The sequence below is a fragment of the Panthera onca genome, chromosome B1 (genome assembly GCF_046562875.1).
Source record: "Panthera onca isolate mPanOnc1 chromosome B1, mPanOnc1 haplotype 2, whole genome shotgun sequence".
NCBI classification, from domain to species: domain Eukaryota; kingdom Metazoa; phylum Chordata; class Mammalia; order Carnivora; family Felidae; genus Panthera; species Panthera onca.
In genome coordinates this window covers 171,982,193-172,558,908 of record NC_138342.1, presented here as the reverse complement: position 1 = coordinate 172,558,908, position 576,716 = coordinate 171,982,193, and the positions used below count along the sequence as shown (strand labels likewise).

Below are 576,716 nucleotides of genomic sequence, written 5' to 3'. Positions count from 1 at the left end.
TCTCTCTTTCAAAAATGAATAAACATTAAAAAAATTTTTAAATAAGAAATGCACAGGCTGTATACTGTATTTATTTTTTGTATAGACTTTATTTTAAAAATAAGTCACTTAAAGTAATTTCTACACCCAATGTGGGGCTCAAACTCACAACCCTGAGGTCGAGAATCACCTACTCCACCAACTTAGCCAGCCAGGCACGCCTAGACTGTATACTTTTAAGAGGTATTTTTCTTGTATGTAAACTATACTTAAGTGAACCTGACTTTTTCAGGAATATTGATTGGAAGTTCTCTGTGCATGAGTACGTTTTGAGCTCCCCTGGTGAACATCCTTCAACTCCTGTATCTCTCCCAGTTTCTTTTTACTGTGGGCTTAAGCCTTTGTATGCGTTTTTATTGTCATCTTAAATGGGCTTTCAGAAAAAAGCAGAGATAAATATGTGTGTTCAATTTGCCATATTCAACCAAAAGTTCGGGGGTAGTATTTCAAATCAGTAAGGCAAACTTGGATTATTCAGTAAGAGGAGATCGGATCTTAAATCTTCTTTTTTTTTAAGTTTTATTTATTTTGAAAGAGGGAGCACAGGCCAGGGAGGGGCAGAGAGAGAGGGAGGGAGAGAATCCCAAGCAGGCTCCATGCTGTCAGTGCAGAGACCAATGTGGGGCTCAAACTCACAAACTCTGAGATCATAATCTAAACTGAAACCAAGAGTCAGATGCTCAGCTGACTGAGCCACCCAAGTGTCCCAGGTCTTAAATGTTCTCACCACACACACACACACACACACACACACACAGCTGACCTTATTGTGGTAATTACTTCATAATATGTAAGTACATCAAATCATCACTTTGTACACCTTAAACTTACACATTGCTGTTTGTCAATAATAGCTAAATAAAGCTGGGAAAAAGTATGAAATATCTGAATGACAAAATAAAGTAAAATACAATAACAAAATACTCGAAATATATTTTTAATATACATGATAGATGCAGGATTAATGTCCTTTCAGCACAAAATACTTCTTTTTTTTTTTTTTTAATTTTTTTTTAACTTTTTTTTATTTTATTTTTGAGACAGAGAGAGACAGAGCATGAACGGGGGAGGGTCAGAGAGAGGGAGACACAGAATCCGAAACAGGCTCCAGGCTCCGAGCTGTCAGCACAGAGCCTGACGCGGGGCTCAAACTCACGGACCGCGAGATCATGACCTGAGCCAAAGTCGGCCGCTCAACGGACTGAGCCACCCAGGCGCCCCACAAAATACTTCTATGAACACGAGAGAAAAAAAAAAAGAACCTAATTTTAAAGTTGCCAAAAGACATTAAAGAGTAGTTCACAAAAAGGAAATATAAATGATAAATAAAATAATTACAAATCTTCAACTTTTTGTAACAAATTCTAATTAAAACTATATTCTTTCATCTTATGTGCTGGCTATTTTTCCTTTTCTTTTTAACAATAATACCCAATAAGGGAGGTTCAGGCAACTGGCTATTCTCTTGCAAATGTGAATTTGGTTCAACTTTCTTTAGGGCAATTTAGCAATCTGTATATAAATGACAATTTAACAAAACTGTAAATTAAACCTTAAATGCATAATATTCCCTATAACCTGCAATTCAATTTCCAGGAATTTTTCCTAAGGAAATTATTAAGAATGTTTACAAAGAGTTTTTTACAAGAATATTAATCACAATATTTTTATAATAGTAAAAATAGAAAAACCTGAAAAATTGCCAGTTGATAACACAAAATACAGTGTTTAGTCTTTTAAGCATAATGTTGTAGTTGGATATTTTTCCCTTGAACAAAACATTGATAATATATTGCAAATAAAACCAACAGAATTACAAGATTTTACATACAGTGTGAACTCATCGTTTGGGAAATAAAAGTGCTTGTAACAGGCTCATGGGAAAAATAGTCTGGAAAGAAACCCATGAAAGAATTCTCTGGGATGATCTCTGAGTGTTGAGATTATGGAGGTTTTTTCTTTGTATAAGTTATCACTGTTTTGTATTGTCTATGATGAATAGATATTAGTTTTTTAATTAGTAGAAAAAGAAAAACATTTTTATTTTAAATAGGTAAATTCCATCCAGAATAAGAAGAGAAATATTAAGTATTTAGGAATAAACTTAAGAAGAAATTTAAAGAACATATACAAACAAACTTTAAGTGGGGAGTTACATTAAAAAATAAGCTTTTTTTAAGACTTTCATGGGGAAACATGTAACTGTTTGGGAAGTAACTGTATGGGAAGTCATTTTCAAAGATGATTCATTAAAACACAGTCTTTTGGATACTCATATTGAAATCGTTTTTACTTGCTTTTTAATCAAAATACCTAGGATTAGTGAGCATATAGGGAAAGTGGAACTTCCACACTCTATTAGTGAAATTGTGTATTTACATTGTCTTTTAAAAAAATTTTAATGTGTATTTATTTTTGAGATAGAGACAGACAGACAGAAAGAGAGAACAAGAGCAGAGGAGGGGCAGAGAGAGAGAGGAAGACACAGAATCTGAAGCTGGCTCCAGGCTCTGAGCTGTCAGCACAGAGCCCGACGTGAGGCTCAAACCATGAACCATAGGATCATGACCTGAGCCAAAGTCAGACGCTTAACCGACTGAGCCACCCAGGCGCCACTACATTGTCTTTGTAGAGGACAATTTCACAATGCTTAATAAAAGTCTTAATCTTTGAATCAATAACTCCCCCCATTGGAATTTGCTTTAAGAACATCATTAAAGATATGTGTGAATATTTAGCTATTAAATTAGTAATTTTATGGTAAGTGAGGTAAATAATCTATGCTGGATTCATTAACTCCAGTGATTACATGGATTACGGCATGTCCATGCAGTGCAATAATAGTGAAAAATTTGAAGAGGTTTTAGGAAAGACATGTAATCCATTGGGGTGCAGTCAGGAAAATGGAAGCCAAGCAAGGTATCTGCATGTCATAATTCATTCTGGAAAATGGGCTAGTTATTGGAAAATTGAAAGAGGAAAAGGGAATGTTGAGATTACCCAGAGCTCAGTCTTTCCTTACAAGATCTCAGTCTTTCCTCACAAAATCTCAGACCGTCCTTCATAACTGAAGGAAGCATGGCATCCCCACAACTGAAGGAACAAAGGAGAAAGATGTCAGGTTAAAATGGTGACTTAGCCATTAGAGATGATTCCTCAGCCATGAGGAGATTTCACTTATCTCAGTAATCTCTCCTGCACAGGAATCCTTGGTATAAGGTGTGACAGAGCAGATCCTGAAAATTCAAGACCCCAGTTGGTATCATTTAGAATCAGTGAACAGAAAGAAAGGCAAAGATGTTTCCAAAGGTCCTGGAACTGAAGGTGGATATGTTCCGGCAGTAACTGGAGGGGGAATGCTATCCTCTTCCACTAGGAACACTTACGAGGTCATTACTGAAGTTGGTTATATGGTAGTTATTATTTGGGCAGGGTCTTATGCTTTCATTTCTGTTGGTATTATATATGGGTATTTTCATTGTTTATAAACCCCACCTCATCTTTATCTTTACAGAAGTGACTTTGTGACTTGTAGTGACACGTACGTTGAGGGATTGAGTACAATAATTCATCCCTGAACTCTATGAGCAAATCTGGGCTTGCCCAGGAACTGATAAAAGGCCAAGTCAGATTTTAGGTTGTTTTGTTGATGTATCTGTTGAAAACAAGCAAATTGTTATTAGAACTTCTTAAGACTTCAGAGGTAGAATGTTAGGATTTTAAGAGATAAGTGGAAGATTCTTGGGTGTTAATACTTTGCATCGAGAGCTGTCTATGTTTTCACTGGTAAAGAAAGAAAAAAATACCACCAGCTTATGGAAGATATTTCTGACATAGTATAAATAACCACTGCTTTAGAGGAACATGTGTCATTTCAATTCACACTGTGCTAAGGGCTCTTGATTGACAACTAATGTTGCAACATACTCCTCACAGTGGAACAAGAGGATGTAGAAACACCTCTGGATGCTGATGCGTCTATTTTGCCTGTTCTTCGTGAAATTGGTTTGGCTATTCTCCACAGCTAAATGAATCCATATTGAATTCTAGTTGTCTAACCTAATACTTTTTGTACCAGGATGAGGTCAGGTATTGGAACCTCATGGAAGGGTATATGGTTAAAGAACAAGCAGAATCAAAGAAATCTCTCCACTTGGAGCTGTGAAATACGTAGCCCACATTTGCTGACACCCTGCAGTTCATGAGATAAGCATTGCATCACTGTGGGAGGTTAAGGATTGCCCCTATCAATGGCAGCTCCTTTAGAGAGATGTCAGAGGGAAGAGATCCAACATGGCAGAGAAGCAAGGGGATGCAAAGTTCCCTCGTCCCTCAAACACAGCAGTGTTGAGGCCAAAAGACTTTGAATTCCAAGAGTCCGGGCTGCGGAGTGACAGAGACATCTCCAGGGGCCCACAGGGACAACCTGGCAGGCCACAGGCATGTGATTGTGAACTGGGAGAGATAAAACGGGCTGAGTAGACACGGAGGGGAGAGATCCCCTTCTGCAGAGAGACGAAGGAAAACGAGAGAGAGGCTGGGAAGGGTAGGACTGTATCTGGATGAGAGAAAAACCACAGACCTGGACGGACAAAGATCCAATCTGTAACTGCGGGGGTTTCTCCAGACTGGGGCCAACTGCCCTGTTCGTGCACCTGGGGAGGAGGGGAGCCAGCCCTAGACTCGTGGCTAGGTCAGGGGCACAGTATGCAGTGGGAGAAAACAATCCCCTTCCTGGAGTGCTGGGGGAAGAAGGTATAACCAGAGGCCACATATCGGCGGTATGGAGCAGCACTTCCCCGGAACCAGGGAGCATGAAGCCGGACTCTTTAAGACATCAGGGTTTAAATCCCAGTGGAACGCTGGGGGGGGAGAGGGGGGGGGAGGATGGGGGGGTGGAGAACTGGGGGGTCGTCATTTTTGTCCCCATCACCAACAAGGTGGGGCTTCAGGGAATGCACAGTGGTCCCACAGTGGAGGCGGGGTCTGCCTGCACAAAACCATGCCCCTCTGCGTCTGGTAACTGCATATCTACTGGAGCAGGATTCACTCTGACAAACCAGACAGCCCCTCCTCCAGACCAGAGCTACCATTGATTCCAAGGCACCCAGCAGTCATACATTTCCTGACTTAATTCTTGGATGATTCTTAGTGTGTGTGTGTGTGTGTGTGTGTGTGTGTGTGTGTGTGTGTATCTTTTCTCCTTATTTCATCCCTCCTCTAGTCTGGTTATTCTGGTTGTTGGTTTGTTTAAGCATATTTAATCTATTCTCTTTATACTGCTCTATATCTCCTTTTTTATTTTCCTCCCTTTCTCTCTCTGGATTAAGCCATATAGCTTCCCTGTCTGGTCAATTTTCTTTTCTTTTCTTTCTCCCTGCCCCTGTCATTTCTCTCTTTGTGTGTGATAAGGCCTCTTCCATCCACACCACCCCTACCCTGCTGTTTGTTTGTGTTTTTTTTTTTCTGTTGCTGGTGTTTTTGGTTGGGAGGGGTGTTTGTTTTTGTTTTTGTTTTTGTTTTGTTTTTGTTTGTTTGCTGTTTTGTTTTGGTTTTGTTTGTTTTTTGTTTGTTTGTTTGTTTTCTTTTCCAGGGCTACTTCAACGAACAAATCAAAGCACACCTGGTGGAGGGTCCAAAACATCATTGCTAGTAGGGAGATAAAGCAACCAGAGTCAAAACAATACAGAGCAAGCAACACATTCTAAAAAATGCCTGAAAGCGCCAGGCCCTGGACAGTGTATGATGCCTCGTTAATATAGTAGTGCTCACAATGGCAAGACACATAACAAGCTTTTAAAACACATAAGGGACAGAAAACTAGCCAAAATGATGAAACCGAAGAATTCTTCTCAAAAGAAGTTCCAGGAAGAAATGACAGCTAAAGAAGTGATCAACACAGATAGAAACAATATAACTGAACAGGAATTTAGAATGACAGCCATAAGATTAGTCATGGGGTCTGAAAAAAGCATAGAAGACAGCAGAGAATCTATTGCTGCAGAGATCATGGAAGTAAAAAATTGTCATGATAAATTTAAAAATGTTGTAAATGAGATGCAAAATAAACTAGAGATGGTGACAGCAAGGACTGAAGAGGCAGAGGGGAAAATAAGTGAAATAGAAGATAAAATTATGGAAAAAGACGAAGCTGAGAAAAAGAGAGAGACAAAAATTCTAGGCCATGAGGGGAGAATTAGAGAAATAAGTGATTCAATGAAATGTAATAACATCCATATCATAGGAGTTCTAGAAGAAGAGAGAGAGAAAGGGGCTGAAGGTATACTTGAACAACTCATAGCTGAGAACTTCCTCAATGTGGGGAAGGAAACAGACATTGAAATCCAGGAGGCACAGAGAACTCCCTTCAGACATAACAGGAATCGATCTTCTGCACGACATATCATGTGAAACTGGCAAAATACAAAGATAAAGAGAAAATTCTGAAAGCAGCTAGGGATAAACGGGTCTTAACATACAAAAGTGGACACATAAGGGTAGTAGCAGACCTATCTACTGAAACTTGGCAGGCCAGAAAGGAATGGCAGGAAATATTCAATGTGCTGAATAGGAAAACTATGCAGCCAAGAATTCTTTATCCAGCAAGGCTGTCATTCAGAATAGAAGTAGAGATAGGGGCGCCTGGGTGGCGCAGTCGGTTAAGCGTCCGACTTCAGCCAGGTCACGATCTCGCGGTCTGTGAGTTCGAGCCCCGCGTCAGGCTCTGGGCTGATGGCTCGGAGCCTGGAGCCTGTTTCCGATTCTGTGTCTCCCTCTCTCTCTGCCCCTCCCCCGTTCATGCTCTGTCTCTCTCTGTCCCAAAAATAAATAAAAAAAAAACGTTGAAAAAAAAAGAAGTAGAGATAAAGGTTTTCCCAGACAAACAAAAACTGAAGGAGTTCATCACTACTAAACCGGCCCTACAAGAGATCCTTGTAGAGAGACAGGTCCTAAAGGTGCAGTGATGAGAGAATTACAAAGCAGGGGCTAAGACTCTCCAGGAGCCAAAGCATCGGTCCCCTGGCTCAGGCCTCTTTTATTTTTCAAATTGTCTGATAACAGCAAGCACATACAACATAGTATTTGGCATCTTGACAGGTCATGCACCTGCAGTGTATTCCATACTGGGTCATGAGTACATCTGGCACCAGACAAAACATTCTTATCCCAGGCCTGGCGCTCATATGATGTCCTTCTGGAGAGAACGAGCAGTCCCGGTGGCTTTCCGTCCTGGGAATGAAACTGCTTTCAGTTCCTTGCTGGTTCATCCCTTTCCTTCAGGACATTCTTACAGTGCCTTCGGCTTCTTGTTCTCCAACAATCCTGAGGGGGACCCTGCGAGTGGAATGTTGCAAAGACCACCAAAGGACCCGAGATATCACTATAAGCATGAAACCTACAGATAACACAATGACTGTAAATCTACATCTTTCAATAACAATACTGAATGTAAATGGACTAAATGCTCCAATCAAATGACTTGGGTATCAGAATGGATAAGAAAACAAAATCCATCTATTTGCTGTCTACAAGAGACCCATTTTTGTCCTGAGGACACCTTCAGACTGAAAGTGAGGTGATAGAGAACTATCTGTCATGCTAGTGGAAGTCAAAAGAAAGCTGGAGTAGCCATACTTATGTCAGACAAACTAGATTTTAAACTAAAGGCTGTAACAAGAGATGAAGACGGGCATTATATCATAATTATGGGGTCTCTCCATCAAGAAGAGGTAACAATTTGAAAGTCCTCAGATATATAAAACAATTAATCACAAACATAAGCAATCTTATTGATGAGAATGTCATAATTACAGGGGACTTTAATACCCCACTTACAGAAATGGACAGATCATCTAGGCAGAAAATCAATAAAGAAACAATGGCCCTGAATGATACACTGGACCAGATGGACTTGAAAGACATATTCAGAACTTTTCATCCAAAAGCAGCAGAATACACATTTTTATTGAGTGCACATGGAACATTCTCCAAGACAGATCACATACTGGTTCACAAAATAGCCCTCAATAAATATAAAAGAAATGAGATCATACCATGCACATTTTCACACCACAATGCTATCAAACTTGAAATCAACCACAGGAAAATTTGGAAAACCTCCAAATACATGGAGGCTAAAGGATATCCTACTAAAGAATGAATGGGTCAACCGTACAATTAAAAAAATTTTTTAAATATATGGAAACAAATGAAAATGAAAACACGACAGTCCAAATCCTTTGGGATGCAGCAAAGGCAGTCCTAAGAGAAACATACATTGCAATCCAGGCCTATCTCAAGAAACAAGAAAAATCCCCAATATAAAATCTAACAGCACACCTAAAGGAACTAGAAGCAGAACAGCAAAGACACCCCAAACCCAGCAGAAGAAGAAAATAATAAGAAATAAACAATATAGAATCCCCCCCCCCAAAAAAGTAGAACAGATCAATGAAAGTAAGAGCTGGTTTTTTGAAAAAATAAACAAAATTGATAAACCTCTAGCCAGACTTCTCAAAAAGAAAAGAGACAGGACCCAAATAGATAAAATCACGAATGGAAATAGACTTATCACAATAAATCCCTCAGAAATACAAACAATTATAAGAGAATACTATAAAAAAAATCTATGCCAACAAACTGGACAACGTGGAAGGAATGGACAAATTCCTAGACACCCACACACTACCAAAACTCAAATGGGAAGACATAGAAAATTTGAACAGACCCATAACTAGTGAAGAAATTGAATCAGTTATCAACAATCTCCCAAGAAATGAGTCCTGGACCAGGTGGCTTCCCTGGGGAATCCTACCAGACATTTAAAGCAGAATTAATACTTGTCTTTCTCAAGCTATTCTAAAAAATAGAAATGGGAGGAAAGGCTCTGGACTCATTCTGTGAAGCCAGCATTACCTTGATTCCCAAATCAGACAGAGATCCCACAAAAAAAAAGAGAATTACAGGCCAATATCCCTGATGAACATAGATGCAAACCAAATTGAATTCAACAGCATATAAAAAGCATTATTCACCAGGATCAAGTGGGATTCATTCCTGGGCTGCAGGGCTGGTTCAGTATTTGCAAATCAATCAATGTGATACATCACATTAATAAAAGAAAGGATAAAGGGTGCCTGGGTGGCTCAGTCAGTTAATGTCAGACTTCGGCTCAGGTCATGATCTCATGATCCGTGAGTTCGAGCCCCACGTCAGGCTCTGTGCTGTCAGTTCAGAGCCTGGAGCCTGCTTCAGATTCTGTCTCCCTCTCCCTGTCCCTCCCCCACTCATGTTCTGTCTCTCTCTGTTGAAAAATGAATAAATGTAACAAAAAAATTTTTTAAAGAAAAGAAAGGATAAGAACCATATGATCCTGTCACTAGATGCAGACAAAGCATTTGACAAAATACGGCATCCTTTCTTCATAAAAATCCTTGAGAAATTCAGGATAGAAGGAACATGCCTAAATATCATAAAAGCCATATATGAAAAGCCCACAGCTAATATGATCTTCAATGGGGAAAAACTGAGAGCTTTCCCCCTGAGATCAGGAACATGACAGGGATGTCCACTCTCACCACTGTCGTTTAACATAGTGTTGGAAGTCCTAGCATCAGTCATCAGACAACAAAATGAAATAAAAGGCATCAAAATTCGCAAAGAAGAAGTCAAACTTTCACTTTTCACAGACGACATGATACTCTACATGGACAACCCAACACACTCCACCAAAAGGCTGCTAGAACAGATACATGAATTCAGCAAAGTCTTAGGGTACAAAATCAATGTACAGAAATCTGTTGCATTTCTATACACCAATAATGAAGCAACAGAAAAAGAAATCAAGAAATCAATCCCATTTACAATTGCACCAAGAACCGTAAAATACCTAGGAATAAACCTAACCAAAGATGTAAAAGATCTGTATGCTGAAAACTATAGGAAACTTGTGAAGGAAATTGAAAAAGACACAAAGAAATGGAAAAACCTTCCATACTCATGGATTGGAAGAATAAATATCATTAAAATGTCAATACTACCCAAAGCAATCTACACAGTAAATGAAATTCCAAACAAAATTGTACCGGCATTCTTCTCAGAGCTAGAACAAATAATCCTAAAATTTCTATGGAACCAGAAAAGACCCCGAATAGACAAAGTAATATTGAAAAAGAAAACCAAAGCGGGAGGCATCACAATCCCAGACTTTAGCCTCTAGTACAAAGCTGTAATCATCAAGACAGTATGGTATTGGCACAAAAATAGACACATAGACCAATGGAATAGAGAATCCAGAACTGGACACACAAATGTATGGCCAACTAATCTTTGACAAAACAGGAAAGAGTATCCGATGGAAAAAAGACAGTATCTTTAACAAATGGTGCTGGGAGAACAGGACAGCAACATACAGAAGAATGAAACTAGACCACTTTCTTACACCATACACAAAAATAAACTCAAGATAAATGAAAGACCTAAGTGTGAGACAGGAAACCATCAAAACCCTAGAGGAGAAAGCAGGCAACAACCTCTTTGACCTCAGCACAGCAATTTCTTGCTTGACACACATCCAAAAGCAAGGGAATTAAAAGCAAAAATGAACTATTAGGACCTCATCAAGATAAAAAGCTTCTGCACTGCAAAGGAAACAATCAACAAAACTAAAAGACAATGGACAGAATGGGAAAAGATATTTTCAAACGATGTACCAGATAAAGGGTTAGTATCCAAAATCTATATCTATAAAGAATTTACCAAACTCAACACCCAAAAAACAAATAATCCAGTGAAGAAATGGGCAGAAGACATGAATGGACACTTTTCCAAAGAAGACATCCAGATGGCCAACAGACATGAAAAGTTGCTCAACATCACTCATCATCAGGAAAATACAAATCAAAACCACACTGAGATACCACATCACACCAGTCAGAGTGGCTAAAGTGAACAACTCAAGAAACAACAGATGCTAGCAAGGATGTGGATAAATGGGAACCGTCTTGCCCTGTTGGTGGGAATGCAAACTGGTGCAGCCGCTCTGGAAAACACTGTGGAGGTTCCTCAAAAAATTAAAAATAGAACTACCTTATGACCCAACAATTGCACTACTAGGAATTTATCCAAAAGATACAGGAAGTGCTGATTCATAGGGGTACATGTACCCCAATGTTTATAGTAGCACTTTCAACAATAGCCAAATTATGGAAAGAGCCTAAATGTCCACCAACTGATGAATGGATAAAGAAGATGTGGTTTATATATACAATAGAATACTACTTGGCAATGAGAAAGAATGAAATCCTGCCATTTGCACGTATGAAACTGGAGGATATTATGCTAAGTGAAATAAATCAGTCAGAGAAAGACAGATATCATATGAATGAAAATTCATATATGGAACTTGAGAAACTTAACAGAAGACCATGGGGGAAAGGAAGGGGAAAAAAGTAGTTACAAACAGGGGGGCGAACCATAAGAGACTCTTAAATACAGAAAATAAACTGAGGGTTGATGGGATGGTGGGGGAGAGGGGGAAATGGTTGATGAGCATTGAGGAGGGCACTTGTTGGGATGAGCACTGGGTGTTGTATGTAAGAGATGAACCAAAGGAATATAGACCCAAAACCAAGAACACACTGTACATACTGTATGTTAGCCAATTTGACAATAAATTATATTTAAATAATAGAGAAATGTTAGAGTATTAAGAAGTTAATACATATAGGTGATGACAACTTCTCTTCATCGACTTAAATAACACAGTGTGGAAAGAGGTAAATAGAGGAAATCAAGAACTTTGAGCTTAAAATAATAAGTAAGTAAAGTAAGTAAATAAATAAGAAAGTAAATCTGATCCTTCAACAGGAAAAGTCTTCCTTCGGTAAATGAGTTAAAATGTCAAGAATCCAGATTCAGCAATTTGATGAGTTGGTCCAGAAGGTTACTATATAGCCAAACAAAGTCTCCAAGGCCAAGATTAAGGAATTCATAACACTAACCATGTTGGGGACTGGGTAGGGATAGAACTACTCAGCTGACACTATGCTCTGATTTTCTCCATCAGGGGAAAAATGGACTGGGGAATATCCACAAGAGAAAAATAAAGACCAAGAGAGAAAAAAGCCTAGCCAAGTTCATTTCCTCTGCATTTTTCAGCTTTTATGTAGAAATGATTTTCAATGTAAATCAGAGGGAAAAACTAACTCTGCAATCTTATAAACCTAGAAGGAAGAAAGGAGAGATTAAATTTCACAAAAACCTGAAGAGTTAGTTTTTGTCTTTTCCATGTTTAAGATGAAAAATGATATATATTGTTATGCTTAACGTGAAATACCTATTAGGTGGACGAGCTGGGGTTTAGCCTGGGTCTATGTCTATTCCAGCTAATTACATTATACAGTTGTAAAACCAAACTCATGACTGTGGACTAGCACGGGCAGGGGAGTAAAGCTGCACAAAAGAAGTAAAATCTGACATGAGGCTTGAAGAAGTTGAGATATGATTAGGCTACAACAAGAAAGGAATTCTCAAAAGCAGTGCTTCAAGAGGACCGTGGAGCCTTAGGTAATTTCTTTGTAAATGAAGAAAGCTTCCAAATTAATGACCTAAGTGTCCATCTTCATAAGTTACGTGAATGAACAATAGAATAAACTCAAGTAAAGTAGAAAGAGAGTCATAATTAAAGTAAGCGTAGAAATGAATGAAATAACAAAACCAAGGGACAGTCAAGAAAGCCCAAAGCTTATCCTTTGAAATTAAAAACACTGGCCAAATCTTTAGCAAAACTTTTCAAGAGAATAAGGGAGAGAATACAAATAAGTAATTTTTATCAACTGGAAAATCTTACATAACCACATATATAGTAAGAACACTATAAAGAATGTGTGCTAACAATTTGAAACTTACATAAAATTGACAAATACATAGAAAAATCTAACTCATCAGAACTGACTCAATAAAAATTAAAAAGCTTGAAAATTCTGTATTCATTAAAGATACATAATGATGGTTAAAAATACCCCACCATAAAAGTAGTAGGCCCAGGTGATTTTATACATAAGTTCTACAAAACTTTCCAGGAATTGATCATACCCTTTGTACACAAACTCATTCTAGCAGTAAAAGGGTAATAAAGAAAAACATTTCCCATGTTATTGTACAAGGACAGCATAACTCTTAGTCCAAAACCAGATTAATACATTCTATGAAAGGAATATTACTGGATTATTTCATTCATGAATTCACGTGCAAAAATTCTAAGCAAGATATTTGCAAATTAATTCAATAGTGCATACAAAAGATTAGACATCATAACCAAGTAGAATTTATCCCACCAAAGCAGGATGGTTTTAATAACAGAAAATCCTTAAATGGAATTCACTACATTAGCAAATTAAAAAAGAAAAATCGGACCATCATACGATATATGCTGAAAAAGTATTTGTTGAAATTTAATATTAATACAAAACAAAAACTCTTAGTAGATTAGAAGTAGAAGGGAACTCCGTTAAGCTGGTAAGGATAGCCATTTTTTGTAATGTCCTAAAGCAAACATCATCCTCAATTTGGAAACGCTAGGATTATTTTCTTTAAAAGAAACAGCAATGTGATCGCACTTCTAACAATATTAAATAGGTGATCTTAGCCAATGTAATAAGACTCAAAAGACCAATTAGAGTTACCAGGTTTGGAAAGGAGGAAGTAAAATTGTTACTATATATAGATTATGTGATCATTTATAAGGAAAATCTGAAATAATGTACAGAAAAATTTTTTAAGGTAAAAGAAGAGTTTAAAACTGGATGTAAATTTTAAGAACTAAAACTAAATAAATAAATAAGTAAATAAGTAAAAATTTTAAAATACTGGCTGGTAAATATGTGTGTGTGTGTGTATACTTGTGTGTATTTATATATATGTTTGCATATATATATTAAAAATTAGTTGCGTTTCTAGACAGTAGTGGCAGACAACTAGAAAATATAAAGAGAAGGTAGCATTTACAATAGTCTTAGACAATATCAAGAATCAAGGAATAACACTAACAAAACATATGCAAGATGAGAGATGTTACAGGAAGCTTAAATAAATGGAGAGATAGAACATGTTCTTAGCAAGATTTACTATAAAAGTGATTGTTCCCAAATTTAACTATAAACTGCTGTTCAATGCTGTTCCAATTAAAATGCTAACAGTGTTTGTTTGCTTTTAGAATTTGATAATATTGTACAATGTATAATAAAAAGTGGAAAGCCGATTACTTCTAAATAAGAAGTACAGGACGAGGGTATATACCCTAAGTAGATATCAGGAATCAGTATAAAACTATAGTAATTAATATATTTGTATTGATTTTGTATTTGTAATATCTTTGTATTGATACAAAGATAGACAAATTGCTTAATGGAATACACGAGAAAGACCATAACTAGATCAACGAACATGTGGAACTTTGGATTAGGACAAAAGTGGGATGTCTGATCAGTGAAGAAAACTGAGGATTGAGATGTTATCGACATGGAAACAAAGAGTTATTGACATGGAGAAAGATACAAATGAAATCCTATCTCACTTCATGGCCAAATACCAATCCAGGTGAACCAAAGACTTAAATGCAAAACCAAAACTTTAAAACTGTTCGCCGAAAAAATAAATAAATAAAGGGAAATACCTTTAAAATTTTGAGGTAAAAAAAATATTTTTATACAAGATATCAAAAAGGGACGACAAAGGAAAAGACAGATACATTTAACTATATTAAAATTAAGAACTTTTTTGTTCACCTAAAAAACGTCATAGGAGGGTGAAATGACAAGTCAAAAACTGGGAAGAGATATTACCATGCACACAACTGATAAAGATTTTGTTTTTGTTTTGTTTTGTTTTTTAAGTTTATTTGTTTTGAGAGAGCAAGAGTTCACACAGGCGCACATGCGTGAGTGGGGGAGGGGCAGAGAGAGAAGGAGAGAGAGAATCCCAAGCAGGATGTATGCTGTCAGGGCAGAGCCCAACGCGGGTCTCAATCCCATAAACCGTGAGATCATGACCTGAGCCAAAATCAAGAGTTGGAGGTTTAACCAACTGAGCCACCCAGATAAAGTATTTGTATCAACACCATATAGAGAACTACTATAATGCACAAACAATCCAATATAAAAGTGGGCAGAGGAGCCAAGATGGTGGAACAGCATGGAAGTTTTGTGTGTGTCTCGAGTCCATGAAATACAGCCAGACCAATACTAAACCATCCTACACACCTAGAAAACTGACTGGGGAATTAACACAACAATCTGTACAACCTGAACCACAGAATTCAGCAGGTACACGGTGCGGAGAAGTGAACTTGGGGAGCTAGAAGGCGCAGGAAGGGAGGTGCTTTTGCAAGCAGAGAGAGGACGGAGACTGGCGTGGGGGGAGAATGTGGGAAAAGCACCCCTCCCCAAAAGCAGCTGGAGAGAAAGTGGAAAATTGGAAACAGCCGCAGGGTCTAAACTAAAAAGGGAGAAAGGAGCAAGGAGAGGGTTTAAATTCCGTTAAGACTGTAAACAAGGGGAGCGCAAAGTTTGCAACTCCGCAGCTCCATACCTGGCGGTGCTCTGGTGGGAAGGGCGAATCCCCAGGAACAGAGTGGGGTCTGGAAGGATCTTGGGCCACACGGGGAAAAGTGGTTCCACTGCTAGAAGGACATTCGGTAGAGACTGTTGAAGCCACCTGGTCCCAGCAGACCCCAAAAAACGGCCACATTCGCTGGTGCTGGAACAAGGCCACATTCACTGGTGCTGGAAGCCTGGTGCCAGGTGTGTGTTGTGATTTTCCATAATCTCTGAAAGGCTGCTGCTACACTGTCTCGCGAACTTTTTCTGGGGCGGGCTGGCACCCGGCTGCAGTCTCGGGGCACCGGCAGCAGCAGGGTCCAGCGGGCGTTCCTGGGTGCAGCTGACATTCAGCCATTGCTCATTCGGCCATTGCTCGGGGAGACCCTCCCGCAGAGGGGCCGAGCGGGTAAAAGCCGCAGTCGTTCGGAAGTAAGGGGCCGGGGAAAACAGACGCATCTGAGACAAAACTCGGGAGAGAGGTACTGCCTGGGGCCTGGTCACGGACAGTGAAAAAGCGGGGAGTGGACGAAAGCTGAAGACAGAGGAGGGGTGCGCGATTGCTGATACAGGAAAACAGACTCGGTAGGTGGGTGGCGCCATTTTTCCTGTTCCCACGCAGGCGCGTATGCACCTACCAGCACCACAACACTCCACCTCAGTAGGCTAGCAGCGCCGTCTAGTGGAGAGCGGAGCCATTACACTGAGCCCCAACCAACTGGGCCAACTTCACTCTTCAAGAACACAAGTCTCAGCACTGGCTTAGTTTATGGACTATAAAGCGCTACATAGACTGACTTCTAGGTGAAAATGAAGTAATTTCAGTCCTATTTCAATCTGTTAGCAGGTCCATCTATTCAATTTTCTTTTTTTTTTTTCTCTTACACTTCTTTTTCTTGCATGCAGAAAGAGAAAAATTCATTTTTATTTTCAATTTTTATTAAAAATATTATTCTTTAATTTTTATTACTATATTTTTTACTTTTGTGTAAATTTTTTCAAATTCTATTTTACTTGCATCATTTTATTTTAGTCTACTTCAGTGTATTCAGCTTTTCAAATTTTCAAACGATCTCCTTTTTTATCTTTTTCTTTTTTTCTTTTTCGTTTCTTTTCTTTTTCTTGAATGCAGAAAAACTTCATTTTTACCTTCAATTTCTATTAAAAATATTTTTCTTTAATGTTTTTACTATATTTTTTTGCTTTTATGTACATTTTTTCAAATCCTCTTTTACTTCCATCATTTTATTTTAGTCTACTACAGTGTATTCACTTTTTCAAACTTTCGAACGATTTCCTTTTTTCCTTTTTCTTTTTTCTTTTTTCTCTTTTTCGTTTCTTTCTTTTTCTTGAATATAGAAAAAGAAAAAACTCATTTTTATTTTTAATTTTTAATAAAACTGTTTCTCTTTATTTTTTTTCTACTATATTCTTTACTCCTGTGTATATTTTTTCAAATTCTATTTTACCTCCATTATCTAATTTTAGTCTACTTCAGTGTATTCATTTTTTCAAATTCTCAAGTGATTTCATTTGTTTTCCTTTCCTCCCCCCCCCCCTTTTTTTTCTCTAATCTGTCAAACCAATTTCAACACCCAGAACAAAACACACCTAGGACCTAGCATCATTTATGATTTGTGGGTGTGTGTGAGTGTGTTTAATTTTTTAATTTTAATATATTTCTAATTTTAATTTTTTTAATTTTAATTTTTCTACCTCATTAATTCCTTTTCTCCCTTCAAAATGACAAAATGAAGGAATTCACCCCAAAAGAAAGAGCATGAAGAAACGACAGCCATGGATTTAACCAACACAGATACAAGCAAGATGTCTGAACCAGAATTTAGAATCACAATAATAAGAATACTAGCTGGAGTTCAAAATAGATTAGAATCCCTTTCTGCAGAGATAAAAGAAGTAAAAAATAGCCAGAATGAAATTAAAAATGCTATAACTGAGCTGCAATCACGGATGGATGCAGCGGTGGCAAGGATGGATGAGGCAGAACAGAGAATCAGTGAAATAGACAACAAACTTATAGAGAATAATGAAGCAGAAAAAAAGGGGGAGATTAAGGCAAAAGAGCACGATTTAAGAATTAGAGAAATTAATGACTCATTAAAAAGGAACAACATCGGAGAGAGGGCGGAAGATGGCGGCGTAGGAGGACGCGGGGCTCACAGCACGTCCTGCCGATCACTTAGATTCCACCTACACCTGCCTAAAGAACCCAGAAAACTGCCAGAGGATTAGCAGAAGGGAGTCTCCGGAGTCAAGCGCAGACTAGAGGCCCACGGAAGAGGGTAGGAAGGGCGGCGAGGCGGTGCACGCTCCACGGACTGGCGGGAGGGAGCCGGGGCGGAGGGGCGGCTCGCCGGCCAAGCAGAGCCCCCGAGTCTGGCTGGCAAAAGCGGAGGGGCCGGACAGACTGTGTTCCGACAGCAAGCGCGACTTAGCGTCTGGGAGGTCATAAGTTAACAGCTCTGCTCGGAAAGCGGGAAGGCTGGAGGACAAAGGGAGGGAGAGCTGCTGAGCCCCCGGACGGCAGAGCTCAGCTTGGCGGGGAACAAAGGCGCCAGCGCCATCTCCCCCGCCCATCCCCCAGCCAAAATCCCAAAGGGAACCAGTTCCTGCCAGGGAACTTGCTCGCTCCGCTCAAACACCCAACTCTGTGCTTCTGCGGAGCCAAACCTCCGGCAGCGGATCTGACTCCCTCCCGCTGCCACAGGGCTCCTCCTGAAGGGGATCACCTAAGGAGAAGCGAGCTAAGCCTGCCCCTCCAGCCCCCGTGCACCTTGCCTACCCACCCCAGCTAATACGCCAGATCCCCAGCAACACAAGCCTGGCAGTGTGCAAGTAGCCCAGACGGGACACGCCACCCCACAGTGAATCCCGCCCCTAGGAGAGGGGAAGAGAAGGCACACACCAGTCTGACTGTGGCCCCAGCAGTGGGCTGGGGGCAGACATCGGGTCGGACTGCGGCCCCGCCCACTAACTCCAGTTATACACCACAGCACAGGGGAAGTGCCCTGCAGGTCCTCACCACGCCAGGGACTCTCCAAAATGACCAAACGGAAGAATTCCCCTCAGAAGAATCTCCAGGAAATAACAACAGCTAATGAACTGATCAAAAAGGATTTAAATAATATAACAGAAAGTGAATTTAGAATAATAGTCATAAAATTAATCGCTGGGCTTGGAAACAGTATACAGGACAGCAGAGAATCTCTTGCCACAAAGATCGAGGGACTAAGGAACAGTCACAAGGAGCTGAAAAACGCTTTAAATGAAATGCAAAACAAAATGGAAACCACGATAGCTCGGCTTGAAGAGACAGAGGAGAGAATAGGTGAACTAGAAGATAAAGTTATGGAGAAAGAGGAAGCTGAAAGAAAGAGAGATAAAAAAATCCAGGAGTATGAGGGGAAAATTAGAGAACTAAGTGATACACTAAAAAAAAATAATATACGCATAATTGGTATCCCAGAGGAGGAAGAGAGAGGGAAAGGTGCTGAAGGGGTACTTGAACAAATTATAGCTGAGAACTTCCCTGAACTGGGGAAGGAAAAAGGCATTGAAATCCAAGAGGCACAGAGAACTCCCTTCAGACGTAACTTGAATCGATCTTCTGCACGACATATCATAGTGAAACTGGCAAAATACAAGGATAAAGAGAAAATTCTGAAAGCAGCAAGGGATAAACGTGCCCTCACATATAAAGGGAGACCTATAAGACTCGTGACTGATCTCTCCTTTGAAACTTGGCAGGCCAGAAAGGCTTGGCACGATATCTACAGTGTGCTAAACAGAAAAAATATGCAGCCGAGAATCCTTTATCCAGCAAGTCTGTCATTTAGAATAGAAGGAGAGATAAAGGTCTTCCCAAACAAACAAAAACTGAAGGAATTTGTCACCACGAAACCAGCCCTACAAGAGATCCTAAGGGGGATCCTGTGAGACAAAGTACCAGAGACATCACTACAAGCATAAAACATACAGACATCACAATGATACTAACCCCATATCTTTCTATAATAACACTGAATGTAAATGGATTAAATGCACCAACTAAAAGACATAGGGTATCAGAATGGATAAAAAAACAAGACCCATCTATTTGCTGTCTACAAGAGACTCATTTTAGATCTGAGGACACCTTTAGATTGAGAGTGAGGGGATGGAGAACTATTTATCATGCTCCTGGAAGCCAAAAGAAAGCTGGAGTAGCCATACTTATATCAGACAAACTAGACTTTAAATTAAAGGCTGTAACAAGAGATGAAGAAGGGCATTATATAATAATCACAGGGTCTATCCACCAGGAAGAGCTAACTATTATAAATGTCTATGCGCCAAATACCGGAGCCCCCAGATATATAAAACAATTACTCATAAACATAAGCAACCTTATTGATAAGAATGTGGTCATTGCAGGGGACTTTAACACCCCACTTACAGAAATGGATAGATCATCTAGACACACGGTCAATAAAGAAACAAGGGCCCTGAATGATACATTGGATCAGATGGACTTGACAGATATATTTAGAACTCTGCATCCCAAAGCAACAGAATATACTTTCTTCTCGAGTGCACATGGAACATTCTCCAAGATAGATCATATACTGGGTCACAAAACAGCCCTTCATAAGTTTACAAGAATTGAAATTATACCATGCATACTTTCAGACCACAATGCTATGAAGCTTGAAATCAACCACAGGAAAAAGTCTGGAGAACCTCCAAAAGCATGGAGGTTAAAGAACACCCTACTAACGAATGAGTGGGTCAACCAGGCAATTAGAGAAGAAATTAAAATATATATGGAAACAAACGGAAATGAAAATACAACAATCCAAACGCTTTGGGATGCAGCGAAGGCAGTCCTGAGAGGAAAATACATTGCAATCCAGGCCTATCTCAAGAAACAAGAAAAATCCCAAATACAAAATCTAACAGCACACCTAAAGGAAATAGAAGCAGAACAGCAAAGGCAGCCTAAACCCAGCAGAAGAAGAGAAATAATAAAGATCAGAGCAGAAATAAACAATATAGAATCTAAAAAAACTGTAGAGCAGATCAACGAAACCAAGAGTTGGTTTTTTGAAAAAATAAACAAAATTGACAAACCTCTAGCCAGGCTTCTCAAAAAGAAAAGGGAGATGACCCAAATAGATAAAATCATGAATGAAAATGGAATGATTACAACCAATCCCTCAGAGATACAAACAATTATCAGGGAATACTATGAAAAATTATATGCCAGCAAATTGGACAACCTGGAAGAAATGGACAAATTCCTAAACACCCACACTCTTCCAAAACTCAATCAGGAGGAAATAGAAAGCTTGAACAGACCCATAACCAGCGAAGAAATTGAATTGGTTATCAAAAATCTCCCAACAAATAAGAGTCCAGGACCAGATGGCTTCCCAGGGGAGTTCTACCAGACATTTAAAGCAGAGATAATGCCTATCCTTCTCAAGCTATTCCAAGAAATAGAAAGGGAAGGAAAACTTCCAGACTCATTCTATGAAGCCAGTATTACTTTGATTCCTAAACCAGACAGAGACCCAGTAAAAAAAGAGAACTACAGGCCAATATCCCTGATGAATATGGATGCAAAAATTCTTAATAAGATACTAGCAAATCGAATTCAACAGCATATAAAAAGAATTATTCACCATGATCAAGTGGGATTCATTCCTGGGATGCAGGGCTGGTTCAACATTCGCAAATCGATCAACGTGATACATCACATTAACAAAAAAAAAGAGAAGAACCATATGATCCTGTCAGTCGATGCAGAAAAGGCCTTTGACAAAATCCAGCACCCTTTCTTAATAAAAACCCTTGAGAAAGTCGGGATAGAAGGAACATACTTAAAGATCATAAAGGCCATTTATGAAAAGCCCACAGCTAACATCATCCTCAACGGGGAAAAACTGAGAGCTTTTTCCCTGAGATCAGGAACACGACAGGGATGCCCACTGTCACCGCTGTTGTTTAATATAGTGCTGGAAGTTCTAGCATCAGCAATCAGACAACAAAAGGAAATCAAAGGCATCAAAATTGGCAAAGATGAAGTCAAGCTTTCGCTTTTTGCAGATGACATGATATTATACATGGAAAATCCGATAGACTCCACCAAAAGTCTGCTAGAACTGGTACATGAATTCAGCAAAGTTGCAGGATACAAAATCAATGTGCAGAAATCAGTTGCATTCTTATACACTAACAATGAAGCAACAGAAAGACAAATGAAGAAACTGATCCCATTCACAATTGCACCAAGAAGCATAAAATACCTAGGAATAAATCTAACCAAAGATGTAAAAGATCTGTATGCTGAAAACTATAGAAAGCTTATGCAGGTAATTGAAGAAGATATAAAGAAATGGAAAGACGGGGCGCCTGGGTGGCGCAGTCGGTTAAGCGTCCGACTTCAGCCAGGTCACGATCTCGCGGTCCGTGAGTTCGAGCCCCGCGTCAGGCTCTGGGCTGATGGCTCGGAGCCTGGAGCCTGTTTCCGATTCTGTGTCTCCCTCTCTCTCTGCCCCTCCCCCGTTCATGCTCTGTCTCTCTCTATCCCAAAAATAAATAAAAAACGTTGAAAAAAAAATTAAAAAAAAAAAAAAAAAAAGAAATGGAAAGACATTCCCTGCTCATGGATTGGAAGAATAAATATTGTCAAAATGTCAATACTACCCAAAGCTATCTACACATTCAATGCAATCCCAATCAAAATTGCACCAGCATTCTTCTCGAAACTAGAACAAGCAATCCTAAAATTCATATGGACCCACAAAAGGCCCCGAATAGCCAAAGTAATTTTGAAGAAGAAGACCAAAGCAGGAGGCATCACAATCCCAGACTTTAGCCTCTACTACAAAGCTGTCATCATCAAGACAGCATGGTATTGGCATAAAAACAGACACATAGACCAATGGAATAGAATAGAAACCCCAGAACTAGACCCACAAACGTATGGCCAACTCATCTTTGACAAAGCAGGAAAGAACATCCAATGGAAAAAAGACAGTCTCTTTAACAAATGGTGCTGGGAGAACTGGACAGCAACATGCAGAAGGTTGAAACTAGACCACTTTCTCACACCATTCACAAAAATAAACTCAAAATGGATAAAGGACCTGAATGTGAGACAGGAAACCATCAAAACCTTAGAGGAGAAAGCAGGAAAAGACCTCTCTGACCTCAGCCGTAGCAATCTCTTACTCAGCACATCCCCAAAGACAAGGGAATTAAAAGCAAAAGTGAATTACTGGGACCTTATGAAGATAAATAGCTTCTGCACAGCAAAGGAAACAACCAACAAAACTAAAAGGCAACCAACGGAATGGGAAAAGATATTTGCAAATGACACATCGGACAAAGGGCTAGTATCCAAAATCTATAAAGAGCTCATCAAACTCCACACCCGAAAAACAAATAACCCAGTGAAGAAATGGGCAGAAAACATGAATAGACACTTCTCTAAAGAAGACATCCGGATGGCCAACAGGCACATGAAAAGATGTTCAACGTCGCTCCTTATCAGGGAAATACAAATCAAAACCACACTCAGATATCACCTCACGCCAGTCAGAGTGGCCAAAATGAAGAAATCAGGAGACTATAGATGCTGGAGAGGATGTGGAGAAACAGGAACCCTCTTGCACTGTTTGTGGGAATGCAAATTGGTGCAGCCGCTCTGGAAAGCAGTGTGGAGGTTCCTCAGAAAATTAAAAATAGACCTACCCTATGACCCAGCAATAGCACTGCTAGGAATTTATCCAAGGGATACAGGAGTACTGATGCATAGGGGCACCTGTACCCCAATGTTTATAGCAGCACTCTCAACAATAGCCAAATTATGGAAAGAGCCTAAATGTCCATCAACTGATGAATGGATAAAGAAATTGTGGTTTATATACACAATGGAATACTACGTGGCAATGAGAAAAAATGAAATATGGCCTTTTGTAGCAACATGTATGGAACTGGAGAGTGTGATGCTAAGTGAAATAAGCCATACAGAGAAAGACAGATACCATATGGTTTCACTCTTATGTGGATCCTGAGAAACATAACAGAAACCCATGGGGGAGGGGAAGGAAAAAAAAAAAAAAAAGAGGTTAGAGTGGGAGAGAGCCAAAGCATAAGAGACTGTTAAAAACTGAGAACAAACTGAGGGTTGATGGGGGGTGGGAGGGAGGGCAGGGTGGGAGGGAGGGCAAGGTGGGTGATGGGTATTGAGGAGGGCACCTTTTGGGATGAGCACTGGGTGTTGTATGGAAACCAATTTGACAGTAAATTTCATATATTAAAAAAATAAAAATTAAAAAAAAAAAATAAAAAAAAAAAAAAGGAACAACATCATAGGGGTCCCAGAAGAGGAAGAGAGAGAAATAAGGGTAGAAGGGTTATGTGAGCAAATCATAGCAGAAAACTTTCCTAACCTGGGGAAAGACACAGACATCAAAATCCAGGAAGCACAGAGGACCCCCATCAGATTCAACAAAAACCGACCATCAACAAGGCACATCATAGTCAAATTCACAAAATACTCAGGCAAGGAGAGAATCATGAAAGCAGCAAGGGAAAAAAAGTCCCTCACCTACAAGGGAAGACAGATCATGTTTGCAGCAGACCTATCCACAGAACTTTGGCAGGCCAGAAAGGAGTGGCAGGATATATTCAATGTGCTGAATCAGAAAAATATGCAACCAAGAATTCTTTATCCAGCAAGGCTGTGATTAAAAATAGAAGGAGAGATAAAAAGTTTCCCAGACAAACAAAAATTGAAGGAGTTTGTGACCACTAAACCAGCCCTGCAAGAAATTTTAAGGGGACTCTCTGTGGGGAGAAAAGATGAAAAAAAAAAAAAATATATATATATATAAATATATATATATACTCTACAAGCATCACAATGGCAATAAATTCATTCCTTTCAGTACTCACTCTAAACATCAATGGACTCAATGCTCCAATCAAAAGACAGGGTAACAGAATGGATAAGAAAACAAGATCCATCTATATGCTGTTTACAAGAGACCCACTTTGGACCTGAAGACACCTTCAGAATGAAAATAAGGGGATAGAGAACCATCTATCATGCTAATGGTCAACAAAAGAAAGCTGGAGTAGCCATACTTATATCAGACAATCTAGACTTTAAAATAAAGACTGTTTCAAGAGATTCAGAAAGGGCATTATATCATAATTAAGGGGTCTATCCATCAAGAAGACCTAACAATCGTAAACATTTATGTGCCAAATGTGGAGCACCCAAATATATAAATCAATTAATCACAAACATAAAGAAACTCATTGGTAGTAATACCATAATAGTGGGAGACTTCAACACCCCACTCACAGCAATGGGAAGATCATCTAATCGAAAAATCAACAAGGAAACAATGGCTTTGAATGACACGCTGGACCAGATGGACTTCACAGATATATTCAGAACATTTCATCCTAAAGCAGCAGAATATACATTCTTCCCCAGTGCACATGGAATGTTCTCCAGAATAGACCATATACTGGGACACAAATCAACCCCAAGTAAGTACAAAAAGATCGAGATCATACCGTGCATATTTTCAGACCACAATGCTATGATACTCAAAATCAACCACAAGAAAAAATTTGGAAAGGTAACAAATACTTGGAGACTGAAGAACATCCTACTAAAGAATGAATGGGCTAACCAAGCAGTTAAAGGGGAAATTCAAAAGTATATGGAAGTCAATGAAAATGATAACACCACAATCCAAAACCTCTGGGACACAGCAAAGGCGGTCATAAAAGGAAAGTATGTAGCAATCCAGGCCTTCCTAAAGAAGGAAGAAAGATCTCAGATATACAACCCATCCTTTCACCTTAAGGAGCTGGAAAAAGAACAGCAAATAAAACCCCAAAACAGCAGAAGACAGGAAATAACAAAGATTACAGCAGAAATTAATGCTATCGAAACCAAAAAACAGTAGAACAGATCAATGAAACCAGAAGCTGGTTCTTCAAAAGAATTAACAAAATTGATAAACCACTAGCCAGTTTGTTCAAAAAGAAAAAGGAAAGGACCCAAATAAATCAAGAATGAAAGAGGAGAGATAAAAGAACCAACCAAGACAGCAGAAATAAAACACAGCAGAAATCACTACCAACACAGCAGAAATAAAAACAATAATAAGAGAATATTATGAGCAATTATATGCCAATAAAATGGGCAATCTGGAAGAAATGGACAAATTCCTAGAAACATATACACTACCAAAACTGAAACAGGAAGAAATAGAAAATTTGAACAGACCCATAACCAGTAAGGAAATCAAATTAGTAATCAAAAATCTGCCAAAAAAACAAGAGTCCAGGGCCAGATGGCCTTCCAGGGGAATTCTACCAAACATTTAAGGAAGAGTTAGCACCTATTCTCTTGAAGGTGTTCCAAAAAATAGAAATGAAAGGAAAGCTTCCAAACTCTTTCTATGAAGCCAACATTACCTTGATTCCAAAGCCAGGCAGAGACCCCACTAAAAAGGAGAATTTTAAGACCTTAAGAATTTAAAAACTTTAAGAATTTAAAAAGACCAATTTCCCTGATGAACATGTATGCAAAAATCCTCAATAAGATATTAGCCAACCGGCTCCAACAATACATTATAACAATTATGCACCACGACCAAGTGGGATTTATACCTGGGATGCAGGGCTGGTTCAATATCCACAAAACAATTAACATGATTCATCACATCAATAAAAGAAAGGACAAGAACCACATGATCCTCTCAATAGATGCAGAGAAAGCATTTGACAAAATACAGCATCCTTTCTTGATAAAAACCCTCAAGAAAGTAGAGATAGAATGAACATACCTCCAGATCATAAAAGCCATATATGAAAGACCCAATGCTAATATCATCCTCAATGGGGAAAAACTGACAGCTTTCCCCCTAAGGTCAGGAACAAGACAGGGAAGTCCACGCTCACCACTGTTATTCAACATGGTATTGGAAGTCTTAGCCTCTGTAATCAGACAACACAAAGAAATTAGAGGCATCCAAATCGGCCAGGAGGAGGTCAAACTTTCACTCTTCGCAGATGACATGATACTCTATATGGAAAACCCAAAAGATTCCACCAAAAAACTGCTAGAATTGATTCATGAATTCAGCAAAGTTGCAGGATATAAAATCAATGCACAGAAATCGGTTGCATTCCCATACACCAACAATGAAGCGACAGAGAAATCAAGGAATTGATCCCATTTACAGCTGCATAAAAAACCATAAAATATCTAGGAATAAATCTAACCAAAGAGGTGAAAAATCTATACACTGGAAACTATAGAAAGCTTATGAAAGAAATTGAAGAAGACACAAAAAAATGGAAAAAGATTCCATGCTCCTGGATAGGAAGAACAAGTATTGTTAAAATGTAGATACTACCCAATCTATATATTCAATGCAATCCCTATCAAAATAACACTAGCATTTTTCACAGAGCTAAAACAAATAATCCTAAAATTTGCATGGAACCAGAAAAGACCCCGAATAGCCAAAGCAATCTTGAAAAAGAAAACCAGGGGTGCCTGGGTGGCTCAGTCAGTTAAGCGGCTGACTTCGGCTCAGGTCATGATCTCACGGTCCGTGAGTTCGCGCCCCGCGTCAGGCTCTGTGCTGACAGCTCAGAGCCTGGAGCCTATTTCAGATTCTGTGTCTCCCTCTCTCTGTCCCTCCCCCGTTCATGCTCTCTCTCTGTCTCAAAAATAAATAAATGTTTAACAAATTTTAAAAAAAGAAAAGAAAACCAAAGCAGGAGGCATCACAATCCCAGACTTCAAGCTATGCTACAAATCTGTAACCATCAAGACAGTATGGTACTGACACAAGAACAGACACTCAGATCACTGGAACAGAATAGAGAACCCACAAATGGACCCACAAATGTATGGCCAACTAATCTTTGACAAAGCAGGAAAGAATATCCAATGGGATAAAGACTGTCTCTTCAGCAAGTGGTGCTGAGAAAACTGGACAGCGACATGCAGAAGAATGAACCTGGGCCACTTTCTTACACCATACACAAAAAGAAACTCAAAATGGATGAAAGACCTAAATGTAAGACAGGAAGCCATCAAAATCCTCGAGGAGAAAGCAGGCAAAAACCTCTTTGATCTTGGCCGCAGCAACTTCTTACTCAACACGTCTCTGGAGGCAAGGGAAACAAAAACAAAAATGAACTACTGGGACCTCATCAAAATAAAAAGCTTCTGCACAGCGAAGGAAACAATCAGCAAAACTAAAAGGCAACCAACAGAATGGGAGAAGATATTTGCAAATGACATATCAGATAGAGGGTTAGAATCCAAAATCTATAAAGAACTTACCAAACTCAACACCCAAAAAACAAATAATCCAGTGAAGAAATGGGCAAAAGACATGAATAGACACTTCTCCAAGGAAGACATCCAGATGGCCAACCGACACATGAAAAAATGCTCAACATCACTCATCATCAAGGAAACACAAATCAAAACCACAATGAGATACCACCTTACACCTGTCAGAATGGCTAACATTAACAACTCAGGCAACAACAGATGTTGGTGAGGATGCAGAGAAAGAGGATCTCTGTTGCATTGTTGGTGGCAATGCAAGCTGGTGCAGCCACTCTGGAAAACAGTATGGAGGTTCCTCAAAAAACTAAACAGAGAACTACCCTACGACCCAGCAATTGCATGACTAGACATTTATCCAAGGGATACAGGTGTGCTGTTTCAAAGGGACACCTGCACCCCCATGTTTATAGCAGCATTATCGACAATAGCCAAAATATGGAAAGAGCCCAAATGTCCATCTATGGATGAATGGATAAAGAAGTGGTATATATATATATATACAATGGAGTATTACCTGGCAATCAAAAAGAATGAAATCTTGCCATTTGTAACTACGTGGACAGAACTGGAGGGTATTATGCTAAGTAAAATTAGTCAGTCAGAGAAAGACAAAAATCATATGACTTCACTCATATGAGGACTTTAAGGGACAAAACAAATGAACAGAAGGGAAAGGAAACAAAAAAAATATAAAAACAGGGAGGGGGACAACACAGAAGAGACTCATAAATATGGAGAACAAAATGAGGGTTACTGGAGGGGTTATGGGAGGGGGGATGGGCTAAATGGGTAAGGGGCACTAAGGAATCTACTCCCGAAATCATTGTGGCACTGTATACTAACTAATTTGGATGTAAGTTTTAAAAACTAAAAAATACAGTTATAAAAAAATAAAAATAAGTGGGCAAAAGACAAGAACAGGCGTTTGAGAATAGGAAGCCCATGTGACCATTAAACACTTGAAGATATGTCCAACACCATTGACAATCTAGGAAATGTGAATCTAGGCCATGATAATATACCATTTTATACCCATTTAATTGGTTATAAATGACAATACCAAGTGCTATAAAGGATGTGAAGCCAAAGGGTCTTTTACATCCCTGTGACAATAAAATGTTAAAAACAGTTTGTCATTGTCTCCTGAAGTCAAACATTCATATATCTTATGACTCATGATTCTACGCTTTGCTATATACCAAAGAGAAATTCCTGCACATTTACAACAGGAAATATATGTAAGAATGTTCACTGGGGTGCCTGGGTGGCTCAGTTGGTTAAGCATCCGACTTTAGCTCAGGTCATGATCTCACGGCTTGTGAGTTCGAGCCCCGCGTCGGGCTCTGTGCTGATAGCTCAGAGCCTGGAGCCTGCTTCGGATTCTGTGTCTCCCTCTCTCTCTCTGCCCCTTCCCTGCTCACGCTCTGTCTCTCTCTGTCTCTCAAAAATAAATAAACATAAAAAAAATTTTAAGAAAGAATGTTCACAGGAGCACTGTTCACAATAGCAAAAGCCTGAAGTAATCCAAAAACCCATCAACAACTAAGTAAATGAAAAAGCTGTGATATATTCACCCAATGAATAACATATCACATGTCAGAAAAAACGAACGACTGCAACATGCAACAATATCATGATAAAGTTTGAAAGTCCTCCAAGATTACAGTCGACATATTTTATAGTTAAAAATCAACAAAAAAATAGGGGCACCTGGGTGGCTCAGTCGGTTCTGCAACCGACTTCGGCTCAGGTCACGGTCTCACAGCTTCTGAGTTCAAGACCCGTATCGCATTGGGTTCTATGCTGAGAGCTCAGATCCTGGAGCCTGCTTCGGATTCTGTGTCTCCTTCTCTCTCTGCCCCTCCCCAACTTGTGCTCTGTCTCTCCATGTCTCTCAAAAAATAAATAAATGGAATAAAAAAAATTGTTTTTCAATCAACAAAATACACACACACACACACACACACACACACACACACAAAATGTTATCAATATGTGAAAAGGAAGTCCATAAAATACATGAAAAGAAAAGCAAGGGCATGAATCAACATAAGAACATAGTGATGGTTATATCTGGTGGGAGGAGACAGCAGAGCAGTGTGTGGGGGGTGGGGAGACACCTGATTCTTTATTTTTAAGGCCATGGCTTGAATTTTGAGTTATGGCTTATGGATATTTATCACAGAACTGAAACAAAAAGAACATAAATAAATAAATAAGTATTGGGCCATGCACACATCGATGATGAGAACGTGTGTGAACTAAACATGATGGTTAATCCATCTAACCATAATTAGGAAAGAAGAGGGAGCCCTTGCGAGGTCTCTAGAGCAGCCCTATCCATAGAGATCTGTGAGATGGAAAGCTCCACGTCTGCATCATCCAATGCAGTAGCCACTGGCCTACACTAAGTACTAAGGACACAACGGAGGAACTAAATTTTAGGTTGTATTCCTTTGAATTAACTTATAGTTAAATGCAAATAGGCAAAAACAGTGATGGGAGAAAATCAGTATTGCTCAGGGATCCCTGAGCAAATTGGCCTGGCTTAAGTAAATGGTTCTTCATGGAAAGCAACCCAAAATAAGGTTGACCAGAGACATGTTACTTCCCTTGTGAAAAATCCAGTTTGCCGTCTCCAAAGGGTGGAATCGGTCCTTTTCTTTCTTCTTCTTGTCTTTCCACTTAGAGTAGTGGGAGAAGTCTATTTCCCACTACCACTTACCACATGCATTCATTCATTCATGCCTCATTTAATTTTTTTTTCTTTCTCCCTTCTCAAGCTCCCCGTTCCAGTAAATGAACAAGACTTGCTGTAAACAAAGAAGACACAAGCCGGTTATTATTTGAGTGAAGTCTAAGTCTGCATGTTTCCACGTATCTCCCTCCTTCTTGTTAATGGCATCATTCAATCACAGTTTAGTAGCTTCCAAGTGAGAGGATTAGAAGTGTCAGGGGAATTGCTCACTCAAACCAGGAAACGTGGGGTTTGTAGTTCAAACAATATCTAAAGAAGCTGGTAAGCAGCAGCTGATAACTTGGAAGATGAGACCAACGCCTCCCTTTGAAGTAAAGACTACTCAGACCGTGAGCATAACAATGTTCATTACTGCCAGAACTCCAAGTGGCTGTTTGACGCATGCTTTAGAATGTATCATAAAATCTATAAAAATATCAACAAGATGCTTTCAAGTGACACGAAACAGCTAGAGTGCCCTATTTGCAGGGACACTGCTGTTTAAAGGCAATTTGCTGGATTGCCTTCCATCTGGGACCAACGCAAGTGCCTTCCAATCCCTCTCCCTCCCACCGCCACCCCACCCCCCAACCCCTTCCCTCCTCGCTCCCTCCTCCCATCCCCAGCTAGAAACTAAGATTTTAAATGTTTCATTTCTGCTTCCTTTGAGGGCCAGGAGGAGAAAATGAAGCTTTTCTTGGCTTGCTTCTCAACTCTCCTAAGAGATTCAGAGACAAAAAGATTGCTTTGGGAAAATAATAATGCCAAATGAGCATTAAAATAATAAATGGGTTTTCTGGAAATTAGGTTCTCAGAGGTCATGCAATTAAAAGTTAGGAGGAAAACACACCTCAGGCTTGATTGGAGGAGACAAGCAAGAGCCGGGGCAAAGACTTCCACCATACTTCAAGATCCATTCAGGGTTCGAGGCAAGGGAGCGTGTTGATTAATCTATTTGCATACTTCCAGGACTTGATAACAAGCCAGAGTGTAGTATAATTTCATAGGCACTGATTAGTAATAATAATGAGGACCGTGATTAGGGCCCTGAATACGGAGGGGTCAGAGCAGAACACAAGGCAAAAGTGAGTCAGCAGCACAACATTATTTGAAAAATAACAAAGACCCTGAATGGCCTGAGGAGCCATGTGGATGCCTTTCATTACATGAATGTTGGTACATGAGACTTTGTCGCGGCACCGTTTACAATCAGGGAACGTATCTCTCAAATACTGTCCTCGGAAAAGCTTTATGGAGATTCAAGAACCCACGGGCAGCTTGTGTTTCAATAAACGTGCCTCCCTTGTGACTCACGGGTCAGCAAGGATCCGCTGTGATTTTTCCCTTCGCCCAACAAACTCCATCGCACGATCCTTGACCGAAGAAGTGAGAAGGACCTTTTCTAGAAGACCGTTTGCCTTGCTGAAGAGGGCACAGGGGTTCGGAGGTAAAGCAACTGTGCCAGAGACCCAGAGCTAGTAAGGGGCTAAGCTCTATAGGGGACCCCTGCCCCTCCCCAGCCCCCCTAGTGCTCTCTAGATAGGCCACCAAAACTCCAACTTCATTCGGCTAGGCTGGAAAGCCAGATCTGAGCCAGAGGACAGAAATACAGATCATATGGCTGCAAAATCCTGGGGATTTGACAAACCGGCTTTAAAAGTGCTGCTCTCCGGGGCGCCTGGGTAGCGCAGTCGGTTAAGAGTCCGACTTCAGCCAGGTCACGATCTCGCGGTCCGTGAGTTCGAGCCCCGCGTCGGGCTCTGGGCTGATGGCTCGGAGCCTGGAGCCTGTTTCCGATTCTGTGTCTCCCTCTCTCTCTGCCCCTCCCCCGTTCATGCTCTGTCTCTCTCTGTCCCAAAAATAAATAAAAAAAAACGTTGAAAAAAAAAATTAAAAAAAAAAATAAATAAATAAAAGTGCTGCTCTCCATCAGACCAATAAGCCGTTTTTTGAAATACAGTGTGTCACATTAAGGAGTGTTTGGCGAGGAATAGAAGCAGAGTGGCATTTCCAGCTAATATGTTTGGATGAATTCAACTGTGGTTGATGTCTTCATCTGAGGAAACACTCCTCACTTATTCCCTGTCGCTCCAAAACAAGCGTGAGATGATAATCCGAGAAGCCCAGCTATGCTAACGCACGTGAATATACGTCTGAGTCTACACAAACGCGCAGCAGAAAATATCACCCGTGCTCCAGCGGCGGGGTCCGTAATACGTGTTTCTCCCGAGAGCGTGTTCTGCAACCCACTCATAACAAAGGCCTGCTTAGAGGGTCTCTACGGTCCTTTCAGATCTAACATTCCCTGTAATTTGAAGTTTTCCTTCAGACCTCTTAGCTCTTTTGTTAAGCCTCAAAGATAGGCATCATCTGTTCTAACTTTAGATTAAGTCTGAGCTTTATTCATATAACGTTCAAGCACGATTCCCTTTAAATGTGTTATTAAAGCTTTGCTTTCTAACGCCTCATTCGAACGCTTTTATCGAAGCAATAGAACTTCAACTCTGCTTCCTGATAGCAGGCTTCCCTAAGTTGTCCTTTTGATTCTATCACATGGTGGATGAAAGACAGCCACAAATCCTCCTTACTGAGAGATGGGGTCTCTGTCCTCTCCCTTTGGATCCGGGGCCATTCCTGCTGAACCAAAGAATACAGCAGAAGCAATGCTGGGCTGGTTTCTGGGTCCTGGCCTTAAGAATTTGGCAGCTTCCACTTCCTGTCTCCGGAGCATTCAGCCATCATGCTGTGGCAGAGACAAAACAGCCTCCTGGAGGCACCCACATAAAGAGGAACTGAGGCCCCCGGCGGAGCACCCATCCAAATCCAGCACCAACCTGCCATCTTGGATGTAGGTCCTCTGGCCCCATTTTAGCCATTCCAGCTGACAATGAATGGAACGGAGAAGAGTCAACAGGCCCCTGACCAAATTGCAGACTCGGGAGGCAGTCTGTCATGCAGCAATAAATACCACTCATAGTAATGATGATAATGAAGATAATAAAGTAACCTTTCACGAGCATTTATCAGGTTCTAGACACAGTGCAAAGCACTCCCCGTGAGTAATATCATTTAATTTGCACAACAAAGCAAGGAGGAAGCCACTCTTACTCCCCTTTAGAGAGAGGGAAACCCAAGCTTCAGGTGACCAAATACCTAGTCCAAGTTCACTGAGCCAGTAAGTGCAGACACAGGTCACCGACCCAAATCTGCCTTCCCTTTTGTTCTGTGCCGCTCCCTCTGTGTCTTGGTGTGCTTGATGACTCATCCTCTGTGCGGTCACGTCCATTGCCTCTCTGCAAATGATACCTATATCTGTTCTGACAGTTCTGACTTCTCACCAGCTCCCACCTATCTCCGTAAGAGCATAGATGGGTAAACGTCTCCTCGGATCTTCCACCTCTGTGCTGCCTCTAAACCTCGCAGCTCTCTTCTGCAATTCCTCTGTTCGCCACTGCTTCCCTTCCGGGCAGCGGGGAATCCCCCAGGAGATGGGCAAGGTCTTATTCTTCTCAATAACCTTTAGCGTCTGGCACATGGTTGACTCCGTGCGAGTGTCAAGTTAATTACGTCAACTGCATTACATTCATTACATTATTTTCCGGCTTCCACCCCGAAGTCGTTATTTCCCGAAGCAAACCATCATCACCTCCATAGTTTCCTCTGCTGTATTCCATCAAAGACTCCACCATTCTCGCAGTCCCACAAGCTTGGTGGTATCCAACACCTGCTTCTCTTTCAGGCACTAAGTCCACTCAGTTCTTCAGAATGGCCCTCACTTCTCACGGGCCCATTATATTCCCTCAGCCCAGCTCCCGTTGTAGTATCTGTGGATTATTGTAATTTTCCTAAAACTAGTATTCTCGCCTCATCGTCTCTCTTCCAATCCCTCTCGAACATTTTTTCACAAATGCCAAATGAGTCTTCTTAATGCATTGCCCTTATCTCATCACTGCCCTCTCAACTCCTTCAGCGGCTTGTGACCCCAGGATCACGTGACACTCTTCTGTGACTCAGTCAGGATGCTTTCAACTGCAAGTAAAACCCAGCCTTGCGCTGGTCTAAGCAAGGAAATCTAGAGTTCAGAATCAAGATCTCACAGCTTAGGGGGTTCCTTTGCATCTCTCCAGTCTTGGTTTCATGCCACGCCTGGTCTCTCTCATTTATGTTGCCTCATGGTGACATCAAGGGCTACAGGCACCGTCAGATTTGCTCGTTGTGGGTTTTTTTAAGAGTAGAGAAAAACGTCTCCAAAAGCATCCAGCAGACCTTTCCTTTCATCTCTTTAGCAAGTTAGATTTGCTGGCGCAAATTTACAACGAGTGTTTATTTCTTGCTTGTTAGACATGTCCAATAACGGTTGGCTGCCATTCTGCCTGTCATCTTCATTCCTGTCATGTTCATTCCAGGATCCAGGCTGAAGGAGCAGCCCTTATATGGGATGTTACTAGAACCACACCAGGGCTCACTTTCCTAGATCAAAATGAGCCTCATGACCAAACCTGACATCCCTGAGGCCAGGGAATCAGTGGGAGCCAAAGACAGAGGCAGCAGGATTAGGAATAATAATATTCTCCAGACCAATTGGGTCACATACTGATTCTTGAACCCATCACCGACAAATGGGTGGAGATTTTCCTTCTGCCAGGGCATACCCCTTGAGCTGAGGTCCAGTTCCCAAGAAGTTTTGCTGTTACCCAATGGGGGAAAGAAAGTCGGGGACTTACAGTAATGTACAACATGCTTAGCATTCAAGGTCTCTCATACTCTGTCCCAACCCAGTGGTCCAGTCTCCTATGGCTCTCCTACTCATCAAGAGCACTTTCTTCTGTGGACAGACATCTCCATCATTGGTTATGTTGCTTTCCCCACCTGGAATGCCTTCTTTGGGCCTCCCATCCTGGACACACCTAAACACCTTCTAGAAAGCTCCGTCCATCACTTCCGTCCTCTGACATTAATTATTCCTCTAACATCAAACATCAAACACCACTTCCTAACATGAACTCTTAAAATTTGAGATATCCAAGTGCCTTAAAAGTAACTTAGCTCAGCATCTCCTAAAGGGAGGACACCCCAATCCTATAAAATGCTTTGTGCCCTCCCACCACAAACGTAAGTGGTAAAAAATGTGGTCAGAAACCCTGTATGTGTGTTATGATCTCTCTGAGTCATTCGTAATGTTCAGTAGCACATTAAAATCTCTGAGAGGTTTGTATAAAGTTATTAGAATTAAGAAATCAATATTCTAATAATAAAAATATAACTTATGTAAAATCTATTTCTGAAACGCATGAATATATATTTGATAAGATAATCATTAATTAAATTTTTTTTAACTAAGACATTGTTAAACTTTGTTTAAATTGGCATTTTCTACACCTGTTTGTCACTGATTACTGTCCCGTACAACTAGTAAGTATTCCCTGTAACCCACGTCGGAAAATGCGGATGTAGGCCAACATCCATTGTTTAGTAGACAACATCATTTAGTAGACAACATCATTTAGTAGACAACATCACTGAGATCCAGGTAAGCGTAGCGACTCATCTAAGGTCACAGAGCAAGTGTGGTGAAACGGAAAGAGACGCAGACCTGGAGGTAAAAGTCTGAGGAGTATTTCTGTTTTTCAATTAAACCAGCAGCGTTAGTGTAGATAACCACAAACTGTCCGGAATTCTGCGTCCCCCTCCTTCGTTACCTGAGGATCTTAATAACATTGATGTCTCAGTGCTGTTAAATGAGATAATGTGCAAAAACGCTTTCTGAAGGGTACCCTTTCATACCAACGTCTGATCATTTCATATGGAGAATCCGAGCTGAAACTCAAGTCTCCAGACACCCAGCTGGTGCTCCGTTTCTACACCATCCTGCCCCGCCGTTCCTTTAGTCCCTTAATTCTTTTGCTGCCTTGTTAGTTATTTGGCTACTTCCTCTCTGTGTGCCTATGTCCTCAGCGAGACTGTGTGTTTTTCCAAGGGAGTGAATGCATCTTCCATTTCCATCATTTGTTCACGGCACCAAACACAATATGATATATATAGTAAGTATTGGAAAAACAATAAATTGGGTTTACTCCCGATGACAGCTGGAAATGATATTCAGTGTAGAGAAAATAAAATTTTCAGGTATGCACTAATTTCTTTTATCTCGCTGAATGTGAAGAAAGAATTGAAGGTAATTCCGTGCCCTAAAAGAAGTGCAAAGGGAGTTTCAAAGAAAATGAGTTCGATAATTTAAAAGTTTGACCTGAGAAAGGAAGGCTCAGGAATTGGAAGATTTTTTTAGTACTCATTATGAAAAATTCTAATTGTGCTTCATAATGATAAGTCCTTGCAATGATAAAGTTCTATATATAGTTTCAAAACACTTTAAATAAATATACATGAGTTCGTATATGTTCCGTAAAAGACTTGCACCGACAAACACAAATTCTGGGGAAATCGGCGAAAACTGGGCTGGCTTTGTTATTCCCATTTATTTAAGAATGGAAGGATTATTCAGATCATCCAGGATTCTAAAACTTCTTCTGTTTAAAGCATCAGTTTCTAGGGGTGGCTGGGTGGCTCACTCATTTGAACTCAGGCCCCTCAGTTCTAGGGGCGTCTGGGTGCTTCTCGTGATTGTGGTTCAGGTTATGATCCCAGCGTTGTGGAATCCAGCCCACATCAGGCTCTGTGCTGGGCATTGAGCCTGCTTAAGATTCTCTCTCTCTCTCTCTCTCTCTCTCTCTCTCTCCCTCTTTCTCTCTCTCTCTCTCTTTTCTTCTTCTTCTGACCCTCTGTCCCACGCATGTGCTCTCTCTCTCAGAAAATATATAAATAATAATAAAGCATCAGTTTCCAAATAAGTGGAAAATGCTTCAAATTCTGTACAGAGGTCTCACCAATGCCAGGATTATATTTCTCTCATATGTCATGATTAACACTTGAAGTAGAAATAATTCATTGGCGTTGCTATTGCAAGATTAAAATCCTGTTTTCCTGCCCCTATCTCTCCATAAACACCAATGGGTAAAATTATTTTTTGAGGCTGACTTTAAAAATTACAGTTATTCTGCCTGCATGTACAACATCTCCCTCCATACAACTCTTCACTAATATTCCCAGGTACATAGGTTCCCACGACATGATTGAGGGCCATAGTTCCCATCTCTAACCAGAAATCCTGCAAATACGTAAAAGAGAAGGCACGCACTTTTACTACACACATATTTAGAAGTTTAATTAGCCAAAATAGTATATAATCACACGTACCAGTCAGGACAAGCTACCTTTTGCTACAATAATAAATACCTCCTAAATCTCAGACAGTTTATTTCTTGCTCGTGTTACCTATCCAGTACGGGGAGTCAGGTGGCTGTGCTCATCCTAATCGTTCAGGGACTCCATCTGATGGAGGCGTGTGCTTTCACACTCACCTTGTGGGTGACCAGAAGAGCTACAGCATATCACACAGGCAATTAAATGCTTCCACTCTTAGCAAAAATACACATCATATCACTTCCACTTTTTCCATTTAATGGAATAAAAACATAGCCTAATCGTGTCCAGGTAAATCTGGTCATATTTGCCATCCCTTTGGGGGGTTGGCTATTCAGGCTTAAACTTCACTCTGCCTTGTCTGATACATCAGTCCCTAGCCACATGCGGCTGGTGAGCTCTTGAAATGTGCCAGAGCAAGGTGAGATGTGCCGGAAGTAAAAAAATACTGGGTTTCCCTAAGACTTAGCACCAAAAAGACTGTGAAACATTCCCTTCACCACTTTTCAATATTGATTCCAGGTTGAAATGAGAATGTTTTAGATGTATTGGGATAAATACATTATTGAAATTAATTTCGCCTGTTTCTTTTTAGTTCGTTTAATGGGTCTACCAGAAAATGTGCCTTACATTGTATTTCTATCAGATAGATTTCTCAGGTCAATTCAAGGTTTTGTCAACCAGCTCAAGTCTGCTCTCCCCCTTCTCTCAAGGTCCACCTCCAGGGGGGCGGAGTGTGCATGGAAGACATTCAGAGTGGGGGGCTTATCGGTACAGGCTGCCCTCGGCTCCCCTCTAGCTTTTACGGAGATAGACTTCATCCTGCCCGGTCTTTCTGGGACAGCCTCTGTACCCGCTCCACCCAGCTGAGGTCAGTACTCCCAGCAAGACGTTTGACTGATACAGCCCATGTCTGGACACAGATGAGAGCTTCGCAATGAGACAGAGGTCTCTACTCATCCTCTGTCCATCTCAGGTCCATTGTTTTCTTACTGGAGCAGATTCAGGACTTCTTTAATAAGGTTGACAGTCTCCTGAAGCCACACTCCCAAACTTATGCACATTTTTTATTGTGCTCAAATACACATCACATGGAATTTACCATTTCAGCCATTTGAAGGGTACAGTTCAGTGGCATTATGTTCACACTGTTGTGCAACCACCACCCCTGTGCGTCTCCAGAACTTGATCTCCCCCAAATGAAACTCTCCCACTCATTAAACAAGGTGCATTTTTCGTCATCTCTCTTACACCTCCATGGAGCTCAACCCAGAGTTTGGCCACTGGCTTTCTCTCCCTAGAAGACACATCAGGGACTCCGTCTGGATTCAGGTCTTCTCTAGAAAATTCTCAACATCTCTAAAGGAAAATTTCATACACAAATACTGTTGCTTCTAGATGCTGTCCACATAGTATTTTATTTAAACATTTTTCAGAACTTACTTTCTTTTAGAGAAAGTGAGAAAGCAAGTGAGGCAGAGGGATAGACAGAGAGAGAGAGAGAGAGAGAGAGAGAGAGAGAGACAGAATCCCAAGCAGGCTCCACGCTCAACACGAAGCCTGACGTGGGGCTCAATCCCATAACCCTGGGATCATGACCTAAGCCAAAATCAAGAGTCGGATGCCCAACCGACTGAGCCATCCAGGCTCCCCTTATTTAAACTTTTAAGAGTTAGAGGTGTTTGTAAGATCCTTATTAACTGGGGCAACAAGCATAAGGTGAGACTATCCTACACTAATCAGGACATATGTTCATCCTATGTATTAATTAGCAGTTCTCAAAGTGCAGTCTGAGGACCTCTGGGGTTCCTGAGACTCACTCAGGAGGTGGGCAAAGTCAAAACTATTTTTATAATAATACAAAGATAATATTTGCCTTTTTCAAACTCATTATTATGAGTGTACAATAGATTCTTCCAGAGACCACATGACATATGATGTCATTGCTCTGAGAGCTGAAGAAATATATGCTTTTGTATGCTTGAGTTTTCCAGAATTTTCCCAGGTTTTTGGTTGAGGGTATGAACATATGTGTTTTCAGAGATTAACTCTCTTTTTTCTCAGGGATTCTACTGAGCTTCTATAAGCTATCTTCTTATATCTGCTATAACATCTGCCTCTGCAATTTCATTATTGTCCAATAAATCATTATTTTGAAAATCCTAATTTGCCATTATGCTTATGTATAAATTCAAGAAAAAGAAAGTATAATTTGTTGTCTTATTTTGCAATTTTTTAAAAAATATCAGTTTTAATTTCTAATAAAGCAAATATCAGTATATATAACCTATCCACCACTCCCTCCCCCCAAAAACCTGTGGGGTCCTCAATAATTTTTAAGAGCATAAAAGAGTCTTAAAACCAGAAAATTTGAAAAAATTCTGTTATAGATAAATTTTATGCTAAGTCTTGGGATTTTAGCCTGTTTGGACACAAAAATCTTCATTTCTCTAAAAAAAAAAACCACAACGCTTACAATGAAAAGTTCTATTTTGCATGACAAAGGCTAGGAATTTGAGTCTGTTTTCTGTAGTCCACTTTCCCCAGTGAGGTCTTTTTCATGATACAGGGGCTGAGGGAACAGAACCAGAGAGGATTAAAAATCATATTTAATAGTTCAAAATGTTATGTTTCCATGTGCATAAGTCATGTCGTGATGGGAAGAGGATATTTGGTTAGGACCCACGGTTGTGAACACCTAAAGCCTATCCGGATGTAACTCTCAGCATTTTGACGTGATCAAAAGATATCTGAGTAGAGAATACAGCCGGACAAAGAAACACTTTTGACTGCGGACTTGACTTTTTTTTTTTAAGTTTATTTATTTATTTTGAGAGAGAGAGCACAAGCAGGGAAGAGCCAGAGAGAGAGGGGGAGAATCCCAAGTAGGCTTTGCACTGTCAGCACAGAGCCTGACACGGGGCTCTATCCCATGACGATGAGATCATGACCTGACTAGGAATCAAGAGTCAGAAGCTTAACGGACTGAGCCACCCAGGCATCCCTGGAGACTTTAAACTCCAACACAGAACCCTAGCCCTGGTGAGCTGAGTTAGGCCACATGATGCCCCAAAGACTTTCTGACTATATTACTGCCTCTTATTTGACTCCATTCTCTCTAGAAGCAAATGTGGATGGCCCATAAGATTCAGTGAGGTAGCAGCTAAACATTTTCTGAAACGGTCACATTTCTGTATACGTCTCATGACTTTTAGAGCAAAGATGATTCCAAGACAAAGATGACCAAAGACAGAAAGTAGAGAGTGGGGGGGGGGGCACCCCTTGATCTAGTAACGCTAAAATTCTCCCTACTAATGTTCTTTTCCTCAATCATCTTGATAAAATTAATAATAGGCTAACCCAACCTTAGCAGCATTCCAACCTTCTACCTTCCTGGGTAGTGGAGGTGGTGGTGGGAGGGTGCCTTACCTCTTTCTTGACCAAGGTAACTTGGTTCACTCCTAGATAGTAATCAGTTCAGACCACTCCCCTAAGACAGGAAATACCAAGCCTGACAGGATCCCAGCATTCCTCATAGCAAATTGAGTGTGGAACCGGATTGCAAACCTATTTGTAATGTCCTCCAGGAGGACAGCCAAAGACCCTGCTGGATCTCGCTTCAACCAAAATGGGCTTCACTGGGCCCAGCCCACTCCCAACCCCCTGGCAGGGAATCAGACCACTGCCAGTAGAGGGTCTAAAAGATCCCATGGACAACAAAGTGTGACCAGTCAGTACCCAGAATTCCAGTGCCTCTTGACCACTGTCATTTGGGAGCCTGGGAGACTTAGAGTCACCCCTAAGTCAGTTCTCATAGTCAAAGCCACATTTCTTCTCTCCCCTATCTGCCCACCATCATGGTCCCGAAATTCCTCACTGCATAAGAGCATAGGACCTAATTTACCACCTGTCCATATTCACATAGCCTCTTCTATCTTCCAGTCCTTGACACCTACCCAATGGAGGGGTTCATCTTCAGTCACTGCTACCTCTCCACATGGCACCATTGGCTGCCTTGCCCCCCTTCCCACCCACCCCCACCGCCACATGTAGGTGGTGGATTGTAGCATGGTTTTCATCATCCTTGTGTGACAGAAGCCACAGCAGCTCCAGTGCCCAGGTACAACATGTCTAGACCTATGGAGACACTGGCACCTCCCACCATTTGCAGACTCAGGTGCAGTGCTGTGCCACAGGGCATGGGATCCATTTCCCTGGCAGTAACTCAGTGGGGGCAGGTAACAACACCCTTAAATGTGGAGCATGAACTTTCACCAACAAGAGACAGGATGAGAATACAACCCTCTGACAAAAGATTCTCAGGCACAATATTTGGGATAACCTGTCCAAAGATGGCCCCATGGCCCCATGACTGCATAACTGAGTGGTTTCTCTCCCTCCTTTCCTGACACTTCTCTTTATTTCCTTCACTCTTGAAACCCTGGTGTCACATACCCACTGCTCCTTCCCCAGGAAGGCATTACCACATAAGTTCTGCTTCAAGTCCTGTTATGATGTAACTTAGACACTGAAAGCCTCTGATCAGTTATTCTTCTCAAGGGATGGACAGAAAAAGGTGTTGATGGGAATGTGTCTGGAGCCACACCTTGGGTGCCCAGAGCAATGAAAAAACAAGTACAAGTTCTGATACAGAACTCACCTGTTCAACAGCGGTTTTGCCTCTTGGAAATGAGGATACTCTTGTGTTCCACTGAATTCTGTTGTTCAGTCTCACCCTCTGCCTCGTCTCCAGCCCCCTGCTCCCCACTCCTTGCCTACGTTGGCCCATGGCAGTTTGTTTCGCCTTCACTGCCTCTTGCTGGTCTCCAGACTTGCCTTCACCTGTGCTCTTTCCAACTCAGATGGACTCACTGAGGCCTCTGGTTTCTCTCCTGTCAAGTGGACTCTCGTGCCATGCCCCCACGCCAGGGGCTCGGAGAGCCAGCTCAGTGAGCCTCAGCATGTAGCCTTAGTAGCCTGTGCCCTTGAGTAGAAAAGAAATATCCAGGAGCACTTGCCTGGTAATGTGGGGAAATCTTTAATGAGATAATGTTGTAGGAAATTAAACAATTCCCATTTATGACTTTTGTTTCTTGTTGCAGGCTACAGAAATGGAACCCCTAGAGGAAATCCACCAAATGACCTGTGCTAGAATTCGGTCAATATGCACAAACTATTCTGAGGAGAGGGAGAGACTGAATTTTGTGAACCAATGACTTCTTTTCATCTCTGCCCCTACAAGCCCTTTCGCCAAAAATTTGTCCAGCAGGCACCTTATGAACGAAATGCAGTGAATCCAGCTGGTTTCAGGTTAATCAGTGAAAGTTAATGGTACATTTGGTGAACAAAGTGATAGCCGGAGCTAGACCTGCCTTAGAATAGGAGAGTTGGGGGGAGGAGGGGAATTCAGATGAAGAAACTGAGGCTAAAAAACTGAAGGGTAGTCGACTGCTCAAGATCTTGCTGCCCTTTAGTGGCCAAGCCAGGCCTAAACCCAGGTCACCTGCCTCCCAGGATACAGGGTAAGTAAGCTTGGTGATCAATTCTTTGGGCAGCCCAAAGCAGGCTCTCCCGTTGGGTCATAGGACATTTGTATTATCCCTCGGCTGTATCAGCCTCTACTGCCCTTCTGTCAGCCTCCAAAAATGGGACATGAAAATGGATTTGTTCAAGTGGTGACCCACAGATTCCAAGCCTTAGCACCTTTTTAAATGAGCAAGTGACACAGGGCCAGGCAAGATGCAACCTCCACCAATGAATTAATTAGACTTTCAAAAAGAGCAAGCAGGCTTGCGGTGGTGTTTTATTACACAGTTTTCTAAGTGGTAATTGAAAAAGAAGCACTTGATTTTAAATTCCCTCCCCGAGGTGTTAATTATGGCAGGGAGGGACTGTGGAGGCAGAATCCTATGTAAAATGAATCGCTCCATCGCTCAGGACTTGCGGGGTCCAGATCCCCACATACTCGCTTTGGGAAATTGAAAGGGAAAGAGCGGGACACAACGTGGAGGTTTGGCTCTGGGATCTTTAGCCACTGCTCTACTGAGACATTTAAAATACTCTCTTTTGATGATCTTCCTCCAAAGTACCACAGATCAGAAGGTTAATGTGAATGAAATTAAAGGAAAACACTGAACTTGAATGGCCGCCTGCGTAGCCTGTCATGTCTCTTCCATTTCTCCTCCTCTCCCTTTCCTTCCATCCAGAAAACTGAGTCTTTGGGCTAACTCAATGCCATTCAAGTTCCTTAAGGCTTGCCGAACAGCTACGCTGCGTCAGACATTAGAACTCTACACAGGGGCATGTGACATTCTGTGCTTGTAGGGGATGTAACAAGGGGGAAACAGGCATGTGTCACAGATGTGAACAGATCCGTGGCCCCAAGAAACAAGGAAGTACAGTTGACTCTTGACGAACTTGGGCGGGGGGTGAAGAGACACCGACTCCTCCTGTCAGAAATCCGTGTATAACTTTTGACTCCCCAAAACCTTAGCCTCTAATAGCCTGCTCTTGACTTACTGATACCGATAGCACAAACAGTTGATTAACACATATTTTGTATGTTATATACATTACACACTATATTCTTACGATAAAATGAGCTAGAGAAAAGAAAATGTCATTAAGAAAAATGTTAAGGAAAAGAAAACACATTCACAGTCCTGTCCTGTAAAAAATCTGTGTCTAAGTGGACCAGGCAGTTCAAACCTGTGTGGTTCAAGGGTCAACTGTATAGTGTCTGTGACAGACGGTGGAAGATTTACCCACGGTGTTATTGGTCCATACGGTGTTAGGAGACAAAGTCAGAGTTGAGAGGTATCAGGAAATCATCTAATCACATTCCTTCACCAGTGCGGTAGTCTTTCTGGACGTTCAGGATTCAAATTAGTAGCATCAGTAAGAGTGTGGCTTCTAGAGACAAAGTGACACTTCAAATCTTGACTCCATCATGTGACTTTGGGCAAGTTAGTTAACCTCTCTATGTCTGAGTGTTCTCATCAGTAAAATGGGGGGGGGGGAGGGGCAGTGATATACATACCCACCTTTGAGGTTTTTCATGAGAACTAAGTTCACGTATGTAAAGCATTTACAATGGAGCCTGGCCCATGGGATATATACCCTATAAGCCTATTTGCTTTGGAGTGGCAAAGGAGGACTTGTAAAGCCTCACAGATGAGAGAGAGAAGGATGATGCAGAGACACTTGCAGGGACACTCGCAGGGTGGGAAGGGAGGGACGGCAGGGGACATAACACAGGACCAAGTCACACACACATACACGTATAGGCGTGCACATGCATACCCACACCATGCCCCGACAAGAAGCCCACCCGCTGCCCAACCCACTTTGTAGAAGAAAAGGAGAGAAGGAGCCTGCATCAACTGAGTATTTACATCAAAGACACTGAGGGGAAAAGTGTGGGAGGGGCTGCATCTATATGAAAGTAATTAGGTAAGTTTTTGCTAAGGACACAAGGGAGAGCTTACCAGCTAAGTTCAACTCAATTGCAGAGACAAAGGTTCTGTTTTGCACGACTGAAATTGTGACTGTGAAATTCAAATCCACCAATGAGATCAATGAAATCACCCATGACTAGCTGTGCTTTCCGGCATTCTATGTCCACAGCTGCTTCCTCTGAACGTTGCCAGCTCCTGCCCCTGCCACTCCCCGGAAACCCCACCCCTGCAAATCCCAAAACGAGCCCAGCACCTCCTCACCCAGCCTGGGTGGGCAACGGCCCCAAGTGACACCTGGGACTGATGATCTTTAAGTCTGAGATGCCCCGTGAATACAGTGGGCATGACTGTGCCAAACTTGATGGAAGAATGGGGACCAGAACCAGCTGACCTACAGCATCACCTTCTCATAGGGTTTTAGTGATACACGAATGAGGTGATGCATGGAAAGTGCAGAGCAGGTGCTCAGGAAAAAAAAAAAAAAAGATTATGTTTTTATAAATGACTATTCTATTCTTTTGGTTCTGAGATTTCTGGAGTTGTGAAGCACATGCACACGTGTGCATGTATGAGGACACCTCGATGCAAGCAATGTATATTTGCACACAATTTAGGAAGGCTCAGGGGAGTTCAGTTGGAAGGTATTCCCTAATGAAACTGTTATGCCAGACAGAAGCACGTAGGAAGCTTTTAAAGTTCCCATTGTCCGAGGGATGGGACCCAAACATCAGTAATTTTTTAGACTCACGTGCAATTGCATCGTGCTGACAAGGTCAGGACCCCATGCTATCGTTCTGATCCTTGCTTCTCAAAGTGTGATCCGGGACAGGCAGCATCAGCATTTCCTGGGAGCTGCTCGCTGGAAATGCAAAATCCTGGGCGTCACCCCAGGTCCGCTAAATCAAATCTGCATTAGAACAAGATCTCCACCTCTTGGGTTTTTTGGTTACGATTAAATGAGCCCATATACATCAAGGACTGCTGTAGAAGTCCCAACCTCAGAATTACAGGTTCCGTTCTCTCTGGCTATAAAAAGCTTTGGCAACCCCCAGGACTCAGTTTTCTCTCTGGTAAGATAGGATGTTGGGCTCAACTCTGGCATCCAATCAGTCTGTGAGTGGAGGCGGTGGCCTCCCACCCAGCAAAACTCCTGATGATCCTTGATCCTCCCTTCCTTCCCCAGCTGGGGTCCCTAGAGTTTCCTGCTGGGGAGTCCAACCCAGGAGCGACTGAATCTGGCAAGAGCTAAAAAGTAATCCCTTTAAATCAATAATTTGCAATTAAACACAGAAGACACTAAGCCAAGTGTGTGTGTGTGGGGGGGGGGGGAGCAGGCTTCTGGAAAGAGGACAGCTGAGCACTTCAAGCCTTCGGAACTGAGAAGGGGGGAAAGCCCAACCCTTTCCAAGCAAACAAATGAACATTCCGCTCCATTGTTTGTGAGGAAGCAAGCACAGGGACTTAAGTGGTACTTGAGGGGTGAAAAAAAAAAAAATCAAGAGCTTATATCAGCAGGACTCAATGCCAAGAGCTAATTTACTTTCCACTGCGTTCTCTGCTTATACACTTCCCGTGGCTCAGGGCTCCACTCCACTGTGCTGGGGACCTCTGAAGCCTTAGAACGGGGCTTCAGTTTTCTGGTTGCAGGCAGCACCCGGCTCATGAAAGAACTGGAAGCCTGCCTGGGTCCCCCTCCCCATCCTCAGCAGCAAGTGTCAGACCGGATTGGGTGACTGCCAGGCGGGCAGTGCCAATGGGGAGCACAGACGCAATATAAGCAAGCAGCTCCATGGAGCCACGATTGAATAATGGTTGATGGATGCTAACAGTGATACCTGCAATCTGGGGCCAGGAGGCCACCCTATAGGTCTCCAGAGATGGGCCAGAGGTACGCTGATATTCTTGAAACAAAATTTACACATGCTTCATTTTTAAAGGAAATGTATGGGGGCGCCTGGGTGGCTTGGTCGGTTAAGCGTCCGACTTCGGCTCAGGTCATGATCTCACGGTCCATGAGTTCGAGCCCCGCGTCGGGCTCTGTGCTGACAGCTCAGAGCCTGGAGCCTGTTTCCGATTCTGTGTCTCCCTCTCTCTCTGCCCCTCCCCTGTTCACACTCTGTCTCTCTCTGTCTCGAAAATAAAGAAACGTTAAAAAACATTTTTTTTAAATAAAGGAAATGTACACCATGTGGCATTGGGGTGAGGGGGAGGTAAAAAATGGAATATAAAGAACTGCAGCTCTAGAAAGACAGGAAATTCAATGTATAGAGATTATAAAACAAAATACAGGTCCTTGGATTTCCCCCCCTCCCCACCACCACAGTAAAATGAGGAAAGGAATACCATTTTTTCTTTCACAAGTAGTAACAAGTGGCTCCCATACAAGTCATTGGTAATGAGTCAAAGCTGGACATCTTGCCCGGAAGGACAGGAAAAGAAATAACATTTATTGAGGAGCTAGTATGTGCCGAGGTCTAGGTGCTTTATGACAGCATCTCCCCTAACCCTCCTAGTCCATTTGGACACATATTTTAGTATCAACTTCGTTTTACTTAGAAGAAAATTTCCCAGGGCTGATTTTCAATTCCAAAATATTCATTTGGCCTCACTGTATGTCAAACACTCTTCCAAAACATGAAGAGAGGGAGAAAATTACAAGGCACAGTCCTGATTTATGATAACGCAGGAAAACAAAATCCACACAAAGGAAAGGTGACTTAATCTGACAAGTGTCAAGTCCTAAATGGGTAACGCAGAAAGGAAGAGCCGTACGAATATGAACAGAGACAGAGAGATCAGGACTTCGGTGGACAGAAAGATGCAGAAGTTAGTGGAACAAGTTCGTGGTGAGGGGGTCTTGAGAAAAAACAACAACAACTCATGATTTGAAGGGTGAAGAGGAAGAAAAATATCCCAAGAGAGCAGTTGGAATTAAGGTACAAAATGAGACGGGGGAGATTCGACCTGTCAGATGTGTGAACACCCCCGATGACTTTTCTTTGAAGGTATTGTGATAATCCAGAGTTTAAAAAGCGGTCACTGGAAAAATGTTGTTCAGATCTTTTTTTACTCCTAGAGGAATTCTAATCCCACAACATAGCAAGGAAATGTAGCTAATTGGTCATTCAACAATTATTTGCTTGCTTACTTTGGACCAAGCAACCTAAGGCACATCCACTGGCTTGGCACATTGCTAAGAGCTCCGCCACCTGCAGAAATCATGGCGCCAGATTCTAGTCTCTCAATAAGTGACACAGAACTGTAGACTAAAACATTCACCCAACTATAACTACTTTAGAGCACGGGTGCGTGCTGGTGCTGTTCGCCTAAATGTGGAACATGCAGAACCTTGGGGAAGGTTCCAGGCATCTCTTATTAGTCACCTGGAGTTATTTTTACCAGTACCCAAGAAGACCCGGGTGCACCATTACTAATCTTTACCTACTGGCCAAACCCAAAGTCACTGTCATAAGAGAAAAGAAAAAAGAGACACGAAGCAGAAGCAAAAACCATCTCATGGTAGAAGTTCTGCATCTTCCTTCCCAAGGAGAAGAGTGGAAGGCTGGTTCCAGAGCTCTCTCTTCTCTCTGGGGGAAGTAAGACATTCCATCTCCAGGGAGGAGAAATTCTGGTCTCAATTGTTTAAGTTCTAGAACATTCTATGGGGCCACCATTCCTCTGGGTGGAGCATCTAATGGAACCAAAGTTCACAGGGCGCATAAATGTTGTATCTTAATACCAATGCAGCAGTGTTGTGAGGTGTCCCAGGTTCAAGTTCTGGCAACCCTTCTTTTCTCACTTCCTTCTTCTAACCAAGAGAGGTAAGAATGTCTGAGCTGCTCTGAGCAGCTGTCACCTTTTATTTTCTCTCCGCATTGGATTCTCTCTCTCTCTTCCTCTATCATTTATCTATCTATCTACCTACCTATCTACATACCTACCCATCTATATACCTATCTATCTATCTATCTATCTACCTACCTATCGATATCTATCTATCTATCTATCTATCTTGTGCCATTTAGGCATTTAGGAAAGTAGCATAGGTCAATTTCATTCTCATCACTGAGGTACCCACTGTCTTTGGCTCTTTTTTGCTGGGAGTCTGGCCTGCTGTTCCATTGCATAAAATCCAAGACTCTTATATGAACGCTGAAAGAAAAACAGAGTTCACAAAACTTCCTTATTTTTAGGCTATGTTGCCCTGCCGGATCTAGGAAAAAGCACCGCAGAGGAGATTCAGTCCAATTACTGGAGTCCAACATTGGGGTTTGGGAGGAAATACTAAGCAGAAATACTGCCGCCTTGCCTTACTTTGCCTCCCTTGTGCACCTCTTCTTTTGAGGGAGACCCCCTGAGAAGAACTGTCTAGACCAACAAAATTCAAACATTTCTGAGTACTCCAGCCAAATATAATGGGTAAGGACTTCCTAACACCACACCTTAATTAGACTCAGTCTCCATAACTTCCAACATTCACCTGAAATAATTAACTCCCTGGGATTCAAGGAAAATTGGGGGTTCTATGCAAATTCTCCCTTCTGTCTTCTCACCCCTCTTCTGCAACTAATACACTCCACATACACGTGTGTTCACGCGGGCGCGTGCACACACACACACACACACACACACACACACAGAGCAGCTCCACACAAATTAGATTGAGACGTTTTCTGGAAAAACAATCCATGGTTCTGTTTCCATGGAAGCAATCTCATGTCCCCAGTGGCAGCAAATGGCAGGCAGACGGCGGTAAGGGAGCTCACAGTGCCGCAGTGGGCCTTCTCCCTCACCGCCAACCCGAGCAGAATGCACCGCAGGAAAGTGGGAGGCAGAGTTGAGCTCCACCAGAATAACCAAACCTCAAGGGAGGCAGTGAACCCCAGCTGTGCCCCCTTTTTGGGGCACATGTACATCTGGGCACTCTGGGCACGGCTCCAGCCAATCAGCCAGGCTGATCCTCCCACAGCTTTTCACAAAAGGCTGCTCACTCAGAGCAGATGGCGGCGCCTAAACCAAGATGGAGGCCGCCCGGGGCGGGGGGGCTGGCGCTGAGAGCACATCCGTTGCTCTATGCAAATGCCCCCTACTCACCACCCCCTGTGGGTAGATGCCCCTTGCTTCCCTCCGCTTCTAAAGCCAGGATCCCAAAATGTGGCCCGTGCACCGCTCGTGGTGCACGAGATGATTCCAAGTGAGGCACGGATGAGTGTTCTTTCAAAAGTGTTAAGCGGTACATATTCATCGTAGTGTGTTTTAGAACTGAAAACTGTGATTTCGTGGATATTATCGCTTAGCGTAAAACTAAAAGGTGTTTAAAAGTGTGAGTCAGTTTTAAGGGATGGAGTGACCATTGGGAAATCTGAGTTAAAGGAAAGATTCCAGTGTCCTCTGTCAGGACTAGGTAACTTTCCAAGCGGGAGGAAAAAGTTCTTGACATGACAGGGCAAAAAGTAGGCACCCACCAGACAAATTCTCCATTTAGGGCCAGTGAATGTACAGGAGGTTCCCTTCACCTCTCTTTGACCGTAACCCAGTGCGGCTGCCCAGTGCTTCCCCAAGACCTAGGTCAGAAGGAAGGTTTGGTGCATTTGGTTCTCTTTAACACTGATCAGAATCCTGCCCTGGGTCATTTCTGGCCGGATGGACAGGACAACGTAGAAGGCCAAACCGCTGAAAGCCTCTTTGTCTTCCCACTTAAAACCATTACCCTGGAGCCAATCTGAACAGTTAGCAATCTCCTCCTTTCCCTCAGCTTCCCCCTGGCTCTTCTTAGCGTTGAAGACTCAAATGCAAGTTCTACCAAGAAGTCACCTACAGCCCCCCAGATGTTCTTCTTCCCAAGGTCTCACCACCCCAAAGCATTGCCACAAAAGAAGAACTAAAAGGAGAAGGGACACAGAAGAAGTTTCTGATCCTCTCTCCCTACGCCACCCTTTTCCCAGACCCTTTGAAGTTTCTGGAGAAAAAGTAAAGAACTGGACCACTGGGCCCCCATTGGAAGGTAGTAACAATAAAAACAACAAAAGTAATGATAACTGAGATGGATGAAATCTATCTAGATTCGTCGTATCTACGAAGTAATTATCATTAGTCTCATGTTCTGGACAATCATTCTAAGGCTCAAGAGGTTCAGTAATTTGGCTAATGAGTGGCAGAGCCAGGACTCAAACCTGAGTCTATGTGACTCTGAATCTTATTCTATTTCATGGACTCAGCTGCCTCCCTTTCATGAGCTTCCCCAAACTCCACTGTGTCCTTTTGTGCCTGTCCTGACCCCTCCCTACTTCCTCTGTGCATGTAGTCAGAGGAGGTCCCGGGAGAGCCCATCAATCTGAACCCCTGTAAAAGGCCATTTCCTCATAACACACCCTGAACATCTGTAAAAACAATTTCTCCTCAAGCCTACAACTGAACCTCATAATAAAAACTCACCATCCAATATAGTCTTAAAAAAAAAAAACCAAAAAACAAAAGCAGCCCTGATGGCATTTTAACTACTAGGGGGACCTAGTGATGTTTATTTCCTAGTTATCCTGGGAAGATGCTCGCCTCTGCCTTTTTGGAACAGGGCTACCTATGAGACACCGGGGTATATATATATTTTTCCATTGGAAAGACTGTGTTGGTCTTCAGCTGTATAGATTAGATTATAGATTATGCTGCTATAGGGGCACCTGGGTGGCTCAGTTAGCTAAGCGTCCGACTCTTGATTCTGGCTCAGGTCATGATGTCACGGTTCATGGGTTCGAGCCCCACATTAGGCAGCGTGGAGCCTGCAGGGGATTGATTCTCTTTCCCTCTCTCTCTTCCCTCCCCACCACTCTCTCTCAAAATAAATAAGTAAACTTAAAAAAAAAAAAAAAGATCATGCTGCTATAATAATCCCTGAATATCAGGCAACTAAATTCATTTCTCACTCACTGTGAGTCAGCTCCTGGTTCAGATGACTGTCCAGCCAGCTAGCCTCCTCATTCGGGCGGCTTCTGTCTTACAGCCCTCTCTCTCCCAAGACTGCCGAGGCAGAAGAAAGAGAACGTGGAGAACTGCACACTAGCTTGTATGGTGTTGTCCAAAACAAGTCAGATGGTCGTGGCTAATTCAAGGGGTTGGGGCTGTACAATCTCCCCACTTTCCCACAAGGGGAAGAGGGTCAGAAATATGGGGCACCGTTTATCTTCCGCAGGGCTCACACACGTTATCATCCACATGTGCAGGAGGCGACAGCCCTGTCCACAAGAAGGCTTCGTTGAGAAGAACCCTGGACCAGGAGTCCAGAGGCAAGAGTTTGAGGCTCTTCTCAACCCCTTCTTAGCTATGTGGTCTTATGGAACTCAGCCCGCCTCACTGCCCCTCACTCGGTTCGTTCACGTTCCATTTTATGAGGAGAACGCCAGTTTGAGCAACTTCACAGGATTAATTTAAATTTGGCAGTGATGGGTGCCTGGGTGGCTCAGTCGGTTCAGCGTCCGACTTTGGCTCAGGTCATGATCTCACGGTTTGTGAGTTCAAGCCCCGCGTCAGGCTCTGTGCTGACGGCTCGGAGCCTGGAGCCTGCTTCGGATTCTGTGTCTCCTTCTCTCTCTGCCCCTCCCCAACTCATGCTCTGTCTCTCTATGTCCCTCAAAAAATAAATACATGTAAAAAAAATTTAATTTGGCAATGAATATGTTTCTCCACGAAAAATTTGCCACTCTTTAGTACTTTAAATTTTTTTTGTTGTTTATTTAGTTTAAAAGAGAGAGAGAGAGAGAGCACAAGCAGGGGAGGGGTAGAGAGGGAGAGAGAATCCCAAGCAGGCTCTTCACTGTCAGCACAGGGCCAGACATGGGGCTCAATCTTGCAAACCGTGAGATCGTGACCTGAGCTGAAATCAAGAGCCAGGTGCTTAACCAACTGAACCACTCAGGCGCCCTACTCTTTAGTATTTTTAAAGCCATCTTCTTCCTCATAGGGAAAGCAAAGAATAAAAACCAGAAACAAGCAAACAAAAACAAAAGTTGAGGCGCCTGGGTGGCTCAGATGGTTGAGCTTCTGACTCTTGATTTCGGCTCAGGTCACGATCCCAGGATTGTGGGATCAGGCTCCATGCTGAACGTGGGGCCTGCTTAAGATTCTGTATCTCTCTCCCTGTCCCCAACTCATGCTCTATCTCTCTGAAATAAACAAAACCAAGCAAAAGCTGGACTGGTTTCAGGTGTCCTGAATTCATATCCTAGTTCTCTCCTCTTTATTAAAGTCATTTGATCTCTCTGAACCTCAGTTCATAGATGGTGACGTTGTTTCTATCCACCCTACATGAGACACTACAGACACAACACTGTATACATTGTAAAGTTTTCCACAGATGGAAGGGATTATCATCCTCCTTTCCTCCTCTTGTCACCAAGGTGTCTCCCTTACCTCCTCGCCTTCCCCTCAGCTTTTGAACAAGTTCAATCTCCCATCCTTCAGAAGATGTTTCTTCAACTTTCATGGCCAACGCCCACTTAATTTTCCACATAATCTCTTCATTATTGACGGCCAATCTTCCTGGAAACAAGGCTGCACATATGCGTGGTGCCCGCTCTTATCTTCCATTCTCTCCAGGACACTTTTATTTAGCTTCTGCCCCCACCATTAGAGGAAAGTGTCTCTTAAATTGTCCCTTGACCTCTTCATTAAGCTCTCTCAGTTTTGCTTTTCCTGGACTTATCACAACATTGGACACCAGGGACCACCCTATCCAACTTGACTGATCCCACACCCTGTTGGTTCTTTCTGAGTTCTGTTGATTCTGTCTATAAACCATCTCTGTCCTATTGATTCAATTTCTAAAACATTTCTCACGTCCATCTTTTATTTTCCTCACTATCTCCTTGTACATCCTGTTGAGTCTCCGTTATTGGCTTTATTCCTGAAACATCTCTTACATCCATCTCTTCTCGATTCTTTTTGCTCCTGCAAAGACTGATCCAGGCTCCCAGGCGTCTCTGGCAGGGACTATCACCTTCGCTGCCTGACTGGCCTTTCTTCTTCCAGCTACAAAATGGGAAGTATAATATGTACTGCCCAGGCTCTGAAACAAATTAATTTACGATCTTAAAGAAGACAGAGCTGCCGAGCTGCTGGTACTTACTAAATATAGATCCTTTCCTCCTCCCCTGCTTAATATACTGTCTAGTTTTCCTTCTCAGGCCTTGATTGACTACTAGTCACCTCTAAAAACCTTCACAATTTCTCCATTTCTTCAAACTCTGGCCCAAACACCTCTTGTCTGCCTCATGCTCGGGTGCCCTCTCCCCATTCCCCCGCCTCTCTACTGTAATAGACTATTCAGTGTTCTGCAGCCATGCCACCCAGATGTTTTTGGATGCGTTGCCTCCTCCGCTTGGAACTTAACTTCTCTTCTCTGTCTAGGAAGACAGCCCTCTCTGGGGGCAGACATGAGATCTGACGGCGGCCCCGCCCACCAACTCCAGTTACACACCACGGCACAGGGGAAGTGCCCTGCAGGTCCGCACCACTCCAGGGACTATCCAAAATGACCAAACGGAAGAATTCCCCTCAAAAGGAAGACAGCCCTCTCTATTCTCCACATCCCAATATCAACATTAAACTTGTAAAGCTTTCTCCAACCCAACCTCCCTACCCCCCAGGGACCAACTCCTTAATTCTGTATTCCTGCATTTGATTCCCATTTTTGTAGAAGCGTAGCGTCTTGTCCCTTTGTTTGAGAGGTAGCTATGTGATGTAGATGCTATGAGTAGAGAATACCACCAGGGAGACAATTCACTAAGATGTGTGCCCCAGGACTACTAAACGGCTTCCTTAAGAAGAAGAGAGGAGGCCTAGAAGAGAAGGAGCATGACGAGAACAGACAAGAAGGCAATGCTGTAGAGGAGTGTGAGGGCAAGGACCCATGGATCTGGAATCAAATGAAGTGGTATGTGCTGGGAGGCCAGGGTAACTGGGGGAATAAAATGGAAAGTGGAAACAGACTAGTGAGGAAGGGACCTGACGGGTGCCCATTGACTGTGAACGAAATGGTGCTCATCGCTGATGTGTAGTCTGCCCATTAAATGATACCATATATGATTTTTGCTGTTAATTAAGATTACTTTCATAACTAAAGTTTAGTAGTCCCTACAGGAGTGAATTTGGACCGTCCGTTTAACGCATTTGATGGGCTAATGCTGCGTGAAGTGAAATATTGCCAACCAAGCTCTTAGGAGAGAGCAGATGTGTGTTTTGGGATTGGTCTTGCCTGCGAGCTTCCGTAAACCAACAAACAATGGCTAAATGGTAAGGCACTGACGTGTCTCACGTGACAACGCAATGGCATAGACAGCCCAGAGCTAATGCCATCCAGAATTCAAGCTTTTTCCTATCCCTTTCCACCAGTCTTAGAGATGGCTGCCATCTCTCATGCCCCACACTCCGGGCAGAAGGGAGGAAAGGTGACAAGAGGCCCTGCTTCTGTTAACATTTCATTGGCCATGGACTGAGAACGCGGTCCCTCCTGGCTGCAAGGGAATCTGGAAGGGTTGTGTGTAGCATTCCAAACTCAGTGTCACAGAAAGGCAAAGGCAAAGTGACTGGACATAAACTACTATATCTGCCACAGATGAACTAAAGCAAATTTTAGAACTGTTTGTCATTCGTCTGTGTTCCGAGCTCCCTGAAAGCACCGGTTTAGTAATATCAAAACAAACAAATGGGGGCACCTGGGTGGCTCAGTCAGTTAAGCGTCCTACTTCGGCTCAGGTCGTGATCTCGTGGTCCGTGAGTTCCAGCCCCGTGTCGGGCTCTGTGCTGACAGCTCAGAGCCTGGAGCCTGTTTCAGATTCTGTGTCTCCCTCTCTCTGACCCTCCCCCATTCATGCTCTGTCTCCCTCTGTCTCAAAAATAAATAAAGGTTAAAAAAAAATTAAAAAAAAACAACAACAAACAAATGAACAAACAAGCAACACCAGAGACCTGGCATATGTTACCATTGAACAAATACTTGTTGAACTATGTCTTGTGGAAGGAAATGATGGGATATAGGGCTGGAAAAGCGAAAGCTGGTGGCCAGGATGAGTCCTGCTCAACAGGAAATACTCCTAAAGGCCACTGAGTGGGGCTATAGTAGAACAGCTTTTTTTTAAAGTTTATTTATTTATTTTTGAGAGAGAGAGAGAGAGAGAGAGAGTGAATGAGCATGGGAGGGGCAGAGAGAGAGGGAGAAAGAGGATCCCAACCAAGCAGGCTCCACGCTGCCAGTGCAGGGCTCAAACTCATGAATCATGTGATCATGACCCTGAGCCAAAGTCAAGAGTCAGACGCTCAACCAACTAAGCCACCCAGGCGCCCCATGGAATAGCTATTTAGATGGGGATTTATTTTTACCTAACCCTCCTTCTAAAAGGAGTGAGATCATATTTCCTAATCAAAACAATCTAAAATAAAGCAATTCAGGATAAAAACGAAGTGGACTTATCTAAGAACAGCTAGGGAGAAGTGCAATCCTGTTGCGAGTTAGTGTAGAAAGATATTGAGTATGAGCCACGCCAAGTGTAAGGTCAAGCATCAAAAAGGAGTCCTTAGAGCTATAGTTTCTGGACATAAAAGGGCCATAATCATGGGAAAAGATGAGAAATAAATACAACAAAGCCGTGTGACAGAGCCTGATGTGGGCATTAGGGCTCTTTAATGGGCTGTGGCATAACCTACCTCCAACTGCTGGAAAAGTCTCTTCATTGACAGCCTCCAGGACCTCAGGAAGCCTCTGAGAGCATCTGGTTCCATTTTGTGTAGCCTGCCCCTCACCCCTCTTGAGAACGGACTCATCTTTAGGGACTTAACAAAATGTAAGAGGCTACTATGTGCCAGGTATGGTGATAGGCACCTTCACACATCTCAGCTCGTCTGGTTTCTGAGCCAGATCCCTTGGTAAGATCATTTCTAGTTTTTCTCCTGGCCTGCCTGAACGTTCTAGTAGGAGCAGGCCTGGAGTAAGAAGGCAAGAGGGACTGCCTAGAGTGAACACAACAAAATATCATATAATTACATGGTCCTCCAGTTTATAAAGTATTTTCACTGATGCTGTCATATTTGATACTCAAAACAAACATTTATCTATCGGGCAGCTTTCTGGTGATTGACAAAAGAAAAAGGAACCAGTGTATTTCTACCATTAATGAGCTCATAGAGGTGCAAAAAACAAATACAGAAAACTGCCCCACAAGGTAATGTGCCTTGGAAGGCTCAAAATGGGTGAGGCTGGCGCTCTCTGGTTTCATAAAAGGTGGCTTCAAACTTTGCATCTGGGCTATGAACGGAAGAATGGAGAGAAGTGAAGAGAAACCAACAAACTTAAGGAGAGGGAGACAGAGTCAGGGAGACAGAAAGAAACATGGAGAGAAAGTAGGCTATGGTTTACATTTGGGGGTCCGTGAGATGTCCCTATTTCCTTTCATGAAACCTTTTTAAACTTTACATGTGAAAGAATTTCTGTTCCTTGCAACCAAATGATCGCTGATTACAACCACTGTCCAGACATCCGCTTCTTCTTGGCAATCAAACATAAAAGCCGTGTCCTTTAGCAGGATTTCTTTGTGAACACTGGATTTCCTTGCAAGCTCCTTCCTCTTGCCCCTTAAACTTTCATCCCATTAATATCACCCACTGGCGTCCGTCCTACATCACACTGGTCCTTACTGCACCCACACTGTCCTCCTGCTGTTGAAACATCACTGTCCTGTGCGCCCTCCCTCCTGGGCCAGGCTCTGAACTCCTTAAGGAGACATCTGAGATCCAGCTAATCTGATTGGCTAGACCACACAAATCTGCTTCTGAAGGCTAACCGGCTCTCTTTCCCTGATAACACATGTAGAATTACTTCCCATTCCCCTTTTTTTTGCCTTCTTGGGCTCTTTCCCCATACCTCTCTGAACATCTGCTCCATTCTTCACTAATAACTAAGAAGTTTCGTTTGTATTTATATACCCTATCTCAGGCCTAATGTTGAATATTTCTCCCTTTTTTCTTAATTCGATTTTTCTTCAAGCTTTTCCTTTTTCTCCCCCAGTCAGAAAACTATTTCTTGGATTTCTTTTAAATAAATTCTATGATTCTTCCATTTTAAAGTTTATTAACTTATTAAAAATATATTCATTCTTCCCTTCTGGTTTCCTTGGGTTCGTTTTTTTATTTTATTTTATTTTATGTTTATTTTTTACCATTTACATCCAAATTGGTTAGCATATAGTGCAACAATGATTTCAGGAGTAGATTCCTTAGTGCCCCTTACCCATTTAGCCCATCCCCCCTCCCACATCCCCTCCAATGACTCCTTGGGTTCGTTTTGCTGTCCTTTTTCTAGTCTCCGTTATTTTCAATCTTCTTTTAGAAAATAAATAAATAAAAGGCACACGTGATCTTTTACCAGGCACTTTCCTTAGATAATACTCCATCTACCACTTTCTAGTCCCAAGAGCGACTCTGACACGGGTACGAAGAGGTACATTTCGGGGTGGCTAACGTGAAGACTTCTTACCCCCGGGGGGGCCACGGAAGCAGTGCTTCTGGAAACACAGGCAGAAGCCTCCAGCCTCCGACCACTCTTTATGGTTCCAGAAGAGCCTGCGTTTACACAGGAAATGACACTGGTATTTATCACGTGCCTCCGGCTTGCCAAATACTGTACTCGTCATGTCAACTTACACCCAGAAAGGAAGGCGGGTGCAATCTCCCATTCACCAGCTAAACAAAACCTGGGCAGAGAGCTTGAGCAACTTGCCCGCTTCCACAGCTCGTAAGCGACAGAACGAAAAGGTGGCCTATACTGCCCTAACTCCAAATCCCCCACTCTTTCCACTATCGCCGATGCCTCGCAAACAATTCTGAAAAAGAACCAAGAAGCTCAATAAGAAAAATCTGGCTAGAGCAGTACTATCTGAAACCAACAAAACTTTTCAGGGTGCTTAGACTGAACATTTCTGGCACCACAGAGGCGAGCATTTTATCAATGGCTGCATGCGTCTATAGATACATGGGTAGATACCTATAGTAACCAAGTATTTTTCCATCATCTATCATTATCGATGTGTTTGTCTTGATTTTCTGAAGAGATGAGCTATGAGGAGGCAGTAGAAGCAGCTGTTTTGGAAATATTGCCTTTTCTTTGTTCTGAATGCTATTTAAACATTGGCAGGGGGCCTCATTAAAGATGAATCGTTGAATTAGCAAGAAGTGTTGTAGCTAGAAGAGACAGCATGTGCTCCTGTGGTGAAAACAGATTTGCACAAAGGAGGGGAGGTTTGGGGGTATGTGGGGGCGGGAGATGGACAGAGGGTGAAAAGTCCTGAGACACAGCAAAGTCAAGTGTTTTACAGTGTTCTCCAACCTGCCCACTGCCATAGGGAAGTGTGAGAAGGCTGAAAGACCAGCTCCACCGTATGAGACATGTGTATGACGAGAAGCCCTTCACTCTAGGGCAATTGTGGTTACCAATAACCCCCACTTCCTCCACCGTATGGTGAGTGAGTGTCTTGCAGCTCCAGATAATCTAAAGACTAGGGTACCAGCACCCAATAACAGCAAAAACAATGAATGATTTCAGGATAACCCCTCTCTCTGCCCTCCTCCCCATATGTCTTGTCTAGCTTGGAGGTGGTAAAGAGGTCATCAGCCAATTTTATTTCTCTGCATGCATGTCTCGGTTCCCACATTTGCTTTCTCATGTAGAGGATGGCTTCCATTTGCTTACAGGTCCCCAGCGGGGACTCCCATGGGATTGGATTGTCCTGTGCAGGAGGTAAACAACGGTCCTGGATGCTCTCTGAAGTCGAGACTTCTCCCCAAGTGGTGTTTCATGGGACGTGTCTTTTTACTTGGACCTATTCTTCCCCCGGAGTCTTTGGTGCTTCAGAATTGGGGGTGGGAAATGGAGGAAAACCAGGGGAAAGGAGCAAACCATCGCAGAGTCTCTGCTACGTACCAATGACCGTGGCAGGTGCCATGACACACGTTGTTTATTCCCCAAGGCAACTCCGAAGCAGAGAGTTTTATTCCCATTTTACAAGCAAAGAAACTGAGTCTTGGAGCGAGTAACTTGCTCAAAGCCACATGGCTGCCAAATCGCCCATTTGGAACTCAAAGCCAGATCTGTCTGACCCCAAGCCCGTGCTTGTGACCTGGTCGTTCCCATAGATATTCACAAATATGGTTTAAGAGAAAGGACTTGTGTACCTGAGTCGGTAGCCTAAATTGGGGGCCCTAAAGGCCTTGTCTCAGATTAGCTTTCTCCCATGGAAACCTGAAGAAATTCCTGGCCTGGGTCTCCAGCAGGAACTCATCTTGTTCCCTTCTTTGACTCCTGTCATACCAGCTCTCCAAGCCACCGCCTACTGGGGGCGAACGTATAAAAGAGACACATCCAAACAGCCAGAGACAAATCCAAACAAATCCAAATCTGGGCCTCCAGAGCAGTCCCATCGTGAATTATTCCACGTGGAGGGTCAAGCGACCCTGTTTTGCTGACCTTTCTGGGCCCCAGACGTTTGGGTGATATCAGGCCCTAACCTATGTCCCTTCCCTTGCCAACCAGAAAACTGTGCACTCAAAGTATAAACAGGGATGGGTTTACAGAGGGCCAAGCGGGTCACCCACCCCAACCATCCGAGTGGCGAGGACACTGGACGAGGCCCCCTGTCCGGAAACATCTGTCACACTCTCGATCACGTCCCTCTCAACTTGCCACAGGTTTGAGACTAGAGGCCTTTGTTGGTATCCAGCATCCCCGAAGCCCAGTAAAAACACAGCTGTGAGACGGGTCACACGTTAGACTCAGCAGATTGAGCGGGGGCTACCGACATGGCCAAGGGCAGAGCTGCCGACAAAAAGACAAATTCTGATTTCCTCACAGGTGTGGTCCGAGGTGGTCCTGCTACCCACTCTTTGAGGTTCTAGCGTGTGGCCTCATCCACATCCCCATACCTTTCTGGTAACAGCAGGGATGTCAGGCTATCCAGAGCCAGTCACCAAGGGACGTGCAAAGCCAAATGTAACCGCTGGGACAGCCTTCTCACACCTGTGGGGCCTTTCACCGACGTCCGCCAATATAGCCCCTTTAACTTGGCAGTTAAATCACACCCCTGCCCCCATTCAGATTGTACCAAAAGCCAGCAAACAGCTGACTGGCTTGCCAACACTTTGCCAGAAATATCCAGAATGGTCTTCAGTTCGGTGTCTCAGATTCTTGGACTGTGGCTTCCTGCTTCCCATGCCAGTACCCCCTCGTTTTGCCCACCTGCTGCAAATGCCCGCTTAACTTAACTCCTCGTCTTCAGGTCACCCAACACTTAGCTGCTGTTTTCTTTGGGCTCCAGGTGCAGACCAGCCTAGAGAGGGCCTCCCCCGGAATCTGTCTCCCTGGGGAGTGACCAAAGGGTCCCCTGACCACCGTGTTTCTCTGTTGTGATGGCCTCACCCCTTTAAACTCACTGGCCATTATCACCTGAACTGTGAATTGAAATGGCCTAATATACCCATCAGACCGAACAGTCGATAGATTTCAGTTGAGTCTTACCTCTTTCGTCTTTATTAACTGTGTGACGTTGGCCAAGTTCACATGCATGAGCCTCAGATTTTTCACCTTTAAAAATGGGAGGATGCTTCTATAGAGCCCATGGAGCGAGTGGCAGCCTTCAACGACGAACGCACAGTAACACAGCTCACTCAGTGCCTGGCACGCAGTAAGCGAGGAATCAGAGGGTTCTTCCCCTGAGCCTCAAGCCAAAATCAGCTCTTTCCTGTTGAACAATGACCCCAATTAGAATGGTTGATTAGCCCAACAGACATCATGCACATTGCCAAGTCAGAATGCCGGCACAACCTGCAAACAATCAAGGCAGTGTGTTTGAAAGAGCAAACTACAGGGGTGCCCCGGGGGATCAGTGGGTTGAGCACCTGACCTAGGCTCAAGTCATGATCTCACAGGGTTCGTGAGTTTGAGTCCCGCGTCAGGCTCCACACTGGCAGGGCAGAGCCTGCTTGGGATTCTTGCTCTCTCCTCTTTCTCTGCCCCTCCCCTGCTCCACACTTTCTCTCTCTCTCTCTCTCAAAATAAATAAACTTAAAAAAATAAAGAGCAAACTACACACTTAGGACTTAGGGTCACAGAGCAGAAATAGATAACCGCTTGTCACAGCTTCTGTGGTTAGTATAGAGATGCGTGGTCTCCTTTTGAAAGCAAGCATGGCGTGAAACTTGTACTTTGACTTCTCTGCCTGAAAACCTTCTACCTCACTGCGTTGAGTTCGCTGGCTATTGTCCTGAATCTTCTCAGTGTTTCAACTTTCCTTATTTTTCGAATGCACCCAACTCCTTCCCTGCAGAGAGGAAGAAAGGCGATGAAGAGGGTCAAGGGCCTAGAAACGAGCACCCGTATGTTTATCTCCTTTCTTTGGAGACTAAATACCGCATAACTTTATAGCTGATGATAAGCAAAGGTGCTGTCTTAATCAGGGGACGTTGGGAGGGAGAACAGTTCGTGACTGAAACGAAAAGTCTTTAGCGATGACCAAAAGCCTTCCAGGAGGAGGGCCTCGCCAGCTGCCCTGTCTCGTTGCTCTGATAAAGAACGCGTGTCTCATAAACTGACGTTGCAGGGCACGTCTAAACAGACAGGCCTTGCATTAGAAAGGTTTGGCTTCACACTGCTCAGGACCGCTGCCTTCTCCCTGTACTTTCTCAGGTTGGGTCAAAAAAAAAAAAAATTGTACCAAAAAATGTACTCGAAACTATCGATTTCTGTTGTGCTAAAGCTCCTGACATTCTGGCGCAATGAAGATATTGCTCTGGACCCTGTGAGCCTTCTCATACTTCTCTTCTGCTTATGAGGGTCTCTGAGGATGGTATTAAAGATATTGTAGTTCCCACTTTCTGACTGTGGGATATCAGCAGGGTCTCTCCTGTGTAAAGAATAATTATCAGCACTGCTGTTACCTCTAGTAAGTGTGTAATTACATGCTCGGTTTTGTGGGCTCTAGGCTGTGCAATTTTAAATTATACAATAATGTCAAATTCTCTCTCGCTCTCTGTCTCTAGATTTCTCTCTCTCTTTCTCGCGCGCTCTCTCTTTTTTTTTTTTATTTGAAAGGGGAGGTGGGTAAATTTTTTTTTTTAACAGGCAGAAAGAGGAAAGTGTGGGAGAGTCTCCCTTCACCCCCACCCCCCCTCCACACCCCACACCAACAGAAACAACAGCCTGGCAATCAAGGAAGGTCAGATGCTGGACTTCATGCCAGGATTTCCAAGCCGGGAGGACAGCCCTTTAAAAATCAGGTTACATTTGGCAGGGAGGGAACGGGATGAAACGATGGGAGAAAGGGGGGGCCCCGAAGGAGGGTGAGGGGAACCTAGGAGTGAAGAAGAAAAGGGAAAAGGTGCAGGGGTGGGGGGCAGGAGGGGTGGAGGACAGGAGGGGCGCGGTGACCGCACCCCCCAGCAACATCTCATCCAGAAAACGAGGTGGTGGGAGGCGTTGTCTAATCACTGATCCCCAGCCAGAAATCAAGTAGGTGGAGTCCCCCTCAGTGTGAGGTCTGGGGGCGATCAGCATCAGCTCTCTGCTAAGGCAACCTGAGCACTCGGGCCCTGGGGCCCTGCGCTAAGGCGGTCCCTGTCCCCAACTTCGTCCAATCAGCAAGAGCCCAGGACACTCCTCCAACCTAGGCCTGTGCATCCCCATGGGCCCGGCCCCCGAGCTCCAGCTTCCGGACGTCCTGGGATTTCCAGCTCACTGCTGAGCCGCCCTCGGGTCTTTTCTGCCTGTCTGCTTCCCTTCCCGGCGCTACAGGCACTAGAGGGCCCAAGGGATGAAAGAGAGGTAACCCTTGTGTCCACCTCCAGACTCGAACCATCCACAGGCCCACTTGGTCTAGACCCTGGCTTGCAGACATCTGTTTGATAATGGACTCAGCTATTCGGGGGTTCATTTATTCGACAGGCCTCTTCACAACTGATGCTACCCTGTACCCTCCAATTCTCCTATACCCCTGAAGAGGCCGTCGCAGCTCTAGGCCCTGTCACCTCACTGGAGTGTCCCGCACGGGGAGACCCCGCCTCTGCCAGTCTCTGCCGCGGGCTGCTCCCCACCCACCGGCCATTATTGCTGCCCCTTCTCTGTATCATCTACACGTCTTGAACACATTGGGTGTTGGTTGAGCACTTGCAACTTTCATTGCACGCATCAAGAAAGTAAGGCCAGGGGCGCCTGGGCGGCTCAGTCGGTTAAGCCTCCGACTTCGGCTCAGGTCACGATCTCGCGGTCCGTGAGTTCGAGCCCCGCGTCGGGCTCTGTGCTGACGGCTCAGAGCCTGGAGCCCGTTTCAGATTCTGTGTCTCCCTCTCTCTCTGATCCTCCCCCGTTCATGCTGTCTCAAAGGTAAATAAATATTAAAAAAAAAAAAAAAAAGAAAGAAAGAAAAGAAAAGAAGGCCAAAGAAACGATTTATCCAAGGTCCCAGGGCTGTTGAGCCACAGATGCACCAGAATTCCAGTTTCCCTACCTGCCTTCCTGACTTGTTCCCATTGTACCGCGCTGCTTCTTCAGTAAACACCAAGATTACGCAGTGCCAACGATTTCAATCAAGGAAAAGAGTTGGACCGACACAGGAGATACTGTGTATCTAATAATAGGCACGAGGAGACCCGGCATTTTATTGAACGCTTGTGCATGTTGCACGTGAGCCTCACAGTAATCATGGGAGGTAGGTAATTTATTATCCCCGTGCAGATGGGGAAACTGAGGCACGGAGAGGCAAAGCAATTTACCCTGGCTCCTGGGGACAGCCAGGATTTGAATTCCAGTCCGCCTGACTCCACAGGCCACACATTTAACGCCTACGCCTAGGGCTTCCTAGAAGATACATCCGGAGGAAAAAGAAAAACACAAAACAAAACACCAGATACACCCGTCGATGTGCTTCGGAAGGAGTCTGTGGCCTCTGCCGGACATTTCCCCACCGTCTGTCTTGCTCCCTTCCATCCCGCGAAATAGAGTTCACTGTTTCTCTCCTACACGGTCCCAGACTGATTTTTGGTTGGGGGCGGTCGACGTGCACAGCCATTAAATCACCTCAAACTGACAAGGAATCGGTCAGCAGGCTTAACAAAAGCTAGGCTTCCCTCTCTGAAGGCACAGCCTGCCACCAGCCTCCAGCGGCCTTCCTCTTCACAGTCCATCTATAAAGCTTCTTCAGCCCCAACCGAGACAACTGCAGCCGGGAGATTGCCAACCCAAACAGATCGGGTCAGCCCGAGTTTCTGAATGTAATCACCGCATTCTGTGGTTCTTCTGGTCCCCAAAGTTCCTGTGGACTGTGCTAAAGGTAGGCAACGAGAGCAGGCAGATATCATCTTAAGACCGTAAATAACAACCTCCCGGATTTAAATAGATGTTTTCCTTTCATAGTGTTTTCACATGTATTATCCCAGTCGATGCGTCACCAACCCTGTGGAGAGAAGGCAGCTATTTTTATTCACAGCTACTCCCGCCCCGTCACCATCTTTGCAGAGAAGAGAGACAAAAAGAGATTTCGTTCCTTGGATAGAATCCAAAAACGGAATGGAACTGGGGCCCGAACCCGGGGTACGAGCTGGATATCCTACGACTCCTCAGAGATGGTCAGCCTCCACCTGTGCCTGCTGTTGTACAGAGGTGACTGGAAACTACCATATCCATCACCTCATGACCACCACAGCGTGGTGACTGTCCCCAAACCAGGAAATAAAAGGTGTTGGTGGGGAGGTGGAAAATTGGAGCCCTGTGCACCGTTCCTTGGCGGTACAATGCAAAATGGTGCCGTCGCTGTAACAAAGATTGTGCCGTGCCTGAAAAAACTTACAAGTAGGACCACCGCAGCATCTAACAGTTCCACTTCCGGGTATACAGAGTTGACAGCAGTCTCCAGAAGGTTATTTGCACACCCGCGTTCACAGTAGCATTACTCACAGTTAGCCAAAGGGCGGGAGCGACCCAAGCGTCCGCGGCAGATGAAGAGATAAACAAAATGTGGTCTATCCGCAGCACAGGACGTTATTCAGCCTCTGAGAGGAAGGGGGCGCTGACGCAGGCTACCCCGTGGAGGAACCTCGAAGACATCAGGCTAAACGAAACAAGCCAGTCACAAAAGGCGACTACTTACTGTACGATTCCACTTATGGGAGGCATCGAGAGGAGTCAGATTCTAGAGACAGAAGGCCAAAGGATGATTGTCAGGGGCTGGGAGGGAGGGGGGAATGGAGAGTTGGTGTTTCGTGGGTAGAGGGTTGTAGTTTGGGAACGTGAAGAAAGTTCTGGAAGCTTATGGTGGGAAAGTTCCACAACAGTGTGAATGCACTTAATGCCACCGAACTAGCCACTTAAAAATGGTTAAGACGGTACATTTTACATGATGTTACTTTGCTACCGATTAAAAAGAATAAAAATTAAAGTCAGCAAGGGCGGGGGGGGATCCTGCTAATCTCAGTTTCTTCCCCCTGCCTAACGCTTCTTGCCACCCTGACTTATACATGCCATGCAGAACAACCTCCACACTTGTCCAGATAGAAACTAGGCACTCTGGGAAGTTGGTTACATGGGAAGGGGAAACAGAGAATGGACCAGGTGCTACCAACGGAGGGCTGTCTAATCCCGCCGAGATTAGGTGACCGATAGGCCCTTAGCCACTGAAAAGCATGGATGGCCCCAGGGAATCTGGGAGGAACAGAATCTGAAGTTCCAGGCATGCCATGCAGGAGGGAGTGGACCCCCTAGCTCCAGGCATGAGGTTCTGGACAGGATTCAAGCTGTAAGAGAGGGAGGAGTTGGCAAAAGTGGGGGGGAGGGGCTGTAAGCCTAGGGGCCACAACCTCCCTCCACGGAGGTGCATATGCTAACGTTATAATGAGTTGTAATGACATATGCGAATAGCCCTTCCTAGGGGCTCGTGATAAGAGTGAAGCCAAACTATACATTTCTAGACACCCATCAGGGTGTCTTAAAGAGCTCATTCAGTTAGTAAGTCTGTAGCCTTTTAGAACTGAAAAGGACCTTCGAGATTATCTGCTGTACCCACTCTTTTCACAAACGAGGAAACGGAGATCCAGAGACATTAAATCATTTGACAGGGTCACACAGCTAATTAGCCACAGAGCTGGGATGAAAAGCCAGGTCTCTTGACTCCTAATCCACTTCCCTTCCCTCCACATACGTCTCATTTTTAACTTTTAGGAGTTGGGTTTAAATTAGGAAAGAAGCCATCTACGACCCATCCTGAGAGGAGCAGTGGATTTTCTCCTCTCAGCTGGCACAGACTTCGATTCTGAGACTAGTTGGCTTTTTGTCTGCAATCATTCCATCTCCTTCTGTAAAACTACGTAGAGCATTTGTTCCAATTGTGAATAGCGTTGCTGTTAAATATCAGTATATGCTGTTTCTCGATCAATGATCACACGTATTGGACTCGCCATGTTTCCGTGACTTTAGGAGGATGAAATGAATACACCTATGTGTGCGTGTGCATACCCACCTCGTGTGTACCAGGGTCAAGGCACAGGTGTGTAGAGACAGGGCTTGTGGGAGAGTGAGTTGATGCACAGTCTTTGGATCCCAGCGTTGCCACTTTTGGCAGCTGAGGGAATCTGAGTAACTGACTTGGCCCCTCAAGGACTCAGTTTCCCTCATTGCCAAGTGATGATAGTAGCCGCTGGCCTGCCCAACTCATACGATCCTTGTTAGTTTCAAAGGTCATGTTTGTGAGAATAAATCTAAATCTTTGACCACAGCACTCTCTTCTTTGGAGCTAGGTCTCCGTGGAACACACCCGGGCAGGCTCTGCCTCTGGAGTGATGGGTGAGTGACATCAGTGCCCCAGCCCAGAACGGGTCCGCATCCGGGTCAGCTGGTCTCTAACACGCAGTAGATGCTCAGAAGTGGGTCGTAGCTTTGGCTTTAATCCTATTCCACCAGAGAGAAGAATCAGAAAAGCCTCTTTTGGAGTCAATTTCAGGAGAAATGTATTTGCAGTTAGGTCACCTCTAGACAGATCTGTGTGAGGGACTCTTAGAATATCTTACATGCAAACCCAGAAGAAACTGAGAAACACCCTAAGAGATCATGAAAGCTTTTGGTTATTGTCCAACAGGATCAGTGTCTCCAAAGCCTCTGTCATATGTCTTTCATACTGGCTACCTCCCTAGCTGCTCCTCCGGCAACATACAAGATTTATTTCCAACACATTTAATCATTAACAGCTAGAATTTTATCCCGAATTCCTCAGATTCCGGGGCAGTGAACTGGACTAAATGTGAGCACAAAAAGCTTCGCTGAAATCTGAATAGAGACAACGTTTATTTTATTTATTTACTTCCTTACTTATTTAGAGTGTGTGTGCACCAGAGCAGGGGAGGGGCAGAGAGGGAGAGAGAGAGGATCTGAAGCAGGCTCCACACTGCCAGCCCAGAGCCTGACGCGGGGCTTGAACTCACAAACTGGGAGATCATGACCTGAGCCGAAAGCAAGAGTCGGTTGCTTAACCGACCGAGCCACCCAGGCACCCCGAATTAGAGACAAATTAGAGGCTTTAAAGAACTGTCCTAGGGCGCCTGGGTGGCTCGGTTGGTTAAGTGTCCAACTTTGGCTCAGGTCACAATCTCTCGGTTTGTGGGTTCGAGCCCCACGTCAGGCTCTGTCCTGACAGCTCAGAGCCCGGAGCCTGTTTCAGATTCTGTGTCTCCCTCTCTCTCTCTGCCCCTCCCCCGCTCATTCTCTGTTTCTCTCTGTCTCTCAAGAATAAATAAATGTTAAAAATTTAAAGAAAAAAAAAGAACTGTTCCACGTTCCATCTAGCCATTTACGGGAGTGCCCCGTGGAGCCCTTGTTCTGTGAAATTTTACTAGACAAATGCAGTCAGATTTTTGTCATCAAATAAGGCTGGGAACATTAATTTTCTTCCACTTAATTTTTCATCTATTCCATAAATACCTATTGGTCTCCTTCTCTGTGTCAAGCCATAGTCTAGCTTCCCTGCCACAGAGAACACCACAAAGGCCCTGCCTACATGGGACTCATATGATAGCCTTTGATGCAGCATGTATAAGGGTCCGAGAAATCCACCCATAAAGAAGGGTGCCTAACTTTGTGTAACCCAACATTTCTCTAAATTCTTTGAACGCCGAACCTTTTTTTACTGAACATTTTAGGGACGCGAAGGGAGAAAAGCTGTCCTAGACTCCACCTTTGTTGCCATTTGGCTTTCTAAGGACAAGGGTGTTTTGCCAACAGAAGTTGCCCCGGGCTGTACATTGGTGCATGTGCAGGCTGGAAGAGAGAAGGAAAAGAGCAGGGGAAGAAAGTAATCAAAGGAAGACAAATGTGCCTGTCCAAGTTTATTAATCCCATTAGTCTTGAGAGCCAGCCAATGGCCCTCATGGCCCCTTCCCTCCTCGTGGACCCTTTCGTGGGCTCCCCTGAATCCCATTTTTTGTCACAAACTCCTCACCCTCTGCCTCAGAGCCCCCCTCTTTTTATCTGGTCTGGCCCTGCACTTTGGACGTGCTTCTAGCTCACAGCCTCCTTGCTGGGACATGATACTCTAGACCTCTCTAGCATGCCCTAGCTAGGATGCAGATTCCATTTCCTCTTGTATGATGCCCATGGGCCCCCACTGGTGTAGAAGAGAAAACCTGGGATGGTCCTAACCTACCAGGCTAGGCCCTATTACTTGGTCAACGTTTATATAGCCACAAACTCAAACTCTCACTTTCCCGAAATTTGGTTCCCACTCGGCCATCTGAGGGCAGGGTCTCAAACAGAAGACTGTGATTCACTTCCCTGGGCTACCGATGCTCACCTTCTAGCACCCCAGTGGCTGCTGGTGGGGCAATAACTGCCAGTGGGTTCCCATCCTTCATCCGGAATCCCTTCCTTTGGCCGAACATTTCCACTCCCAGGTGGAACCACAGCCAAGGAGCTGTAACCTGAGCCTAGAACCCAGGACTTCCTGGATTCAGCAGCACCCTGAAGATCCCTTTCCTTCTCTGGACACCCTCCTGCCCCTCTTCTACAGGTTCACTTTCACCTGGAGGTTCACAAAGCACAGGTGGGGTTCGGACCTGTTGAAAGTTGGAGGTGGGCGAGCCTTCCCCTCCAGCGCCTTTTCCAATGGCCACAGCACAGTCAGGATGCTTGGGCGTATGCCTCCTTCACACATTATCACGCTGCTGGATGGGGGCACCACTAACCTCATTGTATAGACACGGAAACTGAAAATGTAACGTGTTCAAAGACGCGTAGACGGTTAGGGTGGAACCGCCATCCAAGCCTAGATGCCCTGACTCCAAATGTCATGCTCACTCCATGACACAAAGCTACAGCGAGACAACTGCCTAGGACAGGGAATTGTCAGCCGGGATTCCCATGGGCCAAATGCATCACAGATACAGAACGCGATCCCCACGTTTCCCATTTCCACGCTCATTCCAAGTAAAGGGAGCTACTGTCTGGTGATCATGATGTTTTTACTACACGAGGTAGTAGTAGTAGTTTTTACTACACGAGGTAGTAGACGGTGAGTAGTTCCAAGTCATTGGAGAGACAGCATTGTTAACCACCAGGAAAGGCACCTGTTCAGTGCTCTGCTGCCCCTTACACGTGTCAGTTTCTGGGAGGAAATTCAAGGTGAGGATGATTTTGCAAGGCCAGAGAGGAGAAGAAGGGTTGGTTCCCACCCCCACCCCCAAGGCATGTGGGAACAGTAATTTGTTTCTGTCGATGTATACTAAGGTTTGCAAATAATGTTTCCTCTAAATTAGAGAATACATAAAACTCCCCCCTCATTCTTACTCTAACATGCTTCCATGAGCAAGACAGAAAGGAGTGAATGGAGTAAAGGCCAGTGACAGGGGAGCCGCCCCTGACTTTGCCCATGGCACTGTGCTGAGAATATGCATGTATCCCTTCTCTCCAGATAGGGAAACATTTAAGGACTTCGTATTCTTTTTTTTTTAAGTTTATTTATTTCTTTTGAGAGAGAGACAGTGCAAGCCAAGGAGGGGCAGAGGGAGGAAGAGAAAAAGAATCCCAAGCAGGCTCCGCACTGTCATCGCAGAGGTTTCCTGCACTTATTCTTGGCACTGGGATCTCACGAACTGTGAGATCGTGACCTGAGTCGAAACCAAGAGTCGGACGCTTAACCGACTGAGCCACCCAGGCGTCCCAGGACTTTGTATTCTTTTTTTTTTTTTTTTTAATGTTTATTTATTTTTGACAGAGAGAGAGGGAGCGAGCATGAGCAGGGGAGGGGCAGAGACAGAGGGAGACACAGAATCCGAAACAGGCTCCAGGCTCTGAGCCGTCAGCACAGAGCCCGACGCGGGGCTCGAACTCACAGACCGCGAGATTGTGACCTGAGCCGAAGTCGGACGCTCAACCGACTGAGCCACCCAGGCGCCCCAGGACTTGTCTTCTTAAAACCACCTCCTTCCTCAATGCCATTAGCAACCTCTCCGCAGTTCTCTGAGATTGAATGTAATTTATTTTTTAGCGTAACTTTTTTGATTTCTGACCATAGGAATTTCATGTACCAGATGTGGGTAATTCATTGCCCTCTTCTGTGTACACTTCAGAAGAAGCTCTTTAACGCTCAGATGCGAAGTAATAAGAGCTGGTGTCACTAACCACCTACTATGTGCTAGATGCAAAACATGTCAAGTCAGTTAAGCCGCACAAAGGTGCCACCAAAAAGGGGTAATTATCCCCAACTTAAAGAGAGAAAATGAGGCTTGGAGAGGGAAACTGAGGCATGCCAAAGTGCTTGGGCGGGTATTAGGAGTTATAATCAGATATGAGACATTAATACTAGAAATAGTGGTATTAGCACCGTTAACTGTCGACTGGTCTAAAAAATAAGAATTAAATATAGAATGGTACATAGATTTCCATGTAAATTAAACAAGTCGGGGGAACCAATAAAACACACGGGCTTTGGGGGAAACATTGCAGGGGTAAAGGGAGGTTTCCTGCACTCGTTCTTGGCACTGGGATCCAAGAATGGACCCAAAAGTCCACACAGTCTCAGTCTCTGGCCTGATGGGTCTTAAATTCTTGGGGTGGACCCAATGAACGAATATATCACTGAAAAACAGCACAGCAGTTGGGGACAAAGCTAAGGAGAAAACACAACAGGAAAGGGGAAGAGGGGAATTTCGAGCCAAGTAAGTGGTCAGGGAAGGTCTCACTAAGAAGGTGTCACACTTTGCCACCTTGAAGGGGTGATCTGTGCTGATATTGGGAGAGAGCCTTCTAGGGAGTGAGGGCCTAATACCTCTTAACTCAATGCCCTGGAACATTCCCAGGGGCAAGTCCGCACCGCTGGAGTGTTCTAAGGATGCTGGGTACAATAGTGGGAAGAAACAGTTTATTTACTCACAAGCCTGGGTCACCCCTGGAATGAACTTGCATTCATTTTTGATCCATTCTGGCATTTCAATTTTTTTAATCTTTATTTATTTTTGAGAGAGAGAGAGAGAGTGGGGAGGAGCAGAGAGAGAGGGAGACACAGAATCCGAAGCAGGCTCCAGGCTCTGAGCTGTCAGTAGAGTCCGACACGGGGCTTGAACTCGGGAACTATGAGATCATGACCTGAGCTGAAGTCGGACACTTTAACCAATGGAGCCGCCCAGGCGCCCTTCCACCCTGGCATTTTTAATACAGTTTTCAATCCATCTACACAGAGAGGAAAGTAGCCCTTATCTGAAAATCCCCCAAATGCAAATGACTCACTTTGGAATTCCATTTCAAAGACGTTTACAAGAAATAAACATGGCTTTGAGAACACACAGGAGCCCTGAAGTTTTTCCTGTAGCTCCCGATGCCTACAAAGCTGAGTGGAAGGGTGTGCCCTTTGGGGCCGAGGAAGCCAGCCCTCTGAGAGTCTGTTGCTAGGCAGGGGAGTCGGCTTTCAAACCCAGAGCATTGCTGTCCCCAAATGAAAGCCCAACCACACTTGTCCAGCCCCTCCACAGCTTGCGTGTCCGGCCAGAGGCAGAGCCTCTCTGTGCTGGACGCCCCTCTCCATGCTCCCCAGCTCCCCTTCACTCCCCCTTCCCCCACCCGGTTATTAGGTATGCATTTCAGATTTTGAATGGATCTCCTTGTCTGGCGTTAATTGACAGTGAAAGCCCGGTTTTCAAAGCCAAGGTACAAGCACTGAAGGTAAGTGATCAGAGAACTGCCCTCGTAATAAATCACTGCAGCGCAGGTCACTGTTTGGAGTGTGAATGCAGTGTTCAATAAAGAAACACACTCCACCTTTCAGCTTCGAGCCGACCCTGGCTAATTGACCTCATTGTAGTCCCTCCATTAATCATTCTGGCACATGGGGCAAGAGGCAGTTTCACTGCTTAGGTTTGCAGGGAGGAGGGGGACGAGGTCCGTGTGGGGGTGGGTAGGGGTTGAGGGGGCAGTTATAATGTAAAAGGAAATCATAGACAATTCTCCCTTAATTAACTCATTGGATTTCCAGGTTGGCCAGATATGGTTTACTTTGCTAAAGGAATGTGGGGAATAATGCAGGGGCCTTCATTAACTTCACACCAGGACGCAGGAGTTTGGGTCTCTAACAAAAGCAGATGTGAGCATCTGTACCCCATCCAGAGAGCAACTGTGCCAAAGGACGGGGGTTAGCCTAATGCTACATAATCATTCAGTGTCATCGATCTCCCCAGACCCTGATTAATAAATTGCAGCAGAAGTCTTTTACAGGGGTGACTACAATTTTATTTCGCCTATTAGAAGCACATCACAGCACGCCCCAGCCAGGCGGGACTGGCTTGCCCTCCTCCTGGCCTCCTTCCTCCCGTCCTTCTGGTCCTGTCCATGGCCCTGCATTTGCTTTGCTGGTGAGCCTTCCACGGGTCTGTTTCAGTTGACAGACGTGGGGTCATTTTGTCGGTCCCCTCCACCATGCTGAGCCAACGCCAAGCTGGCAATGATGAACAGAACCTAGGGGTCATTTCACACTGGAGCTCAAGACTTGTCTCTCCCATGCAATTCAGCAAACACAGTTTGGGCACCTGTTCTATACCAAGCATTGCACTGCCCTAGAAATACACACACACACACACACACACGCACCAAATTTGATTTGGTCCCGGTCCTCAGAGATCTGAGAGTCGGCATTGATCCCTTTATATTTTTCAAAATGCAAAATCTGCCTTTTTGTCCCAAGCTGCTTTAAATTAGACCTTTGTTTTAAAAGGTCTTTTCCCTGTGATTAGTTGCTATTATTCTGGAACGCAGTAGTTTCACAGTTCACCGGGGTAAACAAAGCCCAGAGGGTCAGCAACTTTTACTTTGAGAGGAGGAGAGTGAAAGGGAGTGAGGAGGGGGAGAGAAGGGTGAGGGGAGGGCTACTGCTCATTTTACACTCATGCTTTTCCCTGCTGCTCTGTCTTCCAGTGCTCCATTACTGCTAATGAACGTCATTGTTTGGTGCAAAACGCCAGCCTGAAGGCATCACTCTCCTTCCCCTCAGTGCAGAGATTCAGTCTTGCTGATCTCCAAATGAACTTGTAAGCAAATACTTCAAGTCTGTGCCCTTCCTTCCCTGACAAGCACCTGGAGGGAGAAATTCAGGCCAAGACTTCAGGACAAATTCAGTCAGTGTGTCCAGAAAGGCAGAGGGAGCGCGTTCGTTTGGTATCGCGTGTAATTCAGTTCCACTTAACTATATTTATTGCGTGTCTACAACACGGTCTGGTAATTGTGCTAGTCGTTGGGTTTAGAAAGTTGATAAAACACAGTCACTGACCTCGAGGAGCTCACGGTTTCTTACCAGGCCACAAAACGGATCACATTTCGTTGGTTCTACTATCAACAGCACAGCCACACCTACAAGACCCGAGAGTTAAGGCAGCTCAGCTTAGTGGGAAAACCACAGGATTTGGAGTCATACAGTGATCGACAGAACCCGAAGTCTGTCCATTCACAATCTGTGCAGGCTTGTCCGCATGACGTAACCTCACCGAGGCATGATGGCACCTACCCACTGGAGTTACTTATGAAGATTGTATGACGTAATGTATGTAAAGGACCCATCGGGAAGACTGCTTTGTGTAGGAAAACTCTGATGAATTATTGCAAAGACCATCCACACAGATCGTAATATCCCAGGCCAGAATGAAACATCCACTCTAATATATCGCCCTCTTACTCCTTCCGCTGGAGACAAACCATCTTGTCAACCCTGGCACGTGATCTAGAAATGGCCAGCACTCAGCAGGACAGCCTGCCCTGTCCTCCCCCTGGATCTTCTTCCAAGACCCTCCCACATTCCTCCTGCTTCTAGCCAACCGCTCTTGATATCAACCCCACCTATTTCACGTGTGGAATCATCCAAACCTACAATGTCAGGATGGGGTCAAGAATTAGACGTCGATTACTTCGATCTTCTCACATGAGGCAGCTGAGTCATTCAGAAGTTATGAGAGTTCTGCAAGATTACACAGGTAGTTAGGGTGAGTTGGAACTAGGATTAAAGTTCTGGTCTCCTGGTACCATATCCAGTGATGTTTTTACTACACGAGGTAGTAAAACTGTATACAGTTACATTCAGATTGGTACCTTATCTTACGCTTCCTTAAAACGTCTGCAAGCACTTGAATGTGTGTAATTGACTCATTACCAGTCTCCATGCTTCCCCCCTTGCCTCCTCTTAAATCCGAATCTGCACATCACTGTCCTGAGCAGAATGCACAAAGAAGATGAAATGATAGCAGACTTCTGGTTTAAAGTGGCATCTGAATCTGGACCTTAATTCAGTCTCTTCTGGTGGGGGGGGAGGGAGGGGGAGGGAAGTGGGGAAAGATGATAAAAACTCACAACCAGTAAGAAAGAAAATCTGCCAGACAAAATCATGTCGAAACTGCAGGGAATCCTGGGGCGTCTGGGTGGCTCAGGGCCGACCCGACTTCGGCCCAGGTCATGATCCCACGGTTTGTGAGTTCGAGCCCCTTGTCGGGCTCTGTGCTGACAGTGCAGAGCCTGCTTGGGATTCTCTCTCCCCCACCCCCCTCTGCCCCTCTCCCTCTTGTGCTCTCAATCTCTCTCGAAAAATAAACAAACCTTAAAAAAATAATCTGCACTTGCAGCGAAAGGGAGGGAGGGACAAATCATCTCTGTCACCATTTCCCGACTCGGAGGCCCAGAATCCGTGAGACTGGCAGGCCGGCCTCTATGACACGGGTGCTGCCTCTTAGTCTTGGCGGAGTACCTGTCCCTCTGTCACACACTGTCACCCGACATTTATTTTACAGTCGTTCAGATAAAACGACTCCCAGTAACCATCTGAAAAGGGAAATGTGGAAGAAGGTAGTGATATACTGCATAGCAAATAAGGTCCTTTAGGTAGGAGCAGAGATAAGAAGAAACAAGATCGTTTTAATGGCTTGTAGAAGCCATCCGTGCTGAGGGTTATGTATCCCAGGGGAGGGGAAGAAGGCAGAACTATTACAAAGCAGTCCTAACCCATGGCTTCAATACTAGCTCATCCATTCATATCTCTCAACATATCAGTTGGGGAAATAAGATAAACCACGTGACAAATATCACAAAAAGGAAGAAAGGAAGAGAGGGAGAAAGGGAAGGTAACTCACACACGAAGTCGACATATAATCTTACTCAATTTGTTAGTAAAATGAATGGAAACTACATTCATAATTTGATTTCTTTTTAAAAAATCGTCTGCTTATGACCAAATCATGGGAAGAGCCTCAATGTCCATCAACCGACGAATGGACAAAGAAGATGTGGTTTATATACACGATGGGATACTACTTGGCAGTGAGAATGGATGAAATCTGGCCATTTGCAGCAACATGGGTGGAACTGGAAGGTATTATGCTAAGTGAAATAAGTCAGGCAGAGAAAGACAGATACCATATGTTTTCACCCATAGGTGGATCCTGAGAAACTTAACAGAAGACCATGGGGGAGGGGAAGGGGGAAAAAAAAGTTACAGAGAGGGAGGGAGGCAAACCACAAGAGACTCTTAAATACAGAGAACAAACTGAGGGTTGATGGGGGCTGGGGGAGAAGGGAAAGTGGGTGATGAGCATTGAGGAGGGCACCTGCTGGGATGAGCACTGGGTGTTGTACAGAAACCAATTTGACAGTAAATTATATTTAATATAAAAAATAATAAAAATAAAAATAATCTGCTTGTTTCAGGAAAATATATACTAAAATTTCAAAATATACAGGCGAGGATACTATGTAAACTTTTCAAATCCTCCCTACTTTTATATCTTACTTGAAAAATTCTTAATAAGGAAAAGAATATCTCAGGGCACCTGGGAGGCTCAGTCAATTATGCGTCCAACTTCGGGTCAGGTCTTGACCTCACAATTCGTGAGTTTCAGCCCTGCGTTGGGATCTGGGCTGACACCTTGGAGTCTGGAGACTGCTTCGAATTCTCTCTCTCTCTCTCTCTCTCTCGCTCCTGCCCTGCTTATGCTCTATCTCTGTCTCTCTCTTTCAAAAATAGATAATAAAAAGCCCTCTTTAAAAATAAAAAGAATAGGGGTGGTTGGTCGAGTCAGTCGGTTAGGTGGCCGATTTTGGCTCAGGTCATGATCTCACAGTTCGTGGGTTTGAGCCCTGCATCGGGCTCTGTGCTGACAGCTCGGAGCCTGGAGCCTGTTTCAGATTCTGTGTCTCCCTCTCTCTCTGCCCCTCCCCCACTTACACTGTCTCTCTCAAAAATAAATAAACAACAAAAAAATTTTTTTAAGGAAAATATCTCTTTGAAATCAAAATCTAACATTACACCTAAGGCCAAAACGCCTTCTTTTAAAATCAGGAATAAAAACACAGAAGCATTTAACATTGTTAAGAAAGTTTTGGTCAATCCAGTAAGTCAAAATGCACATTAAGGAGAGGTATAAATATAGAAAAGAATACAAAATTATTTTGGGGGGGCACCTGGGTGGCTCATTGGTTGAGCATCTGACTCAGTTTGGGCTCAGGTCATGATTTCAGGGTCATGGGATCGAGCCCCACATCGGGCTCCATGCTGAGTGTGGAGCCTGCTTGAGACTCTCTTTCTCCCCCTCTACCACCTCCCCTGATCACTATGTCTCTGAAATAAATAAATTAATTAAATAAAAAAGTAAAGAAAATTATTTTGGGGAGGTGATAGTATTGGTTCCTCAAACATCCATGTGAGGGTACCTGGGTGGCTCAGTCAGTTGAGTATCTGACTTCAGCTCAGGTCATGATCCGGCTTCATGAGTTCGAATTCCGCTCACTGTTGTCAACCTGTCAGCACAGAGTCTGCTTCAGATCCTCTGTCCCCTTCTCTTTGCCCCTCTCCCACTTGCGCTCTCCCAAAATCTGGATAAATAAATAATCCATGTGAATCAACTACACAAATCTACGAAGACTTCAGTGAGTTGGTTTAGACCGCTACTTCTCAACCTTTATTTCATTTTGGAATCACTTGGAAAGCTTTTAAAAATTACCAACACTAAGTGAAATAAGTCATACAGAGATAGACAGATACCATATGTTTTCACTCTTATGTGGATCCTGAGAAACGTAACAGAAGACCATGGGGGAGGGGAAGGGAAAAAAAGTTAAAAGAGGGAGGGAGCCAAACCATAAGAGACTCTTAAAAACTGAGAATAAACTGAGGGTTGATCAGGGGTAGGAGGGCAGGGAAAGTGGGTGATGGGCATTGAGGAGGGCACCTGTTGGGATGAACACTGGGTGTTGTATGGAAACCAATCTGACAATAAATTTCATATTAAAAAAAATTACCAAGGCTAGGGTCTCACCCCAGAAATTCTGACTTAATTGTTCTTGAGCGAGGCCTGGCTTTGAGTATGTTTTAAAATCTCCCCGCGGGGCTCCTGGGTAGCTCATTTGGTTGAACGTCAGACTTCAGCTGAGGTCATGATCTCACTCATGAGTTTGAGCCCCACATGGGGCTCTCTGCTGTCAGCACAGAGCCCGCTTCGGATCCTCTTTCTTCCTCTTTCTCTGCCCCCCCTACTCATGCTCTCTATCTCAAAAATGTATCAATATTTTAAAAAATAACAAAAATAAAATCTCCCCAGATGACTCTCCTGTGCATCCAAGTTTGAGAACCATTGATACAAACATAAGAAATGTACCAAATCTGGGGCGCCTGGGTGGCTCAGTTGGTTGAGCGTCTGACTTCGGCTCAGGTCATGATCTCACGGTTTGTGAGTTCGAGTCCCGCATCGGGCTCTGTGCTGACAGCTCGGAGCCTGGAGCCTGCTTGGATTCTGTGTCTCCCTCTCTCTCTGACCCTCCCCCCGTTCATGCTCTGTCTCTGTCTCAAAAACAAATAAAAATTAAAAAAAAAAAAAGAAAAGAAATGTACCAAATCTTACCAATAACCAAGAAAAATACAAAATATTTGTAATAATGGAATTAACGCATGGCCAGCAATTCCATTTCTGGGTATATACCCAAAAGAATTGAAAGCAGGATCTAAAAAGATGTTTGCATACCCATGTTAATAGCATTTTTCACAATAGCCAAAAGATGAAAGAGTGTAAACGCTCACTGAGAGACGAGCAGGTGAATAAAACGTGGTCTGTACATACAATAGAATATTATTTGATCCTTAAAAAGGACGGACATTCTGACATATGCTACCATATGGATGACCTGTGAAGACATTATGCTAGGTGAAATAAGTCAGTCATGAAATACTGTGTGATTTCACTTGTGTGAGGTACCTAGAGCCTAGAGTCAATTTCAGAGACAGGAAATTGACAGGGGGAAGGAGGAATTGTTGTCTAATGTTTACAGATTCTCTATTTTGCAAGATGAAAATAATTCTGGAACTTGATTATATGACAATGTGAGTGTACTGACAAGTACCAAATTGTACACTTAAAAATGGTTAAGATGGCAAATTTTATGTTATGTATATTTTAACACAATTAAAAATTTAAAAAGTGCATAAGAGAGACAAAAAATACTTATGCTAAACTTTCTAAGAAGTGTTATATGAGGAACAATTGAAGTCTTTGTTGAATCATATAAGAGAAAAAATTATTACTATAATTATACATCTTTGGCTCCAAGTTCTTTCTTGGGCTGAGTTAGCTCAGGAAACAGATATAAAAGAAAAAAATTCTTTCTTTTTTAAGTTTATTTATTGTGAGAGAGAAGGAAAGCATGAGTCAGAGAGGAGCAGAGAGAGAGGAAGAGAGAAAGTGAGAGAGAGAATCCCAAGCAGGCTCCCCACAGTTGGCACAGAGCCCAACACGGGGCTCCAACCCCAGATCGTGAGATCATGACCTGAGCCAAAGTTGGATGCTTAACTGACTGAGACACCCAGGTGCCCCTAAAAGAAAAAAAAATCCTTAAATGGGGAGACAAACTACGTTCCTTGATGAGATGGCTCCATATCACAATGATGACATTATCTTTAAATTAATTTATAAGTAGGATTCATTCCCATCAAATCTCAACCATATTTTTTGTAACTGAATAAACTAGTTCTCCAGTTCATTGAAAGAATAAGCACCTGTCATTAGGCCAAACCAAAAAAAAAAAAAAAGAAAAAAGAAAGAACTACAAAGTGGCTTGAATTACCCATATTAAAATGTATTAGAAAGATACACTACTTGAAAGAATATGATAATAACACTGGGGATGATAGACAGGTCATTAAAGTGAAACAGAAAGCCCCGAAACTCACCCCACATACATAAGAATTTATTATAAAGGTAAAAACAGAAAAAGAGGAAATGATTTAGAGAATTGGTAAATCATTTGGGAGACAAGTAAAGTTAGATAGTATCTTACCTTACACCAGAGAGAAAAATAAATTTAATAGGAGCTAAAAGTTTTATGTTAAGAAAAAAAGGAGTAATTAAAAAAATAGAAAAAATACAGATGGATATTTTAAGGGATCTCTGGGCAAGAAAGACCTTTCTCTGGAAAACAGAAAACTTAAAAATAGAACACGAAGGTTGAAAGCTGATTTCTCAGAGCTCGAAATGGGGGAGTTGTGGGGACTTTCAAAGAAAGATATAGACCTAAGTGCTAAGTGTAGGTCTTCATACTGATGAACACTCTTGCCCACACCAGGGACCCAGAGAAGGCTGCTCCCCTCTGTAAAGTGAGAACATAAAAACTCCATCCAGCAACTGAGGAAAGAAAAAGCATCATACTCTCTGACTACATTTCTGGGAGAAAAAAATCTCCTGGAGGAAGGTGAAAACCCAAGTCTATGCCACATGCACACATGGAGTATAAATTAGCACTATCTTTTTGGTGAAAGAAATCCCAAGCCAATGATTTTATTTCAAAGGGCATAGGTGGATCTCATAAGAATTTTTTTAAATGCTCACTGGATATGAGCTTCCCAAAATAGTACAAACCACAAAAGGGAAGAATCATCCATGAGCAAGAGTCACAATCTCAGAAAAGGTGGACATCTGCCATGCCCCAAAACGTCAGATAATGGAAGTTTTTTCCACTTAAGAATATAAGCTAATATGTTTTAAATTCTCCAAATGATTAAAGAAAATACAAGAGACCATACTGAAAAAAATAAAAATAGACAAGACAGATTTGAAAATAGAGCTTAAAGAAATAAAAGATATTGTCATTGGAATAAATCCTCAATGAGTAAATTAAGCAGCAGATGAATCCCAGATAAACAGGGTATTGAAAAGTTTGAAGAGACTTCTGAGGTAATAACCCAGAATGAAGCATGGGGATGTAAAGAAATGGAAAAGATAGAAGGATGGTTAAGAGATACGGAAGACATGGGGTGCCTAGGTGGCTTAGTGGGTTGAGCATTTAACTCTTGATTTTGGCTCAGGTCATGATCCCAGGGTTCTGAGTCCGAGCCCTGTGTCAGGCTCCATGCTGAGTACAGAGCCTGCTTACGATTCTGTCTTTGGGGCATCTGGGCTGCTCAGTTGGTTAAGCGTCCAAACCCTTGATTCAGCTCAGATCATGATTTCACGGTTTGTGAGTTCAAGCCAGGCATTGGGTTTGTGCTGACAGTGCAGAGTATACTCAGTATTCTCTCTCTCCCTCTCTCTCTCTCTTTCTCTCCCTCTCTCTCTGTCTGCCCCTCCCCCACTCCTAGTCTCTCTCAAAATAAATAATAAACATTAAAAAATATTCTCTTTCTCTCTGCCCTCCCGACTCACACTCTTTCTTTCTCTCTAAAAAAAAAAAAAAAAAAAAAAAGAAAGACAGAGATATGGAAGACAGAATGAGGACATCCAGCATACATTCAGTAAGAGTTCTTGGAAAAGAGAACAGGGAGAATGTAGAGAGGCAATATATTTTTTTTTTAATGTCTAAGAATTTTCCAGCATATATTCATTCATACCACATATGTTCATAAAGCTCTACCATGCACCAAGCACTCTTTTAGGTGCTGGGAAGACAGCAGTGAACAAAACAGACAAAAACCCTTGTTTTTATAGTGTATACTTTCAAGAGGAAAGGAGAGACCATTTTTTTAAAGTATGATATATAATACATGCTGTTGTACATAAAACTCCTGCTTAGAAATGGCATATGTCATGTTTGTTCACATTCTATTGGTGAAACAAGTCACATACCCAAACCTGACGACGTCATGAGGAAGCTTGTCTCTACTGTAACTCTACCACGGTAGAGACAAGCATGGCAAGGTGGGTATGTATAATCTCTTACAGGAGAAGGAATAAATAATTATGAACAAAAATATAAGCTAGTATAACACGTTTTGTGGTGGTAATTGCTATGGAGAAAACCGACACTGGGAGTGGGGACGGGACTCCTTAGGGGGAAGTTGCAATTTTAAGTAAGCAGGTGAGGGAAGACACAAAAGAGTAATATGTGATGAAGACCTAAAGGGTGGCAGGGAGTGGATCATGTTGATATCTTGGGGAAGAATGTCCAGGCAGAGGAACAGCAAATGCGAAGTCTCTGAGTCAGAAGCAGGCCTGATGTGTTTGAGGAGAAAGAAGGAGGGCACTGTGACTGTCAGGAAGTGAAGGAGAGGAAGAATGGTAGGAGAGGAGATCAAAAAGATAACAGAGACCAGATTACATGAGACTCAGAGACCGCTGTAGGGGTTGGTTTTCACTCGGAGCCACATGGAAAGCCGGATGGGTTTTGAGCAAAGAAATGACACAATCGGTCTTCTATTTCACCTCGGCAAATGGGTGGAGAACGGACTGTTGGGAAGCATAGGAGACCAGTTAGGAGACTGTAGTAGTGGCCAGGTGACCAGTTAAGAGATTGTAGTACTAATCAGGTGAAGGAGGACGGAGTTTGACCAAGGTAAAAGTAGTAAAAGTGGTTCGAACCTGGACATACTTTATTTTTTTTTTAATTTTTTTTTTAATGTTTATTTATTTTTGAGACACAGAGAGACAGAGCATGAACGGGGGAGGGTCAGAGAGAGAGAGGGAGACACAGAATCCGAAACAGGCTCCAGGCTCTGAGCTGTCAGCAAAGAGCCTGACGCGGGGGCTCGAACTCACGGACCGCGAGATCATGACCTGAGCCGAAGTCGGACGTTCAACCGACAGAGCCACCCAGGCACCCCGAACATGGACATACTTTAAACATGTTTGCTAAAATTGGATGTGGGTACCAATAAAAGAGAAAAGTCAACCATGATGATCAGGGTCTTGGCCTGGACAAATGGAAGGATTGTGTTGCTATTGACTGTGAGAAGAAAGATTATAGCGCGAACAGGTGAAGGGAACACAAAGCTCCATTTGAGTTAAATCTGAGATGCATACTGGACATTCATGTGGAGATATCCAGTGAGTAGTTGGATAAACTCATCTCGGAGAGATTCTGATCACGGATATAAATTTGGAAGTCACAGCCACACTATAGATCAGGGGATGACTTTTTTTTTTCTATAAAGGGCAAGATAGTAAATATCTTTTGTTCTACAGGCCACATACGATCTCTCTTGCGTATTCTTATATAAAAACCATCTTCAGCTCATGGTAACAAGGCGACTGGCCCATGGGCTGCAGGTTTACACACCTTGCTACAGACAATTTCCAAGACCATACGTTTGGAAAAGAGCACTAAAGGAGTGATGCAAACAGAAAAGAAAAGATGTCCATGTACAAAGCCACGGACAATTCAAAAGTAAAGAGTTAAGGAGATGATGAGAAATCAATGAGTAGACTGACAAGGAGCCATCAGTGTGGGAGGAGGAAAGGCAGGACAGTGTGCTGGTGTGAGAGCCTGGCGGAGGATGGCTTTCAATCAGGATGATCTGTGCCAAATGCTGCTGGTGGGTCAAGTGAGATGGGGACTGAGAACTAACCCTTCTACTTAACAACACGGAAGTCATTAGCGACCTCCTGAATAGAATGTGCACAAGGAAGAAGCAGAAGTGTGACTGAAGTCAGCAAAGATAGACAAGTGTTTCTAGGGGCTTTGCTGTGAAGGGAGAGAGGAGAATGGGGTGCCAGCTGGATGGCAGTAAAGTCAAGACAGAGGTTATTTTTTAAGATGGGATAAATAAAATAATATCTGTGTGCTGATGGGGAAGTCCAGTAGGGAAAGGAAATAAACATAGGAGAGGGAAGAGTTGGTGGAAGGAACAGTGTCTTTGAGTAGGCGAGAAGAGATGACACCTTGCGTCTAAGTGGAGACATGGGCCTGAGCCAGGAGTATGGACAGTTCTTCCAAAGTAACAAAATGGAAGGTAGTGATATCCTATTGGGGTTTTGATTTGTAGTTCCCTGATGATTAGTGATGCTGAGCATCTTTTCACAATTGGACATCTTCTTCGGGAAAATGTCTATTTAGTTCCTCTGCCCATTTTTTCATTGGGTAGCATCAGTTCTTCATATGTTTTGGAGATTAACCCCTTCCCAGTCATCTCATAGCTGTTAGAATGGCTGTCAAGCAAAAAAAAAAAAAAAAAGAAGAGAGATAAATATTGGCACGTATGTGGAGAAAATGGATCACTTGTACACTGTTGGTGGGATTCTAAGTTGGTGCAGCCACTAGAGAAAACAAAATGAAAGTTCCTCGAAAATTAAAAAAAGAACTACCATATGATCCAGCAATTCCATTTCTGGGTATATACCCAAAGAAAAGGAAAACAGGATATCAAAAAGATATCTGCACTTCCGTGTTTATTATGGCATTATTCACAGTAGCTAAGACATGGAAACAACCGAAGCACCATCAATGGAAGAGTGGATAAAGAAGATGTAATATAAATATATACAATGGAATATTACTCAGCCACAAGAAAGAAGGAAATTCTGCCACTTTTAACAGCATGGATGGATCTTGAGGACGTTATGCTAAGTGAGGTAAGTCAGACAGAGAAAGACAAATACGGTAGAATATCCGTTTGTGAGATGATCGAAAATACAGATTGGTCTCTGCCCCCAGTTCCTGGCAGAGAGCTCCTAACACACTTGTTATTTCCTAAGTGATATGAACACCAGAAGCATCTCTTGTTCCAATATGGATCTTTGACCACTGTTTCTGATACAGAACTCCTGAAACCTTTGTAATTTTCTGGGTGAAAGAAGTGTCTTTTGTTCTAATGAGGTAACTCCAGAGGCAGGCTCCTGGATGGTTCCTGGATGAAGTCGGGTCACCAAAACAATCAAGCCATCATTAGAAGTTTGAAATTTTCAGCCTCACCCCCATTCTCCTGAGAGGGGAGAGGAGCTGGAAATGGTGTTAATAATCCATCATGCCTAGGGCGCTCGGATGGCTCAGTCAGTTAAGCGTCCGAATCCAGTTTAGGTCATGATCTTGTGGTTCTTGGGTTCAAGTCCTGCATCGGGCTCTGCACTGGTGGTGTGGAGCATGCTTGGGAGTCTTTCTCTCCCTCTCTTTGCTCCTTCCCCACTTGCTCTCTAAATAAATAAATAAATAAATAAACTTAAAAAAAATAATCCATCATGCATATACGATGAAGTTTCAAAAATCTCAAAGCTATGGGGTTCTGAGAGCTTCCAGGTTGGCAAATACATCCACACCAGGAGGGTGACACAGCCCAACTCTACAGAGACAGAAGCTCCTGCACTCAGGACACTCTCAGATCTCACCTTATGTATCTCTTCACCTGGAAGTTTACCCTTTAGCCTCTCTTTTAATAAACTGGTACATGTCACTAAGTGCTTCTCTGAGTTCTGTGAGCTGCTCTAGCAAATTAATCAGACCCGGGGAGGAAGTCTTGGGAACCTCCAATTTGTAGCCCAATTGGACAGAAGTTGTGGGAAACCCGGGGACTTACTTCTTGCGATTAGTGTCTGAAATGTGATGGGAAACAGTCTTGTGGGACTGAGCACTTCACCTTTGGGATCTGACACTGTCTCCAGGTAGATAGGGTCAGAAGTACGTTAAATTGTAGGACGCCCTGCTAATGTCATGGAGAATTGCTTGGTGTGGGAAAAAAGCCTCCATAAATTTGGTGACCAGACGTGAAATATTAAAGACCAACACGCTAGGGAAGGACGTGATTTTTCCCAACATAGGAAAACTGGATTTTTTTTCTTCCTATGCTTTACACATTTCTATGTGGAATCTTAAAAAAGCCAAACTTGCAAAAAACAGAGTAAAATGATGCTTACCAAGGGCTGGGGGAACAGGAAAGATGTTGCTTAAGGGCACGAGCTCATAAGTAGTAGATGAGTAAGTCTTGGAAATCTAATGCTCAGCATAGTGATTACAGACAATACTGAACCACAGACATCAAACTTACTAAGAGGCTAGATCTTAATTACACCTACGATGAAAAAGAAATGATAATTTGGTGATGTGAAAGAAGTGTTATAATGGCAGTCACACTGCAGTATATAAATATATCAAATCAACATATTGTGCGCCTTAAACTTGTAAAATATTATATGTTAAGTGTATTTCAACTTAAAAGAAAGACAAAAGATCGTGTGTATGGACATGATGCAAGTAAGTGGGTAAGTGTGGCAGTGAAAATTTGAGGGGATGTTTTCCTCATTGCTCTTGTTTTCCCAAAACAAAACAAGGACAGATAAAAAGAAACCCACTCTGAGATGCTTTCATGAAAGCACAAAGGAAAAACAGAAGAAGAAAGAAGAAAGAAAAAGTCTTAAAAACAATCTAGAAGAAAAGATGGATTTGGGGTTCCACAGTCAACCCAACCTTAGAAGCCAAGTGACAATGAGATATGTTCTTTTTAATTTTTTTTTAACATTTATTTATTTTTGAGAGACAGAGAGAGAGACAGAGGATGAGCAGGGGAGGAGCAGAGAGAGAGGGAGACACAGAATCCAAAGCAGCTCCAGGCTCGGAGCCATCAGCACAGAGCCTGATGCTGGGCTCGAACTCGAACCGCGAGATCAGGACCTGAGCCAAAGTCGGACGCTCAGCAGACTAAGCCACCCAGGCTCCCCAACAATGAGATATTTTCAAAGTGAGACACCCAGTTAAGCTTTCCTAGTGAGTAGGGGCCAGCCACTGACATTTTTAGACAAAGACTCTCACCAGGGTTGCCACAGCCACTGACGAATGTACTTCAGTTAAGAAGGAAGGGAAACCCAGAAAGACACGAAATAAGCATTAATGGCAAGAATTTGAGGGGGGTTAAAAACAAGGTGGATGTAAAATATCAGACCTTAATAGCCTGAAAGAGGTGAAATGGTCTATGAGTCCTGATTGTTCTGAAGATATAATGATAAACCTAAGATTATCTTAAGTCAGATATGGATGTTACAAATGTAATGATCAGCACTGCAACAGCTGAATACCTACACGGAAGAGAGTGACCTTGGACCCCTTCCTTAGACCATACACAAAAAATTAACTCAACATACGTGATAGTTACTCATGTAAGAGCTAAAATGATAAATCTCTTAAAAGAAAACACAGAGGTAAATCTTACTGAACTTGGATTAGGCAGAATCTTTTTTAGACCCAACACAGAAAGCAAAAGTGATGAAAGAAAAAAATACGTACATTAGACTTGGCCAAAATTAAAAACTTTTGTGCTACAAATGATACCATCAAGAACATAAAAGACAGGGATGCCTGGGTGGCTCAGTCAGTTAAGCTTCTTACTCTTGATTTCAGCTCAAGTCATGATCTCACAGTTCGTGGGTTGAGCCCCAGATTCTCTCTCTCTCTCTCTCTCTCTCTCTCTCTCTGCCCCTCCCCTACCTGCACTCTCTCAGAATAAATAAATAAACTTTTTTTAAAAAGGTAAAAGACAATCACAGAATGGAAGAAAATATTTGAAAACCATATTATCTGCTCTGGGATTTGTAGCCAAAATATAAAAAATAAAAAAAAGAAACAAACAAACAAATAAACTCTTGCAATTCAATAGGAAAAAAAAAAATAAGTAACCCAGTTTAACAATGGGTAAGTTACCTAAGTAGACATTAAAAAAAAAAAAAAAAAAAGATACAGGGAATTCTCCTAGACATTTCAAAAAGAGTTAATACCTATTCTTCTCAAACTGTTCCAAGAAAACAGAAATGGAAGGAAAACTTCCAAACTCATTCTACAAAGCCAGCATTACCTTGATTCCAAAACCAGACAAAGACCCCACTAAAAAGGAGAATTACAAACTAATACCTGTGATGAACATGGATGTAAAAATTCTCAATAAAATACTAGCAAATCAAATTCAACAGTACATTAAAAATGGTACATTAAAAGAATTTTTCAACATGATCAAGTGGGATGTATTCCTGAGCTTCAGGGCTGGTTCAATATTTGTAAATCTATCAATGTGATACACCACAATAATAAAAGAAAGGGTCAGTTACTTTTTAACATAGTACTAGAAGTCTTGGCCTCAGCAATCAGAAAACAAAAAGAAATAAAAGGTATCCAAATTGGCAAGAAAGAAGTCCAACTTTTGCTATTTGCAGACAACATGATACTCTATGTAGCCACCAAGAAATTGCTACAATGAATACATGAATTTAGCAAATCGCAGGATATAAAATCAATGAGCAGAAATCTGTTGCATATCTATGCACTAACAACAAAGCAGCAGAAAAAGAAATCAAGGATTTGATCCATTTGCAACACCAAAAAACAGTAAGATAACTAGGAATAAGCCTAACTAAAGAGGTAAAAGATCTGTACTCTGAAAACTATAGAACACTTATGAAAGAGAATACAAAGAAATGGAAAACCATCCCTTGCTCATGGATTGGAAGAAAAAACATTGTTAAAATATCTATATTACTCAAAGCAATCTACACATTTAATGCAATCCCTATAAAAACAGCACCAGCATTTTTCACAGGGCTGGAACAAACAATCCTAAAATTTTCATGGAATCACAAAAGACCCTGAATAGCCAAAACAATCCTGAAAAAGAAAAACAAAACTGCAGGCATCACGATTCTGGAATTTCAAGCTATATTACAAAGCTGTAGTCATCAAGACAGTGTGGTACTGGCACAAAAACAGACACAGAGATCAATGAAACAGAATAGAGAACCTAGCATTGGACCCACATCTATATGGTCAAGTACTCTTCAACAAAGCAGGAAAGAATATCCAATGGAAAAAAGAGTCTTTTCAACAAATAGTGTTGGGAAAGCTGGATGGCAACATACAGAAGAATGAAACTAGACCACTCTCTTACACCATACGCGAACATAAATTCAAAATGGATGTAAGACCTAAATGTGAGACAGGAAATCTTCAAAATCCTAGAGGAGAACACAGGCAGCAATTTCTCTGGCCATGGCTGGAGGAACTTTGTATTAGACACATCACCAAAAGCAAGGGAAACAAAAGCAAATATGAACTACTGGGACTTCATAAAGATAAAAAGCTTCTGTCCAGTGAAGGAAACCATCAACAAAACTAAAAGGCAACCTACAGATTGGGAGAAGATATTTGCAAATGGCATATCAGATAAAGGGTTAGTATCAAAATCTATGAAGAACTTATCAAACTCAACACCCGAAAAAGAAATAACACAGTTAAGAAATGGGCAGAGGACATGAATAGACACTTTTCCAAAGAAGACATCCAGAGGGCTAACAGACATATGAAAAGATGCTCAACATCCCTCGTCATCAGGGAAATACACATCAAAACCACAATGAGATACCACCTCATACCCATCAGAATGGCTAAAATTAACAACATAAAAAACAACAGGTGTTGGCAAGGATATGGAGAAAGGGGAACCCTCTTGCACTGTTTGTGGGAATGCAAACTTGTGCAACCATTCTGAAGAACAGTACAGAGTTTCCTCCAAAAACTAAAAATAGAGCGACCCTACAACCAAGCAATTGCACTATTAGGTAATTACCCAAAGGATACAAAAACACAGATTTGAAAGGGTACATGCACCCCAATGTTTATAGCAGCATTTTCAAGAATAGCCAAACTATAGAAAGAGCCCAAATGTCCACTTACTGATGAATGGATAAAGAAGATGTGGTATATATATATACATATATATATATATATATATATATATATATATATTATATATAATATATATATACACACACACGCACACACACACACACACACACACACACACACAATGGAATATTACTCAGACATCAAAAAGAATAAAATCTTGCCATTTTCAATGATGTGGATGGAGCTAGAATGTATTATGTTAAATGAAATAAGTCAGTCGGAGAAAGACAGATACCATAAGATTTCACTCATGTGGAATTTAAGAAACAAAACAGATGAACATATGGGAAGGTGGGGGAGGAGAGAGGGAAACAAACCACAAAAGACTCTTAATGATAGAGAACAAACTGAGAGTCGATGGAGGAAAGTGGGTGGGAGATAGCCTAGATGGGTGATGGGTATTAAGGGGTCACTTGTTGTGATGAACACTGAGTGTTGTATGTAAGTGATGAATCACCGAATTCTACTCCTGAAACCAACATTGCACTGTATGTTAAATAAAATTCAAATTATATACATAATATAGACATGACTAAAAGGCACATGAAAACATGCTCAACATCATTAACTACTAGGGAGATGCAAATTAAAACCACAATGAGATACCAGCTCATACCCACTAGGACAGTTATATGAAAAGGGGAAAAAAAGATCACAAGTGTGAGGGAGGATGTGGAGAAATTAGAACCCTCACATTTGAATATAAAATGGTGCGATTGCTTTGGAAAATAGTTTGGCAATCCCTCTAAAAATGTGAAACATTCCCTCTACCCCATGACCCAGCAACTTTATTTCTAGGTGTGTACCCAGAGAGATTGAAAACATATGTCTGCGCAAAAACTTGTACCTGAATGTTCATTACACCAGTGTTCATGGTCATCAAAAAGTGGAAATAACCCAAACATTCACCAGCCGATGCATAAATACATATGGCCTAGACACACAGTAGATTATCGTTCAGCCACACAAAGGAATGAAGCACTGATATATGGTACGATGTGGATAAGCCTTAAACACATGGTGTGAAGTGAGTTACAAAGAGACCAGTTACAAAAGACCACATAGTGTATGATTCCATTCTATGAAATGGCCAAAGCAGACAAATCCATACAGAGATAAACTAGATTCCTGGTAGCCAAGGAGAGAGGGGAGAGAAGAATGACTGATACCGTGACTGATAACGGGCATGGGATTTCTTTTTAGGGTGACAAAAATGCTGTGAACAGATTGAGGTGTTTAGTGACACCACTGTGTGAATGTATTAAAAACACTGAACTCCCCACATTAACTGGGTAAACTGTACCGCGTGCGAATTATATCTCAATGAAGTTGTTTAAAACACCTTATAAGGGCAACCCCTAAAAAAAAGTAGACTATCTGCATAATTTCTAGACCAGCAGAGCTAAAGCGGAGCCTAACAAAAATTGTTCAGTTCAACTGGAAAAGGAGGGGCAGGAAGTGAATAAAAAGTGGAGAAGCACAGAGGCTATAAATATATTTTTACCAGAAAACTACCATAACTATATTCAGTATGATGCCATTATTACATATTTTTATGATTGTTTGTTTTTTAAGAATGCTTTTTTGTATTATTTATTTATTTTTGAGAGAGAGAGCTGGGGAGGGGCAGAGAGAGACAGAGAGAGAGACAGACAGAAGATCCGAAGCAGGCTCTGCAGAGCTCGAACCCACAAACCACGAGATCATGACCTGAACTGAAGTCAGACGCTTAATGACGAAGCCACCCAGGCGTCCCATTATCACATATTTTTAAAGCACAAACATCAAATATTGTCAGAGATATCTGTGAGTAGTGAAAATGAGAAAACGTCCACCTGCAAAATACTGGGAGAGACAGTATATGAATGGGGGCAGAAATGGTCTTCTGTATCTGTCACACTTCTTCATTAAATGATAAGAAACTTGGCAAGTTGTTACTATCTATTAAATCCGAGCAAATAAGTGCAGAGGGGTGTCTTATGTACCATTTTATGTTTAAAGTTTTCCCTTTTAAAAAATGTTTAATACATCTTTTTTAAAATTTTATTTTAGAGAGAGAGAGAGAGAGAGCACACAGGAGCAGAGGAGAGGCAGAGGGAGAGAGAGATTCTCAAGCAGGCTCCACGTTCAGTACAGAGCCCGACGCGGGACTCCATCCCGTGACCCTGGGAGCGTGACCCAAGCAGAAATCAAGAGTCAGACGCTCAACCGATGGAGCCACCCAGGCGCCCCCTGTTTAAAGTTTTTCTTAATTAAAAGGCAATGAAAATAATGTTGGCAAGAGTTCAGGAAAATGGCACTTCCTTCCTGCTGATACGTGCGCAAACCTGTGCAAACTTGAAGAGGGGATTTTGACAATCTATGTAGGGATAGTTTTTTAAACATTCACATTCTTTGAGGAAGCAATAGGTCTTCTAAGACTTTAGGAAAATATTCAGATGTGTTCACAAAGATTTACCTACGCGGATGTTTGCTACAGTCCCATATACGCACGCATTAAATATATACCTGTACATATTCGGGGGGCAATCGAATGTCTTACCTGGAGAAAGAGAAGGTCTCGGGCCTCTGAGCGTCCAATGAACGTGATGTATCCTCTGAAGACAGGCGGATGCACATAACACCCAAAAGAGTTTTCAGACAATTTCAGTGGGTCCCCAGAGTACGTAAAATTCAGATCCTTGATTCGGGAAGAAAAACCCGCCAACTGCTTCGGAGCTCTCCTCCAGAAACCTCCTCCTCCAGGCAGCTCTTGCTGGGTCCCGCCCTCTCCAGCCTCACCAGCCTGGAACAGGCACCCCTGCCTTCAGACCCTACGCACACCCGCACCCTGGGTGCCTTATCACTTTGTGCTGTGATCGTCTCTGTTTTCTCTCTTCCCCGCCAGCCTCTTGGAGAACAGGGCGCACAACTCAACGGGGCTTCCAGGCCTCAGCACGGCTCAGGGCCTGGCTCAGGCATAAATATTCGCCGACCAGATGACCAGATGACTGTTCCTCGAGGAGGGTGGCATTGCCACACCTTGTGTCTGGAAGATACCTCGCAAAGGCAGGCACGTACCTCCCGTGTATTTATCAATCCACGGCCAGTGCCACCAGCCTCTCTAACCAGGTTATGTGCCTGCCCCAGCCAGAGCAGGTCGTCTTTTGAAATGTGCTGGATTTTAGATACAGCCTTATCCCAAAGAGTGAGACGTCATAGACACCATATATAAATTGCAAACGAGGCCCAGGAGAAGCAAGACTCTGGCATTCTTGAAGCGGCTCAGCCTCGTGTTCGGCTCTCCAGCAGCCGCCACCGGGACCTGGACAGTCACATCAGCAGCGGCTGGTTTTCATTCCAGAGGACAAGCTCTCCAGTCTTTTCTGAAGTCATTTCCCTTCCCTTCCCTTCCCGTTATTCCCTATTTCCATCAAACGCAGCCCTTGACTGCTTTTCCCCGCCAGCGATTCCAGGGGCCGTTCCCCCTGGAGCTGGCGACACAGAACCTATTAATAAGCCAACAGTAATGCACCGGCTCACTCTCCTCATAGTTAAATTCCTTTGCCACCGATTTCTCAGACGCTTCCCTTCAGGGTTTTCCTGCAGCGTCCCATTCGTTTAGAGAAAACGTGGAAACTGTTTCGTGTTTCTTGGAAGCGCATGGCGGTGAACGCCCATGACAACGTCGAGGGTAAAATGCTTGCCCTCTACTTGGTTTCCAAACCCCTCTGGTGGCCCCCGCAAAACCTAACTTCCCTCCCACGCAAGCCATTGTTCGTCACCCCTGTGTCATTCCTACGGGGGACTGGAAAATGGAAGGCTTGAATTCTGTCAACATACCTGGTCTTTCTTTGCCCATCAGTTAGATCACTGTCCCACTCTTTGCCTTGGTTTCTCCAACTGTAAAATGATGGCAAATATCGTTGCTTTTTAGATATATATTTGGCTGCTCTCAACAATAACCAAATTATGGAAAGAGCCTAAATGTCCATCCACTGATGAATGGATAAAGAAATTGTGGTTTATATACACAATGGAGTACTACGTGGCAATGAGAAAGAACGAAATATGGCCCTTTGTAGCAATGTGGATGGAACTGGAGAGTGTGATGCTAAGTGAAATAAGCCATACAGAGAAAGACAGATACCATATGTTTTCACTCTTATGTGGACCCTGAGAAACATAAGATGAAACCCATGGAGGAGGGGAAGGAAAAAAAAAAAAAAGAAGTTAGAGTGGGAGAGAGCCAAAGCATAAGAGACTCTTAAAAACTGAGAACAAACTGAGGGTTGATGGGGGGTGGGAGGGAGGGGAGGGTGGGTGACTGGTATTGAGGAGGGCACCTTTTGGGATGAGCACTGGGTGTTGTATGGAAACCAATCTGACAATAAATTTCATATATTGAAAAAAATAAAAAAATAAAGAACGTAAGGCACAAACAATTAAAAAAAAAAAGATATATATTTGGCTGGATCCGATTCAAGGGTACACTGTTTTGCATCTACCTTGGCCTGTCAGATGCGGTGCAGCTGCAGAATGAGCAGAGAAGAGTTTCTATCCCCTCAGATTGATTCCAAAGACAGGCCGGGACATAGTGTCAGTAGAACCCTCTGAGCTTTGAAGGCAATGATGGAGAAAGCGAAATTGAAGTATCTGACTCTACAGCCCCCATGAAGGGGAAAGAAAGGAGAGAGGCTAATTACTCAGAGAAGAAAAAGCATAATTTTACCGTATCCTGGTGTTTGAAGAATAAAAATACCAAGAAAGACCTCATTTTTACACCGACTCCTCTAAAATACTTCGGAGAAAGGGGCTGTAGGGAACCTCCACCCCTGTAATGAGTGCTTGTGTTTAGGGTAAAGGAAACATTGGGAAAGGAAGCCCTCATTCTTCCAGTAAGGGGAGCAGGAGGGTCATGTGACAAAGAAGATTTGTCTCTTAACGGACCTAAAACAGAATGTCAGAGCCACCCCGGTCAGTCCCTTTCGGTCTACAGCTGGACCCTCTGAAGCCCAAGAACTAGAATGCCTTACCGGGGTGACACGGTTGGAGGCGAGCAAGTCAAGAGTGAGACCACAGGTCTCCTATTCTAGAGCTCCTTGAACTGTAGAAATTCTCAGCGTCCAAAGCATTAAAACAGTTTAGTATCACATTCAATTTCTTATTTCTCCTTCTGTCACATGTGGACTCCTGCCTGTGCTACAAAGACAATTTGCTCATTCCCGCTCACGTGATTCCCCTGGCAGGCAGGGATGCCCTGTACAGCCCCGCAGGGGGCGTACTGCATAGCTCTACAAGGAAAAAGAAAAAGAAAAAGAAAAAAAAACACAACCTTTTTCACGTTGTAACCCATGCGTCAGCTCCAGATCTTTTCTCAGTGTTCTCGTCTTATCTAAGGCATTGTCAAGTCACATTTTCATGAAGACGTCCTTGATGGTCCTAGCCCACACTGGTTTCTCCTTCATCTGAGTTCCTAAGATTCTTATTCTTTGTACCACTTACAAGCTGTGAATCCTTGGGCAAGGCAATGATTCTGCTTTCTGATACGTAAAAATGGTGGAGAGGTTGTAAGGACCAAATAAACCCATGTACGTGGACGAACTTTACGAAGTGCAAAGAGTTCTGTGATATTTGTCGTCATTCCAGCAAAGACTACTTACAGTGTTAACTAGTTATTTCTCAGTCTTAGTCTGGTTTTCCCCAATAATAAGTAGTTCCTTGGGAGCAGCCAGAGGCCCTCGTATTTCCCCCTCCTTCCTAGCATGTAACCAAAATAATGGTAACAACTCACGGCTCACCCCATTCTAAGTGTTCTGGAACGCTGACTCACACCATCTTTATAACGAAGGTTGAGGTGGGTTCTGAGATCATCTAGGTTTTAGAGATGAGCAAAGTAAACACAGACAGGAGAACTAACCACACAGGAGTCAAAAGGCTAGTCTGTGATGGATTAAGGATGTGAGCTCAAGACCACTGCTGCTTTCCGAACTTCTAGACCGTCCATCCCACCTGTCTCTCTTATGTGTACATGAGGGCCAGCAGGGAAGCTCAGCACCCTTTTGATTCTTGGTTCTTTGGATGTTGAGCTGTCCTTCCTTCAGCCAGTGCTAGGACTTAGAAAGAGAACATCAACGCTTTGGAGACGTGGAATGACATTCAGTTCCAGCCAGCTCCCTGTCCAGTCTTCCCAAAACTCCGCTCCCTGGAGCCACTGCCGGTTTGTGATGAAGACAACATTTTCCTTCCTTTTTTTTTTTTTTTTTTTTTTTTTTTGTGGCAAATGATTCACAACGTATAATTTACCATTTTAGCCACTTTTAAGGGTCTATTTTAGTGGCATTAAGGACACGCACAATTTTGTGTAACCACCACCACCATCCATCTTCAGGACTTTTTATCACCCCCAAAAGAAGTTCTGTGCCCATTAAGCAGTAACTTCTCGTTCCTCCAACCACCACCACCCCCCATCCCTAGAAACTTCTATTCCACTTTCTGTCTGTAAAAGTTTGCCTGTTCTGGGTACCTCGTGTAAGTGGAACCATCCGTCCTGTTAACGTCTGTCTCCCTTCACTTAGCACAATGTTTTCAAGTTTTATCCATTTTGTTGCCTGTGTCAGAATCTCGTTCCTTTGGAAGGCTGAGTAACATCCCAATGTATGTATAGACCACATTTCGTTTATCCATTTATCTCCTGGTGAGCATTTGAGTTACTCTTGATTTGGGGCTATTATGAATAATGCTCCTATGAACACTGGTGCACAGAAGACAAGAACATTTTGCTATTTTTCCATGTTTTTATTTGTTTTTGAGACAGAGAGAGAGAGAGAGCACGCATGCTTGAACGAGTCAGGGAGGGGCAGAGAGAGAGGAAGACAGAGGACATGAAGTGGGCTCCACGTTGACAGCACAGAGCCCAATGCGGGGCTCAAACTCATGAACTGTGAGATCTTGACCTGAGCCAAAATCGGATGCTTAACTGACTGAGCCACCCAGGCGCCATTTTAATACCAGGCCATCGAGAGCAAAGTTGAATGGCTAGATCAACTTCTGAAAAAAAAAAATCTCATGATAATCCTCAAAGCCAAATGTGGCAGCAGCTCAGGAGAGTAGAAAGAGCTTTCCAGTACAAGATCTGGGCCCTCTCCTCATTAGCTTTGTCTGGGCCCCCTCCTCATTAGCTTCCTCCAAAAGAGGAAACTCTTTTGGATTGAGTTTCCTAACCTGTAAAATAAGGGAAGAAGGTTAAATGATTTCCGAGGTCCTTTCTAGTGCAAATGTTCCAGGATTCTATGTCTCCAATCTGTGTCCTTAGTGCCTCAAGTGAGTATATTCCACTCACCCTCTTTCTTGGGATTTTAGCGTTTGTAAATGTGAGCTGGTCTTCCTAGGTCTGCTTTCCTCAGATGGAAAATGACTTCCTAAACTGGCTACACTCCTCTTAATGTCTAAAAAATAGGCTGCAGGATACTAAAATATGTACTCTTCCCCACCTATGCTACTGCCTTTGCTCCATGGTGACTCAGTTGTCCAGGCCAACTGCATTGTCCTCTCCACAGGAAACCCCCGTTTGTCACAAAAACCATGGAACCAAGTCATGCCCATGAGCTCTAGGCTGTGATTTCAAGGAGAGAACCAGAGAAAAGTAGGCATGTTTATTTGAAAGCAGAGGGGCATAAGGATCTAGGGGGAGCACTCCATCAGTCCCCAGGCATAGGCTGAGAGAAGGGTGGAAAAGAGAGGCTGTATCCCGTTCCCTTCAAACAACCCAATGAAATACATCAACATCACAAAGAAGAAAAATATATTTGTAACTGTTGTTAAGTATAAGGGAAATGAAACTATACTATCGTGAAATAAAAGTCATGGTATAAAATTACACATTTTATCAAGAAAGACTACAAGTATCATCTTGTGAATAAAACCAATCCTGACTTCTGAGCCCCTCGGCCATTTTCCTCATTCTCCCTTCCTTGCCTAGCTCGCTCTTCCCATCTACCTTAGCTCTTGACTGTCAGGGCACTGGTGACTGGTTGAATCCCTTTATTCCATTGGATATAGTGAATTCACGATGAGACTTCTAGAAAAACCTTATCTTTCAACAAATTCCAGGTGTGGACAGTTTTCCTGTTCTTTTCTTTATCTAAGTCTAGCCTGGCTCACTTTATGTCTTGTTGAATTGTTACCCTGGGGCAAATTTCTCAATTGAGCCCATGTGGACTTATGTTTTACATTTGGCTTTATAGCTTAGGAGTGTACAATGTGTGTGTGTGTGTGTGTGTGTGTGGTCTCTCTCATGACTCATTGATGCTGTTCTTGGCTCTTACTAGACTAAGGGAAAAAAATAAAAAACAAAGGAAGAAAACACTTTGCCCAAACTTCAACCCCATCACTAACGCATGTATTGACATATATGACGTTCCCCTGAAATTATGACTGGTAGTGTGTTTTAACAACAGGAATAGAAAAGTGATAGGCTTTCCTTTTCTGTTAATTTTTCATGAAATGTCTCTTAGCCTATATCTGGAATTCGTTCCAATCCCAATGTCAATAATTACCTTTCCTGAACACACTTTAGAAAAACACTTTGAAGCTTAAAAAAAAAATACAAATGTCTGGGCCCCACCTCTGATTTATTGGTTTGGAATTTTAGGGATAGTTTCAGAACATCTGTAGTTTTTTTCATATTTCAGAAGAGAATTCTCACTCACACTCAGGGTTGGGGACCAGCAACAGGGCAAGGGGAGTGTATATTTAATCAGAGAAGAGAGACTTTTAAGGTGTAAAATGATACAAATACCATCACTTAATTTCTCATCAAAAAGCACAGAAACATCCTGTCCTGGATATGGGACGCTCATTCCCTCACTCACCAACCATTTAGTCAACAGAACTTTGCTGGGCATTTACCACATGCTGTAAAAGACACAGGGTAAACAAGGTATCAGGCAACCTACCTCTAGTGAAGAAGAAAAGACATAGGCAGAAGTAACCACAATCCAAGAGTTGCAAAGGGTTATAAAAATTCAGGAGAGTGAAATGTCCTTTCTGGCTGGAGACACCATAATGGCTTCATGGAGAAAATGTTCTTTGAGATATTTCATTAGGCAGAGATGGGAGGGAGGCAGTCAAAGGAAGAGAGAATGGCTTGAGCAAAGGCTCAGAGTTGAGAAAGCCCAGACTGGGTTTGAGGGGAAGCGTTCTCATGAGATGGTGAAGTGACAGACAAAGATGGAAAGGCAGACAGAGATGGCCCATCAGTGTCACCAAAGTTTGTTCTTCATCATGAATCCCTCCAGCCCATAACCACTTAGATGCAAGTCAAGTCTAGAAATGTCCTTCGGTACAAGACTCCTGAACTCTCTTGCAATTTTTGTTCTGTCATACTTCTCATTTCAAACAAATGCCAACCTCTAAATTTTAACCACCAAACCTTTTGGGGAATAACGAAGCGTATCTCTGTAATATCAGCTAACATTTACTGAGTGTTTATTATGTGCCAAGAACCAACTCATTTGATTTTCATAACAACTAGGGTACTATCTTTATCATTTCTGTTTGTCAGCTGAGGAAACTGAGGCACAGAGGGGGTAAGGAATTCACCCAAGATTATCCGTGGTAGGTAGAGTAATAAGGGTTTAAATTCAGGTACCCTGATCCCAAAGCCCACACTCTCAATCTTCCCATTATACTTCCTAGTAGAAGATAGCCATGATCTTTTTCCATGCTTTTGATATTGAGCCATTTTGAAACCATCTACCATTTTTTCCAATTAATTACCTGTCACTACCAGGTGACAGTATTCATTAAAAACATGAATTCAGTATTCATTCAGTATTTTTCATTTCATTCAAATTCATATATGAATTCATATTCATTCAGTTTTGCATTAAAAAAAATGAATACTGAAACATAGTGGGGAAAGAAAATGGACTCATAGCAATCCCAGAGGAAATCAGGACCAAATTCGAGATCCAATCTAATTTCGAATCTGAATCAATAATCCACGGTAGTGGACAGAACTGTGGTCCCCCAAAGATGCCCACGTCCTAATCCCTAGAATCTGTGCATATGTTAGGCTACACGGCAAAGGGAAATTAAGGTTGCAGGTGGAATTAAGGCTGCTAGTCAACTGACATTAAAACAAGGAAATTATCCTGGATAATCTGAGTGGGTCAGATGTCATCACAACGGTCTTTAAAAGTAGATTTGGTAAGCAGAGGAAAGTGTGAGAGAGGGAGACATGACCAGAGAAGAGATCAGAGCAATGCAAAGTAAGGACTCAACCCATCATTGCTGGTTTAGAAGCCAAGGAATGGAGGTGGCCTCTAGGACCTGGAATAGGCAAGGGGATATTCTCCCGCTGAGAATCAGCCCCACCGACATCTTAATTTTAGTCCAGTGAGACCCTGTCAGACATCCAATTTTCAGAACTATAAGATAATAAATCTGTGTTACTTAAATCACCAAGGTTATACTACTTTGTTACAACAGTATTGAAAACTAATATGTCCACTATGTTGGCCCACTCAGCCATCATTCTTTGCAATAATAATAATTAATAACAATAATGATATGTTAATAATAATGTTTTTGGGGATACTAAAAGAGGTCAACGTCCCCAAGTCCCTTTTTAGTAAAGAAGGTGTCCTCTTGTCATCAGTGAGACCTGAAGTAGGGTAGAGGTAAGAAGTTTAGTACTTGTGGGAAGTCTGTAGACTTCGGAAGCCAGAAGATGTATGTACAAATCAAAGTTACACCACCAACTAACCGTGAGACCTTGGGTAACGTACTTAATTTGGCTTAGTCTCACTTTGATTATCAGTAAAACTGGAATAATAACATATATTCACCACAATTGTTAGGAGGATTAGAGCTAATACATGCGAATTTAATGATACATAGTATGTGTTCAGTGCAAAAAAAAGTATGTTTTGTAATTGAAGTGCCTAAAAACTTTACAAATTACAATATTGTATGGCTTGATGTATAATGGGATACAGTCACTAGAATGTATACATGATTTTTTTTAAAGGCAGGGTAAATAGTCTAATGAGGAAGAATCAAAGAAATGGAAAAATTATCACATCGACCTGCCCAATGGGTAAAGATGTCCAAACGTTGCCTTTTCAAGGCCTTCCTGAGTTTAAACCAGGTATCTAAATGTTCCAGTCTTTGTGGATTTCCCTGCACATAATTCCCAAATAACAACAGAACAGGCCCCCATTCCCTGGAATGAGAATTCCCTTCTGCTTGCAAGTTCCCCCTCTCTATGTAATTTCTGCAAAAATTTGAGAAATTTCCCCGGATGGTCACTGTGGTGTTGTTATTTCTCATGGCTTCCACCACTCTTTCTACAAGTTTAGCCTGAGGTATGGACACAGACCCCTTTCTTAAATCCTAGAAGCATACCTAAACTAGGTTGTGTGTTAACAAAACATCACAGAAGAAAATTTGAACACAAAACTAAACTTAAAAACTGGTTAAGTCGTCACTGCTTCTAGTTATGGGCCTTGGTTTTCCAGGGGTCTCCTCCTAGCCCTACATATTTTTACCCCATTCTCTTCTGACCTGCTACCATGTTGCAAGGGCTAGGCTATCTTCCCCAAATGTCCTCCTTTCCAAAGTCCAAATCCAACCACTCCTAGTCCAATGGAAAGATGTAGATCTTCCCACCCACAGCCCAAGACCTACCCTCTTTCTTGTCCCAGGAGGATTGCCAAATCCAGGGCTTTGAAGCTCTCCCCCTATATTTTCCTCTAGGAGTTTTATAGTTTGGGGTCTTGTATTTAGGTCTTTAATTCATTTTGAGTAAATTTTTTGCAGGTATAAGGGTCCAACTTCATTCTTTTGTATATGGATATCCTGCTTTCCCAATACCATTTGTTGAAAAGACTGTCCTTTCCCCATTGAGTGGTCTGGCACCCTTTCAAAGATCATTTGATTGTACTCATGAGGGCTTGTTTCTAGAATCTCTATTCTATTCCATTGGCGTATATGTCTTATTTTTGCCAGTAGCACACTGTTTTTGATTAATGTAGCTTTGTAATATGTTTTGAAATCAGGAAGTGCGATTCCTCCAACTTTGTTCTTTTTCAAAATTGTTTTGACTATTCAAGGTCCCTTGAAATTACATTTGAATTTTAGGATGATTTTTTTTTTCTACTTCCACATACCATTGGGATTTTGACAGGGGTTGCGTTGAATCTTAGATCTCTTTGAATATTATTTATAATATAAACAATATATCTAAACAATATAAGCATCTCAACAATGTGAAGTCTTTCAATCCATAAACATGGATGTCTTTCTATTTGTATCTTCTTTAAGCTATTTCAGCAATTTTTAATGTTCATTGTACAAATCTTTCACCTCCTTGATTAGGTTTATTCCTAAGTATTCACATCTTTTTGATGCTATTACAAAGGGGATTGTTTTCTTTATTCCATTTCAGATAATTTATTGTTAGTGTATATGCACAAGTGATTTTTGCATTGATTTTGTATCCTGCAACTTTATTGAATTTATTAGTTCCACTGGTTTGATGTGTGTGTGTGTGTGTGTGTGTGTGTGTGTGTCTGTAATCTTTGGGAAGTTCTACATATAAGATCATGTCATCCACAAACAGATAATTTTATTTCTTCCTTTCCAATTTGGATGCATTTATTTATTTTTCTTGCCTAATTGCTCTGGCTAGGATTTCCAATATTATGTTGAATTGAAGTGGAAAGAGCAGGCATACTTGCTTTATTCCTGATATTAAAGGAAAAGCTTTTAGTCTTCCACAATTTTCTATGACATTAGCTGTGGGCTTCTCATGTATGGTATTAATTATGTTGAAGTAGTTTCCTTCTATCACTAATTCTTTGGGTGTATTTATCATGAAAAGTGTTGTATCTTGTCAAATGCTTTTTCTTCATCAATTAAGATAATCATGTGCTTTTCATCGATTACTGTGTTAATGTGGAGTATTATTGATTGATTGTTGTACACTGAACCATCCTTGCATTCTTAAAATGATCATGTTTTTTATCCTTTCTTTCACTGATGTAATGTGTCACATTGATTGATTTGTGAATATTAAACCACACTTGCATTCCAGGAATAAATCTCACTTGAAGTGGTAAAGGGTTTTTTTAATGTATTGTTGGATTTGGTTTGAAAATATTTTGTTAAGGATTTTTGCATCATTGTTTGTCAGAGATATTCACCAGAATTTCTTTTTGTGTGGTGTTTTTACGGATTTGGTATAAAGGTAATACTAACCTTATAGAATAAATTTGGAACGTTTCCTTCCTTTTCCATTTTTTGGAAGTTTGACAGGAATAGGTATTAACTCTTCTTTAAATGTTTGCTAGAATTCAACTGTAAAGTCAACTGGTCCCGGACTTTTGTTGGGAGTTTTTTGATTACTGATTCAATTTTATTGCTGGTAATTAGTATGTTTAAATTTTTATTTCTTCCTGCTTCAGTTTTGGTGGGTTATCAGCTTCTAGGAATTTATCCATTTGTTCTAGGTTGTCCACTTTGTTAATTTTGTGTATTTTTTTCATTTTTTATTTTTGTAAGTTTATATACTTATTTTGAGGGTTGGGGGAAGTGATGGAGGGGAAGAGAGAGAGTTCCAAGCAGGTTCTCCACTATCAGTGTGGAGCCTGACGTGGGGCTCAAACTCATGAACTGTGAGATCATGACCTGAGCCTAAATCAAGAGTTGGATACTTAATCAACTGAGCCATCCAAGCATCCCGTTTTCTGTATCTTAAAAAAAAAACAAAACTCTTAAGTTAGTTGATTTTTTTATTATTTTTCTATTTCTATTTTATTAATCACACTCTAACCTTCATTATTCCCATACTTCTGTTAGTTTTAAGTTCAGTTACTTCTTTTTCTAGCTTCTGAAATATTAAGTTAGATTGTAATTTGAGATCCTTCTTCTTATTTAATGTTAGCATTTACAGCTATAAATTTCCCTCTTAACAATGCTTCCTTGCATTCCATAAATGTTGATGTGTTTTGTTTTCATATTAATTTGTCTCAAGGTAATTTATAATTTCAATATGATTTCTTCTCTGAACCTTTGGCTGTTTAAGGGTTGATTTCCACATATTTGGGGTTTTTTTTTTCAGTTTTCTTCTGGCTATCAATTTGTAGTTTCATTCCATTGTGATTGGAAAAGATATTGGGTATAATTTAAATCTTTTTAAATTTATGAAAACTTGTTTTGAAGCCTAACATATAGTATATCCTGGAGATTGTCCCGTGTGCACTTGAAAAAAAAATGTATTCTGCTATTATTGTCTAGAGTGTATTAAATTTGTTGTGTCCAATTGTTCTAAAGGTTTATTCAAGTCCTTTATTTCGTTATTGATCTTTGGCCTGGTTGTTCTACCTATTAGTGATAGTGGGGTAATAGTTAAGTTTCCTAATAGTATTGTAGATCTGTCTACCTTTTCCTTCAATGTTTCCAATGTTTCCTTCATATATTTAGGAAAGTTGATGTTTGGTGCATATATGTTTATAATTGTTATATCTGGGCAAATTGTTCCTTTTATCATATATAATGTTCTTTGTTTCTTGTAACAGTTTGTTTTTTCAAATTTTTATTTAAATTCTAGTTAGTTAACATATAGTTTAATATTGGTTTCAGGAGTAGAATTTACTGATTCATCACTTACATATAACACTCAGTGCTCATAATAACAAGGGTCCTCCTTAATATCCATCACCCATTTAGCCCATCCCTCACCCACCTCTTTCCGTAGACAAACTCCTAGAAACCTACAAACTACCAAAACTGAAACAGGAAGAAATAGAAAATTTGAACAGACCCATGACCAGTAAAGAAATTGAATCAGTAATCAAACTCTCAGTAATCAAAACTCTCAAAAGTTTAGTTTTTGACTTAAAGTCTATTTAGTCTGATATTAGTACAGTCACTCCTGCTCTCTTTTGGTTACCATTTGCATGAAATGTTTTTTCCCATCCTTTCAGTTTCATTCTATGTGTCTCCTTATCTAAAGCGAATTTCTTGTAGACAGCATCTAGTTGGATCCATTTTTTTTAATTGATTCAGGCAATCTATATCTTTATATTGGGGAGGTTAATTCATTCACATTTAAAGTAATTACTTATAGGAGCATCTGGGTGGCTCAGTCGGTTAGGCACCCAACTTTGGCTCAGGTCATGATTTCACAGTCTGTGAGTTTGAGCCCCATGTTGAGATCTGTACTGACAGATCAGAGCCTAGAGCCTGCTTTGAGTTCTGTGTGTGTGTGTCTCTCTCTGCCCCTTCCCCACTTATGCTCTGTCTGTCTGTCTCTCTCTCTCTCTCAAAAATAAACATTTAAAAAATATAAATAAATAAATTAATAAAGTAGTTACTTATATAGCAGAACTTACTATTGCCATTTTGTTAATTGGTCTCCATGTGTCTTGTAGATTTTTGTCCCTTCTTTCCTTTGTGTTGCATTGATTGTTTGTGGTGACATACTTTGATTCTTTTCTTATTTTTTTGTGTGTATATTCTATAGATATTTTCTTTGTGGATATAATTTTAATTACATGAAACATTTAAAGTTATAACATCCTGTTTTAAACTGATACCAACTTACTTTAAATCACATACAGAAATGTTATTATTATATATTCCTTCCCCCACTTTATGTTTCTGAGGTCACAAATTACATCTTTACATCTCATTGGGAAAAACAGTCCCATATATGCAGTCTTTCAACTCCTACATAGTTTTATAAGAATGCCTTGAGCCTGGAACAAGTTTCTTACCAAGAGATAACGAATCCACACAGTCTGTGTTGGGCTTACCATGTTGTGTGGAAATATTGGTCTTTGCTTCAGGCACATGAATATTTTTTTGCTCTGCTTAATAGTGCACATCAGTGGCCCTCAGGCACCCCCCAGATTTCAGTATTTCAGGTTCTATGTGGAAGAGGAGAGGTCCTTCCACTATGGCATGAGAGGGGAATATATATACATACACATATACACACACACATGTATACATGTATGTAGTGTCTTTGCTTTTAATATTTATTTATTTTTGAGAGAGAGAGAGACAGAGCACAAATGGGGGGTGGGCAGAGAGAGAGGGAGACAAAGTATCTGAAGCAGAGTCCAAAGGCCTCGAACTTGTGAACTGCGAGATCATGCCTGAGCTGAAGTTGGAGGCTTAACAACTGATCCACCCAGGCACCCTCCTGTTGTCTCTTTAGATCTCTCCTGGTTGGAGGCTTTGAGCTTCTCCCCTAATGTATATATTGGACTGCTTGGTTATATCCTGTAAATTCCATAGGCTCTCTTCACTTTTCTTCATTTTCTTTTTCTTTTTGCTCTTCTGACTCAGTGACTTTAAATGACATGTCTTCAACTTCTTTTCTCTTCCTGATCATGTTGGTTGTTGAGCTCTTCTAGTAAAATTTTATTTCAGTTGTTGTATTTTTCAAAGCCAAAAATTTTCTTGGTCCTTTTTTGTAGTTTCCTTATTTTTGTTGGTATTGTCATTTTGTTCATGCATCATTTACTTTACTTCATTTAGTTGTCTGTGTTCTCTTTAAGCTCATTAAGCTTCTTTATGACAGTTATTTGAAATTCTTTGTCAGGCAGCAGATAGATCTGTGTTTCCTTAGGGTCAGTTTCTGGGGTTTTATTTCATTTCTTTGATTTGGTCATGTTTCCTTGTATCTTTGTATGCCTTGTTTTTTTTTTTTGTTTTGTTTTGTTGTGTTGTGTTGTGTTGTGTTTTCATTAAGACTTGGGCATTTGAAGAAAGAACTACGTCTTCCAAATTTTCTGGACTGGCTTCATGCAGGAGAAGACCTTCACCAACCAGTCCAGCTAGAGATTCTAGAACCTTTCAATACTTTTCTGGGATGTGTCTTCTCTGAGCATGTGCTGTACTTTTAGTCTTCTCAAATTCCCTAAGCATCTTGTCCCTGTAACCCCCTGCTGTCCCTGGCATCTGTATACTGGCAGAACTGCAGTGCTAATGTGCTGCTGTGATCATATCTTTTCTACAAGCTTCCAAAAATGGCCACCAGTCCCATCAGCACTCTGAGTCAGGAGAGACAGATATTGGTCCCTCGGACAGCCCCCACGCTAGCCAAAATGTTGGATGCACGCTCCCCTCTTTTGCTTCTTTCTTGAGGGATGATCCCTCGTGTGGGAGGTTTCCTTCAGTCACCCCACATTCGCTCAGCAAGAGGGAGAAGCACAAACAAGGGTTCAAAACTCAGTGAATTTTCCTAACCCTTTCACTGGAATCCCTTCTTGGGTTTTTTTAAGTTTATTTATTTTGAGAGAGAACGTGAGCAGGGGAGGGGTAGAGAAAGAGGGTGGAAGAGAGCGAATCCCAAGCAGGCTCCTCATTGCCAGTGCGGAGCCCAACGTGGGGCTCGAACTCACGAACCCGTGAGATCATGACCGGAACCAAAATCCAGAGTCAGATGCTTAACCGACTGAGTCTCCCAGACGCCCCTCCTTCCTTGGTTTTACGTTGGTCTGAGTGTTGAAACTTCTCAACTACTCTCTAGAGTCCTCACAAAAGTATTCTGATCCATATAGTTTTGCCAATAATGTGTCTCTGTGGGAGAACAAGGGCCAAATGCTTCCTATTCAGTCATCCTGCTGACACCTCTCTAAATGTGTGCTATTTTGATAGTAAGCATAAGATATATTTTCTGAAAGAAGCCTTTCACTGTTAAATCTATTTCTCCACCTTTATACCCCTAAAGCACTAGGCTTTGATCTTCTCACACTTCTCACACTTTGCCTTACAGTTATCTTTGATTCCACATATGTTGAATGTCTCCTCTTGGGTAAGGGCAATCCTAAATTGCATCTGCGTGCTTCGGTGGAAAAAAAAAAGAAAGGAAGAAAATAATTAACAAAATGAAAGGCCTTCAAATAACCAAAGTCAAGGAAGTTCTTAGGTTAGGGAAACTAGGCACAGAAAGAGCATAGGCAAAAGAATAATGGAGCTGGTGATCAAGAATGCATAAATCGGAGGGAGCTGGGGGAAGGTGACTGAAGAGCCAGAGAAATCTGCCCGAGACCCTTAAAGGAGCAGGAAGAAAAACAACCGTCTTAATTTGCAACTATCAGAGGCCTGCGAGTATTGGAACGTTCATAAATATTCTCTACACATTTTTATCTTAATTGACATAGATACATGAGGCCTGCAGCTCTAGGGTGTCCTAAAAATCAAGTTTAGAGCATGCAAGTGGTTTGCTTACAGTTTTTCTCACGCAGGAAATGTCGAGACCCACTGACATACGAAAATAAACATGGTGAACTTTCACAGATTTATATAAACCATTGCAGGCTGACCATCAGTTCACTGAACGGGAGCCCTGTTTTAGTTCCTGTTTCCTGGTGCCGAGTACTGGGACCCACTGAAGAAATAGTGCAAGTGAGGAGGGAAGGCCGGGAGGAAACACCCAGGGTAATCCTGGCTTGGAAGCCCGACCTCAGTTGAAGGCTTGTGTCCCAGGAGTCGGGGAGGACAAGGGCACCTGCAGACCCATGTGATCCACTGGGATTAGGAGACCAGAACCCATTTTCTTATTTATCGAAGAAGTAGACACGTAGAAACAACAGTTCCTAAACATCTGTGCCGTTCAAGACGCACGTAATATATCCACCAACATGAGCACCTCTGGTTTGTAACAATTCATGTCCTCATTAACCTACAAGGAACAAACTTAACTGACAGGTCAGTTCTTTGAACATTTCCCATAACAACCCCAGAGCACCTTCCCAAGCCTCAAATGGCTGATTTTTAAATAGGAAGAAAGGCGTCTGCGTGGGGGTTTCGGTGGAGGTGGTAATTTGGTTTGTTTTAACAATGACACGTTTTAACATTGATGGCTGGCCCCAACCGAAGGGAAACAGATCGTGACATTGCCCTTAAAAGGACCAGAGTTATCAGCCTAATGTATTGAAAAGGGGGATGCACTGGACACGACAAATCACAACAATCCCATGAATGCTGACAACACAGGCAGGGAACAAAAGAACGGAGCTGTAACATGAACCATATGGCTTAATAACTAATAACACTTCTAAGTGTCTTTATTGTTGTTATTGTTTTAAGACTGGCTAACATTTGGCCTCTCTTATTATAGCTGAAATGTTATCTGTAGCTGCTATCTCTCTTGTGTTTCAAAATGTTGTTTTTCAAGCAAGATATGAATACATCAGAGACTCTTTCATATCTTGTAGAGGGAAAGTTCAAATGCAAGAGTCTCCATAATAAAGCCTACCCCGATATAATAAATGGAGCTGTCAGATTGATTCTCACTTGAGACACCAACTGTAGCTAATATTACTCGATATGCAGATGTTTTCTGTCTCTTTCTCTTGGACGGAAAAAAAAAGAGCATTTAAAGGGAATAATGATAAATTGGTATTAATATAAAGAGGCTCTGCTATAGTGAGGCAAAAGGCTACATAGGTCAAGAGTTAGAGGCATGTGTGAGTGATGGGGCTCTCACCTCTGTGCTGAAGGGGCTCAGGAATTTATTAGCTGAACTATTCACTCTGTCTCAAGACCACACAACATTATTTAAAAAAAAAAAAAAAAAAGGAAATAAAACCCTTGACTATACCAAAGCTTCTGCTGGGGAGAGACGGGGTCCCCTGCAGTGCCCAGAAAGCTGTACCGCATTGCACACAGTAGGTGTTTAGAAAGTAAGGGCTTAATGACGAATCACACAATCCTGGCAGAGGGGTAAAAAATAGAAAAGCAAATCCTGACAATTCTTTATCCAAATGTCAGAGCTAATGCTTGTTCTCAACGGATTCCGCTGTCCCTGGACGGGCCGCCTGTCTGCCTCCTGGAATTTCATTCCACGGCACCCGCCAACGGTCACCTTCACATTTGTTTCTACTTAAGCTTCCCCCGCCTCTCTCGCCTTTTTCCCAACGAGCACGCAGGTAAGCAACACTGAGGAAGAATGCAAAAAACCACTTCGCTTAGCTTCTTTCAAAAAAGGAAGAAGAGAAAAGAAAAACTGAGGAAAGGAGCAAAGGGCAAAAGCGTCCTAATGGGGCATCTCCCTAAATGATGAGGCATTTCTTCCCAGAAAACACTTGGGGAACTCTTAGTAGGTGCCTCCTGGCAGCAATCAAATGCTCTCTGAAGTCCTTAGGACCTCGAGTCCGTAAACCTGGAACACAGACTTTTATTATGCTTCTGAGAGTTTACTTTGGACAAATAAGTTAACCCTGTGGGGACAGAGGGATTGACTTCACCTGAAAACATAGTGCTATCTTAACCAGTCTACAAGTGGCTAAACTGAGCAGAGGTTGGGCATTTGCTCATATATCTTTTATTAATGGAAGTCAGAACCCAGAAGATAGCTACAGAAGGTGAACCAAATATTTATCCATCGGGACTCTCTAAGTGGCTACACGCCCAACTCTTGATTTGCCGTGTGCATAATTTACAACAGTAGCTAGTCTCCAAATTGTACCCAGTATATTATACAGCTCATGTCAAAACAACTTCTCCTTTTTCTTCCTCAAGGTTTATCTCCTTCATTAGAGTCAGGTAGGCTAATATTAAAGATTGTCGAGTCTAAGCAACCACCAAATGCTCAGACTAAGAAAAGCAAGAGAGCTTTCCTGTGATAAAGAAGCCATGCCTGGACAGCAAATTTCCAGAAAGACTTCGCTGAAGGGGCTGGGGGCAGGGCAGGGGAGGATATGACCTACCAGATTTGCAGGCTAAATTCTTGCCAAACTCAGGAATACAGTCACTCTCTTGTACTCCTGAACTCCAAAGTTTTGGAATCAAGTTCCCTCCTAACCCAAGGCTCTACCAAGTTCTTCCCTCATCCACTGATCAGCAAAGGGGAGGAAGGGGACCTATGTCCATCTGAATTAACCTCCAGACATTGGGTGAAACCATTGATTATATGTCCTGCCTCAGTGATTTTCTTTAAGTCCACTTCTCCCATTCCAGGTCACATCCCCTCTGCTGTACAGCCATAGGCCAGCCTTACTTTGCCTACCATCTCTTGGGTCTATGCTGTCCCATCTTCAAGTGCAGGAATTGACCTCTCTTCTTTTTCCAGAGCCTTTCCTCCTCACTTCCTCTTCCAATGAAATTTGGGTTGATTTTTCCTAACCTGGCAGCTGGGTGCTTTATATAAAACAAAAGGCAGATGTCATCCTGAACGAAAGGCGGGGTATGGGGGGGGAGTGGTATCTGAGTTCCCTTCTAACATAAGGGACCCTGGGTTTCCTGAGGTCTGGCCCCTCTAAAGCGCCAAGGGTTTCCATAGGCCCCAAGTACATTCCACTGTAAAGTGGGTGTGGTAACACCACTGTGTCTGGATTCAACTCCTGACTGCAGCATGTAATAACCATATGACCTCGGATGAGGCACTCAAGCTTTCCGGGCTTCGCCTTCTCATAAGTAAGCTGAGTGGTAGTAATGCCTGCCTCATTGAATTATTCTGAGGATTAAATGACATGGTTCAATTAAAGCAGGACAGAACTTGTCACAGAATGAGTGCTAAACAAATGTTGGCCATTGTTAAGTTCCCTTGACTTTCTGTAGAGCTCTAAGATGATTAATACAAGTGAAAATGCTTCACGAGTCCTGTAGAAACAAAGGCCCTCTTTGGAGCTTCATGTAAGACTGGTCCACAGGCTCCCGAAAATGCAGGAAGACCCTTATTGTCACTGTTTCAGCTACAACTTGCTTCTTACAAATGGATACCAAGAGAAATTTGGGAGGGGGCTTTCCCTGCAGCTGGGAACAGAACACGAAGGTCCTTGCCATCACATGGCATTAACCAAGAGTTCCATGGGTCCACTATGTTTGTGACTCCTTACATGAACAAGAGTTCCTACTATTCCCGTTTCATAGATACGAGTCATGTATCTATGAAATAGGGGCCTAAGGTAACCGAGTCACGGACAAATTAATGAGATAGGCCAAACATGTCTTCATCACTCCCTTATTTTTTCCTCTGGGTATTAAAAACATTTTCTGAGCACCTGGGTGGCTCAGTCCGTTAAGCATCCAACTTCGGCTCAGGTCATGATCTCATGGTCCGTGAGTTCAGGTCCCGTGTCGGGCTCTGTGCTGACAGCTCAGAGCCTGGAGCCTGTTTTGGATTCTGTGTCCCCTTCTCTCTCTGCCCTTGTTCTGCTCATGCTCTGTCTCTGTCTCTCAAAAATAAATAAACATTAAAAAAAATAATAATAAAAATAAAAACATTTTCTTCCAGGTTTCCATTCTCTTCCAGGTCTCACTGTAACCACACTGGCCAGACAATAACTGGTAAAGAATTTAGATTTTAAATAAGCCAGCTGATATCAAAAAGTGAGTGGTTAACTATGTGGCCTTATCCCAAAAGTACTGATATCCTAGTAAAGGTCCATAGACAGAGCAGGACAAGGCTGAACCAAACAACGTTTGACACTCAGAAGGTTTCTTTGTTTTAGGCAGAGGGTATTTTCAGGGTGACCAATTATCTGAGTTTCTATGGGACTGAGGAGCTCCCTGGCACATGGGATTTCTAATGTCAAAACCGAAATGAGCTGGTCACCCTATTTTCCTAGCTCATACTCTGCCCATTGGCCAAGCCAACCGGGCGTACGTGACCAGCAGAAGTAATGACCTGCTTCTTTGTGGTTTAGCTTCACACCTGCTGCTCCATCTATCAGGAACATCTCTACACCCTCCTTCCCACACCACCTTTACCTTCTAATTCCTCCCCATTTTCAGAATACAGGTCAGTGGTAACTTCCTTGGGATGACCTTTCCAGCCCACTCCACTCCCGAGGAAGTTACCACTGAGCTGTATTCTGAAGAATGGGGAGGCTAAACGATTTTCCTTGTTGTATGCTTTCAGGTCACCCTGTACTCTTCCTCCCTAACACCTCACCTAACAGCTTAGAGAAATACGTTTATTTGGTTGTGGCTATTGCAGATATGGCTTCCCCACCAGACGGTACAGACTCTACAAGAACAGGAAGAAAGAGAGTAAGTCCTCGGTTGATTATGGTGCCAGGAAGTTGAAGGAACCAACTGTGTCTGCCCAAACCAAAGTCACAGAAGGAGTGACACTGGACTTCTTTATGGGTAAGAGTGCCCAAGATCAGACACTTAAAATCTTCAAATCAACCCTCCACAGCCGGGGCTGCCCATGTGCCTCTCATGTCGTCTGCACTGCTGAGTGGCTCTCCGGGACACAGAGATTCCAAGGTGAAACGACTCTAGTCTCGCTCTGCAGGCCCAGGATTCCTTCGGTCCCAGTCAACCCTGCCCCCAACAACTGCTCTAGGTTACACACCCGGGGCTTTCCTTGGGAGTTGATCGCATGGTGGTTGCAGGAAACCACCAACAAATAAATTAGTTGATAAACTACATGGAGGGTAAGTGGGTGAAAAGGAAAATTTTCCTCTCCACACCCTAGTTTAAATTTGCTTCCCCTTAACACATACTCTGTGACCCCAGAGTTTCCTCCCTAGGAATCTATCCTGAGAGAGGTTTCCTCTCTTGGATTCCCTAGAAATAGATTTTCTAGGAATCTATTCTGGGAGAGGCAACCAGATTTATGCATTAGGAGCAGGGAGAGCAAGAACGTTACGTTCTTTGAGCCTCTATCTCCAGATGTAGGCATCTAATCGCAATTAACTAAATCATTTACACAGCATGATAACAACCTTGTATGAAACTTCAGTATCTACGCCTAAAGAAATGAGCACAACAAATGTTTTCAAACTGTTTTGGGTAGAGAGGTTGGCATAAATGTGTTCTTCCACTTTTTCAAAATTTCCTATAATGTTCATGACCAATTCTATTAAAAATAAATGCACTATTGGGGCGCCTGGGTGGCTCGGTCAGTTAAGTATCCGACTCCTAATTTCAGCTCAGGTCATGATCTCACAGTTTGTGGGGTCACACCCCTCTCAGGCTCTGTGCTGACAGCATGGAGGCTGCTTGGGGTTGTCTCTCTCTCTCTCTGCCCCTTTCCCACTCGAGCGTGCATGCACTCTCTCACTCTTTCTTTCTCTCTCTCTCAAAATAAATACACTGTATTTAAAAATGAATTATTGGTTCTATTTAGTTTCTTAGATATAAGAGTTTTGTTTTATGTTATAGTCTGTTAGTTTATGTAAATCAGTTTAAACATTGGGCATTTTTAAGTCATTTTATTTTGTGTCATCATAAGTGTGCTCTTAAATCCCCATCCCCTACTTCCCCCATCTCCCCTCCAAACCATTGTGTATTTTGATCTCTGTAGTCAAATTTTTTGACCAATGTATTTCATGAAATCCTTCTTAACATCCACAGGCTCTGTAAAGAATGCCTCAGACGTGATTTCTAATATTGGTCATTTGTGTTTCTTCTCTTTCTTTAACAGTTTTTGCTAGTGACTTTATTGCCATTAAAAAAAAAAAAAGCTTTTGGCCTGTTAAAAATAAACTTTAAAATAAAAAATAATGACTAACTCTAGAAACCGTAGAAACTTTGGTGATGCTTAGTTTAAGGCTATGACAGTAGGTGGATGTTCAGGGCCGATGTTAATTGGAGTCTCAAACAGGCACAGCTTTGTGGCGCTCATCACTGTTGCTACTGAAAACCCAGCCTCCTGGTATCTTGCCATGCAGACGTCGAGTAGCCCATTCCCTAAGATAAGCTCTTGGCCCACCAAATCCCCTCTCCTCTACCCTCTAACCACTCAAAAAAAAAAAAAAAATCCTGCAAAAGCCTGTCCATTCCACAATTATTGAGGGGATGAATCATCTTAACACCCAACTTGGCAAAGACGAAAAAGTGGTCATGTAAACAAGAGTGAAAAATGCAGGAGAAAGTGTTCTTTGGGGGGGGGGGAGGGTGCACACTCCCGCAACTCATTTGTCAAAGGACACATGGCAACTGACGTCAGGAAATACAGGAACTGGTTGGAAAAAAAGAAGACTATTCATTTCCAGATCTTGCTAAGAAAGGTCATTTTCAAACCCATGAGCTAGAAGGAGCAGATGTATGTCAACAAGAGACTGAATTGTACTCTAGAGCCATTCATTATTGCTGTTTATTTAAAGGGTAACCCTCATCCTCCTTCTCGCTCTCAATATTTGTTTCCAAATATCCTATGGGATTAAATCAACAAACAATTTTTTTCTTAATTGCCAGATTAAGGAATCAAAGGTTTTTCTTTTTCGTTTTGTTTTTTTTTTTATAAAAATGTGTAAGGGGCACAGAAAGCTTTGAAAGTCTAATTTAGAGCCTTTTAGACTTCAGGATTTATAGCACTTAATAAATTAACATTTATTGAACACCTATTATGTGGAAGGCACCATGGAAGCATCCAAAGATAGTTAAGACACAAAACCCACCTATGTGGATCCTGAGAAACTTAACAGAAGACTATAGGGGAGGGGAAGGGGGGAAAGAAAAGGTTAGAGAAGGAGGGAGGCAAACCATAAGAGACTCTTAAAAACGGAGAATAAACTGAGGGCTGATGGGGGGTGGGAGGGAGGGGTGGGCGGGTGAGGGGCATTGAGGAGGACACCTGTTGGGATGAGCACTGGGTGTTGTATGGAAACCAGCTTGACAATAAATTTCATATTAAAAATAAATAAGTAAAAATAAAAAAATAAAATGAAAACTTAAAAAAAACAACAACCCACCTTCAGGGAATTTTTCTGTCCAACAAGGAGCAGTCTGCCAGGAGTAGAGGAAAGAATGTGCCTCGGTAAGCTTGCAGAGACCCAATCTCCAAATCTGCCTTCCTATTCCCCTTACTGATAACACTGGTTCAGTCTATTGCCACTCAAGGCCTTGGCTTTGTCAGCTGTGACACAGCTGAGAGTCCACGCTTTCCCTCCTTCCATGAGACTGTAGTGACAGACAAATGAGAAGCTGGGGTGGGAAAGTATACTGAAAAGTTTACAGACCTCTACAAAGTTGGCGCCATTATCGCTGTGCAAGTCTTGATTCCTACAACTCTCAAAAAAATGTGAAAGGGTTTTTATTTGTACTTACAAACGCTGTCTTCCTCTTAGGAGGCTTTTGAATGCAAGACAGTTTTGCCCCGTGAAGTAGAGAATAAATGACATTTTCCCTGTGACTATTTTCCCTCCTGAGTAGGTGTTGGTGTGCCATCACCTTTCCTTTTATGAAAATGCCTTTTATTTTAAGAGTAAAGGAATTTACAAATCATCTGCTTTGGTCCCTGGAGAAACTTCAACAAGGCGGTTTGAGGAAGACATTTCTGTGTCATTTTCTTCCAAATGTCTCTTTCTGAAAACTAAAAGGACTCAGTTCAAGGACACAACGGTGAAGTATTGACTCTTTACCCAACTCAAAACTGGTTTGAAAATGGAGAAGAGTAGACTTGTTAATGCAGGGGCTTATTGAAATTCCCCAAACATTCTGTTTCGCCTTTCCTAAAGCTACGTGTTCAACTTTTTTCTTTGGGAATCTTGGTGTTGTTTTTAACAAAAATGTAAGATTGGCCACATCAAGACAACTTGATTTCAACTTTTGTTTTTGACTGTTCCGGTTTCTTTGTTGATTCGTTGATTGGCAAGGGACTTGAGCTGATCAAGAAGAGATATGGCGATGGGAAAGGAAAACGGAGTGCTGGTCTTTTTAGGGTGTGTATCCTTTAGCGGGGTGTTCTGAGCCCCAGGCTTCAATCTCCCATGTCTCCCCTTTGTGGTGCCCCCGCACTGTAGTTCACAAAACTCCCGACCACCACCACCACGCCCCCCACACCATTGGTCATCAAACATGACACGGGTTTCCTCTACTTCTGTGTACTGACTTATCCTACCTTCTCTATTTGCAATACCATTCCCTACCACGTTCACCTGTTGAGATCCTACTGTATGCCAAGGACTGGCACAAGTGTTGCGTCCCCCAGCTGGTCTGCCCAGATTACTCCAGGTTGACACCAATGTCTTCTGATCTGCGTTCTTGGTAACTCACCACCACTATTTCTTTGTAATTCTCCTATCAGTTACTGCATTCTGCCTAGTTTTAATGAATTCTTTGTATGTCCTATTGAAGATACAGATTGTTTTACTTTTTCACTACTTCAGCGACGGTAGCTGGGGCTGATTCCTGCTCGTTCTTCAGAGGGCGATCCGCCCTGAGGTAGAGAAGACATTGCCCATAAGTGACAGAAAGCAGTCGCTTTATGCTTCTGAGGTGTGGGAATATCTTAGAGGCAAGGCGATTATTAAAGGGAAGTAGGGAACGAATGGAAGGACTGTTAAGAATACCTGGTGTTTCTAGGGTTGAAAGGAAAAGTGGCCATCTTCTGAAGTGGGTTCCCAGGGTTCGAAGAGGGAAGTGTCTCTGAGTCCAGCAGTGCACGGACTCTGGGACTTCCCAGCGTAGCTCCTCTGAGTGGGGAAAGGACTGTGTGCATAACCCAAAGAACTGGGCACAAAGGCCGGTCATCTAGGAAGGAACCCAGTGAGGAGAACAGTCAAGACCTAACTCTTAAGAAGTGGTATCAGCTAGGATTTACCCTCCTGAAAAAAGCCACTCTGGCCTATGCCAGCATTCAACAGTGGCACCATGTGGCAGCGAGGAGCTATGGCAGGGGCAGTGGCAGTCAAGGGAGAGACCCAGGCAGTCAGTGACAGAAGGGCCTTCCTCATTGGAGGAATTTAAAAGGTTCCGGGTACACGGGAGAGAGGCTTAAGAGAATGATGTCGGACTTCTGATCAAGTCAGTGGGGTTGGGGGAAAAGAGCAGGAGAGAACATTAATTTAATTAGAGGAGTTAAGAATTGTGGGAGTCTTAAATCCCCTATTAATTGTAAGCCTCTTGAGGACAGACACCATTTTGCATCCAAGGCACCAAGTTGGGTACATTAAATACAAATATTCTTACTTTGCATATATTTGAGGACTATCTAAATGAGACATGAACTCCAGAGAGATAAAACGACTCATTTTTACCATTTTTTAGCATGGCCTCTCCCCAGAGATTACTCACTTGCGTGAAAACAATTGCTGAGCCTCTTCTCGGGTGGACACCAAAAGAAAAAGTGTTCCATCAAAATATTAACCAGTCGGTCTACACAGATATTTTCCATGACCCCCGAGGATTTAACCTTTGTTGAATTCTGTGATCTTTCCTCAGGACATAATTTTCTGCTTCCTAAGACCTGCAAAATCATCCCGGACCCAGGAAAGGTGCCAAAGCAGACCCCAGTTACATTGCCTCGGGTCACTGCCAAGATGAGTCATAAATTCTTGGTACCTGCCATACGTCACTTATCCTGCATCAGACTCAGTAACGTTCTTTTCATTTGTGAAGCTATGTTGATCATTTCAGCTCATGAATATTCACTTTCACATCCTTTCGGAGTTACTTTTCACCTAGGTGGCATCGTTTTGGGTCATAATCCCCTGCCTTCCTCTGCATTGCATACACTTAGTCTTCCTTAACTAATGGCTTCAATCATGCAAAACTATTTTCAAGGGGATGAGAGAAGTGGGGCTTGAAATATAGACTATATCGTCATCCCTTCTTGCATGATAAATAGCTGTTATGGTCATTTATTGTTCCCATGTTCCAAAATCCAAAACTGCTCTACAGATGTGCTTTAGCCCAGCTTCCCAACATCTGTGCAGGGAAGGCAGGGTGCAGAGTTACCAGCTCCATTTTGCGGATGAGAATAGTTATGAGAGGCCCAAGGGGCAGCAACTTGACATTTTCAGGGCGTTGTGATTATACTTTATTAGCTTTACCCATAACGCACTGGAACAGCGGGCAAACAGCCTGTGTCAGTGTCCAGCAAAAAGGTCATTCTATAAAGTCAAAAGGAGCTAGAAACGGAGCCCAAGATTCGAGGACTTCCCATCGCACGTTGCATTTGCTGTTTCCCCAGGTTAAATAGATATGCATAAAACCACAAATATGTACACGTCGACTCAGAAAGGAGATCACATAACAACACACATTACACAACGCAACCGAGTAATTAGCTTCACTTTCCAAAAGCAAAGCAGCCTACTCTGCCTTTCTGGTCTCCTCCGTGACAACTGACCTCAATCCAGAGGGCCGCCCGAAAGACATGACCCCCCAAGTAGGGATTATTTGTCTTCTGGGCTCCTCAAGTCTCTCCTGAAGCTAAAGTAGGACTATACTCTTGCTGCATGTATTGGAGTCTATCCAAATAGGAATCAGGAAAAAAAAAAAAAAAGTAATATAACATTACACTGGGATTTCCATATCAACACTTCAGAGATAGTTAGATGTTCTCTTAATTTTTTTTCCTAAATGAGGTCTATTACCTCGAAGTATTTCCCGAGGTGCCCGTATCTATTGTCTGCATGAGCACTGAGTCCTTAAAAGGCCAGGGTTTGGGTTGTGCTGTGCAGCTGGTTGGAAAACTGCATTAACCTATGTCCCCAGGTGAAGAGAGCAAAGCTCCCTGGAAGCATTTGGGAAAATGCCCCGTTTCTAATTATTTCATCTTTCATCCCTTGGTGGGCATACTCAGGGCTTATGCTATGCACCAGCTTAAGAAGCATGGCTACCTCTGCTCACCCCGCATCATGGACCCACCCAGGCTGTGACAGGTCTGTCGAGCAGGCCAGACACTGGGACCCACCGGTGAGAGACAGGGTCCCAACCGCAGCCTGCAGAAATGGCCAAGCTCTTCGGCACTCCAATTCTAGATATCGTATCATCCCTGGTCTTCCGCAGGACAAGAAGTTCAGGCTCTGGGTCTATGGTGTTGCCCTCTAATGACCAGTTTGGGTTTGGAATTCAAGAAGCAGTTTATTTTCTCCTTGATATATTGCCAGCAGTTAGGCTATGTGCCGCCAAGTGAGTGGGGAGTCCTATAGTTACCTCGTAACCTGAAAAGATTTACTTTAAGCGTGTGGCACCTGACATGAAAATATTAACGTACATTTCCACTCACGAGTCCCGCTTTTCATTTAATCCTAAAGCTTCTTCAGTTGCGGCCACGCTAAGAAAAATGATGTTTTGAAAGGACTTAAATGCAAAAAGTGAGGACCACCGAGGTATAATCTTGTTCCTTTTCCACTATTGTTCAATCATTCTTGATGATTTAATTTAAGCTTAATTTACCTTCAGTTTCTATTAAAATGCTTATTTCCTATTTCATCACAGTTGTTCTTTTCTCTTTTGTTAATTTTCTTAATGTTTATTTATTTTTGAGAGACAGAGAGAGACAGAGCACAAGTGGGGGAGGGGCAGAGAGAGAGGGGGACACAGAATCCAAAGCGGGCTCCAGGCTCCGAGCCGTCAGCACAGAGCCCGACGTGGGGCTCGAACTCATGAACCATAAGATCATGACCTGAGCTGAAGTCAGGCACATAACCAATTGAGCCACCCAGGCGCCCCATAGTTGTTCTCTTCTAATGAAATCATTTCTAGGAAAGAAATGTTCGAGGATATTTGGCACTAAAGCCCTATTTGGTATATGATGTCTACTGTCCAAGATGTTCTCTGCCTCACCCATGCTCATACCTTACCCAGCTGGGCTAGGGTGGGGGGTGGTGGGGAATCTGGTTTGTTTGCGAGTCAGGCGGGCTCTGCCATTCCCGCCAGGGTACCTGCTACCACCTGCAAGGAAAAAAGGCTAAAGTCATCACTTTGCCCATTACTGACCTTATAAAAGTCTTCCTTCATTTTTTTTTATAATCAAAAGGAGCTATTTTTCTGCTGTCAGATATAACAAATTTTCTAAGAGAAGCCAACGGTAGTTTCATCACTGTACCCTGAAGCAAACATTTCAGAAAAGTTTCCCCTGGTTCTTTGTTAGTTGCAAAACAAATGCCAGAGGTCAACTGCTTCGTTCTCTGGCAACTTTAGCATGCAGATGCTCTTGGCCAGCATTTACCCACAAAGCTTAGGACAAGGGGGAGACTTCTCCTGAGGTGGGTCCTGTAAGCGGCAGTCTGACTTCCCATGCGGGAGTTTTAAGAAGGTTTCTATGAACAAGAAAGATCTCAAATAAACAATCTAACTTCACAACTAAAGGAACTAGAGAAAGAAGAACAAACCAAGCCCGACATTAATAGAAGGAAGAAAGGGGCGCCTGGGTGGCTCAGTCGGTTAAGCATCCGACTTCGGCTCAAGTCACGATCTCGCGGTCCGCGGGTTCGAGCCCCGCGTAGGGCTCTGGGCTGATGGCTCGGAACCTGGAGCCTGCTTCCGATTCTGTGTTTCCCTCTCTCTCTGCCCTTCCCCCATTCATGCTGTGTCTCTCTCTGTCTGAAAAATAAATAAACATTAAAAAAAAATTTTAAAAAAATAGAAGGAAGAAAATAATAAAGAGTAAGCAGAAATAAATGACTAGAGACGAAAACGACAACAGAAAGGATCAATGAAACAAAGAACTGGTGTTTTGAAAAGAGAAACCAAATTGACAGACCTTTATCTACACTTGCCAGGAAGGTAAGAATGAGGGCTCAAATAAATTCAGAAATGAAAGAGAAGCTATACCACAGAAATCGACTACTGCGAGCAATTATACAATGATTTGGACAACCTAGAAGAAATGGATAAATTCTTAGAAATATACAATATTCCAACACTGAATGAGGAAGACATAGAAAATCTGAATATACCAATTGCTAGTAAGGACATCAAATCAGTAATAAAAAATCTCCACAAACAAAAATCCCAACAAACAAAAATCTCCCAACAAAGGCCCAGAACCCAGGTGAATTCTTTCAAACATTCAGAGTAGGTTTAATACCTATTCTCTCAAACTCTTGCAAAAAAACTCAAGAGGAGGGAATGTTCAAACTCGTTTTATGAGGCTAGCATCACTCTGACACCAAAAACGGACAAGGACAACATAAAAAAAACAGAAAATTATGGGGGTGCCTGGTTGCCTCCGTTGGTGAAGTGTCCAACTTCAGCTCAGGTCATGATCTCATGGTTAGTGAGTTCAAGCCCCACATCAGGCTCTCTGCTGTCAGCACCAAGCCTGCTTTGGACTCTCTGTCCCCCTCTCTGCACTCCTCCCCCACCCATATTCCCTCTCTCTCTCTCTCTCTCTCTCTCTCTCTCTCTCTCTCTCAAAACTAACTAAATAAATAAATAAATAAACAAACAAACAAACATTAGTAAAAGGAAGAAAATTACAGACCACTATCTTTGATGAACATAGATGCAAAAACCCTCAGCGAGATATTAGCAAACCAAATTAAACAATCCATTAAAAGGATCATAGACCACGATTAACTGTAATGTATTCCAGGGATGCAAAGATGGTTCAACATCCATGAGTCAATCAACACGATACACCACATTTGCAAAATAAAAGACAGAAATCATATGATCACCTCAACGGAAGCAGAAAATGCACTAGATAAAATTCAACATCTGTTTATGATGAAAATTCTCAACAACGTGGATATAAAGCAAACTTAATTCAACATAATAAAGGTCATACATGACAAACCCACAGCTAACATCATACTCAGTGGGGAAAAGCTTTCAGCTTTTTTCTAAGATCAGGATAAAAACAAAGATGCCCACCTTTGCCACTTGTATTCAACATCGTGTTGGAGGTCCTAGCCAAAGCAGTAAGGCAAGAAAAATAAATAAATGGTGTACAAATCAAAAGAAAAGGAATAACACAGTACTGTTTACAGATGACATGATACTTCCACCAAAACTACTGTCGGGACTAATAAATTCAGTAAAGTCACAGGATACAAAATCAATATACAGAAACCTGGAACATTTCTATACACCAATAACAAACTATCAGAAACAGCAATTGAGAAAACGATCCCAATTACAAAAGCATCAAAAAGAATCAAATACCAGGAATAAATCGAACCAAGGGGGTAAAAGACCTATACACCGAAAACTGTAAAACACTGAGGAAAGAAACTGAAGAAGACACAAGTAAATGGAAAGCTATTCTGTCTTCATGGGTTGGAAAAATTAATATTATTAAAATGTCCACACTACCCAAAGCAATCTATAGATGCAATCCTATAAAAACTCCAGGGGCATATTTCTCAGTAATAAAACAACCTTAAAGTTTGTATGGAACCACAAAAGATCCTGGATAGTCCAAAAAAAAAAAAAAAAAAAAAACTCTTGAAGAAAAAGAAAAAAGCTAGAGGTGCCGTACTTTATGATTGCAAACCAGATTACAAAGCTCTAATAATCAAAACAGTTTGATATTGACACAAAAACAGACACACAGATCAGTGAAATAGAACTGAGAGCCCAGAAGTAAACCCACACATATATGAACAATTAATGTACAACAAAGAAGCCAAGAACCTACAATGAAGAAATGGCAGTCTTTTCAATAAATGGTGTTGAGAAAACTGATCAGGTATATGCAAAAGAATGAAACTAAGCCACTATTTTAAACCATACACAAAAATTAACTCAGCATGAATTAAAGAGTTAACTTTACATTAAAGACCTGAAACCATAAAGAAAAACATACAGGATAAGCTCCTTGACATTGGTCTTAGGCATGTTTTTGTAGATTCAACTCTAAAGGCAAGGGAAAGAAAAGCAAAAATAAACAAATAGGATTACATCAGACTAACAAGTTTCTGTACAATGAAGGAAACCATCATCGAAATGAAAGGCAATCCACTTAATGGAGAAAATATTTGGAAATCACATATCTGATAAGGGGTAAATACCCAAAACATATAAAGAACTCATACAACTCAGCCACGAAAAAACCCAAGCAACTCAATTAAAAAATGGGCAGAGGCTCTGAATAATTTTTTCCAAAGAAGACATACATATGGCCAACATGAAAAGATCTTCGATTACTGATTAGGGAAATGCAAATCAAATCACAGTGAGATATCACCTTATATCTGTTAGAAATGGCTATTATCAAAAAGACGAGAAATAACAAGGTTTTTTAAAATTTTTTTTGACATTTATTTATTTTTGAGAAGAGAGAGACAGAGCACGAGCGAGGGAGGAGAGAGAAAGAGGGAGACACAGAATCTGAGACAGGCTGCAGGCTCCAGGCCGTCAGCACAGAGCCCGACGCGGGGCTCGAACCCACGAACTGTGAGATCATGACCTGAGCCGAAGTCGGACGCTCAACCGCCTGAGCCACCCAGGTGCCCCAAGAAATAACAAATTTTGGAGAAGCTGTGGAAAAAAGAATCCTTTTTACACTGTGGGGATTGTAAATTGGTACAACCACTATGGCAAACGGTATGGAGAGTCCTCAAAAAATGAAGCATATGATTCAACTACTCCACTACTGGGGATTTATCCTAAGAATATGATACTACTAATTGAAAAAGATATATGCACCTCCATGTATACTGCAGCACTATTTACAATAGCCAAGATATAGAAACAACCTGAATGTCCATTGGTGGACAAATGGACAAAGAAGATGTGATTTATATATAGACACACAGACAGTGGAATATTACTCAGCTATAAAAAAAGAATGAAATTTTGTCATTTGTGACCACATAGATGGCCCTTGAGGATATTATGCTAAGTGAAGTAAGTCAGAAGAAGAAAGAGAAATACTGTACCATTTCACTCATATGTGAAATCTAAAAAGAAAAACAAAAAACAAAATAGATGAACAAACAGAGCAAACTCATAGGTACGGAGAACAAGTCGGTGGTTACCAGAGGCGAACGGAGTTGGGGGATGGACAAAAGGGATAAAGGGGGGTCAGTCATAGGGTTATGGATGGTAACTCTAGATTGGGGGGAGTGATAACTTAATAATGTATACAGATGTTGAATTATAATGTTGTACATAATAATTCAACATAATAATTCTTTTTTAAAAAAAAACAATTTTGACAGTGCAGTTATTTTTTTTAAGTTTACTTATTTATTTTGAGTGAGTGTGTACACGCAAACAGGAGAGGGGCAGAGAGAGAGAGAGAGAGAGAGGGAGAGAGAGAATCCCAAGCAGACCCCATGCCGTCAGCCCAGAGCCCAACACTGGGCTCTATCTCACGACCGCAAGATCATGACCTGAGCCAATATCAAAAATGGGACACTCAACTGACTGAGCCATCTAGGCTCCCCCTGTAATAATTCTTAAAAAGAGCTTGTGCAGGGGGTGCCTGGGTGGCGCAGTCGGTTAGGCGTCCGACTTCAGCCAGGTCACGATCTCGCGGTCCGTGAGTTCGGTCCGTGAGTTCGAGCCCCGCGTCAGGCTCTGGGCTGATGGCTCGGAGCCTGGAGCCTGTTTCCGATTCTGTGTCTCCCTCTCTCTCTGCCCCTCCCCTGTTCATGTTCTGTCTCTCTCTGTCCCAAAAATAAATAAAAAACGTTGAAAAAAAAAATTAAAAAAAAAAAAAAAGAGCTTGTGCAGGAGGAAAAAATGGTTTCTATGATACTTTAAAACAATTAAAAAAAAAAAAAAAAAAAAAAGGCTTAATAAACCTATTCTTCTGCCGGAGAGAAAAAATACCTTTCACTCCGTAGCAGCCAGAAGGAAGCACTACTCCCAGTATATAATGGGAACCTAGGAATGCTATACTGGGTCAGCCATGTAATCCCTCCCCATTCCCGCCACTACCACAAGTCCCACCCATTCCCCCTCTGATACACTGTCCACGGACCCACAGAGGGACAGAAAAGAAATGTTCTTGGTCATAAGGAAAAACCTGGCCCCATCGCTTCTCGGCCTTTTGGCTAAGATCAAGTGTGAAAAACCTGGCCCTGTGGGAACGCAGATGTTCATATGCTGTGAATATCAGAGACATCAAATTATTTTGCCAAAACCTCTTTAACATGGAGGTATTTAGTACCTTGGCAAAACCGTGGCGAGGGAGGGTATCTAAGCGTCTTTGCTGTGTTGTCTCACGTTCTATGACAAAACAGTGGTGGATCCTCTGCGTAAGAGGTGAAAATGGAATAAACCTGGGACTTCATAGGGTCCTGTGATAAAAATGCTGTTGATTCTGTCTGAAAAACCGTCAAAAACTTCAGAGCAAAATATGTTTCCCTTTGATTAGAGAAGATAATGCATTCAGCTCTCTTTTTCTGCCTCACCCTTCAGTCTCCAGGCTGGGTAGAAATCTGGGGACGATGTGGCGGGAGGGGGACCGTGCAGAGCCCGACCTTGGCTTCAGGAGTCTGTCGCAGGAGATCTGACTTTGTCTTTAAGTGAAAAACTGTCCCACAGAACAAAGTCCCCGGGCATTTAGCCAGTGGGGCTGATGACGCTCTGCCCTTCAGGCGTGGCCTATATCCCCAGCGCTGGCCAGCAATGACATGAGGGGAGAGGGAGGCACAGGGAGACAGGAAGCACCAGGATCTACTCTGAAGACTCAAAGATTTACAAAAACGAATACGCTCTTCACCCCCAGACGATGGGAGCACTGGCATTCAACACGTTTAGACAGCTTATCTACTTCTCTCCAAAGAGCAGTAGTTGAAGCATAGAAGTTTGCAAAACAAGGGCGAACAGACTCCTTGCATCTTCTTTTGGAGGCTTCTCTTTATCTAAGAGAACGCGAAACGTTCCTGACAGCAACTTCCTGTGAACCTCTCCTGTCCCAAGTCTTCTCCTTTTTTCACCCTCCTTTTTTGTTTCTTCTATTCTCCACTAAGATTTGAGCCTCAGCAAGCAGGAGAGAACTCTGATAAGGTTTGGGAAGAAAACCTTTCCGATTGCTGGACCTGGCGGTGGAGCCCGAAGAATTTTTGAGGCATTAAGTAATTAACCTCTCACCGCCTCTGCGTGTTAAGAGACACGTGCTACTGTTATCTCCCATTTTATAGCAGGGACAACAGAGGCAAACCAAAGTTTAAAGACTTGCCCAAAATATCAGAGTCAATAAACAAGCAAGAAACACGCACTCCCTCCTGCACTCACTACTCACTTCCAATAGACTCATTTATTGTCAAAGGCTTGCTTGCTTCGCTTAGTTTTAATCCCCACGCCGTTAACATGGGAGCCTGGAACATGTTGACTCCTTAACAGCTCACAGAACCACAATCATTTAGGATGGAAAGCAAACAGCATCATATCCTCCTAAGGGAAGGCGGGAGGTCAGTGGAGAGGGAAATCGCAGTCCCGAATCAGCCAGTGCATGGCAGGCCAGATGCAATGGCTCTCATTGTTCAGCCCACCCGACACATTTGGGGGCAGAGATGTCCTGACCAATCCTTACATTATCTCCATCATTTAGGTCATCTGGTACCAACGAGGGAGGAATTGCTCACATCCCAGCACTGTAAGTGTCTCTCCTCTGCCTCTTCTTAAATGGTCTTTCTTTTTGAAAAATTTTTCAAATGTTTATTTATTTTTGAGAGAAAGAGCACAAGCTGGGGAGGGGCAGAGAGAGAGAGACGGAGACACAGAATCCGAAGCAAGCTCCAGGCTCCGAGCTGTCAGCACAGAGCCCGATGCGGGGCTCGAACTCACGAGCTGTGAGATCATGACCTGAGTCGAAGTCGGACGCCTAACTGACTGAGCCACCCGGGGGGCCCCATTAAATGGTCTTCAGTAGGCCTCTCTTACAGTCCAAATTCTGGCCCGAACTAATATTTAATTAGGAAGAGAAATAATGCAACCAAGAACAGATGGGATTTGGAGTCGGGCAGATGTGTCTTCAAATTCTGACTCCACCACTCATTGATGCTATACAATCAGGGAGTCATAGAGCCTCTTGAAGACTTGCTTCCCTGTCTGCAACGTGGAGCTGAATTTTCAGCACAGAGAACTGCTCTTTGGAATAAGGTCTGAAACGTGGATGGGTGGTGCCTGCCACCTGCCTGGCACAGTGATGGGGACTCAGCCTTCTTTTCTATTTTCCACGGATAGTTGAATAACCAAGAGGACAAACTTGATTCAATTTTATGCAATGTCCCTGCTACTTTACGTTGTAGCTGAGAAACAGCAATCTACAAAACTAAAGTACAGAAAAGGAAGGAAATGGGGCACGTGGGTCGCTCAGTCCATTGGGCGACTGACTTCAGCTCAGGTCACGATCTCACAGTTCTTGAGTCTGAGCCCCGCGTCGGGCTCTGTGCTGACAGCCCAGAGCCTGGAGCCTGCTTCGGATTCTGTGTCTCCCTCTCTCTCTGCCCCTTCCCTGCTTGCGCTCTCTCTCTCTTCCTGAAAAAATAAATAAACATTAAAAAAAAAAAAAGAAAAGGAAGGAAGAAGGGAAGGAAGGAAGGAAGGAAGGAGGAAGGGAAGGAGGAAGGAAGAGCAGAAGGAAGGGAAGCATAGGTGGGAAAGAGAAAAGGAGGGAAGAGAAAGACAGAGGCAGGACTCCAGGAGGAAGAAAGACAGACAGCTGCCAACCACAGCCTCCTGCAGCCCAGCATGCTAGAAATGAGTATGGACTCAATCACAAATCAGCTGGCAATCTTGTTTCCTACATTTTGCTTCCCGGCGACCCTGGGTGAGTTACTTAACCTCTCTTTGGCTTTCTTATCTCTTAAATAAGTTTATAGGAATAATGCCTACCTCATAAGATTATTTTGAAGATTAATTGTAATAATGGACCTGAAGGTGCCCAGCATAGTGTCTTGGCACTTCACACACACACACACACACACACACACACGCTGATTGAATTTAAATATCAATCCTAAGATTACTCACATAAGCTAGGAAGATAACTTAGTTTCCTCATCCAAAATAATCAGAAGAGCCAGGCTAGTGCAGAGCGTGTAGTGCGGAATGTCCTAGAGGGACGCAAAAGCTTCACTGAATCATTGCAATATTAAGTTGTTCTTATTAAAATAAGCTCACCAGACTGCATGGGGACAGAATCAAATCCAATCCATGTATAGCAGGGCAAGAGGCACGCAGTCTGCTACTCGGCAAGAAACAATAAATAATTCAGCAAAATAGAGATGCCAGTATTCTTCCGACTTTTCTCCTTCTGGTGATGAATCCTATTCATATTTCCCATAAACCATAAATGGAATATAATTTCACAAGCTGAGGGGGAAATAAAGCACATTAGAAATGCAAGGTGTTATGATAATTCTTTTCCTGAAAATACCGGTTCTCAGTGATCTTTTCCCTTGATTTGACTTCCTTTAGCATCAGGTTTACAGTCCGCAGGACACAGTGACGAAATGGATTCTCAAACATCTTGGAATGGTCCTCTTTTTCCCTTGACATCATTCTTGTAACAATAATAAGGGTTAACCTTTATTGAGTACTTACTCTGGCAGGCATTGTTTTGTCATTTATCATTGAAAAGTCTGCTTTTACAACCTCTCTACCATTTGCAAATCATCCTTTCCTCCCACTTTTATTGAGATATAACTGACGTACAACACTGTGAAAGTTGAAGGCACACAGCATGATGGTTTGACTCCGTGTATTTTGAAATGATTTCCTGGGGCGCCTGGGTGGCTCAGTCGGTTAAGCGTCTGACTTCAGCTCAGGTCACCATCTCGCGGTCCGTGGGTTGGAGCCCCGCATCGGGCTCTGTGCTGACGGCTCAGAGCCTGGAGCCTGCTTCCGATTCTGTGTCTCCCTCTCTCTCTGCCCCTCCCCGTTCATGCTCTCTCTCTGTCTCAAAAATAAATAAAAACGTTAAAAAAAAAAAAAAAAGAAATGATTTCCACAATAGTGGAATAGTGGAATAATGGAATAGTTTGGTTAATATCCATCATCGCCTTAAAAAATGCCAAAAAAAAAAGAAAAAAGAAAGAAAGAAAGAAAGAGAAAAATGTGGTTTTCCTTGCGATAGGAACTCTGGGGATCTACTCTCTTAACAACTTTCAAATACACCATACAGAAGTGTTAGCTATTGTCATATTAGACATTACATTCCTAGTGCTTATTTATAACTATAAGTACCTTTTGACCACCCTCCTCCAATTCACCCTCCTCTAGCCCCCTTACCTCTGGTAACTATAAATCTGATCTCTTTTTCTATGAGATTAGTTTTTTTAGGTTGGTCGGATAACCATCCATTAGTTAAAAAACTAACCATTAGTTTTCTTGGTTGGTTGGTTGGTTTTTAGACTCCCCATTTAAGTGAGATCATACAGTATTTGTCTCTCTCTCTCTGTCTGACTTCATTCATTTAGCATAACGTCCTCAAGGCCCATCCATGTTGTCACAAATGGCAGGAATATCTTCCTTTTCACAGCTAAATTCATATGTATACCACAATGTCTTTATCCATTCATTCATCTATGGACACTCTGGTTGTTTCCATGTCTTGCTTATTGTAACTAATGCTGCTATGAACATGGGGGTGCAGATATCTCCCCCACATTGGGTTTTTGTTTCCTTCGGCTACATTCCCAGAAAAGGAGTTGCTGGATCCTGTGGTAATTCTATTTTCAATTTTTCGAGGAACCTCCATACTGTTTTCCATGGTGGCCGCACCAATTTACATTCCACCAACAGTGTGCGAGGGTTCTCTTTTCTCCACATCCTCGTGGACGCTTGTTATCTCTTGTCTTCTTGATAATAGCCATTGTAACAGGTGATAGCTCATTGTGGTTTTAGCTGATCACCTTTTTTGACAAAAAGAGAGCAAGGCTCAACTTTAGAGCCTTCAACACGCTAGTGAATCTAGCTAGAACTTAATAACATTGTTCGCGTTCATCTTTTTATTGGCCAGTGATATTGGTTATCTATTTATAGTACGGCTATAAAGTTTTCAAATAAATGTATTTAGTTTAAAAAACACTCAGTCGGGGGCGCCTGGGTGGCTCAGTCGGTTGAGCGTCTGACTTCGGCTCAGGTCACGATCTCGCGGTCCGTGGGTTCGAGCCCCGCATCGGGCTCTGTGCTGACGGCTCAGAGCCTGGAGCCTGCTTCCGATTCTGTGTCTCCCTCTCTCTCTGCCCCTCCCCGTTCATGCTCTGTCTCTCTCTGTCTCAAAAATAAATAAATGTTAAAAAAAATTTTTTTTTAATAAATAAAAAATAAAAAATAAAAAACACTCAGTTGATCTCACTGCATACACTATGTATATGGCTACTGCAAAATTTGTGAATGTGGCCAATTAATGAAAGATTGGGAAGCACAGCTACCAGCGTGTGAAGACAGACAGAAGTTAAGACAGGTTACCCAAGGAGCTATAGAGACTGGAGGAAGAGGTCATTACGAAAAACAGAGCACAAGCTTTGAGGGTCACCAAATGCCCTAGCCTCCCCGTAGTTGAAATTTGGGCTTCCGGATCTGAGCTCCTGGGACAAGCGATTGTGGGAGGGACAACCACAGAATGTGAGCATTGCCTGCAGCCCTTTGTGGAGACAAGCAGCCTTGGGTGCCCAGGGAGATAGCGAGGCAGTGGAGGAAAGAGGAAATATCTAGATAAGTATGAAGCCCTGAGGCTCAGTTTCCAATAAGCACTGTATGAAGGTCATAAACACATAGAGGAAAAGCCCTGGGGCACCATGGAGAGACCACTTAACTGGCAGCCAAGAGACCTCGTTTGAGTTTCAGCTATGCTGTCTAGATGTGTGGCCCAAGCCAAACACTTTCTTGCACCTCAGTATCCTCACCCGTGCAACGTTCCTCCCAGTGAACTCCATCCTTTGCCTCTACATCCTTTAACAAGTATATCACCAAAATTGCCAATTTGGTAACAGGGATGCAATTTACAAGAGACAATATATTCATTTCCAGCATGGTCTCTCGTCCTTAACCAACCTCGCCCCGATGCGCACACACAGTTGCATGTAGAGTTATAATCATTTGGCTGTTAATATAATCACTGGCAAATGTTGGTCATAAATACTCAGTGCTAACGGGGTCACATTCCCCGGTGGACACTGCGGAATGTGCCTGGTGGGTGGTGGAGGGGAACCACTTTTCCAGGGAAGTACCGGAGAATTAACTACCAATCTATGCCTCCGTGGCCCTTCAGACGGTACTAGCACTCTCCTCCCACCCAACCTGATAAGCCCCGCTTTCAACCCCAAGCAGAACTTGCCCGGCCTTTTGGCAAAAGTACTTCGACTCTTAATATCGGGAACTGCATATGGCACATAAAATCACAACTGTTCTCGCTTGGGAATTAAGAAAGCAGGAAGGCAAGCGTGGATTTTGTCTTGGTAAGTTGAGGTTCAGCAATTGCTGTCATGAGACTCACCCAGAGAAATTCTCCCTCCGTTTATTGCCCCCTAAAGGGCTATTGCACTGCCATAGGTGTTGAAATGGCAGACAGGAAAGAAAGCAGCACAAAAATACAATCCAACTGCCATTCGTATTTGCTGAGCGCCCACTGTCAGTTGCGCTCAGGAGGAGAGAATATGGTGGCCGGTCTCGAGATGCTTGTGATCAGGATACAGAGTAAAGGCTAAGACCCGCAGACAATGAAAGAAAGCAAACCTCTGAATGCCGAGCACAAAATCAGGTGACCTCCATTTCAGCCAGCCTTCGCTTTCACTGCCTCAGCCCCCAGTCAGTTCCCCAACACTCAGGCAGAGATAGCTTTTAAAGCACAAATCCAGTCGTGTCCCTTCCTTGTTTAAAGCGTTTCACGGCCCCGCCTCCGCATTCCTCACTTGGTTTTAAAAGCCATTCAGGATTGAGTCTCTGCTTACCTCTGGGCCTTGTTCCTCACCGCTCTCCTCCCTCCCTGGCCTCCACGTGTGGCCCGGAAGTTTGCCCTGTTCCCCAAATCCTTTCCCAGCATGCTGCTCTGCTCATGCTGCTCCAGGAGCGTTTCCGCACACCCAGTCACCTGGCTACTTGCCCATCCTTCAAGCCTCAGCTTAAACATCATTACCCATCGGGGCTGCTTTCCTTGGTCCATGGCCTCCCATGTCACAGGATTTCGCATACCAGATTGTACCTAATTTTCTAACTGGCTGTTGCCTCCATTCTCCTCCAAGATCCGACAGGCCAGGGAACCATGACTGTGTTAATCAACACAGTATTCCCTCCCTGTAACACAAAATGCACTTTTGAAATGCTCGCTCAATACGTTTGAGCGAATGCGTGTGTGCTGTAGATAGAGAAAATGAAGATTAATAAGGGCGGGAATGTAAAGAAAGGAGGCTTGCGTGGAGGAGGTGCTCTTTGACCTGGACCTTTAGGGTGAGCAGCGTTGCAAAAGGGGAGAGAGGAGATTAAACTATGGTCACTAGCATAGGGAAAATACTTTGAAGTATATCCAACACATGGAGGGTGTTCAACGATGTGTAAACCAATGAATAAACAGGTTAACGGATAAAAAATTAATAAGCGAACGGCTTTCTCGATGAAGGGAGTAACAACATGAATTAACATGAATTAAAGGTATTTTTCTAAAAACCTAACTAGCACCTTTTATCCACGATAGAGTACATAAGTGGGGGTGGGGGGGTTATCGAAAGGTCACAAATAACCAGCATTTTCCATGTCTCGTGTCATTTCCGACACCCTCCAATCCTACCTTCCCCTGGATGTTTCGTTATTATTTTTAAGAGTCCGGGAATCTAGAAAAACGTCTCCCGGTTGCTTTTGTACTTGAATGAGTTTTTTTTCCCACAGTTCTCACCTTAAAACGAAAAGAAACGCAGCCTTTCTACTGCAAGTATATCCAGAACAGAGTAGACTGACAGTTATTTCAAAGCCAACCTCAAAAACATTTTTCAGACATGATAGGGTTCTGAGATTTCCCCTCTTCTCAAAGGCTGTGGATTATCCCGGAATTTTCTATCTGGTTTGCTATTCTCCCGACTAGAAGTCCTGATTAATAGGGGACACGGAGCCCTGTTTAGAAAAATTCAATACATTATTCTCTAGTCTAATATATCCTAAGCAACTCTTTTGTAAACCCACGTTGTAGCGCTCACGTTTACTTTGTCCTCTGGGGGTTTGAGAGGCCAGGAAAGGGAGAAGTGAAGAGAAAGAAACCAGCTTCTTGGCAGCTTCTCAACAATAGCCCCAGTTCCCCAGACCCTCCAAAAAAAAAAAAAAATCTTTTACATAGTTGCTCTAACCAAGAAAATATGCATCGCTTCCTGACAGATTGGATAATGTGGAGATTTGAGAAAATTGTGGAATTCCCCTTATTTTCATTTCACCCCCAAATGCTTTGGGTGCAAATGTAACTTCCACCCACACATCCTAGTGGTTTCCTTTTCCTAAACTGAGGGATGGAAACGGGGAGCAGTAGGTGAGCAGAGGCGCTTGTTTAGGCCAGAGCCATCAAAATGGCGCCCAATCCCATTTGGGGCTGCCCCTTTGGGTCAGTGCTGGGCGGCAGTCCAATCCCTTTCAGCAGCAGGACCAGCTGACCCGGCTTCATTGAGATTAGATACTCACGGACAACACAAGGAAATCTTCCAACTTGTACGTTGGAGAATCTGAAGGAACCTGAATCCCAGCTTACAGTTGCCAAGAAACTCTATATGATGCAGGTGCAAATCATTTTTTCCCTCTTTTAAATTCAGACTCATTAAAATATGTATTTTGCAAGGGGATTAAATTCAAACATCTGGGAAAGGGGGAAGAAATATCCACAACTCTGAAATATTTTTTACCTCGGTTTCAGATTTTGATTGTTTCATTTCTTTTAGGCTGGGGGTAAGGGGCTGCTTGCTGCTGGGAGGACAGAAAGGGGCAAGGAGAGAGTTAGAAAATTGCTTCGAAGGGCCCCAGACTTCATCAGCAGCCATAATTGTGGGAAAGTAACGTGAAGATGCCAAACAACAGGAAATTACCAGAAGAATCTGTCAGCACAATCAGCTGCTATTTTCATTGTTCTTTGGCAAATTTATACACAGTCAGGAACACCTGGGCTGGCCTGAAGCCCAGGTTTGACTAATTGCCAGGGGAGAGGAGTCGTCATTTGTCTTCGAAGGGATTTCCTCCATTCGCTCCTCAAAACATGTGGTTTCACTTTTCCCCTCTCTCCGCAGGAAATGGCAGGACAGTGAGACGCAAAATAAATGAGTTCACTTCCAAGAGGTTGCCTCCTAAGAGGCCACTCCAAAAATAACTGTCTTGTGAGAGGTTGTTAATAACCAAGATTCTATATACTGTCCTCAGAAAACAACATTTCAAAGGCACAATGATTTCCACCGCCAGCCCCTTTCCAGGGTCCCTCCTCTCACTCCTGCGCAAAGCCCCTCTCCTTGGAGTATAACCTTACCCGAATCCCCTTCCCTGACAAGTGAAAGGTGAAACTCCAACAGTAAGAGATGTCAGAGCCTGGTCTCCCTTGCTCCTCCTTGCTGCCCATCACTGACCTCCCCCTGAAACCCAGCATTTCGACGTCCCCGTGGGGACCAAGGGCGATTCCTCGAAGGCATATAGACTGAGCCCTGATCATCTGCATCAGCCTGCGCCCAGCGTAGAGTTGGTGCCAGATCGGTATTCGTTATGTAAAGAACGCCCAGGGGTTTGCACGAATCACCTGCTTTGCGGCATGCTGCCCAGGAGTGGGTGTAGATATGTTTAAATTGCTTGAACTTCAAGAGATCACCTTTTTACGAGAACCACCTGCCAAAGTGACAGCCTTCTCCCCTAACCTCTCTCCATATTTTTAGAGGTTAACATACCACTACACGCGTGCACACACACCCTTCTACCTCATACCCCTCATTATTTAAACATAGCTCTGGCCAAGATATCCTACTTGGGTAGCAAAGTCATGTTTTATATTCCTTCTTGAAGCCAATAGAGCTTTCTAACTTAATTGCCTAGTATTTTAAATGTGCTGATTGGGAAATGTCACAGTGACAGTATGTTTCATATTGAAATGTACATCCGCCTTTGGTATATTTTCACCTGCGTTGTGTTCAACCTCTCCAGTGATTTAGGGGTTCTGGCATCACATCAGCAAAGAATCAACTGCTTTTCCTTTCTTTCCTTCTTTCTTTTTTAAAGCATTTAGAGCATGCGGCAGATCATTACTACCCTAGGTAAAGCCAGCAACATTTGGGTTTGATTTGGTTTCGGTCACAGACCCCTTTCTCAAAGTTGAACTGCACTGTAATTCTAAACTGACCCACTTTCCCCCTAGCAAAGGTGAAAAAATGTTATGGAGCGTTTTACAACCCACAGCCCATCATTTATGCCGAAACACCGGGAGAGTTCAGACTTGGCTTATTTTCGCTAACTCAGAGATGTTTTGACATGTTTATTTGTTTAATTTGTTTATTTTGACTAGCTCTGATTATAATTGGCAGGAGCGTGTAGAATTAACATTAGACAGTGTCTTAGACTTGTCTGTTACAATAATGCAAAAAGAATGTGAAGAGAAATCTACCCACTACATAACAATAGCAAGCAGGCAGGAAAACTACAAGAGATTTGTTTCACAGAAAAGAAATGCAACCCCAGTTTTAACTTTTATTTAAAAGTCTACACAACACGTGTACAAATTAGGATTGAGCACTCGTATTTCTTTTATTTCGCAAATCTGCCCCTCTACTAGTACACTCATACAAGAGTTACCAAAAGTGAAATTTAAAAAAAAAATCTAACCTCTGGCGTTTGTTTTTTGAGACTTCTTTCTTATTCTATCTATGAGCTCTTGAAAAATAAATGCACAATAGCAATTGTTTGACACTGCAGTAATGTTGGAATGATCATACAGTATCTAATGCAGTGTATGGGTGAAAAAGTACTTTCTGAGTTCTTTGTCTAAAAATCCCCGAACAATGAGACTGACATCTCAAACATAGAAGTTAATCTGAATTAGGCAGCTTCGCCTGGATTTTTTCCATATTTGCCAAGACAATGGTCATATCATGCTAACTTTCTTCTTGGTGCTTGCAAGAGTCTACATAAAGCCTGTTTCACAGAGTTGATCTACACTCCATATAGAAAAAAAAACATACAATCCGGTTTTAGAGGGAAAACATTGTTCAGCCAGACCACACATAGAATTCCCTGTGTCCTGTACAAGCATTAGTCCTAAGCCAGCTGACAGTGGCCGCTTCCCCTGGCCTCATCCCTTGCCCTGGAGCTGAAGACTATTTTGCTCTTAGGCATGTCTGAGAGGGCATCTGGCCACAGCTCCGTAAAAGGGAAAAGAAGAAATCAGTTCATCTACATATTCTTCTGCCAATTATGCACAGAGCACAAACATGCTTTGCTCACATTTATTATCCCATAAATATTTTCCCCATGCACAGTATGGTATATTGCTGTGTGTGATCTTGACTTGGAACACCATATGCGCTCTGAGACGGGGGCCAAGTTCAGGTTGCCATATCTGCGCCAAGCAGCCCAGAGGTCTCTGCTGTGGAATATTTGCTCTAAGAAGCCTGGAGTCTCCAGACAACTGATCTCTCAGCTTCCATTTCCCTTCAGCTTAAATCAGACTACTTTGGGGCAAGAAAACTCACCCTGAGAATACAAGAGTGGTCACTTGCTTCCCGCAAGGAATTACCTGTCGGGCTGTGTTTGAGGCACCAGCTCACGTTTTTTAAGGGAACTGGGGAGATAGATTTCTCTTAGGGGGCACTGGAGTGTTCCTTATAAGGGACTGATGATGTATTACTTCCCTCCCCCCACCCCAAAATTCCATGATAAATATAGAAATTGTGCAGCTCCAGGGCACAGGGTATAAGATCAAGCATCCAAGGCAGTTTAAAAAATACAACATGGATATAAACATCAAACTTGCTTTGAGACTAGATCTTAACTATTCCCACTACAAAAAAGAAAGGATAATTGTGTGATGTGATAGAGGTATTAATTAATGCTACAATGGCATTATATTGCAATATACAAATGTATCAGATCAACACCGTTCTATGCCATAAACTTACACAATGTTGTATGTCAAATGTATTTCAATCGAAAGACATACAATACAGAGAAAGAATGAGCAATACAAAGTTCTACCTTTCCCAAAATGCATTCCGAGTTTTCCCAAGAAAGGTGCGAAGGGGAAACATACAAAGGTTGGGAAGCCCAGATCGGCAACTTGCAGTGCTCCTGGTACCCACGGACAGTCCCTACATCCTACGTACCTTTTCATGTCAAATTCATGTGAATTTAGGAGTCATTCAGCCAAGACTCTGGAAGAACTGGACCAAGGGAAGAGAGAAGAGGGGTCGAGGGACAAGTAAATGTCAAACACACAGCGGTTCTCCAGGGTACGTCCAGAGATCAGAACATGGCCATTTCCCACTTGTCACATTTGATGTATCAGCAGTTCCGACAATGAAGAGCCAAGGCCCAGATGGGGAGAACTCTGAGAGCCTGAATCATCGAAGACAGAGCCTCCAGATTTTAGAGGGACATATAACAAGCATTGAAACGAGAAGGGTTTACCAGGTAACATTCATTTAACTACTTGATTCAAAGAACTAAAATGCTCACTCCAAAGTCCTGGGTTAATTGGGACCTCACCATGCATAACGTTCTGTACTGTCTCTGCAAACACCTTAGCAGAACTAACCAGGACATAAAGATAAAGAAGTCAACCTCCCATCCAGAAGCAAAGGCAGGATTTAGAGACTTTTCCCTTTAGTCAAGAAAAAAATTAAGCTGCACAGATTTGTAACAAGGAACCACAACAGGATGTCAACTTCCACTTTTTAAAAAGTTCGCTGTCATCATACTTGTAACCAGAGTTAATGAAAGGGTGACAGGAGAGTCAGAAGTCCTGTCGACGATTTACACTCTGCCCCCATTTTGCTGGGTTACTTTAAACCAAGCACTCTCCTTATCTGTTCTTTATTTCCTCCAGCAGTTCAGCTGTTCAAATTACTTTGAGCTTCTTGAAAGAGAAACGTGTCATACAGACAAAGTGTTATGATTATTACCTATCTCCAAAGGGAGAGCTTAAATTTGTTAATATGAAATGGGTTGGCTTTCTTTTTTGGTTAAACTAAGTAATGAAGCATGGGCCATAAGTGTTTTTAAGCTCCTTAGATATAGAGGTTATATAAATACAAAGCAATATTATTGAAATGAAACTTCTTTAGGGCGTTTGCCAAGGGACCCGGTGTTAGGAATATCTTACAAGAGAAGATTAAATGAGGGTTAGTCTAATGAAGTCTTGCTGCTAGAGGTTCCATTAGGGCCAGTTTTAAATCCCACTGGATATCTGGGTGATTTAGAACAAGGAGAGCAACCAAAAAGTGGCTAGCTGGAGGAAGAGTTTTGAAACCATTTTGCTGCCTGTCAGTGTAGTTCAATGGCTTCAGAGATTTCCCAAACTCATTACATTGAAAATTATCAAGACATACTCAAAGAATTCTTCAGGAGAATGACACCTGATACGGGTTCACCTTTAAAAAGTATTCCCCCTTCTAATCAGCGGGTAAAAGCCTCTGACTTCAAGCCATCGGATTCTTCTGCTTAAGCAGAAATTCTTTTCACTGACTGTCTCGTCCGTCATTCTGAGATGCACAAAAGCCGTGTCGAAGAAAAACGAAACAATTGTCACAGCAGGAGGAGAGCGGTAAATACCCGGCCAGGACTGCACATATTAGGAGGCTTGCTCTGGACTGCGCATATTAGGAGGCTTGCTCTAGCACCGAGAAGAAGGAATCCGTCTACAGTTTTCCCATGGCCCGCCTCATGACAATTTTTCTGATGTCACATTTTCTGGGGTTACTTTATAGAGTACAGAAAGTTAAGAATAACTCCGAAGCTAAAAAGTAGAATCAATGGGCGAGGCCTAATAAAGCATCTTATAAGCATAAAGCATTTATTTTTTTTATAAAATGTCAAGCTAAAAAGTAAGACGCTAGATTGGGAGACAGAAGACCTGACCTCTTCCCTACTCTTTCAGCATCTTGCAGGAGACCGGGGATAAGTTACTCAATTGTTTCTGGGCCCAAATAGCTGCACTTGGTGAATTAGGACCACCAGGAGTGCCCTCCCTACCTCAGAACTCCTATATGGAGCAAAGCGGGTAGTGGGTATGACCAGGCTTCCCAACGTGCTAAGTCTTGCACAAATATGTAGTATTATTCTTCCTGAGGGTTGAAGCGAACAAAAATAATTCAGCGATCAAGTCAGGAATATCAAATGGTCTGAGGAACACATATTATGTCATCCCCTGACCTCAATACTACTAGTCATGCAATGAAGAAACGTTGGCCACCAAAACATTCAGAAAATCCAAAATGCTTCAAACATGATAAGTGGGTATCATTGGCGTGGAGACACAAAAATGATTTCTTATTTGGTCCAAAAGCAAGACCAAATTCTGTCATCTCTTACGAGCTCCCTCTCTTGTCTTTCAGTGTGTTCTTAGCCAAGAACACGCTTTCGTTTTGTTATATAAGGTTATATAAATACAAAGTAGTGTTATTTGATCCAACATGAGATTATATTCGGTTTGATTCAACAAATGTCCCCAGAGAAGTCCCTGCCTTGAAGAATCTGGGCTTCTCCACCCAAGAGCCTCCCGAATGTTCGCACCCCAGCATTCTCCTTTCTCCTGGTCTCTTGCTCATGTATGCCTCCTCAGCCAGGGGCCCTCCTGCCTGGCCCCCACCCTTCCCTTGGAGCTCCAGGCTAAAGGGACTGTCAGTGGCTGACACTACATGAGGTGGTTTCAGAATCCAGGGGAACATTCAGATTGGTTCCCAGCTAAGCAGACGCTTCTTTGGGGACATTTTCTGAGCTCGTACTCTGAGCCCCAGACCAGGGGATTCTGAGCTGTGCAGCCATCAGCCATTTGGATTCCCCCAGCCAGATCATGGCCACCTTGACTTCCCAGGGGTCAGAATCTGGCTCTTGGTGTGCCCTACCCAGAACCCGGGCAGAGGGCCAGGTGAGTGACCACTGATCCCACAGCTGAAGGCTATGCGGGTTCCAGCTAGGGTTGTCTTGAAAGCATCAGTGGGCAAGCAGCACTATGAGAACCTTCTATCACTCTTCCACTCAAAACTTTCTTCCTCTTTGTTTTGTCTTCTCTTTCTCCTTTAATTATCTTTTCCCTTCTCTCCCTTCCTAAATGATAGGCAAGCTAGTGGCACCAACACTTACCCCTCGTACACGGAACCAAAGGGCTTTCCACTTCAAATTGGCAACGTGGCTACAGGAAGCCCCAGTTTTTTCCTCTTTCCCCATCATGCTCCAGCTCCCTCTCAGCAATTTTTCTGTTTTTGGAACTACATCGTGAATTATATCCCAGGACAGCATCAACATCCACAGGGCTTGGTGTACCCTTTATACCTCAGGCTTTGTCTCCCTTGAGCTGGAAGGCACTTGAGCCTTCCAGCTCTTCTCCCACACTTCCCACAAAACCCCGAGTTGCCCTCTCAGGCATCAGACTAAGCCAGGGGGTAACAACGTTCCCAGGAGCCCCCTGGCCTAGAGTCTGACGGGAGCCAGGTCAAATTGTTGTCTGCGGGGAGTCGACAGATGATTTCATACCCAGCGAGGCTGGCTACTTGGTTCTTCTCAATTGAAAACGAACCACAAAAAAAGATTTTCAAAGAAGCACGAGGCCTCCTGTACAAAAGAGAAAGAGGAAAATGCTGCTTGGCAGTTTCTCCCGGAGGCTAAAACGTGAGTGCCAATACATACCCAGTATACGTTCCTAGTAATGAAAAATACAAATATGGCTACCGTCGCACGTGAAGATGTGGGATGAGGGCAAAGGGCGGGCAGTAGGGTCTAAACAGCCAAGAAGCAGACATTTCTTAAGCAAACTTCTTGGTATTATTCCATTCAATCAACAGAGGGGATTTTAAACTTCAGCAAGGTAAGAGGTGAAGTTATTCCAGAACGGGGACAAAGGCGTCCGTGGCTCTCTGTTGCCATCCAGTGGAGAAGGACTGTGTGATAGGGAGATTTCTTCACCGGAAGGATCCAGTCCGTCAGATTCAGTCGGCATGAAATCATGTTGTCTCCTCCAAAGAATTACTAAAGCTTCCAGAATGTCCTCTCTCCTTCCACCACCGCCCCCCCATTAGCTGCTTTTGTTTGTCTTTGAGATAACGGGGTCTTGGCTGGCCTCTCCTTGCTGACTGAAAAACTCAATACTCGGAATAGAACAACTTTTGTGGCACTTGAACAAAATCTGCCGTTTCCTTAATTGGCTTAAAAGACAGGCAAGAGGGCTGTGGAGGGAGAATAAACAAGAACGAGGGAGAGAGCGGGCGACTCTGGCTTCGTCTGAGTGCCAAATGGTAAATAAGCCCTTTTTATGGGCTCCTTTGGTCTCAGCGCTACAAAGGCTTCTCTAATTGAGGGAGGAAGCAGACAAAAAGACAGTTTTAAGTGACATTCGATTCTTCCTGAGGAATGCTAAGGTTTGTGGTTGATCTGGAGAGCAGATAATAGGGATTCTCCAGTCACTCTTCCAACCCAGAATGGAGTGTTTAGGAATTTTTTCTTGCAGCACACGCCTGGTGTTTCCCTCAGTGGGTTTTCCGTTCTGTAGGCAGCTGGTAGAAGCCCAGGAGCCAGGGTCTGAAACCGCATCTAGCTGCTCCTCATGCCTACACCAGACAGGTCCCCCCAGGTCAGCTGGGAATGGCCCCGGAGGTGTGAGAGCTTTACGATACATTGCAGGTAGTTTCAAACCACGTACCCCTGAACCCTGAGTTGCTCTGGGGTCCCACAAATGTTTGATTCAAGGGCCTTTAAAAACTATTTTTACCTTTAAAACAAGGGAAACACATGCTCAAATGTCTCCTATGTCAAATTTTAACAGATCAGAACAGCAACAAGTTAACTCGTGTGTCTGGACTTTTTAAACACCTCAGCCTGGGGCACCTGGGTGGCTCAGTCAATTGAGTGACCAACTTTTGGACTCAGCTCAGGTCATGATCTCATGGTTCATGAGATCGAGCCCCACGTCCGGCTCTGTGCTGACAGCACGGAGCCCGATTGAGATTCTCTCTCTCCTTCTCTCTCTGCCCTTCCCCTGCCCCTTCTCTCTCTCTCTCTCTCTCTCTCTCTCTCTCTCTCTCGCTCAAAATAGATAAATATTTAAAAACCTACACCTATGAGTGTCTCCTCGACAAAACTCGTGATAACCTCACATTACAAATAGTTTTAGCGTTTTTTTAATGCATTCTGGATGCTTTTTATTTTAGTTCTCTCTCTGTGATAAATGATATTAACAGATGTTAAATATTGGTAGTAATTCAATTTAATTTTTGTTTTAAATCCAACTATTCCTCTTTTGGGCTTTGCATCAATTTATTTGAAGAGTATCTAGAGATTGCAATATGAGCTAATTTAAAAATGGTTACCATTTGCAAATACTTATCTGGATGAATTAGAATTTTCCCTATACTGTTTTAACCGAACAAAACAAATGCTATACTAATAAAGCCAGGGTAATGTTTATCAGCAGATTTCATTAACAAATACAATAGATTTCTATTGTCGGAAAAAGTATATACAAAACAGCGTAAGCTTTGGCGTCTCTTATGGGCTGAACTGTACCCCTCTCCCCCCCACCATTCATATGTTGAAGTTCTAACACGAGTAGCTTAGGATATAGCCATATTTGGAGATAAAGTTTTTAAAGAGGTCATTAAGTTCAAATCAGGCCGTAGGGGTGGGGTCCTAATCCAATCTGACTTTCATCCTTATAAGACGAGGGGATGTGGACACGCAAAGAGATACCAGAAATGTGTGCCCACAGAGGAGGGGCTGTGTATAAAGACACAAGGAGAAGCCAGCCATCTGCAAGCCAGGAGAAAGGCCACAGGAGAAACCAAACATACCAATACCTTGGTCTCAGACGGCTAACCTGCAGAACTGAGAATATAAATGTCTGTTGTCAAAGCCACTCACTCGGTGGCATTTTAGTCAGGCAGCCTGAGCTGACTAATACCGAGCTAAAAACAACGAAGTCTGAAATTTCCATTCCACTACATGGTCTTTTTTTTTTTTTAATAGCTTATTGAGATATAATTTACAAACATAGATTGTATCTGTTTTAAGTTGTATAATCCAATGGTTTTTAGTGTATTTACAGAGTTGTGCAGCCCTCATCACTCTACCTTTGTAATCCTGAGGAAGACACTCAACTTCTCCAGGCCTTCATTTCTTCCTCTGTAAAATGGGGCTAATACTGCCTACATGGGTTTACTTGATAATTTAATGACATAACATGAAGCATGTGACACATGTTCCTTCTTCCCTCGTTGTTGGTGAATTTGTACCCTAACCCAATCAAGTCTCAAATCCTTGATACTTAACGGCTCCAACTTTCCTATCAAAGCTCCTTGCACAACTTGGCATTGTAACGCTTTTCACTCCTGCTTACGACCTCCTATCCCAAGGGTGTAATAGTTAGCCATGGGTCCCCAAATACAGTCTTCTGTTGTGTGGTAGGCAGCCACTAAGGTGGCCACCAAAGTTTCTACCTCCCGGTATGCGTGTCCCTGCGTAATTCCCTTTCCTTGAGTTTTAGATGGACCTAGTGACTCACTCTTAATGAACAGAACACAGCAGAAATAATGGGATGTCCCTTCTGAGATTAGGTGACCAAAAGCCTGGGGCTTCCTTCTTGGGTATCCTCTCTGGCTCTCTCACTTACCCACTTACCCACAGCTACCATGTTTTGAGTTGCCCTGTGGAGAGCCCACGTGGCAAAAAAAAAACCTTCTGTCTCTAACTAGCTGCCCGTAGGGACCTACGCCCTGCCAACAGCCAGGTGCATGAGCTTGGATGATCCTTCCCCAGTCATGTCTTGAGATGATCACAGCCATGATCTATGCCTTCATTGGAGCCTGAGGAGAGACCCTGAGCCAGAAATCTCCAGCTAAGCTGCACCAGGATTCTTGACTCACAGAACCTGAGACAATAAACGTTTGCTTTTTTCAGTTACTTAAAGAAGTAAATTACGGGGTAACTTTTTACACAACAGTTCAGAACCAATACACCCACCTTCAGTGCTGTAGAAGGAAAAGGGTCCAAACCAGACTGACCCCTTTGGAAAAGATCCTACTCTGCTCAATGCCCAGCACACTGTCCGTGGTCAAATAACTACCAAGTAACATCAGCCCACACTTGGTCTTTACGGATTTGCTAACAGGGTATCTCGGTGGCTGGGCTGGTGAAGTGTCTGACCCTTGATCTCAGCTCAGGTCTTGGCCTCAGGGCCATGAGTTCAATCCCCATGTTAGGCTCCACGCTGGCTATGAAGCCTACTTAAAAAAGAGAGAGAGGGAGAGAATTTGCTAAAAATTTCAGTTGTTTATGGATGCTACCTCTTCATGTGTCCTCATGTCTCCCGGGGTTCATGTTCAGTTGGGTTGCTCTATGACCTCAGCTCTCTAATAAGCTCAAAAAAAGGTCATGATTTTATCAATTATCCAGCTTTTTCTCATTGTCAGGCCAGAAGCAATGTTCTCTGTGGCCATCTACATCTTAGGTAGAAGTGGAGCCCCAGACTGGGTTTGAGTTTTGATTTCTCCCTTCCTTTCCTTCTGCCCAGATACTGTGACCCAAAAAAGCCCACTTGACCAATAAGACAAGGAGGCCTGGATTCACTTTGGGTCTGAGGTCCATGACTGACTGGCCCCACATATTCCATTTACCTCTAAAAGCAGATGTGCCTACAGATCTGGAGGCAAGAAAAGGGAGTTGCCCTAGCCACGGGATTTAAAGACCATCAAGGCTGACCTTCAACTACTCTTAAATTCCCACCGTTGAGTCTGAGAACCAGTCTGTGGAAGGCAGGCCAACACAGGAAAAAATAACAAACCTGGATGTAGGAGCTTTGGGTTTTTGTCCAGTTATGCACTAATTGGGCAATGTGTCTGGGGCAATTCACTTCAATTATCGGTGAATTACTTTTCTTATCCATTAAAGAAGGACCTAAATGATAGTCCTTATGACAATATAACAATTAAATTCTGGGGTGCCTGGGTGGCTTAGTCAGTTGAGCACCTGATTCTTGATTTTTGGCTCAGATCATGATCCCAGGGTTGTGGGATCGAGTCCCACATCAGGCTCTATGCTGAGTGTAAAGCCTGCTTGAGATTCTCTCTCTTTCTGCCCCTCTCCCCGACTCTCTCTCTTATTAAAAAAAAATTATTCCAAATTTAGCAAAAAGAGGCTTCTTTTCTCCTCTGATTTGCATTTGTATTACTCTGGGCTTCTTCGGAAGATTTTATTGTTTTCTTGGACAACAAGGTCAAGAACTGCAATAACTATTTTTCTTAGATATGCACAATTCCCACGTTTTTCCATTTTTTTAAAAAATAATTTCCCTGTTCCCCCCATCCCGCAACACATACACACAATCCAAAGGAATGGACACGTGGCCTGGACCCAGCCAATCCTAGTACTTCAATCCCTCAGCAAACAATGTTTGGTCTAAGAAATGGGCATAGGGGAGCCCTTCTCTTGGATTACCATAAAGATTCTGGAGAAGGTTTTTTTTTTTTTATTTGTTTATGTTTATTCATTTTTGAAAGAGAGAGACAGAGCACAAGCAGGGGTGGGGCAGACAGAGGGGGGGGGGACACAGAATCTGAAGCAGGCTCCAGGCTCTGAGATGTCAGCACAGAGCCCGACGCAGGGCTCCAACTCACAACTGTGAGATCACGGCCTGAGCCGAAGGCGGATGCTCAACCAACTGAGCCACCCAGGCGCCCCTGGAGAAGGTGGTTTAACGACTGTGTTTGCTAACCCAGGAGAATGCGCATTTGGGGATGCTGGCTATCGCACAGAGGAAACCTTTCTCAGAAAGAAGCCAAGGTGAGAAAAGGAGAAAGAAAGAAAGTGAAAAGTCTCTGGTAGGGTTGTATTGCAGTTCCGATTTCTAAGACTCCGATCTCTGCAGCTCTTCTTTAGATTCTGTGATAAACCTGGTATCTTTCCCAGGTATGTGAGTTGGTAAATAAAGATGGTTTGAGTTGAGTTTCAGTCACACGCAAGTCAAACAATCCTGATAAATACAGAGATCGAGAAGGTGTGGGGGTAATTAAAGCCCCGGCTGGAAGGCTTCAGACCAAAGGGAGGGAACTCTGCAAGGCAGAGGATCCTGGGGCCCCAGGCAAAGCATCCAACTTGATTCCTTTCCAAATGTACATGGCTACAGATTGCCAACGACTTCTTGGAAGGTGGAGAAAGAATATAGGCTTATTTTATGCAAGATCCCAAACTCTCAGGCGGCAGGGTGACCTGGGTAGGGTTTCTTTCAAGCTGCATTTGTCTGTGAAAACCGATTGGTAAAGCAACCTGTAACCATTGAAGCGACTAGCTAACAGAGTAACCTGCGATGTCTCTAATTTGGGCAGCTCCTGCTTTTCAAGTGCAATGTGGCTCCGGAGACAATATCATTGATTAGATTGTCATGTTCCAAAATCCCAAGTGCGAGTGCGCTCAGCGGTGGCATTGTGTTAGAGGGGAAAGCGTGGGGGTTGGAAAAGCATTAAAAGCGGAGTCAGACATCATACTCTCTCACCCAATCCCCACTATGTGCAAGGGTGAAGGGTGTCACCTCAGTGTTCGAGCCATGAGACTCTAACAGCTCCTATGGGGATAGAGCCAATAGCCTTGGCCTTGGTCTCATTAGTACCAAGCTCTAGCCAGCTGAATTAATCATAGAAATGAACACTTGTCCATGTAAGACACGTTTTCCCAGGGCACTTAAGCTCTGGGTTTAAAGGGAAGTTACATGAATAGTTGCAATCCATATTTTGCTGAGTTTTTCTACTCTGCTTGCTCTAATGGAATATCCAACTTCCTAACAAGCTCCCCAGAATTATGTCTGGGACCTCTTGAGGGGATTTTCCCATGCACAGAAATAAGCCCTGACGGCTCTAGTGTGGAGTTCACCTCCAAACTCTTTTTTCCATCCTCCTTCTCCATCACCAAAAGGATTGCCATTGTGTGCTTTGGACACCGGCAATGCCCCCAACACCATACTCCACAGACATAAAGAAAAATCTTCCTCTAATTCCTAACACCCCACTACAGGAACCACTAGTGCACCGTGTAAGCACATGCACACAACTTTGACCTTGTCAAAGTGATCCCACAGAAGTGCTGTGCTACACCCCAAATCTTAAAGGGACCCTTTATACAGAGTGCCATTTTCCGTTCCCATATAGAGTTCTTTTATTTCCCAAGGACCCAGGGGAATCCATGGGGTTCCACGGGGAACCAGGCTCCAAAACAGCTCCCACCCTCTCCTCCAGCCCCCTGCCTCCCCGCCTGAGCGTGCCCTTCACCTGCGAACACACCTCTCCCTGCGGTCATCCAAAGCATACTCCAGGGGGGTCCGTGATCAATCCGTAGTTAACCAGCTTTGGGCTTCACTTTGATGTTTTGGAGGCATGTGCGTAATTTCTACTTTTGCATAGCAGGACAGACAATACAGCAAATGCTCTTGAGCTCAGGAATGTTTGTGGAGGAAGACTCATTGCCTCAGCTCACCTTAAAGAAGGGGTCACAGTCCAGCATGCCTCACAGTAGAGTGGAGAAGACGAATATGATAGAGATCAACTTAGATGACAGGCTGGAATTTATTTATTTTTCTCTGTTCCTTGCCTGACATCTTACGGAGCTCTGTAGGAACCACTGACATAGAAAGGCTACCTGCAAAGCCGAAGAAACCAAATGGGTTGGGACTACATACAAGCCACTGTCTAGGGAGGTCAGTCTTTAACAGAGAGTGCTACAAGTTCTTGGACTACGTGGTAACTTTTCAGATTCAAATTCAAATCCAACTCTTCAGTACCGGGGCCCCCTTATTTTTCTAATCCTGTGTTAGGAACTTGCTTCTACATTGTCCCATTTAATCTCCATGATTAAACTGTGCTATAGCCATGATACTTGAAACGAACTATATTGCTTTGTCATTTGTCCTGTAAGTAATGCATGTTCACTCTAAAGCAAAAAAACCAACCATCAAAAAGATAAAAGGAGACATTTTAAAATAATTTATCATTCCTGGGGCACCTGGCTGGCTCAGTCAGTTAAGTATCCGACTTTGGCTCAGGTCATGATCTCATGGTCCATGGGTTTGAACCCTGCATCAGGCTCTGTGCTGACAGCTCAGAGCCTGAAACCTGCTTCAGATTCTACGTGTCTCGCTCTCTCTGTCCCTCCCCAGCTCGCGTTCTGTCTCTCTCTCTCTCAAAAATAAATAAACATTACAAAAACTTTTAAATAAAAATAAAAATATCTATCATTCCTACGCCTAGAGAAAAGTGTTTTTAATACTTTGGTATATATGATATATATTATTCTACCCTATCTTCCTATGCATATATAACATGTAACTTTATGATATAATTTTAAGCTACTTTTTTTGCAGAACAAGATAATAGTGAATATTTTTCCTTGACATTAAATATAATTTTTTTCTACCACATGCTAAAGTTACACGAAGTTCCATCATACACCCATACCATGATACATTTAACTGATTCCCCATTGTTGGAAACTCAAGCTGTGCCCAATTTTTAGTTATTATAAAGGTGCTTTGATCAACATTCTAAACGCAAAATCTTTGCACATAGGCTTGATTATTCCTTTCAGACTAATTCCTACAAGTAGAATTTATGGGTCACAGCACAGTGCAATTTCAAGGCTTTTCTTCTGTATTTCCAAATACCCCTCTGGAAAAGTTACAGCAATTTACATGGCCACAAGTGGTATTAAAAAAAAAAAATACTTATTTCCCTGCAACACTGCCAGCATTTTTATTTTTATCTTCGCCAATTTTTTGGAAGAAAAATTAACTTTCAGTTGTTTAAATGTGCAACTCTTGACATTTACCAGGGAGGTTAGATATGTTTTTCATGGGTTCACTGGCCATTTATTTACATTTCTTCTTAAGTAAAGTGATGTTCATTTCTTCTGTCTGTTTTCTATTAACGTGTTCCTCTTTTTCTTGTTGATTTCTAAATGCTTTATGAAATCTTCCATATGCATCATAAATATCTTGTGATTAACTCTTTCATAGGTACCAAAACTATGGCCTTCCCATTTGCTTTTGAATATTATTTAGTATTTGGTATACATAAGTGATCATGATAAACTTTTACGGAATCAAATTATTCCGTATTTTTCTTTAGGGTTTTTGCACTTCCCAGCACACTTAGAAAGGCCTCCCAAGATCATTTTAAACATGACCTCACCATTTTTTAAAACTGTGAGATTTTTTTTTTTTTTTTTTTTTCACATTTTGAGCTTTACTTTGGGTGTGGTCTGAAGCAGAAACCTACCTTTATTAAATGGCTAGTCATGATCACAGAATCCACTCTCTTCCCACTGACCTGGAAGGTCAGTGTGATCCCATAAAAAAAAATCCGGTTATACTGGGAGGCTCTTTCTATGCCATTTTGTTGATTTCACACTGAGTGTCTCTCATCACTCTCGAGAGTCCTGCCTTTTCCATTTATCCTGCGCGACCACTGGGAGCTGGACTCCTTTTCTACACAAAATGAAGACAAGTCACCTGCTTTGAGATCTCCTTGAAAAGCAAAGAGCGAACATAATGATTAACCGCGGGTATTTTTAAATCTAAGGGTGTCATTTCAAAGGAAACCATTCCTAAAGAAATGGACTTTAATCCCAGTGTTTTTGTTACTATTAGCCATTAGCAACTGAAAGGGGGTGGGGGGAAGTCCTGCTAAAACACTTGTCTCTCTCTCCGTTAACCCTTGAGTTACACGGAAATGCAGTTAAAGGAAGGTGGGAGTTGGCCAGAATAGCAATGCTGTACAAGTCACATATACGAAGCAGAGAGCAGTGACCTATCCATATGGCCATTTTCATCTGTTGCCGCTCCTTTCAAATGGCAGAGAAAGAAGCCACTTATGATATTGGGTAGTGTAAATAGGCCTTTGACCCTGCACCAAAGACCTCTATCACTCACTGTTTTGAATCTGTTTCTGGTCAACTCAGTTGGCCCAAATGCAGCTCTAATGAGCCTGAGGTCACGGGTTCAATACCAGTGTGGTCTAATTACCAAGAAGTCAACTGTTTCAGGGTCTCCGTTTGTATTTCTAAACCAAGCCAGCCATTTTGCATATGCCCAGCTTTGGTCACTCAGGGGACAAGGTGAGAGAGCACAGATAAATCAGAACACATCTCCCACCGTACTGGGACGTGCTCTCGATGCCCTGCTGTTGGCAGTTCGGTAGCAGGATTTTGGATATGAGCGAGGAGAGCACATTTTTATACTGGAACGACAGCCATCAGTAATTGGAATATTCTCCGCCCCACCCTGCTGAGGATAACTCCCGTCTCAGAGGACTTATTATTCTTATTTAGAGGACAGAGATTGGGGGGCGGGGGGTAGGGGGTGGGGGGTGGGATCCGGTGCTTTAACAGGAATGTTTCAGTAGCCACCGATACCTACAGGGAAAATCAAAAAATTAAATGGAGAGGCCACCCTCCTCTTTAATTTCATTATGAAGTAAATAAAACATGTTAAAGACAACTTGGAAAACAAGCAAAGGAAGACAACATCCAATCTCAGCCACACAACACGTGCACGATGAGACATTCTAGACGTTACTTTTCGTGATCCTTTCAACGCCTTGCACAAATAGCACTTTCCAGGAGGAATAAACATTTTTCGAGAGAATGGGACTCACCTACCATCTCTAACAAAGCTATTATTTTCACTTTTCCCTGAAAGGCTTCCAGGCCTCACCCACAGAAGCACTGTGTTCTGAGTGACCCCTTCTAAATGCACAGGCCCTCAAGGGTGTCGACCCATCAACCCCGCAAAAGGCCCATAATCAAAATCTCCCAGGAAATAGAAGACGCCCCAGTATTCCCGAGGACGCTTACACTTCACACACTAAAGAGGTTTCTAATCACAAGTATTCAGCACGCTATCATTTGGAAGACATCAAGGGGGCGGGGGGGGGGGGGGGGGGAGGTTGTGGGGGAGGGGTAAGAAATAAGTCCTCCTGCCTCATGCGACTGCGCAGAATTGGCGTCTCCCCTTTAGAACGTACTGTAATTTCTCATGGAAACACTTTGTGGAAAGCCAGTCATATATCGTAGCCCCTAAGTATGAAACCACGGGTCCCTCCAACCACACGAAACAGCTGTGCCCTCAGAGGAAAGGTCATCTGCTGCAGTCGTGTTTCTTTTTACTTTTAAAGAAATGTCAGGCCATGTTTTATGCGGTCCTTATGACAGGGTGCTGTTTATTGTATCACTAAGCTGCCATAACTTCAGGACGAGGAAACTGCCTTTATTTGGAGAGTATATATCTTTCTGACTTGCAGGAAAGATGAAAATTAAGAACGGCCCTTTTTCGGAGTGGGTCTAAGTATTCTTTGACAGTCTCCTACAATATTTCAAACATCTTCGTCAGACCCATAAAACCTGATGCTGGCCTCACTCAGCCCAGCTGAAGCTAGGTCGGAGTTAGGACATTTATCGCAAGTGTGGTGTGAATGCTGCCACTGGGCAGATGTTTTTGGCCAAGGATTTTAAACCAGCTTGCTTGGTGACCCCAAGGACAATGAAGCGTACATAAAGAGATCAGCCGGCGTTAGGCGGTAATAATGACACCTAATGTTTATCATGTGCCCAGCGCTGTGCCAAGCATTCCACGTGCGTGATCTCAATTTGTCCTCGCATCTGCGAGGACACCATTAATAGTCCTGTGATACGGATAAGAAAGCGAAGATAGAGAGAAACCAAGGGGTTCCTGGGTGGCTCAGTCCGTTGGGCGTCCGACTCTTTGTTTTCAGCTCAAGTCATGATCTCACAGGTCACGGGGACTGAGCCCCACGTTGGGCTGTGCCCTGACCGCGTGGAATCTGCTTGGGATACTCTCTCTCTCCCTCTCTCTCTCTGCCCCTCCCCCATTGGTGCCCACTCCCTCTTTCTCTCTTTCTCTGTCTCAGAATAAATAAATAAAACATTTTTTTAGAAAAAAGAAAGAAGAAAGAAAGAAAATGAGGGAGAAAGAAAGAAAGAAAGAAAGAAAGAAAGAAAGAAATCAAGCAACTTGCCCAAGGTCACACTGCTGTAAAGCAAGGGTGCCAGGACTCAAACTCAGGCCTCATCACTCTGAGCCACACATGTAATTAACGTATGTTGGTCACATGATGTTCCCCAGGCACTGTGGTCCCACATAACAATGACTGTCTCCAGGGTCCTGGCACCTTACTCTTATTATCGAAACTGTATCAGAGAACATAGGTCCCTTCCACATGGTAACTCAACCGTGTGACAGCTTGCATTTGGAATCAGTTGTGTGTGACCTCCAACTCCCTACTCTGATGTCAACGTTCTTGACGTGGAGAGCTTTCTAGAGGTGAGAAGGAAAGGGAAGGGGAAACGTTTTCAAGAACCCCCTTCAGAACTTGACTGTCTAAGGATCAGTTGGGGAGGGAACGTGACAAAGCCACTCGAGAGTTCTGTTTGAAATCCTTGCCAAATTCCGTTTCAGTGGGTTTTTAGTCTAGAGCAGGTGATTTTTCAGGAACGCCAAGCTGCTTCAGAAATCAGCTTGGGTCTGGACCAAGCTTATGATGGACAAGTGGTTTCTTAACTAGACGCAACCCGGTCGTGTAAGTTAGTCAAGCAGTACTTTGCCCGGGATCGCTCAGCTGGGTGTGGTCTCCTGCCATTCAGGCAAGTCTCCTGCCACTCACAAGTCTCTTGGGGGATGGGGACCCCATGAGGTTCAGATCAAGTAGGTGAGGAGCCTGTGAAATCTTTTTCTGCTTAGATTAAAGCCACAAGGGAGGCCAACAGCTGACGTACACATTTTACTTTCTCTCCCTCCCCTCAGGTTACCCCCCACCCCACATTCCCCTACCTTGCTCCCTCTCTTCTCCCTCCTTCTTCAGCCACCCTGAGATGGTGGGAAATCACTGGATAGGTGGGCCGGCTTCCAGCCCTTGCTCTGATACTCACTAGCTTTGTAACTCTAGACACGCTGCTTAACCTATGTCTTTCAACCTCATTGCTTCATTTTTTTTTTCCAGCGGATTTGTATTAAATGCCAAATGAAATGCTCGTATTTCATCAGCAACATGGGGAGTTACGCCCAGTGGACTCTTCAGTCCTTTCTAGGTTTAAAATGCTGTGACTCTCCCTCTGCTATGATGCTCCTTTCCTTTTCTTTATCATCTTCTTCCTTCCTTCTGTATACTTCCTTCCTCTGTAACCTTGTTCCAGTCCATCTCTGAGGCTCTCTCTGACACCGAAGCAAAGAGACAAAGATAGAGGAGAGAAATTCATAGATGGAGGGACTTTCCTTCCTTCTATCCTTCCTTCCTTCCTTCCTTCCTTCCTTCTTAAGGAAGGACCCCATGGCACTTTTCTTTGGCTTTGGGGGGCCTAAAGAAACCTCCCTTAATTCATTTGTTCATTCAGGCAAACTTTCTGAGAGTCTATAAGTACCAGCATTTTATTAGGCATGGTAATGATAATAACCACCAATGGCATCTGGAAAATATTTGCTCACTCTGATATGCAAACCATGGTTCCTTGGGGGAATCCAAGGAGCCGATACTCATTATAATCACTTGCCAATACAGGGATGCCCAAACCAAGCACATGGACGGCCTTAAAAGTGACAGCCTCAGAAGCCCATTGGAATAAAGACTTCCCGAGGATGTGATTCCAATGGCCTGCCAGACCATCGGCAAGTGCCAGCTCTGTGTGTCTAATGCACCTAGCTTTCCTGCTTGAAAATTCCACAGGGTTTGAGGACTAGTTACACCAGTGCTGTCCAACAGAACTCGAGGATCACGGGAATGTTCTACATCTCTGCTGTCCGATAGCCACACGTAGCTAATGGCTACCACATGGGGCAGCACAGATACAGAACATTACAAGCTCATAAGAAAGGACGTAGGACACCCCCCCCCCCCCCGGACCTGATAAAGCAAATATGTGCAATGTACGTCAGATGATATTGTATCAGATGATGGGGAGTTATGAGTCATCAAACCCTGAATTGTGGGATTTTTAAGAAGAAAAGTGCCAAAACAAGAAGAGAGAAATTTTAGTCTTCAACAGTTTCCGGTGACCCTGGCACATAGTAGGTCTCAGAAACTCCACTGGATGGATGAATGGTTGCTACTCATTCTGATTGGGCTGTTGTGGTTTTTAGAAAGCACAGACACCCATGCACATTAGCTTAAGCAAATGATGGCAGTAGTTGTAGAAAAGCTCTACTTGTTTTACACAGGGGGTAGGAACTTTCAGACGTCCAAAATCAGCTAAAGAGAGCTAGGTCTCACAGCGATTGGGTGGCTCTGGAATATGCCTTCACAACTTTTTTTTTCTTTTTTTTTTTTTTTAAATTTTTTTTTTTTAACGTTTATTTATTTTTGAGACAGAGAGAGAGACAGAGCATGAACGGGGGAGGGTCAGAGAGAGAGGGAGACACAGAATCGGAAGCAGGCTCCAGGCTCTGGGCCATCATCAGCCCAGAGCCCGACGTGGGGCTTGAACTCACGGACCGTGAGATCGTGACCTGAGCTGAAGTCGGACGCTTAACCGACTGAGCCACCCAGGCACCCCCACAACTTTTTTTTTAAAGACCACGGGGGAGGTGCAGGGGGGAAAAAAGTTACAGAGAGGGACGGAGGCAAACCATAAGAGACTCTTAAATACTGAGAACAAACTGAGGGTTGATGCGAGTGGGGGAGGGGGGAAAGTGGGTGATGGGTATTGAGGAGGGTACCTGGTGGGATGGGCACTGGGTGTTGTATGGAAACCAATTTGACAATTAATTATATTTTTTAAAAAAGTACCAAGGAAGAATGATATAAAAGATAGCCCTGAGTTAAATGTTACATAATCAAGTCAATACAAAAACCATGCTATTGTTAAAAAAAAAAAAAAATTAATAACCTGATGTCAGACACCTATAAAAACTGTATAAGCACTTTTCTGGGTTTTAGCACTGATAAATGTCAATGATAAAATGATAAAAATGGCATTTAAAGGGTATATCAAAGGCAAGAAGAATAATGAAATCTTCATACTTGGGGCAAAGGTTGATGCTAGTTGATCATGGATCCTGTTCATTTTTTTCCTCCTATTTTATCTCAAGGAGATTGATATTCATATAAGAGAATGCAAACATTTTAAGAGATAAGCCAAAGTTATTATAATCCACCTCATTGCCCTCAGCGAGTTCAAATGTCCAGGTCGACACAAGATTCTGCCACCAGAATCTTGTAGAAATAATGAAAGCTGAAATGTTATAGATATTTTCTGAAAAACTGTGGAGAATGAGAGAGGTCTCAGTAGGCTGGAAAGGATTAAACATTTTCCCAGTTTTCAAGAAAGGGTAGAAAAAAGGCTCCATCAGCTGAAGACCAATAGGCTTGGTGACGATCTCTAGAGCAATTTCCAAGCGGGTTTAAACGGAAATGGTTTGTGGACACACTTCGAAAGGAAAGCAGTGATCACCAAGAGTCACAATGGGTTCACTAAGAATAAATCATGCCCGTCCACCCTCCATTCTGCCTTTGGCACAGAGAATTGCAAAAACACATACTAAATTGCACTTCAGCAAGGCACTTGACGGGGTCTCTCATTAGATCCTTTGGACAAGATTTGGAAATTTGAGCTAAATGCTGGTACCATTGGATAGATTAGTAAGCACTTGGATGGCTATCCTCAAAGAGTTGTGATTAATAGATGGCTGTCAACCTGAAGGGAGGCTTTTATATCATGCCATAGAACTATTTGTCCTTGGCCTGCTCTACTAAACATTTGCATGACTTAGATCATGACAGTGATGGTATGTTTATTAAATCAGCAGATGACAGGAAACTAGGAGGGATAGATAACGAATTTCAGGCCCAAAATTTTCTCAGTCTGAGCAAATGGGCCAACTTCAATAAATTTGCAGTGCAAGGGTCTGCCCTAGTCCGTGTTGACAGACACCCCCTTTGAAAGACCAGATGGGATTAAGCCAGGAAAACCTTGCTTGAGTGATTGAAAACCCAGATTCCGCCATTTTCCATGATCAGACCACCAAAAGCAATTTGGTTTCAATCTCTTGACTCTTTTGTTTTGTGGTGAGAATAACATCACAGTATTTTAACTTCATCCTCTGGCTCTTCATAGGACTGACCTCTGGAATGACTCCTCAGTCTCTTGTCTTCATGCCCTGCTCGCCAATAAGAAGTTTCCAGGTTTCCATCTACATTTAGAGCCCCTAGTACTTCATTCCCCTTTCTGGGGAGGAACTCATAAGGCCAATTCTTGCCATTTGCCTTGCGGGGAGGTTGAAGAGGGCTTCTCTCCTTGGTGACCATCTTGGGTTTACTGTGGGAAGTTGCACTTATCCTCTGTCCAGCAGGCTCTGTTTGGTCACGGATGTCATCTAAAAGCCAACCCTTCTTTGCCCCTTAACACTTTGGGACTACGGCCCCTGTGAAATATGATAGGTTATTATAGTTGGTTGCATTCTAAAGCCAGTAAGACAAGCCCTGGAGCAGCAGTAGCTTGTGTCCAGTTGATTGTGAACCGAAAAGCCAACGTGATCCTAAGATCTGCTATCAGAAATAATGAGTCTATCGTAAAGAAAGTGATCCCCTTGTTCCCCTTTGTGCCGATTAGACCATGCTGGGTACCACATGGAGAAACACTATCAAATTGAAACTTCCTTGGAGAACAGCTAGCAGAGTTCAGATGCTTGAAACTAGAGCGCCTGGGTGGCTCAGTAGGTTGAGTGTCCGACTCCTGATTTTGGGTCAGGTCATGATCCCATGGTCATGGGATCAAGCCCCATATCAGGCTCTGCACTGAGCCTGAAGCCTACTTGAGATTCTCTCTCTCTCTCTCTCTCTCTCTCTCTCTCTCTTTCTCTCTAACCTTCTGCCTCTCTCCCCTACTTGCGTGTGTGCGCTCTCTCTCTCTCTCAAATTAAAAAAAAAAAAAAAGGCTTGAAACCAACAGAATAAAACAAACATTGAAAACTTTGGGTGTTTAGTTCTGAAAAGAACTTAATAATTGCCCACAGAGTTTAGGTCTGACATATAATGGGTTGGAGTTATTCTACCAGACAAAGGAAGCATCAGTAAGTGAAAACTACAGAAAATCAGATTTCTTGCAACAATCTCTAACAATTAGAGCTATCCGAGACTGGCCCAGGCTACGTTAGGATGTTCTGAATTCCCTGTTGCTAGAAGTGCTCAAAAAGAGACAATCTATTATCTATAATGTCGCAGTTGAAATGCATGAGCTGGCATGTAGTTAACTAGAAAATCTTTAGGGCCCTTTACCCTCTGGGTCTATGATTTTATAACTATATAACTGATTTAACTTGGGCTATTTTTTTCCTAATTCTTCTTGTCTACTATTCCAAAAATATGTTCTAGAGAAGATATATGGCCTCTTTTTTTTAAGTTTGTAAGGCCAGGCAGAGGAAAATTGGGGAAGACCAAGGTTAATCCTTTTTTGAAGATACAGCTGGTAAATATCTGCTAGGGTCTACAAAATTCTCTTCATCATTTGTAACAATCCTTGTCCCCATCCTAGCTCCCTTGGGTCCTCTGAAATATGGCTTCAGTTCTGTTGAATTCTGTTATCAGACTCTGAACAACAGGTCAGTTTTCCTCCCAAGCTTTCCTCTTCACAGATAGGAAGCAATCCAGGACAGTGTGGCCAAGCGTGGTGGAGGGGGGCCTCGCTCACTCAGTCACTGTAACCCACACAACCACCTGATTGGCTCCTTCATATTCCAGACGAGAAGGGGAACAGAGAAAGGAGGGAGTCATAACATACAAGAGGCTGACGAGGCTCATCCCTCTTCCTGCATCAGTCCATGGCCATTCTGCTGTTGGGCTTCCTTCCATCCCTGGGCCTGTCTCTCCACTAAATAGCCTCAAGGTGACTCCCATCTCTCTCCCACGACTCTCGGCCATCCTTCCCAAGAAAACATTCTGTCTGCATCACTAGCAATTTCTGCCCCAAACCACACATCTTTCACCTTTCACACATCTTTCAAACAAGTGTCTCCAGCCAGGGAAGATATGATTATTTTCATTGTTATTGTTACCATCCCTACATCCTGAAAACTTACGATGTCAATGCTTTAAGTCACTTCCTTTAACAGATGAGGAAACAAGCCACGATAAAGAATACTGAATAATCGACGAGTGTCAGAGCATGCTCTAGAAAGAACTTAAAATATGTGGATGGAAGGTGAAACCAGGTAACAATAGAAGATCGTTTCAAATCTAAGGAAACAGAAAAAGAGAGAAAGAAAGAAGGAAAGGAAGAGAGAGAGGGAGGGAGGGGGAATGAAGGAGGAAGGAAGGAAGGAAGGAAGGAAGGAAGGAAGGAAGGAAGGAAAAGGACGGAAGGAGGAAGGAAAGAAAAAGGGAGAGAAGGAGAGAGGGAGGGAGGAAGGAAAGAAGAAGAGAAGGAAGGAGGGAGAGGGAAGGGAAGGAAGGAGGGAAGGAGGGAAGGAAGGATAGAGGAAGGAAGGAAGGAAGAAGGGAGGGAGGGAAGGAGGGAGGGATGGAAGGGAAAGGAGGGAGGAGAGAAGGAAAGAAGGGGGGGGAAAGAAAAGTAGAATGGTGGTTGCCAGGGACCGGGGGAAGGAGCCCCTGGGAAGTCATTGCGTAAGGGTGCAGAGTTTCAGATTTAGCCGATGAAATGAGTTCTGCAGATGGATGGTGACGACGGGGGCGGAGCAATGTAAATGAAGTTTATACCACTAAACTGTATACTTACAAATGGTTAAGAGAGTAAATGTGATGTTAGGTGCAATTTTAGCACAATACAAAAAAATGGAAAAAGAAAAGATCTTTTCAAACCTAAATTTGGACTCTATGATTTTCAATTAACACTTCGAAGAATCGGCACACAGTTAACATGCATGTCACGGGAATCTAAGACGTGATGTGAAAGTAGGTGCGGAAGCAAGGAAGCCATGCATCTCGGCAGGCAAGTCATAATCCTCGTGGACAAGAGAATCTCCTCACTCGGTGGTTACCCACACTCAACAGCCACCTTTCCCAGCCTTGGATTTCTGGAATCTCAGCCAACAATAGATTCAGAACAGCACCTCCTAAGAGAGTTGGATGCGGCAGGGAAAAGACGTTAGGGTAAGACACGGAGTCTAGAAAAGATATTGGATAATGATTAAAAGCATACCCCAAACTCATAAAAGTCAGCAGGCTGAGGCCATTTGTTGCTGGAGCAAAGGACTCTTCACAGCCCAGTAGGCCCTGTGGGCCTGGGACCATGACTGATGCACATAACCAAGTCATCAAAGCATCATTTAAAAAGTTAAATGATGTCCAAGGTCTTAGTTGATGAAAGGCGAGAGTATCAGATACCTTTTAGAACTATTCTCATAAGATGCTTCGAGTTTTTCTCTGGGTTTGCACGTCAAATGGAGTGTGTTCAGTTGTCTGGAAGGCTCACTGATACAGAAACTCTCGTTTTCGGGGCGCCTGGGTGGCTCAGCCGGTTAAGCGTCCGACTTCAGCTCAGGTCACGATCTCGCGGTCCGTGAGTTCAAGCCCCATGTAGGGCTCTGGGCTGATGGCTCAGAGCCTGGAGCCTGCTTCCGATTCTGTGTCTCCCTCTCTCTCTGCCCCTCCCCCATTCATGCTCTGTCTCTCTCTGTCTCAAAAATAAATAAAGGTTAAAAAATTAAAAAAAAAAAAAAAAAGAAAGAAAGAAACTCTCGTTTTCCAATGATGCCTGATAAATAAGTGGACCAGAGAGTTCCAGAAAGTTCAGTTCTTGTACTGCTTCCTTTCAAGGCGATGGAAGTAAGCTCCAAGGGGGCTTCTCCCACTACTTATGTTGCCTCACTCTTGTATGTGTGCTTTTAGTCAAGTTCACCCACATGGGCTGTTCAGAACCAGATATCAACTCGAACAACAGGCAGCACATCCTCTAGGCTTGATGAAGGGCAACCACCTCTGAGAAGCTGGTGGGTAAACAGTGCTCAGTGGGCGTCCTCTCAACTCAATGGAAACAGCCTGAGCCAACCACATCCTCCCTTTTGGAAAGAATAAATGCTATGAAATAAAGAGACGGTGAGCTAATTGAGCTCAGTGCCCTGTTCCAAAGCTGCTATATATCTGGATATGTCACTTAGAATGCTTACCAAGACCACCAGCAATTTTTAAGGAGACTTCAGTATCCACAGTCCTCAAGTGACATCATACGTTTCTTGAGCAAGGGATAGCCTGAGCTGCACCAGAAATGGGCACCTGACCCAAGGTCGGCCAATCCAGAGACTGATCCCAACCGGTGAGGTGACCTGGCATTAAATAGTCAACCCACGAGGTGATGAGCCACCTTACTCTCCCATCAGAATTTGAAAGGGAAATCATGGAGAGATTCAGCCAGTGTGCCGGGATACCTACCGAGTAAGAAATCCTTCCTCTCGGTCCTCCTGGAGCTCCCAGAGGAGTGGCGTTGCAGGCAAGTAAACGCCGTTACTGTAATTGCCACGGAATTGTGTGATGCGTGCAAACTGGTGCCGCCACCATAGAAAACAGGGTGGAGGTTACTCAAGAGAATTAAAAACGGAAATACCACGTGATCCCAGAAATCTACTTCTTCATCTGAAGAAAACCACCACACTGAGTCGAAAAGACCTGGTGACATGTTTATGGCAAACTTATTCCCAACAGGCAAGAACACGGAGGCAGCCCGAGTGTCCATCAGTGGAGGTGTAGATAAAGAGAATGTGTATAAATGCAACGGGATATCACTCAGCCAGAAAAAAAGAAGGCAGCCTTGCCATTTGCAAGGACATGGATGGACCCTGGGGGTATTATGCTGAGTAAAATAAGTCAGCCCAGAGAAAGACAAAATACCGTAGGATCTCACTCATATGGAGAATCTAAGCAAACAAAAGCAAAAATGCACAAAAAAACGGAACTCGTAGATACAGAGAACAGATAGGAGGCTGCCAGAGGCAGGGGGTGGGGAGGAGGTGTGGACGAAATGAGTGGAGGAGGTCAAAAGGTGCAAACCTCTGGTTAGAAGATAAATAAGTCGTGGGATGTACACGTATAGCAGGATGACTATGTTTAACAACACCGCTTTGCATATTTGAAAGTTACTAAGAAAGTACATTTTTTTTAATGTTTATTGATTTTTGAGAGAATGTAAGCACGAGGATCACAAGCAGGCTCTGCTCCAGGAGGGGGTTCTCGAACTCACTGAACCAGGAAATCATGACCTGAGCTGAAGTCAGAAGTCGGATACTTAACTGACTGAGTCACCCAGGCACCCCTAAGAAAATATATCTTAAAAGTCTTCATCACAAGAAAAAGAAATTGTAGGGGTGCCTGGGTGGCTCAGTCATTGGACGTCCAGCTTCGGCTCAGGTCATGATCTCGCGGGCCGTGAGTTCGAGCCCCGCCTGGAACTCGGAGCCTGGAGCCTGTTTCGGATTCTGTGCCTCCCTCTCTCTCTGACCCTCCCCCGTTCATGCTCTGTCTCTCTCTGTCTCAAAAATCAATAAACATTAAAAAAGAAATTTTTTTTTTTAAAGAAAAAGAAATTGTAGCTATGTGTGGTGATGGATGTCTCCTTGACTTACTGTGGTGAACACTTCACAATACGTACATATCTTAGATCATTATGTTGTACACCTGAAACTAACATAATATTAAATGTCAAACTATATCGCAATGAAAAAAAAAATTACACCACTCTCCTGCTCAAAATTTTTCTATGACTCCCTAAGGCAACTAGAAAAAAACACCCACACTTCTTCCTCTGGTCTACAAGGGCCCAGAAGACCCGGGCACACGTATTTCCCCACACTTCTACATGGCATTCAGATCTCAGCTCCAGTGCTGTCCAGAACCATCCAGGAGTCTGAGGCTAGACTCCTCTCTCTACATTTTCATGTATTTTTTGAGTGGTCAATGTTTTTCCAGCACATTAAAGTAGTTGGAAAAATGTCGAAAACTTAAAAAGTACATTAAGACTCACATTATTTTAAGTTTAAATATTGTATTTATACCAAGCTAGAATGTACTGGCTTCAACAGAAGCAAACTCACCAGGAATATATTTAGATCTTGCTTCTCAGCTGATCTCATTTTCAAATGAGAGAACTGCCATGTTTGACATCTCTTGAGGGAGGATCTTAGATAATTTTGCAGTTTTTAATGTTTTGCCATCTCCTCAAGGAGACCTTCCCTGACCCTCTATCCAAGTAGCCTCCCAACCCTGCACCTGCCCAGTTACCTTGGCTACTGTTATTCTGAGTTCGTTTTAAACATAATTCTATTATTCCAGATCACCTTACTTAGCTTTTAAATTTTTTTAAGTTTTGCCTCCCCCCCGCCGACCCCAACTCAGGTAGAAAACCCATGCACTGTGTCCAGCTTAGTCTCTGCTCTAGCCACGGCACCTATGACCCCAGCTGACACGTGTCTGATGAAATAATATATGTGGGAATAATTTGAGTTATAGACGGTCCTCGAAGCTGTGTGCTTCAAAGAATATGTGACATGAAAAGATAAGCTAGCCTAGGACAAAACTCTGGGAGACAACAATATTTGGAGGTGGGGGGGGGGGGGGAGAGGAATCTAAAAGGTAATTGAAATATCAAATTTTGGTAAGGATGTAGAATAACAGGAACTCTCATTCACTGCTGGTGGGACTGCAAAATGGAATAGCCAATTTGGAAGACTGTTTGGCGGGTTTTTTTTTTTACAAAATTAAACATACTCTTATCAGCATATTCTTGCTATGAGCCAGCGGTCATGCTCCTTAGTACGTATCCAAAGCCGTTGAAAATTTATGTCCATAGAAGAACTTGTACACAGATAAGTATAGCAGCTTTATTCGTGATTACCAACACTTGGAAGCGACCGAGATGCCCTTCAGAAGGTAAATGGATAAATAAACGGCGGTGCATCCAGACAATGGAAGAGTATTCAGTGGTTAAAAAAAAAAAAAAAGAGCCATCCTGTCATGAAAAAACATGGAGGAAACTTAAGACTGAAGAGGAAGCCAATCTGAAAGGGCTACATACATACATACTGTATGATTGCAACTCTACAGCAAAAAATTATGAAGCCAGAAAAAGATCAGCGGTTGCCAGGAGTGAGGGGAGGGAGGGATGAATAGGCAGAGCACAGAGGACTTTTAGGGCGATGAAACTCTTCTGGATGATACTGTGATGGTGGATACAAGCCATTATCCATTTGTCCAAACCCATAGAAGGCACAATACCAGGAGTAATCTCTCATATAAATTATATGGACTTTGGGTGATAATGTGTCAATGTAGTTTCATCGGTTGTCACACATATGCCCACGCTGGTGAGGACTATTGATAATGGGGGAGTGGGGGGCTAGGTATGTGCGGGAGCAGGGGGTAAATAGGAACTCTCTGTAGCTTCTGCTTAATTTTGCTGTGAGCCTACAAATGTTCCAAAAAATAAAGTCTATCGAAAAGGAGGGGGGGGGAAAAGGTATCTGAGAAAGTACGGAGAAGCAGAGAGAATCAGAAGAGCAGTTCTTGCAAAAAGGAACGGATGACAAGGAAAGGTGTGGCAGTCATTGCCTAATGCTCCCAAGAGTTCAATGAAGATAAGGACTACGGGGTGTCTCATGAATTTAGAAAGAGATCATCCTCTACTTTGGCAGGAGCAGATTCACTGGAGGCTTGTGAGTGAAAGCCAGATGGCAAAGGGTTGAGGAATGAATGGGTGGTACGAAAGGAGTAGAGACAACAAAAATCACAATTCTAAATGTTTGGCAGTGAAGGGGAAGTGAATAGAGGAAGAGGACAAGGGTGAAGAGACTACTGATGTTTTTAGACAGGAAGAGACATGAACACGTGTAAATATTGATAGGGAAAAGCCAAGAAAAAGAGAGAGGTAAAGAAGGGCAATGTAGGAAGGAGCGTAATTTATATTCCATCTTCCTCAATAGGTGGCAGTAGGTAGAAACCAAAATGCTGGTGGAGGGATTTGCCTTCAACAGGAGGGGAAATTCCGATGCTCCGGTAAAAGGCAGGAAGGCAGGAAAACCATGAATAGGCGTGATGAAAGAAAAATAGATGGTGCCTTCTCTGATGCTTTCTAATTTTTCCTATGAAATTGGAAGCGAGATCTACTGAGGAAGTGACTGGGTAGGAGGTTTTATTTCCTCACTTAAATATTTATGGGGCACCTCCTCTGCCCAGGCACTGTCTTGGGTACTTGCAATACATTAATGACAAAAACAAAGATGTCAGGCATTGTGGAGTTCATACTCCAGCATGTGAAGACAGATAAAAAACAATGAACACAATAAATAAGCTATAGAGTATGTTCGAGGGTTCTAAGCACTGTAAGGAAAGAGAGGAGAGAAGGAGGTGAAGAGTGCTAACCAGGGCAGGTAGAGAGCAGCTTACAAATAAAAAGAGAGAGAAAGAGCAGCTTACAACATCAAATAGAAAGGTACAGGTAGGTTTCACCGAGAACAGGAAGTGTGAGAAAATATTTGAGTATGACGAAGGAATTAGATGGATATTCTGGAGGAAGAGTATTTGATGAGGAAGAAAAAGTGCAGAAGTTCTAAGGTGGAAACATGGTGGACACTGTATAAGTTTCCCGTGGCTGCTGTAACAAATCATCATAAACTTTATGCCTTAAAACAACACAGAATTTGGGGTCACTTGGGTGGCTCAATCCGTTAAGCGTCCGTCCGACTCTTGGTTCCAGCTCAGGTCATGATCTCATGGTTCATGAGATCGAGCCCCACATCTTGCTCTGGCTGCCAGCTCAGAGCCTTCTTGGGAGTCTCTCTCCCTCTCTCTCCGCCCCTCCCCAGCTCACGCTCTCTCTCTCTCTCTCTCAAAATAAATAAATAAATAAACATTTAAAAAAAAAAACACAGGGAATTTATTCTCTTACAATTCTGGAAACAGAAGTCTAAGATCAGTTTCACAGGGTTAAAGTCAAGGAGTCAGCAGGGCCAGTTCCTTCTGGAAGCTTTGGGAGAAATCTGCTTCCTTGCCTCTTCTAGCTTCTGCAGGCTGCCTGAGTTTCTTCTCACATGAACCCTTCTTGCCTCACTCCAACCTCTTGCTTCCATCCTCACATCTACTTTCTCTTCTGTAGTCACATCTCCTTCTTCCTCCTCTTATAACAACACCTATGATTACATTTAGTGGCCACCAAGATAATCCAGGATAATCTCCCTATCTCCAGATCCTCAACATATCTGCAAAGTCCCTTTGCCCTGTAAGGTACTACTCACAGGTTTGAGGGATTAGGATATATTTGGGGGCCATTCTCCCACCCAAATACTAACCAGGCCCGACCCTGCTTAGCTTCCGAGATCAGACAAGATCGGGCGCATGCAGGGTGGTGTGGCCGTAGACTATTTGGGCGCCAATCTTCAGCCTACCACAATCCACGTTCTAGCTCCCAAAGATTCACATCCATCCAGTATGCAAAATACATATACCCCCATTGTAACATACCTAAAAGTCTCAATCCATTAGAGCGTCAATTCAAAGCCTAAAATTTTATCTAGATATCATCAGCTCAAAGATCTCAAACATTGTCTAAGTCAGGTACAAAGAGAACTCTAGATATGATCGATCATGATGCAAATGTTCTATCTGTGGACTTGTAAATCTAGAAAACAAGTTATCTGTTTCTAAATAAAATTCAATGGTGGGATAGTCATAGCCTGCCAGATACAGACACTCCCACTCAAAAAGGGAGAAAATGGATAGAAAAAAGGCATCACTGGTCCTAGACAATTCTGAAACCCAGCAGGGTAAACTCCATTCGTTTTCAAGGCCTGTAAACAAGATCCTGTGGCCTGAGACTCTGTGCTTTGGACCCAAGCTTCTGCTTTCCAAGCCATCCTTCCTTTTTCATGAAGGGTAGCGTGTGTTTGTAGCCAAATAGTTTGATCAGCCCGCTTCCTTTCTATAGAGTTTTGGGAGTTCTATAACCCTCTTTCATTTTGTCCTCTCAGTTCAAGCTGGTGGTGTTTCTGCTGGAGTGACATTCTCAGAAACTTTACGGGTCTCCTGTGTATGTCATGGGGATCCATTAGAAATCCATTAGACCACAGACCCCTCCACAGGCTTTTCCTGCTAATCTCTGCTATTCCTGGCTTCTGTGGACGTGGCTGAGTCATACACCTAATCTCTTCAAAGAGCCCTCTGTGTGACCCAATACTCTAAATTATGACCCCAGGCACAAACTAAATCCAGTCACACCCTTGGCTTTCTCTCTGGATCACAGCTTTCTTGACAGTAAATCTCCTAATTTTAGCATCTTTTGCCATCTAGTTAGTCTGAGAATTTCCCAAATCAACAAATCCTGCTCACTTTTCTTAACAGTTCTTGCTTAGCAAAAGGCTGTGCCTTCCACATCTCGCTTGGGAATCTTCTCAGCGAATATCTGCAATCATTGTTGAACATTTCTGCTTTGCACATCACTGTATGGCACAACTCTGTTAAGATTTCTGCCGCTTCATACCAAAGATCCTTTTATCTCCAGTTTCCAAAGACATGTTGCTCATTTCTTTCAGAGTCCACACTGGTAGCACCTTTAATGTCCATATTTCAGCCAACAATTTGTTTACGGTAATTTGTGTATTCTCCAAGACAACATGAACTTTCTTCACCAGTGAAGCATCCTCACTTCCTTCTGAACCTTCACAGGCATAGTTTTAACAGCCGTGTTTCTACTAACAATCTATTGAAGGCAATCTAGGCTTTTTCTCACATGACCTTCAAAACTCTTCCAGCTTCTGCCTACTGCCCAATTCCAAAACCACTTCCACATTTTTAGATATTAGGTATTAGTAGAGTGCTGGTCTACTTTCAGGGCAAGAAAATCCACACCAGGGTTCAACCAAAAAAACAGAACCAACAGAATCAGATATATGTTAAGAGATTTATTCCAGGGAATTGGCTTATGTGACCGTGGAAGTTGGCTAGGCAAGTCCTAAATCTGTAGGGCAGGCTGTCAGAAAGGGAGGCCGGAACTTTCAGGTCTGAGCTAAAGCTGCAGCCAGAAAAGTTCTGCTCTTACAGCCTTCTGCTGTGAGATTTCGCTGAATCGAGTCCGACCAGAGTATCTAAGACAATTTCCCTTAGCTCAAGTCAGCTGATTATGAGTTTTAATCACATCTACGAAATACCATCACAGCAACACTTGGATTGGCGTTTGAGTGATAACTGGGAATCATAGCTGAGTCAAGTTGACACATAAACCGACCATCACGGACATGTTCAAGATTCAGCAAGGAGGTCCATGTGGCTGGACAGGTCTAGGCAAGAGAGCAGTAGGAGGTGACAGCTTGAAACGTGGGGTGCTGTAGGTCACTGAGAAGGATGAAAAAGTTTTGAAATCATCAGTGCAATGAATCACAGGGCTGAAAAGCCTAGGTATAGAGTGTGCCAGCCTCTGTGATAATGCTATTTTCTTTAGCAATGTAGCAGTTCTGGTCTACGCAAGCTGAAGTCAGACACTTGAGTGATCCAGGGTTTTTTAGAGTGGGCATAACAGAAAAAAGAAAAGGGGGCAAGGAAGCTAACTGGCAAGAGAAATATGGAAAGAGTGAACCATTTAGTCTAAGCTGGGTGGGAAATGGAGTGACCAGTGGGTAGGGGAAGAGCTGGGCTTCAAGAGACTCAAGGAAGGACAATAACAGCAAGACCATATGATCAAGGAATGTGTGGAATAGGAGTAACTGCATGAGCTCGGTGTGAAATTAAGAGGCCTGGTCGACAGTGGAACGTCTACACTTATTCTTTCTGGGATGGAACAGTTGTGGGTTGCAACAGGGTACATGGTGTGCTTATGGAAAGGGTGGCTGATGAGAGATAGAGTAAAGGTCTCAGAGATGAGCCAGCCCTACAGTGGAAATTAGGAGGATGAGTCTCACACCAGTGTCTTCACTGAACGAAAGTTTTTGTCCAGAGGACAGCTAGTGATATAACCAGAGGGGAGAGCCTTATGGCAAAGGCTGGAAGAAAGCAGGGCTTTTCTTTCCCCTAGGGGCATGTGTGGAGTCAGAAAATGAGAATTATCCATTTGAGACAGCTACCAAGAGAAGCAGTGTCCTTTGGGGAGAGCCTGGTCTCAGTTAAGGAATGGAAATAAAGGAAATCTTAAAGGTTGCAGATGCAGAGAACTTGCTTCCTATGGGACCATGGAAGGATTGGAAAGCAGAGCAGTGGGAAGGTGGGTTGGGAGTTGGAGCAGACAGCTATAAAGATGAGAGGAAGTTAAAAGATCTTGGATGGTAACCAAGAATAACAGAGAGGAGTGGCATGATGGATTTATTGGTCGTGAGTTTCTTACCAGAGTAAGTCACAGAAGTCTCCTGGTGGATGAGGAGAGGGACACTCAGGCCTTGAGTCATCCAGGGCCTGGATGGATTCCACTTGCAAGGGAGGCCTAATCTGCTGGATGAATGGATACTGGCTTCCCTGGAAGAAGACAGCAATATTCAAGACTGATGACATGGGTTCTCTGTAGGCACCATTATACTGTCCTGTGGTGGAATTTAAGGAGATGTTGGACCCTATGTATACAAATGACTACTTCAAAATGATATTGTGAGTCCTTCGGGGGTGAAGGTCAATGGAAAGAAAAGTCCAGCAGAGAGTTAAGCCATGGGACAAAAGGTCACAGTTCTAGATACATACATTCAATTTTTCTTTTTACTGTTGAGTGCTATCAGTATTAGCATATAAATGAAAGTTGAAACTATGCATATAGAGAAGGAAAAGTGCCATCTAAAGATATCATTAGGAATAACAATAATAAATGACAGCAAAACTTATTGAGCACTTCCTCCATAGAGTAGCTGGCAAGCCACTACTCTAGCATATGATATGTATCAACTCAATTAATCATCTAAACCACCTTATGGGTAGCGTCGGCATTAATAATTTTCCCACTCTACAGATGATATCATAAAACATAATGATGGTACTAGGTTTAAAACCCAGAGCCTACGCTCTGAATCCCAATCTCAGTCTACCAAAAAAGCAGTAAAGACATAATCCTGGAAAACATGATTATGACAAAATAGACTGCAGAGAAAATATACAAAGTATACATTGCTGAGATACAGGTAATGAATCCTAAGTATGGCCTTGAAAGTTGAATTTAAGGTAAGTTGCTGACATGCCTTTGACTCTTTTTTCTTGAAAGTGGAATGTGGGATAAAAATGAGTTTCAATTAATGAAAGTTTTGTGGTATCTGCTTAGTGGTTTAATAAAAGCAACTTTAGCACTGGGAAAATTTCCTCTAGTCTTCCCGCATTCCCAAAAGAAATTTTTATTTAAAAAATAATAATCACCATAATAGTAATCATAATTTTTCTTGTTTTCTAAAGTGGACTCCTTGGACCTCACTGGCTAGAGCAGTTACTGGGGAAGGATCAGGGGTTAATTTTAGTTCCCCTGGGTTGTGAACACTGACATGGGACTAGAGGAAAACCTTCATCCAATTTTTTTCCAAATTAAATCAAGAGCATTGATAATTAGTTTCTATCAAAGACATCTAGTGGGAAATGAAAGAATTGAAAAAGCCATAAGCTGCCTTTACTTCTTCATTAATATTTGCTCCCAAATGCAGGTCAAATAAACTACACTCACAGTTTTAAATGAGTTGCTTTAAAGTTGATGAATTATTTTTCTCCTTGGGTTTATACCACCCGTTGTGGCTAATTATTCCCACTACATTCCCCTCTCTTACTTGAGGTTTTAGTCAAACAAAGAAAACAAAGCTAGGCTCTATAGAAATTGAACTCCGTTTCGCTCTAAAAATTTCTTTCGCCGCATATGCAATCCCACTTTGAATACTGAGAGGTTTGTTCTCACAATCCAAGCTTCTGGATCTAACTGATAGTGGGTGAGGTCAGCTGATTTTATGGCTTTCAGAATCTCCAGAACAGAAACACAGTTTAGGAGACGAGCCGGTAGGAGCTGTGAGTGCGACTCCATCGCGACCACATACGAATTTCGCTGGTTCAAGCTTCTTTCGCTCCACCGGGAGTCAGCTTGTTCATCTGCAAGATAAGGATAAGAAACTGTGGTAGCAACAGCTAGCTGGCCACCCAAATTCGTGCCTCTCCCTCCTAGTGCAGAGTTGTTGCTGGGAAGCAATCTTTCAGCCGGAAACCAGATTTCCCCGCCCCTGTTGTATCCAAGTGGAGCCATAGGACTAGTTTTCACCAACAGAAACTTGATGGAGTTGTGTGGGCTTCGGCTTTTAGACAGTGGGTGTGCACTCGTGCTATTGGCTGAGATAGAGTAGCAGGGACTAGATTTACCCTCATGTCCAAAGCAACTAAAACACCAGACGATACAGATGAAGCAAAGGTTCACAAGACATAGGATGTAAGAAAACAAAGGGCCATGATATCTGAGTGGTGGGAAAGAAATGAGGTGAGCCAATCATTGCCCCAACTTCACTGCCCGGAGAAAGTTTCTGGCGGGCAGCACAGGGAGGGGGAATCCAAGGTGAGCCTGACAGTTTCCCTGATTTGAGAATATGGAGCTGGGAGCCTGGAGAAGTCGAAGCAGCTAGAGTCTGCAGGCCAGGGTACGGGAGGGTACTGCACAGAGAGAGAACTCTGGGGGTCTGTAGACAGTCTCCATTGAGTACTCAGTTGAGTATACAATGGAGTATAGGATACACACACACATATACACACACATGTATGAGTAAACTACCCAAGGCCAGGAAAAGAACCAGTCTAAAAGATTGGAGGGAACAATGCCTAGAGCACACACATGGCCAGGATCAGTACCTGTTCCAAAGAGCCAAAGTGGGAAATCCCATAGCACATGAGGCATCAGAATACGAAAAAGAGTCTTGCCTCACAACTGAAGAAAGATTAATCCTAAATAAACCCTGTCTTGGTCTCACTTAAAAAGGCTTATCCAAAAGGATCAAATTATTTTTAAGCAACTTAACAGTGTCCCAGAACAAAGCTCAAGGCTATCAGTTAGCATGCAAAAATATCCATCACCAAATAATTCATGATGGCTGGCATCCAGCAAAAATTGCCAAACAAAGATACTAAAGAAACATACAGCCCATAATGAGAAGGAAAAAAATCAATTGAAACTGACCCAGAAATGACTCAGAGGATAGCATCAGTAGAAAAGAACAATAAGAATTTTATAACTATATTCCACATATTCAAGATGCTAGAGGAAAGACAGAAAAGCTAAATAGAGACGTAGAAGATTTTTTATGAACCAAAGTAAGAAAGGTATTAGAACAAATACAAGAAAACTATTAGAACTAATAAGTGAATTTGGAAAGGTTTCAGGATGAAAAGCCAATATGCAAAAATCAATGATATATCCACATAGTAGCAAGGAACAATTAGAAAACGAAGTTTAAAACAATACCATTTATAATAACAACAACAAATATGAAATACACTTAACAAATGATATACAAGACTTACACACTCAAAGCAACTCTCAGAACATACCCTATGGTGAACTCAGTCAACAGAAGGCACCTTGCCAGGACAAACTCAATGCCTCCATTGCCCCCTAATATAATTAGGTCTTTGCTCGTCCCCACTCTCTACCTCTTGTCCACCAGCCTGAAATCTGTCCCTAGGTCCAACCTCCTTTGGAGTCCTCTCCACCACTGGAGATAGAGTGACTTCCAGCATCGCTCCTTTCCATGAAAACTCATGTCTTCAATGCCTCATCTCCTTTACACCACAATACCACCCCCATCTTCCTTCTCCACCCCTGGATCTGTCTCCTTGGTGGGTAACTGACCATAGGGATTTTCACCCTCAGGGAAAACTCAGCCCCCTGACCTCAAGATAGCTCACCCTCAATCCCTCCCATCTGGTGGAGCCCAGTAATCCGCTATCGGCATGCAGCTCAAGGCTGGATTATTTCGTTTGGAATCACATTCTCGTGGGCCTTTCACATGGAAGGTTTTATGTACTCAGTCTGGTCTCCTCTCAGTCTCCCTCTATCAGCTCCTGATCTTCTGGCCAAGGAATGACTTTATCAGGAACCAATAATCACCTTCAGTGAGAGAGCTATCAAAATCCATATGGGCGGGGGGGAGCTTTTTCTGTGGAGATACGACTTACCCACAAAGACAACCTTCTACATTATTCTGCAGAACAGCTTATTCTTCTTAGAGACTCTAATTTGTTTGAAACTATCCTTTCCAAGAAAGAAAAGATCCTTGAGTTTGCAAAAGCGAGGTTCTACTAAGCTGGCTTTCCCGCAACCAAGAAATATTTGTCCTAAAATTCCTCAAGACCCCATCTTTTAAAAGTATATTTTCCCTAAAGTTTCCAAGATCCCAGGACTAATTCTTTGGCAGGGCTCAAGTTCACAGTATCTGTTTTTGTCTTTCCCCTACAGACACCTTAGCAGTTCATGCAAAAAGGAAATATTTCTAAACCCGCAGCCTAAAATGGGAAGCTGGCCACCCACAGCAAACCCCAGGTATTCCAGCCAGTATCTGATGAGATACACACACACACACACACACACACACACACACACTATTATATCTACATATCTATATAGATATAAATTAATCTTATGTTACATATAACATATATGTCATTATATACACGTATTATAGATAATATATAACACGCTACATATGTCTGCTGACTTATAACAGCCCATGCCTATGCCTATGAATGGCTGCCCTTGCCTCCCCCTTGTACCCTCAAGACTTCCCTCCAGAGTCGCTGTTCCTAACAGTGGGACAAGGTCCCTCTACCTTACATTTATATTCACAGATAAAATAAGAATTTAACAGCTATAGGGAAGAGTAAACCTATACCACTTGAATTAATGCATCTATAAACCTGTCAGCATTTTAATACTAGAGGAGTGGTAGTAATTATCTGCCTCCCACATTGCAAAATAGTTTCTGGAGGAAAATGCACTTTGTGTTCTAAACAAGTAACTTGAACACAATCCTTTGTGACTTTATACATTCTTATAATGGACTATATCCTGCAGCAGCCTCCAAAAATAGGTTTTTTCTCTACATTTTCTTGTAGGTAAGTAGCAGGCAAAGTGGAAATGGATATGGAAAATTTGGAGGCAAGAGAGAAGATTAAAACAAATCAAAATCACCCGAGGTCCGGAGCAGATTTTCCTTCCGCTAGGCAGGGCTCCTTGCCCGCACAAATCAGTCTCCCCGATGCATAAGTGAAGAGCCAGAAAAAGAGAGAAAAAGAGAATGGACCTGGCCCAAAGGACAGCGCTCTCTCACCTGCAGTTCTAGGAGCTTAAATGTTTCAAAGTCTTCTGCTTTGGCCAATTGGAAACATGCAGTTATTACGCTACCATAGAGGCATAAACAAAAAACCCAAAGGGATGTTTTGAGTGCGCTATGCTTCTATGGATCAACCCAGAACTTCCAAAGTGGAAACGAAGTATCCCAAACTCTAAATTTTCCATCCCGACTCCCAACCCTGCCAGCTCTAGTGAGAGGCCACCACGTTCTCTTGACTTGCTCCCTCAAGTGTTCTCTCCCTGGGCCACACCGAGCTGGAACCCCAGAAGAAGCTGTTGGGTCCACTGCGTCCCATGTCATTCTTTCATGATCGTGCACCGTGGGCCAGTATTTACGTGGCTGTGCGGGCTATTTCCAAGCCTGGCTATTACCCGTGAGTGCGGTGACATTAATATGAGTAAATGCAGGAAAAGGGATGAAATAAAACATATCCTATTGAAGGAAATGAGAGCTCCTTAAGAAAGGAAAACACACATAGGAAAAGACGTGGGCATATCAGAATACAAATAGGGCACTTGGGAACAGTGGATTCCACAGGCATGATGTTATTGAAGTACTTGATACTGGAGTAAGCACCTGCAGATATGAATTACATCCTTGTTCAGCCCGCTAACATTAGAGTACTGACGTCTCAGGAAGCGCTTATGTTATATTTCAAATCCCCCTGCCCGCTGCACAAATATCCAATAAATCAATCGGTGATAAAGGACACCAACTAAAAGGCTTAAAATGCTGAACAAGCCACCTCTCCCTCCTCAGAGAGGTTGCCACCCTTAATTTATTGGGGGTTCCCGAGTCACTCACACCTCAGCCTTGGGACACAGGGCGGGCGAGATGGGCTATTAACACCTTCAGTGCTGGATCAGGGGCGAAAGTAATAGGCCGGCTGTCTGGGGACATTTCCGAGGTAGGCATCAGCTTGGAGAAGGAGGATGGGATTCTGGGGTGTCTCTCAGGTATTCCTAACACCTCCCCCCACCCCACCTCTGCTCCCTTAATGTAGGTGTCGCTTCTCTCTCCTTAGGGTGAGACATGGGGTTGTGCATCACACTCATTTTATTTGGTTAGAGTAACAGCGTCCTATATATTCAAAGCAGGTTTTCTTTTTTTAGATAATTTTTATAATGTTTTTTTTTTAATTTTTTTTTAACGTTTATTCATTTTTGAGACAGAGAGAGACAGAGCATGAATGGGGGAAGGTCAGAGAGAGAGGGAGACACAGAATCTGAAACAGGCTCCAGGCTCTGAGTTGTCAGCACAGTGCCCGACGCGGGGCTCGAACTCACGGACCGTGAGATCATGACCTGAGCCGAAGTCGGGCGCCCAACCGACTGAGCCACCCAGGCGCCCCTATAATGTTTTATTAAAATTTTTTTAATGTTTATTTATTTTTTAGAGAGAGTGTGGGAGGAGCAGAGAGAGAAGGAGAAAGAGAATCCTAAGCAGGCTCTCTGATGTCAGTGCAAAGCCCCATGTGGGGCTTGAACCCACAAACTGTGAAATCATGACCGGAGGTGACGTGGGACACTCAACCATCTGAGGCACCCAGGAGCCCCTCAAAGCAGGTTTTCTCATAATAATTGTTGTATAAGTGAAAAAATCAGAGACATGGAAATTTTAGATACTTTCCTAAGTGAATAAGAAGAGACAACATGAAATCTCTAGTCATATAGAACAAGTGATTAAAAAACTGATCTGTGGCACACTACAACAAAGAAAAAAGATTGAAAAGAAACATGTCAAAACTCTTAATAATGGTTATCTTTGGGTAGTGGGATTGGGGGAATTATTTTCCCCCTTCTTTCTTGCATTTCCCAAATAGTTTATTATACTGGTAAGATGGTTAATTTTACATGTCATCTTGACTTGCTCAGCTATTGGTCAAACATCTGGGTATGTCTGTGAGGGTGTTTTTGGATGAGACTGATATCTGAATGGTAGACTAAGTAAAGCAGATTGCCCTCTCCAATGTGGGTGGGCCGCATCCAATCAGTTGAAGACCTGAATAGAATAACAAGACTGGGTAAGAGGGAACCTGTCTGTCTGACTGTCTTTGAGCTGGGATATTGGCCTTCTCTACCTCCTGACACAGACAGACACTGAAACTACGTTATTGGCTCTCCTGGGTCTCTAACTTGCCAACTGTAGATCTTGGGACTCTCAGTCTTCATAATTGCATGAGCCAATTTCTTATAATAAATCTCTTTATATATATATATATATATATATATATATATATATATATATGTATGTATATGTATATACATATACATGTACATATATATGTATATACATATACATATATATACATATATACATATATGTATACATGTATATATGTACATGTATATGTATATACATATACATATATGTACATATATATACATGTACATATATATGTGTATATATATGTACATATATATATGTACATATATGTGTATATATATATATACATATTTTCTGTTTCTCTGGAGAAATCTAAGCAATACAACTAGTTTTTGCATTTATACTTTATTATCCACAAGATTACTTTTATCATTAGAAAATAATTTAAAATTTATCTATGCAAATTCAAAAACTATGTACTGTGCAAAGAGAGCATCACAGAATTAATCCCACTGAAAGCACTAGTATTTCATTTCAGGTTTAATTTTGATATTTATTCTTACCACATAAATCTTAAGGCACCTAGAGAATAATACAATATTATTTACCTAGCATTACTCAAGGCCTTCACTAGTTTTAAAAACATATTTTTTGCATTTAAAATTTTGCATTGGAAATGAAATGTTTTAATCACACACCAAGACTCCTCTTCAGTGATTCTAAACTCAGTAATAGCAAGTCTCAGCTTTGTTCCTAAAACACACGACATTCAACAGAAACCTGTTTAACTTGCACGGTGGTAGGTTCTGTGGGCAGTACAATGAACGAAAATGACCCTCTCTTTTAAGTTTACCAAGTGCTATATTAATTATTATCTTATTTAGTCTTCATAATAACCTTGTGTTTTAAAAGGATACACCAGGGGCACCTGGATGGCTCAGTTGGTTAACGATCTGACTCTTGATTTCCGGTCAGGTCATGATCACACAGTTTGTGAGTTCGAGCCCGGCGTGGGGCTCTGTGCTGCGAGCACGGAGCCTGCTTGGGATTCTCTCTCTCCCTCTCTCTCTCTCTCTCTCTCTGCCCTCCCCTGCTCGCATGTGCGCATTCTCTCAAAAGAAATAAACATTAAAAAAATAAAAACTAAAAGGGCACAACAGCCCCATTTTATAGCAACGGAAAGTACAGATGGCGGGGGTGTAGCGACTCACCCACGGTCGCACAGGCTGGTAGGTTGCAAAGCTGGGCCTGGGACGCAGGGCCTCTACTTCTGAACCTTATGCTCTTTCCTGTGGACTGTGACACTGTCCCCCGGCTTGAAGAGCTGGCTGTCAAGATGAGATGGATACACAGGAAACGACATAAGAGTATACGATTAAGCATTAAATCTGAGTGGTATTTTCATCGACTTCCATCAATTACAGCAAGTCTCGCCTGACTTGTTCCATTTTAAAAACTGAAGTTCAAAGTTGGAAAATAATTCACCCACATAGTTAGTGGCAGCTCCAGAAAGAGAATCCTGGAATGATGGCTTATGTTCCAAATGAGGCATAAACAGAGACATAGCTACAGCCCAAGGAGCAGTGTTTTGAGGCCCCAGTGAAGGCAGCCCGCCCCTCTGCCCAGATGTTCAGGAACAACAGACTGTAATGATTCAGAGGGGAAAAAGCTTTTGTTTGATTGTTGACTTTTTATGAAGCCTTTACAAAATCGGTTCTCTTTAGGGTCCTCAAAATCACTGATTTCTTCTACATAGAATGCCAAGAACTTGATGTTCTTTAATAATTAACGTCTTCCTTCAGATCATCCAGAGTGGGGCTGGGGTAGGGGGAAGGAGAAAGGAGGGTGTGGGAAGGATAAAGGCGAGAACAGGGAAGGAGAAAGAAGGAGCGGAGAAAGGAAAAGAATATTAAAACTGGGGTTGGCCGCACTCAAGTTCATCGTTATTACCATTAGCCGCCATTTCTGAGAATTTTCTAAGGGCCACTGTCTGTACGAGCTGTTTTGCTCACGTTAGCTCTCACAGGAACGCTGGAAAGAAAGACATCACCATCATGTTCGATGATGAATCTGAGGTTAGCTTGCTCAGGGTCGCACGGCTAGGCAGTGGAACCGAATCTGAATTCAGGTCAGTCTGACAATGGAGCCTGGGTTCTCAACCTCTAGAGAGCACTGCTTCCGCATTTCCAAGCTCTGAAGGCAGGGACCCCAAATAGTCCCAGATTCTCTCTCTCATCTTGACCAAAACAATGCCTAACTGGTGGTTCCCAAGCTCCTTGGAGTTCTCTATTAAACTGCATGGTCTGTGAATTACTATTCTTTCCCACTGCATTCGCAATGTCTAACGTGACCGGAAGCCAGGACCGCTGACTACAGCACAGAATTTTATTTGAAGTAAATTAACACTGTACCAAAAGGGTCCCGCCAGAACTCCTCAGTACTGAAAACCTCCAGAGGATGTGTCCCCCTGCCAGGGGATTGTGCTGTTACTGTTCTCCGCGTTGAGGCATGAGAGCACTGAGTCAGCCCAACCCACTACATGGAGCTGAGGACCAGAGCAAATCGACGGCCCTCGATTGTTCCTAGAGCCTAGCCAGAGCCAAAGCCATGCCAACAGATGACATCTCCGGTTTCTAACCACCAAAATGTTAACAATATCGTCAGCACTCCCTGAGAAAATAAACCTGACTAAAGGTATTTGAAGATGAAGTGTTGGTTTCCGGCCAGCAACAAAGCTGTGCAAAAGGATTACGATTACTTGAAAGAGAGTTCTGGAGAGCTCATCAGCAGTAGAATTTGTGAAAACAAAGCCCCTATAGCTCAGACCACAGAAGCACGTGACCGGTTGGCCAACATTAGCGAACACTGATCCAGGGGCCCCAGTAGAGTGGCTTCTTGTTTTTCTTCCCTCCCCCCCACCCCATTTTTATAAGAGAATGTGGCCAGCAATCTAGAACAAGGAACACTTGAGTGTAGTTTTGGAAAGAACACAGGGCTTCGAGTCCTCGGAGCTGGGTTCCAATCCCAGGTCTTCCACTTATTAAGTTCCTGCAGGTAATTTACTAACAAATCTCTGTGGTTACCACGATCTGCACGATGCTGTTAATAACATCTGCTTCGTGGGCTGTTGCGAGAATTTAGCGCACAATGTTCCGAAGCATATGGCCTATGCCTGGCACGTAATACGTGTTCAGTAAAAGACGGCTGGATCCTGATCGGAATCTGAGTCAGAGAAATGCTGTGGAACCGTGGAAGTTCCACATAAATTACGGCCCCTTCATATAATCATTGGGCCACGTTGTCTTGTGTTTTTAGGAGATATACCCTGAGGAACTTAGGGGTACAGAGGCATCATGCCTACAACCTTATTAAGCGGTTCAGAAAAATATATGTATTGATATATAAATATGGATCTAGAGATAGATAAACAGATAGATAGATAGATAGATAGATACATAGATACATAGATACATAGATACATAGATAGATATAGATATTATCGTCCCCACATCAGGGTATTTTGACTTTACAATAGTGCAAAGGTGATATGCATTCAACAGAGGCCACTTCAGATTTTCGATCTGGATCTTTTCCTGGACTGGTTCTAAATGGCATGATCCTGTCTCCTGATGTGGGGGCAGCCGCAGCTCCCAGTCAGCCACGCCACCATGAGGGTGAGCCATCGATATATACACCACCAACCCTGTACCCATACAACCAGTCTCTTCTCACTTTCAGGACGGTACTCAATAACTACATGAGACGGTCAACACTTTAAGATCAAACAGGCTTTGTGTCCGATGATTTTGCCCAACTGTAGGCTAACGCAAGCGTTCTGAGCACGTCTCAGTTCGGCGAGGCCGAGCCTTGATGGTCAGTACATCAGGTGCATTAAGTGCATCTTCCACTGGGGCGCCTGGGTGGCTCAGTCGGTTAAGCATCCGGCTTTCAGCTCAGGTCATGATCTCACGGTGAGTTCGAGCCCCATGTCGGGCTCTGTGCTGACAGCTTGGAGCCTGCTTCGGGTTCTGTGTCTCCCTCTCTGTCTGCCCCTCCCGTGCTTGCACTCTCCCTCTCTCTTTCAAGAATAGACATTAAAAAGAACAAAAACGAAATGCATCTTCCACTTAGGATATTTTCTGTTTAGGATGAGTTTATCGGGAGGTAACCCTGTCGTAAGTCAAAGATCTGCTTCTATACAGACATAGATCTATTTATCTATCTATATAAATATACCTATACATCTCTATCTAGAGAAAGCAGATATAGTAAAATACTAATGTTTGGGGAATGTTAGTGAAGGTTATTTGCGGTATTTCTGTCGACTGTTCTTTAAGTCTGAAATTTCTGTAAGTCTGAAATTACACTTTTAAAAAGGTAAAAATTAACGTTATCTTCTTCAATCCCTATCACATGCCACGCACTAAACACAGAACTTTACACATGATCACTACATAATTCAATCCTCAAATTACTGCAAGAGAAAATGTTATTACTAACCTCATTTTACAGATGCAGCAACCGAGAGGTTCCCAGGGGCTAAGTAATTAATTCAGCAAATAATACAGTAACTGGGCATGAGATTCAAACTCCGATCTCACTTTAAATCCCATGTACCTTTTTAAGTGTATTTATTTATTTTGAGAGAGAGAGAGCAAGTTGGGGAGGGGTAGAGAGAGAGAGAGAGAGAGAGAGAGAGAGAGAAAGAGAGAGAATCCCAAGCAGGCTCCACACTGTCAGCGTGGAGCCCGAGGCGGGGTTTGAACTCATGAAACTGTGGGATCATGACCTGAGCCGAAACCAAGAGTCGGACGCTTAACCGACTGAGCCACCCAGCCACCCCCAAATCCCATGCTCTTGATTCACAGAGGTCCCACTGGCAACTGGCATCAAAGGACTAAGCAAAGCTTACAAAACCATTAGGAAGCAGAGAGCTTAAAAAGCTTGAGATGAGTGTGTCTTGGGGTCCAAAGGCTGTTTGAAGCAGGTGGGTCAAAAGGGACACTGTCATCAGGTAAAATGCTGACCTTAAAATGGGACAAGATTGTTGTCACCTGCATTTTAAATAAGTTCCCTGACTTGTTTAAAGTGGACCACACTTTGAGAAACACTGGAATGATGGCAGGGGACCCCTTAGCCGGCCCCTCGCCTCTTACTCCCGCAACAAGCATCTATTATACATGTTCTGTGACCAGCAAGCAGTGAGCTTATTGCTATGGTGAATATACAATAGACAGAAAGCCCAAGTGCCTATCATTTCGAGAAGATTAGCAAATGGTTAGGTGAGGGCACCTGGGCAGCTCAGCCAGTTAAGCGTCCAACTTTATAGCTCAGGTCAGGATCTCACAGTCTGTGAGTTCAAGCCCGGCGTCGGGCTCTCTTCTGCTGCTTTTCGGAGCCAGCTTCGGACCCTCTGTTCCCAATGTCTGCCCCTTCCCAGCTTGTGCTCTCCCGCTCTCAAACATAAAATAAGCATTAAAAAACAAGAACGTTTTTAGGTGATAGGATATCCTACAACCCCCAAAAGAGAGGGAAAAGGCCTTATCCCAGCAAGTGGTAAGCAGGGGGCTCCAACTCCCTGACCATCGGTTTCCTCATAGATAGACGCAAAGTGAGAAGGTTGGAAAAATAGTCCCTATTTTGTTTTTCATCTCTCTCATTCTGTAATGTCCTATGTTTGTTTTATACAACTGTATATCTCAAGGCTTCCAAACAAGCATAAAATAATATATCTCGAAAAGTTTATAATTGACATTTTACGGTGTCAATTCCATGGCACACGTTACAGGTGAAATGGGGTCATCGTGAAATATAAAATTTAAAAAACATCCATTCCCAATGCCCTTTGCGGAAGCAGGGTAGCATCCCCCAGACGTGGATACTCCCATTCTTACCCCGAAATTTCTTGGAAACACTATCTGAACTGGAGAAATGAGTTGGAGGGACCCCGTAACTTTAGTCAGCCTCGCGGCTAAACTATATTTATGTTCTACTCACTGGTAATTAACGGCCGTTTAATGAACATTTCTTTTGGCACTTGCTACCCCAAGCCTTCCACATGGGACTTGTGCCCGTTCCAAATCCTGGCCCTCTGGACAGAAATGGCAACAACCGCCCATAGCTCAGATAGGTTTCTTCCTGGGGATAAAGTGTGCCCAGCAGGATGGAAGAGTCTATGGAACTCAAACTATCCCTAGAACCTAATATAGGATGGACAAGACCCCCTTGATGGAAAGAAACTCTGTTCTTTGGCCAGACTCTGGGGGGAACCTCTAGAAGCTTCCTCCAGTTTTTGGCTAAAATGCACACCTGACCCCTTACTGTGAGGCCATAGGTGAATATGTTTTGGGTGATGAAAACATCCCTGTATCTGATTTCTATGGCTAAACACTAGGGAAAGGCTAAGAGTTTTGAATAAGGTGATATAAGACTTTAGCAACAGCCAGTGCATTCGGTACAGGATTACACAGCCCACAACCTTGCTGCTTACCGTGCCCGCCCTAACTCTCATTTGATACAGAAACATCTAAAGCAGGAGGGAGGAGTACAGGAGGGGGGTGCAGTGGTTGATCTCCTTTTGAGGACATGTCGGACGAGGCTATGGGCTGAGGACGTGAGAGCAAGACCGGAAGTGGGAAGATGCCCCCACATGGAGCAAACGGGGCCCTCGTGTCTGTGATCCTGAGGCAGAGGACAGCAGCTTTCCACCGGGGGCACTTCTGATAACATGAGCGAGTCTCGCACAGAGAAAATGCTCACCTGCAAATCATTGCTTATTTACAGCATTTTCATCGAAGGAGAATGGAATCGGCAGCACAACAAACTCCCAAGTCCAGCTCTGCCATTATAGCTGTGTGATCTTGAGCAAGTCGCAGGAGTCCCTTAAAGTCTCAGCTTCCTTATCCGTAATGTGGGCATAGTAATGAGACCACGTAAAACGAGGGCCCATGGGAAGACCCTACAGTGATAACACTGTGGATAAACACACGAGAAAGATGAGCTCCTGTAACAAGAAAAGTACAGAAGAATGACAAAAACAAAAACATCTGTATTAGTTGATTTTTGCAGCAGCCACATAAAGCAGGTACCACTGATATGCCCATTTTGCAGATGAGGTAACTACTGGACACTTCTGTTACTATTCTAACCACTTTTTTTTTTTTTTTTTTAATTTTAAAGAGCGAGCATGAGCGAGGGAGAGGGGCAGAGAGAGAGAATCTTAAGCAGGCTCCACGCTCAGCGGGGAGGCGGAGGCGGGGCTCGATCCCCCGGTCCCAGGGTTCGTGACCTGAACCAAAATCAAGAACGGGAGGCTCAACCGATGGAGCCACCCAAGTGCCCCTGAGCACTTTACTTTCCTTAAACTTCTTACAGTTGACTCTTGAACAACACAGAGGTTAGGGGCCGTCAACAGCCCCCCTTCCGGTTACTTTTGACTGCCCCCAACCTCAACTACTAATAGCCTACTGTTGACTAGAAGCCTTACTGATCCCGTAAAGTCGATCGACACATATTTTGTATGCTATATGTATTATAGATTGTATTCTTATAATAAGGGAAGCTAGAGAAAAAAATGTTAAAATCATGACATACATTTATTGTACTGTATTTATTGTATAAGTACCGCGCGCTAACCGATGGCACGGCTGGAGCCCCAGTACCGTATTTACTGCAAAACCCGCACGTCAGTGCACTCACACAGTTGACGCCCATGTTGTTGTTCAAGGGTCAACTGTAATTATAGATTCACAGGAAGTTGCAAAAATACTAGAGGTCCGTGTACCCGTTGGCCAGTTTCCCCCCATGGTTGTGTCTGACTTAAATACAGAGGCTGCGACTTCCTCAGGTGCACGTCTGAGCAGTGGAACCGACCAAACCCTCTGAGGCTGACAGTCGGGGGTGTGGTTGGGGCCACGGAGGGCCTTCACTGGGATAGAGGGATAAAGGAATAGATTTCAGTGCTTCGGGGAGCCCGCACTAATCCCCTGGTGGGAGACTTATGAGACAAGGCGGTAACTGAGGTTCGCTGACATGGTTAGAGCATTTCTGCTTCGGAAAAGGAACCTGGCCCTACCAACCCGGTCGTCAGCGCTCCCGCCGGGGGAGACCGCCAGCTCCCTACACGGTCCTCTAATCTGCTAACTAGGCTCTGGATGCTGACTGGCTCCCAGTCACCAGCTGGGCATGTGGTGATGAAAGGCGTGCTATTTTATCACCGGTCCCTCCGCTTCGTCTGCCCTCCATGCACTCTGCTTACCATTCCAAGTTAGCAGGATCCAAGGCCAGCAGACGTGCATGGCCAATTCTACCCCGCCCCTTCTCTCCTCCAAACTTGTGAACTTGGAAAAGAAAAGAGCTCCCGCATTTTTTACTGCACTATTTATTGGATGGGAGTTATTTCATCAATCATAAACATCCTTCTCGGAGAAGCGGTTCCCAGGAAAGGAGGAAACGCGATCCTTTTCTTCCACACAGATTGCTTGCAAGGCCACACTATCCACACGACCGAGGTGATGCCTCCTGAATTCTCGACGAGCGAGGCCCTCTTTCCTGTGGGCCATGATGCCCCAGAGGCCAAAAGCCCTTAAGGAAAATTAAGTAGATCTAATGGCTCCCTGCACCCCAGCTGGAGGCAAAGCCTGCTGGTTGAAGGGACCCCCTCTGGAGGCTGCTGTATCCCAGCCTGCCCCAGGGTCTGGTGCCATACCCTGTGGCTCCTGAAACTGAAGTCAGGTCTGGGTGATGGCAAAAACAAAGGATACTTGTATTCCTTAAAAAAATAGAGGAGGAATGTTCTCCCTGACCCCCGCTAAAACAAAAACCTTTACAGAAAAAAAGCACCCTGCTCAGCTGCGATAAGGTGAAAGGTTAAATGTGGACAGAGTAGTAATATATAAGCAGTTTCTTAGTTTTCTGGTGGGAATACTTAACAACCTAAGTATGTTTCCCCAGGAGGTAATCTATTATATTTTGTCCAATTTCTTCCTCCAAGAACTGAATCAATTCATGATGTAATGCCCAGGGGAGAACAATCTTCTGGAAACAGAGTATCTTTCTGGGGACAGGGTTGAGGAAAACATCTTAATATTGTTACAGCTTTCGCCCGGCCATAACAGCCCTTTGCTTGTGGACATGGCAGGGCACGAGCCAGGGAGGCAGTGAAATGTCAGGACACATGCCTGGGAGGTGCTCGGGGTATGCCCAGGATTATTTTCCCCTCTTGGCTAAGTACAGGATATAAATCCATGCAGACGTTTACAGGACAGCCGCAGGGCTCTGGGCAGATACTTCGGGGACTGGGTTGAGAGGGCTGCGTGTTCAAAGCGTTGGCATCTAAGTGCAGATGCAGTCCTGACCTCTGTCCGGCGTGAACACTGTTTCTTCTGGCTTCTTTCCTGCTCCCGAGCCCCTCTCTCCGCCCAAATATATTACAGAAGAAATGGGCAATCAACACTCATCATTCACTTAATTTGAGGAAGAGAGATGCAAGTTTTGGTTATCTGTGAGATTCCGGATGCCTTCAAAACCCCATGGCAGCTATTGCTTTCAAGGGCTCTTCTAACTAAATTTTTACAAGGACAGCCAACAAGTACCCGAATGGCCTGACCTCCTGAAGAGGCCAGGTGGAAGACGGGGGAGGCAGCTGAAGGCAAGTGAAATGAGCCACGGGCCCAGCATCGGAAGGCCTCTGCTCTTTCCCAGGTCTGATTATTACTGGTCTCTGTCAGCGGAGAAAACCCCCTCACCTCTTGTTCATCTTATTTATAAGATGGCAACATCATAGGTCTTGCCATGTACTTCGAAATCTAGGAGGATACCTCAAGAGGCTGTTTTTTATGTTCTACTACAGTGTGGGTTTAAAACAAAAATGTCCCACAGGGTGTTAAAACCTCGATTAAGGGTTATGAGCGCAAGTCTGTGGGCCCAGATTACCTCTATCTAAAGGAACGCTGGGTTCTGAGAGGAAAGGGAGCCGCGGTACACATTAAGAGGTTCAGAGGTTCTGACTGAGAAATGTGTATTCTTGAAAACCTAAAAATAAGCTTATTTTTCTAAAATAAAATAAAATAAAATAAAAGAATCCTTCAGCCCTCATCAGATTGGGGGGGGGGGGGGAGTAGAACTTCGATAATCAGAGTGCCCAGTTACGCCTACACTACCCAATGAAAAGACTCTAGGCATCCACATTTAAGTTTGAATGCTTAAGTGGAAGAACTTAGAGCAACATTTAAAATAGAAAAGAGCCTATTTTTTTTTTTTTTTTTTACCAAGAAGCTTGCATTCCATCCCCCTGTCCCCTCCCCTCTTAAATCTTAACCTCACATTTGCTTCTCGACAGCCTGAGAGCCATGGACCTCGTGGTCCCACTTACCCAACACAGAGGTCTTCCCTTTTCCCACCATTTCAGACACACTGCAAAACACTGAACACCCACTCCTTAAAATGATTTATGTTCACAACATGCCAGTCAGGCTCGTTGATAGGAATATAGTTGGACGTTGCAGTGTTTGGGAAGTAGATATCTTTGCAGGAATGTGCAACGTTGGTAACTGGCATGCAAGAGGCAGGCAGCTTTTGTCTGTAGTGTTTACTATATGAAAAGTTAATGGCCAATGAAATTATCCAATGGCTTATTTCCATTCGCACAGATGTCTGATATTGTCCAACAGAACATTCGATGAAAGTTTGAATTTTATACAACAAAGGAAGAACCTAAAAGGTGGACTGAAGGAAGTCTTTGCTACCATTTTTCGAGGCAGACTGCCTGGCTCAAAAATTTATGTTTCCAGTATTTCTTGGTTAAGGCACAAACCAAGAGCCTGTTGGTCATGGGTGACCATAAATTTAAAGTTATTATTCTAATAAAAAATATATTTTGCCAGGGTCATGAAGCACAATGGTGCATTACAAAATGAATTATCTTGACTGTGCGGAGTACTTTGTCCCCACAGATCCAAAGGGTGGAAATACTTAACAACCTAAGTGGGGGTTGAAGTCAGTAAACAGTGTTGGAGGCATCATCATAAAGGAGTCATTGATACTCACCAGAATGAATTCTTTGGGGGCCACAGAAGGCTACCATCAAGGGGGTTTTATTGCATAGTTGCTGGGTCTGATATTCCTAGAATTCTCAGATTCTTAGTGGTCTTTCTAAATGTTTAAATACTTAAATTCAAACATTTATCACTCTTCAGGGACCTCTACAGAATTTATTTACATTTGGAGTTACAATTATCGGAGAGAAGTTCATTTAAAAAATATCAGCAAGAAAAAGTAGTCTATTTAAAAGTATTACTACAAATGCAATTACTTAACACAAATACCAAACATTTAAGAAAATGCCACCTGCAAGCTGTAAATATGTGTATTAATTTTTCTCCACGATATTTGCTTTGGCTATGACCTATCCTAATATTCGGCTGAACAAGGGCTAAAAATTGTCAAACCAAATTCTTGTTTGAGAGCTGAGCTCTAACTATTGCCAGTTTGAGAGAAACACACATCCAGGTTTAGGGAATATGTTTTGTTTGTTTTGGCTATGACATAGGGCAGAACACTTTCCATCCCATTCGAATGCATTCAAGAGAGTTTGAAATATTGCACAATAAAAGTCATTCATTATATCTGTCTCCTTTCCCTTCCAAAAACAAAAATGGCTGCCCAGTTCCAAATCTACACAGGGGGCAGGAAGAAGGGAGTCACAGGGTCACTGGAAATCACCCAAGACTAACACCAGGTTTTTCAGGTTTGAGTTAGGGAATACTTCTGAAATCTTCATTCCCAACGTGTACTTAAAACAAGAAAAGACTGGTCGTTTTGGATGATTGGTTCTGTTCTGAACAATTAGAAAACAAACACATTGTCCGTTGTTCAAATGTTAGGCATAAAATCACACACTTTACATCCAAGTGCCTGGCATCTGAACTAAACTTACTTGATCCGAAAAATCCCTTTACTCTCTTTCTCTGTTAAAAGTTTCAACTGTTCGACTCTGATTTTACACTTAAAAAAAACAAAAACGATTTCACTGTTTGGGCCATGCATTTGGAAGAAACTATTTTTGCAAACACCTGATGCTACTTAGCAGTTGTGTGATATGCCTAAATAGAGAAAAAGTTGACATTTACTCCGTGTTTACCACATACCACAACACTGGAAAATGTAGTTTGCTTTTAACAGCAAAAATAAAAACGTCGTGAACAAATTACCACATTTAACTGCAAACAAGTGGAAGAATTTTTTTTTTAAAAAAGCAAATTTTAAGTGGGTAAATAAAGCCATGAGAATAAAAAAATTATTAGATGTAGTAAATCAATAGAACAGCTAGCTATCGGACATCTCAGAGCTTAAAAATTCACAAATACACTTAGGAATTTGGAACTTAAAAAAAAAAAAAAAAAAAATATATATATATATATATATATATATATATATATATATATTTGGAATTTTCTTAAATTATATCTAAAACCAAATGCCAGCTGTTTGCACCCCCACAGACCACTTTTATCACAGAGAATATAAATTAAACAAGTTATCAGACACTGTGTATGCTGTGGATAATTGAGGAAAGGAAGCCTTAAGAAAGGCTGCTTTACAACTGATTATTGGAAATTCTGGAAATCCCAACCTGCCCCTTAGAAAATGCAAACTTTTATTTTTCTTTAATGCACGTGCTCATTTATTTTCATGTAAGTGATATTTGTAATGCTCAAAATAGCAACACGTAGCAGTTCAGAAAACACTTGCTTCTCAACATCCTAAAATTTTCCCAAGTCCTAGTAAATCTTAACATTAAGGTCACCACCAGGCTAAGTATGACTTTGGTTGAAGATGTGGGACAAAAATACCTATCAGGAGAATGTCGGTAATTGCTCATCTTCTCAGCAAGGCTATTATGTTACTTGTAGTTTGTATCATGATTTAACAACAACAAAAAAGCGAAGCATCAAAGAATATACAAAAACGAACACACCAGTGCAACGGTAGGCAAACTGGTAGGCAAATTGTTAGGCCACAGTCCACAGTCCATTCCAGAGCCAAGTTAAGGTTATGAAATTATCTCTAAATAAATTTAAGGCCAAAAACAAACAAACAAAAAAAAAACACTTTTTTTTTTTTTTTTTTGGTATGTACAATTATTTATTATAACTTAATTTCACCTCAATTCTGTTCACTGGATCTAGGGCTCCAAGGCCAGAGTCAACCCTTTAGACACACTATAAATAAATCTGGTGATACAAAAGAAATGCATACGCATTTACGAGAAGTTTCTTTAAGACCGTTATGTACATTCACAATTTCTTTTTTTTTTTTTTTAATTTTTTTAAATGTTTATTTATTTTTGACAGAGAGAGAGAGAGACAGGGCATGAGTGGGGGAGGGGCAGAGAGAGAGGGAGACACAGAATCTGAAACAGGCTCCAGGCTCTGAGCTGTCAGCACAGAGCCCGACACTGGGCTCGAACTCACAGACTGCGAGATCACGACCTGAGCTGAAGTCGGACGCTCAACCGACTGAGCCACCCAGGTGCCCCATACATTCACAATTTCTACCCTAAGTGTCGAATCCACGCTTTGTCCAGATTTATTCATAGCTTAGAACATAACGGGAAGTTAAGAAAAATACTAAAACAAACACGTGTATGAGATGAAGCCAACTTACATTGCCTCGTCTCAGCCAACAGTTACAAAAATCACAAAACAATAACAATAATTACATTTGAATACAATATGCCTTTTTGGATCCCCATTCCTCTAAAACTCCTGTTAGTGAATTTTGTTGAAGCATCTCTTCTTCCAGAAAGACAGCAAATGTACCTGATCTCAAGTTGGTGCCACTTCAGGGTTGAGAGGACCAGGACGTTCCTTCATAATCAATCACCTTGGACCATACTTCAGCCCTAGAGAAAACTGAGCATCTTGAAGGCAGTGATCACACTAGAGATTAATGCCTGGCATACACATTACTGAATCCACAATCTGCCTACCTGGGGTGAGGTGCTGCAGGGAAATCTTCCCAAGTTATGAAATAATTCTCAAGTGTAAGGGTAGTGACAGTTTTTATACGAAAGCCAAACTTAGTAAAATCCTTATTTATGAGGAGAAATGAATCAGATGTATAATTTAGTAATTTTTAGCAAACGTTTTTGACCCTTATTTTAATTCCACTCTGTTTTCTGGCTGATTTTATACGGTGGTGTTCAAAAAGAATGCTTTCTCAATGACTAAGTCTCACAGTGGTTCAGGGTGGCCATCTTGAATCATGAACAGTAGCAAACTAGTTTGCAAGAACACTGGGATGAATGTATACGGACTCAAGGAAGTTGGTTTCATTTCTGATAGCTTATTATGGATTCTTTGCTCCAAATGGTATTGCAGGTCTGGGTATAATTGTAGGCTACAGGTAGAATTGGTAGGTCAATCTTTTGCTTCTACTGGCCTCCCTCACCAAAAGAACTTGAAACATAAACTATGACAAAAACAAAAACAAAACAAAACAAAAAACCCCACAAAAAAACATAGTTAAGAGACACAAACATAAAAAGCTTTCCACAGTAATCAAGATGTTGTGATGTTGGTTTTAGAACAGACGCACAGATCAATGGAACAGAGTAAGGTCCAGAAATAGATCTGCACATATAAGGTCAACCAATTTTAACAAAAGTGTCACTGAAGTACAACGAAGAATGCATAATCTTTTCAACAAATGGTCAATAATTTCCATTAAAAACAAAATGAAACAGGGGCGCCTGGGTGGCTCAGTCGGTTGGTTAAGCATCCGACTTCGGCTCAGGTCATGATCTTGTGGTTCATGAGTTCGAGCCCCGTGTCGGGCTCTGGGCTGACGGCTCAGAGCCTGGAGCCTGCTTTGGATTCTGTGTCTCCCTCTCTCTCTGCCCCTGCCCTGTTCATGCTCTGTCTCTCTCTCTCTCTCAAAAATAAATAAACATGAAAAAAAATTAAAAAAAAAAATGAAACAAAAAAACCCCTCACCTTACATGCTATACAAAAATTAAAGTGGATCTAATACCTGAGAGCTAAAACTGTAAAACTTCTAGAAAAAAATTAAAGAAAATCCCTGCGTTCTTAAATTAGGCGAAGATTTCTTACATAAAACGCAAAAAGCATGCGCCATTAAAGAAAAAAAAAAAAACAAAAAACTGCTAACTTAGATTACACCAAAGTTAAAAGGCACTGCTAAGAAAATAAAGACAAGCAAGACACGGAGAGGGGAAAAAAATATTTGCAAGACACATAGCCAATAAAGAATCTGTATCCAAATATACACAGAACTCTTTCACTCAATAGGAAAACATCAACAGCTACAAAAAAAAAAAAGGTGGGCAAGAAATGTGAATAGATGCTTCACTAAAGAGGATATAAGGATGGCAAATAAGCCCAAAAAGGGATGTTCTACATGACTAGTCATTAGGGAAATATACATCAAGACCACAACGAGCCACTACCGCGCAGATATCGGAAGGCCTTAAATGGAAATGGCAGGCGACATCAGGTGCTGGTGAAAATGCAGAGCACCGACCGTGCTACAGGTGAGAATACACAGAGGTGCAGCCGCTGTGGAAAAGCCTGGCGGTTTCTCAAAATGTTAAACATATCCCAACCATACATGCCAGGAATCCCCACTCCTAGGTATTTACCCAAGAGGAATGAAAACATGTCTATAAAAAAAAAAAAAAAAATCCACATGTGAATGTTTATAGCAGCTTTATTTGTAATAGTCTAAAACCAAACAATGCAAAAATACCCACTGACTGGTGAATGAGTAAAGAAACTCGGTACATCCATTAAACAATAGTACTTAGCAATAAACAGGAATCAAGTACTTGGGACATCAAACATGGATGAACATCTAAAGCATTCTGCTAAATTTCCAAAAGGACAGATCCAAAAGGAGAGAACTCTTCTATCCATTTATAGGACAGTGTGGAAAAAGCAAAACTAGACAAAGGACAGAAATCCGATAAGGGGTTGAGGGAGGAGGACTGACCACAAAGAGGTAAGAGGAAGTCTTCTTGGGTGATGGAAGCGTACCGTTACTTTGGTAGCAGTTATATGACAGCATGAATTTGCCAACATTCAAACTGTGCATTTAAAAAAGGTAAGCTTCACTGCAGGTTACTACAGTTAATTACACGTCAATAAACCTGGCTTCAAAAAAAATTCCTTCGGGGTGCCTGGGTAGCCCAGTTGGTTAAGCGTCTGACTTCGGCTCAGGTCATGATCTCACAGTTCGTGGGTTGCAGCCGCGCGTCGGGCTCTGTGCTGATAGCTCAGGGCCTACAGCCTGCTTCAGATTCTGTGTCTTCTTCTCTCTCTCTTTCTCAAAAATAAAATAAACATTAAAAAAAAAAGTTCTTTCAATCTGAAGCATGAATGAGGCATTCCTCACCCTCAATGCCACAGCTTACGTGCCAGTGGGGGCAGCGAGAGAAAATGGAAGCAAAGTGGCAGGAGAAGAGTCTAACAGAAGGTAAGGGTCGATGCCAAAATCCTTATAAAAGGACTTTATCAGGTATGAACTACAGGACGTAACTTGATGCCCATTTAGTTTTAATTTCAAGGAATTTACCTTACGGACGTTTTCACACAAGCCCACTGTGGCATTATTTTCAGTAACAATAAAGTGGAGACAACTAGCATCCTTTAGGAAGCAGAAGGCTAACTAAATACTAGATATTCAGAAGATACAACTGAAGGAGAGCTAAGGATCTCCGTACTAACACCGAAGTGTACTGGGTATTTTGTTGAATACAAAAATTCAGCTGCAGAATGGCACAGTACAGCGAGCCCATCGGAAAACAACAAAACCTATACTCGTGTTTACACAGGCAAAGATCTGGAAGACTTACAGGCCAGTTGTTAAGGGTGTTTACACAGAAAGCTGGGAAGAGGAAGGTGTGGCTGTAGGATGCTTGCACCAGGGGAATGAACAGTATTTAATTGTGTACAGTTCTCTACTTTCTTCACTAGACACATAGTACTCTCGTGATAAGAATGAGTGAAAATAACAGTTAAAGAGAAACACCCGCAACAACAATGAAGGGCTGCCTGGGCTTTAAAGGTAATGTATCCAGATGTCATGCTGCCATCTTCTGGAACAAACAAGGATCTACAGCAGCAGGGAAAGATTCACGGACTTTTTAAGCCAAAATGTCAAGGGTTACTGCAGTAAAAGATAAGGCAAGGACAAACTACTGAAGCCCTGTTTCTGATTTAGCCATTAATGAAAGAAATAGCTAAAAACAAGCAAGCAGGAACAAATACTTAATTTGAAATGATTAACTCCTCACAAAACGTAGGCTACAAATGAGACAGTGGATAAGATCATGTCCAAATTGCTTTGGTTTCTCAGACCTCTTCTTTTTTAGGAAAACTTCCTCTTTGTTATTTACAAATATCAACAAAACAGTTACGCTGAAACATTCTGAAACCAACAAAACTTGTAAAGTATGTACATTTTTAAATGGAGATGCTACAAAACGAGAATTTTACATTTGAAAACTCAAGCCAAAACCCGCCACAGATCATTAGCACATTTTGAGAAATAAAACAAAGCATGTGAAATTCTTCAAATTCAAATACAACAGAGATCATACCTACAGTAAAAAGGAGAAAATAACAATCAGTAGTTTTATAGCCTTCACATTCGACAAAGGAGAACAAGTTTTTAAAAACCCTTCACGTCGTATGGTTCTAAAAGTTTTTTTTTTTCTTTTTAAATTACCAAGACCGAAAAGCTTCATAAGTAGTAAGTAGATTTTTTGTTTTTGTTTTCGTATTTTTTGGTTTGTTTTCACTGGTAGAGATTTGCCAACCATACCGAACTGTAATGGGGGGGGGGGGGAGGGGGAAAAGTCCATAAATAATTTATGTGTAAAGATAAAAGAATTTTTTAAACAATCCACCCTTTAGCAGAAGAAATTGGGGATCACTTTGAGTGTTAATGTAAAATACATTTAGTCTTTAGCAGCAGGAGTTCCAGACCTATTGGTGCCAAGAAGGTAACAAATAGTCTGTATCTAAGGCAGGGGAAATGGGCACTCAGCGGGAGCTTTCTTCCCTGTTGTGTTATTTATAGAGCGCTCTATTTGTTAACATGTTTCTGCTATCATGGAGAGGGAGAGTTTAATGATTTAGAGGATTTCAAAGACAATCGTTTAACGATACAATGATTTATGCGCACTCCCAAAGTCCAGATATATAGCAATTTAGATTTTCAAACTGCTGTCATCAAAACAGCGGAGGATACTGCTGAAATGTAACTGGAGAATCCGAGACCAGGGATGGTACTCGACATCGTGAAATGCAGAAAACTGCTGGCAAAACACCACGTTAAAAAAGAAATCGGCCACCTCCCACCATGCTTCATGTTAGTAAACAAATTTTGCAAGGCCCTTTCGTAGGAAATTTCTAGATTAAAAAAAAAAAAAAAAAAAAATTTTTTTTTAATGGAGAAGCATGAATTAAATACCAAATTACTAATTTGGGATTTCTTGGAATAAATCCTAAATGTGACTAATTGGAATGATCTGGAGGATGATTCAACTACACTGCTCTGTTTTCCCCAAAAACCAATCCTGCACCTCCCGCCCCACAGGGCATATAAGAATCTTGTTTGAAAGACAAAATATTTTCACCTTAGTTATTTATAGACTACATATACTCAGTTTATAATGTTTGACTTGTAATATTCTGGTTACTAAATGAATTTTCCAATTTTGATTTTAACCTATTAATATAAAAATATTCATTTGAGATAGATGAAGCAAGTCATTAAAGCTACTTAATTTTAAACCAACAAAAAAGTCTTATGATTTCCATCTTCCCTAATGGATAAAGATTTTTAACCAGCTTTTTCCGCAACATTTTAAAAACACATCTTTCTCATTTCCTGGCAGTTTTTAACCTTGTATCACCCTTCAATTTTCATAAAATTCCATTTATCCTATCAATCTGTTTTTTCAGGTCTTCTCATCTAGACACAATGAGTCAATTTCAAGAGACAAATTTTGTTTCCCAACAGACTCCAAAGCTTCAGTCAACACGTACTAGCGAGAAACCTTCAGCAAACATGTGCTATTTGGGGAGAGAAGAACAGATTTAAGAGAATGTTTTCTTTTTGAATGAAGAAATCCCACTTACTTCTACTTACAGAGAGGTTCAAGTCAAATGATTTTATTTGAAATTTTGAACAGGGGAGGAGAGGCGGGGTGAAAGAAATGTTCTGAGCATGGGGTGGCTGGGGGGGTTTACCTTCTCTGCGGCCCGAACGTTCTTCAGGAAATGCCAGTTACCGCTTTAGTTCCCGACGTGTCCAACTCCTTGGATGTCCCTTAGAGAGCTCTCTCCGCTCTGGGGGAGAGAGCTTCTTCTCTTGCAGCATTTTGCCAGAATGGGACCTTTCACGTTCACGGGTGCGGACGTCCACAAGCTCTTCCTCCTCCTCCCAGGTAAACTGGCCGCACTGGCGGCCAAGCCCTCCCTGTCTTTACCCGACACGGGGGGTGCCGTGCTCGGGGTGTGTCCAGAAGACCTGGGGTCTTTACAGAGGGCCACGCTTTCAAGGCCTCTGCTGTCCACTGTGCATATTGTTCTCCTTTTCATTCTTTGGGAAGTGCAGGAAGCGGAAGGAAATGGAAGTGAGATCCAGACGAGCCCTTCCTCTTCCAGATCCTTCTGCAGCCTGGTGCTCCGTCTTACTTTTGTTTCCCTACTTGTTCTCTGAAAGGTCTGCTCTATGGAGTCGGATAAATCTTTATAGAGTTCAGAATTTTCTAAACCAATTTCTACAGGGCTGCTCACCAGGTAGGGAGGTTTGGAATTTCCGTTTTTTTCCGAATTGAAACTCTGGCCGCCAGAGTAACACATAGAGCGTCTTCTATGCTTCTTTCCTCCCCCGTTCGTACCAGTGCTTTCACTCTCTGCGCAGCTGCTTCCCGAACCCTCACTCGGATTTGTACTTTCTTTCATATTGTCAAGGAAGACGTCTTTTTGTAAGCCAGACATTACACGTGTGGTCGGCGGTTTCCCTTCTGGAGCTATAACAGAGTCATCCTGCTTTTCATACTTTATGTTCACATCTTCTGAAATTTTAAAGATCTGAAAAAGGTTTTCCACATTTTGGCCAGCGGCAGCCAATTCCCGGGACGGCAGGATAATACTGGATCCCGCATCATCGGATGCCGGGACCTTTGCGGTCACAGAATCACAGGAAACACGACTGCTCTCATTCTCAGAGCCAGCTTTCAGGTCATTTTCACTTTCTGACTTAATTTCCGCTCTTGGAAGAGTTTTATGTTTACTAGCTTCTACGGTATTTATATCTAAATCTTGCTCTAAAGTAGCGTTAATAAATGGCGAGGAACGTTTGGTGTGAGAGCTGCCGAGTGCAGACAGATCGTACTTATTAAAACCTTGACTCATCTGCAAATCCGGCTTCTGAGGCTTCCTTTGAGGAAGCTTTGCTTCTTGAAGTTCACCACTGGAGTCGAAATCATCTAGGGGCATGGAAATAAGTTTACATCTCAGGAAAAAGTAACAGTGGAAATAAATGTTGACAAATCAAACAGGTGCCATACCGTATTCTGTGTTTTAAGCTTTCAAAACTAGCAAGACCTACAAATGCGACACTGTACCTGCCCCCATCTGGCATCAAGCTCTTTCTCTTTCAGTTCTTCCCCAAGCCACAGGTTAAGAAAATATGTATTTAATACGTGAGTGAATAAAGTACATGACCTCAGACCATGAAAATGAGAAGTGTATCTCAAATCGCTTCCTCTATTCTAATGTGCTTTCCACACTACAAGGTCAATTAGCATGAGGCAGCCATGTTTCCCATTGCCCGAAAAATGAATTACTGAAAACGGGCACCGCCATGCTTCTGAAACTTTTCTAGTAATGTTTCCCTTGAAAGAGAGGGAAAAGAAAACTTGGAATTTGGGGAGCGTTGAGGACTTAGCTAGAAGGGTACTTTTAAAGACACTCAGGTCTTATGCCCTGTGTTAAAAAATTAATAAAAACTGCACCGTACTCTCAAATAGAGCTATGTTTGTTACAGTATTCTGCCTTCCACCTCAGTGCGACTAAAAGTCATCCTCCAGGAACATATCCCAAGTGGAGGGTGTCCTGCATTTCTGGCGCATTGGGTTACACATCACACAGGTGGAAAAAACATCATCAAGGTTTTAAAGCTATGGAACACAACCGAAATAAATTCAGGCTTTCGGTGTTCTAAACTTCAGTACTATTGGATGCCATCTCTCTTGTTATCTCAGGGAGTAAGGGTTTTAATTGGCCAGCCAAATGAATGTTAAAAAATGTTTTAAACGAAACTCAAAACTGTTCGTATCTATAAAACGTCAGCCGAGCCAAAAAGCTAAAAGTATTTCAATTTGAAAAGGTATGTATCCAGGACATGGGTACTCAACATCAGGTCACAGAAGCTAGAGATTATCGTAGGGTCCACTCGGTAGCAACCAAATCATGTCAGTTGGGCTCTTTCTACAACTTTAAAAGTTGAGGTTGATGTATTTTTTCATGAAACTGACAGACTGGAGAAGAAAGGCGGGGGAGGGAGGAAGAGAGAGAAAGGGGCAGGGAAAAAGGGACAGGGAGGGAGGGAAGATTTGCTTTAAACCCTTTCAACACATGATACCACTGGTTATAGACAAAAAAAAAAAAAAAACATGCTTCAGGTATTTTTAAAAAGAAATGATCTGATAAGATTCTAGACAGAAAACCTATACTAACAGTCATTATTTAAACATCTTTGGGAAAACTCCTGTCAGGAACTGGAGATACAATGAAAATAAGACTTAGTTTTCCATCTCAAGGAGACCGCAATTTGCAGGAGCGGGAGGCAGACAGAACATTATACGCTAGATGGTAAAGGTGTAATGCGAACAAATAGCTTTCCTGGAAAAGCAGCCAGCACGGCTAAATCTTAAAGGATGAGCAGCATCAGGCCAGATTAAAAAGAGGTAGGGTTGCCAACCCCTGACCCAGGATGTACCACATCAAGGAGCTGGGGCTGGAGGTAGCTGTGTCCGTTTAACTTCTGTGCTTTCCTGAAGTTCTGAAGTAGGCAGAAGCCAACAGTCTTAGGGTGGCATATACCTTATTCATCCTTGAAGCTATTATAAATCCTACAGGTACGCTGCAAATGGAATGCAGGCTACACATATCTGATGACTGACAAAGACAGCGATTTTTAAAATCGCTGGGAAAGTTGCTATTTTTACTTGTATGCTCTTTACACAGTGAACGGGAAAAGGGGGACAAGGTGGTGGAGAGGATAAAACCTAAACAGGAAAAGAACAAGATACCTGAACGCATCGTTCCGGCGCCTGGGGCCGAAGGCGTCATCTCCGAGACCTCAGGCAGCTCGGGAATAGGACTTAGGAGCGGCTTCTTGGAAGCGATGTCTCTTTCCCCATATAAAGACTTTTGAATACTTTTCTTTCCCTTTGCTTTCTTCTTTCTGCAACTTTTTAAAGCCTGTGAAGATGTATTAAGACGCAGTAATTGAGAAAGATGTCACGCCGTATACAATTTTGAGCCTTTAATTTGTACAGAAAAACTTGAGACCAGTTATTCCGTTGAAAATTTTAGAAATCTGAGTCAGGCATGGAGGGCTCGGTAGCTTACACAAAGTCAAATAAAATATAAAGAACTCAATTTACAAACTATATGATAACTAACGGTCTACGTTTCCATAAAACATTTGCCCAAGTAAATTCTGGATTAGATGCTCTAGAGTTGACAGACTTAAGACAGGAGATAGGTGTAGCTAGGCTATCGTTAGGATGACTCAGGATTAGCCTAGAATGACTTATCTACTAGAACCTATGAGGGGCTGTTTTCTGCTCACACGTTTAGATGAAACAATAGTTATGTACATAAAGGTTACGTAAAAGTGAAAGATAACACAAAGCTGGCTGAGCTGCTTCAAACATTAATAATCAAGATTAAAATGAATAGGTCAAGGGGTGCCTGGGTGGCTCCATCGGTTTAAAGTCCTACTCTTGGTTTTGGCTCAGGTCACGAACTCACACTTCATGAGTTCGAGCCCCATGTTAGACTCTGCACTGACAGTGTGGAGCCTGCTTGGGATTCTGTCTCCTCCTCTCTCTGCCCCTCCCTGACTTCCTATCTCTCTCAAAATAAATAATAAAAAAAACATTAAAAAATGAATAGGTCAAAAATAAGATGGGTTTTAACAAGCATAAGTAGAAGAGGGACAAAGGAATGGTAATAACTGGTGGAAAACACGTGGGTTTCTATACAAATTAAAACTGTCCTAATAATATCCGGAATGTAGTACTGAATTCAATTTTGACTGCCATATTAGCAAGTGAGAATTAATGTTCTCTGTTAAAAAAAAAAAAAAAAGCTTCACATGGAGAAGACCTCAGGGAAACTCAAACACTGTGTTGAAATAATAGATTATTATGAGCAAACAGAAATACACTCAATGCGATCATATTGGAGAGAACCAGACTTTAGGTTAACATAAGGAATGTGTTTTTAGCCATTAAAGCTTCCAGAAAATGGAATCCATTGAAACATTTATTGAGAAACCACTCTGTGCAGGTAATGACTTGCTAGGTAGAAGATACAAAAACAGGATGTGGTCTTTAGGGGGCTCACCATCGAACAGCAAGTAACTATTATTGATACATATACACGATGTCAGACTCTATATGGACTGAGATGGGTCCCTGGCCTCCAGAAGGCTTAACACTGCTCCACAAAGCAGGCAAGGAGGCCCTTGTATGCAATGAGTAGGAGCCTGAAAACAATGAAGGCTAACTGCACAGTGACTCAGGGAGTGACAACATTCGATTTTACATTTAAAGAAAGATCATTTGGGTGAAAATATAGAAACTAATGATGTGATGGATGATATTCAAGAGTACAAAAATGGCACAGAACTGCATGTTCCTTGAGAGATCTATAGATATCCTGTAAAAACAAAACATTCCATGGAAAAATAATTTTAGAACTGTACAAGATAAATGTTCCTCTTGGTGATTTGCAATATATATTTACCATTAAATTTTCTGAGAAGTCCCTCAGTATAAATAATCTCTATACACATTAGGAAAATACCGGGTTAACTATTTTTCCACGAAAAATTTATTTCTATGGAACATCTGTTGACATTCCATGGGACAGTTGGGGAAATGAAAGCTTGGTCAGTGGATGTGGAAACCAGGAGAAAAATCTCGGGCTCCACAGAGGAACTGCAAAAGAGAGCAGATGGCCTTCGGTGCTGGATGCCTGACGTTGCCACCTACCTGCCCTATGATCTTAGGCAAGTCACCCCACCTCTCTGTACCTCATTCTCCTCTGCAAAACGGGAGCCACAGAAAGCTGTGGTGAGCGCTGAGTTAACATAAATGAAATGGTTAAAATAAGGCTTGATCCATACACAGAAAAGAGCTATGTGTCAGCCATTCTTGGTCTTTTAAATTCCTTCCTGATACGAAGAGAATTGACACGGGGGAAAATATTTTTAGTATCAAATTATGCTTGGTATTACAGTGTGACAGACACAGGCCCTACACAGTCAGTGAATACGCTGCAGTCAATGTCACCTGGTTATGACCTCTAGAACAGTTTCTGATTCATAGGTACAAAAAATACCCTGTTGGCAGGATTTGGGCCATCTCTGTCTACATAAAACGTCTTCAGTCCCTGCAACGCTGCCTGACACGTAACGACTTCCCAACAAACAGGTATGAACAAATGGATGAATAAATGTAGAATGAAAAGGTATAGGTAAACTTCGTAAAATTTGCTACACGTGATGATAGCTTTCTCATGGTCACGGGCCAAGAGAGGTGCAGCGCCCAAAGATGGGACTAAAGGCTAAAGCACCTGTGCTCTGTCGGGGACACACATCTAGCACTGCCTAGCTTACCTGCAGAGGCTGGAACCGTAACAAAATTCAATTTTACTCCAATACAAAAGCCTTGCTTATACGGTAACAGCGAAGTCACCTGTGGCTGGAATTTTAGGGAAGACATTAATGTGCAAACAGGATGGTTTATGACCTGAAGCAGAAAAAGGACAACTGAAGGTATGGACCCCCAAAGTGACTTCGTTTACTTTAGAATCACCAGTATTTCGTCTCAGATAGTAAAGGAGGTCTCGACACGGAAGCAGAAACTTACTATTTGCACAGGTACTTAAGTTGCTTCCTGTGAGTAGCTTTAAAATTATTTAAAAATAATTCATGGGCTACGACCCAGCAATAGCACTACTAGGAATTTATCCAAAGAATGCAAAAATGCTGATTCACAGGGGCAGACGCATCCCCATGTTTACAGCAGCGCTATCGACAACAGCCAAAGTATGGAAAGAGTCCAAATATCCACTCACTGATGAACGGGTTAAGATGTGGTATATAGGGGCGTCTGGGTGGCTCAGTTCAGTTGAGCATCAGACTTTGGCCCAGGTCATGATCTAGCAGTTTGTGAGTTTGAGCCCCGCGTAGGGCTCTGTGCTGACAGCTTGGAGCCTGGAGCCTGCCTGAGATTCTGTCTCCCTCTCTCTCTGCCCCTCCCCCGCTCACGCTCTGTCTCCTTCAAAGCTAAACATTATTTGGAAAAAAAGATGTGGTATGTACATATATATAATGGAGTGCTACTTGGCAATGAAAAAAAAGGAAATCTTGCCATTTCCAACAACGTAGATGGAACTGGAGGGTATTATGCTAAGTGAAATAAGTCAGTCAGAGAAAGAAACACATGTTTCCAGTCATATGTGGAAATTGAGAAACTTAACAAAAGACCATGGGAGAAGAGAAAGAAAAAAATAGTTACAAACTGAGAGAGAGGCAAACCATAAGAGACTCTTAAATACAGAGAACAAATCGAGGGATAATGGGGTAGGGGGTTGGGGGGATGGGGAAAATGGGTGATGGGCATTGAGGAAGGCATGTGTTAGGAGGAGCACTGGGTATTGTAGGTGATGAATCACAGGATACTACTCCCAAAGCCAAGAGCACACTGTATACATTGTATGTTAGCTAACTTGACAATAAATGATATAAAAATGAATACATAAAAATTAAAAAATAATAACAATAATTCATGGGGCACCTGGGTGGCTCAGTCGGTTAAGCATCCAACTCTTGATTTCAGCTCAAGTCAGGATCCCATGGTTTGTGAGTTCGAGCCCCGCATTTGGCTCTGCACCAACAGCACACAGCCTGTTTTAGATATTCTCTCTCAAAAATAAACATTTAATTTTTTTTTTTTTTTTTCAACATTTATTTATTTTTTGGGACAGAGAGAGACAGAGCATGAACGGGGGAGGGGCAGAGAGAGAGGGAGACACAGAATCGGAAACAGGCTCCAGGCTCTGAGCCATCAGCCCAGAGCCTGACGCGGGGCTCGAACTCACGGACCGCGAGATCGTGACCTGGCTGAAGTTGGACGCCCAACCGACTGCGCCACCCAGGCGCCCCTCTCAAAAATAAACATTTAAAAAGTATATATAGGGTGCCCGAGTAGTAGCTCAGTCAGTTAAATGTCTGACTCTTGGTTTCCATTCAGGTCACGATCTCACGGTTTCGTGGGTTCGGGCTCCACACTGGGCTCTGCAATAACAGTGCTGTGAAGCCTGCTTGGGATTCTCTTCTCCCCCCCACCCTCTCTGCCCCTCCACCAGTTGCCTGTCTCTGTCTTTCTCTTCAAAACAAATAAGTAAACTTAAAACAATTTTTTTTAATCAAAAGTATACAGAATTCACGTACACGACAACAAATCAAATTGTACAGGAAAGCTTATGATGAGAAGCACACACTTCCTTATCCCTGTTGTTTACTTATTGGTTCCATTTTTGGTTCTTACAGCTAGCTCCATCTTTCTAAATAAGAGGCTCCTGCTGTTTTTAACTTCCTATAATGGAAAATTTCAAACACACAACAGGTAGAGAGAACAGTATATTGAACCCCATGTACCCATCATCTAGCTTCAACAATTACTAACAGAAATCAGGATTCATTTATACTCCCCTTCCCTCAGATCCTTTTAAAGCAAATCCCACACATTACCTCATTTCATCTGAAAATCCTATAGTATCTGTAAGAGATAAGAGCTCCCTTTTTTTTCCCATAATAAAGTGAAGTCTTTGATCACCTAGCATTGTATTTTATTGTTGACATTTTCCTTTTACAATGCAATTTTACCACACCCCAACTTTTTAAGACATACCTGACACAAAACATGTAAGTTTAAGGTATACTATGTAATGACGATGTATGTATATATCGCAAAAGGATTACCTTTTTTTTAATAACAACTACCATTTGGCAATAAAGGGCTCATACACACAACAACCTGGACAAATCTCCAGAGAATTGTGCTGAGTGAAAAAACAAAGCCAGTCCCAAGAAGTTACATAGAGTGTGATTACATTTACATAACATTACCAAAGTGACAAACTAACAGACATGGAGAACAGATTAGCAATTGCCAGTCAAGATGGGGGAAGTAGACAGAACTACAAAATGGCAAGAAGAGATCCCTGTAGCGATGGAAATCCTCTGTATCTTGACTGGGTTGATATTTTCCTACGTGACACTGCACAAGTTATACATGTTGTCATTGGGGAAAACTGGGCATAAGGTACTTGGGAGATCTCTGTAATTCTCGTGACAACAGTATAAATATCTAAAATGATCTCAAAATAAACAGCTTAAACACAAAGAACAAAGACAACAATTTTCCCTAATATTTCATTTCCTCGGAGATCAAATTTCTCTAATTGGCCCATAAATGTCTTCTTACAACTGTTCAAATCAGGATCCCAAAAAGGTCTTCACACATTTGCTTTGTTGACAGAACTCTTTTACTCTATGGTTCTTTCTTTCTTCCCTTGCCATTTATTTGATGAATAAGCTGAGGCATCGGTCCGGTAGACTTGGCCAAACTCTGGATTTGGTTGACTGCAATCATGGTGTCTTGAGTTTCCTCTACCTCCTATACTTCCTAAAAAATTGGTCATTAGATAGATCTAGGCTTGATTAGATTCAGCTTTGTTTTTTTGTTGAAAAGAACATCTCATGGATACCTCTAGGCTTCCTCATTGCACTGGAAGGCCCATATTCTCTCCCCTGTGACACTGTGATTGACCAGTGGGCTCAGGTGTTCAGTCCAATGCACCCATTATGCCCCTCCATCAGCCTTCCATCTAATGATTAACAACTTTCACGAATGTGTTTTTATCTAATGGTAGAAATTCTCCTATAAATAACTTTACCTCATCAACTATTTGTTCACCTGAACTTATTTTCCAGTTTTCACAAAAAGGAGTGGGTGTCCTAGACAGCTTCCAAGGTGACTTTTGAGATTTTTTTAACTATTATGAAGCGTTTTTTTCAGATTTGAAGTCTGTGTTTCAATCCACCGCAATTTTTGTCTGATAGTCACATTGTCCCACTTTTGGTCAGTGGAGCCCCTTTGAGACAGTCTGATGTCCTTTCTCGTGGCCCCAGTGGTTTAAGCTTCCTTCGTTGGACACTGGTACAGACCCAGGCTCATTTCCTACAAGTGCTGTTTAGAAATCTGAAAGCAGCCATTTCACTGATCAATTTTAGCTGAAAATGGTATTAAGGAATGCCAATCTAGGGGGACACCTGGGTGGCTCAGTCGGTTAAGTGTCTGACTTCAGCTCAGGTCATGATCTCACGGTCCGTGAGTTCAAGCCCCGCGTCGGGCTCTGTGCTGACAGCTCAGAGCCTGGAACCTGCTTCAGATTCCGTGTCTCCCTCTCTCTCTGTCCTCCACCTCTCCCCCGCCCCCCACCAGCTCCCACCCTGTCTCTGTCTCTCACAAATGAATAAACATGAAGAAAAAAAAGGCAATCTAGGGGTGCCTGGGTGGCTCAGTGAGTTAAGCTTTCGACTGCTGATTTCAGCTCAGGTCATGATCTCAGGGTCATAGGATCAAGCCCTGAGTCCAGCTCTGGGCGGGGCATGGAGCCAGCTTAAAGATTCTCTCTCTCTCTGCCCCTTCCCCTGCTAAGAAGGAAGGAACTAAGGAAGGGAAAGAGAGAGAAAGGGAGGTTGAGACAGAGACAGAGACAGAGAAAGAGAGGAAGGAAGAGAAAAGAGATGAAAAGAAAGGGCAATCTAGGTGTCAGAGGTGCTCACTGCCAGGAAATCTTTTGAAAAGAAAAAAGACATGAGTCCAAACTGATACTTCCAATTCAAATTCTGCCTCACAAGGTTCTGAATTTGATTTTAACAGCCATAGTGCTTGCTACGGCCAGGCACTGTTCTAAGCATTTTACACGTATTAACTCATTAAACGCACACAAGAAGCTCACAAATGCTGTACCGTTCTTACCTTTATTTTAAAACCAACAGAGAAATCAAGAATCTTTCCCGCCATTCCACTGGTGGGAAGTGGTCAAGCCAGAATTTAGAACCCAGGTTGTCTGCTCCAGAACCTGCACGGTTAACCCCTCTACTGTAATGTTAATGCCCTCGTTTTCACCTTCTCTACCCACTTTCTCACCTTCTGCTAGTAGCTACATTTGGATCATCGTCTTGCATGACAATCAAGTTCTTAAAACTTTGCCCTTAGTTGAAAACAAATAGCATTTACGTTATCACTGTGTAAACGTTTTTCATCGCTCTGCCAAGGACAACGCTCGCATTCGTCTCCCGGGGCGCCTCCTGTAGAGGATTCCTAGCACTAGAAAACATACTTTTTTTTTTTTTTAATATAATTTATTGTCAAATTGGCTCACAATAAATAAATAAATAAATAAACAAACTTGAACACAAAAATAAATAAATAAAAGGCCAACTGAGGGGCACTTGGCTCAGTGGGTTAAGCATCTGACTCCGGCTCAGGTTATGCATGATCTCACGGTCTGTGAGTTTGAGCCCCGTGTCAGGCTGTGTGCTGACAGCTCGGAGCCTGGAGCCGGCTTCAGACCCTGTCTCTCTCTCTCTGCCCCTCCCCCATTCGTGCTCTGTTTCTCTCTCTCAAAAATAAATATTAAAAAAAAAAACACCATACTTTTCCTTAACACTACTTTATTGCTTGAAATCACACTAACGTTTGCTTTGTACTTACTCCAAAACGTTTATTTGAAATGGCACAGGGAAATAATTACCTTTCTTTTTGCTCCTGATACAACACACCTTCCACTTTCTCCATCATAGGTCTTTTTGCTTTTCTCTCCAGAGAACTTCTCCCTAGAGCACCCTTTCCTCTTGCTCCAACCTGGACTGGTCGCTCCTCTCTGCTGGCCGAACGACCGTGTTTAGAAACTTCTCTCGCACTGCTCTTCTGTACTATGAGAGCCATCATGTTCTGAACTCGACCTAAATAGTCCTTTTCTCCACTCTGCCAAACCCCCTTTCTTTTGACAATGTCTCCCCTTCTCTTCTCCTGTTCTGAGATACCTATGTAGTCTCCTAGATTCGGCTTTCATGTCTCTTCTTACTTGTTTCTCTTTCGCTCTACCTTCTTGGGAGACGTTCCTTAACTTCATTGTTTAGTCTTTAGCCAACAGCTAAATTTTACATATTTAAGGATACTTCTTCCTCTGCTCCTCTTTGACAGCATCCCCTTCTTAGTTTTATGCAGATACTTGATTAAATCTGAAGTGTATGGGAACATTTTTCTTTTTTGAGGAAGTTTCCTTCCATTCCCGGAATAACATCTCTTTCTGGGGTCAGGTTTTCAGCTTTTAAATATTAGGTCTTTTGTGCTCTTGTTTCTCCTCAGTTGTCTGATTTTACAGAAGAGACAGGATACATTGGCCTGAGTTTCTTCTGCTTTCCAGCTATCTCTTTCCTGCATGGAAATTCTATTAGGAACCAGGGCGGGGCGGGGTGGGGCGGGGCGGGGTGGGGCGGGGCGGGATGGGGCAGGGCAGAATGGGGAGTGTCAACCTTAGGCTTTGCTTTAGGGCAAAAGCAGGCTGTCAAGACTGTTGGACCTTATCTAAAGGCCAGAATGAGGGCTTTCACCTGCATGACGTCCGTACATTCTGAGATGGGAGAACAAGGAGGGAGAAGGCGGTGAGGTGCTAACTGGTGCAGACTGTCTCCATTACTGTTTCCCACTCTCGCCACCACTCTGTTTACGGGGCCCAGAGTCTTCTGGGATCCCTATGGGCAAGCTGGCTCCTAATGGCTCTCTGGCTCCCTCGGAGCACATTCTGGGCTGTAAATTTACCTCTTTCTTCTGTCAGTGTGCCATCATCCACTGTCTTCTAGAGATTCACTGAAGGCTGTCATCTGTTGGGTAATATCCCTCCTCACTTCCTTCCTCTTCTCACTGCTATTCTTAGTCTTTTGATTCTATCAATTATTTTGATTCTGTGGGGTCCCGAGAGGGGTTGAAACAAACTTTACTGCTCAACCCTCCTTGAACTTTCTGACTATTGATTTTATGTGAAGAAGTATGCGTACATTCTTTGTAACAGTGCTATGTAAAGAGTATGAAGAAAATCAATTTCTGATGCAATAATATAAGATGTACATGCATATTTATGAACTTAGGTTTATTTTTTTCAACCAGGGGATCTCTCAATGGAGTGTGACCTAAAAGAGGGACTGAGCCAGGAAAACTTCCAGTTTTTTCCTGGCTTTCCTAAATGGCAGATGTTTGGGCCATGTTTAAGCCAGTTTTTGTTGAATGGAACGGGATGGAAGTTTACTGACTGTTTTGCAGGGGGAGGGTGTTGGGGGAAAATTGGCGAGTTACTTTAGTTTTCAAAAAGTGGATACTGGAGGTGCTTACAGGATGGTTTAAGAAGAGAAGTCTAGTAGGCTGCTCAACATGTTTCTAGATCAGAAAGATTTGGGAGGCACCAACCATGCTGCCTAGGACATCACCCAGAAAATATACAATTTGGAAAGGCAAAGAGTAGAACTCTAGGGAATACAAACTAAGAGTGGGTGAAAGAAAATAAACCTTCAACAGGGACTGTAAAGGCCGCTCTCAATTATGTCAAACGCTGCTGAGGCGGCAGCTTGTACCGGATTTTACTTACTAAGCTACTCAATATCTTGGAAAAATACTTACAGGGAAGAGGTAGAAAATGATACACCAGACTTCAGGTAATACCTGGAACTATGACTCTACCTTAGGAGCACCTGTGTCTCTCCAGCAGCAGTGTTAGATGGGAGAGGGGATAATGGATTAATCCAGAGTTGAAATGGAATGAAAAGGGGCAGAGAACTGAGGTTACTGACAAGAGCTGGTGAAACAGCTCACGCGGTTTGGGGCGAACAGGAAACACAGGAGATGACGGGATGCCTGCCTGCTGGAGGGTACACAGAGGGGCCAGAAGACTGCTGGTACCGGACGAGGAACGTGAGTAAGGGAATGAGGAGGTGGGATGTGCCGGCAGCCGGGGGTCAGGGAACGGGATATAGAACATGTACTACTGGAAGTGGGACGGGTACCAGCAAGCTGCGGGCGGGGTGTGGCAGAGGAAGGTCCGGATCACCCAAGTGAAAGGGGTCTGGTGACTGGGTTAAGGTGCTGCACTCGCTATCCCTGACGAGACAGTGAAGTCACCTGAGCCAGCACAGGCCTTGAAGTGCTGAGAAAGACACAGAGTCAGTTTCTCAATTCTTCCTTAAACATGGGGAAGAGATTGAGCCAGCCACTGGCAGAAGCAAAGCCACACAAGCGGCAGGTGGTCCACTCACCTTTGTCTAAGAAATTGGAGGAATCCTCTCAAAGGCTGAGGTTGGATCAGATTCAAAGGGAAAAATCAACTTAACATTTGAGTGCCAACATTTTACTGGGCTAATATACGTAACACAACGACGAAGATACAAAAACGGTCCTCGGGTAATTATAACTGAGTACATAATTGCTTATGGTCCTTTCTATTCTGTGATGATTTTGATACTCTCGGTCCAATGTTAACTGGAAAAAAATTTCTTTCCATGCTTTCCTAACCATACAACAAAGAAACGTACCACTTCGATTCTTATTATGTCTTTCAACACACACTTACTTGGTTCTTTTTAGGACGCACTCTTTCTGTGTGTTTGCTTTCCTGAGATTTCCTCCTATTAATTTTCTTTTCTTTACAAGGCTGAGCTTCTGTATGAAGTAAGTTGCAAACCTCCTCTTCTGCAAAAGTGATCAATTGCTATAAAAAAATTTAAAGTAGGGATAACCATAAAGCAGTTACATTTTGATATGTTTTCCACATTTATTTTTCCTCCCACACTACTTCTACCGTTTTATATCCCAGTTCCTCTTAATTCACAAATTCCATTAGAAGTATTTTAACCAGCTTAAACTCTCATGGGGAGAATAGGAATTACCAATTTCTGATCTTATTAAACACAGACCCAAAGAAGCATATGCATTCTGCCCATTAAGGAAGAAAAAAAAGTTTAAGATTAGTTGATTTACCTATTTACCAAATATGTATTAAGCATCTACAATTTAGCAGCTAACTGCTGTTGAGTTATGAGGGGAAAGATGCATTTAGATGATCTAAATTTGAATTCTGGCTTTATCACCCAACAGTATCAGCGAAAAGCCCTATAATGGTAATATTATATATTTATGAATTTAAATAAAAATCCAACTTTACCTAATTATATAATAAAATAGGAAAAGACACACATTCAATGGGAGTTATGCTCCTACTAGAAAGTGTTAAAACCCAGTGTTAAAAACCAAAATGAAATATTTTTGTAAAAAGGTATAATTATGCCATTTTCTGGCTCTGTTATTTACACGCTACTCTTCTCCACTGTGTACCTCAATAAAATTCATAAAACCACACAGATCCTAAAGAAACATTCCAAACAGATTACCTCCCACATAACACAAATTCTGATAGCATCTTGTTTTACCGTATTTTTCTTCTAATAAAATTAAAATCAAATCAGAAAAAGAGCATTACTGTGGTGATATGCTACGTAGGTATTAACTGTGAATGACTGCAATCAAATCAAGATTTTACCCATAGTAATTTGACCATAAAAACAAAAAATCTATAGTAAGATTTAAAAACAAATATACTATGCCAAATACAAACACTTACACTTCTTCGGTTAGAGGCCCGTGTGATTCTACCAACTTTATGGGAGGCTGTTTTCTCATGGTTATTTGAAGAACTAAAGGTATCAATGCCTGATGAGTAAGACACAAGCAAAATTAGGGTAGCTAAACAAAAAGTCGTAAGAGCCGTAATTTTCTGGATACACTGGGTACTCTTATGGATACCCACCTTTGCTTTTAGCATAACATAGTATCTAAGCATAAATAATTACCAAGAATAAATTTTGAGATTCAAAAACATGCTTTAAAATTTTAAGTTCCCTCAACACCCAGAAACCGTCACCACTTTCCACAGAGACAGCATATTACCCTAAGATAACAGATTAAATCATATTATAGGAAATACCATATTTTCACTGATGGCATCTATTTATCCCAAGCTACATTTTGTACAATAAAATTGCAGTGAAGGGCATTAAGATGATCCTGAAAATAACTATTGTAGTTTACAAAATTCAAGTAATTTTTCATTTGACCACTTTTAATGGTGTAAATGAAAGGAAGTATAATGTGTGTTAAAGAGCACACAGTCTTTAGAATATGATAGACTATGCTTCCAAGCTTAGCTCTAAGTTCGCACTACAGGTCTTGGATTCTGCACCAATGAACCTGGTTCGTGTTGTCTAGCTAACGAGAAGCCACTAAAGGACTTTGATCAAGGGGGAGAGAAACGAATAATGGTTCCCATCCTAAGTGCTTTTCCCATAACATTTGTCATCTAAGTCCCGGTTTGCCTTATCATGATCATAAAAAAGCCAGAGACCTTGAAAAGTGCATGTGTCCAAAAGGCCAAGTTAATGTTGGTGAACAGGTCTGGATACTGAAAAAAGACCCATACGATCCGGATCACTCAACAAAAGGAGCCTACTACTGATAATTAAGACTTGGGAGGGCAACTCCACTGCCTGCAGTGACTTGAAAAATGGCACTACCTATCTATGGAGGTTCAATGTGGGTGATTAAAAGGTATGAGACTTGGATGGGCAAGAGGCTTCTTATAAGCTTTTCTGTACTATTTATTTTTTTTATTTTTTTAATGTTTATTTATTTATTTTTTTGAAGAGACAGAGCACAAGCAGGGGAGGGGCAGAGAGAGAGGGAGACACAGAATCAGAAGCAGGCTCCAGGCCCTGAGCTGTCAGCACAGAGCCCAACATGGGGCTCGAACTCACAAACTGTGGGATCGTGACCTGAGCTGAAGTCAGATGCTTAACCGACTGAGCCACCCAGGTGCCCCAATACTATTTGGTTTTTTAAACCAAATATGCATTATTATAATAAAAATAAAAATTTTAAAAGGAATTAAGGAGATTTAGTTTCATATTGACACATACTGAAAATGACACTTGTATGATTCTAAGATTAAAAAAAAAGTTACTACCTGAAAGAGTCTCAGAGATTGAAGACTTATTAAGAGGACTCAGAACGGCAAATGACACCTGAAGAGGTTCTATGTTTTCCTGAACAAAGAAAAACAAGAGCAGAAATCAGACATCCTTAAATTCAGTGGACGTATGTGCCCAAAAGAAAATAAGGACTTATTTTTGTAGGTGGAATTGTAATAAGCATAAAGATGAGTAATCAATAAAAGAGAAAAAAAGTCAAAGCAAAGATATTGGATATAAACACATATTATATAATACTTATCAATCTTTAATGAAACTAAGTTTACTAACTACAATCCAACAAATAAAAATAAAACATTAAGTGAAAGTAGCCATAATGATCCACTAACAAGTTACTCTTTGGTTTATTTAAAATCACACATCCTAACTTTAAAATAAATAGGGCATTCCATTAATAAACACAACCTAACATTTCAATATTATTCAGGGGAAATTCAGAGAAAATGGCACTATAAATGCAGACCCACATTGCTAGTATGATGGTAGCTGTTGGTTTCTCATAGAAAAAAACTTGTGACTTTGAAGAAACTTGTCTTTAATCATCAGTTTGGCATAGAGGTTTTTTTTTTGTTTTCCCCAGAAATGACCATATGGCTTTGCTTAGTTTAATATGGTGCATTACAGCTTGTTTTTCAAATATTAAACCAACTTTGCATCTCTGGGTTAAATCTCACTTGGTCATGATGTAGTATCTCTATGTATTATGTTCATGAGGATACTGGGTTATAGTGTTCTTAAAAATAAATGTCTGATTATGAAATAAATATTTAAAAGAAAAAAAAAGAATGGAATGTTTACATTTAATGAATACACATTTAATTCATGGAGTTGTGACTAGTGTTTTTAAATAGTTGTTCCTAAAAATTCTGAAAACTGGAAAAATCAAAAATAAAAAGATAATGTCTGACTACGGTGTCAGGTTAATGCTAACATTAATGAACTGGGAATTACTCCCACCTCCTCAATCTGTTTGAAAGAGTCTGCAAAATGAGGTCTTCCTTAAGTGTCTGGTAGAATTCAGTAGCAAAATCATCTGGACACGCAGTTTTCTACGTGGGAAGGTTCTGACTACAACTGCAATTTCTTCAGTTGATATAGGGAGGATGAGGTAAGGGATTTCTTCCCAAGTGAGACTGGGTAGTTTGTGTTTTTCAAGACATAGGTCTAGTTTATCTAAATTGTTGAATTTATTGGCAGTAAGTTTTTCATAATACTTCCTGATTATCCTTTTATCTGTATGAACCTTCTAATAATACCTGTTAGAATGTATAGTCACCGCTCATTCCTTATATTGGTAGTTGGAGTATCTTCCCTTTTCCCTGAACAGTCTGATTACAAGTTTACTCATTGTTTTAAGGCATAATCTTTTTATTTCAATGACTTTTCTCTATTGCTTTTCTTTTTTACTTCACTGAGTTCTGCATTTATCTTTATTAAGTCCTTCTGCTTACTTTGGCTTTAATTGCTTTTGTCAGTTTCTTAAAGTGGAAGTTGAGATCACCAATTTGTCTCTTTATGTTGAAATACAGGCTTTATTCCCCTCTAAGCCTGCTTTAGGTGCATCCCATACATTCTTGTTGTTGTTTTGTTTGTTGTTTAGGGTTTACAGCATTCATCTTTAACTTACACCACTTTGCGTACAGGTTAAAAACCCCTCCCAGCTTCCATACCATGTTACTTTTGTTGTATATTTCACTAACTAGGTTATAAACCAAACGATACACTAGTTATTCTTGCCTTAAACAATTTTTTATAGAGATTAAAGTGTGCTACATTCACCCACGTGTTTATAGCATTTTCAATGCTCTTCATTCCTTTGCTAGATTTCCATCTGGAACCGTTCTCTTCCTGATGAAGGGACTTCCCGTAACATTTCTTCTAATGCTACCCTGCTACAGTAATGAATTCTCTCGGCTTCCATATGTCTGAAAAAGCCTGTTCTTCACCTTTGTTTTCAAATATAGTTTCACTGGATATAGAATTCTAGGTGGACAAGTTTTTGTTGTTGCTGTTATTTGGTTTTTTGCTCCAAGTAATTAAGTACATCTTCAACAGATGCTGCTGTGTTGTCTTCTGGCTTGCACAGTTTCTAATGAGAGTTCTGCTGCCTCTCATATTGTTGTTTTTTATGTCATGTGTCTTTTTACTCTGGTTCCTTGCAGGCCATATATCACTGATTCTAAGCAATGATGTGTCTTTGCATACTATTCCATGTTTCCTGTGCTGGGAATTTGCTAGACTTCAGGATCTGTGAGTTTATCATTTTATCAAATTGGAAAATTTTCCATCATTATGTTTCAAACTTTTTTTTTTTCCCCTGTTCTGTCTGATCTCTCTTCTCCTTTGGGACTCTAATTACATGTATATTATGCCACCTAAAATTGTCCCAGCTTACCAACTGCTCACTTTTGCTCATTTTTATTCTTTCATGCAAAATAATTTCTATTGTTGTATCTTTAAGTTTGGTAATCTTTTCTTTTGCAGTCTCTAATATGCTATTAATCTCATTCAACCTAATTTTCTTCCCAGAGATTATAATTTTCAGAGTTCAAGTTGGATCTTTTCTATATTTCATGTTCTTAACAAGTTCAATATGTCCTTCACCTCCTTGAACATAGGAAAGATAGATTAAAAAAACTTTCAAAGCCTCTGTCTATAAATTCTACCATATGTGTAATTTCTGGGTCTACTTTTATTGATTGATTTTCCTCTTTATTATGGGGGCACCTTTTCTTACACGTCTATTAGTTTTTAATTGAATGTCAGACATTTTGAATGTAACACTGTTTGACACTGGATAGTTTTGCTATTCTTGAGCTTTGTTAGACAATGCAGTCAAGTTACTTGGAGAAAAGTGGTATCCTTTCAAAGCTTTTAAACTCTGCTAGGCTTTTAATCTAATTCTGTTCTACTAGTGAGGCAATGCTCTCCTGAGCGTCTGATGTGCTGTGAATTATAAGGTTTTTCTACCACTCAGGTTGGTGGGAACACTACTACTGCCCCTCTGTGAACCCTAGGGATTGTTCCCTCTGTTCCATCTGGGTAGTCATTTCCCTGGCCTCGGGCAGTTTACTTACAAGTTCATGGAGACCAGTGCTCAGCTACAGATTCAAGTGAGACCCTTTGCAGATCTCCAGGGCTCTCTGTGCAGCTCTCTCCTCTCTGGTACTCTGCCATAAGCTCTAGCCTCCTACACTTTCCCAGACCCTAACTCCCATCCCCTCAACTCACGGAGACCACCAGGCTCCGCCAAGGTAAGCCCTTCCTGTGCAGTGGCCTGGCAGTCCAGCCCAGGCAGTAAATTGGGGCTCTCGTACAGCTTGCCTCACTTGTTACCCACTCTCAGGGATTACTATCCTATGCTTCCTGATGTTCAATGTCTGAGAACCACTGTTTTGTGTGTTTTCTGGGGGGTTTTTCTTTTAGTTGTTTCTCATGAAAACATAAATTAGGTCCCTTTGACTCCATCTTAGCTGAGAGTGGAATATTCTTATTTCAAAGTGCAATAGGCCAGGGAGAGAACGAATGATGGTCCCAATATAAAAATAGGCAATTCTCTAGAGAAGAAATTCAAATGGCTCACGAACGTATGAAAAATGTTCAAACCTCACTAGTAAAAACTAGAAGTTTTCAAGTCATCTTTTTCCATTAAGCTATTAAAAAAAAGTACAGTTAATACCCAGGGTTTACAAAGTATGGTAAAATAAAACCATTTATACTGCTATTGAGTCCAGACTGGTACACTTTCTGGATGTTCACCAATATGTATCAAAAAGGTGAAACGCATTCCTCTTCTTTCATCCAGTAATTCTCCCTACAGAAATTCATCTTAAGGAAACAAGTGTATATTTACAGCATATCAGTTCTAAGACTGGTGCTCTTTCACACCTTTCCTCCTCTAAAATCTGAGCGCATTTTACAAATTCATGGGGTGTCAGAGCTTACGGTCTAGCCTTCTCTCCTGGTGATACATAAAGCAATGGTACATCCTACAGTCCACAGTATTTCAGCTCCACAAAACATTCTATGTACAAGGAACCCTGCAAGTAGGAGACAGCAGGGAATAACCCATGCACTTGTCGGGATGAGCACAGGATGGGGCGGGGCAGGGCGGTGGGGGGGGTGGGGGAACCTACCTATACAAGTGCATTAAATCATACCATGACACATCATCTAGTCCATTTCATGATTTCAAAGCATAATTACTGTTCACACAAAACAGGTGAGGTCTGATGAAAATATAAACAAGTTTGCTCCACGCTTTTCACACTTACAAGATTCTCCCCCTTGTCATCAAAATCTGGTTGTGATAACCGTGCAGGAACTGGCGATTGCTCGAGTGGCAGGGGACTGACATTACTCAAATCCTTTTTGCGAACAGGTGTTCCTCCTTTACGCAACGGAGTATTTGCTGGCAAAGACTCATCAAACACCTCAGGGCTTAGATCCTCTCCAAAAGTAACTCTCTTCCTCTTCCTGACATTTAGAAAGGCTGGCACTTTACAATTTTCTTGACCTTCTATAGATAATGAATGGGTAGATAAAAAATTAGGCTACATTTCTTATCTAAAGTACATATCCTAGAATCTTTTAGCAGCTGTTATTTGTATAACAGTAAATACTGTTTGTAGAGAAAAAAATTCAAAATGGAAAAGGTAAGCAGTATTTCTAATTACAATACAGTAATAGATTTTAAAGTAAATTTTGCATGAGTATCTTGGAAGTTAAAAAAATTGGAATATTAATTTCCTTTAAGTGTTACCATTAAGTACAAATGGGCAGATGAAACGAACAGACCAATTCTGAGATTCCAACCAACTGTTCATTCCCATGTAATTTCCAAAGCATCGAGGCATTTAGCAGATCATTGAAAATACCACATACTAGAACAGAGTTTTACAAGAAAATGGTATCCTCAGGCTTCCAAATAAGCGTGGATTTCTTACCTGTTGCCTGTTCTTTGCAATAGTTTGCAAGATTTGAGATTAAGCTCGGATGAGTCCCGTCATCACAGAGATTGTCACAGTGTTCCTAAACGAAACAAACATCAATGAATAATTTTACGCATATAAATGCACACTCACAGTCATTAGGAATGGTCACTTTGAACTTTCTTCTGCCGAAGGTAATACTATGTAGTGTCGCAGATTACATTTGCTTTCATAACTGTTCTGGCTTAGTGACATTAGCCACAAGAAAACCTGGACTCTCTCGATACTACTTTAGTAAATTGTATTTTAGGAGAAAATTAAAGAACAGAAATCCATAACACGGGCTGAATGCATTCCATCATTTTTAATCTAGCAAATGAAGTTAAGGAAAATATGAGTGGCTAGAGGTATGATGTACTGTGGATGGTGTCAGATCAGACTACCTATAGGCGTAAAAATTGCACAAAAACAAGAAAACAGGTAAATGGCATAATAGGGTATTTTGTCTCTTAAGTATGGGAAACAGACTTTTTTTTAAGTGTGTAAATCTCCTGTCCCCATGACTATATTCCTGATTTAGGAGCAAGGAAAGAAGGTAGTATCTGTCCCTCTCTGCTTCCCCAAAAGATTATGGAGTTCGTGAGGAAGGGACAGCGCAAGTCCGGAATCGCCAAACAAGGCAAAGCTCAACACAGGGCCACTGGAGGGAAGCAGGGGAGCGCCAGGGCCGTGGGCTGCATGAGTCACCTCCAAACCATCATCTGCTTCCCAAACCCTGGACCAGTCCTTGTTCTCTAGAGCTGTTCATTTTCTCCAGTGCACCCATTCCAAAAGCCCCTCCTTCTCTAAGCAAATGCCCTGCCCCAAACAACCCCCCTTGAGCAACTGTCTCTCAAGTCCATTTCATTTTCCTGACCAGGAAAACGCCCATTATTTGTGAAATAAGTGAACTTAGAAAATAAAATTCTTGTGAGTTTTTACATTTGTTTATAATCAAAACAACCATGAAAATTAGCAAACAACTCAAAGTGTATACACCTACAAACTTTGGAGAGCTTAGTAAAAAGATCAATTATAAAAATCTTCATATAATTTCAGTGGTACGACTGGATGTTTGCTACGTAACGTCGTTAATCAGTAAGAGTTATACGGATCATGAAGATGCTAAGCCTGTTTGAAAAGAAACCAAATACACAGGATATGAATAAGCAGCCCTGTGTAGAGACCCACATCAGCTCTTCAACCAGAAAAACTGTAAAACAGTTAAATAACCACTGACCATAACTACGTCTGTAAATAGAAGGTACTACTTTACTTTGGCTTTAGAAACAGATGTGTAGGCAGGGCGCCTGGGGGGCTCAGTCGGTGAAGAGTCTGGCTCTTGATTTCGGCTCAGGTCACGATCTCACGGTTCTTGAGTTTGGGATTCTTGATCTCCTGTCTCCCTCTCTCTCTGCCCCTCCCCACTTGCGGGCACACATGCGCCCTCTCCCTCAAAAATAAATAAATAAACTTTAAAAGAGAAAACAGAAAAGAAAGAGATGTGTGGGCATGGCTATATATTTAAATGCGTACGGATTGGAAAAAAAAATTATCTCTTGTTTGCCGGGCACTGGTGCTAACTTCCTATTATTATTCCACTTACTCTGCTCAAATTAGCCATCCTTGCAGAGATGAAACCAAGGTACAAAAAGGTTACAGAATTTGCCCAGCTCTTAAACTTCAGAGTCAGAGTTTGAAACCGGGCACCTGGACTCCGGAGCCCAGCCATTCAAACTTCTCACAGCATTTACAGCTTGGATTTTTTTTTTTTTTTTTCAACGTTTTTTAATTTATTTTTGGGACAGAGAGAGACAGAGCATGAACGGGGGAGGGGCAGAGAGAGACGGAGACACAGAATCGGAAACAGGCTCCAGGCTCCGAGCCATCAGCCCAGAGCCTGACGCGGGGCTCGAACTCACGGACCGCGAGATCGTGACCTGGCTGAAGTCGGCCGCTTAACCGACTGCGCCACCCAGGCGCCCCCTTTTTTTTTTAACATTTATTTATTTTTGAGAGACGGAGCGAGACAGAGCATGGGTGGGGGGAGGGGCAGAGAGAGGTGGGTACACAGAATCCCAAGCAGGCTCCAGGCTCTGAGCTGTCAGCACAGAGCCCGACGCGGGGATCAAACCCAAGAACCGTGAGATCATGACCTGAGCCGAAGTCGGACGCTCAGCCTGAGCCACCCAGGCGCCCGCAGCCTGGATTTTAACATCAGATTTCTCGTGCTGTTTTAAACCAAAATGAATTTTTATTCCATTCGCTTTAGGACAAGTAGCTCTCAACTTACCTGGAGGCTTTCTAGAAACAGGTTAACAGAGGGTTTCTTTAGCACCGAACGAAGTACGAAGGTCTCAGAGGATGCAACGTCCCTCTTGCAGAGTGGAGTGACCAGTGACCTGCCTTCAGGAGTGGTGTCTGTGCTCACTTCCGTCAAGTTGTCAAGGGAAACAGCAACACTTGATCTTTCGCCCTCTACACACTCAGCAACCTTGACTCCTTCCAAGTAAACACACAAACACGAGACGTAGAAGACATCTGAATCAGGTGTCACACCAAAAACATTATGTATTTGCAAAGAGAATAACGTGCTACAAGTCATTCCACCCTAGGGGCACCTGGGTGGCTCAGTCGATTAAATGCCCGACTCCTGCTGTCAGCTCAGGTTGTGATCTAACGGTCAGGGGATCGACTGCGTGGGGCTGTTGGGCTCTGCATTGATGGCGTGGAGCCTGCTTGGGATTCTCTGTCTCCCCCTCTCTCTGCGCCTGCCCCGCACTCATTCTCTCTCAAAAATAAAGAAACTTAAAAAACAAAAACCAAAAAAAAGAAAGAAAGAGAGAAATTCGACCCTAATATATCCTGCTTGCGGAATGACATCTGGAATTTCATTTGGTTGTATAAAAAGAAGACAGAGAAGTGGCAATGGTCACAACTTGCTAACTACTGAGGTAAAGGTAAGCAAAGAGTTTTGGCTCCCACGAATCTAAGACGGTGCTCACAAACAGCGACTGACTGTTAGCCTGCCTCCACTCACAACACCCAAGACTTACACCATAAAACTAACCTGAGTTGAACAACGACTGAGGACCAATTTTACTGCTGGAGTCAGAGGTATCTCAGGATGCAAGGGTGGTGGGAGGGAGAAGATGGGATGAGAAGAGGAAAGATTATCAAATCAAAACACTTATATGTTGTGTGTGCCTGCAAACAAGGCAAAGCTTCCTCCTGCAAAGTTTTTTTCTCACGGGAGTATTTCTTTATGACCCACATTTAACAAACATGTTGGGCCCTTTTTTCTAGGTCCTAGACCTAGACATGACAGGCACTCCTTTCTAGGTGCTAGAGATACAACAATGAATAAAACACACAAAGCCCCCGGGATACCTGGGTGGCTCAGTCGGTTAAACGTCCCAATTCTTGGTTTTGGCTCAGGTCATGACCGCATGGTTCATGGGTTCGAGCCCTGCCTCAGGCTCCATGCCTACAGTGTGGAGCCCGCTTGGGATTTTCTCTCTCTCTGCCCCGCCCCTGCTCACATGCACTCTCTCTCAAAATAAACCGAAAACGAAAACAAAAACGAAAACCAAAACCCACATAAAGCTCCCACACTTTGGGGAACAAATAGACAGTATAAAAGATCTGGGAGGGGTAGAAGGTGAGAGAAAGCTATGGCTATGAAAGGGGGAGCACAGCATGAGGGTTCCCTGTGCTGGAACGGTTCTCTATCTTGACTGAAGGCAGTGTGGCCACATGAGTCTCCACGTGTTAAAATTACATGGAACTAAATATACACATAAATGAGTGCACGTCTGACTGGTGACATCTGAAGAAAAGTCAGTGGATTGTATCAGTGTTAATTTCCTGGTTGTGACACCATATTACTGCTACCCAAGATGTCACCACTGGGGGACACTGGGGAGGGTGGACACTGGATGTCTAAATTATTTCGTACAACGCAAGCGACTCTACAGTCATCTCCAAATAAAGAGACAAGGTTAAAGAAATGTTTCGATAACGACAAGTAGTAATTTAGGCCTTTAAAGGAAATGATGTAGAAGTTAAGGGGATAAGGCAGGATATGGTGAGAGGGGGGAGCTGCTGTTTTGAGGTGTCTCAGGGATCCAGCAGGCATCTGGGTGAAGGGACGAAGTGAGCCACGCACACATCTACGGAAGAACATTACATGCATGAAGCCACGTGTGAAGATCCGAGATAAGAACGTACCTGACGCACTAGAGGGACAAGGCCGGTGTGGCTGGAACAGCCTGAGCAAGGAGAAGAGAGATAAGAAGCTTCCAAGAGAAGGCTAAGGACTGACCAGGTCGGGTGTGGACTGGCTACTATTCTAGGTACAGCGGGAGGTCAATGAAAGATTTTGAGAAGGGGAATGATATAGTGTAACTGTCATTTTAAAAGGAGCACCCTGCCCACCATGTAGAAGATTCCGAAGAGGGAGGTGGACAGAGATGGAAGCAGGGAAATCACAGAGGAGACAAAACAATCCAGGCAAGAGAAGGTGGTTTATTAGATGTTTATTAGACATCCATGTGGAGACCAGAAAAGGCAGCTGAGCACTTAGGTTTAGAGTTCAGGGAGGACACCAAGGACGGGTATTGAAATTTTGAAGTCAACAGCACAGAGACAGCATTCAAGGTTGTGGGAATGCCTACAATCACCTAGGGAAGTGAGTGTGGAGAGAAGTCGGGAACACTGAACCCAGGGCATTCAAATGTTTAAAGGTCAGGATGGAAGAGAAGGAATAAAGGAAACAGACAAATAGGAAATGGCCAGGGAAATAGGGGGAAACAAGAGGGAATGAAGTCCCGATGCCCAGTGAAGAAATGGTTTCTCACAGGAGGACACTGTCCGCTCTGCCTGCCACGCTGAGACGCCAAGGAGAGGGTACATGGAGAGTGACTACTGGGATAGCAATGAAGAGGCTACTGGTTACCGAGGCCCATTTGGAGCTGCATCGAGACAGAATGGGAGGCGAGGGCACAGGCCCGGCCTGTTCTTTTAAGGGAGCTTTGGTACATTGGGGCGCCTGGGTGGCTCAGTTGGTTAAGCGCCGGCTTCGGCTCAGGTCATGATCTCGCAGTTTGTGAGTTGAAGCCCCCGCGTCGGGCTCTGTGCTGATAACGTGGAGCCTGGAGCCTGCTTCAGATTCTGTCTCTCTCTCTCTGCCTCTCCCCCACTCATGCTCTGTGTGTGTCTCTCAAAAATAAATAAACATTAAAATTTTTTTTTGTTTTAAAAAAGGGAGCTTTGCTGCAGAGGAAAACAAGGAAATGGGGTTCTGGCTGAAAGGAAATCCCGGGACAAAGGCCGGTTTAAGATGGGAGATACTACAGCGCGTTGCATGTGAATGGGAAAAATGAACAACTCAGAAAAGAGGGGACACTTCATGCAGAAGGTCCTCAAAGAGGGAAGGGACCATACTGAAGGGGTTGGCCTTAGATAAGAGCCCAGAGGATCTACCATAACAGGAGGAAAGGGGGGGGGGGGGCATGCTCGTTCAGAGAGGCAGGAGGGTGGGGTGGTGAGTGGCCCAGGCCATTTGCTTCTGACATCTTTCCTTTTCCTGTCAATAGAAGCCACAGACGACGAAGGGGCACCAGGGAACTTTTATCTCAGTCATTTGTGAGTAGGGCTGCCAGATCTAGCAAATAAAACCGCAGGAGGCCCAGTTAAATTTCGAATGATATCTAATTATTTATATGTACGTATGTTGATATAAAAGAAAAACAGCACAGAAAACACACTTATGCTGAAGAATTATTTTTTGTAAGAAATAAATTATAAATACCTTAAAAAAAAAAAAAAAAAAAAGGAAGGGAAGGAGGGTTGGAAGCTTAAATGAAAAGAGAAGGTATGATTAAGGAACAGAAGGGACGGCCAGTGAGGCTATCAACGTCCATAAAATTCATCTCAGATATACGGAGGGCAGAACAGAGTAGGAAAGCAGATTCACGGGCTGCATCTCCGGCAAGGTGGGTAAAACAGGGTGGAGAAGGCAAGGAGATCATGGAGGTATCATGTGGGTTCTCCTCTGCGAGCTCTCCTCTAAGTATTTTCTATCCCCTTTTACAAAATCTAACACAGCTCTGTGCCTCATCCGTCATGTTATGATTCAAATTAAGTCAGAGAAGACATACATTACAAGAAATGCTGAAGGAAGTTCTTTTTCAGGTTGAAGGTAAATGATACCAGAGGGAAACTTAGATCCTCAGCAAGGAATGGAGAGCATCAGAAATGATAGCTATCAGGATAACCAGAGAAGATTCTGCTCCCAATATATAGGATTGGTGAAAGCAAAAATATTGTGGGATTTAAATACAGAGGGGATCTATAGTGTAGAGTACCATAAAAGACACGGGTGGGGAGATAGGAAATAGATCTATACAGTAGGTAAAGCTTCTATCTCCCCTAACACCAACTCTATTCGGGTTCCGGGACCCAATTCTAACATGGGGGGAAGGGAATCTCCCAGACAGACCACCAGCAAGCAATTCTCAGACACCAGCGGGCTGTCTAAGAATTCAACCCAATTCTGACACTATCCAGAGACAGCATCAGCTTCTGGAAGTGAAGGGCTCAGTTCTACAAGCGCACCCCCCATCTCCCACTTAAGATGCCAGTCACAAGTCCTGGGCTGTCTCCTGTGCCTCTGACCCACCTGCTACAGACCAGAGGTTCCAACAACTTCCTCCTTAGACTTTGGATGCTAGTCACGAGTCCAGATTGTGACCTACACTTATGACAGCGTGGCTATCAATCAAGAGGCTCTCGGGACCTACTCCTTATGTTCTCTGAATTTGCCAGAGCAGCTCAGAACTCAAGGAAACACTTATGTTTACCAGTTTATTGAAGGAAATGATGAAGGATACAAATCACCAGCCAGATGAAGAGAACATAGGGTGAGGTACCCACATCTCCACATGTTCACCAACCCGGAAGCTCTCTGAACCTTGTCTTTTTGAGTTTTTATGGAGGTTTCATTACATGGCCATGACTGATGAAGTCACTGGCTGATTCAACCTCCAGCCCCTCTCCTCTCCCCAGAGACCAGGGGGCGGGGCTGAACCCTCCAATCACATGGCTGGTCCGCCCAGCAACCAGCTCCTGCCACTGGGTGGGGTCCAAAAGCCACCTTCATTAGTAATAAGACACCTATGTCACCTTCATGGCTTTAAAGTACTTTTAGGAACTGTGGATGAACACCAAATTTATCTGCATGGTTTTGGGGGTAGATTCCCGTGGTTCATCGCTTACATACAACACCCAGTGCTCATCCCAACAATTGCCCTCAATGTCCATCGCCCATTTTCCCCTCCCCTGCCCCGCCATCAACCCTCAGTTTGTTCTCTGTATTTAAGAAGTCTCTTGGGGTTTGCCTCCCTCCCTCTGTTTGTAACTATTTTTCCCCCTCCCTTCCCCCACAGTATTCTGTTAAGTTTCCCAAGATCCACATATGAATGAAAACATATGATATCTGTCTTTCTCTGGCTAATTTCACTCAGCATAATACCTCCTAGTTCTATCCACGTTGCTACAAATGGCATGATTTCATTCCTTCTCATTGCCAAGTAGTAACCCATTGTACCAATTTGTATTTCTTATAAATCATCATAATGTACTGTCTTTTACCTGAAGTTATCAGTATTAATTCTAAGTAGACTGTGAAAGGTTAAGGATGTATATTACAATTGGAACTATGAACAAAAAAGATGCAACAAGGTGAGTTTAAAAGGTAATGGATAGGGGCGCCTGGCAGGCTCCGCAAAGCATGCAACTCTTCATCTTGGGGTTGTGAGTTGAAGCCCCATGTTAGGACTAGAGATCACTTAATACATATATACGTATACATATATACATGTGTACATATATACCTATATACGTGTATACATGTATACACGCATATACATATGTATAATAATATGAAATGTTTATATAAAATACATATATAAGCATATATGCATACTTGTATAATATGTATACATATAATATGTATATATGTATATGCAATATATACACTTATACATATATATTTTTTTAATTTTTTTAATATTGAAAACAGATAAAAGGTAATGAATAAATGGATTTCCAAAAAGGAGATTTCAAATATACTCAAGAAAGACAAAAGGGAAACAGAGGAACAAAAAGCAGAAGAGAATACGCGTGAAAAAATGGTATTTATTTACTTATTTAAACATTTTTTTTAAGTTTGAGAGAGAGACAGCGTAAGTGGGGGAGGGCCAGAGAGAGAGACAGAATCCACACCGCCAGCACAGAGCCTAATGGGGGGCTCGAACCCAGGAAGCCGTGAGATCATGACCTGAGCCGAAACTGAGTTGGATGCTGAACTGACTGGGCCACCCAGATGCCCCCCAAAAAAGGTAGATTTAAATCAAACCATATCAATAATGACTTGAAAAGCTAATGGGCCAAACACTCCCATGGAAAAGAAGGGGTTTTTCAGAATAAATAAAAAAAGCAAGACCTAACTATATACGTACGAGTTTTACTTCAGGGGAGCCTGGGTGGCTTAGTCAGTTAAGCATCCAACTTCTGCTCAGGTCATGATCTCGTGGTTCATGAGTTCAAGCTCTGTGATGGGCTCTGTGCTGACAGCTCAGAGCCTGGAGCCTGCTTCAGATTTTGTGTCTCCCTCTCTCTCTGCCCCTCCCTTGCTCATGTTGTCCCTCTCCGTCTCTCAAAAATAAATAAATATTAAAAAAAAAAGATTTCAAGACACAGGTAGGCTGAAAGTAAACCTAATATCTTACAGTATTTGGGGGAAGGTATAGTGATTTGGGGGAAGTTTTGAATGCTGGTCCCTTTCCACAAACTTAAAAACCAAAAACAACATGTGCAGTGTTTTGTCTTACAAAATACATTAGTTAAGTGTTCAGAGATTCTGTTTTTTATAATGGATTCTACCAGCTTGGAAATATTTCACTAATTCTTATTGGTGGCAGTTCAAAAAAAATAAAAGTCATCTCTCATATAACAAGAATTCTGAAACATTTGTACTAGACTGTGAGTTCCTCAAATGGAGGGCACCATTTCAGTTTTCCCAAATTTCAGCATATAGGTAAATGCTGAAACATAAATATCCACTGAACAATATGTTTCAATGGGTGAACTGGCATGTATTAAGGAAAGATTAAACACTTACCACTTGAAGCTTCTGTGAGATCTGAAAGTGAAACAGACTCTTCAACCAAATATCCAGACTGCGTTAAACCAGATTCAAAAGATTTCTTGGGAGGAAAAAAATTAAAGAAATATTAAATCTTACTACTTACAGGAGTACTGAGATCTTTGTAAAGATTTGAGTAAGCATTACAGATTATCTGGAAATCTGATGTTAAACCTATCAATCATTATCTACCTAATTGTTACAAAATACAGGAATGGAACTAAAAACATCTGCAGCCTAAACACCCTACCAAACAAATTTCAGCTCCCTAGTAAAAGTTTATGGGACACATTTTTGTTGCCTTATTGTTTGAAGTCTACAAAACCGTATTAACTGATTCTAAAGAGAAAATTCTCAAAATTAACACAGGATGTTATATAATTATTAATCAAACAACAGGATATCAATAGCTAGGCTAGGAAAACCATCAATGGCTAGGACAGAAAACACACTCATATTAATGCGGAAACCATTTCTAAATCGTGGTGTATGTCCAAACAATCAAAGTTCTGATGAGAAACTACTGATTCTGTCAGACGATGATTTCATATCCGGGAGGAAAAAGCAGAGGGAGCGGAGATTGTAAGTGACTCCAAGATACAAATGAAACCTACTGGACCCTGAAGAATCTTTAATGACTATCAAACATTCATTATGCGGGTCCAGATAAGATCGATAGGAGATGCATTGAATCTATGTGACAGAGAAGGTGCCAGGAATGTTCCAGCTCTAATGGTGTCAGGTGTCTCCTCTCACTGAAGATATGGGAACCTGCTGTATCACAGCACAACTAAAGCAAGGAAAGCCAGTGATGAGCTAACTAGCTTCCTGTCTACGTGTGAGTGAAGGTCAAGGATCTTCAAAAGTATTATTTCACACTGCTTACCGTCTTTTGATAATCTTGACAGGTTTTTGTTTTTTTTTTTAAATTTTTTTTTTTTTAACGTTTATTTATTTTTGAGACAGAGCATGAATGGGGGAGGGTCAGAGAGAGGGAGACACAGAATCTGAAACAGGCTCCAGGCTCTGAGCCGTCAGCACAGAGCCCAACGCGGGGCTTGAACCCACGGACAGTGAGATCGTGACCTGAGCCGAAGTCGGACGCTTAGCCGACTGAGCCACCCAGGTGCCCCGATCTTGACAGGTTTTAAGTAGTTATAAGCAACAAAAATCCCTCCAGCTACTTGGAAGAAGTAAGCAGAGCAAAGGGCAGCTCAACAGCAGCCTGCTTCCCAGCCAGTATTAAACCAGTTAGGTTTAATTGGAAATATTTCACTAATTCTTCACTAATTCTTATTGGTGGCAGTTCAACTTATTGGTGCTACTTATTGGTGGCAGTAAGACCCCCACACCTGAGCTGCACAGCCCATATATAATCCTCAACTCATTCGCCAGTTACGTGTAAATAATATGCTCCTACGTCTGCCTCCTCCAGCAGTCGAAAAGCTGCTCAAGGGCAGGACTGTGATTTCTCACTGTGGTACCACCAGTATCTAGAACAATTCCTCACAAGCAGAAGACCAGAAGGCTTAATACTTTCATAAAGTGTTTTTCTGTAACCAAAAGCAACATATTAATCAAAACTGTCTAATAACCATTAAGCCAACAACAACAAAAATTTAGCAAGTAGGAAATACACACACACACACACACACACACACACACACACACACGGTGCAATTTAAAACTCAGCTGTGGTATAGAAGTACAAGGTACCATAACTGAAAAAGGGTTCGGACAGTCTTAAAACCGCCTAGCCAGAAAACCAAAGCTTCATTTTCCTATGATTCTAGTAAGTGAATTACCTCAGAAAAATCTGCAAGAGAAGTTTCAACAGCACACATTGTGCCTGTATTAGGAGAAGTGGCTCTACGGGATATCTGGAGATCAACTGCGTCAGGGAGATTTTCATCAGAGTTGCTCTGAGAGGATATCCTTCGACGTTTGGAAGATAAATCTGCAGAGAACTCAAACTGTGGACACTGCCCAAGCCTTTCCTTTTTGTCTACGTATACAAAATAAAAACATTAACACAGGCATAAATATTTTTCTTTTCCAGCATTGTTTTAAAATTTCGTCGATAATGATTTTAGTAAAATGTAACGCTTGAGCCTAAACACTTTGCCAGTGAGGACATTTTTCTATTCAGGAGAGAAATCTAACTGTAAGGCAAGAGAACATCACTACTAAAAGGATAACAAACATTACTAGAGTTTTCTTCTAGACTTTAAAAAGGTACTAAAATACATTAATACACATTTCCATCTCTGTTATAGTATCTCACTCTATTTTAAAGTTTACGATGGACCCTTTCCTTTAGAGCATTTTAAAGGATGTGGTTATGTTCTGACCTGGTTCTGCTTTGACTACGTAAGATTTTATGAAAAGCCCAGACACAATGTGCCTCTGTTCTTCCTAGATACAAAAAGTGAACTGAACCGTCTGCAGAACTACAGCGATCATGGCCGTAAAATATTTGCAAATGCAGGTCACAAGAGAAAAATAGGTAAGTTACAAACTACAAATATAAACGAGTGCAGCAGAGTGGGTCAGGCAGATGAACTGGATGTGTCTTGCACATGAGGTGCTGCTGGAATGTACTCGAAGGTGGCTCGAGAAACCAAAACCAAATCATCTGGAACTTTAGAGTGCAAAGCACCGGAGGAATGGCTGTGATGATTACGCCAATGCCAAGATTTTGTCTAATTCTGATGTTTCAAATGTTCTGTGATTGGAAAATCAAAAGTGACAGGCAAAAATAACCAAATGAATTACAACCTAAAGTTATGGTAAAGAATGTGACAGGCTATTAAGATGTCAGATTAGATCTATCTGTTTATGATATCGGGGTTCGGTGCTTGGCATTCGTAGAAATGCTTGCCAAACTTAATAATAAGCCTCTAAAGATCACGGTTTGAACGCTCACATTTGCCACATGCCTAATTCTGAAGATGAAACGAGCTAACTGGCTCTGACATGTTAACACTTAAAACTTAATCGCGGCCATGTGGAGACGTAGGCTCAGGAATGCCTGATAGCAAGTTTTTTCCAAGACAAACCAGAAATCTAAATTTTTGTGTGAAATTTCCCAAATTTTAAGTGTTAGGCTCCATTTAAAAATACCGAGCTCTGCTCAGAAAAGACTGCCTTCACACTGTGGAACGCCATCTTTTTTATACCTCAGAGGCTCGTCTGAATCAATACGGAAGTCCAAACTGAATTCCTTCTACTCACTCAAGCCTGTTGTCGTGACTTCTCCTTCTGCCTCTGAGACTTCGGGAAAGTCAGTCATTTTTTCATTCTCCTTTATGCAGTGAAAAGCTGACTGGAAGGCGGACATTCGCTCTCTTAAAGAATTAACATTTCGGTGCAGTACAGGACTGCCCTGTTAAAATAGAGATGCGGAGGGTATTAAGGATGAAATCAAACAAGATTCTGTATTCTAGGCCTGTAACCAATGGATCCAGAACGCAATACATAAAGACTTTCTGAAGATCAGGAGGAATAAATTAGCGTGTGAGAGTCTCTTCTCCCCCTTGAATCACGTACTTTCAGTTTTGAGTATTTCGTGTGCAGCCATGATCCTAGCTCTTCCTCTGCTCCTTCCTTGGTTTTGAACCTGAGCAAAGAGGAACAGCTGTGTGGTATGTCTAGCCATGTTGTGACAGGCTGGTCAATACTGAGAGTCAGTCCATGCACATGACAAAAGTCCAGCGTAGGTGGGGAAGCGCTTTAAAAAGGCACCCGTGCAAAACACATGCCTTCTTATTTGAGGGCTAAACACCTATTTAGAAGGATTCTTTCTGGGGAGCTTAAGGCCTCTCTTTTATAATTTAGAGTCCATAACCTGAGACAGCCTCAGGAAACCAAATTGGAAAGAGAAAGAAGTTTAGGACAAAAATGTTGGAAAGGCGAGTGTAAGCAATTATATGGGGAATACAGGAAAACGCTGAGTCCTAGAGATGGGGCAAGGAAGAAGGGACAGAGGAACCTGCCAATTTGGAAACTTTACCAGACTTGCTAAAAAGAAAAAAAAAACACCGAAAATCATCTGCAGGACACATGATGGTCTCAATGCACCTCGTTCAATCCGAGCTAGTCTGACTGCTCATTTCCATCCGCACACCTGCCCCCATGAAGGCCAGGACAAGACACAGATGAGCTGTCATAGCTCAGATACCCATCTTCACACTTATCCTCTCCCCAGCTAAATTCTCCTGATCTCTTGGGACCTTACTTCCTCAGAGCTGGAAGCCGGCCATTCACTAGAACTCCAAAGCCAAATGGTGTAAGCACGGGAGCTTTCTGGAAACTCTAACAGGGTTTCAGCCAAAGAGCCATCAGATGAAATTGACACTGGCAGCGACAGAAGTGCCAGATAAATCCAAGTAACGTATAATTTAGGAGTTCTGTTTACCTATAAATTATTAAGTTCTCTGTCCAGGTTTTTTTCCCCCCTTTACTATTTAGACTAACATATTTCCACCCATCCGGAGCTTGTAACAATTTAAAAATTACACCGACCGGCAAAAGTCAAGTAAAAAATTACCTCCCTTTAAGATATCATATGGAGAAGAATCAGTGAAAAGCTTGAAGCATGTTTGATGGTGAATCTGGTCACACACTTGATTCTATTCCCAGTTAAATACATTCACAAAGCCAACTGTTACACCGTAACGGAATATTTTACATCCCAATATGATTGATGATGTGAAACCTTTATGACATAAACAGCACATAACACTCATACAAAGCTGGTGACCAACCCTTATCTAGGAGATACGGAGAAAATAAAGGGGTTATCCCAAATTCATACAGTTTGCCTCCAATGGGCTTTTTTTTTTTTTTTCTCACACTCATAAGTGAACACGGTAGGGGAAGGTTTAATGTCCTAGGAATTTAAAGCACTTTGAAATGCTGCCTAAACAAATGAAAGGTTCCCTAGTTGGAATCATTTTTCTCTATTTCCTGATGGAGAATGGGAATATACAAAGCAAACGAAACATTCAAAATGCACTGCTTCCTTTTTTCATGAATCTTGTCAGGAAACATTCCTCCTGTGTCCCAGATACTGTTCCCAGGGCTCAGGATACAGGGGAGAAATTATATTCTAGACTGAAATTCTGAAAACATATTAATGTAGTTTCAGGTACAAGAGGTGCTACGGAGAAGATAAAAAAGGAATGTGATGCAGGAAAAGTGCTGCTTTCGCTTGCATCAGAACGGCACTGTATCCCAAGCAGTATCTGAGCTGAAACCAAAACAGTGAGAAAGTGCTGGTGGAGGGAAGATACTGGGGGAGAAAGGCATTCCGCAATAAGGAGGTAGCACAAGAACAAAGGCCTTGGGATGGAAGAAATAGGACGCAGCATAGAAAAACCCACCACGCCCGGGAAATGGAGGGAGATGGGGATCTGAGGCTAATGGTGGGCAAGGCTCAGATCAAGGAGGCTTCAAAGAAGGGGTCTGGGTTTAATTCAAGGCATAACAAAGCCATGGGAAGGTTTTAAGCGGCAGAATGAATGATCTGGTTTAATGTATCAGAACCACTCTGAGGGATGGTGGATGCATTAGGGGAAGGGGGAAGTAAGGAGACCAGTCAGGAAGTGGCACTTGGCAATCTAGGCAGGAATCACATTAGGGTTGTGGCAGGGGAGCTGTGGGACAGGTGGAATTACAGAAAGGTCTTTAATAGGCAACCAAAAGGTAGTGGTGGGCTGGATGTGGAAGAAAGGAACCAAGGCAGATTGACGGATAGTTGGCCTGAGCCACTGCATGACAGCTTATACTAGGACAGGGAAGTGGGCTGGAGAACCCGGTAGGGAGTGGAACCCTAGAATTTGGCTGTGGCCATGTAATACTTCAAATGCTTATTAAACAACTAAATGAGGATGCTGAATAGGCAAATGGACATCTAGGTCTGGAGTTCTGGGAAGCTCTGGGCCAAAGCTTGACATTTTGGAGCCAACAGCTGATGCTTGAAGCCATGGGAAGGGATTAGGTTACCTAAGGAAGGCAAAGAAAAGGGGGCAGGAGAAGGCCCTGGGGCACGCAAGCATTTTTGAGAGGAAAATTGCAAGAAGGGGTGCAATCAGCACACGAAACACAGAGGGAATGACCAATGGCACAGGAAGAAAATTAGGTCTGTACAGAATCCCAGAAACCAAGCGAAGAAGTGTTTCGAGGAGGTCGAACACATCAAAAGCCGAGGAAAGGCTGAGGAAGACGCAAACTTAGATTTAATCTTTGTCTTGGCAAGGTGTAGGCCATTTGTGCTCAGTAGTGACGCAAGTCTTCTCGACCGAGTGGCAGAGACGAAAGTCCGACTGGAGCAGCCAGCAGTAGTGGAGAGGATGGGGCGGCAGGAAGGAGAGCAAGACAGGACAGACAACCTGGTCAAGGAGTTTTGCTGTGATGAAGAGGCACAGAAATGGGGTATTATGGAGGTCTAGGAAGAGTTCGAGAGAGAGATTAAGATTTGTTTGTACTAATGGCAAATGACCCAAAAGAAAAGGAGGGAAACGAAACCGGAGAAAAATAAGCTCAGAATGACCTATACGGTCATAGTAACGTAAACACTCCAATAGCTACATCACCCAACAATTAGGAAGTTGTAGAGGGCAGAAAGTACGTATGTGCACGTATGATAAAAGGTGCAAGGAAGAAAGAAGGCTGATTCTCCATCATCCACAGTGGGAAGTCAACAGTTAATGCCTTAGCACCGAAAGATTAAGTAGTAGCAATCAGGCAAGAAATTAAAGGCATCCGAATCGGAAACAGGGGTAAAACCGTCACCATGTGCAGACGGCATATTAAATACAGGAAACTAAAGACTCTACCAAAAAACGGTTAGACTAAATGATTTCAGTAAAGCTGCTTTAAGATACAAAACCAACATACAAAAATCCGTTGCGTGTCTATACGCTAATAATGAGCTAGCAGAAACCAAAATTAAGAAACAATTGCATCAGAAAGAATTAAACTAGGAGGAAGTTTAACCACAGGAGTGAAAGACCCATACAATGAAAACAGTAAGAAACTAATGAAAGAAACTGAAGATGCAAATGTGTGTAAAGATATTCTATGCTCATGGATTAGAAGAATTTATATCGTTAAAATGTCCATACTACTGGAAGCATGCAACAGATTCGATGCAATCCCTATCAACATTCCAATGGCATTTACCAAGACATGCAACAAACAACCCTGAAATGTGTATGGAATCACAAAAGACCATGAACAGTCAAAGCAATCTTGAGAAGAACAGAGCTGGAAGCATCGTGGTCCAATTTCAAACCATATTACGAAGCAATTGTAATCAAAACAGACATGCAGATCAGTGGAACAGAACAGAGAGCCCAGAAATCTATGTATGTATGGTCAACTAAGAGAAGACAAAAGAGCCAAGAACATCCAATGGGGAAAGAACATCTCTTCAAAAAACAGTATGGGGAAAACTGGACAGTCACAGGCAAAAGCAATGAAACTAAACCGTTATCTTACACCAAACATAAAAATGGACAAAAGACTTAAAAGAGCTGAAACCACAAAAACCCTAGAAGAAAACAGGTGGTAAGCTCCTTGACAACAGTCTTGACAATGATTTTTTTGGATTTGACACAGAAAGCAAGACAACAAAGCAAAAATAAATTAAGTGTTCCACATCAATCTAAAAATGCTCTGCACAGCAAAGGAAACCCACCATGAAACAAAAAGGCAACCTACTGGAGAGAACATATGTGCAAATCACATATCTGACAAAGGGCTAGCATAAAAAATTATATATAAAGAACTCACATAACTGAATAGCAAAAAATGTTTTAAAAAAAGCAATTTTAAAAAGGGGCAGAAAATCTGAATAGACATTTTTCCCAAGAGAAGATACCGATGGTCCAGAGACACATGAAAAAATGCTCCCCATCACTAATCATCAGGGAAATGCAAATCAAAACCTAATGAACTATCACTTCGCACGTGTTACAATGGCTATTATCAAAAAGAAGTAAGAAGTGGTAGCAAGGATGTGAAGAAAAGGGATCGCTGTGCACTTTTGGTGGGAATGGAAATTGTCACAGCCACTATGGGTACAGTACGGAGGTTCCTTGAAAGATTAAAAGTGGAACTGCCATATGACCCACTAATGCCACTTTTGAGTACTTATCCAATGAAAATGAAAACACAAACTTGAGGTCACATATGCATCCCCGTGTTCATTGCAGCATGATGTACAATAGCCAAGATATGGACACAACCTAAGTATCCATCAACGAATGGATGAAGAAGACATGGTATGTACACGCAGGATTTTTCAGCCAGGAAAAAAAAGAAAATCTTGTCACTTGTGACAACATAGATGGACCCTGAGACCATTATGCTAAGAGAAGTAAGTCAGAGAACGACAAATACTGTGTGGAATCTAAAAGTTTAAAAAGAAAGAAAAAAGGAGCTCATAGATACAGAGAAGAGATTGGTGTTACCAGAGGCTACTTGGGAGTAGGCAAAATGGGTGAAGGGAGTTAAAAAAGTACAAACTTCCAGGTATAAAATAAGTAAGTCATGGGGGGTGTAATGCAGAACATGGTGACTATAGTGAATAATACTCTATTATATACTCAAAGGTTGCTGAGACTAGATTTTAAGTTCTCATCACGCACACATAAAAATTTGTAACTGTATGGTGATGGACATTAACCAGACTTATAATGGTGATCAATTTGGAACACAGTCGATTCTTGAACAACATGGTTTGTACTGCAAGGACTCTCTTGTATGTAGATTTTTTTTTTCAATACATACAATTCTGTAAGTGTATTTTCTCTTATTTTTTAATAACATTTTCTTTTCTCTAGTTCATAGTACACAGTGCATGTAACATACAAAATATGTGTTAATCCACTGTGTGATCAGTAAGGCTTCCCGTCAACAGTAGGCTATTAATAGTTACGATCTTCCACAGTGTTGGGATCAGTGCCTCCAACCTCCACATCGTTCAAGGGTCAGTTGTGCATAAAATCTAGAATCAGTACATTACACTTCAATTTAAAGGAATTGCAAGGGGGAAAATAAGCCTGTTATTAAGAAATATGAAAGAAAATACCGAGAGCAACAGCTACAAAAGTTGAAAATGAGAGCCTTGGGAACGGAAAAACGGAAAAAGGCAACTGCATACTCTTTTTCTTATAAATAAATCCTAAAATCCTGAGTCTTTAAATAAACTATGTGCGTATGTAGTATTTTTACTTTTGTGAATTTTTAAAACTAAAAAAAAAAAAGTATCTGCAAGAAAACTTTCGAGTGTTAGGACACAGATCTAGATTGGGGAAGGATGAGCAGTAGACAGTACGGGTGTGATCACATCAACAGTCTGGAGGCTTTAATAAGATGCGAGAAGTGTGAAGTAAACTGGAAAGATAAATGTGGGTCAGAGAGGGAGGTGGGCTGAAAGATCTTAAAGGTAATACACCAGCAAGGGACCACACGAGGGGATGGCTGACGTAGAGAAGATGGTCGCAGGAGCTATGGAAGTCAAGGATTGGAGACTGCCACGGTGTTGGATGATCATCCATGTGCTTGCTGAAATATTCAAGAATGAAAGCAAGAGTAGTGGAAGAAAGATGGAGCGCTATTTCCCCTCAGCTTGTAACTTTTCCTTTAAAGTGTTTTCTTTCTAAAACGGAAAGATGGAGAAAATAAGAGGTGAACTATCTAAGCACACAGGGCCTTACGCTTTACAAAAAGAAAAAAAGTCCTACTTGTACATTAAAAAGTCCTACTTGTACATTTGCAGGACATTTTGGTGAAGTAGAACAAGTAACTAATATTATTTAGGCAGTCGATAAATTTGGTGAACAAGGTGAGAACTCAAAGAGTAGAGTCACCAAAGTTATTTACTACAGAGGCAAACCTCAAAAGGTCAAAGGACAGCACTGATTGTCCATAAAACTGCTCCGGTGAAAAGCCCTTACTTTTAACAACACTAGATACTAAAACTATATATTCAAGGAAATCTCTTAAGACATACAATCAGATGATACGGGTATGAGGTGTTTTGCTAGATATGCATATGTATATGTGCATACCCATCAGGAAAAAAACAGAAATAAACAGCAGATATGGAATGTCAACAAACAATGTCCACTGACTTAGGCCAGAGAAAGCTGAAACTGACAGGGACTCTTTAGGTAGGGCATTTTGCAAACAGGAAAAAAGCAGACCTGCTTGGAGACCCCTAGAAGGGCTCAGGTATCTAAAAGCATCAGAGAATTTCTGAAACCAGGATCAAGGGCAGGACTCCAAACGGGAACACTGAAACTCTGTCAGTAGCACTTGAACCCACGGATCTCTCCATAAATAACAAAGGACCCTTACATTTTGGAGGGAACACAGAAATTTAGGATTCCATGAGACTGAAGACTCCATAAACAGCTAAGGAGGGTTTGCACTGAAAACAGAGGCCATCCAAGTCTTCTCAGCGAACAGTTAGACTTCCAGTCATTTTCTGCACCTGACTTCCAGAGTTCTAGGGCTCAGGTTTATATCCCAAGGAATTCCTTCCAGAGAAAACAGAGCTGCCAAGAGCCAGAGGATTCTGACGCTTGGGAGTTCCTCCAATGAAAAAGTGGCCATGTCTACACAGAAATTCACCAGCTAACAAATCCAGACCACGCACACTGAGCTCCCAGTCAGGTTTTAAAAGTGTGTCACTTTTATTTTATTTTTTTAATGTTTATTTATTTTTGAGAGAGAGTGAGAGAGAGAGCACGCACGAGTGGTGGGTGAAGGGGCAGAGAAAGTGGGAGACACAGAATCCGAAGCAGGCTCCAGGCTCTGAGTTGTCAGCAGAGCCGGATGCGAGGCTTGAGCTCACGAGCTGTGTGATCATGACCTGAGCCGAAGTCGGACTCTCAACCAACTGAGCCCCCCAGGTGCCCTAAAGTGTGTCACTTTTAAACATGAATGGAGTCTCAAGAATCATCAGACGTCTGAAAACCTGGGCATCAGACAGGAGACCGAACTAATCAGGGAGCAAAATGGAAGCTGGAGGAAAAGAGAGCCTGCAAGGGGAGGAAGAAAACATCAATAAAAACACCAAGTCCACAATGAAAGATATTCCATCTGAAAATTCTAATACCAAGAACAGATCTTCAAATGAAAAAGCAGGCCACACAAAAGACAGAAAATCACAATACGTGTGGAATGAGTAGATGAATAGGATTCTTCAACTCTGTAAGCTAACATACAGTGGAGCAATGCCTTCAAAATTTTCATGGAAGATACGTGTCACCTGGATTTCTCTACTAAGACAAAAACCATAATCCAAACACGCTGGTCGAATAAACTTAATTAGATATGCTGGGGCTCCAGAAAAATGAGACAGTAAACCAAGAAAGGAGAAAGATACAAGGTCAAGGAAAATCCCAACAGAAGAGGAAAAGGAAATCACTAAGGACGGTGAAAGCAAGTCACAAAGTGACAGCTGTCCAGCAGATCCAGATGACAACCAAGCCCACAGGAGACAGAGGACACTGAGGAACACAGAAAAGAACCTATAGACTCTAAGGTTCACAGATTTGTCAAAGTTTGGGGATGAGATTATGTAATAATTTAAGATTAACCAAAAAGTAACAAAAAGTACTTATTAACTAGGGGAAAAACAAAAATTGTGTAAGAAACAGAGCCATAACATGCTACATAGCAGTTTGTGAACTATGTCTACATGGCTAAATAATGCACGTTAAAGTCTAATTTCAATAAAAATTACAGTTGTACTGGAAGGCTGGAGAAAGGGGACAGTGTTAGCTATGGCTAGGATGTGTAAGAGAGCAAAATCCTCATTTTTCACAGAACGAACTACAATGATAGTAAATCTAAAGCATGCCATGTTCCAGGCACAGTTCTAAGTACTTCATTATTAATTTACTCATCCTCATTAAAAACCTTACTATTATCACCCCCATTTTATGTGTGAGAAAACGGAGACAAAGTAAGTAACTTGGGGCACCTGGCTGGCTCAGTCAGGTAGAACATGTGGCTCTTGATCTCGGGTTGTGAGTTTGAGCCCCATATTGGGTGTAGAGATTACTTAAAAATAAAATCTTAAAGAAAAAAAAAATTAGGTAACTTGCCAGTTACATAATTAATTATAATTAATAATAAAGCAAATAAAGCAAAATAATAAAGCAAATAAAGCAAATTAATAATAAAGCAAAGAATCAAACCTCAGCAAATAGCTCCATAGTCCATGTTGGTATCTACCCGAACAGTTCTCAGAACTCTCTTAAAAACTGAGAACACCGGGGCGCCTGGGTGGCTCAGTCGGTTAAGCGTCCGACTCCAGCTCAGGTCACGATCTCGCGGTCTGTGAGTTCGAGCCCCGTGTCAGGCTCTGGGCTGACGGCTCAGAGCCTGGAGCCTGCTTCTCATTCTGTGTCTCCCTCTCTCTCTGCCCCTCCCCTGTTCATGCTCCGTCTCTGTCTCAAAAATAAATATAAACGTTAAAAAAAAAAAAAAAAAAATTAAAAAAACTGAGAACACCAAAGACTCTCAGTTCAAGTGCATATCAAAGATCGAGTATTTTAACAGCCTTTTCAGAATTGTGGCTATTCCTCCTTTAATGCAACACAAAACTCAACACAGATTTCCTAAAGGTTAGTTGCAATGTCAAATATGAAATCCTATCAATGAAATTTTCATAGTCTGGTTATGTTAAAATCTGTGAGTCTCTTGCAATTTGAGGGTATATTTTGCATGCACTGGTCATGAGGAAAACACCGGTTCACTTAGTTATGCAGATCTTCCAAATGTTAACACCTTTTATTATTCAATATCAAAAAATCACATTCATTAATATCCCCACTGATCTTATCAGAAAAGTGTAGCTACTGGGAAGTTCTCAAGCTCCTGATGCTGAATGTAAGTTTTCCAAAATTCTCATTTTCTCCAGAAAACACTAGTTTTTCATCAGTAAGAAATATTTCAGCTTTTCCTTGAAGTGGCAGGTTTGCTGTTCATTTTTGAGAAAATGTTCACCTTCTGAAGTCTAACGAACCATGATGTCAGTCAGGCATTCTTTTCAGTTAAAGATGATAGACCATAAAAAAAGCAGTCTGAGTTCAGCTCCTAGCTCAAAACAGTTACATATACGAGCTTTTTCAAAACATCCACCAAACTTCTGTATGTCCTTTGGAAGTACTTGATGCATTCTTCCCATTTCAGCACACAGAATACTGGAGGGTGGAGAATTAATGAAACTTGTAGTTTTTGGGGCACCTGGCTGGCTCAGTAGGGTAAGCATCCAACTTCGGCTCAGGTCATGATCTCACGATTTGTGGGTCTGAGCCCCTACGTCGGGCTATGTGCCGACAGCTCAGAGCCTGGAGCCTGCTTCATGTTCTGTCTCTGCTCTCTGCCCCTCCTCAGCTCACGCTCCCTTTCTCTCAAAAGTAATCATTAAAAAAACAAAAAACATGGCACAAAAATAGACACTCAGATCAATGGAACAGAATAGAGAACCCAGAAATGGACCCACAAACGTATGGCCAACTAATCTTTTTTTTTTTTTTTTTTTTTTTTTTTTTTTTTTTAATTTTTTTTTTTCAACGTTTTTTATTTATTTTTGGGACAGAGAGAGACAGAGCATGAACGGGGGAGGGGCAGAGAGAGAGGGGGAGACACAGAATCGGAAACAGACTCCAGGCTCCAGGCTCCGAGCCATCAGCCCAGAGCCTGACGCGGGGCTCGAACTCACAGACCGCGAGATCGTGACCTGGCTGAAGTCGGACGCTTAACCGACTGCGCCACCCAGGCGCCCCGTGGCCAACTAATCTTTGACAAAGCAGGAAAGAATATCCAATGGAATAAAGACTGTCTCTTCAGCAAGTGGTGCTGGGAAAACTGGATGGTGACATGCAGAAGAATGAACCTGGACCACTTTCTCACACCATACACAAAGATAAACTCAAAATGGATGAAAGACCTCAATGTAAGACAGGAAGTCATCAAAATCCTCGAGGAGAAAGCAGGCAAAAACCTCTCTGATCTTGGCCGCAGTAACTTCTTACTCAACATGTCGGCGGAAGCAAGGGAAATAAAAGCAAAAATGAACTATTGGGACCTCATCAAAATAAAAAGCTTCTGCACAGCCAAGGAAACAATCAGCAAAACTAAAAGGAAACCGACAGAATGGGAGAAGATGTTTGCAAGAGGACACATCAGATAAAGGGTTAGTATCCAAAATCTATAGAGAACTTATCAAACTCAACACCCAAAAAACAAAGAATCCAGTGAAGAAATGGGCAAAAGACATGAATAGACACTTTTCCAAAGACATCCAGATGGCTGACACATGAAAAGATGCTCAACATCACCCATCATCAGGGAAATACAAATGAAAACCACCATGAGATACAACCTCACACCTGTCAGAATGACTAACATTAACAACTCAGGCAACAACAGATGTTGGCGAGGATGTGGAGAAAGGATCTCTTTTGCATTGTTGGTGGCAATGCCAACTGGTGCAGCCACTCTGGAAAACAGTATCGAGGGGCCTCAAAAAACGAAAAATAGAAGTACCCTACGACCCAGCAACTGCACTACTAGGTATTTATCCATGGGATACAGGTGTGCTGTTTCGAAGGGACACATGCACCACAATGTTTATAGCAGCACTATCAACAATAGCCAAAGTATGGAAAGAGCCCAAATGTCCATCAATGGATGAATGGATAAAAAAAGAAGTGGTCTATATATACAATGGAGTATTACTCGGCAATCAAAAAGAATGAAGTGTTGCCATTTGCAACTGCGTGGATGGAACTAGAGGATATTACGCTAAGCAAAATTAGTCAGAGAAAGACAAATATCATATGACTTCACTCATATGAGGACTTTAAGACACAGAACAGATGAAGATAAGGGAAGGGAAGCAAAAATAATATAAAAACAGGGAGGGGAACAAAACAGAAGAGACTCTTAAATCTGGAGAACAAACAGAGGGTTGCTGGAGGGGTTGTGGGAGGGGGGATGGGCTAAATGGGTGAGGGGCGCTAAGGAATCTACTCCTGAAATCATTGTTGCACTATATGCTAATTTGGATGTAAATTAAAAAATAAACAAATAAAATAAAAAATAAACAAACATAACTTTCACTGCATCATCACGGACATTAAGCGAACCTGGCATTAACACCTCCTGTGAATGCTTAGCAGAATGGACTAAAATGACAGCTTGGTGCCATCAATTTGACCCACCGTTGCTCCTGCACTGTGAGCACAAACATCAACCTAGTGGAAAAAGGGCAAACACCTCACTGCTATCACAAAAATATGTTTTAACACCTTTGACCTCTTGAATAGGACTCAGGGATCCCCAGGGATCTGCAGATAATCTCTGAGAACCACAGGACTACATAGCCTCACGCATATATAGATAGTGTCCAAACACTGAAAAATGAACAAGTGGTAATGTAAGTACATTTTAAAAGTGGAAGGCCAGTACCAAAAGAGACAAGTAGCTGTCCTTCCAGAAGGGTAAACCTTAACTGTGTCTTTCATAGTACCTCTTGTACGTTATTTTACTTTTTAGAAATATACATTATTCTGCTAAAAATGTGCAGAAATATCTATATCCCTCCCCATCAGACGACAAATAAATCTCTCCCTTTCACAAGGTTATCCCCAATATATTTTGTCCCGGGGGGGAACTCTTACCCCTACATGCCAATATGCAGTGATCAAAAAAAATTAGACACTTAGAAAGTATTAAATAAAAAAGCTTGAAAAATACTGCCTCACCTCATTACAGAGAAGAACATTAACTGGGGGGGGGGGGGGGGGGATCTGCAAAATAAAACAGCTCACCTAGAAAACCATTTCTATCCGTTTCTAACCTAATTCTTGATGTGCCCATGTTCAACATCCCCATCAATGCTAACTGAATGATCTCTATAAGACACAGACAAAATATTATCTCCCCAACCCAAAAAAGATGAGATGCACAAGGTAGAAACACTGTGCAAAAGCTTTGTAACAGAGCAAAACATTCTCCCTGGAAGAATTCATGACAGAACTTGGAAGAATATCATACCAGAAAAGGGGAATTCTGTGTCAAAGATTTCTCCACGTTCTTTAAATTCCGCTGCTGAGCAATGAAACGAATAAGATGGTTTGTTTCAGGGGAGCCCCGAGCACCAATTGTAGAGCGTCGTCTCGATTTTTTCAGGGAGGATGGTGACCTTCCTATAAAGAAAACTCATTAAAATTGGAACAAAACAAGGCAATCATCAGTAATCACGTACTGAATTCCCTGTGATATAGCAGCCTAAGATAGCAAGATAAACACATTACAAAAATCTAAATAGATAAGGATAGGCGAAATTCTTCACACTCGAGCAGTTGGATGGGGATCTTGTTTTGTCTACTGACTTATTCCACACTTCTCAAAGTGACACATAGAGAGCACTATTAGACAGCTCTGGAATGAATATGTGAACACATTTTAACAGTTGTCATTTTTGTTTCAGATTTCCTGCACACAGGGACGGGTGATGGCTTGCTCTGGACTAAGAACTTTTCATTTTCTGGAATTAGTCAGTCTTCTCCCCAAGAACTGAAAGGAAAGTTCTCCACTTAGGCCAACGTACTCTCACATTCCCAATTCTTCAAGAGGATTTATTTCTCAGAGACACCTATCTACCTTGTACACACTACTCTGAATTCTGGCCACATACTGAAGAGGACAAAATAAATCTAGTTTTGTTGTTGTTGTTTTTAAGGCCTATGAATAATGTTAAGAAAGGAATACAGAAAGGTATGTTACAGTGATCTTGTCTAAATCATGTATTACCTAGCTTAGTGCCCTGTGACTTTCCAGTCTTCTGCTACCTTCCATTTCTAAACGCTGTTTTCCAATCTAATCCCATTTCCGTATTTATTTCATTACGCAAAATCAGACTCTACTGGTGAATTTCATTTCTACTCCTACAAGATTAGCCCGAGTCAATTTTCTGTTTGTGCTTTTGAAAGAGGCATTCCCCAATCTTTCTTAATTACTCTTCAACATTCTCTTATTTTTGCCATGCGTGAGCATGAAATTTATTACTATAGTCTATGTATTCCTATATCCCATGTGTCAGTCACATAGTGTTCACAGACATCTTTTCCAGTTTGAGCACAGAGCACACTTCTGAACATTATCAAGCTGGATGCCCTGGGACTCTGATATTCTAATATGCTAAATGCACTGTGCATATTCACAGAAATCTTCCTAATTGAACATTTGCAGAGTCAAAGTAATGACATAGAGAAGATGAACAAAACTAACTTATGTAAGTTATTTTTAAACTTTAAAAGCACTGCAATAGAATGACAACTTCTCTTACCTGAAGGGTTCTTTACAAAGCTTTCAGGTGTAATTCCCAGTTGCTCTACTGTTACTGTGGAAAAGTCCAAGGGTGACTTAAAAGTATCTGGTGTGCAACCATTAGGAGTCCCTTCAGGCGCATGCTTGTGAGGAGTTACAAGCTTCCCATTTCCCAAAATTAAAGAGGTACTTTCTGAAACAGACAACATATTGTGAGGGCAAAATATGATGAAAACAAATACCTAAACCTTACGTTTCACAAGGAGGCAACAGATCACTACATACCAGCACCAGGAATAGGAGACTCGTTGATTTCAAGAGGCTCGCTGTCTTTTGAGTTGGTATCCATCTAAAAAAAAAGAGAGAGAAGAGAAAAATAACCCCATCCCCAATATTAACGTGACTCAATCAAGATCCTCATTCAAGACTGAATTTTAATGCAACCTATACAGGCATGAAACTAGATGCCAAGAACGTATTTTGAGAGCTTTTAAAAAGAGCAAAGGAGGAAACTGCCGTTGGGGAGGAAACCAACAGATCCCACACTAGAAGCCATGGCTTTTCAACCTTGGCAAACATCTGCAACATCTGCGTACCCTGTTAAAAGACACAGCTTTGCAGATTCCCAGAAATTCTAATTAAGTAGGTCCGGCTGGGTTCCAGGAAATCTGAATTTTAGAAAGCACACGGGTGACCCGGCTCAGGTCACAGGAGTGGACACAGGACCACTATCTCCAGAGCAGAAGTACAACACGCTTCTGAAAAGCACGCCCCAAAAACAGCTCTGCTGCACCAGGCTCCTTGCCCTACCTCTGACTCCCGCAGCTCGGCTCTCCCAATGGGTTTATTTGAAACGCTCCACCGCAGGTGAGTGTCTTGCAGGTGTTGACGGTTCGCTCGAGACGGCAAGTACCGGCCACCAAGCGGGTCGCCGGGGGCCGACTTGTCCAGGGCGCCAGCACTCCGACGCCCAAGTGCGCACTCCCTACCCTCTCCACCGCCAGGCCGCACCCGCCGCCCGATTCAAACCGCTGGCCCCGCCTCCCGGCACTGGCGTTACTCCGCGAATCTCTACGCCGCCGCTGCCCGCACGTGTCCACGCGTACCTCTATCTGCCAGGCCTCTTCCTCGCCGTCCCAGGACCAAGAGTGGCTTCGTGAGCTGGAGAGAAGCCACCACTAGCCGTGGGTGACGCATCGACGAGAGACACCGGCGCCTAACCTGTATCCGCAGGGACTACATTGCGTGAGCGTCTCGCGGAGGAACCCCTCGGTTAGTGCTGGCTCCGCCCCCCATTTTCCAATTGGATACTGCAAACTTCGAAAAGAATCGTTGGACCAATCCTGGCAGAAGGACGGGCGGCCCTTACCCAATCACTCAGTCCCGACGCCAGCCGTTTCGCCCGTGGTTTGAGCGAGTTGAGGGGGGTGGTGCTACTTGTATGGGTCCCTGCTAGTGCTCCACCTCTTTCCTTCAAACCCCGCCTCCCTATGCAGATGAGCTCTACCTGGGGTTGGGTTTGCGCCTGCTCAGTAACGCTTTGAGCCGCCGTTCGGCTTCAGGTTCAGCTGATTGGCTGATAACCCTTCCCGTCTGCCAGACTGCAACCTCTCTTCCCTCCCTCCACCTGGGCTGGGTTAGTATGAGCCCACCCAATGAAGGGCGATGATTGGTTGAGTTCTGGCCGGCGCTGCCTCCTGATTGGTGGAGCTTAGAGTCAGTCTGGGAGAGGTGGGGGAAGGGTCCCAGGCTGACTGAGAAGCCCAGGGGCGGGGTGGGAAGGAGGACCGGCCAACCCTGGGGTGTGTGACCGAGAGTGCTTGCGAGTGTGTCTCCGTAAGAGAAGGAAGGTGGCGAAGGGAGGAGAGTCCGAGTGGGTGGAGGGAGGGGTAGGGCGGGAGAAGAAGAAGGTGGGAGGAGAGCCAGGTGGGAGGGTGGCGACTCACTCAGGACCCAGTGGGGGCAGCACGATGAGGCGGGTGACCCTGTTCCTTAACGGCAGCCCCAAGAACGGAAAGGTAAGGGGGTCGGGAGGAGGCGGGCCGGCTGCGGGGGGCTAGGGCAGCGGAGCGCGGAGCGGACTGGCAGGGCAGAGGGCTGAAGTTGGGGAGAGGGGCTGGGAGGTGGGCGTGCGCCGGGGGTGGGGGCGTCCAGGAGGTGAATGTAGGGTCCCCGCGGCCTCCTCCCAACCCGCGGGATTCCTAGCCCGAGCCTGCCCTTGGGCTTTCCGGCCGTCCTGGGGACCAGCGCAGGTCGGCTTGTGCTTTAGCGTTCCCACGTCCAGGTGTGGGTCCTGGAAAGAGGAGGACTCGGAGGGCGTGGGGAGGGCCGCTGTCACCTGAGCGCTGGGTGCTGATTGATGTTCCTCTTGCCGCCGCCTCCCCGAAGACCCCGCTGCCCCCCACCCCTGGCTATAGAAGGTGCTCGTGGCCACCTTCGTGCTGAGTAATGGTCTGCTCCAGAAAGTGGTGGTTAACAACTAAGGCGGGCACGGAAGCCTGATCAGGTAGAAAGAATAAAAAACAAAACAAAACAAACAAAAACCAAAAAAACGGTTTATCGGTGGATAAATAAGATATTCTTCTAGGTCGGAGAGAAGATTGAAAATTAGGGACATTTTCTTGATGGTTCCTACCTTTCTCTTTTAGGCGCCCCCAAGCCCCGCCGCCGCCGAACTTACTCACTTTTTAATTTCGCCTTATTTTAGTTCCTTAGAGGACCGTCACAGTAGACCAAAATGGATTGATTTGACATCACAAGTTGCTGTGTTAGGCCTTTGTTGAGGGTGTGGTACTAAATATTTTTTTCCAAGGCTGGAGCAAGCCAAAATGAATCCTGTTCCTTCTCAAGCCTCTTGCCCCACCCATGAAAGTTGTTCGGCTTCTTTGGAAAATTTGACTGTTCAAGGCAGACATTTATGATGTGGCTAAGTGACATCTAGAAGTAACTATGCCTTAGAGTCTAAGACGAAGGTAAATTGGCCTCATTGTATTATTTGTCAGAATACAGTACTTTGTTTCCTGCATATTTTGGAAACAGTAAATTTTTAACTAGTGTATTTGTGCCCGGGTATGAAAAATGGCTTTCCAACTACTCCGAAATTTTAAAATAAATCTGCGCTAAAAATCTGAAGTACAGTCTAGTTTGTTGACTATAATTTTGCGTTATTCTGGCTTTAGAGATTTAACACATGAAAACAACTGGCATGTATTCAAGTTCTGGAGTTTTCATGAATGTTACTTGCAAATATATTTCACGAGAGTTCTGTTATTTCTGACCATTAACTTTTTATAAACCTGTTTCGTCTGCTGTTAGCTGCTAATAATCTAAAACTTGTTACTGGAAGACTTAGTATATCCAAACAATTGTAATATGTTCTCAAAAACAGACCTCTGATGGACCTTTTTTTCCAGCATCTCTGCTTTGTCCCTCCCTGAAAGACAAGATGTTTCAACTCAGCCATAAATATTTAACTATGCTGTAACTCTCCTCTGAAACCACTGAATTTTGTTTTTTCAAAGATCGTCTGTGTTAGTCTTGCCGTGTCTTTTGCAGCTATCTAGTTTTGACTAGGTTAGATTTTTGGATTTAAATTGTATTTATTTTTAAAATATTTTGATAGGGAATTTCAATAGGTTAGAAAAACCACATCTCGAGTAAATAAAGATAAATATGTTTATGTTGGGAAGATCAAACTAGAAAGTACTTGTATAAACTCAATATTAAAAACAAATCAAACCATAATCCTTACTACTTAATTGGAAAACATATCCTATGCCAAAGCTCTCCATGTTTCCTTCTCTCTCTCTCTAGCTAATTAAAAAAATACTATAAGTCCTCTTATTTGACAAAAGATAGCAGAATAACACGTAACAGCTGGCATGTTGATGTAAATCAAGCGACTATATTTAGCCAGGATTGGCGTGATCATGACATGATGTTCGCGAAAAACATGCTGAAACAGAGCACCCCTGTTCGAGTTTGATTTCCCACCCAGCATTTGGAATATCTGTGTCACTTTCATTATCTCCGTACTTACCTAGCTTCTAGTTTTGCTTCCTGGCCATAGGACCAGTCTGTTTTTTCAAATAAGTTTCCCTTCTATAAAGCTTGTTCAGTGGTTGCCAGACTGGGCCGTAAAGCCCAGGGTTGGAGAGGCCAGGGAGTTACTGTGGGGAACCACGTCATATATGCTACTATGACTTTTCTGTATACTGAATCAACAGAAGTGTTAGCTGGTGAATGCTTTGATGTAGTTGTAGAGAGGACATTGCATTCTCTAAGTGCTTTCCAGAGTGAGATAGGACACCACAGAGGGTGTGCAAGAGGACCCGCCGGTATTTAAGAAGAAATGCTATGCTTTCTATTTGTACTTAAAAATATAAAGTCATATTAAAAGTTGGTTTTTCAATCTATAAAGACACACGTGCTTTCAACCACCGAATATATCAGGTGGTCTCAAGTCTTCTGAGTGAGGAGAGTGGGTTCATACGTGAAAACTTCCTTCACTCGTTGGTTCGCTTAGGCATATTGTGATGTACTGAAGCACACATGTGCTGGGTTAAGATGTGTATTATCCAGGTTTCGACTAAATTAACCTTCACCAAAATGCCAAGTGGCTTTTTGTTTTTAAATGTTTACTTATTTGAGGGGCGCCTGGGTGGCTCTGTCGGTTAAGCGTCCGACTTCAGCTCAGGTCGTGATTTCACGGTTCGTGGGTTTGAGCCCCGCATCGGGCTCTGTGCTGACAGCTCAGAGCCTGGAGCCTGCTTTGGATTCTGTGTCTCGCTCTCTTTCTGCCCCTCTGCTGCTGGTACTCTGTCTCTCTCTGATTCCCAAAGTTAAATGAAAAAAAAAAAAATGTTTTAATATAAAAAAAAAATGTTTATTTGAGAGAGAGTGAGAGTGTGTGAGCAGGGAAGAGGCAGAGAGAAGAGAGAGAGAATCCCAGCAGGCTATGCGCTGAAGGCACGGAGCCTCATGCAAGGCTCCATCTCAGGAACTATGAGATCAGGACCTGAGCCAAAAATCAAGAGTCAGTCGCTTAACCGGCTGAGCCACCCAGGCACCCCAAAATGCCAAGTGGCTTTAAAAGATTCCTTCAAAGAAGCAGCAGATTGAAGACTACTGGTTAATGTGGACACACGTAGCAATGAGAAAATGGTAGAGCAGATATCTCCCAATAGAAATTACGAGATTAAAAAAAACCAAAAACTGGATCTCTGGATCTGAGAAGTCAAAAAGTGCCGAATTTTAAAGACTATTTTAAAGTCCCAAATGATAACTACTATTAACAATAAGCCACTCCCTAAGTGTGTATTGTTCGTGGAAACATTAGCCAATGATGAGGTCATCCCCATTAGCAAGATGTTTAAAAATACTTCCCAACATACGAAGACAATTTCAGATGTTTTTCTTTTCCTTCTTCCTTCCTTGTTTTCATTGTTTAAAGTCAATTTTATATTTGCAGGGTTTCATTCAATTTAATGATAACTAGGGGATTTTTCCTGGCTGACTCCATACTCTATGTTGATTAAAAAATCCTCATTTGGGAAATCATATTTTTTCTGCGTGTGGCATAAGCTTTATAAAATAACTAAATAAACACATAAATGTTTGAGCACATGCCCAAAACTGTTTTACTGATGGGGTACATAGTCAAAAACATTTGAAGGCCATGATTCTAAAAAATTGGGATCTTTAAATTTTAGGGTTTTTTTTCAATTGCTCCAAAAGAATCAGTTGTGCTTGAACCCTTTCCTCCTTTCTCCATATGCCTCAGAATTTCCATTTTTCTCTTTTTAATATTCCCTGCAAATAGTTGGCATAAGGAATTCGAAATGAGGGCCCAAACACCTGAATGTAGTGAATGGCTTTGGAGCAACCTGGTGTCAGTTCAAAATTTCTGTACATTTTGAACATAAGTTGCTTATTTAAACTTCAGAATATTCAGTAATGGGCTGTGCAAGTTGTAAACCTTTTGTATACCTTATTCATTCATTCAGCCAACACTTCCTGAGTACCGTCTTCTATGAGAAACCATGTCAGTTCACTGCAGACGTAGTGGGATATGAAATAGATCTTCTGTGCTGATGTTTACAGTCCTGACCCAGGACGTAATCGTTTTCCTTCTGGCTTTGTTATTAGGTCAGAAATGTGTTGTTGGTGTTGAGTATCCAAATTTGAATCCATTATATTAAGCGGAAGAAAGATGAAATCTAAACATTAGTAACAACTTTGCTCTTCAATTTTAAACATTTAAAAAATGTACTTGATACACATAAAGAATATCGATAATGCATAAAAAGTAAGAGGAAAATAATAAATAGGGTAAACCTCCCACACAACCCAGGAAAAAGCATATTACCAAAACTCAATTACTTGTCCACTGTTGTATCCCCTTGCTTCTCCAATTTCATGGGTGTGTATTTCTCTTTGCCGTATTTCTTAATTTTTTTTTAATGTTTACTCATTTTTGAGACCCAGAGACAGAGTGCGAGTGGGGGAGGGGCAGAGAGAAGGAGACAAATGACGCCAGGCTCGAACTCACGAACTGCAAGATCGTGACCTGACTTAACGGACGGAGCCATTCAGGCGCCCCTGCTGTGTTTCTTTAATAGTTGAGCCATGTATGTCTGAGTAACTAAACTATATTTTGTTTTGTCATTTTGGCACATATCCTACAATGATATATGTAATCTTTTTGGATTTACGATATTTCTAAGATTATAACCTTAACATTCCACATAGTTACAGTTTAGTTATTTTCACTGCTTTGTAATAGTCCATTATATACAAATAACTATCACATTTTATTCATTCTCCTGTCACTGGGCCTTTGGGTTGTTTATTTCTTTACATTTTTCTATTAAATTGACAGTGCTACGATGAATGTTCCTGTATGTATATCCCGGTGAACACATGCAAGCATTTTCTAGGGCAGTGGTTTGCAAACTTTAGCATGCATTGGGATTAGCTGGATGAATTGAGAAACCACATTGCTGGGCCTCACTCCCAGACCTTCAGATTCAGTAGATCTGGGATGGGGCTGAAATTTGCATGTATAACATATTTCCAGTCTAGGGATGGCACTTTTGAGAACCACTGCTCTAGTGGATATATATATAAGTTGTAATAACAGTTGACCCTTGAACTACATGGACTTGAACTGTACAAGTCCACTCATATGTATATATAAGTGCACTGTATATAGTACTGTGAATGTGGGGTGCCTGGGTTGTTCAGTCATTTGAGGGTCCAACTTCGGCTCAGATCATGATCTAATGGTTTGTGAGTTCGAATCCTGTGTCAGGCTCTGTGCTGACAGCTCAGAGCCTGGAGCCTGCCTTGGATTCTGTGTCTCCCTCTCTCTCTGCTCCTCCCCTGCTCACTCTCTGTCTCTCTCTCTCTTTCAAAAATAAATAAACATTAGGGGCGCTTGGGTGGCTCAGTCGGTTAAGTGTCCGACTTCAGCTCAGGTCATGATCTCGTGGTTCACTAGTTCAAGCCCCGCGTCGGGCTCTGTGCTGACAGCTCAGAGCCTGGAGCCTGCTTCGGATTCTGTGTCTCCCTCTCTCTCTGACCCTCCCCCCATTCATGCTCTGTCTCTCTCTGTCTCAAAAGTAAATAAACATTAAAAAATAAATAAATAAACATTAAAAATAATTTTAAAAATACAGTACTGTGAATGTATATTCCTTATGATTTTTTCTTTATTTTTTGAGAGAGAGAGAACACTTTGGGGGGTGGGAAGGATAGAGAGGGAGGGAAAAAGAGAGAGGAAGGAAGAGAAAGAGAATCTTAAAGTAGGCTCCACACCCAGTGTGAAGCCCAACTCGGGGCTCCATCTCACAACTGTAAAATCATGGTCTTGTGGTTCATGAGTCTGAGCCCCGCATCGGGCTCTGTACTGACAGCTCAGTGCCTGGAGCCTGCTTTGGATTCTGTGTCTCCCTCTCTCTCTGCTCCTCCCCCCTCCCTCAAAAATAAACAAATATTATGCCCTATATGCTATCTAATTTGGATGTAAGTTAAAAAAATGAAATTATGGGGCACCTGGGTGGCTCAGTCAGTTAAGCATCCGACTTCGACTTAGGTCATGATCTCGCAGTTTGTGAGCTTGAGCCCCGCATCAGGTTCTGTGCTAACAGCTCAGAGCCTGGAGCCTGTTTTGAATTCTGTGTCTCCTCCTCTCTCTGTCCCTCCCCTGCTCATGCTCTGTTTCTCTCTGTCTCTCAATAATAAACGTTAAAAGAATTTTTTTAATTAAATTAAAAAATAAAAAATAAAGTATTAAAAATAAATAAACATTTAAAAATATAAAAGTCAGACACTTAACTGACTGAGCCACCCAGGCGCTCCTTCCTTACGATCTTTTTAACATTTTCTTTTCTCTAGCACACTTCCTTATAACGGTAGAGTATATAACATAATGTATAAAATATGTATTAATCGACTTTATGTTCTTGGTAAGGCTTCCAGTCATCAGTGGGCTATGAGTAAAGTGGAGAGTCGAGAGCATTATGTGGATTTTAGAGTACACGGGAGAGGGAGTTGGTGCCCCTAAACCCTGCATTGTTCAAAGGTCAACTGTATTTGGTGCTAGTGTATGTGAATGTTTAATTATTCCAAAGGCCAAATTGTTTTCCAGAAGTATTGCAGTATTTTAACATTTGCCTTCTTGACCTAGAGTTAGTTATGTCATCTTTTTTAGCAACAAAATAAGCGAAAAATCTGTGGAATTTAAGAAACAAAACAAATGAATAAGGGGGGGGGGGGGGAGGCAAACCCAAAAACAGACCCTTAACTCTTAGAAAAGTGATGGTTACCAGAAGGGAGGTTGGGGGTGGTGGTGAGTTAAATAGATGATGGGGATTAAGGAGTGCACTTGGGATGAGCACCAGGTGTTGTATGAAAGTGCTGAATCGCTACATTGTACACCTGAAACTAATATTAAACTATGTTAACTGGAATTTAAATAAAAACTTAAAATCAATTTTAAATGTATTCAACTAAAAGTGTAGGTAGAGTAAATTGGATTCCGTGTTTAATAATTGTGATCAGTAGTTTGGGTAAATGAGCCTGCGTAAATTCAATAAATATTTATTGATAGTGTATTAGGTAATAGTATGGGCATGTAAGAAAAAACACTTTAAGTACATGTGCAGGTTTTAATTTTTACATTTGAGAAACATAGGTTGCAATTTGAAAATGGCGTTTAAAGGCAAATTAAAACTCCCCAAATTGATATGTCCTCCTAGGTACAGAATGACATTTACTTTCCCAATGGGTTAGATGGCTTTCACTTGTCCTTTAGACAGGATTAAGTTCAGCAGTATAATATAGTGGTCATAAACTTGACTGCATGTGCTTCTCAATTTACTTCATAGAATGTTTCCATTCTTAGTGCCTAGTTTACTAAAGTGGATAATCACAGTGATGTGGACCCTCGGGGCCCACACTGGGGAGTACGCATAAAGTAAATAGCCATTCTTAGCACAATCGTTCTAGAACTGCTCGGCCCCTCTGAGGACAAAAGTAAGCTCAATATAAAACAATCAGAGTTCATATCCATGACATCTAAGATGTCCATTGCTGCTTTTTCCCAACCAAGTTGTTACATAAAGGTACGTGTGCCAGTCTATTAGAAACTTTCTTACCAACTTAAAATCTTTTCCAAATTTATCACATTTTTATGTTGGTAGAGATCTTTTAAATCTGATATTATGGTTGGTTTATAAGAAAGACAGATGTTGAATATTATGTTTGCAATATAATTCTAATCTCGTTTGTTAGTAAGCTCGAGGGAGTAAAGCTAAAGTGATCTAGTTAAAAACAAATGCCAAAAATGCCCTTCAAATGAAAAACGAGTATGGTGGCCCAACTTACTGGCAGTTTTCAAATTTACAGAACTGTAAGATTTTCCTCAATCATTTCACTACTATTTTCTCTAATTGATGGCCCTTTAGTTATTTCATGTAAAGGGTCAACTGCTAGAATAATTTTTATTTGTAAAATTAGAACGTAGAGCAATGGAGATCTTCCAACTTTTTTCTACTTATTGCATAAATCATACAAATTCATTCTAACAAATCTGGGAAACAAAAACACATAAGAAAATAAGTCAACCATCATGTTATTACCCAAAGCTAGACACTTTCAGTAGTTTTACGACTGTCACTTTAGAATTGCATTTTAACTGTGTATTTTGTTTTTCAACTTAAGAATGTCATTGGAAAAAACTTAAATAAAAATAACTGACTCATACAAAAAAGATGTGTCCTAGTTCCACACTCTGAAAGCAATGAAAATTTCATCTAACATTCAAGACATACTTGTCACAGGCTTATTATAAACCCGTTAAAGTAACATTTAATTAACTAGAGCCTTCTTTTTAAACCAGCTGTGGTTGTTTTCTGGATGTCACGACTAAGGAAGTACTCAGGGATGTACTCAAGTGCTGCTCATCAGAATTGCCAGGGGTTAACATTTTATCCATATTCACAGAATGAGTAACGATTTTTTACAGATTAAAACTTTCTCATTCAACCTGTACAGCCTAGATAGAAAGTTGGATTGGAAAATATTTGGTGAGATGTTAAATTGCATTTGATACTGTGTTATTAGGGCTGACTTAAGTGAAAATAAAATGAAGTTTAACTCAATTTTTACTTAGAATGTGTTCCTTAGTAGTTTTGCAACCTACAAAGAAACACCTGTTATGCTTTGATTGCCCTGAGAATTGCCAGGTTGTGTGTGTAGGGTTTTTGTTTGGTTTTGGTTTTGTTTTGTTTTTTGTTGTTGTTGGTTTTTGGTGTTGTTTTGTTTTGTTTTTGTCTTATAAGTAAATTTGACATCCGTGGGGAAGAAAGAGAAGATGGCAACTACTCAACCCCCCCCCCCCCCCCCCGTATAGATCTGCAAACAGGTTTTGAGTTGGACATTATCACTTTGTAACTGTGAGCTGCTGGGTCTTAGTCAAGACTAACAGTTAAAATAGATGTTTCTTTGTCATTTTGTTCTGCTCTTTGAAACAGGACTGTCCGGTAGAACTTTCCACGATGGTGGAAATATTTCACATCTGCAATGTTCAGTATGGGAACCGCTAGTAAGTGTGGCCACTGAGCCAGTGAAATACGGCTAGTGTAACAGATGAACTCAGTTTTAATCTTTTATTAATTTTAATACATTTAAAATCTAAATGGCTTCTTTTAGCTAGTGGCTTCCAAATTGGACAGCATGGCTTTAGAACATGGCGGGTGACCTTTATTTTTATTAGGAAACAAGTGACCTACGGAAAGAATCAAGTCAATCATATGGACATAGAAAATAATTTAATTTGATGTAGTTTTGAAAAATAAGTCATATAAATGTTATTTTCTAGGGACGCCTGGGTGGCTCAGTCGGTTAAGCCTCTGACTCTTGATTTCCACTCAGGTCATGGGATCGAGCCCCACATCAGGCTCTGTGCTAGGCTGGGCATGAAGCCTGCTTGCAATTCTCTCTCTCTCTCTGTCTCTCTCTCTCTCTCTCTCTCTCTCTCTCTCTCTGTCTCTCTCTCTCTGTCCCTCTCTGTCCCTCTCTGTCCCTCTCTGTCCCTCCCACCCCTTGCATGCACTCTCTCTCAAACTTTTAAAAAGATGTTATGTTCTAATATTTAAATGCAGGAGCGTAACAGATACATTAAATTTTCATCCATTTTATGATATGGCCAGTTGAGTGAGAGAAATGAAAAATGCTGGGGAAGAAAGTTGATGTTCTGGCAAGGAGAGGATAATGTCAGGCCAACTAAAGCCATGTAAAAATATATAAGAAGCAAAGATCAGTTAGAAAATTATTAATATAATAGCAACTATGACAAGAATGCTGATGATGTTAGAAAGGATTTTCTTACCTTCCTCTGGCAGTTTCCAGACTGTAAAAGTTGATTTGCATTTGCTTCGGTCACTCTGTTGTGTTTTTACCTTTGTTGATTCTTTTGTTTCCTCTCCACACTCTCTCCCTTAGCAGGAGCAAGTATACTACATAATGCTTTATGTATTCTTTCTTTTCTCCCAGGAACATGTATCTGCACTAACAGAATTCCAGGCTCTTACAGAGGTGAAAAATGGTAGGAAATATAGGAGCCATATTTTATTCAGATTTCAATTATTTATGGCATGTCTGCAGTGTCAGAACACCGTGCCAAGTGCTTTGCATCATTTTTTTTTTTCCATGGCAAGATATACATGACGAGATCGGGCGTGTTCAGGGTGGTATGGCCTTAGACATGGCAACATACACATGACAAAAGTTACCATTTTAGCCATTTTTTAAGCACACAATTCATTGGCATTGAGTACATTCACAGTGTAACCTCACCACTACTTCCAAAACCTTATCAAACCAAATAGAGACTACCCATTGGGGCGCTTGGGTGGCTCAGTCGGTTAAGCATCAGACTTTGGCTCAGGTCATAATCTCACGGTTTCTGAGTTCAAGCCCCACGTCAGGTCCTGCACTAACAGTGAGGAGCCTACTTGGGATTCTGTCTCTTTCCCTCTGTCTCTCCCCTTCAACCCGCCCCCCGCCCCTTTCTCTCTCAAAATAAACTTAAATTTTTTAAAAAAAGAAACAAACTAGCCATTAAGCAGTAGCTTTCCAAACCAAGCCTCCACTCTGCTAATCTTTGTTGTACTATCTGCCTCTATGAATTTGCCTATAAGTATGTCATAATTGGGATCACATAATATTTGCCCTTTTATGTGTCTGGTTTATTTTACTTAGCATGTGGTTTTAAGATCCATCTATGCTGTAGCATGTATGAGAATTTCATTCCTTCTAATAACACTGAGTAATATTCCATTGTATGTATATGCCACATTTTGTTCATCCATCCGTTTAAGGACACTTGGATTGTGTATATCTTTTAATCCACCCTCTTCCCTATAAATTATGCTTGCCTACAACCCTTCCCTAGAATTCCCCAGCTAACAATACTTCTCTGTCCTTTTATCCTTACGATCCAAGAGAAAACAGTTGGAATCTGTCATGAAAGATTGCACACTCTTATATTAGCCAACAATTCCCTCTATGCCCTGCTATTCATTTTATTTATTTAACTAAAAATTCAACATCTACTGAACTCCAGTCACTGGTAAACAAAGGATCAGCCTTGTTTCTTATTTCACATGGCACCTTTATCCAATATCCTGTGGGAAGTTGATTGGCTGTTCATTCTTCATGTTCAGCCCCTCATCTACATTTCATTCATAATTTTCAGAGATCCTGACTGATAATGGCACAACTGTACAACTCAGCCACTGGGAACCCATAGTTAAAATTATATTGCAGCAAAAACAAACAAACAACTTACTACATGGAGGGATCTCAGCCCCCATCTAAGTATTTGCATTGCTTATACATATATCAGACTGTGCCTAATGTAAAGCTGGAGAGATCAGTTCACTGTAACCCAGCTGTTTGCTGTATTTAGAATGTTAGCTAAAATCTGGCTTTGATAACATTAGTAGTTATTGAAGAACGAAGTAAATGAAGTGGGAAGTTGTTACCTTCCGTATGGCGATTGGTGTAATAAATGTTATAAACAGTATATCATTCCTATTTTTAAAATAAACATTCCTATAACAAAGGAATAACATGAAAGCAACATTATAAAGACTTCATACGTCTCAGGCACTTTGCTAAGCAGGTACCATGCATTAACTCATTTCATCCTCGTGACCTGATTGTAGGTGAGACTTTTATTTAGTTCTGATTAAAGCAACAGAAGCATAAAGAGATTGATTTGTCTCAAGTTGACAGCTAGGAAATGTCAAAGCCTACATTCAGCTTTGGGTCTGTCTTCAGAACTGGAGCACTATGTAACGTACGTAAGATTGTAGATTTTTTCAGGCAGAGATGATTTCTTACATTCTAGTTTTGGATTTCAGCAATATTAGAAGTTAATAATCTGTCAAAATCTCCTTTTATTTGAAGTTTGATTTTTAGTCGTGTTTCTAGTGTGGTAGCTTCTAATTTGTAAGTAACGCAATTCATTACATTTAATCTGGTGTGTTCACAGGTGGTTGCTGTGTATGGAACTTTATCTGATTTGCTTTCTGTGGCCAGCAGTAAACTCGGCATAAAAGCTACCAGTGTGTATAATGGGAAAGGTGGACTGATTGATGATATTGCTTTGATCAGGTAACCTTCACTTTTTATAAGCTCTCTCCAGTGTTCCCTCAGTGCCTTGGTGCTCTCCTGGTTCCCTTAAGAAGACAGAATCTTGGCAAATGATTGCCTAAAATTTGCTCTTTGGAATTTAAATAATTTGGGCTTACAGCATAAGATACAAAGCCCTCTATTCCAATATTCTGACAGTCTTTCTGCAAAGTTCATATATGGCTATAAGGAATTTTTTCTTCATGTTATTAGAGATGGATCTAATAAGGCCTACAATAGGGTGGTCAGAATTTATTTTTGTTTTACAAAATTGACGTACATACATTAACTCATGATTTGATCGCCTCCGAACGTGTGTGTTTTTGTAAGATAAACTTAAAATATTGATTCTTCTCTACTTGTTATAAAACTAGTCCTCACAAAGAAGCAGGCCAGTTTGCAAAATGGCCAATTTACACAAAACCAGTTCACCAAAAATCATTTGGAAGATGACCAATTTGCCAAGTTTTTTCCAAGTGTTAATTTCACCACATCTTTTCTGCCTCTTTTCCCCACTGGCTTATCATTTGGGTTTGGCTAATCTCTTTTTGGCATGTTTCAGAATTCAGATGCCTAGAACTTCTGGAACTTCACTCTCTGAAGACATGCATTTTTTAATGTTAGAAATCTGATCTCTTGAATTTTATATGCTACTGCTTGTTATTCAATTCGTTTCCTAGAATATTTTGAATTTTGTAAACCTTATCAAGAGCTACTTTGGGGGTACCTGGGTGGCTCAGTTGGTTAAGTGACAGACTCTTGATTTTGGCTCAGGTCATGATCTCACGGTTTCATGGGCTCAAGCCCTGAGTTGGTCTCTGAGCTGACAGCTCAAAGCCTGCTTGGGATTCTCTCTCTCCTTCTGTCTCAAAATAAAGACCCACTTTGGAAAAAACCTGCTAGATAAGAGAGAACTTTAAGTAGAGTGAACTCACCAGTGGTCTGCCACAATAGTGGTTTTGTGTTTGTTGGGTTTTGTTCTTGTTTTTTAAATATCCTAGGCAGATTTATCTCTTTAGAACAAATGTTAGTTCACCTCATTCCATCCTCACCGGATCATAGAATTTTGAAGCAAGAAGAGGCATAAGAAGGAAGATAGGAATGGAACACGAAGTACTGACTCAATGCCACTTACGTTCTATTGACTCTTCTCAAGTTACTTCATTTAATTGGCGAAGAAAACACATGGGGTTTTTTAAAGTGATGGTACGAAGATAATGATGTGCTAAATTACAATAGTATACAAAGTTTAGTTTTCATTTAAACTCAGGTCAGTATGACATTTCAATATAATACACTGCCTTTGAAGGTAATCACCTCTAATCTCTTCATTCTATGAATGAGGAAACTAAACATCTGAGAACTTCCACGTCTTACCCAGGTCATACAGTTTAGTAGTTGATTTTTGTTAGTGAGAAGAAAACAAATTTTCATACTAGTCTTAAGAGTTAACTGGCATGGTGATGGAGCAGAAGAAAAGCACAGACTGAATTAGCTTTATAATCCAAATTAGTGAGAATGTCTTAGTTTTTCAGCATCTGTCTCCCAGCTTCTTTCGGTTTCAGTGGATAATTGCGTCTCATTGTTGAATGATTTACATCAACCGAAGTTTCTCCTTAACACAGACTCTGCTTCTAGGAAACATTCAATATATTCTTATGATGTCTTATAGGAAATAAAAAATTTATACCCATTGAGACCGGGACTGAAGCCTTGTAAAATATCTACCTGATTAAGAATTTGTGGCTCACAGTGCAATCTCTGATCATTTATTTACACTAATGCTGAGATATGTTGAGGCAGGGGAGGAGATACATACTGATAATCTAGAATTTTGGACTGTGTGCAGTTGTCTTACATTCAGGGGGCTGGTGGGTGAGTTTTTATAGCAGAGTTATACTTGCAATTATATTCTTCCTAAATGTTACGTGAAAATGTCTTTTCATTTTGAAAGCACAGAGCAGCTGATGATTTCGAAGAAAACTCCAATAATTTTTTTAGGGTTACAGAATTAAAGTAAAAAAAAGAAGAGTTGGCCTATGGCTTTAATCATACCAGATAAGGAAGCTGAATTCACAAAAGTTGCAAAGTGGCTTTTGGTCTTTTTGTGGGTTTTTTTGCATTTCATTTTATGTTATTTTTGAGAGCGCGTGCACACTCGTGCACAAGTGTGGGGGAGGGGCAGAGGGAGAGAGAAAGAGAATGTTAAGTAGGCTCCACACTCAGCTTGATCCCACAACCACGGTATCTTGGCCTTAGCTGAAATCAAGAGTCGGATGCTCAGCCAACTGAGCTACCCAGGCACCCCAGTTTTTTCCATTTTAAAAGTTCTTCCATGTGTGGGATCTTATGTGAATTTAAATCCAAACATAGTTCAAAAGTTAAGCAAAGCACTGGAAACTTACCCAACTTCTTCTTTGCAATATAGATTAATAGCAAAACCTGCCTTCTACATAATTCTAGGGTATAGTTCCTCTAATCAATTGATAATTAAGGTGATTTCTGGATTTTGATGGTGGTTTTTAAATTTTGCTTTCCCCAGGGATGATGATGTTTTGTTTGTGTGTGAAGGAGAACCATTTATTGGTAAGTGACTTCCTTAAAAGCCAATTTTGTCTGCCCAAATGAAAAAGACGAAATGGCAAACATTTTATATGCGCTTCCCAAGCCTAATATTAAAAAGGATCTTGTGGCAGTATTCAGATCGCCATACCTTTTCTGATCTAAATTGGGTGTCTGTGTTGAGCTAAATTTTTAATTTGAATTATGTTGTCATATTTTAGTGTGGATACCTCATCCTTTCCATGCCTTTAAAATGCTCTGAAAGTGCACAGACTCATCAAATATGACTCATCAAATAAGGTAGTTTCAATTTTAGAAACTACAACTTTTGTTTTGAAATTGTCTCCTTGGCAATGTCGAAATTTCTGGGTTATGTTACAGATTTTTGAGTATGTATTGCTTGTATAAGTTAGTGTTTGATAATCATTCGCCAGTGGTCAAATCAAATGGGTCAAAAATGACTTGGTATCAACCATACACACATGGACACATATTTCGAAGAAAGTCGTGCATCTCAAAAGAAAGAGCCTAAGGCTCAGATAGCTTAACTGTTCTTTGAGTGTTTGATATGTTCAGTTCCATACAGCCTGGTCCTGAATATTTAATAATTTGTTTAAGCCATCACGGTACTTGTATTTGGTGAATAGAGGTAGTTCTCAGGATCAGCACACCAGCAGCTGCCAACTTAGAAGTAAGTACATGCTTTTCTGTCTCTACCGAAAAACAGTGCGCATAGAGTTTTCCACACGTCTGATCTATTAGCCTAACAGAGTGGTTAGCAGGCAATGGTCACTTAATTGGTTCATTGCACACATACAAACGAAACAAAAAGTAATCAATTTGTGTTTTTGTTTTATCGTTATGAACTCTTGGGTTTAAAAATATTTGATATGTTCTCATGCTCTGTGTTTATTGCTGCCTGGAGTATTTTACATGTGGCTGATGGAAGTCTCTTCAACCCCTTTTAATACAGCTCCGTTGGTCTTTAGAACTTCCTTCCTGTCTGGAATAACGGGGTGTACAGCTTAACCTTCCGTTGCAGACCCAGATCAATATTTTTTCCAAGAAGCCTTGGTTTCTTTTAGTAGGAAATGTCATTTCAAAACACAGTCTGGGTGCCAGACAGACTCACTTTTACTGGGTTTATCATTTTTACTAGGCTTTTTGATGGACAGAGTTAGAAATACATAGCTAGCTAGAGACAAAATGTATATGTAATATATATTATATGATCTAAAGTTTTATATGCTATATAAAAAGGAGAGAGTTCATGAGTTCATACTCATACTTTGGTTTGTAATCGGGATTTTAAGGTTTTTATTTAACTTTCTCTGTCTTACACCTGTGTCTCCTTTCTTTCGTTGGTTTTCAGGGACCTAGGGAATGATAGAATTATGTCACATAAGCACTCATTTACTTCATCCCACACGAAACACACATAAAAGTGTCAGTAACAGTTCCAATACTTTCAGTACCAATATGATTACTAAAGACAGTTAAACGTTTTTTGCATATGCTCATTCCTTTCTTCCCTTACTTAAAAAATTGCATAGCCATTGCATAGCCATTATATACTATACCCTCTCTCTTAAAACTGTCACTTAGCTTTACTCCTAAGTGTATTGGATGCTTCCCTTCAGTCCTTATGTTGATGCCTCCAGTGCTCATCTGAAACTTGTTCTCTAGTAGATTGTTTACAGAGAACTTCTGAGACGAACAGTATTCTCTGACATCTCACAAGTTAATAACAATTTGTGGCTTCTGTACTTGAAAATCAGTTTGGCTGGTTATGTCAAAAATGATGTGTCAAAACTGAACAAATTGCAAACTTGAACGGTGTGTATTTTATTGTATATCAGTTATACCTCAAGGTGCCTAAAAAATCCTTGGTTCACATTTTCTTTCTTTAAATATCTTAACTATGTTACTCTTACTCTGACATAAGATGTTGGTGTCCAAAACATCTGATCTTTCGTAATGATTATTTTTCCTAAGCCACTCCAAGGATTATTCTCTTTCTTTAAAAAGTAATTTTAGTAAACTCTTTAGTAAACTCTTTCTGGGTGTTCTGGGTTGATTTTGTGTGGTATGTGGTGATCCTGTCAATAGGTACTTTCAAATGTTCTTTTAATTTCAAGACAGTTTTCCTGAACTTTCAATTATGCGTTTATTTTGTCCCTGTGCTTTGATTTTCTTATTTCAGGACTCCTATTGTATGCATGTGGGATCTTCTGTGCTTGTCTTCTGTATTGGGAATCTTCTCTTAAATCCTTTTTATCTTTCTTCATTTCTTACTGATTTTTAAAGCTTTCCTCTTTTTCAGCTTTTATTTCCCTTAAGGTTTTGTCTGTTTATTCTCTCTTGGGTTTCTTCTCGTTTGATCTTCATCTCTGAATTGTTTTTTGTTCGTTTCCTTAGAGAGCACACACAAGCGGGGAAAGGGCAGAAGGAGAGGGAGAGAGAATCTTAAGCAGGCTCCACGCCCAGCGTGGAGCGTGACATGGGGCTCGATCTCATGACCGTGAGATCATGACCTGAACCAAAATCAAGACATGGACGCTTAACCACCTGAGCCACCAGGCACCCTGAATTGGTTTTTCATTATAGCTCTAATTCTCCCCTGAGTTCTTTCACCTCAATTCTGAGTTATATTGTTCTTTCATGTTTTGTATTACTTCTTCAGCATGTTTGGAATATTAGATTATAGTTTTTATCTATTTTGTGGGCATTTCTTTCTGGCACATTTTCATTGTCTAGAGATGTAATTCTTTTAAGATTTTTGTATGGGATTTTCTGTTGCTCACTTAACATAAAAGTTGTTTCCTTAACTTGAGAAAGGTGGGCTGACTCAGGAAAGATTTTCTAATTTCATGGCTCTAGAGTTCCCTTTTCTATTGTTTTTGTGAAGTATTGAAATGTATGGCAGTCACCTTCTGATACATTCTGGTTCTGCTAGACCTTTCTGCCTTTTATCTGGACTCCTCTTTCTTGGGTCGCTGCTGTTTTTGTTCTGTTCAACTGCATTCTTTTTCCAACATCTTATCCTTGGCATTGGGCTTTGTCCTAGAAGGGATTTTTGGTTGGTGGGTTTCGAGAGTTCATCTCCAGCCTGCTCAGTTCCCACTGCAAATGCCTGCATCCATTTCCACATCCAGATACGCCTTCCACTTTGAGTATGGTGTTCTCAGATCGACTTACTGAGCTTTGAAATGAGTATGGATTACTTGGGAATTCTTCGGTTCATCACATACCCTGTTGTTTCTCGCAGCTTCTTCCTTCAAAGATGCCAATACCACATTGCTCTTCTACCTTTCAGTGTTGGTGGGAATACCTTATCGCCTAGTGTTGTCTTAAATGCTGTCTGTGGGTCTCTGGTAGCTCTGGTATGCTTTTATGTGTGTTTTTAGTGTAAAAAAAATTACGCTGTGGCCATCTTCCCCAGTTCCCCAATCTTAACTTTTTTATTGTAATTTCTAGATCCTCAGACAGATTCTAAACTACCTGAAGGGTTGTCGGGATCTCACACGGATTGGCTAACGTTAAACGTCGGAGGGCGTTACTTTACAACTACACGGTAGGCGCATGTGAATGTGTGCACATGTGTGTGTTGGACCGGGGCAGGGGGCACTACGTAGTGTTTGTTCTTTCCTGCAATTTTGCTGATTTCCTTAGAAGACACTCCATTGCTGCTTAAAGTACTCTGTGATCTTAAACCATTTTTTAGAAAGTTTTTTCAAGAGTAGAAAAATGATTCCCAAGTCATTCCAAAGAAAGCATGAAAGGCATGAACGTGCTTTTTAGATAGCAAATATTTCAGGCTTTTAGACCATGCTCTTTAGATGTCAGGTAATACGCATGCAACACAAGTAAAGATGAACAACATTGAAATCTGTAGCGACTACAGCTGCTTAGATTAAAGGGATAAGAAACGTGTTAAGTTTAGGTCAAGAATATTGTGATATGATAGCTTGCTAGAAGGATAGATGAGTGTTTTAAGTGAAAGGAAACCAAAACAATATTTGAGTCAAAGGAAGTGCCAGATTGGAAGGGATTTTGATAAATGGCAACTTACTGCACGTTTTTGTTCCCCAGCATCACTCCTACCAGGTTATAGCATGCATCTTTTTGAAAGAGCAGCTGGGATCGAGTATACTCTTGACTTAAAATATGTTTGTTTATAAAGACAAATGGAGAAATCAATTTTTTTCCCTGAATTCTTAGGAGCACTTTAGTGAATAAAGAACCTGACAGTATGCTGGCCCACATGTTTAAGGACAAAGGTGAGTGCAACACATGGTTTTCACATTTTGTGTGATCTGTTTGTAGCTATACTGACCTAACTCTTGTCCTTCTGTGCTTTTTTAATGGTATCAATACTTTTTACGGGGGTAAAAACTTACTAGTATGTAGTATAATTTTTCTTCATAAATTTCTAACTTTGTTTCTTGTTTATGGGGGGTTTTCTTCGCTGAAATGGTGACACAGGTGTCTGGGGAAATAAGCAGGATCATAGAGGAGCTTTCTTAATTGACCGGAGTCCCGAGTACTTTGAACCCATTTTGAACTACTTGCGTCACGGACAGCTCATTGTAAATGATGGCATTAATTTATTGGGTGAGTTTTTAGTATGATTCCTCACATTTTTGTAAGTTTAGGATATTTAATTTGTTTTCACTTGTTTAGTACTATAGTATATTTTCATAAAGTAGAAGTATATCTTTTCCACTTTTAAAACTAAATTATTTATACATATATGAGTGTATATAGATATAGAAACAGGCACAGATAGTCTTTGTGTCTATGGGTATATGTTTAGACAACCCATAAATTCTGATTTTAGATTCTAAATAGATTTAGATTTTATCACAAGGGACTCTAAAAGATTTTGTTGCTTTTAATTGAACTGGGACTGTGACTTGACTTCAAGTTATGGACCTTCCCATTATACTGAGATGTAGAGTCGTCAAAAGGGGAAATTCCGCTTCAGAATCATAAGAATGGATTAGAAACTCAGTACTACGACTTACAACTCAGTTCCCCAAGCTTAACTTGGGGAAAATCTGAGTGTGCTTTGAAAACTGAGTATTAAGAATCTACTTGTCTCTGACTACATCACAGGATATTCACACCATGGAGATGATATAGACCAAAGCTCTTATAAAGCAGTAGATGCGTATTCAAAACTGATGGGCCTCGAAGTGGCTAAATTTGGTCTGACTTGGTGGAGAGCATGGTGATCTTGAGTGCGCATTCTCTCTCAGCTTCTACAGATTGTTGCCATGTGGGTGTGTGGACCTAGGGTGTCAGAGCCTTGATTTTTAAAGAAAAGCTGGAAATCTAAAACTTTATGTGGAATCTGATCTTGAAAATAGTACCATCAGAATCAGCCTGGGCGGAGCTAGCTTACAATCTCTGTAGAACAATAGATACAATAACTTTTATTATTGCTGTATTAAATTTTATACTGCCTTTAAGGCTTACCCATTGCAAAAAGTGACCTTATGTGACCCTTCATCTGGCTCCATACCTATTCATAACAAGTTCTTGTTGCTTTTTTATTTATTTTTTACCTTCTACCAACTGTTGCTTAAAACCATGTATAACCTATTTTTTTACCTTAGTCATTCTGCAGAAATTATCATTAGAACAATAAGCAATAGTACCCTCTCATACAGTCCTTCGCTTTTCAGCAGCTAGATCACTCTGCTGCTTATACTCTAGTGGCCACTTTTTTCTCCTGGGGACATTTAAATCTCACTGAGGATATCCTATGGGCTCTTTGATGCTTCCCAGTTTAATTTTTCTCTATGCTATCACTGATAGCATTTCATATCCTCCCCACCTAGGAAATAACGTCAGAAATATACATCCATGCTATCTCAGACTTCAGCGATACAGGCTATTGACAAGCTATGCTTGGCTCCTTTTTCAAGTCTCTTGCTGGAAAGGCTCTTATTTATGCAGTTTTCAGCAAGCAGAGGTCTATACTGGATTCATTTTATAGAACATTACTTCTGATTAGTACAAAGTCCATCCAAACTCAGCTACAAGTTGCCCCCAAGTAGTTATATGCTTTATAATCATTGACACTGACTTATTTCTCTCCCCTCTGTTGACTTAAATGACCTTATCTTGCTCTTCCTAATTTGTGCTTTCATCAGTGAATATATTTGTTGCTTACTTTCATTATTTCTTTTGTTTTCTGCCTTGAATGACCTTCAGTTTTTCCAGTGAATCATGTCTTCCTTTTCTGTTTGCATTTGTCTTCAAAACCTTCTTTTTCTGATTTAAGTCATCGTTCCCTACCTCATTGCTAAATCTCACTTCAGGTATTCTCTAACTTGAGAACTTTTCTGGCATTTCAATATTTATTTCCCTGAAGTTGACATGAATTTTCTGAACTCCCGTTTGATATGATAAAAGGAGAATGGTCTTAAATGTCAGAAAACATACAATGTAATAATGATCATGGCGATCATTTATCGAGAACCTACAAGGTGCCAGGCATTATACCAGATAATATATATGCCTATCTCTTTTAATACATCTGTCAGCTTTGTGAGTAAAGTAATAATACCCCCATTTCACAAATGTGAATGGGAACTTTAAGAGAAAGGGTAAGTAGCTTCTCTAAGACCAAAAAGGTAGTAAGTGGCAGAGCTGGGATTCAAATCTGATTCTTCCTGGTGCTGATAGAAAATGTGCTAAAGGGGCGCCTGGGTGGCTCAGTCGGTTAAGCGGCCGACTTCGGCTCAGGTCACGATCTCGCGGTCCGTGAGGTCGAGCCCCGCGTGGGGCTCTGTGCCGACAGCTCAGAGCCTGGAGCCTGTTTCAGATTCTGTGTCTCCCTCTCTCTGACCCTCCCCTGTTCATGCTCTGTCTCTCCCTGTCTCAAAAATAAATAAAACGTTAAAAAAAAAAAAAATTAAAAAAAAAAAAAAAAGAAAATGTGCTAAATATTCCTTCCTTTTCTCAACTGTCTCCCATAGATGCCTCTTGCATTTATAAGGCTTTTCCGGAAGTTTTTAAGGTTTGCTTCTGAACCTAGAAGTAGAAAAAAATCTTTACCGCATCCCTTGGCGGAAGTGGGAGGGGTAGGTTTCTGACTGACTCAGAAGATCTTGGCACACCGAGAGCGAGGCCCACGAGAACCCTTTCTGTGGTGGGTTTCTACCAGGGACAGTTAGGATATGTCGCTGCCCGTTCATGAGGGATCCAGAGAGGAAGCCCCTCTGGGGTGGACCAGAAAGTGTTGTGCCAGAGGCACAGCCTGAGTAGTGTGCTATTCATTAGATGACCTTTGTTTTGCGACTGGAATATCAGAGGTGGAATTGGGCCTTTCCTGAGGAGATTGTAATCTTCCCAGATAACTGCTGTGGTTTTCCATATCTACATAGTTAGCCTTATTAGCTTGCAACTATTTCAAGGGAGAGATTATGTCTCTTATTTTCTTTGTAATTTCTGAGTCCTTAGTAATTTTTTTAACAAGTAGACCCAGCTAACTGAATGACTGAGGTCATTTGAAGGAAAATGGATTCCAAATTTATTCCCAAATACTCTGATGGAGATGTTTAACAGATGTAAGAACATACAGATTACATAATAAGTCACCTAGAGAATGTGCAGATTTTTTTTTTAACCAAGTTAAGGAGAGTGAATGATACAATCTCTTCTGTCATTTAGAAATCATTTTTTAAGGGGCTCCTGGGTGGCTCAGTTGGTTGAGCGTCCGACTTCAGCTCAGGTCATGATCTCACGGCCCTCGTGGGTTCGAGCCCCGCGTCGGACTCTGTGCTGACAGCTCAGACCCTGGAGCCTGCTTCGGATTCTGTCTCCCCCTCTCTCTCTGCCCCTCCCCCGCTCATGCTGTCTCTCTCTGTCTCTGAAAAACAAAACATTTAAAAAAAAAAAAATCTTTTTTTAAAAATTGATTCTCTTCTATGAGTGGTTTCTGAATCATTCTTTTGACTTTTATGTTGAAACTAATTTAGTTTTATTCATTTCTACATTTTTCGGATTAAGTAAAAGATATTTGTGACAAACTTATTCAGATCTGCTCCATTGAAGAAGTCAGTGAAATGTTCGATTAGGTGAACTAATCACTTATTATTAGGTTCACAGTCAAATCTGTAGCAATTATTTTAGGAACTTGAGATAGTAGGAGTTTTTGCTTGTAGCCTACTTAAAGTGATTTTCGGGGCGCCTGGATGGCTCAGTCGGTTAAGCGTCCATCTTCGGCTCAGGTCATGATCTCACGGCTCATAAGTTTGAGCCCCGTATCAGGCTCCGTGCTGACAGCTCAGAGCCTGGAGCCTGCTTCAGATTCCGTGTTTCCCTCTCTCTCTCTCTGCCCCTCTCCCACTCGTTCTCCCTCTCAAAAATAAATACAAACACTTAAGAAAAATTTTTTAAGTGATTTTCAGAAAATTTTGAAATCTGGAAGGCTTTCATTCTAATTCATTAGTTTTCTATGTTTTTCTTTGGCTGAATGTAAACTATTTAGAAAAACTTTGTTTCACGAATATTTTTAAAATATCCTTTATGCATGTTCTTTTTTTAAATTTAAAAAAATTTTTTTTTTTAACATTTATTTATTTTTGAGACAGAGCATGAACAGGGGAGGGGCAGAAAGAGCGGGAGACACAGAATCTGAAACAGGCTCCGGGCTCTGAGCTGTCAGCACAGAGCCCGATGCAGGGCTCGAACTCACGGACCGTGAGATCATGACCTGAGCCGAAGTCGGCCGCTCAACCGACTGAGCCACCCAGGCGCCCCTCTTTATGCATGTTCTAAACATTAGTTACTTTTCTGATTGATAACCTACTTGTTGAATTTCACTTGTATGGTGAGGATTTAACAAATAATTCCATAAATACTAAAATGAATAGTTTTCTATTAAAAGTCAAATCGATTTTATTGTGATAGGTGTGTTGGAAGAAGCCAGATTTTTTGGTATTGACTCATTGATTGAACACCTGGAAGTGGCAATAAAGGTAAAGCTCTTTTTACATTAGCCAGTATTACATTTATTGTAGCTGTCTCCCAAAATACTCCACTGATTTCTTAATATCTTTTTCAAGAATTCTCAACCACCAGAGGATCATTCGCCAATATCAAGAAAGGAATTTGTTCGATTTCTTCTAGCCACTCCAACCAAATCAGAATTGCGTTGCCAGGTAATTAAAGCAGACTTTTACATGAGTTATTGGTGTCAGCAAAGCCGTAAGTAAAGTTTTACATTCTTCTAGGATTTTTTTTTTTTTTGCCTTATGTTCCTATTTCATGCAAGATAGAATTTAATTATGGGTTATAACATTGATTTAATCCCAAAATGGTTAGCAAAAAAAGACGTGTAATAGCATTTTTTATTATCTAATATGCCTCACGTAGCAGTTTTTGAGTAGGGCATAGAAATTGCAGCTATTAAAACACAGAGTCAATTTTTTGTACAGTTGTTATGTATGGCCAGGCAGTGGCAGATACTTCTTATGTATTATAGCATGAAAGGTTTTAAAAACCACAATACTTACATTTTAAGAATACTACTACCTTGGGGTTGCCTGGGTAGCTCAGGCAGTTGAGTGTCCAGCTTCGGCTCAGGTCACGATTGTGCAGATCATGAGTTCAAGTCCCGCGTTGGGGTCTGTGCTGACAGCTCGGAGTCTGGACTCTGCTTCGGATTCTGTGTCTCCCTCTCTCTCTCTCTCTCTCTCTCTCTCTCTCTCTGTCCCTCCCCCGCTCACGCTCTCTCTCTCTCAAAAATAAATTAAAAAAAAAAAAATTAAAACTACCTTGAATTATTGAATACTTATAAGACCTATATAAATAATACCTACAACATGTACATGGCCAACAAATCACTCCTTAGAAATTTCTGCACATAAATGAGGTATACTCAGGCTGCATTCTAATATTACATTTAGAGTCTCTTTTACTAAGAACCCATTAAGGACACTCATGTTATGTCCAAGTTCCATCTGATCATGTATTCTTGTAAACTCCAAATGACTGAACTGCCAATTGCTTCTAAAAAACTTGATGGTTAGCTATAGTAATTAAATGTGATATAGCAGATGGTTTAAATTTTGTGACAATTTGTGTTTTTTAATTTTAGGGTTTAAACTTCAGTGGTGCTGATCTTTCCCGTTTGGACCTTCGATACATTAACTTCAAAATGGCCAATTTAAGCCGCTGCAATCTTGCACATGCTAATCTCTGCTGTGCAAATCTTGAACGAGCTGATCTCTCCGGATCAGTGCTTGACGTAAGAATCCTCTTTAGTTACAAGAGAAAATTAAATGTTTAGTCTGTTGAACAGTCTTAAAGAGCAGAAATGATCTCTCTCTCTTACTAGAGATTTTACTTGAAAATGGATGATAAAACCCAAGACCCTGAAAGTGAAATGTGTCGGTTTTGCAACTTTGATATCCTTCAATAAGTGAGGATCTGAAAGAGTTAGCAACTAATAAGAAATTAAATCTGGAAATTAGATCTTGATCTCCTCAATATAGTATACTTTATCAGGACTTCTATTTTCAGTGAAATTAGTAGGGCAAAGCTGAAAAGGACTTTTGAAATCTTCTATTCAACTGCATTTGTGGAATGAGGAAAAAAAATTGCTCCAGAGGTATTTGGCAGAGATATTTTGAAATAAACATGAAGGGTGCCAGTCTGTGTAAGTTAGCATCTCCGTGGCTCTCCTCTCTTTATCTACATACGTGTGTGGTGTGTGTGTGTGTGTGTGTGTATGTGTGTGTGTTTACATATATGTATGTATATACACTTGACCTTTGCACCACGGGATTTAAGGGCACTGACCTCTGTGCAGTTGAAAATCCGCATATAATTTTACTCCCCCAAAATGTCACTACTAACTGCTGTTGACCAGAAGCCTTACTGATAACATAAACAGTCGATTAGCACATATTTTGTATGTTATATGTATTATATACTGTATTCTTACAATAAAGTAAGAGAAAAGAAAATGGGTAAGAAAATCATCAGGAAGAGAAGATACATTAACAGTCCTGTACTGTATTGATTTTTAAAAATCTACATATGGGGCGCCTGTATGGCTCAGTGAGTTAAGCATCTGACTCTATTTCTGCTCGGGTCATGAGCTCACAGTTGGTGAGATCAAATGCTGCGTCAGGCTCTGTGCTGAGAGCACGGAACCGCTTGGGATTCTCTCTCCCTCTCTCTGCCCCTCCCCTACTCACCCGCACACATGCACACGCTTTCTCTCAATAAATAAATAAACTTTAAAAACATAAAAATAAAGTATCCACATATAAGTGGACCCATGCAGTTCAAACCTATGTTGTTCAAGCGTCAAATGTGTATGTAGGTGTATAGGTGTATGTGTGTCTGTACATATGTATATGCATGTGTTTCTCTAAAAATTACCTATGTTAATTTGGGGTTAGAGGATACATGCAGAGCCAGCAGTGAAATGTACTCACTTCTAACAACTTCAGGTTCCTTAATACCAAGGCCCATGTCTATATGTCTTTTGAATTAACAACACCTAATATAGTACATTGCTTTAAGTAGTCATTGAATAGATGTTTATTGAATTTTATAATTTTAGTTGTATTCCTTACTTGCAACCTGTTTTTCCATGAAGTTTATAATAGCAGATCTATAACAAAATCTGTCAATATACATTTCCATTGTTTTCACTCTACTTGTTCCATCTTATGAGGAAGGACCACATTGCTAGCAAAATGAGTGAAAAGACTAACAGCACAAAGAAAAAAGTTTGAAGGACCTAGTCCTTATTATTATTTTTTAATGTTTGCTTATTTTGAGAGAGAGAGAGAGAGAGAGAGAGAGAGAGAGAGAGAGAGAGAGTGAGTGTGTATGCACGCACGGGGGAGAGGCAGAGAGAGAATCTTAAGCAGGCTCCATGCCCAGCAGACACGGGGCTTGATCTCATGATCGTGAAATCACGCCCTGAGCCGAAATCAAGAGTAGAAAGCTTAACTGACTGAGTCACCCAGGCGCTCTGAAGGACCTAGTCTTTAAATAGTGAAATGATGAGAGATCACTTGTTTGGCTTTTGTTAAGGATAAAACAAACAAACAAAAATAAAAATACAGTCTGGGTCATTCAGTAGAGCTGGTTTTGAGTTCTGTTTAATTATAGTAATGCTAACTCTGAACCTGCACCATAATTTTCTTAACTGTAAATACTTGTTCTATCCATCCGGTACAGTTGATAAACTGAAGTGCTATAGAATTGTAAATTTAATTACTAACGTTAGAAGTGGCTCCTGTTGAAGAGTCATTCATTGCCCAGGGTATATAGGCTGTGAAGTCAAAACTAATTGCTAATTGTCCTTGGCATTTGAAGATGAATGCTAATGAATAGCCATCATATCTACCAAACATGATATGTGCTAAGCAGTCTGCTGATACACCTAATGGCTCCACTTTCTTTTTTTAAGTTTTTTTTTTTTTAACATTTATTCATTTTTGAAAGACAGAGACAGAGCACAAGCAGGGGTGGGGCGGAGAGAGAGGGGGACACAGAATCTGAAGCAGGCTCCAGGCTCTGAGCTGTCAGCACAGAGACCAACGTGGGGCTCGAACTCACGAACCGTGAGATCATGACCTGAGCCGAAGATGGACACTCATGCGACTGGGCCACCCAGGTGCCCCTCCACTATTTTTTAAAAATGTTTGTTTATTTTTGAGAGAGCGAGAGAGACAGAGTGTGAGCGGGGGAGGGGCGGAGAAAGAGGGAGACACAGATTCCAAAGCAGATTCCAGGCTCCGAGCTGTCAGCACAGCGCCCAATGCGGGGCTTGGACCCACAAACCGCGAGATCATGACCTGAGCCAAAGTCGGACGCTTAACTGACTGAGCCACCCAGGTACCCCTCCACTACTCTTTCTTAATTTCTCACCCCATTTATCCTTCACGGGCTGTGAGACCTTTCCATAGGAACCATGTGATTCTGCTGTCAACCAGGGTGATCTCGGCTGCTATCTCTGTTGAGCAGAACATGTCTGTGCCACGTTATTCTGTCAGCCTGCTTTAAGAATGTTTCTTCTGCACACTCTTTTTGCCATCAGTGACTTCAGCATGCTGCATAGAAGCTGATGTAATAACTCAGCTATTACATATCTGTTGCATATTCAAGACTTAGAATGGTGAGAGCTGACGGGGACCTTGATGGTCATCACGTATGACCCTGTTGTTAGACTGAGAAACTGAAACCTAGAGACTTGCCTGGGCCCAAAGAGGCTAATGTGTTAGCACAGTTGGAGCTAGACAGACTCTACAACATGCGTTTTCTTTTCCTTATTTCTTTTTTTAATGACTTTTTCATGTGCAAAATGTCAAGCATATACAAAAATAGAATACTATAACGAATCCTCCTTGTTACATCTGTTAACTCAGCTGTAACTTCAGAAGGTATCATCGACATATAAACAATCTTGTCTATACCTCTTTATAGATTATTTTGAAGTAACTCACTATTTCACCTGTAAATATTTTGTTTATCCCTTAAAGACCATTTAAAAAATATAATCTTAATACCATTATCATACATTAGAAATCATGGTAATAACTGCTTTCATCAAAGCCCTATGCCCCTTGATACAGTTAAGGTAGCAAAACTCTGAACAGCTGGTTTACTAAGCAGCTGAGTTCTGAACCCTCCATGTTGGTGACTATTGGTGACCTGCTTGTACCATTTGATGAGTTGGAGGGTGAATGACATGCTTTCTGTGGTTGAAGATGGAAAACTTCACTGAATTTCTTATAAATTTGTGTTTTTTGTGTGAGATTCCATAACGGTCAGGTTTGAGGACAGAGCCGTACTTATAATTACCTTAGGACTTTTAATCTATGTGTGTCATTAGGTCTGAAATGAGTCTCTTGTAGGCAGCATATAGGTGGTTCTTGCTTTTTTATCAGTCAGTCAATATCTTTTGATGGGAGCATTTAGTACATTTACATTCAAAGTCATTATTGATACGGATGTACTTCTTGCCGTTTTGTTAACTGGTTTTACAGTTATTTGGGTAGTTCTTTGTTCCTTTCTTCTCTTCCTATCTTTCCTTGTGGTTTGATGGCTTCCTTTAGTGATTTTGCTTGGATTCCTTTCTCTTTGTTTTTTGCATATCTGTTACGGGTTTTTGATTTGTGGTTACCGTTAGGTTCATATATAACATCTCTGTATCTGTATAAAGTTGATGGTTGCTTAAGTTTTTTGTTTTTGTTTTTGTTTTTTTTTTGAGAACATGAGCAGAGGAGGAGCAGAGAGAGAGGGAGACAGATATGAAACAGGCTCCAGGTTCTGAGCTGTCAGCACAGAGTCCAACACGGGCTCCAACCCACGAATGCGAGGTCATGACATGAGCTGAAGTCAGACGCTCAACCGAGGCACCCAAGTGCCCCTTAGTTGCTTAAGGTTGAACCCATTCTAGGTGGACTAAATTTTTACTCCCCTCCCAGCACATTTTATGTATATAGTGTCATCCTTTACATCCTTTTATTTTGTGAATCCCTTGACTTATTTTTATAGGTATAATTGACTTTATTGTTTTTGTGCTGTAACCTCCCTCCTGGTTTTATAAGTGATTCATTAATTACTTTTATTATATTTCCATTTACCTGTGAAATGTTCTCCATTCCTAATTTTCTTACTCCTGATTATGTCCTTTTCTTTCCACTCAAAAAATCGCCTTTAACATTTCTTGTAAGACTGGTTTAATGGCGATGAATTGCTTCATCTTTTGTTTTGGGAAATGCTTTACCTCTCTTTCTATTATGAATGGTAGCCTTGCTGGGTAGAGTATAACTGATCTCAGGTTTTTTCCTTTCGTGTCCTACACTCTCTTCATTCCTGCAGTTTCTGCTGAAAAATCAGCATATTGCCGTATGGGATTTCCCTTGTATGTAACTGTTTTCTTTTCTCTTGCTGCTTTTAATTTCTCTCTTTATCACTGCTTTTTGCCATTTTAATTATTATGTCTCTTGGTGTGGACCTCCTTAAGTTGATTCCATTGAGGTCTCTTTTCCTCCTGGATCTGGATTTGTTTCCTTCCCCAGATTCGGTAAGTTTTCAGCTATTATTTCTGCCCCTTTTCTTTCTCTTATGTTTCTGAGATCCCTGTAATGCATATGTTACTACACTTGATGTCACTGAGTTTTTTCTTTTTGCTATTCATCTTGGGTGCTTTCCATTATTCTGTCCTCCAGCTCACTGATCCGTTCTTCTGCTTCCTCTAGTCTACTATCTATTCCCTCTAGTGTAGTTTTAATTTCACTTAAGTTCTTCATCTCTGATTGGTTCTTTTTTATATTTCCCATCTGTTAAGGGTCTCACTGAGATCCTCCACCCTTCTCAAATCCAGTATCTTTATGACCATTACTTTGAATTATCTATCAGGCATATAGCTTATCGCCATTTCATTTAGTTCTTTTGCTTTGATTTTATCCTCCTCTTTCATTTGGGATATATTCCTGTTTCCTCATTTTGTGTAACTCTCTGTGTCTGTTTCTGCGTATTAGGAAAGTCAGCTATGTCTCCTGCTCTTAAAAGTAATGGCCTTATGAAGAAGAGGTCCTGTAGTGCCCTGTAGTTCCATGTCCCTTGCTTTCCCCAGAACCAGGCAGTTCAGGCATAGGTGTCTCCCATGTGCGTTGCGTGGGCCCTTCTATCGTCGCTGAGCTGCTTTAGCTTTCAGTCAGCTGCAATGGCCCCATTTGCCTGTTGTGGGCAGGGTTTGGTCCCTGTGCTGTCAAGGGCCGGTCTGGGGCCACCTTGGGCTTATAGTTGGGTCAGCCGAGCCACCTGCCCGCAGGCTGTTTGCCGGGGCTACAGTCACACCTACCTACTCGCAGGGTGCTTTCCCTGGGTTGTCGCCTTGGGAACTTAGATAATAGCTACAGTCTGTTTCACCTGGGTGCATGGCACGGAGAACCAGAGACATTTATTTTTATATTATCAGCTTCCTGTCTTATTAATGTTTCTGTGTATTTAAAACACTGTCATCTTTTAGTTATTTTGGTCCTTCTGCATCCTCATTTTCTTACCTCTCAGGCTGAGCTTCTGTATTGCCTGTGTGCCGTAGCACCTGTACTACCTCTGCAGAGGCAGACGTGGGAATGCGTGTGCGTTTGTCAGCTTTCTGTGATCTGAAATGATCTGCAGCTTATCTCCCTTTCAGCAGAATTGACGGTATGGTGAATGGAATTGCACTCATAAAACAGGATTTTTCCTATTAGGTGTGGCAATAAGGTAACGTGATCAGCCTTAGGATTTTTAGATTCTTCACTGTTGTAGTTATAATGACAACTACAATTATCATTTATATAGCGCCTTACGATTTTTAAGACACTTTTACATTCATCATCTACTTTGATGGTCACAGTGTGGGAAGTCCTAATGTTAACGTCAACTTTATGGCTTCCTGCCTTATCTGCTAGTTGTTGGAGTTCAGATCTGATGGCACTGAATCCTCAGAGGTAAATTAACATAATGTAAAATTCTAACATATATTTTCTAGTTTTTTACTCTTTGTATTTTGTGCTATAATTTGGGCGTTCAAGGTTGACAATGTTGTGTAGCAGTGATTGGTACATGAAGATCTGACAAACAATTTGTAGGGTTTTGTAGCTAGATGATACCTTTGCTGGCCTTAGTATTCTGACCTATGAAATGAAGGTAGTAATAGCATGATTGAACATCAAGAATTTTATTGATTCCTGCAGTAAGAAAGAAGAGAAATCCCTACTCCTGATAAGATTATGTGTTCCTTACCCATACATCTTAGCTCTCATAGTGTCCTACCCAGGACTGTTTATAAACATAGAAATAGGGATGTTACAGTTCTAACCCCCCAACTTTTTAAATAATTTTTTTTAATGTTTATTTAGTTTTGAAAGAGAGAGACCGAGCATAAACGGGGGAGGGACAGAGAGAGAGGGAGACAGAATGTGAAGCCATCTCCAGGCTCTGAGCTGTCAATACAGAGCCCAACGGTGGGGTTCAAACCCATGGGCCAGACCAGGAGATCATGAGCTGAGCCGAAGTCAGTCACTCAACCAGCTGAGCCACCCAGGTGCCCCTAACCCCCCATTTTTTTTTATCTAAACCATTATCTGTGTAAAATGGACATGCTGTTGTTAATTAGGTTGTTGTTTCTTTGAAAATGGTTCTTTCAAAAGAACTGTTTCTTCAAAGTGGTTCTCAGCTCTTGGTTGATTCCAGTTAGAAAAGTCTTCATTATAAACAGAAAATAATTGATTGTGAGTGTATGGAATTGAGCTTCCTCCCCTTCTCTATTTTTTTCTTTTATTGTTTGAGCCCATTTTTTTCTTTTCCACACAAAATTCTGAATGTTAAAACGTAGACTTTTCTCTTTTTCTTGCCAGTGTGCAAATCTCCAGGGAGTCAAGATGCTCTGTTCTAATGCAGAAGGGGCATCCCTGAAACTGTGTAATTTTGAAGATCCTTCTGGTCTTAAAGCCAATTTAGAAGGTGAGATTCTATCTATAATTACATTTTCTAAGGTGAGAACATATCACAAAGTAAAAAGCCCAACAAAATAATTGTTACGGAAAAATCATGACCACTACGGGGGGGTAGATTTCTTCTGCCATCATACTTGGTCTCAGTCATGTGCTAGGCAAGAAGTTAGGGGAAATCCAGCCTCTACTATTGAATAAGGCTTCAGTTGGAGAATTAAATGTCAACATCTCGAACTTTGAAATTAAACAGTATACGCTTACAGTGACTAAAATGAATTTCAGTTTGCACAAAGCTAGGCAGTTTCTGTCACTTTTAGATTAATGTTTTATTTACGAATTTCTTATTCCTCTGTTGTGTCAGTGAACTGGTCACTTCATTTATCTGTATGTTTAGAATACAGGGGACTTACCTTCCTTATCGTAAACTTACAGAAGCATATTATAAAAGTGCTAATTATCTTAAGACCGAATTGAATTCTTCCCTCAAAAATATAGACTAAAACATTCTTAATTCGTAGAACAAGCAAACAGATTGTTAACAATGAACGCTTTATATGTGTAAGTTGGTTGAGAGACTGAGATTTATGGTTCACGGAGTCCTTTCCAAAAGTTAAAGAGCCTGTCATTCACCTCCATTAAGTAAACTAAACCTGCGGTTTTTTGAAGGGAGAGGACTATAAATATTTTGAAGTTCAACTGCTATCAAAATATATTCACTGTAGGTGCTAATCTGAAAGGTGTGGATATGGAAGGAAGTCAAATGACAGGAATTAACCTGAGAGTTGCTACCTTAAAAAATGCGAAGTTGAAGAACTGTAACCTCCGAGGCGCAACTCTGGCAGGAACGGATTTAGAGGTGAGTCACCAATGTCTGAAGAGCGTTACAGTTACTGAGCCTGTCCTGCAAAATGTATCGAGGTCGCCAACAAAGTCATTGGCTGGTAAAAACTGCCAGGGAGCACGCCCGCACAGCCGGAGCGGTGTTCTCCTGTCGATTGCTTGTTTCAGCAGACGTGCCTCCCAGAGCAGGATTCAGTCACACGGGCCATGGGTCCCAGTTTCAGATTGAAAGATTCATCTGACAGTCGGTCGAAGCCGATTTCATTTGTCCTCTGTTCCTTGGGTCTCCTTCAAGTAGATGAGTTTGATGACTGCTTTACTAATGGAATTTATTGTGTTTTTCTTCAGTTTTAAGTCCAGACAGAATTAAATGGGGCCAGATTATCTTTTTAACTGTTCGAGAAATGTAAAAGATATCCAGGTTTGAAATCAGGTTAAGAGAGAGCCTATTCTAAATTGGAATCGTGTTCTTTTTGAATCACGATTTGAACTTTTAACTTTGCGGGTCTTTTTCATCAGAATTATATATGTCGTCTTGATTCGCAAATGTAGCTGGCAGGCTCAAAGGCTGTTGATAGGTCTCTTGGTGCTGCCCCCATAGCACTTTTTGCAATGCTGGATGCGTTCTAAATCTGTTCGGGACAGTAGCCACCAGGCGCTGTGGCTGTTGAGCACTTGAAATATGGCCAGTGTAACTGAGAAACAGATTTTTAAATTTTACTTAATTTTAATTCATTTAAATGTAAGTAGCCACATGTGGCTGTTGCCATCATATTGAACAGCACAGCCTCATCCGGGAAAACCTGGCATAGATCGGATTGGAGAGAAGAGTGGGTCAAAATTTGGCTTGTCATTGATTTTTCCCTTTTAATGTTTCTGCTTTGTTCTCTTGACAGATCTTAGCAGTAGAGTGGCAGGCCCCATTAAACTTAAAGGCAAAAAGAACCTGCCCAAGGCCAAAAATAGAAGCCTATTATAAGCACAGTTCCTTAATTTTTTATTCTTTGGTACTGTCACCAAAAATGATGATTTTTTTTCCCCTTGGTTTTAGTTACCATGTAGGTAAACACCAGAAGTCTTCCTGATGGCAACTGAATGCAGACTAGTCAGGTTGACTGTTTGAAGGGCAGCTGGTGACATTCTGTCCTGAAAGGTTATGTGCAGTCACCCACCATCCCCAAGGACTTACCCACGATCTGTCTCATCTGCCACTCTGTGATCTCAAGAGAAATTTAAAAGCAGCTTCCAACTGTGGTGGTAGTTACACTGTTGTATATACATTTGTTAAAACTCATTGAATTGTGCACATAATTTGGGGTTTTAAAAAAAAAAAAAAGCAGTTCCCTGCTATAAAAATGTTCGAGTTGGGGAATGGAAAAATCTATTATAATGTAATTAGTAAGTAAGATCTCTTTCTCTCAGTTGTTCTCTTTTTAAATTTTTTAAACATCTATTTATTTTTGAGAGACAGAGACAGAGCAGGAGCAGGGGAGAGGCAGAGAGAGCGAGAGACACAGAATCTGAAGCAGGTTCCAGGCACTGAGCTGTCAGCATGGAGCCCAACACGGGGTTTAAACCCACGAACCGTGAGATCATGACCCAAGCTGAAGTCGGACGCTTAACTGACTGAGCCACCCAGGTGCCCCTCAGGTTTTTGGGTTTTTTTTTTTTTAATAGTGCTTACCTGCCCTGCCTTTTGTTGTCCTCGGATTGTGGTAAATTTGCATAGATAATATTTATTACGTTGGAGTCCATTCTGGGTTTTAAATGACCGATTCTAAAATATGGGAACAGAAGAGACACACTTCCTCTTTAACCTCTGTTTGTCAGTATTTGTGACTGTCAGCCTGACCACTCACCTAGAGAAAACAACTCCACATATAGAAGAAAATCTGACTTTTTTCTAACACGGCAGTCTTCCAGAAATAACAGGGTTTCATGACGTTGGAACATTTTCCTCACGTGCCCCAGGAATCTTAGTTTCATGAATATTGTTTTTGTCTTGCAGAATTGCGACCTGTCTGGGTGCGATCTTCAAGAAGCCAACCTGAGAGGTTCCAACGTGAAGGGAGCTATATTTGAAGAGATGTTGACCCCACTACATATGTCACAGAGTGTCAGATGAGAATTTCAGGGCCGGAGGAAGATGCCCAAGATGAAAAATGTTGTCCTTCTCACTTTTTTTTTTTCTCCACCCATTCAGTTGTCTAGAAGAAGTAACACTGTAAGGGAATAAAAAACAAACAAAAACCCATTTAGAGGATTATGCTTGTTCTCAACGGTGCATAAAGGAAAAAAGTGACTTTTTTCCACATTCTGATTTTAACAGAGAAGCACTCATTTAATAGATGTAGAGAAGCTAGAGTAGCTCGCTGCCTTTTGAGCGGAGTCAGGGGGATTTGGCTGGTTTTATGACCAGAAATAGGATCTATTATATTTGCTTTTAAATAGGCATGATGTGGAAATACCATCTTGGTTTGAAATGTATTCGAGGATTTTAATTTATGAAAAGCACAACATATGCAATTATATTTATTGAATCTCTAGATACAGTATGGATATTTAAATTGTTAAACTTTACGAAAATTTCGAAAAGGTTCAGGTTTATTAATAGCTTTAGTGATGCCTCCCCTACTCTACATACCTGTCATGCCATAGGAATATGGTGAGATCAGATTCCCCAAGGCTCTCTTTTCAGGTTCTTGGAACGTTTATTTTTTAGAATGAAACAGTAGCTAAATTAAATCCTCGGCTCTTACTGATTGAGACTGAGTGAAAGAAAAGACCTCAATGTCAGCTCAAGGTGGAACTTTCCAGATGGACAAAGAATTTACCTATCGCTACAACTTTTAAATGAGCATCCTTAGAATTTCATTCTAAGCAAGTTCCACTCAACGCCAAACCAGGCAATTTTATCAATTTACACTACTCGCCTTGTTTTCTCCTGTACAGTCAAAAGAAGCATAGGAAGTATATGTCAGAACCAAAAAAGCAAGGTGCATTATCAATAGTAATTTAATTCAAATGCCAAATAGTTTCAACAGGGCCAGCTTAGAAATAGGCATTAAATCCCAGTCCACTGTCATCTTTTGGAAATCAACATAATGCCGTTAAAACCCTACAAGGGGAAGGGAAGCGATTTTAAATTGGCAATTTGATGACAGCCACCAAAAAACTTCAACAAAAATAAAGGCGTTGGATGGGTCCGAGATGTAATACCAGTCAGCACCTGTGGTTCTTTCTGATTTAGTTCAAATTCTAGCCTGCTTTTCTTGAGTCCTTCTCTCTGCGATAGCAGAGACAGGACCTGTACTTCCTTACCAATAACCCGTTGTCCTTATGTCTACCCCAAGAGCAGGGATATAAGCTGTGTCCAAATAGGTTCTGAATTCTACAGACTCATCGGTTTGAAGCAATGAATCAATAAAAACGACTTTGTCTCCTTTGGGAGAATGACGCGTGTTCAATATTTACGTAGCTTATTCTTCTATATATACATATGCAAAGCTTTCCTTAACGGTAAAGGGTGCACATGCGTAGCGAGAGCTTGCACCTTTACAGGTGAGGGAAAGCAATTTCAGAAATGAATTATTTTCTTTGCTTTATTATTTTTACCAAGACAGAGAAGTATTGAGAGATATCTATTTTCATAATCAATATGTGCCTAAATTATATTTAAATCATTTCACTCTGTACTATATTTTCAATAATTATAGAATGTGTTTGTTCATCCACTTAAGGGTACCTCTGTAGACACAAACCTAAAAATGCAGAAGAATCTGAAAGGTCTAAACATTGGTATGCTTAGAAACTGCAGATTTTGGATCTAATGTATACTGCATTAATAAACGATGTGAAATGTTGAAAAGGAGTTTCTAGTCGTACTTTTGAAAATCGACTCTTGACCATATTTCGCTTACGTTTCTTCAGCATTAAGTTGATGACCAGCCCCGAGGGTCTGGGTGGAGAAGGAAATCCAACACAACGCTTATAATGGATTAGTCTGAAAGGGCCATTAATGCAAATTTACCCCTTTAAGCATGGTTTTTTTATGACCCTGTTTTTAAAATCTGCCGTGCTAACAACACAGGTTCAATTACAAGACTTCCAATGGTTCATTTGTGTTACTCTTTTTAGCTGATGAACATTACAAGTTAGATTTATTAGGTCGGTTGAGTACATTGTCCCCAAAACATTCTCACCTGACTCGTAGGAGAGGGAATTTTGAGGCAGGAGTTTCAAAAGAGTACAACTTCTATTAAACCTAGTGATGGAACTTGTCTGTACACAGGTAAAAATACAATTGAGGGTGGGGGACTAGAAAATCTAAATCAGATTGTGCATACTGATAAAATTCAGTACTCCTGTAATTAGAGCCATATGTATTTATTATGCTGTAATATCTAATTCAACTACGGTTTCAAAGAAATTTTAGTAGGAAATAGTGTAAATTCACAATCAAGGCATGGAATATTTTCTCCAGTTGCTCATTTTATGAACGGGTGGTTTATACTATAAATCTACCCCCATGTCAACTTCAAATCATGTTTAATGAAAAGCCCTAGAATTTTATTAAATTTCCAAGGAGGTATTATCTTTAAAATTAAAAAGGTCCACCTCTACAAAGAAAAGTGGTTATTTTCTGCATAAAGCACCTTATGCAAGGATTAATTCTCTGAAAGCCTTTCACAACCTTTAAATATGTCAGCAGGAGTTCACCACGGACCCTTCCTGCTGAGATATTACATTAGGGCAAAAAGAGGCTTGCGTCTGTCACTCATCAAGATTGCTAAGTCATTACTGTGGCATTTCAATAATTTTTAGGTGTTTCTTTTAAGGTTGAAAATGAAACCATTTTCCCTCTAAAGCCATATACTCTTTTTTTTTTTCTTTTTAACATTTATTTATTTTTGAGACAGAGACAGAGCATGAACAGGGGAAGGTCAGAGAGAGAGGGAGACACGATTTGAAACAGGCTCCAGGCTCTGAGCTGTCAGCACAGAGCCCGACGCAGGACTCGAACTCACGGACCACGAGATCATGACCTAAGCTGAAGTCGGACACTCAACCGACTGAGCCACCCAGGCGCCCCTAAAGCCATATCCTTTAAGATCTAGAAGTTTCTAAATTGAGAAAAAATTTCTGACAACTATGAAATCCAATACTTAAACCCAGTTTATTAAATTAAGCTTCATGATAAATGGATCTATCCTTGGAACTATGAAAAGATTCAAGGGATGCCTGGGTGGCTCAGTTGGTTAAGCCTCTGACTAGCTCAGGTCATGATCTCGCAGTTTGTGAGTTCAAGCCCCACGTCGGGCTCTGTGCTGACAGCTCAGAGCCTGGAGCCTGCTTCAGATTCTGTGTCTCCCTCTCTCTCTGCCTCCTCACCCCCACCCCCCCACACTCTGTCTCTTTCTCCTTCAAAAATAAATTTAAAAAAAAAGAGAGAAAAGAAAAGATTCAAAGTGTGTCCCTAAACATCAAAATTCCATTAACTGCATACTCAATCTCTTCCTTGGTACTGCAGAAAATAAATTTGGCCTTTGCCCTTCAGATCTATGTGATCTAAGGAGATGCAGATTTGGCATCGTGCATATTGAGTAAAGTCATAGACCATGCCACTGTGTTCATCTAAAAACTTCAAAACCTGTTTCCAAAAATACCGACTGATAGAAATTAACGTACAAGAAAGCCACTGATGCTTAACCAAAGCTAAGTGATTAACGTGACCCTAAAGGCCAGGAGTCTTCACTCCCGTTTCCTTGGTCCTGCCCCAAGACCACATCTGCTGGCGCAACACTGTGAGAAGGACACTTCTTTTAGCAAATTGTCAACTGGGCAATTTAAGTGCCGTTCAAACATAATGAGCTCTTGTTGAAAAAGAGCCCCTCATTACCTTTGCATTTTAGTGAGATGAGATTACTCTCTCATGTCAGAATGGCACTTAAGTTACTCAGTGTCTAATGAAATAATGAAAATAAGTTAAATCACATTATTATTATTTTTTTTTTTTTGAGATTGTTCACTGGTTTGCAATTGTACTTAAAAGCTTATCTCCTTCTCTAGCCTATCATGAGACTCTGACAACCTCCACAGAAATGGCTGGGTAAAGAGTTTCTCTGGGCAGGACAGCACTGCTCTTTATACTGACATCCTTGCAAATGTGATTCTTCTGGAAGAGTATCATGAATACATGATTGTCTTCCCCTAATTTACCCTTGGGCGATGACTGATTGGTTTCGCATCCTACCAGAGGAGAAAACTGCCAATCCCGGCTCTAAAATGAACAAATATCTAGTTATTCTTAACCATTTTACTGTTTAGCTAATGTAATAGGCCTTACAGACAATTGTATATGAAGGTTTAATTCTGTGTCAGATAAAACGTATCTTTGATGCAGAAAAAGAGGAAGCGTTAAGCCCAATCGTGTTTAAGGCCCTTACTTTAAAAAATAAATAAATAAATAAATAAATAAATAAATAAATAAATAAATAAAAAATAAAGGCCCTTACTTTTTAGTCATTCATTCAAATTTATCAAAGGCCGACTAATGCTAGGGATTTAACAGAAGTTTAGACGAGATGGGATCCTTGACCATTATGAGTTACAACCCAAGGGGTACATTAGGGGAAGACAATCATGTATTCAAATAAAAGTAATAAAGAGTAATGGTTCTCTCTTTGCTTTTGTAAATGCTTATACTGTGTAAATAAAACATCCCCAGGGTCCCCCCCCCCCCCCACCCCCGGCTCGGAACACCTATCTGTAAAGTTTGGATAATGATATCCACCTGCTGGGACTGTTGTCCTAGGGGAGGCTGGTCTTACGCATGTATGTTTACGCATGTACGTTTACGTATGTTTCTCACCTTTGTGTTCCCACTGCCTTTAGCACAGTGACTTGCCTATTTTAACTCAGTATCTACTAAAATGAGTCACACTGTGGACCCAAGTAGGTTCTAGGTGGTTTTAGGCTTAGTATATTCTAACGACAGTGTTTCTCAACTTTCTGATGCTATCAGCAGGCTTTCAAGATAAGTCAAGGAAGGAACCTGGTGGGTAGGAGACTGGGAAATTTTCAAACCCCCATTATCTTCTTCAGGATCGTATATGGGTATAGGTAGGGTGCCAATAATCCCTTCTTATTATTTATAAATCAGCTCCTCTTACAAATGAAGAACCAAAGAGCGGAGACCAGCTCCCAGGCATCCTGACTAAACTCCTTTCTAAAATGATTACATGGCTTCCTTTGTGAAAGCTTTTATGTGAGCCTTTAACATCACTTAAGGTACAGCAGCTGTTTTCCTGGAACTCTGGATAGGTCTGTTTCCTCAAGAGAATCCAACCTAGCTTGATTTTAATCTGTGAATTGTGGCCTCAGTATAAAAGTCCTGGCTGAGGTTTTAATGGCCAAGATTTAAGTAAATTTAACAGACACCCCAGTGGGTGTTCCAATTACATACACTATTAAAGGGCCTTCTGTGAGGATTAAAACAAAAATCACTATTTAAAAAAAAACAAAACCCATAGTCCATGTGCGGTATAATTTGCCAGCAGGAAAGATTTCAGTCCTGGAAAAGTTTCATATAAAAAGGAAGCTAAGACAATGACAAATCACAGAACTCCACTAACTCGAAGAGAAGCTCGGGATTCTTTTGGCTCTTGGTCCTCAAACAGGTAAGACGCTTTGTATTTCTAGCATGTGTTTTAGACTGCACACTTTTGTCTCTCTATAGGGCATTTTGTACCCAACGGGCAAAGTCCAGGTGCATAGCATCCAAAGAAGCCTTGACCTTCATGGTCCTTGTCACCCCTGGCCACAGAGATGCAGCCTTTGGGGAATTAATAACAACTCATGGACCCGTATTCGATTTCGTCTTTAGCCTTTTTTCCATCAGATGAACATTAACGTGAAGGCTTTGTGAGAATTCGTCATGTCATTAGCTAATTCGAGCCCGCCTTGGCCACGGAGGCATCTGGTCTGGGACTCGGTGCTTTGAAAGGTGTTGAGCTCTCTCCCGCGCTCACAGATGGTCCAGCCCACACTTGAGTGTGGAGGATACTCAGCAAAATGTAATTAGTGCCACAGCGTAACCACTGAATGTCATACAACTTTATATTAGCCAGAGATTCCTAGCAGAAGCTACCTTTCCAAGCAGATGGCCCAGTTCTCTTTATCTCAGGAACCGGTAACAGTTAGCTGGAAACTAATCAGTTGAGCGGGGGCAGGGAATCTTAAAGCAAAAAGGTGAACTTGATAAGGGAAGGAATCGGGGGTTTGGATAACCAAATAAATACTAAAAATAAAAAGAGACTAGCTTTGTACTGAAAAGTGCGGAGCATGTAAGTTCAAAGTCCTGCCTTTATCGCAGGTGGCTAGGAAATCCTGAAGGCAAGCAAGGGGGGGTGGCGGGTGTGTTTGTCAGTGTCCTTGGGTGAAAACGACAGCTATTTCTATCTTCCGCGGGGTTAGCATACAAACATCAGACTGCTCACCAAAGAGGTCTTTACTTTTTGCTCAACCCAGTCTGGGGCTCCTCTGACTGTTCCATTGTGTTCCTCAGAATGGAGGCGATTCCAAAACTTGTCGCTGGATTTCTTCTGCTGACCTTATGCGTGGTTGGCTGCTCCAGCCAACACTGGTCCTACGGCCTGCGCCCTGGGGGGAAGAGAAGTACTGAGAATCTGATTGATGCTTTCCAAGAAGTAAGTCGCTTTCATCTTCAAAACTGAGACGTGTGCCCCCACAGGGCTAGCCTGGGCTCCACCTGCCCTAGGCGTCCCCGGGGGGATGAGGCACTGCAAACTGCCAGGCCCATTCCCGCTCGCAGTTCAGACAGGGACCAAGGAAACAGAGAGGGGCAACAAGAGAACACGGCAACACCTGTGAAGGAGCGTGCCGCGTTCAGAGCGTCCAGAATGGCCAAAGGAATTCAAAACAATGCGACGGGTCCATGGTCTCTAGAGCAAGCGGATTCCTTGGGATTTGGAAAGAAAATCTTAGAACCTCTGCTTTTTTTTAAATGTCATCTTGAAAAAAATAAACAAAATGTCATCTTTTTAAAGTATCTATGATACGAGGTCAGTGGTACGTTTAAAAAAATTTTTTTTTTTTTTTTTTTTTTAGGGGCGCCTGGGCGGCTCAGTCGGTTAAGCGTCCGACTTCAGCTCAGGTCATGATCTCGCGGTCCGTGGGTTCGAGCCCCCGCGTCGGGCTCTGTGCTGATGGCTCAGAGCCTGGAGCCTGCTTCCGATTCTGTGTCTCCCTCTCTCTCTGCCCCTCCCCTGTTCATGCTCTGTCTCTCTCTGTCTCAAAAACAAATAAAACATTTAAAAAAAAAAATTTATAAAAAAAAATTTTTTTTAATGTTTATTTTTGAGACAGAGAGAGACAGAGCATGAACAGGGGGAGGGTCAGAGAGAGAGGGAGACACAGAATCGGAAGCAGGCTCCAGGCTCTGAGCTGTCAGCACAGAGCCCGACGCGGGGGCTCGAACCCACGGACCGCGAGATCATGACCTGAGCTGAAGTCGGACGCTAAAGCAACTGAGCCGCCCAGACGCCCCGCTGGTACATCTTTGTAACGTGCAAATCAGTATCCTCACCAAGCGTGCGCGCCCTATCATTTCTTTTTACTGAAATGGGCACTTAAGCAAAGAACTTGGAGGCTGCGGGATAGAGGGGAGCGGTTAGCAAGCTCGGGGACACAAAATATATACTGGAGAATATGCTGGATTTGATTTCATGTAAATTAGATGTCAGTGTTAGTACCAGCACTAACATAGGGCACTTGGTTTTTTATCTATGAAATGAGACTTCCTGGGGTCATGGTCACATGAGAGAGGCCTTAGATGTTAGTTGACTAAGCCCCAAAATGAAAGTGGGCTAATAAAAGAAAGTCGCTATTATTTCTTTTATTTTTATTTCTTTTTTTAATGTGTAGAAGACACAGACATGTTATTTATTTATTTTCTTAATGTTGTATTTATTTTTGAGATAGAGAGACAGAGCACAAGTGGGGGAGGGGCAGAGAGAGAGGGAGACACAGAATCCGAAGCGGGCTCCAGGCTCCGAGCGGTCAGCACAGAGCCTGATGGGGGCTCAAAATCACAGGCCGTGAGATCAGGACCTGAGCCGAAGTCGGATGCTTAACCAACTGAGCCACACAGGTGCCTCTCTATTTTTGTCTTTTAAGTTTATGTATTTATTTTGAGGGGGGTGGAGAGAGAAAGAGAGAGTGGGGGAAGGGCAGAGAGAGAGAGAGAGAGAGAGAGAGAGAGAGAGAGAATCCCAAGCAGGCTCCACACTGTCAGCATGGAGCCCAAGGTGGGGCTCAGACTCAGAAGCCTCAGCATCATGACCGGAGCTGAAATCAAGAGCAAGATGCTTAACCAGTGCCAGTTAAACCACGCAGGTGCCCCAGATATTGTTTCTTAAATTAACGGGAAAACAGGCCTAAGGGATGAGCAATTCGGGGCTGGGACACTTACGACAGTGCAATCTGAAGTCTCCTCTCCACAGGTTGTATGTGAAGTAAATCTTATTTAACTGTGACATATTTAGTTAAAACTAGAAACTAAAAATCACCCTAGTCACATCTCGAAGCTCCTAGACTTTTTGTATACCATCCCCTCAGGAGGTTCGAAGTACTTCATTCTCATCATCTCTCAGGAGAAAATATTCTCTCCTCATTACCGCCATTACCTCCAGAACCACCCCCCCCCCACCCCATCCATTCAAATGCCTAATGGAGGATCTATCTTCTTAGATAATCCCCTCGGCCTCACTTTCCACGCACGATCTTTGGTAGAAGTGGGAAGCACCATTCCATTTCTTTATCTCCATCAGCAAGAATCTCCTTCTTTTTCCTCAGATAGCCAAAGAGGTTGCTCAACCCGCAGAACGTCCGCGCTTCGAATGCACCATCCACCAGCCCCGTTCTCCCCTCGAGGACCTGCGAGGAGTTCTGGTGAGTTACAGTGGTGATGACATGGGGCCTTAGAGGTGAACGACTCCTTGGTACCGCCTCTCAGGCTGTCCACACAGGACAACCAGCTCTCAGCCTCCATGGGGCCTACTTTCCTGTGTGAATTCCTCCCGGGGTAGGGTCTCACCATTTTGTGACGCCATCTTTCAGTACCAATGGCTAGAACCTTTTTTTACCCCTTACACTGTAACCTTGATCTCATCTTGGTTCTGGCCTTTGGGATGACTGACAAATTTCTTCCCACTGTTATATGTCAGTTCTTCAAGTACTATTCATCAGCCCCCCTTCCCCAGACTATTCTAATCTAGGCCAATCCACACCTCTCCACCAGATTCCTTAATTCTTCACCAATGTTCTTGGTATGAGATAGTTTTGCTCTGGAAAAATGAGGAAATCAAAAATGGTGCTCTAGTTGATTTTTTTCCCTTTGGAATAAAAAAAATTCCAAACTAGTAAATTTATAATTCAGAACCACATATTTGATTTCCAATTGGTTGTGTGTGTGTGTGTGTGTGTGTGTGTGTGTTTTACTTTCGAAAGCGAGCGAGCAAGAGCAAGCATGAGTCCAGGAGGGGACAGAGGGACAAAGAGAGTGAAAATCTTAAGCAGGCTCCACAGTGAGCACAGAGCCTGACTCAGGGCTCGATCCCAGACCCTGGAATCATGACCCGAGCCGAAATCAAGAGTCGAACGCTCAACTGACTGAATCACCCCGGCACCCTTGCTTTCTAGTTTTCTGACTGGATTATAACAACGTCCACATTCCCACCAAAAATGGGAATCTACTAACTTAATGCAGGTTTTTCATAACCAAACACAAGTATACAGAGAACTGAATATAGAAATTGAACCTTGAACTCACTGTTGGTGATCTCTGAGCTCCGCAGTCCGTGTATCTGCAGCACTTAGGGGCATTCCAATTAGTTACCACTTATGCCCAGGAGCAGGGAAAGCCTGAATAAATCATATATGAAGAAAGCTATAGTTTTCTTTTTCTCCATTGACCTCAACTTCCACACCCACAGTTCAAAGAAAAAAAATGCAGACAGACATCTTTATTTGCTTTTTCTTTCTACTCCGACCTACCACACAAAATAGTAAGCAGTGATATTTCCCAAGCACGACGTTAGAAGGAATTGAGACAAAAGCTAGGTTAATAACAAACGGAGATCAGATCTTTCTTTCATCTCTTTCACATCCTATCCTTCAACTATTAATGTAGATTTTAGGTTTATTAAAAAACTTAAAAATACACGATCTGTTATCTCTCTAGTGCACAAAAATAAATGGGTCTCGGGGCGCCAGGGTGGCTCAGTCAGTTAAGCGTCCAACTTTGGCTCAGGTCATGATCTCACAGTTTGTGGGTTCAAGCCCCCCGTCGGGCTCCGTGCTGACAGCCCAGAGCCTGGAGCCTGCTTCGGATTCTGTGTCTCCCTCTCTCTCTGACCCTCCTCGGCTCACACTCTGTCTCCGTCTCTCTCTCTCTCTCTCTGAAAAATAAACAAACATTAAAAAAAATTTTTTTTAAATAAATAAACGGGTCTCTTCTTTGTATATCGGTATTTTAGAAATTAAAATGTCAAAAGCATAATGGAATTCAGCTAGTAAAATCAACCTCGGTATATTGGTTGCTCACATATTTTTCAGGAAAGTCTGACTGAAGAGGAAACTGGGCAGAAGAAGATTTAAACCCACTGAGTCAAAAGGATTGTCAACACAAGTATAATTCTGACATTGCAATTTGTGACCCGTTTAATGTCTATCAATTGTGTGAATTTCAGATACGCTTATGCTAAATTTGCATGTTTCACCAGGAAGTGCTGTGTTATGAATAAAGTGGCATAAATGTTACGTCTAGTGCAGAACTCTGGTGGGGGAGGGACCCTGTAGGCCCATAAAGGGGAGAACTCTGAGTCTGGGGCAGAGGAGACACGAGGTAACACCAAGTCGACATTATTGTCGACTAAAGAAAGCCCATGGCTCTCCTCCGCCACCACCCTGCCCCAAGAGCAGTCACCTATGGGCCCGGGCCCCCACATCCGACTCAGCAACAATCTTCTCTGGTATTGTAGCTTTATTTTTGACCATACTCTGTGGAAGTGAGGCCCCGACCAAGGCTTCCTCCCACGTGGAAAGCAGCTCCCTTCCCCGGCTGTCTCCAATCCCTTTGAAAGTCAGCTGGAACGGGAGAGAGGCTTAGAGAGAAAGGAGGCCCTGCTGGGCTCCTGGTCCCGGGCTCCTTCTGGCTGCACGTGGCCTCCATGTGTCCACCACAGCGAGTGGTGCAGGCCCAGGCTTGGGACCCAGGCCTAAAAATAATCGTGTTCATCTGCCGTTATTGGACTTGAGAGCTAGCCCCTCTTTTGTTAATTGGTTATTCTGTTAATTGGAGCTGAAACAGGATCCTGGGGCTCATGTATCTACTTAGTTTACTGGGGACCAGTTTTCCAGGAGCCCCAGACACTGGTACCAGTTCTCAATTATCCTCGTAACTTCCAAGTGATTATGAGACCATTTGAAAACCTTCAATTTCCGATAAACCACCTGGTGGCCCAGCAGCAAACTGTGCCCACATTCACATGGCCACGATCAAGGTCCTTTCCTTCTTTCAATCAAGGTGCCTTTCCCCTCCTCTCCCTGCCTCCCCCCACCCCACCTCAAAAAAGGGCCTGTGTTAAGGAATTTGAACTGGAGTCAGAAACAGTCCATGGGGGAAAAAACCCTCCCTTCTTTTAAAAAAAATTTTTTTTTTAAATGTTTATTTACTTTAGAGAGAGACAGAGAGACAGAGCACGAGCAGGGGAGAGGCAGAGAGAGAGGGAGACACAGAATCTGCAGCACGCTCCAGGCTCTGAGCTGTCAGCACAGAGCCTGACATGGGGCTCCAACTCACTGCGAGATCACGACCTGAGCCGAAGTCAGAGGCTCAACCAACTGAGCCACCCAGGGGCCCCGAAAACCCTCCCTTTTTAATACAGATCTGCCCAATGCCAGGTTGCCCAAATATCTCCATGTGAGGAATCTCTAAATCTGGATCAGGGAACCTCCTTCCTCCCACTTTAATAAAATTAGGCAGAGATGTGGGTCCACAACCTACTTTACCGCACAAAAGTCAAAACTGCATCATTTGACTCATCGATACATACAAGGCAGGATGAGAAGCTTCCGTCTGCCAATCACTCAGTGACTGGCACACAGTCATTTTTTTTCATCGCCATTTTTGTTACATTATTATTTTTGTTAACAGTAAAATCATTATTTTTGTTAATAAAAGCAATACCATTTGCAATCTTTAGTTAACACGCTGGAAAAAAAAAAAAAAACAGGGCAACGTGGTCACTTTGGGGGAGGGGGAGGGGCAGCCGGAAGGAGAAAGAGACTCTTAAGCAGGCTCCGCCCTGTCAGCTGGGAGCTTGGAAATCACGCGAGGCGAAATTAAGAGCCAGACACTTCACCGACTGTGCCACCCAGGCGCCCTGCCCCTTCGTTTTTACGTCCTGTTTGGAGTCTCGGCTTTTCTTTGCCAAGGCTTATCTTTGGGCAATTTCTTTGCGGGCAGCTGTGGGCTTCCCTGAATGGGTTACAGAGATGCTCATGAGCTCGGTGGCTTGTGACTCCCCTGAACATGTTGGGTATTTGGTTCTCAAATGGCCCAATGCCTAGGGACGAGGAGAGCAAAGATGACCTCTTTATGAACATCTTCCTGGATCTGAACAACCCACGACCTCATCAATGCTGCTTCCAAAAGAAGCCTTCCCAAATGAAGAGTGGGGAACCATACCAAACGCTCTCTTTAACAAGAGAAGTTCTCAAATAGATACGGCTTTAAGTGTTTACCAAAAGGAGCGGCTTGAAGATTAGCCATTTTCGCCAAGGGTTTAGTCTTCCGACAATAACTGGGGAAAAGCCAGCAATCACCGCATGAGACAAGGGCATTTATAATTTTTTAAAAGTGTTTATCTTCGAGAGAGAGAGACAGAGTGTGAGCAGGGGAGGGCCAGAGAGAAAGGGAGACACAGAATTCAAAGCAGGCTCCAGGCTCTGAGCTGTCAGCACAAAGCCCGACCTGGGGCTTGAACTCATAAACCGCAGTGGCCTCCATGAGCTCAAGTTGGATGCTCAACCACTGAGCCACCCAGGCACCCCTATAAATTTTGACAGTGGACAATGCTCTAAAGATTTTTTTGTTTGTTTTGAGAGAGAGAGCAAGCCTGGGAGCAGGGAGGGGCAGAGAGAGAGGGAGAGAGTGAGAGAGAGAGAATCCCAAACATTCTCCATGCTGTGAGCACAGAGTCCGATGCAGGGGCTCCATCCCACAAACCACGCAATCATGACCTGTGCTGGAACGAAGAGTCAGACGTCTGACGGAGCCACCCAGGTGCCCCTAAAGTAGTATTTCTCTCTGGAGACCCTACACCCAAAAAGATTTCCCAGGCTTGGTGATTCAGTCTTGGGGGGCCCAAACCATTTGCATATTGAACATGCCATGGCTGCTTACGTACAGAGTGGAGCGTTATTGCTCTAAAATGCACTAGATGGCAAATGGTTAAAAGTACTGAGACATTTTCTTAAAAGAAAAAAAAAACTTAGGCATAAGCCCAGGACATAAAATAGGGTGGCTATTTTTTTTTTTTTTAAAACGTTTATTTATTATTTTTGAGACATAGAGAGGCAGAGCATGAATGGGGGAGGGGCAGAGAGAGAGGGAGACACAGAATCGGAAGCAGGCTCCAGGCTCTGAGCCATTAGCTCAGAGCCCGACGCGGGGCTCGAACTCACGGACTGCGAGATGGTGACCTGAGCTGAAGTCGGACGCTTAACCGACTGAGCCACCCAGGCACCCCCAGGGTGGCTATTCTAACTGAAGTGTGGCTGCCCCCTCTCTCCAATGTGACCCACCACCAGCAGGGAGTCGAAGCAATGAACATCCATTTTTGGACACCGATTTTTTTTCAAGTTGTTGTTTTCTCTAAGGTAGTGGTGTTCAGCCTTGACCTAATGCTGGAATACCATGGGGGAGATTTTATTGATTTATTTTTTAAAGTTTAGTTATTTTGAGAGGGAGACAGAGCACAAGCAGGGGAGGAGGAAAGAGGGAGACAGAGAATCGCAAGCAGGTGCTGTGCTCTCAGCACAGAGCCCAGTGAGGGCCTCGAACTCACAAACCAGGAGATCATGACCTGAGCTGAAATCAGGAGTCGGACCTTAACCTACTGAGCTCCCCAGGCGCCCCAGCAGGGGGAGCTTTTAAAAGAATATGGTGCCTGGGTCACACTCCCCTCTCTTGGAAATTGATTTAATTGCTCTGCGGTACAGCCTCTTCTTAGGTGATACTAACGTTCAATCCAGTTTCAGAATTGGGTCCTATCCTTCCCAAGTAAGATATTAGCTACTCCTTTTACTTCCCTTCAACTCTGCAAGCCAATGAATGAAGAAACAGAACCCATCTTATAAACGAATTGTTGTCAGAAGCCATCAGCTCCAATGGCAAAGGGATGGATGGAGGGGGGAGAACCAAATGGTCTGCAGGTTTTATTGCTTCCAGGCAAAGATGACTCCATGACCCCACAGCACGAGTCTAAACAAAAGGCGCCCACAGGGACTGGGTGTGATGTGTCGCGAAGGAGGTGTCAATAAAGAAAAGCCCAGGAATGATTTTGTTTCTTTAACATAAAGGCAATAACAAACTAAACACAATAAACTTCAAAATACATTTCCGTTTTTAATTTAAAAAATAAATAACAGCAAATCTGAACAAAATTTTGCTACTTCAATGCACATCTCCCTAACGGGCCGTGTTTGAAAACCAACTAGTTTATAAAATCCTGGCAACAGAGCCTTTGACAAAGTTTGCATGAACAACTCACAAAACTGGACTAATAGAGGAGTTTAGGCAGCATGTGTGGGAGACCGGCTTTGGCTGGACTGTAAGAATCAGCCTGAAATCATCAACTTAAAAGGAAAACTATCTTTTTCCTTTTGTAGATTAAAACTGGTAGTTCCACTCTCAACCCACCCCAAGAGGAACTTACCTTTTCCAACCAATTTTCAAATCCCACTTGGTCAATGGTGCACGGACCTAAAAGCTGTTGTACAGAAACGTCGTTTCCTTTAGGTTCTCTCTCTTTCTCGTTCACTTAGAATCAAAGAAAGCTAGAGCCGAAAGGATTCTAAAAATCACGCAGCCTCAAATAAGTATCTTTGTTTTACATGAAGAAATTGGGGCCCAGGAACTGACTACAAATTGACTTGCCGAAAGATACATGGTCTTTTCTGTCCTGTTTTGTGTTGATGGGGGGCAGTTTCCCTGCTTTTTTCATTGTATCCGAGAAGCGAGAGGAAGGAAGGGACAAATGTCAAAGGCCTTCCAGATGCCTTTTGCAGGACAGCATGGACACGAGGGGACATTCTGGGGTGCTGAATGTGGTCTGGTGACACGGTATACACCTATGTAAAGTTTCATCCATCTGTACCCCTGAGATCTGTGCATGTGACCATACGTACGTTAAGCCATGTCTCAATTTTAAAGGAAGAAATCACCCCATAATCTGGGCGCCAGGGGAAGGGGAAGGTTCCCGAAGCTTGGAAAACGTTAACAAAGGTAGACTGCTACCTCGGATCCTGCTTTATCTCATTTGTCTTAGGGATGTGTGGGGTGGTGGCATTTTTCATGGGTCTCCCTGATGGGAAAAAATGACACCAATTCTGGAATCCAGGTGTGAAGGCAGAGGAGGGAGGGGCCCGTGACCCAGCAGCCTTATTTAAGGTTTCGCTTTCCTCTCATCCCACCGTCTTGCCAACCCCACAGTACGACACAGTCTGTATACTAGGCTGTCCCCATTGAACACAGCGAACTGCCACTGCCCGAGGGTTTCGTATGGCGTCGGGCATTCAGTGAAAGATTAATAAATGTTGAACAATAGTTTTCAATTCTTGAAAGAGAAAAACAAACTCAAAGGAAGACAAGTCACCGGAACCGAGACAAAAGAAGGGATTGAAAAAACCCCCATAAACTAATATCCACAAAGGTTGTGACGGTTTGGGGGGGAGGGGGGCTACTTCCAATGTCGTTCAATACTGCAGAGTTCTTATCAAGGAAAATAAAGGCCAGCTCTTCCCCCTTTTATTCCCAGCCCCTCATCTCTCCTATATGTAAGGTAATCGTACGGCATTTCTTTTGTAGGACAGGTATTATTTATGATCTTTTGTCCGACGTGACTTTTTCTGACCCAATGGTTTCCCAAAGGAAATAAAACTTCCAATGTTCCCTGTAATCTGTGATTCACTTCATTACCTAGAATCCTTCCTATTCAGGCAGCAGAGACCCAGACTATTGAAAAAGGGCACTGGGTGTGTCGGATTTCCCCAGCCTCTCATCAAAAACCACACCGCAGAACTCGCTTGCGCTACTCTGAAGGGACCTGCTTGAGGCTTGGTATTTTTTTGTGACCCAGTTTACATCTTTCTCTTTTAAAGGCAGCTTGAAAAATACAGTGAGTGAGGCCTACAGGTCCCCGCTAGCCAGTCTGCAAGGCAACGTCTCAGAAGCTGCTCTGGGCTCCACAGAAGCCCAGTATAACCTTTCCATTCCTTCTCTTTGTTCTCCTGCGTTCTTTCCACTAATATCCTTTCCGGTTATTACCGCTTCTTCTTTGGTCATAAATAATTACTCCAAAAGGTGCCATCTTTGCAAAAGGGGCCGTATGTGCACAGCTAATTTGCACTCATGTTCCCAATTACGTTGGGGGAAAAAATATACATGCTGTTCGCTGGTGGCGAATTCCAGATCTTATTCGGGGCCAGGAGAGACAAGAAAGGGCCATTTCGCACCTACTGCGTCACAGAGTCGACCTCTCGGGAACCTCACCTGTGTGGTATTATCCCTGTTTCGACAGGTAAAAGAAACGAAGGCTCAGAGGATTTCAGACACTTTGAGGGAGTCTCCAAGTTAATGGATGACATAGTTGGGATGGTCTGAAATGAGATGGTTTCCTTCCAAAGCCCAGGTTCTATTTGACTCCCGTATAGGCTCTCCTGAGTAGGGGTGAAGCACGACCTTTTCCTCACCTCTTTTAAATGCACTCTTACACTAGTTTGCCTGAGTGATGCTGGCCACGTCGCAGAAGGTTTATCCGTTCCTGACTCTGTGAAGAATTAGTATGTCTCTCCTCAAAGGGGTGGCGTGGGAAACAGGCCCACCAAGAGGCAGGCAAGCAAATCCCGGGGGTGAAATCTCTCTCTCCTCTCTCTACCGCAGCGGGGAAGGGGATTGGGCCTGGTTGTGGAAGGGGGTCTGGTGAGTTTCCCTATAGGCTGACCTCGGGGATCCACCACAAGTTTTCCACTTTGTCATCAACACCCAAGTAGGATAGAAATATCTGGGACATTTCCACTGTTGTTCCGACTAGGGATAGCTATCATCATGGAGTTTGTCAGGGCCGTCTTCTCGATCCAGGCGCTATCTGGGGAGAGAGCCTCAATCAGCAAGCTGGGTTATTAGTGAGCATGTGTAGTCAGGCTTTCTGTGTTGAGCCTCAATTTCCTTTTCGACAACACGAGGGGGTTGTCTGTATGACCCTGAAGGCCCTTCTAGCTCAAAACGCCTTTAGCCTTGTGTGGTTGTTGATGTGTGTGTGTATGGAATATTTGACCATCGAAATCACCCCATTTTCTTCTTCGGAAAGGAGCACTGACATTAGTACCATAGGCATGTAATCGAATTAATTCCACAATCACGAGGAATAAATAATCAAAGGGAGATATTGCACTGTATTCTCCAGGGTAAAATCAGGTTGCAGAGAGGGGCTGCTGAGCCGTCCAAATGGGATCTGGAAGGGAAGCTGTTGAACCTGGGGCTTCTAAGGCCCTTCTGTCCCGTGATTTGAGCTCAAAGGAGATAACAGGACAAGAAACTGTGCAAAAGAAAGAGCTTCAAGTGAGTCTGTAGCGGGAAGGAGTTACTGCCTTGTGACGAGGGCCGTTAGTCGGGAGCATGAGGGGCTCCTGGGAGGGGGTGGGGGCAGCTTTCCCATGCCACACGTGGCGGGGACGGGGGGTTGGTGCTGCAGGAGCTCAGACCTCACGGTGGAGTCCATGTTTTTTCAACAATGATAACTATCCACACGTGAAGGTAGCCAATCTTCATGACAAAGACATTCTTTTCCTCAAAGGAGACACAGCAGACATCAGAAAGATAGGATTATTTCGGCTACTGAAGTACTTGAGGTGGGTCTCTTCCAATGTCACTCGGGACACGATGTGCCCACGTGAGAAAACGAAGTCTCAAGCATAGTTTCTCAGAAGCGACGCAAGAAATCCTTCCAAAGAGTAGGTTCCTGGGGTGCTCCGCCATCACCCCAGAAGAACTTATCCAGGCTTCTGTAGGCCTCAGTGGCTCTGCACTGGAGGCTGAGTTTAATAGTGGTGAGGGAGATCTCTCTTTTGAGAGACACACAGGACACGGCCAATTTTAGAATTCCACGTGGAATGGAGGAGAGGCGGCGTGGCCTTAGGCTTCTATCAAAGAGAAGCCTTTCGAAGACCAACCAGTTCGGAGCTGGTGAACCTGACCCCGGATCAGGAAAGGTGGTCGGCAAGGGGCCCCAGGGAGTGAGGACAGTTTCACCTCTCAGGCATCAGGTGTTCAAGGTGTTCAGGAGTTCCAGAGAGAGAGAGGGGACAAGATCCTTATTGGGATCCAGGCTCAGAAGAAAGCAAGCCAGATTTCCGAGTTTTTGGAGGTGGTGGGGGTGGGACTTTGGCTTCTCTTCTGATGGGCAGTGGGGGAGCAATCTGAGGGAACAGACACAACAAGAACCAAATGAGTCTTCCCTTTTTTCCTAACCTGCCTTCTCCGCCACTTTTCTGACATTGTGCTTTAGCTTCTAACTGATCTGAGTTTGTCTACACAGGCAAGAAGGGAAAGAAGACTGATTTATCCTCCCTTGTCCTCTCTGAGTTATCAGATATTCATCAAAATGTTATGTCCCCAACACTAGGGCTCTTGGCACATCTACGGTAGGTACTCAATAAATATTTGTTGAATGAACAAAGGAAACTCATCAGAGGTCATTGCGTTCACTCAGAAGGAGGAAACTCTTCAAATGTGAGCCAGAACTCACGTCTTAGGTCACTCGCCTGTGCCCACAGTGACGTACAGAGAACACCTCTGCCTTCAGTCTGATGAAAAAGTCTACTTGGGTTTCATTACTTCCCACTGCAAACTCCCCTGTTTTTATGGTTTCAGGAATGAATCAAGAGTTGATGAGAGTGACACATCTCTGGGAAACCTGCCCAGTAAAAAGCTTGGAAAACCGACCCTCCATTCCCACGAGTGGTGTTCTCTGACCCCAGGGCCGGCCGGTGTTCCCTACCTCTGTGGAGTTCCTCTGGCCGCTCTCATAGGGCTTGCTTTTGGGGGGAGGGGGAGGCGGGACACCAGTAGTCATCAGCCCATCTGTCTGCAAAGATGGCGAGCCTAGAAATGTTACAAGTAGATGAAGGCAGAGAGAAGAATTCATCAAGGCATCTTATAGAACCTCTGCTTGCCATTTTACCACCTCAACCTGGTCAATCGAATGGCTAAGATCATAGGCTATGGTTTCTGTGGCCAGAATGGAAAAGATCTCTTGCCCCATACATGACACATGTAGTACCGTTTACTCACCAGAAGGCTTCACACGAAGTTCTGAAGTAAAAATCCCATTTTTTGTTCAGGGTTTTTACTATTACGCTGGAGATAAAGACATTTTCTAGAACTTATGGTGTTGCTCTATTCTCTGATATTTCCCAAGGGCTCAGGAAAAAATGTCACAAAGTAAGTGGTCGGTAAGTATTGGTTAAATTGGACTGAACTGTCTTAGTTTTATCATTTGAACGGTGCAATATCCATTTCCTCCAGGAAACCTTAACCTAATTATCTCTAACTCTTGATTGACTATTATGTCCCATGTGGCACAATGATTTACTCCTCCATTCTTTTTACCAAGGATACCTTGTCATTCTTCTCAGGCACTGTGTTATTGCTGATTCCCCAGGCCTGACTGTAAATGGTATAGAGAACAGGTCTATTTCTTGTCCTTTTTGGGGACCCTTTCCTATACAAAGTACAGGGATATCGACCCAATAGTTTGTAAGTTACTTGCTTCCTGTCTGGTCCCCATCTGACTCTATCTCATTTATACCTTCACAATCGGAAAAGGAGTAGTGAGACCCTCTGGGTCACTATACAGAGAAGGTTAACGAGTCCCAACAACCCAAACACTTCTTCTCAAACTCTTGATTGTCCTATACCACCCACCACAGAATGAATCAACTTTATAATAATCTCATATACAGAACAGTGGCTGTTCTGGCTAAAAATTGCCCAGATCCATAAACATACTCTATTTCCTACTAAAACAGATATAAAGGATACAGCTACATCTCTCTATCTATCTCTATATGAAACTTACTTAGGGTCCTGGTAGCTTTAGGAGTGAGTGGAGGCGGGCTCAAGGGTGTTGACTGAGGAGGTGAAGAACCATGAAATGGCGTCAGCCGATTGTCCGACAACTGGAGACTCTTTGGCCTTTGTGCTTTTCTGGCTGGGCTCTAGTGGGGGTGGGGGAGGGGACAGAGCAAAGCATTCTCATGGTGAAAAAAGGCCGAGCTCATCAACGCTCTGAACAATCTTGCCTGTTAGAGGGAACAATTCCAGGAGCCATTCTTGAGCTTGCCGCCCTGCCATGTGGTGACCGTGGCAAAGACAAGCACAGGGAATCACTGAATCATGCTTTATTTTCTGGCCAGCCACGAGCCTGATTTTGACCACAGTTGGATTATGTTATTTAGGTTGGAAATGAGCCATCTTGATTCTCAGGGAAGGCTGGTCTTGCCTTCCTTGATGTGGCTCATGAAGAAAAAAAGCACCTTTTTTTTTTTTTTCTTTTTTTTTTAAAGTTAAGAGAAGAGAAAGGACTGTGTTTGGACCAACTCATGGAACATGGTGGTGAGAACCACAACTCCAAGCATCAACCCACATGTTTACATTGTGGGTACAAGGTCTTGCACCACTACTGATTTAGATGCCCAGATTCTCCATATGTGCTTTCCCTCACCCAGTCTAAGATCTGACGTTGCCACAGGCTGCTGGGTCCTGAGGAGGCGCGGCCGGGCTGCCCCCTGGTGACTCCCAGCTGTGACGTGAATGGCGATGTGCCCGGCTAGGGGAGAAAGCACTAGCAAACCTCTGCTGCTTGTTTGCTTGCCCCACCCCCCGTTTTTGTTCGTTCATTCATTTGTTTTTTTACCATCAGATCAGGTTCTGATGCTTTCTCTGCGATGACCTGGGACTTGCTCAGGCTCCAGTCTTTTCTCTTGAACTTGCTGATCCGGTTCTCCGTGTCCTCTTTGAGGGGGAGATCTTCTACTCTGGCACCTGACGAAGCTCTGCGCTCCAAGAGTGGCTCCAGGATTGACCTATCGGCCAAGCACAGGGGCAAAATCACAAAACACTGACCACCCGACAGTCAAAATGTGCTCCAGAAAGACCAGGGGTTATGCCTCCTCAATCTAACCTTGACCTGTGACTTCCTTCTCGGGCTCTAAATGTGCATTTCGAATTGCCAATTAAACATCCCAATACGTGTACAGAAATGAAACCGTCACAGTACAGGAGGAAAACATCTCTGAATATTCATCTTATCCCAGGAAGAGAAAGTCTTATTATATTTACAAGCAAAGACAGAATTCATGCAGTAAAAGATGAGTAAGTAGCCCTCTGCAGTGGATAATAGCACATGCCCCAGGGACAGCCAGCTGTGCTGAAATCCTACCTATACTTACTTCTTGAGTGATTTTGGGCAGATAATCTTTCCATGCCTCAGTTTCCTTATCTGTTAAACGGGGACATTAACAGTACCTACCTCACGAGGCTACTGCAAAATGCTTAGAATAAGTGCCTAGTATATATGTGTCCTCCTGAAATGGTTTTATTACAGTGACAGATTTTTCAAGAACCATAGTGACAACTAATTCATTCAAGAATCCCGATTGAATGCTACGGAGAGAGAGCAAGAGTTTGACGAGAAACGGGACAGTCTCACAATATTTCCCCATACGTTACTTATTAACTACAAAGGGGAGAAAAATAGTAACCGTACACAGCAAAGAAAATGGTCAAAACCTTCATCACGTACACAGTCAATTAACATCACCAATGGGGGACAAAGGGACATACTGTGCTTCTGGATATGATACCTAAAAAGGAAACGACATCATACAAAAATGTATAACCCGAACCCTAAGCACAAGGGAAAATAAGACAAACCCAACCTCCCAAATGAAGGGAAATCCTATAAAATAACTGGCCCGTCCGTAATCTTCAAAAATGTCAACGGTGTGAAAGCCAAGATAAGGAGGGGCTAATCTGCTTCAGATTAAAGAAGAAAAAAATTCAACATGGGATCCTTATTGGATCCTGTACCAGATGTTGCTAAGTATAAAAGACATTAGCGGGACCACTGACAGAACAGGAATATGGGTTAGAGCTTAAAGTATTGTATCGATGAGAGATTTCCTGAACGTATGGGCTGGACTTCTGGAAGACGATATGATTGTTCTTAAAACAGCACGTATGCAACCTACTCTCCCATGGTGGAGTTGGCGCTGGGGGGAGACAGGGACAGAGGGAATGACTATGGGATAATGTAAAAACAAGCAGGGTTAAAAAAGATATTTTACCTTTTATGATGGGTATTGCTTCTGGCTTCTGAATGGGTATTTAGTAAGCCTTGGTTTGATTAAAAATTGATAGATTTTGCTCCATAAAAATAGAAAGTTTGGAGGGATGAACAGGCAGAGCACAGAGGATTTTTAGGGCAGTGACATCATTCTGTCTGATATTACGATGGTGAACGCATGTTATTACACATGATACATCTGTCCAAACCCACAGAACTACAACACCAAGAGGGAACTCTAAGGTAAACTATGGACTTTGGATGATTGTGATGTGTCAGTGTGCATTCCTCAGTGGTAACAAATATACCACTCTGGTGGGGGATGTTGATGATATTGGGGGCTGGGCCAGTGTGGGAGGACACTTTACTGGGAAGTCTCTGCTTTCTTCTTAATCTTGCTGTGAATTTACAACGGCTCTAAGGGGCGCCTGGGTGGCTCAGTTGGTTGAGTCCCACTCTTGATTTCAGCTCAGGTCATGATCTCATGATCCTGGGATGGAGCCCTGCCTTAGGCTCTGTGCTAAGTGTGGAGCCTGCTTTAAGATTCTCTCTCTCTCTCCCCCCCTGATTTCCTCCCTCCCCCTCCCCCACTTATGTACTGTCTCTCACTCTAAAAAATAAAATAAATCATAAAAAAAAAAAAAGCTCCAAAAAAATAAAGTCCATAAAACACACACACACAAAAGCTGTGGTATGAAATAAGACAACACAGAAACAGCTACGAGCTATTAGTATTAAAAAAAATAATAATGGGGATGCCTGAGTGGCTCAGTCGGTTAAGCGTCTGACTTCAGCTCAGGTCACGATCTCACAGTCTGTGAGTTCGAGCCCCGCGTCGGGCTCTGTGCTGACAGCTCAGAGCCTGGAGCCTGCTTCAGATTCTGTGTCTCCCTCTCTCTCTGACCCTCCCTTGTTCATGCTCTGTCTCTCTCTGTCTCAAAAAATAAATAAATAAATAAAATAAAATAAAATAAAATAATTAAAAAAAATAATAATAAAGGCTTTCATTTGGCAGAAAGCATCATCAGTCAACTAAAACTATTTGCTGGACATATTTTAGGTGCCAAATATCTTTAATATATAAGAAACTTCTATAAACCAAAAAGAAAAATATGAGTTCAATTTTTTAAACTTTTCATATTTTTTTTATTGTTTATTTTTATTGTTGAGAGAGAAAGACACAGAGTGTGAGTGGGGGAAGGGCAGAGAGAGAGGGAGATGCAGAATTCGAAGCAGGCTCCAGGCTCTGAGTTGTCAACACAGAGCCTGACGTGGGGCTCGAACTCACAAGCTGTGAGATCATGACCTGAGCCGAAGTCGGACACTCAACTGACGGAGCCACCCAGGCGCCCCAATTTTTAAAAATTTTCAAAGGATATAAATAGGTATTTCATGAAAACAGAAACCCAAATAATGTTAAAAAGTTAGTGTCACTAGCTATTAAATATATAAATATTAAGACAAGGTATTTGGAGGGGGCAAAGACTTGTTCACATTTTATTACAGAAAATTTCAAACATATAAAAAAGAGAAGAGAATATATAATAAATTCCCATATATATATCACTCAGTGTCAATAATGATAACTCATGGCCAATCTAGTTTCTTACGCCCACCTAAGTCACATTCTGAGCCCCTCACTGGATCATTTGGAAACGATTCTTAGATGGCGTATCATTCCATCTACAAGTATTTTAGTATATACCTCAGTCAGGCAAGGACTTACTGCATAACATAAGTACACTCCCATCATCAGGGCTACAAAATGAAATAATTCCTTAATTTCATCAAGTATCCATTGTTTACATTTCTCATAAATTTTTGTTAGTGGTTTGCTTGAATCAAGATCCCAAACAGGATTCACTCTGTTTGGTTGATATGCTTCTTAAATCATTTAAAAATTTTTAATAAGAATTTTATTTTATTTTTTTTTAGAGAGAGAGAGTGTGCAAAGGGCGGGGAGGGGCAGAGGGTGAGAGAGAAAGCGCGCACGCAAGAGAGAGAGAGAGAGAGAGAGAGAGAGAGAGAGAGAGGGAGAGAGGGAGGGAGGGAGGGAGAGAGACAGAGAGAGAATGAATCCCAAGTAGGTCAACATGGGGCTCAATCCCATGACCCTGGGATCATGACCTGAGTCGAAATCAAGAGTCGGAAGCTCAACTAAGTCACCCAGGTGCCCCTCATTTAAAAATTTTGATATATGTAGTCCACCTTTCTGCAAAGTATGTTTGCCTTGCTCTGTGAATGTAAAGGATAAGAAAGTTCCAGGGAAGTCTGAGTAAGGAGTCACTGGGAAATGCCTGTTGACTGCAGTTTCTTTTTCTGATTTCAAATTATTCTCTCCTTTTCTATTATTATTATTTTTTTAAGACAGCATACATGGGTTTGTAATTTTTTGGTATTGTTTCAACTGCTCATATATTTAAGGGGAAGCCACTCATTATTACTTATCTTGAATCTGTACTAAATAAATATCATAGAACTAAATTCCAAAAAATACTCTTACTGTTCATTTTTCTTTTAAAGATTTTATTTTATTTTTTTAAAGTAATCTCTACCCCCATGGGGCTCAAACTCATGACACCGAGATCAAGAGTTGTACGCTCTTGGACTGAGCCAGCCAGGCACCCCAGGATTCTAATTATTCTTAAAACCGACTAAGCCAAATCAAACAAAGAAACAAAATCACCTTAAACAGTAATTGGTCAGGGAGAAAGAAAACAACCACCCCAGATTCTATGGAATCAATTATGACTTCACCTGAGAGACTGACACTGAAGGCTGAGGGTCACTAGACCAACAGTCAAAGATGTGAGTTTTCACTAGGGCCTCATTAGGAACCACACTAAACCATAAAATAACTACTGTGGGGTCCCCCAGGGTCTGTGTTATTTTTTTGCTTATAATGGTTACTTCAGTGATTTTTCTGAAATATCAAAGATTAAATTTTTTCTAAACGATTTCGTTCTGGGGCCCCGACTCGGCTCGTGCTCTAAGCAGGTAGCACGTAGTTGGCCTTCTGTGTAAATCTTCTGGCTTCCCCTTAACACGAGCTGGGTTCCCAAAAGTCATTCTCTTTCTGTGCCTAAGCCTCCCATATGCCAAACAGGATGGATACAGTCTACCTTCTTACCAACAAAGAACTGGCTCTTTATAGACATCACATCCAATAATCCCCATGAAAGTGTTAATGAATACTGTGACATAACATTGGTAATGGGGAGAGTCGGGGTCATTAGCTGAGGATCAGTTGGAGGTGCTTTAAAGACACATCCTAAATAAGTGTCAGACAACAGTACAGTGACTTCTTACTCACTGGGGAAATCTGGGCAAGATCAATAATCCACCTTAAAACTGGGTCATGGCAAGAAAAGGACCCCGCCCACCTGTTCTCTGTTTACTGCCCTAGGGTATCAGCAATCTTGGGGTCTTTGACTTTCAACAGCTGTTTCAAACCTTTTCTTTTTTGAATGAGACAGTTTATTTAAGAAAAGAATCTTACTGAACAGAACTTCTATGCTTTCCACGAAGTAGTTAGTGTCTCTTTACGGCGTGAAAAAAAAAAAAACCATAGAAGAGACAAAGTCAATGAATCAAGGATTATTTAATATTTAGTGATGCTAAGGATTAGCAATAGTGCAAATACCTAGTACTCTATTGTGTCTGACATTACATATTGGTACTTGTTTGACATCAGAATTGTAATGAATTGCATCCTCTGACTAGGTAATGTATACTTCTAGAAATGCATCCTACACTTGATCTTAACCAAAAGGCCAAGAAGTGATAGGAGACTGTATCCTAAATAACCAGAAAGCTGTAAGTACACGTGTTTGGTACAATTCTTAATAATCGAAATGCACTTTATATTGATATAAGCTAAATGTTTTCATATTAAATTTATGATGAACTTTGATGATTACCTGTTTAGAAATAACGATACAGCTTAAATATTCTATAGTAGGGGGAGGATTAATTAGGACACATTCATGGGATGCAATGGTTAATAGCCATCGAAGATGATAATAAAATAACACAGCAACATGGAAAATGCTTATAATAAAATAATAAAGGAGAAAAAGCAATTTACCAAACTATATCTGTGCTATAGCTGCAACTATGTAACAATATCTGTCAGTGGAAAAGGACTGATAGATAATTTAGGAAATATTAAACACGTGATTTCCAGGGAGGGGCCGTTCAGACAGGGTATTTTTGTGGTATAATTATTACAATACAGAATTACAAATTTAAGATGAAACGTTGAGTCAACTGGACTTACATTTAACTCTAAAATACATAATGTTGTTAAAGACTCATCATGTACATTAAATTAAGCAGCACGTCACATAATGGTATGCACAAGGCTTTTCCAATTGTATCAAATGTACATATGCTTTTTTAAATTTTACATAGGTAACCGTTAACGGTGGTTACTTCTGAGTGATGACATAATAAGCATTTTTCTCTTAAGTTCCTAGTACTTTGAAAAATTTCTACGTGTATATATGCGAGTTATATAATTAGTAAAATATTTTTAAATAGTATTTTTAAACAGAAAGAATGCAATTATAAATTCATCCCTATAAAATATTTTAAATTTGAACGTATGGAAGGGCACTTCCATGATTTTGGCAGGAAAGGCTCAGTGTCAAAAGCCATCAATCCTCCCAAAGTTAGTCCAGAAATTTAACATGATCTCAGTAAAAATAGCCATGGGATTCTAGACAAGTTAATCCAAAAGCGAGCATGAGTAAAACTAGCTAGATAGATTCTGAAAAGGACTATTCAAAAGTAAAAGCCTTTTAAATCTACAGTAATTAAAGCTACCTAGTACTAGTTCATAAACATATAGGGAGATCAAAGAAATGGGGGGAAAAGTCTACAAGTAGACTAAAGAACATCTAGGAATTTCATTTTTTAATTAGGCTGACATTTCAAATCAGTAGAGGAAAAAATGTTATAGGGAGAAAAGGGTCGCTGTACAGCCAAAAAAAGAGTTAACTTCATACCTCACACTTTATACTAGAATAAATTTCAAAGAATCACAGATTTAGTGGTGAATAGTGAAACTTAAAAAAATTTTTTTGTAGCCTGAGAATGGGGAAGGCCTTTAATTATGATATACAACCCAGAAGTCATAAAATCAAACATTAATTTGTTTTTTTTATTAAAAAAATTTTTAATTGTTTGTTTTTATTAAAAAATGTCAGCACAACTAAATGAGAAATTAGAAACAAAGTCAAAAGAGACAGGAGAAATTGGAAGATGTATTTCAACTCTCAGAACAAAGAAAACACAACAGAAAAGTGTACCCCAAATACTTGACCATAGTTCACAGAAAATAAAATACAGCTACTAAAAAATGAAAAAACTCAGCTTCATGCAAAACAAGAGAAATAAAACCAAACCAAAATCCTATACCAGGAAAATACTCTCCACTTATCAAACTGGCAAAAAATTAAAACGCCTGATAATACACAATCTGGAGGCCAGGTGGGGGTGACGGGGCGCCCTTATATATTGCTGGGGGGCCTGCAAATTGGTCTATGTCTACAGAAGTCAGTTCAGGAATAATTTTGAAAACTGCAACTATATATGTTCGACAAAGCGAGTTCACTTCTGGAATTTCTCTCACACGGATATACTTGTGTATTTGCGAAATAAATTATTTTTAAGGTGAGTCATTGCCCCACTGCTGCGACAGTAAAAGACTGGGGTCAACTAAGCATCCATCCATGACACCCGTGGAATGTATCCTGATGCAGACATACCACGGGATGCCTGCAGCTCAGAGAAAAGACGAGGCTCTTTACGTTCTGAAACAGAAGGATTTTCAAGACACAGTAAGTGAAAAGAGCAAGGTAAAGAAAGAATTCTATGTTTCCATTGAATATAAGCAGAAAGTGCAGGGAAGAACACATATTTAGGTATTGCTCGTGTGTGTCCAAAGAGCTTGGAAAGGCACCAGGGTCCTGCAGGCCAACACCACTTGCCTCAGGAGAGCGGTACTGGTAGGACAGGAGTTAAGGACTGATGGGTGATGCCTCCCGACATATCCCTCTAGTGCCTTGGAGTTTCGTACCATGTCATTATATTGCCGATGTATAACATAAATGTAAATTTTAAGATGACTTTTGAAAACGGATTCAGGTGGAAAGACACTCAAACAATGACTATAAGTTAATATGAACAAAAAATAATTCAGAATGTGATAGGGTGGCTGATAGGATGTGATAGGATTATAGGTGATGATCATCCCTTTCTTTCTTAACTATTATCGTTATGTAAATAATATGGAAAGTATGTAAATAATGATCTTCCTCATGAGGAAGGCGACAGGAATGGTATACAGGATTCTAACCGCATACTCCAGATTATTTCCCTCATAAGGATGACGCATCTACATTGACCAAGTCTCCCTTTGGTGACAAAAGGCAAAGGTTAGTAAGGAGATAATCCCCCCTCGCCTCCCCTGGCAATTAAAAATCAAACTCTTACCCATCAGATCCCGGTCTGGAAGGAGCATTATCGGATGAGTTAGAAGAGGTGGAAATCACAGAGGAAGTCACCGAGGTGATGGACAATCTCCGCAGCGTAGACGACATGATGTAGGGTAGTACAATGGATCCTGTGCGGCTTTGTTTCCGCTCAGTCAAGTTGGGTGGCTGGGGAACGCAGAACATCTTGTGGTTAGCAGACCTGGAATTCAGCCCATAGGAACTGGTGCAGCTCCCCATCTGTTTGTGACAAGTGCCATTTGTATCGGCTGGCACCCACTGCTGCCTCAACTGTTAAATACTGCAAATACTTATATTCTATTTTTTTTAAGTTTATTTATTGAGAGAGAGAGAGATAGAGACAGGGGCTGGTGGGGGGCGGGGGACGGAATGAGCGCTGATCAGGGGAGGGGCAGAGAATGAGAGGGAGGGAGAGGATCCGAAGCAGGCTCCATGCTGTCAGTGCAGAAGCAGGCACGGGGCTCGAACTCACAAAACACGAGATCATGACCTGTGCGGAAATCCAGAGTTGGATGCTTAACCGACGGAGCCACCGGGCACCCTGCAAATACTTATATTCTTAATTATGAGCACAATTAGGTTAAATCTACCCTGTTTCTAAGACTTAGAGGAGAATTCCCCATAATTTATTGTCAGCCATGTGAGAAGAAAAACCGAGCTGTTCATTACCCCCCCCCAAGAATAGCAAAACCCTCTGTCTGCTTCTCCGGTTCCTCCAGTTTATCTTCTTTCAGCTGCTAAAAAGGTAAAATACTGGCCTAATAGAAACTTTCAGATGATACTGTAGACCTGACGCTTATGACAGAATGAGGAAAAAAAATGGTGAATCTTTCTTAAGTAAAGGAGCATCAATTTACTATCATTAAGAGATGTCTTCAGTAGGACTGATCGCCCCAATTGGCCACCGTATCAAATTTGCATGCCAATATTGGCCTGGATCTAATAAAAACGACTTAAATAGGTGTAAGTCACATCCTTCCCCTTGGAACTTACATAAAAGACAAATGTTCCGAGAAGAAAGCTCTTAAGTGGTGGTAGGCTAGGAAGTTAGGCACAACCGAACCCCTGGATGACTGAAAGCAACGATTACAAAGACGCTCAGGAGAAAAAAGGTAGCGGCGGTGGAGGTGTGGGAATGGCAGACAGGACTACACAGAAAGAAATGCAGAGCTTTGATTCAAGGGAAGAGAATCGGAAAATCGGGAGTTCAAGAGTAAGACAGTTAAAGAGAGCAAGGTAAACGAACTCTCATTAAAAAGAGCAGAAAAAATGAAGCTGGATCCAGGCATGCAATCGATTGTTGCAGAGAAAAATTAGGTATTATTTATTTTTTTATTAAGTAATCTTTATGCCCAGTGTGGGGCTTGAACTCATGATCCCAAGACCAAGAGTCGCACACTCCCGAATGAATCAGCCACGTGCCCCAGAGAGAAAAGCTTATTGAGCGTGCGCATCAATCCACCCAACTTCTCGGGCACAAAAACACTGTGGGGAGAGATGTGTCAGAACTGTCGGAACAAATGACGAAATCACTATCTGCATTGCAAAATGAACTTCACGATTCTTTCTCCCCTTCAGGGGTGCGAACAATGTCAACTTTTCGTCAAAATAAAAAAGGAACAAAGGCTAGGAAAAACACTAAGAATTGGGCTAAACGGGACAGTAATAACCAGCATCTGGGACCAGCAATGCTCCCAAATGCTAGTAGAGTGGCCCGGACACTATGGTCCCAGACCAGCAGGATCAGCACCACTGGGAGCACGTTAGAAACCCAAACCCTTGGGGTGCCTGGCTGGCTCGGTAGGTTAAGCGTCCGACTTCGGCGCAGGTCATGGTCTTGAGGTTTGTGAGTCTAGCGCCCCACGTCTGGCTCTGGGCTGACAGCTCAGAGCCCGGAGCCTGCTGCGGATTCTGTCTCTCCTCCTCCCTCTGCCCCTCCCCTGCTCATGCTCTATCTCTCTCTGTCTCTCAATAATAAATAAACGTTAAAAAAAAAAAATTAAAAAAAAAAAAAAAAAGAAAGAAAGAAAGAAATGCAAACCCTTGGGCACCCCACCCTAGACCTCTTGAATCGGAAGCTCTGGAGATGTGGCCCAGCAATTTGTGTTTTCGTAAGCCTTCCAGGTGGTTCGGACAGTCACTCAAGTCCGAGAACCCCTATCTAGTATGTCAACTTCGGAAGGTCACCAACAGCACATCACGTCTTCTCCAGACCCGTCCCCCGTGTTTTCCTGCCACACCTCTGCTATTTGGACTCATCTGGCAACTGAAAACCTGATCAACATCATAACCGGTAAAGAGGCTGAGAAAGTCAAAGCCTACCAGTGTTCCTTAGACAAAGGAACCAGTCCTTAGACCAGTGCTCCTTAGACAAAGCCTACCAGTGTTATAACGCCGTAGAGCTTTTCCACTTTTTCCTTGAGCTCCCGGAAACAAGACGACAACCGGTCATGCAGTGGCTTTAGCTGCTCTGTCAGCTTCTCCCCGTGGATGCGGATCCCCTCCGTCAGCAGGGGCATCTGGGAAGAAGGGGCATGAAAGGAAGGAGACACGGTTTAGGAAAGGGGATTTTTTTCAGATTGGGAGGCTGGGGAGGGATGGGGGTGAAGGTGGACAGGTAAACCCGTAGACACAGCACGTATCGAATGAGAAAGCTACGTGTCAGTGTAGGGCTTGGGCACCGGCCACCCTGGGGTCAAGGGCTCAGAGAAATACACAAGGATACAAGCAGGCCCGCGACTGGGGAAGGGCTGACAGAAAAGGCAAACCCTCCCGAGCCAGGGAGCACATCTATGGATAAGCCACTGCTAGACTGGGTGGGATGGCTGCATTTTCTCTCACTGGTCACTATGTAGAGACAGAGACAGAGACAGAGACAGAGACAGAGACAGAGAGAGAGCAAGCGAGCGCTGTCTGGCCATACATGTCGCTAGGAGCACACCTGTAATGCTATCAGTCGCTTCAGCAGCTCAATCTTCTCCTGGTCTTCTGGATGCTCCTGCAAGTACTTCTCTGTAAAAAAAGCCTAAAAATGGGGCACAGGAGAGTATTAAAAAAAATTTTTTTTAAACATTTATTTATTTTTGAGACAGAGAGACAGAGCATGAATGGGGGAGGGGCAGAGAGAGAGGGAGACACAGAATCTGAAACAGGCTCCAGGCTCTGAGCCATCAGCCCAGAGCCCGACGCGGGGCTCGAACTCACGGACCGCGAGATCGTGACCTGAGCCGAAGTCGGACGCTCCACCGACTGAGCCACCCAGGCGCCCATGGAGAGTATTAATTAGAACACGTTCCCATCTGTGTATCTGACCCTAGAGGGAGGGGAGGGGAGCCTGGAAGGGGGACAAATGTCTTGTTCTAGCTGACAAACCAGAAATGACTAAGGCAATCCTCCTTCCTTACCTGGGACAGCCCTTCTGCCACCGTGGACGGTTCTAAAGGTATGTGCTCTTTTGCGGTCTTTCTGAAATTGGGCAATGCCTAATCCAAGCACCTTCTCAACAATCACCAGACACACACAAGGGCGCAAACCAAATAATCAGCAGCACAGCAGACTGGCATTCATTGAAAGAACTTGCCCCAAGGACCAATGCCAATGCCAATATCTGAAGGCTGTTCAGTGGATTAAGTGCACGGATATTATAAAGGAAAAAGCAAAAAACTAACAGGCTGGATATGCCTGATAGTTTTCCTGCTGCTATAAGCTGTATCACATTTTCCCCCCTATACTGAGGGAAGATAAATATCCACACCTTCTTAGTTCTCATCGATTCAGAAGGCTCTTTTGAGGACAATGTTTCATAAATATTAAATGCACACAAAAATGTCTCGTAAATATTAAATGCAGTTTGCGTTGCGTCTTATTATACGTCAAAACCACGTCACATGTAACACTGCCAATCAACATTTGTGGTCCCAAGGGCGAAGTCCCTCTAATAGTGAAACAAAACCCAAACTCAAACTATAATCGTAGATGTTACAGAACAGACCATTTTTAAAGACAAAATTGGGGTGCCTGGGTGGCTCGGTTGGTTAGGCGTCTGACTTGGGCTCAGGTCATGATCTTGCGGTTCATGGGTTAGAGCCCCACATCTGGCTCTGCACTCACAGTGCAGAGTCTGCTTCGAAACTTCTGTCCCCCTCTCCCTGGGCCCGTCCCCTGCTCGCACTTTCTCTCTCTCTTTCAAATAAATAAAGGAAGAAAACACTAAGAAATAAAATAAAACAAGACAGAATGAGGAAAAAAAATTAAAAAGCCTGTGGTGAACATTTCTAACAAAGTCAAAACAGGAAAACTTTTTTTTTCCTTGTACCATAGCCATCATTTCTGAGAGTGCTTTCAAAGACCAACCCTCAAAGTTCCCCTCACTCTTCTGTTCCAATACTATGGAAGTCACCTCAACCTGTAGGTAGACTCAAGAGCTCCTGAAACTACAGGATACAGTTTAAAAAAAAAAAAAAAACAGCAAAAAAAAAAGTGATCAGCGACCAGCCCATTTGGTATGGAACATAGAGCGTGTTCAAATTCAACCTTGCGTGAAGATGTTACGGGTTGAACACTGGCTTCCTCCCCGCCCCAATTCCTATGTTGAAGTCCTAGCCCCGGTACCTCAGAATGTGACCTTAGTTAGAAAGAGGATTATTGAAGATGTAGTTATGGTCACCATGGAGTGTCAGAGTGGAGTCACAGTGGAGTAGGACGAACCATCGATTCCACGTATCTGATGCCCTTATAGAAAGGGGAAGGTTGGACACTGGGAGAACGCTGTGTGAAGAGGGATAAGGGGAGCCAAAGGTTGCCAGCAACCCCTCAGAAGCTAGGAGAGAGGCTGGGGCGCCTGGGTGGCTCAGTCGGTCCAACTTCGGCTCAGGTCATGATCTCACGGTTCATGGGTTCGAGCCCCGTGTTGGGCTATGTGCTGACAGCTCAGAGCCTGGAGCCTGCTTCCGATTCTGTGTCTCCTTCTCTCTCTGCCCCTGCCCCACTTCTCACTCTCTCTCAAAAATAATAAATAAAACATTTAAATTTTTTTTTAAAAAAAGAAGCTAGGAGAGAGGCAGGGAACAGATCTTTCCTCACAGCCCTCAGAAGGCACCAACCCTGCTGATGCCGGATTTCAGGTTACTGGGCTCCGGGACTGTGTTTTAAGTCACCCTGTTTGTGCCTTTGTCCCAGCGGCCCTAGCAAACTAACACCACAAGGGCTATAAATATATGCGGGCTGAGTATCACAAACAGGAAGCAGGACAGCACATCTGGAGAACACACGCTGTAGCCAGATTCATAGTTAGGGAGAAATGAATGAAAAAGTAGTATGGCTTTAATCTTCATCCACTTTCACCCTCCAAAGAGAAGCAATTTGAATCTTCAAAAGTTAAAGACGATTTTTTGATGTAAGATAAAAGGCACTGAGATTCCCAGAACATTGGTTGAGTCAAGGACCGCTGGAGCAGAGTGCCCTGAAATTCAGTTTTTTTCGAAGAGTCCTGCCTTGCGAGAGAAAAGGGCTGATGAATTACGGCAGTGATTAATGGGCTGCTTTAAGATAGGTCACCTGTATTGGTAGGTGATGATAGAGTCCCCAAATTAATTGCCGTGGGGGTCATGGCGATCAAGGAATTTACCTTTTTTCTTACGCTTCAAAATATACAAACGCATACCATATTAATTAAAAGTGCAATTTAGTATTTTTAAAAGTCTTGAAATCTGTGTACGTAACCAACTTCCCCTTTAAAATTTTTTTTAAATTAGAAGTCTCTGACATTGGAAAAAACTTCATATGAAATTACGTACTATTTACAGATTACTGGCACATACGAATTTGAATTCGAACAGGGCCATTCTGTAAAAAAAACAACACTTGCAAAAGCACATCGAAATTAGTACTAGATAGTTTACAGGACACAAAAACCCACCACAATCCTTACAACGTTATAAAAAAAAAAAAAAAAGGATTATATTCTGGATCCTAGTTTTGTATTGAATTCCATGATAACACTGGAGGTTATTTATCAACACTAAGCACGGGCAAACACGAACTGATCTCTGGTGTTGCATCTTTCCCAGCTGCTAAGTGTAGTGATTCTGAAGGCTGAAAGGTTGAAGGGAAAGGAGAAAAAAGAAGATTGTTATAGCAACAGCCGCAGAGCACTGCCCGTTCAGATCACCTTTGTCTCCAAGCAGACAGGCGAGAGGAAGAAGTCAACACCGATCAAGCCTCAACTATAAGGCAAGTGTTCTGCGATGTTCCTTATATACAAGATAAGCGTCCAGCCGCTTCTGCGTGGTAGGCATTTTCCTCATTTTTTCAGGTACGAAGCTTGGGGCTCAAAGAGGTGACGTATCTCACCCGAGGGCACATGGTGGCCAATGGGAAGCCGGGATTGGGTCACAGGAGTGACTGATTCTAAAGCCCCTGGTCTTCTCAGGACTTTGTGTATAAATGGAAATAACAGAATCAGCCCACCTAATAACCACTCGCCCTTCTCGTTCATCTCCTTTTCTTTCCACTCACTCTCCCGGCTACTCCGCAGGAGCGTAGTAGCCAAATGTTTGTTTATATTCAGCAAGAGGATGCCAAAATTACTTCGCCACTGGAAACATAGTGAATAATTAAAAATCTTGCCTCCATTAATTGCATGTTTTTTTACGTGTTGGATACATTAACTCCGGTAAACAAAAATTTTTTTAATGTTTATTTTAGAGAGAGAGACAGAGACAGAGACAGAGTGTGGGTGGGGGAGAGGCAGAGAGGGAGACAGAATCCAAAGCAGGCTCCAGGGTCTGAGCTGTCAGCACAGTTCCTGAGGCAGGGCTCCAACCCATGAGCTGCGAGATCATGACCTGAGCCGAAGTCGGACGCTTAACCGACTGAGCCACCCAGGTGCCCCTAGAAGCCAATTTTAGATAGAGCACAGTTCTGCCTTTCGCACGGGTGCTTCTTCAGTTCTAAAGCATCTTTACCTCTGGGGCCGCCTGTAAGCTTTCTACTTCTCGGTGGAGAAAGGGAGAGGGAACAACAGGTAAATCAACCAGAGATGGTGTATTAGATTGATCTGTCAGTGACTCTTTATCAGGCAGTGGCCCAACCCTGCCTGAGCTGCTGAGGATCTCTAGGAGGTGTGAGGTCAGGGATCAGCTTTTCATTAATTTCATTTGCTCATTCGTAAAAAGGGCACAGTGAAAAACTCTCTCAGCCAAGTCGTAAGAAACTAATGCGCCAGCCGCACAGAGCCACAGGGCGAGAGGCACGGAATGACATGGGATTCAGTGGGGATTCCAGGGCCCAGCCCACCTTTTCATAGTTGGAGTATCCCCCCATGACAGCCGGGTCTACGATGCCACTGAGCAGCATGGAGAGAGGATGCACAGAGAGGGCCCGGTCCCAGGCATGTTGTTGAACACAGTTGCTGATCTTCTCATTGGTGAGTTCCATGGTTTCTATGGCATTCTCCAGGGGACTGATTTCCTCCTGCGACAGTGGACAAGGGAGTGAAAGGGCATTTTGTGAATTCACAGCAAGTTTTGAAAAAATCCTAAGTGTTCCTCTCATTTTATTTTTAAAAGTATTTATTTATTTATTTATTTTGAGAGGCTGGGGACAGAAGGAGAGGGAGAGAGAATCCCAAGCAGGCTCCGTGTGCTCAGTGCAGAGCCTGATGTGGGACTCGAACTCACGAACTGTGAGATCATGTCTTGAGCCGGAATGAAGAGTCAGACGCTTAACTCAGGCACCCCCTAAGTGTTCCTTTTAAAAGGTTTAAAATTCGGGGCGCCTGGGTGGCTCAGTCGGTTGAGCATCCGACTTCGGCTCAGGTCACGATCTCGCGGTCCGTGAGTTCGAGCCCCGCGTCGGGCTCTGTGCTGACAGCTCAGAGCCTGGAGCCTGCTTCAGATTCTGTGTCTCCCTCTCTCTCTGCCCCTCCCCTGTTCATGCTCTGTCTCTCTCTGTCTCAAAAACAAATAAAACATTTAAAAAAAAAAGTTTTTAAAAAAAATAAAAAGTTTAAAATTCTCACCAGGCTATAAAACAGTAAAGTTGTACTTGTCAAGGTTATGTCTATTTGGATCCCACACTTACTTGAAATGGTCTTGCTAAGTTGTGAAGTAAACTACTTAAAATGTCCTTAGAAAGTACAAGGATGACCTAAAAATTAGAGCTATAGTAGTGATAATTTCTCGGGGCAAAAGGTCTACCAGAAATCTGGGGGAAAAAAAAAGGCAGATGTAATAATGATGGCAAAGCTACTTTTAGGCAAAGCTTCCTCAGATATTTCTGAGAAGATAAGTGACAAGAGAGTAGCAGGATATCTGATCCAAGATACTTCTGCAACGTCCCAAAAGTTCACTGGCAAGGGGCTCGATGTTTCTGCCACAAGCAAAGGTAAGTTTTGGAAGCCATGCATTCAAACCATACCTAAGTCACCTTAGTATGGGTTCTGCGGTCAGAAGCAGCCAGAAATAACGGGATGTATTAGAATATCCAAGCTGGGGTCACCTGGGTGGCTCCATTAAGCGTCTGATTCTTGATTTTGGCTCAGGTCACGATCTCATGGTTTGTGAGATCGAGCCCTGCCCCCGGGCTCCGTGCTAATCGTGCAAAGCCCATTTGGGGTTCTCTCTCTCTCTCCCTCTCTCTGCCCCTCCTGCTCACACGTGCTCTTTCTGTCTCAAAATAAACATTAAAATTAAAAAAGAGTATCCAAGCTGAATCTGGGACGAAAATGAAATAAGATTCAATATAGGTTCAAGCAATTCCTGTGGGCAAGTGTTCAAAGCCAGGTTTCAAGAAAACCCGCGTTCTTCATTTTAGCCACTGCCAGACAAATGACCTCCTACCACAGCCTGATTCCAAAAGTCTCTGCCCAAAAATCATATTCACACTTGAGGGATAGCGATATTATTACTAGTGGCATGGAAGACATCGGATTTCCGTTCAGATTTGTTCAGGATATATTTCCTCAAAGTGTATTTCATGCCAAGTACCGGGCTATGCTCTACAGTCACAAAAGTGATTAAGACAGAATTCATGGCGGGGAGGAGGCTACGGTTTTAGTGGCATCTCAAGACATGTAAGCATGGTAGTAACTTGTTAGAAATAAACTCGGGTTGGGGCGCCTGGGTGGCTCAGTCGGTTAAGCGTCCGACTTTGGCTCAGGTCATGATCTCGTGGTTTGTGAGTTCGAGCCCCGCGTCGGGCTCTGTGCTGACAGCTCAGAGCCTGGACCCTGCTTCAGAGTCTGTGTCTTCCTCTCTCTCTGCCCCTCCCGTGCTCATGCTCTGTCTCTCAATAATAAATAAACGTTAAAAAAAAAAAATGTAAAGAAATAAACCCGGGTTGCAACGGGGCACAGAGAAAGGGCATCTAATCCCAATTGGGAGTTTCAGAGATGGCTTCCTGGCGAAGCAGGTACCTAACTGAATTTCAGTGGGAGTTAGTTAGGTTGAGAAGTAGCACTATGGGCAGGGAAAACGCTGCATCATCAAGGAGGGCTGAAATAGCATGGAATGAGCAGTTTAGTTCCAGAAGATTCCTGAAGAGATGAGGTGGCAGAACCGAGTCACAAAGATTCTGCATGTGTGTCCTAAGGAGCAGGGGCTTTATGCTCTAGGCACTGGGGAGCCACGGCAAGGTTTTGAGCATGAGAATGATATGGTCAGCTTTCCACTGTGGAAACTCACACCCTGAGACAGTGTGGAAAACAAGCCTGTGAAGGCCCAAGCAGGAGGCCAATGAGGGGGCTTTTTCCACCAGAGATGAACGAGGGACTAAAACAGGGTACAGTAGTAGGAGAGCTGGAAAAAACAAACAAACAGATTTAATAAATATTAAGAAGGTAAAAGGGTCAGCTTTGGGAGTGCTGGAGAAGGGAGAGCGTGGGGGGACTGGTAGATGTGATCAGCCACGAATGAAAGAAGAGGAAATGTTTTGGGAGAGAAGAATCTGATTGGCAGGAAACTCCAAGGAGACGTTCTGAAAATGGTTTGGGGCGCTTGGTGGGATTATGAGGAGACAAGACTCATTTGGTCATAAAAGAGTCATTCACTGTGAGTGACCTTTAGGGTTGGTTTGTAACATCAGTTTTACAGAGGAGTTTTATTACACAAGCATGCCTTTTATTTCTCTTTTGGAAAACAAAGTTGGCCATAGGAGGCTGGCCAGCCTAGTGAGAACCAGAGGGGCACTTAACAAAGGCCCTTATTATATTTGGAGACACAAAAGAATTTTCTGAATTCCGATTCCAAGTGACTCACCGTTGAAATCTGTTTGACTTCAAACCACTTGAGGATGCCAGGAAAGGTATACGCAGTCGTATACGTGGTCCTTTCGATCCACATGGTCTGGTGGAAGGGAAGACAATAGGAAGTGTCAGTTCCCAGGCCAAAATGGCCAGGGTTGAGGTCAGTGAGATTCTGTTCTCAAATGCTTCCTTAGTGAATGGGCATCAAAATGTTTAAAGCTGCAAAGCGTCATCTACTTGGGCCCTCTCACATTCTAGAGGGGAAATGTGAGGTCCAAAGAGGCGTGGCTTGCTCAAATCATACTCAACGCAACATTGGAGCCCCACAGTAGAGCCCTTTTTTTTGGATGGGTGCCAGTCTAGAGCTTTCCACTGAGCTGGCCTGCTGTCTATGCAGTAAGCACGTAGAACCTCTACCCCTCGGGCTGCCATCGTTTCTGCTGTCTGTGTCGGTCAGGTGGAAAGCCTCCATTTGGATGGCAACTTGACCTTGTTTTAGAGGGCAAAGTGGGTAGACTCACAGCAAATTCATTATCTGGATCCTTTTCTCCTTTCCGGAATGGCCGGGAATATTGGAATTGTTGTACTTCATTGGCTCTGTAGTAGCTGGGGAGAGAGAGACATCGCCACAACACTGGAGTTTCTCTTAGAACAAGCGCTCCTTGAGCAAACTTCAATAAGCCCTGGGCCGCGTCTTCCACAGACCGAGTCTTATCCCCTAAGCGATCTCAAAACAGACACAGTCTTCATAAGGAAGGCGGGAGGGGGTGCACATTTTATTGCACATCTTAATTTTCTTATTTACGAATCCATTCACAGCTCGCCATTTAAAAAGGCGTATCGGGGCGCCTGGGTGGCTCAGTCGGTTGAGCGCCGACTTCAGCTCAGGTCACGATCTCGCGGTCCGTGAGTTTGAGCCCCGCATCGGGCCCCTGTGCTGACAGCTCAGAGCCCGGAGCCTGTTTCAGATTCTGTGTCTCCCTCTCTCTGACCCTCCCCCGTTCATGCTCTGTCTCAAAAATAAATAAACGTTTAAAAAAAATAAAATAAAATAAAAAAATAAAAAAAATAAAAAGGCGTATGTACTTATATCCATATTTGTGATTGCATTTGTAATAGTTTTATCACAGTTCTAGCAATCCTTCTAATATCTTAGCTTCTGAGGAAAAAGACCGGGACCTGTGATCACTGGGGAACCCACCAGGCAAGGTGAGGTCAGCCACTCCTAAGTGAGTGCTTCCGGGTGGAATTGAGATCCAGGAGATCCAAAACCTAACAGTGAAATTCCTGATCTCCCTCTGCCTAAAAAAACCCCAACCCCCACCCCACCTGCCCCAAATCCCTTTGAGTTACCAAGCTCATAGTTTATACTGAAAATGAAGAGTTGCTGTGGTCTGAACACTTGGGTTCCCCCCAAGTGCAAATGTTGAAATCCTAACACCCCCCCCACCCCCCCACAATGTGATGGTATTAGGAAGTAGCCTCCGTGGTAAGTGCTTATGTTCTACCCTCTTGAATGGGATCAGTGCCCTTGTAAGAGACCCGAGAGATCCATCACCCTTGCTGCCACGTGAGGACACAGCAAGAAGTCGATGTCTGTGAACCAGGAAGCAGGTCCTCACCAGACACCAAAGCCGCTGGAGCCTTGACCTTGGACTTCCCAGCCTCCAGAACTGTGAGCAATGAATGTCTGTTGTTTATAAGCCACCCAGTCTGTGGTATATCCTGTTAGAGCAGCTCCAGAGGTTTAAGACAACAGAAGGTTTTCCAAACTGTAATGAGTTCAAGGCTTTGGTGTTGAGGTACTTCTAGATCAAGTGTGTCAGAGAAAAAAAATGCTTCTAAAAACAAACCAAAAGAGCCCCTCCTTACTTTAAGATCTGCTCTGGAACTGGTTTGTCCTTGTAGCTGGGAGGCAGGCTCATCACTGGCTTTACGGTGAAACACTGCATGTCTGACGAGCTCATTAAGGAAAAGGGGCTGGGCCATGAAGCTGTCACAGGCAGAAAGGACTGCTTGTCCCCCCCCCCCCCCCCCCCGGCTTTACAGATGGGACATGGTACCTGCATTAATTATTCTTTTTCACTGAATGCCAGGACTGCATGGAAAACAGGGTTTCCTTATGTATTACCAAAATGCCTTATTAAGCCATAATCCTAGGACATTTTTTGGTCAGACACCTGGCAAAACAACCTTGCCATAGGAAAATAGGCATCAATGAAATATCGGAGGGGGGGGGATTAGACAGTTTTAAATAATTTCTTTTGGACAAGCATGCCTCTGAAATAGCCAGACTCCAGAGCCTGTGCAATAGGAATTTCTGGGATCTTTGGATGGCACTTGCTGGGGACTGATGTAGATTTTCTGTCTTTCCTTTTTTTTTTCCTTCCTTCCTTCCTTGTGAGGGAGGGGGAAAGGGGGAGAGGCAGAGAGAGAGGGACAGGAAGACAGAATCCCAAGCAGGCTCCGTGCTGTCAGTGCCGGGCCTGACGCAGGGCTCAGTCTCACAGACCATGAGATCATGACCTGAACTGAAATCAAGAGTAGGACTTAACTGACTGAGCCGCCCAGGCGCCCCTGAAGTAGGCTTTCCATATGTTACCTCTAATAAAACACAACTAACAGGTGGATGTGATAAATCTTTTACAGATGAGGAATCTGAGGCTCCGAGCTGAGCCAGAGCACGTAACTGGTAAATGGTAAAGCCAGGCTTCAAAGCCAGCTCGGGGGTAAGACCTGAGTCTCTGACTTGATAGTCCGAATTAGTAATAACCTTTTATTTCTGGCCCTTGCCAGTGCAGATCTACCGTTTCAAAATCTGCAGCATTTAAACTGGAGTTTCAGGCCATGCGTCCGGACAGAACAGTGACTTCCAGGATTTCTGGGTGAAGTCTCTAGACCCTGGCACCAGGACAGGTACTCAGAATACAGAATTAGAATTCACAGCTGCTGGGGCGCCTGGGTGGCTCAGTCGGTTAAGCGTCCGACTTCAGCTCAGGTCACGATCTTGCGGTCCGTGAGTTCGAGCCCCGCGTCGGGCTCTGGGCTGATGGCTCAGAGCCTGGAGCCTGCTTCCGATTCTGTGTCTCCCTCTCTCTCTGCCCCTCCCCCGTTCATGCTCTGTCTCTCTGTGTCTCAAAAATAAATAAACGTTAATTAAAAAAAAATAAAAAATAAGAATTCACAGCTGCTGAGGGGCGCCTGAGTGGCTCCGGGCGTTGAGTATCCAACTTTGACTCGGGTCATGATCTCATAGCTCGTGAGTTCAAGCCCTACATTGGGCTCACCACCGTCAGTGCAGCAGAGCCTGGCTTCGGATTCACGGTCCCCCACTTACACATGCACGCTCTCTCTCTCAAAGATAAATAAGCAGTAAAAAAAAAAAAAAAAAAAGAAAAGAATAAAGAATTCACAACTGCTCAGTGAGAATCTCTCCGTGGCGATCCTCATGCATGAGAAAATCAGCACCACCGGGCTGGGCCTCACACCGGTCTAGCTGACAGAGCGTTTTAATGATCTCCTTTCTATCTGGATCCTCACAGAAGTGCTACTAGGTATTGAGGGAAAACAGACTCACACCTCGTATATGAGAAAGCAAGACCTGGAGGAACGAAGAAGTTTCGACAAGGTCTGGTGGATACGCAGGAAGGGCCGGGGGCCAAGCGACAGGAATTCAGTTCTTGGAAGACCTCTTTTCATTCCCACACCACAGAGGCAGCTCGGTGGTTTTCTGAACCCTCATAACCCAAACAAGGATTTATCCTCAAAGACTAGTCTTTTTCCAAGCACCTACTGTGCGTTAACGGGTCGCTGTTCTCTTAAAGGTCTATTGGTCTGTTATTATCGTGAATCTTTCTACACCGGTACCTATGATAATAGGCAATATCTATTGAATTTGTATTAATACCAGGCATTGTTACTAATCTTTGACATATATTTGCTCCATCTTTACAAAAATTCCATGAGAAAGAATGAACACCATCCCCATTTTATAGATGGGAAAACGAAGGAGCATAGATATTAAGGAACTTGCCCTTAAGAGACATAGTACATGATAGAGCTGAGACTCGAACCCAGGCACTGAGGCTCCAGAGACTGTTTTTTTATCTACCATGCCACACCGGCTCTGTCTTACCTACCTCTCTTTATTCTGAATACTGTTCAATTTTAGAACATCTTTATTTTAGTACAAAACACGTGAAAAGGCTTCAAAAATAATTTTGTCATGGAGCTTGCTTATTTACTTATTTATAAGAAAGCATGTAATAGGGGTGCCTGGGTGGCTCCTCGTGGTTCATGGGTTCAAGTCCTGTGTCGGGCCCTGTGCTGACAGCTCAGAGCCTGGAGCCTGCTTCGGATTCTGTGTCTTCCTCTCTGTGCCCCTCCCCCAGTTACACTCTGTCTCTCTCTCTCTCTCTCAAAAATAAATAAAAACATCTAAAAAAGCAAAGAAAGCATGTAATTAATTTTTCAATAAGTCATTGCATGTTACAAAAGAAGATCCAGGATCCAGGATTCTGAACAGGAACGCTCTGTCCTCAAGCTCTCCATTTGGCTCTAAAACATCCTTTCCTATTCAAGATCTGCTTACCGTCTCTCTCCTCTACTTCATAACCATGAGCTAAGGACATAGGGCCCCAAAGCTTTGACACAGAATGGGAGGCTGAGTCAGAATGGTTAAACGAGTGGTCGGGGGACCGAACCCTTAGCTTCTGTGGCCGGGCCGGGCCGTGTCTCCCCAAGGCAAGGATACACTGTTTTGGGGACGACTTGATTTCCTCTCCCGGGGGCGTGGTGCTGGTCATCTTCTCGGCATTGGGGAACTGCGTCAGCAACCTCAGGCTGAAGTCTTCTCGCCTCTCGTACTCCTTCCCCCGATAGATAAAGATTTTGTTCTGCAGGTCAGAGACAGCAAGGCGGGTAGTTAAATATGAAGCCTGAAGGAGCCCTGGAGAGCCTGGTGCTGAGGAAGCCATGCCCTCCCAGCCAAAGCGCCATCAAGTTCTCACTGGATACTCACCGCGCATCCTGCACCAACCACCCTATCCGGCAAGAGCTCATGGGTGATTTGGGCATTAAGGTCAAGGGCATAAAGCTGCTTCTGCAGTGCTTCTCGTAGTGTGGCCCAACGACCACAGACCAGAGGAGTGCTCTGCACTCATCCACAAGGCAATGAGGGGCTTGTGCCCTGATATGGATCTGTGATGTCACCGGGCACAGTGTTGAATTTAGCAGATTTTTTTTTTTTCCCCATAGCAAGACATTCTCAGCGGTTTCTTCCCAGGCAATCCCTCCTCCCATCAAGATCCAGTAACGGTCTGTGGACCAGCGCTTGGAGTGGCACTGACATACAGGACGGGAATGCGTGAAGAGAGTCAACACAACAAACTTTCACTTGGGAAGAACAGGAATGCTTTAGAGCAGTCCCTAGATTATCCCGAAAACCACCGTGGAGGGCAATGTCAATGTCTCAAGGAAAATAACTGCACTAAATACTGTTCTCTCCATTCTAACCTACATTCTTCTTCTGTTTAACAAAATTAATAAAATTGGGCTTTTTTTTTTTTTTTTTTTAAAGAAAGAAGTTTCCTAAGTCTCAGGCTTAGGAGTAATCTGATTCACGGCTGATGTCGCCCAAGTTAAGTTCTAACGCAGCCACGGTTTGAAGGTTTCTGCTCACCAGCTCATCACAGATGAGTACTTAGCATTGGCAGCCCAGACATGAGCCATTTTTTTTTTTTTTAAACATTTATTTATTTTTGAGACAAAGAGAGACAGAGCATGAACGCGGGAGGGTCAGAGAGAGAGGGAGACACAGAATCTGAAACAGGCTCCAGGCTCTGAGCAGTCAGCACAGAGCCCGACGCGGGGCTCGAACTCACATACCGCGAGATCGTGACCTGAGCCGAAGTCGGACGCTTAACCGACTGAGCCACCCAGGCGCCCCAGACATGAGCCATTTTTAACTAAAACTGGGGCCCATACTGTCCGGGAAAATCGCTTTTAGAATTTACTTGTCCGTTCACATAACCAACACGCATTGGACAAACACAGTGGACACGCTAAGACACGAGGGATAGGATGATGCCCCCACTCTCACAAAACTCAGCTTCTGGCAGAAACAGAAAACAAGTAAATATGACAGTTGATACAAGTAACTTGAAGGCAATGTATCTTGTAGGATAAATGCTGATGGCAGTCGAAATTGCCAGATCTTTGGGAAGGGATGACCAAAGTTTTCCCAAGCCGGGAAAGATTTATGTGACTAATTCCTGCCTCGTGAAATGCCATCGTTCAGGCACAGCAGCGGCAGGCAAGGAACCTGAGCACAGGGTGGCACTACGTGTGGGACGTGGGCAACAAGGTGAACGGGAGCAGACAAGCACAAGGTCAGCACGGACCAGCCCGGATTGCAAGGGAGGGCTTCAGGGACGACGTTGAGATTGACCGGGCCCAGGTGGACAGATAGGGTAAGGAGAGGAAAAGAGAAGGGCTGGACCACCAAAACAGGCACGGTAAGTGAACAGAAGGATAAGGCCACGGGGCAGACAGGATGGAACTGAGGTAGAAGAAATAAGCTTGGATAAGCCAGACCAGTGAAAGGCAGGGCACAAGTTCCGAAGGCCCAGGGAACGTACTGGAGGTTCTGCAAGGAGGGAGTGATAGGATGACAGAAGCAGTCCGGACAGGCTCGTCTGAACAGTGGAGTGCACGTTCAGCTGCAGGAATCCTAGGCAGGACTGAGTGGGGGAAGGAGAAGCTACGAGATCTGGTGTTTGACTCTGGTGTTTGGTGAAGGGCCAGCAGATGGGGAGAATCAAGGGGGATTCGGGGATGCCTGGCCCGGGAGCAGGAAGAGCACGTGCCGCTGACAGAAACGGGGATGAAGGGGACCGGGCTGGGCTTGGGGGGAAGCGGACAACACAATTTCAGATAGTCTGAGTTTGGGGAAATAGTCCGTAAGACAGAAGGGCACGTAGGTCAGATCACTGAGGAGGCATTTATATTTTCCAGCACCTTTGATAACACAGAGCATCCACAAACCACTTGACGGCGTGTAAAGCACTCCTACGTGCTACTTATTTCCTTCTGAAAACGGCCCTGTGGAGTGGGCAGTATTTCTCCAATTTACACATCAGAAAAGGCGGAGGTCATAGGATTTGGCCGACGTCACAGAGTCACCCCGCCGATGATCTGGACCCCGATGTCTCAACTGGAAAGTCTAGTCTCTTGGCTGGCCCACCGACCCACGTCTGTTATGTCACGTGACACAGCAGTCACACACAAGTATGGCAGGCACCACTGCCTCACCAGGACTCGAGTGCCGAGACTGAGGGCCGATTTAAGACTAGAACCTACTGCAAGGCTCCTTCCTAGACCCTCTCCCCTTGGTGCCCCATTCTCTTTCCCTACGCTACCTCATCCAGGTGCAAATAACCCACCAACTTTATCTCCAGCCGGGAACTTTCCGTTGAGTTCTGGATCCATACATCAGATTGTTGACTTGCATCTTTCGGATGTTCCAAATGTACCTCACACGGAGTATGGCCGAAACCAGACTTTCACAAAGAACATATAAAGATGGGACAGGCCCTCTGCCTCTGGTACCCAGAGCCATCTGCCCCCATTCTCTACTTGTCCTCTTGGCCATGCGCTTCCAGGCTCAAGGCTTCCGGACCTGCTGTCCTCACTGCCTGGTACCCCATCTCATCTCTTGACGGTTGCCTGCCTTATTCCCTCTCTTCTTTCAGGTTTTTGCTCAAGTGTCATTTCCTTACTGACACCTTTCCTATTCACTCCATTTAAAACTGTAGCTCCACCCCCATCACCTGCCTCTCTATTCACCTTCCCTGATGTCTTCTCCTTGGTCCTTACGGAGCATCTACACGGCGTGAGGCATTGTTCTAGGCCGTCTGACATACTAAATGTCTCACTTACATTTTGTGTGTGTGTCCAAGCTAGTATATAAGCTCCATTATTTCAAGGATTTGGGTTGCTTTGGACCGTGCCCCCATGCCTATAATATAACAAGGCACAAAGTAAGAGTTCAATAAATATTTATTCAATGAACGGATTGACTCTATCCTTTTCCTTTACTGCTCTTAGTGGATGGCTCCACAGCCCCTCTAGTACACAGGCCAGAGACCTACTCTCCTCCTTCGTCACGCACATGCCCCAACAATAATCACCAAGTACGAAATCCCTCCATTTTTCCTACAGCTACTTCCCTAGGCCATCCCGACATCCCTTCTCTCAAAATCTGCGATAGTTTCTAGTGGCTTATCTATACACATCCGATCACTGCCCATACCAGCCAGACGATGACCTTGCCAACACCTAGAATCCACAATGGCTCCCTCCTGCTCTTGGGATGCTGACAACACAGCTGGGGCAACCCCACGGCCCTGCCCGGTGTGATCTCCCCCACACTTTGTGCCTCAACTCCCTGCTCACCTCACTCTCTCTGTGACCACCGTGCTGGTCTTTCATTCCCAGGCACAGCCATGCCCTCGCCTGCCACTTCCTCTGCCTGGAATGTTTCTTCCTATCACCCTGATCTCCGTAACACCAAGCTCACATTGCAGTCAGAACAGCAATTTCCCAGGAAGTCTTTCTCGACTCTTACAGAACGCAGGTGTGATTCGCATAGAGTAAAATCTACCCTGTTTGCTGTAAAATTCTGCCAGTTTTGGCAAACATAACCATGACCACAATCAAGATACAGAACAGTTTCACTACCACTCAAAATTTCCTGATACTTGTGAAGCCCAACCCTCCCCAACAGCTACCAGATGATGGCTCATCTGTTTTCCATCTCTACGCTAAGCGTAACAGATGCCATATAAAGAAAATCAGAGACGGGCGCCTGGGTGGCTCAGTCCATTAAGCGTCCGACTCTTGGTTTTGGCTTAGGTCATGATCTCACGATTGGTGAGATTGAGCCCCGCATCAGGCTCTGCTGACAGTGTGGAACCTGCTCATATTCTCTCTCTCTCTCCCTGGCTCTCTGCCCGTCCTCCACTTGTGTGCTCTCTTTCTCTCTCAAAATAAAAAATAAACATTAAAGAAAAAGAAAGAAAATCAGAGAGTACGTAGACCTTATGCTCTAAGTTCTTTTACTTATTAGCACAATGCACCGGGATTCACCCACATGCTTGTATGTATCAGAACTTCATTCCTTTAAAAAAAATGTTTTTTAAGTTCATTTATTCATCTTGGGAGAGACAGAGGCAGCACAAGTCGGGGAGGGGCAGAGAGACAGGTGGGGAGAGAGAGAATCCCAAGCAGTCTCCATGCTGCCAGTGCAGAGCCTGACTTGGGCTCGAACTCACGAAACCTTGAGATCATGACCTGAGCCAAAATCAAGAGTTGGATGCTTAAGCGACTGAGCCACCCAGACGCCCCACTACTTTATTCCTTTTAATTACTGAGTAATATTCCATTGCATGGCTCTTTCACATTTTTTTTAATCCCCTCATCAGCTAAGGGACACCTGAGTTGTATCCAGTCTTTGGTGATTATAAATAATGGTGCTATAAACAATCATGTGAATTTTTTTTTCATGTGAACATTAAGTTTTTATTTTACTTGGGTTAATATTTCAGTAAATACTCCCTGGTTAACCAACGCTTACAGCACAGGATACCCGTTTTGGTCAGTTTCAATTACCATTTGTTTGCATGATTATTCAATTAACATCATACCCATTAGGCTGTAAACGCCATGAGAGTAAGGGCCATATCTGATTATAATCTGCCTAGTATGTGCCTGGTACACAGCGGGCACTCAGCAGATGTTACAGAATGAATGAATGAGTTACCTCCTCCTTGGGAATGATGCAGCATGCAGAGTACTTCCTTTCTACATTTTCTTAAATTAGGGGAAGGAAAATGGATCATACATCCAAACACGGCTACCTCTAAAGAGGCTTCCATTTGTGCAGGAAAAAATACGATTTTGTTTGTTTTTTAGATTTTAGAATCAGTATCCCGTTATAGAAAATTTTGAGAAGGAAAAACACGGTCCTTTTCACTATTACAACGCCTGTTTTTATTTTTGTGAAACTTTCGCAGTCCCGTCCTTGGGATATTTGCTTTCAAACTGGCCCTGGCTGGAAACAAAATAAACAAGGAAACACATCAATCCACACTTTCCCCCAGCCTGATCTGTAGCAGCAGACCAGTGGAGGGGAGGGTTCTGTTTTTCCCCTTTTCATTCCACCTGGGAAAAGTCATTTTACAATCGAGCTGCCAGAATACCAGAGGCTGGGGGCGTGGGGTGAGGACGCCGGCCACGCAGGAAGTGGTTTCCCTCCCCGACCTCCCACAGTGAGAACATGGGCCTCCAGCTGCTAACACACTAGGCCCATCTGGAACAGAGATGAATACCTTCCCTCCTTCAGATGGCATGGCTTAATGGCTTAGAGGACCACCCTGAGGATTCTTACCCGTAGGAAAGAAGGAAAGCCCTGTCCGTAGTATCCAACGGCAAAGTACTCAGGCTGAGGCCTCATTGCCTTAATGATGTTCTCATAAAACGAGGCTCTTTTTTTCTGGAAAACAAAACAAGGCATTCCACAGGGAGGTTACAAGGGCACCACTGAGGGGCGGGGAAGATCAGAGTATTGTTCGCTTTGTTGTTTCTCATGGATCAACAGATAAATGAAAAGTCTTTGGAAAATATCTCGTGGGCCAAGACCTTATCCTTTTCTTGGATCGAAGGGTTGGGACGTGGGTCCGTGAATGAGCCTTGGAGGGTCTAGCAATCTCTGAAGCTGCATGCAGAAAGATGCACACGTGTGCATATGCCTCTATGGAGGGGGGCTGTGTTTAGTGGTGGACAGTTTCCTGAAGAGGGTTCAGGACCCCTAAAAGGTTCAAAAGCTCTTTCTGAGATTCACGGAGGGTGGCTGCACTGAAACAGAGACCCATGAGGAAAGATCAGGAATCTTCTGGTTCTCACAGGTGGTTTGGATTAAAGTCCTTGGTTCAGCCACAAGTGCCCAGAAGGTGGTGGTGATGTTCTGTTTTTCAAGATCTGGTACCAGCCCTAATTTCAATCCTTCCCACGGGAATAGGTTTCCCGGCCAGGGCTGAGAGTCAGACTTAAAGAAAGCAAAACAGGTCGCCAGACCTGGGGTCTTTGAGGCATGTCCCGGCCCCTCCCACAATGGTCCCATGACTGCATTACTACTCTATTGAGGTGAAGGTTTCTATCACAGCGTTTGCTTCGAAGGGTAACACGTTACATCACGAACAGCTCGGTTTAGTTCAGGAAATGAGTAAGTGATTTTTGTGTGTGAGAGTAGGAACTGGCACAGCACGCGGGCAAGCTCTTTTCCAAGTGACCTTGACAACTATCCCCTCAAATAAAATACACTGGACCCTTGAACAGTATGCGTTTAAAATGTTTGAGTCCACTTACAGGCAGATTTTTTTTTTTGATAAAGACAGTGTAGGACTGGAAATATTTTCTCTTCCTTTCAATCTTCTTAATGTCTTTCCCCAGCTTACTTTATTGTAAGAATATAGAATACACGTACAAAATACGTGTCGATCAACTGTTTATGTTATCAGGCAGGCTTCTGGTCAGCAATAGGCTATTAGTAGTTCAGTTTTGAGGGAATCAAAAGCTATGTGCGGTTTTTCAGCTGTGTGGGGGGTTGGCGCCCCTCACCTCCCCACCCCGCGTTGTTCAAGGGTCAACTGTATTATTACCTAACAATGGGTGGCCTGACCTTTTGTGATTCCTCTACTAACAATTATCAAATGGAACGCTGTGTTGGCCTACCACTGGACCTTTAGAGGGTTATTTTTGTTTTGCTATATTAAATAGCTGATCTGTGCCACCAGCAGGACCCTGAGGATGTGGGCCACAGAACAAGTAATTTTGATGAACAGAAGATGTCAGGAAATATCTGAAATATGGGGCGTGTTCACAGAAGGCAGAGTAACTGCGAGGGGAGAGGGGAGATGGGTCAGGAATACGGAGGGTCCTTAGAGAGACAAAAGGCACAGACAGGGGCAAGAGGTCTGTAGGCAAGGATCTCGAGCTCTTTATCAGAGATAATCTGGAAGTTAACGCGAACGTTTTTTTGGACCTCATCTTTTTTTCATTTTTCTTTTGAGCACGGTTTACTTTTCCATGGTAAAGGAGGCTGTTTATCTCGACTTTCTCAAATGTTCTAAAACATGTGCATGAATGCTGATTTTCACACTCCTTCTGGAGGCCTGATATATTCTGACCGGGACTCACCAGCAGGTTGCCAAGGCCCTCGTAGTCGAATACTTTGCTCTCGTACGTCTCAGCCAACTCTTTGCTCAGTTTGATGGCCTTCTCCCACATCTTCAGAAAAAGAAAGGCAGGGTTACAAGCGGAGAACAAAGCAGTCGGTGATCCCTCTGTGAAAGTCACGGGAGAGTCGCTGACAGTGACTAAGGAGTCAGGTGGGTTGAGTTTCTGCAGACATTCTCACCACGCCTCACCTCCTGGATCAACCAAACCTTTGTCTTTTTCTGACATGATGACGCTACTATATCTTGGCTGCTTTCCAGGGCACACCTTCTATAACTCTATTTGCAAGAACATGAAGAATACCGTGTGTCCTAAACAACGCAATACGGCATTGAAAGGGCAAAGCACGAAAGACCACGGAGAGTTGAGAGGAACCAGTTCCCAAACCTGGGTTTTCAAAGCATGGAAGTCTTGTCAGAGGGGTAAGGAAGTTGGTGTGAGCTCTGGTTCTGATTCTGGGGTGCGTGTATGTGTGTATGTGTGTGTGTGTGTGCGCTTTGAATAAGGATGTTTGGGAGGAGAAGAAAATGGAAGAAAGGCTAACCATACTGTTGCGTGCAATTTGGGAAGCTGTTTCTCTAATTTAGAACACTGATTCCCTATTTTTTTTTTTTAATTTTTTAATGCTTTTTATTCGTTTTTGAGAGAAAGAGACAGAGCGCCATCAGGGGAGGGGCACAGAGAGAGGGAGACACAGAATCCGAGGCAGGCTCCAGGCTCTGAGCTGTCAGCACAGAACCCGACGTGGGGCTCGAACCCACGGACCGCGAGATCATGACTGGAGCCGAAGTCGGACGCTTAACCGACTGAGCCCCCCAGGCGCCCCTGATTCCCTATTCCTAACCAAACTATCTACTTAGCCAACGGGAGTTTTAAGAAAAATGCCTTTTTAAACCATTTATGACTGTCTCAGTTACAGCCTACTGCACATATGTGGTGCCCGAGGCTGACATCCTAGATTGAGCCCTCGGTTCATTTTGATAGTTCATGAAACGCCTCTTAGATGGACACTATAAATAACACAGCATCTGGTAATTTCCTACTTGATCCTTATTAACCAGGTGCTGTGTTCCATTGTTTCTGGGTGCTGAAGGAATGTAGGGACAGTTCACATACGGTTATAACACCTTTTAAAATTAAGTCTTCCGAAAATCATTTGCCAAATTTGGCCCCTCTGAAACTTCAGTGCCTGGAACCCTGCAAAGGCTCTGCAATCTGCCATATGGAACCCATTCCAGATCAGGTGAATCTGGAGCTGGAAGCCAGTCAACAGTATCAGAGAAGTTCTCTCCAAATGCTAAGTTATGTAAGAGGCAGGGAGATGGCCAAGCACGGCGCTTCTCATAGTGTGGTCCCTGGTCTCCGCGAGTCCCCAAGAACCTATCAGGGGAACCAGAAGGCAACGTTATCTCCTTAGTAACAATAATGCTATTTGCCTTTCCCAAGCCCCATCCTCTTATACAACGGGGTTTCCCACGGACGACAACAGGTGTAATACCGCGAGAGACTGAACACAGAAGCAGACAGGAGAATCCTGCTGTCTCCTGTTCAGCCAGATGCTGAAGAGATTTGCATACGTGTCAAACGATGCTACTCAAATCACTATTTTTATGGAATGTATAGTTATTTTTTTTAACATTTTTAATTTATTTTTGAGAGACAGAGAGAGACAGAGCACGAGCGGGGGTAGGGGCAGAGAGAGAGGGAGACACGGGATCGGAAGCAGGCTCCAGGCTCCGAGCTGTCAGCACAGAGCCCAACGCGGGGCTCGAACTCACAGACCGTGAGATCATGACCTGAGCCGAAGTCGGACGCTTAACCGACGGAGTCACCCAGGCGCCCCTGGAATATATACTTATTTTTAATACATATGATTTATATTAATAGTAAAAATGGCCTTAAGAGAACAAATAAGCAAATATTTTAAGATTTTTTGTTTCAATTTCTAAGAGTAGAAGTATCAATAAATATAATCCAGGGGGAAGAAAGCTCTTTGGGATCCTCAATGATGTTTAAGAGGGCAAAGGGGTGCAGAGAGCAAAGTGTTGGAGCAAATATACTTGCTCTCTGGGCCTCAAGTTTGTCACCTGTAAAAAAGATACAATATCGACCTAATAGGGTTTTAAGGAGAATTAAATTAGAAAGGGAAGTCTGGAAATCACCAAAAAGAGTAACCAGTACTAAATGGATGGTAGCTATTTTATTAAGGTGATTATCTGGCTTTTATAAATTAATTCGTTTGCTTATAGTTTTTATTTAAATTCCAGTTAGCTAACATATAGTGTAATATTTGTCTCAGGAATAGAATTTAGTGATTCATCACTCCCATACAACACCCAGTGCTCATCCCAACAAGTGCCCCCCTTAATACCCATCACCCATTTATCCCACCCCCCACCCACTTCCCCCCCCATCAATCCTCAATTTGTTCCCCATAGTTAAGGGTCTGTTTTATGGTTTGTCTATGTTTTCCCCCTATGTTCATCTATTTTGCTTCTTAAATTCCACACACGAGTGAAATAATATGGTATTTGTCTTTCTCTGACTGATTTATTTTGCTCAGCATAATACACTCTAGCTCCCTCCACAATGTTGCAAGATTTCACTCTTTTTTGATGGCTGAGTAATATTCCATTGTATATATACGCCATGCCTTCTTTATCCATTCATCACTCGATGGACATTTGTGCTCTTTCCATAATTTGGCTATTGTTGATAGTGCTGCTATAAACATCAGGGTGCACGTGTCCCTCGGAATCAGTATTTGTGTATCCACTGGGGAAATATCCAGTGGTGAAATTGCAGGGTCATGGGGTAGTTCTATTTTTAACTTTTTGAGGAACCTCCATACTGTTTTCCAAAGTGGCTTCACCAGTTTGCATTCCCACCAACAGGGTAAGGAGGGTTCCCCTTTCTCTGCATCCTCGTCAACCTCTGTTGTTTCTTGTGTTGATTTGAGCCACTTTGACAGATGTGAAGTGCTATCTCATCGTAGTTTTGATATAAATTTCCCTGATGACGAATGATGTTGAGCATCTTTTCATGTGTCTGTTAGCCATCTGGATGTCTTCTTTGGAAAAGAAGTCTATTCATGTCTTGGGCCCATTTCTTAACCAGATTGTTTTTCAGGTGTTGAGCTTGGTAAGTTCTTTCTAGATTTTGGATACTAGCCCTTTAACCAATATGTCACTTGCAAACATCTTCTCCCATTCTGAAGGATGCGTTGGCTTGTTCATTTGTCTATTTTTAACCAACAAGTTGCACTGATCAATCAGGAATAGTGGCCAGAAGTGGCAACTACCCAGACCTCTGAAACGTGTCAACGCTAGGATGTTTTGTTTGGATAGCACACCGATTTTTCCTTTCCCCCCCATTATCCCTTCTACACTATTTTCTCCATTGTAAAAGCCTTTCAGCTAGGGGCGCCTGGGTGGCTCAGTCGGTGAAGCGCCCGACTTCGGCTCAGGTCATGATCTCCCGACTGGTGGGTTCGAGCCCTGCATCGGGCTCTGTGCTGACAGCTCGGAGCCTGGAGCCTGCTTTGGACTCTGTATCTCCCTGTCTCTCTGCCCCTCCCCTGCTCGCACTCTGTCTGTCTCTTAAAAATAAATAAACGTTGGGGCGCCTGGGTGGCTCCGTCGGTTGAGCGTCCAACTTCGGCTCAGGTCATGATCTCACAGTTCGTGGGTTCGAGCCCCGCATCGGGCTCTGTGCTGACAGCTCGGAGCCTGGAGCCTGCTTCGGATTCTGTGACTCCCTCTCTCCCTGCCCCTCCCCCGCTCACACTGTCTCTGTCTCTCTCAAAAATAAATAAAACGTTGAAAAAAAAATTTTTTTTTAAAGCCTTTCAGCTGAACGTGCTTTCTCCAGTTCACCAGAGACTCCGCAATTTCCTGCCCAGTTCACATGTTTATTTTACCTTCCCGAGAGCCCCTGGTGCAATCAGGTTGCTTATTACCTGTGCAGTCTGGCAAGTAGCCACCCAGGCATGCCATGTGCCTACAATCTCTAGAGAATGCACTCAAAATGATGGTGCTGGCTCTTGGCACTCAGCAATGCCTAAGTGATGAAATTAGGGTCATGGAGAGCTGGGCCCTGGGCCGCCCGGTACGTTCTCCATGGGGTTACGCGCCTTCAAGATAACTGATGTCTACTGACTTCTTCAATTTATCTCTCCATTTCCTCTCCCATGAAAAATACCAGAATTCCAAGAGACACATGGGAATAAGAAAAGAGTGAGTCATGAGTCACTATTCGAAAATAATTCGTGCAGTCTCTGTCCCGAGTTCCTAAGAGGGGACTTCTAAACTCTTGGAATGTCCCCAGTGATGAGAGTGACTCTGTTGTTTCTGGCGGGACCCTCAGACCACACCTGAAGTTCTACTAATGAGGTAACACACACTGGGCCTGTGGTCTGTCTCAGAATGGGCACTGGCCTTGCCAGAACCGCAGCCCATGGGATTAGAAGGCTGGGGCCTTGAACTACATGGTATCAGCTTGACTTCCAGGGAGGAGAGGGCTGCTGGGCACTGAGTTCGCTCGTGTGGCCACTGAGTCAGTTAATGAAGCCTTCAACCCCAGCAAAGACTCTATGCACAGGAGGAGCTCAGGCCAGATTCCGAATGGTGAACACATCACGTTGCTAGGAGAGTGATGTGACCTGAATCCACAGGGAAAGGACACAGAAGCCCTGCATTGGGGACGCTCCTAGACCGTGTCCTGTGTGTTTCTTCATTTGGCTGGTTCTGATTTGGGCCCTTTGAGATAAAACTCGTAATCGTAAGCACGGCACTTTACGAAGTTGTGTTAGTTGTTCTGGCATATTATCAAATTTGAGGGACCCTCAAATTTGAGGGACCTATCAAATTCGATAGGACCCTCTCCACTCAAATTTATTGTCAGCTGGTCATACGTGTGGGTGGTCCAGAGTCCCCCAAACTGTGGCTGGTTGTCTAAAGAGAGGGCTGTTTTACTGGTGACTATCTCCTTCACCTGAGGGGTCTGTGCTAACCGTGGGTAGTTAGCATCAGAACGGCATTGCAATATTGCAGCCAATTTCTTCCTTCCCCTACTACAAAAAACAAAAACAAAAACAAAAACAAAAACCAAACTCACTTTGCCTTTGTCAAAGTATGAAATGATCTCTTGATACAGCTTTTCTTTGAGCTCTTGCTGGGTATAGACATAGTAACTGTCTCTCTGAAGCAAATGGGGTACACAGGGCTTGTCAGACCACTGAAAAACAAACAAAAGGAACAAAAGAAATTAACATAACGCGGTGATTAACTAAGTCAATTAATCAAAGGAGATCGATGTAACAAGTATTCAGCTAGTAAAAGTCAAATTTGTGTATATTTTCAACTTGGCCGTATTGCAGTGTTTAGATTATTTATTAAGCACATAAATTACCCCCCTCCCCCCAAAAGGCACATGCCAGCTTCAAAACAAGTGTCACGCTGAACGTGAAAAGTTAAAAAAAAGGCGAAGTTGCTGACCAGCAAAGCTGCCGTTCAGTGAAAGTGTCACTCAGACAATTGGATGAAAGAAAAAAATTAGAAGTATAACAGTGGGCAGGAGGGGGTACACCTATCACTGTGTATAGACCAAGACTCTATTCTTCATAATCCATCCCTTCATAAAGCATATCACCTGAAAAACTACCCCCAACAGTGACAGAATTAAGTAGCGGCACAAAAATTAACAAACTCAGAAATAATTTAGAGACGAATTTCCTATAAATAGATGACCACTCTGAAAAATAGAAGACCCCAACAGAAAAAACGCAAAATGCGAAGATAATCCAGGCACCACAACGTGAATGTGCTTTTTTTTTTAATAAAAATGTTTAAATGTTTATTTTTGAGAGAGAGAGAGAGAGAGAGCAAGCACAAGCAGGGGAGGGGCAGAGAGAGAAGGAGCCACAGAATCTGAAGCAGGCTCCAGGCTCTGAGTTGTCAGCACGGATCCCAATGCAGGGCTCGAACTTACCAACTGTAAGATCATGATCTGAGCCGAAGTCGGAGGCTCAACTGACTGAGCCACCCAGGCACCCCCACAACGTGAATGTACATAAAGAAACTGAATGGTACACTTAAAAATGGTTTAAATAGGGATGCCTGGTGGCTCAGTCAGTTAAGCATCGACTTCGGCTCAGGTCATGATCTCATGGTTCGTTGAGTTCGAGCCCCCATCACGGCTCACTGCTGTTAGCACAGAGCTTACTTCGGATCCTCTGTCCCCCTCACTCTCTGCCCCTCCCCTGCTCATGCTCTCTCTCTCAAAAATAAACAAACATTAAAAACAAAAAGTTTATAGAAAGGTTTAAAAATGGTTTAAACAATACATTTTATGTTATGTGCATTTTGCCGTAATTAAACTAAAGAGAAAAGGTATTTAGGAATCACCATAACAAGGAATATGCAAGACTTCCATCCGAAAACGTTTAACACATTCACAAAAGCAGACAAATGGAAACAAATGGAAAGTCCTATCATGCTTTTGGATGAGAAAACAGCTACTCCATAAGCATGGAAATTCTCCCCAGATCTCTGGTTAAATTTCATGATTCCAAAGTCCTTATGGAAAAACAAACCAAGAGGAATAGGGTGGAAAACTCGGAAAAAAGAACAGCCATGAAGAGTAACTACCAGGTAGTAAAACATACTATGGGGCAGTGTGGTGCTGGTGCATGGATGGAGTACTCATTCAGACCATGCAAAAGTTGAGCAAATCTACAAAAGCGACTTGCCCTGTATAGCCCTTTACTACGTGATAAAGATGGACTATCATCCCAGTGAGGAAAATTACGGACCGTACTTCGTAAACGGCACCCTAAATCCAGTAGCTACCTGGGCGGGGCGTAGCTGCATCCACCCCGCATACTTTATGCCAGGGTAGGGTGTTTAACTTTCTGAGCAGCACAAATGAAAAGACCTATGGTCACCGACACAAGGGAGTCTCTTTGTGATCATTCCACAGTCAACCAGCCCTCCCCCACCCCACCCCCCCACAATAAGCTTTTTAGCGCCCTGAACTTGAATATGGATTGTGAATGGTTGCCCTGGGGAACGTGGTGAGGCAGAGGAGTCCTGTGTTTAATCACAGAGCTAAGAACAACGTACCTGTGTTCTTTTAGTATAAAATAAAGTTATACAAGAAAATTAATTGCTGGGGCAAGAACAGAGACAAAGACATACGATAGGAGGCTATCTGTCATGGTGCTCCAGAGGAGAGACAATGGACCAGGACAACAGCAATGGAGATTAAAAAAAAAAAAAGTGGATAGAAAAGGGGTGCCTGGGTGGCTCAGTCGGTGGAGTGTCCGACTTCGGCTCAGGTCATGATCTCACAGTTTGTGGGTTCGAGCCCCGCGTCGGGCTCTGTGCTGACAGCTCGGAGCCTGGAGCCTGCTTCAGATTCTGTGTCTCCCTCTCACTCTGCTCCTCCCCCACTCACGCTCTGTCTCTCTCTCTCAAAAATAAATAAACGTTAAAATAAATAAATAAATAAATAAAAGTGGATGGAAAGGACATGACATCAGGATCTCTAAAAGATCTCTAGGCTCCTGTGTTCACTGCACCATGATTCACAATAGCCAAGACAAGGAAACAACCTAAGCGTCTAGCAATGGATACACGGATAAAGAAGCTGCGGAAGATATTTGCAATCGGATAGCATTCAGCCACGAGAAAGAAGGAAATCCTGCCTTTCCCGGCAACATAGATGGACCCTGAGGGCATTATGCTAAGTGAAACAAGCCAGACCGAGAAAAAGGCAAATACTATATGAATACTATGTGGTATCTCTTATGTACGGAACCTAACAAAGCCAAACACATGCAAACAGAAGGCACCAAGGCGTCAAGAAGATGTTCTTGAAGGGTACCAGTACAGCCAGAGAATAAATAAATCCTGGACATCTAACGCATAATGATTACAGACAACAATACTGTACTACAGACTTCAAATTTTCTAAGAGACTAAATCTTAACTGCTTCCCCCCACCGCCGCCCCCCACCACCCCCCCACAAAGTCTGTGCCCTGACAGAGGTGTTCACTAACTCTACAGGCCCATGATTCTTGCTCAGCCATGACAGGGGGGCGGTGAAAAAAAGATTACAACAGGTATTTGCCGGAGCGCCTGGGTAGACCGAGGTGCGCTTTGGTAAAACGGGCAGAAAGGAGAAGGTAGGAACGGATCATCCCCCACCCACAGTGGGAAATAACAGTTACTGCCGGGTGAAGCGTGAGCTGTCTATTGGTCACGCCGACACTGCGATGTTGAAAGAAGCGGTTCATACGAGAATCCAAAGTTAGAGGACTGGTCGGGACCGGGAATAATTACACACCATGATGTACAGATGTGCTTATATCCATGGCACGCTTTTACCCAGTAAGAGAGTATAAATAGGAAAGTACTGCTATGTTCATTTGCAACTTAGTTCTTGACAGTTGCACAATTTTTTTTTTACATCTATTAATATGCTGCGTATATTAATCAATGTGTTTGGTTTCTTCGGTTAGACTGTCCATTACTAGAGACCTGTGAGCTGTGCTCTGCTTCCAAAGGAGTTTTAAATAAATGATAACCGACATTTTCCCAACACTGGTCAGGAAATTCGCTGTGCTTGTTTTAGATGGTATTCGACTAACTCTTGGGTTACAGGGGTCTCCCTTGGACAAGGCTCTTTCCCGTCAGAATCAGGAAGCCTGCGGCATTTGGTCCCAAAGGGCTGGCCAGTTGGCTCCCGCCCAGTGGAAAAAAGCCTCCCCCACTGACTTACCTGCAGAAGCTCAGCATGTAGGAGAAGCGTGTAGGCGGCTTCTGTGTAGTTCTCTGAGTCTCGGTGCAAATCCCGCAGCTTGTACAAGTACCTGGTAAGAAGGGGACACAGGAGGTGCTCTGGGGCTCAGGGTCACCTCATTAGGCAACCAGACCATGGCCTCTTCCCCATTTTTTCTCCCCTCCTCCTTCTCACCAAGGAATCTATTACTTCCCGTCTTCGCATCCACTTAACCCACTGTGCCGCTTCCTGCCTGTGTATCTTTCCCATTCCATCTACTCTACTGTACTTTTTGTTTAACACAGGCATGCTTAATTTTTTTCTTTTTTTAGCGTCATGGGGCGCCTGGGTGGCTCGGTCGGTTAAGCGTCCGACTTCAGCTCAGGTCATGATGTCACGGTTCGTGGGTTGGAGTCCCGCATACGACTCTGTGCTGACAGCTCGGAGCCTGGAGCCTGCTTCGGATTCTGTGTCTCCCTCTCTCTCTCTGCCCCTCCCCTGCTTGCGTTCTCTCTGTCTCAAACATAAATAAACATTAAAAAAAAAGTTGTCACGGACCCCCCCCCCCCCCCGAGAAGCTAATAAGAACTATGGAATCTCTCCCTAAGAAAATACATACAGTTTAAATCCAAGTTCGTTTTGTGGTCAGGACTTCAGCAGTCCTGGACAGGAAGGCACATGGCCATGCCTCTGCTGACTGCTTCCCGACTGCTCTGGCCAGTCTTCTATCTTTTCCTGGAATCGCGACACCAGTCTCCCTATGTACTGTGCTTACATATCTGTCTAGAGAGTTTACCCTTTTGGGGGGGCCCGGGGCAGATGACACACTTTTTGGTGTCTCTCAAAGCAGCAAGCGTGGTGTTGGGACTTAGTATTTGTTAACTGAAGAAATAAATAATAAAGCCATGGCATAAATGGCAAAAGCAGAAATCTCCTTCAGCTTACCTTATGTATATGTCCTCTCTCTTCTTTTCTTTGTAAAAATTCTACGGAGAAAAGGGAGTCAAAAATACCCATGTAAACCAAAGGTTATCAAAAATGGCCAAACCACGACTTTTGCTTTTTAACAGAGTCACTTTTCCAGACTTAATTTTGCCTTTTAACAAATACCCCTACAAAGAAAGGAAGTGATCATTTATAAAGAAGACAAACTGAAGAACGTTTTTAGGACCGTTTGTCTAAAAAACATGAGGGAAATCCTCTAAGTGAACAAATAGCCAACTGATACTCAAGTCAACTGATGGTCTCTTCTTTCTCAGGCAGTCAGTGGTGTCAGGTTCTTCCTGTCTATTAAGCAGAGGAATTCATGGCAGCCTATGCTTCTGAGGTCGGTGGTCCCAGTTACATATATCTGGGAAAGGCAAGACCACAGAGCTCTGGCACCATGAGGATTCCATGACTTTCCCCTCATGGTACAGGGTTTCTGATGCATATTCACCTATGCCCAATATTTCCAAACAATAAAGCAACCAGATATAAATAAGACACAGAAACAGGTGAAAGATGGCCTTCAAGTAAGAGCTGAGTTAAGAGCTAATGTGGCATTTTCTATCCCTGTGTCCACTTTTATTCTCCAGGTCTGTGTGGCAGCTGATATCCGAGTCCAAAGCTGAGTCAGCTGCTCCCATTAGACTCAGCAGGACCCAGACTCTGTAAAGGTGGCCTCAGGGCACATCTGTGCCTGTGAGATCGACTCAGAGCTGAGCTGTGCTTGTGGGGCTGGCCCTGCAATGCCCTCTCGCCAACCCAGGGTCTCGGGACCTACCAGCACGTTAACGGTACAGCTCATGCGGTTCTCCTTGCTCTCGTCATGCATGATAATGGTTCTGTAGTCCAAGAGGTTCTCCAACAGGCTGCTGACCAGGAGCGCAAACACTTCTCCAGAGCTGGAGAGGTATTTATGTTTCCGGCAATGTTCTAGGAGCCTGGAAGGGTGGAAGTAGAGACAAATGCCCGCGTTCCGTACTCTGTCATTCCAGCACCGTTAATGAGCACTGTCCAAGGTCCTAGCAGCAGGGGGCCCCAGGCTAGGAGAAACACACCCTTGAAGCAATCCCAGCCTCTCTCTCGGGCGCCTTCTCTTACACTGTACCTCCTGGTGGCTCAAGTTCTATGTTGTCTTCAGGGCCGTGGCTCAAATCCCACTGTCACTTAGAACCCCAGCCCACAATGCCCATCTTTCAGCTTCTATCTGTATTCTTTGTCTTTTGTCGACACCACAGAAATGGAAACCTTTGCCCCAAAGGTGTGTGTATGCTATCTGATCACTCTAACTGAAGTTGAAAGAGACCATCTTTTCTATGTCTTTATTCTCCGTAAGGCCTAGCACTTCGGGGTATCCTGTGGACGTTTTGGAAAGCCTTGGATCGATGCCCAGTCTAGAGGAAACAAGGAATCTAGTGCACATCCAGACATGTGGCTCTTTGGACAAAAGTGCTATTTAACTGCCACCGCCACAAAACTACAAAATTGTAAATAAATAAACTGAGGCTTGGTATAAATCCTGTTTTGTTGGACTCAAACAGAGAAAAGCTTCTATAGGGGCTTCTTAGATTTGACAACTGGAAAAAACACTCAGAGAACAAGAGGGAAAAAGAGAAAGAAACGGGTTCAAAGAATTAGCCCAGACTTTAGGATTATTCTTGAGCACTGGAGATTTGTATAGTCATATTGTTCTGAGACTCAGAAAGAATGAAACAAACAAACAAAACATCATATAGTGAAAAGTCAGCTTGGGATTTTAAAAAATGGGTAGTTTATCATTTGTAAACTGTGTACGTGTATATGTACATAATTTCTCCATTTAATCCCCTTATGAGATCTGAATTACAAAAGTGATTATGTGGCAGGTAGGTAACTCAAACAGGTGGACTTAATGGAAATGGGATGAAAAGATCAATAAATGGGTCTTGTCATCCACTAAAAACGAAACAAGAAAGACTTTTGGTTCTTGAAAATATATCTGAGGGGCACCTGAGTGGCTCAGTCGGTTAGACGTCCGACTTTGGCTCAGGTCATGATCTCGTGGTTTCTGAGTTCGAGCCCTGTGTCGGGCTCTGTGCTGACAGCTCGAAGCCTGGAGCCTGCTTCAGATTCTGTGTCTCCCTCTGTCCCTCTGTCCCTCTCTCTGTCCCTCACCCACTCACGCTCTGTCTCTTGAAACATAAACATTTAAAAAAAAAAAAAAAGAAAAGAAAATACAGCTGAGTTATCAATTCAGCTCCATTCCTGAGCACCCAGTGTTCTGGCTTTTTAAATCTTAAAAAAAACAAAGAAGGAAACGACCTTGGGAGTACCCATCCTCAAGCACGGTCTAGTACGCGCCACACCCACAAAAGAGGTGGCCAACGAAGCGACCGGGGCACATACCCAATCAACAGGTGACACAGCTGGTCAAAATCACAAAGGCTCAGAGGACACAAGAAATGACTAGTCTAGGGTAGTGAGCGCCGTGGACGATGGAGGACTTGAGGATGACAGCAGTGATCGGCACAAACCCAGAGCAGTGACGCTCAGTCAGCATGGGCTCTGTAATAGACACTATTCTGATGCATCGCCTCATTTACACCTCAACCCTTACCAAAGTGTACATGCTGTTAGTGTAGATGAAAAAAAAGAGGGCCATCGGAGAGATTAGAACACTTGTCCAAAGGCACGTTTCTAGAATATGGAGAAAACGGGATTTGAAGGTTTCTTTAACTCCAAATTCCAAGTGTTTTGAACCACACTTTTACACTGTAATTCCATTTGAGCAAAGGAGAATTCAGAGCGCAGGAGGGGTGTGTGGGGTAGGTGTGGGGGGGGGGGGTAGGGAGTAACCACAGAGAGAGAATAAAAATGTTGGATGTGGGGGAGGTGCGTAGGGCAGTGCAACGACCAGCCTGGCTGGAGATCTAACAGGTGTTCTTAGAGGCCCTCTATAGGGCATAAGGTATGTTTAAAGGTAAAGTGGACTTTGAAATGTTTTTTCCTTCCTCCTTTAAATGGTGCTTTGAAGCTATAATTAGAGGCGATAGCACTTTTGGTGAAGTTCAGCAATTCAAACACTGGGCAAAATGCCATCGCTCTGTATATCCCCCGCCCCCCTCCACCTTCCATCTGCTCTGCTCTCGAGGGGCCGGGCTGGCCAGGAAAACACGGACATTTGACTCACATCAGACAAACAAATGTCAACAGTAGATGGTGTAAACTCCATTAAACACCCCCCCGCCCGGGACCATTTGTGGCGGTGACCCCAGAGCTTCCCGGGACTCCTCGACTAGGCTGTCTGTGCAGCAGAAGCCTGCTTCTCTCCCTCACTACGTGACGCGTCAACTTTGAGGCTTTGTTTCTGTAATACTCACAGTTTTTCCAGAAGGACCTTGTATTGTTCATCTCCTCTGCCCCCTTCTACCTCTTGGTCCAGCTTTGTGATCAGCTCATTCTCAAACTGAAAGCAGAGTTAGAATTTCCCAGGAGAACACCAGATACCCTTCGAAGAAGCCACGAAAGACGCCCTGCCAACCTTTCTAGATTTGACACAGCCCCTTTATTGAACTGTGAACACTTTCCAATATATTATAGGGAAGATCATAATTCATGTCATCCATTAATCAGGTACCAGAGCCCCATCAAAACTCTCTAGACGAGTCTCATGTTACTTTGTCCTTTGCTTTACATTTGGAAAAAAAAAAAAAATTCCCCCAATATTATTTTCCTGTTTTGACTAATCCTAATGATTCTAATTATCTATTTTATTTTTTTTCTTGGCTAAGTCTTGGCAATGGAATTTGCTTTTGCAGAACTTCACAGCTACAAGACCTCTTCAGTTCCAAAGCACTCTATAGATAAGGAAACTGAGGCATGGGAAAGACATGCAAATTGAGAGAGATCTCAAAACCAGAGAGGCCTCAGCATCTTTTCCCCAACCCACTGCATTATGTTCTCAGCTACACTGCAACCGGCAGGATTAAAACCCATGATGTCAAATTTGAATTACCCAGAGATAGTTAAACACATGCAGTGAAAAGGGTTTCTAGACCACGTGGAGAAATATCTGATTCTCCCTCTAACTGCTTTACGGCGTGAAAAGTAAATAAAGTTTTTAAAGCAACTTCGATTTGTATAATTCAGGCTACTGCTTCTCGGTGGAGAAAGAAACTAAGCAAGAGTCAACTATCTGCACATTAGTAAGATTCAAGTTCTGCCACTCCTTACCATATGGAAATTGCCGTTTCCGCTGAAGTTGAACTCACACTGCATCATGTCAAAGAAAATGGGGATGGTGGCTTTCCGGAGCTCTACTTCGGGGGTCAGTGTGACCTCCAGAATGGGACCCACCATGGAGGGGATAAATTTGATTTTGTGGGGACCTGAAATGAAAGTAAGCGGGGATATTAAAAAGTGATTTCAGTGGCAGTAAAGTGTTCCCACCTTCCTCTACAGAAAAGGAAAAGGTCATGTGGGTAAATCCACTCAAATTCAGAAGTGAGTGACTAAACAACATCGTCTTCTGATAACATATGGATGTTATAATGAAAGACCGACAAGTCAACTTTCCCTTCTAGACACACAGACAAATAAATGTCAGGGTTACTGGGAGTTAAAATAGAAAAGAACCCATCGTGGGATGCTTATTACACGGGAGTTGTACGGTTCAAGGTCATACACTCACCCAGGTTATACCACATGTCCCGGATTCTAAAGCCGATTTCCTTTCTCATGTCCCCATATCTAGGAAGAAGATCATAAACAACAGAAAGATCTGAGGTGGAAATGAAAATGATGAGGCCTGTGAAAACAGCCTGTGCCTCTCTAGAGCCACCTTTAAGACAGGTTCAAGGCAAGGCCACAGTCAGCACCGAAATGAGCCCCCAAAGAGAACAAGGCCACATGGAGAAGGGACTTAACTAGCAGGAGGGGGCCAAATGCAAATGCGGAAAAATAACTGAGAAATGAAACTGTTAAACTTACTGAAGAGAGAAGGGTGAGGGATATTCTGGCTGCTGTCAAGCAGAGAAACAAAAGAAAATGTAACAAGCACTAGTGCAAAGAGAGAGAAATGGGGTATGATTTATACGGTAATGTGACTGATGTCTAACAAATATGCTGACTTTATACATTTTTATTTGAAAAACTCACATCCATACCAGTATGTTCTACAAAGGACTCACGTTGAGAAGCTCTAGATGGTCCCCAGAGGGGTGAAAGTTGGTCCTTGGGGGCAAAGAAGGCTTACTATTCTTATGGACAGAGTACAAATATACATATAGTACCTAATCAGATATGCAGCGTATCTGTGGTATTAATGTTTCATGGGGGGGGGGGGGAGTGGGATTAGAAAAATAATTTCTGAGAAGTTTCCTTACAGGAATCAATAACGAAAAAGATAAAAGAAAGAGAGAAACCATGGATCTATTCAGTGGTTCGTGGCTGGGGATGGATGAATCAAAATCCCCTGGGTATCTCTTACAGAAAACATAGGCCTGAGGCTACCCCACATCACACACCTTAGACGCTGGGGGCTTGGAAAAAACAGAAATAGGGTGGGCCAAGGGTAGATGTGCCCAACACAGGGAACTCTAATATGGACCCATGGCCCATGCTGTGGCCACGATTCTCCATTTTATACCCATTGCACCAAACATTGTTTTCAAATTCCACCTTTGTAAATGCCTGCAGAAACCAGTATAAAAACCTTTAAAAACTTTTTGTTTAAAACAACAACAGCAACAAAACAAATTTCTCTTACGATTCCATTTTCACAAAAATACCTCATTTTATTATGTACATTGGGTAAGTGTATGTTAGTTAATGTCTGGCACATAATAAAGAATAAATGACAACTATTCCTATTGTTTGTCAATACTGCTCTTGATGCTAATTCTACTGAAAATAAGAGAAATCCCGAGGAAAAAAACAATTCGTGTTGGTATAACATTAATAAAAATGTTTTCCCAAGGTACATCTTTGCCCATATGCATATATATTTTACATAGACTTCCCTTTGATCAAAACCCTTAGGCTATTAAGCCTAACTAGCCACTTTATTTATCAGACTTGGTGCCACCTAACTTCACTTTTGATTGTTTGACCAATATCAAATCCATCTTTGAAAGAAGTTATGTCATTTAAGATAATCTAAAGAATGAGACGCAGGTATTATCATCTTGAAACTCAATTCTTTCTCCATACCTGCTGCAGGGAAATCTACAAAACCTGATTTAGTCTTATCTTTGAGATTGAAATCTCAGTTTCTTAGCCAACAATCTCAGTGTTTTCGGGAGAACCCAGAGGTAGATAATTTGCCTAGAATCCCAGACACCCCAGCAAGGGATCAGAACTCAAATTTCGCAGCCTTTCAATGGTAAATTTCTCGCGTTGTATTAAACTACACAGCCTTGAGTTTCCAGGCTCCCTGTGAACTCTGAAACAGACCGGAAAGGAAAGCAATGAAAAGCTTCCTTAAATCTCTCATCACTCTTGCACATATGTCCCTGTTGAATCCCCCAGCCAGGAATGTGGAGGGCCTTTTTAGGTGATGTGTTAGTTTTGGCTCCTCTGCTGAAGTGACTGAGAGGTAAAACAGTGGGGCCAGAGGACCTTGCTTTGTGATGCCTGAGTGGGAGGGGCGCTGTGCCTGCAATTTGGGTAAGCTGCCAGCAGGTGGGCAGCTGTTCCTGGAGACTGGAGTCCTGGCAAGCCTTGGTGCCTCTCCAAGTATGGATTCCGGTTAAAAAAAAAAAAAAAAAAAAATGCAACGGTTGATGGGAAAATGAAGGGGGTCTTGAGAAAAGAGATGTGAATCAGAGGAAATTTAAAGCCTATAAAATAATTATATTAAGACCTATCTCACGGGGCACCTGAGTGGCTCAGTCAGTTAAGCGTCCCACTTCGGCTCAGGTCATGATCTCGGGGTTCACGAGTTTGAGGCCCACATCAGGCTCTGTGTCTCCCTCTCTCCCTGCCCTTCCCCTGTCACACTTGATCTCTCTCTCTCTCTCTCAAAAATAGATAAAAACATTTTTGAAATTAAAAAAAAAAATTAAAAAAAAAAAACCTATCTCGCTAACACCTTGCGGGGGTGGGAGGCCGGGGAGGGACTCTATCCAGTTAATTTCTGGGATACCAAAAGTCTTGCTCTGAATACAAATGGAAGAGTCATCCTCCCAACCTTAAGCAAGTTTTAAGGGGACACTTACTTTTTGACAATTTTGTTGCGCTTGGCTTGAGAGAAGGTTTCAAGTTGAAGGGACTCGTGGGTGAGAAACGCTACCGCCAAATGGAAGTAATTGTTCCAGAGCTGCTCAAATTTAATGGTGTGGGTGAAAAGAAATGGAAAGTAACATTAATAAGGGTCAGGGTAAGATCGCGCCACATGGTAGAAATTCACTCGCAGAAACTCATGAGAAAAACAAAATAAAATCCACAAGGCTCCTTTTTCTTTCTCGGGTTTCATTTATTCAACCCTGAAAAGTTTTAACACTTAATATTAATATTAAGTTTTTTTAAAAAATCCAGACTATTATATTGGTCTTTACTCCTGAGATAAAGGAAAACTGCTGCCAGTAAATGCACCTATTTATAGTAAGCAGTTTGGCAACGTGTATCAAAAGCCTTAAAATTCTGCCAAACTTCTGAAATAGTAAATACTTTAGGACTTTATCCTGGCCAAATAATGACGGGTATTTAAAAATATTTAAAGCAAGGAAGGCCCTCACTGTTTTATTTAAATAGCAGAAGATGGAAGCAATCTAAATGTTCCTAAGAAGAATCTGGTTAAATAAATCATGGCCCGGCCATGCAACGGACTGTATTCAGCCATTAAAAATATGGTGGAAGTGTTTAATATCATTGAAAAGACGAGAGAAAAATAATTACATTAACAGGTTGCCAAAGAACTGCATAGCTTGATTCCGTTTTGGTGTGTATATATATATACGTATATATGTGTATATACGTATATATATATACGTATATATATATATATACGTATATATATATATATATACGTATATACGTGTATATACGTATATGTGTATATACGTATATATATATACGTATATATATATATATACGTATATATGTGTATATACATATATATGTGTATATATATATTATGTTTAGCAAATATATTGTTCCATTTTGGCACAGATACACACACACACACATATCCACGTATATGTAAATGCACATATAACTTTCTCTTCTTATGAGTCTCCACTTTTAAAGTCTCGCAGTTATAAACGAAGCCCCATGACACAGCAAAAGCATATCACCAACAAAACGTTTGCTGGAATGAGAGCAGGGAACTTGTCTGGCTTCATCAGGGCCTGAAATGGCACCCTGTGCCGTCTAACACTTGTTGGACGAATGAATGAATGAATAAATGAATGAAGATGAAGCTCGCGGGCACCTGCTTTGCTATCATTTTGGATTTTCAAACAAGCACGTATAGAAACCTCTCCTTAGAAACCAAATCACTCGTAGGCAGAGAAATATCTGTGTGCCTAGCTGAAAGCCTGAGTATGCATGTATTTGTGTTAACAACGGAAGGTAGGGCTATTTGTCTTTCAATGTTCTTCTTTTTGCTTTGCTATGTTTTCTGCCGTTACTTTTTTTTTTTTTTTCTTTTTTTAACCTGTATTACTTTTACGGAAAGAAGAAAAACAACTCGACTTGACTGTCTGAAGGACGGAGTGACAGGAATGTGCACTTTAGGGAAAGGAGAGAAAAACAAGAAAACTGTTTGCATCTGGAAATGATAGGGGCGCCTGGGTGGCTCAGTCGGTTAAGTGTCCCACTTCAGCTCCGGGCATGATCTCACAGTTCAAGAGTTCGAGCCCCGTGTCGGGCTCTGTGCTGACAGCTCAGAGCCTGGAGCCTGCTTCAGATTCTGTGTCTCTCTCTCTCTCTGCCCCTCACTGACTTGTGTTCTGTCTCTCCCTCTTTCTCTCTCAAAAATAAATATTTTAAAAAGTAAAAAAATATATAAGATCTTTAAAAAAAAAAACAGTAAGAAAATGATAAAATTTGAAGTGACATTTTCCAAAATGCAACAGTTCTCTTGCTGTGGCTGAGAATTTGAGGAATAATGATGTGAGTAGCCATGCTTACCTGAAGTTCAAAGCTTGTTTGATCCATGAAGAACTTTGTGAGAACCTCAGTAAACTCATTTATAGCACGAAGGAAAACCCTGAGGGAGAAAACACCAGATAAAGAAAGCACCTTTCTGTCTTTAAAACATTTCCCATCTATGTTAAAAACCAAAGCAAACCAAACTTGGGCTCTGCAGCATAAGACATTTACATCTATTGAGGTCATCAGAAACCAACGACAGAGCAGTCTGGAGACGGCACTGTTCAGTTTCTAGAATGGTCTACGAGATCCACTGGGGGCTGCTCCACAATGTAGCCACTTAGGGGTAGAGCTGAGACGATTAACCAGGTCTCCTGAGCCTCAGACAGGGCTCTTGCACTCTACTGTGACACCTGTCTTTCCAAGTCTGGTGATACTGATGCGATTTTTTTTCTTTAATCTGTACATAGCTAGGAAGGGTTTTTCTAAGAGTTAACAGCTCTTAGAATGATTTATTTAGTTCTTTAAAACAATTATGAAATCTTAATATTATATGTATAATATATAATTCTGAAATCTTATTATATATATATATATATATATATATATATATATATATATATATAAAAATAAAATTCTGAAACTATGGAAAAAATATATATATATGCAGTTTTTTTGCTTCCATTCCATTGTGGTCCAACAACTGGAAAGCACTGGCTTAAGGTCTGCCTTGAAAGAGAGGGTTTCTGGTCTTAAGAAGTTTGCCACTTGGCGGGGGTCACCTGAGACCTGTGAACAGAACCATGACCCAACAAAGAACACGGAAAATTCTATGGAGGGGGTGTCAAAGAGTTACGGGGAAATCAAAAGGAAGAGGACGCGACATCCAGGTTGGAAAGGTTTCCTTTGGAGATGGCATTTGAGAAGGACCTTGAGGAACGGGTGGCAGGTTGACAGCCAAAGGTTATGCGGAAGGCACTGGAGGTGGAAGCAGCCGCCCAACGGAAAGCACAGCACATGTTTGGGGACCAGAGAGAGGCCAGTTCGGTTGGAGCGCAGGTTGTGCTACCGAGGGAAATCGTGGAAGACAAGGCTAGAAAAGCAGGAAGACATTCAGGCTGCAGAGGCCCTGAATGTCATGATGATGAGGGTGGTGCAGAGCCACCAAGGGGCACCGGGGGAGAGCCGAGGATGACAGGAGTTGGGCAATGAGGGGACCACACCTGAGCAGAGAGCCTCAGGTGAGACGTGAGCAAAGAATCAGCAATCCAGAAACAGGAGAATTCTTGCTCTACAGAGCATGGACGGGCCGCAGAGATTTAATAGCACTCTATGGGAGGGCCCATACCTGGTCAAGAAAGCCAAGTAATTCAGAGTCAAATGACTCATGCCCTGCCCTGGGGCTGTCTTACCTGCTCTGTGTCATATTCATGACCATCCAGTCTTTGGCGTAGACATTCTTTCCAATCAGATCCTTGAACATGATAAAAGTTTCCATGAGGAAATCCTGCAGAGAACAAAGGAGCAGTTGTGGAAAAAGCCACCGGAGGGAGCTCCCCATCAGAACACAATGGCCCTAGCCCGAAATTACAGCCTACCTTTTTCATAAGGTTTTTAGGGATCTGACAAGGACAAAACAGTTGTCCACATTTTATAACTGATAAAACTGAGGCCTGTGAAAAAAGTGAAAGACTTAAGGCCGTAGAAACTAGCAAGTGGGAGAGCGGGGAAGACAGCTTGGGGTTTTGGGCCCCAACTTTAGATCCATAATACCTTAGTCCTCTCCTGCCAAGCGTCGATGGAACAGACTACCGCACTTAGACTGAATTTACCAACAAGGGTGAGACTGCTGATAACTCTTGAGTCCAATCCTCCTTCATTATTATTAGAACAGAACAAAACCGCTATAAATAAAAAGCAAAGTCAGGATTCTTCCTATTCCAGGAATGTTCCCATGGGTAGCTTGGGGGGAAGGGTCCTAAAGGGCCCTTAAAAAGAGATGGCAGCCGCGCCCTGCAATGATGGTAATAACTAATAACGAAAGAACACAGAGCACGATGTCTGAAAAAGAGCTCTTCTACTCAAAGGGCGGGGGGGGTGGGGCTGGGAGCAAAACTCAGCTTAGGAATAGAACGACTCGAGCTAAAATTCAAAGCTAAAAAGTTTTGCAAGCTTTGTATTTATTAGTTGGTTAAATTTAGATATTTTCCACTCGGATTCCTGAGATGAGAATCCGGGCCAATTCCTCCGGCACCAACCGCACAGTTGTATCTTTTGAGTTAACATCACGCAGCAGGAGGCTCGCAGTGGTGGGGAAGCAGGCGGCCTGGGCTCCATTTGTAAGGATGTTCCTCCGGGACGGGGGGCAGGGTGGCTAACTTCCGGCCACACAGCACAGGAGGGGGAACGGTTCTGGCTCTGAGGTCTGGGCTACCCTTGAACCTTCCTTTGGCTCAACGGAGAGTCAAACTTTTCTATCCTCGGTTCTCAAATCATAGACATATTTCCTGAGTTTTAAAATTCATCATACATTTAAAAAAAATTTTTTTTAATGTTTATTTATTTTGAGAGACAAAGAGAGAGAGACAGAGTGTGAGTGGGCGAGGTGTGGAGAGAGACAAAGAGGGAGATACAGAATCCGAAGCAGGCTCCAGGCTCTGAGCGGTCAGCACAGAGTCCGACGTGGGGCTCGAACTCATGAACTGTGAGATCATGACACTCAACCGACTGAGCCGAAGTCGGACACTCAACCGACTGAGCCACCCAGGTGCCCCTCTTCATCATACATTTTAAGCGTGCCCACAACGCATTAACTAGTCTATTAACTCCTTCTCTCAAATCAGTATGAATTCATGGTGTGTGAAGAAAGGATTAAGTTTAAATGCCAGTCATCCACTTATAAATCAAAAATTTTTTAGGGGTACTTGGGTGGCTCAGTCAGTTGAGTATTCAACTTCGGCTCAGGTCACGATCTCATAGTTTGTGAGTTTGAGACCCACACTGGGCTTGCCGCTGTCAGCGTAGCTTTGGATCTTCTCTCCCCCACCCTGCCCCCTGCCCCTGCCCACCTCTCTGTGCCTCTTCCCCACTTGTGCTCTTTCAAAAATAAATAAATCTTAAAAAAATTTTTTTTTCATTTTAATTTTTCATTTCAGAGAGAGAGAGAGAGAGAGAGCACACAGGGGAGGTGGGGCAGAGGGAAGGAGGGCGAGAAGGAGGGGGAGGAAGGGAGGGAGAAGGAGAGAGAGAGAGACAGAGAGACAGAGACAGAGAGAATTTTAAGGAGGCTCCACACTCAGCGTGGAGCTGGATGTGGGGCTCGATCTTGTGACTGAAAGATCATTGGATGCTCAACCAATTGAGCCACCCAAGATGTCCCCAGTTATCCACTTCCGATGCTGATTCCACATTCAACTCTTGGTAATCTAAATTAATTGTAAACAGTGACAGTATAATATAATAAAGACAACTCATAGATTATTCCAGATCTCGCTTTATCTCCCATTTCCCAAAGTCTTCCAAGTGATTTCCTCAGAAGGTAGCAGGAGGAAGGGAAAGGAGAGTCCCTTGGACATCAAAAGGCCTAGCTGTCCCTTGCAGGCTTACCCCTGATGACTATAGTTCTCTCATGGGGATAAGAATCCTCCTTTAGTTAAACAACACAGAGGGAAGAGCTTACCATTGTTCTAGAAAACACAAGTCAAACCTGTTCTTTCGCCTACTTAATAGAACCAAATTGTCAAGAGCCTGAATTTACTAGAACTTCCCTTGTTCTACTTGCTTTCTGAGGGAAATTTTTAGCGTCACTAAACTATTTTTATGTCAACTTTATCTTACATGACAATAATAATAATAAAGTCACTATTATAGCGAGTCCTCATAGTCATTAACTACATGCCAAGCACAAAGCTAGGTAATTCCCAGGTGTGGACTCAATCAGTGCTCCTTTACATTAACCCTCGACATAGGTACTAGCTTTACAGATGAAGAAACCGAGCTTTAGTGACATTTAATAGCTGGCCCAAAATTTCATAGAAGGAAGTAAAATAGCCAGAATTCAAACCCAGATTTGGATGCTCTAAAGCCTGTGTTGTTTTTCGTTTTTGTTTTTTTTCATGTTTGTTTATTTTTGAGAGATGGAGAGACCGAGCGTGAGCGGGAGAGGGGCAGAGAGAGAGAGGGAGACACAGAATCCGGGGCAGGCTCCGGGCTCCGAGCTGTCGGCACAGAGCCCGACGCGGGGCTCGAACTCACGAACCGTGGGATCATGACCTGAGCCGAAGTTGGACATTTGACCGACTGAGCCACCCAGGCGCCCCTAAAGCCTGTGTTCTTAAACCCACTACACCATCTGCCTCCATCGTTCCCCTGCCTTCCTCTCGTCCTAACTCCCTCGCACTTGGTCTCTGCAGCCACACCTGCCTAACGCTATGGGCCTCTGTACGCTATGGGCCGCCTGGCAGAGTACGGCCTAAGAGGAGGCTCATGGCAGCCTCCAGATGAAGTGACATAGTTTATCCCTGAATCTACTACTCCTTCCACTGCACCGCACTTTCTGTGCAGTTCCTTGTGTGGTTTTCCATCGTGCGGGCCTCACAGAAAGGAAGTCGATTGGCCGAGAAAGAGCTAGATATCGTTGGGTGCACGGACCACATACTATGAGTATAACAGAGACAGAGAGTAGACAATGTAGAGCCTAGACTACAGCACTGATCGTGAGAGACTGTCCGCCGCAAGGACATGGGCAACGGGACACTGGGTTACTGACCCCGCCGTGTCCAGCCCACCGCTTTACAAGATTAAGGCGACACGTTCAGGGATGTTTGAACGGCCACTGACAGTTGCCTCCAGGGAAGGATCCTGGGGAAGCAGCAACCTTCGGCGGCCTGCTAAACAGTAATCGCGAGAATGGTTTTCTCGCTGAAAACAAAAGAGAATGGAATGTTTTCAGCTTAGGATACCTTGTCGACATTCTAAGGGGCAAGTATTCCCCTTCTTGTCTCCCTTTCCAGCAAGTACTGGAAATGATGGCAGCAGGCACATCACAGACACAGTGCTGTGCACGTCTTTGCCTCCTAGAATCCTTCCCAGGGCGTGACCGCTGTCCCTGAAGATGAGGTACTCCTCTCTTCTGAGAGCAAAAAGGATCTTTTACATGTTTCTAGATAAGGGTTCTCTCCAAATCCAAGAGACTTGGGAGGCTGAGTGAGGGCTTCCTGGGACATGTTTTGTAGTCCCCAGAACCTATCACAGACAGAAAGTGAGAATCCACCCTTTCCTTTCTGTCATCGCCGTGGACAGACATGCAGCACTGGAGGTAGGTGGGAAGGGAATCAGTGTGGGTTATCGTCTGGGTGTGCGTGCGCCGAATATAAGAAGTCTTAAAGTTACCAGGCCCCGATGAAGACAACTTACAATGATGTCTTGTCTGGTTTTGAAAGTGCTGATATAGTGGCTGTAGTGGCTGTCGTCCATTTGCTGCAGAATCGCAATCATACAGGCCACAAAACCCCCCTGGAAGGAGAGAAGAAACACAAATCCAGAAGCCTTAGGCCACCGAGTTACCAAAACTTTGGTTTTCGCCACCCAGTTACCGGAAAACAGGGACCCTACCAAACTGGCAACATTCTGCGCCCTGACGGTCTACAAGGCACACGCTTTGCTGTTGCTGCTGAAAATGATCTCCTTCCAGGTTTCAGTTAAGGAATGTGGAGGGCTTCACTCATCCCTTTACTAGTATGGCTTGTAGAGAGACCTGTAGGTCGACGGACACTGACTCTAAGATCTCAGCTAGATGACTAGTTACAATACAAACAACCTGGGGACCCTGGGTTGCTTTTTGAGACAGAGAGAGTTGTAGTCCATTCAGAAATGTGTGAAATGGCACAAATCTGACTGTGGAGGGATGCAAGGAGGAAAAAGAGATCGTAAAACTGAGAGTGGATGAGCAGAGAGGGAAATGAATGCTCCCGGTCTTTCCAGCTCCAGAATCTTTCAGTTACTTCTGGCATGTTATGCACGTGTGATTATGGACGTGCTAGGGAGAAAGGGACTGAATAGCTTAATATTTTTGTCAATTTATATGTATATTTAAATTTTTTTTTAACATTTGTTTATTTTTAAAGGACAGAGACAGAGCACTAGTGGGGGAGGGGCAGAGAGAGAGAGGGAGACACAGACTCTGAAGCAGACTCCAGGCTTGAGCTGTTAGCACAGAGCCCGACGTGGGGCTCGAACTCACCAGCCGTGAGATCATGACTTGAGCCGAAGTCGGAGACTCAACCGACTGAGCCACCCAGGTGCCCCATACTATAATTTTTTAAAGTATACACTAATTTATGTTTTCTTCTAGCTGCTTTAGTGTTTACTTTTTTTTACACTGACCTTTCATTCCATCTGATGTTGATTTTGGTTATAGCATGAAATAAAGTCAAATTTTTTTCCACGTTGTTCATAGATTTTCCAAGTAACATTTATTAAAAATCTCCACTTTCCTAGAAACGGGAACCCTCTTGCACTGTTGGTGGGAATGCAAATTGGTGCAGCCACTCTGGAAAACAGTGTGGAGGTTCCTCAAAAAAATTAAAAATAGATCTACCCTATGACCCAGCAATAGCACTGCTAGGCATTTACCCAAGGGATACAGGAGTGCTGATGCATAGGGGCACTTGTACCCCAATGTTTATAGCAGCACTCTCAACGATAGCCAAATTATGGAAAGAGCCTAAATGTCCATCAACCGATGAATGGATAAAGAAATTGTGGTTTATATACACAATGGAGTACTACGTGGCAATGAGAAAGAATGAAATATGGCCCTTTGCAGCAACGTGGATGGAACAGGAGAGTGTGATGCTAAGTGAAATAAGCCATACAGAGAAAGACAGATACCATATGGTTTCACTCTTATGTGGATCCTGAGAAAGGTAACAGAAACCCATGGGGGAGGGGAAGGAAAAAAAAAAAAAGAGGTTAGAGTGGGAGAGAGCCAAAGCATAAGAGACTCTTAAAAACTGAGAACAAACTGAGGGTTGATGGGGGGGGGGGGGGGAAGGGAGGGGAGGGTGGGTGATGGGTATTGAGGAGGGCACCTTTTGGGATGAGCCCTGGGTGTTGTATGGAAACCGATTTGACAATAAATTTCATATATTGAGAAAATAAATAAATAAATAATTTAAAAAATTTAAAAAAATAAATAAAAAATAAAAAACTTTGAATTCATGGTCAAAAAAAAAAATCTCCCCTTTCCTTATTAAAATAATAGAATTGTCATATAATCTGAAGTCTCCTTTTAAATGCTCTCAGTTTTGTTCTGTTGACGTATGTACTCTATTCTATGAGTCCAACACTATTTTTATTGTAGCATTATGTTTTCAAATCTGGCAGCACAGTCCCCTCCACTCTTACTTCTATGTGGCTCTTCATTTACGTGTGTCTTGTATTTATTTACTTTTTAAAAAGTTTTTACTTATTTGTTCATATAACGTGGGGCTCAAACTCACGGCCCCGAGATGCAGAGTTGTATACTCTTCTGACTGAGCCAGCCAGGTGCCCCGTCTGGTTTTATTTTCACTCTCATATTTTTGCGACTAAATTAAATGAGATTTTTTTCCTTTATAATCCCTCAATAGGTACCGTTGTTATAAGAAAGGCTGCTGAATATTATCTGTTTATTCTGAAACCGGTTAGTTTAAGAAGTTGTTTGTGACTTCTGTTAAAACTTTGTGAAGGTTCCCGGGTTTCCTAGGAATAGCAAGAGCAGAAGAGAACTATCTTAATTATCTTAATTAATTCACACCTTAGCGCAAGACCTTAGTGCAAGACGTGGATCCTGTTTCGGATCGCCTTGAGTCTTAATCTTAGCAGGCACGTCTCTGTATCCTTATCTGGACCAGCTCTGTCGCCAAAGCTGAAGCTTACAAGGGACATCTTAAGGTTTCTGCCTTGGCCACTACTTCTGCCTGAAAGGCCCCTCCCCACACCTTCACACTCCCCCTCCCCCCCCAACCTTCTCCAAGTCTTTGTTCAAATTTTCCCTTCTCAGGAAAATCTTATACGTTTTTTAAGTTTATTTATTGATTTTGAGAGAGACAGAGACAGGGCAAGCGGGGGAGGGGCAGAGAGTGAGGGGGAGAGAGACAGAATCCCAGCAGTGTCCGCACTGCCAGTGAAGAACCCAGGGCAGGGCTCAAACTCATGAAACCGAGAGATCATGACCTGAGCCTATATCCAGGGCTGGACATTCAACCGACTGAGCCACCCAGGAGCTCCTCAGGCAGGTTTCTTAAGCTCTCTCTGCAATGCTTCCTGATTTGAAAAATGGAGCTAATGACAGAACCACCCTGTAGGAGGTGTGTGAGGTTTCAGTGACACGTAAAGTGCTTAAAATAACTTCTGGCAGGTAAAAAAAAAAAAAAAAAAAAAAAAAAACTAGCTGAAGTGGCACCTGGGTGGCTCCGTCGGTGAAGCATGTGACTTCAGCTCAGGTCGTGATCTCACTGGTCGTGGGTTCGAGCCCCGTGTTCGGCTCTGTGCTGACAGCTCGGAGCCTGGAGCCTGCTTCGGATTCTGTGCCTCCCCCTCTCTCTCTGCCCCTCCCCCACTCACTCGGTCTCTCAAAAATAAACAAATGTTAAAAACTTGAAAAAAAAAAACAGCTAATGACCACTTCTATTAATTATCACTACAGCGGGAAGTACTAAATAGTGTTACTATTATCACCCCAATAAGGGTCGATCCAGACGGCGCATGCATATCACATACTGAGACTTAGAACACAACTGCTTGCGATAACAGAGGAAGCAGTGAACGCAGCCACCAAAACCCTTCATCGTCTGCTCACCAAGGTTTAGGTTTTCCTTAAATGAAATATTAAACAAATATTCAAAGAGTATGAGCTCAAATGGGGGCTGAGTTTGCCTACCCAGGGTGCTCACTGAGTCAGTATCTGCTGGAACGTATTGCAACAGGCTCTGTCTCATCGCTGATATGAGCATCGTTCCTCTAGAACGGACCTGCACTGTCGGGTTTACAGGGTCGCCAGCAATGCTCCCCCATTGCCCTCCCTCCTCCCCCACTCCTGCTGGATCATTTTCCCTCAAGAGAAAAATCAGTGTTGGAATCAAGATCCGCTGGCAGTTAGAACAAGGTCACCCTTGTGTGACCTTGTGAGGTTCTAGAGCCCCCCCAGTTTCCTCAGGGCACACGGCGTGCAGGCACAGCCTGTGACCCGTGAGAGGGGTCTGTGGGAATCCGGCCCCAAGACACTGGTCCGGAAGACCCCCAAATGGCAGGTGAGACACTGAGAAGCGGCAGCGGTGGCGGGTCCCCTGTAGCGACACTCACGATCTGCGGAGACTGGCGGCTCATCCCGATCACGGTCCTGTTGATCCTTCTCAGCAGCCGTTCCATGATCAGCTGGACGTGCATCGCCGTGGGGCCCTGAGGGGGAAACACAGGAATCGACACCAACTTCTTCCGACTCAGCTTCACTTCTCCTGCAAAGAACCTTGGACAAGTGAGTTTTCTCTTTAAATCTCATTCCGGCTCTTCCCTGCAAAGTAATCTCTTGTTCGAAAAGGGAAAAAGAATCTCACAGAATGATAGACACTGCTACTCAGGAATCCGATGAAAATGATCGGGTGTAACATTTCAAATTTTTTTTTTTTTTTCAACGTTTTTTATTTTTATTTTTGGGACAGAGAGAGACAGAGCATGAACGGGGGAGGGGCAGAGAGAGAAGGAGACACAGAATCGGAAACAGGCTCCAGGCTCCGAGCCATCAGCCCAGAGCCTGATGCGGGGCTCGAACTCACGGACCGCGAGATCGTGACCTGGCTGAAGTCGGACGCCCAACCGACTGCGCCACCCAGGCGCCCCGATCGGGTGTAACATTTCAAAGATGAGCCTCGGGAGGCAGGGGAAGGACGCCCCCCCAACAGCCCAGATCGTCCGCGCACTCTAAGATCAAGGGGGCCACCAACTCCACGTAGTTCTGGGAGGAAAACCCCTGGCATGAGATCTCAGTCCTGACACTGAGCACATCGGGTAGCCCAGGACAACGAGGCACATGCATGGGAAGTAAAAGGCAAAAATTCAAAGTTCTTGCCACCTTCTGTGTAGGAGGAAAAACACTAAGAAATTCAAGTCAAGGAGACTGCTATTGACTGAATGTTTGTGTTCAGAAGTCATATGCTAGGGTTGGGGCGCCTGGCTGGCTCAGTTGATTAAGTGTCTGACTCTCGATTTTGGCTCAGGTCGTGATCTACAGTTTGTGAGTTCAAGCCCTGCATCAGGCTCTGCGCTGACAGTGTGGAGGCTGCTTGGGATTCTCTCTCTTCCTCTCTCTGTCCTTTCTCTCCCCCCCAAATAAATAAATACTTTATTAAAACGAAACAAAACAAAAAAGCCATATGCTGGGGGTGCCTGGCGGGCTCAGTCAATAGAGCATGTGACTCTTGATCTCAGGGTCGTGAGTTCAAGCCTCATGTTGGGCACAGAGATTACTTAAAAAAAATTTTTGTTTGTTTGTTTTAATTAAAACAACCCACAAAAGTCATATGCTGGTGCTCTAAACCCTCATGTGATGGTACATAGACATGGGCTTTGGGGAGGCAAGTATGACCGGAAGGCATGGCCCTGATCTTGTAAGGAGAGACACCAGACAGATTGTTTTTTCTCTCTCCACACACACACTGAGGAAAGGCCGTGTGAGGACAGAGAGCAAGGAGCTGTTTTCACGCCAGGAGGGGGGGGTCCTCCCCAGGAATCCTACCGCACCGGCCCCCTGACTTTGGACTTGCCATCTCCAGAACCATGAGAAATAAATGTCTGTTGGTCGAGCCCCCGTCTGTGGTGTTTTGGCAGTAGTAGACCCACCCAGGGACTCAATACTTTGATTCTGTCACATGTGACTCTGGGCAATCATTTACCTTTGCTGAACTTCCGTGTTCCCGCATGGAAGAAAAAAAAGAACAGATTCCCTACAGGCATTAGGTGGGCTGGTGGGCACAGCAAACAGCACCTCACAGACACGTGTTCTTACTTTTCCTTTCTTCTTTTTTTGTGATTTGATGTTCTACTCATTCGGCTCTACCTTAGCAATATTCAGCTTGTCTTTACAGAGCCTTTATCCTCGTGATAGATATTCCGAAATTCCCGGCTATTGCTTCAAATAGCCAAATCACTGCGATAGATAGTTTTATTAAAATACCAAGTATTCCTAGTGTCCCTTTCATACCTCCCTTCTCTCCTTCTTTGTTTGTATTATATATTCACTTGCTTCCCATTTCTTTGAATGAAAACGATCCGGAAAACCTCCCTCTCTCTTGAAACCGCTTTCTCCTCTATTTATGTAATGAGACCACACCGCAGACCCAGCTGGGTGTGTTGAATCCCGTGCCAGCCGCGGGTGGAGGTCGGAAAAGGAATCGGACGTTCTCTGATCAGGAGGGCTGGGGCTTACAGATAAATGAGCAAAACGTACGGATCCTCGTAGAAGGTCCGCTCTGCTCAACTGCCGATCACATGGAAACCTTGTAAAATAACACAAATAAATAAACACGTAGAAGGTCAGCTCCGCGAGGGCCGGCTACTCGCTTCTCTTGTTCACTGCTACACGCTTACTTACATCCATCACAGTGCCCGGAGCACGGGAGCTGTTTAAGACGTGCCTGTGACCTGAATCACAACTGCAGGGCTTTACACAAGATGTAAGGAGGGCATGAAGGGATGTAGCGGAGTGGGGGACTCTGGGCAGGGCTGCCCTGGGAAAACCGCATGGGGTGTTACTACAGCTGGACTTTGAAGCATATGGACAGTTTGCAGATCTAGCTTCGGGACAAGAGGAATCCTGGATGACTAAAAAAAAAAAGGCAGAGGAATACATGTCAGTAATTAGAGCCTGGAATTAACTGAGGAGATGAGAAGGTATGGGAAGACAGATACAGTTAGTTTGTACACGTTTGTACATTTACGTACAAAGGTGTATAAACGATGGTGGGCGATAAAACCATATCATCGTCACCAAAAAAAAACAAAAGATTGAATTTACTACTTTAGCAGAGCTCTAAGATCAATAATTGTGAACACTTTTCCTCATTACAGGGAACCTTATCAGGAAGACCAAAAAAAAAAAAACCAAAATTTTTTTTCAAGTCAATTCAATCAGCACAAGATGTTAATATATTCAAGTCATTTCCAAAGAGTCCTTCTACATGATAAGAAGGTAGGTAAAGATACTGTATTAAAAAAACAAAACAAGGGGGACCTGGGTCGCTCACTTGGTTAAGCAACCGACTCTTTTTTTTTTTTTTTTTTTTTAATTTTTTTTTTAACGTTTATTTATTTTTGAGACAGAGAGAGACAGAGCATGAACGGGGGAGGGTCAGAGAGAGAGGGAGACACAGAATCTGAAACAGGCTCCAGGCTCTGAGCAGTCAGCACAGAGCCCGATGCGGGGCTCGAACTCACGGGACCGTGAGATCGTGACCTGAGCCGAAGTCGGACGCTCAACCGACTGAGCCACCCAGGCGCCCCAAGCAACCGACTCTTGATTTCAGCTCAGTTCATGATCTGAAGGGGATTGAGCCCCGCACACAGAGTGTGGAGGCTGCTTGAGATTCTCTCTCTCCCTCTCCTTCTGCCCCTCTCCCACTTGCTCTCTCTCTCTCTCTCTCAAAGTAAATAAATAAACTCTAAAAAACAAACAAACAAAAAAACCCCCCCAAAAAACAAAAACAAACAAACAAAAAAACTGGGTTAGAAGTGGAAGAGATCAAGAGGTCTAAGAGGTCATCTGGAACCATCCCTACCTGTTATGGAACAGGAAACTGACGTGCCTGCAGATTTGCCTAAAGTTAAAGAGCTACACGTGCGGGGCACCTGGGTGGTTCAGTTGGTTAAGTGTCAGCCAGACTTCAGCTCAAGTCATGATCTCACAGTTCATGAGTTCAAGCCCCGCATTGGGTTCTGTGCTGACAGCTCAGAACTTGGAGCCTGCTTCGGATTCTGTCTCCCCCTCTTTCTCTGCTCCTCCCCGGCTCATACTCTGTCTCTCTCTCTCTCACACACAAATAAACATTAAAAAAAAAAAAGAAAGGGGCGCCTGGGTGGCTTGGTCGGTTAAGCATCCAACTTCGGCTCAGGTCATGATCTCACGGTCCGTGAGTTCGAGCCCCGCGTTGGGCTCTGTGCTGACAGCTCAGAGCCTGGAGCCTGTTTCAGATTCTGTGTCTCCCTCTCTCTGACCCTCCCCCGTTCATGCTCTGTCTCTCTCTGTCTCAAAAATAAATAAAGGTTAAAAAAAAAAAAATTAAAAAAAAGAAAGAAAGAAAGAAAGAAAAGAACTACATGTGCTGACGCTGAAACCAGAAAAGAAGCCAGAAAAGAAGCAGCCTGATTCCCATGTTTCCAATCAACTCTGGATCATATAGATACACTTCTAGAACACCGGAGCTCTGCCTAAACCAAAGCCCCCAGTACACTCACTGTCGCCAACTACAGCTTTGAGCTTCATTTTAGTATTTTGATGACTGAGTCATAAAAGTTACTTTTTGAACATATTATTATCACGATACGGTTGGTCACATTATTTACGTGTTGTAAAATACCTGGTTAGGAATCCAATCACAAAATTCCTTGGGGAAACCTATTGTGTTTTATGTGGTTTCTAGAAACCCATTTAAGAACAAAGGAGCAGGGGCGTGACCTATAATTAGTATCAGATAAATAGTACAAACAGCGAGGTGGGTTGAGGGTGGGGTTAGGTAGAGAAGGCAAGGGCGTCGTCAGGGACCTCTGTGGCTGAGGCGTGAATTAGCAGAAATGCAGGCGTGCCCGTGGCCATCCTGGGGTTGACTTTGAAAGGCGAGCTAAGAATTCTGCTACGGGAAAAGGGACAGAGTGTTCTTCAATTCCTTTAGCAGAACCGAACCTAAAGATATTGGTAAGAGGACGGGCTTCGGCAAAGCCAAGAGCGTTTTCCCTGCTCTATAGGAACACTGGCGCCACGTAGCCATCGCGGGGGGTGGGGAGTAAGGTTTGTGCTCAACGGAACACACTCTGCTAACTTCTGCGGCCTCTTTAGAGGAGGCCATGGCTGGGCTAAGGGCTGTGCTATCTCTAGAACATGGTAAATCCAGGCAGATGCAGCCCCAGGGTTTCGGGGAGTAGGGATGCCTAGGTCACAGAGGAGATGCGAGAGAAGAAAGTGCACTGTGGCCACTAGGCCCCAAAAAGGAAGGATCAGTGTGAGGACATTAAACTGAGAATGGCTCAGAAGCTCAGGAATGTCTACAATACGCCTGGAGGGCCGAGGTTTCTGCTGAAAACATCTAAACAGGGCTCCGGTTCTTCGAAGTCCCCTCAGGGATCTCCACCGGCGACAAGCCTGGAGAAGCAGTGGCAGCTGGCGCGAGCAGTAAGCGGACTCTCCTGGACCTCGATGTGCGGAGAAGGCTCTAGCGAGCAGCAGCCTCTCCGATCACCCCCAAACCAGCCGCAGCCTGCCCCAGTAGCCAGGCTTCTAAGCCCCCTGGGTGGGGCCCTCAGATAGGGAAGGCCGTGAAGTCCTTCTTGCCCTAGGCGAAGGGACCAGCCTGTGCTGTGGTGTGCATCGGGTGACAGTGACGATTCAACTCACCACATCCTTCCTGTCCAGCACTTCCAGGATGTTGCTCAGAAGCTGCGAGCTGGCCTCATGGTCGGGCTTGCTGGAGTTGTCATCTAACTGGCCGCTGAGCTGGTCGATCAGCAGTGGCAGCAGGACATCTCTGCACTCTGGGGGGGAAGATGCACGCGGCTCACGGGCTGCGGCGGCACCCCCTGAACTGCCCAGCTTCTTGCCTACAACTCCCTGACCCCGCCCCCTCCCCCAATGATATTTGCTTTTTTTTTTTTTTTATTTGCTCTGAGGAGGGGGAGGGGCAGGGAGAGAGGGAGAGAGAGAGAATCCCAGGCAGGCTCCGCGTTCGGCACAGAGCCTGGCGCAGGACTCCATCCCAACAACCGTGAGATCATGACCTGGGCCGAAATCAAGAGCCGGGACGCCTAAGCGACTGAGCCACTCAGGCTCCGCAAGTCCCGTGACTTGATTTTAAAAGCCAAGAAAATTACACCTGTCACAGGTACCTGTGCGAAAACGTTTGAAGTATTCAACAATTTCTTTAGCTTTAATAAAAAAAACGCCAGCTTGTTCGTTGAATGCTGAGTCGTATGAAATGAAAAACTTAAGCAAGTTATACTTAATGTTTGAAAGCTTCCACCTAATGGAGAGAATCTGCTCTAAGATTCATATAAATACTGAGTGAGCTTGACTAGTACCTGTCAATGTGTTTTGAGGACATTCGGATCATGTTTTTGCAGGCGCATGCACTTCACAAAATAAGGGCTTATCTTTCTATGATGTCTTTCTTCTGGGATCTTCACTACTATAAAACATTTTTATGGTGAGGCCAGAGATCCTGGCCACAAACGGAAATAACTGTTAACAGTGAGATTACTTCCTCTAACTAGAACCACGCGGTGCATGCTTGCAAAACACCCCATCCTTCTCACATCTCATTTATCCGTTCTGCACGCTTAGCGGCACGGGCGGCGCGGCATGTTAAGATGTTTCACGACATCACATTTTCTACTTAAGAGCATTCACCAGCTTTGCGCACACTTCCAACGGTGTCCTTGCGACAGCTGGAACCTCTGAGCAGAAATCCACACGGTTGGGAAGTGTCACAGCCGAAAGGGGCTGCTGATATGATATAGCTGATATGATATAGCATCTTCCTTCCATGGAGATGGATGCTGACTCACAGGAGGCTCCTCGTGTGGCCGAAGTTACATAACTAGCCCCGGGGCGAGGCCAGGAGGCCTTCCACCGATAACCTACTCCCCTTTCCCTGTTTCTGAGGAGTTCTGCGGGTCCTCAGACCCTCCAGGCAACACATGCAACATGGGCTCACCCTCTGGGAGCCCCTGACCTGGGAGTAGTTCCCACAGCTGTCCCTGTTTTGCAAGTCTTGGGTTTTGGGAAAGACCAGCTACTGGACCTCTTCCTCCTCTCAGCTTTGGGACAGGAGCACAGTGATTTAAACTCGGTGGCTGCACTGCCTTCCCTCTACTCACCAAATGAAGAGTATTTCATCCATGTGAGAGTTTTCTCTCCTCCGTGCCCTCTGCCTTTCCAGTCGTATGCTGGTGATCTGGCTCCCCAACTAACAGCCCTCCCCACCGCACCCCACCCCACCCCCAAACCTGTAACTCACAGTGCTTGCCAATTTCTGTGGTATAAATACTTCTACCGTGGTCCATTTTCAGCTCCTCACGTGACATGACAGCACGGAGTTGAGAGAGACCACCTAATATGCTCTCCTGAGCTGGGACAGATGGCCCCAGCACACCCCTGCACTACCGACCCGTGGCTTTCCAGAATACACCATAAGTACAGGTCGAAGAAGACATATTTGTTTAAAAAGACTGTCTTTCTACTTGCCTGCTACTTTCTGGGGGGGTCCATTTTTAGGACAAAGCGCTCTAATTAACGAAATACTGGATTGTTCTCATTAAAAAATGCATGATTCTGGGGGGCGCCTGGGTGCCTCAGTGGGTGAAGCATTAGGTCACAGTCTCGTGGCTTGAGTTTGAGCCCTGCTTCGGGAGAGCTCCAGCCCCACCTTGGGGGAGATTGAACCCTGCTTCTCTCTCTCCCTCTGCCTCTCACTCACGTGCGTGCACCCTCTCTGTCTCAAAAAAAAAAAAAAAAATTAAATTAAATTAAAAATGCATGATTCTGTTCTTTAAGATACTCTTGGAAATACTGAACTGACTTCGTCTTCTTAAAACCGGTTTCTACAGAGGTCGCTAAGTCCTAAAATTCTACTGGCAAGGACATCACTGACATTGAAAAAAAAAAAAAAAAAATTTGGCTGAAGCAGCAGCATGCCTGGAGTTTCGGTAAGCAGTTGTTGTTGGTGAACACGTACCCGACTGCTGAAAAAGATTGCTCTCCACTATCTTGGTCATGCAGTTAAGTTTCTGGCGAACTAACTGGTTGTCAGGAATGCTCTGAATGAACTTGCAGAAGAGCATGCTGCAAAAGAAACCCCAGAGGTTGGTATTTGCCCTCCGTCACGCTCAAGGTATCATTACACGATTCCCCTCTACTCTGAGATTTGGGCATGGAAAGTTTGACCTGGAAATCTCTCCCAGACACCCTGAGAGTCTGTCCCTTGGAAGTAAAGGCGAGACTGCATTCCGTGAGTGCTACAGCGCTCAGCCTCGGGGCTGCCTCCGTGTAAACTGTCAGAGGGCGGTCACATCTATCCTGGCTTTGTGGACGTGCCTTAACACTCCTGCACAATCCTTTTCTGGCTGACTTCGCTCCGGTGTCGCTCACCATCTGACTTAGCCGGGATACTTAGGTATGGGGCTGGAAGCGTATCATTATGTGCTTTCTTCTGTAGTTAATTTCATGTCTGCGCGTCTTGATTCCCCCAGAGAAAGTGCAAATCTCTCTCAGGGGCAGGCTTTGTGTCTCCTTTTAGATCTTCCACAGCAACGGAGCGCAAAAAGGGGTCAGAAGAATATGAGAATGCGTAAGCAGCCCAGGCCCCAGCCAAGTGGGGAGCTGCTTCTCTGGTAAAGTCCACAAACAAATATGTTTTGCTATTTACCTGAGCTCAACAGGATCGAACACAAGTTTGACGTCATTAATTATGCTGGGAAGGTACTTCAGAGCTGCTCCCTGTAAGAAAAAGATACAAAAAGGCAAATTCAGTTGCCAAGCAGAATGAATACAGGATGTACTAGTTAACCCCAGGAAGAAAAGGCTTGGCTCAACATAGGGAACTGGAAACGGATGATCTTGCACTGGAGAAGAGAGCTCAATGTTGCTAGATGTGATCTCCTAAAATCTTTTTCCTTAAAAGTCAGGGGGCATGGCTTTTTTTTTTTTTTCCTTCTTCATTACCAACAGGCACTATTTGGAATTCATTTTTCTATCTAAGGAGGTAGTTAAAATCTTGACGTCTCCCTCACAAAGTGGCCATAGACAACAAAGAAGAAATAATAAAGCTCAGATCTGGCTCGAACCCACGAAACCATGAGATCATGACCTGAGCTGAAACTGAGAGTCGGACGCTTAACCGACTGAGCCACCCAGGAGCTCCTCAAAGGATGGTCTGTCTTTGGCAAACTGCCATTTGAGAATATATTTGAGAACACAAATGTACATAAAAGTTAACACACAGGCTTTTCCCTTAACAGCTTTCTTTAGTCATTCTAAAATTCACCAGCTTTCCACGAATTATGATTCACTTTGTTTCTCTCCCACCATGGCCCAGTCTGTGTTGTCACCAAGCATCCTCAGCAACAGCACTGAAAGGGGCACCCGTGCTATACCACGCTGACCTTGATCTTGACAGCTTCCTCCAGAGGCCTGTCCATTAGCGTATTGAAAGCGAAAAACAACTGGCGGATTGAATTATTGAATTCGTCTCCATCTTCGCTTTGGCCATAAAATCTTAACAAGGGAAAGAGAAAAGCAGTCAGGTTTCCGTCTTTAAAAAGACATGTTCAAAAAGATCTGTTGCCTCAGCAACGCTGGCGGTCCATGCGTCTTCCCCCTTGATAATCCACTTTCCACCTAGGAGATGAGAGGATCCCTGGAAACGTAAGCCAGATTTTACTGCTTCTCCGACTGAAACCCTTCGACGGTTTCCCATTCCACTTGGGAGGAAATCCAAGCTCCTGACCACGGCTTACCTGGCCCTTCCTCGTTTGTCCTTAGCCTGCCACTCCCCGTTTTCATTCCCATTTTAGTTCCCCTTGCCCCAGCAACACTGGCCTCTCCTGACTCCTCACGCAGGCCCCACAGGACCCTGGCCTTAGCAGTTCCCGCTCCTGCACGCCTCTTCCTGCCCAGGCCGCCTCTCCCGTTCAGTCTCAACCCAAACACCAACCCCTGGAGAGATCTCCCTCCCTCCCTCCCAGGTTATCATCTCACCAGCCCCTCCCCTGTCAGCCCTTACCTATCCGAATTTATCTTACGCTTTGTTCACTCTGCCTCCTTGGCTTCCGCACAACCCACAAGCACTGTCAGAGCGGGAGCCTTGTTTCATCCCCTGCTAGATCTCCAACACCCAGAGCAACATTTGGCACCCTATGTGCCAGCACTTAAAAAAAGGGGGGCTAATACAAGACCGAGGGATGAAGATGGAGTTCTCAGTGCCCTACGGTGGGCAATTTACCATTTTAATTCTACCCCCATGGAGGTAAACTTCAGCCCGGAAGTGAGCTCAGAAGAGGAACGTAAGCTCTGATGAGGGCAAACAGGGTGGGAGGTGGGGGTGTGGTGACACTTCTTTTGCAGCTCCTGGACAGGGCCAGTAAACTGATGTGTCTATCAGATCTAAGCAGCCAGAGAATGTAGATTTCTAGGCTCTCTTTCTCAGATCAAGTTCTTCCTTAATGAGAAAAAGTCAGGGGGGTGGAGGGGAACAACTATAAACAGGTGCTCAGGGACTAAGTTCAACACAGCAACTCCCTTAGTTAATTTCATGGGTTACTTAACCACACTAATCTTGGCTTTTCCACTGTTCTCTTCCTACATGATGTTGAAAAGGATGGTTTAGATGTGCTGCAACACTGTCAGTCAGGGGTGGCACCCTAGTGAATCATCAGTGGAAAAAATTTCTCAATTTCATAAATTACGGTTTTCTTTCTGTGGTTTTATGATGATTTTCGTTGCTGGACATCAGAGTTCACTGTACAAACTTTCCGATAAGGGAATGCTCCCTCAGTGGGACACTCCAGGCCCTAACTGAATTTGTGGAAATTTAACATAATTGCAAAACACAAGGAACTAGCTATAAAGGAAGCCTGTCTGATGAGAGAGAGAGAGAGACTAAAGAGATTGTGTATAATCCTGGGTTTGGGTAAACCCTGCTCTCTTCTGCTAGGGAAGGAGGAAGTGTCTCTCACCCAGCTGAACTTTTAAGTCATTAAAACGTTTTTAAAAAGTATAAGAATGTACAAAACCAATGTAGAAACTTTAAAAAGACAGAATAAAAACAGCCTGCTTAAAACTCTCTTACCTACAATTTTATTCCTACTAAAATTTTAGTTTCCGAACCTATTATATTTTTGAAATGGGATCATATTGCACTTATGTCTTATGCCTTAGTTTTATTATTTAAGAACACCGTTATCTGTCCTCATATCATTAACATTTTTTTAAAGGGCTGAATATACATATTTTATCATTCATCTTTGTTCACTAGCTGATGGATTTCTTTCCATCAGGTAAATTCTTAGATGGGCTATTAGTAACCAACGTGGTATTTTCTTTTGCTTTTTGTGGTTTTTGTTTTGTTTTTGCTTTTCATTCATGGTGCCACATTTCTGCCCTTAATAAATTCACATTCCTATCAGCATTAAAATGCAGGGCCGATTTTTGTCCAACTTCATCAAAGGATAAAGATTTTTAATCTTTATCAATTGTATAGATAAGAACAGTGTGTGTGTATAGATAGCGTTTTGATATCGTGACTATTTTTTAAGAAATTAAATTTACCATTTGAATTTGCCTCTTGTAAATTATCTGCTTTTGTTTTCTATTATTCAAGGGTGTTGATCATTCTTTTGTTGACTGGTAAGAGCCTTTCATTAGTAAAGCTAATTAAACGTTTTGATCTATACAGCATGTCACAAGCTTTTTAAATGGTAAATGTCTTGGGGCGCCTGGGTGGCTCAGTCGGTTAAGCGGCCGACTTCGGCTCAGGTCATGATCTCGCGGTCCGTGAGTTCGAGCCCCGCATCGGGCTCTATGCTGACTGCTCAGAGCCCGGAGCCTGTTTCAGATTCTGTGTCTCCCTCTCTCTCTGACCCTACCCCGTTCATGCTCTGTCTCTCTCTGTCTCAAAAATAAATAAACGTTAAAAAAAAAAAAATTAAATGGTAAATGTCTTTTAGTTTTATGATTTTTTAAACATACCATGTTAAAAACAACAAAAATGCTCAAATCTAGACTTGAAACCCTCTCACCTACAGTGTTATTCCAAATAACATTTTAGCATGCTATCTGTCCAGTTTCCAAACCTGTCTTAACAATATATTTTAACAGTTTGGAAATCCTGCAATCACTGAAAGGCAGCAATGGCACAGGGCTGTGGGCATTCCCTGAGAAGTTACTTTCTCATTCTTCGTCTTGGCTATTTTTGACGGAGCTGTTATTCTAGAAATTCAAGGTGTGAATTATCCTATCTCTGTGGCTTAGTTTCATCACCTAGCTAAGCATGACGTCAGTAAAGAAACACACACCTGAGGAAACATCTCCCCCAGACAACTGCCATCGTTCACCATCCACCAGCAACAAGAGCTCACGATCCTAGATTTGTACACCCGGTATCATCACGAAGTCCTTTACTGTGCTAAAGGTAGTCTTGCCACAGGAACCTTGTTTCCTAGAGCTGTCATCGTCAACCAAGGTTTTCACCAAGCCGCACACTGTAGTCACCCGCATCCCCAAGTCCTGTTGTCATTACTGCCCTAGAAATTCTGACTCGGAAGGACTTTGCGCAGGCCTTCTCTAGGGGTTTCAGGGTCTATACCTCCATCTTCAGCCTTGAAGTTCTGAAATGTGGCAATTCCATGAGCCAACCATGACTCGCAGAGCTGAACATGAGCGTGAGAATTAAGGACAAGTCCATGAAGAGACAATAGACAGCATAGACATCTTATTACAGCTACCATTACCTCAAGTAGAGTACTCTCGATTGGATGATGAACCTAAACAAGTACTTTAGGGCTTTCAGAGCAGCAAAAAGCAATTCTGTCTTGCTGGAGTCATCTGCATTAGCCACATAGAAGTTCAGTACCTTGGAGAGTTTCCTTAAAAAGGTGAGAAAGAAAAAAATGTCAATGGGGCCAAGTGGTACTCAGGTTTGGGGGATGCTATCTAGGAAGGGAACCTGGCATACTGAGGAAGCAGAGGTCACAGCTACTATTATCTCTTCTAGAAAAGGCCCTGAGCAGGGAAATAAAATTCATCTGCAGCTTTGTTTCCTCACTGCTGCTGGGTTTGGAGCTTCCCTTATGCATAGAAATAGGGGATGGTTTCTTTCGCTTTGTAGGATTTTTTAACAGGATCAAGAAATGAAAGTGAAGGCATTTGAAATCATGAAGGTATTTTAATCTCCAGGGTGTCCTACAGACATCTTCAGTCATTCCTGTAAGGAAAGGACTATCTGCCTAACGTAGTCACCCTGCAAGAAGTCTGATTCTCTCCAGTGTGCCTCAACTCTTTGGGATCCCCAAAATGGGGTGAGAGCGACATTCCAGTGACTGCGGGAGAAGCTCAATCGGACTCGGGCTCAGTTTGACGAGAATACCCATGGTTTCTGAGCATCCCAACAGACAGAAGCATGCCCAGATGTCAGACTGCTCTTTGTCCGAGGCGAGGCATTTTCTTACATCTTTTTCTAACTCCCACGTTTGAGGACACAGGTATTTTGGCCCCTCTGTAAATCTCTGGGTTTTTGTAGTACCAGGAAAAATCCACAGCACACATGTAGAGCTGACGAAGCCTTGTAAAAATCAAACCCAGATTTCTACATCCAGGAGTGCTGCATTTGGCTCTGGGTAATGAAGATCCAGCGGGAGGATTTCCTCCCTTGCAGGTACTACCCGCTCGGAAAGGGAGGCTACCGGATGGAAAGAAACCGATCACGAGCCCATCTGCGGCTTTTCCCCATCCAGTGGGCACGATGTCCGTTGTGTTGGTTGGTGAATCTGCCACATAACGCCTCTTTTCTGTCATTTATGTTTTATAACATTTCTGGACCTCCGTGCCAATAAAACCAAGAACCTTCTTGTTTAGCTCAAAAAGGACATAAGGGATCTATGATCCGACTTGGCAAATCAGGTCAGCAGTCAGACCGATAGATCGACAACAGTAGTTGGCATGACCTGGTATAAGGCACTGTCAAAGAGATCTCTGACGATCTTAGTGACATGCTTGTCACTCTTTATCACATCTCCTGGTACGATAACTGGAATGTGAGGGGGTGGGGGTGAAGGCCACATACAATGCCATGGTGAGCTGAATGGCAGTTGCTTTCCTTAGTCAAGAGGCCATAAACCAAAGACAGAAAGGAGACAAACACCATTTTCCTTTGTATAAAAGAAAAATGCTATCTTCTCATATCCTGTAAGTAATGAATTCTACAAAGCACTTGTGGTGCAGGGGTGAGGGCATCATCCTCAGTTCTCCCAGACTTAGTCTTGCTTAATCCACTCTTTGATCCCCTTGGGGTTTCATGCTAAACCCAATGCCACCCAACTCTCCTAAGATCCTGAGTATGATCTCTGTTCTTGACTGTGTTCCCAGTGGCTTCAACTCCTCATCTACATATGTTCTGGATTCTTCAAGAAACATAGCCTTATCTCTTCTGGAACTTGCCAGAAGGCAGGGACTGAATTTAATACCTTTACCAGGGTTGGAATACTTAGATGGTTTCCTCTTTCCACCTGCAAGTTTGTTTGTTTGTTTGTTTGTTTATTTATTTATTTATTTATTTTTAACGTTTATTTTTGAGACAGAGAGAGACAGAGCATGAATGGGGGAGGGTCAGAGAGAGGGAGACACAGAATCTGAAACAGGCTCCGGGCTCTGAGCTGTCAGCACAGGGGCCCGATGCAGGGCTCGAACTCACGGACTGCGAGATCGTGACCTGAGCCGAAGTCGGCGCTCAACCGACTGAGCCACCTAGGCGCCCCACCACCTGCAAGTTTAGAACAAGGTTCTGCACTTAGGGGCACATTTACTTAGCTTATATCCCTCTCATTTCTTAACAACCCAGCCCTAAGAGTGCAAACCCAATAATCCAGGTGGTTCCAACTGAATAGTCAGGTATTTCCCCTGAATACTTACACGTATGCCAAAGTGGCACTGAAGTGCTTGTAAATGTAGGTTTCAAGGACAGGATTAAAATGCTGGAACTTGATGTCTCCAATCAGTGAAATAATAAATACCTGCCAAAGGCAAAAAATATGAATAGCAGCGTTGTACGGCCCCAGGCATTCTGTCAATAAGCTGGTTGTTAACATCCTGGTGCCTTCTTTTCTTTCTTGACCATTTTTGTAGTGTTCCCACTCTACTCTTCCAAAGCTGAAGTGAAGTCTTGGAGTTTCTTTTGATTTAACGTCAATAGAGGAACGATCACGTGTCAGGCACTGAGCTAAATGCTCTGAGGAACCTAATAAGAGCCAGCGTCCCTGGCCTCAGAAAGCTCACTGTCTTAAAGAAAGGCCAGTGCACAAGCAACATGAGTCGGGGGAAAAAAAATGGGAGAGTCAGAAGATGCAGAAAGGGGAATCCTGTGGAAAAAATAAACTCTAACCCAAGGATACAGCTACTGAAATATTCCATGACCTAGTTGTCCTGAGTGCAGCACAAGTGCCCTCAATAACTGAACTTCATTAGAGGTGCCTCTCAATTTCCCCTTCTTCTGTCACCGTTATCACTATCAGGCATGTAATCTACAAATAACCACATTGCACCTACCGAACACAGAAGAATGCAAACCACAGGGGATGCCTGCATATAACCGCTGCCAGCTGCTCTGTCCCAGGAGAACCTTAGACCTCGTCCCCTAGAACCCACAACCATTCTTTCCCATAAATCTGGCCAGGTATGAACTTCGCTGTAGCTTTTATTCTCTTTAAGATCTTACATCTTTAACACCCTGATCATTTCTTGAATATATCAATTTCTCCAAGCTGGTGCAATACCTATTATTCCTTTGCTGCAACATCCAGGTAAATCTACATAGAATTTTCACCTCAACAATGAGAAAACAATGCTTGGTTTGGATGTGTCTGCTTCCTCCACTCCAGTACGATTTGCGCCCTTCCAAGATTTTAACATCAACTCTCATTGTCTAGATCTCAGGGTTTGGAATGCGCTGTATGTTTAAGTACTTGGTGTGGCCTATTTAATTGTCTGCTGTGCTATGTGTTGTGCATAATGAGACTGATATTCATTTCTGATGTAAGAATTCAGTCTCCCTTGTGCGAACACACAACACGGCCACGATCATCCTGGTATCTCCTGGCTTATAAATAGGTAATTAAAAAAAATTTTTTTTTAATGTTTATTCATTTCTTGAGAGACAGATAGAGAGAGAGTGAGACGGAGGGAGGGAGGGGTAGAGAGAGGGAGACACAGAATCCGAAGCAGGCTCCAGGTTCTGAGCTGTCAGCACAGAGCGCGATGCAGGGCTCCAACCCATGAACCACAAGACTATGACCTGAGTCAAAAATCAGGGCTTAACTCACTGAGCCACCCAGGCGCCCCAAAGGTGCCTTTGGTTTTGAGAGAGAGATCGAGCAGGGGAGGAGAAGAGAGAGAGGGGATAGAGGATCTAAAGCAGGCTCCACACTGACAGCAGAGAGCCCAATACGGGGCTCAAACTCATGAACTGTGAGAACATGACCTGAGCTGGAGTCAGACAGTCAACCAACCGAGCCATCCTGGCACCCCTATAATTAGGCAATTAAAAAAAAAATTTTTTTTAACTTTACTCAGTTTTGAGAGACAGAGACAGACACAGCATGAGCAGGGAAGGGGCAGAGAGAGAGGGAGACACAGAATCTAAAGCAGGCTCCAGGCTCTGAGCTGTCAGCACAGAGCCCGATGCGGGGCTCGAACTCACGGACCGCGAGATCATGACCTGAGCCGAAGTCAGACGCTCAACCGACTGAGCCACCCAGGCGCCCTGGCAATTTTAAAGTAAGCTGTTTCTAATTTAAATTCTAGGAATTTAGGCTAAAGAAACAATCAGAGAGATGTATACAAGTATTTATGCAGGAGAATATTCGTTGCAGTCATTTATAATAGTGAGATACTGGAAACCACCCAGTTGCAAGAATAAAACTGCTTACCAGTGCATCAAACACAAGGAAGTCATAGGTTTCATTGTCCGACATTTCCATCATTATGTTAAAAAGTGCATCTAGCGTATCTTGCAAAAACTGAAGATAAAAAAAAAAAGGCTATGTCATACTTTACGTTCAGTTCTATACTGCAGAAATTCAGGGAAAATTGGGTTTCAATAGGAAAGGTTTAAAAATATCATTTCTTTTTTTTAATTTTTTTAACGTTTTTTTAATTTTTTTTATTTTTGAGACAGAGAGAGACAGACCATGAACGAGGGAGGGTCAGAGAGAGGGAGACACAGAATCTGAAACAGGCTCCAGGCTCTGAGCTGTCAGCACAGAGCCCGACGCGGGGCTCGAACTCACGGACCGCGAGATCGTGACCTGAGCCGAAGTCGGATGCTTAACCGACCGAGCCACCCAGGCACCCCTAAAAATAGCATTTCTTAAAAATCAGCACTTCTACTTCCTGATGTAGATAACAAGTTTATATATACATATGATATGTATAAATATATATATCAGTACATAAAATACTATATTATTATATATAACAGTATTATTATATATTACCAACACATTAATAACAACGTTAATATTATATTATATTTATATATATATTTTTTTCTTTTTTTTTTTTTTTTTCTGGAGAGAGTGCCTGCATACATGTGAGAGAGAAGAGCAGAGGGAGGGAGAGAAAGAGAGAGAGAGAGTCCCAAGCAGGCTTAGAGCTGTCAGCTCAGAGCCCGATGTAGAACTTGATCCCACAACCCTAGAATCATGACGTAAGACAAAATCAAGAGTCCCCCAGGTGCCCCACAAGTCGTATACTTCTAATCACTGATTTAATGTGAAATGTTGAACTAGGGATACAGTGACTGTGTTTCTAAGCATGAACATACCTTAACAATCTCACTGCCATCCACCTCCATTAACTTCTTCAAGTTGTGTTTAATGTTCTGGGAGTTCGAACGCCAATTTAACAAGCCCAACAGGTCAACTGGGAAGAACGAACACCAACCATAAAATCAGACACTGATTACAAGAAGCAACCCACACCATTTCAGGATACAACTCCAGAACTCTCTAGAAAAGATAACTGCTCTTGATAGTGACTAATTCCTTATGTATTCTTCAAAAATTTTATTGTCTCCTATCTAGATCAGAAAAACCTTATAGTCTTTCGTTCATCAGAGAAAAAAATTAACCAATAATATAGAAAGAACATAAAACTGAATTCCTGAATGGCATTCACATTTCTGAAATAATGACATCATAGTCATACAGATGAAAAATTGAAAAACAATCTTAAGTAAACTCCCTACCTTTGATTCGGGAAATGCTATAAATGCAATTTAATTATAGATTTATCTGATTCCAAAAAACCATGACCTTGCTGCTCTACCATGCTGCCTTCCCAGAGTTCTTCAAAGGAACAGACAAGCAAATGAGATAGGTTGGCATTTCAAAGGAAGGCAGAACAGACTCACATGGTCCTTCGGGTAAGACTGGGACAGAAATCTTGAAGTGTATTTGGACTTAAAGTGCGGAATTATGGATCTTTAAGCCATTTATAGCTTGAATTAACGTTGAGTTAACAAAAGTGTGACAGAAATAGAACAGGCATCTGGGCTGTTACTATTTTATCATTTTGTTTAGTTTATCAAGTTACTTTTCTAATTTACAGAGCATTACCTAAGTAGCAATACATTCTGTTTAATCAATGGACTTGTATAATTATATAGAAGTTGTTGAAAACACATACTCTTCATTAGAATAGCCAATCCCCTTCATGAGTGTTTTTTTTTCTTTTTTTCATTTTATTTATTACAGAGAGAGAGTGAGCGAGCTGGGGAGAGGGGCACAGGGAGAGAGAATCTCAAGCAGCCTCCCTGCTCAGCATGGAGCCCGACTCAGGGCTCGATCCCATGACCATGAGATCAGGACCTGACGGGAAATCAAGAGTAGGATGCTCAACCGACTGAGCCACCCAGGTGCCTCCATGAGTGTTTGTTTTCTTAGCTTGTGTATTGTTTAGTCCCTGGGAAACCTCCAAAAGCCAGTGCCTAAAGACTCACCAATGTCAACAGAATAAAGTCCCAAAACCACTCACAGCAGGTGGTAAGGCCCCACCTGTGCCTTCCTGTCACTCCACCGCCCCCACCATTTAAGATCCACCTCAAACTTTATTCCCTCTGGGAAGACTTAGCCAATCATTCTGTGCTATTTGCGCTCCTTTCTGCATATGCACACACACACACACACACACACACACACACACACACACACACTTATAACCAATAATAAAGACACACTTGGTACTTCTTTGGCTCTTCCCATAGATGTGAGCCACTTGAGGGCAGGAACCATAGTGCATTCATTGTCACACACCCTCATATCGCTAGGCGCCTAGTAGGTATTCAACACATGTTGGAGGAAAGAATAAATGGGTGGATGGAAAGGGAACTGTTAGCCCTGAGGAAGCTGCTAGTGTGCTCAACACAATTCTTAAATGTATTCATTTGTTCAGTTAGCATTCAGTAATAGACGCTGTGCTGGGCTTATCCACTAGGCACTATTTCCATCGTCCCATCTCCTATTTCCACCAGAGGTCAGTCAATGGTACCGCTCCATTTGTTACTTCATCCCACCAGATGCCGCCTGAGGGCAAGGATTTTAGGTATTTCATTGGCGTGAAGAGTCACCCAGCAGCTTTAAGCATCTGCAGACAACCCTTCGATCAGCCCTCAGGTTTACACCCTAGAAATATTTCCGTGCCACATCACTGCCCATGTTAGGAATATAGTTAGCGACTGGTGAATCATAAGGTCCTTGGGCTAGAAGACGGGCAGCACTTTTAGAGTGAAACTCCCTAGACTTCCTGCACTCCTGAGATTCACGTGGGTCGAGGCATATGCCTGTAGTTAATTCATGTCAGTTGCTGCACAGTATCTCTCCTATTGTGCAGACGTACCACAATGTGTTTGTCCATTCCACTGTTGATAAACATTAGAGCTGTCTGCAGTTTTGTGTTTTTTTTAACATTTTTTAAAGTTTTATTTTGAGACAGGGAGAGGGAGAGGGAGAGGGAGAGGGAGAGGGAGAGGGAGAGGGAGAGGGAGAGGGAGAGGGAGAGGGAAATCCCAAGCAGGTTCTACGCTGTCAGCAAGGAGCCCAATGTGGGGCTCAAACTCACGAACTGCGAGATCATGACCTAAGCCGAAATCAAGAGTTGGATGCTAAACCGCCCGAGCCACCCAGGCGCCCGTTTGCAGTTTTTCTATTTATCACAAACAATTCTCTGCCGTGAACATTCTCACGCATCTTCTGGTATCCAGGTACAGCAGCTTCTCTGGGGAATAAAACTAGAATGGAATTTCAGGATCATCAGGAATGACCATCCAAATGTTATCCAAAGTCTTCTCAATCTATGTCCCTCCCCAAAGTATTTGAGAATTCAGGATACTCTGAATGACAATCCCCAAATTAAGGCTAGTGACCATTTTAGGGAAAGGATTAGAGGCCTTAACACTTAAAAAAGGAAAGAAAAATAAAGAAAAACCGTAAGCTTTGGAGTTACAAATATCTATTTTCAGACATGAACTTAGGCAAAATATTTTAGCACTTTTAATTCAATTTTCTGAGCAGTAAACAGGATAATAATAGCAACACTGATGTCTTCATGTGCTAGTGTGTTGGAGGGTAAAAGAAATAACCAGGAATCGCCCAGCCCAGGGCCCCACCTGCAGGGACTTGAACTCCCCTCTCCCTTTTTTGGAGACACAAATCTACTGTCACCCTCCATAAGGAGCCAGCAACAAATGATCCCATATAAATAGAGCCTGATCTGGTTTTGAAAAAAACTAATACATGAAGAGTTTACAAGCTCTGTTTGTAACAAAGGCCAGTGGCTTTTAACCTTTTGAGTCTGAACAGTCCTCATAAGGCTAAGGAGAAATGCCCTTGGTCATGGTCTCTGTGTGAAAGAACGCTACCCTCTTTATCAGTAAATGCCCTCTTAGAGTTGATGGTTTTGTACTGTTTTACAGCTTTTTCTTTCTCAGAATTCATTGAATTGGTTCCTTATGATTTCCATCAAATTAGAAGAAGGCAAATACATGAGCAGCCCACGATCCTTATTATTATTTGTCCCTTGGAATACCCTGTTTCCTCTGACGCTCAGGATGTCCTGCTGTCCCCTTAACTTCTCCCACATCTGTCCTCTCCCTCCATGGTCACGGTGACAGCACATCACTCCTCCCTGGTTCTGATGAATTTGCCTCTTTAAACCTTCTTTGGGATGGGATTTTATATAAGACTTTAGGTTTTGGGGTTTGTTTTTTTTTTTTTTTTCAGTATGTTAAGATGGGTTTTTTTTTTTTGAGACCTAAACTCTAAGAATGGGGAAGACAACAAAACAGAGGGCAATTCCATTTGATGGAACTTTCTTGGCTATCTGCCGCCCCACACAAAAGCCCCCAGCAGCACGAATCCAACAGGACATCAGAAAGGGGACTGGCGGACACCGAGGTACTGAATTCATACCTTCCTCTGATACTAACTGAATTTCACAAGCTCCGCATGTCTTGCGGCCGCCACAGTGGGACAGCACGGGTTTAGAACATCTACAAGATAAGCAGCGTAGGTATCAGCAGATCAAGTGTTTGAGTACGGCTGTCAGTAAGCTTCTATATTTTTTGACTGGAGATAATGAGCAATTGAACAATCCGGTTATCTCTGATGGAAATTCCCTTTGCTATTTGTTCGAAGTTAATTTTACCTACATTTATCCCTTGCTTTATTTGAAGTCTAATCTCTGGAGGGCATCATCTACCAGGTAAATGCTATCTCTCTTGATTATCCATGAATAGTCCTCAAAGTGCATTAATGCCTTGTGTCTGCTGCCATACTTTCAACAAGTAACATTTTAACACGTCATAGTTAAAAGTTTGGAAAGTTACAGAAAGAATACAGAAAATAAGAACCGTCCCAAGTGTCTAGTGGGTTAGACACTTATCTTGCTTTTACTGACTTTAATTTACTTCATTCTTTGAAATATATACTAGTCTCACTCCCATGTTTTTAAATATAATTTATTGTCAAATTGGCTAACAGTGTGTAAAGTATGGTTTTGGGGGTAGATTCCTGTGGTTCATCGCTTACCCCATTTAAGTGTATTTATTTATTTGAGAGAGAGAGAGAGAGAGAGACACAGAGAGACAGAGAGGGTGAGCAGGGGAGGGGTAGAGAGGGAGACAGAGAATCTCCAGCAGGCTCTGTGCTGTCAGAGCAGACCCCGACACGGAGCTTGGACCCATGAATTGTTAGATCATGACCTGAGCCGAGATCGAGAGTCAGGCGCTTGACCGACTGAGCCAACCCGGGCACCCCAGTCTTGCTCCCATTGTAAAGATGAGGAAACCAAGTCACAAAGAGATCACGTGACTTGCCTGAGATGAAACAGCTAGTGTCAGAGCTGGGACTTGCATACAGGCAACTGGCCCCAAATAGTCAACGTGGATCTGAACAAAACTAGGATTATTCCCCTCGTGCTGTTAAAATTTTCCTACGCCTTTGATTACATTTGGAAATACACGTGGCGGCTGCCCATATTTTATTTAATTACGTGATAATGCCCCCATTTACTAGACACGTGGATTGTTTCCACCATTCCCCTCTTAGGAATATCAGGAAGACATCTTCACTCGTGAATCTTTGTGCGTATCTTTCATTGTTTCTTTAGGCTTAACTTCTAGGGGTGAGACGGTTGGGTCAAAGGGTCTGAACACATTTCTGATCTTTTTTTTTTTTTTAATTTTTTTTTTTTTTTTACCATTTATTTTTAAGACAGACAGAGACAGAGCATGAACAGGGGAGGGGCAGAGAGAGAGGGAGACACAGAATCTGAAACAGGCTCCAGGCTCTGAGCTGTCAGCACAGAGCCCGACGCGGGGCTCGAACTCACGGACTGTGAGATCATGACCTGAGCCGAAGTCGGACGCTTAACCGACCAAGCCACCCAGGCGCCCCCACATTTCCGATCTTTGATCCACCTTCTAAATCATCTTCCCTAACTGCTGTACCATTTTAACCTTGTTCCAGCCGTTGATTGCATTTACTTTTTTCCCTAAGAAGGATCGTGCCACTGATGTAATACTGTCCTATCGTCTCTGAAGCTAGGAATGTTTTCTGGCTTGCTTGCTGTTTCTTTTTCTCAATAAAAAGACTTTGCTTTCCCGAGCGGCTTTAGGGTCACTGAAAAACTAAGTACAAACTACAGACAGTTCCCCCATCCCCTTTCAGTGCTCCCCGACTTCCCCTACTAGCATCCTGTATTTTTTTTTTTAATTTTTTTTAACGTTTATTTATTTTTGAGACAGAGAGAGACAGAGCATGAACGGGGGAGGGTCAGAGAGAGAGAGGGAGACACAGAATCTGAAACAGGCTCCAGGCTCTGAGCTGTCAGCACAGAGCCCGACGCGGGGCTCAAACTCACACACCGCGAGATCATGACCTGAGCTGAAGTCGGACGCCCAACCGACTGAGCCACCCAGGCGCCCCTAGCATTCTGTATTATTGTGGTATGCTCGGTATAATTAATGACCCCATATGAATACAGTATATTAACTAAAGCCCACAGTTAACATTTAGGGTTTACTCTGTGTAGTACCTTCTGTGGGTTTTGACACGCATCTACGTAGCCATCACGGTATCATATAGCCTGGTTTCACCGCCCCCAAAACCCCCTGTGCTCTGCCTGTTCCTCCCTCCTTCTCTCCTCGGGGCCTTTGCCACCGTGAAGCTTTTCACTGTCTCTGCAGTTCTGCCTTTTTTTTCTGGCTTAATTCTTGGTGAGTGTGTTTTCACTTTCCCATATGTCCCGGCTCTGCACTTCACTCTGTTGAGTCTGGCCACTCGTCCAAGTTGAAATCCTATCTATATTCTCTAGCCAACCACGCTTCATCAAAACAAACACTACTGACCCTCTCTTTCTAAGGACCGGCCAACATCTGATCCCTGAGTGTACCTTATGTCTAAACTGTTTTGTCTACCCCTGAGCACTTCTGTAAGGCAGAGCCCTGGCCGTGTTCCTCTCCCAAATCTTCTAAGAGGCCAAAGGGACTAATCCTCTATACGTCACAGGGGCTATAGGATTTCTACGGCACGTTTCCGGAGTTCCTAATTCTCGCCTAACTCTGCTCAGCAGAACTCCTTACACATAACCTAAGTTAAGCGAATGAGAAATGCCATCATATACAGAGACGTTAAAACTGATACCAGAGGTTTCAAAAAGGAATAAAGTGAATTTGAACCATCCGGCCTACTTAATGATAAGTCCCTCACTGCTTGGGAAAAAAAGTGGGAAAGAGGAGGCTCTATGGGGGGAGGCGGGGTGGGGGGGGGCGGATGGAATTCTGACAGGAAACCCTCCCTGCCCTTGGCCATACCTGTTTGGGTAGGAGACTGGTTCTTCTTCTCTGCCAGTATCCTCCCCCACTTATTACCAACATTTGTTGTTTCATCTATTATACAGAGTACCTTAGTAGAGTTCTTTGCTGCCCTGAAGGAAGGAAAAGTAAGACTTCTACAATTTTTCAGCCTCTGTCGATGAATACACTTAGGGGTTTTATGATATTAAAAACTACCAAGGGGCGCCTGGGTGGCTCGGTCGGTTGAGCGCCCGAATTTGGCTCAAGTCATGAATGATCTCACGGTCTGCGGGTTCAAGCGCCGCATCGGGCTCTGTGCTGACAGCTCAGAGCCTGGAGCCTGCTTCCGATCCTGTGTCGCCCTCGCTCTCTGCCCCTCCCCCACTCTCACTTTGTCTCACTCTGTCTCTCAAAAATAAATAAATGTAAAAAAAAAAAAAACAAAAAACCCTACCAAGATACTTTTCATCCTATTTGAATGATAGGCAAGATAACCTCAGAAAGAGCATTAGCTATGTGACCAGTAGTACCCACAACGCCAAGTGAAGAACAAAGAGAGGAATCCAAAGCACCTCCCACTCCACCTCAGAAGACGCAGCCCCATGTGGTTTAGCCCCCTGGGTCTAACAAAGAGCCCAGGGCGGCCAAACAGACAACTCACTGTGGTGTCCCTATGGTAACCGCACCTACCGTTCTGGGTGAGCTTTGTGGAGCAAATGAGGGTGGCAATCTGAAAGCTGTCTTTCGTGCTATCCTTGGTTGGGGCCAAGTTGGCCAGGGTTTTGGATGCTTGGAGCTCTTTTTCTTCCATCTCTACCTTGGTTCCAGGCAGGGTCAGGTAGAGTTTAGCATCTTCCATTTTCTTGTTGTCACCCTGAAAAGGAAGCATGATAGGAACACCAAATGTTGGGCAAAATCTCGTAGATGCGAATAAAAATAGTTTCTACCATGAGCATGATGCATCTCCAGGGTGCGGAACAAGGCTTTATCGAATTATACGTACATTCCCTCCAACTCTAAGACAACTGTGATATTCTTCCAGGGTTTAAGCCCAGAAATAATTTCAACACTGAATAAAAATGGAGTGAGTTGTGAAATACAAACTGAGAACATCCTAGGTCTCTGCTATAAATAAATATTAAAGAATGAGGTTGGATTTCATTTTCTTGAACCTGTAACTGGTCACAATTCTACCTCACTGGGTTGATGGGTTGACTGGATTCACTGGGAAGAAATAGTTTGCCATGCCTTCCAAAACCATCTGTGAACTAAGGAGCTCTTTAAAAGAAAAAAACAAAACAAAACAAAACGAAACAAAACAAAACAAAAAACAAAACAACCAGGCAGGGGCGCCTGGGTGGCTTAGTCAGTTAAGCATCCCACTCTTGATTTCTGCTCAGGTCATGATCTCACGGTTTGTGAGTTCAAGTCCCACTGGCAGTGCAGAGCCTGCTTGGGATTTTCTCCTCCTCCCTCTCTCTCTGCCCCTCCCCTACTCTCTCTCTCTCTCTCTCTCTTTCAAAAATAAATAAATAAACTTAAAAAAACAAACAACCCAGGCAGATGCATCTCAAAGAAGGTACCAACTCTGTGATATTGTTAGATAAATGAGACCTTCCCACATCTGCTTCCGAGTGTAAAATCTCAGTAGAAGGGATAATTCTGTAGCAGTTAAAGAATGAGGACCACGCTGCTGGGGAAGGAAGCAAGGTCCCCTCGCAGAGAAATGGTGCTTGGCTCTCGGTGATATGGAAACCACATCCTCCCATGCCCACCATACTCTAACCAAAGCCCAACAGTGCAACTGTTCCACATGGGACGATGCAGGGGAGAGGCGGGAGGCAGCCCTCAACTGTTCACGGCCACAGAACACCATCTGCAGGACAGGGAGAGGTGTCCTCTAGAGGACTTACAATAATACGATACACTCCTTCCAGAAAGGGGATGGGAGAGACCACGCAGCTGGAGTGACCAGAGTCCTCTGGTTTTTCTAGACTTGAAGGGACACACACTTCTCCCTCTAGGGAAGTTTCCGATGTTTATATGCATAATTCTGAACCAACTTCAGAGGGGGTGAATACTTCCTAAGTAGTTTTCTGAGCCTTGTTCTATTAGCCCCACCTTATAAACCACCAGATCGTGCCTCCCATCCTGCAGCGTGGTGCCATCCGGGTTCATCAGTTTCACGAAGGCCACGCCAAAGGCTCGCTCTGATTTATCTCTGGCTGAAAAGACAAAAATAAACATGTCTGAGCAGTCCAGCAAGATACCAGGAAGTGATGTCTATGATGGATGGTTTCACATTTTGCTCCAGGGGGGTGATATCCAATCATGCTATAATCGACACTGCTCAGCAAGCTACAATAAGTCACAGGTACTGTGCGTGGCACAGGCTCCTCAAAGGAAATATTCCCCAAAGTGAAAGCTTCTGGTACCTCCACGGAAGTTTTTTTTTTTTTTCCTACATTTGCAAATGAATGAGACCAGCAACTAGCCAATCGTCTAAATCAGAAACGTGGATATCGACATTGAGTCCACCCCAGTGTCAACTCCCAGTTCTGAATACCTCTGAAACCTGCACCTTTTCTCTCCATCCCTTCTGTTCCCACCCTGGTTCTGTTCAACTCTTCCCTAGATTTCTTTTTTTTTAAATGTTTATTTATTTTTGAGAGTGTGAGAGAGAGAGGTGGGGGGGAGAGAGAGAGAGCATGAGTTGGGGAGGGGCAGAGAAAGAGGGAGACACAGAATCTGAAGCAGGCTCCGGGCTCCGAGCCATCAGCACAGAGCCCGATGCGGGGCCCGAACCCACAAACCGTGAGATCATGACCTGAGCTGAAGTCAGACGCTTAACTGACTGAGCCACCCAGGCACTCCAACTCTTCCCTATATATTTCTAGAGGATCTTTCCAAGCAGTCCTTTTCCACTCAACACCTTATCTACCCTACCGTCAGAGAGACTCCCTGCTCCAAAACACCTTCATGAGATATCTCACTTCTGTTGCTTTAAGACAGACTCAGTGAAGTATTAATCACACTCCAAGGTTTTATGATGCCACCTCTTACTTCTAAGATACTAATCCAGGTGCCAGGAGAGTCCAGTCTCCCCAAGAAAGCAGAGCACCTCCCTCCAGATCTTTAGGTGCTGGCCTCTGAGCTCACGGTGCCCCCTAGTTAGGTGCCGATGGCTGGGGCAACCTTTGGCCTGTTCTCATCAAGGGCACAACTCTGAGGTGTGCTGGGGCTATGTGCCCCTAGATTGAGTGAGCCGTAATCCACTATATGACTACATTTGCAAATTTGTTTATCCATTCTCCTGGTGGGAGCCATGAGGCAAATTTACAACATTCCCAATTTGGGGAGATTATGAATAAAGTTGTTATAAACATGTATCAAACCACAAAAACCTTTTAATGGCACCTCCGTAATATGGGTCAACATAACCTTCAACCCGCACGATGTGGCTCCAGCCGGCTTGAATTCGGGTTGCTGAGGTTGTCTGTTAAGCTGGGCTCTCTCACTTCCTAGCCCTGTGATCCTGGGCAAGTATCTAATTTCTCTGTACTCACCTTCTTTTCTGTATACATGTGGATAAAAGCAGTATGTATCTTATCAGTTTACTGGGGACACTAAACAGTATGCAAATAGATTCATTTAGTGTCTTGTAGAAACTAAGGGCTTGATAAATCCTAGCTCAGTATTATGTAGAGCTGTATGAAATTGCTGATACTTGACTATTTGACACTGACCTACAAAAAAACAGCAACTTCATGGGGTTCGACCCAATTTTATGACCGCTCCCCCTGTTCTGACTTCAGCCTGCTGCGTTCACTTTGTGGGTTTCAAACACATTTCTCTATCGTCACTCTTGAGTGGGCTGACTTCGATTCCTACACCTTCAAGCCTTGGTGAGGAGGTAGAAATCTTACGCGCAAATCCCAGACGGCGTTGGATACTATGCGACGTGCTCCCTCACAACTCTTTGCTAGGGGAGCATTTACCACAATGTTCTGACCTTAATCGTCTGTTTGATTGTTCATCGTCCTACCCGGGCCAACAGAGACTTCAGAGCACTACCCATGACCTATCATGGATGCAGGGCCTGGCCTGCAGCCTGGTTTGTGGAGGGTGTTCAGGAAATTCAGTCTGGAATGAAGAATTGCATGTTTATGTGGTGCTGGATGAGAATAAGACATTTCCAGAAATTTTATGATCAGTCTGAAAATAATCAATTTTGTTCTCTGTTTACACTTTCGAGCAGTCATTTCATGAGCTATGATCTAAAGCTTGAAAAAGTTTTTCCATGAAAAGAGTTTATCTGGGGCGACAACAGATCAACAGGTTTCCTTGCTGCGGGACTTCTCAGCAATATGGCAACATACACTGTGAACGTCTAAGGCAGAGATAGAATATACAGCATTTCCTGTTCCCATTTGACTGGGAAACCCTTTTTGCCATAGAGCATCTATTAGCATGATACAGAACCTCAGTATTCACAGAACACATTTCGGGGACCTTCTTATACAGAACAATAAACACACATCTTGGAAGCCCAGAAAAGTCCATTTTTCTGATTTCCTTAGCACAAGTGAATCCTGACTGAAGTAATGATGCTAAGTATCTAGTTTCCAAGGACTTCGCTCACCAGAACCACAAAAGTGTTGTCAAGCAATAGTAAATATACGTATACGTATACATATATATGTAAATATACGTATACGTATACGTATATCTACTATTGTAAATTGTATATTGTAAATAGTAGATATACGTATACGTATATATATGTAAATATACGTATGCGTACACGTATATCTACTATTGTAAATTGTATATTGTAAATAGTAAATATACGTGTACGTATACGTATATATATGTAAATATACGTATGTGTACACGTATATTTACTATTGTAAATTGTATATTGTAAATAGTAAATGTACGTATATGTATATATATGTAAATATACGTATACGTATACGTATATTTACTATTGTAAATTGTATATTGTAAATAGTAAATATACGTATACGTATACATATATATGTGTAAATATATATATACGTATACGTATATTTCAACAGAAATACATTTCTTACACACACACACACACACACACACATACACACACACGTATACTATATGTATATTTCAACAGAAACACATTTTAGAGCTTCTGATACTTACATTCCTGAGATGATCTGTGTCGGAAGGTAAATCTTATATGGCAGCGAGTAACCTCTTCTATAGCAATGGATACCTGCATAATAATAAAAAAAACTACCAGTTTACATGTACATAATGTGTTGCACTCATGCCTCGTTTTTAAAAATCAGGCTCATTTTTAGTGTCTGATTGCAGCACTAATTCCTATAGAGTAAGATTTGGAGGAAGCTTCCATTCAACGCAGATTTAGTTATATTCAAAACTTAGAAAAATTTCAAGAGAAACCATCTTCGCTGCCTATTGTGGGTTCTGAGAATGGGGATATTACAAGTTTCTTCAACTTTCTCAAGTATGAAAGAGGAAATACTTCAGAGGAAAAAGATCAGTACTTGGGGTCTATACAGGAACTTCCAGCCTGCAAGGTATATACTGATATGGTAAAAATTAGGGCCTGTAACAGAAGGAAAAGGTAAAATGCTGGGGACAAGGAGTCTTTTGCTGTTTACATATATAGAGGGGACAGAGGAAAAGAGAAGTACACGGCCATAAAAAGAGCAGAGAATTTATGGCAAATAGTTAAATAAATTATGGCATGATTATATAATGGAACATTACGTAAGTATCTAGAAATCCATTTCTAAAGAACTTTCAATGCCTCGAGATAAGTAGTTTTTTTTTTTTAAGTTTATTTATTTTGAGAGAGAGGGCAAGCACGCAAGTAGGGGAGGGGTGGAGAGAGGAGAGAATCTCAATCTCAGTGTGGAGCCCAAGGCAGGGCTTGAACCCACGAACCATGAGATCATGACCTGAGCCGAAACCAAGAGTCAGACGTTTAACCTACTCAGCCACCCGGGTGCCCCTTGAGATAAGTAGTTTTAAAAAGCACAGTATAGGGGCGCCTGGGTGGCTCAGTCAGTTGAGTGTCCGACTTCAGCTCAGGTCATGATCTCGCGGCTTGTGGGTTTGAGCCCCACGCCGGGCTCTGTGCTGACAGCTCAGAGCCTGGAGCCTGCTTCTGATTCTGTGTCTCCCTCTCTCTCTGCCCCCTTCCCCATTCATGCTCTGTCCCTCCCTCCCTCTTAAATAAATAAACATTAAAAAAATTTTTTTAAATAAAAAGCACACTATAAACCTGTTATAAACACCACAACCCAAAACAAATGAATTATATAAAACTGTGGAAAATGGTTACTTCTGAATTGAGATGTTAGTGCAGTTTTTTTTCCTTTTGAGTTTTCTATGGAGACCTCGTAAGACTTTGACAATCCGAAAGACCTGATGGAGCCTGGGATTCAAAAGAAGTGGGCTCCAATTTAGGTTTGGACACTAAGCAGTTACAGGATCTTGGAAAGTCACCTGGCATTTTTGAGTCTAATCAGAAAGGGTGTTGCAACACTGCTTGTTTCAGCCAGAGGGCTATTAGGCGACTCACAGGAGATGACTTATCTGAAAAGCACTTGGGAATTTGTAATACACATATTTAAATTGAGAAGAGGCCCAGAAAACTTGGTCAGAGGCCAAGAAGAAAAAAGATGTTAGGCAACGGCTTACAGAGAGTGAAAATTTCCATTTGGTGTTGGACCATCTTGGCAGCCTGTTACATCATTACAACTACAAGCTTCCCCAGTCAAATTCCTACCCATTTATCAGTAAGAATGTTATTTAAGAATCCAGGGTTACAGATACTCTCGTACAGAATCGCATCGATTCATTTCTCATAGGACACCGCAGGCAACCTATCTAAAACTTTAGGATACAGAAGACCTGATTTATGAGTAAAAAGAAGAAAGGGACCTAAAGAAGGTCTCATGTATGCTAGAGATTGCAAATGGCGCGTCTCACCTTGACGGTCTCATACCAAGAGGGCTGCTTGACTTGGTAATAGACCACTGATTTGTACTCTGAAATGCCTTCATATCCAGCACCAGGATGAATGGCTTTCTTTGGATGGAACGAAAAAAATGAAAAGGGGAGAATGTTTTCATTTTAATTCCGGCAGAGTTAACATGGCGCTCTATTAGTTTCAGGTGCACAGCACAGTGATTCAACACTTCTACACAATAATGCGCATGATACGTCTACTCTTAATCCCCATCACCTACGTCATCCATCCCCCACCCATATCCCTGCCGGTTTGTTCTCTATGGTTAAGAAGGTGTTTCCTGGTTTGTCACTCTCCTTTTTTCCCCCTTGGCTCGTTTGTTTTGTTTCCTAAATTCCACACATGAGTGAAATCATATGGTATTTGTCTTTCTCTCACTGACTTATTTTCCTTCGCCTTATACTCTCTAGCTCCATCCATGTGCTTGCAAATGGCCAAGATCTCATTCTTTTTAATGGCTGAATGATACTCCGTCGTATATATATGCCATATCTTCTTCACCCATTCGTCAGTCAGCGGACACTTGGGCCATTTCCTTAATTTGGCTATTGTAAATAATGCTGCCATAAACACAGGGGCGCATACATCCCTTTGGATCCATGTGTTTGTATTTTGGGGGGAAATACTAAAGGGGGATAATTTTATCTAGGAAACGAACCATGCGTGAGCCCTCTATCCTCCATGTGGCCAACACACGCCTTATGTAGGCACATATCAGCCGATGACATCTGGGGGCTGAAGGCTAGGGCAAGAATGAGTTTCTACCACTTTCTTTGAGGGTCTAGGTATATAACTGTGGTTGTCACTAAGGGACCCAACACCACCCTAACACTGCTCTTTGCTGCAACGTTTATTGCCTTCTCCTCTGCAGCCATACCTTCTCCTTCCCTCCGCTCCCCTCCCAGAGAGCAGAGGCACAGCGAGAGTGACCAAGAGCTACGGCACGGGTGCAGACACGCCGGTGTGTGAGGTCCTGTCTACGCTCTGCTTTAAGGACCTGCTGTGCAGGTACAGCGTGTTCACTAAAACTCAGGGCTCTCTGTCTCCTAGTAATGAGCCACTCGGTTCAGTAGAGCCAGGCCTCAAAGGGGGCACTTTCTGAGCTGGTTAGCAAAGCTGTGAAGTGAGCAGTCAGGAGAAGCTGTGCACCTGAAGTCATGGGGCTCAAGGGCCCCATCAACAGCACACATAAGTCATCCCTGTACCAGGGCCCCACCGCACTGTTAGCCCCTCTAACACAGTACTCTCTACTCCATAGAGGAATGTGTCCTTCAGGGCCTTCTGGGCCTTCGCTCAAGCCCCACAGGAACCTACCGGGCTTGAAAGTGGCCGTATACCTTGGAAACGATATAGAACTTCTGGAGCAAAGGCATACACCTGAAACCATTAGCGGCTTGAGGCACTTCTTAGAACAGGAGAAACAACGAAAAGCAGAGTCTACGTGGGTTTATCAGTAAAGTCGGCCATTACTAATCACAAATTTAACAGGTTTCCTATTTTTTCCTTATGAAAAGCCAAATGCACGTTCCTGTGGAGAACAAGCCACGTCAGGTCGAAGCCCGCCGTTGTTGTAAAGACGTGTGTGATGGGAGCAGGATTTCGGCGCAGTCCCCCATACCTCTAAGAGTTTGCCCTCCTCGTCGTACACAGACATGGTCACCTCCACGTTCTTCGGCGTCTTCTTTTTCCCTTTGTCAAACTCGCCGTGGATCAGGGTGACATAAATATCATTCCGTACATCGCCTGCAACGGCACAACCCATCCTATGAGCGGTGCTGACAGAAGTCACTTGTAACTTTCAGGATGTAAGGAGATATAAAATACAAATAAACTATGAAGCTTTCTGACTTTATAGAGAGCCATTCATATCGCAGAAGTTTTTACGTGTATTGCCCTATTCAGCTTCCCTCATCCCACCTTTCCATACCTACCAAAGTGGTTTTGAAATGCCGTGTTTGAAAATGAACTCTTTTTGGGGGGCTAAATGGGTGAGGGGCATTAAGGAGGGCACGGGTTGGGATGAGCACTGGGTGTTGTATGTAAGGGATGAATCACTAAATTCTACTCCTGAAACCATTATTACACTATGTTAACTGATTTGGATTTAAATTTTTTTTTAATTAATTAATTAAAAATTCTTTTTTTTTAATTCATTTTCTTTTAATGAACTCTTTTTAATGGCCATCCTTTGTCCTCTTTCTTAACCACTGCTGTCTAATGATAAGCACACAATGTATTTTGAGGTTACAGCGGGGTAGTTTTTTCAATAATGCCTTGAAGTTTGTTATTTTAACACATCTGATCATCAGGAAGGCTAGTATTTATTGGCTGCTCACTATGTCCCTGGGCACTGTTCAGAGTGTCTTCTAGGCAATCATTTATTTAATCTATATAATACTCTTGATGAGATAGACACTATTCCTAAAAGCCTATAGAATACACTTATTTAAATCATTAGTTAATAAGTGTCATTATTTTTAAGTGTCATTATTCAATAAGTGTCACTATTTTTACACTATCAGAAAAATTCCTGCTTGGCGTCTTCTTGGTTACCCAGCACGACATTTTAAAAAATTAGTTAATTAGCAAGTGAAGAGCCCCCACAGAGAAAGCAAATTAAATATTCTTGAGATGCTTGAACAAAACCTAGAATGAATGAAAGGTGTATCAAGTTTCTGACCGGGAAGACTAGGTGTTGCTCAATCAGTCTAAAATCTATACTAATATTAAACTGCCTTCCAGTATAAAAAAATGAAACCTTCCAGCCCTAGAAGAAAATGGGGGGTGCACATTTGGAGCACTTTTCATTTTCATCTCTTATCTGCTTAGAAGAAAGGAAGGTATTGCCCACAGTTGGTTAAGGTGAAGGAATGGGGGCTAATTCATCCTTCACACTTTGAAATCTTCATGGTGCACACCGTGTCGGTAGACAAAGTGACAATTTGTGTTAAAAGCCTGAACTGACAAAGCAAGCTCACTGGTAATGTTTATCCCAAAGTATTGAGAATGTGAGCAAACAAATCTTAGAAGTCTGTAAGGATCTTCACTGTGGTGTTGTTTCCAAAAGTGAAAACCTGGAAAACCCTCAATTTCCAACAATCGACAGCTGGCTGAATAAATTACAGTATCATCGGACGAGATGCTATTCATTTATTCATTTGAAAAACCGACCGGGCACCTGCTCCGTGGCAAGCGCTGTGCTAAGCGTTTGGGAGACGGTGGTGAGCCATGCGCCAGCCTCGCTCTCACACAGCCTCCTCCAGTCTAGTGGGGGAGAGAAGCATGATCAGATAACCACATGATGAAATGCATCACTACAAAGGAAAGAAAAGGCCAGGCTCTATGAAGGTATAACACTAAGTCCCAACTGTGTCTGGAAGGTGTGGAAATCTTTCCTCTGAACGGATGTTGGAGGGAGGAGGGTAAAAGGGAAGAGCAAGTAACACGTGCAAAGGTTCGGAGGCAGTGGACATAGGATTGTTATCCAAACATATGGTGGCCCAGGGAACTGATGGCAGTAGCTACAACTAAGGAAGTGGCAATGGAGACAGGGAGAAGGGGGTGGATTTGAGAGGTCTTTCAAAGGTAAGACTGGAAAGTCTTGGCCACTAATTTTGCGTGAGGTATAAAGGAAAAGGGAGGTTCAAGAGAGTCTCAGGCTTCTTGTTGGCGCAACTGGGTGGATGAGGGTGCCATTCTCTTGGATAAAACACAACAGAAGAGCCAGTCTACATGCAAACGATTGCAAGGCCCAAGTGGGGACTGTGAGGAAGAACTAGCCAGTTAAAGAGCGGAGAGTGATCCAGCCGGGTAGGAGCAGTGTCTACGGAAGTCCTGAGGCAGGAAGTAGTTGGGTCTATGGGGCCGGAGTTCAAAGAAGCAGTCTTGAGGCCAGAGGTACGAATTCGGAGGCAACGAATCCACAGAGGCAAAACGAGTGGATGAGATCACATGGGAAGAAAATGGAGGTATGAGAAGGAAAAGATACCTGTCACGGACTGAACTGCTCCCCCCCAACTCATATGCCGAAGCCTTCGCCTCTAGCACCTCCGAATGTGACTGTATTTGGAGTCAGCCCCTTAAAGAGGTGATTAAGGTAAAAGGAGGTCACATGGTGGGCACTAATCCAACAGGACTTGTGTCCTTATGAGATCAGCACACAACACAGAGCCCCCAGGGGTGACCATGTGGGGACACAGTGAGAAGACGGTCATCTCCAAGCCAAGCAGGGAGGCCTCAGGGTTGAAACCCACCCTGATGACCCCTTGATCTCGGACGTGCAGCCTCCAGAGCTGTGAGACAGTACACGTCTGAGGCTTTCGCCACCCAGCCTGTGGTACTTCATTATGGCGGCCCAAGCAAACTAATCCGGGACATAAGGACCAAATACTGAGGAGCTCTTAACATTGAAAGGCAAAACAGAACATGACAAGGCAGCAAAGGGGAATGGACAAAAAGAGGAGAGTGCGGGTCTCTGACGAGAAGGGTGGAACATCTCAACAGGGAGAGGCAGACAATGTCACATACTGCTAAGAACACCAGAGACAATCAGTAGGCTAAAAACATATCCACGGGGTTTAGTGACACTGCAATCTTTGGTGACTCTAATGACAGCCACTCTGGACAGGACGGGGGGTGCCGGGGAAGGGTGACCGGCAGACGCAGAACCAGAGATAGAGAGTACGTAACCGCTTCCAAGAACCTGGCTGGGAAGATGAGGGCAGAGAGGGGCGCCATAGCTGGAGGGGAGAGTCGGGTTGTCCAAACGGAGATGAGGAGACGCAAGGTGGGGGACTTGGGTCTAGACCTCTGTTTCTCAACCCTGGCCGGTCACCAGGCTCACCTGGGGAGCCCGGGCCTTACAAACTGAATCAGAGTCTGGAAAATGCTGGGAACCTGTAGCAGGTGATCCTGACGAGCTTGATCCAAAGACCAGCGTCTGGTGGCCATTATCCTGGATGGTTTTTTGAAGTCTATTATAGCCCTGGCAGTCAGGAACCAATCCCACTGGTTAGAAAGAGGAGACAAGTGGGGCGCCTGGGTGGCTCAGTCGGTTGAGCGGCCGGCTTCGGCTCAGGTCACGATCTCACGGTCTGTGAGTTCGAGCCCCGCATCAGGCTCCATGCTGACAGTTCAGAGCCTGGATCCTGTTTCGGATTCTGTGTCTCCCTCTCCCTCTGACCCTCCCCCGTTCATGCTCTGTCTCTCTCTGTCTCAAAAATAAATAAACGTTAAAAAAAAAACTAAAAAAAAAAAAAAAGAAAGAGGAGACAAGAATCTTCCCAGCCAGATTTCAAAGACAAATTCATCTTGTCCCCCAAATAAACTCCATTGCATTGTTTCAGACTTTGCTCTTGCTGTAGGAGTAACAGGGCGTTCAGTGAGAGGAGTATTACCAAAACTGCTTTTTTTTTTTTAAAACAAGAAGACAAAACACTTTTGCAGAATGGAGATGAGCATGCAGAGAATACCTATACGGATATACATATAAAGATCTTATATTAAGGTCCTTGCGCTGATTTCCCCTTATGACTGTAAAGATTCAGAAATAAATGGCTTCAGTCAGTGAATTCAAGAGAACACATATGTAGATCTCACCCATATGTGGTGTCAAAAAAGACGAAACTCAAGTAAGAAAACCGCAGAATGTTTACATTCTTGTCACCACAAGTACGGGGAGAGCCAAGCACACAGTTGGAGCTTAAGCAAATGGGGCAAAGGGCCTCGCGGAGTCGGGGCTGAGCAGGTACCTCGCTGCCGTTCCCTGGCAAGCAGCCCACAAGGCTGAACGTCATCCTGAGAAAGGTCCACGCGATGAAGCCGATCACGCTGGGGGCGCAGGACCTATGCTTTCATTAGCTCTCCTTAACGGGGAAGTCAGGGAGAATTTCAGAGGGGCTTATGTGGAACATAAAGGAAGAGAGGGAACAGAAAATTCCGAGTTACGTTTCGAAGCATTATCTCGGGCTTGTGCACTGGGTAGGTTGGTACAAGGCACTGCAACCCTACATGTATTTCCCAGTGTCTCGACACCGTTGGATGCAGTAACGAAATGTCACGCGGGATCTTATGTTGCCTTCGCTGTCCTGTTAGAAGTAACAGAGGAGGCAGCACAGGTGAATCAAGCCAAAGCTTTTTACCTGGAAGTATTATTTCAGGAAAGCCCATTTTTCGGGCGATTGCAGTTGATCTATCCACCAGATGTGAAAAATTCTTCTGAACCTGTGTAAGGTCACCTGGCAACAGCTTCAAAGATATCCAAAGCCCTTGAAAGAAATAAAGCATAAACTTTGGTGCTCTTTATGATCTGTACCATAAACCCACATAGAAAAGCTGAGAAAAATACACGTGTTGTAGGAATGTACAGATACTTTCTTAGAAAAATGTAAATTCTCCCCCAGTTAACTTATAATTTTAACGACACTCCCATCAAAATCACATGACTTCCTCGAGAATTGGACAGAGGTGTGAACAGATGTTTACTCTGGGGGAAGGAGCACGGGTAAAGATATCCCCAATCAGATACCAAAATACAGATAGAGCTGTAGTAAAGTGTGGTATTAATGGCAGAAAAGGTATTTAAATCACTGGAAACAATTAGATTAAGTACTAAAATATACAGTATATAGTGTATATATATACATAGTAGATAGTAGTTGTATATATAGTAGATGCATATGTAGTAAAGATGCATAAAAATCCTGGGGCGCCTGGGTGGCTCAGTCGGTTAAGCGTCCGACTTCAGCTCAGGTCACGATCTCACTGTCCATGAGTTCGAGCCCCGCATCAGGCTCTGTGCTGACTGCTCAGAGCCTGGAGCCTGTTTCAGATTCTGTGTTTCTCTCTCTCTCTGACCCTCCCCCGTTCATGCTCTGTCTCTCTCTGTCTCAAAAATAAACAAACGTTAAAAAAAAATTAAAAAAAAAAAAAAGATGCATAAAAATCCTGAAAAAAAGAAGCAACAATTTTATAAATATGCTGGAATAATTCACTTCCACTTAAAAGAGAATCAAACAAATCTGTCACCTCCCATTTTCATTAAACTAAATTCCTAATATAATAAGGAAGTAAAATGAACCTCTTTTCTAAGAATAGAGACAAATGAAGAAATCATACAGAACAAAACAATCTACATAGAAATGGAAAGTTTTGGTATTTATAAAGAAGCGAGGGGTGCCTGGGTGGCTCAGGCAGTTAAGCCCCCAACTCTTTTTTTTTTTTTTTTAATTTTTTAAGGTTTATTTATTTATTTCAAGAAAGGGGGAAGTGAAGGGGCAGAGAGAGAGAGAGAGAGAGAGAGACAGAGAAAATCCCAAGCTGACTCTGTATTGTCAGCGCAGAGCCTGATGCAGGGCCCGAACCCGTGAACCATGGGATCATGACCTAAACCAAAATCAAGAGTTGGATGCTTAACTGACTAAGCCACCCAGGTGCCCCAAGCACCCAACTCTTGATTTCGGCTCAGGTCATGATCTCACGGTTCATGGGTTCGAGCCCTGCGTCGGGGTCTGGGCTGACAGCTCAGATCCTGGAGCCTGCTTGGGATTCTATGTCTCCCTCTCTCTCTGCCCCTCCCCTGCTCACACTCTGTCTCTCTCTCTGTCCCTCAAAAATAAATAAAATGTTAAAAAAAAATAAAAGAGAGACATTGTTATCTTCATAAAAACAAAGAAGGAAAACTCAAAAAAACGTAGGGAAGCCTACGTAATTCACTTTTAATTTTTTTTTTTTTTTAAATTTTAGAGAAAGAGAGTATGAATGGGGGAGAGGGGCAGAGGGAGAGAGAAAGTATCCCAGGCAGGTTCTGTGCTGTCAGCGCAGAATCCGACCCAGGGCTCGATCTCACAACTGCAAGATCATGACCTGAGTCGAAATCCAGAGTTGGATGCCTAACCAACTAAGCCGTCCAGGTGCCCCAAGTAATTTTTTGTTTAAATGCAAGGGAACTACGGAAGTTTACTTTTCACCTTTCAAACAGGTACCGATTTTTAAATATCGGGTCACACAGCAGGCACTGTGCTAATTAACAGCCACTGATGAGTTCCAAAACAACAGAAATATATTTTATTACTTGTTTTCAGATTCCTTAATGATTCCTCACATGTCTTTCCCACCCAGAACAACTGTGAATACATGGAAAACTAAATATGCTGAAAATAATGATTAGTGTGTTTCCTGACTGCCTCCGTTTCGGAAGACAGTCACAGGGTGGTTTAAAAAAAAAAAAAAAAAAAAAAAAGGACCCCATCTTCAAAATTATCCCCAATCATCTCCATCTTGGTATTTGAAATTTGAAATTTTAACTAGTTTTTCTCATTATTTGAATTTAAAATGCAGTTTCCAGGAGAAATTCTTAGCTAAAACTGTGTCAACAAGAATGATAAATGGAAGCTCTAAAAACAATCAAATGTTTGGCTAGCTGGCCCGTTATTCCATATTATTATCTGTTCATTTGTATTACTTTGGTCTCTTCCCTCTTACTTTTTAGGTCACGTAACGGGATGAACATTCACAGGGTGGAACATAACTTTCCCCAAACCTCCTTCAATTTGTGCATTTACCTTAGAGTCAGCATTGGGACTGTGGGGCAGACAAAACTGAGAGAAGACTCACGGGATAAAAATTTGTTTCACACAATTTACAAAATATAGCTGTGATCCGATTCGGCGCTGGATGCATCCTCTGTGCTCTTCAGCGTTAAAAGCCTTTACCAGGAAGCTGAGGTGAGCGATCCCCACCCAGCAGGGGCTGTTTTGTATCAGAGAAAGATATCGCAAAAGGGCAGGAGTCCAAGGGCTCAACTCGAATGCCCACTCCCAGCTTAGTACGTAGGGCTGCTGTACCTTGTCCTTTGTGATTCACTTCCTTCGCTGCTATCACTTTATTCAAGACTGAAGTGAGTGGCTCATTCTCCCCAATCACATGGGATGTTATCAGGGGCGACATGATTAGCTGCCTCTGCCGGATATAGGTTTCCATCGCAATTCTGGGAAAGTCAGAAATGAGAGGGTAGGTAAAAGGCGGAAGTTTCTGTAGCAACAGCTTCAGATACGGTGGGTCCTATGGGAACAATCTGCAGCTATAAACACTGGACATACCTAACTTGAAGACTCTTTCCTGTATTTTTCCTTTGGGTGCCCAGCTTGGTCATTTCCAAGATGACGTTGGTGCCTAAGACAGGCCCCCAGTGGAAAAAGGAAAAACAAATTCCCCCAAGAACAACAACAACAACAAAACCAAACTGATGGGCAAATGTTAACAAAATCAGAGGCAATGCCGAATGTTCTTTCTGAGCTGGGAGAGGCTGATGTAATGGAATCGAAGAAGAAACGGGGACGAGGCAGGAGACCTGGCCTCCAGGTCTGGTTCCATCTAACTGGGCCTCAGTCTCCTCATCTGTGAGGAGATGGGCCAAGATCATATGCCTCCCGAGGCCTCCCTCTGGTGCCAACACTTAACATACAGGAGCAGTATGCACGCAGCAGCTTTTGGACGGTGTTCTCAGATTCTCATGTGATGACAAACTATATTTGGAGTTACAGTGGCACAGCCAGCAGTAAACAAGTTTCAGTTTAATGATCCCATCGGGCTGCAGCTCGTACAGGGTGATCCAAGAGCCAAAACCAGCCCGTCCTGACACCCCGGGCACTCTCAGGAACTACAGGTCAGCCCAGTACAGTACAAGAGTCTCTCTCTCTCTGCTGTGGTTTTCTTCTCTTGCCCACACGCAGGCCAACGTTCTCTGCGGGGCTCTGTTCTGGACCCTGATAGCTGCAGGGAAACATACAGCAGTATCTCACTGAAAAGCGAGGTGGCTATGATCTGCGTGGGTGCTTTCAAAGGGCTTTCTCTTTGATGAACTGGCAGGAGACATATAGGAGACTCCCCTAATATAACATGCTATAAAGCTTTTGAGATAAGTTATGAAAGCATTTGCCATAAATCTTAGGAGTTCAAGCACCGGAGACTGTGATTTGCATCCCGGAATGCTTTACAGTGGCTGCTGACTGCACAATGAGTGGTAATCAAATTAGGTCTGGGTTCCTCAGAAACTCAAAGCGCATATTATTATACAGTGAAGGCCATTTCAGGGCTCGCTGTTTCAACGTGGCTCCCGGATGGGAGCTGGCTCAGAAATGAGGCAGGGAGGCACATAACCAGAGGAAGAAACCCACCTCAGAAGTGAAACAAACATACAGAATAACTTTCACGTGCATACATGCTGCCATTATGTAATGTATATACTCATATATAACACGCACATAAGACATAATGCAAATATAATAGTGATTCGCGGTAACCTTGGTAAATACGTCATATCTACATATGGGTGGATATAACAGGAACATCTGTGGACATGCGAGCTGTTTATATTTATCACACGTAAAATACATGTTTTAATATATTCAAATATATATTCATATTTTTTCTATATATCATTTAACATTTACTCATTAATGTTTAAGGTATGTTCATATATTTGATTATACATACATATATACATACATATATACATACATATATACATATATATATACATACATATATATACATACATATATATTAATACACTTAATGTATTAATAAAAATTACATTTGATATATTTATTACATTTAATGTATTATTTAATATACTCGAACACGTATGTATATAATTATCGTGGGATCAGCATTCATGAATTTGAAAGTTAGCTCATAATTCATATTAGCATGAAGCTACATAAAGTATTCACCTCACCACATTCTTGGAGCGTCAGTATATATGTGGTAAGGTACTAGATAAGTGCATGTTTTAAAAAGTATTAATAGCAGCCTCTGGATGAAGGAAGTGCTACTTAGCATGAGCTATTGGTACTGTTATATTTAGAAACTGGTCCAAAGTGGTGGGCCTTAAACTGAAAGATAAAGATTTTTATACTTTAAATAAAATTACATACAATACGTAATTTTTGTGGGAAAAAATAGAAGCACAGAGTTAAACACAAATGGGACAAAAGCACCTTTGGTTAACTCAACAGAAATAACCACTGTTGGGGCGCCTGGATGGCTCAGTCGGTTAAGCGGCCAACTTCGGCTCAGGTCATGATCTCGCGGTCCGTGAGTTCGAGCCCCGCGTCGGGCTCCGTGCTGACAGCTCAGAGCCTGGAGCCTGTTTCAGATTCTGTGTCTCCCTCTCTCTGACCCTCCCCCGTTCATGCTCTGTCTCTGTCTCAAAAAATGAATAAACGTTAAAAAAAAAAAATTAAAAAAAAAAAAAAGAAATAACCACTGTTAATTATGGAGTATATTCTTTGAAATACCTAAATTTTGAGGCTTTGGCTTTTAATGCACTGTAACAATTTATATTCTTTTTTTTTTTTTTTTTTAATTTTTTTAACGTTTATTTATTTTTGAGACAGGGAGAGACAGAGCATGAACGGGGGAGGGTCAGAGAGAGGGAGACACAGAATATGAAGCAGGCTCCAGGCTCTGAGTTGTCAGCACAGAGCCCGACGCGGGGCTAGAACTCACGGACCGCGAGATCATGACCTGAGCTGAAGTCGGCCGCCTAACTGACTGAGCCACCTAGGCGCCCCTATAACAATTTATATTCTTATAAGTACTGCATATCTCCTTACACCCAAACTCTGGATATTATATATATTTTTAAAACTCGATCAAACCCAGTACCAAACCGCCTTATTTATTTTGCATTTCATTGATTCTCCAGGAATTTATAAGCCGTTTCTTTCTGTGTGTGTATGTGTACATATTTGTGTGTCTATATATACACACACATATTCTTTTCTGTTGATATCCTTATGAATTACTACTATTAATTCTTTATATATTAACAATACTCATTCTTTTTCATACACATTGCAAAGATTTTACTAAATGTTATTCTGTATGTAAGTTATTTAAAATTTGGGGGTGGTTTAACCTATCAAAAATTTTTTTTTTTTTTGGTCAAATCTCTGGAGTCTGATTCATAAAAGGCACTATTACATAAAACTTCTATTTCCCTGTATATTTTGAGATTTGAGTTCTTACACTTATAAATTTAATCATCCAGCACAAGATGTGAGACAAGGTTCTGACTTCAGCTTAATAAATGGTGAGCTAATTTTGTCAAACAATTCCTTTCTGCGTAGTTCATACTTCTCCATGGATCTGCACTATTATTTTTTTTTTAAATCATATATTAACTCAAACGCCTTTGGGCTGGTTTCCAGAATTCTCAGTTGTTCCGCTGACCTGCTCTGGCAGCTGTAGGCTGGCTGAGATAGTCACCTTCCCTCACTGACACAACTGCCCTGTTAGGGGTCAGTGCCAGCATCGTCCGTGGCCTCATTCAGGCCACCACTGCCCGCACCTGGGGCAAGGCAGCCACGACTGCTAGAGGCAGGAATGGTGTCCGCACGTATACTTCTTCGGAGTCATGGATGGGGGTTGACCTTTGCTGACCAACAGCTCCCCAGTGGCCCACCCAGGGCTCCAGCTCCTGAAGCTCGCTCTGGAGGCCTCAGTGGAGCTCTCCAGGGAATCCTTCCATGTACTCCCAGGCTGGCTCTCCCTCGCCAGCAGGAGCCCAGGCGTTGGTCAGCCTTTCACCCTCCTGGTCTCCAGCCTGGTAGAAGCATCCGGAAGCTTGTCAGATGCAGCCTCCACACCTACCAGACCATGCTCTGCACTCTGACAAGACCTCAAGAGAAGCCCTGTGCTGTCCTACATGATGCCTTGTATTCCATGACACTCATCCCACACGACAAAGTACAAATATACTTCGGCCTTCCTGACGCTTAAATGGCACCATTCTCGGGTTTCTAGTGCAAATAGAGATTTGCCCCTTATATTCCAAAGGTCTTGTCTGTAGAATCGGGAAAGTTAGGTTTACCCTCTTATGTGTGACCCCAACATAAAGGACCTTGAATAAAGTCTTCTGTCAGCTTCTATCTCGCAACCTCCCAGCTTGAGACTTTTGCTTTTGTAACTGAGCAATGGTTCCTAGCACCTGCTTGTGTGTTAACAGATCATTCAAAGAACTATTCCAGGTCTCAAGTCACCCGGGATAAATGCCACAGTACTTACTGCTGAAAGGGGATAAAATGCTGCTTTTCTTCATCATCCACCTTCCCATGTATAATATCAGTAATATCCATCACTAGGAAAAAGATAAAAATTAAAGAACTTAATTGCTTCAGGCTTCAGTACGTTACAATGGAAAATTACAGTATCTGCAAACATAGGCCACGAGAAAGAAAGAGAGAGAGAGAGAGAGAGAGATACAGAGCAGGGACACTTCTGTCTTTGCCAACGATCATTCCCAGCACCCACCCTGCAGAACAATTCATTCATCAGGAGCTCGTGCAGGCATTTAGATTTGCTCTGCTCAATCCTGCAGATTACCCGCTTTTGAAATTTCTATGAGACCCAGCGCTCAGTTCTGGAGAAATTTAAACCAGTGGATTACTTGTTGGTAAGCCTGTTTCCCAGGCACGGGGAACACAGATTGTCGTCAGGAGTGTCAACAGAATGAAGACCTGAGAAACTCATGACTTGAAGTGGTCACCTGTCTCTTGGCCTTGACGTGGTCGCACCTGGTTTCCATGTAAACAAAGGGAAGCCAAGGGCACCAGCAACACAGAACAGAAGATCATATGGTGATTTGCTTCTTTGTGCACAAGAAGAGTAACTGATAAAGCACTGTTCTAAGCCTATTGTATATATTTTCTTATTTATGCAGATACTTTATGCCCCTCTTTTAAGAGATGAGGAAACCGAGCACAGGAAAGGTACGTAACTTGCCCTAGGTCTGAAGTCGTAAGTGGTAAAGCCAGGGTATGAACCCAACTGCGATTACTACCTGGCCAAATCACTTAAGCTAACAAAGCTTTGCTGCCCGGAGAACTGATGAGCGGACCACTCTACAGCTGCTCAAACCAGGCAGGACCCGCAGCCAAGAGGCGATCCCTTGGTTAATGGATTACAATCTGGCCATAAAGCGCACGCTCACAATCCACTCCCCAGATAACCTGTTTGGAGATTAAAAGAAGTACTGAGACACGAGACCTTTCTCATTTGAAAAACGAGGGATAAGGAAGGAAACGCCTTCTCAAAGCAACCTGGATGACAATGTGTTAGGCTTGGGAAGTAACAGTATTGGTGAAAGGCTGCGGTAAAAGCGGGCCATGCCATCAACTTGCTGTCAGTCCTTAACAGACCCCTGCAAACACTGTACACAAAAACAAAATACTGAAAAATCTGTGTCTGGCACACCCCCTTCCAGAGGCAGTTCTTTGTCAAGGCCATCACATAGTTATCCCAAACCTCTTGGCATCGAGTCTCAGAGTAAATTACTACTGTTCTCGCCTTACATTTACGCGCATGCGTGCATACACACACACACACACACACACACACACACACACACACACACACGCACACACACACACGCACACACCCTGAAACAGAAAAGCAAGCACAAGCCTCAAGCTTGATTTTCAAATCTCTGTGGCCCATTTGGAACGACAATGACCTCGAACATGCCTTAAATCCTTAGTTCGGTAGATTGTCATCTAGATGGCTAAATAGTGCTAGGCCAGGGCTCCTTGCCTTTTCTCAGATTTCACTTTAACTCTCTATCAGGAGTAATGCTGTGCCCTCTTCACAGACCAGCAGACCCTGACAGCAGGTGCAGCGCAAGGCTGGTCAAGAGATGACGACATCCAGTCTCATGGGATACAGAGGCTGCCTCGTTATCCATAAACCCACCAGGTCAATCCTGGTGGCATTTTCTGGACATCTGTTCCAGGAGAATTACGGCATTTCATCGACAGCTTTCAAAACGTCTCAGGGAGCAAAACGTCCGCGTACGACCAGGAATGTATTTCCTTCATTTAACAAACTACAGAAGAAAACGCAGGGCCTCTTGGAAGGTTGCAGGGTTTGATTTAAGCCAAGGACCCTCTTTGAAAGCAGTCAGCAACACAATGTTGCCTTTGATGAGTGAGTCTCCCACACAGGCAAACCACTTTCCAGGGAGAGTTTTACTGGACCAAAATCAATACGTAGCCCACAGGCAGGGCAACACCAGTGGTCACAATTGAGGCTTTCCTAAGGTCCTACTGTGTGCAAGGCATGGTGCTGGGCACTGAAGAAGAAACAAAGGAGGCGGGGTCTAGGTCTAGGTGACCACACAGGACCCAAGAAAAGATAATTGGTAGCCGAGGGAGTGAATGCTGTGTGTCCAATACTAACATTGACAACCAAATTCATCTTGCACGGTCCCTGGGGTTCCCCACCCTCCTATCTTTAACTGTGTGTGTGTGGTGGGGGTAAAATATGCATAACGTCATATGTGCTGTTTTAACTACCCTTCAAAGCCCAGTTTAGCGGCGGGAAGCACATTCACACTCGTGTGGTGCTGACAACGCCGTCCATCTCCAGAGTTTTTTCATGTTCCCCACCTGAAACTCGGTCCCCAGTACACACCAACTCCCCCCCCATCTCCCCTCCCTCCCCCACAGCCCCTGGCAACCCCCATTCTATTTTATGTTTCTACAATTCTGACCTACTTCACATGAGTAGGATCATACAGTATTTCTCTTTTTGTGTGATGGGCTTATTTCACTTTATATGACATCCCTATGGTTCATCCATGTTGTAGCCTGGGTCAGAATTTCCTTCCTTTGCAAGGCTGAGCGCTATTCCACTCTATGTACGTACCACATTTTGTTTACCCATTTATCCATCCATGAGCGCTGGGGTTGCTTCCACCTTTTGGCTTATTGTGAATAATGTTGCTCTAAACCCATGTGTACAAATGTCTTGAGACCCTCCGCTTCCAATTCCTTCGGGTAGACACCCAGAAGCGGGATTCTTGGATCATAAGTGCTATGCTTAATTGTTGGAGGCCCTGCCGTGCCATTTTTTCACAGTGGCTGCACCCTTTACAGGTCTCTGGGACTTTCTGTACCTGCTACTCCAAAAGGTCTTCGGAGCCCACAGGTATGCTTTTTGCCCTCCTTCAGCTCCATGTGGCCCACCCGGACAATCTGGCACACGAGGCTGATGCGGGGCCGGATGAGGTCTGTGCTACTGAGGTCCTAAAGGGGCAGAGACCAAGCAAGAGGAGATCAGGCGGCATCACCCGTCGTCACCTTTGTTTCTCTTTTCACTCTACAACAGAACACCATTCAGAGCCTATTTCCTAATCCTGGAAAAGGAGAACGAGCCTTCCCTTCTCCATACCCACTCAAGAACTACCAGGGCATCGGAGCCCGTATTCCAAAAAGGAAGGGATTTTTTTTTTTTTTTTTGATTTCTCAGTTCCTACTTCATATTGAGAAAAAAAAGATCACATTCAGTCTAAAGTCTCTAGTTTATCAATTTAAGCAGGGTGCTTAAAAACCGGGACACCTGTCATTGCTACTTTATATTCTGCCAGGACAGAACTGAGCACAGGCTGCACTTCAGTGTCAGATGAAATGAAAGCTTGCGTGATGCTGACATTTACTGGGTATCTACACATGCCGGTGTTATTTCATTTCATTTTCCAAATAATCCTGCGAGGCAGCTATAACACAGAAATTTACATGTGCTGGTTTCTGTAATCATTCATCTGCTTTTTGAGAGGTATTCATGGAGAGCTTCTTGGTGTATGTTGATCAATGGAAGATGTGTGGATGTCTCTGTTTTTTTGCGGCTCGTGTTCTATACTTGTTTGTATTCTCAAGGATGGGTGAGTAAATCCGTGAATGAGCCCACATAGCTCATTCTCTTTAACATCAGAGATATTTTAATTGCAGCTCAAATTCTTTTCATGAAACAGCTGTCCAAGGCCTCTTTACTGAATCAAGAATTACTTTCTAAATAATCATTCCGAATCCATCCTCTGTAATTGAGTTAACTGAGGTCTCCAAAATAGGGATATATACCAATGATGGCATCAACCCTGAATTTCTATTCTAAGTTTTGTGAGGCTTCTGTTAATAGAAAGATAAAGACTCCAGGTGACTAGTTACATAAATTGGGGCACACTGCAATTATTTAATGATGTGCAATCCTTTGTAAAAGAAGTTTTGGAAGACTGTTTAATGATCAAGGACGTGGTCACCACATTTTATTTCACTGAAAAAGCTGGACATGAAATTTACATCCAAGAAGATCGTAATCGGGAGGGGTGGGAGAAACAGGATAAAATGCAGCTTTTCTAAAATGTCATTGATTAGAAGATGGACCAAAAGCTCAATAATTCCTTTTTTTTTCCTCGATGTTTTTTCAATGTACCCATTGACCGATAAACGCTTTTTGATTTTAGGGGAAAATCCACATATCTTAGAATTGAGGAAGGGAGGTTTCGGGAAGAGTTTAAGCTCTTCTTCTGTCTTTGATTACCAGATGGTAAAGATATAGGTGGGTCAGCTCACGAGCAGTCATCGCACCGTGCTCGTCATGAAAATGAGATGTTAACAGAAGGAATAAATACTAATAAGAATGAATGAATGAATGAATGACTAGACTGTACTGGGTCCATTGCTCCTTCCTATTGCTTCCTTTGGCACTTTACCTTAGACTCTATTTTCCTTGCCATAGAGTGGTAAGAGAACAGGGAGATAACATATATGTGCATGGGCTTAAGGAAAGAAGGCAGGAAAGGAGAACGTATCCCCTTTAGGCCTAATGGGAGCTGGAGAAGCCTGCCCACCAACACCTCTCAGAGCAGGTGGCAGCGGCTCCGGGGCATTTCAAGCACTGATGTCATAAAAAAGTGAGAGAACCCCAAGAAAGTTCTAACCCAGGAGAAAGAGTCACCATGTCTCAGCTCTATGACCCGATAAATTTTCTTGCTCTTGACCCAGAGAGAGCACCACTCCTCCTACCTTGGAGAAGAGGAGAAATACAGGGGAAAGGCCATTGAAAGAGGAACAAACCAAAAAATAGAGATTGCGCCTTTGCTGGAGCTGTAACCCCGGTCTGCAAAGCTCTTCATCAGTATTGCTCACTCTCGTCAACTTCATGTTCTTGCTCAAATGGCCCCTTTTCAGGAAGGTCTGCCCTGGCCCGCCTATTTAAAAAGGATCACTTCCCCAGGCCCAAAGCTCCCAACAACCCCCCCCCCCGAAAAATACTTATGACCCCTAACATTCTATACAACTTACTCATGTGCTTGCTCACTGTTTCTTACTGTCTTCCCCTTTTGGACAAAAGCTCCTTGAGGCCAGAGATGCTTTTTCTTTTTTTTCTTTTTCTAAAGTGTATTTATTTTTGAGAGAGAGAGAGAGAGAGCAAGCGAGCACAGGCAGGGAGGGACAGAGGGGAGAGGGAGAGAGACGGGGGGGGGGGGAGGGAGGGAGGGAGGGAGGGAGAGAGAGAGAGAGAGAGAGAGAGATAGAGAGAGAGAATCTCAAGAAGGCTCTACTCCACGCAGAGCCTGACACAGAGTTGGATCTCACAACCGCAAGATCACAACCTGAGATGAAATCAAGAGTCGGAAGCTTAATTGACTGAGCCACCCAGGCGCCCCAGGGATGTTTTTTCTGATGTGTTTACTGCTATATGTCCAGTGGCCAGATCAGTGCCTGGCATCTAATAGGTGCTCGATAAATATCTCCGAAATAAATGAGCGGTTATTCCTGCTAGGGGGATCATGATGATTTTTCTTGCCTTCTTTTCATTTCTGATGTTTTCCATATACTTACCATGTGCATCTGCTAACATCGTAAGCACAGAAAATTATTAAACTTAAGGTCGCACTTACAGTAAAAACTGCTTGAAGGTTATTAAGCTTCTCTATTTCCTTGGGCATCCCATTACTGCCCCAACGAATTAGGTAATTCTCACTGGGGAAGGAAAAAAAAATATCCTTAACGAAGAGCTAACTGGGGATGGGGCTACCCTCGGTATAGACTTAACAGGGTGAAAGGAAGGCCCAAACAAGCTCTGTTGAATTTATCGGGCAAGTGTGAAAATAGCACACAGGTGGCCACTCCCTGGTCCCCTGGCTTTGGACAAGGGTGGGTGCCACAGCCCAGCGCTCAGAGGCACACCCAGGGTGGACCCGAGACAGACGCTGCTCAGGACGGGCACAGACAGACAGCACGTTCTCCCAGACGCTGTCTGGGGTCTTTCTTCCAACTCAAATTCTTCGTATGACGGTTTCTGCTTTGCGGAATCAGGAATATAATTTCAAAATAATCATTCCCGATCCATCCCCTGGAACTCACGCCACCCCACTCAGATAAAATTTCTACTGCAGAAATGAACGATTTGTCAGTAACTACTTTTAACCATCTAGTCAAAAACTAAATCGGTTTTCTTAGCCGCTCAGCCAAGTAGCGGTGTGACTGTAGGGTCAAACAAAGCCTATTATTCTCTACAGTCTTTTTAAAAAGCGCTTTTTTTTTTTCTTTAAACAGACTTCATTTTTTAGAGGAGCTTTAGGTTGACAACGAAGTTGAGTGGAAGGCACAGAGTTCCCATATAGCCCTGCCCCCACCCATGCACAGCCTCGCCCACTATCAGCATCCCCCAGCACAGTGGCACATCGGTCACAATTGATGGACCGATACCGATAGGTCATTACCACGCAGAGTCCCTAGTTTACCTTAGGGTTCACTCTTGGTGCTGTGCGTTCTACGGATTTGGACACATGTATGATAACACGCATTCACCATTACAGTGTCATGTGAAATAGTTTCACTGCCCTAAAATCCTCTGTGCTCTGCCGATGCATTCCTCCCTTATCCTGTCCCTGTCTCCATGTTCTGATGAGTTTCCTGTGATTCTCAGACCCAGGGAGCACACACACTGTGCCAGCAGCCATACAGAAAGGCTCAGGAGCCCAAAGGATGTTACTTTCTATCACCTAGAGACCCTCCCTTCTTCTCTATCTCCCCCTCCCAAACCTAGCAAAGAGCTCCTTCCTTAGGTGGGTGGCACGTAAGAGTGGGTCTTTTTGCAAGGTCAACCGCAGATGACCTGGGACTCGGCTACCTGATGAAGGTGGACTGGTCCGGGTCATAGAGGGCCATGAACAACTCGGCGTCCTCCCCAATGTTGCAGACGAAGTTCTTGAAGTTCACGTAGAGGCCGTAGGTATGGACAGCACTGAAGACAGACTGGCCCCGCAAGTCTAGGTTCTGAAGAACCGACTGGACACGGAGGGAAAGAGAGAAAAGCATCTTGGTTTCAGCAAATGACAAACAATGGCAAAGACACGGGCTGACAAATGCGGGACGAATACAATTACCCCCCGGGGGAGAAGCACTGACGGAGAAGAAAGCGTGTGCACGTGGCTAAACGGTCGAGTGAGCAAAGCACCATCACTATTCTTTGAATGATCAAGACTGTCCTGTCGGGGGCCTTAAGCCCACCCCATTCATTAAGTGCCGTCTAAAGACGATTTGTGGCTTGGAAGCTTCAAGAACTTCTCATCTCTCAAATGGCGGCTGAATGAACCTCACAGGCACAAAAATCATGATTCATTATCCCTCTTTTTGGGAAGAGCTCTCATTGCAAACAAGAGATTCCTCTGGAAAGGCTTCACCCTCAGGCATGGTGAGCCACTGGAGCCAGGAACACAATTAAATATTATGACAACTGTGCTAAGTCAGGAGACAAAACTACCAACCAAGTCAAGAGAAGCCTTCGCTCCACAGAACAGAAAGACTGGAAGAATATATATCAAAGTATCAATATGGTTGGGTCTGTGCCGTCATACTATGAGGGATTTTTTTTTTTTCTTGTTCTCTTTCTCTGTACCTTTCCAATTTGTGTTTAAGGTCCAATTGTTACTTTCAAACGCTTTCTTTTTGAACATGATTTTATTTAGTTTGGAAATTGTATTATATACACCAAGTACGAAAGGTTACGTGGTACAAAGGCTCCCTCCCACCCAGTTCTCCTTCCTAGAGGCAACCATTAATTATCAACTTCTTGTCTATTGTTTCAGAGTCAGTCAACGCATGTGCAAACGCTGTGGTGTGTGTATCCCTTTTTGAAACACAAAGATGAGTATATTGTACACCTTGTTCTCCATCTTGCTCTTTGTCTGTTAATGTAGATCTCTGTGATCTTTCCATATCAGAAGGTATACCCCGGACTCATTCTTTTTGTCCTCTTTTGCTTTTCAAACGCGGCAATGGATGAGTTTCTAAATGTTTCTACCTCTTGTTGTCAATGACTCCCCTTTCATCAAAAACAAAAGCAAAAATGAAACCTCATCTGCACGTTGGAGGAAGTGTACCTTTTCTTCTTGGATCTTTTCCTCGATCCTTTTTGAGGCCACTTCATGGGCCCTGAAGAGGGCAATGGTGCTGGTTTCATCTGGGTCCAAGATGTTCCCGTTGTCATCTCTCACCACCAGATCTAATCCCAGCATTCTAGAAAGAAAGGAGTGATCAGTGGGTTCTCCTCATTTAGAACAGACTCGTTCCTGAAGAGCCCAGGAAAGAACCCAGAGGATTGATAGTTAGAAAGTTTGGGTGGTACCAAGTCAAGAACTGCTCCCTTGGCTTTTCGCCCTTCAATTTCTGCCTCCTCTCCACATAACAAGAGATAGAACGCTTATGGTAATGTCAACCAAACTCATAGAATGATACGCAATTTGTTCCACGGAACCTCAAAAGGAAAAGCAACAGTGGCACTGATTTTGACCAGATCCCTCTGACCAATGTCTCTTTCCCTAATCTCCTATTGTTTGGCACAGGAACAATGATGGACCGATGCACAAATATCTGGGGGCTTTGCCGGATTTCCCTAAAAGTTTAGTGTTGAGGGGCGCCTGGGGGAGCTCAGTCGGTTAAGCATCCGACTTCAGCTCAGGCCATGATCTCCTAGTTCGTGGGTTTGAGCCCTGCATAGGGCTTTGTGCTGGCTGTTCAGAGCCTGGAGTCTGCTTCCAATTGTGTCTCCTCCTCCCTCTCTGCCCCTCCCCCGCTCAAGCTCTGTCGCTCTCTCTCTCTTAAAAATAAAACATTAAAAAAAAAAAAAAGTTCAGTGTTGAGGACAATCCTTAATTCAAGACTTGTCTTGGGGTGCCTGGGTGGCTCAGTCGGGTTAAGTGTCCGACTTTGGCTCAGGTCATCATCTCACAGTTCACGAGTTCAAGCCTCACTCACATCGGGCTCTGTGCTGACAGCTCAGAGCCTGGATCCTGCTTCACATTCTGTGTCTCCTTCTCTCTCTGTTCCTCCCCTGCTTGCGCTCTCTCTTTCTCTCTCTCTCCAAAATAAAGATTAAAAAAAAAAAAAAAAAAAAAAGCCTGCCTTAAAGGAGATCAATGAAGTAGGTCTCGACTGCTGGAATCTCATAACCTATCTCTGAGCACGGGCTCCGACGTCACTTAGATCAGGATTGGAGTCTCAGCTTTAACAGATGACTCCAGGTAACTTACTTTTGTGAAGCCCTGCCTTCCTCATCTGTAAATACTGCCCACCCTTCAGTATCGTTGGGGAGAACTTAATGAGATAACATGGAAAGCACATAACACGGTATGTCTAGTTACATACCAGATACACTTCTGGCAAACTCTGGCGCACTTCTGGCAAACAGCAACGCTTCTACAGCAATTGCCACAAAAACACGCCTGGCTATGTTAAGTTGTAGCTCTGCGTGTTATACAGACAACGTTAAGAGCCGTGCGGTCTGCGCACGGCACAATCCCTACCAAGGCTCTTATGCCCAATGGGCACACAGGAGTAGGAAACATTTTGCTCAGCTCCAAGATGCTGGGGACTGTGGTGGAAACAAGATCCTGCTATCCGAATGCCCGGCGAACATTCCAGGCACCAGCAATTTGGGAGAAGGGATGTTCAAAGAGCAAGAGAGCTGAGGGACCACCGTGAGATGTGCCAAGTCTTTGGGAAGAAAGCAAACATGTCTAATTACCCTCCTCCCTGTTTTACAGCATCTCCATCAACTGATTGAATCTGGCAGGTTCCTTTCCACGGCAGCCAGACCCACAGGCCACCCAGATGCATGAGCCATGGGTCTTGGTAGCTGCTCAGAGACTGAGCACTGAGGCACTGACGAAACGGCTTGATCTCTCAAACTGCTACTCAAGGCTGGAATGGGAAGGCAGGCGTGTTCAACTGTTTGTGGGACATTAACATTCTACGCTGATGATCAGAGTCCTCTAGGCCCAAGTCACACAAGACTCAAAAATACAGAGGCAGCAGAGGCGCAAGGAGGGACCCGACTTATCCCACCATAGCTGTTTTTGAAAAAATGCCCCCAGCACATGACTAGCAATACAACCCCTGTGGTTACAGTCCTGCGAATGGACAAGTGACGAGACAGCAGTGCGTTCTTAACCCTAAGAAGGGAGCTTTAGGGGCGCCTGGGTGGCTTGGTCGGTTAAGCATCCGACTTCGGCTCAGGTCATGATCTCACGGTCCGTGAGTTCGAGCCCCGCGTCGGGCTCTGTGCTGACAGCTCAGAGCCTGGAGCCTGTTTCGGATTCTGTGTCTCCCTCTCTCTCTCTGCCCCTCCCCTGTTCATGCTCTGTCTCTCTCTGTCTCAAAAATAAATAAACATTAAAAAAAAAAAAAATTAAAAAAAAAAAAAAAAGAAGAAGGGAGCTTTAAACATGGAATTGTGGGGCGCCTGGGTGGCTCAGTCGGCTAAGTGTCCGACTTCAGCTCAGGTCATGATCTCGCCGTCCATGAGTTCGAGCCCCGTGTCGGGCTCTGTGCTGACTGCTCAGAGCCTGGAGCCTGTTTCGGATTCTGTGTCTCCCTCTCTCTCTGACCCTCCCCCGTTCATGCTCTGTCTCTCTCTGTCTCAAAAATAAATAAACATTAAAAAAAATTTTTTAAAACATGGAATCGTGTGTTTGGGGCTCAAATTTAGCCTTTCCCACTTATGACCCATGTAACTTGGAAGTAAATCACTTAAGCTCACTTGGTCTATTTTTTTTTTTTTTTTTAACCATAAAATGGGCTAGAATCAAGTAATACATGTGAAGGGTACACAGGAGATTTCAAATAATGATTGAACCTGAATCCTGTATGCTTTGTTGACCCCAGCTATTTCTGAATACAGTTGTCTGAGCCTATAACAGTTAAGTAAATAGGATAATGAGCTGTATTTTAACAGGTCTCAGAAGTAGATCCAAGAGTCCTGAGGTTGGAGAAGTAGGGTAATAGGGGAGGGGAGAAAAATCATGTATGCACAAACTGAAGAAATGTAGAAAATGAAAAGAGATCATCAACAAAACTAATGAAGGAACCACCCCTGTCTTGTAAAAGGAGCTGGTCAGGAGAACGAACCCCAGACCACATAAACTCATGAATTGGCGGCTTTCTCACTTTCTTAAGGTCAGTAATGTCTGGAAACTATGTATCTGCCTGAGCTAATCGGAAGATTAATGAAGTGATAAACTCTTTGGAGGTTACTGGAGACCTAATCAACAGGCTAAAAATATGGTTTACTCTTCTTGTAAATTTGGTTTTCATACACTGCAAACAACAGTCCCAGTTAGGGAGCATGGGGAGAAAGAAAATTAGTCTGATGCGGATTTAAAATCCACTGTTCGAATAAAAATTGATACGGTCCCAGGCCTCAGAAAATGTGACTTCCGATGTGCTGTCTCTTTCCGTCTGTTTGGCAGGGAAGTCTCCTCTTCCCTGATCATCTGTCATCTCCCTGACACACATCCAAGCGCAGGGTCTGGCCTAAGAAGGGACTGCCAAATTTTTCCAACAAAATTAAATGCCTTCCAACGCGAAAAAGAGGGCAGGAAGCATTATTCTTCGACAACTCCAAGATCAAAAGCTGATGGCAAGGTATGGCCTTAGCATGAATGCGCCCATCTCTTTCCAAGTCCTCAGCGAACTCATCCCTCGTTTACCTGTTCCCGTGATCAATTTTGGCTGTGACCTTCTTCTTGAGCTCTGCCAGTTCATCCTTGGGGAGCGTTCCAGACAGGATCTGGGACCGCCACTCAATCAGGCTATAGGTCATCTGCTGCAGCTGGCGGAAAAGTGTGACCTTGTTGTTCTAGGATGGGAAAGTGAGGTGGAGGAAAGAACAAAAATACGAAGGTGTGATGGAGGATGGAAATATCTCTTGACTCGGCTCTGACTTTATCAGGTGTTACTGAAGCCATTCGTTTTGCCATGAAGTTGTGAACTTCAAAGGGATCTTTCAAAAATAAGGATGGCTTTGCTCTAGGCCACGCCCACTCCCTACCCTATTTCAACTTTCGAATCAGAGAAGCCAGTGTAGAATGGATGACTATTCTTAACGCATAAGTATATCAAATCATCCATGTACCCTAAGTTCAACCATGTCCCACCTCTGTTTTCAACCCTCCAGGGATTTCTTCTGTCTTCCAGACACAGCAATCACACTGTAAACTCCTTCCTATCTTGGGTCCTGCCCACATTCCCAGCTACATTTCGCACCAATCTCTACCTCAAAAATCTACATTCCTCCCATTAAAAGCTATGCCCATTTCTCTGGAGTGCTCCAGACCCTCTCAATATGGTACTTCCCCTACCTGGAACCCCTTTTCCCTCTTCCCCCTCAAACTTCCCCCCGCATTTCACACCTCCTCACACGCTATGAGCTCCGTCAATTGCTAATTCTTACTTCTTTGGCCTCAACTTAGAAGTCTCTTGCTTGAAACCCTAACTGTGGGCTGGCTATCCCTACCATTGTTCCTGGGATTGACTCTCATCACGTCACTCAGAACCTGGACCATCCTGGCCCATTTGACTCTCTTCGTAAGACAGTCAGCTTCTACAGGACGAGGAGCTTGTTCATTTTTGTATCCCTAGGAGCTGGTGTAGGGTGGGCGTTCTATAAAATGTGCCACATAAGTAAATTATGGATGGAGAAAGAACTGTTATAACAGAGATAAAGGATAATGGAAAGTAAAATAGAATATATTATTTAAAGTCCCCATAAAACTGTTAGACCATCCCCAAAATTGTTAGACCTACAATAATTAAACCGTTATTCTGGGCTTCATAACGTTATTCAGAATAACGGTTCAGAACCGTTATTCTGAACTTCTATACCTGAACCAAACGAACTTATGACTAACTAATTATACGTACCTCTATCATTTTAAGAGGCAAGTGTCTGATGTCCAAGCCATTAAGACCTTGATTTTATCTAAATGATTAATATATGATTATATATGTAAATAATATATATCAATTATTTATACAATATTATTTACATGAATAATGAACATAAAATATTTATATACACACGAGATAATTTTAAATTATGAAAAGTGCCAGAAGAAAAATGGTTGAAATATGATAGGGTGTACATGGGAGAAGGAAGACATTTGAGATACAGTCATCAAACAAAACCGTTCTGTGGATCGCTTTTCAAATGTTTATTTAAAATAAAAACTTGCACAATTCCAATCACCCCATAAATACTACGAAATCACTTCTTTTTTATTTACAGGTGAAAAGTCATGATATATTTATGTAACTATACATTTTTAAATTATAGGAACTATTTTTATCTGTTGTAAAGACAACGCAACTCCCCCCACACACACACACACATACACAAAGAAAATTGTCAATGGCTGTACGGCATGTTCTTTTGTGATGTTCTTCTACAACAATCCCTGGGGCAGATTCCTGGGCAAGTTATCAAGTACAATCAAGATACTTAAAACACCCAAGGTACTCCTGAACAAACAGCAAACGCAGAGCGAAGAGCCCTCGGTGCAGAAGTCGGGCCAGGACAGGGGGAGACAGCAGTGAGATTAGCAGAGTGTGATAAAAGCCCTAAAAGAAGTTCAATGTCCTGTGAGAACACCAAGGAGAGACTCGAAGAACTGGCTTATATGCTCCATTAACACTATGGATCCGAAAAATACACAACACGAAACCTACTTAACATTTTGCAATTAGCTACATCTCATGCTTTTGGCATTTTCTGAATTGCCTTTCTCATCTCAGTCTTTTGAAAAGCATAAAGATGAGAGTTTAAAAAGCTTCATTTTTAATAAGCAAAGGTAAAAACCCTGGTTTTATTCCCCACGTAATTCTATACAAAATATTGCCATCCCGTTGTCTTTCAACTTCACAAAAGGAGAAATTGAGGCTGTAAAATTTTGCCTTTCAAAGCTGCTGGGCAAGAAAGGGATCTTTTTTTTTCTTTTTTTCTTTCTTGCAACCTATTTGTCTACTCTTACTTAGCTGTTTTGGTGGGTTTTTAAAAATTCTAACGAAGATATTATTTCTCGTATTGTGATAAAAAAATAAAGGGCTCAGACTCAGGGGATTCCTTCTGAGAGACAGTGCTTTGTGGCACATGCTCACAAGTTCTTGGTCTCAATGATATTAGATACTATCCGGGGCGATTTAATTATTGCCTGTCCATATCAGCCTTCTTTGCCAAGTTCCCCCCCCCCCCAAAAAAAAAAGAAGGATGAAGACAGCCATTCTTCTGTGATTCACTGTACCCAATTAATTCTGAATAGACAAGCTGGAACACACCAAAGGAAGCCACTTCCCCATTTACTTTACGGACGTGAATTTCCTCGCCACATTTCTGAAATTGTTCGAAGTCGGATGCTCTGGGCAACAGCTGGACCCTGACACTTTATGGGTTCCTGGGGAAGCCCATGAGGCCAAGTGAGGAGAAAACCGAACCCTCAGCACAGAGCCGGACGTGGGGCTCGAATTCGTGAGGCGTGAGATCATGACCTGAGCTGAAGTCGGACGATTAAGTGAGCCACCCAGGCACCCCAGCCTTTTTTTGCACTAGCCGCCGCTGTCACATAATTTAAGAGAGCAGGGAATTTATTTAACAATCTCTCTGATCCTCTCTGCAAAAATCAGCACAATCCTGGGACAGGGGTGACTCAAGAAGGAATTTTGACAGCTCAGATGTAAAATAACACTCTGATTCCAATTTCAGGTACAGCTGCGTGAAATAGAGAACTCGAAATAGTCTCCGACCAGACAATATAGGCATTCCTGCCCTTGCTTAGAAGTTCTCCCTCTTTTTCGCGTGGAGATCTCGAAGGTCTCACTTTTTACATTTCTATTATGAATGGTTTTCTCGCGCATGCTCTTTCTCTCTCTCTCTCTCTAAGAATTTCTAGAGATAAAAACAAAGTCGCAAGAAAAAACAGCTTTCCCTTCAATAATGGCAGGGATAGAGAAGCCCCCCATTGACTATTTTAGAAATCCTAGGGGCCACTGAGACAATGACGCCACCTCCCTGGGTATCAGAAAACCTGGCTTCTAGTCACTTTCCCAAAGAATGCAGAAGACAAAGACTTTTCTCTGGTCCTCCACCTCTCCATCGGCAAAGGAATAGTTCCTCTGTCCACCAACCTTTCCCTCCTTCTGTGCCGATTTTGATTCCGAGGCCGAAGCGCTGGACAGAAAGTATGGGGACTTGGTCACGACTTCTAATTCTGTCACTGGCTCGCGAAATGACTTTGGGCAAATCACTCCCTCTGAGATACATGCCCATCTGTAAAACAAAGGGACTGGGTCTGGGATCCATTCCCGGGGATGAGCGTCTGTGAGTCTGTGAGTCTACGCCGAGATGTTAAACTTAATTACTCTTCTAAGCAACTTCCTGATTGACGGTATCCGACTCTGACCATCTCACTCCTGATGGGCTCACAGGCTCTATCGAATTCCACCCGGGTAGATCTCTCTGCCGTGACTCTCCTGGCTTTGCCCAGTGTCTATAGCTCCTGGGGTCTGGAGTGGCGTCTTGGCTCTTGGGCGTCCTCATGCTGCACGGACTCTGCTCTCTGGGCGAACGGGAACCCACAGGGCCCCGGATACTCTTTCTCTCCATGCTAGCGAGGCCTCTTCTCTTTCCCAGAAAAAGGCTCTGCCTGACTAGCAAAGGCTTCATTTTTCAAGACCAGGTTCCGGCAAGGCAATTTTGTGCCGCAGGACGTAGCGCGAGAAATCCTGAAAGGCAGGCGACCCAGACAGAGTAAAACAAACCCGGGAAAACACCCAAAGCTCACCCCCTGCCCGGCCCCAGTCACTGCCACGTCCCATCTTGTCTCCCACGAGAGCCACGCCCCCGCAGGGCTTGCAGATGAAATGTCCTGAAAACGAGACACAGTTTTCTATGGGAATTTTCTGTCCTTGGTAATAAGCAATCAGACGCTGGCTTCCAACCATGGGACCAAGCTTAATTACACTTCAGAGCATGTGCCCCGGCAGCCAGTAATAACCACCAGTTCAGAAAGATTAGACTTGAGTAGCTTTAATCTGCGTGGATATGCAACGATGGGAAGAAAGGCGATCCATTGTGTCTGGCAAGTTCCCCGAGCCCACCTCAGCTCTGGGCACTTGCTCCGCTCCAGATTTTTACAGAACTACATACAGACCAGCTCAAGGTTTTATCGTACTGGCGAATTTTAAATGAGAGATCAGTCCCTTCTACGAACTACATTTTAGCAATTATGTTCACGTGATTCTACATCACGCACTAACCACCTTCTACCCACCACCAGGCTTGTCTCCTATTTCTTTTCTGAAGGGTTAGGTTCAGCCTCCCAAAATTATATGGGCCAATCAGGCCGGCTGACCAACACTCACTGAACCATTTCTCCAACCGGAAGCTGGGGAGCAGCACATAGCTAAATCTCGGGAGGGGAGAAGTTCTAGAGTATGTTCACCATCACTAAATATCTCAGAATTTCCAGGACAGTACCTCTTTCAAAAATTTCCATCCATCTGTCCCCACAAATACATCCTAAGCTGTCAGTTTTCAAGTCCTGATTATTGGTTGAGAAAATGGATTAGAACGTGGGGTGTAGATCCACACGGATTCAAGAAGTGTTGCTGGGTTGTTACTGAAAAAGGGACACCTGGGTATTACCATAGTCCCGTGATGTTTAAATCAATGCACAGGCGTCCGCCCTTGCGGCTGGAGGAACTCGAGTGGAAGATGTGTTGCTAGAAAGGAAAGAAGTTCAGCTCACTGGATGTACTTTCCCAGGCTGGGGAGAACGAATGATCCTGAGATGCAGCAGAGAAGAATGGACAGAATACGTGTGAAACCACTGGCCGAGGGTGTTTAAATTCTCACCCTCGGTGAGGTCAGCCGGCCTGATTGGCCCATATAATTTTGGGAGGCTGAACCTAACCCTTCAGAAAAGAAACAGGAGACAAGGGAGCTGGAAGGGAGCCCACTCATCAGCCCCAAGTTGGAGAGCACCCTGAAACGACTTGGGGGCAGAAGTCCACAGAAGCAGTGCTGTAAGGGGATAGTTGGGGGCCGCCACATTTTGATGACAAAGTGCCAGGCAGTGTCCTGGGAGTTTTATACAGATTATCCTACGGAATCCTTACAGCAAGTGTGCAAGGGGTATGTAATATGTAATTACCATTTTAGGTAAGAGAAATAAAACCTAGGGGTCAAAGGACTTGTCTCAGCCTGCAGAATCAGCTTACTGGCATACCCTGGACCCAAATCCCTGCCTTCAGGATCTGAGTTCTTTCTGTTTCAGTTTGTTTGGTTGCGGTAACAATTACTGGGTTTGCTGTTTTTTGTTTTTGTTTTTTTTTTTTTTTCCTGAATATAAAAGTACATACCAAGTAAGGGTGCAAACCACAACGTAAGAACTGGTCACCTATGTGACCCCAGCGTCCACCATCTTGCCATTTCACGAGGCGACCACCTCCTCATTCACAATGTTTCCCCCTCTCCTGACTCACCACTGAAAACACACCCACTAGACAGGCTCCAGGGGAGAAACAGCGGCGTAGACAAAGCCAGAAACTGTGGGGAATTGGCACTCTGCATTTGGCACGCTTCCCTTTTCATTTCTGGAGTGATCCATGCCTCCCAGACTTGAGTCTACACGAAAGAGGCTCACTATCTGCCGTGAGGAACAGCCTGGTTACTGAGTGCTCAAGGCCGCTCTGCCTAAGATGATAACACAAGGCAAAGGAAGTGGCCTTGGATGGAGAGGGGGCTCAGGGGGCACACACAAGGGAGCTTCAGAGACTCTGAGTTGGGTCAGAGGGATGCCAAGTCAAGGCTGCCCAGAGGGAGGACGTCCAGAGAGGCTACTATTTCAAGCTAGGACAGCAGCAAGAATGATAATCTGCAAAGTCCCGGATGTTCAGTCTGCCCCATGATTTCACAGCTGCCATGTCTTTTCCTGCCCTCACAACTCCATGGAGTCAGCAAGGCAGATTTTACGTCACTTTCACAGAGGGGCAGAATCCAGATGACGCTTGGAGACATCAAGTGACTCGCCTAAGAGCCAGGCAGGGCAGGGCCAAGCTTCCCGATTTCTAGCCCAGGGTTTGTCTCCCACAGCCTGCTTTCTCCCCAAAGCATAAAACCGCCGTCACCAGGAAAGACAATTAAATGGGAAAGACTGGTGCTAATATTAACAAAGAGGAAAAGAAGGCACATGTGGGTTGTCATCGTTTTTTTCTCTGTGCTTTGGACGAGTGGGTTCCCCTCTCTTCAATGAAACGTTTAAAACATATTTATGGTTATTTCACAAGGGTACAGTGTGACTGCTAAAAATAAATCACAGCTATCCAAATGTCTTCCCTATCTGGAATAATTACCTGTGTCTACACGGCTGGGCTTATACTGGTTACTGGATGGCACCTTCCCCTCATACAAGACTCTGGATCTACTCCATAAATTTCTCATGAGCACAGACTGAGAAGGAGAGAACCAGTAAATGTGCTGTAGAGAAATATGGATGTTGTAAGACTCCCCAAGTATCTTTACAGATATCAAACAGAACACCCGGTCTCAAAGTCTGAAGGAAGAAATGCACAAGAAAAATATAAGTATTGATGTGGATTAGTAAAATCCATATTTATCTTTACACAAATTGAAAGACTTTACAGAATCGGAACAATCAAAAACACTCATAAAACTATGGGTGGGGTGGGGTGGGGAGGGGTGAAAACTACGGATTTGGGGTCCTTTTACCGTTTTCCCAGTAAAGCGTAATATTTGAGGTTTGGTACTTTGACGCACAAATTTTTAAGAAAGGAATTCAGAAATTCTGCCTGAAGCGAACTGTCAATATTTTAGGAAGGAACAGGAAGAAAAGAAAGTCATGATTAATAATGAACCCATTTTAAGTGGCTTATTTTCTTTTAACTTTTTTTTTTTTAAGTTTATTTATCTTGAGAGAGAGAGAGAGAGAGAGAAAGAGAAAAGGAGAGAGAATTCCAAGCAGGCCCCACACTGTCAATGCAGAGCCCGATGTAGGGCTCGAACTCACTGACCATGAGATCATAACCTGAGCTGAAATCAAGGGTCAGATGCTTAGCCGACTGAGCTACCCAGGCACCCCTAAGTGGATTATATTTTAATGAACAAGCAAATATCAAAAGCAGAAGCAGATTGCTGAACCCTATCAATTGATTAAGATTCCCACAATGAATGTGTTTTAGTCACCTATAGCAGCTATAAGACATTTTTAAATATTCACAATTAGCAAAATGATTACCTTATTAGCTGTCAATATTAAGAGAGGAAAAGTTAATATTGTCCTCTGAGAGAAGACAGAAGTTATTTTCTTTGCCTGCCTTCCTTCCTTCCCTCCCTCCTTCCTTCTCTTTTCTTTCTCTCGTTCTTTCTCCTCTCTCTCTCTCTTTCTTTCTGCTATTAAATAGTGAAACGCCCTCATAGGAAATCTTCGCCCTGGGCTTACCACCATTTAAGCAGTACGGGTTTCTGGAAGCCCAAATACACGAATCAGACTTCTTCCTCCCTAGTTCCCTTATTTCTCATTTCTACCAACAATCAACATGGTAAATTCACCCGTAAACATGTGGAAGACACAGATAATGAAGTGAGCACAAGCGTTGTGTCTCAACAAGAAAGTCGACCTCGTCCATGTTCTCCACTCTCTGACATTACGACGTTAAAGCTCTCATTTCCCAGTACTAATTATCCGATACGTGTCACCACTCACCAATTTCCAGAAAGAATGCATTAAGGAAGTAACCCGTGTATATGCAATTCTCATCTATCAAACTTGTTGCGCATCCAACACTAACTGATCAATTAACCAGAACCAGAGAGTGCTTTCAACAGACGTATCGAATGATTGATGTCGGCCAATGGGCTTAAAAGGGCAGGTCTGTCCTCCCGGAGTTCCTGATTTAAGAACCTACAGGTAGCTCACCCCTCAATTACACATAAAGAGATCAAAATATCACTGGCATTACAATGCCGTATGCCCTAAGGGCCGGATGATGGCCTCAGTAAGTGCTCCAGCGGTCCAAAAGGAAACATTATGGATTGGTGTGGTTAGAAGCCACACGATAAGGAAGAACGAACTTGAACTAGGCCTTGAAAGATGGGCAGGCAGAGAAAAATCCTGTGCTTGTCCACAGAAGGGGTTGGTGATTTCTGCTGCTGTGATCCATCATGGGCAACACCAGCCCAGGATGGAAATGGAATCATACATTAACTCTTAGAAGTTATGCTAGAATGAGCTTCTGATTACTGTTTTTAATATTAAGGGTCTAGAGGGAGGTGTTCTCCATCAGTTACTAAGATTGGCTTTTGAGAGTTCAAATGAAGAGTCAACACATGACTGAACAAAACCCTAAATAAACAAAGTCACATAAAGGAAAGAGAATGGTTTCCAGGACATCGGGTCCAGTCTCCTCCCTCACTGCACTCATTCATGCATCGAATGAAAGAATAAGCTTTCACCGTGAGAATTCCCGGTCAGCCGGGAAAGATACTAATGGAGGCAGGACCTAGTGACGCTCACTTACCTCCGGGTCTCCAAGAAAGAGGGAACGTCAGAAAAGGATATTTGTGCATTCCGATGTCAAGGAAAGAGCTTCCTGGTGTGGGACACAGATGCAAACTTGCTGCCCGGGGACTTTGAGCATTCCTGGCCTCTTGCAAGACAGCTGCCCCCGGGTGTTCTCAGCCCGATAATATTAAAGGTCACATCTACCTCGTCCTGATTGCAAACCTACACACAACTTGTGATTATGGTTTATCGTGGAGACGATGGGCTGGTTCCTGTGTAATTTCCCATTGAACTAGTGTATCTTACTAGCACTATGAGGTCAAACCACTGTCGAGAGAAATAGTCCTTCGAGTTGGCCTCAAAGAGAAGACTTAAGACCGTGACTTAATACCACTTAACTTGCGGGGTCGGTAAGGTACGCTGGCTGCCGTGTGCCACCCTTACGGGAGTCCTCACGCGGCTGGGCGGTGAAACACTGACAAATTCCTATCCACTGGGTTACACATCAAAAGGCTAAGAGCGTTTCTACTGTTCCTTCCACCATCTCGTGTCATCAATGACCCTACCCCAGGACAATGAGAATATGATGGTTATCAACCACTGTATGGTCCATTATACGGACCTTTTTTTTTTTTCTCTCACCAATTTTATTCAGCATTGTAGGAGAGGTTCCAGCCAGTGCAAAAGACCAAGAAAAAGAAATAAAAGGCATAAATTTTGGGAAAAGAAGCAAACAAGATCCTGTAATAACACCCTATGGTTCTTAGGATACCAAAAGCACAAACAACAGAACCAAAAAATAGGAAAATCAGACTTCTTCAAAATTAACAAGTTTCGTGCATCGAAGAGTACCATCAAGAAAGGGAAAAAACCCACAGAGTGAGTTTTCAAATCATATCTCTGATAAGAGGCAAAATGTCCTTACAAGTCAATCATAAAAAGGCAAACATCACTATTTTAAGATGGGCAAAATACCTGAACGAACATTCCTACAAAGAAGATATCCAAATGACCAAAAGGCACATGAAAAGATGCTCACTGTCATCAGCCACCAAATCAAAACCAAAGTTAGATACACTTTACACACACTAGCATATAATAAAAAAGACAGGGCACTTGGGGGGCTTGGTCGGTTGAGCCTAAGTCTTGATTTGGCTCAGGTCATGATTCCAGGGTCATGGGATAGAGCCCTCCACTCTCAGTGCGGAGCCTGCTTGAGATTTTCTCTCTCCCTCTCTCTCTGTCTATCTTTCTCCTCCTCTCTGCCCTTCTCCCCCGCTCATGCTCTCACTCTCTCACTCTCTTTTTATGGACTCCATCAGTGTGTTCCCCATCCTCTGGCTTCTGGCTGAGGTACGGGGGGTTCCATACAAAGGAACACACAATGGTTGCACCCTACTCCATGCAGCTGACACCTTGCAGCAGAACAGACAGGACCAGAAAATAACGCCACCAGCTTCAAGACCCGGGGAAAGCTCACCACATAGAGCTTGCGCCAGATGACAGCCCATTCTCGCAGGGTCGACGTGAGCTCCTGCACCAGTGGGAGCTCACCAGGGATCACGGTCTCGTGCTGCCTAAAGAGAACCAGACAGAGGCTCGTGTTACACTGGGTCGATCATCCCTGCTTTTCTTGATAGAGGTCATATTCCCCACAGTTCAAAGACGGGAGTGGGGCTGGTTAGGCTGGAGACAAGACAAAACTCACCCGTTGTGGGGAAATTTGTTTGGAAGACTTTATTACCCCTAGGCATCTGAGGGAAAGAGAAGGACCTTACCACTACAGCTCTCAAAAGGAATCATTTCTGCAATGAGATGGACCCGTGGCCCAGCCTGGACTGCCCCATTTCGGATCATTACAGGAGCAATGGTTATCAGCCACTGCTGGCTTCGGTGATTCCTAGGGATGGAAGCCCCAAAGCCAGTATTTTAGCTCGTTCTGCCAAGCAACCGTTTCATTAGGGAGAGAGGGTGAAGTGTTCATGGCACAGGGGTCGTGGGGCTTGTAACCTCAACCAGGACCTGCTGCTAGGGACCGAGGCAGTGCTCTCTTATGAAGTGATGCTCAGTATTCTTATCTGCTGCCTCGCTGCACTGAAAACGCATACAAACCAAACTCCTCACTCTCTCACAGGAGACTTACAACAAAGCGGGCCCCGTATCTATTCACATCAATCCTCTGCTATTTTTATGATGAGCAAAAGGAGAAAAGGAGAGTAAGGGCAAGTGAACAAATGGCAAATAGTGGTAGGATTGCCGGACTTAATTAAGACTACAAGACACCCGGTTAAGTTTGGATTTCAGACAGATTAAAATAACCTATAATCTATAATCTGTATTATATTATATATGTAATATATATAAGACATATAATATATAATATATATAACATAATTATATAATTATAATATTTACTATATATGTTATATGATATATAAGTTATATGATGTTATATATATAAGTTAAATGATATATATTAGTTATATATATGTTATATGATATATTATATATAATTATAATAAATATTCATATATAGTATATATTATAATTGTTTTATATATTATATATATTGTTATTATATATTGATATTTATTAATATTAATATGTATTATTATATATCATGTTATATTGTATAACATATATTATATTATAGACCATATATTATATATGTTGTATATACAATATATAATATATATATAATATATATAATATACTCTTAATTTTTTTAGTACAAGTATGACTCATGAAATACCTGGGTCATATTTACTGTAAACAAGTACTTGGTGTTATCTGATTTTCACCTGGGCACCCTGCATTTTTACCTGTCAGCCCTAGTTAACGGGATCATGCCTCCCTGCGTGCCCTTTCGCCAGCGTGACAATGGAGGCCTCCCCAGGGATGGCCCACTGGAAGGAAGCCTCTCCGGAAGGGCAGGACACCTGGTTTTCAGCCTTGGTTCTGCTACTGAAATGTAGCCGTGTGAACTGGGGCATGTCTCCACCTCTCGTCTATAAAACACGGATGCGGAACTTACGACCGAGACTGTCCTTTGATGCCTTGAGCCTGCGTGACTCTGATCCGTTCCACTCTCTATGAGCCCTGGGATGCCAGGCTCTCCTTCCCTCCTTAACTCTCCAGCCCCTGGGCTCACCAACCACACCGTGTCTCTCTCTTCCACTTCAGGCCAAGCGTCTTACTCCTCTTAGTGGCCACAGAAGAAGTACTTTCCAGGACACACGGCAGGTGGATGAAAAATAAGAACATCCAAAACTTGATGGATATTATCTGCAGGCCACGTTCAGACACGTTGTTTCATAATTTTACATTAAGCTCAACCAACGTAGGGCCAGATTTATCGCCCCCAATTTGCCCTGGAAAAGTCCAAGGTGCAGTGAGGCTACCTGACTTGTCTAAGCTTTAGTGCTGGTTACTGTAGGGATGCAGCTTGCCCATCTCTGTCCCAAGGGTGACAAATTGGGGGCTCTCAGATCTTACCAGCAAAAGAGTGCCAAAGCTTCACGTATGTGCACACATGAGCACACAAACACTCAGTGAGCAGACAGCACAAAAGGAAGGTAAGGGCCCTTCATTCATTCATTGTCCGTCTTTAGGATTCTAGGGAAGGATGCCAGGAAGGAACAATTGTAACAGAAAGAACCACGTCAGGAAAAGGTTTTTATTCACTTCCCTCTTATATGAGAAGAGAGAAATCCTGCGCAAAAGAAACTCTTTAATGATAATTTGAAATCTTCACCAACTTCTAGGAGTTTTCCTGGAATTGGAACTTACCCTCGGTCTTCCACAGTTGCCTCCTTCAAATGGATATACGTTTCAGGGAAAATCCCCTACAGAGAGAAGAACTTTGGTTACACGGTTATACGAATCTCAGCGTAAAGAGCACAGAGGGCATCAGGAATGGATGAGGAAGAAACAGGATGCCTGGACAGTGGCTAGAGTTTGCGGCCAGGCTTGTGGGGGCCGACCATCCTGACTGACACCTAAACGAAAGCATGGCTGAAAAGACAGAAATTAAGAGCTGGGTTCCCAGAGCCTAGGAGAGATGCTTCCCAAGTGGACAGGCAAACATGTCCGGGTCAGCTCAGGGCCACAGTAATGTCAAGGACTTTCACAGTGAGATCCTAAAACCCTCCAGATCGTACCATGAAATGCTTCCCTTTAAATGGTTTCACATAATTAGTGACATGGAGGGCTATGTACTTAGTGGCCCATCAAATTACAGTGATTTTCTAAAACAATCCCTGTCAGCACTTTTACTTAAACCAAATGTGCCCCAAATCAATTAGTTCTAATTATCCAGTCTCAAATGGCTCTCCATTCTATATTCCTAAGAAGCGATTCTCCATCGCTATTGTGACATTGCTCATGGGAGAACCAAGGCCCAGAAGGACCCAAGAGAAAGACTGGAAACCAATCAGTAGAAACTGAAGAAGCGAAGATCAGATCTCACCACCAGAAAGCAGGTCATGGATCTGAGTTTTCCTAAATGCCAACGGCTTCTATTGTTTAACTGGGTGATACATTCATCAAGAAATGGCGAAAGTGCCATCTGGAAAAGGCATTGCTGCTCTTTGTTTTAAGGGCAGTGTGCATGCCAGACCAGTAGAAGTAGGAAAAGAGCACATTTAATGGGCACCACTGGCCCAACTGCTCCCAGCCCAGCACCTGCAAAGGTCAGTGCAACCCTGTAGACATTCTGTGTCGGGAGTGGCTGACCGCAAAGGTGGGAGAGGAATATCCTCCTACCTGGGGGACCGGGTCAAAGATGTGTATGCACCCAGCGATCCTTAATGCACTCAGTGACCGACCACTGGGGTCAGTGTGGTGTCCGGTTTTGTGTGCTATGTTTGCCTGAATAATACTCTTCTTTCTCCATTTTAGCCCTTTGTCAACAAAACAGGAAACAGCAAGAAAATCTGAGATGGAGCTGTTCCCACAAGTGGTGATGGCAGGAGAGATCCTGCCACTGCTTGAGTCAAAGGCAAAATGGCCATCCTTTCCTGCCAGGCAGGAAGAACCCCAAAACAAGTACATTACCTTCCCCTCCTCACTTTGAGGAAGGGATAGGCATAGGGTGTCTAAGTAAGAAAGTACCATGCCAGTCTGTTATTGAGCAGCCCCAGAACACACACAGGAGCAAGGGGACACTGACCTCTTTCATTACAGAGGAAGGACTCAAAGTCATGTTGGGAAACCGATCAAATGGTTAAAAACAAACAAAGACGGGGAGTGGGAAGTTAGCAAGTGATGAATCACTTAAAGCAATAGTTACGTGGAGCCATATTTGTAGGTTAAAATGCAATGTAACACTGCTAATCCCAAGGAATATCCTCACAGCAGATTTTTCTCATCAAGAAGGGTAACGGACCAGCTAAAATTTTTGGGCATTCATAATCTGATGACTGGTCTCCTCCCAATAACTGGGAGAAGTCCAAATCAAAGACAGAAGCATGTGAAATAAAAACAGTGACTTATTTTGTAACATCTAAGCAGACTACCAGCAGATGATTTATGCTAAATTTACAGACCTGACGGTTTTCCTGTTAACAGAATATTTATTTCGTTGCATTACCACTCTGTTCTCTGTAGGCATCCTCCCTCCATGAGAGCATACACCCACCTACAGCCATTTAATTGCTCTGGTAAATCTGAGCCTTGTAGAACTTTTCCTATGCCCATCTGATACACAGAAAGGCAGGATGGGGCCCTTATGCGGCTCAGTCAGCTAAGCGTCCGACTCTTAATTTCAGCTCAAGTTATGACCTCACGGTTCATGAGTTTGAGCCCCACATTGGGCTCCTCGCTGACAGCTCGGAGCCTTCTTGGGATTCCTTCTCTTTCTTTCCCTCCCCGCTTTCTCTCTCTCTCTCTCTCTCTCAAAATAAATAAACTTAAAAAAAAAAAAAAAGGCAGGATAAACTTGGGGGATAGGTTACTGATTTAAAGCCTATCTCATTTTTGACTTTCCTTTCTCAATGCAACTTAACTCACTTCAGTAAAAAAAATAAACTAATGACGTTCTAGACATTGCCCTTATCCACACTTCCACAATCATGCGGGGGATCAATAATCAGTTTCTGCAAAGCTCTTGGCTTCTTCAATTTGTAAAACCACAAGCTCATTTTATCACTGCTCTAAATGGCTAGGTTGGCTGATAAATGACACCCAAAATTTCCATTAAAATAATAGGCCTTTCAAAGAGTTCCTCCCCTAAAGACCGTCAAAGGCAGGAAAACAGCATTAGAAGGGCGTTTCAAATAGGCTGGATCTCTTAATGAAAGGGAGTCAAAAGCTCAACATAATTCATGATGACTATCTGAATTCCCTAGATTCTTCCTGGAGTTCTCCACCAAGAAGATACTTCAACTTAAAAATCAACAAGTAAATGCCAGGTCCTTGTTTGTCCTCCCATTTCATTGAAATGCAACGTTGAATTATCACCGACTTAGAAGAAGCTCTTCCTGAAATCATTCTTCATAAGGCTGAGATTTAAAGTTTAAGGATTTTAAGAAAATGAAGACAAAAAAAAAATTGAAAAACACACCCGGAACTTGTCATTTAGATCCTAGCAAAGCACTCCATTCACTCTTCAAAGACGACAACAAGGGCACTAGTTAAGATGGATTTTGATCTATTAGGACATCACAGGATGCCTTAGAAACCGAGGTCGGTCGTCTATGCGCAAAAAGGATCCTCACATTCTGTAACTCTCTGAAAGGCGAGAGTGTGGTCTGGGAGCTTGTTTCAACATGATTCACAATCACCAGTTAAAAATCAAGAATTGTGTTTTTTCTTTAAGTTCATATGACCTTACCTGAGAATGGGTTTTGGTTCATTTTTTTTTTAAGTTAGCATTTTTTTTTTTTAAAGATTGGGGGTTAAGTGGCATAAATATTCTTGCTCTTTAATAAACTCAGAACTTTAAAACTGTTAACTCCAATCATGTTTTGAAATAACTATCGTTTCTCTAATTGTGAATAAAATAAACACTGATAGGGCTGACCCCTTACCAAGCGGCAGGAGTGTCTATAAACTGAGTACAAAGATCCTAAAAGGACGGAAGGTCTTGGATTTAGTCTTATGATGCTTTCATTCACACAAGAACATCCCTGTCGTACATCCCTATTTGAAGGTCTGGAGAAATTAAAGTCAGCAAGAGATTAAATGAAAATAGTTAAGCTGGAAATGAAAACATGTGGCACAAGAATCAAACTATGGGCAGAAAAATTCAGCATCAGGATTTGGGGCGGGATAAAAAGAACCAAAATTGTGGGAGTTGATACTCGTGTTATGAGCAAATACTCCTTTATTTTGGAAGATTATGAAACTGTCAAAGTTAACAAAATGCGCGTGTGTGTGTGTGTGTGTGTGAAAATACTGCATATGACATAAAAGCCAAATATACAAAAAGCCTGACCAAAACAGTGGTTTCTAATGCCCTACACTTCGTAGAAAGGGGCTTTTCTACCCGCTGAGCTCTCTTGAGAGTTATGTGCCCTGATTACTTGTATCTCATGCTGTGTTTGAAAAATAAGAACTGTGGGTTTTGGGTTGTTGTTGTTGTTGTTTTGTTTTGTTCACTTCCATGATAAAATCTGAAATGTTTCTCTTACCCCTTTCCTAATGAGCTATTTTGCATGTGAACTAACTGGGAAATACTATGGCCCGATCAACTCTGCTCTTTCAAAACAAAGTGCTGACTCCATATTTTCCAGAGGGTGCTGCGTCAAAGGAAAAGCACTGACCAGACCTAAAATTAACTGAGGGGGGTATTAACATAACTAATAGATTTTCTTTAGCTTGCTGATGAGTAGTTTTGGCACTGGGTACAGGAACCTGCTAGGGTCAGTATTTTTCAAACTCTCTGCCCATGATGAGATACATTCTCATGGCAACCCGGTACTTAACTATACATAAAATATAATTTAAAATACAGAACATACATAAACGTATGAGCCGCAAACAAAAGTTGCATGAAACAGGATTTGTCACAGTGTTCCATTTTCTTTTCTACTTTTCAGAGTTTTGGTTTTTGGAAAATGATGGTTAATAACCCACTAAGTTGATTTCATGACGTATTACTGGGGTTGGGAGGTTCCCGGTTTCGAAACGACGACGCTGGCTTATCCATTTTGTGATAAAGGATAGAATCAAGCAGAAATGGGGGGATGCTTTGGTTCTGGGATGTAAGCATTGCAGCCCAAGGATTAAGAAGAAGCACGGGTCCCCCTGAAAGAGACAGCCAACAATAACAATATCACTGTATCACCACCCTTTTTAGCTTGAGGGACAGAAAGCAAAATGCCCGACACAGTGTGTGAATTCACCTCTGGCCTCTATCCTTGAGGTGGCAGGTAGGAATACGGACAATGGGACTTGTGCCATTTTACCTAAACACTGAGGTCAGAGAATGTGTTTTCAGGTCTAAAGAAGAACCATCACAGAGAACACAAACTAGGTCTAGAGACAGCAATGAGCAGAAAATGAGTAACACAAAACTAGCAGACAGATTCAAATTAAAAATGGATTGATACACCATACCTTTTTCGATTTATTTTGGAGGGTATATCCTCTGTACCAACCTGTCAGGGCATAAGAAAACATAGTCTTTTAAGTTATCTGAGATAATATAAAGATATCAGCAATATACATCCTCCCATTCTATCAGAACATTGGCCTGGAATCCAGGGGGCAATTAGCAGACTATTTAGAATATGTGCAGTTTGGGTTTATTACACGGTCAAAATTTAGATCTATAGGAGAGCTTTATTTTCTCCATAGGTAAAGGATTTAGAATTCAAATAGAATCACGACTCACCTCCGCTCCTTTAGAGAAAGGATAGAACAACAACAACAACAACAACAAAACAAGACAGAAGGCAGGTCAACCTCATAATATCTTAATACCTTAGCCATTCATTGTTTTTGCATGAATGAATAAGACTTTCATCGATATGTATAAATTCAAAAGTCACCCTACACTACTAAATAAAGTAAATATTTTAATAATTTATATAGTCTTTCTCTTATCTAAATTCTCAGGTGAAGAACCACTATTCTACAACAATTAAAAAAATTTTTTTTAATGTTTATTCATTTATGAGACAGAGAGAGACAGAGCATGAGTGGGGGAGGGGCAGAGAGAGAGGGAGACACAGAATCCGAAGCAGGCTCCAGGCTCCGAGCCATCAGCACAGAGCCCGACGCGGGGCTCGAACTCACGGACCGTGAGATCATGACCTGAGCCGAAGTCGGACGCTCAACCGACTGAGCCACCCAGGCGCCCCTCTACAACAATTTTAACGTTTTTTTTTTTTTTTTTAATTTTTTTTTTATTTTTGGGACAGAGAGAGACAGAGCATGAACGGGGGAGGGGCAGAGAGAGAGGGAGACACAGAATCGGAAACAGGCTCCAGGCTCCGAGCCATCAGCCCAGAGCCTGACGCGGGGCTCGAACTCACGGACCGCGAGATCGTGACCTGGCTGAAGTCGGACGCTTAACCGACTGCGCCACCCAGGCGCCCCCCTCTACAACAATTTTAAATGGCAATAGCACATCTCACATACACAAACATTTGCACCTAAAAAAGTTGAAACAAACAAATAGTAAAACAATGTTTTAAACAATTCTTGGCAATGCTATATACACCCCCAACAATAGAAAAAAAACAATTGTTTGCTTGATGAGGCTTTGAATAAAGGCTTTCACTTCTTTATACAAATTTCAATAAATACACATACACCAATGGATGCTTCTCTACCCTCTATCTGGTAGAGGGAATACACAATTTAATCTGTCCATCAACAGATAACTTACATTAAATATTTATTGGACACCTACTAGAGGTAATTTACTGTAATGATTTTCCTCATTCCCCACGTCCATCAGGCATCAAGCTGGTCATCTTGCCTAAGTAACCCCGGCTGGAAGTGGAATATATGTGTAAAGCAGCCATATACATACGGTGAGTAGATGCAAACCGTACTTAAAGCGTCAGGCATCTGCCAACAGGGTTCTAGAACCCTCTTGTAATTTGTTCCATGCGAAATCGCCCAGAAAACAGACGCACAATCTGTTCCGGGTGTATTGCAAGAAGAAAGCTGAATTTGAGCACAGGCTTAACGACATTTTCACAAGTTTCTAAGCTGTCAGCATTCAAACCTTTAAAAGGATTCGGCTATATTTTTTTACGGGAAAGAATAGGGTCCTATGTTGTGAAAGCGTTCCAGGTTCTCATCAAGGCCCAAGGTGGGGAAAAAGATATCTGAACAGGAAACCCTGCTCCCAATTTAGGATGCCAAAGGGCACAAGAGAGCCAGCTGCTAGAACACCAAGCCAGACATCACTGGCTGGTTTTTCTGCCACAGGACAATGCCTTCGCCTCAATCAATGGCTTCAGCCTCATCCTGGCGCGGGGGAGGGGCAGGCAAGCTGAGAAACAATAGTCTCTTCCAAGCCCTTTTCCTCGCCCTGTGTCCTACCAAACCGAGATGGAACCGTTTGGACTTTGCTCCACTGTCAGAGAGGAATTTCTCTGTACTTCTGTAAACAGTATTTTTGTGCAGCCATTCATCACAGAATTATGCTTTCTAAACCCGTCATTTTTGAAAGCTTTTTTTTTTTTTAAACCTCCTAAATCTTCTCTAGAATTGTGGTTTGCATCCAGCCCCCAACTAAAGGCCCAAAATTATCACACTGAATTTGTAGCACGTTCATTTTGCTTGGTATTAGGCGGCGGCACAGTACTCTCTCTCTGCAGTTTTCGTGTTACTGTCAGGACTCCGTAAGTTCACCTGCTAATACCTGCAAGGGATATAAATAAGCAAGAACACCGTTTTCCAACTGATCCCAATATTTAAGACAAGAGAAGCATAGGTAAATATGGTGTGCTTTTAGGCTTCCAAATGCATCGCAATGCAAAGAGACAGTGAAGGCTACATCAAACGAGCAGCTGTGATTCAGGAGTAAACTGGTGAGAATCTCAGATGCTTTTTAAAATTACTTTTTAAGGGGCGCCTGGGTGGCTCAGTCGGTTAAGCGTCCGACTTCAGCTCAGGTCACGATCTCACGGTCCGTGAGTTCGAGCCCCGCATCGGGCTCTGGGCTGATGGCTCAGAGCCTGGAGCCTGTTTCAGATTCTGTGTCTCCCTCTCTCTCTGCCCCTCCCCCATTCATGCTCTGTCTCTCTCTGTCTCAAAAATAAATAAACATTAAAATTACTTTTTAAAAAAAAATTATTTTTTTTTTTTAACGTTTATTTATTATTGAGAGATAGACACAGAGCATGAGCAGGGGAGGGGTAGAGAGAGGGGGGAGACACAGAACCCGAAGCAGGCTCCAGGCTCCGAGCTGTCAGCACAGAGCCAGAAGCGGGGCTCGAACCCACAAACCGCGAGGACATAACCTGAGCTGAAGTTGGTCGCCTAACCAACTGAGCCACCCAGGCGCCCCTAAAATCCGGACATTATCGGGGCACCTGGGTGGCTCATTGAGTTCAGCGTCTGACTTCAGCTCAGGTCATGATCTCGCGGTTTGTGAGTTCAAGCCCCGCATCGGGCTCTGTGTTGACAGCTCGGAGCCTGGAGCCTGCTTCGGTTTCTGTGTCTCCCTCCCTCTCTCTCCCTGAATACACAGAACAGATTGGTGGTTGCCCAGACGCCGGGGGTGGACGGGAGGGCGAAATGCGTGAAGGGAGTCGAAAGGTACAAACTTCTAGTTATAAAATAATGAAGTCACGGGGATGTCATGTGCAGCAGGGCAACCGTCGTTAATGATACTGTGTTGAGTATTTGAAACTTGCTGAGAGAGTAAGTCTTGAAGCTTCTCATCACAAGGGAAAAGGGTTTCGCAACTACTATGCTAATGGATGTTAACAACACTTACTGTGATGAACAGTTTGCAATAAACACAGATATGGAATCGTTATGTTGTACACCTGGAAAAAAATGTTGTGCTTCAATCACACCTCAAGAAAACAAAAGCAGGGCGGGGCGGGGGGGTGGGGGGAGAGCTTCTGACAACCATGGTGAACATCAAAAGCGATTCCAGGCAAAGCGTGGTTCTTCCATTCGGGCACCCGGTCATTTCTGTTTTCCTGGGACTGCCCCAATCCAGGATAAAAATCCGTCCCCTCCGAAATGAACACGCCTGAGAGTTCCTAATTCCACGGGCAAAGTTGCTTCTTTTATCCCGTAGATGTATACATCATCTACGCTGATACAAAAAGTAAAAATACAGGGGCGCCTGGGTGGCTCAGTCGGTTGAGCGACTGACTTCAGCTCAGGTCATGATCTCGCGGTCCGTGAGTTCGAGCCCCGCGTCGGGCTCTGTGCTGACAGCTCAGAGCCTGGAGCCTGTTTCAGATTCTGTGTCTCCCTCTCTCTCTGACCCTCCCTCGTTCATGCTCTGTCTCCCTCTGTCTCAAAAATAAATAAACATTAAAAAAAAAAAAAGTAAAAATACAGAAATAAGATGACCTCATATAGTGGCAGTACTGAGAAGTGTTCAAGGAGAGGAACATGGCGGGATGACTAGTAACATGGTACATTACTTTAGATAAGGTGATCAAGCTTTCCTTGAGAGAATCGGAATGGAACCAGTCATAAAATGGGAGAAGGCAATTAGAAGGTAGTCCGAGGGAGGCATGATTCTCAACCCTGGCTGCCCATTAGGTTTACCAGAGAAGTTTTTAAAATGCCAATGCCTGAGCCACATCCCAAATATTCTGATTTAATTGGACGCAGGTGGGACCCAAGCCGAGCGCTCCTAAAAAGATCCTTGGGTGATGCTGATGGGCAGCCAGGATCGATTGTCCGAACTATCACACGCTATGGGGGAACTTCGTTTGTTTTCTAAGCACAATGGGAAGCCATCGGAAGGTTCTAAATGACATCATCATGCCTTATGCTTTTATTTTTTATTTTTTATTTTTTTTTGGGACAGAGAGAGACAGAGCATGAACGGGGGAGGGGCAGAGAGAGAGGGAGACACAGAATCGGAAAGAGGCTCCAGGCTCCGAGCCGTCAGCCCAGAGCCTGACGCGGGGCTCGAACTCACGGACCGTGAGATCGTGACCTGGCTGAAGTCGGACGCTTAACCGACTGCGCCACCCAGGCGCCCCATGCCTTATGCTTTTAAAACATTATGCTGGCTCTTACATAAGAATGGACTGTGGGAGGTGTGACATAGTGGAAAGAGGAACATCAGGGAGGAGACTAGTAGGTAAAGTGAAAATGGGGAGAGATGAAAAGATGCTGGACCCATTTTGAATCAACAGGCGTTGCTCATGATTTCGCTGGGAACAGCCATGACCCAAGGGATGAAAGGCAAATATTCACGGGCATTCAAATGCTGGGTTTAAGCAACGGAGTGGCTACAATTAATTCTTCAGGACAGGGAGATTGAAAGGAGGAAAGCACTGGGGAATGGGAGGCAGATTCAGGACATGTATCTTGGCCCCTCTGCTTCCCTTCCTGAACAAGTAAACCCTGAGCCATTTCGTAGGACAGGGCAATTTAGGCATTTGCAAGGGGGGTGGGGGAGGCCATCCACACAGGGACCAGACTGGCAGGGCATGTCAGACCCCAGGCAGAACAAAGTACGCATCCATGGGGACTGGGGGATCTGCAAGAAGGTGAAGAGAAGGGCATCCATGCCCAGGCCGTGGGGATGGGGAATGGTGAAATGATACGAGTTATCTGAGAGAGGATAGGCTGAGGAGAATGTCTGTGCGGGAGAAGGTGTGGTAATCGAGACAGATTATTTCCATACCGCGGAACTGATGAAATCGGTAACTATAATAATTTACTGGAATATTAATACTGGAAGCCAGGTCTCTTACTCTCATGGAAGGGAGTTACACGAAAGGGAAAAAACTAGAATGAACTCTGAGATGCCGGACTGGAACTGAAGGCGCCCATGTGTACGCGTGCCTTCAAAAACAGGCAGAGAGGTCAAAATCAATGGCTGTGTTAACCTGTATTTATACACTCATGCCCATTATCCCTAGCTCTGCTGATACCTACTAGCTCTTACGTTTCTAACCCTGATACAGATGATCGCGAGCTCAGAAACGAAGCTATGGAACTGGACTGGAGAGCAACCAGTCCAGGATGAAGCAGGAAGGCAGAAGCAAATCCAGGAAAATGAGTGGAGCTGCAGAATCATCTCATTTGTCTGGACATACGAGGAGGAGCTAATTACTTCTGTCAGGACGTCTGGATCTGAAAAAGAAGTAGGTCCACAGGGCACCACGTACAGAAGACACTTCTAGAGAAACATTATTCAAGACAGGAAATGCAATCAAAGGACATTCCACAGCATCCACTGTTTCTCCTACATAGACCCTATCATCTAGATGATAACTTTTTAAAAGAAATTATATTGCATTTATACTGGGAGATCTCTATTCGGCACAGACAGGTATATGGGTGGTTGGTGGGGAGTGTAAGAGAGTTAAATCCTTATCTTCCATAAGAAGCAGTTACGAAACAAAAATGCAAATGGAAATATCAAGTCACAGAAGCGTGGTTCTTTGGAAATGAAAAAGCATATATACTACAAAAACTGGCTGAAAGAGTTGAAAGCAGAACCAGAAGCCAAGAGGAGGTGTGACGGGACTGCTGTGTATCATTATAAACTTGCTAGAAACGGCCTGGCCTTTAAGATTATATGCATTTCTGACAACGATAAAATTGAAAATTAAGGGTAAAGAGTAAAGCTGATAAGCCCTGGTCAGCCAGGACCAGGCAAAGGCAAAATTATAGGGAAAGAAAACAGAACAAGGCTGAGGGTCGTGTTGATACAGAGGGACGCTGGCGAATTTGGGGGGACGGGGGGAGGGGTGCAGATAGGACTGTTCTGTGTCTTGTGCCGGCATTTTCTGAGTGCATGCATTTGTCAAAATCTGTACTCGGGGCGCCTGGGTGGCTCAGTCGGTGAAGCGTCCGACTTCGGCTCAGGTCATGATCTCACGGTCCGTGAGTTCGAGCCCCGCGTCGGGCTCTGTGCTGACAGCTCAGAGCCTGGAGCCTGCTTCAGATTCTGTGTCTCCCTCTCTCTCTGCCCCTCCCCCGTTCATGCTCTGTCTCTCTCTGTCTCAAAAATAAATAAACATTAAAAAAAAAAAATCTGTACTCCAAACAGGATGAATTCAACTCAGTACAAATGACGTATTTTTTAAAAATGAGAAATGACTCTACGCCCACTAGGATGGTTAAAGTTAAAAAGACTGTACCAGGTGCTGGTACAGATACGGGCAATTAGAATTCTCTCACATTGTGGGTAGTTTCACATCAGATTAAACATACACATGACCTATGACCTAGCAGTATCTCTACTTGGAAGTATTCACCCAAGATCAGTATATGTAAGTGACGGGTCACTAAATTCCACTCCTCAAGCTAGTATTACACTGTATTAGTGTTATACTAAGACACGCATAATCCCATTTATATACAGTTGAAGAGCCGGAAAACTTACACATGGTGACCTACTTTGGAGCGGCAGTTGCTTTTTGGAGCGGGAATTGTGTGGAAGAAGGCAACAGGGTGCTCTTTGGGGCAAGGGAAACGTTCTACATCTTGACTGGGAGGATTAGGTACATGGAGTGCATTCGTTCACCAAGATTCATTGAACTGAATACCTAAGATGAGTATATTTTATTGTATATGAATTTTACTGCGAATTTTAAAAGCCATGTAAAACTTCACACTATCAAATGAGCATTACAAAGTGAGCACCTCAATGGGGCACCTGGGTGGCTCAGTCAGTTGAGTGTCTGACTCTGGATTTGGGCTCAGGTCATGATCTCACAGTTCATGAGTTCAGGTCCCGCACTGGGCTCTGTGCTGACAGTGTGGAGCCTGCTTGGAACTCTCTCTTTCTTCCTCTCTCTGTGCCCCGCCCCAGCTCTCTCTCTCTCTTTCTCTCAAAATAAATAAACTTTATAGGAAGAAACAAACCAAAACAAAGTAAGCACCTCAAGGTGATCTAGAATTCCATGATAATGACATTGCTCCCAAATATTACTGAATATTTTTGTCCGAAAATGCCTCCAAAAGCAGTGAGGCATGTATGAAAAAAATCACAGGACCATTTTTCCACCGTTTTTATTTTAACTGTGCCTCCTTAAAACATCATTGATCTTCACTGCTCATTCTGTGCTCCAAGGCGAATCTGAACGAGTTTTGCTATTTCCAAAAGTTCAGCCACAGATCGGAGATTCATTCGCTCATTCAACAGAGAGATGCCAAGAGAGCGAGACGTACGACATCTCCGCCCTTCCGAGTCTTGCTTTATGATGGGAAGAAAAACACAAGTATCCATAAGCCCCAGCAAATAACCAAGTAACTGCACATGGGGCTAAATGGTATTAAGGAAGGAGAGTAATGTTGGGGAGTGATGAGTGGGGGTGGGGCTGCCTTAGAAAGTGTGGTTCCAAACTCTCTTGGAGGAGCGACTGGAGCCAAGGATTTACATCACCAACGTGGCCATTCATTTATTATACATAAAAACACTGAGGGCTCCTGGGTGGCTCAGTTGCTTAAGCGTGGGACTTCGGCTCAGGCCGTGGTCTCGCGGTCTGTGAGTTCGCGCCCCGCGTCGCGCTCTGCGCTGACAGCTCAGACCCCGAAGCCTGCTTCCGATTCTGTGTCTCCTTCTCTCTCTGTCCCTCCCCCGCTCATGCTCTGTCTCTCTGTCTCTTAATAACAAATAAACGTTTAAAAGAAAAAAAAAAACACTCACTGAATGCCAGCAGCCCAGACGTCTTCAAGGAGGAAGGAAATAGATCCATAAACAAATCATTAAATACAAAGGGCTTCTAATGGGAAGGCTGGAAGACACTGGCACACAGAGGGAGAATTATGAATGTCCTGAAGACTCCAAAGGCAATTGCTGAGGGGGACTCAGGACTTCCTGCACCATAAAAGCATTATTTAGATGTGTAACTCATGGAGTTTTGTAAAATCTCTCATTTTGCAATCCCACAATGAATTAGCCACTGCGCCCCCCCCCCCCACAAGAACAGTAAAGAGTTTTTGTGCTGTAAAATATACATAAAATTTACTCTTTTAGCCATTTTGAGGTATTCGGTTCAGTGGCGCTAAGTACATTCACGATGTTGCGATAATGTTGAGATCCCCGGAATTAAAGGCAAAAAACCAGACAGGGAGCCCTTGTTTATACGCACCATGACATGGGGGAGGGGAAGGGCCAGAGATGATCCCCAGAGGGAGAGCATGTGATAAATCCTGTTCTTTTTAAGTGTCCCCTGGGTCTGGGAGTTTGCTGGGTATATGGCACGGTTAATCAGGCCAAGGTCAAAGGTCCATCCCCTGTGGGCCAGGGAAACCTGTCCGGGTTCGCTGGCTGGTTTCCGTGGCCAAAGCCTGCCCTCCCATCCCCGAGCCAATGCTCCTCAAAGAGATGGCTGAGGTCCCTCCGGGGAAGCTGGTGAGCTGGAACAGCTGGGTGCAAACTCCTCAGAGGACAGACAGATACAGCTCACTGTCGGATCCTGGTTCCTAGGCGGCACTCTCACTGCCGGCCAGAGCCTCCAACCGTAGGATGCGTGCTTCCCAAAGGCAATGGGCAGCTCACCAGTGCTTTTGGAAATGAGGTCAAAGGCAGAAATGAAAAGGATGCAAAGGCAGTCAAAGGTGATTCAAGCCCGTTATACCTGTTTGGGAGACAAATCAGGCTTCCCAGTGAAATATCTTCGCTCACTTTTGTGCCTTTACGATACACAGATAGATGTTGTTAAGTCTGAACTCCAAAGGAACTCAGAGTGCCCTGAAATTTAACACCCTTACTTAAAAAAGAGGAAACACAAGCAAGGAATGGGAAAGGTTGTACAGAGTCAACCAGCGACTTAGAATCTAAGCTGAGAATGCAAACACAGGTCTCCTGCCGCCCGGGTCATCACTGCCTCCGTGGCCATGCAGCGGATGAACGGGACGCTTGCTCAAGGCACTGCCTCCCACGGGAAGGAAGCCTGGCCATGGAATCCAACCGGTAGAAAACCCATGCACACTAGCATGCCAAGTCAGTGGAAAAGAAAGAGATGTGGTTTCCGTCTTTCACTTTATTTCTTGAGTGAACAGGAAAGAGCCCCGTCTTTGCAGTACCTGGCACATCGCGGGCAATCCGTAACGCTTAAATGGCTGTATCAGAGAAGGTCTTGTGAGCGAGCCAGTGGTCATGGACAGAACAGATGAATGCAAGGCCAGACCCGTGCAATAAAATCTGCACCTCTAAAACCAGACCCCAAAGCGAGGTCTGAGCAAGGCGTGGGGTCCCATGCCCAACGGGCCAGAGCTGGGCAGACCCTAAGCACCAGCCTGGAGGCCAGAATGTCCAGAAAAGAGGAGGCGTGGCTCCTTATGAAGACTCATCTGAAATGAAAAAGCCCGGTTCTGTGCTCACCAGGTCTGCGGGACTCCGTTTCTTCAGCTGTGAAAGTAATTAGGCTTTCGTGTCTTAAATTTCCTTCCACAAAAACATTCAACTTTTTTCCCCCAGTGTGTTAGCTCATAAAATCCGAGTCCATAGCTAAAAATGCCCAAGTTTCTCCTCGTTGCCTACTAGAGATAGTAATGCCAGAGACTTCTTTCAACCAGCCAACGCCTCCTGAGACAGGCAGAGGGGCCGGTCCAGGGTGGGGGTGGGGGCAGACCCAAGCCACAGCCGGCACGACGGAGACACGAGTATCCAAACGCCCACCGCAAAAGGAGGAGACCTCCCTTGGCTTCACAGACGCCCCGAAGCTCGGCGACACCAGGGGAATTCAATTTCCCCTAGTCTGATCAACATCGTCGCTCTGGTTTGCCAACTCCCTCTTTCCTGGATGTCGCCTTTTCCTTCTTTCTTGTTTCAGGCAAAGCAGTGCGGCCAGCAGTCAGCTGTCTTGCCAGGGGCTCTAACTGCCGTCATCCGTGATGTGGGTCTCTAGCTTCTCCAACTAGTTCAAGGAAGCTGAAACGACGGGATGTGGCGCAACTCACCGCGGCGCCGGGATCAGCATCAGCGCCGATTTGCGAGAGGGACGAGAGAGGGATGCAGGTTTGGGAGTGAGGAATCCACGAGAATCCAGCAAGATGTATTTAAGGAGGCCCATTTCCATAAAGACCTATGTCTGGCTCCACGGGGCTCCGAGGGGTTGGGAGACTGTGCACCCCAAACCCCGCTCTCAAAGGCTCTCTAATCTCGTCGCTGGTGGAACAGAGACACGGGTGAGGGGAAGGCACGCTTGCGTGGCCAGTTTGCCGAGGATTTCTGGAAACGCAGCGCAGGCTGCTCTTTTCAGGTAACCGTCTGAGCCTACTGAGGAGGCCACCGAGGTAAAGGGCACGCATAAACACGGCCTTACTCTCCCAGGGGAGAATGGAGGCCCCAGAAAGATAGGAAACTCCTCCCGGGCGGAGTACCGGAAACACTGGTGTTTTAGCTTAGAGCACGAGTCGGGTGAAGGGAGCAATGCCCCCTTGCCGATGACCCAGCAAGGTCATCGCCAATGACCCAGCGCCGTCCAGAGAGCCCCACCAGTCTGGGACACTTAGCACTAACTTGCTCCCAGTTCCTCGGCGCGATGCATCCTAAAAACGAAAGGGCAGAGCTGTACTTACAGACTCTTCAAGTGAACCGCTGGGCTCCGCCTTGAGAACCCAGACAGAGCTCAGGACGTGCCGCCAGGGGTATGATGACATCAGCAGTGGCAGAAGCCGAGGCGGGGCCCAGCAGCGCTGACGGCACCGAGAGTCTCGGTAGCGGAAGATCAGCGGCAAGGCCACGAACGGGAACCACACGAAACCTTCCGAGAGCGTCCGAGCCAATGACCGCTGCGTTCGATTCCGATGCCCTCTTTACTAACACAAGCAGGAGGGTGCCATCGGGGACGCCAGTCATCCGTTCGGTGGCAGACACATACAGGGAGGGAGACTGCTTCAGGCTGACCACTCTGCTTCTCTTGCCCCCACACCTGAGGGGGTTGGACACACTATCAGTGACAGCAGTCTAGCCCCTCCATAATTCTGACCTTGTGTGTGTGGACGGGGGGGACAGGAACCCGTATCTCTGGGAGGAGATGACTGTGCTATGCTCCCCTGGAATAGACATGCCTACCTGCTCAGAGAAAGCCAGCTCCTGAAAACAGGCGGGGGGGGGGGGGGTGGGAAGGAGTGGGGGGAGCGGCCGAGACACGTGGGCACTGGGGGTGCAGCGGGCCCAAACACACTCTGGGCTTTGAGAGCAGGGAGGGGACCACCTGGCCAGAGCAGCAGACAAGTGTGGCAGGGCCGTGGAGGGGAGGACGTTCAGGAAGGGTTCAGGGGCGCCTGGGTGGCTCAGTCAGTTAAGCGTCTGACTTCGGCTCAGGTCATAATCTCACGGTTCGTGGGTTCGAGCCCCACGTCGGGCTCTGTGCTGACAGCTCGGAGCCTGGAGCCTGCTTGGGATTCTGTGCCTCCTTCTGTCTCTGCCCCTTCCCCACTCATGCTAGGTCTCTCTCTCTCTCTCTCTCAAAAGTAAATAAACGTGAAAAAATAATAATAAAATAAAAATTAAATTAAGAAAAAAAGAAAGAGCTCACCCCAATGCAGACACATTTGGGGTGGTGGTAAGCTGGTCTGCCAGCTACTTAAAAAGCAAAAAAGAACCTCACCCTCTTCGAAAAACTGTATGTCACGTCCAAAATAGAAGAGTCATTTCCTCAAAGGCCTCGCAATGAAGAAAGAACATTCTACTTGGAATCCACAGGGCCCGGGTGACAGTCACAGCTTACCACTTCCTAGCCGTGTAAAGTTCCAAGCTTCTTAACCTGACTTTCACATTTATTAAACGAGCATCAGTAACTCTGCTCTCCCCGGATTGAAAGAACTAATATTCAGTACATGAAAGCCCTTAGCTCAATGCCTGGCACAGGCAGGAGACGGAAGATGCCAGACAAATCTGGCACCAAGGGTACCAGTGACATCATCCAGGGGCTATCTCCTACCTCCAGGGCCATCGTCTGGTTCCTGTGTTGATGACGCTAGACTATTTAAAGTTCTCTTTTCTTTGTTTTCTGAGGAATGTGTCTGTGCTCCCTGGAAGAAGAACTTCTCTAAATCATTCTTAAGTTCCTGACGACGAACTGAGCCGAAGCAGACGTGAGGCAGCTGGAAGCTTCACTCCAGACCCGGAGCACCTGATAAGATACGCTTGTAGTTTCCAAGATGGTAAGTTCCGTGGCCCCAAGGAAATCATGGAAAAGAGGACTTTAAGGGAAAAGTAATCAGAAAAAGTTACCGAAACAGCGCGGGTGACAGGAAAACCATGACAATGGCTGGAATAATGGAGAAAATGGTGCTAAACAACTCAGGGTCTGAGCAGATACTGAATGCAGCCAAAAAAGAACTCAGAAGTTACCAAAATAGGGTATTTGGAGGCCTGACTTGACGTTCGGTGGGCAATGAACGTGACGGGAAGACTAACAAAACAAAAAGCTCTCCTCCAACCCCCTCCCAGTCTTTCAACTCCAACTCTAGTAACAGACTCTTCAATCTGTATTGGTGGACACTAAACAAGTATTCAAGGTTAGAAATTTAGTGTCAGTTACTTTTGCCACCTAGAAGATGGACTACCTTGCCAGGTACAGTTGTTTAAAATCTTAGATTCCTACCGGCAAAGTTGAGTGCAGATGTATTTAATACTGATCAGATGACAAACGCTGGGGACACATACACAGAACATAAGGGTCGGACTGAAAATCTTTCTGTAACAAGAATCCTGCCTATCTTACTCTGTGCACAGTTCTTTGTAGCCTGAGTTCTACAAGGCGGCGAGGCAAGGAAAAGAACCAAAGTTCCCACCTGCTTCTAAGACTGGTTCGCGGGATTCAGGTTTTTCAGGCAGCATGTTTTCTATGACACTTTCTATTGGAGGACTCGCCTCTACGCGTTGAATAAAATGGGGCACTCCAGCACAGAGTGGGTATTTGTGATGCCCAAGTCCCCTTGTGTGCTTTTTGAGATCATAAATTGCCCTTATATTACCATGAGCAAAGTAGAGGCATACGTCAACCCGAATTCTCTCTCCAGATATAAGCAAGAGGAGAAATATGGTTCTCGTATGTGCCCTCAATCGATCTTAAATTTGCCTCTAGGACTTTCTCTTTACGCTAATCGTTCACAGAGTCTTACCTATGCCACAATGCTTTGATGTGCTACGTTTCACAATGGAGAAGAGACACCTAAGGCATTTTTGGTAAAAGTTACACACCAAATAATGTGAATGGCCCAGCATCCAGAAGTGCAAAGAGAGCCATGCGTGGTTACGTGTACGTGTGGGATGGAAGGAGCTTGCTCACTACTTTGCCACCTTCTCGACCCCTTGATCCCAGCAAGATCCCTTGGAGATGGAAATTAATGGGACACCAAAAGCTCAGGAGACCATTCCTCCAGAGCATTCCCCAAAACACTTTTGCTTTCAGGCTGGGCTTGCCTCTTCAGCTGCATCACAACAACATAACTGAACGAAGGCACCGCTCGGAAAAAAGTCCTGACCCCTATGCTAGAAGGTGCCGCGTCCTACCTCCTAATATACCAGTAACCTAAATTTTAAGGATGGCATTTTACAAGCACATCCAAATATGCTTCCGAAAGAAGAAAAGGCACTCTCCGCTAGCTAAGATTAAATCTGAAACTTCTCACCGGTTCTGCTCTTAATTAGTTTTTCTTGTAAACACACTCCCGCCACCACATCCATCTTTTGGGAAAACATGTCTCAGGAACACATGTCCCCAGGAGTAGTAGCTGACAGGCAGGACTGAAGGTAAAGGTCAGACAGATGTGGGAAATGACCGGCACACTCAACAAGGCCTAATTTGCTTCCCAGGCTGATGCCAAAATGTTAGCACGCAGTCCTTATCATAAAATCCAAGCCGTTGGGCTCGCTGCCAGTGATGTGTGTGAAAGGCAGTGGTTTTTAACCCTAGAACATGGTGAGGCCACGGATTCTGAGTTACAGTATACTTTCAATGATCTTGCCCCGCCGGGTGACAAAAGCAAATGAAAGTTACAAACACATCAGACGCCTTATTTCAGCTTCTACCCAGTAGCATTTTCTACATGCTGGTAAGAATTGAGTTTTTACGAATTAATCTCGGTTTGCTTTTGTCTCTTACTCGTCTGTGATCATCGTGCAAAGCTGACCACATGGGGAAGAAAACACGAAGAGGTACAACAGGGGCATGTCAAGGCTACCGGGCTGTACAGGACAGGAAGGTGTGACAATCCCTCTTCCTGAATCAGACATTCTGAAAGAGCTCAGTAAGACCTTACGGTATCAGATGGTCCAATACGGGTCCACTTAGCACATCTCAGAAAGGTGCTTATTAAGCCTCTGCTGGAAAAAAGTTCTTTCTGATGCTCCTGTTAGAGTTTTGTCAGCCACGGAACCAAAATTCAGTGCCATGGAACTCTACCTATCTGCCAGGATATTGCCCGCTATACTCACTCACAAAAAAAATCCTGCTTTAGGGGCGCCTGGGTGGCTCAGTCAGTGAAGCATCCGACTCTTGATTTTGGCTCAGGTCGTGATCTCACAAGTGTGAGATCAAGCCCTGTGTCAGGCTCCACACTCGGCAATGGAGCCTGCTTGGGATTCTCTCTCTCCCTCTCTCTCTCTCTCTCTCACTCCCTCTTTCTCTGCCCCTCCCCTGCTCATTCCCTCTCTTTCAGGATAAATAAATAAACTTTAGAAAAAGCCTGCTTTATAAAGATAAGATTCAAGATACGTACAGCTGAAGTCATAATCCATATGAATTCCTTCTATCATAAAGGAATGGATTTCTTGATAAAGGTGCATTTCAAAACCGGCCTCATTCTATACAGAAGAAATAACATGGGTATATTGGGACTGCCTATATATACACAAATGCTTCTTTTTATTTCAACTTCTCAAGATTGCCTGTTTCCTCGGGTTCCAACGCAATCATTTGTGCTATGCTTTGGGCCGCTACAGGTTACACTAAAACTGTACAAAGCTTTGTGCTGTACTTGCTTCCGTAGCGCTTGGAACGCCTTTGAGACATTATCTCATTTTGTTATGGCCAGTTGTGTTATGCTTACCCTCAGAAATCACTGTTAACACCAGCCACCCTCTCTCCTGAGCTCGTGAGTGGTTTATGGGGCTGAAAACGAATCCATCAATGCACATGAATCAAATGCAGGAAACCAGTACTCATTGTTGGAACAACAGACCCTGGGCATTAAGTCACTTATGACTGGAATTTGGTTGATCACAGGAGAGGAGAGCTTAATGGTAACAAGAATGCTGTAACCTGATTTTTCAAAGCACTTTCATTTAATCACTTTCAATTCAAGGAGTGACCCGATTTTAGATGCAATGACCGTGACACAAAAAGAGAGTTTAAGTGTCCTGCCCAGGATGGTCAACCTAGAGAGGGACAAAATCATCTGAGCTAAAGCAGTACTTTCTGCCTTCTCCCCTCTCCCTCGCCATCACCCAAGTCCACTTCTGGTCCCGGTAATATCATCCTTTTTCCCTCACAGCACTTCGAAGTATCTGAATTGTTTTGTTTACTCACCCTGTTCTCTTGTTTTTGTCTATCCCTCGAATGAAAACCCTGTGAGCACAGGAACCTTGCTGTTTTGTCACTCAGGTGACCTCAGTGCCTAGGGCATCTCTTGTGTTCAATAAACGTACCTAGCACAGAATAAGAGCATCACCCCTTGCTCAGCAAGTTCTTTTGAGTGAATAAATGACCACAACTGGAATCTCCAGAGAGCAGCGATTTTCCAGCCACGCCCACGGATCTGGGGTGGGAAAGAACACTCGAGAGAGGGAACAGCCACCTCACTACCAAATGCCTGGCCTGGTTAAAGAAGCGAAGATATGGCAATGACTACAGGCCGGGCTGATTCCAAAGATGAAGAGAGGCGAGGCCACTGGCTTCAGTCCTTGAGGGATCTCGTTCCCTGAAAAAGTCTCTGAAGGAACATAATTCTCGGGGGCCGCTACAACACGAGCAGTACACACAGCTTCTCGGCCAGTTCTCCGTCCCTGCCCCATTTTTTTTTTTTTTTAAACGTTTATTTATTTTTGAGACAGAGAGAGATAGAGCATGAACGGGGTGGGTCAGAGAGAGAGGGAGACACAGAATCCGAAACAGGCTCCAGGCTCTGAGCTGTCAGCACAGAGCCCAACACGGGGCTCAAACTCACTGGCCGCGAGATCGTGACCTGAGCTGAAGTCGGACACTTAGCCGACTGAGCCACCCAGGCGCCCCCCCCCCCGGTGCTCATTTTTAGTAGCAAATGAAGTTCAGGAGCAAGGTGACAGAAAGCAGTGAGTGATAAGCGATAGCAGGTCACTCATTTGGGCTGTGGCCTGGGGGCAAAACTCAAGTAATCAGACTGGCACTTCCCCAAAAGGAAAAGTTATTATATGACCCAGCAATTCCACTCCTAGGAACATACCTAGGAACATACCTAGGAACAAGAGAACTAAAAACATACGTCCACACGGAAACCTACACATAAAGGGTTATAGCAACATTACTCATAATAGGTGAAAAGTGTAAACAACTTAAATGTCCATCAACGGATGAATGGATAGATGAAATGTGATGTAGGCATACAATGAATATTATCCAGCCATAAAAAGATAGGAAGTACCGATACCCGCTGCAACAATGACGAGCCTTAAAACCATTGCACTAAGCTAGTCACAAAGGGCCCCATGTTACGTGAACGGTCTAGACGGGGCAAATCTCCTGAGACAGACACGAGGTTGGTGGTTGCTCGGAGCTGGGGGATAATGGCCACCAAACGGGTACAGGGATTCTTTCTGGGTTCATGAAAACGTTCTGCAAGTAGACAGTGATGACGATTGCCCTTTAAAGGACAAGGATTGCCCTTTTAAGGATTGTATCCTTTAAATGGGTAAATGGTACGGTATTTGAAATAGATCTCCACGCAGCAGTTATTAAAAACAAAGACAACAAAACTCATGCAATAACCAAATCCTTCTGCAGTCTGCTGCGGATGGGGGCAATGTTGGAGCCTCCCATCCTTCCCTCATAAAAGGAGAACAACTCTGCCTATGATACCTGGGGTTTTGTGGAGGTGACTGCCACCCTCTCTTACTCTCCACGCTAGCTTGCCTTGCTCCGTCAGGCTTGCTTTGGTCCTGTCTTTTGTCTTCATTCCTTTAACGGACTTCTGCAGAACACCTACTATGTGCCAGGTGCTGTGCAAGGCGCCGGCCCTACAGACGCAAGTCGAGCTGGCTTTGCCTTCAAGAAGCTACCACTTTCATAATTATTCATGCGACCACAGGCCAGGAAACAGCAAAAGGAAGAGTCGTGAGTGGTTTTCGGTGATGGGTTGTGGGCAGAAAAGAATTTTCCGTAGCTGGGCTCCAGAAAGGTAGACTCACGTCCATACCGGAAAAAGCACACACAGGTCTGGTGTGTGAATATCTCAAAGGCAGGGTGGGGCGGAGTGTGCAGGAGGAGGGGGAGCCCCAGGAGCCAAATCAGACAGGAAGCTGGAAGACACAAAACCCCTCAGGCCATGAAATAGTGCCAGCATTAGCCTTAAATTCCATCTGGCAGTACTCTGGGTGTTTCCATTTTGTTTATTTATTTTAATTTTTTTTAAAGGAAAGAGGAGATGGGGGAGGAGGGAGAGAACTTAAGCTATTACTCAGCATTTCCACCCTGTTTAATGTTTGCAAAGTACTCCTGCACTCACTTAGTCCTGAACTGCCTGAAATAATAAAGGAATTTGAGAACCCAGCCAAGAACTCGAAGTACTTAGGAGACATAAGAACCTATCACTGCATCTGGCAAGGTGGGCACTATTAAAAAAAAAAAAATTAATCCCAGGGGCCCCTGGGTGGCTCAGTCGGTTAAGCAAGCGTCTGACTTCGGCTCAGGTCACGATCTCGAGATTGGTGAGTTCGAGCCCCGCCTCGGGCTCTGTGACGACAGCTCTGAGCCTGGAGCCTGCTTCGGATTCTGTGTCTCCCTCTCTCTCTGCCCCTCCCCTGCTCGTGCTCTGTCACTCTCTGTCTCAAAAATAGATAAAACATTTTTTAAAAATTAAAAAAAAAAAAAGTAATCCCCTAAAATGAGCACTATATAAAGACATAATCCAATACAATAATCTCCATAAAACCGACAGGCCTCTTGGTGGTGGTAAAGGAACTCTGTAAACTCATGTTCTAAGTCTGCCCGTTCATACCTTGACACACACCAGGTTTCAAATGGGCACAGACATCCTTTTTTGACGTGAAAGAGTCCTGCGGCACCCCAAATATTTTATGGTGGCAGTTAACAAGAACACCAGCTTCCTGAGGTCAGGACTGGAGCACCGGGACCATCATACTCAAGACGCAGCATCGATGAAGTGACAGGTATTTGTGTGACTGCCTATCAGCTGGGCCAGGGCCAGCGCCAGCGAGCTGCAAAACACCGGGAGCACTGTGGCTTTTGGCCTCAAGCTCCAGAAGGTACTTGAAATGGAGGTGCTTGCGGATCTGGATTATGTTTCAATCCAACCAAGCTCAGTGACCTCCTCGGCTGGCTCCAGAGGAGTACTACCTTGAGGAATGTCCATGGGTCAACTGGGAAACCACTCGGTAAAGACAGAGCACAAATTTAAAAGGACCATTATAGGAGTCCTAGGAGGACAGAGCGCTTCAGTGAGCGATTCCAAAAAACTATGTTCGGGTCACGTAACGATGAAAAGAGAGCGTTGCAAATGTATTCAAAAGACATCACCTACTTTATTTCCAGTCAACTCTCCGCTCTTCCCTCTTACACTCCACAGGACACTTGGAAAAACTTGACAAAACCCACCACATGCACACATACTGCAACTCTACTATGGTCAAGCGGGAATTACCAGGTCTAGATCTCAAAGAGATCAAACCTTAGAGAGACGAGGCCAGCGTGTGAGGCTCCTCTCTTCTTGGGGCAACTGCTGAATTAAGAAAAGTTTCCTGAATGGCCGAGCAGCGTTTCTGATGGCCTGGTGGGTCCAGGAGAGCAAAAATGGGGAGTCCTAGACCGCCAATGAGTTGGCTGTAATTTCAGACAAACTAGACTAAGGAAAAAAGCAATACTACAGACAAAACTAACGGTAAAAAGATTTAATAAACAGGAATTAAAAGGTCAAATTGTTTAGAGGCGCCTGGGTTGCTCAGTCAGTTGAGCGTCCAGCTCTTGATTTCAGCTCAGGTCATGATCCCAGGGTCGTGGGATTGAGCCCTGCATCAGCCTCCACACTGAGGGTAGAGCCTGTTTAAGATTCATTCTCTCTCTCTCTCTCTCTCTCTCTCTCATTTCCCTCCACCCCCTGTTCTCGGCCCCTCTCCCCTGCTTGCACTCTCTCTCTCTCTAAAAAAATTTAAAAGTGCAAATTGTTTCAGTATAACAATTCTAAAATTGTACGTACCTAAAAATAGGTCTGAAAATATATAAGGCAAAAAACTGACATCACTGTAAATCATCATCATTGACATAAACTGTAAGCATGGTGAAAGACTGAACACTGTTCTCTGATGGAAAACGGAGGAAAACAAGGATGTACAGCAAATTTGAAAAAAAAAAATGATAAAGAAATAAGAATCTAACCGCCATCCACAGAACTCTCACCCCATGGTCCTAACATACATTCTTTTCAAGCCTATACAGAAGTTTCCAAAACCAAATATATGCCTTCTGCCTGTACAATGCAAAAATGTGTAACACAGATACTAGCTAGAATGGATAAATCTGGCCCCTGACAAAGAAGTATGACCTAGTAAGGCCTGAGGGGACTGTGGTTTCAACAAGCAAAGCAGTCTTGAGATCAGACAGTAAGTAGATTGTCCCTTGTGTCTTGGTGATTTAGGGACAACATGGAACCGATGTTGGGCTGGACCTGAGATGGCGAGGATGAAAAGAGCAAAGAGAGGGGGGTGTGGGGAGAGTCCGCACGGCCCTCTCCCCCTTCTCCCTGCCCCTGGGAGCTGCATGGCTGTGCTTTGAGTTGTGTGGAAGGGAGAGGAAACCCTGGCCCCCTGCCTAAACATACGGGGAGGCAGCAGGGATAATAGAGTCTTCTATGCAATCAGGCAGAATGACTTAGCTTTTCTATGGCCAAACCCTGCTTCCTTTTCCCCTGGCTTCCCAGCTTTTCTCCCCCATTCTAGGCAAGTGCATTAGATTCCTATTGGCCACCTTTGCTATTCCGCCATCGCAAGCATTTACATGGGTGAGGGCAAGTGTGGATCCTGAAAATCTAGAGATCCTGATTCTAAGAAGCTTCACCCTATGAGAAAAGTCTTCCTTGCTGCCCACCTTCTTCCTGCCTTACTCTTCAGAGGGAATAAACGGGCCCCGAAAATTGGTCTTTGCTTTGATCCTCAACTTCGGTGGCCTGGACGCATGTTGGTGGTACTCTGGGATTTGAATTAGAAATGTGGATACGTGGAGGGGTCCTGCTGGGATTCAAGCTCCACTGAGATGGAGCTACAAGCCTCGGGTGGGGTGGGATGCGGGGGGGAGTGGGCACGACCTGTGCTTTTCAGACAAACCAGGCGTGCTGAGTTACTTCCCTACAGCCCACTGACAGGTTAACTGGACCACCTCCCTAGCCTGACCTAATTGCAGGAAATATACTAGGGGGCTTTCTGGACCTGCTGTAGCCCTGACCTAGTTCTGTGAAAGAATCTCAGCAGCACCAGTAAGTCTCTCCCTCATTTCTCCCCCAATCTGGCAACATTTAGTGCTGAGTAGAAAGAGCCACTTAATCGGCAGTGTTTCCTTTGCGCGGCAGCCAATCCAGGGTCCCACGTGGCTCCTCCCGGGCCAGCACTGTGTCGGATCCTTCTGCATCCGCGGCTTGGGGTTCAGCTATTCATATGCTCTGACGTTCTGGGGTCCGAGCACGGTGGCACTCATGTATTTGGCTGGCTGTGTTGGAAATCACTCTCAGCACAAAGTTGTAGAGCCTAAGGACTTCCTGGGTTTTTTTTACTAGCACCATTTCAGGAAGTAAGGCACGTTGATGTTTGCTCGAAGTGCCTTATTAATAAGTAACTTCCACTGTGCTTCCCTTTCCCCGTCTGGCAGGAGGCCATCCAGACTTACCCTCATACATCTCCAGGATGTGAACCGTGTCTCCGATCTCCAAGGAGAGCTCCACATCTTGAGAGGCATTGTAGTTATAGATCGCTGGAAATGAGAAAGACACGGGGGAAATGGCATCAGTGGCGGTTAAAGTACAAGTCACTGCACAGCACAGTCAGTGGTTAATGAATTACTTATGGAACGAACCGCCCTCTATTTAATGATTTTGCGTGAATCACCCACTGTAAAGCAGAGGACATCCTCCTAAACCCCCGTTACTGGTAACGTACACTCATTCTTCCATCCGGCAAAAATTGGTTGGCTGTCTACGACACGTTGTGTTCGAGGCCGGGGACAGAGACAAAACCCACAGGTGGGGTCCCTGCCCCAGGGATTTTTAATAGTCCAGTAGAGGGAGGAAGATATTAAATGTATTATATTACAGAAACAACTACTTCATTTCAATTGTGGGAAGAGTTATGAAAGAAAACACCAGGCTACAATGAGAATGCAGTGCGGGTTTCTGTAGGTGGGTCCCTTGTCCATCAGACAACAGCCAGCCTACATCACCACTGAGCTCAAGATCTCTAAGACACAGAATGAGCCATCTCCCGGCTTCGCTGGCACCGTAATTGGGAGTCAAAAGGCCACTTTGAGTCCCATCTACCCTGTAGGAGCAGACTAACGCACAGTGCAATGTGGAGACGGCCATCTTTTCCCAGGTCTGGGCGTCCTGGGGAAATGGATCGCCCAGCACCTCTGCATCAAGGTGACCTCAATCACCACATCCTCAGGACTGGCAGTGACTGGGCCAGATTATGGAAAATAGGCTAAGTCTTATGATTCAAAAAGACGACAACCCCGTCTTAAGATGGGTAAGGGCTCCGAAGAGACATTTTACCAAGAATCATATACGCTGGCTAAGAAACACACGAAAGGGTGCTCATCGTCATTAGTCATCAAGGAAATGCAAATTCACCCCGGCAAGACACCACTTCACACCCACTAGAATGGCTATGGGTTTCTGTTTGTTTGTTAGGTTTATTTATTTGAGAGAGACAGAGAGAACGCGAGCCGGGGAGGGGCAGAGAGAGGGAGAGACAGAATCCCCAGCATGCTCCGAGCTGTCAGCACAGAGTCTGACACGGGGCTCGAACTCACAAACTGTGAGACCATGAGCTGAGCTGACATCAAGAGCAGGACACTGAACTTACGGAGCTACCCCGGCCCCCCCGGCTAGAGTTTTAAAAAGGTAGACAACTGGCAAGAATGTGGAGAAACTGGAACCCTCACTCATGGCCGGCAGGAACGGAAGACGACACAGCCTCTTTGGAAAACAGTTTGACAGTTTCTTAAGCCACACATAAATTTCCAGTACATTCCCAGCAATTACATTCCCCTCTCACTCTGAAGAGAAATGAAAACACATCTGCGCGGCAACTTTCTGTGACTACTCCCAGCTGCTATGGTAGGCAGAAAAATAGCCTCCCAAAAGACAGTCACATCAGATTTCTGGAAACTGTGAATGCTACCTTACGCAGCAAAACATTTAGGCGCGCCTGGGTGGCTCAGGTGGGTAAGCGTCTGACTTTGGCTTAGGTTGTGATCTGGCAGTTCATGGGTTTGAGTCCCGCGTCCGGCTCTGTGCGGACAGCTCGGAGCCTAGAGCCTGGAGCCCGCTTTGGATTCTCCCTCTCTCTCTTGCTTCTCCCCTGCTTGCTCGAACTCTCTCTCTCTCTCTCAAAAATAAATAAACATTAAAAAAAAGAATTGGGGTAAGTTAAGGATCTTGAGAGGAAGAGCGTTTTCTGGATCATCAGTGTGGGTCCTAAAGGCAATCACATGTGTCCTGACAAGAAAGGGCCAGAAGGAGTTTTGGGAGATACACGGGAGAGAAGGAAATGTGAAGGCGGTGGCAAAGACTGAACCACTGTGACCTCCAGTCAGGGACAGACACAACCACCAGAGGAGGTGGCAAGAAATGGAATCTCCTCGAGAGCCTCTAGAAGGAGCACTGGCTATCAACACCTTCACCTGACACTTCTGGTCTTCAGAGCTGTGAACATAAACTTCTGTTGTTTTAAGCCACTGAGTTCCAAGTAATTTGTCACAACAGGTCACAGGAAACCAAAGTAGCAGCATTATTTACAACAGCCCCAAAGAGGAAATTACCCATCCACTGATGAACAAATGGATACGTAAAACAGGATGGATCTATATGATGGAACACTACTCAGCAGTAAAAAGGGATGAAATAAGGACACAGGCTACAACACAGGTGAACTTCAAAAAATTTATGCCAAGGGAGGGGGTGCCACCCAGGCTCCGTCGGTTAACTGGCTGACTTCGGCTCAGGTCATGATCTCACGGCTCATGAGTTCGAGCCCTGCATCAGGGTCTGTGTTGGTAGCTCAGATCCTGGAGCCTGCTTCCATTTCTGTGTCTCCCTCTCTCTCTGCCCCTCCCCTGCTCACACGCTCTCTCAGAAATAAACATTAAAAAAAATGTTTTTTTAATTATGCGAGGGGTGCCAGGGTGGCACAGTCGGTTAAGCATCTGACTGTTAATCTTGGCTGAGGGCATGATCTCACAGCTCATGAGTTCGAGCCCCGCATCAGGCTCTGTGCTGATGGTGCAACAACCCGCTTGGGATTCTGTCTCTCCTTCTCTCTACCCGCTCCCCGACGTGTGTGTGCATGCTCTCTCTCAAAAATAAATCAACTTAAAAACATTTAAAAACCATGCTATATGAAAGTCCCATACCAAAAAATCCCATATTTTAGACCTCTATTTATTTGCGATGCCTAGAATAGGCAAATCTACTGGAAATCATGTAGCAAGCAGTAATCACTTGTTGCCTGAGCAGGGGAGAGGACGAACAGCAACTGAGCACAAACAGGCACCAAGGGAGCTTTTCAGGGAGGTGGAAACATCCCCAAACTAGATTTTGGTGGTGGGTACACAACTCTGTAAATTTACTAAAAGTCATCCAGCTTGAAAGGGACGGATTTTACAGTATATAAGTCAGAGTTCAATAAAGCTGCTTTTGTCTGTTTGTTTGTTTCAGCAGGTTTGTTTCTTGCCCTCGTTCTCTTGGTAAGCGATGTACGTGGTTCTAGGAAAAAAGAATCACCTTTAGAGATTCTGTTCTTGCCATTTACCTGACGATCCAAGGAACCAAGATGTTCCCCATCCCTGCAGCTCTAACAAGCACATGAGGATGGTCGCTAACTCATCTGCCAGATCCCACAAAGGTCATTGCCAACTGTGGGTACTTCCTGCTCTTTCTTTTTTTAAAAAAAAATTTTTTTTTAACGTTTATTTATTTTTGAGACAGAGAGAGACAGAGCATGAACGGGGGAGGGTCAGAGAGAGAGGGAGACACAGAATCTGAAACAGGCTCCAGGCTCTGAGCCATCAGCACAGAGCCTGACGCGGGGCTGGAACTCACGAACCGTAAGATCATGACCTGAGCCAAAGTTGGACACAACCGACTGAGCCATCCAGGGGCCCCTTCCTGCTCTTTCTTGAACCTGTAACACATTCTGTGTCTGCAGCTGGCCCGCAGGCTTCTCCCTACATCACAGGCTGTCAGCGATGGAGTCCACACCTCTAGCCACATCTCTTCCAAGCGGTCTCTCTATTTGAAGGGACTCACCCAAAGAGTGTTCTTCTGTAGTCTTGGCACAGAAACCTGGACAAGTTATGTTGAAATGAATTTACTATTGAGCTTTTGGACTAGACAATGAATTCCGAACACGGCTTGGCTAATGAAGTGGGTTAGGAGAAACTGCACAGGATGTAAACATAGCAGTTGAGTTCCTGATGGATTCCTCGACCCACTGAAGTTCACTTCCTTCGTGCGAGAGCCAGGGGACTCAACTGTGTTGCCCACTAAGTAAATGTCTGGTTTACTATAGAAAACGTAGATCTCATAGCCTTGACTCCCCCTAGTCCCCGTTCACTGGGGACTAGTTCCTTCCAGCGGCCCCCCTCTCAGATGGAAACAGGAAGTAATGAGAGTGACGTGTCACAACGTGTTGGGTAATGACCAAGCTCTATCTCTTCCTCGTTCTTAGTTATCAGAAAGTAGGCAGAAACTCTCAAAGGCAGCATCCAGCAAAGAGCTACCAAGAATTGTTATAAACACACATACACACACACACACACACACACACACACACACACACACACCATATAGACCAATATGTTTCCTTAACTCCTAGATTCCTAAATTTTCCAAAATTATCCTGGCCTTACTCATCCACGTTAGTCTCCATCATCTGCCAAATGCTACCCTCTGCTCCAGTCAAGACTCCTACGGTCTCCCTAAAGTCTGTGTTCACTCACGGTTTATCCCTCTTTGGAACAACAGCTCATTTTTTGGATACACACACATAACAATCTGAAACTCCCATTCACAATGCTATTCAACAAGTGACTGTGGGGTCCCTGGTAGCCTACAGGAATCTCTTTCTTCTGACATCTGACATCTTTTCCTTCCGACGCAGTTTGGGTTATTAATCGCAGATAACTTTGCTTATCATCCGCCACCAATCGAAAGGAAAACTACTCACAAACGAGGACCCCGTTGCATCTTATTTTCGTCTCTTTCACATTTCCAGACCCTGGATTAGACGCAAAGAAGGTGCTCAAGGCACAAGAGTGACTTTTACAGAAGCTACCAATCGATTCGGTTACTCACTGCTTCTTCCCCAAACTTTAAGATGCTTCTGTCTTCCTGAGAAATGACAGCTGTGGTTCTGCACCGCTCAAGAGAGGGATATCAAAATCACCGCGCCTGCTGCTTTTTGCTTATTACACAAGAGAGAATCCGCCTGCCCAACCCAAGCTTGTGAAAGATTCCCACGGGAAGCACATCCCTCCCAAAATGCCTTTCGCTGCAGTAAAGTCGTCAGTTAGAGGACGTTCATCTGTTTCACATCTTCGGGCAGAAATGCCAACGAGCTTCCCGACCACTCAGGGCTGTCCTGTATTCGTTCCAAAGGTGCACTTTTGAACCACGCCCTCCCTCTCCCGCTCCTTATTACACCTCATTTCCATTGTATTGTGTACAATTTTACCTCCATACGCAATACGATAACTACAAGAAGTGCACGCCATGTACCGCAATGACTTAATGAGGAAACAGATTCAGAAGAGGCAGACACCTTGCCCCAAGTAACCCAGCTTTATAAGCAGCAAAGCTGGTAAGGGACGCAGCCCTGTGATGATGCCTTCCTCACATTTTACAAGGCTGTTCCAGAATGGTGCCTGGAAACCAAGAGTAGAGGCTCACCGATTCTCAACGTGATGCCTGCCTTAGATTTCTCTCATACCATGGGAACCCAACATCCAAAAACAAGCTTGATTATACGAATCGATGACTGGTAATCCTGTCGTCTGCTAGGCTGGTGCTGTTTTTCAAAACAGGCATACAGCTAGCGCTCAGCAGATTGTGCCTTCTCCCCTGGAATGTGAGTAATTCTTATGGAGAAAGACAGATAAAGGGGGAAATGAAGGAAACTCTGAGGGTTAAACAAAACACAATTGAAGACTCAACTATGCCACTTAGACATGCATGACCTTGAATGAGTTCCTCAGTGGGAGCCTCGGTTCCCTGTCTGTAAACTAGGCATCAGATCAGATGACTCTAAGGGTCCCTGTGGCTCCAAAATCCCCTGATTCATGAGGTGATGAAAAGAAGCAGGAGAAACAAGTTGTGCTGTTTTGAACTGGCGGGCCCACCGCAATCTCTTGTTTTGTCTGAGGAAATTAAACAAGAACAGGGAGTTGCTGAATATAAATTGCCTGGCTGGCTGCTATGCGCAAGGTTGGGAGAGACGAATTGCGAATTGTGGGGATTTCCCCCTAAGCAGCTTACTGTTTAGATCATCAAAGTATGATTTTGTACAGCCACGTAGGTAAGACAGTATGTCTACAGATGTCAAACAGCTTGCATTTTATCAAATCTTTGATTTGGCCTTTCCTTTTAAACCCGGCTTGTAGGAGGGAGGAAAAAAGAACTTTGAGGTCTTCAGACTCTGCGACAAGAGAACAACAAAATAACACCAACAGGACCCAAAATGAGGATGGGTTTTGACAATGAAAAGTCTATGTGTTACTAGTGGTTAATCTGTCTAGTGAATTAGGTTCGTTCACGAATCTTCAAATTACAAGCCCTTGAAGAAAACACAGCATGACATTTTCTATTTAGTCGTTTGGTAGAATCTACAAAAGGAAGATCCAGCAAGCCCAGAATAAGGTCCCAATCTGAGTTACTGTTCAGAAAATTGAAAAAGATGACCAAACTTCATCTTCTTCATTATTATCTTGACCTACCTACTCTCAGCCATCAGAACTACAAAAACTTAAAAAAGGCACATCTCACGTTTGATCTTTGCCCTGGAGTTAATGCGGGGATGTCCCGAATGGCCAGGTGGACTTTTCTCTTTTGCTCTTTAATTTCAGTCTCCTATAAGGACCAGAGGATCAGATTCAACAGCAGGTCTGACCCCAAGTAAAAAAATCTATGGTTTTACACTGAGCATTCCATTTAGGTTCCCAACTAATCTTTTCAGGATGAGACGCTCATCCTGCTCTACTCAGAACTCTCCACGCCAGGTGCCATCGAATGAAGATAGCAGCTTATGCTTCTCCCTAACAGCAGAAGCAGTAGAACAGTAGAACCTCCTCCCTCCACAGGAGCAGGTTCTTACGGGCTTCTTAATTCACTCTCTAGACTACCGAGGAGGAGAGGATGTATTGACCAATTCATCGGTAATTCTTTAGAAATCTCTATTTTAAGAATTATATCTGCTTGTAGGTGGAGTTGATAATTACACTTAAACTGGAGAGAGGTTTCACAGATCTAAGTTCAACTAATTTACTGATTGGCTCGCTGTTACCAAGCGGTTACTACGCGCCGTCTCATTTAAACTAATATGAAATTAAATGTACACAGGATGTTTAAAGGAGCAAAGCTGAAACAAGATTGTTCAGAAGTATGGGGGGTGGAAATCTATGATCTACAAACATGCTGAGCTTTTCCCCATAGCTTCCCCATTGAAAAAGTGAAGGCAACAGTACGTTCTTTATACGATTTTGTGAAGCCCAGAGAGGAGGAGGTATGCAGAATCCCCAGGACCGTGACTAATACCTGGCGGGCACTGAAAAAATGGCGGCCACCTTCCCTTTTACCCCTTCCCTTTTTTGCCCTGTCCAGCTTCCCACTTTGAGCACGATGGCAACCACATCCTCAAAGATGGATGGACACTATCACCCTCACCAATAAGCCAGTGGAAGTCACTCAATGAAAACTGGGAATCAGGAAGACCTACAGAGAAACAAAACAAACTAGCCCCGATAGGCCTTCCAAGGTTAAGGTTGCTGGACAATGAAGTGCAGGTGTTCCTAAGGACGGCAAAGCCGTTTTCCTACAGGAAGCTAAGAACGGAGTTGCCCTAAGAAGCAGCAGGAGAGCCAGGCACTATTTGAATATTTTAACCATTCTCCTGCTGTCCCTTCCAGCATTTCTACAGTGATTTAACTGAGGAACCAGGGTGTCAATACCCCAGATGCCTCAATCACTTGCTCACTGTAGTACCCTCAATCTGGACACAACATTGCAACGCATTCTAACATTACTCATGCCTACGGTTCTAGCAGCTTCTCTTCTTTTCCACTGATCTCTTTCTTGTTAAGAAAAAGTAAAAGAGAAGAAAACGCGAGGGCAAGTAAGGAAGGGTTTTAATGACGAAGTAAGAAAAATCTGACTAATGAGCCCAGAACACTTTCCCCCAACCAAATAAGGTATTAGTCAGGTTCTTCTTGGTATCTCTTCTTATTAAATACAAATTAAATAGATCTGAGATAAAAACGGTCAGATCTAAGATTGGGTCAAGTTTACTGCCTCTAACTTATGGACAGAAATCATAACTCAGGAATAGAGAATCTGAAGATAAAAGCCACAGATTATTGTGGAATCTAGAACAAGCATCTTAAAATGACAGGCAAAAACGTCAGTGACTCTTTTCTCCATAGAGACCTGAATTTGAGACAAAACACAGCTCACGGAGAAAAGGAATGATCCCTAACCAGGCTGCAAAACCCATTAATTTGAAAGCATCAAGCTGAAAATAAGAAAACAACCATAGAAGGTTGGGACCTGGGCATACATCTTGGCAGGGCCTGTCCCAGGGCAAACTTGGCTGGTCCCCCTTCCAGGGCCCACATCCAGGAGGGCCCGATTACATACACCACAGTCACGTCATACTGTGAGCACAGTGAGAAGACAGAGTGTGTGTATACACGGCCAGGAGGGAAGGCAGGGATGAAAAGAGTAAACAGCTAGGGAAAGGTCAGAGACCAAAGAAATCTGGGAAACCATTTGGTCAAATCTCCCTTGTTTCATAAAGGAGGAAATGGAAGCCGTGGGGTGTGTGTGTGTGTGTGTGTGCGTGTGTGTGTGTGTGTGTTAGTTGAAAAGTGATAGATGAAGATAAAACCAAATTGCAGTCAGGCCACCGAAGGTCCTTCCCACGGTCTGGCCAAAAAACTACCACCCTGGACTCATACAAGTCATCTAATCTTTTCAGGCTTCAATGTCCTCATCAATAAAGTGACATTTGTGAACTGGTATTTTACCTGCCTCTTAGGGTTACTGTAAGAAATGAAAGGAAACATAAAAATGAGTAATTTTTAGTCATGTCTTTGGAACCGTGATATTTCAGCATAAAAGACAAGTACAAATTTTAAAAAAAGGATAAATAAATCTAGGCTAATCTATTTGAATTAGAAATATCAGTACGGGGGCACGTGGGTGGCTCAGTAGGTTAGATGTCTGATTCTGGATTTCAGCTCAGGTCATGATCTCCTGATTCATGGGTTTGAGCACCACATCGGTGCTTGAGATTCTCTCTCTCCCTCTCTCTCTGCCCCTCCTCTGCTCATAAGCTCTCTCGCGCACGCAAAAAATAAATAAATAAAAATAAAAGTATCAGTATGAATTTGGAAGTTTTTCCTCCTAAAAATAATAAATATATATGTATATATGTGCATATAATAAATGTATCTGTATATAAGTACATATATACGTAAATACACACACACACATAGATGAATTTCATTTTCACTTGTGGCCATAGTGGGTCAGAGAACACATCAGGGGTCAAGTGAACTCTCTCGTCTGAAAGATCTAAACAAATAGGCAAAATATGACTCGTGGTTTTCAGGCACCCAACAGCACGTAGTGCAGAGGGATGCCCGACAGAAGAGAAACAGATGAGGTTAATCTACAGCTGCCTCTGGTGACTGCTTGAAAAGAGTCTCCAGGCAAATGTACAGGGAGAAGAAACACAAACAGACCCTGGTAGTCACCCTAAGACGAGGAAACAGAGTTGAGAATTCAGGGTCAAGGTGGCTAAGATATGCAGGACAGAGAATCAGAGGGGAGTTTCCCTCGAGTCTATCGACAATGACTGGTCGACCCGTGTATGCGAAGCAAATACCCGAGGCCAAGGAAAAGAAGCAACGAGAAAAGAACGGAAGAAGCAATTCCCATTCCTCACACAGGGCTAGGAACAGCCCTGGAAAACTCACGTTTTCCACAACCAGAGTGGAGAACTTTGTGATACGTGGCGTCTACTCTGAGTACCAGAAGCGTAGAGCCTAAGAGTAGGGTAGGCAGTGCAACCAGATTGGCCCTAAGGTAAAGGCTGTGCGGGTCCTGCCTAACTGAGACCAAATGCAAATGTGAAAAGAATAAAAATCTTCCTCATAGCTGCATCCCAGAACAAGGCTCACACTCCCAAAGAGATAAAATTTACAATGTCCCAATACCAGTTCAAGATAACCAGGCATGAAAGGATGAAAAGTCAGGAGATACACGAATCAACAGAAAAAGACCTAGAAATGGCATAGATCAGGCAACGGAGCGTGTTCCAGTTAACTAAAGGATTCGAACCATGCAAAGCATATTCTTCGACTACAATGAAAACTTATGGTCAATAACAGACATTAAAAAAAAAAATCCCAGAATATTTGAAACTAAACAACCTACCTCTTAACAGTCCCTGGAACATTCATTCGGCCATGTAATCTACCACATTAAGATGAAAACAAAGAAAAAGAAAAAGATCATCTCTACCGATGCAGAAAAGGCATTTGATAAAATCTGATATCCAGGCACGATAGAAACTGTCAGCACTATGCTACATCTACTGCTAACATCATATCAAATTGTCAAATATTAAGTGTGTTTCTGGGACGAGGCAAGGATGTCTGCTCTCATCACTTCCATTCCACATTTTAATGGTGATTCTAGTGTTTAAATAAGCGTTTAATCTAGTGTTTAACCTAGTGTTTAAATAAGGCAAGAAAAAGAAATAAAAAGCTTACAAATTGGAAAGGATACACAAAGCTGTGTTTGTTAGAAAATAACGTGATCATCTAACACAGAAAATCTTAAAGGCACTTACAAAAGAGTTACCAGAACAACCCAGTCTGTACCAATATAAAAAAATTTATTGTATTTTTCTTTAAAAAAATTTTTTTAATGTTTATTTATTGTTGAGAGAGACAGAGACAGAATGCGAGTGGATTAAGGGCAGAGAGAGAGAATCTGAAGCCGGCTCCGGGCTCTGAGCTGTCAGCACAGAGCCCGACGCGGGGCTCGAACTCACGAGCCGCAAGATCATGAGCTGAGCCGAAGTCGGACGCTCAACCGACTGAGCCACCCAGGCGCCCCTATTTATTGTATTTTTCTATACTACAACAAGCAAGCTAATAGTGGGTTGTGAGGTAAAGAGCATCTCTTCCTACAGATTCCCAGTGAAACAGCTTGGAAACCGGCGCCCCAGAGAAACTCCCGCACAAGTGTACTGAAAAATAGATACAAGAATGTTCACAGTAGCAGTGCTGGTAGCAGCAAAACCTGGAATCAGCTCAGTGTCCATTGAAAGGAAAATGGAGAAATAAATTGTGATATATTCGAACATAGAATACACTAGGAAAAACGAATGCATGCAAATTTATACACATACTGCTAACAAAATGTTGAGCAAATTAAAAAAAATCACTAGAGAAATATACACAAGATGATGCTTTTAGAGAAAATCCAAAATCCTGCGAAGCTAAATGAATTCGGTTTTTAAAATACGCACGCATATACGGTATAACCATCGGAAAAAAACCCCTGGAAATAAAACACACCAATTTCAGAATATTTTTATATCCAAGCTGGGGCTGGAGTGTTAAGACTATTAGGGGGAAGCATGGACATGTGGCTCATATCCAGAGAATCTTTTTGCAATTCATTGGATTGGGATACACAGGGGGGTTTATTACTGTTTCTCTTTATACGCTTCTCAAGTGTTGCGAATATTCTTTTATGTATGTTATACTCAATTCAAACAATGAAAACCAGTTAGATAGACAGATCTACATGTATATACACATGGGGGGGGTATTTATAATGACAAAATAAACACCTCTTTTACACAAATAATTACATGTTACCATATTCCTTCACATGTATTATTCCTGTGGTCTACAAATGTTAGCACGCATCAAAATCACCTGGAGCCCTTGGTAAAACACAGATTGCTGGGCCCCGCATCTAGTTTCCAATTCAGCAGGTTAGAAAAGGGGCTCGAGAATTTCCATTTTAACAGGTTTCCAGGTAGCACTGAGGCTGCCCGTTCAAGTCAAGACTTCAGGACCCTCTACGTTACTAGACGAGAGCCTCATAAAAACCAGCAAAGAAGAGCTAACACAGGCCTCATTTGGCAGATAAAGAAAAGTAATCTCTGAGAGATTAAGAGATCTGCGGTGTATGTTATTATGAATCATACCAGCCCTGGACTTGTCCAAATCCCAGTTCTGTATGTATTGATTCTTGGAAGCAACTTAACCTCTCGGGGCCAACAGTTCTATACCTGTAAATTTCACTTATACCATTCTTATGAGGCGTAAGGGATCATAAAGCGCTTGAATCTGTCCCTGGTATGTAGTAAACCCTGGGGACATGTTAACTAACTTTACTGCCACTAAGTTCGTAAGCGGTGGAGATGAGATTCAAATCAAGCTCTTCATTTTCAATCAGTGTCAACACAGATGCCTTTTGGTGCCATAAGACAGCATTGAGGAGTGCCACAGAGTCCCACAAATCCTTTTTTTTTTTTTTTTTTTAAGGCCGTTTTAGAAACCAGGGCGCCTGGGTGGCTCAGTTGGTTCGGCGTCCAACTTTGGCTCAGGTCATGATCTCGCGGTTTGTGAGTTCGAGCCCCGTGAGGGGCTCTGCACCGATAGCTCAGAGCCTGGAGCCTGCTTGAGATGCCGTCTCCCTCTTTCTCTCTCTGCCCCTTCGCCACTTGTGCTCTGTCTCTCTCTCTCACAAAAATAAACTTAAAAAAAAAAAAAAGACAGTTTTAGAAACCTGTAAAACCAGAAGACTTTAATATAAATTCTAAAATCCAACTGCTCTTTGCACTTACAAGAAAACTAAGAACCAGAATGAAGTGGCTTAAGATCATACAGCTACTTAGGGGAAGTCTGAGATGTGTAAGTGGAAATAATTTTTTTTTCAAGTGATACATAAATGGTCTTTATAACCTAAGCAAGTAAGCAAGCATGAGGTCTATAAAGATGAAAATCTAAAACTTTCTGATTTACTTACCTTTTTCACACACACACACACACACACACACAAAAGCAACCAAATGAAATTTTCTTTCCAAGATACAATTAGTTCGAGTCACTTCAATGCAAAGATATGGAAAATTCTATCTCATTTCTTCCTGTAATCTAAAGAAAGGCGAATATATTATTTCTCTAATTTTAGGACAAAAGAAAAATGTAAATTTTGGACTGTATTTCACTATAATCATTTTACATTTTTAAAAATTCACCCAAGGAGCACCTGGGTGGCTCAGTCGGCTGAGTGTTCGACTTCGGCTCAAGTCATGACCTCGCAGTCTGTGAGTTCGAGCCTCGCATCAGGCTCTGTGCTGACGGCTCGGAGCCTGGAGCCTGCTTGGGATTCTGGGTCTCCCTCTCTCTCTGCCCCTCCCCTGCACACACTCTGTCTCTCTCTCTCTCTCTCTCTCTCTCTCTCGCTCTCTCTCAAAAATAAACATTAGAAAAATAAAATAAAATAAAAATTCATCCGAGTTCCACTTTCTTTTCACATAGATTTGAAAATAATCAAAAGCAGGGGTGCCTGGGTGGCTCAGACAGTTAAGCGTCTGACTCTCGATCTCAGCTCAGGTTTTGATCTCATGGACGTGAGTTCCAGCTCTGCACAGGGCTGGAAGCAGGCATGAAGACAACTGAAAAAAAATCATCATCATCATCAAAAGCAGAGTTTAGGTAAGTTTTGCTGACTCAACATGCCTCTCAAGTTATCCCCAAAGCATTAAAATATTTTAGGCATGAGTGTTCATAAAAAAATGTCGGTTCATAAAATACAACCACCTAACCTATGACCCAATCTAAATGTTAATAGCAAAGTAACATTTTCCAACCCGAAGTCTAGGCTTCTTTGTTTTCTGGCATTTAAAAATAGAAATCACTCTAAAGCAAGTGGGAAAATATATTTCCTGGTCTTCCACGTTAGCATGTTATATTTTATTTCAATACAACGAATTAGTCAGGAAGCGGTGACCTATAATAATTTCATTGGTTCCACAGCATAGTGTTACAGTTCCAACTTCTGCTTCTGTGCTGTGAACCCCAAAGAGAGGACAAAATCATGTACCACCAAAAGGGTAACGCATTTTATGTGCTGCATATATGACATAATCACAGACACTTCACTCCCCACTCACATCCCCACCCCACCACCCTGCCTCTGAAGAAATTTTTTTATGGTATCAGGGCACAGTATACATAAGGAGAAAAAATGAAAATGGGTCTATTTCCGTTAGATGACTGGCAACACGTCATTGAGTCATGCGGGCTTGACCCCTGAAGAGTCATCTTAGACCTGCTGTTCTCCCCATTCCCGTTCTTGCTGTGTTTGTCTTTGCTAGTCATCTAGAACTCAGGTTATGACTCTTGGATCTCTGCTGATTGCCCTGCTCCCAGTGTCTCCTCATGTATAAAACAAGACAAATGATAACTACATCGCAGGGCTGTTGTGGAGATTAAGTAATATCCCTACAACACGTACCATGGGAAGAAGTAGCTATTTCCAGCATTATAACACCATTCGGCATAATGGTGCCACTCTAACATTTTTCTGACAATACGCGCAAAAATCTTCGGACAGTTCTCTATTTTCTACTCATGCATATGATTTAAGAATTTTCAAAGCTCATTCCTTCCTGAACCTTCTTTGGTAACCCCTTTGCTTGAACAGCCCTCTCTACTTTTCCCCATTTGATTAAATCCTAGCCAGAAAGCAAACTTACAAAAGCCCAACTCAACTACAAACTAGCTAGCGTTATCCCAGCCTCTGATGGTTTTACCACTAGAGGGATTACAGTGTTCTCCCTTTTCCACTGTTCAGAATTTAATCAACCAATCTGCTGTGTGACTTACCTGCCCACGTGCCTCCTGGGGCTCTGTGCAAAGGGGAGGCTCACATCAGTCACAGTCCCATGTGTCCATGGGCTTCTTGACACCTGCCTTCTTGAAGGGGGCTGCTTGACAGTGACAAAAGAGGCCCAATGTAGATCTGTCTCTACTTACCTAAATTACAACACTTCCTTCCCCCCATAGAATCTCCTCAAAAGAGAACTAGGAGTGTTCCTGATAGCGCCCTTTAGTCAAGCCCTGTCTGTACGCCATTGCAGATCAGTCTTCGTTTTTTCTCCTTACCCACGCTAGGCTGTGGTCTTGTTAAAAAGTTCCTCTGGGGGCAGGGGGATGGGTTGGGGATGTAAGTGTGGAGTGAGGTGTGTGTGAATATGTGACACGTGAAAATGTGCCAAGTATAGGGATAGGGATAGCATAGCTCCCTTCACAAATAGGGTTGATTCCAGCTTTTCTCTATCTTGATAGTTCCTTGGACCTTTCAAGAAATTTCAGAAAGAGTAAAGTCAGTTGTCTAAGTTTAGAGCCACGTTTCCCCTCTCAATTCTGTCACTTAATAGAAAGTTAAAAAAAATATTTATTATTTTTTTCTTAACGTTTATTTATTTTTGAGACAGAGAGAGACAGAGCATGAACGGGGGAAGGGCAGAGAGAGAGGGAGACACAGAATATCAGAAGCAGGTTCCAGGCTCTGAGCCGTCAGCCCAGAGCCCGACGCGGTGCTCGAACTCACGGATCGTGAGATCGTGACGTGAGCTGAAGTCGGCCACTTAACCGACGGAGCCACCCAGGCACTCCCCAAAAATATTTTTTAATGTTTACTTATTTTTGAGAGAGACAGAGTGAGAGGCGGGGAGGGGCAGCGAGAGAGAGGGAGACACAGAATCCAAAGCAGGTTCCAGGCTCTGAGCTGTCAGCACAGAGCCTGACACGGGGCTCAAACTCACGAACTGTGAGATCATGACCTGAGCTAAAGTCGGATGCTTAACCGATGGAGCCACCCAGGCGCCCCTGGGAAGTTTAATAATATTATTTTTGTTACAAACACGTGAATCTCATCTTTGTCATCCCACGCTTTCTATTTTCTGTAAGTTCTTGTTTTTGTTTTGTTTTTTTCATCTCTTGATCTGTGGACTTTGGTTTCCTTTTCCCTTTCTGGTAATATAAGGTAATTCTCTGTCTAGAGTTTATTCGTATTGGTCAAAAATTGGAAACAACCCAAATGGTCCTTCAATAAGAGAATGAGTACACAAGGTGTGGTACATTCACATACTGGAATTCTACTCCGCAAAAAAAAGGAACCACTGACACAATATGAATGAATTTCCAGTGCATGACGTTAAGTGAAAGAAGCCAGACTGAACAGGAGACATACATACTGTCTGATTCCATTTATATACCATTCTAGAAAAGATAAAACTATAGAGGAGTGAGACAGGCCAGTAGTGGCTAAAGGGACGGGAGGGACCAGAAAGGGGCATGGGAAGAAACTGGTAGGTGACGGAAGTATTCCACATTTTTATTGTGGTAATGGCACAAATGAATGATCTCAAAATTCACAGATCTCTGTGCCACAGAAAGGGATGTGTACTGTTAGTAAATTATACCTCGCTTTTTAAAAATTTTAACAAGATGGGGCGCCTGGATGTCTCAGTCGGTGAAGCGTCCGACTTCGGCCCGGGACACGATCTCACGGTTCGTGGGTTCGAGCCCCGCGTCGGGCTCTGGGCTGACAGCTCGGAGCCTGCAGCCTGCTTCGGATCCTGTGCCTCCCTTCCCTCCTCCCTCGCTCACCCTCTGGCTCTCCAAAATAGAAAGTTAAAAAATTTTAACAAGAATGCACAAAAAAGTTTATTCTACTCATGACTGCCCTGCCACTTTAAAAAAAAAAAAAAAAAAAGGAAAACCTCTGGAACGGATGTTAATTATCAATATCTTCAATTAGACATTAATCAACCGATGGAAGAAACAACACTTTAAGATCCTCACAGCCCTCCTCACACCACTTCCCAGTACTTCTTCTCCTGATCTGGCAGTTTCATTGCATAATATTCTAGTTAATCGCTTGTTTTCGTATAATTTACATGCTTTTACAAAAATTCCTCTTCCGTGCTATTTTGTATCTATAATTAAACTAATGAGTTGTAAAAAAAAAAAAAAAAAAAAAAAAAAAGTTAGACAGGGAGGGAGCCAAAGCATAAGAGACTCTTAAAAACTGAGAACAAACTGAGGGTTGATGGGGGGTGGGAGGGAGGGGGGGATGGGAGGGAGGGGAGGGTGGGTGACGGGCATTGAGGAGGGCACCTGTCGGGATGAGCACTGGGTATTGTATGGAAACCAATTTGACAATAAATTTCATATATTGAAAAAAATAATAATAAAATAAAATTATTTTATTAAAAAAAATAAACTAGTGAGTTGTAAGTAGTCTTATGTCTAATTGATTTCTGATTTACGACTAACATTTTCACAGTATTACTTCCTCATTTTTGCATTACTCAGATTAACCTTTAGGTTGCCTAGAGTAAATCTCTACTATTGTTTGAATACTCATATCTGTGCCATCCCCCCCCCCCCCACCTCCAAATTCATATGTTAAGATCCTAACCCCCAAGGTGAAAGTATGGGCAGGCAGAGCCTTTGGAAGTGATTAGGTCATGAGGGTGAAGCCCCCACGAAGAGGATCGGTATCCTGTAAATGAGATCCCGCAGAGTCCCTAGCCAATTCCAGGATATGAGGACACAACAAGCAGTCTGTGAGCAGAGTGTGGGCCCATATCTGCCATGCTGGTACTCTAATCTCAGACTTCCAGCTTCCAGAACTGTGAGTAGGAAATTTCTGCTGCTGAGTGGGATGCACGGGTGGCTCAGTCAGTTCAGCATCCAATTCTTGATCTCAGCTCAGGTCTTGGTGTCAGGGTCGAGTTCAAGCCCTGTGTTAGGCTCTGTGTTGGGCATGAAATCTACTTTAAAAAAAAAAAAAGTTCTGCTGTTTATTACCTACCCAGTGTGTGGTACTTTGTTATAGCTGCCCAAATGGACTAAGACAAACCCCCAATAGTAGTAATTCATTTAATTTGAGCATACATGTGGCACTCTTTCTTGGCTCTTGCATCTGTGAATCGCTGTTGTCTTCAAGTTCAACTGAGTTTAGAATTTTTGGGTGAAATGGGGGCATCTGGGTGGCTCAGTCGGTTAAGCGTCCGACTTCGGCACAGGTTATGATCTCACTGTCAGTGAGTTTGAGCCCCACGTTGGGTTCTGTGCTGACAGCTCAGAGCCTGGAGCCTGTTTCAGATTCTGTGTCTCCCTTTCCCTCTGCCCCTTCCCTGCCCGCACTGTCTCTCTCTCTCTCTCTCAAAAATAAAATTAGAAAGAAAGAAAGAAAGAAAGAAAGAAAGAAAGAAAGAAAGAAAGAAAAGAAAAGAAAAGAAAGAAAGAATGAATTCTTGGGTCAATCAACCTTTTGCTCAAAAGATTCAAGTAGACAAAGAAGACCAAGAAATAGAAACATATCAAGTTCCTGTAAGATAAAATATTAGTTCTCAGTAAAGATCTCAATGCTCTAAATAAAAAGTTTACTAAATTAAATTCCAATTAAGACCGCAATGGAGTCTTTTTTTTTTTTTTTAATTTTTAACGTTTATGTATTTTTGAGACAGAGAGAGACAGAGCATGAACGGGGGAGGGTCAGAGAGAGAGGGAGACACAGAATCCGAAACAGGCTCCAGGCTCTGAGTGGTCAGCACAGAGCCCGACGCGGGGCTTGAACTCACAGACCGCGAGATCGTGACCTGGGCTGAAGTCGGATGCTTAACTGACTGAGCCACCCAGGTGCCCCAAGACCGCAATGGAGTCTTAAAGATTTGATACATAAATCATAATGAAGTTTACCTGGAAGAATAAATGTATGAAAAAAATTAAAAGTATTTTGAAAATGAAGAATTAACAAAAGGAGACTTGCCCTCAACAGATTTTTTTTGAAGCTACAATAATGAAATCAAGGTGATTATTTAGAATAGATCAGCTGAACAGAATTTTAAAAATCCAGAAATAGGCCCAAGTATAGTAAAGTGGTAAATTATAAAATGGGCAATCTGAGTAAGATAGAGTAGAAATAATTTAATAGATGTTGCCAAAATATTTGTCTTACTGGGTAGAGAAAAAATAAGTTTGAGGTGCCCTCACACCATATATGAAAACAAATTTGAGATGGATTAGGGATTTAATAAAATAAAAATCATAAAAACACTAAAAGAAAAATATAGAGCAATATATAACTCTGGAAAAAAAGAAAGCCTTTCTTAGCTGATAGCCAGGTCAAATAGCAAAAAGGATTGCAGATCTGGTCAGAAAAAAATTTAAACTCCTATAGAACAAAAGGCCATAAAATGACATGAAAAATGAATCACAAATGGAAAAAATTATAACACACTGGCATGATCATATTAATAATGCAGAAAAAGCTTTGATAAAATCCAGTAACCATTCGTGAAACTGTGATTTATAAGTAAGAAATATATATTTAGTCTTCGTCCTGTTTGTAACACAGAGTCCCTAAAACTTTGGAATTTCCTAGGTGATAAGAGTATTAGGAGCATCTTTTGTTCTATTACTGGTCTTTGACCTTGATTTCTGACACAGTGCTCCTGAAACCCTTGTAATTTCCTGGGTGATAGAAGGGCTTTCTGTTCTAATGAGGTAACTCAGGGTGGGCTCCTGGATGAGGGCTGGTCACTGGAAAGACCAAGTCATGATTAGAAGCTTGGAATTTTCAGTCCCACTCCCCATTCTCTTGAGAAGGGAGACGGGCTAAAAATGGAGTTAATGATAGATCAGGGCTACTTGATGAATCCTCCATAAAATCCCTCAGTACAGAGTTTGGAGAGCTTCCAGGTTGGTAAACACATGAACACACCCTTCCTACATACCTTGCTTCATGTATCTCTTCCATCTGGCTGTTCCTGAGTTATATCCTTTTATAATAAATTGGTAATGTAGTAAGTCCCCAGAGTTCCATGAGCCACTCTAGCAAATTAAACCCAAAGAGGTTGTGGGAACCTCTGATTTACAGCCAGTCAGAAGGACAGGTAACAACTTGGACTTGCAATCGGCATTCTGAATTGGAGGAGATCATTAGATTCTTTGATTTGTAGTAGGACCTCAAGAAATACAGGTAACAACCTGGGCATGAAACTGCGTCTGAAGGTTTGGGGGGACCTTCAGGTTAGGTTCCCATTTTACATTCCCATCAGCAGTGAAAGAAAGTTCCTGTTGTCCCACGCTCTTACCAACATTTGGTGTTGTCAGAGTGTGGAACAGTTAGGTTAAGGACCGACCCCTTAACCTATAGAATTTGAGACTATCTCCAGACATATAGTGTCAGAACTGAGTTGAATTGTATTGATATCCAAAACATTGCTTGTTGGGGTATGGGGGGAAACCCCCCCTCATACACACATACACACACACACACACACACACACACACACACACTCACATTGGAAGTGGTACCAGAACCAACTTACCATTCATGACAAAAACTCTCAGTAATCTAGGAATACAGGGGAATTTCTTCAACTTGATAAGAGATATCTACAAATAACCTAAGTTAGCATGATACTCAATGGTAGGAAACTAGAAGCTTCCACATTAAGATCAAGAACAAGTCAAGGATGTCCCCTCTCACCACACCTTTTCAACATCATACTGGAATCCCTAGATAATGCAGTAAGATAAGAAAAGGACATAAATGGTGTATAAATTGGGAAGAAATAAAATTATCATTGCTTACAGATGATGTTTGCAGATGTAACCATCTACACAGAAAATCTCAAAGAAACTTAAAAAAAAAGCAAGCAATTAGAGCAAGGCTGTAGGATACAAGATTAATATACAAAATCCAATCACTTTCCTAGATACCTACAACCAACATTTGGAATTTGACATTTAAAACAATACCATACACATTAGCTTCCCCCAAAATGAAATAGTAGGTATAAATCTAACAAATTACATACAAGATTTATATGAGGAAAACCATAAAGCTCTGACAAATTAAATAGGAGAAATAAATAAATGGAGAGATAGTCCATGTTCATGGATAGAAAGACTCAATATTATCAAGTTGTCAGTTCAACTTGATTCATCTACAGTCAATACGATCCCAATCAAAATCTCAGCAAGGTATTTCGTGTATATTGACAAATTAATTCTAGAGACCGTATGGAGAGGCAAAAGACTCAGAATAGCCAACGCCATACTGAAGGAAAAGAACACAATTGGAAGGCTAATACTACCCAACCTCAAGACTTACCATAAAGCTACAGTCATCAAGACAGTGTGGTATTAGCAAAATAATAAAGAAATAGATGGACAGAACAAAGCCCACAGACATACACATGCATCTTTGTCAAAATATATCTTTATCTCTGACAAAGGTACAAAGGCAACACATGGAGAAAGCATAGTTTTTTCACAAATGGTGCTGGAACAACTGAACAACCACATGCAAAAAAAAAAAAAAAAGTGAATTTAGACAGAGACCTCATACTCCTCACAAAATTAATTCAAAATGGATTTTAGACCTACATGTAAAATGCAAAACTATAAAACACCTAAAGGATAACATAGGAAGAAATCTAGATTGCCATGAGTTTGGTTATAACATTTTATATACAACACTAAAAGCACAATCTGTGAAAGAAATAACTGAAAAGCTGGACTTCATTAAAATTAAAACTTTTGGGGCGCCTGGGTGGCTCAGTCGATTAAGCGTCCGACTTCAGCTCAGGTCACGATCTCGCGGTCTGTGAGTTCGAGCCCCGCGTTGGGCTCTGGGCTGATGGCTCAGAGCCTGGAGCCTGCTTCCAGTTCTGTGTCTCCCTCTCTCTCTGCCCCTCCCCTGTTCATGCTCTGTCTCTCTCTGTCTCAAAAATAAATAAAAACGTTAAAAAAAAAAATTTTTTTAAATAAATAAAAAAAATAAATAAAATTAAAACTTTTGCTCTACAAAAGACACTCTCAAGAGAGTAAGAAGATAAGCCACAAACTGGGAGAAATTATTGGCAAAAGATATATTTGATAAAGGACTATTATCTAAAATATACAAAGAACTTAAAAGTCAGCAACAAGAAAAACAAACAACCCAATTAAAAAGGGGGTTAAAGATTTTTACGAATACCTCACCAGAAAAAGATATACGTATATAGTCGACAAATTGGCATATGAGAAGATATTCAACATCGTATGTCATTAGGGGACTGCAAACTAAGTCAACAATGAGATACCACCACAGACCTATTAGAATAACCAGAATCCAACCAACACTGACAACACCAAATGTTGGTAAGAGTGTGGGACAACAGGAACTTTCTTTCACTGCTGATGGGAATGTAAAATGGTATAGTCAGCTTGGAAGAGAGTTTGGCAGTTTGTTTAACAATTGAAAATATTCTTATCATATGATCTAGCAATTGCACCCCTTGGTATCTACTCAAATGAATTGAAAACTTGTATCCACACAAAACACGTACAGGGATGTTTACAGAAACTACTCATAATTGCCAAAACTTGGAAGCTACCAAGATGTCCTTCAGTAGGTGAATGGATGAATAAAATGGAACGTTCAGACAACAGAATATTATTCAATGCTAAACAGGAATGAGCTATCAAGCCATGGAAAGCCATGGAGGGACCTCAAATGCATGTTACTAAGTGAAAGAAGCCAATCTGAAAAAGCTACATACTGCGTGATTCCAACTATATGACATTCTGGAAAAGGCAAAACTATGAGGACGGTAAAAAGAGCAGTGGTTGCCAGGGGGTAGGGAGTGGTAGGAGTTGTGAAGAGATTAATAGGTAGAGCACAGAGTATTTTTAGATGATTTACTTTTGGAGATTCTAAAAATGAAACTATTTTGTATGATACCATAATGACAGATACACATCATTATACGTTTGTCCAAACCCACAGAATATACAACACCAAGAGTGAGCCCTACTGTAAACTATGGACTTTGGGCAATTATGATGTGTCAATGTAGGTTCATCAATTGTAACAAATGTACCACTCTGGTGGGGGATGTTGATAGCAGGGGAGTATACACATGTGTGTGGGCAAGGGGTACATGGGAAATCTTTGTACCTTCCTTTCAATTTTGCTGTGAACCTACAAATGCTCTTTAATAAAGAGTCTTTAAAAAATTTACCGGGGCGCCTAGGTGGCTCAGTCGGTTGAGCGGCCGACTTCGGCCCAGGTCATGATCTCGCGGTCCGTGAGTTCGAGCCCCGCGTCGGGCTCTGTGCTGACAGCTCAGAGCCTGGAGCCTGTTTCGCATTCTATGTCTCCCTCTCTCTGACCCTCCCCCGTTCATGCTTTGTCTCTCTCTGTCTCAAAAATAAATAAACGTTAAAAAAAAAATTAAAAACAAAATTTACAACATATATGACAAAGACAGAAAAATGCATGCCATAAAATGTTACCAATCATGATGAAAAATGAAGGTTTTTACTTGAGAGAAAAACGAGCAAAGAACACACATCAATTACAAAAGAAATGTTAAGTGTCCAATAAATGCACAGTATGTGCATTAAAAATAATAACATGGAAAAAGTAGCAATCAAATTTTTTTCCCTATCAGATTAGGAAACATTTTAAAATACAGCCATTCGCAAGGGTGGAAGAGTGTGGGCGACAGGTACTCTTAAACACTGTAAGAATAACAGTGAGACATTTTTTGGAGGACATTTAAGAAATACTAAGGTTTTTTTTAATGTTTATTCTTGAGAGAGAGAAACAGAGCATGAGCAGGAGAGAGAGAGGGAGACAGAATCTGAAGCAGGCTCCAGGCTCCGTGCTGTCAGCACAGAGCCTGACACAGGGCTCAAACTCACAAACCACAAAATCATGGCCTGAGCCGAAGTCAGACCCTTAACCGCCTGACCCGCTCAGGAGCCCTACACATTACATTTTAAAAGACCTTTTTACTGAAGTAAAATAGACACATAATCACAGGCATACAATTTGACTAGTGATTAAACAATGAACGTATGTACGTGACCACCACCCAGGTGAAGAAATAGAACATTTAGGAGGACCCCAGAGGCTCCCTTCATGACCCTTCCCAATTTCCTCCTCGAATATAACCACTCTCCTGACGCTATTTGGGTTCCCCTTGTCTGTGGTTAAACAGTACATATACCTGAATCATACAATGCACATATGCAATTCATGCATGGTATCACCTTTACAAAGTAGTTTGCTCATATTCAATGCTACACAGTATTCCATTTAATGAATCTACAATTTATTGATCAATGCTGCTGCTCCTGGACACATGGGTTATTTCCAATTTGGGGCCCGTGTGCTATATGCTTCTGTGAAAGAAACATCCTGACACACGTGTTTCAGTATGCATAGGTAGTCAGTTCCATTGGGTATTTACATAGGAATGAAACTACTGAATCACGTGGTATATGTAAGTTCAGTCTTCGTAAATATCACCAAACAATCTTCAATAGTGGTTGTATCAAATGACACACCCAACCCAACACTGGGTAAGAGTTCCATGTGGCTCCACATCCCACGCAGCACCTGATTTTAGGAAAGAAAAACCAGGGGCGCCTGGGTGGCTCAGTCAGTCGGGCATCTGACTTCAGCTCAGGTTATGATCTCACGGTTTGTGAGCTCGAGCCCCGGGTCAGGCTCCGTGCTGACAGCTCAGAGCCTGGAGCCTGCTTCGGGTTCTGTCTCCCTCTCTCGCTGCACCTCCCCAAATCACTCTCTCTGTCTCTCAAAAAAAATGAAGAAATGTTAAAAAAAATAAAAAATAAAAATTTAAAAAATCAATAATTAAGTCATCTGCATCATGAAGCTTGTTTAAAAAAAAAAAAAAATAGCAAATTAAAGCCAAAGTAGAAGGAAGGAAATAATAGAAAGAACAGAAATTAAATAAAACAGAAAATACACATTTAAGTAAAACACTGACAAAACCAAAAGCTGTTAGATATTAAAAACCAGTGTCAATAAATTCAAAAACTTAGATGAAATGCAGAAATTCTTGAGAAAAATACGACAACAAAATTGACACCAGAAGAGTTAGAAAATCTGAGAGTTCTATTAAAGAAATTCAATTGTTAATACTTTTCCCCAAACAAATCTCAAAACACGCATGGCTTCACTGATGAGTTCTACATAACCTTTAAAGGAGAAATATTACCAATCTTACACAGAGAGAAGAAAAAAATTCACAACTCTTTTTATGCATGAACATTGGAAATGCACATAAATTCTGACATAGCAGTCCTGCCTAGAGGAATTTATTCTATGAGGTATTCATTTAAATGCACAAAGATTCATATACAGGAATAATCACTGTGGTATTATGTGTGTTAGTGGCTGAACTGTGTCCTCCTGTCCCCAAATTCATATGTTTACATTTTTTTTAATGTTTGGGTTTTTTTTTTTGAGAGAGAGAGAGAGAGAGCGTGAGCGAGGGAGGGGCAGACAGGGAGACACAGAATCTGAAGCAGGCTCCATCCAGGACCTGAGCTGTCAGCACAGAGCCCAATGCGGGGCTTGAACTCATGAACTGTGAGATCATGACCTGAGCCAGAGTCGGAGGCTCAACCAACTGAACCACCCAGGCGCCGTTTCCTTAATCATAAAAAACAACTGGAGGTGTACAAATACATACACATACACCAGATTATATGTAATAAATGTAAAGATGATCAGAATCACAACCGGCCTTTTAAAAAAATAACTGAACAAAATGGTTTAAAAGTTTATAAGAATGAAAAAAACAGCTGACAACCGATAAAATTTGGAAAAGGGATTTTCCTTTCAACACCTTAAAACCTTCTGTAAAGTTTCGAAATACTCAAACCAGTTTAGCACGGATACAAAAATAGAAAAATAAATCAATGCTATCAAATAGTCTAGAAAAATATGCAAATAACATCTGATAATACCATTTTAAGTTAGTGAGGAAAAATGATTGAATAAACAGCGCTGGCTATTCATCTGAAAGAAAATAAAATCAGGCTATCTTACCCCAGATACAAATAAATATAAAGATCTGGTACGTTTTTAAGATACTCAACTTCACATCTCCAGGTTTGAAAAATAATAACAAACCATCATCCACCCGCTGATTGCAGTATCTGGGAGCAGGAGAGGGTCAGTAAACTGACAGGTCATAAGGTACCGGGGTATGAATGTAAACAACTATAATTCTTTTGTAAAATAATCTGACAATATTTTTGACCTAGCCATTATTTTTGGAAATCAGCAGAAATAAGAGCATCCGCATACAAGGAAATACAAATAGAGGTGTTTATCACAGCAATGTTTGTCGTGGTAACCAAACTGGAAATAACCAGAAGGTTCAGAAAAAGGAAACATTAAATCAATCATCATACACCTACCCTATGAATAATTAGTCATCTTTGAAAGGTACGTGAATCATACCTATCTATAGTCACTGACCTGGACATTCGTCCATAATGTGCTGTTAAATGAATTAAAAAGGAAGAAAAAAGTAAGCAAGTTGCTGAGTAATGCATGTAATATGATCACCCCCTACTTTTTTTTTTTTTTCTTTTTAAAGCAAACAGGAAGCAAAAAGTAGCCTCTTACCACATTTGGCTTGTATGAGCAGGTGTTAATGATACAGACACCTTATTTTTTTATTTTACTTTTCAAAAACTGTTTAACGGCAGTAAAATACACATAACATTAAATTGCCCATTTTAACGTTTAAGCGTACAGTTCAGGAATGTTAAGTATATTCCTATTGCTATGCAACCAACCTCCTGAATTTTTTTCACCTTGCAAAACTGAAACTTGGTAGTCATTAAATAATAACTCCCCATTTCCCCTTACCTGCTAGCCCCTGTAACCACCAATGTACTTTCTGTTTCTATGAATCTGACTACTCTAAGTACCTCATATAAAGGGAATAAAACAGCATTTGTCTTTTTGTGACTGGCTTACTCCATTTAGCATAATGTCCTTAGGTTTACACATGTTGTAACTATGAGTCAGAATTTCACTCTTTTTCAAGGCTGAGCAATGGGTATATACCCATTGGGGGTATATACCATAATTATGTTTACCCATTCATCTATCAATGATTACCTTGGCTACTGTGAATAATGCTGCTATGAACACGAGTGTATAAATATCTCCTAGAAACCCTGCTTTTAATTCTTTGGGGTACTTACCCGGAAGGGGAATTGCTGGATCATACGGTAATGGAGTTTTGAGGGACCGCCATACTGTTTTTATAGTGGCGGTACCATTTTACATTCTCACAACAGCACGCAAGGGTACCGATTTTTCCATATCCCAGCCAATCTTGCTATTTTGGTGGGGTTTTTTTTATAGCAGCTATCTTAATCAGTGTGATGTGATATGTCATTGTGGTTTTGACGTGCATTTCCCTAATGATTAGTGCTGTTGAACATCTTTTCATGGGCTTGTTGGCCAACTGTACATCTTCTTTGGAGAAATGTCTATTCAAATCCTTTGTCTATTTTTAAATTGGAATATTTGGGGTTTTCTTCACTGTTAAGTCGGAGGACTACATTTTTAAATGTTTTTTATTTGTTTTTGAGAGAGAGAGAGAGAGAGAGAGAGAGAGAGAGAGATAGCACACACATGCACACACACACTCACAGGAGAGGGGCAGAAAGACAGGAAGACAGAGGATCTGAAGCAGGCTCCACACTGTTAGCATGGAGCCCAATGTGGGGCTTGAACTCACGAACCATGAGATCATGACCTGAGCCAAAATCAGATGCTCAATCGACTGAGCCACCCAGGCACCCCAGAGAACTACCTTTTTTTAACATCAATCACCTGGTGCAGGGTGGCCCAGGGTGGGGGTGGAGGCAATGAAGCCAGTAACTTTTTCTTTATTCATCTCTGTATTATTTGGCACATAGATGCCTTTCAGCTTATTTTTATATCTAATGAATTATAGGAGAATAAGATGAATCTGTGTCCTCTTGCCAAGAGGGGCCGTATGCCAACCCCTGCAAGTTCTTGCCCATCTTCCCTCAGCCTAACTCTTTTAAGTGAGTTTCTTTCTCCTACTTGAAGATAGATTTATTCTCAGTTCATTTCTACTCTTTCCAACTGGAAGGAAATGAGATTCAGAGTGGCATACTTGTGTGGTTTTTTTTCTTGTGGGCATAAAAAATACCAACAATATTTATCATAGGTAAAAAAAAGATACATTTGTTAATATGTAAATATTATTAAAAAATAAGAACTCAAGAAGATTATATAAATGTAGTAAGTGTAAAAAAATGCTAAAGATAAAAATGCCTCATTCATCCAACATATGTTGAGTACAACTTGGTCTTATTCTAGTCGTTGAAGACACAGCAGGAAACAAAACAGAAAAAGTCAGAAGGTGATAAGTGCCATAAAAGCAATAGTGTTGGTAAGCAAGGGTGGGGTAATATTCAGATAGTATTATCGGGGAAACTCTCTCTTATGTTGAGTCTCAGGCTATGAATGTCCACACTTCATCCCTGAGGCAGAGGGTCTCTCTATTTAAGAGAAATTTAATTCTGTTAAAAGATTTTGAGAAATCTCAATAATCATCCACCAAAAAGGGCCTAAATCCAACTTCACGTGTAAATGTGCATTTATAAGATTTTTTAAAAAGAAGTTACTTGTCACGGAAGGAATATTGGTGTCCCTCCCAAAATTCATATATACTGAAGCCCTAATCATTCAATGAGATGGTATTTGGAGGTGAGGCTCTGGGGGGTAATCAGGTTTAGGTGAAATCATGAGGATGGGGCCCCATAGCTCTCACTCTCTCTCTTAGCCATGCGAGAACACAGAGAGGTGGCCGTCTGCAAGCCAGGAAGAGGGCCCTCACCAGAATACAACCATGCTGGTACGCTGATCTCAGGCTTTCCAACTTCCAGAACTGTGAAAAACAAACGGCTATTGTTTAATCCACCCAGTCGATGGTGTTTTGTTATAAAAGCCCAAGCAGACAAAGACATTACTTCCCTCTCTCTTTTTTTTTTTTTTTTTTTAAAGTTTATTTATTTTGAGTGAGAGTAAGCATGGGGAGGTGGCAGAGAGAGGAAGAGAGAGAAAATCCCAAGTAGGCTCCGGGCCGTCATTGCAGAGCCTGATGTGGGGCTCCCACAAACTGTGAAATCATAACCTGAGCTGAAATCAAAAGTCAGACGCCCAACTAACCGAGTATCTCGGGCACCCTGATATTACTTGACAATAGCAATCCATTCCTACCCCTCATTCTTATTTCATTTTGTATGTTTTCATTAAAAGCGCTGCATATATTCACTTTTGGGGGATCAAAAAATATTTCTGCACATGGACCCTGTTTAGAGTGCTAAGACCCAGCGTGCAACTTCCGAATCTTGACCCACGGGGAAACTACTGAGTCCTTGCAAAGAATTAGCGACTCAGTTGACCCGAGCAGGAGTCTGTGTGAGCGATACTCTTAATGGGGTGACAGGAAACCAGGGAATGAGGTGACACGGCATATCGTTTGCTGGGAAGGCAGTTGTCAGTGCAACCCAGGGTGGAAGACATTTTTTGGCAAACTTCCTCAAACACTTCATCCTTCCTGCAGATGGGGAGTCTGCTTATAGTAAAGGAAATGCTGGTGGCCCACGGCCTTTATAAAAGTTCGTCTTTAGCTGACTGGGTGATGTGTTGGCTAAAAATAAGCCAGAGCATCCTGGGTTTTCACCAGGAGCCTCTGCTGAAAGGTAGGAACAGGTGGAACAAAAAGAGATTAGATAGAAAGGAATGAATTCTAATGATTTCTACCTCGCTGTGGCAACGTGGCAATAATTACGAATCCTGGTCTCCATTCTATCTGATTAGAGTGGGGAAAAAAACGAATTTACAGAGATCTTCTTACTTATTCTCATAGAACTTCTGTGAAACAGTTAGAGGTAGGACATATCATTCTTTTAGTTATATTTGAGAAAATAAAGGACTGTCTGAGTCAGGGGGAGAGTCAGGCCGCCGGTCTCCTGAGAGTTATCGTATCCACCCATCCCAAAGTGAACATGATATGACCAACTGAATTATATTTCCATTTATTTTAGAGGTGAGGTTTGGGAACTATTCGTAAGTGATAAGGCAGAGGTCCTCAGGGGTACGGTCTGCCTCTCAGATCCCCTTTGAAATAATATCAGGATTATTACAAGAAAGGAAAATCTACATCCAGCCTAGAAACCAAGCTAAAGCATTACCGCCATGCCAGGGCCTTAGAGAGAGTCTTCCTACACTGCAATGCAGGGCGGGGAGGGAGCATGAAGAAAGCGAGAAGGCCAACTCATTATTGTTCCGTCAGAGAAAAAAGAGTGTCCCCCCAGACAGCAAAGACCCCTAACCAAAGCCAAGAGTCCTTGCTAACTTGAAGGAATGGGGGCCCTCCTTCCCCCTCAAATGCCCTGGACATGAGCTTAGGTAAACGTGAGCACAGGGTAGCCCCGGGGATGATGAGCTGATAGGATCAGCATAAGTATGCGGCCAGGCGGCTCTGGATATGAATCCCAGTTCCACCACATACTAGTTATCAAACTTCCCTAAGCCTCTGTTTTCTCCTCTACCAAACTGGCTAATAACTGTGACTTTTGCACAGGCCTGCTGTAAGGATTAAATGAGATGAGCATGTAAAATGCCTAGAAGGGTCCCCACAAGTGGTCACCTAGAGATACGATGATGATGGTGGTGGTGGTGGTGGTGGAACTGGGTTTTAAGATCTGGCCAAATCCAGCTAAAGCTTTGGAAAAGCTTCCTTTACTTGATACAATCTCACTCTTTGATACAGGATATTTCACGGGGCAGAAATATTCTTCTGGAAATACAAAGAAACAGACAAGAGAATGAAAACATACAATTTTGTTACATTTGGAAAAACAGCAAACCAACTAAATATGGAACTAAATATAGTGGGGATTTTGGAAAAGGACCTATATTGAAAAAGCAATATGGATAGATTGGCCCTGATTATAGACAGACTAGAGAAGCAGGCTGTCGAGACGGGGAAATTTGAGAGGCTGGATAAATGAATGACAACCCACCCCCATACACTTCCAGAGAGCAATCCCTTCTCCTCCCCACAGGAGACAGGAAGTTTATCCTCTATAAAAACTGAATGACAGATGTTCCAGACTCAGGGACACCAGGCAAGGGAGAGGGCTAGCGTGAAACAGGACAAGGAGGGTTACATGTTAAGTTGTGCTGATGACCTCAGCCCTCTTCTCCCACTCACGTCCAAGAGCAACATCTTTTCTGGGAGAATCGGAACTGCCCTGCCCAGAGAAAAATCTACAGATACAGGCCTTTGAAGGTCTTCAAAAAAAAAAAAAAAAAAAAAAAAGGGAAAAGAAAAGAGCCAGTTCAGAGGTTCTCGTTTGTATATATGAACATGAACAGTCAAGGATCAGCAAACATTTGGGGGAGATTCTCCAACATGAGGAGTATTACACAGAAAAGAAAAAGACAAAAGTAAGAGAAAGCAGAAGAAAAGAAAAAGAATCTAGCAGAAAGAGAAGTAATGCACGTATCAAATGTACAGTCTTATGACACAAAGAAATGGAAAGACATTCCATGCTCATGGACTGGAAGAACAAATATTGTTAAAATGTCAATATCACCCAAAGCAATCTACACAATTAATGCAATCCCTATCAAAATACCAATAGCACTTTTCACAGAACCAGAACAAGCTATCCTAAATTTATATGGAACCACAAAAGACCCCACATAGCCAAAGGAATCTTGGAAAGAAAATAAAAACAGAAACAAAACCTGGAGGTATCACAATTCCAGACTTCAAGTTACTTTCCGAAGCTGTAGTAACCAAAGCAGTATGGTACTGGCATAAAAACAGACATACAGATCAATGGAACAGGATAGAAAATCCAGAAATAAATCCACAATTATATGGTCGATTAATATTTTACAAACTAGGAAAGAATTTGCAATGGGGAAAAAAAAACAGTCCCTTCAACAAATGATGTTGGGAAAATCAGAGAGCAACATGCAAAAGAATGAGACTGGACCGCTTTCTTACACCATACACAAAAATAAGTTCAAAAGGGATTAGAGATCTAAATGTGAGACCTGAAACCATAAAAATCCTAGAAGAGAGCATAGGCAGTAATTTCTCGAACATCAACTGTGGCAACATTTTTCTCAGTATGTCTCCTGAGCCAAGGGAAATAAAGGCAAACATAAACTATTGGGATTACATCAAGATAAAAAGCTTCTCCACAGCAGAGGAAACAATAAAACTAAAAGACAACCTACTGAATGGGAGAAGATTATTTCCAAGTGACATATCCAATGAAGGGTCAGTATCCAAAATATATGAAGAACTTATACAACTCAACACTCAAAAAACAAATAATCCAAGTAAAAAATGGGCAGAAGACATGAGCAGACATTTCTCCTAAGAAGCCATCCAGAGGGCCAACAGATACATGAAAAGATGTTCAACACCATTCACCATCAGGGACATGCAAATCAAAACGACAATGAGATATCATCTTGCCCCTGTCAGAATGGCTAAAGTCAACACCACAAGAAACAACAAGTGTTGGCAAGGATGTAAGAAAAAAGAACCCTCTTGTATTACTGGTGAGAATGCAAATTGGTTCAACCGCTGTGGAAAACAGTATGAAAGTTCCTCAGAAAGTTAAAAATAGAACTACCCTACAATCCAGTAATCGCACCTATTGGGTATTTACCCCAAAATTAACAAACACACTAATTCAAGTGGATACCCGCACCCCTATGTTTATAGCAGCATTATTTACAACAATCAAATTATGTAAGCAACCCAAGTGTCCACTGACAGATGAATGGATAAAGATGTGATATATATATATATGTATACATACACGCACATAACACACACACACACACACACACACACACACACACACACACACAACGGAGTATTATTCAGCCATAAAAAAAGAATGAAATCTTGCCATTTGCAATGACACGGGTGCAGCAAGAGAGTATAACGCTAAGTGAAATACGTCAGAGAAAGACAAATACCATATGATTCCACTCATATGGGGAATTTAAGAACAAAACAAATGAGCAAAGGAAAAACAGAAAGAGAGGGAGAGAGACCAACCAAGAAACAGATTCTTAAGTATAGAGAACAAACTGATGGTTACCAGAAGGGAGAGGGGTGGAGGTGGGGGTGGGTGAAGTAGGTGCTGGGGATTAAGAATGCACTTGTTTCGATGAACACCGGGAGTTGTATAGAATTGCTGAATCACTACATTGTATGCCTGAAACTAATATGACACTGTATGTTAACCATACTGGAATTAAAACAAATAAATAAAACTTTGTATTAAAAAAATATATACAGGGGCGCCTGGGTGGCTCAGTCGGTCAAGCGTCCGACTTCAGCTCAGGTCACGATCTCGCGGTCCGTGAGTTCAAGCCCCGCGTCGGGCTCTGGGCCGATGGCTCGGAGCCTGGAGCCTGTTTCCGATTCTGTGTCTCCCTCTCTCTCTGCCCCTCCCCCGTTCATGCTCTGTCTCTCTCTGTCTCAAAAATAAATAAACGTTAAAAAAAAAAAATTAAAAAAAAAATACATACAGTCTTAGTAGCTTCAGTAGCCTACAAGATTGATATTGCAATGGTTGAGAGGTATTACTAACACGTTACACCAAAACTTATTTGGTGAAACCAGAGATATTGAAAGAAATTTTAAAAGGAGCAGTTTTCTCACTCTATGATTCAATGTTAAATTAATGCCATGTAATGGGCCATCTAGAAATATCTTATGGCTCTCTGAAATCATAGACATGGCTCCCTTCTTGCAAGTGCTGGCCTGGGCAATAATATTCCCTCATGGCCAACCCTGAGCCATTGTCCTCCACCAACATATCCCACCCAAGAGCTCAAGCTTGATTTCTGTGTTCTGGGTAACTGGAATGAAAGGTACTAGAATGACATGCCTGACATCTGGCAGATTCAATGCTGATATCAGCTGGCATAGAAAGGAGAAACCAAAGCTCTCAAATAAGCTGATCCCACTGATCGGGCTAGTCCCACAGGTAGTTCAGAAAACTGATGGGTGATGCAAACAGCTTTCTTTCTTTCTTTCTTTCTTTCTTTCTTTCTTTCTTTCTTTCAGAGGCAGGGGGAGGAGAGGGGACAGGGAGAGAAAGAGAGAGAGACAAAGAATCTTAGCAGGCTCCTCGTTCAGCATGGAGACCGATGTGAGGCTCAATCCCACGACCCTGGGATCATGACCTGAGCTGAAATCAACAGTTGGATGCTCAACTGACCGAGCCATCCAGGTGCCCCACAAACAGCTAATTTCAATTGCTACTTTTTAAGAAGCCCATTATCCAGAGATTAGGAAGCCCATTGTCCAGAGACCATCAATATAATGACTTGTTTAAATGCAAAATAGTTCTTTAAATGCTCCCAATTATTACATGAAACGTGTGTGTGCACGCGCATGCACGCGTGGTACAGTGTTTCCAGGGTTTCAAAAGATTACGAAAAAACTGAGATTTGTTATTTCAAATTAATTAATGTAGAAATTACATAAACATACTCTCTCCAAGTTGAGGGATGCGATATCAAAGTGAATAAGGGTTATTTTCTGTTAGTAAATTCTTCAGTAATAAAACATTGTTTTAATGGTCTTTAAGGTTTAAAAGAAAAAAATTATGTGTTCCAATGATACTGTAGTCGGAAACACTGCCCGAAACGGAAATAACATAAAGCCCGAGACATTGAGTAGATTGCAAATTAGTCCTCTGCCCCGCAAGCACTTTGACTCCGTTTTGTTCAAAGGTGCTCTATTCCCACAGAATACGCTGCCATGTCACTCTGGCTTATCCATGTTTTAAAGCTGAACTCAAACTGGTCACCCAGTTCCTGCCTGCTTTTCAAACAGACGCAAAGAGCCAGTGGAACCACTGTCAGGGCGTTCCCCGGTCTGAAGAACCATGTCCCAGTGGTGGACAGAATGGCTCCTTCCCAGAAACAGAGCCCGGGATGTCCCTGGCTGGATGATGCGCGGGTCATCCCAAACCCCCACTCGCAGACCATGCCACTCCCGTTCAAGGGTCGTCTGGTGATGCCTGGCAGAAATACGTCCAGCCTCAATTACAGGATGGCTTTCGTTGTACTCACCAGCGTGTTGTTGCTGACGGCAAATGTGGAGGTGGCCGGTGGGGGGACAAAAAGAAAGCGGGGTAGGAATGCTGATTCGGGGCATCCCATTCTGGTCCTCTGTGCCGCGCCACTACCTCACAGCAGATGGCCTGTGACAGATGAGGCCCCTCTCGTAAGTCACAACCCAGTGTCCTGTTCGTCTCTCTCCCCCTCACACGGCACAGCTTGCGGAAGGATAGCCACCAGCCAGCATCCACTGAACTGATGTCACCCACTTCCACGCAAGGGAAGAGGAGCGAGGGACCGGCCTTTGAGGCAGGCTGTCAGACCACAGCAAGCCTCCTCAGCCACGTGGCCCTGAGACCAACAGAACAGGTGAGTCCTTGGGGCAGGGGCAGGGGGCGGTGTCAGAACTGCAGAGAGGGCTTTCCTTAGCACCCCTACAGCAAGAGAGGTCAACAGTGACGGTCATACACACTGAGGCTGACGAGACAAACAGGAGGCTGAAATCAAGAAGTACTCGATCAGACGGAACCTAAGTTCAGGTGTGAAAAGGCCACTTCTCCTTTATCAGAGGTGCTCAGAAACGGTCTGCCCCACTTGCGCCCCCAGATTACTTAACCCTAAACCACTTCCCACTCGCAGGCCAGATACGCTGTCCTATCATCCTGCTATGGCCCGCCGTGCACCAAACTCGCTGGGAGCGTGAGCCGCGTCGCCAAGGTGAAAATCAAAAGCGGAACAAGCCGAGGGAAGGGGAGCCTTAGTTCTCTAAAAGCAGAGGGGCAGGTGGGGGAGCAAACAGAACCTGCTGGCAGGTTTGCTGTCAAAGCAGCAGGCCGCCCTCCTCTCTGCGCCTCCCGAAGGGGGCCACGGTAAGAAGCGGGACACTTCCAAGCTCCACTGCAGTCGCTTTCAAGAATGAACGTGTTGACGACGTCAGGATTAGAATGAGTGCAATCCTCGACATGCATTTCATTCGCGTTGCTACTTCTCCTTGGGGTGTGGGCAGGTATTCACAAAGAAAGTTTATTCCTCCCGGAAGGCTACTCGGCAGCCGGTTCTAATTAAGCCCTGATGTAGCAGGAGGAAAACCCAAAATAGAGTAAAAAGAGCTCTGCCTCCCAGGTCTCCAGGGCCTCCCGTCCTGAAAGCCTTCAGAAGAGAGGCTCGCCACAGGCACCATACAGAGCAAAAGCTCCAAGTGTGTTCCCAGCCAGAAAGGGGGAGAAACCTAGAGATTATCAGCTTTGTTTCGCGACAATCACGCGTTTTTTTCAGGCGGCTCCAGGCTTCTGTGTGAAACAGACAACGGCGTCTAGGTGAGCAGAGCTCTGTGAACACGAGAGTCACCCCAGGGAAGCGGCTGTAACACACACGGCCTGCCCATAGTGCCGTTTCATTTCAGGCCGGAAACACAGAGGCCTCCTCCACCTCTTGGGTCTGGGCCTGATCCACAGGAAACTTCTTTCCGAGCCCGGGGTTCAACTTTCCGTCTCTCATTCCAACCCACATAGCCCGCCACTCCACCAAGAGCAGGGTCAGGGGGCCCTTTTCAAACAAACTCGCCCACCCACAGCCACGGTGGGCAAGCTACAAAGGCTCCTGCTAAGAATTCACCGTGCCTTTTTCTTGGAATTGAGAAATTGGCCTCGGACCCGCAAGGGAATATTCTCTAAAAAGCAGATTAGTCCTCATGGAGTTTTGGCGGTCAAAATCCAGGGGTCGATTAAACAGAGCCAAAACCCAGTGCCTTACTCTGTTTCCTGAGCATTTATACACGATGCCTGAAGAGGTATAGGATTCTGTCAGCCCCATCGAGATAGCGCTGGAAATCACACTAGCCTTGGAGAGCCTTCCTTTTCCAAGGCCGTCCGCAGTCCCGCACAAAAGGGGTTTCAACCCTATCACTTACAAGCACCAACACAAGCAAAATGATTCAGACGCTCTCTAGCTACTTTGAATGAACTGGTCACGGTCACATGACACATCTGGATATTTCCTTTTAAAACAGACTTTCCAACTGAAATGGGATCCAGATGTTGTAAGCAGATGTATATTTAGTTCCCTTTCTAGGTGGTACCTACATAATGAAGACTCAACTTATTTTGACTCTTATGTGTACTTCTTACGTCCCCTACCAGAATGCAAGCTTCTCCAGCCCTCGGACACAGCATTCTTGCCCACTGCGCTGAGCACAGAGCTTGGACCACAGCTGGTCCTTCAAAGCTTGTCCAATAAATGAGGCAACACGACAATACAATGGAGGTTCCAATTAATTGGATTAAGTACGAATCAAAGTCAGGAACAAAATGTTTCCTGTACAAGGTGATACAGATGGATTTGGATTTGGAAAATCTTGATCCCCTTAGTAAGTACGATTGTTCATCAAGCTAACGGCTGGATTTTTGAATTTTTCATACGAGCTGGCAATTTCCATTTGAATGGATCTTGACACGGAAGCTTCGCAGGACACTTCTTCTGAGATGCTAACCTGCAGAAAGTGCTAACCACTCTTTAAGACCCAACTCCAATGATGGGTCACGTTTACTGAGCACTTACTATGTGCCAGATCCTGTTTGGAAAGCTCGCAGGCACTCCTTCGCTTTGTCTTTGCAACTCTCTGGTGTGGGTTCTGATACCATTGCCATCGCATGGGTGAGGAAACTGACTTGGCTGTTTGTCGGCCTCCATGACTTCCGTCCAATGGAAAGCATCCACCTCTTCTGAGACCCTAGTTGGCACATTTTTTGCCTCTCTTATGAGACATACAGCACTCTCCCATGCACATGCAATAATTCAAGCATCGTCCCATGCCCTCTGGTCCACTGCAAGCTCCCTGAAGATGGCAGGGGGGGTGCTATCTTATTCCAGTCGTACTGCAAGGCAGGCCCAGCACCTGCGTATCGGGGTCACCTGGGCAGTTTTTCTAACAAAACACAGCAGATGCCTGGGCCTCACAGCCTGGAGATTCTGGGTGTTGGTTGGTGCTCTGGAACCTTTAGCTTCAGAAAGCTGTCTAGGTGCTGTGTGGACACACCCCAGGTTTGAGGGCCACTGTCTTCTTCAACTGGCTCATTGCTTTGCACATTGTGTGTAATGGACAAAACTAATCAAATGAATGGATGGTTTAATGAATAGCCATCAGGGGTGCCTGGGTGGCTCAGTCGGTTAAGCGGCCGACTTCGGCTCAGGTCATGATCTCGCGGTCCGTGAGTTCGAGCCCCGCGTCGGGCTCTGTGCTGACCGCTCAGAGCCTGGAGCCTGTTTCAGATTCTGTGTCTCCCTCTCGCTGACCCTCCCCTGTTCATGCTCTGTCTCTCTCTGTCTCAAAAATAAATTAAAAAAAAACGTTAAAAAAAAATTTAAAAAAAAAATGAATAACCATCATTCCAAGATGACGTTCCAGATACAATCATTTTTCAAGCGGACACAGAACTACCCCCCACCCAAACTCTGCCAACCCCTCGACCTACCTCTTACCATTCCCTCTCTGCCCCCTCCCCTCACTCAGCTCCAGCCACACTGGCCCCCCTACTGCTCCTCCACTGTGCCAGGCTCTCTGCCTAGAACATTTCTACCCTAGATGTGCATGCCTCGATCCTTCTTTTATTCGGATCTCTCCCCAAATGCCAGCTCCTCGGAGAAGTGATCTCTGATGGCCCTAACACAACTATGGAACCCACCCAATCACTCACGATAAGGTTACAGTCCTTTAGGGGCTCCTGGGTGGCTCAGTCGGTTAAGTGTATGACTTCAGCTCAGGTCAATTTGAGGAAAACAGACAAGCCTCTCCTGATGTTGAAACCTTCTGTCTGAAGGGTTTCAAAGGAGTCTTGCTTCTCGTTGTGACAGAAAGAAGGGCTTAGCCGGCTTTCTGAGTTCTTGCCAGGATCCCATGTCTTAGAAAACTGAAATTCTATAGACAGAAAAAGGCTCCAACATCATCCAATGCAGGGGTTCTCCTTAATCTGGGGTCCATGAGTCCCTGAAGATTTATAAACTTCCTAAAACTGTACGTGAAATGCTGTCTGTGTTGCGTAGGCACAATTTTCTGCAGAAAGAATCCACAGCTCTTGTTAGGGTCTCAAAGGAGTTTTATTTCGCCAATGGAAAATTACAATTCTCTGGGCAAAATCCTTGATGATGGGTGAGGAAACCGAGGCACCCACAGATGCAACTTAGGAACGGCCAAGCAGCTGGTTAGTGACGCGGCTGGAAGCAAAGTACACATTTGTTGATCCCCAGGCAGTCTCTTTACCTGCTGTCCCCCACGTCCCTTGGAAAGAGAGGATCCTTCCCTGGCGACAATGCCGGATTGCCACCCTGGACCCCGGACGCCGTAGCGTATGACCAAGCCTTGGGCAAAAATAGCGCAGCATGCCTTCCCCCTCCCTCACAATGTCATTATTCACAAATTTGTGTGTAAAGAGAACATCAGAGTGGGGAAAGACTCAAATTTGCCCTAAACCTCTTTCAAACAGCATTTCATGCCCAGGCAGCACAGGGCATCTTCACATACCCTCGCTCACCAGATGCCCTCGGCAAATAAAGGACTCCTTCTTTCCCCCCACCTACAGCAAAATGACTGCAACTTTCTCACGATTTCCTCTAACGGTTAAGTGCCAACAAAATATCACCCGACCACACGTCCTACTGGCTATTCTTTCTACGTCGTGGATTCCAAACCAGCCCTGCTGGAAGGAAAAAAAAAACCATAATATTCACAACCCATCGGGAGGCATGCAGAGGGGGATACTGGAACTCCTATCAGAAGCACACGGTCTGGCCTCTACTCTGTGTTTCTGCATTTCCAGAAAGCTCTCTGAGGGGCCAAATAAACTCAGTCAGGCTGTCACAGTGGAAGGAAGAGAGACCCACTCAAGTTACTTTGGGGAAAAGGGATGTTTTGGATCTGGAATTTGAAAGCCACTGAGGAGGAGAGCTCCAGGGCCTAGATGCACCCCCCCTTCCCCCCCCCCCCCCCCCCGCCCACCAGAGGCCATGGGGTTTCTCGCCACAGCTGCTCCCTTCTCCCTATCACTTGGCCTCCTCGGTTTCCATATGGTTTTCCTTTTTTCAGTTTTTCTTTCAAGTCAAGCTGACACACAACGTTAACATTAGTTTCAGGTGTACAACAGAGTGACTGGACAAATTTATACATCACGCTGTGCTTCTCACAAGTGTAACTGCCATCTGTCCCATTACATCGCTATTATAATATCATTGACTACATTCCCTATGCTGTGCCTTTTATTCCCCGTGACTTATTCGTTCCATAACTAGAAGCCTGTATCTCTGACCCCCCCCTCACCCATTTTGTCGACTCCCCTCCACACCCCCTCCCCTCTGGCAACTACCACTTTGTTCTCTGTATCCATGGGTCTGATTCTGCTGTTTGTTTACTCATTTGTGTTTTTTTGGATTTCACATGAGGGAAGTCTTACGGCGTTTTCTTTCTCAGTCTGATTTACTTCACTTAGCAGTGCGCTAGGTGAAGGTCCATCCTCCATATGCTTTTTTCACGCATAACTTTGGCCACCGTGTGACTTCGGTTCACCAAGGACCCAGCTCTCTCAAATGGCATCCTTTTAGCTCGTGCCTCTGGGGCAAAATGTATCTTGGGATCCTTTCATTCAAGCTCCCAAGACGGGGAATCTGATTTGCTCTACGTATTTCTTTGTGCCAAGCGATGTCATCGTCCAGACTATGGAACAGCCTCCCTGGGGTGGTATGCCCACCCATACACCCATCGGCAATGGCCAAAAGAGTCACATATGGTGTAGAGCGTGGCTGGTTACCTGGGCCTTCTCGAAGTCTTCTACAGTGGCCACAGCCAGACAGGTCCAGGGACTAAATCAGGCTGTTCAGCAGTATGTGGTAGCAGGTTTCTACCAGCGTGTGAGAGCCAACTGTTAAGCGTTCAGGAGTTTTTGTGAGCTATTTGTTAATCCACTAGTAGTTTGAAATTGGCCGCAGTGGGAGTATTTATACCACGGACATTGGCAAATGCTACAAATTAGGACTTTTTTGTGTGTGTGTGTGGCACACGAGTTTGCCAGCACACCACTGTAGCGTGCGTGAATGGTCAAAGAGGGAGGAAAAAAAAAATCAGGGTAAAGAGGGCTCCCCGACAATCTGACATCTGACAATCTAGGTCATTTCTCTCTTGCCTTCATCCAGCCTTTGCTGCAGCCAGGATGGACAGCTTCCTCCTTCTTCACTTGCCCTAAGTACCTGCGCTTCAGCCAGGGCTTATGCTGAGCCAAATCCCCTGCCTTCCCAAACCTCAATGCCCATCTCCATAAAGGGCAACTTCTTCCCTGAAGACTACCTAATTCCCTCCATTAAAATAACCTCGCTTCTCTAAACTCCTGGGACCCAAAGGAGACATCTCTGCGCCCCCTTTTCATGTTGAGCCTTCCACTTCAGTTATTCCGGGCGCCATAACTTAGGGTCCTCTAATCCATTACAAACTTCCCATGAACAAGATCTATGTCCATTTCTCCTCTGGATCCTTCCAAGTGCTGAATATACGCTCCTCAAGTTAGGTACCTGGAAGTACATGGTGAATGAATGCAGAACAATTATTTCCACAAGCTGGCCAATAACACGTCTCTCCTTTGCCTTCAGGCTCCTACCGTTCCAGACCTGCTAACTCATGAGTTCCTCGACAGAGATGAGCCTTGGCAACAGAATAGGATTCAGGTTTAGAAGGCATCTAAAGCCTCATATCTGGTCTGTGTGTGTGTGAATCACGTTCACTAGATCCAAAGGCCTGTAAAGGAAGGGAAAAGTCAAGGATATAAAACATAGAGTGTAAACTCTGACCTTTTGCAACAGCAGAGTCATAACTTCAAACCACCTATTAAACTCGATCAACTCCTTATTAAAACCGATCTCCCTTTAAGACTTTGACGAAGATGACTCGGAGTGTTAGGGGAAAACCTCAGAATTAGGAACCAGATGAACAAGATCACAAGGTCACTGTCAAGAGAAAATTAGTTCTTCGTGTTATGAATCACTTAACCAGCCTGAAGAGTATATAAAAGCCACCAAGTAGTTAAAAGGATTACAACTGGCATGTGAAGAAAAGAGTCCGGAAGAAATGGGCTTCTTTGCCCCAAAGCTTTTCCTAGGCAATACCTCCTGAGAAAGGCTTCAGGCAGAAAGTTCAAAGGCGTATCAACTTTAGATCTTGAAATTCTTCGTCAATGTATGCGGACTGACCGGCATTGCTCAATTAATTTGCAGAAATTTTCAAAAATTGAAAATTCTTCACACTCTGAGAATCTGGAAGGTAGAAAATAGTATCTCTAATTTACAGATGGAAAATGGAGTGAAAGAGCCAAGCCACTTGATTGTGTCTGTAACAGAGATTGAAATACAAGCCTGGCTTCCTAATCCTGGTGTCAATACTTCTCTGTGGGTTTCATTCCACCCATCACCCCCTCCAAACCGTAAGTGCCCCAGAATATAAGAAACAAGTGACCTTTATGAGACAGATAATTCCCGAAGCTTATTCCAAACGCACGGTGTTAAAAACTAGTTAAAAAACAAAACGAAACCTAAGCACTAAGGCAGACAAAAGAACATGGTAGAGTGACTATTTCAGCGAGAAAACAAGCCTCTAATCTTCCTAAAGTATAAAACCCTGTTACCCAGGGCTACTGATAAATGCAAGAAGATAAAGACGTATTACGGGGAACACATGTTTCATTGTAGATATCACTTATGTTTCCTTCACCTGTCATTTCTTGATAGGAGCAGTTTTAGGAAGATAGGACCACAGAAGGGCTGTACTCTCCCTAAGGTTTTATAACCATTAGCTAAAGCCTCCTCAGCATGAAATTCAGCCCCCCTGGAATCTAAAAGGGATCAAACCAAAAAGTAAAGAAGGGGAAAAACAAAACAAATGAAAGCAAAACTCCACACGTCCACGTGTCCACCCCAACACCCCCGATCGGGTCCTTAAAAACGGAGTCCTTTGGGCGACAAATAAGGGGCTGTTTTCCCCGGTCCCAAATCTGCCCTAAGGTTACTGCATTAAATCAGAATCAAAAGTGCCACCAAAGCAAAGTTGATGGGATTATGGTTTGCTTCACAGAGTGAGCCATTCGCGTCTGAAAAAAGTTCTGCTGTCGAATCTGAACTGAGCAGGCAGGCTCATATCTAATACAGGGAAAAAAAAAATATATAAGAGGCAGATTCAAAATTTCCAAAGCTGTTGGCTTAGATCAGAGCTCAAACATGAAGAGAATTCTTCTACAGAGTCAAACCATTTCTGAATCTGTGAGCTTACAAAAAGACCTCCCTGAAGCTGTCGAGCCATTTGACAAAGAGCCGGAGTTGGAATCCTGACACTGCCAAAGGTGAGCTGGGCGCCAGCTCTTCCACAACGTTCCACAGTATTCTATATGCGGCCAATAATTTGACTCAGGTGGGCATCGGTCTTCTTTAAGAAAGGCTTACAGGCCCGCAAGGCAATCGTTCAGGAGTCTGTCCTCAATGGATTCCTATTTCCAGATTCTGGGATGGTCTGTGTGATAGGACCTGAAATGGCTGGCCAAGGGCTACTGGTCACAAATGTCTCCGAGTCCATGATGAGATGAGGCTGGAGATAATGTATTTTGTGACATTCGATCAAGCCAAAGGGAAGGAAAGAGGCCTTTCTGAAGCCCTCCCTACTCTTCCTATGTATTTCCCATACGTTCCTTGTCTTCTTATAATCCTCACGAACACTCCATAAACCACTGCTGGTACACAGCAGGTACTCTGAGAATGTGTACTTCCTCAGAGCAGTAAGTTAGTCACAGTGGGTAGGGATTCAAATCCCAGTTGGCCTGACTCAAAACATCCATGTTAGTCAGTTCTGTGTGAATTTGTCACTTATTTATACCTCTTAAAATCCCAGACGGATCTCAGCCAGTGAGTCAGTGTTACCCCAAAGCGCAGGAACAGAGAACAGAAGTCCCATCACCCAGACACGCCCAGGGAATTCAAATTATTTTCCTTGACAATTTTTGCAAGACCTGGCCATTTCCAGCCATGAGAGCTTTGACACTGGAAATATACTGGAGACTAGTCTGGACCTTCGAGGATGGGTTCAGAGCTAACCAACGTTAACTACTTAACAATCAACCCTGCTCTGCAAACAATAAACCCTGCCCTGCTACTCTCAGGCAGGCTCCCACCTAGCAAAATTTCAGATAATGATTGCATTCTGCCTACAATACCAGGAAGTGTGCTAAGCATATTCCTACCTTCTCACTTGGCTTAGGGCCTCGTATGACTTCATAAAGGCAAAGAGATATAAATTGGTAGAAGCGAACTTCCAAATTCCAAGGTACAAGAAGCTACCCTCCCAAACTTCACTCCGCAGCAAACGGCTCTTGTGTCTACCCTGACAATTGTGATTGTAAGCATGGCTTGGCCACAGGGCATGAACTATAGTCTGCACGACTAAACGTAGCAACCACGGTTCTGATGTCAGGTTACCATGTGTCGCTGAGCAAATCAACGTCTGCGCCACGATCTTCGCTCACTCAGACCATGATTTATTTCAAGTGTATTTATTTATTCTGATAGTGAGAGACAATCCCGAGCATGCTCCGTTCAGCGCAGAGCCTGACACGGGGCTCAATCTCTCAAACCATGAGATCGTGACCTGAGTGAAATCAAGAGGTGGATGTTTAACCGACCGATTGACCCAGAAGCCCCAGAACATGATTGACTTTTTTAAAAGGCATACCACATTAGTAAAGCTGTTGAACTACAGAAATAATTGTATATAAACGTTCTGTTTTGTTAGTGAATGTTTTATTTTATGTAATGCGAGACCAAGTTTTGTGTATGCCACGGGACTGTTGATTGCCTTATCAAAAAAGACGGTGACATCACACCTTACTGTCTTTGAACAGACAGAGGAGTCAAAGCTGGAGACTAATGGTTTATCACCATAAAACAGTCATTGAGATCCTTAGGACAATCGACAGATTGAAATGAATGAGAGGTGATTCTACGAATTTTTAATTTTAGGATTATAAAGAGAGGAGGCTAGCGTAAACACAAAAATGCCACCTTGCCCTAAACAGAAACACAGTTTTAGGATTGGTTTTTGACTGTAAACAAGGAGACGGAGTGTGTTATAAGTAATTCACTGAATGGTAGAAAGCAAAGTATACTAAATTACAGATGGCCATCAGGAATATAGTAACAGCGGGGTGCCCGGGTGTCACGGTCGGCTCAGTGTCTGACCCCGGCTCAGGTCATTGTATCATGGTTCACGGGTTCGAGCCCCACACCGGGCTCTGTGCTGTCAGCACAGAGCCCACTTTGGATCCTCTGTCCCCCCCCCCCACCCCACCCCCCGCTCTCTCTGCCCCTCCCCTGTATGCTCTCTCTCTCAACACTAAACACTTATATATAGTGACATATAAAGTTAGATCTTTGCTAGAATATGCAAGAGTCGGCATAGTTTGAGAGACAGGGCCAAAGACCTCATTGCCAAAACCAGCCCAGACATCCTGTGTGATTTGGGGCAAACCACCAAAATAGCCTGCTTCTTTTGCTAGATCTCTAAAACAGAGGTGACAACAGTTGCTGTCTTTAGGTCACAAATGACATGAATAATCATAGGATCGTTAAGTCCAATGTATATATTATTTCAAACTAATAATCATTCCACATTGCACAAACTTTGCAAGGTGCAAAAATATTTAATAAAAGCCCACTACTTCTGACACCCAGACCACCATCTCCTTCCAAGAAACAACTGATGGACAATCTCCTACACACACTTTCAGAAGTGGTCTAGCATTTACAAGTACACACACGTTTGTCTACTGCATTCAGTGCCTTAAACAGTGCCTGACACATAGCGGGTCCTGCGTAAATATTTGCTTCATGAAATCAATACTATGTATACTTTTTGTTTCATGCCCTCTGACTCAAATCTATCTTGGAAACAGCCCGTATCAATCTCTTCTTTCTAAAATGTTTATTTCAGTTTAGTACACGGGACATGCACGTGCCATACAAGTGTATTGCACTAAACTCGCGTCAACTGAGACCCACCAAGATCAAGAAACAGACATTATCAAAAACCTACACGCCCTGCTCATTCTCCTTTCCAGCGCACCTGTCACCCTGTGACACCTAGAGGGACCACGACCCTGACTTCTAGAAACAAATTAGTTTTGCCTGAAGTGGTATTTATAGAAATTCAGTAACACAATATATGTACTCTTTTGCGTTTGCCTTCTTTCACGCAGCCTTTTGTGAGGTTTAGCCGTATCTTTGTGAGTGCATGTAAATCGTTCATTCTCAATTGCCCTTTAGTACTGATTTCATCGGGTGGGGACACAATTTGTACACACTCAACTGCTGATGGGCATGCGTGGGTTTTCCAATTTGGGGCTATTTTAAATAGTGTGCTACGAGGACTCTACACAAGTCTTTTTGAAGAAACTTATCATCCCCCCAACAGTGAAACTGCACAGAGGAGGTCTACACCTAACTTTAATAGAAACTCCTGAACTGCTTTCCAAAATGGCTGTCCCGACATACACTCCCACCCACTCCCACCCGTACATGGACCTCCTGTTGCCCCACCCACGCCCTCACCAAGAGCTGGAACGACTCCATGGTTTGGTTGGATTTGGTTTTCTTTTGCTCACTGGGTGGGGCTGCAGTGGTCTGCCATTGTGTTTACATCTCCGCTGATGACAAATGGAAATCAGACCCCCTTCCAAATGTTTACTGGACATGTGGATATCATGTTTTATGAAGTGTCTATTCACATCTTTCGCCCATTTTTCTATTGGGTTATTCTTCTACCGATTTCTAGTTCTTTACGTGTTTGCAATATGATCTCTTGGTCAGAGCTGTGTGCTGGGAATGTCTTCTTCCACTCCGTGCAGTGTCTTTTTAATCTCTTAAGGGTGTCTTTCTGTGAGCAGAAGTTTTCTGAATTTTAAGAGACTTGGTATAATTTTTTTTAAGTTACTGTGTTTTGTGTCCCTTTGAGAATCTCTGCCTGCTCCAAGGTCAAGATGTTCTCTTATCCTTCCTTCTGAAAGTCTTTACCTTTCAAACATTTGGAATCATTTTTATATGGCATGAAGTAGGGGTCCAGTGATCACTTTTTTTTGGCATAAAATAGGGGGCCGGTGCATTTTTTTTCTCAGTAGAGTCTGCCAACTGACCCAGCACCATTTCTTAAAGAGATTGTCCTTTAACCACCAAATGCTAGCATTATCTTTGCCATTGAGCCTGACTCTTTTTAATGGTATAGTATTCCACTGTATGCGTGTGCTATAAATTACTAAACCCATCCCCAACTGATTCACACTTGTTTTCATGTTTCTGTTATGAACAATGCCCTAATGAATAATCTTGTCCATGTATCACTCCCCACGTGTATCAGTATATCGGTAAGACAAACTCACAGAAAAGGAATTGTAACTCAAAGGGCATACGCAGTTTTTATTTTAACCAATATGTTTGTTTGTCTGCTTGCTTGTTTGTTTGATTTTTGAGAGAGAAACAGAGGGCAAGTGGGGAAGGGGCAGAGAGAGAGGGAGACACGGATTCCTTTTTTAAAGACAATAAATGAGTAACTGTGCTCCTGGTATCCACTGATTGAGAAAACATATACGGCCATGTAAGTTCACAGCCACTGTGCCTCAGAATCCTGGGAGATGGAATAACTAAACCAAATCATGCTATCATGATGTGAGGGGCAGGCCTTCTCTGTTTATTTGCTCCTGTTCAGAAAGAAGCTCAAAGCCTGGCTGGAGTGCCCCAGACACCAGGTAGACAGACTCCACCGCTGTTCCAGAAGGAGTGTGCTCCAACAGGCAGTCAATAGCAGCTCTCTGCCTGAGAAGAGGCATGCTTCCCCTCCCCAGTACCAAGCTGTCCTTTCCCATCACAACAGTGTAAGAGGACTTGAATCCACCAGGACAGCAAGGAGCCTCACTCACATTTCTCCTAGGTCACGTCTTGTTGTTCAAAATACAAGTCTAAAAAATGCCAATGTTCTCTCACTTCCAGGTCAATATTATAATCCTTTATGATCAATACATGACTCTTCCTTCACCCATCAACACTTGGGAAACCCCAGTAGCATTCATTCTCAAACATGCCTGCCATGTTGTGAGAATGGCACACAACTTTTTAGTTTTGCAATTGACATTACGTCAAAACCATGGTGCTGAGGACCGAAGACCACCGGGCCCATCGCTGGCCTAAAACGTGACCACCATGGAACCCACAGCGTGACTTCTACTTTGCAGGCCCAAACCTCCAAAACACACTTCCTTCCCAGAACTTGTAAAAAGGGGAAGGTGAACAGCAAAGAAAACCATCAACAAAATGAGAAGGCAACCTACCCAAATGGGAGAAAATAATTGTGAATCACCTATCTGTTAATAGGTTATGCAACATATTAAGAACTCATAAACTCAGCAGCCAAAAAAAAAAAAAAAAAAGAAGAAAAGAAAATTAAAAAATTGAAAGAAGAGCTGAATTCTTTTCAAAGAAGATTCCAAGAGACACGGGAAAAGATGCTCAACATCACTAATCATCAGGGAAATGCCAATCAGAACCACGATGAGATATCATCTCACATCTTTTAGAATGTTATTATCAAAAAGACAAGGAGTAAATATTGGTGAGGAGGTGGGGAAAGGAGAAGTCTTGCGTACTGCTGGTGGGAATGTGCATTAGCACAGCTAGCATGGAAAACAGAATGGAGGTTCCTCAAAAATTAAAAATAGAAGTACCATATAATCCAGCTTCTGGGTACTCATTCAAAGGAACACTAGCCTGAAAAGATTATCTGTACCTCCATATTTCATGCAGTATTTACAATAGCCAAGATCTGGAAACAACCTAAGTGTCCACTGATAGATGAATAGATAAAGAAAATCTGACACACACACAGGAATATCATCCAGCTATTAAAAACAAAAAAGAAAGAAGAAGAAGGAAATTCTACCATTTGCGGCAACACAGGTGGACTTTGAGGGCATTCTGCTAAGTGAAGTAAGTCCGACAGAGAAAGAGAAATACTGTATGATCTCACCTGGATGTGGAACCTAAAACAAAACAAAACAAAACAAAAGGAACTCATACATACAGAGAAGAACCTGGTAGCTGCCAGAGGTGGGGGATGGGTGGTGATTGAAAGGCACAAACTTCTGATTCTAAAATAAGACTTGGGCATATCATGTACAGCATAATGACTACAGTTAAGAATACTGTATTGTCTGGGAGCCTGGGTGGCTCAGTCGGCGAAGCATCCGACACTTGATTTTGGCTCAGGTCATGATCTCACGTTTCGTGGGATGGAGGCCCACATCAGGTTCTGCACGGACAGCACACAGTCTGCTTGAGATGCTCTCTCCCCTCCCGCCTGCCCCTCTACAGCTCGTACTCTCTCTCAACATTTTTTTTTTTTTTTTTTTTTTTTGAGAGAGAGAGAGAGAGAGACAGAGCATGAGCAGGGGAGAAGCAGAGAGAGAGGGAGATGCAGAATCCAAAGCAGGCTCCAGGCTCCAGGCTCCAAGCTTCCAGCACAGAGCTTGATGCGGGGCTCAAACTCACAAACTGCGAGATCATGACCTGGGCCAAAGTCAGACGCTTAACGACTGAGCCACCCAGACACCCCCAAAATAAACATTTTCCTAAAATAACACAAAAATTTTTTTAAAAATGCTGAAAGTTGAGAGTAGATATTAAAAGCCCTCATCACAAGGAAAAACTTGTAACGCTGCGTTACAGTTGGATGGATGTTAACGAGACTTACTGTGGTGATCCTTTCACGATATATACACTTTACGTGGTACACGCGAAACTACCGTCATGTTATGTATCAATTATATCTCAGTAAAAAGGGGGAGAAGATGATTTCATAGGTAGATCTTATTTACACCAAAACCTCCACCTAGAAAAACCACAGGGAAGACAGGCATTTTCCCTTTCGGACTGAGCAGGATACAACGACTTGTCAGATCCCTAAGCAGACATACAAAGACATGTGCGCTATCCAGTTATAAAGAGAAAGGAAGCAGCCGGAAGACAGCAGGCTGAAACACACATTGGCTAGTAGCGGTGTGATTCCGGTTACTCACTTTATACCTCCGGGGCATATTTTTCCAATGAAATGAGGGTGTTAGCCAAGAGGTGATGGATGCATAGAGAATCCAACCCTTAATATTTTATGATTCTACACACAAAAGGGCAAAGCTGCCAGATTTTTATAACTGTGTTATGACTTATAACCGATCTCCAGCAGGAAAGTCTGAGGAGCGAGAACCCTATTGCTTCAGGCTCACACAAACTATAGCACATCCTGCCCCAGGTACGTAGGTTAACAAACCAGTCAGCGGGATGCACTCTTACTCACCTTGGCTGAGTCAGCAAGACTCAGAGGGAGTCTTTTCAAGAGGGAATTTATCTCTGCTATGATTTCTTTTCCTCAAGTTATTGTAAAACATAGAACAGTTACCTGGGATTCTTAGGGCACCTGGGGGGTCCAAATATGGCATCTGACATGAACAGTCCCAGAGTTTAATGGGGTGTGGAAAAGCAAGAGCAAATGGCACAATCTGGAAAGGTGGATCCATGAATATCAAGCCATTGGAACAATAGCAGCTTTACGATGGCATAGAGCTTTGTGGAGGACAAAGACCACTCTTGTCTCTTGCTTGGGAGCTGGTTGCCAGCAATTCAGACAATCGGTGGAGTCCCGGCTGCCAGCCCAGTCTCCCAGAGGACGTGGCCTGGCCACCACTTGCAAAAAATAAAATTAACACAGCCATCCTCTGCTTTCCCTTGCTCACCCAAATCTCTATTTCAAACTCATTTCTTAGCTTGATCTCAAAAGCACTTTTTTAAACTTAAAAAGAAAAGACCGTTACTCCTAAAGTATGCTGGGGGTGACTTATAAACCAATGTCAAAGGGCTCCCAAAGGATTTGTTACACCCTTTAACACCCACAGACAGGAGACATTTCATGAGTGGTTTTACCTATTTGATGAGGGCGAAAACTACTTTGCCCTCCTTTCAAACACTTAGTGAAGAACAAACTATGTGACCTCGGTCAATTTCCTGAAGTACAAACTACCCAACCTTCGTCAATTTCCTGGGCCACAGATACAGGTCAAATTCTATTACAATTCCATGATTTCTTCTCAATTTAAATGAGTGGTAATAGAAGTGATCTGTGTTCCTTTTTTTTTTTTTTTTTTTTTACTCTTTTGACAGTACTAAAATATTTGGTATGTGTAGAGTTGTAATTGTTGTTACACTGAATATTGCTGGGAATGAACTAGAAGTTAGAAAATTTTCCCTTCATGGAAAACTTCATTGCAATGAGATCTGAGTCCTTTCCCCCCAAACTTCACCGGGCTGTCTCTTAATTTTTAGATGAGGAGAGACCACGAGCTCATTTAAGTTGAAAGGTATGACTACCACAAAAAGCATTCTGTAAATCTGGACAAACTAAATCCTGAGTAACTACTCCCTTTGCTGCAAAGCCCTGAGCCCATACTCTAAATTGCTTCTTCCTCACCACAGTACTAGGGATCTCGTATCTTTTTCTTTTAATTACCCTGTGTACAATATATACTGTCCTTATTGTAACGGACCTCAACTCCTTTTTAGTAATAGAAGGAACAAATGAGTTTAAAAGCGTTCTTTCACTAGATTCCATGTCGTTTTCCCCCTCGACTCACGTGCTCATGAAAGCGCTAATCCAATGACTCAGAACCTCCTAAACCCTATTCACCACAGCGGTCAAGCTTTTTCTTTCCACTTAGCCAATTCTACAATGCACCTTCCTCCTGGAAGCCTCCACAAATAATGAAGAAGAAGAAGAAGGAGGAGGAGGAGGAGGAGGAGGAGGAGGAGGAGGAGGAGGAGGAGGAATGGGGGGGAGGACTATTTCCATTTTCCCTTCCTATCTAACAAGGCATCATTTAGGATTTCAATTCCTCTCCCACACCACAATGTTCACACAACCCTCTGCTTAAGCAATTTATTAAATCTATTTTATCTATTATTTAAATGTTCCTTTTCCCACCATTTTTTATTACATCTCACTGGAAGGATGCATATGGCACTATATTCTGTAGCCTGAAGAAAACTCCCTCTTACAGCAGACAAGACCAATTTAGGTAGATGATGGATTCAGCATTCATATATCACTTCATTTATTTATTGAGTGTTGGCCATGTGCCAGCACTGGAGTTCACTGATGAAAAAGACAAAGTTCCTGTCCGCATAACCTCACATTCTAGTATGAGAGACAGGCAGTAAACACATTCAAATAAATAGGACAGGGGCGACTGGGTGGCTCAGTTAGATGAGCGCCCGACTCTGGGTTTCAGCTCAGGTCATGATCTCATGGTTTGTGGGATCGAGCCCTGTGTCGGGCTCTGTTTGGGACTCCGTGTCTGTCTCTCTCTCTCTCTGCCCCTCCCCTGCTCGTGCATGCTCTCTCTCTCAAAATACGTAAAACATTTTTAAAATACAAATAAATACGACAATTATATGAAGTAAAGAGAAATGTCAACAGACATTGAGAGGTGTGGACAGGCAAGGCGTGGGCAAAGACAGTATGTAGTACCTTAAACTAAGGTTCTCAGAAGCATCTAAGGAGGGATTATTCTAACTGATTCCATTTTTAATTCTCTATTTTATCTAACTACAGTTGATGCTTGTTATTTGCAGATTCTGTATTTCTGCATCCTCCTACTTACTAAAATGTATATGTAGCACCAAATGAATACTCCTGGCACATCCACGGTCACTCTCAGATGTGTGCAGAGGGGTAAAATGTAACCCACAAGTTCCCATTTGAGGTCGAACGAGGTGACCGCTGGCCTTTTTGTTTCAGTCCTCGTACGGTAAACAAGTTTCTTTTTTGCAGTTTTTAAATGTGCAGTTTTAAATTTACTGCCATTTTTTTTTTTCACTTTGTGCTTTTTGTTAATGATTTCACTATTATAAAACGGATCCCAAGCACTGTGCTGAAGTGCTGTGTAGTGTTCGTAAGTGCAAAAAGGCTGTGATTTGTCTACTGGAGAAAATACATGGTTAGATAAGCTTCACTGAGGCTTGTTGATAGAGTGCTGGTCGCCATGAGTTCAATCTTAGTAATCAACCATGTAGAGTAAATAAGGTCTTTAAATCTTTTTTCTTAATTTTTAAAAAACTTTTTTTTTTTAACGTTTTTATTTATTTTTGAGACAGAGAGAGACAGAGCATGAACGGGGGAGGGTCAGAGAGAGGGAGACACAGAATCCAGAGCAGGCTCCAGGCTCTGAGCTGTCAGCACAGAGCCCGATGCGGGGCTCGAACTCACAGACTGCGAGATCATGACCTGAGCCGAAGTCGGCGGCTTAACCGACTGAGCCACCCAGGCGCCCCAAAAAACTTTTTAAATTTACATCCAAGTTAGTTAGGTATGTGCAATAATGATTTCAGGAGTAGAATCCAGTGATTCGTCCCCTACGTATAACACCCAGGACTCATCCCAACAAGTGTCCTCCTTAATGCCCCTTGACCATTTAGCCCATCCCCCCACCCACAACCCCTCCAGCACCCTTCAGTTTGTTCTCTGTATTTAAGAGTCTCATGTGTTGTCCCCCTCCCTGGTTTTATATTATTTTTGCTTCCCTTATGTTCATCTGTTTTGTATATTAAATTTCTCATATGGGTGAAATCATAGGCTATTTGTCTTTCTCGGACTAATTTCACTTAGCATAATACACTCTAGTTCCATGACGTTGTTACAAATGGCAATATTTCATTCTTTTGGATTGGCAAGTAATATTCCATTGTGTGTGTATACACACGCACACACGCACGCACACACACACACACACACACCACATCTTTATCCATTCATCCATCGATGGACATTTGGGCTCTTTCCCTACTTTGGCTATTGTTGATAGTGCTGCTATAAACATGGGGGTGCAGGTGTCCCTTTGAAACAGCACACCTGTATCCCTTGGATAAATACCTAGTAGTGCAACTGCTGGGTCATATGGTAGTTCTATTTCTAATTTTTTGAGGAACCTCAATGTTGTTTTCCAGAGTGACTGCACCAGCTTGCATTCCCATAAGGTCTTTAAATCTTAAACAGAAACACACATAAAATAAGGTATGTACTGACCAGATGATGAAAATGTGACCAGAGGCTCACAGGAACCTGACCTTGAATTTTCCCTAAGAGCAATGGTTCAGTATTCGCCGAGTCAGTGTTCCCGGCCGCTTTATAAAACATCAACTACTACAAATAATAAGAATCTACATCACGTCGTGGAGAAAATTTCAGCTGGGCATCAGCCTCCTCCCTCCTTGACAGTATCTTGCCAGACGCCCAATACACTGCTGTTTTATTTTTGTTGACTTTATTTTTACAGTTGCTTTTTTCTATGGCACGTGCTGCTGGTCCTCCTTGAATGGTAGCAACATCTGATTTTCTTTTCCAATAATTGTTTTAAGTAAAAATGAAAAAAAAAAAAAAAGGCAGCAACATACAGAAAAGATGAAGTGGAAAACAGATGAGGCAAATGTGTGTGGATGGCATCAGACATGAAACTGCTTCACCAGGGGACCTGGGCATGCAGAGATCACGGTAACAATGACCGACTAAAGTTTGGGGAAACATATGGAGTAGATTACACGGCCATAGATGAAAAATTCATCCTCCATGAACCTCAGTTTTCTTATCGGGAAAAGGGGACAAAACAGGAGAATCACAGCATTATCTCGATTGAGGGGAATAACAGGCAAAAAAGCAGAGCTGAGACTTTTTGGTCTTGGAACCCCTTTTCACTCTTAGAAGTTACTGAGAACCCCAAAGAGCTTTTGTTTATGTGGGTTACATCTATCAGTATTGACCATATTAGAAAGTAAAACAGACATTTTACACTTGTTTAATTTAAAATAATCATAATAAACCTGATGCATGTTAGCAAAAATACCTCCTTTTTTCATGAAGATGTATTTTTTCCAAATAACAACACTTTTCTAAACAAAAACACTTAGGAGCGGCAATGCTTTGCATCTTTGTAAATAAATCCTTAAACGTCTGCCTTCACGAAAGGAGCTGGATTCTCCCACTGCCTTCAGCATTCAATCTACTGTGGTATCACACTTCATGTAGTCTCTGGGAAGCTGTACTGTATCCTCGTGAGAGGGTACAGTGAAACAGGCCAATAACAGGCTCAATATTACTGTCAAAAAAGTTCTAGTCTCATGAACCCGCTGCAAATATCTCCAAGACCCCCACGTGTACCTGGAACATTCTGAAGTAAAGGGTTTAGAGCAGTCGCAAAGTAAACTCATCATAAATATTAATTCTCTAGGGCGCCCGGGTGGCTCAGTCGGTTAAGCGGCCGACTTCGGCTCAGGTTATGATCTCGCGGTCCGTGAGTTCGAGCCCCGCATCAGGCTTTGTGCTGACAGCTCGGAGCCTGGAGCCTGTTTCAGATTCCGTGTCTCCCTGTCTCTGACCCTCCCCAGTTCATGCTCTGTCTCTCCCTGTCTCAAAAATAAATAAACGTTAAAAAAAAAAATTGAAAAAAAAATATTAATTCTCTATTCCTTTCATTCTTAGCCTCAATGTTAGAACACAAACACCTTAGGGCAAAGACTTCTTCAGCTGTGTATCTAGCAGCATCATACCTCCTCTAGACACATGACCAACAAGTGTTACTGTTGTTGCTTATTCTGGTTGCGTAACTAATTAGCTGTGTGATCTTCAGCCAAGGATTCTTCATCTGTGTTCAAATTCAGAAATCCACGGACTTGAAAAGGGGAAAAAACGCAGCTCTATTTTCTGACACTCAGCCATCACTTTAATGATGACCGTACACAATAGACCCCCACGGGCACCAACTGAAACCGGAGGTGTTTTCAGATCGTATCATGGTTTATGGCAGATATCTGGAAATACCATACATGCTCATCACTAATTCAAAAGTATAGTAGTTATTAGACCTGCAACTAGGTCTTGTTATTTAGCGGATTAATAATAAGCACATATATTACAACATCACAAATTTGGAAAAATATCTTGACAGCTGTCTTTCAATACAACTGAGTTTCATTCTCAATCCTTCATAGGTGACTTTATTCTAAGAAAACGATCCACTGGCTTAACCAGATGGCCTAAGGAGTTTATGCAATCAAAAGGCTGCCCGGTGTTTAGCAATTCACTTTACCTCTTTAGACACCAAGCTCTTCTCTTTAAAAGGAAACTGGACTGTTTATTCTCTGAGACCCTCCCCTCAAGAGCAGGACGGGAACCCACAGCACACCTGAATGCATTAACAAACAGCTGCAAGAATCTGTTTTCAATTTTTACACCAGGATCTGAGAGTCTACTCGACTGAGCTGAATGCTTTTAGATTAATGGAGCCAGGCTGCACCAAACAGATGAAGAGCTAATGGTGAAAGCAAAGATTCTCCCACAGTATCTTTTATCACATTATAACGATATAGATCACAAACAAACAATAATGAGTCTGCAAAAAAAAAAAAAAAAAAAAAAAAATCCACGATCAATACAATTTGGGACTGTTATTGATATAAATGGCTTGTTTGGAATAGATTTAAACACAAATCGGGGGCACCTGGGTGGCTTAGTCGGTTGAACGTCCGACTTCGGCTCAGGTCACGATCTCACGGTCTGTGGGTTTGAGCCCCGAGCCCTGCGTCAGGCTCTGTGCTGACAGCTCAGAGCCTGGAGCCTGCTTTGGGTCGATCCCGTGGAACCCCCACTCTCACTTTTGTCTCACTCTGTCTCTCAAAAATTATAAATAAATATAAAAAAAATTAATAAATAAAAGATTTAAACACAAATCTTTCCATAATCAGAAGAGTGAACCTGGGTATATATCACTAATGTTTGCCTTAAATCTAAATAAAAGTGGGGCTCCTGGGTGGCTCAGTCAGTTAAACGTCTGACTATTTGATTTGGCTCAGGTCATGATCTCACAGTTCCTGAGTTTGAGCCCTGCGTCGGGCTCCCACTGTCAGTGAGAGGCCTGCTTGGAATTCTTTCTCTCTCTCTCTCTCTCTCTCTCTCTCTGCCCTGCTCCCCAACCCCCCGCCCCCCCACACACACACACAGGCTCTATCTCAAAACAAATACACACTTAAAAAAAAAACTAAATCTAAATAAAAGGGTTTGTACCCCCATATCGTCAAACAGAAAACATTCGAGAAAGAAAGAGGAAAAAAAAAAAGAATAAAGGAAAAGAAAGCAAGAAAGAAAAGTACGGAAGGGAATTTTCTAAGGCTATGGGGAAAAGCACCCTGTTTCTAAGCACTTGGCACAGAGCACTTCGCACTGGGATACTAATGGACTAGAACTTTAAAGAAGAAGTCTACTTGTCCTCTCACTTGATGACACAGATAACACACATGGGTCATTTAGGCCCTCCTAATGCTAGAGACTGAGCCAATAGAGCTATGTTTAAGAACTAAGAAAGCCCAGACAGATTGCATTTCAGTCCCCATAGAAAAATCTAGGCTATGTCAGGAGCAGCGAACAGTGGCACCAAGATAATATAAGAGTGGAGACTGCTAACTTCACTGAGCAAAATCCAAATGAAGATCAAAGTAGCTGTGAGTCATTAAAATGCTTCAAAATGGCTATCATATGGTTTCCTTCACCCAGAAACGCAACCCGACCAGCAGACATTTGTAAGTGATGACTATCCCCAGAAAAGTCCAACAAGCCAATTTTCCTAATTATATTTAAATGAGTCTGTCTACTCTATGCTTCCTTATTTATTCAACAGCACATTTTTTCACTTGCAAAGATAAAGACGGACGGAAGGCTGTCACTTCGCACGTTTAACTGAACAAAAAAACCCTCATATTGTGGTGGATTGGCGGGGGTGGGGGAGGGGGTTGAGAAACTGCATTACATCATCACAGAAAGTAGGTTAGGGCTTCATAACGTCACCTCAACACCAAGGACAAGCCGTTATGACTACATGCTCCATACCTGGTATTGGGACTGGGATACAAAGCCATATAACCTTCTGATTCATTGAACCCAAGGATAAAAGGATACTTAAAATATGGTGCAATGTAACGACTATAAGGAGAGGCCTGAAGGTTTGGGAAGGTCTGGAGGATGCCAACCCTGGAGGAGGCAGTGGCAATGGACTTGAGCCCTGAGGAAAAGTTGGATTAGGGATGGTGCACAAGTGGGCGGGCCCTCTGGACGGAAGGGGGGGCATGAGGGAGGGAGCAAAGTCCCAAAGGAAAGATTCTCCGCTGCATATTGCACAAGAGCAAAGAAGGGCAGTGTCTGCAGTGTTGAGTTAATGAAAGAAGCCATGAGAGATAAGGTTGGTGGAGACAGGTTGAACCAGATTATCACAACCTTGAAAGTTGGGCTCAATTTAGACTTTACCCTGTAGGCCAAGGAAGGCTTCTAAGCAGGGAGGGAGGTGTTAGGAACAACAGGGGGTTTTAGGAATAAACAATAGTGATTTATCTTCTCGGCTAATCTGCCTAACAGTGGGTCCTTTTGTCAAGCCAAGATTAATCAGAATCTATTATGTCTAGTAAAATAAGTGTGCCAAATTATATCCTGGGGTAATTTTGCTACCCCTTTTGCCCTGGAAATGCAATTCACATACTTTTCTTGACTGATGATAAATAACTGGGTAACCTGACGCCACAACAGGAAGAAACATACATTAAAAAGAAAACATATCACAGTTGCTCCTATGACTATGGCAATTAAAACATCTGGGGGGTGCTTGGGTGGCTCAGCCGGTTACATGTCCGACTCTTGGTTTCAGCTCAGGTCACGATCTCCACGTTTCGTGGGTTCGAGCCCTTTGACGGAGGGCCCCACCGTCCATGTGAAGCCTGCTTGGGATTCTCTGTCTCCCTCTCTCTCTGCCCCTCCCCCACTCTCACTATATCTGTTTCTCTCAAAATGAATAAACTTTAAAAAACGAAAAAAAAAATGTAGGGGGTGTGGTTGCATTCATTACATGAAAGTCATGATAGTTGGGGTTCCTGTTATACAAAATTAGAAGTGATAACTTTGTAAGAACTGATAATTACTCATTGCTGAATATGCTTTAATTTAGTAGTACTGTGTAACACTCAAAAATAAAGACATTGATTCCATCTATTTCAATCATTTCACTCCCATAATACTGGTTACTTAACTAACTGGCACCTGTCTGAAGCCTCATGACCAAATTAGGACCAGGTAGTGTCGGGCAGAAGAAACACCCACTCATTTCTGAGTTGCCACGGGAGAGTGCAATGATTCTAAATAAAATTTAAGAGGGAGAAAAGTTTTTTTGTAATAGAGGCAACTATACACACACACACACACACACACACAGAGTATATATTATTATATATGCAGGGACATACACACATAAAAGGTCACAATTAAGAACACTGTATAGTGAATGTTAGAGGGCGTGTTTGTTGTTTTTGTAACTGACTCGTGGTTACAGAGTTGCAAAGCACCCAGAGGCTGCTAAGCTTATCTCCGAAAAGGACTTCACTGTCAGAAAGCACAGAATAGCACAGAAGCACAGACTAGGTTCGGGGACCACTCCCTACTAACTGAGGCGAGGGAAACACGGCGGCAGGGAAGGGACTCAGGTGTAAGATTAAATTACAAATAGGCCAAATGAATGAAGCTGCGAGGAAGTGATAAAATCCTCAACACGCACCACCGTGTCTATTCTAGGGAATCGCCCCGCGAAGGGCAGCGTTTCCAGGAGACCTCAGCAACCTCACTGCGGGATAAACACTGCAAGGACCACGGTTTTTCATCTGGCTCAAAACCAGGCACAGCCAGTGTTTCGTGTCCAAAACGACACGACAGCAACCCCTCCGCGGGTGGTGGGGGGCTCTCCAGCACCGCCGTTTAGGAATGCCGAGTGCCTAGCCAGGACCTGTCAAAGTTTTCTTACTAAAATATCCTCATCTCCTCCCACGATGACACCCGGGGCTCGGAAGGCAGTCTTCCACCCGCTCGGGGCACGCTCCGTTGAGGACGGGCGTCTGCACGATCAGCCCCCGGGGGCAGGCACCCCCGATCCCTGGTCACACACTTCCTGTCTCTTCCCTCACGTCCCCCCCCACAACTTCGGTCTCCCATTCAGTTTCCAACTGTTACCAAGGTCCTAATCCCTGGAGGAAAGGGGGGCAGGCGGCTTTCTAATCCCCAACTCCTCACTCTGGGGCATCCGAGAGAGCCCAGGGAGGGAGAAGGCAGAAAGCCCTGGGTCCGCGAGCGGCACCCGCGTTCTGCCGACGGCGGCGGGTTAGAAACTACTCAATGAAACCCCAAGGCTGGGGAGGAGAGACGCGAGCGCCCAGCCCGGTGCCCCAAACCGACAGCAGGCGAGCGCTCGTTTTGTTTTTTCCTTTTTCTTTCTTTCTTTCTTTCTTTTTTTTTTTTTTCTGACGTCTCGCCCGTGCCCAGCGCTGGCGCTTTGGACTCGGGAGCCGGATTTCCAGTCCCGGAGCCCGAGTGCACTTCCAGCCACTCCGATCCCCAGACCCGGAGCGACGTCCCCCTCGGGGAACGGCCGCCGCGGGAGCCGAGCCCCGCCCGCGCCCGCGAGGGCAGCGGGGACCCGACCCCGCTCCCGGGCAGCGCGCGTACCCAGCCGCCCAACTTTGCGCCGGGCAGGGCCGCCCCCGCGAACTCCGCGGCGGCCGGGGTGGGGCGAGCACTCACCGACCCCGTACTTCTGCCTCTTGGTCGGGATCCAGCGGGCCATGGCGGCGACCTCGCCCCGCGGCGGCGGCTGCGGCGGCTACAGCTCCCGGGGCCCCGGCCGCCGCCGCGCCGCGCTCCCGCGCGCCCCGGGCTCCTCCGCCATGTTCCGGCAAACTTCGCCGACCCCGCGAGCCGTCTCCCCGCCGCGCCGCGCCGCCCCGCGCGGGATTCGCTCCGGCTCGGCCCCGGCCCGCGGTCACCTGCTGGGCCGGGCGGCCGCGCCGCCGTGCGCGCCCCTCCCGGCGCCGCCCCGGCCCCTCCCGCCGGCCGCGCCCTCCGCCCGCCCGGGGCCGCCTCCGCGCCCCGACCCGCGGGCGCCCGGCCTCTCCCGCCCGCCCCGGGGCTCCGCGCTCCCCCGACTCCGCCTCGCGCACTTCCCGGGAGCGGCTTCCCGGGGCCCACTGGGCTCAGAGGGTTGTTTTGTTTTGTTTTTTCCTCTCGGTGTTTGGCGCTTTTCCCCGCCTTCCTCACCCGGATTCAACCCTCGAGGCTGGATCCCGGGGGGCGTCGGGAGGGCCGGCGGCGGGTGGGCGCGGAGTGCGGGGTCGCTGCCACTGCGCGCGCCGCGCCTCGGGGGGAACTAGAATGCGTTCGGGAGCTGCCTGCCGGGCCCCGGGCACCCCCAGTGCCTGGCACTCAGCGGGCGCTCAATAAATATTTGTTGAATGAATGAGCAGTTGACTACCGCGTTCACCCCCTGGAGCTTTAACTGACACCGAGAGGACCGGAAGCCGGGCTCCAGGGCGGACGCGACCTCCCGGGGCCACCGTTGATAGCTTTCAAAGCGGGCGTATTTGTCTCCGGGTAAGTGGAGACCTGATGCGAGGGAGCCGGGCTCCTGAGACGTGTCAGCTTCCAAGGGGAGCTTCGGTGGGAAAATTCTTTAGATCCTGTACCCCGCTCTCCCCCCCACAAACACCGGGACGCCTCCCCAGCTGAAGGCATTCAGACCCTTGTGCTCAAGGGAAAAGATCGCCCCAAGACCTCCCTTTTCCAAGACAGCTGCAGCCCAGAGAGCATCCTTGTGGAGGGGGGACCAGGGCACATCCGAGAGACTCTTCTCCATCGGCCGTATCGTTTTGACCAACAGCCCGACGCACGGACTGTTCAAATGCACTGTCGCAGGCTCCACTTGGAACTCACTTCCTCCTGGAGAGACCTCGGGAATGAAGGGGGGGGGGGGCGGATCGGAGGCACCTGGCTTGGGGGGAGGGGAGGCGCTCGGCTACCTTACACGGAGAAGTAAAATCTCAGAGTAAATGAGCAGCCGATTTATGCTCCCGGTCTGAGAAAATACCTATTCAAAGAAACTGTTTTGTCTTTGCAGTCTGTGAAATTTTTCTGGCCTTTCTGGAACATGAAAGAAAGATAACGTAGTGAAATAGAGTGAAACTTGATTGAAAAATTAGTGCATTTTAATTTTGGTAATGTGTGCAAAACCATATCCGAAATAAAAAAAAAGGGGGGGGGTCCTGTTCTAGGTGGGTAATTCCTAGGGCTTATCCTCTTCTCCATCAACAAGTAGGCATTTATTTGCAAAGTGTAATGATAATTTAAGAATCCGTCACTTTATTTTTTCTTAATTTTTTTTAAGTTTATTTACTTTTGACAGAGACAGTGCGAGCATGAGCTGGGGAGGGGCAGAGAGAGAGAGGGAGACACAGAATCCGAAGCAGGCTTCAAGCTGTCAGCACACAGCCTCACGCGGGGCTGGAACCCCCGGAACTGTGAGATCCTGACCTGGGCCGAAGTCGGAGGCTTAACCGACTGAACCCTCCCGGGCGCCCCAAGAATCTGTCACTTTAGACTTAACATCCAGGAGGCACTCCACCATATCCATGAAATAATTTTTCTTAGCCAGTGACATCATGATTAACCTAATGTCATCTTCTTTCTACCAATGTTTATTAAGGGCCTGTTAGATGTCATGGAGCCCAGCAATGAATAAAGGAAAATCCCTACCCTCATAGAGCCTACAGTCTGGAATACAGAGGAAAACAAAACAAATAAATGTGTGCCAAATGAGACTAAGCATGTAGAAAACCCAAAACTAGGAGGATAGGATGTGCTGCTGTTTTATGCTGAGTAGTCTGCAAAGGTGCAGACATTGAAGAATCAACCCGAGGGAAGTATGCAAAGGCCTAGAGGCATGTTTGGCAGGTTCCCAAAACAGCAAGGAATCCTCCTTTGTAAGAAAGGAGTAAGTAGCTGTGTGGAAGGCAACTTGGTCCAAGAGGCACAGAGTGGCGGGATAGAGCAGGACCCTGAAAAGCATAGTAAGGGGCTTACATAGAACAACATTAGATGAGGTTGGAGTTTTTGAGCCAACCCTCCAATACAATCTAATTTGCTTGCCTATGGGATGAACAGACTATAAAGGCACAAGGGAAGACATAGGAATATTTTAGTAGTTCAAGCACCAAATGAAAGTAGTTGGGGCCAGGATAGTAGGGGAGAGATGGGAAAGAGGTTGGATTCTTAACATAAAGTTAAGAATATATTGGGACTCCTGGGTGGCTCAGTCGGTTAAGCGTCTGACTTTGGCTCAGGTCATGATCTCACGGTTGGTGGGTTCGAGCCCCGTGTCAGGCTCTGTGCTGACAGCTCAGAGCCTGGAGCCTGCGTGGGATTCTGTGTCTCCCTCTCTCTCTGCCCCTCCCCTGCTTGCACTCTCTCTCTCTCTTTCTCAAAAATAAATAAACATAAAAAAATTTTTTTAAAAAGTTAAGAATATAGTGTGCACGGAGGAGAATTCACTGTGAGGCCTCTGGGTCCTTTCATTAGCTTGTTTTTGGAAAGCCCGCAAAGAAAAAAAAATGTTTTGTGTTTTGTTTTGTTTTGTTTTCCTTAAGAGCCCCACTGTATATGCTTCAGGCCCCAGAGACCTTGGATCCTGTCCCTGGGTGTGATAGACAAGGTGGGTCAAGGATGACTCTAAGTTTGGGGGCTTGAGTAACTGGTAAATATATCCACGTTGTTCTGTATTGAAGTTTTCCTTTGTTACTTCTTTAGGACTTAATCACCTTTAGGACTTCCTCAGTGATTCCTCCACGTGGACCCCTAGGAGCTGAAGCACTTGCATTATAGAATGGGGACTTCACAAAGGTATTTCAGTTGTCTCTGTTCAAGGAAATTGCTTAACCAAATGTTCTCTAACTACTGGTGTACTTTGAATTTAATACACATCAGGGTGTTCCGTGCGCGTCCAGTGGAACCGGATTTCTACCAAAATGATTTCAGCTGCCTTTTCTGGAATGTTTTCAGCGCCACCCCCTACCACTCGCACTGAAAGCTCTTTGCAAACTTGAGGTTTGAATCTGGGCGCTGGATATTTCAAGTTTGACAATAATTGCGTTAAGAGGGTTGGAGGCAAACGGAAAATTTTAATTACAGCCTTCAGTACGTTTATTCTTTTTCCTCTGAAGACTGAGGTCCACCCACTTTGTTATATCCAATGGTTAAATCCCAATTTGAAAGTCCATTTAAATCATAAAAGCAGAGCTATTCAACATCTTTTATTAAAATTAGGCTTAAAATTAGAGAGTCAACTAGACGGGTAGGTGGAATAAGAGCATGATTCCCAGAAATATCAATTTCTTTTTCCTCTGATGTCTTTTCAGAAGAAACATTAGGCATATTCCAGAAGCACTGATACTCAGACTGCGAAACCCACACAAATATAAACACATTTATGCACGCACAAGCACTAGCATACTCTGCTTGAAGGTGCCTTGGAGAAAGAAATGAGGACAAATGAATTTGAATTTGGAGGCTAGTTTGACATGAACATTGTGACCATCCCTCACAACGCCTGAATAGATGGATGTGAAGACAATTGGCAAGGGCTTGCTTCCCCCATTGATTGCAAGGTTTATTTCGCCAAATCTGGCTGACTTGATTGCTTCTCTGAAAAAAGCTATGGATTCTATTAAAGAGCATCTCTCTCTCTCTCTCTCTCTCTCTCTTTCTCTTTCTTTCTTTCTTTTTTTTTTTTTTTTCTGGATGAGCCTACATATGAGTGAGTGTAGTTGCTAGAATAACCAAAAAAAAAAAAAAAAAAAAAAAGGCGGAAAAATGTAATTGGCTCTAATATCACTTTGAGGTCTTCTGAGGGCAAATGCTCTAGCTTAGGACAGGATGGTTCTATGTAAGTCAGGCGCAGGGTGAGGCATTGTCATTTGGGACCCATGAGCTAAAATGGACAAAGGAACTCACCCATGCAGCCCTAGAAGTACTTTTTTTTTTTCATAGACCCTAGAAACTCACATTGCTATCTACTCTCTGCCGCCCAGATGATTTATCTGGTGAGCATCTTTGGGTCTGTTCTTGGCTCTGCCACGGGCCGTGGTAGGTCCACTTTCTCTGATGACTGGGAGATGATGGTCACTTCTCCAGTGCTAGTCATACCCTCACCCCCATCGCCGTGAGATGGGTGCTCGGTAAGCTTAGCTTTCACCCTCTTTGCAAACACAGCAAAAAGCTTTTAGTTTTGCTTCTGGAATGCTCTTTGCTGCAGACATCTAAATGTGCTTCAAGTTCACCTTTGAAAGAAGTTGATGACATGAGCAACTCAAAGTTATTATTAGCTTGATGACAGTTGGATCAATATTCAATGCGAGAAGCGAGGAACACCACTTGAATTTTCAAAACTGTATTTACGTAACGTGTCTTGAAAAGTTCCTCTATGTGTTGAAAATCTATCTTCAGGGGCGCTTGGGTGGCTTGGTCGGTTAAGCCTCCGACTTCGGCTCAGGTCATGATCTCACAGTCCGTGAGTTCGAGCCCCGCGTTGGGCTCTGTGCTGACAGCTCAGAGCCTGGAGCCTGTTTCAGATTCTGTGTCTCCCTCTCTCTCTGCCCCTCCCCTGTTCATGCTCTGTCTCTCTCTGTCTCAAAAATAAATAAACGTTAAAAAAAAAAAAAAAGAAAATCTATCTTCATTACACTTTGTAAAACAAGAGGTGATAAAAACTAAGAAGCAAGGTGGAAAAATTATAATGTAAGCTTAAGGTACAATAATTAAACTATATATGCCGTAATATACTTATAACTATATAAAATTATATTTTGCATGGAAAATGACTGTAGAGGAACATTAAAAATGGAAATTTTTAACCTTCTTCAAAAGAAAACTACTTGGTTGCTGAGATTCCTGGACCATGTACAAAAGCAGAAAGTTAAGTGCTTAAATTTGACCTTTATTTGGGATAAGAGTGAAGTTTCATTCTGAAGCCCCTTGGTAACTGTGACATTGTGACTATGTTGTTTAGATGACTGTCATAGCAGATTTTTCTTCCTGTTACTTCATGGTCAGTTAAGAAACAAACATTTGATCTAGAAATTTTATTTAATACCAGACAGATTCTCCATGGTCACTAGCTGTAGCGTAACAATAATAATTACTATTCATGGCCTGTGCCTGGCACTAAGCTAAATCAGCTTGTCTGATCCTCACATAACCTAATGAGGTAAATAGAACATTATTGTCATCCCCCCCCACCAACTTACAAATGTGGAAAGTGTGTCCCAGAACATGTTACGATATTGCCCGCGTAATTACGTAGTGGCAGAACTAAATTCAAACCCTGAGCAGATTGGTGCCAGGGTCCATGCTCTAAGCCAGGAGTTAGTGAACTGTGTGTGTATATATATACAGAGCCTATATATATATATATATATATATATATATATATATATATATACACACACACACACACACACACAGTTCACTAACTCCTGGCTTAGAGCATGGACCCTGGCACCAATCTGCTCAGGGTTTGAATCATATATATATATATATATATATATATATATATATATATATACACACACACACATATGTATATGAATGTATACATATATGAATGTATACATATGTATATATGTATATATGAATCATATATATACATATATACGTATGTATATATACATACACATATGTATACATACGTATATATGTATATATATGAATCATATATATACATATATACATATGTATGTATACATATATATGTATATACATATATGTGTATGTATATATATGTATGTGTGTATATATATATATGATTTTGTAGGCCGTGTGATCTCTCTTGCAACCACTCAAGTCTGTAATTGTAGGAGGAAAATAGCAACAGACAACATGCAAACAAATGAGTGTGGCTGTATTCCAATGAAACTTTATTTGTAGACATGAAATTTGAATTTCATGTAATTTTCATATATCATGAAATACTCTTTTTGATTTTTTTTTAAATCATTTAAAAATGTAGAAAATTGGGGTGCCTGGGTGGCTCAGTCGGTTAAGCGTCCGACTTCAGCTCAGGTCACAATCTCACAGTCTGTGAGTTCGAGCCCCGCGTCGGGCTCTGTGCTGACAGTTCAGAGCCTGGAGCCTGTTTCAGATTCTGCGTCTCCTTCTCTCTGACCCTCCCCCATTCATTCTCTGTCTCTCTCTGTCTCAAAAATAAATAAACGTTAAAAAAAAAAAAATTTAAAAAAAAATGTAGAAAACATTATTTTAAAATTTTATTTTTGAGCAATCTCTACACCCAACATGGGGCTCCAACTTACAAACTCGAGATCAAGAGTTGCGTGCTCTACTGACTGAGCCAGCCAGGCACCCCTAAACATGCAGAAAACATTCTCAACTTGAAGCCCGTACAAAAACAGGTCATGTGTCGGATTTGGCCTACAATTCCTGGTCTAAACCATGACTGTCACTTTTTGAAGTGAGTGGAAAGGCTAGGGGGGCCTCCAGGAGAGGGGCCATGGTAACAACGGAGACATCAGTGTAGGACCTTCGCAGCAGAAGTTTGCTGTGTAAGAGTTTGAGAAAAGCTCCTAGAAGACAAGTTGTTGAAAGAGAGGGACTCCAAATAGTTAGAGGATGGGGCACTTCTAAAAATAGTATCTGTTTGAGGGAATTGCCTCCTGGCCTAACCCCTCTGAACTCTATTCTGAATAATAGAAGCTATAAATAAAAAACATATCTCAACCTCTGGAAGACAGTGGCACACAAGCAACTGTTTTGGCACCCACCAAACAAGTAGACTTCTTTTTTTTTAATGATTATTTATTTTTGAGAGAGCGAGAGCACGCACGTGCACAAGCAAGGGAGGGGCAGAAAGAGAGGGAGACACACAACCTGAAGCAGGCTCCAAGCCGTCAGCACAGAGCCTGACACGGGGCTTGAGCTCATGAACCGTGAGATCACAACCTACGCCAAAGTCTCACCCTTAATTGGCTGAGTCACCCAGGCGCCCCTGAACAAGTAGGCTTGTAAAGATGGAGGGGGGAGGCATATTTATGGCAGCATTATTTACAACAGTCAAAATATGGAAACGACTAAGTGTCCATCCGCAGATGAATGGATAAAGAAGATGTGGGATGTACATACAATAGAATATTATTCAGCCGTGAGAAAGACAGACATTTGCTATAGCATGGGTGGACCTTGAGGGTTTTATGCTAAGTGACATAAATACTGTGTGATCTCAGCTATACGTGGAATCTAAAAAAAGCCAAACTCCTAGAGAGGATAATGGCGGTTGTCAGGATCTGGGGGTGTGGGAAGTAAGGAGATCTGGTGCCCCAAAGGAGATATGACAACTGCTGTGAAAAAAGTTTGCATGGCCAGGTAGATACCAATGACACCACCTGGCAAAGGTCAGAGCTGAAGTGAAAGGAATATGGGCAGATTGGTGTGAATTCTGAGACACAGACTCCAGACTTCTCCAGAAATACTTGGAGGGGGACTTGGCAGGGAAATGAAGGTGTTGAAACTGTAGAACCAGAGACAGATTGGAATTGTTTTAGTTGTGCTGAAATATGGTGACATATAAAATTGCATACATGTAAGGCGAACAATGTGATGGGTTTGATACACCAATATATTCAGAGGTAATGACCACAGTAAGGTCCACCTCCGTTATTTCACATGATTACGATTTTCGTGTGTGTGGTAAAAACAGTTAAGTTTTACGAACCTTCGGGGGGCGCCTGGGTGGCTCAGTTGGTTAAGCGGCTGACTTCAGCTCAGGTCATGATCTCACAGTCCGTGAGTTCAAGCCGCGTGTCGGGCTCTGTGCTGACAGCTCGGAGCCTGGAACCTGCTTCGGATTCTGTGTCTCCCTCTCTCTCTGCCCCTTCCCCGCTCATGCTCTGTGTCTCTCAATCTCAAAAATGAATAAACGTTGGGGCGCCTGGGTGGCTCAGTCGGTTAAGCGGCTGACTTTAGCTCAGGTCACGATCTCACCGTCCGTGAGTTCGAGCCCCGCGTCGGGCTCTGGGCTGATGGCTCAGAGCCTGGAGCCTGCTTCCAATTCTATGTCTCCCTCTCTCTCTGCCCCTCCCCCGTTCATGCTCTGTCTCTCTCTGTCTCAAAAATAAATAAACGTTAAAAAAAAAAAATTAAAAAAAAATGAATAAATGTTAAAAAAAAAAAAAGATTTACGAACCTTCGGGGCACCTGGGTGGCTCAGTCGGTTAAGCGTCGGACTTCGGTTCAGGTCACGATCTCTTGGTTTGAGCCCCGCGTGGGGCTCTATGCTGACAGCTCAGCGCCTGGAAGCTGCTTTGGATTCTAGTCTCCCACTCTGTCTGTCTCTTTCCTGCTCACGCTCTGTCTCTCTCTTTCAAAAAAAAAAAAAATTAAAATTAAAAAAAAGATTTACAAACTTTCAAGAACATAATACGGCATCATTAACTATAATCACCATGCTGTGCTTATAGGTTCCTAGAACCTATCCACCTTATAACTGTAAGTTTGCACCCTTTGAGCAACATCTCATTTTCCCCTCCCTCCTAGACCCTAGTGACCACCAATCTACTCTATTTCTGTAGAAATATAGTTTGAATTTTTAAAAATACCACACTATATTTCACAATATAAGTGAAATCTTATAGTGTTTGTCTTTCTCTGATTCATTTCACTTAGCATAATGCTAGGTGAATGCCCTCAAGTTTCATCCATGTTCTTGCAAATGGCAGAATTTCCTTCTATTTCCATGGCTGAATGATATTCCACTGTACATAAATACACTCCATTCTCTTTTTCCATCTATTCATTGACAGGTTTCTTCCATGTCTTGACTATTGTGAATAATACTGCAGTGAACATGGGAGTACAGATATCTCTTCAATATCCTGTTCTCCTATCCTTCGGATATATAGATAAGCAACATTCTGAAATGCTTTCGTGTTCCTCAGCTCGTTAAAATTGAGACAGCTATTTGCTGCCTTTAATGGTCCTTGGACTCAGAATTCATGTGTTTGAATGTCAGTCTTTTTAGTCTCGGAGAACCTACACGTTCGCATAGAGTTGTTATCGCCACAATAAAAGTGACTCAAAGTTTTAAGGATGGTTCATTGGATAGCAAGATTTTAAAGTTGGATATTTGAAAGCTATCCTTTGACTCAAGCAAATGTGTGATTGCACAGCCCATTAATGGTAGCTTAACCAACCTTCAGCCTTAAAACGTAGACAATGTTTTAAAGTAACAGCCTTCAGGCTCAGCAGCTGGCTTCATCCCTAGATCATTTGGCCTTGCATTTGGATAAGACTCCTGAGCTCACATCTTTCAAGATGAGGAAGTATCTCAACATACTTTGCAATAGTCACCTGGCTCAGCTGCTTCAGGAGGACGGTGCCTGGGGGTTTTTACTCACATAGTTTCTTAGTCATGTTCCTGTGACATAATGTTCTTATTTATTTAAACAAGCCTTTCCCTCCCATAAAATTCAGCCTCAGGGTTTGTTTCTCCGAACCACTCATACCACTTACCCAAAAAAGTCTTTTAGGAGGAGAAGTAAACTCACTTACGTTCTTTGTGAAGGTGAACTCCATTTAGAAATGATCTGACTGTTAATGTTCGTCCTTGTTCACTGGGCTTGGCCCACACTTCAAGTGCCAGGCAAGCGCTGGCCCCGGGGAGCTGTGTTTTGATTTCCCCCGTGATTTGCCAAAAAGGCCTCTCTTGACTTCAGTCTTCCTATTTGTAAAACTGTTGTTGCAATTCATTGTCTGGGTACAAATGTTAGAATTCTTCGGAGAAGGATGTTATCTGAAGACAGGAAACTACCGTTCACGGAGAATGTGAACAACAGGAAAATTCCACCGGCCATGGATTTTACTTAATGTTCTGTAAGCTGTTTGGAGTGGAAGCATCCCAGTAAAATGAAGAGACCTGTAGTAGATCCATCCAAGAAAGGCAAAATGGAAATATGCACAATGAGGAATACAAAGGGAGGTAGGACCACAGAGTTAGGGAAACCAGTTTACATGAGATTATGCTGTACGGTTCTCACTTCATAAAATGTAAAAATCACAATGAAAGATGGAATTCAATGTACATGACCAACACTGAGTCAAGAAGTAGATAGCCTCAGGTGTCCAAATAGCAGAGAAGACGTAGAAAATGTGGTCAAAATAGTACATCTAAAAAACATGGCAGGCTTAGATATAAAGGCAAATACTTTTGTGTATTCCAAGAGGAGATCAGCTGAGAATTTACTGTAAACTATTCCGTAGGAAAAGATGGGATGCTTCCTCATGTCTTTTATTGAAACAACATAACCCTGGCAGAAAAGCCTGTTAAAATGTGGGAGGGAAAAAAAATGCAAATTGATATTTGTGCAGATACAATACAAATACAGCTGGAAATAGAGATCCAAAATGAAATATTAGTGCATTTCATCAAACACTCCGTGAAAAGAACAATACAAAATGACTTCAGTTTTATTCTCAAAATAGAAGAATAGTTAGGTAATAGGAAATTAACAGCAGAATTCATCTCATCAAAAGGCCTCTCGGGGCGCCTAGGTGGCTCAGTTGGTTAAGTGACTGACTTCGGCTCAGGTCATGATCTTATGGTTTGTGAGCTCAAGTGTCACATCCACGGAGCCAGCTTGGGTCCTCTGCCCCGCCTCCCCCCCCCCCCCCCCATCCCTGCATGCTCTGTCTCTCACGCTTCTCAAAATAAATAAACTTTTTTAAAAATGTAAAAAAAAAAAGTCTCAGAGAAAAACCAAATGATCATCTGGATAGATACTCAACAGGCATTGGATTAAAATTAACATTCATTCTTTTTTTTTTTTAATTTTTTTTTTTAACGTTTATTTATTTTTGAGACAGAGAGAGAGCATGAATGGGGAAGGGTCAGAGAGAGAGGGAGACACAGAATCTGAAACAGGCTCCAGGCTCTGAGCCGTCAGCACAGAGCCTGATGCGGGGCTCCATCCCACGGACCGCGAGATCATGACCTGAGCTGAAGCCTGCCGCTTAACCGACTGAGCCACCCAGTCGCCCCTTAACATTCATTCTTGATCCAAACTCTTAGTAAACTAAGAATGACATAACGTCCTCAACTTGATGCAGAGTGTATCTTGGAAACAAGCAGACAGCATCACACTTAAGGGCTATATGTCACGTATTTCCACTCACCAGAAATAAGAAGCGAAGTCCTGTAACACCACCGTTAGAGCAGAATTCAGGATTGCTCTATCCAGCACAAGAAAGTGGGAGACATGATTTGGAGACCAAATTGTTATTGTTTGCTGATTATATAAACTGGCTCACGGAATCAACAATGAGTATTTTCACGCCTGAATTTCATCGTATCATCTAGTTAACCCTTTTCTCTTGTTTTGATATATACATAAGGGGACTTCACAGGCCAAAGAAACCCACTGGCCTCTTTCACCAAATTTACTACCACATGGTAACACGTGATATTTCAGTTTCTGCAAAGTTCAGTTCCCTCCCCCACCCCCAGACTTCCCCATCTTTACACACAGAAAAGAATTTAGTTTCAAAATTATTTCACTTGCCACAGAGAAGCTTAAACAGGTCAGCCCGATTGCTATTGTTTTGTCAGTAGTGCGCCCTCTTAAGTGGAATGGGCCTCTCGGTGGGCTGTAAGATGTCATTCTGAATTCTCCTGCAAGGCTCTTGCGGCTGCTTCCCGAAGAGGCATTAGCGGGACCCTCCGAGTTCACCTCCCCGGCCAGTGTGAACTTCCAGCCCTGCCCCTGTTGTTGATCTCACAAACCACCCTTTGTGCTCAGACCACAGAACTCTAGTTGCAAACAAGACTTTGGGGTGTGGTTGCACAAAGACGTTTTGCACTGAGCCCGTGTTGGCTCTGAGTGAGCCTCCTTACCCTTAGGGACTGAGTTAACTCTTAGGGAATCTCTAAACCCTGTGATGCAAGAGAGCCCTGAACCTTCTCAGCTGGGCGAGAGAATCACCTGCACTTAGTTGAGATGGCAACAGCATAGGAAATAAAATTCACGAATAACACGAATCGAATTGGAAAATATAATTATCATCACGGCTGAATTAACCATGAGGATATCCATCAAGCAATTTAGGAATGATTTCAGAAGTATTGGTAGTTTTCTTCTTGCCATGCTCAAAGTCTTTTCTTCAAACATTCCTTCTGATAAATACATCCTATGATATCCTAGAAAAAAGGGGCTTGAAACTCTCTTGGGTTTAAAGATGTCCACAGATGTAAAATATTCTTGTTTCAATGCCCAACGTAGAATAATACAGTCAAGTTTAGGGAATGCATTAGAAAGAGGGCAAAACTTCAAAATAAAATTTCACAAAATCAGCCCATGACAATTTGTGTCTGCATTTTAAAATAGAAATACAGTAAAAACCTTGGTTCGTGAGCATAATTTGTTCCAGAAACACTAATCCGAAGCACTTGTATGTCAAAGCAAATTTCAAGAACCATTGGCTCAGTTGGGATCACATGACATTCGCCATCATGTGCTACTTGTATTGCAAGACATCGTTTGTTTATCAAGTTAAAATTTATCAGAAATGTTTGCTCATCTTGCAGAACTCGTATTGCAAGACATCACTCGTTCATCAAGTTAAAATTTATCAGAAATGTTTGCTCATCTTGCAGAACACTTGCAGACCAAGTTACTTGCAACCCAAGGTTTCAGTGTAATTTACTATGCTATGCAACCAAAAATAGCCGATGAAAGTAGGAAGGCTTAACACAAATTAAAAGATCAAGGGGAAGGGGTGCCTGGGTGGCTCAGTCAGTTGAGCATCTGACTCTTGGTTTCAGCCCAGGTCATGATTTCACAGTTTGTGAGTTTGAGCCCTGCATCGGGATCTGCATGGACAGTGTGGATGGAGCCTGCTTGGCATATCTCTCTCCCTCTTTCTCCCTGCCCTTCCCTGGCTTGCTCTCTCTCCCTCTCTGTCAAAAAGGAAATAAATAAACATTTAAAAAGAAAAACTTTAAAAAAAAGATCAAGGGGAAAATACTGCTTGCTATTCCTGGAAAAGAAAGCTGAGCGGGAACGTGGTAAAAAAAAAAAAAAAAAAAAAAAAATCAAATCAGGGGCAACCTAGTGCTACATAGATATGGTACCAGTGCCACCTACTGTCGTGAGTATAAATTGCAGCTGTGCAATAGTCAATTCTCAGAATTCTTTTAAAACCTGCCCTCTCATGGCAGGAACAGGTGTTCTATATTGCTTTCACTATTTCCACTTACCTAAATCTTACTCTGTGTTAAGAATTACCGTGCTAAGAGCTTTACATTGATCTTCTTTACATCGATTTGTCACGACAGCTCTTATCAGGCAGGTGGTATTTTTATCCCCATTAAGTAGATGAACAGAAACAGGGCTCGAGAGTCACTAAAGAGCTTACCCAAGGTCATATAGGTGGCAAGTGGCAGAGCCCAGGGTAGAACTTGGGCTCTCTGATCAGAAATCAACCTGAAGGCTGCTCTTCTGCCTTTGGAAGCTACATTGCTGTGTCTTGAGATCTCTCTTGTTGGGGGGTCTTACAGAATATGTTTCTATCACTTCAGCCTCAGTTTATCATCGTCGGAAAAACTCATGCAGAGGAATGAATATGCTATCATGATAAATAATATATTTATTATAAAACATTATTATAAAACATTATCAGGGCAAAGAAGAGGGTCTGCAGAGGGTTTGCATGGCCTTTCCTATTTTATTCATAAAGTATTTTTATGTTTATTATTTTTATTTTGGGGGGATACAAGTGGAGGAGGGGCAGGGAGAGAGAGAGAGAGAGAGAGGGAGGGAGAGGGAGAGAGAGAGAGAGAGAGAGAGAGAGAGAGAGAGAGAGAGAGAGGGAGAGAGAAGAGAGAAAGAATCTTGAGCAGGCTCCATAGCCAGTGCAGAGCCCGGCACGGGGCTTGATCTCACAACTGTGAGATCGCGACCTGAGCAGAAATCAAGAGTCGGTCATCCAGCCGACTGAGCTACCCATGCACCCTGGTCTTTCCTATTTTAATAAAAAAATATGAATCAAGTTTCAGGCCTTTATGTGCCTTTGTGCTAATTTGCGTGCCTGACACTGATAACTTGTATTTGCATATTTTCAGATTACCACAATTTGAAAATAGGAAATCTGAAAATAGGAAGATAGGTCAGATTTTCCCTGAAAGTCACCCCCTCTGAGACTAAGGATTCCACAGCCATTGTAGTCCTACGGTTCTAAGAATGGCTTATTGGTCCTTATTTTGCATAGAAGGCTCATTATCAGACCTTCATTGGCTGTTGTATGCAGATGCTAAACGCTCCTCGCTCCTCGCACTGTGTTCTAATGAATCCCAGGGTTTGTGCTAAGTGTAACGCATTTTGGGTCCAAGCTTTGAAAACATAAAACCGGGGATGGAGCAAGAGGAAAAGTATAGAATAGATGGAGTTCACTAGGGCAGAGGGGAAAAGTAGAGGGAGCCAGCAAATCTAATCTGGAGGAAGAGACAAAATCAGGAGGGTGGACCCAGGATCCAGTTCCAGGGAAAAGCAGAACTGGAGAGCCAGTCCCAGCTCACACCCATGAGCCACACAAACAGCCCGAGTGTCGTGGAGTCAAGATCAATTGGAGGCCCGTGACGGGAAACTCGTGACTGTGTGTTCTTAGGAGACCACCTTTGAAATCAAGAGTCAACACCAGATACCATTAGGAGTCCAATCAATTCAACTGCAAAAATATTTATGTGGTACCTTTGGCGTGAAAAGCACTCTGCCTTCACGCACCTCCTCTCCTTGTCTTCTCTGTAGATTTGCACTGGCAGCATTTAATGCAATCCAGCTGCAAAGACTTAAAAACCTCGGTGGCTGAGTTCCAGTCTGATTCAGCATGGTGCACCCCAAAGCTATGGCTTAGTTGCCTAGTTACGGCCTCGACTGGCATCTCTGAACTGTGCAGTGATTCCTGGGTCAGCATCCTACTTCTCGCCTAGAGAAACCTACTTCGTACAGTATTACTTGCAATTTTTTTCTCTTTTTAAAAATTGTGGTTAAAACAACACCTAACATTAAATTTCTCATCTGAATCATTTTTCCGTGTACAGCTCAGTCGTGTGAAGTAGATTTCCCTTGCTGTGCAACATATCTCTAGATCTCTAGAACTTTCTCATCTTGCAAAACTGGAGCTCTATACCCATTAAAACTAATCCCTCTTCCCTCCTCTCTCCATCCCTTGGGCACAGCCTTTCTATTTTCTGTTCCTATGACATTGATTACTTTGGATGCTTCATACGAGTTGAATCACACAGTCTGTGTCCTTTGGCGACTGTTTTATTTCGCTTAGTATAACATCCTCAAGGTTCATCTGTGTCATAGCGTGTGACAGAATTTTTTTTCTTTTTTTAAGGCTGTGTAATATGCTATTGCATATATATGCTACATTTTCTTTATCCATTCATCCATTAATTATACCTCTTGGCTGTTGTGAATGCAATGAACATGGGCGTGGTACTTCTTATTTTTTTTAAAAACACAGAACTTCCCGCCACCTGAAGGTCTAACAGTGTAAGGAGTGCGTATAAAAACTGAGGCAGAAAGATGGTCAGTAGCAGGCTAACAGTCTCAGGAAGCAGAGCATGTGGGAGAATTTGTGATTGCCAGGCATCACTGCCTGCACATCTCACTTAGAAAAAAGTGTAGCTTTTGGCAAGACCCCTTGGGTTTACAGAAAGACAAATTTGCAACAAAGGGCTAGATCTTTTTTTCAATGACTCAACCACGCCACGTAGCTCAGATCTCCAGTGTCACCCAGGGATTTTGTGGGAGTCATCATCATCTGCTGCTAACATGGAGACAGGAGGGCTTTGTCAAACTCCACAAACTCCTGCTTACAGGGTTAGGAATAGCATAGATTCTGAGCTCTGAGGACACTATTGTTAGTCCATTGTTTTTAAACTTGGGAGAATCATTTAAATTCTTTAAATGTCAGCCTTCTATTTCTCAAATGAGGGTGGTAATACAGACTCCTAATTTTGGGTGAGGATTTAATGAGAGTAATTGTAAATTCTAAAAAAAAAAGTGTTATCTAAACATTGACTACATTAGTTTTAGTGAATATCAGTATAATAGCATTTGTAGCAAACTTCTGTTTCAACTTGTCGTTTAGCTGCTTGATTTCTTTTTATAATTCAGAGGAGAGCACAGTTTGTTGATCACATCTGCTTCGGGGTTCTGAAAAATAAGTTCTCTCCTCTCAAATCCAAGTCGAAAAATGGCTGCCTTCCCTGGGGCTTGTAGCTGCTTTGAATGCAGAAATAGTTACTCGAGATTTATCAACCTGTACAAATGTTTGTGGGGAGTGCCCGAAATTGCTGTTTTTTCTGGATGTCCATTCCCTCTATTCCTTCTTTAATAACGGAACTCCTGTTTTGTAGCCAAACACATAGTTGCCTAGAATAAAGATTAGTGTTTCTTGGTCCCTTCTATAGCTAGCTGTGGTTAGGTACAGAGTTTTGGCCAATTGGAATTGTGTCTGTGAGCGCCAGGGTGGCTCATTCGGTTGAGCGTCCGACTTTGACTCAGATCATGATCTCACAGTTGGTGAGTTCGAGCCCCGCATCGGGCTCTGTGCTGTTAGCAAGCTTTGGATCCTTTGTCCCTCTCTCTGTCTCTGTCCTTCCCCTGCTCAACGCAGTCTCTTTATCAAAAATAAATTTTAAAAAACATTTAAAAATAAATACAATAAATTATGTCTGTTTACACGTTTTTTAAGCCAAAACAAAAAATTAATACAGGCAATTAGTGCCTTTCAAAATAATTGGAAGTGTGGGTGGCGGGAGGCTGCCGTCTGAACTACTGAGTTCTAGAACATTTTGTTATTGCTATAGTCCATCTTGGAGCGTGAAGTGGAAGCCAAGTGACCATCCTGCGTGCCTGATGGAGACAGAATTATCAAATCAGGCCCTTGGTCACTTATTTCTAGGCTTGGTTTATGTGCACGAGAAAGTTCTTTCTTGTTCACGCCACCGTTGCGTTGAATTTTCCATCCCTCAGAATGGAACCAAACCCCCACTGACACAAGTTTGATCACAGTCATGATTGTTACTCACGTGGTATTTTTAGATATGCTACTTCAACAAAATTCACACCACATATTGTTATCTGGGCCTAGCACATCCAGAAACGTGGACAGTGCTCTCGTGTGGATGCGGCAGACACGGTCGGCCTAAGTAGGAGGCAGAAACGACTAGAACATTTCAACAGAGAGGCGCCAGTGCAGTGCAGGGGGTCGGAGACCTAGAGGGTAGAGGAGCCAAGCGGAGGACAGGGAGGTGATTTAGAGATTATCAACAGCTGCTACCACCGCTGGGCCAAAGGGACAGAGGGAATTGGTACAGGTTGTATCATTGTTCCCATTTACTCACTACCCTCCCAGGCTTGTATGTCCTGCCTCATTGATATGCAGCTTGCTTTGGCTAAGAAAATGTGAACAGAAGTGATACACACTTACAGACAGCTGGCATCACGAAGTCTCCGTGACAGCTAGGCAGCTTGATAAGCAGGCAGCACTGGGCTTGGAGTCAGGACATCTGCATTCAATTCCTGGCTTGGCCACTTACCACCTAATAGATCTCGGGCCAATCCCTGGGCTTCGCTTGGAAGCCATTTCTTCACTGGGGGGACGGCCTCAATGATGGATTTAAACTGATCGCTCAGCGTCCCTTCAGCCTTCCGTTTATACGTTGGATCAACCACACAATAACTGTCCCTTAAAGGAGACATTCTTGTCCCTAGATTGAGTACTTTATTTTCCCTGTGCTTTGATTAAACATTGTCTTTGTCCTGGGACGCATTCACCAATTGAGTGGTTGTTTCTTCTTCTTCTTCTTCTTCTTCTTCTTCTTCTTCTTCTTCTTCTTCTTCTTCTTCTTCCATGAAACAATGCAGTGCAAAGTCTATTCATTCAAATTGTTTTTTGTTAACTCATTCCAGGTTTTTATTTTCTTTAAAAAAAATTTTTTTAACGTTTTTATTTTAGTTTTGAGAGAGACAGACAGAGTGTGAGCAGGGGAGGGGCAGAGAGAGAGGGAGACACAGAATCTGAAGCAGGCTCCAGGCTCCGAGCTGTCAGCACAGAGCCCGACGCGGGGCTCGAACTCACGGACCGTGAGATCATGACCTGAGCCAAAGGCCGACGCTCAACAGACTGTCATTCTAATTTTTAATAGAATGATTCCATTGGCTGCAAGAAAGAATGTCAGTTTTAGGAGTGACTTGGCAGGTGCAGGAGAAACATCAACACTTGAGGGCCTCAGAGAAATGCAGATCCTTTCAAGCCGTGTTGAGTGTTACGATAAAGAAGTTTTTAAAAGGAGCTGTAATGCAATCTTTTAGTCCCCCCACCGCCCCCCAGCTACACTTCTATACTCCCAATTGGGCTTGTCACCTGCCCTGTCACCACTTTCCTTTCCTCTTTTTCAGTGGGAGAAAGATCACATTTCACTGGAGTTACACCAGCAAGATTTCCTGAACTACCAAGGACATCTCTGGTGGTTTTAAACCCTGCACAGAGTTGTGATTAAAGGGGGGGGGGGGTGGGGAGGGGTGAAGAGTGCCTTTTTCGATGGTCACAGTAAGACCAAGAGTACTTTCCAAATCTCTATATCAGAATACATTAGTGATGTGCTTAGGAGTCATCCTGCTAGGTTCTTCTCAAGTGCCAAGTGCTGGCATGGGGGTAAGAAGTCACCCAGAGGAATAGTAGAGGGGAGATGGCTTAAGAGAAAGGAGGTCTCCTACCTGCCTGGCTGTAACCGAGCTACGCCCATCTCTCCTAGGCACTGTCCTGGGATCTCTTGCCAATCCTTCTGACTGATGGCCACCTTGATTTCTAAATCAATGGGCATGAGGGAGGCCATCACCCTCTCATAGGGCCTCGATTCCTCAGAGCTATCCATATGCACAGGCATTAGCTTGGTCCTTGGGCAGTGGACCCTTGGTCTACCAGGTTGGAAGTCTTTCAAAACAGAACCATGTCTAATAATCCAGCATTTGGGTATCTATGACAGCGGATCTTCCTGGAATATTTTAAACTAACATACGCAAAATAAAAACATGGCCTTTCCTGCCTTCACCAAGAAAAGACGGTGAGATTTCATTCCATTTCCCACCTTTCCTCCACCAACAGGCTTGCGTCTGTTTGTTTCTATTTCTTTAAAATTTTTAAAGCGTTTTTTTAAATGTTTATTTTTTTTTTTTGGAATTATTTATCTTGAGAGAGAGAAAATGAGAGGCGGGGAGAGGGAGAGAGAGAATCCCGAGCAGACTCGGTGCTGTCCGCGCAGCTCCTCATGCGGGGCTCCATTGGACAAATTGTGAGATCATGACCTGAGCTGAGATCACGAGTCAGACGTTCAACTGACTGAGCTACCCAGATGCTCCTCTTTTAAACTTTTAAAAAAGTAGTATAAATAACACATTCAGAGTATATTAGTTTCCTGTTGCCGCTGGAATAAATGACCGCAAACTTAGTGGCCTCAAAGAACACAAATTTATTATCTTCCAGGGCTACAGGTCGGAAGTTCAAAATGAACCTTAGGGGCTAAAATCAAGGTGTCAGCAAATCTGTGTTCCTCTGGGAGACCGTAAGGGAGAATTCTTTTCGCTGTGTTTTCCAGCTTCTAGAAGCTTCCTTGGCTCTTGGCCCCTTCCTTCCCCTTCACTCCACTCTCTGCTGCTGCTGTCACACCTCCTCTCTGACTCTTGCCCTCTGCCTCCTTAAGGCCCCATGTGGTTATACTGAGTTCATTACGATTATCAAGGATGATTTTCCCACCTCAAGATCTGTAGCTTAATCACATTGGCAAAGTCTCTTTTGCCATGTAAGGTAACAGTCACAGGTTCCAAGGATTAAGAAAGAGACATCTTGGGGCACCTGGGTGGCTCAGTTGGTTAAGCTTCTACCTCTTGATCTCGGCTCAGGTCACGATCTCACGATTTGTGGGATGGAACCCCACATCTGGCTCTGCGCAAACAACACAGAGCCTGCTTGGGATTCTCTCTCTGCCCCTCTCTCTCTGCCTTTTGTTTTCTCTCTCAAAACAAATAATAAAAAATAAACATTTTTTTTTAAAAATGCTTTAAGATTTTTTACACTTGATCTTCGCCAAAAGGCCGAGAAGCGATTGTGCTTTAAAATTTTTTAAAGAAATAGAGACAAACGGAATTAAGCCTGTCGGTAGAAGAAAGGCAGAGGAAATCCCTGCTTCGGATTCTGTCTCTCCCTCTCTCTGCCCCTTCCTCGCTTGCACTCTCTCTCTCAAAATAAATTTACTAAATAAGTTTTTAGTTACTAAATTGATTTACTAAATAAATAAATTTACTAAAAACAAAAAAAGAAAAGAAATAGACACCTTTGGGGATCATTGTTCTGTCTACAGCTGTAATGCAATCTTTACATTATTATCTATTATCTATTACATTATTAATTCTTTCTGCTTGTTTACTACCAAACTCTAAATAGCATGCTTATATATTTCTATTTATTGATTTGTAAACTTTCAAATATCTGTTGACTCCCTGAATTTAACACACTCGCCTCCCTCTTCACCCCCCAACATTCCCTTACTTCTCTAATTTAGGTAGTTGTATGTTAACTAATTTTGACACTGACTTTTGACATTGTTTACCGGTTGCCCATAAGTAAAACACAAAAGTTGCTGTATTTACAATTTCCCCCCATGTTTCCTTTTACTCATCTGTGCTTGGCTTAAGTGACATCCTTAGTTCTTTACTGTCAAGGATTATTTTTCTCTAATTGTCGTTAAGCCTTCTATGTTCTTTGTCTACATGTCCGTAGACTAATTTTCAAATTAAGCATAATGAGTCCAATATAATGATTCTGAAGGTATTAATCACTAAAGAAAAAATTAGAGTGATCAGACCTACAGAAAAGGAAATGCAATCCTATATCCTTGAATCTGTACCTCTTGAAGGAAAAAATTCCAAGCATCAAGGTCAATGGAATTTCCCCCCCCAGCAACTACTCGAAAATGGTTCACATTTTAATTTGCCTTATATATTCTGTGACTTTCTTTGACAGTTTTTGTTTTACTTGGGGCTGTATTGTTTTTATTACTTTCATGACTACAGAAGAGTGAAATCTTAATTGCATATTCAAAATACATATTGAATGAACATCATGTTTTTTTTTAAGAGACTTCTGACTTCCTGATTAAATTAGAGCCACTTTTTTTCAAGACAAGCTGCCTACAGTCATCCCAAGAATCTCTTTTTTGCCTTCTCTTGAATGCATTATACTATTTTTTAAATATTTTTAAAAAAAGCTTTTAATGTGTATTTTATTTTTGAGACAGAGCACAAGTTGGGGAGGGGCAGAGAGAGAGGGAGACAGAAGATCTGAAGCAGGCTCTGTGCTGACAGCAGAGAGCTCTACGTAGCGCTTGAACTCATGAACCGTGAGATCATAACCTGAGCCAAATTCGGACGCTTTATCGACTGAACCATCCAGGCACTTCTGCATTGTACTATTTTTTAGATTATATATGTTCTTGCTTGGAATTCCTTTTGATTTTGCTAAAATAACTCCTCAAGTAATTTTTTTCCAGAGATGGTGCAATGAAGGTTAGCTTCCCTGGTCCTTAGTTGTTTGGAAGCATTGGTAATCATTTCTTATATTCAGTTGAAATTTGGGCCAGGTGTAGAATACTCATTGCCAAACTTTCTCTCAAAATCTTGAAGTTAACCTTTCACTTTCTTGTGGCATTCATTGTTGCTGATCTGACACCAGTAGGTTGTTATTTCTTCATAGGAACTTTTTTTCTCTTTTTTGGGAAATTTTGGGTATTCTCTTTCCTTTCTTTGATGTGCTTTAATTTTACTGGGATGTGTCTAGTTTTACATCTTTTACTCTCATTCATCTTCCTTAATTTTTCGTGCTCCTTTTAAACTGGAAGACCCACGTCTCTTCAGTTTTCCCCAGATCAGGGCATTTTTCTTCTATTATTTCTTTGATTATTTCCTCCATTCATTTTCTGTGTTCTCTGTTCTGGAACATCTCCCATATGGGAGCTGGACCATCCGGAGTCATCTTATATGTCTCATATCTTGCTTATTACTTTTGCTTTAATTGCTGTAAGATTTTTCTAATATTAGCTCTTAGGACTCTAATTTGGATCTTATCTCTATTTTATGAGTTAGCTTATCTATTGAATGTTTTATTTTGATATTTATGTCTTTAATTTGTGAGAAATCTTTCTTGGTTCTTTTCTTGTGTGCCCTCTCTATTTTTGTTTCATAGGGACCTGTTCTTGTTTTATGGATGCAATAGCTTTTTGGATTTCCATCAGGAGACTAATTAGATCTTAAGTATTTCTCTTCTGTTTCCTAAGCAACCTATTCTCCCTGGTCACTACTTGTTCATGTGATCCTGTTTATTCATGCACAGAGAAGGGAACAGTGTGCTAATATGTTGAGAACAAAAGAGAGAGGGAGGGAAAAATCAGGTTGAGTGGCATCCAGTGACCAGTTAACATGTGACATGATAAGCATGTTGGATTTATTCCATGTGTGATAGGAGCCACTGGAACTTTGAAGTCAGGAAGCAATACGATTTGGTATCACTCTGGAACGGTCACTCTGACCAGTGAGTGGAGAAAAGACTGTGAGGATTTGAGTTGATGAGAAATTAGGAGTCACAGGGCCCATCTGTATCTGAGAAGGGGAACGGCACTTGCATGGTGTGGTATGTTGTCATGGTCCCCATTTCCTCAGGGACAGAGGTTCCTGAAAGAGCAGGTCTGTGGACACTAGTGGAGACAAGAGGCAGGAGCCGGGGGCGCGGCGGTTGAGATCAGTCTGGTTGGATGGGATGGCAGAGGTGGGGGGAGCAGGGAGGTCACGGCCATGGGCTCTGCCCCTTATTCTACTTGTTCCATTTTCTACCAATTCAATTTCTGAAAATTCAGCTCTGGACTTGCTGAGATGATAAGGAGGGACGAGGTGGGAGTGAGTGAGCTGAGAAAGAAGGAGACAAAAGAAGGCAACCTCATGCCGTGATTTGAGGGGAGAATACCATTCCTGCTTCCTGGGGGTCACTGGGGCTTACTGGATCAGGGCAACTGCCACTTTGAGGGTGGCACAGTGTTGAAAACTTTTTGAGTTCCTCAACATTGTCCCAGGTCAGAGGGGAGCTGTGGAGTAAACTGGAAGGAGACAACCATAACGAGTTTGAATACCAGCTCTTACTTGTTATTCTGTGTAGCCTTGCATTTAACTTCTCCAACTTCCCAGTTTTTTTTCATTGTTAAACAGCTCACGGGGTGCCTGGGTGGCTCAGTTGGCGAAGCAGCCAACTCTTGATTTCAGCTCAGGTCATGATCTCACAGTTCGTGGACTGGAGACCCATGTCAGGCTTTGTACTGACAGCATGGAGCCTGCTTGGGATCCTTGTTCTCCCTCTCTCTGCCTCTCCCCCAACTCATGCTTTCTCTCTCTCTCTCAAAATGATATAAACATTAAAAAAACACACAAGAAACAGAACTCATAAAACCGACCTCACACGACTGATATAAAATTGTAGATGAGATAGTGTAGGTAAAGTATGCATACAGTAAATGCAAAACTTAGCATTTTATTAAGATTTACTCATTTTTCCCCATTCATCCAGTCATGTGTCACCACACAAGCCTGATGATGATGTTAATCAAAAGAACAGTCACGAGCATTAGCTAGTGATAACTACGTGTCAGATGCTGTCATAAATGCTCTAATGAACTAAGTCTGTTAATTCTCACAACAACCCTAGGAGGGAGAAAGTGCTATCTCTCCATCAGTGTTGACTAGGTAGGGCTGTGGTAACAAGCAAACCCAAATTTCAGTGCTTTCAACAGCAAAGATTCATTTCTCACTCCTATTTGATGTTGGCCTTAGGCCAGCTGTTGCTCGGCCGCTCGGTGTCAAGGTCAAGGGGAAAGCCCCTGTTTTGGTCTCATCGCGGAGGGAGAAGAGATGGCTGACCCATGTGACAGTTCCGAAATCTTCTGCCCAGACACGTTGCCCATTACTTCCTCTCTCATTCCCTCGGACAGCTGGCATGGCCAAACCTGACACGAAGTGGGCAGGCGTCCTCACCTCTAGGAGGAGTACAAAAATGGAAATTGGAAGGGATCTTTGTTTTTGTAGGCGACGAAACTGACGCATAAAGTGGTTAAGCAACTTGCCCAAGGTGACACAGCTTGAACGTGGCAGGACTGAACCCCAGGGATCACATAAACAGTAGTAATAAACACTTCCCTGTCATAGGCCCTGTGCCTCCTTCAAAATCCTTTTAAATTATTTCTTGAAGTTTTTAAAAATTGTTTTATTTATTTATTTTTGTTTATTTATTAAATATTTATTTATTTTTGAGAAAGAGAGAGCACAAGGCGGGGAGGGCCAGAGAGAGAGGGAGACACAGAATCCAAAGTAGGCTTGAGGCTCTGAGCTGTTAGCACAGAGCCTGATGCAGGGATTGAACTCATGAACTGTGAGATCATGACCTGAGCTGAAGTCTGACACTTCACCGACTGAGCCACTTAGGCACCTCTATTTTTATTTATTTTTTTACGTATTTTTTGAAAGAGAGACAGCACATGAGCATGCACAAGCAGGGGAGGGGCAAAGAGAGAGAGAGAGAGAGGGAGAATCCCAAGCAGACTCCATGCTCAGCATGGAGCCCAATGTGGGGCTTGATCCTATGACCCTGGGATCGTGACCTGAGCCAAGATCAAGAGTTGGGTGCTCAACCGAGTCACTCAGGTGCCCCTATTTTTGGAAATTAAAAAAAATTTTTTTTAACGTTTTATTTTATTTTTTGAGAGACAGAGAGAGACAGAGCATGAGCAGGGGAGGGGCAGAGAGAGAGGGAGACACAGAATCTGGAGCAGGCTCCAGGCTCTGACCCCACAAATGCAAGATCATGACCTGAGCCGAAGTCGGACACTCAACCGACTGAGCCACCCAGGCGCCCCATATGGAAATTTTTAGGGAGCATCTCACGTGTGTTCACAAACAGATCCTCTCAGCCTTGACCAGTTGGTGAGGTCTCTGCAATGTAAAAAAAGCCACATAAAGGTACCTCCTCGTTATCTCTTTTTGATGTTGAATCGCTACCTACCTTAGACTCTCTTGCTACTGACTAACTGGTCCTGAAGCTGCTGGGGCCCATCAGAACTCTGAAGTTTCAGCATCGAGTTCGGAATTCAGCTGTGGGTGTTTGTTCTGTCGGCACTGCTTTGGCCCCATGCCATCGAAGTGTGTGTTTGGGCATAGGGGTTGACACCCCTGAGGTCATGCTATGCCATCCTGTCACCCTGGACCCAAAATACAGTTGCCGTTTGCTCTCAGTGTATCATAGTGATTTTGTTGAATTAGTTTTTTGTGTTCTGAAAAAGTGAAATGTTCATATTATAACAAATAACATATAGTAACAACGTAAGAAAGCATATAATCTTGTTTCCATTCTCGCCTATTTCTGCCTCACTCCCCACTTTCCAGGATAAAATCTTATATTAGTTTCTGATATTATTATTATACTATATGTACCAGATTTTTCTGGAACGTCTTTTTTTTAATGTTTATTTTTGAGAGAGAGAAAGAGACAGAGCATGAGCCAGGGCAGGCAGAGAGAGGGAGACACAGAATCCGAAGTAGCCTCCAGGATCTGAGCTGTCAGGATAGAGCCCGACGTGGGGCTTGAACCCATGAACGCGAGATCATGACCTGAGCCGAAGCGGATGCTTAACTGACTGAGCCACCCAGGCCCCCCTAGGACTTCTGAATCAATGCTAGCAGTATATTTTTGTCTCCTTTTCTTTTTTTCTTCAAGTTTATTTGTTTTGACAGAGAGAGAAAGAGAGAGTACAAGGAGGGGGGGTGCAGAGAAAGAGAATTCTAAGCAGGCTCCACACTGTCTGCTCAGAACCCAGCATAGGGCACCAAATCAAGAGCCGGTCTCTTAACCGACCTAGCCACCCAGGTGCCCCTTTTGTCACCTTTTCTTACACAAAAGGCAGCTTACTATGTATTATTCTGGATAATTATGGGTTGAATTGTATCCCCGCCCAAAATATATGTTGAAATCCTAAGCTCCAGTGCCCGTGAATATGGCCTAATTTGGAAATAGGATGTTTGTAGATGTAATCAAGTTAAAATGTGGTCATTAGGGTAAACCCTGATCCAGTGTGACTAGTGTCCTTATGAAAAGAGAAATTTGGACACAGGCATGCAGGGAGAATGGTGTGTGATGACCGAGGTGGGGGCTGGGGTCATGCACCTGCAAAGCCAAGGAAGGCCAAGGATTGCCCGCCGAGAACAGAAGCTGAAAGAGGCAAGAAAGGACCCTTCTTTAGAGGCTTTAGGGCCCGGTGACCCTGCCAACACCTTGTCTTTGGACTCCCAGCCTTCAGAACTATAAGACAATACATTTCTGTTGTTTTAGGCCACCTAGTTTGTGGTGCTTTGATAGGGTCGACCTGGTGAACTAGGACATGCCCTTTCCTTTTTTTCACTTAATAGAGCAGAGATTTTCTGAAGCAGTACAAAAAAAACTTCCCTGTTGTGAAAAATGCCACATGATATTCCATGATGGATTACCATAATTTATTTACCTTGCTCTACCGATGGATACTTGAGTTATTTTCAGTTTTTTACTGTTACAATCTCATAATGAATAATCTGGTGCATATGTCACTTCATCAGGGTAGAGTCATGGAGCAAAGAGTATCGTTATAGAGCACATTTCCAGATATGGAAATGCCAGGGCAAAAGGTGAATACATTTGTGATTGAGATATTCCTGATTGCTGAGCCGGTTTGCATTTCTACTGGCAGTTTGGGGGAATACTGGTTGTCCTACATACTTGCCAAAAGAACGTGTTGTCAAAGTCATAGACTGAAAATGGTATTCAGTGTTGTTTAAATTCCTATCCCCCTTGTTTAAGTGAGATTAAACCTATTTTATAGGTGAAGGGCCATTCATATTTCTACAAAGTAATTGTATCCATTTTTATATCGGGCTATTAGTCTTTTCTTATTGGTTTCTACATGCCTTTTTAAAAAAAATTTTTTTAACGTTTATTTTTATTTTTGAGACAGAGAGAGACAGAGCATGAACGGGGGAGGGTCAGAGAGAGAGGGAGACACAGAATCCGAATCAGGCTCCAGGCTCTGAGCCGTCAGCACAGAGCCCGACGCGGGGCTTGAACTCACGGACCGCGAGATCATGACCTGAGCCGAAGTCGGACGCTTAACCGACTGAGCCACCCAGGCGCCCCTACATGCTTTTTATATATTTGGGAAATGTTATAATTTACATTATAATGTACACTTATAATGTATAATTTCCATGATAAACATTATTTACATTAAATTAATATTTAAAAATTTGCCCCCCAATCCCATTTTTCTTTTTACTTTGATTTTTACATTTGCAGTTGAGGAGTTTAAAATTTTTTTATGTAGTCAATTTATCAACTTTTTCTTCTATGGTTTCTGATTTGGAAGTTTCCAGGAAAAAATCTTCCCTGCTCTAAAATTTTAAAGGAATTCACCCACGTTTTCTTTTAGTGGTTTCATATTTTCATCATCTTACATGTAAATATTTGATCTATTTTGAATTTAACCTGGTGTAGAGTGAGAACATTGTTTGAAACTTTTCTCTTTCCAAATCTCTTCTCAGTTGTCCGAATACCATTTGTTGATATGAGATTTACTTTCATCCCACCTATATTTTGGCTAATGTCTGGACTTTTTATCCTGCTCTATTTTTCTGTTTATTTGCATCCCAATATCAAAATATTTTAATTGTTGTGTTTTAATAACATGTGTTTTTAGTAGGACAATTCTATATTCACTACTTTTTTGTTTTGTTTTGTTTTTCCAAAAACTGCCTCTTGCTTTCTTATTTACGTGTATTGACTTTAGAATCATCTTTTCCAGAGGTCTAGTATATAAACAGAGTTTCCATTTTTATTCATTACATTCTCTTTCTTTAGGTTTTAGACAATTTAATGTGATCTTTCCCTCCGATGACTGAGAGATCATCACCGACCCAAACTTTACACACCTCTCTTTCTTTCCTAGGATGAGTACATCCTGACAGACTTTTGAACTCTCACATGCCCCCTTCCTGCTGGGGACCCTGCATCCAACAGGCTGAATCCTACCACTGTCACAGTTCAGCAATTCAGGCTCGAGCAGGATTTTTTTTTTTTCCTTTTATGTTTATTTGTTTTCGAGAGAGAGAGAGAGAGAGAGAGAGAGAGAAAGAGAACGAGCAGGGGAGGGACAGAGAGGGGAAGACAGAGGATTCGAAGTAGGCTCTGCGCTGACAGCAGAGAACCCGACATGGGGCTTGAACTCGAGAACTGCGAGATCATGACCTGAGCAGAAGTCAGATGCTTAGCCGACTGAGCCACCCAGGTGCCCCTCGAGCAGAACCTTGAGGACACATTCATTCATGCTACCAGCAATTTGTTAGCACCTTCTTGAATATCCAGGAATAATACAAATCTAATAAGAAATGAATAGCCCTATTGGGGATCTGGGTGGCTCAGCTGGTTAAGCGTCTGACTCTTGATTTTAGCACAGATTTGTGAGTTCAAGCCTTGCATTGGGCTCTGTGCTGACAGTGCGGAGCCTGCTGGGGATTCTCTCTCTCTCAAAATAAATAAATAAGCTTAAAAAAAAATAAAAAGAAATGAATAGCCCTATTAGAAGAAAATTATGAAACTTTTCTGAAGGACATATACAAAGACATATAAATAAAAAGACATATTCTGTTCCTGGAAGGGACCATTTAATGATATTTTTCTCTAAATCAATTAATTATTTGATGCATTCCAATAAATATATAAGTGTGATTCTCTTCTCACTTGAAATGATATTTTAGTTATTAAAAAAAAATTTTTTTTAGTTTATTTATTTAGAGAGAGAAAGAAAGAGAGAGAGAGACAGCAAGCACGAGCAGGGGATGGTCAGAGAGAGAAGGAGAGAGAACTCAAAGCAGGCCCTGCACTGTCAGTGCGGAGCCCCATGCGGGGCTTGAACCTGCAAACTGTGAGATCATGACCTGAGCTGAAGCCAAGAGTCAGACGCCCAACCGACTGGGCCACCCAGGTGCCCCGGAAACAGTATTCTAAAAGTTCTGAGAGAGGGGCGCCTGGGTGGCTCAGTCGGTTAAGCGGCCGACTTCGGCTCAGGTCATGATCTCGCGGTCCGTGAGACCGTGAGGTCTGTGCTGACCGCTCAGAGCCTGGAGCCTGTTTCAGATTCTGTGTCTCCCTCTCTCTCTGACCCTCCCCCGTTCATGCTCTGTCTCTCTCTGTCTCAAAAATAAATACACGTTAAAAAAATAAATAAATAAATAAAAATAAAAGTTCTGAGAGAATAACGGGAGAGCTTTACAAATATTCTGTAATGAAGAGTACTGAGTAAAACATCTTTTACCATGATAGTAATCAAAACAGTGTGGTACCAGTGAGGGCCAATGGAATAAAATATTGGACCTGGGGGCGCCTGGGTGGCGTAGTCGGTTAAGCGTCCGACTTCAGCCAGGTCACGATCTCGCGGTCCGTGAGTTCGAGCCCCGCGTCGGGCTCTGGGCTGATGGCTCGGAGCCTGGAGCCTGTTTCCGATTCTGTGTCTCCCTCTCTCTCTGCCCCTCCCCCGTTCATGCTCTGTCTCTCTCTGTCCCAAAAATAAATAAAAAACGTTGAAAAAAAAATTAAAAAAAAAAAAAAAAATATTGGACCTGGAAAAAGGCGAATTATATGAGAACTTGGTTTATGATAACATGACATTTCAAATTGGATGAGGAAGTATAAAGTGTTCAAAAAATGGTAATTTTGAGATACAGGTTGAGACACTTCAATAAAACACCAGAAATACAGCTTTGAGTACTGCTCCTCAAGGTGTGGTCCACACACTGTGTGTTTGTGGTCATGAAGAGGGAGGTCCTGAAACTGAGTGCGAGCATTTAGAAACTTTTATAGTGATTTGACATTGCCGTGACCTTCAAACGTATGATCGCCCTCCCGAACAGAGTATATTGCATTATGGAGGTTGAGAATGCATGGTATGTGGTGAAGGTCATGGGCAGTGGGATTTAAAACATTTTTGAAATTTTGGTAACTAGTAATTATTAATAGATTTACTGATTGTTTTAAGAAGTATTAATAATTCTTTTATTTCTTAGCCAAGGTGGTTTTAATCTCATCGTTGAACATTATTAGCTTAATGAAGTACATGGTTATTATTTATTTTCTAGCTTTAGAACAGTAATAACCCCAGAAAAGGCATAAGAGTCATACAAGGCACTCCTATATTCTCCTATCCAGATTGCCCCATGGTTACCATTCTATCACATTTGCCTTATCACTCTTTCCCTCTCTCAAGGTGCGGACACGGCAGATAATACTTTCCGAAATGGCTAGAGCAACATGTCATTGTTCCACATGCTCTTCTAGAACTCAACAAAAAGTGCGGTCTGTGTTCTCTGTTCTTGACCTCCTTGGATGTGTGACTACTGTAAACAACGGCATACAGCATAAGCGAGCTTATGTGACTTCTCAGATTAGGTCATAAAAAGGCTACACCTTCTGCCTGCTTATCTCTCTTGAGACACCCTAGGAACCAACTGCCATTTTGTGAGAAAGCCCAGAACATACGGCTAGGCCACATATAGATTTTCCAGTCAACAGCAATCAGCATCAGCTTGGCTGACAGCCAATGTCAACCACCAGACAAGGGAGTGATGATTTAGCTCCAGCCTTCCAATCTCCCAGCTGAGGTCACAGACAGACATCACGGGGCATAGACAAGCCCCCCTATGCCGTGTGCTGTCTGAATTCCTGACCCACAGAATCCATGAGCATAATAACTGATTGTTCTCTGCCACTCACCTATAATAACTAGAACAACACTTTCATGATCTTTTCTTCTGAGTCATTAGAGAACAAATTACAGGTAGGAAGCCATTACCTGTAAATGTTTCCTAAAAGCAAGGACAGCCTCCTGCATAACCACAGAGCTGCCATTAAGTCAGGAAATTAACATTGAGACAATACTAATTTCTAACCCCCAGATCCCATTCGCATTTCACTGACTGTCCCAAAAATGTCCCGTACAGATTTAGGATTCAGTCCAAGATCACCGGTTGCATTTGGTTGTTTTATTTAGTTGCTTTCCATCTGGGACCACTGCTCAGGCTTCATTTGGATTATCTGACTTTGACAATTTTGAAAAGTGTGTGGGCAGCTTACTTTGTAGAATGTTTCTTGGTTTTGGTTTGTCTGATATTTCCTCCTGATTACATTCAGGTTATATAATATTTTCAGGAATATCACAGAAGCGACTCCGTTGTTTTCTAAGATATAGGAGACACACATTTTTAAAATTTATCACTAGGTTAAAATTGTGCCTGCCCTGTTTCTCCATTGTAAAGTTAATGAATGTTTTGTACTTGGTATTTTGTGTCAATTTCCTGTTCTTCATCAAAGTTTACCCCACTAGTTCAAGCGTCCATTAGTGATTCTTTGCTTCTTCCGGTTACTACTATTGCGGCTGCTAAATGTTGATTTCCTAATTCCATTATTTCTTCTGCATTTATTAGTTGACTTTCTATTACAAATGAGAGTTTTCTCCTTTCTCGTGTATGTATGTCTGACTCATGATTCCTATTCAGTGCATTAATCTGTAACTTAATCATTATTTTATACTCAGATTGTCCCAGATTGGGTCCAGGAGATAGTTTTTTTCATTCTTTGGGCACTTCCTTCCTCTCTGGCACAAAAAGATGCCCTAGACCTCCAGCTTACTGGCTGCTTTTGTAAATACAGGTTAAGTGTTGTCTATAGCTACCTTCACACTCTTGCAGGCGCATTGTATAGTAGGTGTGTATTTATTAAAGTTGTTGTACCATTTTACACTCTCACCAGCAGTGTGCGAGAGTTTCAGTGGCTCTACATCGTTGCCAACACTTGGAATTGTTAATTGTTAAAAAAAAAATATTTCCTTACGTAAATAATCGCTACCCCCAACTTGGGGCTGAGCTCACAACCTCTAGATCAAGAGTCACATGCTCCACTGACTGAGCCAGCCAGGCACCCTGGGATTGTTAATCTTTTTAATTTTTAACCATTCTAATGAGTCTGCAGATATATTTCACTGCGGTTTTACTTTGCATTTCCCTGATGACTGGTTATGTTGAGCATATTTTCCTGTATTTCGCAACCATTTGCATATCTATTCAAGCCTTTTTTAAAAAAATGGAGTTATTGATCTTTTTGTTATTGAGTTGTAAGAGTTCTTCCTTTTATCGTAGTTGACATTGAATGTTATATTAGTAATGGTTTCAGGCGTCCAACAGGGATTCGACAATTCTGTACCCCATACAAAATGTGGATTTATAGAGAAGACTTCTCTTTGCCCACTGAATTCCTTTGGCATGTTTGGGGAGAAAGAATTTACCAAATATAAGTGGGTCTATTCCTGGAGTTATTTTACTGTTTCAGGGAGCCTTACGTCTCTCCTTTTACCAAACCCTTATTTATTTTTTTGTGTCTTAATTATTATAACTGTATAGTAAGTCATGAAATCAGATAGTGTTATACCAACTTTCTTCTTTTTAAAAACTATTTGTGCTCTTCGAGGTCTGTAGGAATTTTCATCACAAATTTTTTGATTGACTTGCCAATTGACGGTCAAATCACCTGCAGAGGAAGAGATGAGGATTATGCTGGTTCTATAAATCAATCTGGAGAGGATTAACAATACTGACATTTCTGATCCATGGACATACCATATTGCTCCACTTAGGTCTTCTTCTTTTTTTTTTTTTAATTTTTTGATGTTTATTTATTTTTGAGAGAGAGAGAGAGAGAGAGAGAGCGCACGAGTGGAGGAGGGTCAGAGAGAGAGGGAGACACAGAATCTGAAGCAGGCTCCAGGCTCCGAGCTGTCAGCACAGAGCCCAACGCAGGGCTCGAACTCACGAACTGCGAGATCGTGACCTGAGCCGAAGTCAGTCACTGAACCAACTGAGCCGCTCAGGTGCCCCTCCAATTAAGTTTTCTTTAATATCGCAGAGAAATATTCCTTTTCTTTTCTTCAGTGAAGAGGCCTTGCATATCTTTTGTTAACTTTATATGCCAGGTTTTTACAATTTTTGTGTCATTTGTGATTACTGCACTTTTTGAAATATACTTTTATTAGTAAAGAATAGTAAGAAAGTATTGGGGGCCTGTCTTTGTTTTTCACTTCATGTTTTCTAGAGATTTAATCTTATACAATTTTTCAAAAGACTCAGGCTACAAGAGACTGTCCTTCACCACGGGGAGTTAGAAATGCACACTTGTCTAGAGATACAAGGCTGAGGTCTGGGCAGCTCTTTCAGTTTTCATCATCTGCCAAGCATTCCTGGAAAGGGGGCAAACCGAGCTAGGGCAGTGCATGCCCAACTGGTTTGGAAAAATGGTCTGGAAGGGCACACATCCATCCTGCTCATCTCCCATGGCAATTCCTTGCTGAAAGGGAGGCCCGGAAACGTAGCTTTAGCTTGGTGACGTGGGCCCAGTTAGAGCTCCTACTATGGGAGAAGGGGAATATGGACACTGATAGAGTGGTGGGACAAATGGCACTCTGTCACTGTCGATCTTTCTGGACGCCTAAGTGTCAATGCACTCCTGCCTTCCAACGCAGCATACATACTCACACCTCTTCAGATGAGACATCGTAAAAGGCTCGCTCGGGTTAATGGCTAGGATCTCAAGCTGCTATGCATTCTCCTCCCTCAAGTCTATAGGTGGCTTCTCATGATCTGATGACCTTCTGTGGACCAGAGAACCACGTACCCGTGACAGATCCCAGGGAAGGGCTCCAGCTCCATGAAGGACAGCAAGGGTCATCGCTTGCTGTCCATCGCTTGCTGAATAGAAGGTCCAAACACATCTGCCTATTGCATTTTGGTATCAAAGTGGCCACGGAAGACAGCACCGAAGAAAACAATGCTTTACTTACATAGAAGGGGGACAGAGCAAGATTAGGTTCAATAGCGTGCCAGCAGCTCTCTCCCGGCAGTGACACAGGGCAGTTGGGCTATGCTCACCCCTCCTGTGCTGCAGTTGAGCAAACTCTGTTCCTTTCTCGTGGAGGACAGATATAACAATGGGGTTGGCCAGGAGCCATTTGACACACAAGCTTTAAGCAGAGACAAAAGAGTACTTATTGAATCTGAAACAAGAGAAGATATTCTCACACAGGGTGATAAGCCTGCCCAGACCATGTGGGCTCTTTATCTCTTGGTGTTCCAGGCCCAAGGCCTGTTCCTATGCAACAGATGGGGGGGTAGAAAGACTGCACGCACGAGGCTGCCTTCCCCAACACTAATAACACGAAGAACACAGGCTTGTATACCCTCCTAAAGATGCACATTGAAATGGTAGACTAGGTCAAGGACAACTGCAATAAAATCCTTGTTTGGAAAAGAAACGAATTGTAAACGCCAGCCAACGGTGCTCCATAGCATTGATTAATTCTTGCAGGGCCAATTGTGAAGGCTCCTGGCCTTAGCAGTAGAGTGACTTTTAGTGCAGACCTCTGGGACGAACTCTCTCTCCATCCCCTACTTTTATAGTGAAGTAGATACCCAGACAGTCTGGCACAGACCCTTAAAGTCTGGGTCACATGGACAGCCTGTTTCTTGCCGGTGCAGGACATGCTGGGCCCCTCTTCAAGGGAAACAGACGAAAGTCTAATTGAATCATTCCATCTGGGTCAAAGCCCAGGGCCTTGCATTGATACACAGTCTTTTCCACGGTGTGTCGGAGGCTTTCTCATCTGGCTAGGAAGTAGCACCTGCCATTCCTCTCTCATCTCAGTGGCTAGAACTTTCCGTGTGGACACAACTGGCTGCAAGAGAACAGGATACGTAGCCCTGAGCTAAGTAGCTCTGTCCTCACCTAAAACTTAGGAGTTCTTTTTTTTTTTTTTTATTAAAAGAAATGTTTTTTTTAACGTTTATTTATTTTTGAGACAGAGAGAGACAGAGCATGAACGGGGGAGGGTCAGAGAGAGGGAGACACAGAATCTGAAACAGGCTCCAGGCTCTGAGCTGTCAGCACAGAGCCCGATGCGGGGCTCGAACTCACGGACCGCGAGATCATGACCTGAGCCGAAGTCCGTGGCTTAACCGACTGAGCCACCCAGGCGCCCCAAAAACTTAGGAGTTCTGTTACTAAAGAACTAAAGAACGTAAATGAAGGATACTTGTGAGCAATTCGTCTATCTCGGCCACACGCATGATGTCTCTCTTCCACACCACACTGGTCCAGTCGTGGAACTCAGCTTCATGACTACGCGCGCGCGCACACACACACACACACACACACACACACACATATGCACACTTCTAGAAAGCTTTCGTTGGTGATAACAGACTACTCAGTTTGGGAGGAGAGATGGTGTCTATGTCACAAATGATGAAAATTATAATAAACACACCTTCTTATTATTTAAAGAGCCTCATCCCTTTCACTCTGTTCCTCAGCCCCGCCTTCTGCTTTTCTTTACTTTGCCTGCTCTGTACTTCAGATTTGCTCCTCAGCCTTATTGCTGGGTACTTTAGATTCCTTTCTGTGTACTTGGCTATTCTAATTGCCCTGACAGTCTCATTTCCACCCAAATGACAGTGCTAAGGGATTTTGCTAAAGAAAGACAGTTCTTAAAAAAAAAACAACAAAAAAAAAGAAAAACAGTTCTTTAAAAGGAATTCAAGGGCCCAGCGTTAAAATTATGATTTTGTGTAGGGTAGAGAAGAGAGTGGAAAGAAAAAAGAAAAATGTAAAGTATGTAAAATACATATAATTGCATAGTGAGACTATGGAAAATTTATTTTTCTGTTATTTTATGAATATTATAGAAATAGATTTGTAATGTAAAACATGGATTATGTTAAATAGTTATATTAAAGAATCAATAATGTTTTCCTGAAAATTGGTAAACATGTTGCATAATTTTTTTTTTTTGAGAGAGGGCACAAGTAAGTGAGGAGCAGAGAGAGAGAGAAAGAATCGTGTGAGGGGCAGAGAGCACAGAGAGGGAGAGAGAGAGAGAGAGAGAGAGAGAGAGAGAGAGAAGCAGGGCTCACCCAATGTGGGACTCAAACTGACAAACCTGAGATCCTGACCTGAGCGGAAGTCAAATGCTTAATTAACAACTGAGCCACGCAGGTGCCCTGTTGCATAAATTATATTCAGCCCAGCCTCCTATTTGCATTTCTATAGGTAAAAAAAAAAAAAAAGAGAGGAGAGATTGCATAATAATAGCTACCATTTATTGAGTGCTTACGATGTTGGTAGGCAATTTACTACATACTGTATATGAATTAACCAATTGAATACTTATTACAACCCTATAAAGTAAGTACTATTTTCATTATTTCCATTTAATAAAAAAGCACAGAGAGGTTAAGTTACTTGTGCAAGCCCACACAATAATATTCCGAACACTTGGAGTGCTTATTATATGCACTGTTCTATGAACTATACACATATTCATACTATCTAATTCTCACCTGGACCCTATGCGACAGGCATCACGATCCTCATTCACAGATGAGTAAACTGAGGGCCAGAAAGTTTTTGTAACTTTGCCCAAGGTTACACAACTAGTAGGTGGCAAAGAGTTTGAATCTGGACAGTCTGGGTCCAGGTCCACGCTCCTAAACTTTGCACCCTTAAACATTAATATTCAGGGGCGCCTGGGTGGCTCGGTCGGTTGAGCGTCTGACTTCGGCTCAGGTCATGATCTCACTGTTTCAGATTCTGCGTCTCCCTCCCTCTCTGCCCCTCCCCTGTTCATGCTCTGTCTCTCTCTGTCTCAAAAATAAATACACGTTACAAAAAAAAAAAAATAACAAACAAAAAAACGTTAATATTCACCACGTAAGCTTGTATCGTAAAGCTAACGAGTTTACCCTCTCAAACAAAAGGGTCCTTGCAGAGATTGCCTTTAGAATACCGAAGTCGGGGATGTAAAGCCTGGCGAAGCGTCTGACTGCTGGGTCACCTTGTGGGTTAGTAAGGTCTGTGCAATACTGCGGAATCTAGTTGGGTGCTTCCATTCACAGCAGGGCGAGAAGACTCCTACGAAGGCAGGGTTTGAATTACAGCAACCTAAAAACGAAGTGAGACCCTCGCCTGGAAAGTAAACATCAGAATGCTTATTCAAAAAGCAAAGCCTGGATTTGTTAGGCTCTCTTGAGAGATGCCATCATTATTAAAGGCCTTATACCAGCTGGCTTCCTGTGCTCGGCAAAGCCTAATGATGCTGACAGGTCACATAAGCTTGCACTAATGGGCTTGTGTTTTATTTATTCAGGTGCCGATTTGACATTTCCCAGCCCCGATGAATCTATGGATTTGGAAATAACCGGGTCCTCTCCATATATACTGTGATGTTATCTCCCCCAATGAAGGAAATGGGAAACAGGAAAGGCCTAGATTCCCTGCAGATAGCTCTTATGGTTTACAATGAGAATTCCAATACTACGAAAAGCACTAGGCAAAATCTAAAACACAAATCATTGGTGTTTAACGTGATATATTGCGGAGAAATTTCTGGCACTGGAAGTCTTTCTTTAAGCAACACTTCCACACAGCGCCAACTAAATAATGGAACAACATCTGGACGCCTTCTAAATCGAGTATGAAATTATGTATTTCTCCCATGACACAGATGAGCCCAAAAGGCAACATTTCCTAAAATAAAAAAAATGGAGGGCAAATTAAGTAATGGCTAAGGGAGGCTCTTGTGCTTTTTTCCTTTTATATTTTAAAATAACTTTTATTAGTGAAGTAAAACGAATATACAGAAGAGTGAGCAAATCGTGGATGTTTATCTTGGCACATTTTTACACGCACCTATGCAGCCACCACTTGGACCCAAAAAGCGAATGCCACCATGGTCTCAGAGTCCTTGTGTCCTCTTTAAGCCCCTGCCTTCCAAATTAATCACCATCTTGACTTATTTTTTAATTTAAATTTAATTTAAATTATTTTATTTAAAAAAATTTACTTTATTTTATTATTTATTTATTTTGAGAGAGAGAGAGATTGAGCATGCATGCGAGCAGGGAAGGGGCAGAGACAGAGGGAGAGAGAGAATCCCAGGCAGGCTCCACACTCACAACTGTGAGATCACGACCTGAGCCGATATCAAGAGTTGGATGCTTAACTGACTGAGCCACCCAGGTGCCCCTAATTTTTATTTTACATTCTAGCACAGGCACATAAACCATATAAAATATATGTAAAATATAAAAAAAATAATCCTAAGTCGAAACTTGTAATTATCACACCCGTCAAGGGATAAAAGTTGACCAGCCACACGGTATCCTACCACATGCCCCGTCCCTCTAGCAGGAAGACAGATGCTTATTCAGGTAATATAAAAATCATTTCCTGGTGCTATAGTTTTCCTAACCCATTGTGTATCCTTAAACAAATAAAGTTTAGTTCTGTTTTTTTTTTTTTAATATGATATTTAAGGGGTGGCTATCTAGCTTAGTCAGTAGAATATGCAACTCTTGATCTTGAGGTTGTAAGTTCAAGCCCCACACTGGGTGTAGAGATTACTTAAAAATAATATCATTTTTTAAATCTTTATTGATTTTTGAGAGGGAAAGAGAGAGAGAGAGAGAGAGAACTAGGGAGGGGCAGAGAGAAAGGGAGACACAATCTGAGGCAGGCTCCAGGCTCTGAGCTGTCAGCACAGAGCCTGATTTGGGGATTGAACTCAAGAACCCTGAGATCATGACCTGAGTCTAAGTTGGACGCTTAACCCACAGCCACCCAGGCACCCCTAAAAATAATATCTTTAAAAAATGTTATTTTTAATCTGAATGTACCTTTTTTTTTTCAACTTTTTTTTTTTTTTTTTTTTTTTTTTTTTTTTTTTTTTTGGGACAGAGAGAGACATAGCATGAACGGGGGAGGGGCAGAGAGAGAGGGAGACACAGAATCGGAAACAGGCTCCAGGCTCCGAGCCATCAGCCCAGAGCCTGACGCGGGGCTCGAACTCATGGACCGCGAGATCGTGACCTGGCTGAAGTCGGACGCTTAACCGACTGTGCCACCCAGGCGCCCCTGAATGTAACTTTTAATCTGAAGTTCCCGCTGTATCATCATATTTTATTTGTGCATTGTATTTGTTGAAGAAACCGGGTCTTTATCCTGATAGTGTTTCCCATTATCAGGTAATAATGACCCCAAATTTCAAACCTGATCATTTCAAATATGACCAAACCCATAACTCCAAATGGCAATTTATAGGCAATACAAAAGGTGTAGTGACTTCTTAAAATACTTGCGTAGATGCGCTCAACATATCCAGTATAGCTTCCACAGGAAATCAGGAGAAATGTTTGATTTTTTTTCCTTTAAAAAAAAAACAGCTAAAAAAAATGAGTTAATTCCCTATCATCCTTCAGAGGTAGCCAAATTCTTAAAACATTATTACAAACTCATGTATTTAACTTGCACTTTCTACTAGGGTGACAGTAATTACTTTGGAATCTGAGAAACCATACTGACATATTTAAAAATATAAACTATGGTTTTCATTGTTTTTCTTTAGTGAATTTTTTTCAGAGAGATAAATTTTCTTATTCATGGACCATTTAAAATATTTTACTCTTTTTATCCTTACTGCTGTTCACCCTGTCCACCTTTGGCGCGTGGAAGCTTCTTCAAGTTGCATTTGTGTCTTTTTGATAATACTCCAGTACTCTCTGATAGCCTACTCACTATGAGAAGATACACTACGCTTGTTTGTATATTTCTTGCCTAAGTCCTGGAATTAACAATTTCTTCAAGAAGCTTTGGCTTCCTTTAATGGAAAATGATATTTCAAGATCACACCCGGTAGGCTAAGGGTGTGCATTGAGAATGGACTATAGATATAGAATATAAAACAGAGGAGACAACATTGTCATATGTGATAAGAGATTAATATCCAAAATATGGAAGGAACTCTACAATTAAAATACAACAACAAAAACAAATAGCCAGATTAAAAAAATGGACAAAGGACTTGAGTAGACATTTCTCCAAAGAAGACATACAAATTGTTAATAATCATATGAAAAGATGCTCAATGTCATTGATAATTAGAAAAATACAAATCAAAACTACATTGAGATATTACCTCATATCCATCAGAATGGCCACTATCAAAAGAATAGAAAACAAAAAATGTTGGTAAGGATGTGAAGAAATTAGAACACTTGTGCACTGTTGATAGGACTATAAAGTGATGTGGCCACATGGAGAACAGTATGGAAATTCCTCATAAAATTAAAAATAGAATTGCCATAAGATCCAGCAGTCCAACTTCTGAGTATATACTCAAAAGAATCTAACACAGACTTTCAACAAGGGATCTGCACACTTGTGTTCACCGCAGCCTTATTCACAATAGTCAATAGGGAGAAGCAACCAAAATGTCCACCAACAAATGAATGGATGAAGAAAATGCGGTACACACAATGGAATATTAGGCAGTTTTTAAAAATATGGAAATCCTGTCACATGCTACAGCATGGATGAAACTCTAGATTAGGCCAAGTGAAATAAGCCAGTTGCAAAAGGACAAATACTGTATGATTTCACTCATCCTAAGTATCTAAAATAGTTAAAATTTACAGAAACAGAAAGTATAAGGGTGACTGACAGGGCCTGGGGAAAGGTGAAGGGTTTATTAGTGTTTAGTAGGTATAGAGTTTCAGTGTTGCAAGATGTAAAAGTTCTAGAGATCTGTTGCACAACCTGTAAATATACATAACATTACTGAACTGTAGACTTAAAAATGGTTAAGATAGTAAATGCAATGTTATGTGTTCTTATCACAATACAATTTTTTTTATAAGATCTTAAATCAATAAGCTAATGTTCTATTTTAAGAAACCTGAAAACAAGAGCAAACTAAATTCAAAGTAGGCACATGGAAAGACATAATAAAAGAGTATAAATAAATGAAATAGAGAATAGAAAGATCAAGGTGTCTGGATGGCTCAGTCGGTGGAGCATGTGACTTACCATCTCAGTGTTGTGAGTTCAAGCTCCACATTGGGTTGGAGCCTACTAAAAAAACGAGAGAGAGAATAGAAGGACAATGAAGAAAGGCAATGAAACAAAGGCTGTTTTTCCTGTCTTTAAAAAATATTTTTAACGTTTATTTATTTTGAGAGAGAGAGAGCGCGCACGCGCGCGCGCGCACACACACACACACACACACACACACACACACACACGTGGGGGAGGGGCAGAGAGACAGAATCCCAAGCAGGCCCCACACCATCAACACAGAGCCCAACGTGGGGCTCGAACTAACGAACTGTGAGATCATGACCCGAGTCAAAATCAAGTCAGACGCTTAACTGACTGAGCCACCCAGGCCACAACAGGGGCATCGGGGTGGCTCAGTCAGTTGAGCCACCGACTTGATTTTGACTGAGGTCATGATCCCAGGGTCATGGGATCAAGCCCTGTCTCGGGCTCCAGGCTCTGTGTGGAGCCTGCCTAAGATTCTCTCTTTCTCCCTTTCTCTGCCCCACTCCCCTGCTCGTGCTCCCTCTTTCTCTAACAAAAAAGAACAACAAAAATAAATAAATAAAAGAAAAACAAAGTTGATGAACTTTTTAGCTATACTGAGCAAGAAAAAAAGAGAAAAGAGTCAAATATTAATTTCAGAAATGAAAGAAGGGTCATTACTATTGAGTTTATAGGAATAAAAAGGAATACGAATGAATTCCAAGAACAAAAGTATGATAATGAATTAGATCATCTAAGTGAAAGGAAAACTCCCAGAAAGACACAAACTACTAAAACTGACCCAAAAGGATATACAAAATCTGAATAGAACTCTAACAAGTAGAGCAATTCAATTAGTAAAGGCCAGGTCAAGATGGTTTCACCAGCAAAACTACCAGATGTATAAAGAAAAGCTAACACTAATACTTGACAAATTTTCTCCCAAAACGAAGAGGTAATACCTCTCAACTCCTTTTGTGATGTCGGTATTACTTGACACCAAAAGACATCATAAGCAAAGAGAACTCCACACCAATATCCTTTATGAATATATATGCAAAAATCCTCAACAAAATACTGGCAAACTTGAATCCAACAACATAAAAATGATTATACATCGTGATTAAATAGGATTTATCTCAGGACTGCAAGGTTGGCTCAACATATGAAAATGAATCTGTATCATAATTCAAATTGACAGCATAAAACACAAAATGGCATGATAGTCTCAACAGATGCAGAAAAAGTCTTCAACAATATCTAACATCCTTCGTGATATAAACAATCAATGAACTAGGAATATAAGAGTGTATCCTCAACTTGATGAAAGACTTCTATGAATAGACCACGGCTAACATCGTAATGTTGAAGAACTGACTGATTTCTCCCTAAGATCAGGGACACGATGAGAATGTCTACTCTATTTTTTTCCAACATTGTAATGAAGGTTCTAGCCAGGCTAATTAGACAGGAAAAAGAAATAAAAGGCTTATCCCCACCCCCCCCCGCCAACCCATTTTTGCTGAAAAGTAATTGACATACATCACTGTATTAGTTTAAGGCATACAGCATGATAGTCTGATTTACATATACTGTGAAATAATTACTACAGTAGGTTCATCTAAAATCTATCTTCTCGGATAGATACAATAAAAGGGAAAAAAAAGAAGAAAAATGAAAAAAAAAAATCTCCTCATAATGAGAACTCTTAGAATTTATTCTTTTAACAGCTTTTCTATACATCACACAGCAGTGTTAGCTGTCGTCATCATGTTGTACATTACATCCCTAGTACTCATTTATCTTATCACTGGAAATTATATCTTCTGACCAACTTCTTCTATTTCCTTCTCTTCTCTATCGCTTCTCGGCCTTTTGGCTAAGATCAAGTGTATTTCCTTCTCTTCTCACCCTCTGCCTCTGGTAATCACAAGTCTGATCTTTTTCTATGAGTTGTTTTTTTTTTTTTCCTTATAAAAGACATCTTGATTAGAAAGGAAGAAGTATAATGATCTCTATTTCCAGATTGTTACATGGAAACTCCTAAAGAATCCACAAAACTCTATTAAAAGCAATAAATGAATTCAACAGGGTTTCGGGACACAAGATCAATACACAAAAATCAACTGTATTTCTACATACCAGCAATGAACAATCCAAACATAAAAATAAGAAAACAATTCTATTTATAATAACATCAATATAATATAATATTTAGAAATAAACTTATAAAAAGAAGTACAAAGCTTTTGCTAAAAACTAAAAACCACTGTTGAAAGATGTTAAAGACATAAATGATAAGATATTCCACGTTCATGAATCAGAAGACTTAAAACTGTTAAATGGCAATACCACTCACTCAAACTGATCTACAGATTCAATCCGATCACTATTCAAATGCCAATTGCCCTGTTTACAGAAATTGAAAAACTGATCCTAAAACTCATATAGAAATGCAACAGATCCAGAATAGTCAACAATCTCAGAAAAGAAGAAAAAAGTTGGAAGACTCATGTTTCCTGATTTGAAAACTAGAGTACAAAGCTAGAGTAAATAAGACAGCATAATCCTGATATAAGAATAGACTTACAGATGGGCGCCTGGGTGGCTCAGTCGGTTGAGCGTCTGACTTCGGCCCAGGTCAGGATCTCACAGTTCATGAGTTCCAACCCCACGCTGGGTGCTGTGCTGACAACTGCTGACAGCCTGGAGGCTGTTTCAGGTTCTGTGTCTCCCTCTCTCTGCCTCTTCCCCACTCATGCTCTGTCTCTATTTCTCAGAAATGAATAAACACTAAAAAAAAAAAAAAAAAAAGAATAAACTTATAGCTCAGTGGAACAGAATCAAGAATCCAGAAATAAAACCTAATATTTACGGTGGGGGCGCCTAGGTGGCTCAGTCAGTTAAGTGTCCGACTTCAGCTTAGGTCATGATCTCACCGTCCGTGGGTTGGGGCCCTGCATCGGCTCCGTGCTGACAGCTCAGAGCCTGGAGCCTGTTTCTGATTCTGTGTCTCCCTCTCTCTCTGCCCCTCCCCTGCTCACGCTCTGTCTCTCTGTCTCTGAAAAATGAATAAACCTTAAAAAAAATTAAAAAAAATAAATTTAATATTCACGGTCAATTGATTTTCAACAAGAGTGTCAAGAAACTACACTGGGGGAAAGAATAGCCTTTACAACGTATGGTGCTGGGACAACCAGATAGACAGCATGAAAAAGAATGAAGTTAGACTCCTATCTTATACCATATACAAAATTAACTCAAAATGGATCCTAAAACAAAATGTGAAAGCTAAAATATAAAACTCTTAAGAGAAAGCATGGGAGTAAGTATTCGTGACTGTGTCAGGCAGCGGTTTGTTAGATAAGACTCTAAAACCACGAGTGGTAGCATAAAAAGTAGATAAATTGAACTTTATCAAAAATAAAAATTTTGTGCATCAAAGGACACTATCAACAAAGCGAAAGGCAACTCTGTGCTTTGAGATGATCTCCAATGGTAACCTCCTCGAAAAGATATAGACCTTAGTGGGGAGATGCCTGCGAATTCTCCTTCCTACCCTTCCCTGTTACTCAAATGTAGCCTCAACACTTTCCATTTTGTGCACTTTCTCTCCAACATGGGACATGTTTCTTTCCAACAGGAAATGTCCCTCCTGGCACCGAGGGACAAAAATCACCAACTGTGGAAAACCTGATTCTTGATCAGTGAAACTTTCAAGGACAGATCTTGATCAAAAGGGAGAAATGTGAAAAGAAGTCAAGGAAACCTCATTTATCATGAAGTTGGGGAGCCCTGAAGGGGCAGTTCTCACGCATACACATTTGTCGCAGTCTAATAGCCAGCAGGAAGAAGGAAGATCCCTCCCTGTCCCAGAAACAATGCACTAACCACAACTTACAGCCAATAAGAAATCACCAGGACTCATGTTCTTTTTGGTGAATTTTTGTTCAAAACAACTCTCCTCAATTTCCTCTTAAAACCTAATAAAAGTTGACTTTCCCTTTGTCTCTTCAGACTCCTCTATGTTTTCCCCATAGTTTGATTTTCTCAAATTGTGCTTTCTCAGCTATTCTCAAATAAACTCATTTTTCTAATAAAATAACTGGCTAATTTGTCTTTTTTAAAGTTTATTTATTTATATGTAGAGAGAGAGAGAGAGAGCAGAAGAGGGGCAGAAAGAGAGGGAGAGAGAGAGAATCCCAAGCAAGCTCCATGCTATCAGCAAAGAACCAAATGTGGGGCTCAGTCCCACCGACCATGAGATCATGACCTGAGCTGAGATCAAGACGCTTATCTGACTGAGGCACCCTGTGACCCGCTAATTTGTATTTTTAGGTTGATGGTTTAATTTCTTGATTCTATAGGTTTAAGTCTTTTGCCAAATTTTGATAAGTTTCATCTATTATTTCTCTGAGCACCTTTCTACCTTTGCCTTCTTTCTCCTCTCATTCAGGAAGTCTAATGACATAAATGTTAGATTTTTTTTAAAGTTTACTAATTTTTGAGAAAAAGAGAGATAGAGTACATGTAAGCAGGGGAGGGGCAGAGAGAGAGGGAGAGAGAGAGTATCCCAAGTAGGCTCCATGCTGTCAACCCAATGTGGGGCTCGATCTCACCAACCATGAGATCATGACCTGAGCTGAAATCAAGAGTCAGACGTTTAACTGACTGAGCCACCCAGGCGCTCCCTAAATGTTAGATTTTTGTTTTATTCCCACAGGTCCCTTCGGCTCTGTTCTTTTCCATTCTGTTTCTCTCTGTTATTTTAACTTGGTTAATTTCTATTTTTTCTAAGATCTCGTTCACTATTTCCTCTGTCTCCTCCAATCCCTTGAGTCCATCCAGTGAATTCTTTATTTTGGTTGTTCTGAAATTTCCACTTGATTCTTTGTTTATTTCTTTGGCACAAATTTCCATTTTTTTTCCAGTTGTTTTGAGTCTGTTGTTCATAATTGCTCATTTAGGTGTTTTGTTTTTTTTTTTTTTAATCATATGTGCTTTAAAATCTTCACTGGATAATTCTATTACCTTTGTCATCTCAGTATTGGTATCTGTTGATTGTCTTTTTTTCATTTACTTTGAGATCTTTCTGACCTTACGTATAAGAAGTGATTTTTCAATTAAAACACGGATATTTTAGGTATTATGTTATGAGATTCTGGATCTTATTAAACCTTCTGTTTTAGTAGGCTTCTTCTGGCACCTGTCTGGCTAGGGAGGAAGGGAGATGTCAACTTGTTACTACCAGATGGTAGAAGCCAAGATTCCTCACTTAGCCTGAATAGATGTTGAATAGTGGACATCCTTGCTTTATTCCTTGTCTTACTGGGCAAGGATCTACTCTTTCATCATTAAGCATATGTTAGCGGGAGGTTTTCATAGATGTCTTTCATCAAGGACCAGTTGAAGAAGTTCCTTTCTATTCTTAATTTGCTGAGGGTTCTAAATAAGGAATAAATGTATCTTGCTGAGCGTTTTTCTGCTTCCATTAAGAAAACAATCCAATTTTCTTTTGCAGTTTGTTAGTATGGTGAATCACATGGATTGATTTTGTCATCGATTAATTTTTAAATGTAAAACCAACTTTGCATTCCTGGAATAAATCCCACCTGGTTGTGTTATAGTCTACTTTTATAAGGCTGTTCAGTTTGATTTGCTAAAGTTTTATTAGGAATGTTTGCATTTTTGTTCATGAGAGATATTTGTCTCTAAGGGTTTTTTTTTTTTTTTTTTTTGGTTTGTTTTAATGTCATTGGTTTTGGTTAGTGCTGGTCTCATAGAATGAACTGGGAAGTAGTTGACCCGCTTCAATTTTTGAGAAGTATTTTTGTAGAATTAGCATTTACTCTTCAGATATTGGTAGAATTCATCATTAAAGCCATCTGGTCTTACAGTTTTCTTTGCGGGTATGTTTTTTAATGTACAAATTCATTTTCTCCAATAGATATACAGCGACTCAGTAATCTATTTCCTCTTGAGTGAGCTTTGGTAATTTATGTTTTTCAATAAATTTATCAACTGTGCCTAATTTTCAAATTTATCTGTGTACAGTTATCCATAACATTGGCTTGTCAGAATTTTAATATACGTAAAATCTATAATGATGTCATCTTTCATATCTGATATTGATCATTTCTCTCTCTCTTTCTACTAAGCCTCAAACTCAACATTATTGACATTTTGAACTGGATAATTTTGCTGTGGGGGCTTTCCTGTAGGGTGTTTAGCAGCATTCCTGGCCTTTACCTCTTAGATACCAGCAACACTGAGTTGTGGAACTCTGTAATATCTTTAGACATTTCGAATGTCCCCTGGTGCGCAAAATCACCTCCAAAGGAGAATTGCTGGGTTAGAAGTCTATTGCTTTTACTGATCTTTGAGAAATACTAGTTTCTTTTTAATGTTTATTTTTAAGAGAGAGACAGAGACAGAGAGAGAGACAGAGACAGAGGAGATGCTCAGAGAGAGCTGGAGACATAGAATGAAGCAGACTCCAGGCTCTGAGCTGTCAGCACAGAGCCCACAGCAGAGCTCGAACCCACAGACTGCAAGACCATGACCTGAGCTTAACAGACTGAGCCACCCAGGTGCCCCTGGGAAATAAATACTAGTTTTTTACTTCATTGATTCACATCATTTTTTATCTTCTATGTCTCTACTTAATATGTTCACTCTCTAACCCTCTGAACATACGGAATGCAATTATAATAAACTGTTCTCATGTCCTTGTCAGCTAATTCCGACATCTGTATAAATTCTGTGTTGACTTTAGTTGATTGATTTTCCCCCTCACTATGGGTCATATTTTCCTGTTTCTTTGCCTACTTAGTAAATTTTGATTGGATACCAAACATTGTGAATTTTTAGCTTCTCTTAGGCTTGGATACACAGTAAAACCTTGGATAGTGCGTAAACTTGTTCTGTGAGTCCTTCGCAAGACAAGCAAACATTTCCAATAAATTTTAATTCGATACATGAGCGATGTCTTGCAATGTGAGTAGGACGTGACGCCAAATGTCACATGATCACAACTGAGCCAATGGTTCTTCTCACTCCCTCTTGCTGCGGGATTCTGGGTGATTGTTCCAGTGCTTGGATGCTCAGTCTCAGTCCGTGGTGTTTGGCAGGACATTGGAAGGTGCTCACAAAAGGCACTAGTGTATTTTTTGTCACTTCATAGCACCTATGGACGGTCCTTTGCTTTTCCATACAAGAGTAAGCTTGGGAATGCTTTGCTTCATTCTAGATCATTGGATAGGTTCCTTGTTAAAGTTGCACGAAAAGAAAAAGATTCCATTGAGCCAATAGATAGCAGGGATGCCATTAGTAATGGTGAAAGTCATCCTACACTATAACCCCCCTCTCTCGTCTCCCTCACACCAGCCACGAAGGTTTTCAAAGGTAAGTGCGGGTTAATTTGTTTATTTTTCTTGATATTTTATATTTTTTTTATTATTTCATATTGTATTACAGCATTGTTAGCATTTTGGGGTTGGATATTTGAATATTGAATATTTCGGGGTGGTGGAATGAATCTTCTGAGTTTCCATGATTTCTTACTGGGAAATTTGCTGTGATATACAAATTTGCTTTGGATTACATGCATGTTTCCAAAACGAATTATGCTCACAAGCCAAGGTTTTACTGTATTTGCATTTCTATACAAATTCTTGGGTTTTGGTCTGGTATACAGTTATGTATGTTCCACGGACACAGTTTGATTCTTTTGGTTCTTGCTTATTGGGTAGGACCAGCGCAGGGTTTAATCTGGAGCTAGTCATTTTCCACTATGAGAGCAAGATTCTTATGAATGCGCCGCCTAAAGCCTCATGAATTATGAGGTGTTCCTGACTGGCTGTTAGTCCTATGCACCACTCTGAATGCTGTGAGGACTGTTCCATTTAATCATCTCATGCCATTCTTTCCTCAGCCTGGGTAGTTTTCTCACATATGTATACTGATTTTCACCCTGCCTACGGGTCCTCTGGGACTACTCCATCATCTCTGGTACTCTGCCTGTGAACTTGAATCACTGTGAGCTCAGCTCTATCTTCCAACCTCTCCTCCATGCCCCACCTGGGACTTCCCACCCCGTGCTGTGGCCTGGAAACTCTTCAGGGGCACAAACCAGTCAGTTATAGTGTTCATCTTACTTTCCACCTCTCGGGGGTACTGTTCTGTGTTGCCTGTTGTCCAATGTGTTCAAAACTTTGTGTATATATTTTTCCAACAACCAACAGTTGTTTTGGTTAGGAGGTAAATCTGATCTTTCCATTGTATTCAGAAATATAAGGCTATGTAAATATACTTTAAAACTCTGAAAAAAAATGTGTATGTTCTCAGCAAAATATAGTTTACCAAATTCAATGTAGCAACTAGAAAATGTGAAGAAACATAAAGCTACGGAATAAATTAAAACACAAATCTGTGCCTAAAGTAACATCAGGATCGGATAGCTTTACAGGCAATGTTTATAAATTATTCAAGGAGCAGATAATTCTAGTCTTATACAAAATGTTCCAGAGGATTAAAAAATGAAGGAATGTTCTCTATTCATTTTATTATGCTAATGTAACTTTGACACCAAAACCATTCAAGGACAAAATGAGAAAGGAAACTTTTAGGCCAACCTTGTTATGAATTCAGATGCATAAATTCTAAATCTATCGACTGTGGTTGATTCACAATAAAGTTTCAACAAATATGCATTGAATTAATGGATACCAGACCTTTCAAACATTTGATTTGAGGTTAAATATTTTCATGTGATATTTTCCCTCTCATTAAATGAACACATATTTTGGGATAAGTCAGTTAAGTGGATGATTTAATTTTGACTTACTGTGAGCTCTCATAATGAGAATTAAATAAGATAATCCCTTCTTTGTAATTTTTTTAATGTTTATTTATTTTTGTTTATTTAATTTATTTTTAAAATTTACATCCATGTTAGTTAGCATATAATGCAACAATGATTTCAGGAGTAGATTCCTTAATGCCCCTTACCCATTTAGCCCATCCCCCCTCTTTTTAATTTTTTATTAAATTTTCCAAACCTATACAAAATGGAGAGAATAACAAACCACAAATGTATATTCATTATATATATTCAGCAATTATTGTAATTTTTCCCCATTGGATGAATCAATTTCCTCTTTTCTTGAAGTCATTTAAGTATAACTAAATATATGTCACTCCTTCCTCCATATTTCAATACGGGCCTAAAAATATGGATACATTCTTACTTAACTACAATGACATTATTCATATCCAGAAAAATTAATAGTAAATAATAATAATCCTTTGGTGATTTCTGATAACCAGACCGAAATCATACTTCTTCATTTATCTCAAAAGTATTTTTGTATTTGGTTCATCTGAATCAGGATCCAATAAGAAATCTACACATTATATTCTGTTGTCTAGCATTATCAAGTTAAAAAAAATCCAGAACAATCTCCCATCATGTTTTTGCATGCTATTTACTTATTTCAGAATCTGGCTGGTTGTCTTATAGAATGTCTCATTTTCTGGATTTGTGTGGTTTTCCTGGTAGTGTCATTTCACCTGCTTCTGTTCCTCTATTTCTCATACTTCCTGTAAATGGAAGTTAGCTCTAGACCTTAATTAGATTCCTGTCTACTTTCTGGGCCAGAATACTTCATGCTATGTGCTTTGTATTGCATAACAACAAGAAGCACAAAAATGTTTGGTCTAGCTGTTAGTGATAGTAAGATTGACTACTTGTTTTAATGGGCGATAGCAGGATTGTGGGCTTTGTTAAGTTTCCCAACAATTTCTTTTCTGTTTCACTCACTGATGATGTTTGACTGGATCAAGTATTTCACTACGGCTTCCAAAATGATGCATCGTAGGGGCCCCTGGGTGACTCAGTCGGTTGAGCATCCAACTTCGGCTCAGGTCATGATGTCACAGCTCGTGGGTTCCAGCCCCGTGTCAGGCTCTGTGCTGACAGCTCAGAGCCCGGAGCCTGCTTTGGATTCTGTGTCTCCCTCTCTCTCTGCCCCTCCTCCACTTGCTCGCTCTCTCTCAAAAAAATAAATAAATAAAAATGGTGGCTTGTATAAATTATTATATTTCTTCACTCATTAGCTGAATGTTTTTTGAAAAAAAGAACATTTCCTTACCGACTAAAGCAATTTGGTTACCCTGAAATTAGGATAAGTGACAAATCCTATCTTAATTGCCAGTCTCCTGCATAAAAAGTTGGCGCCTTGGTTTTTCTGCTTGTGTCCCCAGGGGCAGGTTTTGGTTTTAGTTTCTGACGTTGCCCACATTTGAGTTTTTCTTTTTATCATGAAGAACTGTGGGTATTTGAGAAACGTCAATGTGTTTATTTATGTATTCATCCAAACAAACTTTATTATAAAGAAACAAGAACAGAACATGCACAAATAAGACAACAGTATCAACAGCAACAAAAAGTACAGTCTCTAAAAACACACACTACTAACATTCCACTATTGTTATAGTTCTTGTAACACACATGCCGGGTAAGCAGCTGGGGGTGATTTCTGATCACCTGGTGGTTCTTTTTTTAAATTTTTTTTTTTTTTTCAACGTTTTTTATTTATTTTTGGGACAGAGAGAGACAGAGCATGAACGGGGGAGGGGCAGAGAGAGAGGGAGACACAGAATCGGAAACAGGCTCCAGGCTCCGAGCCATCAGCTCCGAGCCATCAGCCCGGAGCCCGACGCGGGGCTCGAACTCACGGACCGCGAGATCGTGACCTGGCTGAAGTCGGACGCTCAACCGACTGCGCCACCCAGGCGCCCCAACCTGGTGGTTCTTGATGCAAAAATAAAGACTAGAAAAACCTACGCAGATCAACTGTACAGCTTACGGAGCACAACATTCTCATGTTAAGATGTAAAACTGATCCCAGAGGACATTATTACTCCTGCAAGACAAGTGAGAGCCCCGAAGTTCCGAGAGGTTGAGGGACTGGCCCAAGGTTAGTCTATCAGTTCATGGCCATGGCAGGGCTCTGACTTGGGTTAGGGGCAATAGTAAACTTCAGTGTGTTTAAATCAATTGTTTTCCCTAACGTTTTTGAGGCACAAATTGTCCCATCTTGACCAAAAGGAGTCACAATGCTGGTTATGGTATCCTTTGATGATGACCCTTTTGTCTTAGAGATTTTATCTTTGAAAGCTTCCTTGGTTTTTCTCTTGAAAATCATTCTAGGGGCGCCTGGGTGGCGCAGTCGGTTAAGCGTCCGACTTCAGCCAGGTCACGATCTCGTGGTCTGTGAGTTCGAGCCCCGCGTCAGGCTCTGGGCTGATGGCTCGGAGCCTGGAGCCTGTTTCCGATTCTGTGTCTCCCTCTCTCTCTGCCCCTCCCCCGTTCATGCTCTGTCTCTCTCTGTCCCAAAAATAAAAAAATAAAAAACGTTGGAAAAAAAAAAAAAAAAAAGAAAATCATTCTAAACTTGAGGAATGTTTGGATTGTAGATTTTTTATGAAGTTTCTTCCAAGTACACACGGAAATTTGGACTCTCTGTGAATTAAATGTTGCCAAGAAGATGTCCCTCTGGATTTCTTGTAATGACTCATTTGCACATTAGCAGTAAATGGATTAATATTTTTCCATCTTTTTTTCTTCTATGTGTTCAGTGCTTCATTCGGCAAATATTTATTGAATGCTGAATATATTTTAGGCATTATTCTGCTTGCTGAATAAACAGCAATAACCAAGCAAATCAATGCTCCCCCTAAAATAAAATTTACATTATAGTAGGGGAGCTAGGAAATAAACAAGATAAATAAATGAGTATAGTGTATATTATAGTGACAAGTGCTAAAAAAAAAAGTGGATAAGAGAGATAGAAAGTATGTATATGTGTATGAGGGTTAGTGGAGGGGTGTTAAAATTTTAGATAGGGTGACCAGAGTGGGCTTCATTGGGAAAGTGATATTTGAGTAAAGATCTGAAGGGAGTGAAGGACACAGCATGTGGGTATCTGGGAGAAGAGCATTTCAGCATGGTCACCTGAGCAAAGGCTGTAAGTGGAAATATGCTTAGTGCTTGTTCAAGGATTGGCAAGGTCAATATGCCTGGAACACATGATGCAAGGGATCAACAGGGGGTCAAGAGGCAATGGTGGGGGCACATCATGTAAGGCCTTTGGGGTGTCAGTGAGAATATGTCTTATTGACCTTCAACTACACAGAGTGTAATTGACCAAGGGCCCCAGCTGCTGCGCTCTGAAACCCACTGATGCTTTCTGGGGCTGCTTCCTTCCACACTAAAGCAGGCTCATTTCTGCGAGAAAACAGGTAATGGGTGACTTTGACCAATGGACTTGCCAAACATTCCTTAGATTGATTGGAGGTCTAGGATGCTTCCACTCAGTCTTCCTTCCCTGTCTCCTTTCCTCATAGTCAGACTTGCTTTGTGGTCTAATAATGATCTCACTTTCTCCCAGTTCCCTCCTCATTCTCCCTCACAGACATTACTCCTAATAAAATCTTTGCACTTTGTCTTTCCCAGATAATGTTTTATTGTGAAAAAGGATACAAATCACAAAAGTTACCATTTTAGCCAGTTTTAATTGTACAGCTCAGTGGCATTAAATATATTCACATAGTTGTGTAACCGTCACCACTGTCCATCCTGAGAACTATTTCATCTTTCCAAAATGAAATTTCATACACATTAAACAATATTGCCCTATTCTTTCCTCACCCCCACCCCCACCCCCAGTCACTGACAACCACGATTCTCCTTCCTGCCTCCATAAGTTTGACTACTCTAGGTATCTTACATAAGTGGAATTATAAAGTATTTGTCCTTTTGTGACTGGCTAATTTCACTTAACATAATGTCTTCAAGGTTCATCCATGTTGTATTCTGCCTCAGAATTCCATTCTTTTTTTTAAGGATTGAATAATATTCCATTTTATGGATATGCCACGTTTTGTTTATCCACTCACCCACTGATGGACACTTGGGTTGCTTCCATTTTTTGGCTGTTGTGAAAACTGTTGTTGTCTATATGGGTGTGCTATCGTTTTGAGTGAATCTCTGTGCAAATTCCTGCTTTCCGTTCTCTTGAGTATATACCCAGAAGAGGAATGGCTGGATCACAAGGTAAATCTATTTTATGTTTGGAGGAACAACCTGCTGTTTTCCAGAAGCTTTGCACCCCCAGCAATACATAAGGGTTCTAATTTCTCAACATCTTCGCCAACACCTGTTATTTTTTGTTTTGTTTTTTATTGATTTATTTTTTAAAGATCTTATTTTTAAGCAATCTCCACACCCAATGTGGGGCTCAAGCTCAGGACACTGAGATCAAGAGTCACACGCTCTATAAATTGAGCCAGCTAAGCACCGCCTGTTTTATTTTTTGATAATAGTCCTCTCAATGTTACAATTAATGTCATTGTTATTTTGATTTCTAGAGATGTCGAGAATCTCATTCAGTGCTCTTTGGCAATCTGTACATGCTTTTTGGAGAAATGCTTATTTAAGTCCTTTGTCCATTTTTAAATATGTTGAATACAAGTGGTGAGAGTGGGCATCCTTGTCTTGATCATTATCTTAGGGAGAAACTTACAGTCTTTCACCATTGCATATGATTTCTGTGGGTTTTTCCATATATGGCCTTTGTTATGTTGAGGTAGTTTCCTTTCATTCCCAGTTTGTTAAAGTGTTTTTATTATGAAAAGACCTTAAATTTTTGGTATCAGTTGAGATAATCATGAGGTTTCCCCCTTAATTCTATTGACATGGTATGTGATGTTAATTATCGTATGTGGAACCATCCGTGCATTTCGGGAATATATCTCATTTGGTCATGGTAAGCCCTTGGGCTATTTTCACTTTTCTTCTTTTTTTTCTTTTTGTTCCTCAGACTCAATAATTTCAAATGACCTATGTTCAAATCCATTCATTCTTTCTTCTGCCTGTTTGAGTCTGCTGTGAACCCCTCTAGTGAATTTTTCAATTCAGCTATTGTATTTTTCAGCTCCAGAATTTCCATTTAGTTCTTTTTTCATTCATATTTTGTTTTCCTGATTTCTCATAGTTTTTATTTGTGTTTTTCTTAAGCTCTTGGAGCACATTTAGGGTAGTTTTTAAAATCTTTGTCAAGTAAGCCTCGGGGAAAGTTTCTGGAGATTTATTTTGTTCTTTTGAATGGGTAATTATTTTCTCATTTCTGTATATGCTTTGTGATTATTTGTTGAAAACTGGGCTTTTGAAGGAAGAGTCACCTCTCCCAGTCTTTGCAGAACTGGCTATTAGGGGAGGACCTTCACTCATCAGCCTATTGTGAAGCTTTATTATTGTCAGAACTTTTCTGTCCATGTGTGTCTTCCTTGGGCTGGTGCTACCCAACCCCCACCTCCATTCTTCTGTATATAGAGTTGCCTTGAAACATCTTAATTTCCCTAAGAGTTTTCCCCCTGCTTCTCCTGGGGGTCTTTGTTGTTCTAGTGTATTCCCCAAGCAGTGATCTTTGCTCTGGGTTATCTGTAGGTCTGTCTGCTGCACTCTTGTAATTTTCATGAGCCTGCAGCTTCTAGCAGCTTATTCTAGCCAGAGATCCAAGCCACTTTTTGCTGTTTGAACTCTGAGTTAGACAATACTGAGACCAATCCCACAGGCAGCACACAGGTTAAAAAGTCATAAAAAAAAAAAAAAAAGAGGGAGAGGCAGTGTGCAAATATCAGAAGATCAATGTTGACATAATTTTGAGATGGTCATGAGACTTATAAGTGGGAGTGGATAAGTGCTTAAAGTCCAAGGGAATGTCTGGGCTCGTGAGATACATTCTGGATACTAAAATGTGGTAATTAAAGCTATGAAATTGGATATAAGACCCAGAGGATGAGTATGGACAGAAAATACAATTGGTCCAAGGACAGAACATGGGATACTTCAGCATTTAGAATTCAGGGAAAGGAGGAGGAACCAGCAAAGAATGTTAATGAAGATGATCATGTTGTAGACATTCACAAAAGTCTTATTTATGTGACTGATTTCTTTGAGAAAACTGATCTAGAGTAAGTTCAATAATTCGGCAAATTCTGTAAAGTTTTTAGTACATTCATGTAGCTAATTTATAATCATTCTAGCGGTTATAGGATTAAAACATGTCAAGTGAAGAAATTACAAAACCCAGTTCCTGTATTTGAAAGATCTAGTGTCTAAGTCATCACAATGATTTGGAATTTTATACTGATGTAAATTCAATATATAATATCAATGATATTATTGATATATATATATATATATAGATGTATCAATATTGATCAATCAATATATTGATATATCAATATATATATTGAAATTTTATATATATATATATATATATATATATATATATATATATATATAGTAAATGATCTTTTGGTGGGCTGTGGTAGGCAAAACTTTTTTTAAGCAGGACACTAAGAGCTTTAACCACAAAGATAAAGGGGTGGTAAGTTGGACTTCATTAAAGTTAAAAACTTTTGTTCATCTAAAGGCATCATTTCACAAAAGGGCAATACCCAAAGAGTCAGTAAGCATATGAAATATGGTCAACGTCATTACTCTCTATTACATAGAATCAGATCACGTGATTATGGAGTCTGGAAAGTCCCAAGATCAGTGGTTGGGTGCTGGAGACCCAGAAGGAGCTAAAGGTTATAGCTCCAATCTGAAGTGTGAAGGCCCAGCGACCTGGAGAACGGATGGTAGTTCCAGTTCAAAAGCTGGCAGGCTTGAGACCCAGAACAAGCCAGTGCTTCAGTTTTAGTCTGAAGGCACAAAACAAAAATTGATGTCCTAGCTCAAAGGCAGTCAGGTAGGAGTTTCTTATTTTTCAGACTTTTTGTTCTAGTCAGGCCTTCAACTGATTGGGTGAGGACCACCCACATGAAGGAAGGCAATCTACTCCACTCAGTCTGATTCCAAAGTTAATCTCATCCAGAAGCACCATTATAGACACATCCAGAATAATGTGTGACCAGTTATCTGGGCCTCCTGGGACCATTCAAGTGGATACAGAAAATTTGCCATCACATTAACAGTGTGTGTGTGTGTGTGTGTGTGTGTGTGTGTCTTACAATTAATGTAAGTGCCATATGGAATAATTTTATAGAACGCATGACTTTCTCTGAAAGAGAGGACTTACAATCTGAATCAGATTTACATAGCTGAATGCCTCCATGCGTTGGGACGTAGAAAAATAAGGATGAACATATTCACGAGACGTAACCTCCAGGGTTAACGTCTTACTTAATTGTTCTGTATCGAAAGATCAGATTAATCACAGATTGTGGATTTCTAAATAATCTAACTTCCATTGCAAACATGTTTTCACACAATGACTTTTTACATAATGGCTTCTCCTGTGATGTGACTTGTAAAGGGCTTTACGCATGAAATAAACTGTAGTATTCGGGGATCCGGGCTCATGCCCCACTGTGGATCTTTTGCAGGAGTTTGGTTCAGTTCAGTTTGGTTCAGTGACAGCCAAGTGGAAAACTGCAGCAAAGCCCTCACCTAAAAATGATTTTTCCCATTTAATAGAGGAGAGATCCAAGTTGTGTGAATGTACCTAAGGATATTCTGCAAGTTAACGACAGAGGCAAAGATAGGATTTAGCAGGCTGGACAAACATTCCACTGTAATTTATATACTTCCCTGGCTCTGATTTAATGACTTTGACCTCATGTCCAATGAAAAATCCTGGCTTAGCAAATAATCCCTGCAGAGACTATTTCGTGATGCCAATTAAGAAGTTTTTTCTGGATGACTCTTTGTCCTTCCTCTCTTAATACAACTTCTACATCAATTGCCTTGAAGAGCCTCATTCAGGTGGTATGTGACTGCTCCAGGTGTTAGCCAGCTGTCAAAACGAATAAGCTACACATTCTCTGGAGTGTAGCGTGCTTGTCCCTCTGCTGAGAAACAGCTAGAACCGACATGCCTGCATTAGGTATTTTGTTATTAACATTTTTCCCTGATTATAAAAGGGATATGTGCTCATTACAGAAAATTAGAAAAGCACACAGAAGAGACTAAAAATTGCTTATAATCCCCCAGATACCACTCTTAAACTTTTCCAGTCTTTTTTTCTATGCTTATTTTGAACATGTATTGACACGAGTGTATACACACACACACACACACACACACACACGCACACACACACACTTTAATAATACACTGTATCTATGTATTCATTGTTCTGTTTTATTTTTTGCTGTGGACTTACTCATTTATTAAATAAATCTGAATAGATATTCAGGGAGCATGGCAGATACTTGAATAATTACTGTAACTTACCAAAATGTTTCATATTTCTTGGTAAGGTAGCCCGTATTTCATATAACTTTTGGGTTTTGACAGAAAACAGACTTATCTTTATTAGTTTTTTAATGTTTATTTATTTTGGAGAGAGAGAGAATGTGTGCCTGTGCTAGAGAGGGGGAGGAGGGGCGGAGAAGGAGGGAGACAGAGGATCCGAAGTGGCACTTGCTCGGGCAGCAGGGAGCCCCGTGTAGGGCTCGAACTCACAAATTGTGAGATCATGACCCGAATGAGTGGAAGTTGGGCGCTTAACAGACTGAGCCACCCAGGTGCCCCCAGACTTAGCTTTTATTTATTTATTTTTAAGTTTATCTATTTATTTTGAGAGAGCAAGAAAGCACAAGCAGGTGAGGGGCAGAGAGGAGAGACAGAATGCCAAGCAGGCTTTGCACCATCAGTGTGGAGCCCCACACTGGGCTTGAACTCATAAACCGTGAGATCGTGACCTGAGCCGAGATCAAGAGTCAGACGCTTAACCAACTGAGCCACCCATGTGCTCCCCGCACCCCCAGACTTATCTTTATTATCTGCAGAACAATAGATTGTATACCGTGACAATCATGCCTTCACTCACTCATTCAAAACCTCTTTATTGTGACCAGATGTGTACAAGATTGCAATGTTCTTTAGCAATCAAGTAACTTTTTTGACACTCAGTACCAATGACCTTTGTTTTCTTAAGTAACACATTTTAACTTAAAGTCATGTGTAATCCAAATTTGGACATTGTTATTAGGTATAGTTGATATATAACAACATTGTATTAATTTGAGGTGTACAACATAAAGATAAGATCTATGTGTATATTGCAAAATGATCACAAGAAGTCTAGTTAATATCCATCACCACACAGTTACATTTTGTGTGTGTGTGTGATGAGAACTTTTAAGATCTACTCTCTTCACATCTTGCAAATAAGCCACCCAGCATTAGTAAGTATAACCATCATGCTGCGCATTGCATTCCCAAGACTTTTTAATCTTATACCTGGAAGTTTGTGCCTTTTGACCTCTGGCAACCATCTGTCCGCTGTATCAATGAGTTCAATTTTTTTTTTTTTTTTTCAGATTCCACATATGAGTGAAATCAGACATGTGCTTATTGTTTAACAAACTCCACACCAGCGCGTACACTGTTTGGATACAGAGACATTTTCTATTTTAGTCACTATTATTCTCTGGCATTTGGTAGATGCCCAATAAGTATTTGCTGAATGCACAAATTAATGAATAAAACTTGTTTTTACTGAGTATGATGTTAACATTTCCCTACGATGCTCAATATTCTTTTATAGCATCTTTTAACATTTTAAGGTACAATTTACATACATAAAATTGTATGTATTTTATTAAAAACATGTTTTTAATGTTGATTTATTTTTGAAGGAGAGACAGAGTGTGAGCAGGGGAGGGGCAGAGAGAGAGGGAGACACAGAGTCCTTAGCAGGCTCCAGGCTCTGAGC

General features: G+C 42.9%; 5 protein-coding genes, 1 long non-coding RNA gene and 2 other non-coding genes across 19 annotated transcripts; 5 read left to right on the top strand and 3 right to left on the bottom strand.

Annotated features, from left to right (window-relative positions):
• Positions 1-192,743: 192,743 nt before the first annotated feature.
• CDCA2 (cell division cycle associated 2) lies at positions 192,744-245,733 on the bottom strand. Of its 4 annotated transcripts, none has more exons than XM_060653225.3 (16): positions 245,177-245,733; positions 244,356-244,419; positions 244,090-244,263; positions 242,796-242,947; positions 229,944-230,094; positions 228,515-228,714; positions 226,686-226,770; positions 220,572-220,622; positions 219,795-220,003; positions 217,478-217,562; positions 216,806-217,050; positions 212,507-212,585; positions 211,109-211,197; positions 210,062-210,199; positions 199,381-199,552; positions 192,744-197,553 (listed from the first exon to the last, which is right to left on the bottom strand). In XM_060653225.3, the coding sequence occupies exons 2-16, from the start codon at positions 244,417-244,419 to the stop codon at positions 196,355-196,357; spliced, it is 3,093 nt and encodes a 1,030-aa protein (XP_060509208.2). In that variant the 5' UTR covers positions 245,177-245,733; the 3' UTR covers positions 192,744-196,354. The 4 variants fall into 4 exon arrangements, with proteins under 4 accessions (XP_060509208.2, XP_060509207.2, XP_060509209.2 ...); XM_060653224.3 differs by lacking the exon at positions 245,177-245,733 and adding an exon at positions 244,881-245,110; XM_060653226.3 differs by lacking the exons at positions 220,572-220,622; positions 245,177-245,733 and adding an exon at positions 244,881-245,109.
• A 184-nt stretch (positions 245,734-245,917) lies between these two features.
• Positions 245,918-283,031, top strand: KCTD9 (potassium channel tetramerization domain containing 9). The gene is made up of 12 exons (XM_060653228.3): positions 245,918-246,088; positions 258,133-258,254; positions 260,815-260,858; positions 264,312-264,408; positions 265,056-265,114; positions 265,320-265,448; positions 269,760-269,827; positions 269,915-270,010; positions 270,949-271,098; positions 278,228-278,333; positions 279,046-279,179; positions 281,172-283,031. The coding sequence occupies exons 1-12, from the start codon at positions 246,041-246,043 to the stop codon at positions 281,286-281,288; spliced, it is 1,170 nt and encodes a 389-aa protein (XP_060509211.1). The 5' UTR covers positions 245,918-246,040; the 3' UTR covers positions 281,289-283,031.
• Positions 283,032-287,724: 4,693 nt separating this feature from the next.
• GNRH1 (gonadotropin releasing hormone 1) lies at positions 287,725-290,167 on the top strand. Its single transcript, XM_060653229.3, has 2 exons — positions 287,725-287,871; positions 290,039-290,167. Exons 1-2 carry the CDS (start codon positions 287,731-287,733, stop codon positions 290,165-290,167), a joined length of 270 nt encoding a protein of 89 aa, XP_060509212.1. The 5' UTR covers positions 287,725-287,730.
• An 8,077-nt stretch (positions 290,168-298,244) lies between these two features.
• DOCK5 (dedicator of cytokinesis 5) lies at positions 298,245-516,695 on the bottom strand. Of its 5 annotated transcripts, none has more exons than XM_078445433.2 (52): positions 516,484-516,695; positions 456,032-456,115; positions 434,430-434,470; positions 429,660-429,715; positions 427,351-427,447; positions 417,006-417,154; positions 413,400-413,535; positions 412,148-412,305; positions 410,913-410,994; positions 408,129-408,258; positions 405,242-405,314; positions 401,014-401,156; positions 398,311-398,436; positions 393,789-393,913; positions 392,131-392,229; positions 390,310-390,382; positions 387,247-387,350; positions 385,816-385,999; positions 378,598-378,695; positions 377,702-377,791; positions 375,690-375,790; positions 373,514-373,648; positions 370,169-370,280; positions 369,433-369,503; positions 368,743-368,849; positions 366,408-366,544; positions 361,112-361,207; positions 357,182-357,280; positions 353,179-353,273; positions 351,806-351,884; positions 349,891-349,991; positions 347,364-347,422; positions 346,907-347,061; positions 346,054-346,139; positions 343,476-343,635; positions 342,656-342,696; positions 341,711-341,801; positions 338,044-338,163; positions 332,890-332,979; positions 331,082-331,186; positions 325,388-325,529; positions 322,507-322,588; positions 321,156-321,240; positions 320,648-320,734; positions 317,688-317,864; positions 313,333-313,416; positions 312,773-312,910; positions 310,372-310,538; positions 302,443-302,611; positions 301,606-301,744; positions 300,526-300,629; positions 298,245-299,944 (listed from the first exon to the last, which is right to left on the bottom strand). In XM_078445433.2, exons 1-52 carry the CDS (start codon positions 516,524-516,526, stop codon positions 299,840-299,842), a joined length of 5,610 nt encoding a protein of 1,869 aa, XP_078301559.1. In that variant the 5' UTR covers positions 516,527-516,695; the 3' UTR covers positions 298,245-299,839. The 5 variants fall into 5 exon arrangements, with proteins under 5 accessions (XP_078301559.1, XP_078301558.1, XP_078301561.1 ...); XM_078445432.2 differs by lacking the exon at positions 516,484-516,695 and adding an exon at positions 490,740-492,188; XM_078445434.2 differs by lacking the exons at positions 298,245-299,944; positions 300,526-300,629; positions 301,606-301,744; ... (3 more) ...; positions 313,333-313,416; positions 516,484-516,695 and adding exons at positions 313,604-315,158; positions 490,740-492,188.
• On the top strand, positions 321,362-321,931 carry LOC145715452 (uncharacterized). The gene is made up of 2 exons (XR_014137635.1): positions 321,362-321,469; positions 321,711-321,931. It is a non-coding gene; the product is annotated as an uncharacterized LOC145715452 (long non-coding RNA).
• LOC132691680 (vegetative cell wall protein gp1) lies at positions 516,627-562,022 on the top strand. Of its 5 annotated transcripts, XM_078445440.2 has the most exons (4): positions 516,627-517,329; positions 519,378-519,442; positions 519,538-519,630; positions 550,631-551,157. In XM_078445440.2, exon 1 carries the CDS (start codon positions 516,627-516,629, stop codon positions 517,107-517,109), a length of 483 nt encoding a protein of 160 aa, XP_078301566.2. In that variant the 3' UTR covers positions 517,110-517,329; positions 519,378-519,442; positions 519,538-519,630; positions 550,631-551,157. The 5 variants fall into 5 exon arrangements, with proteins under 5 accessions (XP_078301566.2, XP_078301565.2, XP_078301563.2 ...); XM_078445439.2 differs by lacking the exons at positions 519,378-519,442; positions 550,631-551,157 and adding an exon at positions 561,566-562,022; XM_078445437.2 differs by lacking the exons at positions 519,378-519,442; positions 550,631-551,157 and adding an exon at positions 554,213-554,842.
• On the bottom strand, positions 536,778-536,963 carry LOC132693523 (U2 spliceosomal RNA). The gene has a single exon (XR_009616866.1). It is a non-coding gene; the product is annotated as a U2 spliceosomal RNA (small nuclear RNA).
• On the top strand, positions 559,782-559,967 carry LOC132693516 (U2 spliceosomal RNA). The gene has a single exon (XR_009616864.1). It is a non-coding gene; the product is annotated as a U2 spliceosomal RNA (small nuclear RNA).
• Positions 562,023-576,716: the final 14,694 nt, after the last annotated feature.

Excerpts from the sequence above, each read along its gene's own strand:
- CDCA2 (XM_060653225.3), bottom strand. The coding sequence starts at position 244,419 with ATGGATACCAACTCAAAAGACAGCGAGCCTCTTGAAATCAACGAGTCT. Across the intron at positions 228,715-229,943 it reads AGTCACGACAACAGGCTTGA|ACAAAAAGGAAAGGCTTGGG; the intron begins GTGAGTAGAAGG and ends TTGTATACGTAG. Across the intron at positions 226,771-228,514 it reads CTCTTGCAGATTTTTCTGAG|AAATCTTTTGAATCTGGTTT; the intron begins GTAATTCACTTA and ends TTTCCTCCCAAG.
- LOC132691680 (XM_078445439.2), top strand. The coding sequence starts at position 516,627 with ATGTTCCGGCAAACTTCGCCGACCCCGCGAGCCGTCTCCCCGCCGCGC.
- GNRH1 (XM_060653229.3), top strand. The coding sequence starts at position 287,731 with ATGGAGGCGATTCCAAAACTTGTCGCTGGATTTCTTCTGCTGACCTTA. Across the intron at positions 287,872-290,038 it reads TGATTGATGCTTTCCAAGAA|ATAGCCAAAGAGGTTGCTCA; the intron begins GTAAGTCGCTTT and ends CTTTTTCCTCAG.
- KCTD9 (XM_060653228.3), top strand. The coding sequence starts at position 246,041 with ATGAGGCGGGTGACCCTGTTCCTTAACGGCAGCCCCAAGAACGGAAAG. Across the intron at positions 260,859-264,311 it reads TGAAGGAGAACCATTTATTG|ATCCTCAGACAGATTCTAAA; the intron begins GTAAGTGACTTC and ends TGTAATTTCTAG. Across the intron at positions 279,180-281,171 it reads TGGCAGGAACGGATTTAGAG|AATTGCGACCTGTCTGGGTG; the intron begins GTGAGTCACCAA and ends TTTGTCTTGCAG.
- DOCK5 (XM_078445432.2), bottom strand. The coding sequence starts at position 490,824 with ATGCCCCGAATCAGCATTCCTACCCCGCTTTCTTTTTGTCCCCCCACC. Across the intron at positions 375,791-377,701 it reads TCCTTGTGTTTGATGCACTG|GTATTTATTATTTCACTGAT; the intron begins GTAAGCAGTTTT and ends TGCCTTTGGCAG. Across the intron at positions 341,802-342,655 it reads AGAGAGGACATATACATAAG|GTACTTGTACAAGCTGCGGG; the intron begins GTAAGCTGAAGG and ends CCTTCTTACCAG.